Source organism: Sturnus vulgaris, chromosome 1 (genome assembly GCF_052056855.1).
Source record: "Sturnus vulgaris isolate bStuVul1 chromosome 1, bStuVul1.hap1, whole genome shotgun sequence".
Classification (NCBI taxonomy): domain Eukaryota; kingdom Metazoa; phylum Chordata; class Aves; order Passeriformes; family Sturnidae; genus Sturnus; species Sturnus vulgaris.
This window is the reverse complement of record NC_142243.1, coordinates 107,455,026-108,010,658: the sequence shown is the minus strand read 5'-3', so window position 1 is coordinate 108,010,658 and position 555,633 is coordinate 107,455,026. Positions and strand designations below refer to the sequence as shown.

At 38.7% G+C, this 555,633-nt stretch overlaps 4 protein-coding genes and 2 long non-coding RNA genes across 14 annotated transcripts; 4 read left to right on the top strand and 2 right to left on the bottom strand.

Moving 5' to 3' along the window:
* The first annotated feature begins 21,123 nt into the window (after window positions 1-21,123).
* Window positions 21,124-25,932, top strand: LOC106850149 (myosin regulatory light chain 2, smooth muscle minor isoform). Its single transcript, XM_014871253.2, has 4 exons — window positions 21,124-21,305; window positions 22,808-23,005; window positions 23,165-23,326; window positions 24,283-25,932. Exons 1-4 carry the CDS (start codon window positions 21,161-21,163, stop codon window positions 24,453-24,455), a joined length of 678 nt encoding a protein of 225 aa, XP_014726739.2. The 5' UTR covers window positions 21,124-21,160; the 3' UTR covers window positions 24,456-25,932.
* Window positions 22,175-34,444, bottom strand: LOC148225398 (uncharacterized). The gene is made up of 2 exons (XR_015806980.1): window positions 33,997-34,444; window positions 22,175-23,047 (listed from the first exon to the last, which is right to left on the bottom strand). It is a non-coding gene; the product is annotated as an uncharacterized LOC148225398 (long non-coding RNA).
* On the top strand, window positions 34,437-39,843 carry LOC106850148 (myosin regulatory light chain 2, smooth muscle minor isoform). The gene is made up of 4 exons (XM_014871252.2): window positions 34,437-34,570; window positions 34,835-35,033; window positions 35,193-35,354; window positions 39,060-39,843. The coding sequence occupies exons 2-4, from the start codon at window positions 34,850-34,852 to the stop codon at window positions 39,230-39,232; spliced, it is 519 nt and encodes a 172-aa protein (XP_014726738.1). The 5' UTR covers window positions 34,437-34,570; window positions 34,835-34,849; the 3' UTR covers window positions 39,233-39,843.
* Window positions 39,844-77,901: 38,058 nt separating this feature from the next.
* Window positions 77,902-88,253, top strand: TGIF1 (TGFB induced factor homeobox 1). 3 transcript variants are annotated; one of them, XM_014871250.2, is made up of 3 exons: window positions 77,902-78,033; window positions 85,683-85,909; window positions 87,191-88,253. In XM_014871250.2, the coding sequence occupies exons 2-3, from the start codon at window positions 85,727-85,729 to the stop codon at window positions 87,755-87,757; spliced, it is 750 nt and encodes a 249-aa protein (XP_014726736.1). In that variant the 5' UTR covers window positions 77,902-78,033; window positions 85,683-85,726; the 3' UTR covers window positions 87,758-88,253. The 3 variants fall into 3 exon arrangements, with proteins under 3 accessions (XP_014726736.1, XP_088029753.1, XP_088029768.1); XM_088173627.1 differs by lacking the exon at window positions 77,902-78,033 and adding an exon at window positions 78,510-79,080; XM_088173642.1 differs by lacking the exon at window positions 77,902-78,033 and adding an exon at window positions 80,513-80,941.
* A 2,370-nt stretch (window positions 88,254-90,623) lies between these two features.
* On the top strand, window positions 90,624-96,725 carry LOC148225397 (uncharacterized). Of its 2 annotated transcripts, none has more exons than XR_015806975.1 (4): window positions 90,624-90,986; window positions 92,347-92,597; window positions 93,813-93,888; window positions 95,201-96,725. It is a non-coding gene; the product is annotated as an uncharacterized LOC148225397 (long non-coding RNA). The 2 variants fall into 2 exon arrangements; XR_015806977.1 differs by having other exon boundaries at window positions 90,879-90,986; window positions 92,347-92,654.
* A 7,684-nt stretch (window positions 96,726-104,409) lies between these two features.
* Window positions 104,410-500,312, bottom strand: DLGAP1 (DLG associated protein 1). 6 transcript variants are annotated; one of them, XM_088173596.1, is made up of 15 exons: window positions 500,052-500,312; window positions 419,629-419,770; window positions 393,243-393,337; window positions 350,317-350,426; window positions 238,604-239,629; window positions 224,378-224,592; window positions 197,442-197,619; window positions 195,022-195,262; window positions 168,310-168,450; window positions 134,304-134,677; window positions 130,952-131,043; window positions 122,382-122,800; window positions 113,262-113,353; window positions 111,286-111,438; window positions 104,410-108,440 (listed from the first exon to the last, which is right to left on the bottom strand). In XM_088173596.1, exons 5-15 carry the CDS (start codon window positions 239,555-239,557, stop codon window positions 108,231-108,233), a joined length of 3,069 nt encoding a protein of 1,022 aa, XP_088029722.1. In that variant the 5' UTR covers window positions 239,558-239,629; window positions 350,317-350,426; window positions 393,243-393,337; window positions 419,629-419,770; window positions 500,052-500,312; the 3' UTR covers window positions 104,410-108,230. The 6 variants fall into 6 exon arrangements, with proteins under 6 accessions (XP_088029722.1, XP_088029730.1, XP_088029731.1 ...); XM_088173604.1 differs by having other exon boundaries at window positions 393,243-393,334; XM_088173605.1 differs by lacking the exon at window positions 168,310-168,450.
* Between the last annotated feature and the right edge of the window lie 55,321 nt (window positions 500,313-555,633).

Here is a 555,633-nt window from a genome sequence, read left to right as displayed (position 1 = left end):
TCATTGGTTCCTTTTTTGTAATGCCAAGCCACAGTACATGTAATATAAATATTTCACCTTAATGACAATCTATCAAGACTCTCTAAAGTCATATGAGTTACATTTCAATAGAAATGGGTTTTGTTTGTTCTGTTGACAGCATTACTTTTTAATCATCTTCTTAAGATTAAATACTAAATTAAGAACAGGACCTCATGAGGCATTTAAGTAGATATAAACAATGCAGTTCTAAAATCCAACTTTTTGTTTCTAAATTAAAAAGTAATACCTCTAGGAATAATTAAATGGGCTTGTCTTCCTTCATTTTGGTCACAACATTCTGGCACAAAAATGAGTAATCAGTGTGGCTGAATATTACACCAGAACAAGTTCTGTCATCCAAGATCTAGTAGGTGGAATGCAGTGTGACTTCGTTGTAAATACAATTTTCCTCTGCACTGTAAATTTAGCTTTCAATAAAAGTGATTAGTGCATTTTATTTTGTACATTTGCATTGACAGAAATATTAACCCTCTCAGTTCTGTTATAGCTTCTTTTCACACTTGCCATGCAACACAACTGAGAAGTTGCCAATCCTCCTGCTCTGCTAATGCTGTCCCCTTTATGGGTGTAACCACCAGAAGAAGGTCTGGACAAGGTTAGAAGATCCCAGGCTTTCCTCTACAATAGTTCATCAGTATCTTCTTCTTCACCTCACTGCCTTGATTCTACATGAAATCCCTTCATTGTCCCCACTAGCTGCTTCTTCCCAGGGAGCCACTGCCTGCTGCCTGATGCTCCACCATGCTGCAAGTTCAGAAGCCTCTTCACCTCCCACACCAGGAGATGCTCAGGTGCACCAAATGTATGGGCTTTTGATTTTTGCTCATGAGGACAGAAATTATGGCCAGCAAAATGTTGTGCAGTCACAGAAACTCTATTGTGGCTCAGGAAACTGGCAAAATCTGCAACAGGAAGAATGAAAACCAGAACACTAATAAAAGCTTTTCTTCCCCCAGAATACCGTGCCAGTGGCAGTGCCACTGAACTATAGGTTCTGGACTATTATGTTTATTTTTAGTTAGAGTAGATGGGGCCTCAGTGGACAGACTACAGGATTTCATTACAAACTCCTTATCCACTCCTTCACCATGGCCACTGATATTGTAAAAGTCTTAATGACAGGCAAATTGCTTTTTAATAATTCAGGAAGATGTAGAGAAATTAAAACAATTAAACATCACATTTCTCTGCTTTAATTGCAAGACAATCTGTATAGCTCACATGTGAGGGATAAAAATCTGAACATTTTCAGTGTTTTTCCAGGTATAATGGCAACACGAAGTTCAATACAGTTTTCTGTTCATTCTATAAATAAAATGGAGATACAGTGTGACAGCAAAATATTTTGTATTTTTCCCCTTAAATTTACACACTTTCAGAACTAGTTTTATTATGAGATAATATCCACAACTAATTTCAAATCACTTAACTCCTATTTGAATATCAAAGTATACATATTTTAAATCGCTTGGAGCTCTGCAAGCCTCAGAATCCCTGCAGCACTCTGTATCCACACGTATTTAGTCACTTTGGTCTTGGGAGAGACACTCTTAGCAAATATTAGTTCTGTCTTCTCCTAATTGGAACTACATAGTGCTGGAGATCAGTTTGTTTTTCTGAATGGGAAAACTTAATGAAGAACCTGACAAGACAGAACAAAAACCTTTCCAGACTGTCCACTGAAGTTTTGAGAGCTACAGCGTCCTGTAGCTGGTGGCATAAATCAAACTCCACAGCATCCCAATCCATCTCTTTCATTTGAGTATAATCTTAAAAAAATCAAGCAAAACAAGTTTTGGACAACAGAGGCTTTGAGCATATGTGTTGTCTTACGGAGTTTGCTTTCAAACTTGGGTCTACCTTTCTGAACTGATTTTTATCAAGAAAAAAATTACTTTAGGAAGATTTGCTATTGTCCATTATACTCCAACTAGCCTGCTTCATAACCCAGCAACACCTTGAGTGTCTGGCCTCACACCTGAAGAACCAAGTACAAGACCACTGTCTCCTTGAAATGGATAGAAATTTTTCCAAAAGCCTCTCAAGCTATTGACTGTTGGTGCCTAGAGCAATTTTTCATCATACAGAAATATTTGCCTTACCATTATTACCAACATTTATTCTGCAACATCTCTCTGGAACTGGAAATGTCACATAAAAATGTTGTTGCTGACAGCATTTATTTTAGAAATAAATATATAATGCTATCCTTGTAGCATTATAAAGGTTTCTGTCCATAATAAAACCTTAACCCAAGAGCATATAGCAGATTCCTGGAGCTATTCCAAAAGAAAATCCTTATAATTCCTTTAAGTAAGTGCTTTTGGCAGTTAGATGTTTTTCAATCCATAGTATCTCCTGTCATTTTAACTTCCACATTGAAAGAGATGGTTGTTAAATGTTGGCCCACATTTTATCATTCTTTCCTAAATACCACAGATTTTTCAATACCTTTAATTCCAATAATGATGAATAATTTCTAATACCATCATCGTGTTTAGCTTTGTACCTTGGAAAGACTGGCCAAAACACACATGATTGCTGAAGGACCAGAGTTGTACCAACTGCAGATAACTCGAACTGAGAAAACTTGACTGAGGTATAATATCTGAGCTCCTGCCATTTAGGTATCCAGCTTTTAGAAGCAGGTGATATGCTTCAAAATATGAGTTAAATAGTTTTGGCAGGATATTGACCAAAACAGAGGTGCCCAATATTTGGGACTGGGGCAGTGGGATGAGCACTGGCTGTCAGGTCTTGATAGAGCCTGTGGGAAGCTCCCATGGCCCCAGAGGAGCACTAAAAACAGTGACTTTGCAGTGATTGTCACCCTCTTTTCTGTTGTCCATAGCCTGTGTAACTGAACTATTTCATTACAATGAAAACAATCTGTAGATATCATCTTACTGAAGTGCAAGCTACTATTGCAATAATACAAAGCAATTACCTCAGGTATTACAATAATTATCCCCACAATCATTCAGGCACAGCTAACACAAATATACCCAGTACACAAGAACATTTTTCATTTTCTTTGTCCTCACATTAATTGATGGAATACTTTTGAATCAACCAAATGTTTCTTCTAAAAGAAAGGATAGTGGCTATGTCTTAATGGAAGAAACAAAAAAATGTTTTTAGCTCTTTAGTCATCACACTTGGAAATTATGTCTAATAAAACAATTAGGCTAAAACAATTAGAACAAAGTTTTGAGGAAAATTTGCATCAGAAATTCATAGTTTGCTTTATTCAACACTCTCTGCAGGACAGACCCTCAAATTTCAAACATCAATTTTGATGATGAGTAAGAAAGTCTTCCAGAAATTGGAGGTGAATGCAAAAAGACCTGGTGAAGCCAGAGGTGAACATTTGACTGTTTAGTATTTAAAAAAGAGAAGGAACTGAGACTAGAACCTGATGGGTGAACATGCAAGTCAGGGATAACTTTGGTGATTATTCCCTAGGTGTGATTTAACTTTAATTGAAGTAGTTCAAACATCAACAGCATAAGCTGCAGCACCAAATGATTATGAGACAATTGCCAAATCCACCAGGACATTTCATAAATATTCAGAGTTAATAAAATTAATTGAATCTTTTTTTTCAGTAACTTAAAATATCTGCTATAGCTGGTGACTTCAGGCTCCAGTGCAGCTATATTCCACAAAGGCAGCAGTATGTTTAACTCTGAAATTGTTTAATCCTGATTTTTATGTGATAGGCCAATACTCTGGTTTCTCCATCCATGTTGAAGGACAAGTTTTTTTCATCTCTGAGCAACTTTAAGTTTGGAGACTCAACAAAAGGGACTGGCATGAACTAAAGATACTTCAAAGACTGGAGGGCAAGATCAGTTTTCTGTCTGATGATGGTCAGGATTGGATGATTCAGGAAAACATGCAAGAAAACATGCAAGGATAGGTTTGCAATATCCTTTCCAGGGGTTGTTTCACCTTAACATTTGTTGCTTAACTAGTTTATGATCTTATAGCTCAAGTGACTTATAGGAGAAGGTGTGGTGGCTTAACAAAGCCCTTTATTGAAAAAAAAAATTAAATAGCTGTTTACAGTAAAATTCTAGAATTCAGTATAACACTAGCCCTACAGATGAGAGCTCAACCTTTACTGACCCTCTGAAAATCACCTGGGATTTGGTTATTTTATAGGCTGTTGAAAGTTTCTAGTTCCTCATCTGTCTTTTTCTTGCTATAGCTTGGTCCTGGCTTTCTAGCAGAAACTGTCAGTGTCTCATTAGCACATCCTCCTAATGAAAACACTTACTTATGAAGCACATAGGGCACTATTAAGTCAAGGTTGTGCTAATGCAGGCTTAACTCTGTCCCTGCATCCCATTATTTCTTGTATTTTTCTGAGCATGACCACATCACTTTAATGTGGAGGCACACTGCTCCTTCACTCCTATGCTATTTTTAAAAACTCTCCTCTTACCTACTTTTCATATACAAATCTTCCATTTGCAACACCACACTGCATGGTGATGTTGCATCCACCAGTATTTGAGAAAAAAAATACATGGACAAAATTGCCATGATATTTGGCATTTCTTATGTAGTTATGTATATATGTGTGTATATATATGTGTAGCTAATATTCTCTGCTCTGGGAGACTTGGACTGCTGCATCCAGCTCTGAGGCCCCAAATAAAAGAAGGACATGATGTAGCATGTCCAGGGCAAGGCCACAAAGATGATGAGAGGGCAGGAGCACCTCTCTTAGGAAGACAGGCTTGGGTTGTTCAGCCCGGAGAAGAGAAGACTCTGGGTAGAGATTAGAGCAACCTTCCAGTGCCTAAAAGGAGTCTACAGCTCAGCTGGAGAGGAACTTTTTACCAGGGCTTTTTCTGGACAAAGGGGAATGGCTTTGAAGTGAAAGAAGGCAGTTTTAAATTGGGAGCTAGGAATAAATTCTTTACTGTGAGGGTGGTGAGGCACTGGAACAGCTTGCCCAGAGAAGCTGTGGATGTTCCATCCCTGGGAGTGTTCAAGGCCAGGTTGGATGGGGCTTTGAGTAACCTGGTCAAGTGGAAAGTTGTCCCTGTGGGTGTTGGAATGAGATTATCTCTAAGGTCCCTTCCAGCCCAAGCCATTCTATGATTCTATCCCAGGAGCTCAGCTTCTGAGACCTTTCAAAAGAACTTAAAAGGCCGAGATATGACATAATATGGCAGAAACAAGGGAAATAGGGACCATTTTAGTGTGCAAAGCAGAGGCTGTAGCACTGCTGAGTGTACAGCCTGTCCTGTTCTGCATACTCAGCTTCTCATCTACAGTATTTTTCATTTGGCACTTGATTTAATAATTTAAAATGGATGTTGAAAACAAATCATTGCCTAGTTGACCTATGAATCCTTCTATTAAAAATCTTTGTACTGCTTCACACCAGCCACTTTGAATCTCTTCCACACTTTGTCACTACTTGATTTCTGAACTGCACAAAGATTATATATGAGCTTGTAAATTTGACAGGCATATGTAATTTATTCAGAACATGCAAATCAAGAGGGGAAAACATTCTCTCACTCTTTTTTCCCCTGACTCTGGTGATGATTACTGTTGCTTTGCATAAATCATAGCAGAGCTGTGGGAGCTGGAGAGATACAAGATTCAAGCTTCCTGTCTGAAGTAATAAAAAATCTTCCACGTGCTGATGTGCTTTCAAAGGAATTAAGATATTGTATCTCATATCTTCCAGTTGTTTTATATTTTAAACATTGCTTTATTTAACTTTTACTTTTAACCTTGGATTTTTCATCAGCTCTAATTTTCTTGTGTCAAACCTTTTCTATGTAGCACCTGTCATGGCCATCTCAGCTGAACTGTATTTCCTTTTATGTTGTAAATTGGATCCCTTTCCATTTGAAAGAAGAGTTGTTTGTTTAGTTGGGGATTTAGCCATGTTATGAATATTTAAAGAAAAAATTTTCTTATTTTGCTCCATAGCAAATTATTTTCTTAACATATTGACAAAAAGGCAGGGAGAGTGCAAATAAAAATTATTTTAAACAAATAATCCTTTCTTCAAGGCCATCAAAGATCAGTCTAGCAGACAAAGAATTTCATATGGAATCTTAACAGAAATCTGTCTGCAATATTATGGCTTGCAAAAGGAAAAACTACTTTTCTCCATGCCTGTGGGTTCTGTTCTTGCAGCCACTGGCTCTTCCGAAGTATTAAGTAAATGTGAACTGGAAAAACCCTGCTGGAGACACTCATAGATCAGTAATTGTCAAGCACTGAAAGCAGGCTGAAACAAAAACATCCTCCACATTAAAAAAATGAACCCTGAGAATGTGATTAGCTTCCTGTTCTTTTCTTGTTTCCAAGGAAAACCTTCACCCCATGTCTTTGGCAAAATATCCCCATTTTTGCTGGCCAGCTTGGTAATTTGGTACTGCTCCCTTTATAAACCATAGGAATCTGGGAGATTTTCCCAGTCTGTAACCACCACAGTGTCATGGTACCCATGGCTAAGAATCAGAAGGTTTTGGTTCATCTTTTTTCTCTTTTATATTACTTTTGATTTTGTTATTCTGTGTTCTTCCATTCCTTTTTTCTCTTTTTCTTCTCTTTTCCAAGAGTGTTTTGCTCTTCAAAGGATCTTGCTTGACTGTACAAAGTACCGATTCCTAAATTTTCTTTACACCACAGGGAATTATTATTTCAAACAATGCAACACCAGCAGAATTTCTAAATTTAGCTGTACTTTAATTGTGGTTTATAGTCACTTCTCTCCAATGAGTCTACATTGTGTGCAGCAGTATAAGACCAATCTTTTAAGCTACTCTGGTTAGTATGTCTGAAGTAAAATAAAAGAGTGGTTATTAATTTAAATGGTTTGCATTTATGCACTTGGAACAATTTTCAGTTGCCAAGAAAGTCATTACTGATCTTAAGCAGAAAAAAAATCCCTCTGGGAAAATGATTAAACAATTAAGCCTCTGCATAAGTGAAAGACTTCACAAATTGGCTATATATTTTCATTGATAGGATTGCTGGTGACAGAGAGCAAATGTGCCATCATTTTATTGTCATCTTTCTGTCTAAATTTCCTTTTGTTTGTAGAAATTTGCATACTGTTTTGCATCTCCATTTTCATACTGCTAGTCCAGCTAACAATTTCTAGTAATTACTATCAACAGACAGTACAGCACATCTAAAAGGCAATTTGGATCTACAGTGAGAATCACAAAATAATTCTGGTTGGAAGGGACCTAGGTGGTCTCTTTTTGACCCTCCAGTTCAAAGCAGGGTCAACAATGAGACTGTTCACAGCTTTGTTGAGTTGGGTCTTGGAAACATCCAGCAATGGAGAATGCACAACTTCCCTGGGCAACCTAACCTGTGCTAGCCCTTGTCTTGTTTAACAGCTGAGAGACAGGAGTATCATCCATACATCCTCACAAATTTGGGGGCTCTCCTCCAGAATCCTACTTTGATTTTTTAATAGATTTTTTTAAAAACTGTGACATGTTTGTGGCTCTACAATCTAGTGTTTAAACTCCTCCAGATACTCCAATGCCCACAGGCTGTCTGTCAGTACTCTGAAAATTGTGGAAGAGTAACAAGAGACCATTTGGAAATCTGATGACAGATTTGTTTTAAAAATCTCTGCAATTTAAGCAGTGCAGTTTCAGCTGCATTTTACTGTTCTCTTTACTGTTCTTTTTACTGTTTTACTGTTAGCATCAGACCCAGCCCTGGAGCCAGTAGTTTATCAATGACACAAAGCAAAAATTTTTTGCTTCATTGCACAAGTTTCCAGCGTCTAACTGTGGTTGCAAAGCTTTCCTTCAATTCAGTGACAATTTAATTTTTGACAGTGACAGGGTCTAACAATGATTTAAAGAGTATTTTGACACTGCAACCTACTTGCTCAATTTTCCATCTCCCATCCTTATGTCCCTATGTCCTGCTTCTCAAACTTTGCCTTAGCCTGGAAAATCGGGGCAGAGCACAGGTCAATGGGCTGGAAGCACTGAAGGAATGCACCCGGTGAAAGTGAACAGGTGAAAGAGAACAGATACAGTTGCTGAGGAGAACAGGTTTCCCTGCAGTCAGCTGTGTGCTGTCACCAAGAAGGAGGTTTTTCCTACGGCAAACCTTGACATCTGGATAATCTCTGGACATACCCCCTTGGAAGTGTTAATGCTACATCACTGCTCGATTGTCATGAAGGCTCACAGAGTTACAAACATTTGATATGATCACGAATATGATGTCCAGAAACATTGTTAAGTCCTTATCTGCATGTCCAGATAAAGGATGTGGGCCTCAGAAGAAGGAAATTATCTTTCCAAGGGTTCTGAAAGAGCTGCAAATGAAGTTGAAGTGGTTTCAGTTTAATGATCCATATGAAAGAAGATCATCTTCCATCTTCACACTGGACAGGGGCAAGGAAAAGTCACTGATAACACTCGTCAATGTTAGAGACAGGCAATCTGTATTTGCATTATTCAGCACTGAAAGCACTGAGCTGGACAGATATTGCACACTGAAAATGTGGAGCTGTAGCAAAAACAGGCATTTTAAAATTTCTATCTGTTCACTAAAAGTGCTGAAGAACATTAATTTTCAGAGAGCTGCATCTCTGAATTATGTATATAGCTGATGGATCATAGCTCTGTATTCTGAATGCAAGCTCAGACTAGCTAATCAACCACATGGTTATTTGCATAGATCAGTGAAAACTGCTGAAAGCAATATTGATATTTACAATCTCTAGCAAACATGGTAATGCTTTATTTGTTTTTAGCCTTTCTTTCTAGGTGTCAGATACAAGCATAATATTATTTCCCTGAAAATAATTTTAAAGTAATGAGCTGAAACCAGCTGTACAATTCACAAAGCTCTATACTTTCAATCCCTTCTCAGCATAAGTTCTTAAAACAAGATTGTAATAGCAAATCGATTTTGCAATTCAAATAATTTTACTTAGGAAAAGTAATTGCCTGGGAAAAACATATCTTGAGAATCCCAAAATAATTAAAGGAAGAAAGACCTGCATATCAGGGTATTACTGTTCCAGATGTAGTACTCAGGGTGTTCAGGAACTGCACTCACTGGGTGAGCTGCACATACACTTAATTAACAGCTACCTTTTAATTATGGTGGACTTCAAGTTCACGAGAAACTAAAGGTTCATTCATGATTGTTGCAACTTGGGCAAGCAGAGGGAGGGCTGACAAATCTGAAGAGTCTCAAGGAATGCTCTGGCACTGGCACCAGTCTGTGTACAGGAGGGGTTTTGCCTTTTTTTACTCTGTAATCCCTGGCTTTTCAGTCTGCCCATGGAGGTGGAGCAACAAGGGGACACAACTTAAGAACCAAATATGTGCAAGACTGACCAAAGAATATCGTTCTGGAAATGCATTCCAGATTCCAATCATCTGAGTCAAATTTCCAAACATTAAAAATCTGCTGCTTAATTGTCTTTGTATTTTCTTTTGTAACTGGCTCTTACTTTCCCTTCGGTATTTGGTATTTAAAGCTTTTGAGTCATGATCACTTCGCTGCTACATGCCTATGTCTTATTTTGAAAATGGTTTCTCTCACAATTTGCTCAGCAGAGCAGGTACCACCCCTATGAAGTGCCAGTATTGAATTTGCTGGCTAAGAAAGATGTTGCAACCTAATTCTCTGCAATAACTGGAAAGCTTTGCCTGAGTTTCTCCTGCTCACCTTGTAAAGGTAGCAGCCATTTCAAACCTGCCTGGGATCTGGCATCAATAATTCCACACTTTTGTCAGAATTTTGTCTTTGGTTCTAGCATCTTCAAACACCAATAATCCTGTGATTAACATTAGCTGCTCCTGTTCAAGAAAATGCAGTGATACTGGTGTCTTGAGTTTTATCTTTCCATGAGTCTTTAAATTGTTCTGAAAAATGCATTATAAAAATCCTTGTCAGCATGTGTTCTTACTAGCTGATCTCACTGTCGCTGGTAGCAAGCTGACAGGGGAGCAGAAAAGTCTCTTTTGCCAGGTATTTTCTGCTTCTGAACTACTTGTAGTAATGGTTCCTCCAGCATCCATCCTCTGTGTGTTAAACTGGGCTAGATGAGTTATTCAGAAAACTACACACAGACGTCTGCACTCCTTAGGGGTAGGTACACACAGTACACAATCCTAAAATGCCTGCTAGCATAAATACAATCTCTATCACAAGAGCTGCTGCTCTACATGATCCATGACACTGCTAACCCAAATGGATATGATTCCTAATCTTCACCAAGAGAAAAACAGTGCCAGAGATAGCCTTTAGAATTATCATGTCTACAGATACACACACTTTGGATTAATTAGAAACATTCCTATAGATAACAGCATAATCTTTGTAGGAATAATTAGAACAGAGATACAGACCCATAACATTCAGAGTTATTAGATAAAGTTGAAAGCATGTAGAGCCTGGAGCTCATGTGATTCACTGTCTTACAAAGCTGATACCAACACAAGGACTAAATGTGCATGGCAAAATATATGAAGCATATCTTTGTTTACTATTTATAGCCACATGCAAAAACAGAGGGGGAAGCATTTGTTTACTAGACGGGTCTTATTTTCTATGAGATGGTCCAAATTGGAGCCCATCTGATGTCCATTTATCAGCTCCTGGCAGTTCTTTGAAGTTTAGCCACACTTCTGTTGCAAAAAACCCATGTATTTAAACATCACTTTTCCTCTGGCCAAAGCCCAAAGAAAATTAAAGTAAGCTACCTGGGAGAGATCAAATTGAATAGTTGAAGCATATTTTCACATTCTGTAATTTAATTAATTAAAGTTTTAGGGGGGAATGGCAATAAATTGGGACCAGAAACATATAATTGTTTAAGATTTTACTAGTATTTTATTGTGCTTTTTTACATATGATGGAGAAACATTTTTCATCAAACCAGCGAGGGACACCTTGGGACTTTTAATATATGTATTTGTCATTACTTCTGCAAGTCTGAAGTGTCATTAAAACAAAATACACTATGGATTTTTTTTCAGCTGATATCTGATTTCTCTCATTTTGCCTATATAAAATAATCTTACCTTATTAAGTGTACCACAGTACTTGGCATTTCCTATGAATGAAAAAGTCCTGTGTTTCAGGTTTTGGAGGGGAAGGGTGTGTGCTGCTCCAACATCCAAGGTGGACAGACAGCTGAATCCTCAGCCAGCATCTGGGAGTATGTTTGAGTACAATCCTGAAAAATGTATTACTGGTTTCTTCCTGAAGAAAGGCTGATTTCCTGCTTACTCATCTGTAAATTGTTACTGTTTCATTAGAGCTCTCCAGAGGCTGTTACACTAGCTGGCAGGAAAAATAGAGGGTAAATCTGTCCCTTCCTTCTGCTCATGCCAGTAGGGACTCACCACCAAGTGCAGCTGCATAATGACTGCTAGAGGCTTAAAAACAGCTGCTGATCAGCTCCAGAAATTCCTGGTGGAGCAGTTAGGGTTTTCTTTTGCTGTCAGGTTGCTCACAAAGACGGGAAGAAGATTGGTTGCTGGAAAAGCTCAAGTGAGCAGCACCTGGCCCTGTTCATGGGCTGTCTGTCCTAGCAAGAGGGTAACCTTCCAGGGGGGTGCAGGAGCATGGGAAACTCAACCTGCAGCAAGGAAGTCAGGGTCCCGCATTCCCCCCTACAGCAGCTCCAAAGAAAGCAAAGAGGGCTGGACAAGCAGGATCTGGTGGGAGGAAGGCTGGACCAGGGCTTTAGAACTTCCAGTCAGAAAACAGGGAGCTTGTCCTTTTCCTTCCTTGACATTGTTACAAGGGGAAGAAAAGGGAAAAATATTATTTTATTACATCTGGCAGATACCCCATGGAAGCCTTTCTGGGGTGCAGCCACAAGGGAGCATGGTCTGTCGGTGGCTATTCTGCAATATGAGACACAAGGAGTCTACCTTTAAAATGGGAGTATCTAGAGGGACTGTAAAACACTTTTTTTTTTTCAATTTCCTCTATAATTTGAAATCAGCTACTTTTCACTATTATCACAAAGCCGTGGGTCAAATTACATTTTGGGTGGAGCAATTGGAAAATGATTTTGCTCTCCCTTATTCCCAGATGAAGAAGTTGAGTCAAGTTACACATGGCATTTCACATTACAGTCTGGTTTCTGGTCTCAAGGCGGCTTTAAATGTGTAAAATGGTCAGAATCTTAATACTTTTATTTTAAAAGTCAGATTTCATTTTAAAAAGCACAAAATCTTTCTCTGTAAACAAGGGTTTTTGAGATGTCTTCCCACCTCATCAACAGAATAAAATCACATATCCTTCCATAGCTGGCAAAAGGGAGTCAATGTAGTACTGGGTGCATACAGACCAGTTAGATAATGTTCATATAATGGGAGAGGCATATAGATAGGAAAAAGTCTAAATATTTGATTTTAAAAGCATTTATGCCTTTTATTGATTTTTTTGCAGTCCTCATTACTTTTCCTTTGCTACACAAAGGAGCAAACATGTAATAAACATTAACATCAAAATTAACATGTTCCTGTGGGATATCCAGGCATACTTGAATCAGGAAGCATGGCTAGAGAAGGAAGGTATATTACAGCTTTGTGAAGCTCAGTTTAATTTCTTGTATTAATTAACTCATTTTTCCATTGCAATTTGTTTGTTTCTTCACTGCTTTCCTGAGCTAATTTCAACAATTCTCACCAAAAAGGGCTCATAAACGATGAGTTCTCCATTGCCTTCCAGGTTTGAAGGAAACTCATTCCAAATCTGCCTGTCTTTTCCAGCTCTTGACCTACTTTAGAATATTTGTTTTCATATACTTTCCAAGCACTTGCATATTTTATTTAATTTAATTCACATTTATTCAAAAATTCCTTCTAAATTCAGCCTAGATCCAGAGGAAGATTTTCAAACCTCACTCAAGTGGTAGGTCAGCTCTGGCTCATCACACTCACACAGAATGTTTCTCTGCTGCAAACAAGGAGATTAATTTCGTTGTACAAATGGAAAACATGTTTGCCATAGGTGGTGTTGATCACTGTGATACTGTATCCATCATTGCATTTGTAACTGTGATTGGAACAAAATGCTTTCATCCTAGAAAAATAATATTTGAGCTTTCCATAAAACGAACACACTGATTCCCAGGCTGTACCAAAACCAGAGAGACTGCTTAGGGTTTCATCACACGTGAAACTGCAATGTCAGGTTTCATAAAGTATTAACAGCTGTGATACACGCAGCTCCCAGGAAAGCTTCTGAAGCAAACAGAGCATGGAGACACTTCTCTAAAGTTTCCATTGACTGGGAAAAAGCAGAGCAAAGAGGGGCAGTTATAATAAGGCAGGCCCTCACTTTGTAAAATACCAAGCAATTTCCCTTGGTAGAGGCAGGTAGATGCTTGTTACTGGCAATGCTCTATGTCCCTCAGCACAGAAAGGACAAGGACATGCTGGGGCAGACCCAGAGGTCCTTAGAAAATGATCTGAGGACTGGAGCACCTCTCCTTTGAAGACAGGCTGAGAGAGTTGGAACTGTTCAGCCTGGAGGAGGCTCTGGGGACAACCTATAGCAGCCTTCCAGTCCCTAGAGAGGGAAGAGAGAGCTGGAGAGAAACTTTTTGCATGTGGCAAGTGGTGATAGGACAAGGAGAGATGGCTTCAAACTGCAAGAGGGCAGATAATGGTTATTAGGAAGAAATTATTTCCTGTGGAGGTGGTGAGGCACTGGAACAGGTTGCCCACAGAATTTGTGGACGCCCCATCCCTGCAGGTGTTCAAGGCCAGGCTGGACAGGGATTTGAGCAAGCTGATCTAGTAGCAGGTGTCCCTGCCCATGGCAAGAGGGTTGGAACTAGATGATTATCTTTAAAGGTGCCTTCCAACCCAAATCACCCAATAATTCAGTAATTCTATTCCATGATTTGCGGAGCTCAGAAGTGCCCTCCAGAGTACGCGGCACCTGTCGGGGCTTTCCCCTTCCTTCCACAGCCTAGGGCTGGACTTAGCCCACACCGATTTGATGTCATTTCACAGCGTCCCCCTCTCCTGTTACTGGCGGTAGCGGAGCCGGGCTGTCTCTCGGGTCCTACCCAAATGCGGAGCTCCCCTTGCTGGTGACGGCCGGTACGGGACCGGCTCCCGGCTCCCGGCTCTCGGTTTTCGGCTCCGTGCCGGGCGCTGTGCAGCGACACAAGGGTGTCCATGTCAAGGTGGGAATCCGAAATCGAGGTGAGTGAACCATCCTCAGTCTCCCCAGAACCTGTAAGCAGGCGGCTGCCGGGCTCCGGTGCGGGTACAAGTAACAGCACCTCTAGCTTCTTTAAAGACACATAGTGACACATCACTAAGGTACAGGGACAATTCTTTATTTGAGTATAGTGCTTTGCTTTTATTCTATTATTATTAAGAGGTGTGACATCATGGCTCTTTATATCCACACGGCCAGGATTTTGGTGGCTGCAGACTCTTCTTCATAAATTAATCTAATTTGCTTTAGGTTGCCCCTGCTATCCTGAATTACTTTATGATCATTTCCATGAAGGGAAATTGTATTCAATGTAAGTGGAAAATAACAATCTACATGTAGAGTAAGGTGTTGAGATTGAAAAGTTCCCAAGCAGTGTATAGAACACAGCAGTGGAGAGCTGGAGCATGAAAAGATGTGGAAGATGCAAAATGCAGAGATGCCAGAGGTCAGGAGAGCCCAGAACAGCTGATCCTTCCCCAGACATGCCACAGAGCTGGGCAGGATGCCTGCCAGGCAAGAGAGGAGCCTGGTAGCTCCATTAATACTGAATTTATTGCAGTGGGACTATGCACACAAACAAAGGAGTCATCGACCCAGAAAAATTAGCCTAAGTCTAGATATAGTCAAGACGGAGTTTAAAAACAGCTTGCAATAATTCTTTCTTTAGGGACCTCTGGCCTCTGAGGAAGCGGCAGGTAAATCACTTTAAGGCAAATTCTAAAATTACTTAGGTGTGCAAATATTGGAAGCAATGCAGACTTCCAAATGCCATTGGAAGTAGACTCCAAAACGACTTAACTTACTGACAATCCCTTTACATTCCCAAACCTCATCTTTAGCATTCATGGTGGTCTAGCTCACCTGTGTTTCAGTTTCACCCTCTGTAAAGTGAACTCATGGCATTTTTATACAGTAGAAAGAGGTTTAATGGGAAGAATGCTACAAATTAATGCAACTGGTTAATTATCTTTTTCTGGAAACTATCTTTTTCTGGAAACAGGATTGCTCTTCATGAGCCAATATTACTGCTGTATTTCTTAAAGATTATTGAAATCTACTGAGTTAGTTTCTCCCTACTTCTCAAAATAAAAGCTTGCTCATGTTTTCCTACTAAGAAATTATTCAGAAAAAAAATTGTAAAAGGTTAATCAACTGTGGTGATTTAGAGGGTAGGCCAAAGTCCTCTGCGGTTAGTCAATATATTAAGTATTACTCATGATGTTAAATATTAAACCCGACAGCTGCTTATATCCAGGAGTCTCCAGACACAGATCCCAAATATGAAGGATTATTCCGACAGGTCTTCCTACATATCCCTTACCGACATTTTAGGCTTTGTTTGTTATTTCCATTTTTCCAACTTCACATAAGCTAAAATATTATTTTAGTATAGGTCATAAAAAATGAACATTTAGCTAGTATTGTACCAATTTTTGAAGGAAAACATTAGAAAATCATTGTCATTGTATTATTTATTTAATTGTTGGATAAAAATAGCTTTAAATTGATAAATATTCTGATTTCTGCTCATATCAAGGCTAACTTGGATAAATTATGCATCAATTTCACCACTGACTCCAGCTGTGGAAGCAGTGGACTCTAGAAACATAAGAAACAAAGATGGAAAAAGTGATGCAGAGCATGCATGAGTTTTGTAAGCAGCATGAGGAATAATCATTTCTGGATCACGAGATGAAAGCCTGTCTCACCTTCCACGTTGAAGCTACTCTGCAACAGAAACTCACGTGTTCAGGGTCAGGAGTTGCCTGTTATGACACAACAGGCTCATCCCAAGTGGGCAGCCTGCAGCATCCTGCCAGTGCCCAGGGAAAGGTGGGAGATGTGACAGCAACCACCACAATTCCCTATAGGTAAAAAATATTGCTGGCAGTAGCAGGACAGGGAAAACTGTAAGAGGCTTCTTTTGACTCTGCAGGTGCTGAGCAGAGGACATGTTCCCCCAGAGCCGTGCTGACAGTGGAGCCCTTGGCAGGGGACACACCTCCTGGACACTCAGTTAAATTCATTTCCCTCAAAAAAGTCAGAAACATGGGTCATCTCTTACTGCTTTCACAGATTATGTGACTTTACATACAGCTGCAAACTCTGTAAAAATTAAGTGAGTAGAACTAGATGCAAAGTTATAAATTAGGCCACATAGGCAGTGACTGTGATACCTATTTATTATATGATGCTGTTTGTATCTTTGAGCTATGGTCACTGTTTTTTGGATGATGCTTCTGTTCATCCCATGTTTCTCTTCATCTCGGCTTACAAGCAGTATTATTTACTAGGAAAAAGTTCTTCCAGAGGATGGCTGGGCACTGGAACAGGTTTCCCATGGATCAGCACCAAGCCTTACAGAGTTCAAGGAGTGTTTGGATAACGCTCACAGGCACAAGGTGTATTCCTTGGGGTGTCCTGTGCAGGGCCAGGAGCTGTATTTTATGATCTCTCTATGTCCCTTCCAAGCCAGGATATGCTGTGATCATCTGAGAATCTTTGGGACACAGCAGCACCTGCTGAGCACGCAGGACAGTACCGTACCATGGGCTGGGCTGCTTAGAGCTGCCAAGCTCATCAAGGAACTGGAGCATCTCTCCTGTGAGGAAAGGATGAGGGAGTTGGGCCTGTTCAGCCTCGAGGGGAGATGACCGAGAGGGGACCTTTCAAATATAAGTATTTGAAGGGAGGGTTCAAGAGGATGGAGCCAGACTCTTCTCGGTGGTGCCAAGGAGTAAGATGTACAGGAAGCGCCACCGGAATATGGGGAAGAACTTCTTTACTGTGTGGGTGACCACACACCGAAACAGGCAGCCCAGACAGGGTGTGGAGCCTCCCCCACTGGAGATGCTCAAAAACCGTCTGGATGCAATCCTATGCCGTGTGCTTGAGCAGAGAGGCCGCACAGATGACTGTGGTTCCCTCCCAGCCTGACCCATCCTGTGCCTCTGTGGGCTCTGCGTTACCGGCTCCGCCCCGCATCGCGCTGCCCCGCACAGTCGCAAGCAGCTGAGAACGGGACTCGTTGCACGGGAAGAAAGCCCCGGCCTCGGGCAGAGAGCCTCTGGGCGGGCGGAGCAGGAGGCCGAGATCAACCCCCTGGAGTCGCCGGAAAGCGCCAGGGCCCCACCAGCCCCTCCGAGCGCCTCAGTGGGCGGGGCGAAGCGGGGAGAGGCGGGGCGAGCGGGCACAGCCCCGCCCACCGGCGCGAGCAGGAAACTCCCGCCGTTGCCTTACAAGGGCAGGCGCGCGACTCTCTCCGCCCCTCGCCCTTGGAATGTGGTGACCACACCGCGCTGCACCAACGCGTTGCCGGGGGAGGGGGAATGCACACAGGGTGGAGGGGCTGAGCTCGTGGCTCTGGCTTTCTCCTTCAAGGAATGCAGAGACTCCAGGGAAAGAACACGAAACACGCGGGCCTCCACGGGTCCTCTCCCCGACACAGCTTGTGGCGCCTGGCCGCCGAAGCGATGAGCCCAGCCGCCACCTCCCCCTCCTGCGCGGATGGTCTCGCCCACAGCTTCCTTCCTGCCCGGCGGGGCGGTGGCCGCTCCGCTCTCCGGAAGCGCCGCTCCAGCCGCTCCCCGCCGGTGCCGTCTCCCGCCGCCAGGTGAGTCGGGGGGCTCCGCCCGCTGCCCGCGGGGCCTGGGGCCGGCTGCCCGTGATGGGTGGGGCGGTGCTGGGCAGGGGGTCGCTTGTGGCGTCGCTTGTGGCGTCGCCCTCCGCGGGCGCAGCTCCCCTCGGGGCTCGGCTCGGTGCTGCTGCTCTTGATGGGGATCCGCCCTGCGGGATGGAGCTGGGGGAGACCCGGGCTCCGGGCCCCGCGACCCCGCCCTGTGAGCCGGGCAGGCCGCTACGCCGCGGGAACGAGCTCCCTGTGCATCGTTTCAGGGAAGTTTTGTTAAAAGGTGCTGTTTGTCTCCCTGTCGGAAGGGCTCGGTGGCCTCCCGGCCACATCGAACCTCTGCGGGTGTTTCCTCGGCTTTGTCAGAACATGGAAGGGGCAGGGCTGGGAGCTGCTGCGGTCGGCTGAGGGTGAGGTGGTGGGACGGGGTCTGTGCCTTCCTGCGCACTTTTTGGAATAACCATACACAGGGGACTGCGTGCAGTCATTCTCCGGCTTTCAGAGCCGCAGAATCAATTAGGTTAGAAAAGATCTCCGAAATCATCGAGTCCTGTGACCCACCACCATGGGAACTGGACCATGGCACTGAGTGCCACGTCCGGTCTTCACTTAAACATCTCCAGGGATGGTGATTCCACCAACTCCCTAGGCAGCCCGTTCCAATGTCCAGTCCTTAAGTTCTTCCTTATGTTCAGCCTAAACCTGGCACAGTTTGAGACTGATCTCTCATCCTGTCACTTGTTGATTGGGAGAAAAGGCCGATCCCCCTTCGGCTACACCCTACTTTCAAGTGGTTATAGAGAGCATAAGGTCACATCTGAGCTCTGTTTTCTCTTTTGCAGACAGGCTGTGTTGACTCCTTGGCACTGGATTTTGAGGCAAGTGTGACTCCTGTACAAGGGTTTTGGGAAACTTCCTAGTGAGGAGTGTGTTAAAGTGGCTTTTAAGATTGGGTGGGACAGCATAGGGTTTGGTTTTTGGTAGTTTGCTTTTATAAAGTGTAATCTGCTCTTTATTGAGCCTTGACACAGATCTGCTGGAGAGCTCCTTATCTCTTCCTGTTGCCACCCAGATTATGATGGTTGTGTGACTGTATATGATGCTATAATTGAGCACATGGACAGAATTTGGGATTTAGCTTTGAGGATGACTTTTGAATTTGATGTTCTGTCTTAGTTAACGTAGAGACTTTCTTGGCTATAGATTTCGGGATTTGTTGTGTCGTGGTTTGTTTTTTTTCAGTGACAGATTTTGCAATTATTACAATATTCACAATTTTGAAACATGGGAGTGTTTTCTAAAGCATAGCTTTTGGTCCCTGCCTCTGAACAGGTCCAGCTTGCGCCATTGTTAGTGAGCTGTAAATTTTCACAGCTTATTGCTTGGCTCAAAACTTTCAGTTGCTTGGGTTTTTTTTTCCAAGGGTTTATAACTTTCCCAGAGGAAGGGACCACAAGATAACTCTGTGCTTCTGTGGTTTGGTATCCACTGCTCAAAATTGATCAGCTGAACAAATGACAATGCACAGGCAGCACAAAGCAACAAAGTGCTGCTACTATCTATTATTTTTTTAATACGTGAAAATCTTCCTAAAGAAAGGTTACATTTTCAGAAATACCTTATGATATGTCTCACAGGTAAGGTCTTACATTTGAAGTTTCTTGGACAGCTTCCAAAACAGGCCCCAGACCATTCAGTGCAGCATAGTATTAAACAATAGGGACTAAACCTGCATGTCATGACTTGCACTATCTAATGTGGAGTATTCCCACTTGTTATCTACTGAAATTCTATTTGCAGCCTATACTAACCCTATTTCAATTACAAAAGCATTGGCTTAGGTGTGGGTCTTTTTGTTGGATAACACAAAGTGCAAACACTCTCAGAACTTTTAAACCATAAATTGATCCCTTTGGCTAACTGAATTGATGACTTTGGTTTTCTGAACATGTTCCAAAATGTACCACCCTCTTTCTAACAGAGATTGCTGGAGCTGAGTTCGGTGTTTCAGGTATAGCTGCACCAAACCTGTGCTGAAGGGCACAGCAGTCCTGTGAGATCTGATCTTTCTCTGTAGCTAGACTGACAGCTCTTTTGGATTGGAGGAATTCCTAAACCTGGTTCAGAAAAACTTAGAAAACAGTAATGCAAGCATTGGCACTTTTTTCTTTTTTTTTTCTAGTAAAATACTCTGATAGGTCAGTTTTCTCAATGGAATTAAAAAGAATGTGCTGGCTGTCTGCTTCTGTTACCTCCTCTTGCTTAGGATTTAATTGTAGGTGAGAGAATTGCAGGTAATGGCTTGTGGCGAGCACAGTCTTTGCAGCACTGATGCCTTTTCACTGATCCTAAAATTACAAGCCAGACACAGTTAGGAGATACAAAGTGATAACCTTTGTTAGGATCCTTATGATGCACAACACGTGGGATGAAAAAGCACCGAAGATGTGTACTGTAACAAGTGGATACAATTTTATATGTTCAGCAAATAAGTATAACTGATAAGAATCCCCAGTTAGAGACATATGTGATGAGGTAATTGTCCCCTGGTTCTACCCTTTTCTGAACTCCCCTACTCGCCTTTAGATAGGAACTAAACTTTGTTTATGAAAAAGTTTGGAAGCCATTTTGATCTGGTTTCCCAAAGAATCTAATGAACCTCCAGGCCTTGGAGCCACTGGGGAATGTACTTTTTCTTTCTAATAGAGTAGGTAAAATGCTAGCTATGAACACAATAATAGGCTACAGAGCTGCAAATAAATACGTAAAGAATATGGAGATATGTAAAAATAAAAAGGCAAAAATCAGTTTGGTCGGCATCAGCACGTATAGAGTAAACTTTTTTGTTTGCTTTGAATGAGCCATATCCTGAAAGCTGTATTATTTCAGAAGAGAGTTATTCCAATATAGTATTTGGCTCTATTTTTGAGTAGTGGAACTTCTAATCAATAATCCAGAGTTAAGTGAGTGCTTGCCTGAGGGTTTTTACAGCAGTAAGAAAACCACCGAAGTTATGCACAACACTTGGCTGCAACTTGAAAGCAAACTACCTTTGTTGTCAGCTGTCTACATAAATATCTGGAAGTCAAGAGTTCACATTTATTTGTTGCAGTGTTGTGGAGGCCAGACATCTCGGGTAGCTTGTGGTTAGTGAGTGCAATGAAGAGAACGTCTGCGTTGTTGGGCGATGCGCAGTTGCATTTCACGGGCTATTTTTAGTTCGGGACATAATGGTTTGTTTTGTACGTCAGAAGAACGTTGTAGATGCACGTAGGATTTAAAAGTGTGGAATTAGCAGGGGAAATCAGTAGCTGTCTGTGTGGACGGACTGAGAAGGACGTAACCATGGAATTTCCTTTTATGATCCAGATGCTTGGTACACCCTGTCAGGTATCTAATACAAAACAAGGTAAAATAGCTTTCCTTTTATTAAAAACAAACAAAAAAATAACTGCTTTTTGCCTGCATATAAGGTTGATTGTATAAGGGAGTTAGTTTGCTTAATGTTACTCCTTATTTTTTTTAAGGGTGAATCCCAGTTAGTGACTTCAGTCTTGCTTTTCAGGAGTCTAACATAAAGTATGTATTCTGTCTTTGAGCAAACTATTTGAGAAACAGTTAGAACTGTGCTATGACTCTGATTAGCATTGCATTTATGACTAGATAATTTGTTTCTAAGTTATAAAATTAATACTTGGTGTAAATTTCAGAATACTGATATTGCTGCAATTACAGATGAAGCTTAAGTTTTTCTTCTTTCAGGAAACACTTGCTACAGGTGTTTTCTGTAAAATTCAGAGCCAAGGATGGAAGGATACCTGGTTTGCATAACACTTCGTTTGAGCATTATGAAGGATTATAGCAGTACGGATTACACTTTACTTTTAGCTAAAGTGTAATTAGCTAGATAATTTAGCTCTGCAAGCAGAGGTTATGAGACTTTTGGAAACAACATTTAAAAGGGTATAACTTCTGATCCAAAAGCAATCTTGAGGACTTGTGTTTGCCTTTCAGTGAATGACTCAGCTTTTCAAGTTTGTGCTGTCATACATTTAGTTGGAACACTACGTGCATCTTCCCAGATAAAGAGATGCAGTTAACTTAAAAGCCTCACTTCTACCCTGAATATATTCATGTTATAATATATAATAATCTACCATGCTTATTTCTTCACTTGACAGCTTCAAGGGAAACAATGACATTGGTATACCTGTGATATGTGAAAATTTATAAAAATATATAAGTGTTTATAAGGTTGGTAGTTAAATAGTCTTCACATTTTTGTAGCTATTATGCTTTTAATTCATTTAAAGAAGAGTATGCTGGCATTTGCATGTGTTGTGTAGTAGGTCCATTGTGTAAGAGAATAGCACTGTAGAGCTTTTGAACCAAGTCTGTGCGCTCTCTCTCTCTCTCTCTCTCTCAACGGCAGCTAGTCTAACAAAATGCTATTCAGAGCCTAAAAGACATTTCTTCCCCTCCAAAATGTTAGTTTAGCATACTGTCTGATCTATTTAAGCACTGTGCTAGTTTAGCAGCACATACCCTTCTATGTCAACAGTGCCTCCCAAATTCCCAAATATATAGTCATCTTACTTTGTGGAAGATGGAGTATTGAATCAGCAATACAAGCATTGTGTGAGTTTCATTTCAAGAGCTATTATTTGATTTGGGTTTCTTGGCGTAGCCTGCTATTGGCCTACAGTGCTGGTCCCTGAATCCTCAAAGGCTGTATGCTTTAGTAGCAAGTGAAGTCTGAATGAAAATGGAGCAGGAGATACTGAAATAAATGTGTACTTTGGGGTATATGCCAATAACATGAAACTTAGTGTCCGTCTAGTCATCCTTCCCCCAGGGACTTGCAATGTGATTTAATAAGGCTAAATCTTGGATATATTTCTGTCTCCTTAGAACCAACAGCCACCATGTCTAGCAAAAGGGCAAAGACAAAGACCACCAAGAAGCGCCCTCAGCGCGCCACTTCCAATGTATTTGCGATGTTCGATCAGTCGCAGATCCAGGAATTCAAGGAGGCCTTCAACATGATCGACCAGAACAGGGATGGCTTCATTGACAAAGAGGACTTGCACGACATGCTCGCCTCCCTTGGTAATGTCCCTTTGCTGTTTGTGCTTGCCAGGGAAATTGGTGCTGCAAAATCAAAATACTGAGTTGAGGATATGAGAGGTGTCTCAGTTTGTATTAACACTACTGACATTCCTTCTTCAGTTTGAAAGCTAAAGGAAGTATGAATCTTTTTATTTGTAGGAAAGAATCCAACGGATGAATACCTGGATGCCATGATGAATGAGGCTCCAGGCCCCATCAACTTCACCATGTTCCTCACCATGTTTGGTGAGAAGTTAAATGGCACCGACCCAGAGGACGTAATCAGGAATGCTTTTGCTTGCTTTGATGAAGAAGCAACAGGTACGTGGGTGCAACTTCTACTTCCTTCTGTAACAATAAATACTTGTGTTCATAGAAGCAGTGATCAGTTTTTTAACTCTGAAAATTTTAATTTCTGCAAACTGAAAGTCATGCTGTATCCTCATGTGCTAAGTTTGCCTTTTTAGTCTCTGTAGAAGTTTCACATTTCTGTCAGTTCATTCTGTTGTATGTGACAGGAGAAAGTATAAAAGATGTTGATCGGGAACCAAGATCTCAATTTATTCTTAACTTAAAATTCACTTTTGGGGCTGCTTTTATGAGGGGAATCATTGTTTTCAAAGCTGTTGTGCTTTTATGAAGAACTTGTTTTTCTGTCAGCAAGTGGTATCCACTTTCCCTCTGGTAAGCTGCACTAAAAGGAGATTAAAATGAATGTAAAAAAATTATTTTGTGACTTGAAGGGTGATGACAGAAGCAATCACAACTTTATACAAGCCTACTGGTAAATCTGAGTTTTACCACTGATTTAAGATCAATTTGAAATGTTGTAAACTTTCCCATGTTTTATGCACTTGTTGAATGTTAATAGTCAAGTTCCGTGACTTTTTTGTGGTTTTTCAATAGGAATCCTCAAGGTAAACGGATCCCCTTTTTGTGATTTTTAAAATACTGAGTTGTTAGAAGGTTCTTGATATTGTTTGGAATAATGTCCAATATGAACACTGATAAACTTTTATATTTGGAACGCTACAGGCAAAGCATATAATGGTCTTTATTTGAAGAAGTGGGACTTTTCAAACTAAGATGCCTGATTTGATTGAATCCTTGTAATTATTTTGCAATTTCAGTAATAGATTTTAATGGCATTGTTTTCATTTGGCAGACAAAGACTGTAGGTACCTTTAATTGAGGGAAAGAACTCAAAGAAATTATCATGCATGTATTAGCAGATAAATGTAAAAACTCCTCTTCTGTCCTCCTACACTGTGCTCTAGGGTTCATCCAAGAAGACTACCTGCGGGAGCTGCTGACAACAATGGGAGACAGGTTCACGGATGAAGAGGTGGATGAGCTGTACAGAGAGGCCCCCATCGACAAAAAGGGCAATTTCAACTACATCGAATTCACACGCATCCTGAAACATGGAGCAAAAGACAAGGACGACTGAGCAAATCCCTGGATACCTGCAGATTATCTCTACATTCATGTTTATTTGTAACGGTTTCTTCCTCATAGAACTTGTTGCATGCATTTAGCTACAAAGCTTTTGTCTTTTTCAATGTATTTATCTATTCCAGGCCATTTAGGCTCACTTGTACCTGTAATCAGACTGGAAGTGGGGAAAATATTGTGAGGGAAAGGCTACAGGACAAACATTCCCTGGAGTTGATAGTCCAGGAAAATAATCTCAATGATTCTGGTTTAGCTGGATTTTTACATTTTTGTAATAAATGCCATTTTGAAATAAAGATTGCTATATAGATAAAATACCTCCAAATCTTTTGTGAAGAATGACATTTCTATTACGCATTTACAAATGCAGCTGCATACATTGCATTTTTCTTGCAGTGGCAAGGCAAGCTAGAAAACTCAGAGTGTTTTGTTCAGTGTCACAGGGTTCTGAAATGCTCCTAGCAGCATCTGCTGCCATCTTTAAAAATGCAGCTGCAGAAGTCTTTCAGGTTTTTGAAGTGGGATCTGACTACTGTATAAGTAGTTAACTAAAGAAATGGTATGGGAAGATGGTTACAATTGCCTCATGGCCAGCGGAGAACATCCGATTCTTAAGCAGATACTATGCCTAGCTGTTGCTTCCTTTTAATACTGATGGGTTTTCTAGCAGTACTTTCATGTCAAAGTGTGCATTCTTCTTTGCTAAGTAAGGGGGAATTAGGTATATTTTTTCCCTTCTGCTGAAGGAAGTTTGTGCAAAGCAATCTGTGCTGGCAGTAATTAACAGCAATTCATGTCCAGAAAACTTCCATAAAGCTTTATTTTTCTACAACTAATTCATTTGTATATGATAATATGATCCAAGTAATTCTGAGAATTAACTTGGTAAAAGCCTATCAGTGCTGAAGTTGCTCTCACTTTTTAAAATATCATATGTGTTCCTCAGTTACATTGTTAAGGTGGCTTTTAACCGAGCAGAGTCTGTCATTCAGAACTAGATGTGCTGATGATGTCTCAAATACAAAGAAAAGAAAGAGGTGATTCTGTTAGTTCTTGGTATGGCCATGCTCTGTGTGCATCATTCTCTTGGCTACTGCAAGTTAGAAAGCAGGAGGAGAATTTATTTTGCCTATGTATTTATCAGTTAAAATAATGACGTCTTATCCAGAAAGCTTGCCCTCAGCTATACCACACGACTTAAGACCCCAAGGAGTAGAAATTCAACACAAAAGATTGTAAAAGCTCTGACAGCTTAACCTGTAAGGTAGGTTTGTCTCATTTCGTGTGTGATAGCATGAAGGCTTGGATACTTAATCTCGCTTGTGTCCCTATATGGCAAGATACTGTGGCTTCAGGTTTGTAAATAACTTGACAAAGTATACTCAGTTGGCATACTTGGACTATTTTTTAATTTTTTATTCCAGGGTGGTTTTTTCTACTTAAAGGTTTAATTAAAGTTGAGTTTTCAACCATTCTTTTCCCAGTTTTGTGTTTTATCTGCTAACAAACAGCCTCAGGTTTTCTTCTACCCACATTATGTTTTACGCTACTTCAGGTTGCCACAGCTGCTCCTTTTCTTGAAAATTTGCTTTTTAAGTATCTTGGTGCTCTTCAGTAATGGGTGCTAAGTTATTTCTCCATGTGACACCTGCAAAGTTCTAGGAAGTATTTTACAAGTATGCATGGAAGTTTTCGCCAGCAGTGCCCATGTGACAAAGACAAGAGAGTGGAGATTTAGGGAACTGTCTTGTTGAAATGTTGCTATGTAACGTTAGGCTGGAGATTGAGTTATGCTGTCACTTTAGACTGATCTTGTCACCTCTGTGCAATTCAGCACTGTGTGCATGCATGCAAGCAGCCTGCTTCAAGGACAGATGTAAGATATTGATTATTTTTCCCCTTTGAGTATCTAAATGGCATTAAGATTTACCAGCAGTTTACTTTTGTTAGGAACACTGGATCCCTAAACCTTTCTTTTCCTGATCCTGTTTTCTCTGTAAATGTTAGGTCCTGGTATGTTACACTGAGTAAGTGGCAAGTGTGCCAGCTCGATATTTCTTGCTGAAAGCAGCGATTTTAAAATCGTAAATAAGAGCTAATGAAAGAGAACTTGGTATCTTCCTGGAGAGGAAATTGTCCACTCCAGTAATATTCTATACTGCTGCTCTTGCTTTCTGAACAGCCGGCTGAAATGTGGGGTGTAGCTGTTTTGTTCCTTGTCAGTCTTGGATGTACCCTCTGAGTAGGAGAGGCAGAACTGTACGGATGTAAAGATACCTACTCAGGAAGATGTGTTACTGAGAATGAATATCCAAGGATGTGTGAGTATAATGACTGGCTTCCCTGGTGTTTTTTTGTTGTAGGAGACCAGTTAACCTGCAAATGGGCACAAACCCCTTAACCACTGAGAGGCAACAAGGCCAACAGCCCCAGCCAAGAGACCATATAAGAGCATCAAATGCGTTTTGTAGCTAGGCAGGGAGGAATGTGACAGCTGAGGTTGCGTGCCGAGGGCTGTGGGGATGTGTCATCAATAATTCACTTCCAAAAATAAAAATAACTTTGGTCACTGAAACAGCTTAAAATTCTGATGACTTAGCCTTAGCATTTTGCAGCCAAAATCTTGGAACCTAATCTTTTCTCCCTCGGGGTTCATATATAACACTCTCCAAGCTCCACACCAGATTACGCTTATGATGAAAAACTATTTTCATAGGCTCATGTACACATTTAATAGTCTTACATCTACGTGATCTGTAATGTCCAGTGAAGCACTACTGAAAAGCAGTGATTTATTTTACATGACTCACTTACCCTGTTCTAAGGCTACAAGTGCAGAGGTCAAAATTAAGCCGAAGAGCTACTGAGGGTGCACAAGAAACTTCCAAAAAGGACATGTTTGTGCCGAGTGCTGCCAGAGGATGTTTGCCTGCTGCCTTTTCTTCCCCACTCTGCTGCTGGAGATAATGTGCAACATTTTACACTTGTTTCTGCTCTTTATTTAAGCAAATAAACCCATCCTTATGGCACAGTGATCAGATGACTGAAGCACTGCACAACATGAAGGCAGCTTGTTACATTAGCTCAGCAAGTAGAGGATGTCACAGAGGTAGTGTCCCTACACTCCAGAGCAAGGATCTGTTTCACTGCTGACCTAAGGACTATCTTTGGATCGCTTGTTTCTAGGATCCCCGTCATATCTGGAGAAACGAATGCAGCACAGCGGCCCCATGCTGGCACAGGGCATCAGTGACAGCGTGCCTTTGTGTCCTGACACCTGCATTCGATCCAAAAGCCGGAAAATATCTGAAATCTTGTCATCACCTATTTCTCATGGCCTTTTCCAGTCTAGACTGATACTAACCTATTAGTTGGGATGTTCGGGGGAAATTTCAAACAACAACAAATGCAAAGATATTCTGACAATGTAAATCCAAATAACAGGTGAGTAACAAAGTATAAGTCAGAACATTTTAGGTATCAGCAGTTAATCCTCTCTTGGTACTGCTTATGCACCCATGCTCCTGTTTTGGCTTCTTACTTAGTTTTTCAAAACCCTACTGTAATTTTTAGATAACTTTCTCCTTTGGAAAAATGAATTAGGATTACAGTAACTCAGACACAGTCTTGCAGAAACTAGGAATAATACAAAGGCAAAAAGAACTCAGGAAATGCCTCTTAAAATGCAGCTTAAAATTAAGTTCTCATGAAATACTGAAAAGTAATACTGGGGGGGAACTCTCCAGACAGCTTTTTTTTTTTCATTTTTTGTGCTCTGAGCAGTAACTCCACAGAGAGCACTGTTTTCCCAAACTTTTTATATACTAGATAGAAAAAAAAAAAAAAAAAGAAAGAAAAAAAAGAAAATAAAAGGTGGCAGCATATGGCTGCTTTTCCTACTTTTCTCTGCAGCCCATGGGTAAAAACACTGACAAGGAATGTTTTCAGACCAGAAGTGTGATATTCCCTAGAGATCTATACATAATAGGCCCTGCATCACAGAACTTAAGGGGTCAGGCAGCTTTTATCAATGTAATAAATCTGGGGGAAGATGTTTACATGTTTCTCTGCAGCATGCACTTAACAGGAGAGCAGGAAATCAAACTGACCTCCCGGAAATCCCAACCGCCTGCTGCATGCAGATTCCTCTGCCATACAGCTGTGATTCAGCCCCTCAGTAAAGCAGCCTCAATTTTTTAGCTTTGATAAAGCTTGCAAGTCAGTTACAAACGCTACAGCATTAGGCAGGTCAAGACTGACTTTGCTGCTGCCACCATCTGCTGCTTTAGGCACCTCATTAGTAATTTTACTATTCTTGTAAATTGCTTAATTTTGCAAGGTTTATTTTTCCTTAATCCTAAAACTTTGACTATTTTAGGGCATCACTGAGTACAACCTCACCAAATACTGAACGAGGCTTTGGTTTGTTTTTTAATTATGAATAGTCCTTGGGAGTTAAAAGACAGCATTTCACAATAATTTCCAGCCTGTGCCAAGCATATTTAAGTGAGTGAGTGTAAATTGAGGCCTGTAAGACTTGTCTTAATATGTGCTACTTGAACCTTGACTTAGCCTTGTATCTAACAGGCACTGGGGTTTTTCCCTCTTTTGAGTTCTTCCTTACTTGTGAGCTAACCATCTCTAACACAAAAGGCAAGATATTCCCACCCCATAAGAAGCATGTTCATTTTGAAATTGCTCCACCAGCCAACCCAACTTGCACAGGCATCAGCTGATAAGAAAACTGATAACAGCTTATTTCTCATGACTAAATATGCTGCTTCTTGGTTTTGTTTTTTTTTTTCTGGGTATGTTTTAAAACACTATTTTAGACCTATGGCCAAGTGTTGAGCACATTTCATTTTCTTCCATATTTGTACATACATACTGTCAGACAGATACAAACTCTAGTACACAAGGAGAGAGCACATATGTACATCCTTAGGTTTAGCAGAATTTGTTACATTTGTTTGGAAGACTGGGGCCCTTCAGCTCTCCTTACTAAGAATACCTATCAATGCTTCTTTCTGCATGTCAGTTCTCCACTTTATGGAATCACAGTGCCTGACAATACTCCTCATTAAACTAGTGAAAGAAGAGCTGAAAACCCCACAAAGACTTTACTAGAATTGTTGCAACTTACCAGCTAGGAAAAAAGCCAAGGGATAGACATACAGCACAAGAGTCAGAACAGTGACTTTGATCTTAGAGAACAGTGACCAAAAACCCAGAAGAAATCAACAGCCCAACAGCCAAAGATGTACTTTTCAACGTTTAGTTGGGGTTTTTAATTTTTGTTGTTTAGGTATAAAGGACTTTGGATCTGGGAATGCAAGGAGTACCGTGGCTCATATGTAAAGTCCCTCAATACACTGTCAGACACATGTCAGTGCTCATTAGCCACTGAGATGCAGTTTTAAATCAATATATTTAAGTTTGTTTTCTCCTGTTTGCAACATTTCATAGACTGACTGCATTTTATTTTTACATTCATTAAATATCTTTGCTTTATCCTTCAACCTGCTATATCACTCTTGTACAATACTCTAGAGAACTCATGTTCTTGCCTTTTCCTCAGCCATGCACACTGGAAGTTACTAGAAAGTCAAAGCTGTGCTATTTTTAATTTTCAGTATGGAGAAAGAATATGTGTTTCTTCTATAGGCTCCACTACATTCTCTGAAAGCCTTTATTTTTCATGCTTCAGCATCTGCCATGTGGCAGGGACCACCTGGGAAAGCAGTAACCATATTTATTCACGAGGTCATGGAATGAAAACAGGGAATAACCTGCAGTCTGAGGCCCTCCAAGAGACTCAAGTGAAGACACATGTTCAGAATCCCTTCTTTAACTCATGACTTGTCGAATGTTTTCCTCTTGGACCACAGCACTGGAGTTATTTTTGGAGAAATTCCAAAAAACTTTGTGATGCTCTCAGCATCTCAAAAAGAGTGACTGTCACTCTGACTGATACTGCACTGCACTTGGTATAGCTAGACAGAGGCAACAGATGCCAGCTGGAATCAGGGACAAAGGGATGGAAAGGCAGAGGGATGAGCCAAAATACCAGGTGAGGCAACTGACAGACAAAATGCTTTTGTTAAATGATAGTTTAGACCTAGAATTTAGATGGATATGTTTAATTTTGACTGCTGTCAGTACTTAATCTCTGTAATTAACATTTGTTGAACAGTGATAATATGCTCTGAAAAAAATCTCCTAACTGCAAAACCTTCCACTCAACTTTCACACAATTCTTAATGTGGAAATCACACATCTGCTTTTTCATCTAGTCTCTCGTTTCAGATCCTTTTGTTTCTTATGCACATCCTCAGTCTTCTATGATGACCAAGGGTATGGAATGGCTTCTGTACAAGAAAAACTAAGTGGGACTCTGCTACAGCTGACATAAGGACACACAAGAGCTTTCTAGAAGCAAAACTAACACAAAAGAAGTGGACGCACAATTCAGTCTTAGTATTTCTTCCAATACAAAGTCTAGAGCATAGAATAAACATTGGAATAGGTATGGGCAAGGTTAGTAAGGTGCAGTTTTTCATGTAACAAATAGCAATCCTGCAAAGGGTTCCAAAAACACCAGCAAGGCATATTGTGGATGCTAAATTTACATCAAGTCGAGGATTACATATTAGGCAAGTTCATGAAAGAAACTCATTATGGCTTACTAAATATCACATCTGCCTTAGGGTAGCTTATCCCTCTGTGAACTAAAAATAGTAGATATTGGGAGAGCATTCTGGGAAGGTATCATAGGCTACCCTCATTCTTATTCTTCCCTAAATACCTGCATATGGCCACTGCTGCTGCCCTCCCCTAAAGAACAGGCTAAAAACACCCCGCATGCTCTCTCTCCTCCAAAAAGAACAGAAAATATAAAGAAAGAGATTTTTTTAAAGTATTATTCCAGGCTTGGGGTAAAAAATCCAAAACAACAGAACTCTGAAGTGACCTGTAGGGAAGACCTCAGAGCATCTATTATTCCTTGAGGGCATCCAATAAATCAGTAGATCCATCCTGGACGTGCTCCAACCTAGAAATGGAAAAAGCAGCTGCTGGGCTTCCCCATCCCCAGTCTCAAGACTTATTTGCCAAAACCTTGCTCCCTGCCTTCCTTCCACATTCAGAATCCACATCTCTTGGCAGCTGGGGTGCACTGGTCTAGGCAGACTTTTACAGTGAGCCAATGCAGCCATTCCTGCAACATTCATTAGATTTATAAAGAAACATCATATGACACAGACTGATTCTGCTTCATTAAGCAACCAAGTTAATCACATATATTTGCACTGTCACTATAACTCAGTAAAGGTGGGGAAATAGAATCATAGAATTGTTAAAAGTTGGAAAATACTTCTAAGATCATCGAGTTCAACTGTTGATGGAAAGAATTAAAGGTAAGGAGGGAAAAGGTTTACTGTAAATTGCTCACTGTCTGTAGCCACCTTAAAACTTAAGTATGAAACAGAGAGTTTTGAAAATTTTTTGACCTTCAATTCAAAGTAAACAAGCATTTCAATGGCACCATATCATTGAGTATTTTAGACAGAAAGGACAGGAGCAAATAATTCATTTTTCTTAAAAAGGTTTTTTCTTAAACAAGACTGACATAAATGAGAAAAAGATGGGAGTAATGAAGGAAGTAAGTAGAAAGAAGAAAAATTAAAGAGTTAAGAACTCAGTATTTTTTTAAATATCTTATCTTAACTTTCCAGAAAGAATAATTTTTGTTCTGAAAGTCTGATGCACAGCTCTTAGGAAGCACCACACTCACAGAAAAGATGCTTACTTTTTGCCCTTTTTAACATTTATGTCAATGAGTTAAAAAATATCCTCTGAATATTATAAAAGGCAAAACAAATATTTCTTTTCTTTCAATTTCTTTATTGCTACCATGAGTGCTATAATCAAGTAAAATTGAACCATTTCCAAAAACATTACTTAGATTTACATTGAACAGAAAATGGTCTGCTTGTAGGAACTGCTCCTCATTCCACCATGATGCAACAAATTGGAGACAAAAGCTTTAAGAGAGAGACACATACTGACATGCAATTTTGTCATTAAGAACTGATCTCATACTGGGCAAGTAATATTAGTGTACCTATCCCCATATCTGCAGAAGTTAAACACTGAGAGCAACATACACGCTGACAGGTATCATGTAACACCCTTTTAATAGCATGAAAAAACAATACAAGAGTGGCATGTTTGCAGCAGTGGTTCAATTTAAAGTAGCTGATGAAAGAGGTTTAAATTAAGAGATCAGATAGCTTTTCATAATTAAATTTCAACACGCAGTTCAGTTGTTCAACATTATCATGGAGTATTTTATTAACTGTCTTTAACATCTTGATATATCTACTGCTTTTCTGCCCACTCATACTTTGCATGTAATTATCTTGAAACTGTGTGCCATGCATCATAAGCAGAGAATTTTTTACTCAAAACTTTTTCCATTAATAGGCCTTCAATTTAGCAAAGTTTCGTCTTAGTTTCTATTGCACTTTGAGGCAAACTTTAGAAGAGTGATATTAAAATTAATTGGGGAAGTATTGTAAGCTAATTAGGCCAAATTCTCAGCCCTCATGAAATAACTTCTGATTTGAGAAGAGAGAAGGGAAAGAAAGTTGGGCCTCTTGGCAATTAAAACCTCTCCCTTCAAATTTGAGACTGCAACTTCTAGACGACACATTAGATTACACATTAATTTCAGTAGGTACAGTGGCTAAATGTAATTCATTTACATTTAGAAATACAATTGATAATTTCAGCAAAAGATTGCATGCCTATTTTTTCCTTTCACGGAATGATCAAGGTTGGAAGAGACCTTTAAGATCATCTAGTCCAACCATCAACCCAGCACCATCGTAATCCTCAAGTGCCACATCCAGACACTTCTTGAACACTTCCAGAGATGCTGACTCCACCACGCTCCCTGGGCAACTTACTCCTTTTCCTCCTTTAGAGCTCTTGTTTTCCAAGACACAGACTGTACACCAACAAAGCCGACAGCAGGTAGGAGGGGGACTCAAAGAATGATGATCTGGCAGGGCAGCTTTCCCATCTGACCGCTTCAGGACCTTTTTGTGCAGTAAACAACAGTTTTCTTGAAGCCCAAGCTATTTATGTGGGATTTCAACAAGAAACATGGGAATAAGCACTCCCTTCGGAAAATTTAAAAAATGTACAAGTGGGCTAAAATCGAACTGCTTATGAAGCAATTTTAGACACTATCCCTCTACACTATGAACAGCTTGTACCTCAATTTATTTGAGAACCTACATCAAATGACGAATGGAAAAATACGTGTCATCCTTTTTCATTAAGAAAATACATGCAAAAATAAACCCTCCAAGTGGCCTTACAACCTATAGCTGCGAGAGGCATTAAGCGGGAGCACCCATTTAGATGACTTTAAGATGCAATCTGGAATTCTTCTGATCCCTCAAGCGAAACACGAGGAAGACTGAAGGTAAGGATAACACCTCACACCTGCTAATCCGGGCAGGACGTACCCGCAGGATTTGGAGGCTTCGTTCACCTCCCCGACGCGGCACCACCGTGTGAACCTGGGGACACCGGCTCCAGGAGCACGGAGCGACGCTCCACCTTCAGCGTGCGGAGGTTCTATGTACACTAAAGAAAAACCCACGGGAAGCTCCGGCTGCCCCCAAAAGCTCTCCAGGGTTCCGTCCCCACGGGCTGCCTCTTATCTATCCATCCATCCATCCCTGCAGGCGGCGCCCGGGACCCAGCGCCGGCGGCGGCCGCTTCCCCCGGGATGCTCCAACGCCGCCGAGGCGGGGGGCGCGGGGAAACTCCGCGGGGCCGTGCCGAGCCGGCCGCCACTCGGGGAAGCCGGGACGGGCTTCGATCCCTAACAGAAACCCCTGGCAGCCGTGTCGCTGCGATCCGTAAGGGAAAACTCCGGCTGCCGTCTCGCTGCCGTCCCGCCGCCTCTCCCGGCGCTCGTCCCCCCCCGCGGCCCGGCAGGGCGATGGTTTCTCCAGGAAGCGCTGGAGCATCCGCCGGTGCCGCCTCCCCGCTTCCGCGTCTGCCCCGTACCGGGTCCCTGCAGCCGTCGCTGGGGTGAGGGTCCTCTCAAGACTGAAATTGGAGTTACTTTACGTCTTCTAATAATAACTCTTTTTCTGTTTTATTAGTCTGCCTTTCCTTTAGCCATATTTTCTGCTTCTCTTTTGCCCTTCTTGAAAATACTAGGGAAATACGTTCTGTTGAGAGGATATGAGAGCGCGTTAGAGGCGCACTGTAACATTAAACCGTAATACTTTTTATTTTTTTAAATCCTATCTCTGTTCTTACTGCATTTACTGTATTTCCTCCTCTCCCTAGTGTCCAAAAATCAACATGTCTAGCAAAAAGGCAAAGACGAAGACCACCAAGAAGCGCCCTCAGCGCGCCACTTCCAATGTATTTGCGATGTTCGATCAGTCGCAGATCCAGGAATTCAAGGAGGCCTTCAACATGATCGACCAGAACAGGGATGGCTTCATTGACAAAGAGGACTTGCACGACATGCTCGCCTCCCTTGGTAATGTCCCTTTGCTGTTTGTGCTTGCCAGGCCAACTGGTGCTGCAAAATCAAAATACTGAGTTGAGGATATGAGAGGTGTCTCAGTTTGTATTAACACTACTGACATTCCTTCTTCAGTTTGAAAGCTAAAGGAAGTATGAATCTTTTTATTTGTAGGAAAGAATCCAACGGATGAATACCTGGATGCCATGATGAATGAGGCTCCAGGCCCCATCAACTTCACCATGTTCCTCACCATGTTTGGTGAGAAGTTAAATGGCACCGACCCAGAGGACGTAATCAGGAATGCTTTTGCTTGCTTTGATGAAGAAGCAACAGGTACGTGGGTGCAACTCTGACTGTTTGGCAGGCGTATGGCTGGGTTTTTATGTTTGTTATTTGAGTTTCTAGGCAGTATGCTGATATTTGCACCTTTATGAATTAAATATGAGATGGTAAATCCTAGATGGCATATTCTGCTAAATTACTGAGTGGGAGTAAAATCTGTCTGGCTGTTCTGTGTCAGTACTGGGGACTAGTAGGACACTAGTAGCAGTGTTCTGCTGTGTGGCTTTGAAGAAGAGTGCTTTAACTGGGCAGTGTGTACATTCCTCAAAGTGTAAAACAAGATGTATTTGCTCTGAGATGAGGAATTCAAATCAGTAATGTGTGATTTTTTTTATGGCATTAAAAGGTAATGATGGGAAATCTGTCATACAACTGAGCTTGTCCCCCCTCTGCAGTAGGTCTGAGATGCATCTAAATTCTTCAGATGTTTAATATTTCAAGACACACTGTCCAGACTTCATAAAGTCTTACAAACCTTCATCTGGTTGAGCGTTCTTTATGGCTCTGAGGACAAATGTCATGGCCTCACCTGCAGCTCAGTTTGCTTTCAGATTGCAGGAAGGGCTGCAGTTTTAGTGGTCTAAAGATAAAAACCGGGTGGAGTGGCATAAGGCAGAAATGACAGATTGGACTGACCTGAAAAGCAAGGTGAAGGGAAAGAGTAAAACATAGAGCTCAGTTTTACTAGATCAGACTTCCAAGGTTGTGCCTGTTATCTTGAGATTAGAGTTTATGTATTTATTCACCTAGGCTAAGATTCCTGAGGAGTGTGTAGTAACTGGGGATGAATCCATGAGGCGGTTCTGTGAAATTACAGAGCATCAGTACTTCGGTATGTTGTGAACTTGTCTTAGTAGCTCACATTGAAATTATGTAGCCTCTGTACTGGAGATGACACTGCATCTACACCTTTCCTCACAACTGTCCTCCACAACATTTAAATCTAACCAGTCGATACATGCTCAGCACCTTTCGAAGGATATCCTTCCGTTTCAACAGCTATTTTCAGTCTGTGTTTTTTTAGCACCTTTTGCCTTTTCAAAGAGCATCCCCTTCCTGCTTAGGTGTAGGTAAACAGGCTTTCTGTTGGTACGGCCTCTTCAAATGTTAATCGACTTCCTCCCTCTCAAGGGAAATCTCTTTATCATCTCCTAGTGAAGGAAGTTTTGGTAGTAGGTTAATTATTTTCTCTCCACAGGTAGTCTGACTCACTGTGCTACAGGTTTTGGGGTTTTGTGTGCACCAAAACGAGCCTGTGAATTGCGATATAAATAAAATGATTGTGCTACCAGTTCTTTGGAATAGAAACTTCGGTGTCTATGTAAACAATAACTTAGTGGTTTGGGCACCTATATGCTGATAAGATTAATTTTAATATCTCTCAGCTCTGAGTGATAAATGTTTTAGTCTAGTCCTACAATGACTTGAGGATACTAGTTTGTTCTACTGTCTGTTTTGTGTCTTATGCCACCCTCAAATTTTAACCAGGAAACATGTGAGATAGTTATGCTGTTATATTGAGTTTTGATTCATAATGGTCAAAATGAAGTCTTCAAAACAGCATGTGACATATTTGTAGAACACGTTATGTTAGTTAATCGTTTATTTATTATCTCTTATTTGGCTTCTGATCAGTTTTTTCCTTTTAAAAATGTATGAGAGCATTTCCAGCTATATCAAACTCTTTTACTTTTTTTTTTTTTCATTTCATGTCTCCACGTGTGTGTTTGTTACGGGCCTGATTTTCTAGCCCTACATCAGTATAGTTATTTTGAAAAGGAGTAATACAAATCAGATCCTATAGATGAGGATAAAGTAGTCGTACTTGTTAGGTTTTACTTGCATTTCCGATATTGCCAACCTGGTTGGATATGTTGCTTCAGCATTACTATCATTTGCAGTGCTATGGAATTGGTATAAAAGTTGGATCTGTCTGCATTTGGAATATTTTTTTATCTGGTCTTTGATCCTCCATTGTGCTGCCTGCAACAGGCTGAATCTTAAATTTTGCTTCATTTATCTCCCCATCTACGCTGAAGCTGTTTGGAGTGGAGAGGAGCCCTGTTTGCTTTACAGTGTGGCTGATAAAACTCGTGGGTATTCCTGGTCTGGCATCCCAGTTCAGTGTTTAAACATCTACCTATTCAGACAGGAACAATTAAGTCATTGAGGCTAAACTTGCAGCACCAAAGGCCTTGCATTCTTTGAATACTAATCCTTATGTCATCTCTCATCACTGCTTGGTCTCTGTGGGAGAGCAGAAGGAGAGTCTAATCTGTCTAGCTGCCTTTTCCCTCTTCTTTATGCCCATCTTCAAGAGAGAACTCCAAGGTTTGACCCGATTAGGATGGGCCTGGCTAACTGAACATTCTCCCTGTTTCTGAGGTAGAAGATTGCTGCTAGCCTTCTTCATTTGCAGTCAGTAGCCAAGGGCTGGCCTACTCTGGGCTATGGTGTTGTTTTCATTAGCGTATGTTGAAACACATTTTTTCCCTTCCTCCAGCATACACCACCCCCATGCTAATTTGTCATACTCATTGACTGCTTTTTGGTCCCCTGATTCCTTGTTTGGTTTTGTCTCTCTAATGAACTCTGTTTGCTTAACTTATGCAACTCTCTTTCCAAAGCAGCACTTTTTTAATCACATTCTAATTGAATCTACATCAGTTGATGTGAGTGTCTACATATGATTTCCAGCTGTTCCACAGAGTTTACTTTCTTGCTCTTCTTTTTGGAACCTACTTTTACCTCATCTGTTCTGTTACTGACATTTCTCCAACTAAAGGTCAATAACCAATTTCTTTCTCAAATGAAGCAACTATTGTGCTGCTAAAGGTGTGGCTGGTCATATTTCAGCATTTAGTAGTTTCTGCATTCTACTGTCTACCCTTTGTAATGTGTGTTTCTTTTTTCATCTCTAATTTTTCCTGGAAATATTTGGCAACTGGTGGTTCTGCCTATGTCTTGAAATAGAATTTGCAGATGATACATAGAAACTACTCCTTTTTATATCTTTGTTAACTTCCTCAAAAATCTTCTGCTTTTTAGCATAAAGTAAGTAATACATCCTATTTTTTTTTTTTTTTTTACTGAGTTCTCTACCTTTACCTCTCCACCATAAACATTCTTCCTACCTCCTGAGCTAACTTGCTCAGTCCTGTCTGAAAGTCTCTGCTGTTATAAACTCGTTCCCTGGACACTTGCCAGGAGTTCACTGTATCCACATAAACTGCCTCCAGCAGCAGTGTTGTGTAGCACTGAAGAGCCAGAGTGGTTATTTAGTCCCCAGGCGAAACTAGTTTATAGAGGATGTGCAAATATATCTAATTAAGGCAAGAAAAATATAGTTCATATAAGAGAAGTGCTTGTATAATGAAGACTAGCAGTGACAGGAACTTGTTTTTCCACTTTGAACCGTTGAAGATCAGTAGATGAAAATAAGTGTTGTTACACCACAGCAGGTCAGGCCCTGTCTTCAAAAATCTGTATGAAATGCATTAAATTTCCTTTCACTTTGCACTCAAGGAATTTCTTTAGAATTCAATAAAGGAAATTTTTTGGGCTCTGTGCAAACACAAGTGTAATATATTAATGGTTAATTGCCTGTGTGTTGGCATGTCTGAGCTGCTGCTTTTGGGGACCCAGCTAAGAGGCTCAGCCTCCCTTCTGCATTTCTCTCTGCATGTCTCCTTACAGGGTTCATCCAAGAAGACTACCTGCGGGAGCTGCTGACAACAATGGGAGACAGGTTCACGGATGAGGAGGTGGATGAGCTGTACAGAGAGGCCCCCATCGACAAAAAGGGCAATTTCAACTACATCGAATTCACACGCATCCTGAAACATGGAGCAAAAGACAAGGACGACTGAGCAAATCCCTGGATACCTGCAGATAGCACCTTTAATTTTTTTTCCCCTTCTCACTAATTTTATTTCTCAGGATCTGTTTTTTTCTTTTTTTCTTGTTGGGACCATTTGCATACATTTTTAGCACTGTGGCTTCTTCCTCTGTGGATCTTAAGGCTTATCAGGCACACCTGCACCTTTGTAATAAGACTGGAAAGTGGCAGGGAGAGAGAAGACAGCTTATAGTGATAGAGGTTGAGGGGCAAAGGTCAGAGAATGTGGAAGCCCAGATGAAAATGTCAGTACTACTCATCCTGGCTAGATTAATTTTATATTTTTAATGATTTTTTTTCAAATAAATCACCATCTACTAACTGCATAATTAAAATTTTTGTGCTAGAAGTATTATGTTTCTCTAATGATATCTGTAAATATTTTTGCAGTCATGTTACCTATTTTTGCCTTAAAAATGATGCATAAGTCACTTAAGCATACTGATGTTTGTACTTCAGCAACTGTTTTACCTGCTGCTGTGAGCATACACATGAAGAAGAAATTCCCATCCTTCAAATTTTAATGTATTGTAAATTAATCATTTATGCCCGAGACTTGCACATTAAACATTTTAAATCTTATGGATGTAGTTGAGCATGTATATTTACCACCTCAATGCCTCCATTTCTCAACACTGAGTACTATATTAATACCACTTTAAAAAACTTATCATGTAAATCCTAGGTTTTTTTAAAAAAACAAGGTATCATATATGGGTAGAATTGCTGGAGTGATGCCTCTTACCAAACCTGTGGGGCTGCCAATATTTAATCAATGACATTTCATTGCAACCATTTCTTTCTTTCTTTCATCTTTCTGTTTGTTTTTAAAGCACAGTAAGAACAGGGCTGCATGAAGAATGAAGGTGTGCTGTCTCTGTCCTTTTTGTTTTCTGTCTGAAAATGTTATTCTTGGTTTTTAAATGAAACAATATACACTATATTTTTAAGACCTCCTGCTGTGAGTGGTGTTTTGGATGTGTGAGACTTGAGGCATTCCTTTTTGTTTCATTTCTCATAGTTGTATCCACTATAGTTTTTGTGGTATGGAAGGCATGGCAGATTTGCTACAGTGTTCTGAAGCAATTTTGCAATAATCGGAGTGCTTGTCGTCCTGCTGTTGTTTTTTTTGTCTGGAGAGAAAGGATGATCAGAGCTCCTTCTTACACTTCTTGGAATTACATTGTTAATCCCTTCATAGTTTACATTACAAAATTAAGAAAAGTCGTTTGGCTGAGAGCATTTTGCTGTTTCTTGATAGGCTGCTGTTGCAAACGGAACTTTTTTTTTTTTTTTTCCCCTCAGAGAAATACTTACGTTCGGAGGGGGCAGAGATTAAAAACTCGAACGAGAACTTTTGTAAACTATCAGTGGACTCGATACCAATTTTGATGCTTCTGAAGGAGGCCGAGTCCTGCGGCCGCCGGCTGGGGCCATCCCCGGAGCCGCCAGGAGGTGGCAGCACAGCTCCCGCTGTGACGGGCGAGCGGCTCCCAACCCGAATGCTTGTTGGATTTTGGTTGGGGGTTTTTGGTTTGTTTGTTGTTTTTAGAGTTTGGGGGTTTTTTTTTAATCCCGAAAAGCTCGTTTGGTGCATCCTGCATAGGAGGAAAATATGTTCCGTTCCCACAGAAGTCCTGTTCCTGCCACAGCAAAGGCTAATGGTTCCAGGGTTTCGCACATTGCACATGTTGAATTTTTGGCCCTTTAATCAAATTCTTTCATTACAGAAGAGAGTAAAACGAGGCCTCTGCAAGCCGTTGTTACGGGCCTGCATGCACAAACACACATGTGGTGTATGTTTGGCAAAGATTGGGTTTCAAAAGGACTTATGGCCTTCCTTGTAACTCAAACCAGAGACACTGTTCCTGCATTTCACTTCTCCGTATCTCAGTGAGCACTCTTCTTCTTTGTTAAGATTAGCTTTGAAAAAAAAATGACCCCAAATTCAAATGTATATGTTTGCATAACTTTGTTTACATAGAAAGACTAAAGCCTGTGATATAAACTAAACTGCTGGGGCTCAGAGTGAGGCAGCTGGTATTTACCTACAGCAATAAATGCCAATTGTTAAACCCCAGTGCTTGCTTACAGGCCAGGGCTGTGTTGCTGTATAGCAACACCTATATGCCATTTGGCCTTGTGATGACGAATTGTAGTTCACTAATACTATTGTTCTAAGCCTTGCCTTCGGCAGGATCCTGGTTTTACTCTCTCGACTTTAATGGCATTTAATGTTCTCATAAAAACATGTCAGAGAGAATGATAAAAATGGATTTTTGGTGTGTAACTCAGAGGCCTGGGATTTCTCTTGCAAAGAAATTTTAAACCCCTGCTCAGCTCTGATGCAGAGGGGTGCCTTAAAGTCTGTGTGTGTCTGGAACAAGTAATGCTGGTTTTATAGACTAATTGCAGTTCTTAGTCCTGGCAAAATCATTCTCAATAAGAGCCACAGAATTTTCAAGTGTTCTCACTGAAGTGGGTCAGCAGAACATGAAGGCGTTTGTCGTGGGATGTCTTTCTCCTTTTATTTTTGTTATTAATTCAGCTGTTTTGTAGATAGGTCACTTGAGTGGAGGGCGGGAACAATGTGGCCTTGAATCCTCTCAGCTAGAAGAGAGAATTAAAAGTAGGTCTGCAACATTCAGGCTGAATGTTAAACCACTGAACAATTGAATAAGGGAGGGTGGAACCATCACAAGCAGCTGTGTTTCTTATTGTGCCTTCTTTTTTCTTTTTATTTTTTTTATTTTGGCAAATAAAGGAGCTTAGGCAGTGATCCCAGGAGAAGGAATAAAAGACATCCATTCTACCTTGAGAGGACTCTTTCCTGCTCTTCAAGGTGAAGTTCCCAAAAGCCATGACTCACAAGTGGGGCTGGGATGCTTGTTTCCTGTGGTTGCAGGGGCAACAAGCTGAACCCTCAATGAGTTTTAGCTTCTAAACCGTTTCCTCTCCAGGACTGTTTGTGAGAAGTAGTGCCTCGCCAGGGAACTGTCTCACACATCCTGTATCTGGCTTAACACCCCCCCACAAACTCCTGCCAGTGTAGGTAATAACTTTTAAAGGTTCTCACTGTCTTTACTCTTTTTGAATGCCGTGCTTTGTGAGCTGCTGTGGCTCAGCACCTGATTATCCTTGAGCAACTCGACTCTCCCCGTACTGGGGCAGTCAATTTATCAGCTCTGCTGTCCCTACATGTGAATTACAGCCCCAACTCCTGTAGGAACGGCAGTGGTGACTCCTTACCTCCTCTTCACTATTTCATGCTGATGAGATTCAGCGGATCCTTACTCAATACCCTTGTTTTAGTAGTTACTAATTTTAGCACCAAACTCCCCTGTCTGGGGAGACAGCAGCATCTGTCAGTGTGGCAGGCACGGCTCACCGTGGGCAGTACCAATGCTGTTGAGCATTCTTCATTTAGAATACCAAGCAGCCGGTATTTCATACAGCAACGTCCAAATGTCAAACAGAACCGTGCTTGTTCTAAAAACCGCCAAGGTCTGGAGAGAATTCCTGTCACCAGGGTGGTGGTGTCTAAATCCTAAGCACTCGGTGTGACCTTTGTGGACGGTTTCCTAGCGGCAGGCAGGGCTCGTTCTGCTATTCAAATAACCCCAGCTCACTGCTGACTCATCCCTGATTCCACTGGGCACGTCCCAGTGCTTAAATATAAAAATTGTTTCAGTAGCACTCTTTAGCTGTGAAAAGCAAACCTAACCAGAGTTCCTATGTAATCGTCGTGAGATCAGAGGTGTCATGTAAATGGCGTAATTAAAAACATAAAAAAGCGTTCACATGACTTTAATAGGGATGCATACCAGTCCCAGCAGGCTTCTTTCACTGAGTAGGTAAGACTTGCAAATTAAAGATACTTGCAGCTGGAAACTTCCTTTTCAAATAACTGCAGGTCACTGTGACATTGGAAATGGTTGCAAAAAGCTACAGTGAGACCACAATCATGGCACGCTGCCCCCTCCCACACACATGCCCAAGATTTCCTGGGAAATTTGCTCAGCTCCATGCTCCACAACCCCAGCAAGCTTCAAAGCTACAGGGCTGGAGTTAGTTAAAAGGAGAGTTGACAAGACTCATGTTAGTAAGATAAGCTCATGAACTTTGTGATTCATTTTTGGAAGAGAATTAAATGGAACAAAATTACTTGCAGTAAGTACTTGCCTGTTTATTTCTTTCATTAATTCAGGGGATAAGGTATTGCATCCTTATTAGAACCTGAGATATATGTTGTGCAAAACACAAGTTATAACACTGTTACTGCTATCCCATTAGCAAGGAGGGAAACTTGGTCATGAATCTAAATCCTCCCACTTTGTCCATGCTTCTTATCTCCTAATTAAAAAAAAAAAAATAAAAAGGTAGCAATGCAATTTTCAATTGTGAGAAGACAGCATTTCTTTCAGACTTTGAATGTTTTGTAACCTAATTGAGCACAACCTTATAATTTAACCAATAATAACTAGTTTTTCTGTTGTAGAAAGTCTAGATATGCAAACTGCTGTTACTTGTGTCTTTTAGCATATCCATCTACTCCATGGCCACTTTGACCAGGTGGGGCACAGAACAGCAGCACTGTTACAAATGTATTTGGGGGTGCTCTACTACATGCAGACCTAAGAGGAAGGAGGAATCATAAAATCTGTACAAAATGATGAGTAAGGAATACACTGCAAAAATGCAGAACTCAGATTCATTTGCTGGAAGATGACACAGGGCTATCTGAACCCCAAAGAGGAGGATGAACTGTTGCCATGAAGTGCTAGTTACAACTGCCTGATAGGCAGAAAACCTACCTGATAAGAACTGCAGCTGAATTTGGAAGCAAATTGCAATGTGGATGGGACAGTAATCAGAAGATAGTGATGACACTTGTTAAAAATATTTGTTTCTACTCTGTTCCTGTTGCTAAGTATGCAGCCTGCTGTCCCTGAAATTTTCTGTCCCAAGCTCTGGACACAGATTTTAGGTATCTGAGTGAATGAAGACTAAAATACCAGAAAAGAAGATAGAGGGCAAGGCACTCAAGCATTTCCTAATGCACCTGATCAGAGATATGATTCTCTAGCTGAGCTTCCAGTAGTCAGACTTCTCCAGAGGCTGGACATGCCCAGTCAACAATTAATGCTTTGGCAGCTGACAGCAGCTTTTCCAGAGTTCTGTTTTCGATTTGATGTTTGACTTCTCTCCTCCCCTCCCCTCCCATCCTTTGTGCAAGCACTTAAATGCCTTCCACATGTCAGGGGCCTGCATCTACCCTCTCTGATACAAGCCTTGCATATGCTGAAGGGTTAAGACCTTCAGTCAAGAAAGGCATTCCCTCCCCTACTTTGTGTACCACACCTTGGGCCTCACTATGAGATAAGATTCAAAGCAGCTAATAAGTCGTAAGGCAGGCTTTGCAAATTTTGATGAGCAAAACTTCACCTCCAGGATTAAAGAATGTTTCAGTGGCAACTTTTAAAATGCTGGCAAGTGTCTAAATGGGATGGCAGTACCTCAGACATTTCAGGCTCTGGGGTGAAAGTGCAGATCAGACTCTTGTGCACATCTCTGGATGCACAACACATGACAGAAGTGTCCTCTGAGGGCAGTGGGTGAGTGGAGGAGACTTTTGGCTGATGCTCTTACTAGTGATGCCTGGAAGATCTTACCCTATGCCAGGTTCTCAGGGTTTGTAATTATGCCTCTTCCACTCTTGATCTCAAGAACTGCTATGAGAGAGCAAGTATCAAACAAAAGGGTGCTGGCTGCTTATTTTCACACTACTTTCCCAACTCGAAGTGTTCTTTACACCTCTGTGATTGACTGGATTATTCCTACCTAGGACAGATTTTGTGTTCACACACACCCTTTGCAGGAATGTTTTTGTTACCTACCAGTGGTTTGTAAAGTGACTGTAAAAGCAAGGAAAGCATTTGGGAGATGCTGTTATTATGAAGAAGTTAGGGTGTGTTTATTTTAGTTATTTCTTCTGCTTCCAATTCCTCCATGCCTCCCTTAAGCCTATTAACAGACAATGCTTCTACAGGCTAAGTATACTGAATTCAGTGAGGCTCACCTAAAAGCTATTTCAGCAACATCATTCAAGTTCCCAATATTTATGTTTACGTACCAATATGTATTTCTGGCTCATTTCTTGACTCTGCTGTTTTTTGCTTTGGGGCCGGGGGGGGGCGGGGGGGGGAGGTGTGTGTGTGTTTGTTTTGGTTTTTCTTTAAGGTACAGTCTGCTTGAGTTTTAGCCTCTAATCACTGTAATCACTATAACAATAATGACTTGCCCGTACAGTTTGCCCCATTTTATTTCTGATGCAGCTGAAATTTTCATTTCATGAATTTCCTTGCATTTTTCTGCTATATGCTGCTGATGTCAGACACTGCGACATCTGAACATGTTCTTGCATGATCCACAAAAGTTCATTCCAAGCTTTTGTTCCCAAAAGCTATGGAAAAAAGCACTGTATGAAATCTGTTTAGAACAGAAGTTGGTTTGGGGGTGGGAGGTGAGAAGTTTTATCCCTGGAAATAAAAGCAATGTGGCATAAAGGTATTTGTAATATGGGTTCCTTTTAATGAATCTTAGACACTTAGTTGACTGAAAACATTAAATCGGTGTTTCCCTAAAGTAAGTAATTAACTTTCAACACAGAAAATTAAATTGCCTAAGATTATTACACACCTATCTGAACAATACTTCTAGTGTCTTGTTGCTTTTATTGCTTTGTTGCCCCTGGCATTTTGTGTGTAATCATCCAGACACCATGAGACATATTGATTAAATTATTTGGGGCACTTTTCACAGTACAGTCTTGTTTTATATAATCTTATGCAATAAGTTATTATTCTAGCCAAGTACTAAGCAAGAGCAGAGTTAAGAGAGAAACTTTGGGCAATGCCAGTCTATCCTGTCATCCATTGTCAGAAGTAGTTTGGACTCCTGCTCCTGAAACAAGCTACATCTTTACTGGGAGAAAGACAGACAGACTCCTGAGTTGACTTTAGTAGATATTTTTATATTAGGCCGAGCATATTTCCTCTTAATACACTGAAAAAAAAACTGTCTGAAGAGCAACTTCTGTGCCAATGGTCCCAGAGCTCCAGAGATGTGAGCAGTTCTCTGTGTTTGTACAGTGTCCAGCACAATGGGGATTGGTGTGCAAGTGGGAAAATTAAATGTCTTATGGCATTTACATGATAAAAGTAATAAGCACTGGTTTAGTAGATGTGACAAAAGCTATGTTTAAAGAGCACTAGGCCCTCTCTAACGCATTGGAACATCAGTTTCATCTCTGGCTTAGCTAGGTTGATTTAACAGATTTCTGCTAGAAAGGTTTTGATAACAAGTGGCAACCAAAATATTTCGAGGCTGCCTTATCCTCTCTTATCCTATAGCCTAATAAAGAAAAGAGACAATTGTACCCTGTTTACTAACTACATGTTGTGCTTCAATGTTGCATTTTGTCTTATGTTGTCATGAAGCTGCTAATCATCATTCTGTGACACTGCCTGCACAGCCCCTCCACACAGCTCTGGGCTGCATTGCATGGACACGGTACCACACAAGAGTAAACACAGGCACTGGCACCTGTCGGTAACTGCTGCTTAGAGGGAAGTTGTCCCTTTTGCCAGCCAGTGAAACATCAGAACTCCAGGCCACTAAATAAATGCTATTATACATCATCTGGGCACCATATGGTCTGCGTGCTCTGAGTGTAGCTGAGCCACAACCCTCCAAGCAGTTGGGTGAGAGGCCTGGCTTCAGCCTCAGTGGCTGTCTGCTTCAGCTGCAGTAAGGCTTCCACAATGCTGTGCTCTGAAGAGAATCGTGGGGAGCCTCTCATAAAGTACCAGCAGGATTCTGTTCCCCTGTAGAAGTGTGGAAGTTTTTGCTGACCCCTCTGGGCATGGGTGAATACATTTCCTTCCAGAGCACAGCTCTGCACCCTGGGGTGTCTGCAGCTCTGATGCTGCCTCAGAGAACACATCTTCTACTCTGGTAACTGAAGCTGTGGCTTAAATCATAATCTCATCTCATCTCATCTCATCCAGCTTTTATTGCATCTTTCAAAAGAAGCCCACTCTACATTGGAGTCTTGCTTTGGCACCATGAATGGGCAGCACTGGCACATGTGCACAGCTGGAGGTACATGGGTTAAATGTGTCCAAGGAGGGAAAGAGGAAATGAGGTCTGAACCAATTCCTAGAGTAACACAAATTAGTGAGCTACTAAGAGCCCTCAGAGAGGTTCTCAGAGGACCTCACACTTATCCCCAGTTAATTGTAGCTGCAGGTGGCTACAACATGAGTCATGTAGGTGAAAGTAGCTCTGAAACCTCAGCAGCACCGGTTTTATAAGCCCAGGAACTCAGCTCAACTACTAGTCCACTATTTTATTTACCTTATTGCCAAGGCATCCTCAGTCTCTGCACTAACAGCTAGCCAGAGTAGAGCATCCTATTGCCATTTGAAACACTAGCACTAGGACAAGCTGTGCTGGCCAAACCCTAGCCTACATCCATACAAGTAAACCCAGTATGCATACAAGTTTGACAGGGAAATTTGGCTCTGAGTCTGCAACTCACTTTTTAACAAGTGAAGATCTGTTTCCATCCCAAAGTGTTTGAAAGGTACTTCTGTTTTTCAGAACGTGAGATAATTACAGTAAGAAATTACTTCATCATCTACCAATAATGTCTTGTAAGCATGAATAGGTTTTGCAAAGGAACTTTAAACTTCTAGTTTTTACAGTGAACTTAGCCTTCAAACCCTTCATCATAGAGTGAACTGTACTTTCCTTGTCCTAACTGCTTACGTCTGATTGTCAGGAGTGGTGTTTTAATTTTTTTTTCTGGAAGACTCACAACATCTAATGCACTGGGCTGAGTTGAACAGCTTGATTATTATTTCCAACTTAAAGCCACATTTGTTCTACAGTGTCTTTGGGCCTAACCTGTGTCCTGCTCCTTCAGAGCCTGTGTCCAGCAATATGCTGAATGTCTTTATCAAGGGTGGACAGCGTGGAGCTAAGCACAAGTTCAGTGACATCTCATAAAAAATCACAGCTGATGAAATTCGTGCCTTTTGCATCTCAGCTAAGTATCTAAAGGTTGCATATGGCAGGTTAAGACCTGTCTGCAATTTCCTTTTCAGCCTGAGAAAGCTCAAGGATCTTATAGCTGGAGCTCTTTTACAATGAGAGATTTTTCTACTGTTCATGTTGGAGCTGGGCTTCTAAAAGAGGGTGGAATTCATTGAGAACAAGGCAAAAGCAGAAAGAGATAGCATATTGATATAGGGAATTTTTAAATAAATGAAAACAAATTATGGTTTGCTGTGTAATATAGTGTGTTAAGAGCAGATAGTCCTTTGCAACACAACAAGATTTTGTCTATCTTTAAAACTGATAAGCAGGAAGTAGTGCTTGAAAAAACTAGTAAAAATTAGATGTATAATTTAGTCTATGGCCAAAATCATTAAAAAAACCAGCCAAATACCAAGAGAGCCCAGGCAAGGACCAGGTTCATCCAGAGGACACCGTAAGGATGACTGCTTGTTCCTGTTTACTTCATCCAACGACCCCTGCCCAGGACCACCAGAAAAGAGAGCACAGGCACAGACGACGAAGGAGCAGGCGGGGACAGGTTATGAATATGCATAGGCGATGTTGAAACTTCCACGAATATGCATGAACTTAAGTATATATAAACAGAGTGTCTGCCCTGTTCGGTGTGCAGGTATGGTGGAGCTGTCTCCCGTGAGCCCAGCGCCGAATAAACATCGCTGCTTTGTCACCTCTCTTTCCTCCGCATGCCAATATGTGCTGGCTCTGAAACTGCAAAGTGTCTGGGGCACTTGGGCTCCTTCATTGAGACACTGAACTCTTTGGGGATATTGACTCAAAACATTTCCCCATTTGTGGAGATTGTCAGAGGGCTTTGTTGAAACGGCGGAGGTGAGCTTTTGTGTGTGCCTGATCTGATAAGACGGAGGGTGAATGATGGGCTATGACTGAGATAGCAGAGGGATCCTGTGGTGATGATGGTGCCACTTGTCATGGTAAGTTGACCTTTTGAAGTTTGGGAATTTTGAATTTTTTTGTGTTGTTAGGTAATGGTTTTTAGAGGACTACTGTTTTTTGACTTGAGGTTTTGGAGAAGGTTTTAAAAATTGAATGATAGAATTAAAATTATTGGTGTGTAGTTTGAATATAAGTGTATAACAAGAGTAATATAAGAGTGTAATATTATAGGGTGAAGAGTTTGGAATTCGGGATTTTAGTATATAGTAATTGGTATAAGATAAAATGGAGGTTTTAAGGTGTTATGGGTTTGGTTTTTTTTTTCTTTTTTTTTTTTTGTTTGTTTGTTTTGGTTGGTTGGTTTTTTTTAGTTTAGTTTAAGTATTATTTTTCAACTGAATGGAAAATGTACTGTGGGTCATGGGTGTTTGGTTGTTAGGTTGAAAGAAAAAATAATTTAGGCGTTAGTTTTCAATTGGATTGTTTAGTTGTAAAAGACTGTAACAAGTGAGATACATTGTTATTTTTTTATTTTTGGTTTGTTAGTTAGAAATGTTGTAGTACTTATTGTACTAAAAATAGAAATTAATAAACAGTTGAGTTTGAAAATGTTTGTTTCTGTGTATTAATTTTGATTTTGATTGAAGAAGAAAAAAGAAGGTAAAAACTAATAAAGTTGTCCTCCCTTTCACAAACCACTAGGTTGTGGGGCTTCCCCTCCACCCCACCTCGTGTGGCCTGAGGGTGCTCCTCTCTGCTGATGGCCCATAATGGGCCATAATTGACTCAATTGCTTGGTGTGATGGGCAACTATGTTGTCTTAGAAAGTGTGAAGGATTCCCAAAGGGTCCCATGATCCCCATTAATACATCATCCAGTGTGAAGCTCCCTGCCCCACCCGGGAGAGCTGCTGAACTGGAATATAAACTCAATAGATATTGTGTTCTGTGGATTTCCCCAGGACTGACCCCCCCCCACACCTGATGGACACAGTCTGCAGCCATCACTTTGACCAAGACTGAGACATCACATATTGAAATTACAACCAAGTCTCATCTAGGGTGATGAGATCTTTCTACTCTTATCCTTGCCTTCTCTTTCTTACACATTTTCTGAAGTGATGTTTTCATATTGTCATATCACTATAGATAATAACAACCCAAGTGGCTGTGTACTTGTTTCCCTTTGCAAGCAAACTGCTCTAAAATAAACCCTACATACGTATATCTGCAAAGACCAATGTCTCAGCATCACTCTAATCTACCTCAAGGGATTTATTAACAAAAACTTGGGATACCTGTGTGCTTTCAGATTGTAACAGAGGCCCAAATCAGTTTATGCATTTTGTTCAAACAAAAAATTCCCTGTAGGAAGCTAGGCCTGCCATCTCTCCTAGGAAGTGCCCTTATTGAACTGTAAAAGTGGGTTCAGAATGATTTCCTCTTTTCCACTTTCTTTTCTACTTTGTACACATCGTTATTATTGGCTTTTTTGGTCTAATTCATGTATTTTCCTTTCTAGTATGACTGTTGACACCGGTCTCATTTTTGCATATAAAATTTTATCTTTCTGTGGCCAGTACTGGTGAACTGCAGATGGAAATTTCATAATGCTTTATTAGTCATTATGGCAGTTCCTAATGGAGAGTCTGAGTTATTCAGGATTACTGCATTTTAAATACATCCTGCTTCAAGGAATACATTATTCTCATTTGTGGAGGTCTGGTGTACAAATAGATGTTATGATGAGATTCCATCCAAAGGGACCTTGACAGGCTTGAAAGGTGGGTCCACATAAACCTCATGAAATTCAACAAGGCCAAATGCAAGATCCTGTGCTTGGGTCAATTCCAGGCATAAATACAGGCAGGGGACCAAACGGATTGAGAGCAGTCCTAAGAAGAAAGACTTGGAGGTGTTGGCTGACATGCCCTTGCAGCCCAGAAAGCCAGCTTTGTCCTGGGCAGCAGGGCCATGAGGGCGAGGGAGGTGATTCTCTCCCTCTATTTTGTTCTTGTGTGACTACCCCTGGAATGCTGCATCCAGCTCTGGATCCTCAGCACAGGAAACATATGGACTTGTTGGAGCAGGTCCTGAGGAAGACCATGAAGACGGTCAGAAGGCTGGGACACCTCCTGTGAGAACAGGCTGCTAGAGCTGGTGCCATTCTGCCTGGAGAAGAGAAGGCTCTGGGGAGATCTTACAGCACCTTCCAGTATCCAAAGGGTGTCTGCAACAGCATCTTTTTACAAGGGCATGTAATGATAGGATAAGGGAGACCAGATTGAAACTGAAGGGAGAGTAGATTTAGATTAGATATTAGGTAGAAATTCTTTACTGTGAGGGTGGTGATACACTGGAACATGTTGCCCAGAGAAGGCCCATCCCTGAAAGTGTTCAGGTTGGATGAACTCTGAGCAATCTGGTCTAGAGAAAGGTGTCCTTGTCCATGGCAGGGAGGTCGGAACTAGAAGATCTTTTAAGGTTTCTTCCAACCCAGACCAGTCTGTGATTTTATAACTGGAGAAGTAAATTTACATCAAAATTTCCCCCACTGGGGCAGGGTCACAAGGCAAATCTGGACCTGCAATTCCTGGTAAAACTCCAACAAAATACAGCTCTTACACATTCTCTGTCTTGACCTGCTCCCTCTTCAAACATTCAACAGAAAGATGCCCAATGTCCTATACAGCAGGTACAGCCTAGGCCTATGACACGTAGAAAGCTGTGGATGAGCTCCTCAGACTCCTAGAATGGTCTTCAGTGCCAAAGCACCTGAAGCAATGCTTTAATCCCAATTTAGATGATTAGCATTTGTCAAGCCTAAATGACTGTAAAAAACTGGGGGAGAGAGGGTGGTACATAGGAGCATACCAAATCTGTGCTACACATTGTGCCTGCTTCTGCTCAGGCTCCCTCCTGACCTCACCCTCAGAAACCATTATTGTAATTTTTTTTTATCAGTCTCATCTCTCTCAGGAGAGCTGTTATGAAATAGACCAAGCATACCAACACACAGGACTCCATACCTTCAAGTAATGCAGCATTTCTATGCATTTCCCTGCCCTCAACTGCCCAGCCAGAGTGTCTCTGGTACAGCACTAATTTGAGAAGGACACTTTCAATACCACTCCCATTCTATAAGTTTACCATAAGAGAGAATGAATGACAGGACAGTGGCCAAGCACTGCAGGGATAGGGGTTTACAAGTGCCTGAGTGAGTGAAGTCATGCATTGACCCTGTTCCATTTTTTCCAGATGCGATCCTTATGGTTTGTAAGGTTGCACTAGACTGTGTAGGTCTTCTGTCAATGTTTTTACAGTGTACTGTGGGATAATTCATCTGTCCCAGCCCAGATCCTGGCAGAAATAGCATGGGTATGGCAAGTCATGAAAGTTAATTGGCTCTGGCTCTGTATTTGTGGTTCCATTGGTGGCAAGGCATTGATCCAGTGGTTCACCCTCCAGTGTATAAGTTATGCAACAAGCCTGCTTGTCTGCAGTTCTCCTTCTTTTAAATTGTCTAGAATCAGTAAATTGAGCCTATTTTGCACTCCAGATAAATCAAACTTCAGCTCTGAACCAGACAGCCCTTTCCATATCTGCTGCATCCCAATACATCCTGCATTTAGCTTTAGTGCTGTGCAAGTCAGCACATTCCCCTTCCCCTGGCACACTTGTGCACAAGTCTGCCTCTGCTCAGCTTTCTAAGCCAATTTCAGTGATGTCAGCCTGTGGCTTTCTAGGCCTGGTTTCTATCTAAGCTCTGTGAATCCACAGACCTGCACAAGACAATCTGTTTGGAGCTCCTGATCCAGCCCAAGCAGTGAGAATATACCCAGCTGAAATATTTTTTGGTGCAAGCTGATATAGAGTCATTGAACTGTCACTGTTGGAAGAGACCTCAAAGATCCTCAAATCCAATTACCAACCCAGCTGCTGCCATATTCAGAAATAAACCATGTCCCCAAGTACTGTGCTCACATGTTTTCAGCACGTCCAGGGACGGTGATTCCACTGCTTCCTCGGGCAGCCTATTCCAACGCCTGACTACCCTTTCAATGAAGAATTTTTTTTCTAATATCCAATCTAAGTCTTCCTAGGTGCAACTGGAGCTATACCCTCTTGTCCTATGTTATTACCTCAGAGAAAAAGCCAACCCCCACCTGGCCACAACCTCCTTTCAGGCAGTTGTAGAGAGCAACGAAGTCATTCCTGAGCCTCTTTTCATGGTTGCAGAGGAGAAGGAATTAGGACCAAACATCACAGTCTGATATGACATTTCTGGGCTGCCATGGAAAAGGGATTATGGTACTAAAAGATAATCATTATGGACTAATGAGGAAGATGTCTACATAACTACTACATAAGCAATAATCAATACCAGAGCAATACCAAGTTCAAGAACAGATAACTATCAAAAGAAAGCATTAGCAAGTAATAGGCTATTAATTACCCACTCTGAAATATTAATAAAAAGTTAAAATTAGTTTCAACTCTATTTTGTGAAAACCCTAGAAAGATGAAACAAAGGTGCTTTCATGATTTGCTTGCTGAAAAGGCAGCTTTTGAGAGTCAACAGGAAGCATTTGGACTGTCAACATGAAAGGAGCAATTGATCAGAGGAAAGTGCAGAGGGGTTGCCACTACAGAGCAAGCTGAGGAATTCTGTGCAATGGGCAATAATAGTGATGATGGAGAGCCCAGACCAATTGTTATAGGAGGGGCTCTTAAGTGATAGGAAGGCATAAGGGTCTTCTGGGATGAGTCAGAAGGAGGCAAAATAGTAGAACTTGAAGGGGAGGGCTTGAAGGAAGGAGAGAATTTAATACAATGATAAAAATTATTTGCATGTGGATCAGGGAAAAGGCCAGATTGGGAAAACAAGCTGAGCAGAAGATAGAAGTTACTGGTACTGGAAAGGGAGTTGGAATTATTAGTGCCTTCTAATAGCTGAGAATGACAGAAATTAGTGGGCTGCTGAGAGCAGCAGAGAGTAATGTGGCATTACTATATGTGAGAGATGAGGAAAGTGATTATCTTCGTATTTTCTACTTGAGGATCCCAAATTACTTTATGCTGCAATACCTTGAGCCTTGGAGAAAATTTTTGGTCTTGAAAGGAGACACCAATCAGCCAAATATAACTGTTCAGGTTCATAGTGGCTATATGGCTAGCAAGGGACTGAGCAGATGGTAAAATCTGGCTGAAATAAGAACAGTATATTCAGAAAGGCACTGACCAGCCATTTTCTGAGTGTGAGACTATGGAAAAACCTCCAGAACACAGAAACATCTGGTAGCTGAGCCCACGATTAGTTTTGGGAGACAAGCAAGAGAACCATTCCCAGCAGGAGCAAGAACAGGACTGACTGTATTGAAGGGTAATCAGACTGAGGCAAAAAAACCCACAAATGAAAATTCAGATTAAATCACAGGTCATTTCTGCTGATTTGCTTCATTGAAAAGTTTACTTAGTATTTCATGTGGAAATCAAGAGTTTACATTTATTACGCTCCTCTATGGTCAGTTTTAGCAATGTAATCCCAGAACTCTGACAGTAATTTTAAAGAAAAAATAGGAAGGTTCCTGGAAACCAGAAGTTCTGCTATCCATATGGCTGGCACAACCCATTCAGATGTGTATACAACAAACATGTATGAAAAATAAAATAACACCTTCAAGTTAAAATGTTGCTGTCTTCTGTGCCCTGCTGCTTTTTATACCTAGAAAATAAGTGTATAGATCAAGCCCCCTCTTTTCCCCCTAATGAGTACTGTCCTTGTGTGCTGGAGAGAAGATGAAGGCAAGGAGAGCTAAAGGCAAAAGTGTGTGGGGAAAGAAGGCATTATCAACTGAAAGGTGCCAGCAGATAAGAAGAGGAAGGGAGGAACAGCTCATGGAGCTCATAGTTTGGCAGTGCTGCCAGGGCACAGGTCCAGGGGAGGGACCAGGTGAGCCACATGGGCTGTGGCCAGGACAGCTGGGTTGGGAAGTAGCCATAAACTCCTGCAACTGGTGAGAGAAGGTGACAGACTCCCCTGGCAGGGGTGGCACTCCCCTGTTTCTAATTTTTTCTCTTTGCCTCTTGAATTTTTTGAAGAAGTATGTCATCATTACTCACACCCTGGAAGTGACTCTACAGATTTCAGTTCAGATGTTAACTATTTGAACACAAATGTGTCATACAGAGCATGGAAAGGTAAAATTGTGACCTGAAAGAGGCAGGATAAATATTTTGTACACCAAAGAGTTTCCTGTATAGAAGTTTTATTCAGGAAGGCTGTGTGGCAACATCTTGGCTTGACTAAAACCAGGGCCTTGAGTCTGGCTAGCACTGTTTGTTATCCTGCTTGGGCTTTCAGAGGAAGAGAGATCAATACCAGCAGTAAGGTCCTACAGCAGCTATTCACAAAATAAACAACCAAGTCCATAGACAGTAGATCTGAGGTGGCACCCAGATCTGGATCAGGAACTGCCTGTCAACATCTGTGCCCAGAGGACCTGACACAGTGGGGCTTCAACAGAATTTCTCCTCCTTCCTGAACAGATGAAAATATTGGACCCCATGGGCTCTGCTGGATCCCTGCTCCCTTCCACATTCCAAATAAGAATAGGAATCGCCCTGAGAGAAAATTAGTTATGTAGGCTGCTATTGCTGCCCTTCAGAGAAGGGAAACAAGCTAAAAAGCCAGATAGAAGCTGAAATTAAAACTCAGGAGTTTCTGGCTGGATGCCCTCTGGAGCTTGTATCACTCATTCTGCTTAGGAAGAAAAATATTTAATATACATTGCAATATTTTTGGCAAAAAGAGGGGGAAAATATGCTATATGATGGATATGGTTTTAATTACACTTTGCAAGTTTGGCTGAGTAGAAACAGTAGCAGCTAAATAGTTTGCTGTTTAAGCTATTCCCCTCACAAACTTTAAAATAGGCTTTTCTACTTAGCTAAATATTAAGATGACATTTCAATCAACTCCCAAAGTTGCTCTCTCTTTACTAAGAAAACTTTTGACTTGTACATTAAAACAATGATGGGTAAAAATAGTCTTGATCACTCATGGATCATATCCTCCTGTTTATTCAGATGTTAGCCCCGTATCTTTTCCTTTTGTCATTACAATAATCACTTTAATGCAGAAGCTCTTTAATGGTCACTGATAGATGCAAAGAGAGAAAGAAAAGGTATTTTTCCTGGGAATTATTGCACAGCACTAGCACTACAGCAAGCACTCAGTGTTATAATGGGTGCAGCAAAAGCCAAATAGCTGAAATTATTTGCAGATTTTTATTTTAAATTCCAATTTCACATACTTGAAATGTGGTCCCATTTGTGGTCTGAATCTAAAGAAGAAATATTTATCTTACTTTTGTTTAAAAATTATTTCTATCTCAGACTGGAAGTATTTTGTTGCTGTCAGAGTTCCTGCTGTTCTCTAATCTGTGGATGTTGTGGATAATAGGATGGACAGAGCTCTAGAGGACCATTTATTCTGGTGAAGGCCTCTGAACTTTAGAAAAAGAACTGGCAAAATGGGGTTCCAAATACTGGACTTGGACTGTTCCCATTCGGTCAGGATATGAGCAGTTTTCCCTTTTAATTTTCATTCTCACCCTGGGGGTTGGGTTTCTTAGTCATTCTTTTATACATGCAGCATGAAAAACATGTTCCTTACCAAATCACTCTGACTCACTAAGTCCTGTCAGTTCAAGGCCTCATCTATTATACATCTGACCAATCTCACTGGAGTCCTATTTCATGGCATAGCTGAAAGCTCCTCTTTCATTATAAGTCACGACCATGGCAACAATCCAGTTGCATGATTTGGTAGACTGGATCTCCTGACAAAATTAACATGATCTTATAGCTATAAGTACATATTTGCTTCTCCAAAGCAGAGAAAAAAATTTACAAGGTAAATATTAATGTTGCTGGGTGGATCGTACAGCAAAAACCGAAGTATTGAACACAAAATTTGCTTTCCCTTTCCACAGATATCTAGTTTAAAGACTTGGAGGACCAAGGTAATCTTTAATGCATCCACCATTCCTGAGCAAAACTTTAATATATTACATTGCCATTCTGCTAAACTATCATTCTGAACCTAGGTAAATACTTTTTCTATAATCTTTATTTGAAAGTTTTCCATCAAAATCCTGTTGGTGGAGGGCAGCTAATTATCTTTTTAAGGAGATTAGGGTTCTTTAATAAATCTAAAGATTTTTTGTCACATAGAATCAAAACAGCCATATCAAACCTGGTGCTTGGGAAATATACTTGATTAAACAGGAATCTGTATTTTGTGAGTGCCACTTTCGTGGAATCATAGGACCATGGAACGGTTTGGGTGGATTGGGACTTTTGAAGGTAGAATAATAAAATTGTTAAGATGGCCTTAAACATCTTTTCCAAGCAAGTCCAACCATCAACCTAGTACCATCATAATGCTCACCATTAAACAAAGTCCTCAAATGTCACAACCACATATTTTTGAGCATGTCAGAGATGGAGACTCCACCACTTCCCTGGGCAGTCTGTTCCAGTGCTTTTCAACCCTCTCCATGAAACGTGTTTTTTTAATACCTAATCTAAACCTCTCCAGGTCATCTAGTCATCTTCAGTGGGACATCTCCAACTTCCTGATCTGAGAAAGCCTTGCACCCAGGATATCAAGACACACTAAATCAGAAGTTCTCTTCTGTGTGGAGCTTGAGCTCACCTCCAGCACTGCCTCGTGGTTCTGCTGGCACAGTCCTCACATTGCCTCAGTCATCCTCCCTTCCACAGCCAGATGAGGCACAGTGGTCACAAGCTTCACCCTGCACCCTGAAGGTCAATATTGGGGAAGATCTGAGGATAGAGCAGGAAACTCAAGAAAACTGAGGTTTTGAATCTGTTGCAGTGCCACGGGACTGGACTCATCTCACTAACTACTGATGATGGAGCTGGTGGAGATAGCTGGGAAAAGTGGGCACACATCTCAAATGGGGTGCTGCTGAATTTGTTCCTTTGGCTGCTCCAGTAGAACCTCCTACATCGTCACCCAAAAAGCATCCCAGCAGGGAATGTAAAAACTTCCACACCCACCAGGCCAAACACTCAGTGTAGGTCTGTAGGGAAGAGCCATATGCCTGTGAGACCTGTCACACTTACATGGAGGCAGCAGTTCAGGCCCTCTTATCCTCTCTCTCCTCTGGCAAGTGAAAAAATTCCCCCTGTTAAGATGCCACTGTTGCTTTGCCCTTCTCACAAGGGAGAAACCACTGACAAGATCATTCCTTCTGTGGAGGAGATCCCAGTGTGCCCAGTGAAGGGGAAGCCCTGGCTAGGGAGAACACTGCTTGTAAGGTTCTACCTTACAAAAGGTTTGCAGTTAGTTTGTAGGCAGTTTCAGCTTCGTCTCCCAAACATTTTCCTGAGGAATTCCCAACCTTGCTGCCCACCCTCTGTGAAGCTGTCCCTGCTCAGAGGCAGTGATACTGAGACCCCTGCCAAAGACTGTCCTAACTTTACTCTGCTGTTGCCAAGGCAAGGTAAAAAGATCTCAAATTCAAAACATTAAATCAGGCCTAAACATCAACCATACTTATTTTAAAATAGCATTTCTGGAAAAAAGGCAAGTAGAGGAAGCATGCAATATTTGTCAGCATAAACTGAAATAAGCACTGAGAAGAGAATTGTGGAAAAATGCGTTGTACTTGCTGTGGTTTTGGCCACATCCTGTTTTAATTCAACACATCTGAAACAATGGTACTAAATCCACTTTGCATTTACCCCAAATAACTGAGCAAATGAAAACCTGGAATGAAATTGAGCTAGATTTTAAATTAATTTTTAGGCTTAGTAGTACAGATGAAGGTAAAATCCTGAGAACTTCTTCCCCTTCCTTCATGCCACGCTGCATTTTAAACATACCCAGATAATGAAACTATTGCAGAGCTGGGCAGTTCCTTGGTTACAAAAACATAGTTTTCAGGGGCATCAGTTTGTGCTTTGATTCTTCAGGGGTTACTTGCTTAGTAGCAGTCTGACTTGTAGCAGCTGGTTTTTCTCTCGAGAGCTCTGTGCAGCCCTTGGATCCATCAGGTGATATTGCTCTGTGTAGTAAGCAAGTACTACCTGGGGGTTTTTCTCCAAAAAGTTGCTCAGCTTTCCACTGCCTGCCAACACTTGAAAAAAGCATTTACTTTACTGAGCTTCTGTCCATACTGCAAAGCCTCTACATCTTCCTGACTTCCAGAGTCTATTAAAAAATCCTACTGGAAGCAAAATCCTCCAATTGCTGAATCCTTCCTTTTGGAAAGGAAGGGGTGTGGTGGTGTCTACCAAGGGGCATGGTTGTGATTACATCTATAGCTGAAATGAACTCAGGTTTTTTCTTGTCTTATTTTCAAGAAACATCTAGGAACAAGTAGAAGTGTATATTTCTTAGGAACAAGAAGCTAAAAATCTACAAATAGTTATTTAGATCCATTTATTCCCTGAGAAACTTAGACTCTCATGACTGTTTCAAGGATCATTTTACTCTCTTTTTCTTATTTGTTTTCATTCTAAAATTGCAATACTGGGACACATATAACTAATCCATTCCTGTGTTACTAACTCCAAGGTAACATACAAACACAGAAGAAAAGACACAAGTGATACTAGACAACTAAACACAATGTATTTCTGCAAAAGCTGCTGTCTAACATGGCATGTAGGTACACTTTCATGATCTGATGTCCTCAAGTCTATCCTAGGATCGCTCCATAGGTATGCTACTGACTGAAGCAAACTCCTGAAATCCCAAAGCAGAAATCTTCAACCAGCTCTTCCTCCAGCACATTCACCAGGATAACTGAACCAGGCAGGTCAGCTCTGAGCCATCTCTAAGATATACACAGTGCTCACAAAAGCCAAACCAAGATTTTTCTCCCTGTATGTTTAGCACTTAGCTTCTCAGTTTAGTGGTTAGAGTATTTACAGCTACCATGGAAGATCATGTTTCAGGCCCTTAAAATGGAATTTAACCCAGGGGTCTGTAATTCTGTATAACACAGGCTGTTGGGTAAGTCTCTATTAGGTAAACTGTTTAAGTAACTTTATATAGTTTCGTATAAATAACTGCACAACCGTTAAAGCAAAGAAATGAACCACACTCAGTGACAATGCAGCTGAGTAAGAGAGGAAGTAATTCTCTTTCTCTGACTTGATAAATATTTGGTTACAAGAGGCTAGAAGAGATCTGTTACAGAGCATGCAGGAATCCAGTAACGGGAACATTCCCCTGAGATATGTGTCACTTCATGACTAAGCAGCATATGCTTGTTCTAGCTAATGACTGACATTACCTCTTCAGTGACTCTCCCTAAAGATCACATCTTTTAAATAAAGAAAAGTTTCCACAATGTGGTAGGGAAAGAACTCCAGAAGAGAATGATGACAGAGAGAGAAGGATTACAACCTTAAGAGTTGCACAGGACTTGATCAGTCCTCATCATACTGGAAATCACACCTGTTTCTGTTCCTCCTGATTGCACAGCCGGCTCAAATATAGTGACTTGGAAAATCAGCAATGCTCCCAAGAGGGTTTTTAAATGCAAGGGCAGGACTAGATACCTACTTACTGGTGGAGGGACCCAGTGGTGCAAAATGAAACTGAAAAAAAAATGTAGCGACTGAATACAAGGAACATATTTCTTAATAGTCACCAAGATACATATGTGAAACTGAATCCTTGACAGAGATATGGTGGAGGAAGCTTCAAAAATAAATCTCCCTAGAATCCTACAGTGTTTGAATTTGAGCAGAGGAAACTAGCAAAGATGGTCTGAAAACACAAGTTTCTAACAACCACCTTAATTTTCCTTTCTCCTGCCATGTTGGAGATCAACTCTTGAAACAATTAATTCTTCCTCTGGAAAATATCAAAATCAATTTCACCCAAGTTTAGCTCTTCTAAATCATGGTGTTTTCAGTATGATCTCTAGGTCATAGATCAAGGAGAAAATGATGTGCCACACAAAGACATGTTTGACCCAGACCTCCCAATCACTGATTTTTATCAAGTGACCTATGGATGAATTTCATCACAAGGCATCCAAAATGGCACTAAGCACAATGTAAACAACTTTCTGTAAACAAACACATGCAGCTATAAATAAACGTGAGGGGTAGGGAGAACAGTAGCAGTCAGGTTAGAGGTATTTTTAATTTGGTTGTAAAGGACCCATCCATTCCAGCAACATTACACAAAACCTGTGTCCCACCAGGGTGAGATCTGACATGACTCAGCATTCCCTAGGCTGCTCCTTCCATGTGGGACAGCCAGGCAGGAGCTGCTGTACACACTGTTCAGTTTCCCACTTGGCATGAATGAAGAAACAGGACATAGAGTGCAAGCATAGCATCATGTGTACTCATTCCTTAAAGTAAATTCAGCCCAAGCCTTCCTTGGACAGAGTCAGGGTTAGGGATTATGCCAGGGCTGACTGCCCAGTCAAACAAATACCATTTACAAAGCTAGACTTTGCACTTCAGTGAATACTGAGATGACCAGAACTAAGAACTCAGGCCCCAAAATACTTCTAAAATTGCATAATCACTCTTCCTAACGGGCTAACTAGATCTAACTGAAACTTCCCTCATTTAATCCACTGTTTTCAAAACAAACAGTACTGGCAGCAAAGAAGAAATATTACTGATCCAGTGTTTAATTTCTTTAGCAGGGCAGTTCCACCTCAGGATTCTGGCTGAATTATGACACTTTCCAGGGTGCATGCAGTAACACGGTATGTGGTTGCTTTCAGCTTATCAAAAGGACACAGAATGATTAAGCTTAAACCTTTTTCCTGGAGGTTCATGGTAACACGTTTTACCTTACACTTCCTAAAGCCCAACAGCACATATGCAGTGGCAGTTACCACAACACAGCTGACACACAGGAACTCTCTCAGCAAAGAAACTCAAATGTGTTGCCTTTACCCAGATCTCCGAATTCCAGTCTCTTACAAAGAAAACCTAACATAATTATTTTCAGTAAAAATATTCATTTTTTTCCTCTCCTCCTCCCTCCTTTTTTTCTTTTTTTTTTCTTCTGAAATGGTGAAATAAAAGTTCACAAAGGAAGTACTCATCTGTTGCAAATTGGTGCATGGTCGTTATGGCCTTATCATAATGCTTTAGCATTGAGTTTATAGTCTGTGCCTGTGAAGGCATTCTGTTAATTATGGAAAAAGGGAGTAATTCTCAACAAACCTGAACTTTGGCAGCTAATTCACTGTTTTGTTGGATAAATTGAAAGGACTGCTTTATAATTTAGCTCCAGCAGTATTTCAGTATGATCACTGAGAACTGAAGTCACAGAACAAGGGAAGACTTCAACCAGTGTCAAGGTCTACCCACATGTAAGAACCTAATTATTCTGGTTCCAAGCATAAAATTTTTAAGCAATCATTTCACTGATACCAAAGCTGACCTCCTGATATAACACCATCAGACTGGGAACAGGTCCAAAGCATTCCTCAGAACTCATTACAGGACATATATGTCACTTCTTTGTAAGGCACTAAGTAAGAATGTGCAGTACCCAGAACATGAAGTATCTAAATATAGGCTCTGTAACGTTGACTTTTGGATTCAACTTCCCCATTAGCATCTCCATCTTCTGTTCTTAAGGGAGGATCACGACTTGCCCATGGTTACACGTCAAATGAGAACTCACCACGAGCCACTGCATCACATTCACCATTCAACCACAGTTCACGTTCCACAAATGCAGCCACACTAGAAGTGACCAAAAGTTGCTGTGGAAGACAACACAACTTTTGCTTGTCTGAAAATCAAGATTATTGGTGCCATTAAGAGCTGCAGAATCAAAGGTTGCTACAACTCTTTGGCGATATTGAAGGCTGAGCTCCCAGGCCTGGGATAACAGCCCTGCACTTCAAGGGTACAGTTCAGCAGCTCTGAGATTGACCAAAAATTCTCCCACCATGGCTCTTCTCTAAGGTGACTAAACATGTTTTTGGGGAAGACAGCAGTTCATATTTCAAAATGAATGTTCTAATGCATGCTCAATTTCAGAGAGTGCAAAATTCTCCAGAAAAATTATTACAGAAATCTGCCAAACAGATTATAATGTTGACACAGAAAACAAAAATCTTTACAAAATATATAAGGATAATTTTGTATCTATACCGCTTTTTTTATCCCAGTGCATACAACCATATGTAAAGACACAGGTATGCTATAAAGATTAGACTCTCTGGGGGCAAAACGGAAATTCCAGGACATAAGGTTACATCATTTCCAATCATGAGTGAAGAAGTGCTAATTAAGGAAATGTTCTCCCTGAACAGGCAGCTTTCAAGGGTCCTATTTTCATACCCATAAATCAGTTTTTGTTAGAAAGCAAACTGACAGGTGACAGTTGCAGCAAAATCCAACAATCCCAAAATACATTCTTCTAAAGTCTGTGCAATGCCAGATGCAGGTCTCCTATTTTTCATTAAAACCAAATCACTGGGTACTCTTAATAATTTTGGTACAGAAAATGAAGAGCTAAATTAAAGCTGAACAGAAATGTAGGCTCTCAGGATCTAAAGGACAAGCTGAGGTTATCACTTCGGATGCTTTAAAAGATGAATGTGCAACTTGACCTGAGCCAAACTTCAAAGTCATTGAAAGCCAAGGGAAGATAAAAAGAAAAATAAAAAGGTTTCAGTAATTACTTAGCACTGATATTTGAATAGTGGAGAAACAATGTACACTTAGCTTAGAAGAAGCTTCCATACCCCTGATTAAATAACCTGAAACTTAAAAATTCCTCAACAGTAAGTCCTCGAACTATGAAATATTACTTTACACTCTAATTCATTTTTTTCATGTTACAGGATAAATAGCAGTATCAATTGTGTTTTTATAACATACATGTTCTTCAAATAAATACTAGCAAGAGGGAAATCATAGCAAGAGAAGAAATAGTATGAAGAGCAGGAAAGAAGGAAAAAAAGAGGAAAAAATATTTTTCCACCTTACCACTCACCTAGAGACCTATTGAGCAATATAAACACAGGGTGGGGAAATGAAGAGAAGCAATTTCTTTTCTGAATCCATAAAATTCACCACAACAATCTGTATGGACTCACATCTATCTCTGCAGAATTCTACTACTTCAAAATAGCATAAAATTTCCTAAAAGGAGAATTACCCAAGCTACTCATGAAAGGCCAGAGAATTCTGAGGCCTCACAAGCCTATTATTCACAGTAACAGCTAGATGAGCTTGGAAAGTACAACTAAAGATTCAAGTAGCACATGGGAATCCCTGCCAAAACTCCTTTCCTATCAGCTTACTGCCTCCCACTCCTTTCTCCTGCTCCAATCTTTACATCTGCACTGGGTTTTCAGATAATCATTCCACAGATGATTAAAAATGACTTTGAGATCAGATACCACCAGCAGCATGGTCAAAACATCTGATCTGGTGGTTTTGGCCCAACAAAGGCTCTACCAGCAAGAGCTGCTCTAATCTCTTTACCTGGCTCAAGGGATTAGTTAATTAGTTAACTAACAAATCTATTGGTGGAATAGTAATGGCAAAGAACTATTTCAAACTGCTCATTAGATGTGAGCTCATGATCTTGGGATGGTTGTGGCTGTAAGGTGGCATTACATCATTCCCCCTCAGTGTTGACCCTGGGGCTTTGGGTACACATCAGGCAGACAGCACCAGCCTCACCAGAATTCAGATATGTAAGTCATTACTAGTTCGCCTCCCCTGATATTCCAATCAAGGAAGCCACAGCTCAGCTAAGAATTAGCTTTTATAAATTTGTCTAGTGCATCCATATCTGACTCAGAGGAGGACCACAGAAAGTTTTGTGTCTGCAGCAGGTTGTCTGTTCACTACCACCTGCAGAACCACTCCAGTGAACCATAACTCAGTCACACAGAGCAGATATACCAGCAGAGAGGTCACTGACCCACACCTGGAAAGTGAACTCAGGGTCACATGCATACTCACATCATCTGACCATCTAAACTAAACCCCCATGCCTATTTCCTAGAAGTAAAACCTGTACCCACAAACCCTCTGAGGCCTCCAAATACGTTTTGCCTTCTGATGCCAATTTTCTTGGCAGCCAATCTGCAAACCACATAGCCCAAAACCAGGGACCCTCATCACTCCCTGCTCTTGTCTCACCATCTCCTCCCTCTATTCCTCAGAGGCCAGGTTGTGCTTTATAATTTTTCAGCCTTTAACCCTCTCTACAGCTTCAGTGGCAAGCACAAGATTAATGGTGTCACCATTAATCTCTGCCTAGCTAATGAAGGAGCACTTTCTTATGTGACCCTACATAACTACTTGCATGTCTGCAGGTAACACACTGAGCACCATTTCACTGCCACAGTCTGACTCCAGAGCTGCCTGGTTGCTGCCACCCCACCAGACAGTGATAGCCAGAAAACATTAAGCATACACAGCAACTTCACACGAAGTCAAAGTACACATACCAAGACAGCACAAAGCAAACTTGTGAGCTTCAACATATTTGTGGCAATACAAATGGCATTATGTTAACTGGAGAGAACCTTTTCCCCAGCATTTGCCCAGCTGTAAGAGCCATTCTCATTTTATGGATATGGAAAGACCACTGCTAGTTCCCTGTGCAGAGTCCTTCAGTATCAGATATGGAAATCAAGTCCCTTGACTTTATCTGCATATCATAATGACAGCTATTCTCATACTTTGGATGTATTTCAAGTGTTCGGTAAGATATTAACTGCAAGTACTACAATCCGACCCTGCAAATACCAGACAACACCTAAAACTAGGTTAAAATCTGGTGTCTAGAAACTGGCTGGTGGTTGTTTTGTGTCTGCATGGCTGGATGCAAATTTTTTAAAAGCTGTAACTTCTACAATCACTGCTAACAACAAAACAGGATCATCAACTCTACAAGCTTTGATAACCAGGAAAAAACAAGTTTAAAAACCAGGAGTCCTGAACAGTCCTCTGAGTATGAAGAAGCAAGGATATCTAAAAATTAGTTTGTGTTTTGTAAAGCAAAACATGAGAAGCTGAACACAGCCTTTCAAATACTCCCTCCTGTTAATTTTAAAATCCATCAAAATTGTCTCCTTGGCACTCCAAAGAGAAGAAGGATTTCCTTCATGCCCTGTGCCAAAGCAAGAGGCAAAAAGCCCACACAGCCCTGGGAGCTCATGAATTGCCAGCACCAGAGGTTCATTGATAATCTCTGACTTGGATATTATGCTTAGTTCTAATGTTTCTTTGATCTCTAAGTCTTCCAGAAGAAGTTCTGTGCTTTTGGTTTATAGGAACAGCCACTGCTTCCACTAGTTTAAGAGAGAATTGATTTCCATTACTTATTCAAAATAAAAAAAAAATGCTTCAACAAAAAATAAATACAGTAATATAGTTGAAGTCTTTGTTATCAGTCACTGAAATAAAAGCTTTGTCATCATTTACCCACTGTTTAAATTCCACTGGTGATCAACCGTAAAAAGAAGAGGAGGACAACTGAATTTATCTCTTTTTTGTGCTGGACCCTAGTAATTCAACTCTAATTAGGGACAAACAAACAAAGCTGTTGGTTTAGCATTTTTGCACAAAACCCACTTCACCAAGACAAATATCTGTTTTGGTGTGGTGGATTTTTTTTTTTGGTTGGTTGGTTGATTTAGGATGTTTGATTGTTTTCAAAGAGAAATCAAGGTGACATCAGATTTTGTATTACTAAGTCACTCATCATCTGTGCAACCACTGTAGTTATGCACGCGGATTTGTAACTGCAAGCATCACTACTCTGGCTTTAAAAACACAAATGACTCATCAAACATAATTTAAAAGACCTAAATAGCTCCACAGGGAGTGAAATGCTCTTCATATTTACCTGCAGCTTTGTGTCATGCTTTTATTACCCCCTTTCAACTAAGGTACAAACTCTCACCACTTTTTGTCTTGTGCTTAGGGCACTCAAAATTTCCCCCTTGTCAGCTTGTGACTAAAAACATAACTGAACTCCTGTCACTGACTTTCCTTCTGTGTAGAGATTCTTCCGAATTCTGTAAAATTTATCTGGAGCTGTCCTACAACTTCTGAAGTTACTGAGCAACCCAGGCAGACTAAGAGACAAGGGCAGCACACTTATGTAAAGCTCCTTTCCCCAAGAATCCTGTCTAGAATTCCAGACCTTGTTCTGCTATAATGTTACGGCTACAGCATTTCAAGGTTCGCTCAGGGCCAACAGCTATCCTTTGCTGCCTGTTCCTCAGAGAAGAAATATTTCTTTGTTCCTAGGAGGAAACTCCATGCTGAAGCAGCACCTGGCAGCACCACCCCTGACCTGACCCTCTGAAGCATTTGCCCTGTTTTGTGAACAAGGCTTAGGGGTACAACATCCCTGAGGCCATGGAGATGGACCACACTAAGCTTTTTGGTTTCATTTCTATTCAACTTCCACGAAGCTCATGCCTGCTGCTGCTTTCTCAGCTCTGAACAAGGGCAGCACACTGTTAAAGAACACGTCCAGCCAACAACGAAGGAGCTCTGACTGATCCCATCTGTAGGGGCAGGTTTCTCTTATCCCTCTGCCCCACTTTTACTGAAATTCCCAAGTTCCAGTGCCATTATGTGCTGTTTCAAAACTGCATTAGGCACACTCAAGGCCCATCCAAACAAAAAAAGTACTGCCGTGATTTACAATGCATCAGGCAGCGACTCGTGTAACTGGCTCCCCTGAGAGCTCTTTTGAAGTGTGCATGAGTCAACAGACTGACAGCAAAGCACAATATGCCATCACCAGGCATTCATGGGCAGCCTCACTGTTTTCTTCTGCTGCACATCTCATTCTCCTGTCTCCAGTATATCTCTTTTATATCTCCCTCTGGCTCTGTCAAAGCAAGTTACACTTTATTAATTTGCTGGTCAGGTCCTTTCATATTGCAGAAATTAAATTAATGAGAAGAGTAGCATCTTTGAATGCTAGCAGAACTACAAGCTATAGCACCTTGCCTCACGAAAGTCCACAGAAGATTTTCCATAAGTCTGAGTTAGGCCAAAGTCTCACTTAAATACCCCTAAGACCATCTAAACCCTAACTCTGGCTACTTGAGCAATACTGAGTCCCCCATTTGTTCACAGTCCCAGGTGGTCTTTTGTTTATCTATCTTCACCAACACCTGCTTGCCTTGCTGCTGCCTTAACCTACTCCTGACACTGGGTTACCACCAAGTTTTATCTTACATCTACTGAATTTTACACTTTTGAAGGATAATGGACATTTCTGACAGGGACACTGTATTTCTGAAGTAGCAGTTAATAAATCATTTAGCCACTTAACTGAAGGTGTTATTGCTGAAAATAATCACCATCATGGCTTTCTTAGCAGTGGTCATGTGTAACATGATGGTGCATGGACAAGATAGTCCAAAGTTGGTTTGAGAGTGAAATGTAGCATGGCTATATTAGTGTGGTGTTTCACCAACACTAAGCCTTACATCTTGCCAGTTAGTGAAGCAGGAATGCCACAATGACAAGATCATACTGTTACCAGTGCTCAGAGTTAATTTAGCATGGCATGTGTCACTTGGACAGGACTTAAATTTTGGCCAGTCTACAGAGAACTTTTACTGAGGCTTATCATTTCCCAGCAGACATGGCACACTAGAGTGATCATTTCTGCTAGGCATTCCATTCATTAAGCCTTCCAAAAATAATACTATTGTCACCAAATTTGCAGACTAGTATCTTCCATCTGGACATACATTATTATCATTATTAGCGTAGTAAGACAACAAGGAACATAAATAAAATAACTAACAGCATTGTGTGCATATTTACATATATACAGGTGTATGCAAACTGTGCTTAATGTCTTCTGCTTTGTATTTTCTTCAAAGATTTACACCAACAGTGAAACTTGCTAGAGGTTACCACATTGTGTGTGTATATGTATTCAGAAGCACATACACATTTGTTAGCCCAGAGCATACCTATATACACAGAACAGAATCAGTCTGAAGTTCTGTGTGTATTAAGGCAGCAAAGAATATGACATAAATGCATTGCATGTTATTATCTTTTAGTTTGGTAGGATCAATGTTTTCATACCAAGACTATATATAAATTAACAAATCAAGGAATTAATGAAATAAAGCAAGAAAGAGTACAGCACCCTAAGATAGATTTCAGCTTATCAGCAGTTTTCTCTCAGTATTTAATGTCTATAGCACAGAACAAGCTTTAAACTTTTGCATTAAACTGAGTAACCGAATTGCTGAGTAACAAAGTTATTCAACACTCTTATTCAGAATGCATAATATCTGTTAGAGTTTTAATCTTTATTCAAAGTAAGCTTCTAAACACAAAACAATTTGAGAAATTGCATTTTGGCTGATGACACTTATTACCACCAGATTAATTACCAGGCAAGAGTATTGTCACTTATGAGACAGCAGTAATCCTTATCTTTGTCTCTCTCAAATATGTGGTTTGTGTTAAAGATCAGATTAAAAAAAATCAGTTTAAAGCAGGAAACTAAAAAAAAAATGCTCTGCCCATGGCACATAGCTCCTGTTATTCATATGGTTATCACTCACAGATGAGCACGTCTGTAGTCTGTATTTTAGCATGACTTAGGCACGCTATGACAACAATGACTAGGTAGATACAGGTTAACAATTTGACAGTACACAGATATATAGTGCTTTGTGTCCACTATAGTTTACTGTAGGCATACATGATTTATCTCGTACTGAACCAGGTAGCAGCCCTTTTCTAGTGAAATAAATGTGAACACACTCACTGGTATAATACCTTTTAGCTTTCACCGAACAAGTCAAAAATACCTAATCTGTTTTTGAAACTTTAAACCTTTTCGTTTCACATTTAAGGCTAAAAAGTTCTGTCTTCGAAGGGTAAGTTAGTCCCTCTTAAACAAGCATTGATTTAAGAATACAAATACTAGCCAGAACCTAGCTGCATGCAGCTTTCCTAGATTTCGTGGCTGCAGGCACACTTGCAAGAGACTGGAATAGATGCCACAGGTAAAACAATCAGCACCTTGCAAAGTTGCAAACAACAGAAAGATCGGAAGACATTCGAACCGGCTGTGGCCTTTTGTTACACTTCTCAGGATTAACCGGTTAATCAAACAGTCCCACACTCGAGGCTTATCTCTGAACAGCTCAAGTCAGGTAAGTCATAAGACTGTTGGCATTCAGGTGAACCAATTCCAGCTCCTCAGGAGGCAAATAACCCTACTTGGACTGATCACATTTTGTTACACTTCATGAGGGTACGGTAGAGTAGATATAAGAGATTCTAATATTTGCTGGTAGTAGGATGGCAGCTCTCACTACACCTCTTAACTGCAATGGAAGGAGGGAAAAAGTAGATTTTAGTATCTTAATAGTTACTGTATACATAGAGCAGAAAGCTCCATGCAGACTCAAAATGTCAGCACCACCAAAATACGGCGTGCATTCTCATTTCTCTGCACTGCCCAAACCTCCTTTGTCTGCAAACCTTCAGGCTGGGGGTATTAAAATCAAGCACTGACACCCGACTTATTTCCCATAGTAGAAAAAGTATTGAGAGTGAAAGAACAGAAGCCCCCATCCAATTAATGTGATCCACTCCAAAAAAACGCCAACAAAACCTTGATGAAATTACTTGTTAGACTGTCCCTCTCTCTCATTGCTTTGTAATATTCACTTTTGGATGGGCCACATGCAGGTTTGGTGTTCTTCCTTGGTGCCCTAAATCATAACTGCAGGCAGGTACTCAGTCCTAAATCATCTCATCATGCATTTGCCTGAAGGAGACTAAGGCCTCAGGCTATGGCCAGGATTTTATAGAAAGGTAGCCAACACCCAGTACCCGTCACTTGAAAAACCTTACACATCTTCGGCAGTGAAAGGCTGTCTTTAGTCATCACTTGATGACTTCTCACACAGCTGAAAAGATCAGCTCACTACTATCACTTACAAGACAGACCCAGTAATCCCTTATTCTACAGATTTGCTCCTTTAGGCTGAGCCTCTCAAGCAGGCAGTGTATCACTTCAATGCAAAGAAATGCTCAGTAAATGATAAAATTAACAGTTTACTTATATGTTCAATTGAAGAAGTCCCAAAGAGCTGGAAATCGGACTGGCCACTCAGAATCTCTTTAACACATCCAAATACTGCAAGAACATTCTGTTTGTACTTAAAATCACAGAATGAAATCACAGAATGGTTTGGGTTGAAAGGAACTTCAGATATCATCTAGCTTCAACCCCCCTTCCATGTACGGGAACACCTTTCACTAAGCCATATTGCTCAATGCCCCATTTAGCCTGGCTTTGAACACTTGCAGGGATGGGGCATCCACAGATTCTCTGGGCAACCTGTTCCATGTCTCCCCACAGGCATACTGAAGGGCTTCTTCTTAATACCTAATCTAAACTTGCTCTTTTTTTCAGTTGAAAGCCACTCCTCCTTGTCCTTTCACTATAAGCCCTTGTAAAGAGTCCATCTCCAGCTCTACAGTCACATTAATTTTAAATTGTGTAACATCAGAGATTATTAAAACAGTAACAACAGCAAAAACAATCAAGTGGAAGCAAAACCTATAAACATACAAATCAGACAACTTTGAAAACAAAGCTCTCAGAATATATTCAGAGCAGGTACAGCACAGACAGCAGTGACAGCTTTTCTAAATTCAGTACACAGTGTTTATCAGTGGCCTGTCATAAAATTCTACTGGTTTCTAATTAGTCTGTATCTTTTTCAATCTTTGCTGAACATGAGGTTATACATCTGTACAGTTTTTTCTGTACTATTATACCTCATAAATAACACTTTTATATTCTGCTAAAAAGGCATAGAAATTCTGCAGTCCCAGAAGGCACTCCTATTTCTTGCATAAACCTTCTACCCTAATGACAGGAAAAGGTGACCATGTGTCTTTAGCAAAAACTTGCTGTTTCCCAAAGTATTAAGTTTTGGTACCATTACTTCCTTAGTTCATAGGTATAACAAATATTCCAATTTATTTTTTGTCCTTCTGGAAGTCCAATTTAACCTTGTCTTGTAAGGACAAAAATAACTTCAGAGACTATGGTCCTGAAACACAATTCTTAAAAAACAAAACAAACGTCAAATGTAGACTCAACCAAGCAAATATTTGTTTAGCCATAATGTTATTTCCTTTCGAGGAGACTACACTAAACGGAATATAAGTGCCCAGGTATAGCTATTATATTTTTAAAGTGTTATTTTGTTCAAAATTAATATTCTACCCTGAAAAAAATCAGCTTCCAAGTGCAGATAACTCTTAGGCTTTGTTTTTGTTGCTTTATACAGTGACTCTTGTACAGTTAGATAGTCTGCTGACGCATAGCCCCAAGTGGAGATTGTCCAACTAAATACTAGACTGTCTAAGAAAGCTAAGCAAGGTCACTCTTGTTTTGGGTGTCTTGCAATAAACCTCCTGCCTTGTCCTCCTTCAGTATGCACTTCCAATCTATGGTAAAAGCAAGTTAGGCATTCCACAACTAAAACAAAAGAAAAAAACTTAAAACCACTTTTTTTTTTTTGGTCAGACATACCTGATTTACCTGCTTGACTTCTTATAGATAAGCAAAACCCAATTGCATAAATTGCATCCACAGTTTCAAATTTCAGGAAAGAGGGATCTGTTTCCTGTCATGACCCAAGTTCTTGAGCTAAACTGAGACTGTCAAGGATCTTGCCATTTGTCATGCTGATCTTGTTATACTCACTCCTGTACTACAAAAGAAAAGAGAGCCAGTCTTCTTAGACAAGAGGACAAAGCAGATATGAGATGTGCCTGTGGTAGACAGAAATTATAATTTCTGCACCACTGAAAGGAGTACATGAGGTCTGTTCCTGTACTTTTAACTTAAAACTTGAAATGGAAGACTCTTAACTCCAAGCAAGATTAAACCTACAATTCACTAATTTTTTTTATCTTTAATTTTACACAGGGATTTATCTTCAAACTATGGAAACAAAACCGCATTTACATTAATGCAAGTTTCACAAACCGCTCCACAGAGGAAGCTACACAGATTTTAGTCCCAGAGTGGAAGTCATTGCACCACTTAAGAAGTTTCTGCACTGTCTTATAATCATGACTAACATCACTGAATGTACTTAAGTTGTCTCTACAGTAATAATATTATTCTATTTCCATATGCTTATGCACTAATCACGGACATAAGGGAGGAGCATGTGCAGATGAGGGAGCAAAGGGCTGGCACAGGGAATTGTTGAAGGAGGCCCCAGAGAGAGACAGCACTACATCCTCCCGGAGCAGCCATTGCTCCTCTTTGCCAGTAAATGTCTGAAACCCCATTAGCAAGCACAGATCACTCCAGCAGCTTGATCTCATCAAGAATCCTCAGTACTAGCCCTTACCTTGAGTCCATCCCAGAGTCCTTGTTGAGAACCAAAAGCTTGCAAACATGATGCTGTAGCAGTCAGGAATGAGTATGATTTTACATAAAGAATTTCTGAGGTTTTTGCACTTGCTTGATCTTTGATAACCACAAGAACGCACGTAGAAAACAAGTGAAAAGCATGTTCAGGTTGCAGTCTACTATGCAGAAGTTCTGAAATCCTAGAATTGTCTTCATGACTTAGATTTACCCTTTCTGCCCTTGCACAAAGGTAGCAAAGTGAGCCCTAATTGTGAAAGCACAGCTGGTTGACATAATTTATTCAGATTTCAGAAAGGTTTTTGACAGGGCTCCATGCTACTGGAGAAACTAAGATACTGCTAGGGAAAAAAGACAAACAAGTATAGTGGATGAATATCTGGTTGGAGTAAGCAAATCAAAACTGTAAGATTAAATTTTAATTTTTTTTTATTACAACAAAAGATTGACAATGAGGTATTTCTGCATCCTCTACTTAGTCCAGGGTTTTTTAATATAATAACTCTGATCAGTGAGAGAAGGAGAAACAGGGGAAGGTAAAGAATAGTGATGGAGTCTGCAGATATCAAAAACGTATTTGGGGGAGGGAGATTTGTGAATAAGTTCAGTGTGACTTCTGTTACATTAGGGAACAATGCAATGACAAAAGATTCAGCACTGATATGAATATGAAATCATGCAGAAGAGAAACTTCACACAAGCTATACAACCTCCAAAGCTGGTGAGCCCCATGCTCAGTATGTAGCAGCAGCCAAAGATAAAGACTAACGTGCTGGAGTCCATACAAAAATAGATCAGAGAGTAAGTAATATCAAATACATATATATTCTAATTGGAGGCATGACCTTGTTTGAAATACTGCAAGCAGCATAAATCACCTTTTCTGAAAAACCAAGCACTGTAGGATTAAATACACATGGGAAAAAAACAAGGCAATGAGCAAATGTTGGGAGTAATTCTCACAGGAAAAGAATGAAAAATTTTCTGTCAAAAGACAGTCATGCTGAAAGATATAAAATAATGAATGGTACCAAACCAGGAATTTTCGTGGTTTTTTTTCTCAAAGCACAAGAGGATATGAAATGAAATAGGTAAGAAAAAAAAAAAGAAAAGCAACGCATTTTTATGTAATTCACAACTCAACATGCTTCTCTGCCACTCAAATGCCACCACAGAAATTTACTTCTATGAAGATATTAAACTTTTATACCAGTGTAAAGACTATACAGCTAGGCCAGTAATAAACTCTGAAGTTCTATTAAACTATTCCTCCGCTGCTTATATTGAACTATTAAATATTTGGATGGGACATTTTTGGGGAAATATTACCTCACATCTGCCTTCTGTAGCCTCTTCTTTCCTCTGATACACTGAAACTACTCAACATCATGGACTAGAAATGGTGAAGGTTACCTGTAACCTACAGTAGTGATTCCTGTTTTTCTATGGACAGATTTATTCACCCGTTGCATTGTTTTACTCTTAGTGCCATAGGCATGACCTGCTTAACTTTGTGCCACTTAATTCTCTTTGGACTACAATTTAATGAATTTTATCACAAGTATTTCAATGGCATCTGAGCATCAATGGATTTATTTTCACAACAACCTTAGGTGGGGCGGTGGTGGTGGTAAAATGTTATCTAGTTAATACATGGGAAACTGGAATTAAAAGACCAAGATAACAAATGTCCACAAGCCTGATTTGACTAGACCCTGATTTCCCAGAGTACTTCCTTTAATAATTTCTATGCCCAAAACATTGCCTTGGAGATTTCAGCAGCCAGGCAAACATAGTCCCAGAGCTGTGCACGTGGCCATGTGGAAGGACAGAAGCATGTGCACACCACCACTGAAAACTGATAAACCTATCAGATTGGACAACCACAGAGTAATTAAAAATCTAGCCCCTCCAGTTTAATTTCTCTCCCTTTTTGGAATCCAGTTTTACAAACACAGCATGTCTGTGCAGATGGGTCCAGACAGAGCTGAACTTGTTCTGACTGAACCAAGCTGTTCCAACCTGTTGGCACAGCTGGTGCACGTGTACACCACTACCTACCCAAGGAGCTGCACAGATGCCAAATTTGCTCAGCATGAAGCAGTTTGAGCTGCTTGTGAGATACGACTAACACTGCTGATGCAGCTCGAGTAGATTAAGTAACTCTAAAAACACAGCCTCACAAACATATAAAGGAAAAAACAAAACTGCAGAAAGTTACATAAGGCCTTCCATACCTTCTGCAGTACTGATACACATTTTCATCTTGCAGGCCACCAGCTTATTTGCTACAAAACCAAGTTGATCTATCCATTAGATTTGAGCTCAGCAAATCACCTGCCCTCCTTTTAGATACAGCCTTGTTTCAGGTGTGTTGAAGTTTTAACCAGCAGAGAAAGCTGTGGGGTTTTTTTTTTCACTGCATTACCTTTTGCAAACTTTAACCCACTTCTACCTGGAATATGTATCAGGAGTCTTCAAGTGGTAAAGGCAGTCAAAATTTGTGGACAAACCTGAGATATTGCCCCGGGCAACAACTGCAGCGCGAACTCCACAAAACCACTTTCAGTCTTTCCCATTGGTGCCAACTATGGGTATACCCCCCCCCCCATACGTATCCATAGAGGAACCTGTTCCAAAACAATGTCTCTCCGTGCTTTTTATACCACAGGAGAGCTAGGAATGAACACCTACTAGTCCATGGCCTTCTCCTAACAGCTAAAAAGTCGAAATTTATCTTTTTCTATAAAGGCTGTTTCTAGTGCTTTTAAAAAGAAAAAAAAAAAAAGGTAACTTGAGTTCAGTGGGAAAATAAAACTTTTTTTCTCTTTATAAAAATGGCCTTGTCAAAGAAGAAAAACAAAACAAACCAAACCAATTTAAACAAACCTGTAAGAAAAATAAAAGTAAGGAAAGAGCTAATTTCACAGATTTCACTGATTTGCCTGCGGTCCCAAGGACAACGAGCAGGCGGCTCTGGCGGCACGGAGAAAGGGAAATCTCTTCGAATCCTTGACGTGTCTTTTGTTAACTTCCCATAATTGCTTTTTTGGCATGACCATTGCCCGGAACAAGCAGTTCGAAGAGCCAGCCCTCACAGCTGGGAAGCAGGGCTTTTCAACAACAAAAACAAAACAGCAAAAGCCAAAATAAAGCCATACGGCGGCGTGCTCGCACAACCCCCGCCCCCGAGCCGCCAGTCCCTCGGGGGCACGGCTCGGGTGAGAACACCAAGCGAGCCTGGTCCTGCCGGGCTGGCAGCGAGCACACCGAGCTGTGTCCCCCTGCACACACGGCGGGAAGGCGGCGGGAAGGGCGGGCGGAGGGCGCTCGGCCGGCGGGCAATGGCCCGGAATGCGCTGCCGCCCGCGGGACCTCGGACCGCGCTGCACAAGCTCCCGCCTGGCGGGGCGCCGTCAGTCCGCCCGTCAGTCAGTCAGTCAGTCAGTCAGTGTGCCGTGCCCGGCCCGCCCCACTGACCTACAGCCGGACACGCCGCCCAGCAGCCGCCGGCGCAAGGGTCACCCATCCCGGAGCGAACCTCCGGCCCCGCAGAGCAGCCGGAGCTTAGTCCTCGGTTCACTGACGTGACTCACTAGCTGCCCTCCCCCCTCACACATCCATCCCCCGTTCGGCATGTAACAGCTGTTTTATCTCCCGCTGTAATTACGCCACATAAAAATAGTTACAAGGTACTTGGGGAGGGCTTGCTGCTAAAACGCTGTTGCTTCCCTTGTGCAGTGAATGCGGATTTGTGCGGACGCCCGCGCCACCGGGGGGGGGGGGGGGGTGTGGGGGGGAATGATCCCTGCTCTGCCATAGGAATCCATTATTTCATCAGCCGCTTCGGGCGCCTGCTGCTCACCCCCCGCCTGCCGGGCCGGGCCGGGCACAGCCCCGCACGTGCCGGTGCGGGAGTGACACAAACACGCTCCCGTGCAGTCAGTGCACGCCGCACCCGCACGCCTGCTCCGCGGCCAGGCGGCTTCTTTTCCTCTCTCCGCGCCGAAACCTTCGCCCGTGACACTTCAGATCGCGGCTGGGCGTTCAGCGCTTTTATTTATTTATTTTTTTATTTTGCACCTGGTTTTGTCAGGGGGCGGCGGGGGAGCGCCGGGACCCTCCGCCAAGGCCGCCTGTGCCCGGGGAGAGCTCTCCACCTCGCCAGGGAAGCTGGAGCGAGCTGCTGGCGGGTGTCACGTTTCCCATCCCGGAGGAAAAGAAACTGTTGCTGCTGCAGACCGTGCTCGCCCGACAGGGATGAGTCAAGCTGTGAGACTTCTCTCTTTTACAGCTGCGATCATGTGCCGCAGCAAAATCTACCGGGCATGGAAAGGGGGGGAGTCGAGGGGGAGAAAAACAACCTTTTACGAACTGCTGTAAAAATAACCGCAGAAACGGGGCTCGCCTTCCCCGCGGGGGTGGGTGGGGGTGTGTGTGGCCAGCGCCGGCCAGGCGGGGCTCCTTCAGTACTATAGGGGATGGAGGGGAGCAGCCCCCGCCGACCGGGCAGATCTGCAGTCGGGAGGGGGGCGCCGGCCTTTGGAGGGCTTCTTTCCTTCCCCTGCCGTACGCACTCTCCTTTCTTCTCCTCTATTCACGCGAAGGAGTGGGTGGTTCGTCCGGCAGCAACAGGAGGAGGCTAGTCAAGGGCAGCTGTCAAAATCTCCCCCCCACCCCCGCCTCTTCCTTCTCCTCCTTCCAGTTTAATGATCAAACGTCTGCCTGGAAGAAAGGCGAGGGAGCGGGAGGCACGGAGAGCTCCCCCCGCCGCTGCTGTTGTGTGTGCATGAGCGAGCGGGTACAGGCGGACACCCCCCCGTTCCGGCCGGTCCCTCCCCTCCCGGGTGTTGAGGCTCTGTCAGACGGGAGGGAGGGAGGAGAGAGGAGGAGGAGGAGGAGGCAGCAGCCGCCGCGAGTGCCAGTGCAGCGCACGGTTACTCTCCCGTACTCACTGCGGGGAGGTGGGGGAGGGCGGGCGCTGTGTACCTTTCTCTCCCGTGCCTTTCCTCACTTTAACAGGCCGGGGCCAATCGCCAGCAGAAGGGAACAAAGGGAAGGGGGGAGGGAAGCCCACCCCGGCCGCATCAGAAAGCCCCCGGGGGAGGCAGAGCCCTGCGGCTCCCGCTGACAGCAGCGCGGCCGCGGACCGGGCGCCTGGCTCCGCGGCGGTGTTTCTCCTTTCTTCATCGACCTCCTCCTCCTCGCCGAGCTTAAAGGGGGAAAGCAGCGTCCGGCGGAGGGAGAGAAACTTGGGTCGGTGCGTGGGGTGTCCGGCGATCGGCTCGGTCCTCGCGATCAAGATGAAAAGTAAAAAAGGTAGTTGTGATGGGGTGCCGGGACAAAGCGGGGTGCCCCGTGCCCCTACCCGGGGTGGAAAGGGGAAGGGGAGGCTGTCGCTAAGCCAGCCGGAGTCCCTTTGCCTTCTCGGCCTTTTGTCCCCCATGCCCCCCCACACCCCCTGGCTTGTATCCCGTGGAAGATTGCAGTGGATGCTCCGCTCCCAGACAAAACATGCGGGGCTGTTGTTTGGAGGCGGCTGCCTCTCTGCGCCGCTGGCTCCCTGTCAAAAACATGTCCAGCCGTTCGCCTCGTGTCCTCCGCCAACTTTTGTTCTCGCCCCCTCGGTCGAGCCTCTTCCCCCTGCCCTCCCGTAAAACACTTTCCAAGGCTTTTCTGCACCGAGCCCCACCGTCCCCGCGAGGGGGACGAGGGTGCGGGTGGTTTTTCCAACTTGGGGCGAGGAAAGTGGGGCCGTCCGGCAACTCTTTGTTCGCGGGGACGGCAGCGTGGGGCTTGAGGCGTGGGGGGGGGGCATCGGCGGGAGGGCTTCAAACCCCTCCACGCCCTCGACCGCCTTGTTTTGCTGAAAGTTGTAGCCTTTTCTATCCTTTTTATAGCTTAAAACAGGGAGAGGAAACACAAAAGTACAAAAGTTTTGACACAGGGTTAAAAGGAGGAAGACTTCCCCCCTCGCCCCCCCTCGCCATAGCCAGAAGGCTGTTTGAGTTTTCTTTGTGTCCACTTCCAAACAGACAAACTTTACAGTTAGAGGATCGTTACTCATCGCGCTCGCGGTGCTTTAAGTGCCTTTAAATTAGCGCTTGGCCACAAAGACGCGGAACGTGCTTTCGGATCTAACGCTCCTGCGCTGGCTGGGAAGAAGTTCATAGCAAAGCAGTGTCTGTTCAATTGCGATTTGCCAGTCGGCGGTGTGGCTGAAGGGTGTTTTGCATTCAAAGACCATTAAACGCTCCGAAGTGGAGGGTTAGAGGGGAGCAGTGCGCATGTTCAGTACTCCAGAGTTGTGCTGTTTTCCCCCTACTATGCATTCCTGCGGCTCTGTAGTAAAGCAGCCTCCCTCATTGTTAATACCCTTGGAGTAATTAATGCATATGTAGTTCGTGAAATCATTGGGCTGCTGCAGACATGGTGTGTACTAATATGGTTTGTAGTCCTCGTGAAAAGTTTTTTTTGGACATGCCACTCTGCTAAGAGGAGCGCACACAAAGGGAACTGAGCCACGGAGGCGAAGTTTAAAGAGCAGGCAGGGTGGTTTTGAGGAGCGCAGCGTCCCGCGGGAGCGGAGTGGGGCTTGATCCCAGTCACAGCCGGAGCTGCCGCCGAGCTCAGCCCCCTGTGCCCGGAGACAGCGGCAGCGCTGGCTTTTAAATGTTTCGGGCGTCTTAGGTAGGTCGGGATTCTTCACCGTGTTGGAAGCAGTTTGTGGTTTGTTTCCCCCCCCCGCCCCCCACTTTTATAGTTTCGCTGAATTAATTTAGCCCAGTTATTTTTAGGACATTCCTATGCTGCCTATTTGCACAGCAGTGGTGAGCTGGTTTCCTGTCTGCTGTTGCTTCCATTGTTCAGACTTCTCTCCCCGAGGGCAGCTGCTGGTTGGTGAAATACCAAACTCTCTGCACTTTCAACTGTTGTTCTTGCCACCCCCGAAATAAATGCATGTGGAAAACGCTGACGTAGTTTCTAGGTATGCATGTGTAGGGCTTTGTGTGTAAGAGTGTGTGTGTGTGTGTGTGTGTGTGTGTGTGTGTGTGTAAGCTCTGCTTTGAGGATTGCAAATCCTGGGCTGAAACAATGGAAACAATGAAAGGTGACAGGCGGGAGGGAGAACTTTTGAGAGGGGCCATGGGCCTGGGGTTTGCGTGGCACAAATTAAAAGGTGAGGAGACAAAGGCGGAAACTTTTAAAAAGATGTTAGGGCTAGGGTGCCTTTGTTTTAATAAAGGTTGGGCTTGTACTTATTTGTGACCTCCTGGCGTTTGAAGCTCATTCAAGAAGTTTCAAAGAGTGACTTTGTTACAGATTTCTTGCTCGCACTCCTAGAAAAATCCTGTTTAGAGGAAAAAAAAGTGTAGTACAGCCAAGTCTAATTGCTTTAGAAGTAGTAGAGTGCAAGCTGTAAAGTACAGAGGACAACATATAGGCTAGTTCCTCAATTATGAAACTCATTCAGAGGAAAAAGGTGGTGTGGTTTTTTTTTTATCCTTGTCGGTTTTTGCTACTTATGAACAATTTTAAACTAATTTATTTTTGTTGTTAATTTTTAAATTCGTGTTACATTTTAGTTAGATTTTTGTGTGTGTGTGTTGAGTTTTAAATTTTTTTGTGTGTGATGCTGTGTTTTTGTTGGTTTGTTTTGTTGAGGGTTTTTGTTTGTTTTTGTGGGTTTTTTTAAGCTAGCAGATTGGATTTAAACCTCAGGACTCTTCTATGGATAGTTTCATTTACAAATAACGTGATAGCAATCACACGGAACCTACTTGGCTTGTTAATTAGCTGCTTTAGAACACAGTCTCGAAAAGGCACAGGCATGTGCTCAAGTTTATACATGTGAAGAATCTTACTGAAGTTGGTTACGACAGGATCAGGTGCTTAGATAGGAACTGGTTCTGTTTATCAGTGCTCATAAAAAAAAAAAATCTCACTTAAGAAATTCAGAGAACCCTAAGGGGTGGGAGGTTTTCTTTAAGGTGATTTTTGTCCATCTCCTCTCTGGAGGGCAGAGATTGTTCCTTGTGGTATACTTTGTCCTCTTTTGAATAACAATTGGCTTCTGCCACTTCCTCTGTGAAGCTCTGAAGCTCTTCCTCGACACAATGGGATAGTTGTTTTTTGTTTTGTTTTGGTTTGGGTTTTTTTTGGTGCCTTTTTTTCCCCTCAGCCTAAATTTTTCGTTTGCTTAACTTCCATTTTATTTGTCTCAGTCTCTCTAAATACTTTGTCCTCCCCCTCAGAGTATTTCAGCATACCTTTTTAAGTGGCAGTAGTTTGTTTTGAAATCAGCTTTAGTCATCACTGTACTTTTACTCAAGTTGTTTCAAGCTGTTAACTAACGTTTGGGTGTTGAGCCCAGACTCCAGATCCTAGGTGTAATCTTCCCTGAGCTGATTACGGGGAGGACCTGTAAAGTCTTTGGGCTGTGATACAATGCAGCAGTGCATTCAATCATGTATATGACTTCAGCTGGGAAGCTAGGAGGATAAAGTAATTTATAAAGAAGGAATGCTGATCATGTAGTCCTTAGGTCATTAATAGCACGGACTACTCTTTTAAGTGGCAATGTGGAAATGAAGGAATGGGATTTTGTGTTCTTTCTCAGACCTCTCTGCAAATTTAATTGTGCTGCTTTAATTTTAGTTCTGTAAAAGCAGGCTTTTTTTGTTTGGATTAAATGTATTTAGGAGGAGACATAAAATAGCCTGGCCCTAGCCTGCTTTTAATACAAAATAAATTAGTAGGTCAGCTGGGGCTACTCATCGTGTCCACAGGCCTTTATTCTGGGTGTAAATAACAGTAAGCCAATGGTCCAGTCATGGAGCATGGCCAGGAGCCTTTTCAGTTGGGCCCTGTTAAAACAGGAAACCAGCAGCGAATAGGCTGATTACTAACAAGACGGAAAAACAAAGCTGGGTTGTAATCAGCAGGAATGCTTTAATGAAAACAGAGCCTTGACAGCAACAATGTGGCTCCTGCTCTAGTAAAAAATATCAGCTGGGCTAGTGCGAGATTTCTAGCCATGACTTCCTGTTGCTGCTAGCTCTGTACTGCTCAGGAGAGATCTGCCACGAGTTCAGAGCGCTGATCAGCTATTTAAATGAGCTCATTTAAATGAGCAGAAGTCGTACTACACTGGGTTTCCTGCTTAACCAAAACCTGCTTTGTGTCACTAACTTACTGTGTCAATTAATATGACACACTGAGCCAGCGGGTCAAAGGGCTGGCTCTGCTGGTGACTCATTTCTTGCTAGGTAGGTTACGGTTAGTCAGATGACAACTTTTACTTTAGCAAAAGATCTTGTCTGAAAACGGATAAACGTTTTTGTTCTGCTGGCTTGCAGACAGTGTCTTGTTGCATTTTATTTTTTTTTTCCCAGTTCTGGGAGAGGTTTTGCTGTTAAGTCAGGTTTCTGAAATTCAGGGAGGTGTCCATGGAGTCTTTTAGTTGTGTGGTAGATCCTGGAAAGGTCACCTCGGATTGAGTGGTATGTATCTGGTGTATTTTTTGTTACGCCATGTAAATACTGCTGGCAAACCATTAGACATCTAACTTTTTCATAGTAGTTTGTCCTTCCCTCTTGTTTTCAGCTCTTGCTGTTTGCCTCTCCCTCTTTTCCAAGGTCTTGCCTTACTGCCCATTATATTTAAAAACAAACAAAAAACCCAACCCAGTGAAGTGCTGCAACAGTTCTGGTTTCTGACAAACAAGAACACTGCACTTCAAAACATTGTCTGAATAGCATGGGCTAGTTTTGGCTAGTTTTTAAATTCAATTTAAAAGGGCTAAGCTGCTTTGAAGAGCCATCCTGTTGTCTCTGCAAGATCTTTGTTCCCAGAAGTGTTCCTTATGGCTCCCGAAGCCCATGGTGCAAGGCATGTTCTCAGGTCAGGTTGCAAGCATGACAGCACTTTCCAAGAAGCCATGACAAAGTGGTTTGCTTGGAATCATTGTAAAGCAAACTTTTGACATACTTTCTACATGAATTAAGAAGTTGTTTACATAATTTGGAGTTTATCTGGTGTTGGTTATTTAAATATTGTCCTATTGTTTCTGTTCCATGACTGGATAATTTATGTAGCTAATCATCAGATGAAAAATTTGGTATGTCAGTTTAGTGTTTGTCGGTTACATAAATCAGCAATTGGGAGAATGAAAACAATACCAAGTAAGTTACTGAAGTAACTATGCCAGACAGATTGCAGATTGATCATCCTGTTGGGAATGCTTGCGTATCAAAACTGTGCATTTCAAATCGGACAACTTAGACTAAATTTAAGGATGTTGGAGCTATTCATAAATAGGGGAAGGAAAGAATAATTTACCATGTCAGCTTTGGCTGAAGTTTAGAAGTGTGAGGAAAGGTCCTTCTCTGTTTCTGCATACTTTCTATCTTTCTTTGTATGGGGGTGGGAGCTTTGGTGGCTGGTTGGTTGGTTTTTTTTAAAGGGCATTACTTCCTTCTATGCCTTTACTTATGGATTTAACATAGTTTTATATAGGTTAGTATCTTCACAGGTACACTTCTTGTCGTTTAGGGCTTACTTTATTTCCTTAAATAGAATTTTTGAATTATGGGTGGTTGCCCACAGAAAATTTTACTTTTGACGTTTAGTTGGCTTTACTACTAAAGTTTTTAGTTCTGGTGTTAATAAGTGAGTAAAGTTTCTTCCTTTCCATCCCCTCACCCCCCCATTTAGGTTCAAAAGACAAAAAGATTAAGGGCTTGTTTTCCTTCTGTAGTTTCTAAAACTGCTTCTGAAAGCCAGTGTGAATTCACTTGAAACTAGTATTAATTTGTACTAGTTGAACGTGGGTAGTATCTTATTTGGACTTGTATGTAGTTTGTAAGATTCCTAAAATGTCTGGTGAGTTTAAAGCATGGTTTTCTTTGTGTTTTATGGAACTAGTGACTCGTGTATCCTACTAAAGGAGTAGAATTGTAGCCTTCCTAACTATTGAATACTTGCTCGTTTGTTTGATTTACATTCCACGGCTTCATGTTACTAATAGTGTGGTGTACATATATATAAAGGGATAATCAGATTTTGAAATCTGTTCCTTCCTTTGTGTTGGAGGGAGAAGATATGCAGTTAACTTGTAAATTTGGAGCTCTTATAGTAAGCATAGCACAGAACACAAGTTTCCAGGGATAAAAATATGAGATGAAAACCACAAAGTTGAAAAAATAGGATAAAATCTGGTACATTTAAATGATCATGGTTCTTTGATACAGAATGCAATTAAATGAGACCTTATTTCCTGATAAACTGGTGAACTCTTAGGCACCTGGTTCTTCCCTTCTTCTGCACTTTTTCTCCTTCATAAGTGAAAATCTCCTTGGGGGTGGTGACAAACTCAATTTTTCCCATCCTTTTTTTCTTCTTCTATTAGTTTTCCTGAATAGATATAATTATTAGTTTATAAAATCTACAACCTATCCCTCCCAGGAGGGAAGCATCAGAATGTTAAGAAATAATTGGATAACCTATTGCTTGAGTTGGGGTGTTTTAAGTTCTTGCTTGTTGACCTTTTGCCCAGCCACTGGATAGTTATCCTTGAAAAAAAAGTGCTGGATGCATACCATAGCAAGCAAACTTGGACAATATTCTCATTAGATAGAAGTTATCTGATAACGTGTAGCAGATAAAAGGTTGCCAGGGGAACCAGAAAATGAAGGTTTGCAGAGAAAAATTCCTTTAGGAACGGATCATTGGCGACACTTTTTGTTCAGCTGACAGAAAAGCTACAGCATGACAAGTTAACGCTGCGGGACGAATCTCCCGTACAAGGGGCTGTAACAGCAAAGGCAGTTAATGTGATATAAAATGTCTGTGCCATACAGTGCTGGAGCCAAGTAGTTAATGGATTTAGGAGGCTGATTGTTCTTGTCTTACAATTGTAGGTGTAGTTGCAATATCAGGCAGTGAAACGGAGGATGATGACACTATGGATGTCCCACTGGATCTTTCCTCATCTGCTGGCTCAGGCAAACGGCGGAGACGTGGCAACCTGCCCAAGGAATCTGTGCAGATTCTTCGGGACTGGCTCTATGAGCACCGATACAATGCTTATCCTTCAGAGCAAGAAAAAGCGCTGTTATCCCGACAAACACACCTTTCCACACTACAGGTATTTAAACAAGTAGTTCTTCCTTCTAAAGGAGCTGTTTTCTGTTTTAATTCACCAGTGGTCTAGTCATGGACACAAATGTTTACACTGCATGCGAGATTTCCTTTTTTATTGCTACTCTCCTGCTGACGGCACTCATATTGAGAGATAGAGACTGATTATGTGTTACAATTATCTTTGTTTATTGGGAATAAAATTATTTTTCTGGGAGAACAGACAGTCATGAATTGGCGCATGCATGCTAATTTTTTGTGGAATCGTCCTCCAAAAGACATAAAGTGTCTGTACAAGGTAATTTATTGTGAGAAGAAGGTATTTGTCAACAGAGGTTGTATGGTGATAGATGTGCAGCTTAACATGCAACTCTTCACTTCTAAAATGGCAACTTGAGGCTTGTTCCAGTAGAACATGGACATAAATAATTATGTGTGTGATCACTGTCATTAAAATCAGTGGAACAACCTATATGGGATAGAGCTACTCAAGGGTGTTAGTACAGGTATGGTGAGGCATTTGTGTGATTATTTTGGATTCTCTGATGCTACTGGCATCTGTGAGGTCCCTTGGATGCATCATTCTCATATTCTGTGATCATCTTTTGTGGAATAGTTTTTGCCCATTGCTGCATCCCATGTTGTGGGGAGGTGGCTGCATGAGAACTTAGGTAAACCAGAGTTTGGTTTGGGAGCTGCTAAATAGAGAGCACTCCTCTTGAGTCCTGGGTTTTATTTTTCCATATGAATTCATTAGTGCAAATCTCATAATTGGCTGTAGAGCAAAATTTTCTTAATGCAACTTTATAAAGAAGACTTCCTTTATGTAGTAAAGAGAAAAAAGACGTTAAACTATAAACTATCCTGTATTGCCCAGGAAACTGGTTGATATTTAAACAAGGACAAACTTAAATGAGGTAATTCATGTTATGTCTGTCGACACAGTCAGTTGAACAAGGAAAATCAGTAACTATTTGTGGGAGGAGTGGCTCTCTTCAGAGAGAAAAGGTTTTCCTGTTGTTAATTAACCTAAGCTAGGGAACAATAGCCAATAGGTTAATGTGTGTGCACAGAGTTAAAAGCTAAACCCCCAGTTTGGACTTCAGATGTCCCGGGGCTTTCTGTAACAGGATCAGGGAGATGCATGTCAGAACATGTCAGTAGGTCTCTATTTCGTTGTGCAGGGAAGGAAACTGCTTGGAGGGATTCATTAATCTAACCATCCACTCTAGTGGCACATAGCTGGGAATGAATGAAGGTAGAAATTAAGATGTCATTATATTCCCAGGTCTGCAACTGGTTTATCAATGCGCGCCGCAGGCTGTTACCTGACATGCTGAGGAAGGATGGCAAAGACCCAAATCAGTTCACTATCTCGCGGCGAGGGACCAAGCTTCCCGAGGGCGGCCTGGTGGAGTCTGCCATCAGCACAAAGAACTACATTCCCCTGCTGGAGGAGACTGCCTTCCTTCCTGCTGCCGCGCCGCTCGGCAAGACTGTGTCCTCTCCCAAGCCGGCCTCCCCGGGCTCGGTGCTGCCTCGTCCCTCAGTGATTTGCCACACGACTGTGACTGCGTTGAAAGATGCCCCTTTCCACTTTTGCCAGCCAGCTGATGTAGGCCAGACCACGGACCTGCAGCAGCCCCCGGCCGGCGGCTTCACAGATAACCCCCTCTCCTGCCACGAGGACGCATCCAAACTGGGACCTGGTGCAAATGCACAAAGTGGGCTCTTTAACACTCCTCCTCCAACACCACCAGACCTTAACCAGGATTTTAGTGGATTCCAGCTTCTGGTGGATGTTGCACTCAAAAGGGCGGCAGAGATGGAGTTGCAGGCGAAACTTATGGCCTAAATCCCCTTCCTTCTCCTTCCCCGTTTTGTTTTACCAGGCAGGGATCTAACAGCTGTGTGGTTATTGCCACCCACACGATATCAAAAGACTTCACTGCATTATTATTATTTTTTTTTATTAATCTTATTTGCACAAGGGGATTGCTGAAATGAAGCTTCCTGTCACTGAGATGGTCTTCAGTGGAATACGGTCATTCCAAGAATTATAAACTTAAAGCTACTGTAGAAAGAAAGGATTGTGTGTTTTGTTGGGATTTTTTTTAATGTTTTCTTTGTAGATTTTTTCATAATGTGAGATGTTTCCCAAGATCATGTGATTTGTTTTGTTTCCTTCAGACTGTGCAATATCTAGTAATGATATAGAGTCTTCTTATCATTCCCATGTGGAACGGAATATACCGACACGCTGTCTAAATTTTCAATTTTTTTAACAATACAAACTTTGGATGATCATGCTTTTTTCCCATAATATAATAAAATATTTTCTTTAAAAGTGACGCATACAGAGTATTTTGTTGAATACAAGCTTTGCAGAAAACATGAATTACCCTTGAAATAAATAGAAGTGAGAAATATTTTTGAGCTCATACTGACTTTGTTTGGTTTAGAGAGCCATGCTAGCAGTTGTTGTCAACCAGATGTTTGAAAGAATGCTGAATCGAGTCAGAAGTACCTGATTGTGTTCTGCTGTGTTGAAATTTTTTTAAGGGGCCAAAGGGATCTATGTAGGCATTCAGAGGGAAACCTTGGGCCCCTCTAGGAGTTCCAGCTCTTGGCTCATTGAAATATTTTAGGGCTGGGAGATGTGATGGCCCATGGGGAAGATCTGAAGATAAAAGGAAGAGGCCAGAAAAGGGGCTGGGACAAGTGTTATTTGCAGATCTTTGTGATGCAGCTCCTAGACATGACTGGTGACAAATTTTGATAGGGGAGGGCAAGGGCTTCTACCCTTACTTGGACTAGCAATGACAACGTTTTTACTCAGTAATTCTAGTAGACTGAAATAAAATAGGCTGTATTGCATTGAAATCTGAGTTCTGGGAGCCAGGTCTTTGTGAGATACTTTAACAGGTGGTTGGCTAAGATTTAGAAGAGATCCCTGTTGTATTGGGGTGTATTTTTGCCAACAGAATCTAAGTTACCTTTCAGAAAAGGACTTTGCCATCAAAATGACTTATTACTGAAAAACATGAAGACTTGCAGCTCACGTTTCAACTTACTTGAATGTCAGTCACCCACCCTTATCCTTCCAGCAATAGTGAAATAAGAGACCTCTAGGGTAAAAATTTGGTTCCGTCTAATCTTTAAAAACAAACCAGTTGTCTGTTTGGGAAGCTGGGGGAGGGCTTTGAGGAGCAGGAGTGTTGGTGAATTTAAGGATATCATTATGATTAGAAAGAAGATTATAATATTCTGACTGCTATTCTGTTTTGCTGTGACCTTTATAATTTTCTAGTGTCAGAAATACTCTGTCTGTTCTCTGAAGTACTCTTTGGAATTCTTCTGAACTTGTGCCTTTCTCGAACCTTCATGTTTAAAATCAAAATGGCAAACAGTAGATACTGGTTTACTTATGACTGCATCAGCTTTGGTAACAGAGTAATCCTAATATACTGTATGACTATAGAATTATTTAAAAAAAATTGGAAATAAAGCTGGAAAATAATTTTGAACATAGAGATGGCTGCATACTCTGTTTTCAAGGAGTTGCAGGTGGGTACAGAAGAGCCTTGTGTAGTGTCTCTCTGGACAGACTGTACTTGATACTTCTGAGCTACTTTTCCTGGGATACCTATGTATGCAGTATTTGATGGGGATTTTTAATGACTAATTATAAAATAGAAGTGTACTTTTTTGTAACTGTGAGGTTCATGTTGAGGGAAAGGTTGGTTAATTAACATGGTTTTGTGGAATCGGTGATTTATCTTAAGGGGTTCTACGCACCCAAAGTGGAGTGTTATCTTTTATAAAGGTTTGGAAGATGCCTTGTCCTTTCCTGTTCTTGCAGAAAGGAACTTTATTGCAATACTCCTTACACCCATGCTTCATGAATGAAAGAAAAACAGCCTCACAAATATGTTTGCATTGTTTGATTTGAATTGCTCGACATTTTCCTCTTTTGTTTCCTTTTTTTTCAAAGAAGTTTGCTGGTGTGCTGTGGGATAAAGAAAAAGTGGGGCAATTCAGATCATTAAAGGGCATTTTCAGAGATCTTTACTCTTCATTACTTTGCCCTTTAAAATAAAAAAATGTCAGCAAGCTTAGAAAGAAAAAAAAACTTTGCTGGTTGAGCTGACCAGTTCTGTAATTCCACTGTAGCAGCTGCAGTACTGAAAATGAAAATAGAATGAGGAAGAAAGCTGTTGCCATTCAGGTTAACAGTTTTCATTGAAAGTAAAAGCCTGTGGTCTCTCTGCTGCTTTCATTTACTATTATGCCACACAAAGTAGTATTAGTGTAAATGATCACCAAAGTCCTCCTCATGTGATGAGCACTGCATTTCCATTTTGCTGACTGATTTACCCTGGGAACTTCACTGGCGACTAATTTTGCTTGAGGCCAATTATTTGCTTCTTAAATTATTACATGTGTGAAGGTTACACCTAGAAGTTTGGCTGTAGTCATAAGTCAGATGGCTGTGGCTGAGTAGCACCTGACACCAAGCCATGTAAAAGCTTTTCTCTACCCTGAGGTGTTATTTAACTTAGAAGAAGAAAATTACTCATATTGAGTACCCGCTAAAATGTATCAAAAGGGAGTTTCTGCTTCCCTGTAATCTACCACTGATAGTTTTGGCGCTGGCTATTGAAGTTTACCTGAACCTATTCTTTATGAGCATAAACCTGAAGTAACTTTATCTGAAGTTACCAAAGGTAGGTAGATGTAGGGCATTGGGTGGAGCTAAGATCCTGAACTGAGCAGGAGTCCTACTAACAAGCCAAAGGCTTCACGTGCTGGCCACAGATCACTGGTAGAGCAAACAAAAAGTTTTATTTGTGAAACTTGTTTTACCATGGAAAAGAAAAAAAAAAGAATAAATAAAGAAGCAATGAGGCAACATGGGTGGTTTTGCTGTTCTTGCAGCAATGATAAACCCAAATGCAAAGCAGTTTTGTCAAAACCCGACCTCTGACTGAAAACACACACTTTGGCTACTCTGAAGCTGAAGGGAAGGCATTGCCGTGTGTTATTGGAGACTGTGGCCAGCCAGGGCGTCAGCGAGCTAAGAGGTATGACAAATTCATGCCAGGGAAAACAGCTCACACGCAGACTTCATCAACCTTGTTTTCATGGCTTTTGTGTCTTGTAAACAAGTTGTGGCAGCTGCATGTGATAAATCTCTGCGCAAAGCAACAATAATTACAATAGGGAGGGAATCTTGCGCCTGGCGTCGCTGCCTGCGTGCAGGGAGGGGGTGGGTGGTGTCTCGCTGCCTGTTGTTGGGGGGGTTTGTGGTATCCCACATGTCTCCCAGCTTGTGCCATGAGGTCAGCCAGCCTACATGGCTGTAAAACCGTTGGAGCTGCAACAGCTGGCCTCGTGCAGTGGGGGAGGGAATGGGGCAAGGAGAGCTGGAAGCTGGGCTAGCTTGCACGGCTGTACCCTCCCGGGCCGCGCTGGCTCTGCCAACAGCAGGATTCTGCGAGGGGCTTGTGATAACTTCACTGGAAAAGGGGCAGCAGGAGAGAGTGAGCAGCAGCCAGGGAGAGAGAGTGTGTGGTGGGGAATCAGTTTTCCCCTTGGAGATGAGGTAAGGCTGCAGTGGGAAGCCCAGCCCACAGAAGGTGCAGTACAGCTGGGAGTCCAGGTGCACCGTGACCCTGTTTAGTGTCACTTTTACACCTATGGTATTTAGGCCACTTGTAGTTAACTGTGTCCTGCCTGTCAAAGTCTGTTTTCATTTGCCATTTTTCTTCAAGCACTCATGCAGGGTTTTCTGGTAACCCTTGGAGTACTTTATATTCTCTTTAAAACTCATGTAGGTTTTTTTGTTTTTGTTTTTTGTTTTTTTTTTTTTTTTTTTTTTTTTTTTTTTTTTTTTTTTTTTTTTGTTTTTTTTTTTCTTTCTTTCTCTACTTGGCGTCTAGCAATTGTCAACTTCCCGCCTGGCTTTTTCCCAGTAGGGATTACAAATACAGCTCATGTTCACTTTTCAGGACATTACTTGTTCTAAGTCTCCTGTTCACCAACTGCTAGAGTTGTTACATCTCTATCCTGTTTCGCTGGTTCAGCAGGCTCTTCTCCCATGGGTTCCAGCCTTCAGACTGAAGGAGAAGAGATTAGATTAGCCACTCACTCTAGCAAAATGTCACTTAGAGCTGTTGCTGTTCCAGACATGATAATTGTACCCATGTGTGCTGTATGCGGTTCAGTGTCTATTCCAGTCCCTGTCACGACAATGAGCGCCTGGAGTTCTGCACACACAGAAAATCACGTAAACTGGTACTAGCTATGCTACAAAGTTAAAACTGAGGCTGCTCCTCCATCTGTATTTTGCATGCACTCCTTCTGACAACTCAAAGCCGTTTTGCTCACCTATCCCTTTGAAACAGACTTTATTTGCCTTTAAACTCCTTTTTTTTTCTGCAGCTGACGTGGGACTGCAGCCGGCAGGAATCTCGAGTCCTGCTACACAGATTTGCAGAACAGGGTAGCTTTCACCAACAGGTCGACTTCACAGCCTTTTGTGGCTCTGCAGAGCTGCTTCACTGTGCAGCATGAATCACAGTCCCTGAAGCTGATGCAGCCATGAATAAGTCTCATCTGCCTCCCAGCTAATCCGTGTTCCACTGGATAGCAGGGTTTCTGCCAGCTTCCATGTGTTTCTACTGACAAACAAGGTGTTGATCTTTCAGCTGCTTATACAATGTGTAATAAACCTGTAAAAATGCACAGAGGTAGGAGTGCTTTGAATTAGTGACTTAACTGGGGGGAGGAGAGGGGGGCACAGGTGGCAGATTGTGAGTTGAATGAGTGCAGCTGACAACCATCTAGCTCTGTTTATTCTTGGATAGCTTCCCTGGGACCACAGACCGGAGCTGTGGCTGCTTTCTCTAATTGCAGCCTAGGCAGTGCCTGCCCTGGGCACCAAGCCCTATCTCTAGGTGTGTAACAACATGACCCACTCAGAGTGAAGAACCCTTGTCTGGGCATATATAAACCCTGCATGTGGCTTTTGTTATGAGCCTTTCATCACATCATTTAGCTGAGGATGAAGAGGATTGACCTGACTACAGTGAGAGCGGGTCAGGCCCAGAGCTGTGGATTTTGCAGTAGATATATCTGTGTTTCCCTGGCTTCTCTGAGTCTTTCCATCTCTGCAGTGTTGCCTCACTGCTGGGGAAATAATGCCCTGAGCTTCTCCATCAGTTACATTTCACAAGTTGGCAGGACTCGCCTTCTTTTTGGGAATATTCATTTTTATATATGTGGTAGTATAGAAATAATTCCCAGCTGTGGGGCCTGTAGTTTTAGTAGTATGGTGTTCTATAAGTGTACAGAGAATGTTTGATCTTGCCTCTGAAGTCCTTACAGCCTGATAACTCTGTGGGAAATCATGTGTCACACACTCCATACTTGCTTCTGCTTCTTCCCCAAAACCAAACAGTTAGGGCCTGAGTGGCTTCCATCAGGGATAAACCATTTGGTTTCTTTAACTGATGTGTCCTATTTAGTTTCAGCATAAATGAAGTGTTCTTCTCTATTTCAACTTTTCCTCTGTTGTTCTAGCTCTTTTGCAGGGGCAAAATTGGTGTTTTGTTGATCTGCAAATAAATTTTAGTGCTTAGGTGGGGGCTTTTGGCCTTTAGAAGCCTCTCCTGTAGAAGCTGTTGATAGAGAAGATAGTCTTGATCATAATTTGTCATCAGCTGATAGATTTTACCAGGATGCAATTTTGGGTGTGTGTATATATCTCTATACCCTATTCATATATATTCTAGTAAAGATACCATATATGTATTTGTCCTGGTATTTATATAAAAAGTAAACAAAATCACTTGACCGATGTGAGAAGAATGTGATGTCCCTGAGCTTACTTTTATGAATTCCTCTAGCTTGTCTTGGAAATTGTTCTGGATGGAAGACACATAACTGATGGTAGGGATCTCAACAGTTTTGTAATTTTCCTGAGTAAGTATTCAGCTGTTTTGCCAGAGCCTGTAATTTCACTTCCTTTTCCAGCCTGCAATGTTCTGATTGCTTGACCTCGTGTCCAATGTTTTATTTTGCTTTCTTTTGCACTTCTAGTCTCATTCCTTGTTTGAACTCTCCCTCTGTCATTTCTCTGTTTGACTTGAGAGTACTTACACAATATCATGCATAGTCCATTTAACTAGGTTGGAGATATTTTGACTAGTTCTGTACTGTTTTGAAAGGCATCTAATCTCTGCTACTCCACTACACTAACCACAACAGCAGATCTTGCTTTGATGCAAAAAGATCAGCTTCTGTTCATGAGAGAAAGCACATTTTCCCTGTGTAGATAGCTCAACTTTTTTCTAACTTCTGCTTTCTGTGTTGTGACAGGGGTAGAGGCAAAGAAAAATAATAAAATCCATTGAGCATTTTCAAAAATTTTTCAAAAATGGAGGGATTATTTTTAGTTTTGAGTCAGTGATGTTGCTGGTTTCAGCGTCCTGGCTCTGCTGCCATGAACCCTCTCCTGGTGAGGTGTGAAGCAGACATTCCTCTGCCAACCTGAACAAAAAGGTTAGTTCAGGTTATTGTATTAAACACTGCACAGGCAGTTGCTTCTGTAACTCATTCTTCATGTGAAATTCAGCTGGCTTGCATTCAGCCAAGGTATTTCCAGTGATGTGTTGCCAGCTTTCTCCAAAGGCCTCCTCAAAAGTCTTTTTTCTTTAGCTGGTGCTATGTGGAAAAAACCTCCTGTAAATATCTTGGTTGCAGATTTACATCTGCAAAGCACATACTGTCTGTTGTAAAACAGTCAGTCCCTCCACCTCCCTTCCCCTACCAAACCTACCTTGACCCCTGCTACTGTGTCCATGACACCAGGGGCAGAGAGGAATGTCCCAGTCACCCTCTGAAGTGAGAGTGACATCCCTCACCATCTCCTTGGACCCTAGGAGGAGGTGGTGGGAATGCAGACATACAGGTCTCCCCGTGGGAGAGTTCACACTCGGTCCTGCAACACCATATTCCTTCACCTGCATGTGATCATGGGGTGCTGGTGGTCTTGGGGAGGGCAGCATGTGAAGCCCAGCTGGGTATTGTGCCAACAGCCAGCACCACTCTCTGAGCTTCCTCTGATGTGGCAGTGTGAGTTTAAATAAGCAGGAGGCATGAAAGGAGGTGTGGGGGGCTGTGTCAGTTTCTCTCATATTTACTCTGATAAGCAACAGGTATTTCCGCTGTGAAAAATTTAATTTCCTTTCCTTTTGAAATGCAGTGATGCAGAAGCTCAGGTTTCCTTCCACAGGGTCAGAGGAGCAAGGAGGGCTGCATGGACCAGCTGATGCCTGTGTTGGCCAGACTTTCCCCATCTGGCAGAAGTGACTCATCGGTGGCATGACCCAGGCGCTCTGTGAGGCTTGTTGAGCTCAGGGGGAGTTTGAGTTAAGATCCTCTACTTCCTTGAAGATTTGCCTTTAGTCCTTGCCTTACCCCAGCCCTCATCTGCATTTGCTATCCAACCTGGGCTGAAGTGGTCTGCCCCAGATGCCTTCCCGGTGCCAGTGGCTCCCTTGTTTTAGGGTGTGGGGATCTGCCACTGCAGAGCTCAAGCTGCTGCCTCCACCTGGGGCTCATTACATGCTGCTTCCTCTCCAGCTGCCAGGGGCCTGGACACAGAGCAGGGAAATACACGCAAGGCGCTTGTAAAACCCTCAGCCCTGTCTGCCATTGAAGGAAGAGCTGGCTGAGCCGCCCTCCCTGCAGGACGGGCTTCCTGCCCTAGGAAATCCCCTGCTGTAAGGCAGCCCAGGACATCCACCTTGGGGATCTCAAACTGCGGCCAGTCAGCACTGGCTGGGTACAGAACGAGAGCTATGGGTTTTCAGACAACCCTAATAAAACCTTTTGATTATACATAAGAAAAATATAAGTGATCTTGCCTGCTCCCCAGCTCTGTGGTTTGCCTAAATTTACTTCCGTGGAATACACTGGAGTTTGATCTTTGAGAAATGATATCTAAAAATCCCACATGTAAAAACTTAACTGTTCCAGCGATAGGATCACAATCTGCCTTTGATCCTGTAAAATGTTGAACCGCAACTCTATTCGTTGCCCAAGGACTGCAGGAAATGTACACAGGGTTATGCAAATCTCTAGGAGAGGGAATGTTTTGCAGGGAGGGGGGGAAGATGGCTCTTGCCACAACTGTCAGTCTCTGGCTTGCAGCTGAATACTTTGGCAGTCCCTGTACTCTCCTGTGTCACCCTGGTGCCAGTTCCCACGGCTCCTACCCCTCTCCGCTCGCCGTCCAGTTGTGCAAGTCTGGAGCGGCGAGCTTTTTTCAGATCTCCCCCTGCGTGCACATTTACAGTCAGAGTCTGCAAGCTCGGTTCTTCCTCTGCGTTTTTCTCCAAGCCACCACTGTGAGTGCAGTGTTCATGTTTCGCCTCTAAATCCCCGCGACTTTTGCAGGCTGGGGATGTTTGCATGGGGTGGCTCAATCTGCTGGTAAGACACAAAACAATTTCTTTGGGAACCTTGAGGGGAGCTAAGCCTGCACCAGAGCCCAACCAAGGCAGGACAACAGCAACAACACAACAGGGCCAGCAGGCGGGGAGCTGTCAGGCAGGATTTTAATTTTGTGTAAAATGTGAATTTTCCTCTTTCCCAGACTTGCAGAAGAACAGTCAAATCCTTATGAAGACGTAGGTTGGATGTAGTGTGGGAATACATCCATCATCAACACCACGTTCAAAACAAGAGTGCTTGACATCCTAACCATGGCTCAGCATAACAGATCCTGATAAAAAATAAAAATAGAGATCCTTTGATACCTTCTCTGTTCTTTCTTTTTGTTTTTGTTCTTTTTTTTTCTTTTGGTATGTAAGCTAAGTGGCATGACACTGGACTTTGGTACTTCACCCAGTTTAGTTTAATTTGCATGTTGAAAAAAGATATCAAAAGGGCAGGATGAGCCCACCATTGCTCAGCTGCCCTGGTACGGCTCCCTTGACACCCCATGCCCCACTGTTGTGCTGTGCCTGGGAAGGCTGTGCTGCATCCAGAGCACAGCCCAGCCTTTTCCATAAGCTGAGTATACTGCACAGGGTCTGCACACACCAGAATGTGGGGCAGTGCTGCATCAGCTGGGCAGGAGTTTGTTTTGCTGTTTCTGTTTGGTTTTTTCACCTCGGTGATAATTCTTACCCAATGTGCGATCTCTGTTCTATGTACTTTACTACTCCTTGTGATAATCAAAATCCGGCCCTGAACTTTTTCACTACAAAGGAAACAAGAACTTTGCCCTGTTGGCTGTTAACAGGGCAGTCAGCGATGCTGCAGCCTCTTCTCACGTGCAAAAACCCCCAAAGCCTGTGGAAATCAGGGTCGTGCTGATGACAGAACGCTTATTGTTCTTTCACCAGTGCGGGTGTAGATCAGGTGCTTTGCCACGGACATGAGATTTCTGGTGTCAGACTCCTCTTAAAAAAGGAGCAGGAACCCAACCGGTTGGTGAAAAAAAAAACCTTTAAACACCAGGACCGCCAATAACACGCTGTGTACAGCTCAAAGTGCAACCTGTGGTGGGTTCAAAGCGCTGAAACATTAACCAGACCTTGGGCCACCGTTTGTAGTTGCCGCTGGGTGCCCACAGCATGGCTCCTGGGAGCGGGAAATGAGGGTGGCACTATTGTTGTCCGCGTGGAGAAAGGGCGCAGCGCTGTTTGCACAGCGCGGACGGAAGCGCTGGTGGCAGCCCCGAGGCGCTGGGTGTGCGGCGGCCGGGCAGCAATAACCAGGTACAGCTATAACCACGTACAGCTATAACAAAGTACAGCTATAACCAGGTACAGCAATTACAAGGTACGAGCTTCCCCGTGTGGGGAACAGGGAGAGGCTGAGCTCCAGCCTCCAGCTCTTGTTGAAAGGCTCTGATGAGCACTGCGGTGATGGTGGAGTGAGGCTCTCCTTCCACGTCCACTCTTTTGTTTGCAGGTATAACCTGCCTCAGGTGAAACCCCTGACTCTAAGCCTTCCCCGACCCCAAATGAGGTAAGGCTTGTGGGAAGAACAAATACAATTTATGAAATTGCAGGGTAAAAGGAGAAAGCTAGAGCTGCTTCTGGGCCCGCACCTCAAATGGTTTGGAGCTGGGTGGTGCTTTGGTGATGTTTTCTTTTTAACAGTGATGAGGTGTCCTGGAGATCAGATGAGGAGATACGAGGAGCCAGAAAGCATTTCTGAGCATTCAAGTGTCGTAATCATGTTACTGCTCCTTGAGCTCAGCTGACACAAGGAGACAGGTAAACATCTCCCACTGCCCAGGTAAGTGACAGTGCATAAATCTTCAGAACACCCTGAGGAATAACAAGTCTTTTGCAACTTTGCCTTTGAAGGAGTTAGGCTTGCACGATGGATGGCAGCGGCGCCCAGCCGTATTCGGAGGCATAGCACAGCTCCCAACTCCCTTGCAGAGGTTTTATCCTCAGCTGGAGGGAGGGTACAGCAAGCTGTGCGTCAGCACCGACTCTTGCAGCTGTAGTAACTTGTCATTTCCTTTCCAAACACTAGCACCCTCAGCAAGGCAGTTGGCCTTGGGCCAAAAGCCATTCCTGTAGTGTCTGTTCCTGCTATATACATACTTGCCTGATTCCCCATGTGGGTTTCCCCACAACCAGTGCCACGTATCTGTGTGTTGTCAGTGTGGTGACTTTGGGAGCAGCCTCTTCCATTATCAAGCCTTAGAGTGAGTTTACCTGAGAGTGTGTCCCTCTTCAGGGGAGCAAAGTGATGCTTTTCTCTGCTCGTGCTGAATCATTTTTACCTGGCAAGGGTTTGGGAACTGTGAGGTCATATTTTATTGTAGCATATTACAGCTGCAGAAAAGGTATTGGATTCTGGGTTTATATCAGAAGACTAATTCTTGATCAGGATCATAAAATATTTAGGTCTAGAACTTTGCCTTCACAGCTCTTTGTAAAGTAATTGCTCTAGTAGTAGTGGCAAAAGAAAGGACATGCTCATTTATGATGCTTTAAATCAGACAAATCATTTCCGAAGACAAATAACAAAACTGTAGCAGAGAGCTCTGGTGCAGGGCTCCTTCTTGGATTGTAAACACTGCAAGACAGAAACCATCAATATTTACACAGTACTCAGCCCAGCACAGTGCACCTTCTCTGGCTGGGCCTTTGGAGGCACTAATAGGAATATTAAATCATGCTGAATACCTTCTTGCAATATTTACAGTTTAACGATAACCAAGCGGGTGTGTGTGCCGAATACTGTGGATTTTGAGCATGCAGCACCAGAACCAGAAAACCTGTGATGAGGCCAAGCCTTGTGATATCTTCCCCCTGCTCATCACAGGTGTGCTGCAGTGGTCGGGACCCTTTCTGGTGCCCCCAATATTCATCAGAAGCAACTTAGAAGGATGATGTGAGAGTGTGTTACTGTGTGAGCTGTCACCAGTTGTGCCAAGGACTGTGGATTGAAAAGTCAGGGGAGGAAAAAAAAGCATTAAAAATACCATTGCTATGTTGCCCTGTGGGCTTACAGAAATGTGACACAGAGAAGAATTAGCCTTTTGCGGTTTCATGTTTCCCTGACCTTTTAAGAGAGGAAGAAAAAAACAAATCCAGCTTCTGCTCCCAGCTACAATGCTGAAAGTCCAGAGCAAATGTAATACACTGGCTCCTCAGGTGCGAGAGCAGAGTTTCATGTTGTCTATTGAAAAGCAGAGAGAGAGCTGAGGTGTAAAGATCATTTAACAAAAGCCATGTGAGTTCAAAGATAAACCTCCATCCCAGGCAAGTGTAATTATTGGTGTTTGAGTGTAATTTTGGTGTTTAACCTGTTCTGGTGGGATTTCTGCCTTGATGTCAGTGTGAGGTAAAGCAGAAAACATGTGGCTCCTTGAGCACGATGCCCTTGTATGTATGAGCTTGGAATGTGCCACAAGGGAGGACTCCTGGGCACCAGCACTGCAGCTGACAGCTCCTGGCAGTGGCAACCACTGCTGATACATGTGGCAGGGATGCTGTGACAGCACCTGCAATCACACCACTTGACACTTGGGAAGGCCTTGAACAGTTAGTGTTGAGCTTACACATGCTACTTGATATGAAAACAGTTCCAGTTAAAAATTATTTCAGAATTGTTGTTTTTGCTTATGCAACTGTTGACAAACAAAACCTGCTTGGATTATACTTTAATGGCAAACTCTGCATGCTTCAACAGGTTCTCTTTGTTTTGGCTTGATTTCTTGGTTTTATTTCCCACCTTCTACTAAAGGAAATTTTTATCTCAGAAAGAGAAAATACAGGAGGTGGGCTGCTTCCTACCTGAAATCCCAGCATTGCCTGGCAGAAGCTGATAGACATGAATCATCACAATGAATGCAATACTGCACACAAGTAGCTTTTTTTTTACAAGCACAAGGTTGTTAAGCAAAGGATGAGAAACACGTGGAGTACACTGCCGTTTGCTAATGTATGGCTGGGTTCCCAGGTCCGTGTACATTCTTGCAGACAGGCTCCAGTTGTCATGATGCTATTGCCAGGAAAGATGTCAACAAAAGGAAACCTCTTGTCAGTTGAAGCATTAGGTTAGTAATACAAAAGAGTACTTCATAGAGTCTTTCAGATCGATACACACCAGCTATTTGTCAAAGATGTTTTTCTCTTATATGTAGTCATGCAGCCTCTTTGACATAAGTCACCTTATTTTTACATTTTTTAAATAACAGCAATATTTACTATGTGGTGAATCAAGGCAATGAGCAAGATCATAGGATCCTCTTGCAGAGGATCATGACTTAAAATCTGTGTGTTTTAGGCAAAGCATACCTGGGTTCATTTGAAGACTGACACATGGACATGTTTCCATTGAAGTTGTTACAGGTTTGTCTTTATGTATGCCTCCACTAAATTTTACAGCTGACAATTAGTCTGGGATGAAGTCTGGTTTCTCTCCCAACACTGCAAATGCAATTGTGTAACTTCACTAAAATTCCAAGCCTGGTTCTTATGCTGGATTGAAACAGTAGGTAGCGAGATGAAGAGAGAAGTCACCCTTTCAAACTCTTCTTTCCCACTATGACAGCTTACTTCATGGAAGCAGCAGCAGCCATCTGACCTGGATTATTTTTGGGTTGTGTTTAATGCACACCACATTCCCCTAGAGTTGCCACAGCTCCAATAGCAATGCCCTGCCCTGTGAAGGGCTTGCTGTTGCCCAGAGGCTTGCATCTTCCTGCCCTCAGCTGGCTCCATGATACTGCCCTACGGCTGATGCTACCTCTGAGGTTTGTGGAAATTGAAGAATTGTGGTCATGGTGGCACTGATGCACTAGGAAGGGATGTCACATATTTAGAAACTATTTACTGAAACATGTTCTGAGGTGGGAAGGGATTTCTCCCTTCAGCTGTTGCTACAGGTGTGATTGTCCCACAGCATAGCAAATGCCATCTCAGTTTTAGTGCATCATCTGTGAGCTGTCTGGCCCATATTATTTTTTCTCTTTTTGTTGTCAGTTATTGACTGGAGAGATGAAGGATGACACATGCTAAAGTGCATCAGTTATCTCAATTTCCTTCCCCTTAGGCCTTAGCCAGAATTTACCAGAACAGTCTACAAAATGAAGATGTTTCAGTATTTTTTTGTTTCAGCTCATAGGAGTTTTCTTCTGAAGACTAACAGAAGGACTGGAGCACAGTGAGTTATTATTACAACTTCTTATTAAAAAACAAACAAAAAAAGACAAAATAAATTGCTGTAAGGTAACAAGTAATATAGCCCAACTTGTGCATGCAGTAACTTCTCAGTGCTACAAAAAAAAGCAGGGATGATCACAGTCCTGAACACACACTCACAAAGCCATTCCAGATTGTAACTGTGAGTACCCATAGTCAGTTCAACAGGAAAAAGTAAGATACAGTATTTTAAGGACATGACTTTGATCATTCTCTAGTTTGAAGCCAGGGATAAGTGATAGGTTGCACATTCCCACCGGGGGAATAGGCTGGTTACATTGGAATGGGTTACCCTTTGCTATTCAACATCTCAGCTCCCTAGTTACCATCTCCAACCTAAGGTGTTTGCCTCAGCACACGGTTGTTTACACAGTGACTTATCTTACCTTGGTGAGATATTTGATACCCATGAAACATCCGTCACACTCTGTCCTACTGCTTTTCTTTAACTCAAGGCAAGGCCCATCCCTCTTCCAAAACCTTTGACAGCTTTGAAATATGGCAGTGTTGCTGTCGGTGTTGCTCAGGGGCCGTGCAGTGGTTGCTTTCTCCAAAGGCTCTGCAGCACCTCAGTATTTCCTTCCCCCTCTTTGAATAGAGGTGGCAAAATCCATAATTTGTTTCCATTCTGCTTGGCTGAAAATGAGGAAAAATTCAGCACTCTGTCATGGAGAGAGTTAAGTGAAGACTCAATATGTTACAATGAAGGCCTCTGCACCAGGAGTAGCCCATAATAGGTGGTGGCAATGTCACAGCTCAACTAGTTTTTTAATACAGCTCTTTTTTTTCTTCTTCTTTCGTGTGTGTAGTTTTTTTCCCTCTGGGTGGAGCAGAGCTGGGGAGGTGATGACTTACCTGCCACAGCTCGGTAGATCGCAATCTGGAACTGGCAGAGTGTTAACACAATGCCCCAGCAGAGCTTTTCTGTCTCTAATTTCAATGATTATGTTGTTACTGGATCAGTGAAGAGAACCATGAAAAACACAATTACCAGGAAGCCCTGTTCCTTTGCTGGCCCCTTTGTCTCCCTGCGAGTGGGGCATGTGACTCACGGAGCAATCGAGCACGGCTGTAATCTCACGCACTACCGAGAAGGGTGCTGTCCGCCGGTGGGACCCAAGCGTGGGAAAGCCTGGCTGGCAGGGCCAGTCACGTCATGTTCTGCAGCTGGCACCCAAATGCATCCTGATGAATCAAGTGAGAGCAGCTACCTTCTCCTGCCACAACAGTGACCAAGTAGCCGTGCAGAAGAGGGGCTGTAAAAACCTCCCCGCATGCAAAAGCACAGGGAAGGGGCGATGCTGTGAATGAGCTTGCTGTGACAGCACAGCAATGTTTTATAGGTCACTGGCATAGCATCAGATAAAGGGAGAGGGCATGAGTATCTTTCAGCTGTGAGTGCTGGTCTCAGTTTGCTCAGTGCAGGACCATGGCTAGTGGGCCTGACCCGACCCTGTTATGTGATGCATAGTGGGAAAAGAGAAATTCACTGGCTCTCTGCACTCCAAATCACGTATAAACCTATGACCTCAACAACAAATACCAGTAGCAGCAGAACAGCCAATATTTTTATCATTAATTGCTATCAAAAATGTCAGCTCAAAGTCATCAGATTTGATAGGCGAGCATGCTCCAAACTGATGGCTGAAGTGAATTATTTGCCTATTGCGTGATGCAAAAACAATGTCTTGCAGGAGAGAACAGACATCAGCAAACAAACTGACAAGAAGATATACTTCTGGGGAAGGTTTCTGATTTGATCTGGAAGGAAACATTGAGCATAAATAGGGAGAAAGTTTACCTGCATGAAAGGCGGGGTTGAGCCATGGCTTGGACTTCCTTACTCTGCTGGAGAACAGTGTGAAACATACCTGCTATTTTACTCCCTTTGAGCTGTTCTCTTTACAAAAAGGTACCAGACACCTCAGAAAGTTCTTTAATAAACATTTCCCCCCCCCCCCCCCCCCCCGCCCTGGTGCATCCATTTATCAGTGACTAATGAGCACATAAATTCCAGCATATGAAGAAAAAACCCTTCATCTTGGTGTTAAGCAGAATTTTCCGTGCCCATGGATCTGCAGCACAAACCTTTCTGGTCTTTCTGTGCTGAGAGTCTAGGCATGGGCAGACACTACGTTGTGCAGCACTGGCACACTATTAATGCAACTACTAGGCACTACAAAGTGAATCAGGACCTGTTTAAATACTGGTATATCCATGAACAACATAATCCAGGACATGTTTCTGTGGGATTTGGTGACTGTCTTTATTTCACACAGTGGGAAAAACCCTGTTTGGAAGCAGGATTCCAGTGAAGGGAAAGTTAGCTATGCCTGCCAGGGATCTCTTTTGCCCCCAAAAATTCAGACATCACGGGACATAAGCAGAAAATGAAAGGGCACCAGCGAGGGGAAAACCAAACAAGCTGGGGTCTTCTTGCCACATCTTTTGAAGTCCCCAGTGTAACTCCTGGCATCTTCAGTGGGGTTTGGCTGGGCTCTGTGCAGAAGTGCCTTTGAAGATTTTGCTAAGGCTCAAGGCCTTGATCAATGGCAACTTTTATGCCTGTGAGCAACTCTGTGCAGATGAACACTTCCAGGGTGCTCAGCAGGATGCTTCGGATGAGACTTTGCAGGGCCGGTCTTAAGCAATGAGAGCCTAAGAGAAACATTCTGCTTGTCATGCTTTTATCCTTGACCACATCAAATGAAATGCCTTGGCAGTTCTGGAAGAATGAATTTGCATTGAAAACCCACAGCTCTTACAAGCAGTGCATTAATTATTTTATTAATTTGCTCTTTTTACATTATGGGAAACATTCATCTATTTACATTTTCCTGTCCACACACAAACCAGATAGATAATCGTATGGAAACCCAAATCATTAAGCCATAAAAACACTCTCCTCTGTCTAAAGGCTTTCAAATTTGTGTATTTTGTTTCAAATCAAAAACATTTTTAAAATCACATTTGGGAACGCAGGTAGGCCAGTGATTTACATTCTACTTAAAATATGCATTTGACCATTTTCCTAAAAAAAACCAAAACAAAAATCAAAAAACCAAAACCCCCAATAAACTCACAAAGATACAGTTTAAATTAAAGTGATAGTGCACATCAAAGCATTAAGGGAACACCAATAAATAAACTGAAATATATTACAAATAAATTATTTCTATTTACCTTTTCAAATATTAAAAATCTTTAATCCATTTCTTCATCTTTCTTTACAAAAAGATTATGATAATTTTATGGAAACATCTGCAAAAAATATAATAAATACCTCTTTTATTTTTTTTAACTTTTGAAGCAGGAGACAAAAACCAACCTTTTCTAAAATTTCCCCCAAGAAAAAAAAAGCAATCGTTTAGTCCCAAAGTGAAACAGAATATAGGCATTTTTAATATACACTGGGCAGTTTAGACTAAAAACAAATAGTTACAAATTATACTAAAACAGATGATGGAGCAACTATACTAGCGTTAGTGTTGGTAAATGAGTCAAGTGGTTAACTAGTGGCATCCTATGGGCAGAATTATTTTATTTATTTTGTATTTTCTGGTATTGGCTGTATTTTTAATATTTTGCTAAAAAACTAGGCAAACATTATAATAACCTCTCCAGTGCCAAATGAACTAACAAGCATTCAGCTAAGAATAAATTCATTTAAAATAGATACAAAAAATATTCTATGATATACAAATACAATAATTTGTAATGTACAAGACTAGATAGTCTTCACTTTTCTGCTTTTTTTAGGGGGGACTTGCTGGATATGAATTTCAGTAGCCACTTGTCAACCAAATCTTAACTCATCTTTCATAAAAAGTTCACAAAACTAAGTCTGCGACACAGTTGTGAATGTGGACTCTCACCTAGGTACTGCTTGGAATACTTCAGTACAAATGAGTTCCAAATAATTAATACTTCCTATGACTATATATGCTCAAAAGTGGCAGTTGGCACTATTACATACTGCAAACACGGTGATGTTTTGTTGCTGCTAAAAGTTAAACGCAGTGTTTCAAAACTAGCAAATACACTGGTATTCAAACGCTTAGAGGGTCAAACCTTTTGAAGCTCCTGTAACATCAAGCACTCTAGAGTTACACTGGATTTCTGATTACTCTAGTTAAAAGTCTTTTATATATTAAATTATTAGCCCTTATCTTGTAAACCACAGCAGTAAATATTTGTGCCCTGTTTATAAAGACATAGCTCAGATATCGATGGCTTTGAGAGGTAGCAAATTCTCTAGTGGTTTTAGTATGCTCTCATGAAAATACTTGGTGCCAGAACCTATTACCTCTCCTATTTTCTCGAAGAAAATTAAATTAGCACCTGGCTATGATGTCATAGGAAAAGAAGCTGTCTGGCATGGTCTTGATGAATAGTTTTAGCAAGAGCTTAACTTTTCGATGACGATTTTCAATGCTTTTTAAGTGCAAGCTGCAGAATTACGCCACATGTGCAGTGGGGTTTTTCACTGCTTGGACTGTCCATACAGGTTGAGCAGCCACGGGCACAGCCAGCCAGCAGCAAGGGCTGCCAGCTGTGCCCCTCCATGGTGGGGCTGTCCCTGTGCCTGTGCCCACTGGGAGCGGAAAGCAGCCTGCCTTCCTCTCCCGCTTACCCCTGCCCTGGCAGACAGGGTGAAAAGCACGTAGGGAGCAGCAGAGAAGTCTGGAAACCATCCCTGCAGGGCTGCACACGCACTGAGGACCGCGCAGCGCTCCTCTGCTCACACCAGCCCTGTCACCCAGAGCAGCCCTGTCACCCAGAGCAGCCCTGTCACCCAAAGCAGCCCAGGCTAATTCTGCTGGCAGCAGCACATGCCAGTTAGGCACGCGTGTGCGCACTCACACACGCTCACACGCACGCACGCAACTCGCTTTCAGCAACATGCCTGACACAACTTTCCTAATGTTGGCACAAGAGATTCCAGTAGCAGCGTGGTCAGCATCATTCCTCATCAGAGGAGCTGGAGGACAAGCCCCTGGCCCAGCCAGAGGTGGCTGGAGGGGACAGACACACAGGACTTCTGACCTCTCAGGCTCCTCTCCAGCCCTATTATCTGCCATTTCCGCCCACTATTAATGAGCTACTTAGGATGCATATTTTTCGTGATTGCAAAACAATGGCAGAAGCCAGGGTAGGAAGGCTTGTCGTGAAAAAGATTAAGTTCATATTGATCCCATAACTTGTGAAAAATAGTCTATTGTTCTTGTTCAAGTGAGTACTTTATACTATTAAGAGGAGGCTGAATTAGAAATTTACTCCTAAATATGGACGGTTTGGTGATAAGCAGTCTGACCTGTAGCATATAACCAGCTGTGGATAGAGCAAAGCAAGCCTGGCCTGGAAAAGCATCAGAGGCTCCACGTACAGTAATTCACCTACAGGTGTCCGTGTGTGGCTGCGCGGACGTATGAAATTGGATGGTCCCACCGAGATTAAGACATCAACAAAACCAAACTTTTTTTCTTTTTTTTTTTCTTTTTTTTTCTTTTTTTTTTTTTAACCAATATAATCCATACAATACAATACAAGAGGAATTGACAATACAGTACAATTTAAAAAATTCTTAATACTTGGACAAGAAAATCCTTCTTTCATATTATCTCTTCAACTGTCATTGCTTCTTATCTCCTTCCTTTTTACTCTTTTATTGCCTTTCAAAATAGATTATTTCCCTGGAAGATCGAATTTACAATCTTCTGCTGATTGAAATGTTTAAGTAGTGATTGATGAAATAAAAATGAGGCAGTTTGTGCAGCTGTGAGTGTGCAGGTATCTTTCCACAGGATCTTTTATATCCCTCACCATCTCACCTGTGGGATATGCTTCCACTTTTTCACCTGCCAGAGCTGTGGGGTTTCTTTTTGTTCCCCCCTCCCCGCTCCCACCCAAGCTCCCTCCCCTTGTGTGACTCCTTAATTCAGGTGAAAATGTGATTTGGAGGTTTAGAATAAAGTGCGCCATCTGCTTTAAAAAAAAAACAGTAATAAAAAGAAGGGAATCCGAGCCATAGCTCCTTTCATCTTTTGTGAGGAAGACGGCAGAGTCCGAAAGGATCACCCTGCATGACTGAAAATACCAAAGTCCCCTACAGTTTGATATTGCTGTACACTGGGTAACAGACTAGCTTTAGGTCAACTAAAGATCATGAGTAAGTTAAATGGAGCATCTACTGTACAGGTGCGCGGGTGTGTGGAGGTCTGAGTGCTGCGTTTATTTGTTCCAAACAGAAAAGAAAAAAAGGATCGTGCTCGTTTACATGAGGCAAAGTGGCAGCATCAGTACATGTGACAAAGCATCGTGATGACATGGGCGAACCTTCAGAAAGCAAGGGTGGTTAGAGGACATCTCTCGGAGGACCGACAACTATGCCACGGCAGTGGAGTTCACTGGGAGCATCGGGGCAGCTGCGTACAGAGAGAGGGGAGGGGGAGAGGAGGGAGAGAGAGCGAGAGAGAGAGGAGGAGGTACAAATACTTTGTGGTGACCTTGAGCAGGAGCCTAGAGGGGCAGATTATACATGAGGCTTGTCTTGCCAGAGAGAGTCCTCCCAGTTGGATCCCTTCATAGCCTGGTCTGGGCTTCGGGGATGTATATCTCAATGCTTTCGGCGCTCTCGGTAGCTGAGTTCTGGCGGACCGATGCAGCGCGCTTGGCAGCCATCAGCCGTTTCCGGGCCTCTTGACGCTGCGAGCTTTCCAGAGAGCGTTCTCGTATGAGTGGCACCTGACCTTTCGATGGCTTCTTTGGCACTGGAGGAGGGACCCTTCTCTCCTGATCAAAGCAGAAGGTTAATGGCATTATACAGCTTCTCAGGGAAAGGCGGGAAAAACTAGGATATATCAGTAGTTAGAACACACATTTTACCTAAGGTTTGTTAGCTCTTATCTGCCTTTCTGTCTTCAGTCAACTGGCTTTTGTGCTCATGGGCTCATAAACATAGGGCAAGGGCAAAGGGGAGGGGAGGGCCGGCCGCCGTGCTACTTCTCCTCGGGGACGGCGCTGCCAGGGCCGAGGCCCCACCGCTACCTGCTTAATGCCAGGGACTGGGAAAGACACCGACCTCCCGCCACCGGCGCAGCCGGGAGGGAACTCTGGAGAGCCCCAGCTCCTGGGCCACCCTCTTCTATCCGTGCATAGCGCTAGATGCTCCTGCAACACGGAGGTGCCATGGCTTTGGCGCTCCCAAATGCAGATGGGAGCTAGCTGTCTGCAGCTGGTGCATCAGAATAAGCAGTTTTTCAAATAAACACCACATATTTATGTATCTATTTTGTAGCAGTTTAGTGGCTGCTCAAAAATCCCACACTCTGGGTCTCGCTGTGCAAGCTCATACACTCTGGCCTCGTGCTAAATAGGCATGAAGCTACATTCAGCTAGAAATAGAAAATCTGGTAGGAAAAACTTAAAAACCGTTAATAGAACATGCATTAATCATCATGGTGGCAGCTAGCTCCAGATACGTGACCAACAAGGAGGGCTTTTATATATATCCTGGTGCATGTACACACACATATATACACACACACGAAAAAAAAACAACAAAAAAGAAAAAAAAGAAAACACACCAAGAAAGAAAAACCCTCAGAGAGGGATCTCTCCCGCAAAAGAAAAGTGTATTCAGAACTGAATTTCAGGCATCCACAAAGACTTTGTCAAGTTAATTAGATTGTCTTTTAAGTTACATCCCCTTCCAACTGTGAACACGGTCTCTGAGCGAAGGGATTTTATCACACTACAAAGGTCCCATTCTGCCCTTTCGTTTTCTCTCATGCTGCTCACAACAGCTTCCATGGCTCAAAATATAAAGGTGCTTAGTTACACTTATTCATACTTTGCTTTTTCTCTCCATCCAAGGATTAATCTATGCTGCTTAAAAAGAGGCCAGTGGTAAAGGCCAAAGGCAAATATCAATTCCACAGAAAGTTTTTTCTTCCTTTTTTTTTTAATCCTTTTAAAGAAAGGAGATGATCTGTTTCATCTAAAATCATAGACAAATGCTGTTGAAACAGGAACACAGTGTAATTCTTTAAAATCTTTACCTTCCTACTGTAGGTCCCTTTCTTCAGCACTACTTAACTTCCTTTAAACCGTTATAGTCTTCTTTTTGTTGGAAAGTCTTTGAAATGTTTTTCAGAAGCAAAGAAAAGGCACATTCTTTTTCAAGGAAAGGTCTCATTTCTTACTGCTGCAATTGCAAACACTCAGCCTACCCACTTTACTGTAAAAACTAATGAAAGACCATATACCAGCATTTCTGTGCATGCATGTTTGGCAGTTTAAACTTTCTTTTCTGATAGATACTGGAAAAAAAAAGAAGATAAGAAAATGACTTGCCTTCAGTACCTTGGACTAGGAAAACACATCCCCATTCATTCCCCTACAAAACACACTAGGTGTGCACAAATGGTGTGAACATGGCACTCCTAAGTCAGGAATGAGTGTTTAGTCTTGATTGGAGGAGGAGGAATAGTGCTACCAGCACTGCCTGTACAAGCTTCCTGCTGCAAGATTAACGGGGTTTGATATTATTATGGTTATTTGTCCAGAAGAAAACACCACTTTGGTCATCAGCAGCCAGCTGACCGTAAGCTGGGGTAGCCAGGACTTCTGTCTGAGTCACTGCACCTGTAAGTCATGCTCCCCCTCCTTCTGGTGACCCTACCTGTTGGCTGTATTCATTGCTACCAGACCAGTCACAGCAGAAATTCAGCCACCAAATTACATACCTATAGGAGTGCGACATTAGACCGTTGGTTCCTCTAGGAATGGGTCTGTGCTCTAGGGATTTTCTGAAACATTTGTGTATTTTGGCTCACCCAAGTGCTGTTTGTCTTGAGGTGGATGGTGAGGAGAAAAAAAAAAAGGTGATGGTGCCAAATGAGAATGCAAAGTGAAATGTGACTCACACTTGGAGATGTGATAGTTTTTCATGGTGACAGAAGAAGACTACATTTACCAAAAAAAAAAAAAAAAGAAAAAGGAAAAAAAAAAAGAAAAAAAGCCCACTAAAGCTCCGGATGATTTTTATGCTACCTCAGGCCAACAACAATACCAGGAAAGTGAATGTGTTTTTGAAATCACCCATTTTAAAAAAGCCCAAAATAAATAAAAAACGAACAAATGGACAAAAAAATGTCATTTCTTCATGTAACATTTTGGAAGGCATATTTTTGATATTGCTGTTTGTAATCTGGCTACCAAAGTCAGCGATGGTTACAGTGCTTCCCTAATTTTTTCAGTAACACAACCTAGAACTCTTGCTGTATGCAATAATATGAACCGTAAATGTGATTTATTTAATTTTAAGAATCAATATATAAGGCAGTTCCTTCCAACGATTTATCGTCTAATATGATTAAATGTAAAGCTTAACAAAGTACCACATTCCCATTATCCGATTCACAAAGACAGTTTTGGTTTAAAAATATGCCTGAAACATATTACAGATAATATCCCAGATGATTATTATGTAAACATTGTTATTACAATGAAATTAATTTGATATGAGCTTCATTTCACATTTTTATCGTCAATGCTGTAACACAGAAGCCTATTTAATCTGTCCAGTATTTGTGCAGGGTTTTAAATGAAGCATACAAAATCTACAGTGTTCTACCTTCTTGTCATGAGGATCCATCTGTTTCCAATTATTGGCCTTTAACTGATGAAGTTCATCAAATTTCATACTAATATTTTCTATGGACAACTGCAGCATATCCCAAAACCCTGCTAAATCCTGGGAGGTCGGCCGTGGATGTGCATTAGGATTCTGTGCAACAGAAGAAAAAAATATGTTGGCTTTAGTACTTCTTAATGTAAAGCATTCGTGCAAACGGTTACAAATCTCACTAGCAAAGCAGTTTGAGTAGATCCAAGTGATGGGTGAGACCCAGAGAGAGGAGCAAAGCAAAGCATTACTTACTGGCAGGTTTAATTGCGAGGAATCTGGTGTGGAGTTGAGCTGCTGTGCCCTGCAAACACCCACTCACCAAAATCGGTGGGTACCCCCCACAGACCAAGGGTAAAGGGCCCCTGTGGCAGGATCTGCCTAGAGATGCTCCTGGGCACAACTGGTGGCCATCCTATATGTACTGAAATGAATTGCCAACCTCCACTTTCACGAGGAAGGATTCCCCACCATGTTCACACTTGTAAAAAAGAGTGGCACCTGAGGAAATTTACATTTCCTGCATGTGCAATAGTGATATGTGTGAACACTTTTTCTGCACTCTCAGAATGTAAGGTTCACAAAAATACTAGGTAAAATTGTCTCCTGTACACCTCAGGCCATTTTTTTTTTTTTCAGAAGACTACATGCAGAAGCACAGCAAACCCATTTTTACAGTCAGATTTTTGGGAAGAATGAAACTGGGACACAGGTGGGGAACACTGTTTTGCGTGTGCAAACTCATCAGCCCAAGAGCATTGCTCAGAAGAGCACATCTGGACAGTCAGCATCTTCAGCACAGCTTGGGCCAGACCCAAGAAATCCTGTCCGTCCTTCTGTCCCTTCAGTGCACCCCAGCTCTGAACACTTTTTGCATGCAGTGGGCGTACACAAAACCATCCCTGCTTCACTGGCAAGGCTTATATGAGGGAAGGCTTTCTACAGGATGTGTCTCTATAAGCTGCTTCCCAGCTGGAACTGTTTAATTAAAATGAGATGTTGTATACACTCACTTCAAGCATAGTTTTTCATAGATGCTGAGGAGTTCCTGCACCAGTCAGCAGGGTTTCATGGGTGCTGTGGCCTTGTTAGATTACATTGATATATTCTTATTAATTTTGTTGTTAATAAATAAATTACTAGTAGCACCTTGCATGATGTTTTACATGGCTCAAGTTTTACTTTGCCTTTAGTTTTCTTCCTCTTCAGAAACAATAAGCCCAAAAGAGTCAGTTGATTACCTCATAAAATTTCTATTTTTGCTTTTCACAGTCACACTGACAAAGGATTTTGGTAGGATGATTATACCATGAAAGGTGCAATTATTGAAAACAATAAAGTATATATTTTTAGAATCATAAGGAGACGAGAGATTACACTTCAATTCCTAGTTTTTCAGTGCTTGACTAGCAATTGTAGGTTGATATTTGCAAAGATGTGCAAACAGAATACTTTTCAGTTTTTATATTAAGAATTGGAAGTCTTATTGAGACAGAGCCATTTTCTGTTGCATTTGCCCACTTAGGCAGATTTTAGTCTGGTGCTTGTTTCCCAGGAACACCTGGGAAAGCCCAGCTCAGGAGATTTCTGATCCACCCTCAAAGACCTTAAGGTGTTTTAGCTATCAGTGCTCCCATGAACTCGAGGGTCAAGGGACAGATCCTTGCTCCTCTGAGGTCAGTAGCAGAGCCTCAGTGATAGTTCATCCAAAGGTTTTGCCTTTATTTTAAAGCTCTCAAGCTGTTGTGAAACTCATGCTGACTCTGACAAGTTTGAGTTACTCCCAAATTCATATCAAGGCCTTTACTGGAAAAACTGCCATGTTAGTCAGAAAATCAGTTTAGTTTATGGAGGATTATTCACAAGTTTAGTAAAAGGCACATTACATTACTATGACATTAGTATCTAGCAGAAAAATTACATACCAGGTTTTCTTCGCAAAGTTCTCTGAACTGGTAAAATTTCTGAGCCATGAGAAGCTGGGCACTGCCCACTGCAGTTCGAATTTTCCCTAAAACTGAGAGAAAAAGAAGAGTAAGTCACAATGTTTTCTTTGCTGCAGGCAACTAAAAGCCTATAAAAAGAGAGGAGAAAGCTGTGCAGCAGTCAGCTCTGGATTTCAAAAGGTATGTTATCTTTCAGTCACAAAAAGAGAAAAGCTGATTAATCTAAGGTCAGATCTCCACAAGGCAAAAAATACGTAAAAGGTTGCTGCATCTTATTCTCATTCCTCCAGTGAGACCAGTTGTAACCAGTTGTAATGACAGTGTAAACGTGGCTAATCAAAAGCTTCTGCAGGCTGTATAGAAAGCTCACCAGAAATGTCACCACTCGTGACACTGCTCTGACCCAGGCTCAGGCTTTGAATACAAGCCCAGCTCCCTGCACAAGGAGATGCAGCTCTCAAACCCTGCTTGCTCCTCCAGCTCGCTTAGCAACTCGGCCCTTATTGTCAGGTGGAGCTGAGTGTTGCTCATCACTGTTTCATTTCACTCCAGTGAATCTCATCTGGACCTTCTGAGTACTTTCCATGAGCACAATCCAAGGCTGCTTCTGTTTTAGAATTAAAATGCCCAGGAGTACTTCAGGGAGCAGCGGCACCCTGGCCTCTCCTTCTTGCTGGTGACTTGGAGAGAGGTGTCAGAGAGTCCTGGTGCAGCTGACTGAGGACTCTTTTGTACGGACAGCTGGGTACTTATTGCCCCTTTGGACTGACCGAGTGCTGTGAAGGGCTGCAGTGAACCAGAAGACAGCCCATAGTAAATGCCTCTGAATAAAGCAGGGGCTCACACTGTTTTGGTTGCATTCAACCTCACTCAGACACTGGGATTTTACAAGGGGCTAATTGGGAATACACTGCCCAAAACCGAGGCATAGACTGACTGGTGCATTCCGAGACTCCCTGGGGAGTTCTGGTCCAGGGGGAGATCCTGTGTGTGAACACATGTGTATGTGTGTACCTTTGTGTGTGTGAAAAAAGAAACACGAATGTAGAAACACACTGAAAAGGCAGACATGGCCTCAGCTGGCAGCAAGACAGTGAATCCAGAAAACAGAATGTGAATTTAGGGACTGCTGAGTGAAAGAATTGATGCTGTGAGCAAGAAAGCAGCTACTGATTTGTTTGAGATTTCACATGCTCAGAAAAAACCCCAAAATTGTCTTTAAAAAAACAGGTTGGCAACACAGATTTATCTGGCTCCTTCATTAATTCTCCCTCTCTGCTGGAACAACTTATTATCTCCAATTCTCTTGTTAACAAGTGATTAAAAATAATTTAAATTAATTTTTTAAATATTACCACTTCCTTAATGAAAAACATGAATGGCAGCCGCTGTGTCACAGTTCTCACTATCATTTCTACTCAGAGATATTTGTATTGCCTCAGCTCTCAAATAGACACAGCAACTTTTCCATGACAAATTTACAGCCTGGATATACGAGACAGGTGAAGGAGGAATAGGAAAAACAAACAGATGAAGTGGCCAGCTCAAGGTGAGTGAATTGTTGGCAGAACATAGAAGAGATACTGGTCCTGAGCTGTCATCTTCTGCACCATCCCTTGGGCACAGTCATTTTTGTATAAAAGCTAAGACAGCATTAACAGAGCTCCCCCGGGAAAATACTGCTAAGTGTTTTGATTTACCACAATGAAAAATAAATAAACACATACATACATAAATACATGCAAGTTTGCTATATATAACCCCTTCTAACAAGATTTTTAGCATTTCATCTGTCCTGTGACTGGCTGCATTGCTGGCTACCAGAATGCCACCATGCAGTGCTTGGTAAGAGAAGGGCCTCTCCAAAGGTTTGAGTAGCCACATGCTAAGCAGACTGGCACAAATACTCATGATAAACTGAAACTCGATATGCAGTAATATGAAATCTCTGTTCTCCTCCTTCAAGGCAAATGGTTTTTCCTCCACCAGCCTCAAAGCTCACTTCTTAAGGCTGTTGAAGGAAAAGTGGGATGTGGAGTTCATTTATACTTCAGACATACAAAGGCGGGGGGGGGGAGAAGGGGGAGGGAGGAGAGAGTCTTTTCACTTTTTTTTCAGAACCTATACGAGAGAGCTCTGTGAACACACACAGAGCCCAGACTTTCATTTTGTTCCCAGAACTCAGCTCAGCACTGCCAGGAAATAGCCATGAGCTGGAAGATTCACTAAGCAGAATATTTTCAGCATATTGCGCAGGGAGTTTTGCACACAACTCTCATTATTGTTAGCAAGGCTTGCGTGTCTAATTCTATGCGCACAGTGCTGAAAATGGACCCCTTGGTGTGTCTAGTCATTTATGCAACCCAATATGCAAACCACTCAACTGAAAGGACTTTTCAATAGTAGGAGGAGCTACTCCGAGAGCTTTCATGTGGTTCCCATTGTTATGAAAACTCTTCCCACTGAGTATATTTGGGAACAGCTGCCTCATCTGGAGCTCGGCCACTCTGACGCTTCCCAAGACTTGAGAAGGGGAGAAAAAAGTCTCTCAACTTCTTGAGATTAAGAAAAAAAAAAAAAAAAAGATTAGGTGGGCTTTTCCAGGAAACCTGCACCAAATGAGTTGGAAATCACATCCCAAGCATGAAGAAATGTATATACAACTTGGTGATGGATAGGAATGTGCCTCTTTCTTTTGGGGAAGAAGAGCTTAATATTCAGGGATCTCAGCAGAGGGAAAAGGAAGTCCTTGTCCTTGGCTGCCTAGTGACTGGCTATTTGCCTAAAAAACATCATCCCAGCTGACTGCGGGATGCATGCTGATGCTGCTCTCTATTGTTGCCACTTCTGCTGTAGCTGTGACTGTATCTAGTCAAGTGTCACTGATTCCTCGCCCCTCAAAGGCACGGGGTCTGTTAATGTGCAACTCCTCAACAGCCAACTCTGTCACGGAAGTTAGGGGGGAGAGAAAGACAAAACACAAAGCATGCAGAAAACTGAAAGGAATGTCTCTAGAAGACACAAAACCTTATCAATAGCCCAAGTCTTGTTTCTAAATCCAGTTACTTCTAGTGTTTCAAGGCACAGTGCTCATTTTGCTTACTCAGTCAAAATCTCTGGTGCTCAACAGAAAGGCCAAGGTGTAGTGAAAAATCGAAAGCAAAAATAGACCAGTAGCTTTTCTTAGAAGAAAAGACTGCAAGGCTTGAAGCCAAATACCAAAAAATAAATGGAATTGCAAAGATAATACTCAAAACAAATCAGAAAAGAATCAGAGAAATCTTTAACAGCAAGAGAGATGGAGTACAGGAGGAAAAACACATAAACATTCAAATTGATGCATTCAGCTAATAGGATACAAAGAAAACATATAAAACCAAGCAACAAAAAATCCCAATCCATCAAGATGCAGTCATAACGGATTTAAACACCTATATAATGTTATTCATATCTGCTTTCTGTTCCATATAGGGCTATACAGCACACTCAGCACTGTTGGACTGAATGCCTTCCAGTAATGCATTAAGCAACATTATTAACATCCATCATCTGCTTTGCTGTCACCCCTTCCCCAGAGGGAGAAGTGTGTGTACTGCAGTGTTTTGTTTTTATAGTTTGAGTTTTTCCCTTTTTTTCTTTTCTCTCTTCTCGCTTTGACCTATCTTCCTTGTAAATCCAGTTCTCTCCTGTGACATTTTTTAAGACATGGACAATTTCTTGAAGAACTTAAAGCTATTTTGATGGAATTCAGCTACTGTGGAATGCCTCCTCACTATTACTGTTCATATCTAGGAGTCACAGAATCTTATTCTACGACAGTCACATGACAGTGAATATCCTTGTGTCTTTAACCCTTCAACATGTTCGTCTTTTAAAACATTCTTGAAAATAGTCTTGGACTATATGCTGTTCAAGCAGTAAGTTCTTGCTTCTCTTGGTTCTAAGAATTGCATAGGACCTGTTTTGAAGTTGTACAGCTCTATGTATTTCCCTGCTCCTTGTCTTCATTGGAAAATAAATAGGCAAACAACAACAAAAAAGAACTGTGAACACAAGTAAAAAAAATAGTTATTGTCTTCTGCTCTAACTAGGAAGGTGACTGTGCGTGTAACAAGGATAACAAAATATAAGAAAATAACAAAACCCACCTGAAGTTATGTGAAAAGTAATCACATAGAAGCCAGGGGATTTTTGAGAAGAGGCAGCATAATTTGGCCTTAAAATCCCAACTGATGTATTTGCATTTGAACTTTGACAGGCCCCAGGGTCTAACAAGTGACAAAGGAAGCACTTTAGGACTCAGACTATCGAATGCCCTTAATGTGAAAACACCTGGTTGATAGGCAGGGTCCAAGATAGGGAACAGAATACCAGGGACTTGCTCATTGCCCCAGGAGCAAGTGGCAGGAACAATAGCTGAAATTACAGGGACACAGCCTGACATTTGCGTTGCAGATGTTGGCTGGGCACTATGCATATGAAGCAATCCTGACACAGAGCTGTCACAATCCATTTCCAAACCAGGATGGACCAGCATTTTAGCCTATTCATGTTGACAGACCTACATTTAAATAGCACCGAGCATGACAAAAGCCAGGAAATTCAAAGTTAAAGCTACTGCTCAGGTCTTAAGCTCAGCTGTTAAGGAGAAAACAGCCAAATGGAACAAACTAGGGAAGGAACAGTCCTTTCTTTGAGTCATATATACTTATAGGAGTGATCTCATTGAAATTAATAGGGCTGTCTGAATGAGCAAATGCTGTTCATTTGGATTAAAGCAGTTTCCATGTGTTCTCCGACTTACTTGGCTTTTATTAGCAAATTTAGGTTTTTTTCCCCCTAACTAGATCGTTTCCTTGCTTGTGGATTTCACTTTTTGCTTGCTAGCCTCTGGGCACTGGTAGGGCTTTCCTTGCTGGCTTTCCTTTGAGAAACCCTCTTGTATGAAGTCCGTTCTAGGGACAAAACAAAACCAGAACAAGAAAAGGGTGAGTTGGGCGTATGGCCAGCGGCACGTAGCCAGGGGGATTCCAGCAGGACTCAGCCACATGTCAGGCTGGTGGCCATCCCTCTGCACGGCTGCCCCAGCCCTCTGCAGGATGAGGCTGTCTCACTCCTTGGAATGGTAGAGACCAGGATGGTTTGGAGAAGCTCTGCAGAGGAATAGCAAATGGTTTTCCATGCTTATGGTGAGAGTGAACACATGGATCTGTTTTTCTTTTGCCATGCACGACTATTATGAAAAATGTACCTTTTCCTAGACTTTATTCTCTCATGTCTAACCTTTACTTTTTATGTTTTCTTTCGAGACAATCGAAACAAACCAAAGCAGCAGACAGTGTGTAGGCATTGCATAATTTGCCAGAGGTGGATGAGTCTGTAGAGGCTCTGCTCCTGAGCAGTGAGGTTCCTGCAGATTTGAGGTCAACCTTTATTCACAGACTAGCCCAGAGGGTTACCATATACACACAAGAGAGTTATAATGATATGTCTTATGAGAACCTTGGTTTTCTGTTTTAGTTTTTTGCTTAATTGGCCTGGCTTGTCTCGCCACTAAACCCACATTACACCTGACTTGTGATGAATCAGGCCTGCTGTTTGCTTCCGATGGTTATCTTTACACCAAAGCCACAGTACAACCCCATGTGAAAGAGAAACTTCTGGGGGAGGCGGCAGGGGGAGGCAAAATGGAGCTTTCTGCTTCTTCCAAGAAAGTCAATGCTCTGTGTGAAATACAGACAGCAAAAAATACCCCTCCAAAGACAGGCCAAGGCCATAGGAGTATTTTCCTGTACCCAGCACTTCTGGTGGGAAAAAAGCAGTCAGAGCTGTGCAGGGAGCCAGGTCTGATGCTGCTAATTTTGTATTTAAATGGTGACAAAAGAGATCTGAGACAAAAGTCACCAACAACTGTGGGGAGGCTGTGACTATTTGAAATTTTGCAGGGGAGAGGTAGAAGAAGCAAGCAGATGGTTGAGGAAAAAACAAAAAAAAGTCAACCGTTGATTTCACTTGAGGCCTGATCCAAAGCATCAATCAATTTTCACAAGGTGTTTAGCCTCAGATGTGCAACATCTTTTCTTTTTTTCTATGAGAGCCATAGAGTTTGTAGCCAACTTCCCTGTAACTGCAAAATACACCGAAATCATATCAAGTATGTTAGTTTAAAGTGTGAGTGATGTTCATCTGCCTGTCACACATGCTGTGGCTTTATCAGAAAATGATTTCAGATAAAACCAGAATATGCTATACAATAAATAATTCATGGTGGAAGGGAAGCCACATTTCTCTCTATATTGGCATTTCATCGTGCAGCCGCTGAACCACAGCTTGTTTTTATACAGGGCAGCAGACTCCATTTCCCAGCTAGAAACATTCAATCCCATCTGGTAGATTCATTCCCAGCTAGATAATACCCCACGTATCCATGTAACATACAAGCCACTGTCAAACAGCAGCGAGCCGTCTCCCCGAGACAGCTGTTCCGCACAAGGGCCGCATTGTCTGAAGGAAGCGCGGATCGTTTTACGTGGAGCGCCGGGGGGATGAGCCCTCTGTCAGCTGCCATGGCATCGAGAAAACCTCGCTCATCACACGTTCTCCTTATTTTGTTATCTGGCCAAACACATGCTGGGGATGTCAGGTTGGAAACAAAGGGTGCATTCCCTGCTCTGGTTACGTTTCATTAAGGAAAGCAAAGCAAACGCACCTCTTCTCCTCCTTTCCTCTCTCTCTTTAAAGTTTATAGATCTACAAAAAAGGCGTTTCTCGGGGCAGGGTTTGTAACAACCAGGCTTTTGTTTCTGGCACTGCTGAGCAGGCAGAGTGGCCCCAGCCATATGCTTTTCCTTGGCACCAGGTAGAGTGGGACGTGCTGAGCCGCAGCAGGAAGCGCTGCGCAGCCTCTGTGGGAGGCAGCTGCCACGTGCCACAGCAGCTGGCAGCGTCACACTGAAATAAGAACTGCAACAGTGGCTACCAAACCCAGGTGACCCTTTTCCTCCTGCCATTTCCAGTGCTGGGACACATGCCGGGTGTGCTGTGAGGAGGCATCGGGAATGGCCAGCCTAACCATTCCTTTATCTTCCCCATAACTGACTCCTCCCACCGATTGCTCAAAAAGCCTATAAAACTGTCTTATATCAAAGACACCAAGGCATTGAGAGAAAATTCGGTACAGATATGTATTTTCTGCATCTACCACCCTCGTAAAATTCACTTCATGCTCTTTTCCTACCACTTTATTGGTGCACCAACTATACCTTGGTGCACAAATTAAATATTTATAGGTTTTTCCAGTATTATCAATTCAAAGAATTGAATGGGTTAGAGAGGATCTTTAAAAATCATCTAGTTTCAGCCCCACTACCATAGGCAAGGATAACTTCCACTAGACCAGGCTGCCCAAAGCTGATCCACCTGGCCTTCAACCCTTCCAGGGATGGGACATCCAGAACTTCCCTGAGCAACACCAACCCAGTGCCTCACCACCCTCATCACAGAATATATTTTCCTTATATAGTCTAAGTTGTTATGACTTATAAAAGTTGTGTGTTTCCTGTTTGTTATGTGTTCACACCTCTTCTTCAATCTAAAATGTCATTGTTCATGGGGCTTATTTCTTCATACTACATAAACAACAGAAACCCTTTTATTCTGATACATATTCAATCAGATTTTTGAATGCATTGATGGTGTGAGTTAAAAGTGAAATTCAAGAATTCTAGAACCTGGGAAATCTGGATCTGCTTTTAAGGTCAAACCTTCCATATATTTTCTTCAGAAGAAATTGTTAGCCTATTATATAACATAAATTTCATAGAAATATCTTTACATATCTTAAAATTCAGGTTATCTTATACTTGCCATTAAAATAAATTTCCAGTTGCTTACAGTTTTGTCTAACTTTGACTAGATTATACCTTTTCATTCACTGGGTTGAATGGAAAGTTACAGCAGAAACAGCTTATACATTTCTAAGAATTTTTTTCCAGTGTTGATTTCTTTCCTTTCATAAATCAAAACCTTTACATTTCAAAAGAATTCAAACATCTCTTTTCTTGAGTAGAAAGGTTAAAATTTTTTAAGAAGTAATTCTGGAGCTGAAGTAGTATTCCTTGCTTTGGTAGAACCTAATTTGGAAGTTGGAAAAATATTACTTGTATATCCAGGAAAATATGCTTAGGCGTGCCTAAATTATAAAACTGAATTCTCCATAAGCAGCTGCTCCTTAGTGTTTCCCAGAAACTCCTTTCTAAAATTTGAAACAGCTTTATTTGCAAGGAGCATGTTTGTAAGCTCACAGGTTAACCTCTGCCTAAAGTTGACAGCTAGCAATAGTACTGTTCCTTGGAAGAGAAATAAATGGAAAAAACCCTTCCATTTTTACTGGGAGAAAAAACTGTGGACTGGGAAACACATGCTCAGCCCTTCTGCCCTAATCAGAGTGACCGAGTAAGATGTGAACTACTCAACCCTTCTGAGTAATGGAGGTTTACTAGACAACCTTATTACCTTACAGGTAGGTTAATATTGCTGATAATGGTAACAGCTGAGAGGTAGTTTGCATGAATGTGTTTTTTTATCACACAATATGAAGAGCTTGTTTTATTGGAGGGAGGCTGGAGAGGGGAAGAGAGAGAGAGGACAATTTGGAAGCACAGCTGAAATCTCCTTCAGTAGGGAGAAACATCTAAATACTCTTATGCCAATCACCATCTGAAAAGGCAACTGAAATATGAATTTAATTAAAAGGAACTACAATCTGTTAAACTATATTCTAAGGTTATGAGAAGTGATTTCAAATAAAAGAGTTAAGAAACATTAATACTACAAGATCCCTAACCACACTCTCCTAATTATCCGTTGAACTATGCAATCCCAAAAGCTAATACCACTGGAGTTTCAGAAGTGCCAAGCATTTGCATTCCCTGTCAGCTTTAATAAGGATTATTACACACATACATACAGTCCTTTTGAGAATCACGACCATAGCTTCATTAGCTAAGTAAGAAAGGGCACAGTACAGAATTCACTGGAGTAAATTTGGCCTATATTAAATACTTTGCAGTTGCAGTATTATTGTGTGTGGTCACTTACTGTCCTCAGGTAAGTTGTTTTCACGTTCTTCTCTCTCCATCTGTTGGCACCAGCCCTCCATACGATCTCTCTCTGCCTGAAGTAGCTTCAGAAACCAGTGGCCATCGCGTGGGCACACTGACCTTTGAACAGCTTCCAAAGGATCTTCAGTAATAGAGTCAATCCATGGGTCAGGAGGAGGTAAAATTGACGGATCAAAATCTGTCTCAAAGTCATCATCCACTGCACATGCATGGTAATGGTTTCCTGACCCTTGTATGCTAACAGTAGAGGTGCTTGCATCTCGGGAAAACTGTCTTGATATTTGTCCAGAACATGTATTGTCCTCTTGAGGGTCGATTATTTCAAAGTTCTCATGGAAATCCAGGTCTGCTTGCACAGCTGTTGTTACACTATTAGATCGTGTAAACCTGCGAAAGCTTTGGAGAGCACAAACAGAAAGCATTTAGAAAGTTTTTTCTAGGTAACTCAGTATGGAAGACTTCTTAAGATTCTGTCACTCTTCCTAAGACTGGCAGTCACACATAAGATTTTTTCCTCATTGCAAGCAAACAAACAAGCATCTCTCTTTCTCCATGTAAGCTCACTGTTTATTGAGACAAGGACCTATAATTTTTATGTGGTTTAACAAAGCCAGAGGCCAGCCCAAGAGAGAGCTAACAGTGCCAGTAGCTCAGGATTTTAGGTTACTGATTAATGAAAAGTTAAAGGGGCCCAATTTTCAAAAGTGGTTTATCTTTCAAATTTTAAAACTCACACCCCTTTGAAGTTACACATCCAAACTCACAAGCCACATTTAAAAATCATACATGTGAAATCAGTTAGATACTAATACCAATGAGTCTACTACGTATGCAATATTGTACATTCCATTTATACATAGAAAGTACTTTTAACTGAGATAAGTATTTTTATTGCTTCTGCGTAATTACTCTTCATAATTATAAATCTGCTATCTCTCACAATTTTACTGCTCATTACCAGTGTCCAGACACTCTATTTTTCACATTCAAACTTCATTTCGAAATGTATCTCTTTTTCACCAAAGCTAGCCTGCTGGCTCTCTGTGTTGCCCTCATTGTGATGGCTGCTCTCCTGTGAGTAGCTTCCTCTCACCTTGCAGAGTTCCCCTGTGTTGAGGCATCTGAGGGCTGAGAACAACCCTGAGGGTGAAGGCAAGAGCAGAGGACAGAGAAGATTTGGGGATTTAGGATGGGGTGGGTTTTCTTTATCTAAACAGCACCTCAAATTCTGCAGTCTGAGGCATCTGAGTGAAAAGGCTGACAGAGAAGAAGCACAGAGAAGTGTAAGGAGAGAAAGACGACCAATGCTTTTGCAAGGGGTGGTAACGAGAGCCCCTTTAATCAGCAGTGAATTGTGGAGGGCTTCAGTGGGAAACAGGTGAGGCAGACTGCTCTCTTGTCCCATGATGAAAAAGAAGGTAGAACCACAAAGTAATTAACGTAGATGTTTCTTAAATCAGTAATATTTAGGGTTCAAAATTAACAGTTTTGAACTCAATAGGAACAGATTCCCATCTCCTCTTCTTACAAATCCAGGATGCCTGTGTACTCATGAAGCCAAGTAGTTAGTCTCCTATTTGTTCTCAATCTCATGTCTACACTTGAAACTAGTCTTAGGACCCATTTCCCTGTGATATTTTGTCTGTTTTGCCCTTGCCAGTTCTGTTTTTAGTTTGTGCTCAAGCAGCAGTGAAAATGCTGAAGAGATGGTGGAATGGATGCTGGGCACCATTTCACTTCCTTTCATTTATATTCCACTTTCCACTAAAGAGCAATAGCCAGTTAGACAAGTACTGCTCAGAGCAAAATTTCATCAAGTGTATTTAGTCTGCAGCTGGTGAGGGAACAGATGGAAGGATGCTGAGGGAGAATTCAATGTCCTATATACCTGGTGCATCCAGATAGCTCAGGAGGACTGCGAGGAGGAGGATTCTAATAGGTCCTGCTGATAGAGGAAATTAATGGCTGTTGATCTGGGGCTTTGAGTGGAGTAGAGAAAAGCAAAAACAGAAGTTGAGAAAGGTCCTCCAATAAAAAAAAAAGGCCAAATTCTTCTGCAGAAGAAGACTCAAATTAGCATCTCAACCATACTAGTCCCAGGAAAACTTTAATAATAGATTGTGTACATATTTTTTAAATAATCACAAACATTTAACAGACTGCCTGCTGCTTGCAGTTCTTTTGAAACAGACATTGTTAAATTATACAAAAGTCATGGTTGTGCCACTGTAGCTGTGAATGATATGCACCAGCAAACTGAAAAATAAAGTGTGTGCAGAATTCTTCAACTTGGTAGTATTTATCCTTTGGAAAGCAGAGGAAAGCATTTTGCTATGGACTCATACAGCAGAAAAAGTTAGGAAGTGAGGACAAGGGTCACTGAGGTAGTGGAATCCCTTCCATAGGAGAAAAGGTTTAGAAAACACATGGCTGAGGAGGACTATGAGAGATCTATGAAATCCTGACTGGGGGATATTTCACCATTTTTCTGAGTGCAGTAACTGTGGGGAGGAAGGCAGCCAGTCGAAAGGCTTAGAGGTCTAAAGATCTACATCTGATGAAAGGAAGTAGTCCTTCACACAATGTGTAGTTAAATTGCCACAGAATCCTGGAAAAAGCAAAGGTAAAAATAGGTTCAAAGAGAATTTGATAATTCACAGGAAGAGCCATTACACATATTTGGCTTAGGAAGTCCCTGAACAACAGAATACTAAATTAGGAATGTCTACTGGGACAAGTAGTGCTTAGTTCAGACACTTTACACACAGTCCTTTATACTTTTCCTAAATATCTGCTACGGGGCCCTGGCAGAGTAAAGCTGTCATAACTAGTATAGCGATTAGAAAGGCACTAGCATTAAGCTGATATTACAGTGAAAGTCTATTGGTCCAACACATATTAGTTTTTTTAGAAATTGCTTTAATTTGACCACCAACCTGACTAATCCCTTATCTGCACTGAAATACACAGACACACACACAAAAACATGTGTGCCCACACAGGCACATGCTCACTGAGGATTTCTTTTTAGTCATTTAGTCAGGGTTCACTGAGAGCCAAGGCATTAGTCCATAGTGTACTTTTCCACACCTTCCATAGCACGGGTGAGAAATGCAAATGCCTTAGTCCAGGTTTGCTCTTCTCCATGTCCTTACCTCCACGTCACAGCCACCTTCTGCTTTCTCCAGTGCCCTAGACTCTGACACTCTTCTGTTTCAGATGACCACTTGTGTTTTCAGTTAACACCCTGGCTTTTCAGTGCACGCCAAAACCCAAATGTGAAAGCATCAAAGCCTGCTTGACAGGAGGACCTATTGCTGGAGGCTCCACATTTCAAGTCTTTCAGGAGTGTACTCTTACTGGGTTCAGTATGGGCTAGTACCACCAAACCCAGATTCTGCTTAACAAATAGAATGACCTACATTTTTTTGTCTTTGTTTTATCTACATAATAGTATGCTACAGGTTTGCATGACAGTTTCTTGGCACTGGATCATGTAACTTATCTGTCTTCAAAAGAAAAACAACTTGGCAATAGAATATAGCATCAGTTCAAAATTTAAAAAATACTTCCAAGGAAATGTATTTTGAATAAAATGGAAATGCAGGAAGGCACTTACTATCTGCCTGTCTCCAACTCATCCATATAAAATGCCTAATAGTTGGTAATTTTAGTCTCTGAGAGAGCTTCCTCACTCATTTCCAGGATGTTTTACTCTTACAAAATAACATTTGTGTCCCACATTAACCCTTTTTGTTTTGCTCTCAGTTATAACTCCATACTAGAGGAGAGCTGTTGAAGCTGATGATTTTTGCTACTTCTACCATATAAAACATTCACAAGTCTAACTTTAAAAAAAAAGAAAAAGTCCAAAATAGAGGTTTGCTCCTTCTTCTGCTTTCAGGCTTTGCACTTTTGTACTCAGTTGTGCCCTGCAGGCACAAGGTGTAATAATTACAGCTTCAGAGAACTGCAGGAGATATCTGGCCTAGAGTGCAGAAAGCCATGCAACCTCAGACTGGATAAACCAGTATGGAGAACAACAGAATTATATGTTTTGAACAACAATACAGTCACTTGTTGGCATTCAACTCTCAACTTCTAAGTCTTTGGCTTTCTTTTGCAAAACATGTTTGCAATTCAGCTTGGATAACTTAACTTAGATAACTTTATTTGTTCCTAAAAAACCCCTCAAAACTGAAACCCCAGAAAAGATCTGGATTTCAAACCAACTGATGCATGATCAATCTTACAGGCGTTTAGGTTAAACTCAGCCTTACTTTACCCACTGGCTGTCCTCCTTCTTGGTGGTGTATTTCTCTGCTAAGGCTGCAGCTGCTGTCAGCAGAACAAAACAAGCTGCAGAAGGAGTTAGCAGATATGGCACCGTGTTTCTAATGGCAGGAACAGTATTCCTGATCCAACCCCCTTCCTTGCAGCAGCTCATCTTTGTTCATCACGTTGTCTTATGCTGGTTGGTTTATTTGTTGCTCTTTTACCAGCTCTTGGCCTTTGGATTGCAGAGCAGAGATGCTGGCTGGAGTGCTCAGCCTCCCTCCAGAGCTTGGTCTGGGGCACAGAGGCCATTGCCAACCAGCAGCGTGTGATCAGAAATTTATAGACAATTCTGCCAAGGCCAGGCTTGCAGCAGCCCACCAGCTGGCTGGGAGCCACCAGGGCTGTAAGCATTCCCTCAGGTCACACACAGGCAGCTGTGGCCAGGGAAGGAGATTGGCCCTGTCAGAGCCAGGGCATTCTTTGCCTTTTGCTCCAGCAGTTCCTCCTCTGAGCAGGCATGGGGTAGGAGGAGATGTGGAAAATGAGTCCCACCAATGCGGGACTTGCCAGAGGAACTGGTGTGGGTTGCAAGAGACATTTAAAGGTCATTTAGTCCAACCTTGCAATGAACAGGGACATCTTCAACTAAATCAGGTTGCTGTAAAGACTGCAGCATTGAGAAGTGTGAGTTAGACTGTGAGACTGGCCTATTGTATAGGGAAAATGCTAAAACCTGAGTATTTTTTGCTGGAAGTAGGTAACCAAACCCAAAAACCTACAGGAAAAAAACAAACAAACAAACAAACAGAAAAAGATGAGTTTATATAGTAATAAAATGCAAAGATGTGAGGGGTATTTTTTTCCTGGAAGAGGCAGCATAGGGTTTTTGTTTGATTGTTTATGTTACCATATTGTTATTTCAAATTATTCCATGTTCTACCATATCAGGAGTTGTGCTGTGGTAGGATGTAATTTGTGTATCAAGATCTTGTGGTAAGACACACTCTTGTGTATCAAGATATGGGGGCACCTTCCTTGGTGCCCCAGAAACCAGAGAAGACCATCTATCTACTGCAGTCTCCTATGGGGGTGTTCTTACTCCATAAATTACCATTGTTTCAGTATTAAAAAATTCTTGTGATGGCAAATCAGGCACAATTACCAGTGGATGGTACATCTAGAACAATGAGAGACAATTTTGGAGGTGAGAATGTAATAGGAGGAGATCTTGGGCAGGCAAGATAAATTTCAAGAGAGACTAAAAATGATTTCAGAGCTATGGGACTGGAAACCCCTTGTTCAAGAAGAATGCATTCTAATTGTTTTTGGCAGAATAAATGATTTCTTTTTTTCTGCTTCAGTAGAACTGATTGACTTCTAACAACTCGATTATCTTCTGTAAGTGAGGAGGGTGGTCCCTTGAGGTCGAGAAGAAGTTACAGGTAGAAAGAAAGGACAAACAAAAATGGACAGAAATTGAAGTGCCCTGAGATTACATAAATGAGTTTCATTAGGTTCACTTTTCAAAACTGGCCTGGAAGGAAAAAGAGAATAACATTTTGGCTAGGGTTTTGTCACCATCATGATGAAGGTTAGGTGAGAGATAAAAGATTAACAGCAGTAAGATCATGAGGTTGTAAGAAATGTGTCCCAATTTCTCTCCAAGAGAAGGACTGGTCAGAGTTAATCTATAAATGCTAAAAATCACAGAGCTGCAGGTAGGGAATAGGTATGAAAAATACTATTGAGAACCAGTGGCATAAAGAACTGAGGATAAGATAAATAGCAGCAATGGGTCCAGCTGTAATGTGGTCAGGTAGCAGGAAGCACATTTATCCTTTGAGCAGTACAAGAGGAGGAGGCAGACTGAGGCATTTGTCTTGGCAGGAGGCCCATGATACAGATACAGAAAGTGAAGGGCCAATGAAAAGTCTGAGGCAAGATGGAAGATTGAAGAGAGAGCTGTCCTGTGAAGATGCTCTGTTTTTGTACTACTTAGATCAAGAAATGGAGGCAAAATGTTTTGCTTACCTGGTCCAAACACAGAAGAAGGAATATTTAAAAGGACATGAGGAGGTAAGACTTCCTAGTGTGAGAATGACAATCATATAAGGTGAGGGATAGGGGAAGGAATGAGCAGGAAGCCAAGAAGAAGACTGAAAGTAGTGGTAGGCTTTTGGTGCATTAGGCAAAGAGCTTTCTTGTTTTGTAACAGTGTAATATTGTAATAGCGTAGACTGTCAAGGAAACATGATCAATTTACTGTATTTATCCTTCTTGCTGTGTCATTCTTCTCATTTTACATTTATTTAGTATTTCTGAAGCCTGGGATATTTTTAAGAACATTAATTTCTCAAAGATTCAGCTAAAAAGGCCTTTCTTAGGCTTTGCAGATGTTATGGTGCAGGGACAGTGAAGAATGTACTGTATTTACAATTCTATTCCTGTAACAGATAATCAATACATTGTGCTCTGCTGTGTTATGGGAAAAAAAAAAGAGAATAAGTGCCCAACTGTGATGATAAGCCCTTTGTGTCTTGAGTGCACTCATTTTCTAGGGATTAGGGGCTGTCCTTTATCAGCCAGTTCACTTCTGAAAGTCCATGATAGATTGCTGCTTGCCCGTCTGCTCCAAACACCAGCAACCTCAACTTTATCAGCAGGGAAACCCCCAAACACAGCTGTCAGTAAGTAATGCAGAAATACTGCTTTCTCAGGGCAGACTCTCACAGGCAAATCTTACCTCTTTCTCTGGGGCAATAAAAACTGCAGCAGAAAGAGGACTTTGGAAGCAAGGTATTTACAAACAGCCATTTCTTTCTTTCTTTGCGGGGAGGGGGAGGGCTGGGCTTTTGGGGTAGTTATTTCCTTTGTGCCCAGGCTGAAGTGAAATGGTCCTTCAGCATCCATTCTAATGTGCTCATTTATCTAGTGCTGAAGAGTGGTGGGTAAATGGGGCTAAGATCTAACACATAAAGAAATGTCTGCCAGCAAGAGATGTTTTAGCAGGTTAATGAGGAACTTGGTAACAGCCTAGCAGGGTCATTGCAAAATCACATTTCTTTTTGCTGAAATCACTTTAGCCTTTTAAAACCACAGGAAAATGGTCTGTTACTTTACAAGGAGATTTGGTTGAATTGAAAATGGTGTCGATAACCTGCTAATTTTGAGTATTTTTGGCAGATGTAGGAAAAAAACAGCGTGAGAATGGACATCTCCACTGGCTCCTGTAGTCAGCAGGCCAGAGAAGGGGAGAGGGCCTAAATTTTATCAGCTCAGATTTGCTGCACCCAGGTTTTCTCTGGAGAAATTACAAGGAAAACTTCTCTTGCTGATGTCATACTGCACCGAGGCTTCACCTATGACACAGGAGGGTACTGAGAATTATCAAGAAAGTGGCTCTAGCATCCAAAAGTCACACTGTGCCCAAGTGGCCTTGAGAAAAGAGAAGCAAGACTTGTGTGGGTGCTTGGAACAACACTGGGCAGGCCTGCACACTCAGGCAAGGGGAGAGTCTGGCTTTTCTTCAGCCACCGAGTCCACTTTTGGGAAGGAAATAAGATCTGCAGTTGCGGTCAAGCACTCAAAAATTTTACGTGTCTCCCGAGTGCTACCCACGGTTATGCTGCCCTGCAATATAACTGCAAATTCATCATCAGGAAGAAACATAACCCTTACAGACAGCTGCTCTAGTTTATTTTTTCTTTTAAATTTTTTTTCTTGGAGGATTTGTTTACTAACTCAGGATATACGGCAGATTGTATAGGGAGAACAGTTTTACAGGCTTGCTTTGTAATCTCAAAATTTTTTTTTTAAGGGAGCAGAGATGTCTGGGTGAGATACCTGAGTAAAAGCATTCCGTTTGGCTCTGCCACTGCACTGCTGCATGTGGCTGAAATAATTCTGCTGAAAAACAAGGCAAACTTTTCCTCATCAGTTCTATGCTGCTGCAGCCATCCCAAGACAAATACTCCAGCTGCAACACTGTTCACTCTTTAGGTAGATTTTCTGGGGAAAAAGAGATTATTAAAAGTGTATGAGCTCTCAAAATGTATGGCACTTCTCTTCCATTTCTCTCGCTGATCCTGAAAAATCCTCTCTGAAAAACAAGAGCTACAACATTTATAAGACTCAGCTTTTCAGCTGGGTGATCTAACAATTCATCCAGGAAACAAGTTTATGTGGTCATGTGTGCAGGAACTAGGGCTCTTAAAAATTAGTTGCGGCATAATTATTTACTTTAGAAAAACAGTATTAACTTTAACTCACCACTTCTCCTCCTCTACTTGAACTCCTATGGACTGGAACTTACTGGTTGCTTTATTATCACCTGGTATGGTGGATTCTTCAGCACCATCAACCTTAAAAAATAACAAAACATGACAGGTAATAAGAATGTATTTTAGCAGAGATATCACCTGTCTGCTTGCAGTTTCTGTGCACCTTAACTACTGTCTGCACATAGAGCTAATACCATGAGTTCCTTCATCTAGTAAGTTTCTCTGTGCTATGCTCATTTCTGATGTTATTAGTGAATATTCATCACTTTTAATCTATAAAACATTTCTGGTAAGACAATATTCAGCCTACAACATGCAGGTGGATTTTATCCAGTATTTTATGGAGGCTGGATGCTCACATTTGTCAGAGGACATCTCTGAGCAGCCGAAGCTCCAGATATTGTGCTTTACCATTTGTTTGATTTTACCTTCTATCTGTACATGCATGCATATATGAACTCATATCAAAATTGTGTATTTTGTTTAAATGTTAGTGCCTCAAATCAGAGCACTGCAGAAAAAAAGATTTAAAGAAAGCAGATATGAGTCTTAGATGCATTTTCTTTACTGCTTCATCTTGCAAACAGGTGGTGCCCAGGAGCACGGGCTGGAACTTAATCTCCATCTCCAGCTCCATGAGGAGATTTGTGCCAAAGGTATAAAGTTAAAATTTAACCACAGATGTGTCTTTGAACAAAATCACAATATTCTGCATCCGAGCAGCGTAGCTGTTAATTCCCAATGCTATATATAATATAGATAGTTATACAAGAAAAACATTTTCCAGCAGACAGAATTTTTGGGCCATAGCACTGTCATGAGGTGATCTGTAGCCTCAAACTGACCATGGGTGTGCAAAATATCCAGCTGTAGTTGCTGTTCCACCAGCAACTTCAACTTTCAACTTCTTGTTGAGAGCCACTTGACCAACTTGCGCAGGAAAAGTGCTCAGTGAGGGATGGGAGTTACAGAAGCTGTGAGGTGAGGTGAGGTGAGGTACTTCCTTCATACTGGGGTTTCTGGGGAGATAAATACACCTGAAATCTCATAACTGACAGAGTGAAGCAACCTTTTGATGGAAGGGCTTTTCTTTGCTTAATTTTGCTTGTTTGCTCAGCAGATTTACAGCAAAGGCTTGCAGTGTCCTAGGAGTGGCTGAGGGATGTAGAGGACACACATGGAAGTTCATCAGAAGTGCATACTAGGTTTATTTGGCAGAGGAGGAAGAAAACCAAGAAGATACCCGTGGCTAATGCAGCTTGCCCTGCTCTACAGAGATGGGTTGAGCTATCATTAAGGTGTATACTTGGTCTGAGTTCAGACTAAGCCTGAACTATGTTCCCTTTACTCAGTGGGGAGAGACTGACTATTCTGCCAGTCAGAGGACAGACAGTGTACCTATGGCCTTTGGGGCAGCTGTTTGTAAGAGAAGTAATTTCTGGCATCAACACCTCTCTTAAGGTATTTCTACTCCCACACTACCCCTTCAGCTGTACCAGCATGACTGCTTGTGCAACGATGCTGCAAAACGGATCAGACAGCAGACTAGTGAAGCAAGTTTCTTTTATCTGTGAAGCCTATCTGACTCTAAAAATCTCATTGATGTGCACAGCTGTGAGGGTGGCACCATGCACAGGCAGGAATCCTGTAAGGCCGTGTCACTGCTGAAGGTTTTGCTCTATGTCATCCCAGCTTCAGGTGGTTTGTACCACCTTCTGCATTGGACCCTACACAAATTCTGCCTTGGCAGAGTCTCACGTACCTTCCCCAAATTTCATTATTATTTAATGTGATTATACTGGTCATTTGTAAACTTCAAAGTTTAAGAGGGAGATTGTCAAATGCTTGAAGAGCATTTGGAGCTCTGTTTTCCTCAAATCTCAGGAAATTGAGGCCTCTATACCTTTCAAAAAGCAGCATTTGTTACTTGCAACACTACCTTAAGAAGAGATACAGGGAGATGGTCTCTCAAGAACCATGATTCATATTACCATTGTTCATTTTGACTTCTGCAAACATGGAAATTATTTCCTTGTGCCCATTATTTTGCAGAGTCTTTGCTAAGGAGTCTTGGTTTCTTGGATTGGTGAAATAAGGGATTACAATAATATAATGGCATTTTAGGATTGGCTGGTAATGGGAATACAAAGCAGAGGAGTTTTCCTCTATCCCTGTGCCGCCTGGATCTTTCAGTGTTTAACACAGAACATCAGCCCTTCTTTCAGAATATACCCAAAACAAACAGCTGTGAAGCAGTAAGAGTCTACAACAAAGGCAGTGAACTGAACCCACAGGCAATAGTTATTGCTGCCCTTCCAAGAAGAAGTGAGAGAAAAGTCACAGCTTCTCTAGCAGCTACCCCGGGGATGGCATACTTCAGCACAGCACCTCTCATCTATCTCATCTGTCTGATATAGAGATTTCATGGCAAATTCTTAGACTTTACTAATCAGATAAGCCTGTCCAGGCACATAGTGCTGTGCTTACAACCACCTTCTTCAAGAAAAAAAATTCTGTCTTCTTGTGAAGGCCAATAAGCTGTGGATTGCTATTCTATTTGTTCAAGATTCATCTGTCAAAACCTGTGTTGATTCTCAGTTGATTTTAAGTTCAAGTACTTTGTACAAAAGCTAATCTGGCAAGCAGATAGTCAGGAGTCCTATGCACATCATTATTTTGGGGGAGTAGAGGGATGGGAAGGATTAATTAAGAAATCTAGTTTAGTCTAGTTTAAAGCCTAGTTTTATTTACTCTTGTCCTTTCTGTAAACAGGAATGAACTTTGGCAGGGTTAGTTTTCTTGTTTCATTCTACTAGAGGTAACAAAATGTAATTTTCTTTAACAAGGGCAAATCAGAAGGAACTTATCTTCTGCTCTTGAGGCTGAGATAGGAACAATGCTGCCTCATTCAAGTGGCTACCAGTCATTATGAAATGCATGAATAAGCAGCGACAATTAATTCAGTGAGGCTGGATGAAAATATTTTTTTGGTGATAATGTAATGTAAATCATTGTTTTACACATTCCCTTTCAGTGATTTAATTCATGCCTTTCTGACCCCCACTGTGTTATGATTCATAGATTAGTGCTCATGTGTGTAATTTAACAGAGCTGAATAACAAGCAGCACAGAGACTCAAACAAATCCTTGCATCTGATGTATTTATGATAAATTAGGAAAACATCATTAGTACCATGCAGAATGATTATGCTGATGCAAGTCCTATATAGGTACCTGTCAGGACAAGAAGAAAAATACACAAAACATTGTATAATGAGCAGTAAAACAGATGTAGAAATCCAAAACAATGGCAAGCATATAATCCATGTCATGTACTGTACCTGTATTCCAATAGATAAGCATCTGTTTTTCTTGAAGTGGTCCTTCTTCCTATCTTCTACTGCAACAGTGGCAATGGTTGTGGTGGTGGTGACAGTGGCAGTATTGTTCCCTACGTGTTGGCTTGCAGGGCCATGGATCTGCGCATTGGCAGCTTCAATAGCAGCTGTCAGAGCCTTCATACTGTCCAGGCTTTCTGTGGAGTTGCTAAGTCCAGACTGGCTAATGATATCACCCCTCTGTCCATGCCCATCCATGTAGGCATCTTGGGCAGACTCTGTGCTGCTCTGGGCTGTGATGGAAATAAAGGGTTTGGTGGTAGTTCTCGGTGGCACTGGAGGCGGTGTCTTCTTGTAGGTGGTAATGCAGGATGACACTGGAAAAAACACAGCAGAGTTCTTGTTTTATTGATGTTTTATGGATGCAAGTGGGATATCAAAGCATCAGTAAGCATGGACAGAGCAGAGGTGAAGAGGAGGCTGTTAGCCAAAGAGCCCCCAAAAGTCAATCTACGTGCCATAGTAATGCCTTGCTTATCAGTGTCTGTTATTCCTCCTATGTGAGTGGCAAAATTACTAGTAGGGCAAATAGGGAGAGAAAGTATCTATTTGCCAAGTTCCTCCTTAGTCTTTTTAGGATTGTTTTCTGCAATAAATTTTTTACTAAATGTTCTAAGTCCTTCCACTAAAACGTTTGTTCTGCTTATGGCTCCTAAACAAGATTCATAGGGATGGTAAATCTCCTACTACTTATCCCAGCCAAACTGTACTTCAAGCAGTTTTATTGCAATTGTTTTCTGTCTCCCTACGCTGTCCTACTATATGCAGAGTTTCAAACCAGATTTTTCTGATGAGATTCTCAAATCATTCTTTATCAAAGTTTGTTAACACTCACCGTACTTGGACTTGTGTATTTCTTTCTATAAAATGTCTCACTTGTTGCACAGACTTCTCAAATATTTTGAAATGCTTTGTAAGTTGTTGTGGACATATTTAAAAGAACATTTTGACATGCCTAATTTCTCACCATAAATATAACATCAGTTCTGGAAAAAAAAAATCACTTGATTTTACACAGAGAGTTAGTGTAATGAAGTCAATGGCTAAAACCTGTCAGTAAGTGGTAAAGTGTAAGTATAAATGTTTGCAATAACAAAGACTTTAATAAAAGTTCATATTTTGAAGGCCATGCTCTCTTTTAAAGTGCTGCTATGTGGAGTTATAAGCTTAGCTTGAGGTTCCCAGGTTAAAACTATTGTTCTATATACAGAATTAGATATAGAAAGCACTACATGGAGATTAAAACATCTTCCTTTAAGAGTTACTTGGCAGCTCTGCATTACTGAAGTCCTGGAATGCTTTCAAGGGAGGAAAGAAAGTCCATTAAGAACAAAAAACAACCATGATATGCTCTATTTTTTAACAAAATAAATGCAGGCATGAACCTGTGCAAAGTTCAGACACAAACTTGTTAACATAAATTCTTATTAACAGTAATCATATGGCAAGAAATGATTCATCAGATCATTTTAATTGGCAGACGTCTATGCCACCCACATAAAAGGTAACTCTACTACAGCTGTTCTGCTCTCTGTTTGCACTGTATCTGCTTGTCGAGCCAGAAGCCATTATGGTATTAATTTGACTAGCTCACATCCATATGCCTCCTATCTCCCCATAGCTGTAGGAATAGTTACAGTGTAAAAGGTGTTTCCAGGGCATGAAATCACATGGGATTTTTTTTGAAGGACTCTAGTATAAGTTTCTGATAACATGTCTGAACCCATGTTAAACATGTTGAATGCTAATGGAAAAAAAGAGTGTTTCAGGTAGTGAGGGTTTTGAAACTATGATTCACTTCTGAAGAATCAAACTGAAACCACGGCATCTCTGAGAGAAGAAATGGCTAAAAATGGACTTGTCAAATTTTAACTCTGGGGAAGTGAATAGTTAATAGGGTTAAAGGTGTTTTATAAAGTGCTCATGACAAGGTCAATACCTGGAACTAACAGAAAGGATGACAGTTTTACAAAGGGGATTATGGATGTTGTGCTGCTTTTCATTGTTTTTGATGCTGTCAAAAAACATTTGTTGTGACAGCACATGCAGGGAAATCAGCTGCTGTTGCTGCAGCATGATCATGTACTCTGGGATTCATGGAGAATTGTGGAGGCTGCTGCTTGAATCGGGATACCCTAGAAGCATTCCTGGTGGTTCATAGTCAGGAGAATATTCTCTGAGTTGTGGAAATGCAAACTGAAATTGAGAACAGAGGAATTCAAAGTGCAAAACCACACACATATCCAGGTAACGTCTTGGGAAGCTGGTGCCAAACTTGTCTAATAGAAGTTCATGAGCAACTTTGCAATTCAGCAAAATATAAATCGTACCATTTAAAATATGCTAAGAAAGGTCACTGGGAAGCTTCAGGGGACATGCCAGCACCTTCAATACATCCCAGCACGGCACATAAGTATAATTTTTCTTACATAGCAGAGAGGGAAATGATAATGAAACACACTTGAAAAGTCATCTTAGGTAGGAGAGAGAGCATCAGAACCGAAAAGCCACTCTCAACAAGACAGGTCCCCACATAACTGGGCATCCTGCACTGGAAAGAAAGTCAATAGCAACTGTCTATTGACAGCTACCATGCTCTCTGGACACAGCAGTACAAATACAGAATCGCCTGATTAAGTTGTCTTTCATTCTGTTGGTAAATGTACTCAATGAGGAGTATAATCCACACCGCATTGAGAGATGTTTGCACTCAGCTAATTAAATCTGAAGTTATTCTTAAGAGGGGGAGAGAATTGACAAGTCATACGGTGAAATTGTAAAGAGAAATAGCAAAACGTTCTTTCAGCAAGTCAAAACAAATCCTCGGTTTCCTGGAGTCACGCAGCACATACTGTACAGCTCCAGAGAAGCAGAGTGTGCAAGTCATAAAAGAACCCCAGGCACTTCATTACTGGAAGTGATGTAAGCTCCTGCCGCTCCTCTGCAGAATCGACACCAAAACAATGCCGGGGCCGCCGCCGCTGTCGGAGGCTGCTGCTCTCAGTGCCGGAGCTGGCCGAGCCCTCCGAACCGCCCAGGCACAGCAGTGAAAGGCTTTCGGTCCCGCAGCTCTCCTTCGTGTGCGCTCCGGCACCTGGCAACCTGCGCCGGGGCAACCTGAAGGATCCGCGGCTCTTCAGGTGCCCACGGTGTTTCGAATGCTAAGCTGCTCGAAAAACGAAACGAGTCCTCCCCAGGAAAATTGTCAAAACGCTGGAGCTCTCCTTGTCCAGCCAGGAGAGGCTGAGCATCCAGTGGGCGCAGGGAGAGCGCATCCATGCGCAGTTTTGGCTCTGTGGACAAAGGAGGAAACTCATCCCTCCAGCTCTCCTGCGGCAGGAGGTTCAGAGGGAGAACACTACAGGATCACAGGACTCGTGAAAAACTTGGAGAAATCCTCACTTCACACACAGGGAACCTTCAAACTATGAAAGCTGGTTTAATTCACATAAGGAAGTGAATTTGAAGGGCCGTATAAATTCCCTGATAAATATGTTCTTGGACATAGATCAAGGAGTGAAGTTCTGTACGGAAACTGATCAGACTGGAGAGTCAAGTCAAAGCAGTTAGTCTCGTGAATCATTAAAATTGTTTTGATACGGAGTTAATCAAAAATCACTTGTTCTGAATAGTAGAAGAGCCCTCAGTTTGACACAACCCTCAGTTTGACAAACTGTGGAAACCCTCAATTTCCACAGTTTTCTCCAGAGAGCACATGCTGCTGAAGCAGGTACACATTCCTCTCCTAGGGCATATGCAAGGTTTAATCCAGAAACTAGTTAAGTCATGCACAAGAATCCTCAGACAGCCAAAGCACTTCCAATCAGGCTCACTGTTTCCAGTGCATCAGTCCTCCAAGTTATTGTCTCCTTTTCCTTTTGATCTTTACCCTATTTCTGTGGACTACCATCAAGTTACAGTTTAATCTCAAATACCTAGAGGAAAAAAAACACTTTCTCCAGATTAAAAAAAAAACAAAAACAAAAAAGAAGCCACGGTTTTTGTCTTCCTAGCCAGTATTTCCAAACAACTAGCTCATGGGACAGGAATTTGGAACAGGGAGTGTCAACCACCCAGTTCAGAAGGAAGTCTAATGATAAAAAAAAAATAATTCCAGATTGCATAATAATAAAGGCTTGAATTTGAATGTTTCATTGTAAGAGTACTTCAGTTGTTTAAACATGCTCACTAGGGGAGATGAGCCCTCAGGAGCAAACATCAGCATGCAAACACAAATTTTTAACTGATTGAATGGGTGCTCAGGAGAACCCCAAGGCAGATTAATATTTTCAAGGGATCAAATTCATGCAGTGCTTTGAACAGTTCAAGTGATGAGACACACCAGTAATATCTTTCTAACTTGGCTGTCTTATATAAACTTGATTAACAAGAATAAATAACGTGCAAATTTAAAATTAAGTAACATAACAGTGTTTCTTCTGAGAAAAAGCATGAACTCCACAGTTTGAAAGGAGCAACAAAGGACACAACTTTCTCAGCACAAGAAAGATGTGGACCTGTTGGAGTGGGTCCAGAGGAGGGCATGAGGATGATCAGTTGGTTGAAGCACTTTTCCTGTGAAGACAGGCTCTGAGAGCTGGAGATGTTTAGCCTGGAGAAGGCTCCATGAAGGCCTCACTGTGGCCTTCCAATATCTTAAGGAGAGAGAGGGATTTTTTATATGATAGTGACAGGACAACGGCAGTGGTTTTAAACTGAAAGAGGGCAGGGTTATACTAGATGCTAAGCAGAAATTTACTCAGAGGGTGGTGAGGCACTGGAGGTTTTCCAGAGAATTTATGGATGTGCCACCCGTGGAAGTGCTCAAGGCCAGGTTGGATGGACCCCTGAGTGACCTGGTCTAGTGTGTGGTGTCCCTGCCTATGGCACAGGAATTGGAACGAGATGATCTTTAAGATCGCTTTCAACTCGAACCATCTTATGAGTCAATGATTCTAACTTGTAACAACTAAGTCTGAGGATAAAAAGCAGGAGCTGTTCCATGCTGCACAGATGGACCTCAGTCTTCTGATTTACTGTCTGTTAAATGGGTGTGCTAACAGTGGTGCCACACAGATATAGACTTTTTTTTTTTTTTTTTTTTGAGATTCGGGGGAATGCTTGAAAGTAGAGTTTCAGATCCCGTGTTCTTATTTTTACATGCAAAAAATTGATATGGAAACAGAGCATGCATTATCTTAATAAAAAACTAAGCAGATGCTTTCTGAGGATGTAGAGATTTACTATTACAAAACTGAAGCAAAGATTTTTATAAGAAGTTTTAAACTGCCCAAGGGAATAATACTACAGTGAGTTATGGATGTCATTATCCCAAATGAGAACTACTGAAAGCTAGATACTACACCATCAGGAATTCTGCCAAGGCCATGCTTTTTCCAGACCTCCCTCACAGCCACGTTGATACCTTATTTGATGAAAGCCTAAACTTCACTGGCTTAGGAAACAGGCAAAACATATAACTAAAATCCTGCAGAAATTAATAAAAAGTATTTAAACTATTTTTACAGCACACAATAGCACCACAGACTTAATATCCCATGACCTTTTCGTAAGTCTGGACATTTTTGTTAGCAAGTAGGGTGCCTCCAGCTTCCCAGCTGGATATAGTGAAAGATCTCCTGAAGGTGAGACTAAATATGGCTCATCCTGTATCTTAAATGAATTGAGTTGGAAAATCTGCATGTGCATACCCAGTGGATGACAGGTGAATATTTCTCCAGCATATTTTTTCTCCTTTTAATTTCTTCTGCTGGAAGCTGCTGATGCCAGTCAGAAGCTTAATTGCTATCCCAGGGAAGCTAAATTATTGTGCAGAGAACAGGTGAGACAGCCAAAGGTGTCTGCTAAATGCAGTTTATCACTAGGAGATTACCACAAATTATGGATGCACAGACAAAATCCAGGGCATGTTGGCTTCCCGGGAGACCCACTTTACTCCTTGTACTACACAGCCACTGCTGAACTTCTCTATAAAAGTGACCAGGACATTAACAGCATACAACTTAAGCAATTCAGCTCTTGTGGCCAATATCAACCTCTACATGCAATGAAACATGATGAAGAAAAAGAAAAAAAACCAATACAGCAGAGTGGTCTTTTTTAGTCAGTATGTGAATTATTTACTAACTTTTCATAGGTACTGCACTTTTTTTCTGATAAAATTGGGAAAACACTGCTTGATCTGTTGCTTCAACTAAGTCTCACAAACCATTCAAATGCTTTCTGCACTTTACCAAAACTTTATTTCCCCCCATATTGTAGCAGTAATGGAAAACCTTATAATTTTAGATAAAAATAGGGTGCTTAAAAGTATTTTATATTTCAGAACTTATATGTCATAAAATCATCCTGAAAGAAATTAATTAGCTTTCTGAATATCAGTACTTTAATTTTGTAAAAGGCATTTATGGAAAACAAAGAAAACCTTGTGAAATACGGTAGTTTATCCCACTTAGATCAAGAATGTGTAACAGTAAATAAATGTAATATTATTCAGCTTAATGAAATCAGATTCTTTTCCTATATATTTTCCAGGGAGCAACTTCACTGGCACTTTGATATAACACTTTGTTATGTGTTACTGCAGCACTCTGGAGTTCCAGAATTTGCATCTTTTCCCCTTGGCAATAATGTTAATTAAAAAAAAATGAGCAATTTTTTAAAATGTGGAGTTGTGCTAACCAAATACAGACACATCTATGTAAACAGATCTTTAAGTAAAAACACAGTACAAGAACTAAACCCAAGATTTTCAGAAACACAGGGGGTTGAACTGTCTGCAAGTATGTAGTCACTGTAGTTAGAAGATGTATTTAGAAGTTTTCAAATCTGAGCATGCTCTGAAAAAGTCATCACTGATCTTTTTGCTTGCCAAGTAATGGTTGAACGAAAAGACTTTGTCTACTAGTGCACATTGCAAGTTCCTGGTGCTAATAACTTGAAAAAACTGCCTCTTTACATTTCTACATTGGATTTGGATTCTTGAAAATCTCACTAAAACTGAGAATATAAAATTTCCTAATTTCCAGACTCTATCAGTAGCTCTTTCAATATGCCAGTGTGCCATAGCAGAGCCTACACGTCCCACTGTGTTTGGGCATGTTGCTGTAGGTGCTTTTTCCTGAAATCACCATGTAATAACAGTAACTACTGGTGTTGGCCATATTAATACACTCTGGTATATATGCTGTCCCTTCAGTTACAGAAGGAATTAATATATCTGAGCATCCAGGAGGCTTAAACCCTATCAAACCTGGAGATACACCAAGGCAGATGCTTGGTCAGAACCAAGCCCACATATAAGTAAGGATCTCCTGGTCTTTACTGAAGCAGTTTGTTCAGATCTTCCTTCACAGTTTGTTCAGAAGAACTGCGTTTTGTCCTTCCTGAGCTCCTGCTGCCAATGTCTCATCTTTTCATGGTGGCAGACTGATGATAAAGCAAGATAATAGCCAGTCATTTCAGGAGGAGCTTGTCACAAATTTGATTGAGAAATTGCAAGTTGAAATGGTATAGTTCTTGTCACAGGAGGTCAGACTAAAGAATAATTAAGATCCTCCCCTTCTCAATCCCTGAATCCCAGAGACCAACTTGTTTCCCAGAACCTAGAGGAGACTCAAGCGAGCCAATTATCTCTGAGTAATCTGATCATGTAGCATTTAACTTAGCTAGGTATTAATGTTGCATCACTCTTTTCAACATTATGGCAAGGATTTTTAAGCTCTTCACTGCAGCTAACTTTCAAAAGGCAACACGACATTCCAAAGTGTGATTTCTATATAGGAAAAAAGTCTGTAAAAGTTGTCCCCTCTTCCTCAGTCTGGAAATGCACCTTCTTTGTTTGCTGCTGATGTTAGCAAGAAAACGAGTTTCTACTGGTTTTTACTCCCAGTGGTTTTCTGAATACTTAATAAACTTAAGGTAGAGTAAGCAGAATTCTGTATTATTGCACACATTGGTATCAAGCTGGTCTCACAGAATTTGATTAGTGATGCATCTAAATTTGCTTAGAAATTAATTAGTTTAAATTGCTGCAAACCCACCCCTGATGTGGACATATTTAGAAGTGAACATAACTATTTTTTTAAATGTCTTTTTTAAAACTTAAATGAAAATGAAGGAAATAAAAGCGATTCTTTCAAATAATTTACTGCAATTAACTGCATCAGTTTGACAATTTTAAAGTTATTTCCTTTTATGCCATGGTGTGCAAACAAGCTGTACATTGTTATCAGTTATATCCATTTGAATCCAGTAAAAACTGTATAAGTATCATTTAACCCAGGAAGAATTTGTGAAATTTAATTTTCTGGGTCATAATCAGTTTTAAAGGTTGCTGTATTTAAGTTCAGTTGTGCCTGCATGGTTTGCTTACTTTTATATCTGGGATTTTTTAAAAACTACACTAAACCAGAGAACACAATGAACATGCATTGTTCTAATATATCGTTACTAATGAAATTTTCGGAATTGTCCCACAAAGGGAAAATTCTGCACTATGAGACAGCTGTGTGTATACATATATATATATATATATATATAAAATACACATACATGAATATATAGAGCAGTTATATTCACACTAGTCATTAGGGGACTAGTACACACAGCAAATACAGAAATGTAGGTTCACCAGTTTTGCATGCTATTCAACCCTAAGGCTGTTCAGAAGGCTTTAAGAAATCAAGGAAGTCATTGCTCTGACATAGACTATTCAAATGTATTTAATGCAGCCTGTATGAGGTGGGATTTACTGTTTTTGGTACAATAGCCATCTACTTTATTAATCAAACTACTTTATGATGCTGCTGAGTATAGGTTGTGATTCCTCAGAGCAGAAAGCACTTTGTCATCTGATCCAGCAATTAACTCAAATCTCTTTAAATTCTTAAAAACAAAATATATGTTTTTTTTCCTCAGTACTTGGTGCCACCAAAACGCCACGTCTTTGACATTGTCTCAAAAGTCAACATTTGAGATTTAAAAATCTTGTTTTATGCTACTTGATAGATAAGATTTTATTAAATAATTTGTCTAAGAGTTAAAAGTTATTCAAATGACTGTGATGATGAAAGGCTGCTATATTTTAATCAGATAGATGTCGGGAAGAAACTCTATGAGCACTAAAGACAAGAAAATAAAAGCCAATGTCGACTAAAAGAAGAATGTGATTGATAAAAACAATAGGAACAACTTTTTAGCTACTGTGAAGTGCCATGAAGCACCGCAAGAATTGATTTAAACTATTTACTGTCAATTTCAGTGTAACACAACAGGGTCGAAAACAGCACACTATGTTATTCTCGTAGATAAAATCCTTATAAAGACAACTGCAGAAAACCAGGTTTCAGGAAGAAAAGTATCACGTGCCTATTGAGCAAGAACATCTGTTCAGACAGGGAAGTACTGACTTGTTTTTAAGCGGCCAGCACTGCATTTTTCAGCACACTTACCACTTTTGGGGCGTTCCTATCCAAGCAGGAATGTCTAAAACAAGCAAGTTGTGCTCGTGCATTTCCTAAAAAATCCAAACCAAAACCAAAAGCAAGAGCTGGTTGCTGCAGGAAGAAGGGAGGGAAGAAGGAAAATTACAGTTAAATCTGTGCTCCAGGGTGAACACTGACTTGTCACCCACGAGAGAGAGTTATGCCCCAGCTCAAAAGTTCTGCCTCTGCTGATAAGGTTATCAGATGACCTGCAAAAAGTCACCTGTCAGGGCAGATCCTCTAGCACTGTGGGGGAAAATCCAATTCCATCTCAAATGAGGAGGAAATGTAGACAAAATGTTTACACAAGAAATTATACTTATCTTTGGTCTAATTTCAGGTAAAATAGCAAAACAGAGACTTGAGAATGTCAGCACTCTTCTTGAATTAACTTGAAAAGAATTGTTTGCTGAACAATGCATATGAAATATATGTTTGAAATGCACATTTGGTGTTGAGAGGAATTAAAATCTACACCAAACCCTGATTTCTCTCCTCTCATTTTGCATTCAAATGAACAAGTTACATCCTTGGTCAGTGGCAGGTCTGAGGTCACCATGAGTGACCTCATCTTTTCAGCTATTTGGTTGTTTTTATGACAAGGGTCCTACTTAATAATGCAACAAGTCAGCTGAAAATACTCTTAGTGTGAAAAATTCCTAATGATCAGCCCAAATGCCCTGAGCACAAAAAATACTGACATCTCATTTACAGTCATTATAGTGTACAGATAACAGCATTTCATTTTGAGCACAAAAATCACTTATTGCTGGGAGTCCTGAATTAGCACCCAGAAGACATTCAGATACAGAAAGATTGTGGCCCTGGCATGCATGAAAGAGGACAGACCAGTCTTGTGTGATTTTTAAACAAGGTTTCAGTGAAAGATGTTGCAATTTCTTTCCACATATTTCTCAATTTATTAAAAAAATACCTGTAATACAGATTCACAGTTTGAAGGAGATGTCAGAAACAAACCCCCATTATCTTCCTTGGAGACACTAACTGCATGCCTGATGATAATGTAAGAGCTTTTTTCCTTATTTCTTGTTCGTTTTATTTTATTTTAAAAAAATCAGCTCAGTAGAAGTGGAAAATTTAAAACTTGACATCGTGATCCTGAAACCCTGAATTTGTGCCATATCATTCCAGTGACAAAAATAATGGGTTTATTTTACATAATTTCCACAAGGACAAGAAACATTGTCACAGTACAGTACCATGAGAATAAACTCTTCTTTCTCCAAATCACTCATTTTATTTTCCACTAGCAGTTCACTTTAGTGAGACATTTTGGAATTAGTGCTCCCTTTTCTTTAACCCCTAGACAGCAAAATAATGTTAGCATTTCTCACTTTTACTTAAATGTAAAAAAGTGAATAATGTTTTGTAGTGACTTAGCTAAAAGATAAACCCAGACATTCTGGGTTGGCTAAGTCAAAAGGTAGACCCAGAACACCTATTTGAGACACAAGCAGAGAAAGCAAACAAATTTTGACACTTCAAATTATTTAGACCTTTTGAATCTTTAGACTACATTAATGCTTTCTGTAGATCACAAGGCCAATAGAAAAATCTTTGCCATGCCAACAAAATGAATCCTACAAATCCATACAATTTCACATGCACATAGCTGACACTCCAGACTTCTCAGCACATGAAATGCAGGAAAGATCAAATTTATAACCACGGCTCCATTTTTCGAGTTTTCTCCCTACAGTTTCCTGCCCCAACCTGAAACTTCCTCTTCTTAGTCATCCCTCTAATAAGACCCTTTTATCACATCCCCATATTAGCCATATAGACTTGGTGTTTATTTTTGATTGGAAATCCATTTCTGAGACTTTACTGGGTAAACACAAATATCTGACTGAGGATGCTACCACAGGCTTACAGGATGTGAAAGAAAGGGGAAGAAATCGCGTCTGGATCCTCTTGTAGAAATTGGTAAGTTAAAAATAAATAAATTAATAAATAAATTAATAGATAAACAAACAAATACACTAATACAAATAGCTGCAAATGGTGGTCAAAACCAAGGATGCTAAGCAGAACAACTCTCAGCCTGGTTCAACTCAGGCTGTTTTGTTCATCTCTGCTTTGCTTGAAAACCTTTCCATGACCTCAATTGCTGCTTGCACGGATGTTTGAAGAATGTCTGTCTTAACACCAGCACCTTTATCTGCCTGGTTAACATGTGGTTATTCACTATTTGTTATTCTCATCAAATTACAGAGTCTGAGCAGCATCACTGTCAAATGCCAATCACCGAGCACAAAAAGCAAATAATTAAAATGGACAGATGATGAATAATCCACAGGCCAGGGTCTGCTTTTCCTAAACTGCCTGTTAACAAATGAAAAACAAATACATCTGTAATAATGACGACTGTTCACAAGCAACTTGTGAATTGCAAAAAAAATCTAAAATTCAATATTAAAATCAGTTCCAGTGAGTAAATCAGTCAGCTCTCGTTACTAACAATATTAATACCATTTACTTTTTATCACAGGAGATGTAAGAGGATACACAGAGTGTGCCTAGTCTAGGTCACAGCAGCATCATCCAGGGCTGCACTGCACCCAGCTGAGAGGATAGGCTGAGGCTAGTTGGATGCTGTCCAGAAGAGCTATTGCTCTGGAGTAATTATGCATTTTGGAAGTGGTTTAAACTGAATCACTACACCCCCATTTTTTATTTGAGATTAAGGGTATCCAGATGAAGAGCTATTGTGGAATAACCACAGTACTTTTGGAGAATTTCCAGAGTTAGAGAGATTTTACTGCAGACAAGTACAGCACATTGAGCCAGCAGTCTTCTCCCACAACCTTTGTTTTCTTCAGAGTCTGACAAAGGTCGGGAAGGTCTGACTCCCTTCAGCTTTTAAAGACTAAAAAGGGCAATATTCAAGATACTTTGGCTGAATGACTTGGGTGAAGAAACCAGCAACAAAATGTGTGCATGAACTAGTTTCTCTCTAAGGTTTCTCAGGGCACAGAGTCCCCTACCTGCCACAATGATTAGAAAAAGCATGAACAAATACATTTTAATGATTTCAAAGCAGCTCATTACACATACAATGCCATTCTTTTGTGTCTAAGACTGCTGTTTAATTCACATGCACCAGGAGTGAAATGTACTCAAAAGATGAAGATGAACTTTCTTAGCAGATTTCCTGAATTTAGCACTTAGTCCTGTGGGTGAGTCATATTTTTCTTGTTATCCCATTCAGTTGACTTTTCTATACATGTGTTGAATGTGCTATGTATTAACAGCTAAGTAGGCCACCACAGCAGTTTTCTTTGAGATTTGGAACCTGCTGATTTGACCTGCTTATCAAGAGAAAAATGTCATCTCAACAGGACAAGATTGTTTCGTATTTCTCCTAATTTTCTTCTTGTGAGCAATTTTTTTAACCCCCTAGAGCCAAGTAAAAAGTCACCAGTCTAGGAATTTTTTCCTTTTTTCCCTATTTTCTACTAGTTTTACAAAATTAAAAAAAAAATAGGAATAATTTTCTTTACATAAAAGTTTAAAATGTGTGAAGTTGGAAAAGCATTCTCTTAATGTTCTTTATACATGCCTGTGTGAAATCCCTTTATGTCTGTTTTTAAGCACATCAAGTGGAATTTTGACTCTTATAAGGCAAAACAAATATCTATCTATGAACTACTCTATAATGATAGAGGAAAAAATGCAAAATCTTTCAAGAGAGAAATAATTTCAAACCTTGCTATGTTTACACAACAGAATGGAAGTGGTCTGTTGGGCACAGAATAATAGAATAATGAAGGTTGGAGAAGATCTTCAAGATCAAGTCCAACCTTCAACAGAATACCAGCCATTAAAACCATATCATGAAGTGCCACGTCTGCTTGGATTTTGAACATTTCCAGGGATGGTGACTGCACCACTTCCCTAGGGAGCCTGTTCCATTGCTTAGCATGCTAAGATCCTTCAGAATGGAAAGCACTGTTCACACTAATTTAACTTAGCATTGGAGTTTGTGTCCTAAGCTGCTCTGAAATGTTCCAGAGCCTTCTTTTCCTCACTTACACTTTAACAAGTTAAAAGTAAGACCTCTTAGATTATGGTATTAGCCTCACTAAGGAGAGCTGAGCACACATTACTTCCCTCTGCCTTATAAAACTGGGTTTAAAAGGCTATATTTCACATTTTTTAGACTGCTGTGTGCCACTTGGTCAACAACTGAGCTTCCCATGACCTTCCACAGCCTGCCATGCGTGAAATGCATCCTACGTGACAATTTTAACATCGGTTGCATCATTAACACATGTCCCTGGCTGCACAGTGTTTTTTTGCACTTTACCAGATGAGGCAGAGGCTAGATGAGTTGTTACTGTGCACATGCAGTTTTCTAATAAAAACAACATGGCATTATTTTTCTTGGAAGCATGTTTGGAAAGTCTTACCCCACGTTGTATAACACGCATCAAGGTGTGATAGGTGGGCGAGGCACCGTGTGTGGGGCAAAGAAGAGGAGCTCACAAGGACAGTAAATACCTGTGTGCTTGTACCTGCCTAAACACATAAATACAGCCTCTCATGCATACAGGTCCAAAGCTACCTTCATCTTCAACTCTGCCTCTGAGTTTTGCTCTCATGTTTCTTCTCATGTTCTTCTCATGTTGCATGATGCAACAAATTTCAAGGTGTACTTTTCTCCCAAGCTTCGATTTGTATCTTTGGGGTTTTTTTATGGGATGCTCTTTTTGGGTAGCATTCTCAGCTTCCTCAGCATATGACACTGGGAGGGATTATTTGGTCTATCCACAGCTTTCATGTTAGGTCCCGAAGCATCTTGTAACACTGACTATGCAGACTCAAATCCCAACGCTAAATAAAACCACATAGAACTTGCAGTAATAAAAAGGCTAAAACCTCAAAACTAAAAAGCTATGGGAAGTGAGCAGAAGAGCTTCAAAGGCTTGGCCAGTGTTCTGGGCCTTTCTAGATGAGGATGAATCTGCCCAGGTGATCCTTTCCTACAGGAAAACTAGGTAAACACCACAAGTTAAAGAGGTGAGGATCCCCAGCATGAGCTGGTTTGGATCCAAATGCAACTTAGTTCCCTGCCAGTTCTTCACTCCACAGAACAGCATATGGAGATATACTCAGAAATTCTTTTTCTTGAAAAAGTTTTCTTCAGCTTTAAGGTAAGTGTACATGCATGTGCATCTATTTTTGTAAAGGTGTTACTGGGACAAGGAGGGAATTATAGTTAATAGCACCAGATGTCCTACAGCTTTTTGTCAAAGACAAAAACCCTGCAGCTCAGTTGCTCACCATGGGCTGAAAAAAAATAATTCTGCTTATGAGCAAAATAATGTACATTATTTCACTGCTCAGCCTAACACCAGCCCTATAATTACTGGATTTTCAACTATCTTCCACATTCCCCTTGAGCTATGAATTACAAGTTTTCAGCATATTGGATACCAATACCGTGGCATGATTAGATTACCATTTCCACAGGTTGCCAAAGCAGAAGAATAGCTCATCTAAGTATGAATAGATTCATTTACTTGAAGAGAATTTTTTTTACCTTTCAGACTAATCATCTGTGTCTAACACAGGGTAAAAAGAACACAGATTATTTTCAGGCTAGTTTCTCTTAGAAAATAAAATGACCTCCCTACTTTTTACATCCCAGTGTTTGAAGGCATGCAGATTTGGGGGTTTTGTCTGACTGCTTGGAGGAAAGCTGTTTGCAGAATGCAGATACAGACCTGTTTTCTATTGTAGATGGAATCCATTAGTCACTAAGGAGGCTACAGCATAATGGAAAGTACCCATTTTATGTTCATTTTAGTGCACAGTCTTGGAGGGGAGAAACATACAAATCCATGTAATTTTTGATGTGCTATTGAATAGAATATAAAGACTATAAATATTTTATTAGTCAGTTATGGGTTAAAAAGGTATTATGTACAGAGTAGATATTTCCCTTTGGAATTCATGAAAACATAACAGCTTGGAACTTGAAATAAGGACCAACATTTGAAGATATTTGTTATTTGTAGACTATTTGTTAAGTAAGCATTTAACTGTATGTCAGAAACACTCAGATCACCAGTATGCCAGGAACTCCTGTTCCAGTGCCACCAAGCAGCTGTAACCCAGCCTAAAGGACAGCACTTATCACAGCTCTCGTGCTGCCAGAACTGCAGGTGAAACTGGCAGCTGAGTCCACTCTACTGTTCATTCAAATAAATGAGGAATAGATCACATGCAACATGCTTGGTTTTTTGTGGAAGGTGACACAGCAAGTGGCTGCTTTGGTGACTCACCAGCTCCACTCTCCCAATGTTGATGGGACCCTGGTTTTGCAAAAGTGCATTCACATCCTTGCCCTCCACCATGGAATAAAGCACACAGATACACATGTTGCCTTCCTAGCTGTTCACATCTTACAATAAGTTTTTGGTAGATGCAAAATGCCAGACAAATCAGTGAAAACTCATAGGAACTTCCATCAGTGAGCAGCCTTTGTGGGCCATCCCTTGTGTTTGCAAATGAAATTCCTGCCATACATTTGTGGCCTGCTTGGCACTTTTCTTGCCTGTGTTTTAACTCATTAAATGATTTTATTATTTTAATATGGTTTCCAGACCATCTGCAAACCACCACTGCCTTATGATATTTCTCTGTAGTGATTACATTAAAACCTTGTTAAAAAGGCAAATCTAAACAACTTTGGAGATGCTCAAGGAGAACCGCAGATTTCTTCTTGACATGCATCATTATGTAGTTAAAGAACATTCCATGGAACATAAGGTTATTTATTATTCAACAGATTACACACTGTTACAGCTTAAGCTAGTCTGGAAATAAAAGGATATCATTATTTAATTAATGATGGTTTTCAAATTACATTCAGGGAGAGAATAGCTGCCTTTTCAGTTTTTGTTAGCCCATATGTGGCCATGTAAGCACTGCTCACAGAAATACTACTCCCATCTCCCTTGCTCACACATGGACACACACATTGTTCTCCTGGCTTTGTCCTGACTCTTTCTGGACAGTTTTCCATTCCATTCTAACAAGCATCCAGGCAAACAAAAACAAGCTTCCTGCAGGAAAAAGAAGCTCTTTACCTCAGAGTGTCCACATCTCTCTCTGTCTAGGACAAACACTCACTGTATTTTCTACTGTGACCTCTCTTCAAGCTTTCTGCCCCTTCCCTAGCTCAGCCTCACATTGCAGCCTTGCAGGTGCTCATTCTGAGCCTCACTGCTCTCCCCAAACAGGTGTGATTACAGCTGAATTCCTCCTTTCCTACAGACTCTCAAGACCCCATATTTCTGCTTCAGAGTTCAATGCATCATTTGATCATCTGCTGTTTTCCTTTCTATAACAACACAATAAATGTCACCCTTTTTGCCCAGAGGGATAAAGTCCCTGTCTAGGTGCCTACTCACTGCATAGAGTATGCACAAAATGCCTGAAGTTTTCAAACATGCTGTTTATGTCCTGTTGCAGTACAGTCTGTCTGAAAATCCCAGTTATTACTTGGCTTCTGTGTGCTGAGCATTTCAATCTGGATAATTTCAGTTTCTTGCTGCAAAAGGAAATATGAAAAAAATAAAAAGCACACTCATACTCCACTTAGCAAATATATCCAGAAAACAAAAAGAGGATAATCTGTATAAATACAGGGAGACCCTGTATAAATGGCTATAAATACCTGGAAATCACAGGCACACTGTCAAGTAACTTATCCCACCCTCCTTACAAGAGCTATATTTGAAGGGGATGAACTACCCTTTGGCAATATCTGCCTTCCTCCCTTTACTGAACATCAGGCCCAGATGACAAATTTTGGATGGCCAATTAGGCAAGAGGAATCCCAATACTAAACAACTTCAGCATGTTGCTGCACAAAGTTGGCCCTGTTTATATTTAGTCTCTTTTCTCCATTTTTGTGGAGCTCTGAGATGAAAATCTGGAGACAAAAAGATACTATTCTACTCTCAGAGTTTATCTGTCCCAGATGCACTGCTTGTCTATACATAGAAGAGCTCTTCTTTGCTTTTTGTGTAGTGCTATGCAGTGCAAATCAGCAGTTTGTAGACAGCTCTTTCTAAGAACAGGAGAACAAATGCTTGTTTCTTTTCTCTCTGATTTCCTCCGAGTCAACAACAGATATTGACCTTATGGAATTGCTGTAGCACATTGTGAATTATGTATGAAATGCAATTTCCCTGTCTGCTGTGGACATGTTTGACTATGCTGTTTGCAGCACTCACTGTCAGAGGGCTTGCAGTGTTCTCAGCGACACAGCTAGGGCAATTGGACTCGCCATAAAGAAACTGTCAATATTCAATTAAAATTAAATTATTTTTCATTCCTTAAAATCCAAATTCTTAAAAGAAATCAGCTTCTCATAACTCCCATCCCACCTTCTAACACAATTTAAAACCTTTTCATAGAATCATGGAATTGTCAAAGTTAGAAAAGGTCTCTGAGATCGTCACTTCCAATCAGTAACCCAGCACCGCCAAGTCCATCACTAAATCATATACCCAAATGCCACATCCTCATGTCTTCTGAACACTTCCAGGGTTGGTGATTCCACTGCTTCCTTGGGCTGCTTATTCCAATGCCTGACTACTGTTTAAGTGGAGAAATTTTTCCTAATATAAACCTCCTCTGGCACAACTTGAGGCCACCTCCTCTTGTCCTTCCCCTTATTACCTGGGAGATGAGTCTCATTATAATCTCCTTTCAGGCACTTGTAGAGAGCAATAAGGTTTCCCCTAAGCCTCCTTTTCCTCAGGCTCTGCTCTTCAAAAGAGTTGTGCTCTAAAAATAGGTTTTATTCACCCAAGGGTTCAACATGACCTTATAGTGAAGTGCAATACTAAGTAAGCAGAATGCCTAGGATAGAATAGAATAGAATAGAATAGAATAGAATAGAATATTTTGGTTGAAAATGTCTTACAGCAATCATCTAGTCTATCTGCCTTAGCACTTCAGGGCTGAGAAGAATTTAAAGCAAACTATTAAGGGCATTGCCCAAATGCCTGTTAAATGCTGACAGGAATGGGGCATCAACCACCTTCCTAGGATGCCTGGTAAAAAAAACAAACCTCAGTCAAAGAAGATTCAAAAGCATGGGCAGATGCCTCACGAGCAAGCCTGGAGTCAAACAGGCTACCTATTTTTTTTCCCAGCAGAAGTCACTTCAGTAAAAGTCTCCTAGATTACATAAAATGAGTGATCTCAGATGAGGGGTCCCATACAGGCAAAATCTAACTTTCATGGGTAGTCTGGCTTGTGCCAGTCAGCATGTTTCTTGTGCCCTCCAATTTGATCATCAGAGAGTGTCTGTGAGGTTTATGCATGTGACTATTCTCAGAGACTAAGGCAAACAAGAAGGAATCAGCTGATTTCTCAGTGGGAACACATATTTCTAAAAAACCTAATCAGAATCAGAATATTTCTCCATAGTTGGATTATTAAGAAGGTGGAACAGAAGCAGGTTTTTACAGCAGTAATAATTTTTCCTTCCTTTTGTTACATCTACTTTTAAAGTGTGAAACCAGTGTGTCTTCCCCCTCATCCTACTTCTATTATCATCCTAGGAAAAAACCACCAGTCTAAGAATGTAAAATAAATGGAACCACTTATTAACAATATACAAAAGCTACAGAAGAGGGCTGAATTACTGAAGCTGTTGTGAGGAAATTTCAGCCAGTTTTTTTTTCTCTCCTCTCGTGCAAACCTCATTAACAATGTCCAGTGTGTACACCGGGAATGTGGGCTTTGGTCCTGGATGTGTAAAGGGGTAGGAGTCTAGCACGAGCCCCTGGCAACATGGGAACAGCATCCAGTCCCACTGCCGCTTTTCTGACACTGAAATTTTTTTGGGGGAGCACCATCTACACTCATGCTTGAGCTAGTGACATAGGTAGAAGCAGAAAATGTATGCAAGCCACCTTTAGCTGATGAGCATGTGAGTAAATCAGGAGGGCACTCAAGTACAGCAAGCAGGTTTGCGTCAGTGGTTCATTCTGCTGATGCAAGGGTTGTCCTGTAAATTGCACCCAAAAGCAAGCACAGTTGGCTTGGAATGTTTACTTCTGAAAATGAATCATAAAATGGATTATTAAAATTCACCAAATCCTGAGTTCCTTGTGGGCATGTGTAATTTGTAATCACGGAAACTGTAGGAGCCTTCTTTTTTCCTGCTCTGAAGTAATTAAGAGTGAAACTGTTCAGCCTTTTGCATGCAATGAATTCACTCTTCCCTCACAGTGCTATGTCCTGTTATACATTACACATCCAAGGATTACATATTTTATACACTTTTGATCTTGTGGTGGAAATAAATTCTACAAGCCAGCCAAACTTCTCTTAACCACGTATACATCTGCTGTCTCCCTGAAGCTTGCTGACAGCTAATTCCCTTCACATCTCCTGTAGCTGCACAAGAGGTACTGTTCCCAGTGCCCTTGCAAGGTTACAGCTAGCTCCCACCCCACATGACTAAATCAAAGCATTCCAAAAAACCAAAGGGACAGTCGAGTCTCTGGAATTTCAAAGCAAACATTTTCTGTATGTCTGGTGCTTCAACTCCTGCCAAGTCATTTCTCTTAGTAATCATGTTGTGTTTAGCACACCAGCCCAGCTTCTGACTCCCTTTTCACTGGCAGAGCAGAGGCTTTGATTCTGACCTGACATACACCTGGATAAATTCACCAAGGTCAACAGAACTACACAGGTATAAATTGAAAGAAATAGATCCAGATATGTGACTGTGTACACATATATCGTGTAGTAAGTGCAATTTTTCCAGCACGTCCATAGCACCACTGACCAGTCCTGGGCAGGTGCTTTTCTGGGAATGGGAAGTCATTGTGGCAGGACACTAAGCAGCTTGTGATGCATAACACACAGTTGTCCCTCTGAGGAGCACTCAGTGTTGTCCTGTGCTTAGGGTGATCTCATACGGGACTGTGCAACCCTGCGAGGCAGAGCTGCCAGCTTTGTGTCACTTCACAGACTCAGGGCCATGTGGCTGCCATCAGAAGTCAGATCTGGCAGTGCAAGGGTTAAACTAGCAGGTCCCGACCCAGCACTGGGCTTCACTCACCATAATACCTAAGGACAGCTATCATTTCCCAGCTTAACTCCTACAAGAAAGAGCAGCTCTCCCTCTCTCACACACGCTGGTCCCTCACACTCTGCCTTCTGTCCTTATTCATCCATGCCCACTCCAAGTTTCTTTAAACTGCACTTCGTTAATGTCCCCAGGTGTGAGGGAACCCCTTGTCATGGTGAATACCTCTCCTATTCGATGAAACAGAGAGTAGCTAAATTGACAAAGAACTGAGAGAGATATGGTTCTTTCTTTACAGCAGAGTCCCCTTTTACCAGCAACTATATTTAAGGACAATACACATATATATGCTTAACACAATACATATGCTTATACACTTGCGCTTCTGTATTTTATTTCCTGCCAAATAAGGTGCTGTATTTCTGAATATTTTGATCCCTCTCTGTGTCTCATTGGAAATTTGGACCTTAGCCTGTACACTTGCTACATTCAACCTTGGAAATCTCAAGTGTATAGGCACCATTTGAACTAATTTTCCCCAAATTTCATTTTTTTACTCTCTCTTCATGTACATGTGGCTCTTATTCACATGCAAAAGTCCTGTGCCTAACAACACACAGACAACTCTGCAGTAAATATCAAGAGGATTGCTTAGTTCCCTACGGTTTCTAGCGTCCTCTCCCTGCCTTGAGCAATGTCCCACAATCTAATTTGCTTTAAAGAATAGCCCTCAAAATACTTTTCAGGAACTTGGTTAATCTGGTATTACTCATGCTTCTAATATTACAAGGAAGACCTTGAATGACATTTAGCTAACAGGCAGTGTGTAGCTATGGACATAATTACTTCTGAGGTAAAGACCTTGAGCTAAACGTGCATATGGTTTGCATTTGTTTTTTAAGAGAAGACCCTAATGAAGCACATTCTCTATCCCACAAGGCATAATAGTCTGCAAAAATGGTGGAGATGAAGTCTTACCATTAATAATTAAATTTTTGTTGCTACCACAGTGGCAATCATTAGGCAATTACCTTTTGTCTTTGGAGCTCTTTGTTCAGATAGGTTTGTAAATAGATCCTTGCTTTTGTGAGTCTGATACATTAAAAATAAGAAAAGAAAAAATAGCAAGATATTTTCTGTTCCAGAAGCTGTCAAGGACTTCTTCAAATATAATGGCTTCTGCCCCAAACAACCTCTTGTCTGGGTTTTGTTCACTGTCTTCAATGTATTTATCAACAACTTCTACTACTTTCAAAATTAGTAGGAGGATTTCTGAGGAAGTATATAAACTCTGAATTGATGCAAGGCCACCACTGTCAAATACATGAAGCTACTGGTATTGCTTCTGTGCTTAATGAGTGCTAGTTGGTGAGTCTTGCTCAGGGTGTGTGTCCTAAGAACCACCTGCACATCTCAGGGTTGTGACCTCATGCACAAGTGACCCAGACAAGGGAGGCGGAGCTCAGGCACACGTGTTTTTGGGATGTTCTTTATACTGTCACCAAAGGGGAAACTATAGATGGCCTTGGTGACTGCTGCTGGTCAGGTGTCCTCAACAAAGGCAGCTGTTGACCTGCTGATGCTGCGTCTTCCTTCAATAGAAACATCCCCAGAAAATCTTGTTTCCTAGGATCCCAGGCAAGCCAGGGCTCACCAGTTTCTGTGAAAATGCTTTGAGCACATTTAGTTTAGATCCCGACCTTGTCTCAACTCCCTCCCACCATATCCATACCAAAATCCAGCCATGAAAACTAGAAGTTTGAAGGTGCTATATTTGTTTTTTGCCATAGGTTTTTGCCATCAGTGATATGTTTGAGGTGCTGCTGCTTTATGCTTACTTTTTGCTTGCTTCTAAAACAATTTTAAATTTTTTTTAAAATTTTTCTTTTTTTTTGGTGGACAAGAAGAAGGACAGTTCTGCACTTAGGACCATAGAAGGCTGTGAGTGTGTCAGTGAAACTGCATTAAGAAGCAGCTTGGGTTAAAAGTGTTTGTAACCAATAACGAACATAGTAATCTCTTACTATTCACAAAGCTTGGAAAAAGATTTTTGGTATTTTTTGTTATGTGCAGCATCATTCTATAACACCTCTTATGGAGCTAAATCAGATTTTAGCACTTGTTAAGCAACTCACTTCAATTGTATCTTAGCATATTCAGGGTTGATGGTTTGGGGGTGAGCAATTTTCATCACACCTGACTTTTACTGTTTATTTATTAATGGAAACTTTTTTAAAGCACCTGCTAAAACAGCATGAGTGAGTATCTGAAAAACGAAAAGTTCTCGTTGAACTTCCCATGAAAAATACCTGTAAAGACTGAAGGATACTATTCATATTATTCAAAACGACTTTACATTACTTTTCAGACAAAAATTATATGGGAAAGTTGGGGTTACAAGTCCTATTGCCAGGTGAGAATTAAAAAAAATGGAATGCTGTAGCACTTATTCCTAAACCAAACATTATACAAGGTGGAATTCAACTGCAAAGTTAAATATAAAATAAATCCAACAGGATTACAGAAGGGCATGGTAACCCTGTCCCTGCAGTGACCCATGTAATAGCTCTATGCTGGTGCTTGTGATGACATGTCAGCAATCCCAGGTTAAATGTACTTTGAAGGCACATTAGTTTCTCCTCTTTGTGCATCTGGAGGTTTCCTTCTCTCCTTTACGAACACATTTCAGTGTCTCCTACCCTCTTTCTCTTACCCCACACTACCTGAGAACAGCATTACGTTGTTCTCCTCCTGACCTTCCTCCTCAGCTGACTGCTGCAGTGAAGAAAATATTTTGAGATACCAGCTCTTTTTTTTTTTTTTCCTCTTCTGTTTTTAGCAGAAATTCTTTCACAGCAGCTTGCTCGAAATAGCTGCTGTGTGGAAGTGATTTTGCAGCAGTATTTGCTTTAATGCTGGCAAACAGCTAGTGCTGTTTTCCTGAGACATGGAGATAGAAGAGACAGACACAGCCCTAGAGCAGAGATGAATAAGGGCACAAGGAGCAGGTATTTGTGCCAGGTAAATAATGTCTGGCATGAGGGGAATCAAATTTTCTTGGGGAACTGGGAGATGGATAGGTATGGGGGGCGGACTTTTAGCATCATATTTGACACTTGTGAATTACATGTTGCAGAGCATTTTATACAACCCTTGTCACTTTGTTTCAAGTAGCTCTTCCAGAAAATTAGTTATAAAATTCTAGGTTTGGGAGAGCATAGAACACTGCTGTTGCTTCACAGATGTTGTGGGTAGGCAGAGGAAGCCTATCTGAATGAGAAAACCACAGGTTTCATGTTTTGAGTCCACAATTAAAATCTCCAAGTTTCAAGGTTGGCAAGGGTGAGGACAATTTTTCCACTAGAAACACAGCAGATGAAGCCTGTTTTCCCCTGGATTACTTCTTTCTCACTTCGGCCAGTTTGCTCTCCATAACTTCCATCTTCCCTGTTGTTTCACTTCTTTTCAGTTTCTCCAGGTTTCTCACCTGGGAAGTGTGACTAATTACATAATTAGGATGAAGGAGAGCTTTATTAAAATCTATCAGTTTATGCTATGTGCAAACAATAATAAAAAAGGTACATTTCTCTTGCATGTATAGCTACTTTCTCTCTACATACACTTTTCATTTACACAAAACTCTTTCAACACCTGCTTTTGTTTTTCTTGCTGAAAATTAACACAGAGTTATTCCTTGTGCTTCTTACACTATTCCCTTTCACAATGTGCTGATATCTATGATGAGGAAACGGTCATGGCTGTGGAGAAAGCAATAATAGAAATTATCCATTATTCCTCACAGTCCCATTTGTACTGCCAATCTTAACATTTTACTAGGAAGCTCTCAAAGCTTGGTCCTTGAATTAAATTGATATTCCTGTAATAAATCAATTACTGAACTGTTTGAAACTCAAAGTATAAATAGAAAGAGATTCCTTTTTAACACCTCATTATTGTTACTCCAGATGTGGAGTTGATGCTGTATACAAATGACAGTGAATAGTCTGGGATATTTTAGACCACAGAAAACATCATAACTGATGAATGCAAGTTAAAGTGTGTCCTTCCAGAAGTCATGTATGCAATCCCAGATTTTCTGGGGGCCTCTGATGTGCATGGAGAAATTCCTCCTTTTCACTTTTGTTTCCCCCCTTTCTCTTAATATTTTAAAGTCTGAACCTTCCAAACCACACCTCTGCTCTAAGCTACTGAAATCAACTAGAACAATTAGTGGGAGAAAAAAAATAAAGGTTAAACTCCAATTTAATAATTCAAAAGAGAAAAGATCTCACACTGTTGTACTATTTTGAATTTTGTGTCAGGTATCACAGGAACAAAATACATAAAAGCAAGGTTGAATGAGAAATGAACATCCTGAAATAGTCCTGAACAATTCACTTAGTATTTTAGAAAAAGGAAGTTTTCGAGCCCTCACACTGTCAAGCAGGGGCCTGTACCACCCTGGTATTACAGCCTCTCTTTTTTTAGGTCTGGAAAGCATAAAAGAGGAGTAATATTACTTTTGGGACACTCTGTCTAGCATAGTTTGTCTGGGAGTTTTCTGAAAGTTTGCCCTGATAAATGATTTACCGAGACAGTAAAAAGATCAAGAAAGCTCTGAGCTGTCCTTTCAAGACAAATTACTTTCTTTACCCACTCCTTGATATCCTTTAAAAACTTACTGTAATGATATTTTCCAGAATTCTAAAAACTGTTGAAGTCCAGGGTCTATGACTATCTCATATCTCTCCTGGGATAAAGACACATTCATGGTCTTGAATTGAATCCTGCCTGGTGCATCCACGTGTTTTCTCTGGGTATCCATTTGTTTTACTTGTTACCTGAATTTTCCTACAGAGTGATTGGGGTTTTGGTATTTTATAATGCTGCATGTTTCAGTACTAAACAAAACACAAGAGAATGTTTTGCCCTCCTTCTTTATATTAGTTTCATCAAAATTATTCATTTCACTCGCAGTAAAGACAAAACCAGACTCACAGGGAGGAAAAAGGAGGCAAGTGGGAAGATGTCAATAAAGGCAGAGAAGACTGAAAGTGGAGATGGAAAGAAAAGCCTGCACATACTCAAGGGTCTCCACTGCTTTTCTCTGATACTGGTGCCTCACTGGACCCATGAGGAGTTTTGCAAGACATATGGAGAAGAGCAATTAAGGACAACAATGAGAAAAAAATTTATAGGAATAATTGTGCCTCATTAGAGGTATGATAATAAACAATGATATGTATTTCTGGCGATAATGATCGTGCAATTCACTCTCTCCACTTATTCCAACTCCCCCCACAGTGCCACTACTGTCTAATATGTCATATATGCAAAAGATGAGTTAGGAAATTAGATTCCATTATGAAAGCATCAGGTCTAACAAGGAAAGCTATAGAAAATAACCTGTTATGCGTCTGCACCTGTCATTTCCCATGGTTTCCACCACCCACCAATAAACATTTGACAAGCATTATTAAGTCTCATATTCTCTTGATTTTACTGAAGGAGAAACTGAGGCAAAGAAAAAATTTGCATCTGGGCTAGGCACTGGGCCAGCCTGCAGTCACAAGCATTAACTGTTTCTGATGCTTCTATATTGAATATTATTAATTACTGGCAATTTGTAGTAGGCAAAGCCGTATGAAGGTGATATTAGCAGTGTGTGAACACAGGGAGAAGAGTTCCCCAGAGGAGCTCCCAAACACTCACAGTTTTAATAGCCATTAGAAACTCACATTGGGAACAAAGACCTTTTAAAACATTCTTCCCATACTAATCTTGATGACGGCAGATAATTAGTCAGCAAACCCAAGCTTGGAGGCTGCTTACTGAGCAAGGAAAACCTCGTATCCACAGCGCTGCCGTGACTGCAGGCTGGAGTGCCTCGCAGTGCTTACAAGAGCAACTACAAAAATGTGCTTAAGACCTTTAGCAGACTCGTACAGGACGGCTTATCCCCCTACCACTACTGGGCTGATCAACTCTCAAAACCGGGGAGGAGAAAAGGTGCTGGTGATGCAGACACTGCCAGCGGGGCACTCAGGGGTCAGGCTTTCATCCCCTATTTAGCAGTAATTTGGTTTGTAAGGGCTGCATGAGCCTTTGAAGCTCAGTGCTGCTGTTTTTAAAGGCTCCTGTCAACCAGCCCATGGTGTAACTGAAGCAGAAACAGCAGTGTAATAGCAGACACAGTATTCTTGCAGACACAGTATTCTTCTTGCAGAGTCTGCAGTTCTCTGACATGTCTGCTTGACTCTCCTTTCATGGCGGACAAACTTCCCGTCAGGAACCAGTTAACAGGGACAAGGAGGAGCAGCACTGACAAGCAACAGCTTTGGAGGAAGGCAGTCATGTATTTAAAAAGGAAAAACCACCACGAAGAAGCCCGCAAAGAAGCCACATTATTTATTTTTTCTGGGAGGTGAGTGGGAAGAGTTTCAAAGCATGGCTGTTACGCTATTTTGGCACTAAAAGTACTTTTCCGAATTCAAATCTTCCATTAGGCTGGCTTGGAAAACGGCATGTGGTTTATAACCATGGCTTGTTCCTTTCAGCTTTGCCTCATCTTCCAGGTTAAAGTCGCAGCTGGGAGCGTATCTGGGAGAAGGGAGGAGCATGTAAGAACCAGAGTATTCCCAGTGCATTTCCACTGGCTGGCCCTGGGATCTGCAGGTAGTAAACACAAGCACTTTCCATAAAAGGACCTTGTTTGGCAGGATACAGAGGACGAAAAAAAAGGGACTATTGCTGAGGTGGGGAGCAAAAAGAAGTTATTTGCTGGCAGAGGAGAAAGGAACGAAGGATGCTGAAAGGGTACTGGGCAGCTGCTTTTCCGGCTGCTATGGGAGCCAAGGGAAGAGCCTTTGATCTGCTGAGCAGGCCTGGGCTTGCCGCCAGGACCTACATCCTTTCTCCAGCACTGACAGCAGGCTTCCTTGCTAGCTCCTCTCTGATTGCCGAGTCAAAAAACAAGTGACGTAACTCATACAGGGACCTCACTGAAGCCTTTCTATTATCACCAGCTCTGCAGAAAACATATGCTACAGATGCCTCAATCTGAAATTATCTTCTGGTCCAAGGCAGAACAAAAAGGAGAAAAAACCCATGAGCTCCTCTGGATTACATCTTGGAAAGCCTCATAAAAACCCTTCTGGTATACTAGGAGATAAAGCATAGAGGGGAGCTACCATGTCTGCAGAGCACCTTGGCCAAGCAAGCCCTCCTCCCAGTGTTTATGTGCTATTACCTCTTGTGACTTGGAGATTTGAATAGGAATCCAGATTCCAGACCTAATATAGTTTCTAGACCAATACCTCAAATAATGTCATCAAGATGGCATTTACTGAAGAACGAGCTGTTTAAAAGTAATTGCCAATAATGTTTAGTTCAGAGTGATGTGGAGATCAGCCTGCTTGATATGTCATGTTGTCCAAGAAATGGGAACGTGAAGGCAGGCTTGCTCCTCAGCACTCAGATCAAAACAGAGTATAGAGAATTTCCTCCAGCACCAGCACTTACTGGTGTAACATGCTATTGCCATCACTGCAGGTAAATCCTGCTTGGACATGACCCAGAACCAAACAGAATGTGAAAGTCTCATTACTTCAAGCACAGAAACATGCTACGTTCTGTGAAGCAGAATTGTATGCTTTTGCATGACACAAGCAAAAATTCACTTTGCCTTCTTTGCAACACAACAGCTTTTACACTGTTGTCTCCCCTTCCTTTTGATGCTCACCATCACTACTGAGAGTACAGCCTTGCAAGACACTGGAAGTACTGACTCAGGAGCTTGGATGGTGACATAATGTAACCAAGCACTTCTGTTGTGTCAATAATGCTCCCATCTTGCTATCAGGCACTTGTTGCTTTGCGTTAATGTTACTTGCATGGCATCTTCTCTCAGACAGAGTCTCCTCTAAGCCTTCTTTTCTCAAGGCCAAACAAACCCAGTTCTTTCCTCATGTGACAGACTTTCAGGTCCTTTGATTGTCCTTGTTTCCCTTCTCTGGATGCTTTCCAGCCTGTTTGCATGTTTTTACTCCATGGAAAGTTCCAGAGAACAGTACTGCCCTCCCTTTTCACCTACTCTGCCTGCCACCTGAGCTTTGAGTGAGCTGAAGTTTGCTCTTCTAAAGTCTAAAACCTTTGGTTTAGTACTAACTTCCAGCATGCCCAGCCAAATCCCAAATTCCACAATACTGTGATCACTATAGCCAAGGTTATCACTGACCAAGATATTTCAAAGCAGGTTTTCTTGGTTCCTGAGTCCAGTAGTGCCTCTTTCCTGCTTGGCACATCTCTAATATTTGTATGAGGAAGCAGTCCTCCTAGGCACTCCAGGAACTTAATGGATAACATGAGCTGCTGTACTGTTCTTCCAAAAAATGTCTGGACAGCTGAAGTCACACACATGAACCAGGCTCTGTTAACATTCCAAAGCTTTCTTAAGCGGCACAATATGGCTTTGTTGGTCTTATTGTCTTGGTTTGCAGGTCAGTAGAAGTTGCCTACTGAAATATTCCCCTTGAAGATGACTTCTCTGATCTTGACCCAAAGGCATTCTGTAGGGCTTCCACAGTTGCTGTGGTTGACTTCTATGCATTAGAAGTTCCCCTTGACGAAGAGTGAGACTCCTCCAGTTTTGCCCTGCCTGTCTTTTTGAAGCAGTCTGTTTCCATCCATCACAATCCTCCAGTCATGTGAATTGTCCCACCATTTTTCAGTTATTCCTGTGAATAACTGCTCTTGATGAAATCCTTAGTCCCTGGAGCCACTTGGGGCACCAGTTTCAATCTAAGTTGCTGTCTGCTGCCGTTCGTGTGGACAGGACCTGCAAGGACTTTCTGCTCTTTTCTCCTCCCAGCTGCTAAGTTTTACTGAACCTTTCAGACATTGAGAAGACATTTTAAACAGAAACATATTTATGAAGTTGGGTGTATTGAGAAAAAAAGAAATTATAGCATATCAGCAATGAATTTTGAAATCACTGGCTAAATTTTGTCTTCTAGCACACACAATCAATATTTATGGAGGGTTTTTTGAATCTATGTACCTGAAACACATTTTTTTCAGTCTTGAGTCTCAATTGTGTGCAATTACTTACTAGTCTGATGTGATATCATTTGCAATTCCTTTATAGATTTTAATTTATTTTAATTAAAAAACCTATTTTGATTTATTTGCATCATTGCTTCTTGAAACCATAGAGTAAAAACAAAACATCTAAATAATTTTGCGCATTTCATGAAAACAAGAGATTTTCTTCCCTAGCCTTCTTCAATTCAATATCAGCATTTTTGGCACACTTATATCAAACTCACACTTTTAAATAAAATGTTAGTCAAATAGAAAAGAACAGCACCGATAAAGAAAGAAATTACATTATCCATCTTCCAACTGCACATTGCAAAAGTTGCAGTTCCTAAAAAAGACAACTTTGAAAAAGTAGTTGACAGTTTAATTTTTAAGATAACTGAATGGTGAGATTTTCTGCTATGTTAATACTTGAAGCTTTATTTTTAATTTGTCAGGAGTGCAGAGATGTCAGTAGCTGGGTTTAATGGAACTTAACACATAACTAGAGATAATGTTGCAGAACAACTGCAAACACCTCAGCAAGGCCCTCGTCACTCTGCCCACAGCTGCATAGAGGGTTAGGCTGAACAAGTCAGCTGAGGGATTTGTCAGAATTATCACATGGCAAGGTATTAAAAAGCTGAAATTTGGCCCAAGGAGGTGACACAAAAAATCATTTTGTCATGACAGATTTTGCCTGCCATTGGCTTTTTGAAGGTGAAGGCACATGATGATTTGTTTTTTCTTATGGCTTGGAAGCAGGTGTCCATGTCCTCCAACAGTCCTTGCCACTCACCTTCTTGATGCTGTGTCAGCAAGAACTATTTGGACCTTCCTTCTGGAGCTCAGGGCCAAACAGCCCAAATTTGAAGATCAGGAGGAAGACCTAATGCCAGTAGTTCTTCACCTAGTAGCTCTTCTTTCTATCCTGTTCCCATGCCTGTGACTCTGGCAAATGACTCATTCATTTAAAGGGCATCACAGAAGAGCTTTCTAAATTGGTACCATCCAGGTCCTATGTAGCAAAGCAGACTCCTGGGACATAGAGCTGGGATTTAGCCTGCTTGAAAACCAGCTCAGGCTATATGCTTTTGCAATCTGGTGATAATAAAAACCAGCAGTATACCTCCTAGGCCTTTTCTTCAGCCTGTTGACAGTTCTATGTGTTCAGTATGTAATTGGCATCAGACAAAGGGAGGAAAGCCTACAGAGTCAGAAATAGAAAACACTCACTAAACCAGATGCATTGCAGCTATCATAGTTTCCACTTACTTTTGCACATCTTTAATAATTGCCAATCTGAAATGGGACCAGCTGACAGGCTGCAATATATAACAAATATGTTCATGTTTATATATATCCCTAGCTTCCTTCCCCAAATGTACACGTTTGAAAAGCCTCGTGTTTTGCAGCCTCACCCAAACATCTGCAATCATTTATGGACTAAAACAGCTTGCCATCTCAGCCTAGGTTTTCAGTGCACACTACAACTGATGTCATTTTGGTATTTTGTATTTTCAAAAGAAACAAATATGTTTCCAGGCAAACCACATCACAGAACATGCCACGGTTATCAGTTCAAAGAGCCTCACTGGCTCAGCAGCTAGTGCTGTGTTTCATCTAGTCTTCCTGAGGTCAGGCAGGGAAATGTTAGCCCAGGAATACACATCTGTGTGTATACAAACAGCTTCAATCTTCAGCTGTTCTCTCCTCGACTGCCCCCTGAATTAATCCTCTGCAAAGCACAAAAGCTGTCAAGTACAAGCTTGAGTAGACTTTCATATGAATCACATTCTGGAGTGGGTGTGTTTTGTGTGCCATTTTAGGGATGAAGGAAAACTGATGGAAATGGAGATTGTTACTGCCATCACAGTGCCATCACATTATTATAAAGAGGTCCCGTAAACGTATATACAAAAGTGTGTTCTGCTTACATTTTGTGTTTTCTGTAGCCAACACCAGAACTAGGATGAGAAATATACTTCCAAAGGATCCCAGAAAGTAGGACAGGATTCAGGATGGATCACTTAAACCTTTGCTTCTCCAATTTAGCTAAAGAAGCTAGACATAGTTTGGGTTCCCAAAGGGCCCATCATGGATCCAGGCTCCAGTGACTAACAGTGATTAGACTGGACACTGCAGAGGCAAAACAGAACTGGCTCTGGGGCTGCTCCTGACTAACCTGAACATGGTTTGAGTTTCTAACCTCATGCAAATCCCGGGCTGAGGCCTATGAAAACTTCCTGACACAAATTCAGCTGCCTAAATGAAACTAAGGTGTTGTAGCAAAGGGGATGAGTGGATGCTAACAGCTCAGCATTGGCAGGCATTGATTAAACACTTTGATGGCTTTGATGACAGGCTAACAGTGATGAAGTTCCATCAAGTTCTGAAGGCACACAATAAACTTTCTAAAGACATATCCTTCACTGAAATTAGAGGAATAAGCTGTTCAGGGAACTCAAAGGTGTGATGAGTTTTTTAACATGTAAATCCTTTGGATTTACCTTGGTAAATGGGTTTGAATATAGCTGGCATAGGGAAAATATGCTGTAGCAGAAATACAGATGTATTTCAGATTAGGTAGAAGGCCTTCAGTTTCAGAAGACCACAAACATCAAAAGAAGTGTCTTAATAACTTGATGTAACAACTTCAGATAGAAATGAAGAAAATATAAAAGATGGCTGTAAGAGTGATTTGGAGTTCTTCTCTTGGAAATCAGTCTCTGTGTTGCCAGTGGGACTACTATCCAGGGCTTCTCTTCCCTGTTTGGAGTCTGACATATGGACACGCACACTGACATGACTAAAATATATTTTTATCATAGATTATATGTCCTCATGAAATGGCTTCAGAGGGTGGGTGTTCTTTAGAGTAGGCATTCAAAAGCACGGGTATCTAAAAATGTGTTATTAAAGGAGTGCTATATGAGCTTTACAAGACATTTTCCCAATGGCAAGCTGATCTTTTTTCCATGTTCTCACTTTTGAAAATTTCTTTTCACAGACCCAGATCCTGAAAGATCTTAGTAAAAAATGACTCTTCATGCTACAAATGCCTTCTCTGCTGTCCCTGCAACCTGCCTGGAAAAGGTAATATAATAGTGATTGGTTTTGAATGTAAGTCATGCTTTTCAGATTTTAACTGTTTATACTGCTCTTGGGTTTACACAAATATGGCAACTCCAATGTTTGCTGTTGCACTTTTGTCTTAAGAGGTATTCACCATGATTTTGTGTTTTGGGTAATAACAATATATTGTTTCAGGTGTATAAAACAGTTTGTTTTGGATATCTGCACTTAATGGAGGACAGTTGCTACAGCCACAAGTTCCTGTGCAGCTTCTACCCATTCCCCAGCAAGCCAATGTTCTCCAGGCCAAACATCAAGATTCATCATAAAAACTGCTGTAGAAAAAATGTTATTTCCCATCACTTCAGTCCTACAATGCTGTTGCAGAAGAAACACTTGCACTACTCAGGAGCTGTGAGCAAATCACAGAGAAATGTGTTCAAAAGTCTGTAATGGAAATGTCCCCAAGGAATGGGCTGTTCACAAAGGATCACTTCAGCTCCTTCCAGAGCATGTATTAAGGACAAGATTTGATGGTAGTTGTCTTCAGTGGTAGCAGCTTCCCGCCACTCCCCTCCCAAACTTCTCTCTCTTTGTTATTTAGTTTTTTAAAATTTAAGTCCATAATCACAGCATGGATCCAGAAAACAGCTGTATTAGGAGAGCTGGAGGGAGAAAGAAACTGAAACAGGACCAGGGATACTGCATGACAATATCACTTCTGAAGACAGCATGCTATCACTAAAGTCTAACTTTAGGTGTGCAGAAATCATTGACTACGAGAGCAGCCCAGGGAGTCTTATTTTCCTAATCTGAAGTTGGTTTTACAAGTACTTTTACTTCATATTGTAGGAAGTATCAAATTTATACTGATTTATATTGATTTTTACCTTCTAAATGAGGAGCAATAAATCACTTTGCAACCAAGGAATCATACCTGACCTCACTTAGATACTGATATTTAAACAGATTTGTAAAATCAAAATTACTTTAATATCTGGTCTGCATAGAGATTTCTGAGAATTTCACCTATCTACATCATCAAATACAGTTCTCCTCCTCTACATTCAGATTGGTGTAATTGAGGCAAGAGTGGGATTCCAGTTCTCAGAGATACCTTTTTTACCTATTGGAAGAGAAAGGTTTACTGCCTGGATAATTCATGTATGGCTCTGTTTTAATTAATCAACAATTAAACACCCACCTCTAATAACGCCCAGATCTTTTAAAAGATCTTGACAATGCAAGTCATCCACCCGGATGTATGAAGCGTCTTCTATGTTCGCCAGTGTAACAATGCCAAGATCCTCTTTTTGTGCTGGTGAGCTCTGTAAAGCTGACACACCTAAGAAGAGAATAGGCTCATCTCCATTAGATCTTACACACCTGCAATAAAACTGTTAGGAAAAAATCGTTTTGTTGCAGAATCCTTCACCTTGGCAGCATTGTGAAAGCCGGGGGTATACAATTTAACATCGGGCTCAGCTGGGATTTACTTTGATATTTATCAATGAAAGGGTGATTTTTACAGAATACCCTTTTGAGAATGGAAAAGAACTTTGAAGTCTTCTGCTGAAAAGACAGGTGAGCTGATCTTTGCTTCATATTCCACAGGTGACACTCAGTGTAACGCTGTGGAAAGTTAAGCACCGTTTCAATAACAGAAACTAAAAGCAGTCAGAGCAGAAGCATTCATTACATGCACAGAAAAAGCAGACAGTGACTCTCCACTTTAGTCCTTTGTCTTGGAAGTTCAGCAGTGAATTGGAGAAGCTTTCCACCTGCCCCAGCATTGTGAGAAGTGTAATGGAATTGGGTCAGTTTGTTCACTGAAATGTTCTTCTAAAAGATACTGGCGTAGATGTACCTTGGGGCTGACTGTGTGTTTTCTTTCAATCAGTTTCTGCAAATTGAGCAGTTGCAAGAGCCTCTCTATGGAGAGCCTAGGGGATGCACATTTCCTGGTCGTGGCCAGCTGAGACTTCATGAGCAGAAGGTGGCCAGCCTTTTAGCAGGCATAAAATGCAGGTATTGCTGTTGAAAGGGCAGCCTATTTCCAGTATGTAGATAACCCACTCATTTCTTTCCTATCTGTGTATCCAGATTTGCTTCCATGGAAGACTAGGTCATCTGGGGAGATAGTTGCAGCCTGGCCATTTTCCATGTGCGGGTCTCTGAGGAACCAGGACCCTGAGGGTATGTGGACTTAAGCAGTCAAGACACAGGCACTCTAAATGAGTATGAGCCTGTGTGGATGGAGCAGGAGAAAAGACTCCTTTAATAAACAAGTGGAAAAGGTTACTTCTTATTGCCTGCTCATCTGGATCTTGACACTGAACTGCAAGGCTCTAGTATTGTGAAGAGATGTAAAAACTCACTGGAGGGTGAGTGGGTGTTATGCAGCAACTGCTTGGTACAAAGAAGCAGTGCATTGGAATCAGCACTGAAAACTAGTGAAGAACACCAACTCTTTCAAACATCATTAGAATTAACGATTTCACCATTTACTTTTTGTGGAGTCATGTCACCTGAACATTTTTCCTTGGGTAGAAACCTCACGCTATTTACAAACACTGTGTCCTGAGGCACTCCTTTCTCCAGTAGAACAATAACTCCCTCTGGTGTTTGCCTGCTATTGTTACTGCCTCAGCCACAGCCCTGGGAAGCCCTGCCAGAGGAAAGAAACCCTGTCAGATGATGTATGAGCTATAAACCTTCTTTCCTTAACCGGTGGCATTTTACACTTTAGGCAGAAAGGCCACTGCACCCAGCGGGCAATCCCCAGGGACACTCAGGTCTGCAGGGAACATCATTGCATCGGGAAAAGTGGAATGCCAAACTCCGCGGCTGCCCAGGGCTCATGCTGCCAAAGACTCATTTACATGCTCCCTGCATTTATTTAATTACATGAACAGTAGGCTTATTGCAATGTGTCTGGATGCTTTATTTGATGAATGCTGGAACTTACCAATCCAGTCCCGAGAGGGTTGGGATACACACAGGGATATGTCAATGGATGATAGTTCAGAGTTAATGAATTGCTGTGCTCAGCTCTTGGGACAGACAATGCGGAACTGTCATTCAGCTGCAAACATATTTACAGGAATGCTGTCACAGCTTTGAGGCTCAAATCTGACCTACAAGTAAGTTACAGGCTACATCTGCAGGCAGAGGAAGAAAAATGAGATGCAAGAGAATTAAGCTCCTGCCCTTTGGGCTAGACCGTATCGATCTATTGCCATAACAATGCTGATTGCAAATTTTCTTAATCTGAAATTTATGAGAAAAATCTAAACTTTTAGTCTTAAATAGATATTGCACAATATTTTTTAAGCACAGACTCAAAAATTTATTTTTCAGATTTTAGCTGTGATCAGATGATGAAAACAAATCTCAAGACAAGATGAAAGACACTAAATGTTTGAGTTATGCATTTTGCCAAAGAGAAGAGGCTACTTTGATGGGCTGTTTAATAGAAATTTCTTCCTGTGATCATTCAACTGGATGCTCACTCCAAACAGCCCAGAGGCTTTTTATATTTGACCTAAATGTCTGGATTTTTTCTCTTTTCTTCAGCATATCACAGAGCAGAAATCTGTAAGCTGATTATTGTTGCTTAATTCACTTCTGAATGCAAACATCTTTGCATATGTCAGGCACTGCTATATAGAGCTGAAATCAGAAAAGCTAAAAGAGCTTGAGAGCTCAATCCAAATCCCAACTGTCTGGCTCCCTGGCCAATGCCTTGTATTATACAGTGTGTAACCATCCTACACCTTTGATGTAAAACAACTCTCTTTTAATGTGCTGTAATCTCTTATTCTCTTTGTCTCTCAAATAATAATCCTCTTGCTCATGGTAATCCTCAAAATCACATATGCTCTTTAAAGCTTTTCTTTTGGAAAGTATTCACACTCATTTTTTTTTTTTCCTGGCACTGGCAACTAAATATTACAGAAAACCTGATTCTTCTGACTTTGACCAAAACAATCTGAATTTTTTGTATTCCACATTTACTGCTTGGCTGGAACTGAGTCAACAAAATGAGCAAACAGTTTCTAGCTGTCCAACAGAACCACAGTGTGCGGACTGCTTGTTTGGCCAAGGCAGAGGCACAAGATGTTTGGGAGAGTTAACAGGAAACAAGTAAAATGACAATTTTATTTGGGTTATAAAACAGAAAATGAAGTTTAGTTGTCTAGAATGATTTAAGAACATGTTCTCCTGGACTATTTAAACAAGCTAGTAAAAGAAAATTTCTCACCTCCTCAGCAGTAATAATCAAGCCCCCTAGCACTGGCTCCTAGATACTTACAAACATGCTATTGGCTACTCAAGGTTTCATTACTGTAAGGTTAAATATTTTTAGACATTGCCACCTTAAATCAGAGGTAGAGGTTGAGACTAGAATTATTTAATCAGATCAGCATGTTGAATTTAAATGATCTAATAATGACAAAAGGTGATGATTAGAATGGAAGCCTCATCAGGTCAGATGTAAGATCCTAAATGACATAAGCTGCATTAATTGCAGGACATGATGAATATGAGCCAAAGAGTTAAAAAAGAGAGATCTTTTAAAAGGTCCTAGAGGATCTTTTTATTTGTTGGTAAATGTGTACATTGCCATAAGGAACTTGTAGCAAGTTAGGAGGAGTGCTGAGGCACAGCTTCCAATAATGCCACAGCACAACCTACTGATCAGACCAGCTCATCTTGTCTGCCCAAGCCCAGCCAGTTTGCCTCACTCCCTCCCCAAAAGACCAAGCACAGAAATTTCTCCAGGTTTGCTTTTTACAGAGAGTAGGGTCTGCTGTTCTGTCAGCAGGACTGATCCTGATTCTACTCCTGATGTCTAGGGGCATTTTACTTTTTTGCCCTTGTTGGAAGGTGCTTCCTCCCATCCTTGGGCATGGGAATTACCCGCCCATGACCCCTCTGTGTGGATCTGTCCTACACAGACATGTTGTCCTCTCTCTCCTGTGCCATCAGAGCAGGCAGAGGGAGGGAGCAGTCCTGGGCTCTGGGTCAGCTGCTGACTCACAGCAGCCGCCCCGGGGATGATGGACACACAGACCCAGCTGAACAGCACAGCTCTCTGGCGTCATGAGTTAGGGTTTCACCGGGCTTGTTATCTGATCTTGTCACTACCAGAGGCTTAAAGTTGCTCCTGAAGTTCTGTGAAACTCATTCTTGTACAAAATCAAGGTAATTTTGCACTTCCTTCCTGCAGATCATAACCCACACCTCACGAGTCATAAACCAGAACACAAACTTCCCAGTTTCAAGAGTCTGAAGAAAGGGATCTGGACGGTTTCTCAACCCAAGCGGCTTTGAACTTTCCATGTCCAGGGATGCCTCACAGACCTGCAGGTCCCTCTTTGCAGTGAGCTGTGGTAGCTCAAAGAATGCCACCCAGGCTTAACAGGAACAATAAATAGTACCAATAAACACTCCAAGATGAAGTGGGCTGCATGTGGGAATCAGGCAGTACTATTTCTAAAAGAAAGGCAGGAAATTAGGCTCTCTTATGCCATTTCAAATGTTTACAGTAAATCAGCAAAATTAATGGTTGTAGCAGATAGAAACTCTGCTCTGGCTGAGAAATTCAATGTACTCCAAGCAAACTAGCCAAATATTAATTTCCTTACAGCTGTTTTTGCCATTTATTTCCTTGATTTCCCAAAACGATGTCAGCTGAATTTTCTCATGAGTGCAAACATTTGTGTTGCAAAAAATAAGAAACTCAAGAATTTAATCCATTTTTAGGAAATAAAGTTAACTTATCAACTATAAGTGCTAATCTTCCCATCTCACATGAAACCCAGAAACTTCAAGTAGATATAAAACATTTAGGTAACTTGAGTCTTTGCACAAAGATTTAGATTCTAAACATTGATGGCAAGAGCTTGTCAAAAGGAATCAGATTTAATTTAGTGAGCAGGAAAAAAAGAAATGAGGTATAACACCAAGGTTGCAAGCAAGATCCCAAAGAAGATGCTGAACAAAATTTTTTATGCAGATGTACCAATGGATATAAAAAAAGTGACCTAATCTCTTCCATTTCTCTCTCTAAGGAGGATCAAAATTCCAGCTATCACAGGAAGCATCCTTGCTTGCTTTAGTCCTTATTAAGGAGATGACAAACACCTCTAGTCTTCCAAAGCTTAATTAAGTAATCACTTTCCCAACTTTTGTTAGCAGTGATTAGAGAAGCATCACTATTAAATTTTGAAATATATTGCTTTGCTCAGTTTCTGAACTTTTGAAATCCATGCGTTCGCTCCTAAATCACTGCTTTAATGTTGATTGAAAAACAATTTCTTGAGGTAACTATATAATAAAAAAATTTAAAAATCTTTATAGAAATGAGTTTAAATGAACAGAAATTGAAATAGAGGCAGATTTAAAAACATGGCATATATGCTAACACTATGAGAAGAAGAAAACTTTAGTATTCAGATGGGAAGCTCAATGTTATCAATACTCACAAGACTAGAATCAGAAGGTCTAGAGTAAAAATTCAAGCTCCAATTCCTTTTTTATTTCAGTTTTTTTCATCAGTGATACAGGGCAAATAATTCTTACTTTTCTCATTTGTGGATTATTGCAAGGATGAAAAATACAATGTCACTGTTGAGTACTATCATAATTAGTTTTATAAGTGGGAATGGAATCATGAAGATATATCATAAAAATAAAGAAATTGGGTATTTGAAGCAATAAATGCACAACACTGAACACATTAGGAAATAAGTCTGGTGAGGAAAATAAATTAATCTTTTTTTTCTTCAGTGACAATGAACAAAAATTTCAGAAATCACCATATGAAAAATTTTTCTTTCCACATATTTCCAACTAAGGAGGTCAATTCTGGAAATATTTATGGAACAATTTTCGAAAGTTAATACTATCACAACTGCAAGTATCTTTTGATGCATGTATGGGTAGAGTCTGAGATTCTCACTTTACAGAAGAGTGGTTGCATAGACAAAGAACAGGATTATGTAACTAGTTAAATCTTGCAGTTAAGTGAATTCTAAAACAGTTAGTGATAAATGAAAAAGGAAACTACAAAAGTATTTTTAAATTATCTCTCTGTAGTAAAAAAAAAATTAACTTTTCCCACCTTCTTCACAGAGGACAAAAATAGCATAATTGTAGAACTAACCAGAGAAGAAGAAAAATTCTCCTTAAAATATTAAAATTCAGAATTCATCAGTCATAGTTTAAGATAACACATGACAAGCATAATTGGCTTATTATTTTTCCAGGCAGTCAGTAGAACAAGCTAAATGACAAACCTTACAAGTTACAGTAATTTATCAGTTGCTTATAGAATAGTTTAGCCATATTGCCCTATAAAAGTGTATGTCTATATATCAGTCAAAGGTCTGACTCTCTTTTTTGAATCATAGACATCAGCTGTTTACCTCTTCTAGGCAGTGGATTTTTACATTTTACATTTACATTTTGACAAATGGAGTGAAATGCTTTGGAAACTTCTTTTTCACTCCTGATCTCAGCAAAACTTCACAGCAGCAGCAAGCACCTGCTTATCATTCAAAACAATGTTGCCTGGTTGCCTCTGGCAGGTCTCCTTTCAGTCAAAAGTAATCCTACATTTACGTTTATGGCTGAAACACAGAAATTCCAACTCAACTCATGTTCTAGGTATTTCTAAATCAATATGAAGGCTTAAACTCCCATGTGATTTCCCATTTAATTTCGTTTGTTTAGGTTGCAGAAACAGGCACTGATGCAGTTATTCTTTCAAAAATAAACTCAAGGTCATCCTAAATTTCATCTTAAAAAGAAAACTTTAGAAGCAATAAAGTGAATCTGGAGTACAGCATGGATAACCTGCAGCAAGGTGTATGAACCTTGCTATTTGTTATGGATGTGTCAATGCTTTTTGTGACCTGAGGATCTCTCTGTACATTATGTAAGAGGATAACACCGAAATGACAGAATTTTAAAACTGACTCTGAAAACTATTAGATTTTGCATGCTGACATGCTTACCTGCATGGTGCTACACCTTTCTGTCCTGATTAAAATGTGGAAAAATGTTGAAGTGAACCAACAGGACATCAAAATTAGAACACCATGATACTGTAAGTGCTTGTGTACTGGACAGGACTGATGATAAAAGATGGAAAGTGGTTCAGTAAGCACTTCCACCAGCTCCCCCAGTACCCTTGGGTGATCCCAGCCAGCCCCATGGACGACCTGTGTGTGTCTAGAGTGGTGCAGGAGGTCACTGACCATTTCCCCTTGGATTATGGGAGCTTCATTCTGCTCCCTGTTCCCATCTTCCAGCTCAGGGGCTGGGTACCTGGAGAACAACTGATCTTACAAAGATTGAGACAAAGAAGGTATTAGGTACCTTGGACTTTTCCTCATCCATGAGCACGTTTACCTTTCCATTTCACAGCAGCATTAAAACCTTCAGTTAAGATATGCAAATCTATCACTATGTCAAATCCTAAGATTTTAACACCAAACACAATTAGTGTTGTGAGATCTGTCAAAATTCAACAACTTCAGCAGATACTAAATGCAGTAGCACCGACTGTTGTCAGCAGCTGGTTGGCTCTAGAGGTGCTTGCCACAGGACTGAGAGGGTTCCAAGCCTCCCTGTCTCCTCCTGCTCCCTGAAGTCCCTTAGGGGGACCTTCTGGGCTTTTCATCTTCTCTCAAACACTCTGGGAGAGCTTGAGCACAGGGCAAGCTTTCTTAATGATGGAGGGACAGTGAAGGGATTTAACAGGTGGCTTGACTTTCTGTTTAACTGACTATCCTAATGCTGTAGAGATCAAATTATATTGTTTACAGTGTGTTATGAAACACTACTTTAGACAGGCTATTTTTCATTATTACTGAAATCAAGTAACTGAATGCAAAGGACAGCTGTGCAAAAAACATATTTTGTAGCCAACCCTGTATTGTATTACACTATACTATCAAAAGGCACTCAGTGCATGGATGTCAGGGTGTGTAAGTTTTCAATGGATCAAGTCTTCTGAAACGGAATGAAGACATATTACAAGAAAAACAAAACCAAAAAAATTGAATTTCAGTTTTCAAAGCATTTCTTGTATAGTTGCTACATGCTTAGCTCTCTATGGATCAAGCCTTGAAATCACATAAAACCAAATATATATATATATATAAAAGACTTATGAAAGCTTTTTATGGCAGAAATTGATAATTTCAACTTTGATACATCAGGCCCTTACAGGATTTGAAATAAGCAGCTGCACAGAACAATTAGGCAGCTGGAGATCAACCTTCTGCAGCAACATAAAGCTCCAGTTTCTGAGCCTGCAGGGATATGGGATATCAGATTTTAAGCAGTGACGTCTTAACATGCAGAAGAGCTGTCACTGCTGTTTTCAGTTTCAAGAAGAAAATTATTTCTGGGGGTAGAGCCAAATTTAAAGAGGAAACATTTTGGGAGGGTATTAAGGCTAAAGCTGGAAGCTCTTTGAAATGGCAAACATGTTTGAAACAGCAAAGTTTAAGCCATTCTTTTAAACATTACTTATCACTACTTCTACCTTTCCCAAAATACTTGATTTTTAATCTTGTTTACACTCTGTTGTAGTGAATTTGTGTGATAAGGCTTGCAACTTAATGCAAAAATGGTAACAGCTTATGGGTTCAACTTTATTCCAGCCTTTTTCAGTCTCTGCATTTAAAAAAAAAATAGCTTTTTTATATTTGAGATTTTATTAGGATGATTAGTTAAATCTGTAGACGATTAAATATTGCACAGAGAGCATACAAAAGCGCTCTGCATGTACCATCACTGGATACTGGAAAAACTGGGGACATCTCTGAGAGCTAGTCAGGTAGTAGGATTCCCAACAGTGCATACCTGCATTTGCATCTTCTGCCTATAAATAAACTCCATATGATGGTGGAAATGACTTGGAGTCTCATTATTAACACAAATTGTTACAAATCCAAACATTGGAGATCCCAGAGAAAACCACATACACAGAGGCATAAGCTACAATTTAAACTAAATTGAAGCTGGGTAGAAATCAGAGAAGATTAGTTATGAAGTCTATATTATATATTTTTCTGTATAATCAATATAGCCATCTATCTGCACATAATATGTAAATTTTCCTTGAGGATGCTCTCAATATATGCCCTGCACTCAAATTATAAAGAAACCCACAGCCCTTATAAGCCTTAACTCAGCCCAATTGGCTATTTCTTCACAAAATGGCTACTAATTCAGTAGAGATTGGGTGTAGGAGGTGATCACCTCCTACATGCAAAGGAGAGCTCCCTGTGACTTCAGTTCTACCTCAGCAATTAACCAACCAAATAAGCATCTCCAGCCAGAGATCTGTGAATCAAGTTCAAAGCAGGCAGACATGCTCTTGCCCATGGCAGGGGGTTGGAACTAGCTGAACTTTAAAGGTCCCTTCCAACCCAACCTGTGATTCTGTGTTGCTCTGATACCTGCAGGAAACAGGTTGTTCAACACCACACAGGAGCTTTGTGTCAAATGCAGGGAACAATCCAGCTCCACAGGGCAGCTTTCGTCTGTCTTCCTGAGCAATTTTCACTCACAGCTTCTTCATCAAAATGTTCTCCAGTCATATTAATTTCTATCCCATCTTGTTGAGTCACTTAGAATTTCCTGTATTTTAAAAACCAGCTATTTCAGGTAAAAGCCTAGTAGAACTTGTCTTTTCAAGTTTAAAAGCTCTTCTGGGTCTTTTTGGGAAACTCACTATAAGGAATAGGATGAAAATGATTTACCTCAAAACACAACTGACAGGACGTGCTCTGCCAGCTGGTCCCAGCTCAATCTCCCTGTGATCATGGTGGGTCCTCTTAGAGATCATAGTTAAACACTTGCTGCTGTGGCTTGCCACCTAAATCTTGCCTTTTCTGTCACTACCATCTTAATTTTTAGTCCCAGGCTTACAAAAATGCCATTCTAGCTCCTTGTCTATCTCAAGAGTCAACAAGCAGTTTATAGGTATTCTATAAACTATGGGGTGACTACTTTGTTTTCCTGATATTTGCTCTTGCAGCTCCTCAAGAGAGTTTGCTTAGGCAAACATTTGGCCCTGGAGTTAAACATCTGGTTTCCAATTTTTCTTTTTTACACAAAGTACATCACCATGGTCTGGTACTTGAGAGTCTTTTTTCCCCCCCTCAGCAAGTGAGAAAGCTTTTGTTTTGGGAACAAAAATATCTTGTTGGACATGTTATGCATTATCTTTCTTTTTTAAAGATGACCATGAAAGACAGCAAGTGCTTACATTTTCCTGTAGTCTCTTTACTAGGAAGCAATGCTTGCTACAAACAGGACTTTAAGGGAATCAAGCATCCATACATTAAGTGAAGATCTCTGGAAGAAATTATTAGCTATTCGCTTTAAGTGATTCCCTTTGTTCCAACGTGATCATATATGCATAAGTAAAACCAGCTGTTCTCAGGCCTCACAAAAGTGATCTCTCTGCCTGAATTTAAAAGGCCAGAGAGCTGCAGCACTGCTTAGTAGGGCTTATTGCTGATGGTAATGCAGAACAACTGGGTCAGAGGAGGAAGCAGCCACATCTCATTTTCATCACTGGTCTGCTGGAAAGCTGTGACCCACATTTGCAGTTACTTCCAAGAAAGTTCTCATTTATCCATTTCCAGTTTTTTCCTGCACAAGCAGGTATCCTTCAGGGAAATGTGGATTCATGCTGCAACTTTCTGCCTGGGACCAATTTGTGCACTAAATTAGGGGGGTAGGTAATGTAAGTTCTTGATGCAAGGATTGTAGAAAGGAAAATCCGTTTAGAAATCCTTTAAGATTGAATTAAGCTGACAAATTAAAAATTCACAAAACTAAGGCACAACTTTCATAATAGCTTTCAAAAAAGTAAGCATTGTTAATCACAAATTTGCAAACATCTGCACTAGCACAGGCACATTTCAAGTGGAGCACCTGTCGAAGCATTTTAATAGCCTTCCAAATCAAAAATGTCATTTCACATTCCTTGTTTCCAGGATCAGATGGCAGTCTCCTTTCCTTTGAAGCAGGAGGTGCAGCCGATAACGTCAGCTGTTTCAATTTCAACAGTGCTGGCTCACTGCGACTTTCCAAGCTTTCCACTATTCCTGTTTTTCTAAACGTTGTGAGAACAGTTTTCATTTTCTCACATGAGGGGGATGATGGTACCAAGGCAGTTGCACGACTTCCAGAAAAGTGAAAGACAAAGGGCACCCCGGTGCTGTGCTGCAGTTCACACTCAGCTGAACTTCACTCCTTGGAAATGTCTGTCCTCAGCACTGTGTGCAGCTGTGAAATCCAGGGCTGTGCCTGGGCTGCTGTGAGCCCCAGCATGGCACGGTCACACATGGCAGCCTGTCAGCACTCAGCCACGGAGGAACTAGCACTAAGCACACCTGCACGATTTTGTTGTGATTTCACAGATACCCTCAGCTGCTCAGCTTCAAAAGACATGAGATTAATGGGCTTACTTGTGATATACAAAGAGCACTATCTATGATATATTTATTTCAGGGGAAAATCAATTTTGGCTATGGAAACAGTTTTGCCTTCAGCGTGCAGTAAGAGATCTTAACATTTCAGTTAGGGTACATTGAAAAGAAAAAAGGGATTAACTCATAACTTTTCAGATATCAGAGCTACACTTAATCCAAACTACTGCTGTTATTATCAACCTAATTATTGTAAAATGAACTATATTTATTTCAAACCTAGCTAACAGTTTTGTGTCTTGTGCTGGAGCAGATCCTTTTGACCAATTCTGACCCATTAGTAAGAGGAGGTTTCCCCGAAAGCATCAAATGAGATAAATCAACACGTGCAAATACAGTTATTAAAAAACTTGACCCTGTGCCACACAGTTCATGCATCTGAATGAACCACAGGCCTTGCTTTTGCCATAAATGCTACGTTTTAAAATCTGCAAGTTGGAAGAACACAATATACTGTAGTTGTACTGTATTTGTAACAACTTGTTCAAGAAGAGATTTTTGTAAAAGAACTATCATGAAGTGGAACTGAGCCAGCCAGATTACTGGCAAAGCTTCCTGCTGAATATGATTAGATAGAAGGGAGAATGGAGACTGGAGAAAATTGATCCTCTCAGCAGAATTTGCCATAATTATAGGCAGGATGGGGAATTAGTTATTATTCTGCTGTTAAATTCCTCAAGTGGCCAGAAGAAACATTCTTGCATAATCTGCTTTTTCAATCTAGTCCATACAAAACAAAGATCATGTTAAGGGAAATGGAGATGCAGCTGACCATGTTCTATAAAGGTGTAATTTTTTCCCCTAAAAGTTAGACAGTGGAAAGGGGTACTGGGATTGCCTTGCCAGCGCTTCTCCAGAAGCCAGCTAACTTTTGCCTAACAGAAAGTTTCATTTTAAGAAGTAAAATCACTGAATTTCACACATGCAATGCAGAATAGCCTCACCTCAAATGCTATTCTGGTAAGGCAACATCTTTGTAATGGTTCATTGCCAGTGTGACCTGAACTCTGCCTCCTCATATTGTTGTGACTCAAATTCTTGTGTTTTTACTAACACAACAGGACTTATATGATTGCAAACTTCTGTTTATGCAAGGAACACATGGCTTGGAGCTTTCTCATTGCTGCCTTATAGAAGTGAAAATGGTGCTAATAAGACAAAATAAGAATTCAGAAAAGATACAGAAGATTCATTAGCACAATAGGGAATAGGATATATAGCTCATCAAGAAGGGGGGATTGCCCTGGGTGCTATTGAGTGCAGCGAAGGAGCAACAATGGCCCATGAGCCAACAGCTGAGTTTAGTGACAGAGGGACTGTGAGCCCAGCTATACAAGTGGAATCCATCTTAGTGCTTGTCCTTTCCAAAAATCAGAAACTGTTACATAATTATTCAAACTAGCAACATCAAACAGAATCCGTGGAAAAAGAAACAAAAGAAAGGAGCTGTGAAAAAGGACAGTTTGTCTGAAAGATAATTACGTACAGTTGAAAAGAACTAGGAAAAAAGCACTGGTATTGTATGCTTACAGATTAACAATGATCTTTCTTTAAATGCAGTCTATGCTAGTTATCCCTAATTCTTCCATTTCAGAAGCAGCAAACATGATGGTTTCACAGTTCATCACTGAGTGACCTTAGCTGATGTATTTCCACAAGCCAACATATCCAGCCTGCTGAGATGGCCTCACTATAATTCTACTGATTAAAACACAAACAAGAAAAAAAGGAAAAAGAAAATTTGATTTCCTTGTAGGGACCCAGAAAAATCTCTCACGTTGCCAGAGCTGAAACACTGTCATCTCCACTTCTTACTTGGAACCCATTCCCTTTCTTCAGACAGGAATGACACTGGTCTGCTGGAGTTGCCCTGTTTGTCCATCAACACATTGGACTGGGAATTGAAAAATAGTTCTTCTTCGAGCTAACCAGAAGAGTGCAACTGAGGGAAACAAAAAAATTAAAATACTGGCAAAATTTAGAGGAAATGACTGTTACAGCCATGGGTGATTAATATGCATGTGCACAGTGGGGAATGTTGCACACCGGTAACATTATGCAACAATGCTTTTAGCAGATATAAAATATGACTATATAAAGGATGGGCATCTGAATGCTGTCTGAAGAGTCTTTAGTCTGACTTCTGGAGAGGTGTTGTGGGCTGAAAAATTAAAAGATACCTACATTCTTCATAGGCAGCAAAAGATGAAAGATAAAAATCTGTGAGATTAGATCAATTATGGACACATCATTAGTTTTCTCTAGAACAGAATTAAAGAATGGTTGGAGAGCCATTAACTGTAATCAGAATAAATGTCCTAGGAAAAATGGTGACTGACCTGAGTGCCATGAGGTCATCAGATACAGTTTACTAAACAGCAGTTTTTATTGAGGAAATGAGCCATGCCATTAGCTTCACCCTGTCCCCAAACAAATCCTCATTAACTAACCACTTCTATGAAGCATAGCAAACATCTCAGTCTTGATTATTGTGGGAAGTCATCAGGGACTGCACCAGAGAAATCAGTGTAAATACAACTCCAGAAGACATGCCAGTTGCCTTCAACTTCAAGAAGTTGAATTAAATTAATTATTAATTAAAATAAATTAATTAAATTAATTATTAATTAAAATATTAATTCAATGGAGTTAAATAAGAAATCTGCAGTGAGAGTAAAGATGAATCAAAGTGTATGAAATAAGTCTTTTATAAAAAACACATATTAAGCAGAAAAACTGATAAGAATCAGCAAAGCAGCTAAAGTATAAGTGGAAAGATGGCTGGCAGATGACATGCATCAGCAGCACACAAGGCATTAATAGGCCTTGTTCTATAAAATTATTTAATGACATTACCACTTTTGCAATGTGAACTTATTTTCACTTAATCTAATTTGAGAAATGCAACACGTTTTTTTTTAATGAAAAGCCATCGTTTTGTAACTTACTGCAATTTTAGCAAGGGGTATGCTAATTTGGATTTTACAAAATTCCTACAAACTGCCCCAGTAGAAAGATACCCACTCGTTCCTGATACTTTATCAAAAAGCAAACATGCACCAGCTTCATTTTACAAGTGAAATGTTTTTCATAACAATATGAACGAGCTAGATATTGCTGACAACTTGAATTAATAATTTCCCTGGGCTTTTGTCTCTCTCCTAAGTAGCATATTGTCATGCTCCAATAATAATAGTAATAGACTTTTCAGGAGAATAAAATTAGATGTAAAAGATGATACCAGATGAAGCTGATACATCCAGTACACTTCAGTGTCAGTAGCTGACTATGCCTCAGGCCCCAAATTAGTTAATGTCATGTTGAAAGTGAGAAAAAGGAAGCCTAGACCAGGTCAGTATGCCTAATCCTGCACCCATGATTAATGTCACATGTTCCCAATTACCACACTTATGTTGTTTGATAACCACACTGGAGTTTTTTTCGAAATTAGTGATGGTAATTGACAATTTCAATTACATAGGTTTTGGCTACAATAAAAAAGTTCTTGTGCATCTGCATAGGCCTTTGCCAGAATTCCACCCTAAAATAATTCCTGACGCTTTTCCATGCCTGCTGGAGAGGCAGTTGTCTGAAGTGAGTCTTTCTCTCCACATCAGCAATAGTTAGTTTTTTGCCAGTTCTTCAAAAGACATGCATGTACTAAACTTAATGTGCAGAGGAGGAGACAATAAATGGTCTGGGGAAAGTACACGTGATTGCAGTGCAAACAGGAAAAAACCCTTTAATGAAGCCATGTGAGTTTACAGTTGGTGGTCTTTTTTTATCACTGTTTAGCACAAGTATATTAAATATTGTGGCATTGGTCAATTCTCAACATGGTGTTATGGACAACAGATGCAAGGCACCCAGTATTCCTTCATCTTATTCTGCTGAGCATGATCTCCTTGCTAATCATGGAGGAGGAAAGATACAGTTGCCCATTCAATCTCTTCCATTTATGGATGTGACAGAAACCTCACATTGGGTAAAAAAAAAAAAATCAGTTTTTATTGCGCCACAAATTTGCCTGCTACTACAGGATAGGGGAAGTGTAAATATTTACCCCATTGGCACGTCTCAGGATCGAATGGTTTTTAGCAGCAAAATGGAATTCCCTTGAAACAATGCAAGCCATGACTATTATGCCCTAGAATCTCGTTGCCCAGTTTAAGATTTCAAAATCAAAAGGACTAGAAAAGCTTACATTTTTATCTTCTAAAAAAATATACATATATATCCTAAACTGGATTCCAACAGATCCATGCTGCTGTCCCAGGCTCCTCTGTCTGTAAAGGTACTGGCAGTAAAATAGAGGAGCTGGATGTTTCTGTGACACCAGGCATACAAGAGTCAAGAACTGATTCTACGATGGTGGCGGCCGAGGACACTCAGCACCTCACACAACTAGACCCTCAGTGAGCAAATTTCGCAGGAAAAGAAAGACATATCTCAGCTTTGTAACCTAACAGACTGCTCTGGTCTGCGATATTGTGCTTAAAATATTAGGAAATGTATCTGCAGAACAGATGGGGGAAAGTATTCCCCTTCATTTGATGAAATTCCAACACTGCTGCTGTTGGAATTCCCACAGCTATTCAAGCTTTCTATCCAGTGCCTACTTATCTGTCATGTTCATTATTTTCCATTCACTAGTTTTGCCAGCCCTCTGAAAGCAATAAAGGATTCTGGACACCATTAAATTGATGACCATTTCATATCCCTCTATATCTCCTGCCTGCAGGAAAACTGGATTCTCATCACAACCATAAAAATATGTTCTAAAATAAATGTCAGAACCTGACTACAGCGGGAGCTCAAACAGCATCAATAAAACGTGCTAGACAGCACATCATCTCCACCTAGTCTACACACCAATTCATATATGATGAAAGAATAAGAAGATAAAGTATTTTGGAAAAATTCAGGTTAGAAGCTCCATGCATCTGTTTCTCACCATCAACTATTCACACAGGGAAAGGTATTACTGATTCTACATAATGAATGATTTTTGAAGTACAAGCCACAATTCTGTTTTATGAAACTCTTCTGAACCTACTTTGCTACTCAAAATCTGTTTTTTTCTTTGTCCTTCTCCTTCCCCTTTTGTCAATCCTTCTCACCTTTTTTAAACTTAACCATCAAACTCTTTGCCCTTCAATGAAATCAGGTATGTTAAATTAGGAAAAAAGAAAGTGTTAAGAGTAAAAACTGCTTTAACTGCTACATATTTACAGATACACATTTTCTCCAGTGGTGCATGTCACTTGTAGGATGGACTATTGTATTTCATTAAATAAAAAGAATGACCACCCACATGTTTTCAGGTTCAGTACCCCTTCACCCTACAGGTATTCCTCGACTATGCTACCCAAACTCAAAGGATATAAGATCAACCTTTGCACTCAGTGAGAGTCTTCTCAGCTGCAATAGAAGTAAGCACCCTCCAGAAGAGAGATACACGCCTATGTTCTCACTAAGCACTGAAAGAAATAGAAAAAAGCTCTCAGGACTGCAGCACATATTTGAAATCCAGGAAAGGGGACAACTGGCAGTATAAATCAGATTCTGGGAGGGCGTTCTAACTCATACTGCCATGTGCCATCTGTGGAAGTACGAGACACCGGAGCAGATGTTGATGTGCCACAGGCTGCAGAGTCTGTGTAGACACGGCACGCCTGTTTAAGCATTCACCCTGCAGGTAGCTCATGTGAGGTTAAACACAACTGCCTATTTACACAAAATGACACTGTACACATCTGGGTGAATGCCATGGAGCTTTTTGGCTGTGGGAAAAGTCCTAGAGGAACATTTAGGAAGACTGAATGTTGGTGTTGATATTAGAAATCTTAATTAATGACTCCTTGTCCTTACTTATCTCTTTTTTATTTTTTTTTCTGAAAGGAGAATAAGTATTTTGGTCTTAGCTGTGCATTAATCTAACTTCTAACATGATCTAACCCCCTCATAGCCACATCCCAAATAGGGCAAGACAAGCTTCCTTGGAAGTATGTAACAAGACAATAACTGACTTCACTTAGATCAGAGCATGCAGCCCTGCCAACCCCATGATCAGAGCTTCCAACACAGATGCAATATTTCCCTTCACCCCTCCTTCATCTCTCTGCAACTCTTCCTCTTTTGCTTCCCACTTTTTAAATAGAAAAAGCAAATGGTAAAATGTCACATAAGCATTCAGGGGGCTGTGTGAGATAAAACAGAGTAAGGCCATGGCACCAGGTGACAACTGGCACTGTTACTTGGGTGCAAATTACCCATCATGCAAAATGGAAAGCAGCAGGTTTTCTCAGGCCTCCATGAGGCAGTCAGATTGGGGCTCGTGGAGGAATTGAGTTTTATTCATAGCTTGGTTATTTTGGTCTAGTAGACACAGGTCTACCTAATTTTGTTTTATTCTTTGTGAAGTTCAGAAGAAAGTTAAAAGAAATCGAGAGAAAAAAGTTTCGAAACAGCCTGCCAGCATTTGTTTTGCTATCCTATTACAATATTCTGACTTCCATCTAAACCCTCCCAGGCGGATAGATAGCTACATTTTACTTTAGCTAAAGACAGAATTAATTTGAAAATTATTACAGGAAAGAGCATGGTTATCAAGACACCATCGTCTTGACTGTGCAGAGACAAAAAGTAGGCATCTTCCTCAAGAGAACAAGCAAGAGAGCTGTAACAGCAGAAGGTTCTGTGGTATTATTTATTGTTTTTTAGGGTTTTTATTTACTGCTTTTTAGGGGTTTTTTTCCTCCTATGATAGCTTAGCTCAAATCCTTGATCAAAGCAACTAGGAATTGTTCTGCTCATATGGCTTACTGCAGTTTAAGTGGATGCAATTTAGCACTCTCCCATCTGACCAAAGCTAAATTCAGGAAGGGAAAACAATTTTCAAAGACCAACACATCCATTTCCCCCTTGAGAGGCCAGACAAAGGTTGTGGCATTAGAACAGATTACCAACATCTGCCTACACTGTGCTTTTGATAAAAGGAACTGTTAGACTCTGATGGCAGTGAGACAGTCCCTCTTTGCAAAATAGCATTAGGTGTTTTCCAGATCCCAGTATTTGAGCTGCACTGTGCTGGTTATTGAGCATTGTAAGAAGCAGTGCAGTGAGACTGGTGCAATAGCAAGAAATAAAAAGAGTAAATCACATCTCTGTGTATACTTCAGGTTCTGCAATTTTTTTATTGTGCAGTTTTCTTTGCTGCCACATTTCCTTTGGGTTTGTCTGTCTTATTATTAAAGAAACAAAGCAGTGTTTGTTTCAAAAAGTGGAATTGTTAATAATGTACGCACCCCATAGTCTACCATGGCTTCAAAGAGCCAATTACTGTAAGACTGTTGCATAAACACGTACTTAAGAAGCATGAAAATGTGCAATTATTTACAGTATTCAGTACCTAATACATCATATTTGAGCTTCAAAATGGGAATTACTGACATGATGAAATATAGTGGCTCCAAACAAATTGCTGTACTACAGGAGGGGCCCTATAGAGCTGTACTCATTAAATACACTTATTAAAAATTCTTTGTTTTTTGAAATCAAAAATCACTCAGTCACTTAAAAAAGCCCATCATTATCAAGTATGTAATCCGTAACTTCCTGTAAAATCCTATGGCTCAAGAGAGCTTTGCAAGTATTATACCTGGGGAAAACCAAAATATTGAGGTTTGTTTTAAAGGAATGACGTGGAACTTAATGCAGGTGAGTGGAAGCACATGGGTGAAGATTGGACAGTACCACAAACAAAAAAGAAAAGCCCGAGGCTTTTTTACATACTGGATGCATTAATTAAGCATAGCCTCTTCAGGAAAGAGGCCTAAGTCTTGCTTCCCAAAAGACAACTGCAGTTAAAAGCACATTAGTCTATTTTAGGAAAATGGCAGGAATTATTACTCAAAATGTGATCTCATTATATAAATTGGGGCATGTCTTCAGCTACTGATTCAGCTCATTTCTGTCACTGCCACCACAAAAACATTGCAATGGAAATAAGCTGAAACAAAAAAAAGATTCCAGTCTTTGTTGTACTTTTCCATAAAGTGAAAATTCAATTATTTGCTCTTGAGCTAAGAAATGACGTATCTCCAATTCTTAGAGTTCTGAAAATTAGAGTAATGACCAGTTCCTGAGAACAAAATTTTGGGATAAAAGTTACATTGCCTTTCACAATTTACAAATGGAAAAGGACTGTGGGTTTATTTTTTTTTTAATATCCTGCTGCATATTCCACCCATTAGTGTGCAATTATAAGCTGGGAGTGCTGTGGGAAGCCCGCTTCCTTGTGATGTGATTCCAGGTGTATTTCAAAAAAGGTTGGTTCCTACCTCTGTGTTCAAGTCAGGTAACTCCGTCCCCAAAACCACAGGTACACAAGGCTGCTGAAATCACATCAGCCTTGCCCTGCACCTGAGCTCACTCTTAGGACACCTGACCTGGGCCAAAGTGCTGCCCCTGTCCGAGGCACACCTGTCAGCCAGCCCAAGCTGCTGCCAAAGGGCAGGCTCGCCTTGCAGCAGTGAGCAGGAGAGAATGTTTGCCACAATCCATTGCTTCTTGGATTGTGGCAAAATCACGGAGGTTTCACGCTTGTTTATGGGCTCAGAAAAATGTTAATTCTCAGCTAATGAGACTTGAGGCATGCAGCGCTCAGTCAGCAGAACAACTTTTAAATTACTGTTTTGCTTGTAATGACTTCCTGTACATTTGTTATGGTACATCAAGTGGTATTTTTTCTCAGCTAGGTCCTGGACATTCAGGTGCTGTAATAAACAGGCTCCAGGCTCCATCAGGGCACTTCCACAAGAACGTGCACATCAGCAGGAGTGGGGTACACAATCATGGGATCAGGACTCTCTCACTGCATTAGCACACTGGGAGATCTCCATGCAACTGAGGTCCTGAACATCCCTACAAAAATCTCCAGTAGTGGTGCATTTGATAACACATCTGCCTAGTAGTCTGAAACTAAAGCAGGGTTCAAATCCAAACATGCTCTGTACGCCTTTAGGGAGAACTGTGTAAATCTTAAATATTAAAATTACAAATATGAAATGATTATCACCTTTTGTGTGTGGAATATAATCAAAAGAAACTAATTAGTGGAATAATAATTTAAGCACATTCCATATAAATATATGCAAAGGGCTTCCACAAAATTTTTCCTATCTGTGACAAAATTAATGCAATATTAACAAATAAAGAAACATTATATTTTAAGTAACTAATCCCTACATCCTCTATTTGTGCTCCACTTGATAAGAAATGCATTTAATAGTTCTTTGCATAGAACAATAGGGATTTCTGTTAAAGTTCTTTTTCTTCTCTAAAAATCATGCTTTTCCCCATTTCATTTGAGACTATCAGCTCACAGGTCTGATGGCCATCTTACTCCCAGCATCTCAAAAGGCCAACAGAGTCTTGCAAAGCAGCAAGCTGAGCAGCACACGGCAATGTGTCCTTGCACTGAGGACTGCTGACTGCATGCCAGGCTTTGCCAAAGCACAGCTGGAGGTTTGAGGGAGGCATAGTCCTGGTGAGGCCATCCCAAGTGTGTGCCCAGTGTGGCACTCTCCAGCCTGAGAGACATATGAACAGTGGCAGAGTTGGTGGGGCAGTAGTATGATTTACCCATTTTCTACCTTGGAGATGTCCAGGTTGTTTGGACAACTGGAGGAGTCAACCAAAGAAGTGCTGCCTCAATAAAATAGCAGGGTTGTTCTGTGTTTCTGGAAGTGTTCACAAAGTAAGACAATATATTCTTTCAAGACATTTTAAGCTCATGGTTTTGAATAATTAAGATCTTTCTTACATTCTTACCTCACTTTGAGTCTTAGGACAAATGTTTAGAAGCGAGTCAAGCAAATAAAGAATAAGAATAGTAAGCAAAGATGGAATACCAAAGGATAATACTGTTTTTTCATTCCCTGTATTTGAAACACGTTTATAACTTTGGAGACTGCTGTAAATTCCTCCAAACGACGTTTTCAGGTGTGAAAAAAAAAATAGGCCATGCCCTACAAAACAAAGTCTTTTTCTCACCCTTTCTGAATATCTCATTAAAAAACTTCTCTGGCTTCATAAAAATGGTGTTTTTTTGGTGTGATATAGAGCTTAACAATCATCAAGCTGACTACTAGGATAGACGAGATGAAATTCATGCTAGCTACAGTCAGGCACCTCTGAAATTGGAAATAATGCTCTCCTCCAAGGTCAGATCCTCATTAGTAAAGGAAAACATTTTAAAGTGCTGATTTAAGCAATTTGATAGCAGATCCAAAGGCAGAATGCATTTTAGGATTACTCAAGGAAAGAGAGGAAATGAACCATGTAAATTCTTTGTCAAACAGTTTTCTACAATCTTCAGATTTATTTTAAGTTTCAACATCTGCCTGAAGGCCTTAGTGCAGTTATATTTCTTCAGACTCCGTGGAAATACCTTAATTTTGGTACACAAAGCAACTTTAGCTTCAGGTGGAAATTACATGTGAAATCCTAATACCCTGTTTCCTTTTGAACAGAGAAGTCTCTGAAAGGACATCTCTGAGGAATCCAAATGACTTGCATCTGGCATACACTCAGTTACAGCTTCCTTATCCACAGGATTTGATTTTATTTTTGAATTCTGCCTGGCACAAGTCAGTTTTTAGACTTGTTTGCATTTTATATGCTTATTTATTTATTTATTTATTTATTTTTAATTGGCTAGGCAGCCCCTTAGAGATTTTCCACAAAATACCTGACTTGTCTTGATCAGATGTTCCTATGAACGGAAGGAAAATTGCTCAGCTGAAAGACTGCAATTAGCACTTACTGTGGTAACTCTCTGTCCCTCTCTAACCTGCTGGCTACACAGCATGATTTCCTTGGGATTTTTATTTATTTTGCTTTTAAGCAGAAGTGTAATATCACTAAGAATCACCAGATGGCATTGCTGCAGATAACTGATATTTCTCTTCACTCTATAACTCACAGTTATACACTCTATAACTCTTCATTGTATAACTCTACAGAGGATAGGTACTGAATTGCAATCTAGTGCAAAATTTTTCCTGATATTATTACTTGAGCTCTGTTAGAGAGATGTCATTACATATTTGAATATTATACTATATTAAATATTTGTATGCATGTGTGCTCATGCCTGAGCCCTCACAATGTCATAAGGTTTGTTTATAGCAAAGGATCATGCATGGCTACATAGGGAAAGTTTAGAAACATAGACACAATAAATGTGGGAGAAAGATGTTCTTTAGACTACTTTAACATTTCATTGTTTCGTAATTACTGCATTCTTCGAGCCCATTGAAATGATTCACAGATTTAAAATTGTTTAAAGGCTGCTTATTTAGTGACTGGATTTGTTGGCTGAAGTGCTTCAGCTACAATAGTTGCATCTGCAAATAACCTGGGATCAAATTATGTAATAACTCACAGCTCATTAAACTCCTCTGAAGAGATCAAATGACCTGGGTGTTAATTTTTACTGCAGCCTATGGTGTATAACATATGTTAGCACTTCAGAGCTGCTCTGCCTCCCAGCCTGCACAGCCCTGCTCCCAGGGATGGCCCCAGCCAGGATGCTGGGTACCACTAATACTGAGAGAGCAAATATGAGGGTGAATGGAGCTTTTCAACTGATTAGCTTTCAAGGCATGACACAGCTGTGACATAGAACTTATTTATAATTCCATATAAAGTGCCAAGATTGCATTTTCTCCTTCCCATTCCAAAACCCTTCATTTAAAAACAAGGATAAATAGAGTTTGTAGCCACGTGGGGTGTTGGGAGGAAAGGGTTAAAACTGGAAGATTTGGCAAGGAGGGAACAGTTTTTGCTCAAAGTGACCTTGCAGCTGGGAATGCTAAGAATGTCAGAGTGGGAAAGAGTATCCATTTATTATGCCTAGTATTGTTCATCCTCTGCTGGTTTTGAGAAGTAGAATTCCTATGTAGAGATAACACACTCACAGACAGGCTTGAGCCTTCTGCTGGAAGTGAGATATCATAGAAGTACAGCCTTGTGATAAATTGCATGTGTGCAAAGCCCTTTGATATCTGAGGCAGGCAGTGGGTCCCCTCATCACTGTGCACTAGGATGAACTGAGCCTAATGGAGCCTGTGTGTCTCTTTTCACTAGGATGAACCAAGCCCAGCAGAGCCTGTGTCTCAGTGTGTGTCTGCTGCCCAGCAGTGTTGGTGAGGCAATGAAATAGCTCTACTCTTTGCATTTCAGCTGTGGTTGGTGGTTGCCATTGTTACCTGCATGTGTTGACTCACACATGGGGATTGACCTCTTCTCCTAGACAAACAGCAACAGGATGAGAGGACTTAGTCCTAAGCTGTGCCAGGGAAGGTTTAAGTTGGACTTTAGGAGGAACTTCAGTGGCAGACTTTGGTGAGGTTAGGATTTGCCTCTCTATTTATCAGGTTTGTGCCTCCACCTCCATTTTTACACTTGTGCTCAGTTACATCCAGCTGCAGCCACCCCTCAGTGCTCCCACAGCACTGCCAGGGTCAGTGCAGGCTGCAGAGGCCACCAGGTGGGCAGCCACCCTCAGCTGAGCTCGGTGCCACAGCCAGTGCACAGATTTGTAGTTAGACTGGGCACATCCTCAGGAGCTGAGCTAGAGGTGCAATTCCTGATTGCAGAACTAAACCACCAACACTATGAGGCAAAAGGAAATGAAAACCTGAGGCTGCCACCACAACAGCAAGGGCTAGCAGGCAAAATGTGATTTTTGTCCACAGTTTTTGCTTTATCCAGATGCCCTGGAAAGCAGTGGATCATTGCTCTACAGGAGCAATTTTGAATCCAGTAAACCGACAGCTCTCCTGTCTTTTCCACCATCAAGCTGGCATTTTCCTGGACTTCCAGCTGCCAAAGATATTCTCAATATCATTGTATGATGACAGTTTTGGTATTCATGGCTTAAAAGCCATGTTTCTTGAGGGAATTACTAATGTTGATATAAGGAATCTTTCTTGGTTGAACAGGCAGAGATGCTTTAGGGGCAGGAGGACTGTTCTCACATTTGGGGATGTTAAAACCATTTTTAGATCATAACTACTCCCATATCTCCCACAAAAGCATTTGCAACATCACCTCAGTGGAGATAAACCTGAGATACTGTTCTCCTTTCTTCATGTCTGCCTAGTTGTTTTGCAATTTCCCATTTTATTGAAGCAGATATTTATAGAAACGATCAACATTGCCTTTCATATTTCTCTTCTGTGAGCCAGGCACAGGCAACACCAAGGTAGTCAATAGAGATGCTTTTGAATAGAATTAATTCAATTCTAATCCCAATTAAACAGACTGTGGTATGTAAGTCAGGTACTAAAAGAAACAAGTTGTCTGAAATGTTACCAGTGGAAGGGATGGGCCCTTGGAGCCCAAGAATCAAAAAATGAAAAAGATAACTCAGTAAAATTCCCACAGCAGAAAATAGGCATCTACAGCAATCTTTAAATGTTTCTATGTATATCCAAAGAGAGCACTGCAAATCACTCCTCTCTGCTTTTAACAGCTTGAATACAGAAGCAATAACCCAAGACATCCTCATTGGACTATGCTTTTCAATATCACAGTTTTGTTCATACGATTTTTTTAAATGAAGCCAGCTACCCAGAGAAGAGATCAGGCCTCTATGGTTGCACTACAAAAAGGGGACCTTAAACAAGAGATAGTTTACAGTACAGATTTTCCTCTTTCATGTTTTCCAGTGTTTTTGGCTAGCACATGGAGCCAACCTTCTCCATTTATACACCATTATCTCCAGACACAGGCATCACTTTCCTAAGTGACAGGAACAACCTCTTACATACAAATAATGAAAAAAAAATAGTTATTCTCTTCTGTATTAATGATCACAGTTATTTTTATAAAGGAAAAGTGTTGTCAAAGCCATTCTCACAGAATAGAAAACCCTCTTTGGGGTCCACCCAAGCTCATCTAACAAAGATGACTGCACATTTAGAAAATCCCTGGAAACTTCCATCCTTCAGCTTTTGCCTCAGAATACGTTTGACACAAACTAATACCACACAATGAAGTAGCACACACCTTATGCAAATCCTTTCTTTGTGGTTTGGTGCAAACCGTGTGTGCTTACAAGTGCTGTTTCTATAGCAGAAATGCTGTCATGTGAATACTATTTCTTTAGTGATTTAGATGAGAATTGCTCTGCAGCATTTGTTAAAAACCCTTTGATGTTTGTGATGCACTGCCAATATATTTACAACAGTACTTAAACTTGCTACTTTTAGAAAAATCTTTAATTTAGCTGAACATTTTTGATAAAAGGATTTAAAGTGTTCTTTGATGACATAAAACAATTGACAAGCAGCTTTAAAAAAGACTTACAAGGAATAAACAACTGCACCTGTGAGATAACACACAAAAGGACAAAAGTTTACAGAAAACAAATGAAAAAATACAGCAAAAGAGATAGTAGGTACACTGAAATACATATAATAGCCAGTATTAGTCAAGAATATGATTAGTATACGAACAGCATATGAATATTAAATGAAGCTTGTGTAAAACAGTGGAATGGCTGCACAGAAGTCAAAAGAAAGAGGCTCTCTCTCATTCTGCCACAGGGAAGAGCACACACATGTAATGGCTCCTGCCTCTTGCTTTCTTGAATGAGAGAGGCAGATTTAGAATTTGGTTTTATTTGGTTTTTCTTCCCCTTAAGCACTATTTGGTGACAAAATCTGAAATTCATCATGGTTATTTCCAAAAGAAAAGCAACCTGAAACATTAAAAGGAAGGCTTTTTAGTCTCATGTTTACACCGAAACCTCTCCTTCTAGCAAGGCTTGAACAGTTTGAACTGCAGAAAGAATGTAACAGCAAAATGTGGACATGCACGTTTTGACCTGCAGACTGCTTCTTCCTTTCTTCATTCTCACATCTTAGATGGAGCCTAGAGAGCTGGAACAGTCTCTTCGAGCCAGTAAAAACCACATCCAGTAACTTATACAATCACTTCAACTTTGAGTAAGACCTCATCAAAGGGGCCCTTCTCTGCTGGTCACAGCCAGCAGAGCTGCTAACCCAGCGCCTTCTTGTTCAGCCTTGCCAAATTGTGATTGCTCTTTTGGGGAGGATAGCGAGAGGAGACACGACCTTGGACTTCCCTTCTATGTGCTTTTAGCTCAGAATGAATTAGCTTGGACACAGAAGGAACCACAAGTGCATCAGCCTATGTCTGTGTGTGGTTTGAGGCCGATTAGTCTGTCCAGCTCCCTGGTGAAACACAGACTCTCTTACGGGCTTGGAGTCTGGCAGAGAAAAGCTTGATGTGATGGAAAAGCACTCCAAATACCTTCCCTTTGTGCCTCCCCTCTGGATTCCCTTGGTGTTACTCACCAGTACTGCTCTGGATGGTCCTGACCGTGGTGGTGGTGCGCGGGGGAGATGAGGAGCGCAGGGATATGCACTCGTCGTCCTGGGAGCAGCCCTTCTCGATGGCTCTGACATAGCTGTGGCTCCTCATGCGGAAGCAGCCCGGCATGGGCAGATCCAGCGCCTCCACCGCCTGGGACTCCAGCTCGCTGAACACCGACTCGCACACGGACTCGAACTGGCCGTTCACCTCCATCTCGCTCACCTGCGGGCACACACCGCGCACGGTCACTGCATCCTGCCTGCCACAAACTCTCCAGATACAGGGGCACAATGGCCAGCACCTGCCAGAGGATCCCTTTGCACCTGGTGAAAGGTAAATGGGACATCCCATACTGTCAGGGGAAAAAACAATGTACAAAAAGGGGAGACAGAGGCGTTAGGCAAATATTCAGCATAGTTTGGGCTTTTGGCTCTTCTGAAACTGGTGGGAAGCCTGGAGCCCTCACAGCAGCGTCTGGTTTATGTCACCCTGGGCCCACAGCAGAGATGGAATGTTTGGTCATTGTGATCATTACACATAAAGCAAAAATCACACTTTCACTGCGGAGTGAGGAAAGAAACAAAGAGGGTCAGCTTAACCCCAGTACGTTATCAATGCAACCCACAAGCAATCACAGTGATAAAAACCTGAGTGGCTGGGAAGCTGAAGGGAAACAAAAACCAGCCTTGCTGCTGGGGAAAAAATATTTGTAGAACTAAATTTCTGGCTGAGAGCAAATGCAAAGTAATCCTTAGACCCTTTGTGCAGCAGACACTAGGTGGTGACAAAGACTTGTGCTCATGGTGGTTAAAGAGCATTCAAAAACTTCCTGCAGGTCTTAAGGATCTGGAAACCATTTAACTTTGCTTAATTAGCAGTAGATGGTCATGTTTCTAAACTGAGAACTGAGCCCTGAGCTTAGCATTAAAACACAATAATTTTCACTGTAGGAAACATGCAGATGGAAACCATCACTTGAGGATTTTTTTAGTTTTCAAGCATGTACAAGACTAGGTTAGCAGGCGAAGTTAAGACTATGTTAGGATGGCAGAAAAAGCTTCCATTAGAAATTATCTTCCAGGATTAATGTTACAGGGAAAATGTTTTCTGGAGTCTTTGTACACAAAGACTTTGTACACCTAGACTTTGTAACTGAAAAAATCTCAGAGAGTAAAACATATTTTTTTCAAATCAAAACTTTTAAAAAAAGCATGGAAGAGTAGTAGGTAGTACATAAAAAAGAATAATCTTACTATGGCAGAGAATATCCAACTCTCAAGTAAATATCTCTGAATTAACGCATTTTTAAACCAAACAAACTTGTTCACCTTGGCAAATGATAACCCATCCTTGGCTGACAGCTTTGTGTGTTAGGTATGAAGCTAAACAAGTAGCTTGACTTAATGTTCAGGTAGCTGTTTCTGACACCTAAATTTCTGTGCTATTTTCTCCTAGATACATCCTGACCCTCCTTTTAGACCATCAGCCCATGCCCTATGCAAAGTGCCTCACTACAAAGTACACAGGTGAATACTCTGAAGTGTCTCAATATAGTGGACTGCAGAAAGGGAAACTACAGCTCCGTACTGAATGGTACACGCATTTCTCATGGCCACAGCTGAAATCCTGGTGTCACTGATGTCACACATTTTTTTTGACATTGCAATGACTTGATATGCCAGTCATAAGGGATCAGTGTCCGGCACCACAAATCCTGCCTGCTGCACTTCTGGACTAATGTAAGAAAGTTCTTTCATCCAACTGATTTACCCAAATGATCTACTTAAGCTAATGAGCCAAAAATCATACCAAGGAGCTAGAGGATGTAGCAGATGAACTACTGGCCCTCTGCCTTGTGGTGTACTGGCACTTTTGCACTTCTTTCAGATCTGTTCCCTATGAGCTCAATTGTACAAGCATGCTGAATGCAAGGAAATAACATAAAATAACATAAAATAAAATAAACTGAATCTGTCACAGTGGACTTCATTTTTCTTCTCGTTTAGGAGCACGAAGATCTCTTACAGGATTTCAGGGTAAAAATACAGACAGATTTTTTTGCAATTACATATACCATAATATTTGTCCTATTTAGGTCAAAAGTTTGGAGGTATACAAGGTAAAGAATGCATAAAATAGCATAAAGAAACTAAAATCTCTAATAAAACTGTGGATTACAAACTATAAACAGCCTAATTTTACTTTAGCATCTCACTCAGCATGAGAACTTCTTTTCATTCAAAGATTTTTTATAGGAGGTACTCAGCACAAGTTCCTTAAGAACCCAGTTTACTGACAGTGTTGGCGAGCACCGCTTAGAGCAAAATCCAGTTTCTCCTATTGCAATCAGGGTCCAGCATAGCCCCTTCTCTCCAGGCTGCCCCAGGTGCACATCACCCACCTGGCTGATGGTGCTCATGGCTCTCATGTAGCTCTCGTTGCGGGAGCGGAACTTGGGGGAGGTCAGCAGCCCTGCAGGGTCCAGGCTGTCCAGGCTCCTGTTGATGGAGACTTCACTCACTGCCCTCAGGTAACTGTGGCTCCGGATCTGAAGTTTTGGCGAGTGTTCACTGGATATCCTGGCAGTTTTGGGTGGGGGAAAACAAGAAAAGAAAGAAAGAAAAAAGATATTCCATCAAATCCAAATGGCCTCGCCAGGAGTGAAAATAACCAGATGTTTTTCACTGGAACAGCATGACTTAAGCAAGTCATGACACAATCCTTGTATATTTATAAAATAAAGGCAATGTCAACACTTTTATTTGGATTACTCCACCCTTTTATTTGCTGGAAGGAAGAGAAAAGGACAGAAAGGATTTTCTTTTCATTTTTTGCAAACCATGTCTAAGCATAATGGCAAAATCATGTTCATTTGCTTTACTGATAGCAGAATGGAAAAAGATTACACTGTACTGACAATGACAGCATCCAGCTCCAACAACCCCCCTACCATGTAGGACTTTCGAAGTGACAACACTGAAATTACTTCACGAGTTGATTTTAAAAGAGTAAGAGGAGCCATTGAGATGAGCAGCAGAGAAAGCCCTGTGGCCTTAACAGAGACGAATGCAGCAACCATCAAAACCAGCTGGGGAGGCAGGTAAAGAAAGAAGAGGTCTGATAGTTCGATCAGCTGGATGATCCTAAATTTATCAACTGAACATCCACATCTCAAAATGCTGCTGGTGCTGTGACTCTGACATGTTCTCATGTATGTACTCATGAAACAGGATGGTTTCTCATGGGCCTTTCAAGGGTGTACAGGCCAATAGGGCAGGCAGATCATACAAACCATGAAAAATGCACTCACAGTATGCCTTAACCTGGGAAATCATTCCAACAGCATAGGCCACCTGATAAGGTTTGATATGCTTTAAATTTTATATTACTCCTGGCTTAAGCCACGACTTGACAAAATGTATGCTAGGGAAGTTGCTTTACACAATGATGTCAAGTTAGAAGTTTAAAAGTCACAGTTGTATTTCTGAAGCAATAACTTTGCCTAGTTTTTCAATACAAGTGACAGGTGAGATGTACAAGTAATCAAAACCCCTCCCCGCCCCATTCCCCAGGGAATTCGTACTTCTGCTGTGCTCCTGCCATATGTGCTAAGAGTCAGCTAGAACAATCCTCCACCTGTGAGATGTTTTATTATCCTCTGAATGTGCTGGCTAAGTGCTGTCTTCACAACCTGAGGCATCCTATAAAGATGTGAGTCACAAAAAGTGTGTGAAATACACTTGTATGAAATACAATTAAATTGGGGGATATGTCTTTTGAAAGAACTCATCAATTAACAAAGTATCAAAAGGGTGAGTCTTTGATATATTTTTTGATTTTTAAATATTCTTCATGTATCACAAAGCAAACTAATTAAAATATTAACTAAATTTTCCATTTTGAAATGTAAGTCTCATAGAGATGTCTACAGGTATATGAAAGAAAAAGCTGTAACCCAATTACAGGCTTAATCTTTGTCTCCTAGTCTTTAGAAATACATGCACAGCTGACCTGAAGAAGAGAATCCATTTTATGTCTAATTCCTGAAGCATTTGCAGATATTTTGTATTCAAGTATCTAATGATGGTAATTAGTATCAGCAATTTCCCAGTGGCATGCATAATTCTGGTAATTGTCAATGCATTTTGGGAGGACAATTCCATTGTGTAATTGCTCACCTAAGTAGTTCAGAAACTGGGTCTGTTTCTGAATGGTCCAATGCTGTAATAAAATCTAGGCCATCTCTACAATACCATATTCTCTGGCTGCTAATTACCTTCCTAATAAAAATACATAAACTTATGCTAATTACTCAATACTCCTGTCACAAGATGAAGAGAAAGCCTTTGCTTGCCATTTTCACTGTGCACACAGTGCAATATAGTACCCATTTCCATACTCTTTCACTCCTTACACCACTTGATTCCACATGACAAAACCATTGGAGTAAGTGGTGTTCCAAACAACTCAGAAAAAAGGCAGAAAAAGTGGTGAAAAGTCAACTGTTAGTAATGGTTACATTTGTTTACCGCATTTTGGCAACTAGCATTAACCATGTACCTCTTTGAAGAAAATTTATTGCCTGTTATTGGATTAAAAAAATTAGAATGAATAATTCAACAAACATAATTTTTCTGATGCATGTGAGCTACTTCACCACACTGCAGATCTGCAAACTGATCAGCGCTGCCTGAAATGCATTTCCTAGATTGGTTCAAAATGTATTTTATGATTATAACGTGAAGAGTTTGCTGCCAATATGTGACATGCAAAATTCAAATAAGCTTGATTAGCTGCCAGTTAGTCAAATACGTCACCTGAGGCTTGTTGCTGCCCCCTGATTAGCTGAGCTTGCAAGAGGAGACTGCAGCACATCACAAGATTCAATGTGCAGATATTGCCAGCCAGAAATCTGCAAGTGCTGAGACACGTGCCCTTTAAAGAGTGGAACCAATATAACAAGATGCAAGTATCCGTAGCACAGAGATTTTGCTGTGCAGCCAGAGTAAAGATCGTGTAAGATACTCATGGAAGTGTCATGGAAAGCCACCACAAAGAATATAGAAATGAATTTTCTGGATGCATTAGTGTTGCATATTATTTTCTCCGCTTGAAACTAAGGAATTCTTCATAAGAGTAGATGTTCCCCCCTTTTTTTTCAGATGTGGATCCTCAGCACAGCTGCCTATTTTGTTTTTGTTCCTCACTATGCAACTGGCCAGTTGACACAAATCCAGAAGTGTATTTTACAGGAGGCTGTTTATCTTTATCTGTGCACACCTCCCATCTCTTGAATAAACCAGAGGAGGTAACTGGATGCTGTTGAAGGAGGTAGCTCCTTGCTTACTGATTGCTACAATCTCTGTTTCACTAGATGTAGTGGTGGGGGAAAAAAGGAAAATAAAAAGGATTTAAACGCAGAGAAAGAAACATTGAAGGCTTTCATTTATAATGATTACTGCTGCTTTTATAGCTGTGTAATAAATTGTCACTATGTCCTACAGTAAAGTTTAATGATCAGCTGAAATGCCACCGGAAATTTTGATAATATGGCACTTAGGAATAAATCTGACTATGTATGATGTGCAAGATCTGAATGTAAAATTAATTTTCTTGGAGTTACTATTGCCAGTAACGTGTAAATGAAAATACCTTTTTCTTCCTTGAGGGTTCAAGTCCATTTCTTATTTATCTTGCATTACCTAACTTTCTGTTTGTGCTATTGTAATTTCCACAATAAGTACCACATGCCAGGGACTGAGACTTTGGGACACCTCTTTGGCCTATACAAAATGGTCTTTTGGCTCCACTCACTGCATTGGATGCTTTAATTGGCAGAAGTGGGATGTGAATTATTCAGGTTCTTAAACAAGCTCCTCAAGCACGTTCCATCATTTCTGCACTGCTCTCACAGGTGGCAGGTCCTCACACTGGCTGCACCATGCTTTTTCCCCACGCTGCTGCCCTTGCCCCAGGCATCACCCCAGAGGACGGGAACACAGCCACAGCAGCACCACTTTGATACCACACCGGGTGGGAGGTGCAGCACTACCGGATGTGCTTCCCAAAAACCACAGCAAGAGGCACCAGGAGGAGATGAGGGCTCTGTGTTGCTGCCGCTCTGCTGATTGCCGTCATGGGTTTCCCAAGGGGACTGACAAGAGAAGGAGCCAGCCCTGAGCTGAAGTGGGTGGAAATGGAGTCTGATGAGTCCCAGCAGATAAATAAATACTCCCCTGGGTAGAGGGAGGCAAGTGCCTCTGATCTGCACTGTGCATCAGAGAAGATAAAGGTACCCCGCCAATTAGGCCAAAATGCTACAGAAATTCCATAAGAACCTCTGAGAGCTAGGAGAAAGTTCATTTAATCAGAAAATATGTTCTAGTGAAGCATCTGAACCAGAAGATCATGTAGGTGTATAAAGGAAATCTTTGCATACTGCTCTGAGATTTCTGCTCTCTACATTTCAAGCACACTGACACCTATTCTCCTGTTTTCATTCAAATAGCGAAAAGAAAGTATTTAAAATATGCACATCTAATCACCCTACCACTGTTGCAACATGCATGGTAAGAAATGCTTCTAACTCACTGTTACAGATGTGTTTATATTTACACAATATTAACATGATTTACATAATTTAATTCAGATGAAAACACATTCTGGTCCCTTATTTATTTGATTATTTGTGGAGTAAGGAGTTGGTTGGTGTAGGCATTTGTGAGAGGAGCTAGACTCAGTTGCTTTGCTCTGGAAGCTACAGGGGAGCCAGAGAGGGAGCCTTCATCAGGAACTGTAGTGAAAGGACAAGGAGTAAAAGCTACAAACTGAAAAAAGGAAAAATCAGGTTAGGTATTAGGAAGAAAATTCTTTGCTGTGAGAATGGTTCAACATTGGAACAGGTTGCCCAGGGAGGTTGAGGATGCCACAACCCTGGCAGTGTTTAAAACCAATTTTGATAAGGCCTTGAACAACCTAGCCTAGTGGGAGGTGTCCCTGCCCATGGCAGTGGGGGGAGGGGGTAGATGATCTTTAAGGTCCATTCCAAGCCCTTAACACTCTGATTCTGTGATTCTACATCAAAGGCTTCAAAATGCAGTGTTAGCAATTAACAGTGAAATAACTTTGACTGTATTCTTGGAAGAGTTCCTATGCCTTGAAAATGTCTTTCAAATGACAAAGAGAAGATAGACAACAGGGATTTACATAAGCAGGCAATTTTAGTTTCAAATATTTCCTTTTAATTTAGGAATGCACAATGTACTCTGTCATATACGTGTTCTTTATAAAAAGCACTTTCATTGATCACACTTCATTTCTGAATGAAGAAAGGGAAAACCAAGCCTTATGATGGCTGCTTTGGTTTTTTTTTCCTTTTAGGCCAGACACAATATAATAAAACATAGTCCTGGGACTGTATTGTCTTCTGCAAATTCAGCAGCCAGAATCATAGCACAGTATGGTGTTGTGCCAGATGGGTACTGTGTTCTGCCAACAGAAAATGACAAAGCAAAGTAAAAGTCCAGAAACATGTCCTAAATGCTTCTGTAAGCCAGCAGAGAGTGTGCTAAAATTTGCCTTCAAACAAAGAAGACCTCAAAAAATAAACCACATAAACATGAAACCAAGAAGAAATAAACCTCAAAGCCACCACTACTGTTAAGTATCCCAGCTCTCAATTTTTCTGCATACAACTGACAGCTTGGCTCCATGGGATGAATTATCCTTTGCTGAACGTCCCACCTCTGGCATGGCTGGTGGGCACATCCAACATACATTTCTCTACTTAGTTTCATTTACATTTTAGTATTGTTAGAAGGTAGAATAATCCAGTGTAGCCTGACACAAGGTGAACACTGAAGAACACCAGAGAGGAAGATGGAGAGAACAATTTACTGATGTGCATCTGTCTGATCCTAGTCATGACATGGATCAACAAGGCGGGGGTAATTTTTCCATGTTGACATCTATGTTCTGCTGCTTTTTGCTGCAGTGAATAGGGAGCTGTCATGTCACTGGTGGAGACAAGGGCAGCACATAAACAGTTTTAGCATTTGCCCTCCCCACCCCAGATTTTTCTGTGTTTGAAAAACTCCTTCTGTGTTCTTGTTTATAAACAAGTGAACTTCTGCATGGGGATTTCCTGCCTTGAAGCTAAAAAACCAAAATCCTAATAAAACCTCTCTTTTAGTCCAGACCCTGCTAAAGGTCAAGCGTGAAAAAGAAAATTCTAAAACTTGGAGATATCCAGAAAAAGCTTATCTGCTGAAGAGCAAAACAATGTCATCAACACAAAAATGGCATTTCTTCCTTTTGCTTCTACTACCAGAACAGAAATCGTCCTTGCTGCATGGACCAGTCAACACAAAACTGCATGGACATGCCTGTGACACAGAGCTTTTGCCATGCTGAGAAGAGGCGGAAATTGCAGTATGATGTATTTGTCTCTGTCTGATTTTTTAGATTCTCTTGGGAAATAGAAGAAAGCACTTAAAAAGGAAAAATATCCAATCCAAAAGCCTCCACTATTTGGTGTTATGCATCTTTATCTCCAGCTGTTGTGCAGTTTTTGAGTGAGCACATGGTGTCCTGCCAGAGAGCTTCTGTTTGTTTGAGGGCAGCAGGAACTGGATCAATGTTTTATGGTAGAAAATGTTTCTAAAAAGCCCAGTCCCTTTTAAAACCCTCCATGTCTGACTAGTGCCAGCTTCAGAATCAACCATGGGACCACTCTGTGATTTTCTTACAATTCTGCTTTCCTCTCAAAGGACAGAGAAGCTTTGGGGTTTTTTTTCTCTTTTTGGGATGTGGAGGTATTGAAGTTGTATGAATTTATTTAATGAGCAATCTTTAGTTATTAAAATATTAGCAAACAAAGATGACTGCTGAATAAAAATTCATGTATATATAAAACAAATTTTATTAAAACAAATCTCCCCTTTTATCTCAAAGATCCTCTCAGGTGCTATGTACCAAAAAATACCCCAGGATAATGTATTTAAGGAACATTTCCCTTGTCTTTGACATACTGTATTTTCTCCTTGCTTTCTAGACATGGTGAAAGAATAGAGCACAGCACGAAAATGGCACATATGCACTTGAGTTGGCAAGAAAAGCAGATGGAAGATGATGCAGACAGACATTATACAATTCTCTTTAATAAGAAATCTGGTCTACATGCTAGTTCTGATTGCCATGTGTGTGTGTGCGTGGGAATAGTTGCGAGCACTCTTCTCTTCCACCCTGGAGAGTGAAAAGAGATTCTGAAAGGTAGAAATAGTTCCACTCGGATGAACCAGCTCAACCAGCTCAGTGATGCCAGGCTAAACTGCTTCTGTGTAAAACCATTTTTTGTTTACACCAGAAGACAAATCCACCCTATCTTGTCACAAGAAGCAGGGTAAGATGTAACACTGTCAGAGCAGCCAGCTTGAGAAGAAGTTCTCCTCTCAGAAGATCCTTTGAGGAAAGCTGTAGGCTCGAATGTCCCCTTACTGCCAATCTTACTGGGTACATGTTCAAAGGGTTTTGCTGGAGGCAATTCGTCTGAGCCTAGACCAAATGCACGACAAAGGCTCTTGCCTTTTTCGGCACAATTCTCTTTTGAGTGGGCACTAATGATTCCAGGAACCAGTGCTGCTCATCACAGAGAAATATATTTACCCAAGCTGGAAAAGATTTTGCCTTGCATCCGATACAAAGGACTGAGAATGCAGACTGCCTGGGGGCCTGAGCAGCTCAGCCATGCTCGCAGCCTTGCCTGGAGCCCTTTGGACCTTGCTGGGGTGAGAATGAAGCCTTCCACCGCTGCTTTGATGAGTTCTTTGCCAGCACAAAAGTTACACCCTCCTTCCTGCAGAGGCCACTCCTTCAGCTCTCCTCATCATGGCCAGGCTTATCCACCTGATTCCACATCACTTTCCATTCTTAGTTACTTCAGTGCCACCTCTCCTCACTAGTGAGACTCAAAAGTCATCTTTTGCAGTCTGCTCAGATCAAATTCTTATTTTAGCAATTCAAGCATTCCCCCTTGTTCTATCACTACATGCCATGCTAAAATATCCCTCTCCAGCTCTGTTGTAGACTCCCTTCAAGTACTGGAAGACCTAAAAAATATAAAGAAGATAGTCCCTGTTGCAATCCTTGTAAAATCACAGTCTCCACAAGCTCTGATCTCACCTGCTTAGCTAAATTTTCAGGTCTCCCCCATTCATATGTTAAAAGTTTGATTAATTCTGCCAGTGGGAACACCAAAGAGCTACAGCTCTCTGCCAAACCACAAGAGGAAAGCAGTTACTTTTCAGGAATGTCACCTGGCTGTGTGCTGAGCTGGCAGCACAACCAGCTCTGCCTGCTTAGCACCACGATTTATGCAGGAGCTCTGGCTTGCTCCCGGGAGTGGGAGGATGGAGCTCCAGCTCACTAAAAGGCATCTTCTGGGAAGACTTCCCATAACTGAAAGGCCCTCCCGTGCTACTCCAAGTTACAATACTGGGCAGTATTTATCTACAAGTAATGTTTTCTAGGTAAATACTGAAAAAGTATTTTCTCTGGTGAATGTCACTGAAAACTTGCAATGCATTTTGAGCTTTCAGTGTCTTCACAGGTCCTCCTGGACTTGAAACCAGGCAATGATCACCCACACATTGCATGGCCATGTGCCTGCAAGCCCTGTGACATATCTGCATTTGAGTCACCTCCTTCAGAAAGACATTGCCAAATATCCAGATTAGATCCGCATAAACAGCTCCCAGTGAGATTAGGGAACTATCTTAGTTTTGCAAGTCAACAACATTTTTCCAAAACCTTCACATACATAAACAGCCACCTGCATTTTCCAAAAAATGTGTTTTACATATGCAGCAATTTTTCACTTCCTATTCAGTATTCTGCCATTTCAAAACTTTTGGCTACCTAGTAAAGGGAAACAAAAAAAAGCAAAAGCAGCAGATTCAACACCATCTGTACAGATGTGCAACACAAGCCAAACTACTGGAGAAACGGAAAAGCAAACACATTTTAAAGCAATGAGGAGTGTAGGCTAGTTACTTTGTCAGGGAGAAGGGAATAATCCCAAATCCAGCTAAACTAAGGGGGTAAGCTCACCTTATTACTTCTCTGAGTAGCAGCCCTATGCCCAAATGAAAATTTGAGGCAGCAAGATTCAACACAAGGCAAAGCATGCTACCTAACAAATGCTGTGAGTGCCTCACCCACTGTGGGAACACATTATTTCTTGATAACATTTGCGAATTGTTGACCTGGGGTGTAGTAGGTGCTGGTGGTGACCATGGATTTTCTCTCCTCTTCTCTCTTGAAGGGCTTATTTTGAAATGCCCTCTTACCAAGTGGCTATTTCAGTATTCTCGATTTTAGCTGGTTTCTGTTTGAAGAACACCAAACAGTTTAAGATGCCTGAAGAGAAGCCTGCCTTTTCTTCTTTTATAAGCAAGTACTTCTCACTTAGTACATTTTATTTCTCTGCAGACACCTGGAAGATGGTGGCTTGAAATAGGATATGGCTACTCCTGAGGCAAAGTGGTTGGGGTGGGAGTGTGATAGGACAGAGCAATGAGCTCCTGGATAACTCTACAGCCATTTTCCTGAGATGTGTCTGGAAAAGTACAGGTTGGAGCTCAGATATGACTTGCAGCTGTCTCTTCCTGATAAAAAAAGCAAAGATTTTTGGGGAAACTGACTAAGATAAAACCCTGCAATTTCTCCTGTCATACCAAAGAAGCTAGAAATAGTAACTTTTAATCTATGTTTTTATTGAAAGTAATGTCTGGATTGCAAGTAGTATAAAAAATGTTGGTATGCAGTAGGGATTCTGGAGAATTCTTTACTGACAATCTAGGCAGCAGTCTGTTGCTCTGGGGGATTTTCCCTTTTCTTACTGAACTTACAAACAAAAGCAATACCCCAGGAGCAGGGAGAATTTCTCTCCATGTAACTTTACCACAGCTATTCCTCAGAGAAAAAGAAGCTATCACTTTCCCTTCAGATGCTTTTACATCAAAAGAAATTCCTCAAAACAAACCCAGTTAATTCCAAAATGCCAGCTATCTATATGTATTTTCTATCCATGTATATTCTCTTTTTCCATTACAAATTGTTTCCAGTTTTGTTCTGCAGTAATTACAAAAGGACCTGTTTGCTGTACTGAGATACAACATAAGGTGATAACCTGTTATTTCAGGTATATATATCGTAGTCTGGGCAAGCTGTGTTGCCAATGCTCTTATAAAGAGGGCCAAATCACTAAATATCTCAAGGTGGAAGTCTGAAGTCTATATCCATAATGAAAATCTTCTGATAAATAGAAGTTTGTTGAAAAGATGTGAAATTATACTTAACACACATTTTTAGATATTTTTTTCCTCCTTATAAAAAACCCCAACATATGCTTTCTGTGTTATAGGCTGTTGTTGGACCAAATTTGTACAGAATAAATCCTGATAAAGTAGAACTAATTTTATTTTTGAGCGTGAGGGAAACAAAGAAATAAATGTCTTAAGAAATCTGCATAATAATGCAAAATCCTGCTTGTTTTTTGCAAGTCTTTAAAGTAGGTATTTTTTAATCCCCTGAACCAGAAATACCCTGAAACATTTATTTGGGTCTATTAGTAAAGGAATGGACAACCAGTTGTCATGTCATTCATCACACTGTCAGTGTCAAGTACAATGATTCAGATGGAGGCAATGAGAATGTAAAAAATATTTCCAAAGAGTGGATACCCTTCAGGGTTGTGGAACTTCAAAAGAGATGTGCAGCTCATTTTAAAGGAAGAAAGCCCTAACTCCTGAGGAAGTCAGGTGTTTTCTTGACCTGTAATAGTAGGTATTCTTATGTATTTCAAAATATTTGTTTGATTTTAATTTCCATTGGAATTAAAATATATGGTTTACTAAATTGGTACTGAATTGGTACACTTCTCATTTCCAATGAAAAAAATAAAGCAAAAAAAAGGATTCAAAAAAAGCACAAATGTCTGTGCTTGCACTGAGGGGGATAAAGTTAGTTTCTTACTGATTTATAGGGTGCTCTCTATCCCATATGAGCCACAAAACGAACAAACAAGCAAACACTTGGTGAATGAGTCAAGAAAACAATCCCTCTTCTTTTCAGAACATAATATACATGGTATATTATGGCGAAGCATACATGGTGAAGTTGATGATGGCCTTTGGTCTTGCTCAGAAGATGAAAATACTTGGATATCTATGCTTTTGATCAAAACACCATAACAGAAAAAAAACCCAACACAACAAAAAACAGTCCCCAAAAAGCCCTCTAAATGTTTTTGGATAAATACAATCTACTGACATTTAAAACAACAGGCAATTGACTAGTGGTTCATGGGTTCAGATTTCGGTGTGGACTGAAATTTGCTGTGTGACCTGGAGGAGAAATCATATAAACCCTCAGCCTCAGAAAACAGGTGTGTCAATACTTTCCTACAGCCCCTCTGTGGCTGTGGGTGGCTTTATGATTCTGAACGAAAGTCAGCAAATATAACTGAGCTTCTTTGATGGAAATGAACAGCAGCACCAAATTTTTATTGTATTACTGGAAGCTAACGTCACAGAACAACTGAAATAGTAATCTTCAGCCCCAGAGACTGATGTTGTATATAAAGTAGAATACCTGGTTAATCAAGACTAAAGAATGTTTGGAGTGAAGGTCAAAAGGTACTTGAGAAGAAGTATATTTTCTGATTAAAACAATTTTTGACTATGGATGGTGATTGGTATGGATATGATACAATCTCAAGTCAATGGTTTTGCTAAGGTACGACACAACTGCTTGAAAACCTCTCCAGCCTAATAAAATTTCAGTAACCTATTGAAAAGTTTAATGCCTAAAATATAAATTTTAAGTAAATTGTAATGAAACCTGTATTACTTTCTAAAGCCCTACAACTCTTAAGAGGCGGGACAGAATTTTGCCCTGAACTTACATAATTTAATTTTGTTACATGAGTAAGTACCCTCTTCCTCAGATAACCTCTTCCTTAAATGGCTGTTGTACATAGAGCAGATATTTTTACTGCCCTGTCACCTTGATTAGGAAAACAACAACATTGTGATAACATTAATCCATTTCTTATTGTCAGCATCACCAGGGCAGAGAGCTGTGTGATGATGTTTGAATACCAGTATGTCTTCATGTGCAGGTGGGATTCCACCTTCGAAGGGCTGCTCAGTGTCCTGGGACTCTGGTTTCTCTGGGGATGGGCCAGCCAAAGGCCAATTTGTCAATCCATTGAATTCTGTCCCTCCAACTAAATATATATGGGGGTTGAAGCTAAGCAAAATTAGGTTGAGCATTTCAACTCTGCAGCAGCTTTGCATTTTCTAGAACTATCCAGGAAGGGATGGGTCAGTTGTTAATGACATGAACACACCTGAGCTGTCTGCTGTTGTATGGGCATGCACTGACACATCCAAGGAGATGGAAGAAGCACTGGTCTCCTGCTCACTGTCAGAACACAGTGTTGCACCATGACTAGACAAGCTAAGCTGCTTCAAATTCATCACTTTTTCAATTTAGTATATAACAGAGATCAGCTGTGATAAATCACCATGTTGGACCACAGAAATGCAATAGAATTGGGTCAACCTTCTTTATTTGACTACTGCTGGGAATCATATAATAAAATGTACAGAAGGGATTGGAAAAGCTTGAGAACACTATAGAGGTGACCTTGAAAAACTGAAAGTCTGGTCACATAACACGAATGTGTAGACAGTGGGACCATGGATTACCCAGCAGGCAGGGGGCTGGAGGATGCTAGCCTGAAAAAATAAGTTCACGGTAGCTAAACTAAGGGAATAATTCCTCGAGATGTTAACAAAGAGCTCCACTTACTGTCACTGGAACCAGCCAGCCACTAGAGGGAGGAATGATCTAGTGCTGCCAGTGACTGCTATTCATTATGCTTCCACAATTCATTATGTTTTTCTTTAAGCTCATCTCATGAGGCTTGCAAAACCTTTCCAGTTAGAGGAAAAAATATCGAGCTTTCACAGTTGGTGAAAAAAGCACACAAACACACAGTTCAAGGGCTCAAGAAACAGAAAACATATAAAAAGGGAATCTGCATGTCTCCTTAGGAATATATTCTGATATTTATAGCCCATATGAAGTACGGACCTGATTTTCAATTAATTAGGATTCATAGAGCAATTTAATTTCATAGTATTCAGCATATCATTAACAAAAATTGTAGGATTGAAAGCTTTTTCATGCTCCTTTTGTGATTTAAAGTATTTTTCTTGGTGACTAGAAAGGGCAGGTCAGTACTGAGGTTGAAAAAGGTATTTTCCTTCTGTACAGAAACCAGCAACTTGCTAAAAATGTAACTTTCATGTTCTTTAGGAATAAAGCTATTTGAAAGTAGAAACCAAAGAAAAGCCCAACACAATAACACACTCTCAGTAGCTGCATTGGTAATCTTGTGCCTTTCACTCCAGATTACTATGCTAAACATCCATTTATAGCAGGAAGGAAGCAATTTGGATATGTGAAGCAGGGTTTTGTGTGTAGAGCTATTCACTATTCACTGATAAAAAGATATTCAGTAACAGGAAAATGCTAAGTAAAATTAAAAAGTTGTTTTTATCTGAAGAAAAGCAAGTAGTTAATGAGATAGGTAATTGCTAGATGTTTAGCAGGACAAATCTTAGAGTTTTACTCGAGGTCTGTCAATGGAGAAATCTGAAAAAGCCTTTTCCTCAATTTAGACAAATTCTGCTAAGTTAGCAGGCCCAGTTCTGTCTTTCCAAACAGGAAAAAGCCAAGCTTAAACTAAGCAGAAAAAACTTTTTCATAAAAAAAACCTGCAGAAAGCTCATGGATAATCTAGTTTTGAGTGCACTAAGATTTTGGGATGTAAGTAGAAAACTGCTCCTCCCCTAGCCCGTGTGGATTTTGCTGTACCTGGCTCATGTTAGATAATTAGGCTGTCATCAGTGTAGAGCCATTGGTGCTGCTGACTACCCTCTTCAAAGAGGAGAAATCAGGAGACAGTATGTCAAAGACAAATCTTTCCCAGAGCCTTCCAAATGGTTTTTCATCAGAAAATTCACGGGTTTTCCAGGAATAGTCACGCACAGAGCATACAGTGGGAACCCCTTCCACTCAACCAGACTGTGATTTTCAGTTTGTGGTGCACTTGCTCAGGCTCTGAAAAGTACTAAAATACCTTTTCCTAGCTCTAAAGCCTTCCCTATGGAGAAAAAAAAAATGAAAAAGGCATTTTAAGATTCCCTTCTGCTATAGTGTGAAGAGTAACAAATACAAAGAAAATTTATAGAGAAGCAAGTGGGAAGCTGTGCGTTAGCGTACGTGGGCAGGTCGTGGAGGGAAGAGGAGATGTACAGCGAGCTGAAGGGCAGCATGTGCCCTGTGAGAGTATCTGAACCTCTAGGACACGTGTTAGCAGTGGTGTGGGCTGCAAGGTGGTGAGAGATGGGAGATCTGTCCAGTTAGGAAAAGATCTGACCTATGAATTTCAACAGACACAGCAAAATGCACCATAACCTTGTGTTACTGCTGGGAATAGATGGCTCTGCTCTGGGCTTTCACAGGGCACAGGGAGAGCAAAGATGTACAGTAGGTGGAAGAAGAGAAGGGAGGCACAGCTGAGGAGGAGCTACAAGAACTGACCCTTTTATTCCTTGGTGGGAACTTGCCAGCCTCTGCAGTTCTTCCTCTGGCAGGGAAGCATGAGGATGATTTAAGTTCTCCTCCCCATGCTGTGCCTCACTGCTCACGAAGTATGGTGGGGCTCTTCCCAGACATCTCAGTAAGCACTAGGAAATGCTGCCACAAGCCTCTCTACAGGAGCACAAAACAGGAGCCAAGGGGACAATGACTAACACTGACTGTGCACCATCTCCACAGCCTCTTTAGAAGGTTCTGTACTTGTCGCACTAAGTGTAATGAATCAATCCTGGTGACAACCCAATGTACAGGAGGTGAGTGCCATCATCCCCTTTTTTGCCCAGCGCTGGAGGCACAGGGATAGCCGTGCCTGGAAAGCCACCAGGCAGGGAACAGCAGCAGTGGGATGTCCTCAGCCCCTGCTCCTGCCTCCTGCCATGGAGGCACAGCACGCTGGTGTGGGGGCCATAGTCTCCCACCACTCTGCTCCCCTCTGCCAGAGAAAGGGCCACGACACCTGAGAGCCTTGCCAATTCAGTCCTTCATTTTAATTGCTCGACTGATCCGCCCCTTCCCTAGGGAAGCAATTCAAGCCGGGCTCTCGTTCCAGGTGCACCCCTCAGGCTCTTTTTCGACCTGAGAAACACCACGCAGCAAAATCATACCTTAGAGTGCGCCTGAACTGTAATTAACCTTAGTGTATCATTTTTATGGAAGAGAAAGCAGTTAAATTTGTCTGAATTCAAAAGGACTTGGAAGAAGAGTGGCAAGATAATGTTTTTTTAACAAGCAGCTTGATTAATTCATGGCAGAAGTTATCATCCCATTGTGTTGGGTAGGAGGCAGACATTTAAAACCTCTTATCAACTTTATCCAGGGAAGAAAAAAACCTCATTTGATCAGATTTTAAATGCTACACTTGAGATTTGTAAACAACCCACTGCAGAATCCAGCGGTGAGGATCCAGATCCCAACTGCATAGTTTTCCCAAGGAATATCAGAGAAACAGTCAACAACCATTTTAATGTGTCTTATTCCTGTTAAGTCTCATGCCCTGGGGTGAAAAATCTAGTTGATTTCATGAATGTTGCATACCTCCCCATGGAGCACAATGCCATCCCAATGGATGTCTCAGGCCTTTACTGGAGGCAGTGGGTAGCCCCAGGAGAAGGGGAAGAAATTTACCTCATGAGAAATTCATCTCAGACCTAACCTGGATCACATCAAACCTTCCCATACTGGCTGGCTTCAGTGCTGCCCATCATAGAGGCATTAAGGGAGTAACTGTGATATGTAGGATAGCACAATAGAAACTGTAGGATTCAACCCAGAATTAAACTTTAAATTGTGTCTGGCTACTAAACACAATTAATTTTACTTTTCTTCTCTAGAAATATAAATATTATAAGATGGGTTTAGATTTTTAAAAAATGTTGATAGCTAAAAATGTTGTAAAAGAGTCTTGTAAATAAATCTCAAAAAAATTTAAAATCAGAGTTCTAAGTTTTACTTTACATGTCAGTTTTATTTCATCCTCTTCTTTAAACATACTCCCTAAAAATAAAGAACCTTCCTCTATGTATTATTTACTGTTCTCTAATTTATATGTGGTTTAAAGGACTTATATAAAATAAAATACATAATCTGGGAACATATTCAAAAGAAGAAGAATCTCTACAACATCAGCATCAAACTACAGCCCTGTTTTTAAAGAGACAGCTGTTCAGGTGATCCATTGTTTGTATAAACTTGAAATGGATTATTTTATTATTCTTTGGGCTCTTGCCCTTAGGGGAACTAGTTACATTAAATGCAAAACTACCATTATATGGACATACTGATTCCAAGAACAGGGGAAGAAATATAGTCATAACAGGCAATTTCAGTAGAAAATGCCGGCTTGTCCATATTGTGCCAGAGGCAAAGCACTCAGACAGATACTGCAGCCATCACAGAGAGATAACGAATCTGATTAGCTTCCCTGGAGAGGGAACAATTAGAGCTGATGGGATAAAGCCTCCTTGGCGCTCACGTGTGTTTGCACAGGGATCAGTGTGCAAGGACCACCTGACTGCTGGCCAGTGACAAGGGCACCTCAGCTGCTGGGCTGCCACTGCAGCAGCTTCTGTCTGGAGAAATGCAGCAGGGAACAAACCCAGTTGCTGAGGAAATCACTCCAAAGATAGCTTGAAGCGTGACTGAGTGCAGCTACCCACCACGTGTATGGTGGCAGCAATGGAGCATCAAAACCGAAGGAAGACGGAGCTGTTTTCAACACAAGCTGCACACCTCCTCTGTGAGAAAGGACACAAAGAGAGGGATCCAGGACAACAGACTGGCTCCAGTCAGGACAAGAAAATGTGGGATGGAAAAACTGTGAAAGACTCATAAGGATGATGTTAAGAACTGCACTAATGAAAAAAAATGTAAATGACCACTGGTGAAATTCTAGCAGGAGGATGTGTAAGGATCTGGGTTATAATAAATGCAAGCAGAAGAAACTGCTACATACTGATTATTTTCAAAGTGTGAAATTCATAATAAAAGGCAAATAAGCAATGGGGAGGTGGAAATATAGAAATAGTTGATAGGACATTCGTTCACTGAGTGAAGGGACAGTGACTGTAATTGCACTGCCCTTCATGCAAGTCTCGTCTCTTTTAATTCAGAAAGGACACTTAGCTAAGTCCCGAGGCTTATAAGAATTTTAAGGAATCACTTTTTCAAAAAAAAAAAAAGAGAGAGAAAAGGGACAACAGAAATAGTGACGTAGTGCTGACATTCATTCCAGCCACTGTCAGTCTGACATCTCATTTATGAATAAGGCATCATTCATTCCCTCTCAATACAAACTTGTTCATCACAGGTAAACAACAATTAATTTGTGCCCTAAGTCAAATGATCTTTTTGTAGGGGGCAGGGAAGTGTTGGAGGACAGGAAGTAATAGACAGAGTTACCTCTCTGCCAGAAATGACATCCTACCCAACAGCAAATGACTGAACAACTGCAGTGGAACAGCCTGACTCACCAGCATTTCAAACAAGCCTGAGCAACGTATCTCTGCCAAAGCCCTGTTGTCTCACAGCTCTTACAGCCACATGGCTGACATGTGTCCAACAGATCCTGTGCAAGGCAGGAATCCTTGGCTAGAGATTTACATTGGACCTTATTGACAAGGAAGTGCCAGAGTTTCTGAAATTTCTAATGTTTTTTGATTTCAACTTCATGAGGATGTTTTAATGACATGTTGGTTACATCCCACTAGAATAGAGAAGAAAAGACCTATTCAAAGTAGTAACTGTCTTCCCTTAAAATTTCATATTTTATAAATAGAAATTTATCACTTCTACAAACAACTATTATGTGATGAAACTACAACTCAAGTTAATGTCATTGACAGCATTTCACCCGGAGTGTTTCTAAGTTTTCTGCATTATGTATTTATCCTTATTTTTGAGATTTATACAAAGTTCAGAACGAAATCAGTTTTTTTAAATGCAGTAAAAGCCAAGTAGAAGTTTTAAGTTTTGTAAACAAAGAGGAAAAGTAATAAATGAAATAAGAACCTTGTATTATTTGGCATTCTAGTATATCTTCCAATTTTTCTTATGCAGACAGTACTAAATACTGATCATTGTGAGGGAGGTTTAGTAAATGTCTACATCATAACTATTTTGGTGTGGTAAAGTAATAAATAATAACTGTGAACATATTTAGGACTAACCCAAGGAGAACTACCTCCCAAAAGTAGTTTCTCAAGGTTTCCTTTCAAGCATAGAGTAATGAAGGCTTAGCACAGTTTTGCTATAGCAATTGTCATATATAAAACAGGAGAGATTTATATACTAGTCCTGAAATCTCCTGAGATTGCCTTCAGCATGATACATCACTGTCACAATTCAGAGCTGCACAGACACAGCTCAAGTATGTCTGCCAGCCCAACATCACTTGAAGAAAGAGAAGGATTTGGGTGCTGTGGGTGTGGCTGCTGGCATTTGGGGATGACAAAACCAGTTAGTGCTTTCTGCAGTCGCTGGGCTTGCTGGAGGCAAAGCTGCTGGGCAGCTGGGCTGCAGGCTGGTTGTGGTAGCACAGCCCTTCTGGAAGGGAATGGGAAATTGCTGTGGAGCTCAGCTGCAGATGGAACCACAGAAATCTCTCACAAGAACTCAGTAGCTGTTTTAAAGGTACTTTCAACAATATTTTTTCCCACACCAGTAAGTTAAACAGTGATTGAACGATGGCTCTCTGCCCTTGTGGTGTACAATGGGTAAGAAAGCAGGCACAATGTAAAAAAGCCTTTAAGGATTTTCCCTCATTTCCACAATCCTAAAAAGATTATAACTTCTTTAGAGGAGAGGAGATTTTAAAAAGTCAGGTCTCTTCAGATGAACTTTCATTCACATGTGTCACAAGGAACAGAGTAGTATTTGATGCTGCACCTATTAAACTTTCTTTGCTGCCCTATGCTCCCTCTCTTCACCCTGCACTCAAACCAGCAGAGAATTACTAAATTAAGCTGAAAGTTGCTCTATCTTAGCAGTAATACAAGCACAAGAAAATTGAAGAAATAAATGACTGGGTATCAATATGACTTAGATAGTAATGATATCCTTTATTTGTAAGGGCAGAACAAGTTTTCATCTTAATCTCTCTTTCTTTCACCCTAATATGATGCAGATTACCAGAAGAACCCAAAGCATGTCAGCAGAAACACTGTCTTGTACTTTCAAATTGAAACTAAATCAATGTACACTATTTTAACTTTTTCCATTTTTAATCTGAAAGAGCTCCATCATTTCACTGTGAAAAATAATTGCACTTCTAGCTGACCAGAATAGAAAATTATTATGAATAATTAACTTAATTATTGTTGCCTGTTTGCTTGTCTTGTTACGCAGAACGTTAAGGACTCCAGACTGATTTTTTTGCAGACGCACGTCTCTTTTTATGCCTGTGAATTTTCTGCATGGCAGGTTCAATACATCAGCTGAGCTCCCCTCAGCAAACTAAACCAGATAGTACGAGATCACATACCAAGGGTCAAGCGTGGCATGGCTGGCAGCGCTGCAAACACGATTTCAAAACGCTAGCAATGAAATAACATTTAAAGAACATGAAAGAATTGCGCAGCACTGCTGTGGGTGGGATATCTATATTTACCCTTCCACAGCAGGCCTTCAGGAATAATTTGGTCCTGATGAGAGTTTTAAGTAAGAACAGTGATAGTGGGTATATACAACAGCCTGAGAAAGACAGACAGAGAATCAAAGAAGATCAGTCTGGAGGGGTCTTCAAGAGGTCATTTGGTCCCTTCTTCCACCCTAAAGCAGGATCAGCAATACCTAAATTTGTTCTGACAGACATTTCTTACCCTTTTCTTGAAAATGTCCAGTGAAGTGATTTCTTTTGGCAATCAACTCCCACGCTTAACTATCATTACTGCTAGGAAAATTTTCATAACATATAGCCTGTGTATGCCTTTGCAGTCTTTTCTATTTTTCCTGTCTCCAGTGGACATTATTAACTCCCTTTCTGAGGCAGCATTTTAAGTATGTGGGAAGAAGTAGGGCTAAAAATAAAGAAGACTAGTTTTTATGCAAACCTGCATGTTTGCTCTGTAAAGACTATACACTGAAAGAGATGGCTAGAAAACACATTTTGGTTCAGTAACTGTAATTGTTTTTCTTAACACAAGACCTAGAAGTGCCCATTTTGAGACATAAAGTACAACGATAAACTTTTCTTCTTATGAGACAACAGTGTTACCTTGCATTCATCAACATCATTTGCTGTAAAATGCATAAATGCTTCCAGGATTTGATTGAGAGAAGCTAGGATGCTGGAAATCCTAACTTTCATCTGTAGCTATGTTCCGTATAAAGCTAAATCTTGTGTAAAAACGATGCAGATGACTAGATACAAGACAAGGATGTCTGCAAATAAGACAATCATCTAAATCAGGTTGCTGCTTTTCTTTTACAGATTACTGACTTCCAGAATTTTTCTATTGTATCGCCAAAAACCCCACATTTTGGCTGGAAAAGTTATAGTTTTTTTCTTTTTTTTGCTAGTGTTTATGCCTGGAAAAGCCAATGCTCCGGGGTGACCTTATTGAAGCCTTTCTAAAGGGGGCCTACAGGAGAGCTGGGGAGGGACTTTTTACCAGAGCATGTAGTGATAGGACAAGGAGGAATGGCTTCAAACGGAAAAAAACGGCAAGTTTAGGTATTAGATTAGATATTAGGAAGAAATTCTTAACTATGTCTGTGGTGAGACATGGGAAGAAGTTGCCCAGAGAAGTTGTGGATGCCACATTCCTGGAAGTGTTTAAGGCCTGGTTGGACTTTGAGCAGCCTGGTCTAGTGGAAGGTGTCCCTGCGCATGGTGAGGGGTTGGAGCTGGATGATCTTTAATGCCCCATCTAACCCAAACCATTCTATGATTCTATGGATATTCTTATGCAAGTTTATCGTAACAGTATGACTGCTTCAAATTTCAGCAAGTAAAGTTAAAAGTACAACGGGGACAGTAACAATAGAATACATCACAGATTACAGCAAAATTTTCACTTCTCATCTCAGAGAAACAAGAAATTATATTTATACAAGATTTCTCTCATGCCCATCAGTGATACTAAGCCTTAACTGACTGAATGTGCTTTATAAATCTATCACTAAAAACTGTTCATGGAAAGCTCCAATCTCTAAGTTCCTCCAATAAATCAATATCCTCTCCTCCTTAAATATCATAAACACAAAACAGATGTCAGCTGCCATAAGGAAACCAATGGCTCCCAAAGTATCTCACCTAGTACCTCAAAATAAATATACTTTTCATTGTCTTGCATTTAGAATTTTTTTTGACTTATAAATTATTCACTGAACTTAATCATACTTGACACACAAGCCTGAAAAGTGAGAAATGTGTCCAACAGCTTCTCCCTAGATTCAGAGAGAAGAGAGAATGAATTGCAATATTATAACAAAAAGTTAAGCAATATATCATGCACCAGTGACTGCGAGCTGGGAAAGTTACTACCTAGGCCAGTGATAGTTCCAGAATACTGTTCCTTAGGCTGCATGTCCAAACCCCATGGAGATGCTTCTGTCTCTTTAATGCAAAATTAAAAAAAATTCCCTGTTCAAGAAAAGAAACAAAGCACACCTCAAGGAAGATGGAAACAATTCATTTTCTAGCTACAGGTTTGATAAAAATGAAAGAGACTGCAACATGAAACAATTACACCAACTGTACTGAAAACATGCTGTAAAACACTAGTAAAAGATTAATCAGACTTCTTCCTTTTGTACTAATTAGCAAAGTCATTGTTCTCTAATTGGAAGTCGCTCAGCAAGAAAGAAAATTAACAAGCTTCCCTGCATGTGTCTAAAAATATTCACAATAATGAAAATGTGGTATTGCACCACCTCTCCCTTCCCCCGTCTGTGATCTGGATCAGATCACTTCAGCAGAATGAGAACACCACCTCATTTAAAATAAGGGGTGGGGGAAAAAGAAGTATGCTTTTGTTTATATGACACTTTTTTCCCCCTGGATATTTTGCAGTATATTATAGTAATATAGAAACACCTTAAAGTAAATAGGCACTCATTCCCAAGACTGGGATGGTTTTCCTACCTAAGGATTTATGATGTGCTGTATGGTGAAGTGTAGTGTAAGGACATCAGCTTCAGTTTGCTCAAATGACAGAACAGCCTGGGCACTGTTTCAGGCTAAAATTATCCATACAACCCATATAATTTCCCTCCGTGCAGACACTTCCCAAGGATCACTTTTACAAGGATCATGGGATTTCCTATCTTGAAATATGTCTTATGCTAACAAGCAATAGAGTAGTTTGATTTTCCTTCCAAGTAATTCTAGCAGACCTATTGCTGCAACTCTGTCAAGATTTGGTTAGTAATATAGGTTGACTCCAGCTTGGTGGTTTGTCCTTCAGGAACTGACTTGATTAGTTCTCACTGAGTTGATGTGAAAGCTTGAGTTCAGGATGAATACATCAGATCTACTTCTTTCTCCTTGCTCTTGTCACTGGTACTAAACTTGCTGATAGATTATACCTCTTAATTTGGCTTGATAATTTATTGTGACTTCGCTTTCAAAACAATTTTTTCTCCAGATTCCCATAAACATACAAGTAGAAAATACTGACACTATTTGTATTAACATATAAAAACATAAATGTGGGTGTAAACAAATAACATTCTCTTATTTTGAGATATTAGTTTTGGAATGTCTCTGATTGACTTTAAAGGTAGGAATTGTTTGGTTTAAGTCATCTAAGCAGTAAATCATAGGAACAGATGCAGCTATGATGGAGATTATATGGAAAAATCCTTTACCATAGGATAGAAAGGAGAAATGTCTAATGCTTATATGCTCACATACTCTCTTCCTCATCAGTGGTGAAACTTGTGTGCATTAGAAAGGGGTTTTGGTGTTTATAATTGAGTTTCTCCTAATCACAGCTGACTGGAAAAAGATCACATGCCTAATAAAATATCTTCAAAAAAAGATTCGCTAAGAAAAAACCCTCATTTCTGTTCTTCCTTCTATTCTTTTTATATAAATTCTACAAAGATAATTAAAATTTTCAATTCACTAGTGATCACAAAGTACAACTTGTCTTATAAAAAAGGTTATGTGATCAAAAATAAGTTCAAAAGAAAAATTCTGCAACTGTGTTTAACCTAAGATCCATGTCTACAAATAAATTACCATTAAGTTCTGTAATATGTTACACAAACCCCCTACAAACAAACAAAACCCAAATAAAATATTCAAATGGATGAAGCCCCCACAATAGCAGTAATAATGGGTTAAGAAGCATAATTTGAATTTGTATTTTAAGCAGTCAGTGTGCCTGCAGTGGAGAAGAGGAAAGAGGGAAAATCAAATAGAAAACCTTTGGTGATAAGATCCACCTCTCAGCCCTCTTGTCTTCAACAGAGTTTTCCAGTCCCTTCCATATTCCTTATCTTTTTAGGCTGGGAAAATGCTGCCATCTTGTTATGTACTGACTCACCAGCTACTTTGCCCATAGTTCTTCAAAAGAACAAAAGGGATGGCTACAGATCTTGACAAAGCCTTCTGGAACTTCATGTCTTTCAGATTTCAGTCTCTCTATAAACAAACTTGGTTATAGTTGGCCAGTGGATTTAAGAGTTACTGGGAGCTGGAGGTGACAGGTTGGCATGTGGAAAGCAATGTAATTGCATACCTTTTATCCCAAGAAAAAAACATGCTGAACAAAAACAAGGTACAAATAAATAGGGAAGGAATGTGTCTTGAATCAAGCTCAGCTGTAACAAAATTGTCAGTTATCTATCACCTGCACCTTCTTTAGAAGTTTGCTAACCAGTCCATTTTCAATCTCCTTGGAAGTGAAAGATAAACTTTTGCCACTTTTTAGGAATGGTAATGAAACACCACCATTTTTTCCCCCCAGCTGAATCAGTTTATCTAGACTACGAAAGCTTAAACACCAAGAGCATACTGCCAGCAAAGGCAGAGAAAAAAAATCTGCTTACTTTCTGATAGGATAATGAGAATGCAGCAGCGGAGGTGTGTATTTCAAAATCACAGCAAGCTGTGCTTTATCCAGAATGGTACCAGAGCATTTGACACATGTGCTGTAACCACATGGAAACCATGGCAATGGAGGAAAATTGTAGGAGGGAGGTTGTACAGTATGGCAGGGAAAAAATCCTTGGCAAAACCAGGAAAATAAATTTGTATTATGTAAAGGAGATATGACATAGTTGTGCTGTTCAAAGGTTATTCCTTATATAAAAAGAAACATTGGTAATAACGAAAATACTTTCTTAGAAGAGTAGGCGCATGAGCAATGGTAGGTAGGTAGGTGGGAGGAACAGCGTGGGCTGTGAGACCAATATTAGACTTAAAGGAGTCAGAGAGGAAAAGTCCCAAAAGATGAAAAATCCCTTCAAAAACGACAGTGAAAGCAAAAGAGAACATGTTTTTAAGCTGTTTGCTCTGCCAGAGATGAAAGTGCAGCCAACTAGAGACTGCATACAACAAACTGAGAAAAGGACTAGCGAAAAAGAAATGCATCAGGAAGATCCCTGAGAATTACTGTTGTAGAAACACTGCTTTCACAGTGTGCTTTGTTCTTCACGGGCAGAAAAAACCCATAATTAAAGGAGTGAAATACCACTCAGCTTTAGGATGCTAATAACACCCTTCAAGGTCAACTAGAAGGTCCACTAGTGACAGTAAAAGGCTGCCTGCTGCCTAGAGCAGCCTTTGGCTCATTTCCACAAAGCTCTTATTCAGGTGCAAATTGAACCCAAGTCAACGGCAAGCCAAGGAAATAACTTGTTATCACACATCACACAATTGCTTGATGACCTATATTCAGTGAGTTAGGGGCCCTAGTTTAGTCTCTGTCCAACACACCTGCAAAATTCTAACACAACTCTTGGAGTAATCAGGGTAGCTATGGGATGAAAAACGAATGCCATTGTGAAGGTCAAGTCACACTATTAAGAAAGTATGAAGAAATCTGCAAAGACCTAGCTTAACAGAAGACTTCAATTCCCAGACCAAGCACTCAGCTGCTTCTCACAAAACCCCCAGAAATTATCATGTTCAGCAGAAAGTTATGAAAGCGCTGCATAATTATGTATTGTACAAATTGTCTCTGAAAGTGAAAAGTTTCTCAGGAACAGATATTTCTTTAAAATATCAGCATAGATTAAAATAAATATTTCTATTTCATCCCAGTTTATGCTGAAAAGGCATTGAAAAAGAAAAGTTATTTCATGCTTTCTCCTCTTTTTTGTTTTACCATTTACCATTTTCCCTTCTTTCTTCTACCCTATGATTTACATCCTACTTCTGCACAGCTCCTAAACTTACATGAATTTTACAGAGTATACCTTAAAATTAGGCACACTCCTAAAAGCTTTCCCAAATAGGAAGGGATTTAAAAACATGGGAAATTAAGTATTTATACAAGCACTTTGCTGAATGATAATGACTTTAAAGCTAAAAGCTTCTGCTGCCTGACACCTCTGGTCTGACATCTTCCATGAGTGAACAGTGACATACAGGTCTTTTGATTTTTCATAAATCTATATTTTTTGCAAATCTTATATCTACAGAGAACAGAAATGACCAAGAGCAAATACACTCATTGTGATGCACTGTGCTTCACATATACTATAGAACTCTGGGAAGCATGCTTCTAAAAACTCAAAAAGAATAAACTCTGTGCCTGAAAATGTGTCCATGCATGCAGCATGGCTGGATGGAGTTTGTGGTGGTAAATAACATTCACGTTCACCTTGCAGAGGTTGCAATAACTGATCTCACAGAAGAATTTTGGCTCAGGAAAGGATATGGTAAAGTCTTCTGGATGATGAAAGGAATTGCTACATCCCTAGAGCAAAAGCCAGCTAGATTATGAAAATCCCTGCAGAAAATGTGATTGCTTTCTCCTTTGGACACTAATGGAAAGACAGAGAAGAAGCAATCCCAGGCTTCCCTTGAGACAAAGTCAGGCAGGCTGCTATGGGGAGCTGCAGTAAGCTTGCTTTTTTGTGCTGGTCTATTCACCACTGATGTCAAGAGCATGACATTCTTAACAAGGATCAAACAGTTTTCTCTCAAATCTGTTTCTCAGATAAGGTCTCTGGGAAAAAAATGAGGTAGAGGAGGACAAGGAAGGAGAAGAAATTAATGAGGGAAATGAAGAAGGAGTCTTTTGTCACTGATCATGGATACTAGAAGAGATAAGAAATCCTTTTTATATTCCCCCCATTTTAGAGCTGCAGCCTTAGGCAAGTTATACTAAAATTGGTTTATTTTTGGTCCAGTGAACTGTGATTCACTTTATAGCTAAGGATTTTGAAAAAGACAGAAACAATTGTTGATTTTAAATCCACACTATTTTATTTTATGGATATAATTTATTTTCTTGCTTTAAGGGACCTTTCCATTTTAGAATAAAAATAAAATGTTAATACAAAATTGTCCATTTGTGCAATTTTCCTGACAATTTGGGTGGATTTTTTAAAAGGTCCAAATAAAAGAAAAACAAATAGTGACATTTAAAAAAACCACAAACTCATGATTCCTTTTGGCTAAAGCCTCCATAAACTATTTTAAAAAGATCAATTTTTTGGTTCTCCACAAAATACAGTGCAATTCTGAGTGGAAAACATTGGTTTGTCTACTTTCAGATCGTCTTTGTTCTTTTTAATTAAGTGTCAAATTCTCTCTGGAGCTGCGAAGACTATCTTAAGGCTAATTTCACATATTGAGGAGATATAAATACAGAGGCCAAAGATGTATTTTAGCAAAGCATTCAAAGAACACACCTACTGCACATACCAGGATGCTCACTTAACACTAACAGGCTAAAATCCTTCACAAATTCATAGTGCAGGTTCGTTTTCAGAATAATGTTGAAATACACTCCTAGATTTGCTCTTGCTCAGAAAAAAAGCCATGCAAAAATTAGCATGACTGAACACGCTTGTTCAAATAAGTTCCCGAACTGGTAGCTAGAAGCAAAGAGAAACAAACATAGAAAAGACAGAAAATGTAAAGAGAAGAAACAAACATAGAAAATGTACGTCTTAATGGAGAGCTGTATGTGATACAGCAGAACTTACTTGAGGGTGGTGAGCTCGGTAAGGGATGGCTGGGTGGCCTTGAGATAACTCTCCCTCCGTGCAGCAATCTTTGGAGATGGCTTCGGGCTTGTGTCTGAGTCTCCGCTGTCATCGTCCCCCATGGCTTTGATGTAGCTGCCACTGCGCATCCGGCGGCAGGGGATCTCGTCATCTTTTCCTCGTGGAGTGTAGCCACTCCACTCATCTTGAGGAACCTGAAGTGATAAACACAGTTCTCTTGTTATTACACTCCTCCCCGATGTTGCTGGTAAGCCACAACAGAGCCATAACAAAAATCTGATGGCCAAAGGCCCTTTCTTTGTCTCATTTGACCATGGGTTGCTGCTGCAATGGAGGCACCCACTTCTCACCCTGCATAGTCACAAACACCTCTGGAATTCTTTGCTATTTTCCATTATTTATCTGGGAAGTTTCTAGCAAACATGGTGATGTAGAAGGCTTGGTAAAGTTTAATACCGGGCTGGAAAATCTTGTTTTTTTTTTTTCAGGTATTTTCATTCAAAGCCTTTATAAACCAGATCAGTGTATTTTTGGTTCAGCTCAACATATTGAACAGCTTTGGGGAGGCACAAAAGCTGAAATATGAATCCCCATATGACAATCTTTCCTGACTGTGTACAGAAACACTAACCAGGATGATTTTGGCTCAAGATACATTTCAAATTAGTGGAACTATGCACTAATCATCACAAAAGTAGGTTTGAAAGTGTGAAATTTTACTACTCTTGCTTCTATAGCTTAATTGATGCAACTGTACACCTGCAGCTTGCAGTGAGCCTCCCTTTGATTTCCATTAGTCTGAGTGTCTTAGTCCTACAACCCTTTATTCCCTTCTTTTTCATCTTCTTCTTAATGATGTACATTATTTCTCTTGGTCTGGAGTCAGTGCTGTGCCTTTTTTGTACTGGAAATCTGGAACTGTGGGAATGTGCATTCGTGAGATTTTGAGACGTAACAAAGGACAGTCCAAGAGCAGAGTGCTCTAGCCCACCCAGTCTCCCTTCCTCTGCTCCTGGGGTTTCTGAGCACGTAAACCAGCATCCTTCTCTTTCCTATAACTGCAGAAACAACATGCAGTGGAGCAGGGTCTTTGAAGCTATTCTGCAGAAACACCATTTTAATCTAAAGGTGAACCCACAAAAGGGTTTTTTAGTTAAACAAATGTTGTGCTAGACTTAAATACAAGTAGTTGTGAAATTTTAGTTAGCTCCTTCTCTGATTCTTCTTAGTGAATCAACTCTATAAACTAGCCATAGCCATAATGCTCAGAAAACCTTACAAGCCACATTAAATAAGGAGGCATGAATCTGGGTTCTTAAATTTATCTTGCAACTTACAAATACTGTCACCTACCAGAATAATCTTTTCTATGAGAAGTTTGTTCTTCATCAACATTTACCTTCAGCTGAGGATCTTGTGAATCCCATTGCACCATTCAGCTAGAACATATATGTGCCAGTTCGTTTAAACAACAAAAACTAAAAGATTGGAATGCTTGCTAACAGCTTAGCTGTTGATTCCCACTGCAAACAAGTTTAAGTCCAGAGGCTGTAAGGCCTTTCAAATGTTACTGAGGATACAAATAAATTTTTATGGCCGTTTTATGGCCTTTTATCAATCTATATTGCTATAAACTTCAACCATAAATCCACTGTGCTATACAAAGGAACAAAGATATTTAATGGTCCTAAGCCCATATAGGCTTATTACTACTTATAATTAATTAATTATATTATTTTATTAATTAAGCTATTTACAGCCTATGTCTTTGCTTTTTTCCTGATGATTTCAAAATCCAAGACCTTGCCAAGCTACTTCCTTCATTGATTTTTCTTTTCCTGCTTCTGACATAATGATTTAGGGCCTTCCTTAAGCTGCCAGGCTCAAACAGTCCTTCTTTCCTCTTGCGTTGTGTGCTCCCCATTCTCTCTTGCCCAAGCCCAGCCTTGAAACCCACTTGGACCTTCAGTATTTTCCTCAAAGGACTGAAGATTTAATCCTGGAGATCTACTCTAGATTACACCTTTATCAGTATTCTTTTTTAAGACCCAGTCTTCCTTCTCAGGACTTAGTTGCTCTCAATTGTTCATGTTTTATTTAAATAATTCTTTACTTGTGCCTTTTTAAGGTAAATTTCCATGTTATCTTTAAATTAATATCCTTAAATTAATGGCTCTACAATTTTTATTTTCCATCAGCATGCAAAGTTTGTTCTTGTGGGTTTGGGGGGTTTTGTGTGTGTATGTGTGTCTGTTTTTGTTTGTTTGCTCTGTTTATTTTAAATTTTATTTTCCTGGGCTCCAAGAATCTAAGTTCCTTAAGGCAGGAATATAGTTCTAAGTCCAATTTTCTTACTGAATAATGACATGCAGAACTGTGCATCTATAGGATATTATTGAATAAATACTCATAAAACACTTGAAATATTCTTCTAGGAAAGGGCAAAGCTTTAAGTAAGACTAAGAGTACCAAGTATTAACAGAATCTACTGGAAGAACAGGATTGAACAACTCTAATATTTTTCCACATTAAAAAACAACAACAAAAAAAAAACAAACAAAAAAAGCAAAAAAACAACCAAACAAAACCAAACCAAAACAAAAAAACCCCCAACCCCCCAAAAAATCAACAAACCCCCCCCAGTATTTCCATTCTGTTGGAAAGCTGATGCTTTCAAAATGAAAGTAACACTCAGTATTTGATTTTTGATGTAGAAGAGTAGGGAGCATTTACATTCCTCCCCTAGCCACTTATGACAGAGTATGATATTTTTTCAGGTTTTACTCTTGCATTAGTTCTAGGCCTAGAACATCATCAAATAGTGAGTATACAATCTATATTCATACCACCTCTCACACCTACACCTTCTGCTTGTCAGTGTAAAACCTTGACTTTGCAAATCACTCAAAGAAAAAAGAATTTAAGACAGGTTTAGTAAAATCGAGCTCTGCTGACATTTTTATGCCATACTGAGACCTCAGTCAGCAGTTTAAAACCTGTAATGGTGTATGACCAATCAGTTTTTAGGCAGCTACTAGATATAAAAGTATGTAGAGAATCTGTGAATTCTCAGAGGATATGCACTTTGATCTGTTTAGTATTTTATTAATTATGCTTTAATTGAAGATTTTTGTTTTTTGTCATTAAGATTAATTAGTGAATTAATCTTCAATGCACTAAATAAACTATGTTAGTATATTGTTAAGGTTGGGGTCTTTAACGGGGAAAAGGTCAGGGGAGATAAAGTTACAATGTTCATGCAGCACCTATAATTCAGGCAAGCTGAACACTTGTAGTTTTATTACATAATAGATACACTGTTACATTTAATGTCATAGTTTATAGGTACAATACAGGTGAGGAGATATAGTTACTGTGGAAACCCTTACTTTGGAATGATTGAGTTTTGTTATCAATAACCCCACATATAAGACTGTTTATCCCAAAGCTTCTCAAAATTATTTAGATACAATAGGCCAGGTTAGGAATGCTGGTTGCAAAGGATTTACCCCAAAACTTTCTATTTGCACATGCAAACACTGTGTGTCATGATGAGGTTTGAATGCATTGCTCTAGTCCCTCAATTTGTATGACGTGATTGGAAGTTTCCAGTTTGAGCTCTGCTCCTGTCAGTGAAGGGAGCAATCACTGAAAAACAGCCACTATGTTTTTAGTAGCTTTTCCACTTTTAAAAATAACAGTATTTGCAGAGAAAGAAAGCTGAGCTGTTCACACAGAGACCAGGGCAAAGCAGCCTCAGTGAGTGGCACAAACCTGCTGGCTGGTTTGGGTTTTGGAAGTCACCTGCATGTGCAAAACCAAAGGAAATAACACAAAAGTGACCCAACTTCCATTTTGATATTATGGGTTTAAGGGTAAACCCTGTATGTGCCAAAGAGAAAAGGATGGCTGTGGTTAAAAAGCCATCCAGATTTAGAGAACAGGCTAAAATACCAACCCAGATATGCTTCTAATTTCATGGAACACACTGAGTGTTTGTACAGACTACCTTTTCTGCCTAGACAAAGTTGCAATACAAGAATGTAATGGGTATTTGATTAAAAAGCTATTTTAGTTAAAGTTTGACCACGGGGTTATTTTGTGCAGGTATTTAAGTCTGGTTTGTTTTTTTTTTTCTAAATATTGTTTTTACTCTTTTTTTAGTGTTTGTTTGTTTACAGTAAAATCTCAGTATATAATTGATTTTGTAGATGAAAATTTGGGTCCAGCTCCCCTTTATCTTATTTTTTCTTATTTCTTATATCACATTCACAAGGGCAAGAAACCCTGATTTCAGAATTTGGTGTAGGAGAAAAATGTAAGGCATCATATAACTGATAAAGAGCATATGCCAGATAAAGAAACACTTTAGAATTTCTGCCTTGGCTATTAACTATTGTAATACTTTTTAAGAAAGTCTCTCTGTGTCTTACTTGAATAGGACAAACAAGCCTTAGAGCTCAGCATTTTCTTTCATTTCAGGCAGATAAAATAATGTCAACATTTTAATACTGCTGTGCCTATAGTCAAATACCTCAAGCAATACCTACTAAAAGAAGTGACCTGATTTTCAGAGTGCTTTTTTGGTGCCTAAAAAGTATTGGCTGTAACAGCTCATGCAGGCAAGTGCAGTTCACTGTCACAACAAAGTGCTTTATATGAGAAAAAAGTAAAACATAAAGCCTTCTCCAAAATGCAAACTGCAAAAATAAAATCAATCAGATTATTTCATGCATTCTGTTTCTACACATATGGTACTACACATCCTGTAGTGTGATTCTTTCTGTTGATCTGGAAAAAATGCTGGGAGAAATGTCTATGTGAACCTCCAGATCTCTTATTTTTTTCAGTCAGGGGGTCTGCACAAATGTTCCCACAGGCTCTTACTTTATTTGAATGGCCAATATTATGCCTTGCAAGGTCACATACTACACTGCATACAAGTGCAAATGCACAGTATCTTCTGATTTAGAGGATTAATGGGATTAAGATTGACATACTTGAGATAAAGCTGTTTCATGCTTTTAAGAAAATCATATTATCCAATTACCTTGGCAATACAATTTTTCCAGTATCAGAATATCAAGCGGGAACATAATTTGCATGATTGTTTTAACTCTCATGAAAAAGGGGAAAGAGCTAAACTCAGATCTAACAATGAACATTGTTTTTATTAAAATAGAACAATTATTATACATACTATCAAAGTAATAACAATCCTGGAAACATTTCATTCTCTAAATTATCATTAAGTTCATATACAAATTTTTACAAGCCTAGAAATCAAGAGTCTGCTTCACTTATACAAAAAGTATAGTGAAACAGAACACCATTATTACTTGAATAGAGATAGAAAATATTCAGAAAAGGCCTCTGAGCCATGAAGCTTACTGAAACTTAAAACTTAGCAAACCCCTGGCAATAAATTGCTACATGTATGAACACTAAGCCTGACAATAGTTTCTTTCTTTTGATTAAATAGCTGATACAACATTCTTTTGTAAACAGATAAGACAATAAAGATGAAATACTGCCACTAGCCAACATCTTACCTGGATTTAACATCATTTAGTGTATAGATTACCTGTCCCAATCTTTAACTAAATTTATGTTGCTCTGCAAGTGTTCACACTTTGTCATTAGCCAGGGTGTGCTGACTTGTCATTTCCTTTAATGCATTTTTTGATATAAAGGAACTGGATTTTTTAATAGATAGTCCAAGACTCCTAATAAAAAACCAAAACAAACAGGTATACTGGCCCCACAGCTTTAAAACATGTAGTAGTATCTGAAATAACCCCAGATTGCAATGACAAAGGTAAAGAAAACCAAGTTTTTATTCAATTTCTAAACAATTAAATTAGAATATCTCATTTCCTTCCTTTTTTTTTTAATTTTTAATTTTTCCCCCCCGAATAGTTATTAACTTACCTTGCTGCATGAAATAGCAAACAGACTGTCTCTATAGCAAATTAAGTTCATTATTGATCTCTAGTTTGCTTTGGTTTATTGCAGCTGAAATCATTAAAGCTTCTGCCTTTGCTTTGCCAAAGCAATGTGGATGACTACAGAAGTAAACAAAAGGACTGGAAGGAGTGGCTAGCTATCACACACAGCAGTAGACTTGTAACTTTAGCTTTCTATTAGTATGCAAATACTTAATGAAATGAAATCACACAACTGAAGAACAATGCCTAATGACTGCTCAGTGCAGATTTTTCAAATCCATGCAATTTGGTCTTCTTAGTCATTATTATGCCTCTTCTGTGTGCTGTAAAGGAAGTTTCAATTGCCATCTTCCACTTACTGAGCCTATTCCTAGCTCTCATGAATATTGAATTAATCAGACCAATAAGGATGAGTAGCATTTCTTTCTATCAGCGTGTATATGTTAAGAATTATTGAAGTATGCAAAAAAAAGGAAGCCTTAGAAAGCAGAAAGAAAAATATATGTTTAGTAAGCCTCAAGTGTTTTCAAAAGGGCAGTTAGGAGGGTTGCCTTTATTTAGCATAAATTTAATATGCTCAGTATCTGCAGCAATATTTGCTTTAGCTCGTACTATTTCAGCAATCATGTTCTACTATAAATTAATTTAATTTGGCTGACTTATCTCCATATTTTTTTACAACAGGGGAATTAACACCAGAACAAAGACCTGTCCAAGATGGAGCATTACTTCCTCTATCCTGTACCCACCCCTTGCACCAAACCTGAACAAGCAGGGTGAAGAACTGAAATCTTCCTTCACATAACAGTAGTTTGGAAAGTCTTCTAAACCCATATGAATCATGAGAGAATCAGCCAACAGACAAAATTCTTCAAGCATTACTCCAGTTTACATTGTTCATTCACCAAAAGGTGTCTTGACCACTGGCTCATCAATCTGATTTACATTATGAAGAGGAAGGTGTGTGTTCTAAATGAAATTACCATGTCTTGATTCCAGATAAATTTTTCTCCTTCTGCTTTATGTGTAAAAATCCAACCAACCATGAAGAGGGGCACACCGACACAATGATTCCATCCACTGCCTTGCAAGTTTGCCACCCATAAACACCTTCTGCAAAAAGGAAGCCAAACAGCAACTACCACATCCATTAGCTGAGGTGAACACGACTGAAGGTGACAGAGCAGGGCTCTTGGCCAGGTCCTCAAACTAGAACTGCTTCAGTGACACTCATGGATGATGTTCTCCAGTGGCAGAGGGCAGACGTTTGTTCTCATCTTTCGTAGTAGCCTTGAAGCATTCAATGCCATTGGTTATAATGACATATGGTTTCTTGCCCAGTTAAAGGATGACAGGATGACTGCTAACACAAATACAAATCCCTAAAAGGACAGTTTCAATGACTAGCAATAGAGAAATGTTCTCTCATTTCTTCTTTGTATCTTTTGCGGTGAGTCACTTCAGCACCTGCATACAGTGACTGCTTGGCATCCAGAGCAATATTGTTAGATGAGATGCCATTTTACCTTTCTTTCACTACACACAGGCACAAGCCGGCTATCAAGCAGACAGCAGGAAACTGGCTGGTGGGTGGAGAACATGTAGCTGAATTTGTATCCTTGGAAGAAAACAGATGTGGTGGAGAGAGCATTTTGAGAAGCAGCCCTTATGCTGTTTCTTTTGGCTCGCTGTAACTCAGTAGTCTCTGGTGCTTTGCTAATGTGCTCTTACAGGCAGCAGCTCTAAGTGATGCCCTTAAACTGCCATCTCCTGCTGGCTGTTGGCTTCTGTCACATTTTAGTGGCCAGTGGACAGACTTCACAACACTTTTACAATGATTTCGTTTAGATTACAGCAATGCTATACACCTGTGAAATAACCTTTCATTTGGCTGTAAGGAAACTGTCCTCGTTTCAGAACATAATAGTGTGTCTTCTTAGCAACCCAAATGTGGTCACCAAATGATCACCTGTGTTCTACAGCTGTGTCCCATAGGATATGAAATCAAGGTCATAGTCTTGACTCTCATCTACTGGAAACTGAATTGCTACAGACCAGGAAACCTCAAAGATTTCCTAACAAACTGGTTAGCAAGCTGAGGTTATGTCAGCAAAGCAAAATTAGACACAAACTTATTTGCTTAAAAGACTCCTGGACACAATTCAGAGACTGTATTTGGAAGCCCTGGCCCTTCAAAACTGTCACACTGCCTTATCCAACTGCATGGCACATTGCTTAGTCTTTGGTGAGAGAAACACACATCTATCAGAAGCCCAAAGAAGACAGTCCATTGCACAGATTCAGGGTAAGAGGATGAAAGGACAAACAATATACAACAGATTGATGTTCCTATTGCTTAATTCACTAGTGACAGAACCTCACCTGTGCAAGAACAAGAGCACAAGAGCATTTGTAAAGCACAACAAAAACTGTGGCCAGATAATCCAGCTCAAACCACTCTTCTGGCAGCTTAGTATTTCCTCACTCAAGGATCTGTACTGTGAATTCCATTCTTGAAACAAGAACAAAACCCCAACCCAGTAACTGGATGAAGGGAAATACTCCTTATTACTTCGCACTGATTGAGGAAAATGTATCATTGCCCAGTGTTTTCTTCCCCATCTTCTTCACATGTTTCCACAATAAAAGCTAAGGTTTCAAACTCAGAGGCAGGTTGAAATGATCCTCTTTGCTGGACTTGACTCGTCTTGAAGACTTTTTGTTTTACTATTTTTTTTTTACACTGAAATTACCCAAAAGAAAAAGATTGGAATATTCCAAATATTTAAGGCTACAGAAAGGAATCAGATCCATGACTGAAACAAACCTCATCTGTGAAGGAACTGAAATAGATACCAAACACCAGCTATTAGGTGCAGCCAAAATTTTAGTAAACATTTTGGACCTAACAATACATGTAATGTAGTGTCACCCAAGTAGGTTGCTAAATCCTATAAATAGTATGCCAGCAACAGGTTCCAGCTGCCAGAATTGCATTCATTAATGGATGCACTATTAGAAAGTAGGGATGCTGACAGAATGAACTGACAGTAATTCAAGTTAATCTGGAAAAAATAAGGTCAGTACCAGTATATTCAATACTTAGAAGCTACAGGATGGCAATAAAAGTAAAGGACAGAAAATTATGGAACATTGGCAGATAAAATTGCAGCTGAAATTGCTGTTGAGGAGCTCTTCTTATACTTAGAAGGCCCCCATTACTCAAGACACCAAAGGTCAGCACAGCTCTCAATTAAGCAAATAAGAATGCACCAGTTGTTAAGGTGAAATGAGTGGCAAGATCATTATCACCAACACAGTTGGCAATTTTGTGTGTTTTCTTTGTTTTTTTTTTTTTTAGTTAAATTAAAGGACTGCAAAGATGAGGAAGATATGTATATTGAAATACTCTCCTGTATATTTCTGTCACATCTTGGGTGGTTTTGCAGGTAGGCTAAATAAACAAGATGCCAGTTTAATGATATTATCTGATATAATAAGCTGTTAATAATTATCTGTAAATTATCTGTTTTGCGCCTAATCTATGTTTCCCACAAATTCCCTAGCTATAGCCATTATTCATATTACCCATCTCACAATTTTAAAACCAAAATAAATTAGCTTTCTGAGAATATTCTTATTAGTATTAATATGCTTAGATATTAATTCATTTTAAAATTCAAGAGCATTTAAGAATTCCAAATGTTTTCATGAGTATTGAATTACCTGGAAGTTGACCTAGAAGACATTAAAACATTTGACACTTGATTTCACATTTGTCCAAATTGTTTCACTAGCTTTACTAGGAATTATCTTTCACATGTGCTCATCAAAAAGACTTGAAACTTATACCTCATATACTTGTAGTTTTGACTGGAAAATTGAAAGAGAAATAACGTGAGCTTCATTAATTTTCAATTTATAATGGAATATGAGCTAAAAAAGGGCAAGTCATCAGATACATGAAAAATGGAACATCTACATTAATGGATGCTCATACAACTTTCATATATATATATATATATATATATATATATATAAGGATATCCTGGAAGATTAATTTGAATATAGTAGCTGCATCTGAAATGAAAACACCATAAATGAGGAAAAAACAAACTCAAAACGCAGAAAAAACTTGCATAGATAAACTTAGTACAACAGATCTAACATAAATTTCTGTTTCATAAGGATAAACACTTTTTAAGGTAAAGGTACCATGTTAACAAATCACTTACACTTACTGGTCCTCATTAGCACCCCTTAGGTCTATTTGGTCATCCATGGACATAGGCAACAAAAAGAGCTGGGACTGGAATTCAGCTGTCTTTCCTAAGAAACTGTGCCTTGTCCTGAGACTGGAAAACAAGGCATTTGGATAACGAGTTTCTTAGCACTACACATTACATATCAATGCACATTAGGCCAGCTTCACCCAGGAGACTGAGCACAGTACTAACCAGAACCCTTTGTCACTGGGAAATTCTTATTATTCTCAGAAACTTGATTTATATTTTTTAATAGTATTTCTCATGGTATCTCACCAAAGGACAAGCGAAGCGATGTGGACTTGAATGACTGCACTGTTGTCCCATCTTCTGCACTTCAGTTTTCAGAAGCAAAATTTCCATCCTTAGCCTCAAGTGTCTGACACAACTGATATGAGTCTCATCAATTGCAATGAAAACTTATGACTGAACCACATCAGAAAAGAAAATTAATTTGAAAAACGTAATTCTCTGTACTTTTCTCAGTCTCTTAACAAATGGGCCAAGGACAACAGGAATGGTAACTACAGGGAACATTAAATGGCAAAATTGTAATCAGAGACTAACTCTGCAGTGTATTTAATACACTGTTAGCTCCAAAAAGCCATGAATTTATAGAAAACAAGAGTGTATTTAGACCCTATTGTTTGCAGCAAAGGACTGCTGCTTACATTTTATCTTTAATAATTTTGCTTAATTTCATTTTTTTCCAGAGGAGAAGCTAGCAGAGAAGTAGAGGCTGTCCACTGCTTTAATTTTTTTTCTTTCAAGGGTGGGAAACCATTTTGAAGAAGCATTTTGATAAAACATGAACAATTCCTTCTCACCTTCCTCCACTGTAGTCCAACTGTAAAGCTGGATCAAATAGTAGCACTTCTCTGAAATAAAAATCAGCTCAAAAAAAGAACCTTATCTTTCTACTATCCAGCTGCTCACTCTTGAAAGGAGAAATAGAAGATAAAAATGCAATCCCATGCCCAAAATGCAGGTAAGAGGAAAAGATTTGCTTGACAGTCTTTAGACTATTCTAGGAAAATATCTGTTTCTGAGGATGCACAGACCCAAGTTTCCCCTAGAACTTCAAGGTGCCTCAGCACCAGGGCTGGAAGTGGAGCCTGGCTGGGTAAAGAAAGACAGTGCAATGCAGGAGGACTCTGCAGCTGATACAAATTCCAAATTATGAGAAATAAGCCCATCTGTAATACAAACTACTGCCAACTCCTTCCACAGAACAGTTAAGTGGAAAATATCACAGCAAGTGAAAAAATCGTTTGTTATTTCCATACTTTACACTGAGAATTCATGCAGATATTTTTGTGATAAAAGCCCTTACAAACAAACATGAAGTCAATGTCACCTGTGATCTTTGATATACTTAGATCTAGGATAATTTTCTTTATCCTGATAGATCTGAGCACCCCGAATTGAAAAAAGTCACTCCTTCATTGAATTCAGATACTGTGACAAGAAGAGATTGCATGAATAAGTAGCTGCTCTTGGAATGATCAGAGTTTATGTCCTGAGAGTTTGTCCTGGACCATAGACAACAACTTAAATAACAAACGAATTGATAAAAGCATCTATTTAACATTTAGTGAGTTAAAGAAAGCAACAAAGAAGCATCATAAAAATGAAATTAAATTATCAGGGATATCCAGTGTTGTGAATTTGCAGCTTTCATCTCATTTTGTGCCTTTTCAATTGTTCTAACACAGAACACCAGCCTTTTGGTACAATAATGAGAAGGGCACCTGGGAAATAACAGATACACAAAGTAACTCTACAACTCACTAACAGAGTAGCACTCTGCTGTTGTTAATACATATTTATATTGCAGGACAGACAAAAGGTCTCAGTTAGGTTCTGTGCCCCATTGTGCTGGTCACTGTGGAAACACAAAAAGGAACAAAGTCCAAGCCCCAAAGGGCTTGCAGTGTAAAAAGATAAGTGATATAGTGAAGAGAAAAGCAATGGGATGTATTCAAAATAGACTGACTTTTAAAATCCGTATATGCATTTGTCATCCCTTCAAGCTGCCAAGAGAGAAGAATAATCCTGACCTGCTTCCTCAAATCTACTGTACTCTGTTTGAATATTACTTTCAATGTTAACTGATGCCTGGTTAAGATTCTCCTTAACAAAAAAACAACCAGTTTTAAACCAATTATATTTCCTTTGGTTTTACAATGGCATGCAATCAGAAAGAATGAAACAAAATTAAATGAAAACTGACATAGAACTAACAGTGAGAATAGGAAACACAGTGAGAATGTAGTAAGAAGTAAGAATTTAGTTATTCTTGCCCTTGACAATTGTTGGACATATTTTCATACAGACACAGATAATGTCCTCTAATTCCACTTGAGGAGTCTATTCCTGTCAGTTAAACATTATCTAAAGGTCCCTATGGAGGTGTTCGTTTAAAGCTGATGCTGGCACAGTTTTTCACTCTTTTCTAGCCATCTGGTCACATACTGAATTGTCAGCTATTTTATCTAAACCCAAGAGACGGCTGAAGGAGTAAACAAAAATACCAACAAAAGAAATCTCAGGGTTCAAAGTAACCACAACAACCAAGCCTAAAGTTACGATTTCTTCTTACTCACAAAATTCACACAAAAGATACTTAATAAAAAACCCACAATATCTCAAAAGGTTGCAACCTGAGGCTATTTTGAAACCCCTCTCCCTCCCCAGCCCATACACAGAGCTGTAAACACAGTGAGCATTTGTATTGCCCCCTCTTCCCCCACCCCACTCTCCTAAACAATTGATAGAAAATATACATATCCATTCCTTTACATTTAAGACTTAGAATCCCAGAGGCTGGCATTCAAAATTATTTTGCATGACACTCCATAAAACCTTTTAAGATAAATTTTTAAAAGCTGATGCCTCAGTCCTACGCTTTCTCTGCATACTGACTTAAACAACAGAATGTGGAAGCTGTCTCATTAAAGCACCCATATGAGAGAACCTGCTACAGTTCTATACAAATAGAAAAGAGTCCCACTACATTAAAATGAAACCGAATCGTCTTAGCAAACCTCTTTTTTCCTCATGGTCTTCTCTCTTCTCTGTGCAACGTTGTTCCATCTTACACACACACTTAGATGTGCCATAAGTGCTTCTTTTAAAGTGCATAAAAGCTATCCAAAGCTCTCCTAAGGATGAAACAGTTTTCATATTTTCTGATCCATGTTCCTGCCACAAACATTCACTGGCAGTATGATAGCTCCAAGAGGAGACATCTGATTCTTGACATTTAAAGATACAATACTGGTGAAAAATAGTGACGCTGTATTAACTGCAAACAGCTTGTGAGGGAGTAGGTGATGTACTCCTAAAATGTATAATCAGAACAAGCAATAATTTCACCCTTTTGATTTTTTATTTTTGACTCAGAGCCATAAAAAAAGAGGAATAGCCTGATAAACAAATCTGGACACATTACAATAACTGTTTTAAGAGAATTTATATTCTATGGCAAACAGAAAAGTAGGTTGTTTTCCTGCTGGAGAAAGTATTAAGGTACCCCATAGTTTCTCAAAAGGGTCCTAAAAGCTTTCATAAAAAATGAGCACTAAATGAAAGCGAAATTGAAATTATAGAAATCAAAGAATTTGTATCCTGGTAACATTCAGTTAATTGACATTGTAATGCTAAATGAAAGCACTAAAACATCAAATTCCCCATACCCCTACTGTGACAGCCTTATAAATTCAAAAGGTACACAGAAAGGTCCTATTTTCCCCTCATGAATAAAAAAAATAATCCTGTTCTAACATGAACTCTTACTTTGAAATACTGAATTCTGGGCCAAAAAAAAAAAAAAAAGAGCTGATATAATTTTAATTTTAGCAGCAGCACCCTTTGTTTGGTGATCAGTGACCTCTGAGGAAAGTTGAGACATCAGAGCAAACCTCCATCCCCCACAAACACCTGAGACAAGGCAGAGCACAGTTAACAGCAACCAGTTCTCCACACTGTACCTGGAGGTACTGACATGACCGTTCCTGCTGACACGTCTCTGCCTTCACCACTGTCTGGTCCATGTTAACTGATGCTTTCTGGTAAACTTCACGGGCTCTGCTCACGGTTAATGTAGAGGACCAAGAGCTTTTCTTCATTAACTGGGAGTCCAAATTCACAGGCAGGTTTGCACAGGTAGAGCATTTGACATCATTATTGCTTCTGGAGGACTTCACAGTATGTTCACTAATAGTGTTATAGGCTTCCATAAAGTATTGGGAAGAAGAGCGGTCAGGGCATCTTCCCATGGTCATGACCCCACTGGGACCATGATAAATGCAAACATCATTGTCCAAGTTGTCATCTGAACTCCACCATCCTGATGCATTGGATCTGGGCTTACCTTCTGATCGCCTTTCTTTACTCTTGCTGCGCTTCCCATACCTCATCGTCTGTGACTCCTCCGGGCTTGCTTTCCCCCCATTGACGCTCCCCTTGGATGGTCCTTCCAGCGAATGGGACTTGGTGAAGAGTTTTTGGACAGAATGAACCAGGTGCCGGATCCTGCCCGGGCTGTCGCTGCGGTGCTCCATGGCAGTTCGCTTGTACTGCAGAGTGTGGTAGCCATCCCGATTCAGGGGCAGCTGCCGCTCAAACTGGTCCAAGAGGTTGGCAGGAATGCGGTTGGTCTTGTTGGCAGTTCCATGGGGAACCAGAGCACACTCGTCCTTGAGTTCGTGGTGGGAGCTGTAATGCCTCCGGGGAAACGTGCTGCTGGCAATCTGATCGTTGTAGGGCACCATGCACTCGGCCTGGAAAGAGTTCCTTTGAGTGTAGTAAGGGTGGTCTGCGGGGTGGGGGTCCACCGGGTTTAACAAATATGGCTTCCTGTCCTGGTGGTGTGGCAGGCTGTCACATGCAGGGTCACAGGCAACCCCGTGATGGTGACTGCGGCTGCCAGATAATCCCTTCATCGCTGATGGAAAACGAGTCCCCAAGTCATCTAATGCGTATGGCTGTGCGGCAGGCAGAGCTCAGAGAAAGGCCTGAAAGAAAGAAATACAACAGAAGCCATGAGATATTCAAGCTGAGAGAACAGGCAGCATGTGCACCCTTAGCATTCTTTGATTCTTATTGTAAAAGTAATTGGAATAAACATTCTCAGATTCTTCTTATCCTTCAATCTTTCTCATGTTCAACATGGTGATAAGGATACCTATGCAGTACACAAGAAAAATGATCTTGTTCCATTAGCTGCAAACTGACGCAAGAAAATTTTTCCTATATGAAAGTCATGATAGGTATTGCCACCTCTACTCTAAAACCTCAGTCCTGAAAACATTCATGGGCAGGGACCATCCCAGGATGCCTTAACTGCTCATCTGCATATTTTCAAGGCCAAATGGACACATTAAAAAAGATCTTTTCTTTAATGGAGCACTTCTTTGGGCCAAATACAAAGCATAGTGCAATTAATGGGAAACTTTTCTCTAACTTCAATGAATATTTTTACTCAATCTCCATATTGTCTGCCTGGACTGCAAGCATCTCAAGACATCAGTGAAACATTATTTCCATAAGTTCTTTTCAAATTAAGAATAAAATAATAATAAATTACGCTAACTGTTAAAACAAAGCCAAACCAACTATTTAACAACCTATATATCTGTGAGATTTGTATTTACTATTTGCTGGCTCCTACTCACTAAAAAACCCTCATCTTCTTCTGCTAATGTGTGTCTTGATTTATTTCTCAATAATTTTTCACTATACTAAGCAATGATCAAATATCCCTACATATCCTACCACTAAAAGAAATGGGATAGCCAAACATTGCAAACAATAATAACAGTTAATAGCAATAACACTTAATTCTTGATTGCAGTTATTTGTCCCTGAAGTGAACTCACAATGCTGTAGAATATGGATTACAACAAGCTGAAAATGGAAATCTTCATCCCAAGTAATATAATAACCACTCTGTTTGAGGCCAGATACTCTCATTTGAGTCCTCAACTCTAGCAGAAGTCTGGATGCAACCTATGAGCTACTAAGGTGTAAATTATGAGGTTTCATGTGAGGCAAAGCACTCTCATGGTGCCACCTGAGAAGCTAAAGGGCAGAGGACTCCTTAGAGGATGCTTTCTTATACTGCACTGAAATGGGAGTCACTCAGCTACTTTATTCCTTTCTGGCATGGCTAATCATATAATACTTTTGGAAATGTAGCTCTTGAGATCTTTCTTGGAGTAAGGATAAACATGCATGGCAAACAGGTTTCCACTATGCTCCTCCAGTGTTCTCTCAGCTAAAGTTCATGTTTTAACAGGTTGTGGACATTGTACCCACAGGCAAATTGGTAACAATGAAGTTTTCTAAAATAGCATTAAGTTAATGTCAGTCTGGAAAAGCATGCTCTGCACTTAATCTGAATTTATTTTATATTTTCTTATGAATCTGTGGCAAATCAAAGAGGAGCTTTTTTTTCAGTATGCTTCAAAGCTAATCTGGATGTCCTGCATTTTATTCCCCCTCACTGGATCCCTGCAATGCAGAAAATATTCCTTCTCAGGAGACCTTGAATTAAAAAAAAGTTTTCAAAATACCACAGGCTCATGAAATACTCCAAGTGATAAGCCGACTGATTTACCTAAAAAGGAGAATGGCTAAAGGCACCTTTAAAAGCAGGAAATTAATATATTCAGGGAGTTGTACTTGTCAATTATATAGTAGTGACAATCCTTAGCACTTCTAAAGAGAATTTTACATCCTTACCATAGTTTTAAAAATATGATCTATTAGTCTGAGTAATCGAGAAACATCCAAAGGGATGTAGTAGTAAATTAATTACTTAGCTAATTGAAAATGTGACTTGAACAAAGATACCCCAGTCAGCAGAATTCTTCTCTAAAGCGGATACCACTTTTAAAGGATATAGAGACCAAATAAAATGTAGTCCAGTCTTTGTCATCTATGTATATCTTTTACACATCAAGGCTTATGAAAACAAAACATCAGCCAGTTTTTTTTACTTAAATCCATTTTCAATCATGCAACAGTCCTTAGGACGATTGATAAATTCTCTTAAGGCTAAAAATAGACCAGTGTGCTATATAAGATAAAAAAAAATTAAACCTTGCCTCAAAGATAGCAAAAAGATGTGAAAGAGTACAAGTAACTGGGACATGCCCTAAAACAGTGATTTATTTTTATTTTTTCCCTATCTGAATGGCTATGAAATTTCATATACTGTGGAAAAAAAGAGTATATGTAGGTAAAGAACCAAAAGGACCAATAATTTACAGCATAGTGAAGTCATGACAGGTACAGGGGAGGTAATGGAATTATTGAGAAAATGCAGCTTTAATATACTGATAGAGCAAAAGGTCTGGGATCAGGAAACGCTTGATCTGGGCAGAATATTGTGGAAAACCTTGACACTAAAAACGAGCTTAAAAGATGTAGCTGTGGTTTGACCACTGAGAACAGCCATCTTACCAGCTGTGTTTTGGATGGACTGGCAATATGGATGCAGGGAGGATGTGCAAGAAGTGGTAAAAAGTGAAAAAGCTTATGAAAAGTGACATTTGTCTGTATAGAGAGAAAGTGACAGGCTTTCAAAAAAAATGTGGAGGAAGATTGGCTAAGCACTGCTATATGAGCTTGGATGGCAAGTAGGATGGAAATGCTGAGGAGAAAAAATACATATATTTTGAGTCTGAGCTGTCAATGGATCACTTATGAGGAAGTACTGGAGAAAATAGCAGAAGATAGATAGGATAATCTGCCCAAAAGGAATCAGACGAACAGATAAGGAGAATAACAGAAAATGCTTGTGGAAGCAAAAGATCACAGGGTTATGAAAAATCAGTTTTAAAAGAGGAGGAAAAAAAGAATAAACAAACACAGAAGCAAAACCCAGAGAGTGATAGAAAAATCAAGCCAAAAACAAAAGGGAGAAACCAACCTGAGTAACAAAAAGGAGTAGTCGTAATTTATTCCCAACTCCTAGACTGCTGGATGCATTAAGAGAGGTTATTTTTTTCTGGTGCAAGAGCACTGAAAACATTTATTTTAGCATGACAATTATGATTAAAAAGCCCCACATAAGCATTCACTAGACTAAAGCTTCATTTTACCTTAACTGTATTACTGGTGCCAAAGCACTGAAAGTGCAATGAATTAGGAAAAAACCCAATCATGTACTGTAGTGCACCTTCCAGGAAGGAAAGAATAAGTGTACTATGCTCAACACTGAAGAAAGAATTGTTGCTTTTCTTAAATATTTAATGGACAATTCTTCTGCACAAAATCATTCCAAACACAAAACCTAAATCACTCTCACTCCTCAATCCTGTTTTAATATGTTAATACATGTATAGAAAAATTTCTATCCCACAGTCTCTGATTTCATCAGTATTTTTCAAAGAATATGCATAATTTTTCATAATTATGTTGGGTGAACCTGTACCTCAATGTTTAGTGCAATTAACAGCTGGAGACAGGGCTATCTGATCATGCCATGAGTAGCTGAGAGGAAGCCAATTAAGGTTTTTATTTTATTGGTATCTTTTGGCCAAAATAAGAACATTTAATTACTCATGAAATAGGGCAAGACAATGTGATGAACATATTAATAAATAGTGTAAACAGCAATTCTATAGACAGCAGACCAAAACTACTTGATGGCATAGGAATAAAGGAGATGTAAAAGAGATACAGCATTGTAAGGCTGAAGAATGCTTGCTACTTTCAACATTCATGTTACATTTGCTTTTGTTTTCTTGAGGATGCCCTGGGTAAGAAAGATACAGATATATTCATCCTTGTCCCTAATGTGGTGTCCCTAATGCATAACAATTTCCTGGAATAACCTAGTGGCTAGAAAAATGCCAATTTAAATCCTATGTAATTAAAATGAAAATTAATGCAAAATAACAAAACCTGAATGTAGAAATCACTTTATGTTTTACAAATTTCATTTAACTGTATTTTCTACTCGTTTGTTCCAAATTTACTCATAAAACACATCTTTGAGAAACATATTCTTTCCCTTAGATAAAAGTTCAACCTTCTGTCTTATGAAAGATTTACTGATATGCCCCAGAGCCCCTCCAACTTCATCCAACAAGATTGCAGAATGCAGAATATGCTGGAGCAGAGGAAGGACTCCTTGAGCAGCAGCATTCCCTGTCTCCCTGTGCCACTTGTGGGGGAAGAGGTAGAGCTCAGGAAGGAGGCAGGGGTAGGAGGATGGTGTTTTACTTCTCATTACCCTGTTCTGATTTTGACTGGTAATAAATTCAATTAGTTTCCCTGAGCTGAATCTGTTTTGACTGTTACCCATGATGGTAATTGGTTTGTGATCTCTCCCTGTCCTTAGCTCAACTTATGAGACTTTTGTTTTTCTCTCCCCAGTCCAGTCATGGAGGGGAGTGACAGAATGACTTTGGTGGGCACCTGACATCCTCGGTCAACACCCCACAGGCTGATACCTGTGGTTGCCTGGGTCCCCCTTCTTGCCCCCTTTTGAAGGGGGAGATAACATTTACTTTCTTCCATCCCCAGGTACCTCTCCTGACTGCCATGACCTTTCTAAGGTGATTGAGAGTGGTCTAACAGTGATGCCCACCAGTTCCCTCAACACCTGTGGGTGCATCTCATCTCATCAGGGCCCACAGACTTCTAGATGCCAAGTTTGACTCCATGGTCTCTAACCCAATCCTCCTCAACCATGGGGAAATCTTCTTTTCTCCAACAGAGAAGTCACCAACAGAGACACCCTAATTGGGCATAATCAGGGCCACGGCACCTTGGGTCTAATATCCTTGTCTGTTCAGAACGTGAGGAGTGAGTGACATTGATTTTTTTAATTGTTTGGTGAATGTGGTTCTTCTAAGATACCATTCAGGGAGTCAGAAGACACTTTTGAACCTTCAGGTGTCTGCCAGGTCCAGAAATTGAAGCACTGGAACAGAGGTGGAAGGCGATGTAAAAACATAATGTGTTTATGTGTATGTACAGCTCTGTGAGGAGGGCATTTAATCACGTGCACAAATTGAACCAAAGATGCTTCTGAGCATCACTATTCATAGTTGTGCTCTCATTTTATGCTCTATGATAAACAAAGATAGGTTCTGATTTCCATACTAAACTCCCAAGGTTCTCAGAATTTGCTTATTTATTTAATCCCACATTATGGAATTTTCTCAGTGAAATTCCTTTCCTCAATTCTCAAAATTTGCAAAAAAATGAAAAATATGATTATGTTGAGAATCAAACTTCCACAGGCTCCTCATGCAGGACATTGCTTTATCGCAAAGGTCTTGATATTTTGCAGCCATTATGTGTGGCCTTTTTGTTACATTGCATCACATTAATGAAAATCTAGACATCAATAAAAGAATACATATTCTAAAATTCATCTGTCCACATATTTTATTAAAGGTGTTCAAAAGAAAATGAGGTCTCAAATTATCTTCCTAATACATTTTGGCATGTAATATGAACAATTCAGTGCCTTGGGTAAAACTCTCAAGAGAACATCTAATTTTTGCTTCTATGTCAGCAATCATACCAGGCAAGTGATATTTACAATATAATTTAATCTTCAACAGTGGACAGGGAGTCATAAAGAGAAATGTATTGGCCAGTCAACTCATTCCGAGTGCACAGGGAGATCAATAAGTGGGAGTAACTGGGGAAAAAAACATAATTAAGCTTTAGCTGATCTGTGAGGAGGCCCTTGTGAATGGTATGCATACAGAAAAAAAACGAGAAGAGAGGCATCCCACCAATGGCATCATAAAAATTGGTGAGGTTTTTTTTCTGTCCGCATCCAACAATTTTTAGTTTGCATATATTTTTGGTGACAGGTTTCACATTTACATTTGACTACTGTTTCCATCGATGTGCTTTTGGTGAGCAATTGTGGTGGTCAGTACCAGGACAGTATGTGCCTAAAAGTTTTGGGGTTGGCTTTACTTCCTTCATCTCTGTGACTAAAAGCAAGTTGATTCGCCACCAGGAGTATCACGAAATCTGTAGTCACTAAAGTAACTTAACACATAATTAACCTCTGAGTCATATCTAAATACATTACTAAGTCTGCAAGACTCTAGCAGTAATGTGTCAGCAAACTTTTGACACAAAGAGACCGATTTTTTCAATCCTCTTAGGAGTGTGACTGGCAATATGCAGATTTGCCTGCAAAGATCTTGGCTCTACAAAAAGAAGTACTAAACTGTGATTGTCTGCTCTTCCACTCTCCTGATTTGCACACAAACTAACAGTCAACTTTTAAAAAATTCTGATCTGCTTCAATGAGTAATAATATACAGTGCAATTAGACTGCTCATTACTTTCCTGTGGTGTAGGACAGTCTGACTATAAGGTACAGCACATCACTTGGAGAGCATGTTGTGAATTCAGAACTGCCAATGGACATTTTCTTCTCCCAGAAAGAAAACAAACAGGATGTCTGTACAATGTGCAAGTAAAATAATATATTAAATAGAATCATTTAATAAATGTCATATAGGCAGTGTTGAAGCATATACCTCATACCCAAATTTAGATGTTGCATTTTAACCTTCTCAGTCTGGGGGATGATGAACTTTATGACCTTAATTTTTTTTTTTTTTTTTTAACAGAACCTGCAATGAATTTCCAGAATTCTTTGTCTGAGGAAGCAGCAAAAGGGAATGGAAAGGAAGATACACCAAAATTGGGAATGAGGTTAACATTGTACTTATCCGGGCTGCTCTCTCTCACCCTATTGCTGCACCTAAGTTTGCAACTCTATTTTGCTTGCTTTCTTCACAGAATATTTCTTAAAATGAAAGGATTACAGTCACTACTTTCTATCAGTTGCAAATAATCAATATGATATGGGTGTCTTCTACTGTCTTGGGATAACAAAAGGAAGCAGGTATGAGGGACAGGTCAAACATTCATACACACTGACATCTGATAAAAATAGATAGGTTATCACAGTGGCATAAAACATACACCATTAAACAATTAATACAGATACAGAGATATCAGGTATTTATCTAGATTCCTGCAAGCCAGTCGATTATGAATGTCAAAGGTTTATTTTTCTAGTAGGAATGAGGTGATCAGCAGATAAAACCTACATTCAAGGTATACTTTTCCTGTCAAAGGCAAATAAATTCATGGTCTTCAATGTGGTCACAATAGTTAAAATGGACATTTTGGTACTAAAACAAACTCTTGATCCTCATTGCAAGGACACCAGTGGCTAAGTCTAGGAGCCATTATAGCAACTAGTGACTGACAGGGATTTAATGGAAGCCCATAATCAGGCCTTTCACAAACATTATACAAATCCCATCTGCATAGGTCATTAACTCATTTTCTACCAGTTTTTAAAGTGTTTTGCAATTCTGCAGCATGGCAATGTGACAGGTATACCAGTTAAATTATTGCCTGAGCTACACGTTTTCATGCTCTCTAGAGCTTTTCTACACATACATTGAAAGAACGAAATTCACCATAAAGCCAGGGAACTGGCATTAGTCCTATGCACTACACTCCACTCAAGACACTTGAGAATCTATACTTTGACTTCTATGATGGCAGTGACAGTGGGATTGTATAATTACATGACTTTGCTGTTCTTAAGCAGAAAATCTCATGATTCAAACAGTCTCTAAGCTTTTTATTCCTTGCTATTCGGAAATCGAGTGAAACATCACGTTAAATATTTCTTTATGGAAAAATCACTCAATTCAATCTAATGAAACATAGTTTTACAAGACTCTGTCTACAGTTCAGTATTACAAACCCTGACCTCATTTAGCAGAAATAGTGGTGGTGTCTTTGAAAAAATATTCTTCCAAGTACACTATAATATTTTAAGTCCTAGCAAAAGTGGATCATACAAAAACATACAAGCATCAGAATCTTTATGCTTGCAGATGGTCTCCTATCTTGGCTTTCAATTGGTAGCTCTGTTTGAATGGTGCCTTCCCTGAACATCTGTTGTCAGCTCAGAAACGAATGAAAAAGTGTCTTAGTGGAGAAACCCCGTGGAAATGCTACAGAAGCTCTGTGAAGACCAAGGGTGAGAGTTGTGAAGATACTGCTTTTCACAGAATGACAATACAGGCCATATTAATCACCACTCTAGCCCACTGGTTACCCCCAGTAGCCCACCAGAAAGAACCTGCAAAGCCTCAGAGAAAATGTCCCACATCATAACTATGAGTAAGAACATCCTGGAAAATTCACTTCATAGTCATTTTGGTATTATGGAGCTCTAACTGTAGCAACAAATGTCAGCACTATGATCACCCAGCTTGGTCATGCATGCGTTCCAAGCTCTGTGTGCCCAAGCCAGGTCTCTCCAATGAGGCAGTAGGAAAAGAGGAGAGGCACACAGTGCCAAGAACGTCCTGCTCATATACAAGACCAGCTAACTCCTACATGGATGAAAACTGACTCCTGGGAGAAACAGGAAAAAGCCCTCTCTGAAGGTGTGAGATAAAAGAGCTCAGCCAGCAGGGTAGAAAATTCATTGGATGGGTAGAAGACAGTCATACTTAGATCAAAAATTAATCTTTTTCATTTCAACCTGTTCTCAGCTCAATCTAAAAGTAAAAACCAGTAATGGTGAGCTCAGTTAGGCACTGGATATAAAACACCTGATTAAAAGGCAGAGAGTAACAAGATTGTTTCTTCCCTAAAACATGGCTGCATACTGAACTTCATGAATTTAGGTTTAAAAGGTTTAAAAAAGCCCACAACAACTAGAAACTGAACCAAATCCTCATATTTGCTGTGGTATATAAATGCAGTTAAATAACTTTAACCACCTTATCTTTAATGGCTACAGTAACTGATGAATATTTGTTGTTACATAGTAGATCAATTGGAAATATTCTCTAGTTTTATAGCAATGCTATGAACTAGATTTAGATTTGGCAGAATTCTAAAGCTGCTTGCTCAAATCAACTTGGCTCATTTCACCTGTCCTGACATTAAAAAAATAGTAAGAAACATAAAAATCTTCTTTTCAGAGGGAAACATTTACCACAGATATTTTCTCAAGTGATTTTAGTTATGAAGAAATTGAAATAGCAACCATTTTTAAAGAGGAGTATTTTTCACAGAATGCCATGAAATGATTTTGAGCTATGGCAAACTGGGAAATAAATCTTAATTTATGGAGAGTGTCTGAAAAAAAATTACTGGTTCTTTCCAAAAGCTGTTTATCAAAAATGTCACACAGTAAAATGTGACAACAAGAGTGGCTGCATCCCCTCTGAGAGACAATTCTGCCCTTGAACAGAGGATACAACTTCTCGTCTTCTGCTTTGAGCTTTCATTCAGCTCCACCTAAACCAAAGCAGCAGCTACATTTAATCTATTAATTTACAACAATAATTTAAAGGTTTGACAAAAACCCTGTAAGAGTAAATTTCATTTTTGGATATGATTCTGATTGTAAACATAAAAAAAGTAAAAAAGAATATCTCAGACTTTCTGCTATTATTTATGCACATGGAATTTGCTTCTACTGCACTCATGCCTCTTTCTTTTGTTTTTTTGTGCATTTTCCAATAAATTAAACCAACGGTCTGCACATATCTAGAAACAAGCAAATTTAAAGATGAAGGAATACTTTTGAGAAGTTTATCTAGAACTTATTTTGTATATGTTTAGTTATGCATACAAATGGCACATGACGAGAATATGAATGTAGGATCTATGTTTAACCAATAAAGATTCAGAAAAGTATTCTATTAATATATAAATCAAAACAAAACTTAATTGCTGCATACAAACTAATGAACCCGTGCAAGCAGGCTAAAAACTATTCAGAGAAATAATATTTTCTAAACAGTGAACGTGGCTTAAACGTTTCAGAAAAGGCTTTCAGAATAGCTTTTAAATCATGAAGAGGCAAAAATAACTAAAAAAATTATTTGATAAAACGAATTATTATGAATAATAATCTGATGTTGGATGGCCAAACAGGAAAAACAAATAAAAATGCTTATAAGCTTGAATCACACAGGTCAGCTTTGCAATGCCACAGAATTTAACTGTGAATTGTTTACTTCCACAGTTTATGATTGATCTTTTATCAGTTTGATGAAACCACACAGGATTCCCTCTGAGGCTTTGACACCATGAGGAATATGGTGGTGATACTCTTATATTAGGTGCCACCAAAAATGCTTGTGCATGAACTTCACATTTGTAAGAAAACGCAGATTTGAAGACGATTTCTCTTCACTGTATGCTGTAGTTCTGTACAGAAACTAATCACACATCACTGTGCTGAGATACACAAAATGGCAAATGAACAGCTTACTCCTGAAGGATGCTTGACTTCATTGGTACATTAGGCATTTATACACTGCATGTTTCACTCTTGGGGGCTCACAGGGAATACCAAGGCACCAGACTCAGTTATTTTATACTAGCCTTGTCTGAACTTCACACACTGCTGACATGAAACACAATAATAAAGAACAGAATTAAAACTTTTCTTTATATAGAGAGAGTAAAGAAGTCAAAATCAAGGAAAAAGTCAGGAATATCTTAATTTCACTTGAACTTTTCTGTATTAAGAAGCATTCATTGATACAGAAAAATTGAAGTGAGGGCGGGAGTGGAAGAGAAAGCACTAAAGGAAAAGGAGGAAGAGGAAGTATGAGCTTAATTCCCTTTTTTTTGCATGTTACTATTTCCAGCAATGCCCCAATTGATGTAAATTCACATATCTCAATGGAATTGCTCCTGAGACCAACACGAATATCATTAAATGAACTTAATTTCTGCTTTCAATATTTGATGGTTTAAAGTAATAGTAAGTATTCTTCATAATATTAGGTAGGTAGAATTTTAAAACTATTAATAATGCACTTTAAAAGACAATGCTATCAGTAACTCACTGCTTCATCACACAAAAATACCATAAATGAAATATACTTTAAGGAACTCTGGAAATTTATTTTACATGTAATTGCAAATGATAGAGTGTTCGTATACTGGAATACCATACATTTTAAAGTGAAAAGCTTTATCTCTAGGTCCTACTGCCAAGCCTCTTGTCATGAACATTCTTTAAAAATCACTGAAGTAATGCATTTTAAGTTATTTATAATTAAAATAAGTTCTAATATTCTGCAAAAAATACCTGCAGAGTAATATGTAAGTGTGCAATAAATATTTCTATAGCCTTGAAAATACTTCAGAAAAATGATGCTATAAAAGAATAACACCATAAGCAGACTACTATATATATATATATATATATATATATATATATATATATATCAAACTGGTGATATGTGCAGAAAGTCTTGTTAATTCTTTGTTGCTTACTCCTTCCAATTTAATCTAATTCCATTTCCAGGTGAAGAGTAAATGCTTTATACAATCTATTTTAATTTGTGTACTAAAAAGACATACTCCCTTAAACCTGAATAAAAAGCACACAACCTTTTCACTTTATTGCATCTTTCAGCTATTCAACTGAAACCTCATCTTTCCCCTCAAAACATGAGGTTTATCATATGTTAAATGTCAGCATTATTGTGAAAGTTCAGGAGGAGCCACAGTGGGCTATGCTGTTTGTCCTCAGACATAATATAAGGCTTATAAAATCCATCCATAACTGTTACTGTGGAGCTACAATTTATTGCTGACATAGACTACACCTTGTGGAAAGATAGCAAGTCTGATTTTAAAGCTATGAAGTAACAGAATCTGCTTCTTTTCCCAGAAAACTTTTCTGGTAATTAGCTGCTGATACATAGCTGCAGCTAAATGTGTCCAGGACCCACTTCCAGCTAATAGCTCTGGAGATCTTTGAATAAAGCTTCTCAGAAGCCCTTACCATGAGCCACGTTCCCTCCTGCTGCTGTGAGACAGAACTATTTCACGCCCTTATATGTCTTAAACTAAAATGACTCTGTTTCTCAATCACATCTGAAAGTAGATTTTCAGGCCTTTAGTAACTCCAGAAACTTCCTCCCATCCAGCCGTTGGCTATGTTATACATTTCTTATCAGATATGGTTCTTATCAGATATGCAATGAAGTTTTTAGGCTGTATCAGTAGCTGCAGATTTGTTCTTGTGAATTCCTCAGTGTACAAAGAATTTACCTGAGACTATACACACCAACCTATGTTTTCACAAACGTAACTCAGAATCATGTCCCATTTTCAAGTAAACAAATTTTAATTTTTTTTCGTATTTTCAGCCACTACTTTTTAGCAACGTTAAATCTGTAGTGCAGAAACAAAATTACTCTAGCCCCATAAAAGAGTAGCTGACCTAAAATTCCATGTCTACCCCCTCTCTTGGGAAGTTCACAGTAAAGCCAGACGTGGTGATGGTTATCTATTCTGACAGTCAGGCTGACCTCTGCTGAAACTGCAATGCATGTGAGCACTGGCAAAGAAGCAGGACACATCACTCAGAAAAACGTACTACTCTAACTGGAATATTCAGTGTACTTTCAGAGTGTAAGTTTTAAGGCACTATAGAGAAGATCCAAAGAAGGAATATTGTAAGATAACACTGATGGTCACTTTCTGATTAGGTAGTACTACTTTCCAGCAGATGAATGAAGAACACTGGTTGCAGTAATACCTATTTTGAAACTATTTGAGCATGAATCTTATTTAAAATTAAAATATTTTAGCTTCTTTTAAAAAACTTCCTTTAGCTTGCAGATTACAGGTGCTTAAAGGATATTAGTAAACTAACTGTATTATTTTATTCCAATGATAATATTTATGCATTGATATTCAGAACCTATTTAAAATACTAGAATCCAATGGGTATTTAGGGTAGAGTTTAGTTCTGCTTGATGCTATAAAATCCCTCATTATTATCTGAATTACTGAAGGTAGAACAACAGCAGAATAAAGTCCACAATGACAAAGGCTGAATCTTGTGTTGTGGGCAGAGTCCAAGGATCTTCAATACTGTACAGTCACAGAGAGTTCAGCTACTTGTATTTTGAATTCCTTTACTCCCATCCTAGAATGACTGTATGGAATAAGGTGTACTTCAGCAATATTGGGATATATATTTATTTTATACTTTCTCTTCCTTACATTTTATTTCAGTTTTAAGAAGAAATGTGGTTAAGATGAGAGGAGGGGAAGGCCCTTAATTTTATCACCATCTTCCGTAAAAAGTTTTTGTAGAACAGTGTGAAACAGAAGACGGAACAAAACCCGTATACTCCACAAACTCATTGAAATCACACCAAATAAGAACACAGGTTTAGACCCAACAAACACAGTTAATCTTTATATGAGTGAATGTAATGGCTTGACCCTGGCTGGATGCCAGACACCCAGCAAAGCCTCTCTAACACTCCCTTCTAGAACTGGACAGGGGAGAGAAAATAGACTGAAGAGTTCACGAGTTGAGATAAGGACCAAGAGAGATCACTCATCAAATACTGTCATGGGCCAAACAGACTCAAACTGGGGATATTAATTGAATTTCTCACTAACAAAATCAGAGCAGGAAAATGGGAAGTAAAATAAGATCTTAAAAACACCTTCCTTCCTCTCCTCTTTCCTTCCCAGCACTACCTCCTCCCCTCAGTGATGCAGGGAGACAGGGAATGGGGGTTAGAGTCAGTTTTTCACACATTGTTCCTGATGCTGCTTAGGGAGAGGATCCTTCCCCTGCTCCAGCATGGGATCCCTCCCACAGGACAAAGTTCTCCATGATCCTCTCCAACATGAACTCATCCCACGGGAACCAGCTCTTCACAAACTGCTGCCACATGGGTCACTCTTCCACGGGGTGCAGTTCTGCCATTCCTCAGGCACAGACTGTTCCTATGTGGGTACTGTTCCAGACTGGGTACTGGGGCAGAAATCCTGCCAAGAAACCTGTTTTAGCATGAGCTCCTCTCTCCATGGCTCTGCAGGCCCTGGCCAGGACCCTGCTTCAGCACAGGCCTCCCATGAGTTCACAACCTCCTCTCAGGCATCCACCTGTTCCAGCACTGATCTCCTCCATGGGCTGCAGGTGGATCTGAACATCCCTCTAGTCCTCCATGGGCTGCAGGGGCACAGCTGCCTCGCCATGGTCTGCACCAAAGGCTGCAGGGGAATCTCAGCCCTGGCTCCTCCTTCCCCTGCTCCACTGACCTTGGTGTTGCAGAGTTGTTCCTCTCACATATTCTCACCCTGATCTTCTCTGGCTGCAATTACATCCGTTCAATAACTTCCTTTTCTTCTTAACTGTCATCACAGAGGCATTGTCACCATTTCTGATTGGCTCAGCCTTGGCTAGTGGCACATCTATTTTTGGAGACTCCAGGGACTGGCTCTGCTGGACATGGAGGGAGCTTCTAGGAGCTTCTCACAGAAACCACCCCTGTAGCCCCCTCCCTGCCTGGCCATACAAACCTAATACTTTCCAACCCTCACCTCTGAAAATCATATATTTAAGAATTATCAATAAAGTCTACATTCACCACACAACCTGCCCTTGCATCAACAATTGCAACCAAACTAAACAAAACAAAATTCCCCACACAAAATCCAAAACAACATCATCACAACACACACAAAAAATGGGCAATTTACACAAAATTCAACCCTTGTCTGTTCACCACAATTATGACAAAAATTCTCCATGATCAATCCACTCTTTGATGTTGTTCACTACTTGTTTTGACCATTACTTCTCCCAGTTACTATCTTTATCTCAAAATCCTCATGATCCCATGTTTTGGCACCAAAACCACTCTAGTGGGTTGACCATGGCTGGTTGCCAGACACCCACCAAAGCCTCTCTATTACTCCCCTTTGCTACTAGACACGGGAGAGAAAATAAAATGGTGTTATCAACACCTTTCTAGCTACCAATGCAAAGCATAGCACTTTGAGAGCTGCTATGAGAAAATGAACTTCATTTCAGCCAGACTCAATACAGTGAGTATCTTGAAAGTTAGAAACTAATGATCCTACTATTTCTAATTATTTTTTCATTATTAGGATATGTACTTTTTTGGCTGATGATAAAGCTGTGTTTAGAAGAACATTGTGTACTTTAAAAAAGTCATTCCTCTCTTTCTCTAAATGAAAAGAGACTTGCAGGTCAAGTGCATACGTCGAGAAAGTTCAGAATCAAACTCTGGAAGCAGCATGAAGAGATCTATGATCTCTTCTACCCTAAGTAAATAGGAAAAAACCTGCCAGGCCTGCTAAGTCTGTTAACATTGCTTTAGTTCCATAAGACTTAAAGGAATGGTGATTTAAAAGGAAGTTCTAAAGGTTTTTATAGAGCAGTTAAGAGTATGATCTCAGACAAAGTGCATCTTTGAAGTCTACAGAAGAGAAGGTGTACAGCAACAGTAATGATCTGTTAAGCATTATTTGCCAGGCTTCCTCAGTAATAAGGTTTATACAATCCCCCATCTGTGCACTCATGCCCATTCTTTCACCCACCATCCTATCTCCTGCTCTGCCTCCCTGCTTCAAATTTAAACTGGCAGGGGTTGAAATACAAGATTTGTACGACCCCCTGGAAATTTTGGAATGACAAGCAAATCCCGTTTCCTGACAGTGGGAAAAACATAAAATAACCTGAATTTTCTCTAGAAATGAATTATATTTGGACCCTTCAGTGGCACAAAGTACCATTGACATAATCCATTGAGAGGATTTTGTCAAGATGCACATTGTTGGAAATAGTGGCATCTGAAGAATAAGAGCAAAGAGAGAGCATAATGGATCCTCCAAGCTCTCCCTTTTTCTTTCAGTACCCACTGGACTCCCAAGTCCAAGTGTGCTGCTTGGAAACTTGGGAAAGCCAAGGACATCAATGGACTGAGCCTGTCTCAGGTTTCTTGCAATCAGCCTTCAAGGTCTGCCTGATGCAGGAACTGCTGTCAGGCTCAGATGTGGACACCTAGTTTGTTTTCATTGGTCCTGCATTTGAATCCTCCTCTCAGCTGACTGAGCACCTCCTACTTTACTCTTAAAGCAGACCTGGGAAAGTTCCTCCATGTGCTTAGGTTGATTTGACCTCAGACAATTGTCACCTTACTGGGAAGTGTGCAAAATAACATTTTTCTCTTTGAGGAGAGTGCCATTATTTGAACTGAGTACACAGCTATATTTTCTGCCATTTTTTAATAAAATTTGGAACTCAAATCTGACTGAGGCAACCATAGTACCTGTAAAGATGATTACATTCTTACAGGTCTCATAAAAAAATAGGAAGTCATAGTAGGGCTGAACATTTAGAAGTTTACTTCTCATAACTTTTTATTCCTGTGTCTGCTTATTCCAGTTGAAGAAAACAGCCTGTCTGCTGTTGCCAAAAAAAGGATATGGGAAAAGATACATAAGGAGTACCAAAACCACTATCATGAGTCAATCAACCATTCAAAGAGTTGTCATATAGAAAACTATAGAAAGTCACATTGCCCAGTCAAGCTGTTCAAGGTGACCTTCACAGGCCTGAGACGTGGGTCCATGAGGTCCTAATGAGGTTCAACAAGGCTCAGTGCAAGATCCTGCACATGTGTCGGGGCAATTCCAAGTACAAATACAGGCTGGGAGAAGAAGTGATTGTGAGCAGCCCTGAAGAGAACTTGGAAGTGTTGGGTGGTGAGAAGCTCCACATGACTCATCAATGTGCATTTGCAGACCAGGAGGCCAACCCACATCCTGGACTGCATTCAAAGCAGTGCAGGCAGAGGGTGAGGAAGATGATTCTCCATCTCTGCTCTGCTCTGCTCTGGTGAGACCCCACCTGCAGAACTGCAGCCAGCTCTGGGGACCCCAGCGTGACAAGGACACAGACCTGTTGGAGTGAGTCCAAAGGTAGGCAATGTGGATGGATGGATGGAGGGCTGAAACACCTCTCCTATGAAGACATGCTGAGAGTTGGGGGTGTTCAACCTGGAGAAGACCAGAATACCTAAAAGAGGTTGAAAAGGAAGCTGAAATGGGACTTTTTACAAGAGCATTGAGTGATAGAACAAGGGAGAAAATTCAAAGAGGGTGGGTTTAGATTAGCTATTAGGAAAACATTCTTTGCTGTGAGGATGTGGAGGCACTGGAACAGGTTGTCCAGAGAGGCTGTGGATGTCCCATCCTTGGAGTGTTGAGGCCAGGCTGGATGGGCCTCTGAGCAACATGGTCTAGTGGAAGGTGTCACCTGACTGTGGCAGAGGGTTGGAAATAAATTATTTTTAAGGTCCCTCCTGATTGAAATAAGTCTATGATTCTATAAATTATGACAATTATAAAAAGCATTAGGTCTATCTCCATTTCATTAATGTTCCTGTCTTTTTTTTTTAATAGACAGAAGCTCAAGAAACTAGAATGTGTTGTATAGAAAGCTTTTTGGATTAGAATTCTACAGTACATTTTTTTATGGATGTTTTAAATCCAAAATTTTACTAATAGAAACACTTCTGTTAACATATCTATTAATCTTCTACTAAGAGAACATGTTATTATAGCAAGTCTGAATATCCCACAGTCATGCAGGCAGTAAAACAAAAAAAATCTTTTGTACTTTCAATTTCAGTTCACCCATATTGTTATCAGTAGCTAAACCAATCCCCGACATCTGGAAATGCAAGCTGTCAAAATTTATCAGTCCTTGTTTCACACATTCTAAATCTCATCCAAAGGGAGAAATTCTGGAGGTTGCAATATTGTCTTTCTCTGCTCAGACTGGAGTAGTCCTGCTCTGGGTGATGCCTGTGCTCCTCAGCACAACCTTCGACCTCCTCTGGAGGTTATGACACCCTTCTCAAAGTGACAGGTTTGCTGTAGCATCCTGCTCTGGTTACTTTGGTGGGGTTGTACTCTCTTTTAATAGGCAAACTGTGGAAATCTTAGACAAGATAGTCACAGGCTTCTGCCTACTCCTTCGCACATGGCAAATAAAACTGTTGTTACCAGACTTTGTGGTTGCCACTCTCCCACAGCCTGAAGTCCCCAGCAATTGTTCTTGTTGGTTTTCCTCAGCACTAGTTGTGCTTAGAGAACAGGTTGAGAGCAAGAATGCAAGAAAAGAAGTTTTCTTAAAAATGCACTGAGTAACAAAGCTGCATTTATTTGCCTAAACTGGCAATTTTCATGCTATTGATCATCAATAATATGGCAAAAAGCAAGATGTCATGGATGAAATTTACCTGGAATGCAATCACTCTGCAGGAATATTTAACTATGAACTTAACACAAGGCTCCTATTTCAAATCTCTCCTAATGACCAACTAGATGCCCTTTGTGAAGCTAGAATAATTGGCTAATGGTTTTCCAATTGTCAGTAACTTGATAATTTCTGTTGAACACTTAATGACAGGACCTTTTTGCAAGCTAGTTGCATTCCTAAATTAACTCAACAAGCAGTTTTTTATTTGCTTGTTTGTTTTTTAAAAAGTGACACAAGGGATATTATTCTTTCTTTTTCTTCTGAGGATAATTTCAGCACACAGATAATTTTCCCTGGCTTAAAGATGGTTTGGCCTCAGAAGTACGCTCTCAAGGACACGTAAGCAGCACTGTGTTTCTGAAGAGAAATGTTCTGGTTGAAAGAGAAGATGTAATCAAGTATGATAAGAAGCATGAAGAGGAGTGAGAGGAATATGAAATGCTCCGTGGCTAACAGAGCTTGGCTGCTTTGGAGACAAAGAAGACAATCATAAGCAAAGAAACTGGCTGGCAGTATAAAACTACTGCCTGAAGAAAACCTTTCCTGTTTCACCTCCTGGTCTGTTACATGTTGTGGTATGTATTTCTTAGCTTCTTGGACTTCGGGGTATGCAATGTCATTCTCCTTGAAGCATGAAGAAACAGAATGTACACAGCTCCCCAGAACATCATATGATACTGAAGAGAAGAAGCGAAGCAGGAATGTCTCAGTGACGCCCACAGGAACAGTCACCATCGCCAAATTGTCAGCATGCCTCTGCAATGCCAGACCACAGCGAGCATATGGATAGTTTAGGCTTCCTGCCATTAGACTGGATTAGTGAAGCACATGCTTCATGCATATCTAGACTAGCTTTGTGTCAGTGGAAAAAAAAAAATCCACTACACATAGCCTACCGAACCTAAGAACAAGGGCTAGTTCTCGGGCAACTTCCATGGAAAAAGCCTGCTGCATTCGCCAGGTTCTGTGGACCCTCCCTGGAGAAACCCTTCATGTGATCTGTGATTACACCCCTGAGACCATGAACTGAGGTGTGAAACAAGAACGCCATTCCCTTCTGTAGAGCAAACATGACTGACAGCTCTGCAAAATCCCTCCAGCAGATGACACTACCAGGGGCTTTCATTCTGTTACAGCTCACGGAGGCTGCACGGCAGCAATTTGTGCAAAGCCTGCTCTCGACAGCTTCTCCAGGCAAAAGGGCTTTAGTGAAAGACATACCCAGTGAAAGATTCTCCCAGAACCTTCAGTGAAAAAATGTTCTATATAATTTGAAAGCAAAAACTTCAAGTCTGATGGAATTGGATATTTCAGGCATCTTCTTTAGAAAAACATTAAACTCAAGCCACAAAAAATCCACTGTGTGAATAACACGGTGAATTACCAAACTTTGGTCTCTTTAGTAGCAGATTCTGGTACAGTTGGCAGGGCTGTAGTCTCTGTTGCCAAATGACCAAGTAATTTACTACATTTTCATGCACTTTCCTTATGGGAAATTATTCCAGCAAAAATTTAGTGTTGAAATTTACAGTATACTGACAAAATAAAGAAAATCAGAATATACTATCCTGTGTTGCAGTTGACTAAGTAGCTAACTTTCACCAGTCCTGAATGAGCTAGAAATACGGTTATATAAAATACTCTTCCTTTTGAAGCTGACATGGTTATTTATATCCCTGTTCATAATTCCTTTTACAAATCTGAGATCTAGGAAGGGCTCCAACTAATATGTTAAAGAGATAACTTAATATACCTGTATGTTTGTTTCACTTCAGATAAGAAGAAAAATAAAAAATTGTACAACAGTTAAATAGCAAGTTAAATATTTGTTAATATATACATCTATCATTCTGCAAACTCACATGATTAATTATACTAGCTTGAATAATCCTATGCAAATTCATCTATTTGCAAATAAAAATTCATAATACTAAATATTTGTGAAATAGAGGACAGAACGTTCATGACAAATACACAGCTGAATACAGGGCTTAAAACATTCTTTTCTTGTTTGCCTTCCATTTTTTGGCATATTAACTGAATTTTCTTTTGTACTGGCACCATACAGGAATGATTTGATCAAGAACTCTTTAAATATTAGCAATGACCCAGAGCAGCCTCACAGGAAGGAAGCTTGTTAGTTGTAATGTAAATGCAAACACATGCAATGTTTTCTTCTGGCATAACACTGCTGTGACCTCTCCTGTAGGCTAAAACCATTATTACCCAACATAGTATAATTAGATGTCTTTTCAGTTAATACAGAGAAATGTTATTTTAAAGCTAAGTAATCTTCATGTCATGTATCAATATATGTTTTTCTTAACACTTGAATATATTGTAAAGCTGAAAATAACAATTACCTATGTAGAATTTCAGTAAAAGAGAATTCTTAATTATTTTACCTCCCTTATAAACTCTCAGGCCAGAGTTAAAAAAAGAAATTACACATCACTATGTAGGCTTGCTCTTCAGCAAAAAAATGCCATGTACAGCATCCTGCAGAACTGATCACATTCTTCGCTAAAGTTATTATTCAGTGCTGTCAACTGCTAGTAATTCTACATAGCAAAAATTAATCCAAGTAAAATACCTTTAAAATATCCTCTGGAAACATTCTCTTCATAATCTACAAATATAAAAGACACATTTGCAATTTAACATATTAATTATAGGAATCTAACTGTTCTGGCAATCCTTCACATCCCTCTTGTTTGTTCCTACACATAAAACTTAGTCACTGCTTGCACAAGGAAATATTGGAATGAAGATCACTCCAGATTGGGTGCACAAAAATAGGTATGTTTAAATAGGTCATAGCAAGACGCTGTTGGTAGAGACTCAGTAACCACTTCTATAAACTCTGACTTTGTGCACACTTATTTTCCTAGCAGCTCCTTGCTATGCTGGGTATTGTGTTCTCAAGCGTAATTTTGTCATTTACAACAAAGGTACTTCCAAGCAGCTCCATTGCTGAGATCACACCATGGAATGAAATGAATTACACTGCCAGCTTCTTTATGGTTCATTTACACTAATCTTTCGATGTACTGGATGAACTTGTAAGCCTATAAAAGAACATGTCTTTGATGCCACTGGGAATTTCTTGAGAGTTTAAGGTGTTATGACCATGCATGATAAATTGCAAGACATTGGAAGAATTACAGATATTGCAATTTCTAAGAACTACAAAATTCATATAATGGTTTGGGTTGGAAGGGGCCTAAAAATAGTCTTGTTCTAACCCCCTGGATATGCATTTAACTCATTAACAATTATTAATCTAAGAATGTACACATATACTATATTCACATGCGGCAGAGATCATTGTGGTTTATGCATTACATTATTTAAAAAAAATCTGCTTACCATATTCATGACAATGCAAACACATTCACATGTGTTCTTACTCATCCTTTTCATAAATATTAATTTACCCAACTGATGTGGAAGTACTGTTTTTCTAAGCATTAGATAATCCTTCATACAATTTTGCATTCTGAAATGGAAATATTCTTTTTCCCTAGACAGTAGTCAATGATCAGAACAAAGCTAAAACTTTCAACTTCATCCTTCATTCAAGACCACCATAATCTACACATAAATAAAAATGAAATGAAACAAGAGCTCAGCATTCTCTTACAGCTATTCATTATTCAATAAAGGATGTTATTCTATGTTTAAGGAAGATTTTCTTAAGTAAGGACTTACTGCTCAATTAACTTCTGTCCTGAATCCAAAGTGATTGATGGAATACCAGATCCCTTCACCAGCTTAATGCATATCAAAGGGGCTCCTAGCTATTGACAAGATGGGACACAGACCAAAAAGAGGGTTCACAGTTTCTTGCACACTGTTCATTGCTCTCTGTGCTGCCCATCTGCTCCCCTGCTAACCTTGACATGGCAACTTTCAAACAGCAGTGGTGCAATGCCATTGTAAGGAACTCCTCATGGCCTCCTGTGGAGCAAATTGTGACACAGGGGAACATCTCCACTAGTAGGAGTCTAATAAGAATTGGCAGCTAGTATTTTGGAAGGCTGCTTTAAAATTCCTATTCCTTGCACTGCAAGGAAGAAAATCCCACTTCTTAAAAGTTATATGTTGTTGGATGAAGACTATTTGTGCAGTGAAATGCACCATTGCCTGTAAGCTACTATTGTGTTTCAACAGTTGGAATGTGCAATATGAATGAATCTGCAAAGTTATAACTCACAAGTAAAAAATATGGAAAAAAGAGAAATGTTTTCTTGTACAGCTTCTGGAGACTACATTTAAGGTGGTTTTGGGAAAATTATTTGAAAAAATTCTTCGAGTAAAAGCAAAAGAAAAAATAACATCCTTCTTATCAAGCGAAACAACAAAATAGTTTTACTGTAGTACAGTTATATCACTAATATATCTGGATCAATGTTATGAGATTAGGCTAAAAATGAATCTATTCATCATATTTTAATACTGTGGAAAACTATGTTTGCATGTAAATTACTGCAACACCCACATTGACTTGCGTTTTCACCCTACAGAAAAAAAGCCAGACTTCCACAAGCGTATTTATAGTGCCTAAAACCAGGCTGGTGTTTTGTAAGGAAAAAAAAAAATCTTTATATGTTATCAGCTGCAACTGAGGAATAAATGGAAAGGAAGGAGAAGTGAACTGTGACAGATGATAACAGCAGGTTGCTGAATTTTTCAGTTACTTTCAGACTGCTTGTGGGAAGAGGTTGTGGCAGTGTGCTCTTAGCTGTGCCACATTTCCTCAGTGACATTCATGAAGCACTCCTGTTGAACTTGAGGGAATTAGACAAGGGCACAACTTGCCCTGGCTTTCATACAGCTCAAGAACCTACTTGGAAATAGTGGCAAGAATGCAGTATGAACTACAGCTGACTTCATTAAGTTTGCCATCATGTCTAACAAGTGGTACTAAAGCTCTATGCATCACAATGGTATGTTTTATACATGAGCATATAGCACCACTTACTGTGAAGGCAACCAAATACCTTATAAACCTTCCTTATAACCTTAATGCACCTGTGTGCATATGGGCTGACATTTTCTGTTACTGGGAGTTTTCCTTTGAAATATTCTTTAAAAATTTCAGCCAAAATAATCCTACTATTAAAAAAAAAAAAAAACCAAACAAAAAAAACTAGTGAAAATATTTTCCTTTGCTTGTTTAAAAAAAGAGGAAAAAAAAAAGTGGTCTTTGCTTCAGTCCTTCAGTCCCAGCTCTTCTACTTGCTCCTCACTTGCTCAGGGGAAGAAGAATGGGGCCTGTGGTCAGTTTGTATTGGTTTTTCTCTGCCTCCTCACACTCTTCCCCTGCTCCACTGTGGGTCCTTCCCAGCATTCACACAAGAACTGCTCCAACTGTCTCCTTTCCATAGGGTACAGTCCTTCAGGTACAGACTGCTCCAGGAAACATGATGCTGCACAGGCTTCTCTCCGTGGGCTGCAGCTTCTCCCAGGGCATGTCTGTCTCCTGCAGTGTGGGGTCATCCATAGGCTGCAGGAGGATCTCTGCTCCCCCTGTGGGTCCCCATGGGCTGCAGGAGCACAGCTGCCTCACCATGGGCTGCACCACGGGCTGCAGGGAATCTCTGCTCCTGTGCCTGGAGCTCCTCCCTTCCTCCCTTGCTGATGGTGGTGTCTGCAGGGTTGTTTCTCTCACATTTTTCTCACTGGTTGCTAACAAAATGCTAAATTTTGGGGGATATAGGGACAGAAAATAAATTGTGCTTATGAGTGATCTTCATCTTAGTCAATATGGTCTCAGCTATGGTGTACTTGAGAGGTCTTTCTAGAGGGAAATACAGTACATTCTCTCAATCACTGATAGAAAGCCCACAAGCAAGATCTGAGCCTGGCTTCTCTCTAGCTTTGCTTTTCTATGCAGTTCATTAATTTAGTCCTACATGTTTCCCAGAACACAACTTTTAACATCAGGAATATCCAGATACTCCCATATTTGCAATTTTTTGAGAAATGAGGACTAAATGAAATAATTAGGCAAAGCCCTGCTGTGACCTAATAAATTTTTAATTATGTGTATTGAGAACCCCCCCAGCCCTTTTTTTCAGAGTCTAACACATCAACACTTGTGGCCATTTTCTCAGATCCCTTGTGCAGATTCAACTGAATTTCAGTTCAAATTCAGTTGTACTGGCTACTGTACCTGAACTGTGGAATTCAGGCTATGCTGGAAGCACAACTTTATCATATCCCACTTCTGTAATGTCCTTTGAAGAGGGAGGGTTTATGTTATGCCAGAATGATTTTTGCTTTTATATTTCCTTCATATATATTTGTAGCTCTATTATATATTTGTAGACTATTGTGTAGTTACACAGTTCCTAGCTAGCTCCAGTACTTTTCCCTACTTTTTCCCTATCCTGATAAGCAGAAAGACAAAATATATTCCAGAAGCTTCAAGGCCCAGGGGGTCCAAGACCTCTATCCTATCTTGATTGTTCTTGGGAGCCAAGGTTGAAAGCAGCTCTTTGAGATACATCTTCATAAACAAAGTTTAGTTCCAATCTAAAGGGGGGGCTATAGAAGAGGTGGGACCTAAAGGAGGGAATTACTTCATCACCCGTGCTTCCGATTGGGGATTATTGTAAATTATGCTAATTTTCTAAATTTATAAATCTGTAAATAAATCACCCCATGAGGGTTGGCATTTTTCCATATCTGCCCCTTGGAGGCCTCCAATAAAGACCACTCTCTATATTACCTCCTATATTAATATTGTCTCAAAAGTGTGTTATTTCTACATCTTTAAGGTGTCAATATATTACCTGTAGGTTTTCTAGTTGTATATCCCAACCCCCTGAAATTATCTCATAGCAGAAGGATTTCAGTCTGCTCCTCCTCTTCTTTGCAATAGGATCACATTTTTTACCAAAGGCACTGATAATTAATTGCCTGTCTTCTAATAGAGCAAAGATGCTGTCCTGTGACCAAAAGCACTGTGCAGTGCTCTCTTCTTTCACTGGTATACCTAAATAGATTGCAAAGCCGATCAATTCACTAAAGAGGGAATTCAACTCCCGTTGCAATTGTTCTGGTTTTAATCCCGGCTTGTTTCTCAGCTTTTCCCACATAATATCACCCCATGCTCTGTTAGAAATGTCGTTCTCATTTCTTAGCCACTCCGCTGAGACACTGAATTGAGAGATTGTTCTAATTACTAGTGGTGAAAATGTCCAAGTGCACGTGGATATAAGCAATACATTTATTTATTCTGGTTCATTCTAACAATGTTTAGGTGCTCTAAGATCTGACTTTTTGCACATGTTTAAGTGACAGAATTTTCTTTCTTTTGTTAACAGTCACAAAAGCAATATAAGCATAAATACTTAAAAATGAAGATTTTTACAATGTGAGCATATGGGAACATGCGTTGAGTGTTGCATTAGTATTTGAAGGACAGAAGCACCTGAATCCTCACCTTATTTTTACCTAAATGCATGAAAGATACCACATGTCTAAGAACTTGGCTCAAGCTTTCTTTAGCTTTTTCTTTAAAAGCCAAATTGAACTCTTGACAATAATTCATCTCAGCGGTTGTTCTTGGCATTCTCACCATTTCATACAAGGGAGTGGGCTGTAATGGGCAGTAAAATTTTCTTTGGGGATGTCTGTTAATGAATATGTTTAATAGAATTATACTTCTGGAGCTGATTACTTCTTGTTTGGCCAGGCACTGATGGTACTAAATGCATTATTGTGGTAGTCTTGGCATGGGGTGAGGTAGGGAGCAAAGTAGAGAAAATTTAAGAAGTATCAAAAGATAAGCAAAGACAAAACAACAGAGAAGTCTCCCTCCTTTCAAAGAAGTTGGAAATACAATTTCTGTTTCTTGTTTCCTAATGTATAGCACTGTACCACAGCCCTACATAGAGCAGTGTTCCTCACAACTGAATGAACTTTTATCTTGTATGCAGACTTCTAACACAAATGGCCATTAAAAGCTAATACAAACTAGCAGAGAAACTCAAAGACAGGCGCAGAACCTGAAAATAATTTAATTATTCCCCCCACCCCCGATTTACTAGATTTTAGGTGCCCTTTTATGTCCTTTATTTTGTTGCCAAAGCACTTCTGCAAGGCTACTAATGGACAGTGTTGCTTTTTTGCATGATTTCCAAGTTAATTCTTTGTTCCCAAAAAGTAATGCCATTATTTCTTTCCTCTGGGGGGAAAAAAATCACAATATAAGGGGTGAGATGATAGGGATAATTAGACTAAATCATGGCATACAGCACAATGGGAAAAATATCTTTTATGTAGACCACCTGTCTACTTATTTTTGTAGCCTGAATGTTTTGCTTTGTTCAGGGAAACAAATTCACTTAATAAAATCCAAAACACAGATGGCAGCTGCTAGGAAAAACCCATACAAGATTTTGTTGCAAAGGGTATAGAAGTCATCTGAGCTCTGAATGGAAGAATGAAAAATTCCATCTCTGGCTGTCAATGGTGCTCTTTCCAAGAGTTCTCTCTCACACAGTCTGGGATTTAGTTAGAGCAGAAATTCTAATCCAAAATGTTAGGAATAAAGCTTTCTTTCACGTCACTCTAAGCTATTTCTTACACATTTCTTTTCATGGACCTTCATTATTTTATTGAAAAATATTTGAAAAATAATGCTTGACTCTACATAGTATTTGTTCAGGCTTGTTTAAAATGGATCAGAAGAAAATTCTTAGATCTCCATTCCTCTTACAGGTTCAAATGCATATTTCAATGCAAAATCATCTAAATTTAAGGAAAGAGAATTTTTTTTTTTAGACAGTATTGTTCTTTATTAGACTAAGTCCATATCTCAGATTAAATTCAAAGATTCACATTAAATGTTGATACCCTGTTTGGCTGAAAACATACCATGAGCTATCTACAAATAATAGTAAGAGCAAGACTTACTCAGAGAATCACTAAGAAATATAATTTTACATATTTAAAGTCTCTCTTTGTAAAGTCCACAGAGTCAGAAAAGCAGACTTATTATTTATTCAGTCTGGTACTGCTTGGGAGTTTAGGAAGACAGGGGCTCGATTGAGGACGTTTCTAGATGGCAGGTCAGAAACACATGAGGCATCTCAGAATTAATTCAATCTAGCCTAAGTCCTTCAAACACGGTTATCTAAATATGCAACTTAACTATGGGGATAAAACAAGGACTGTGAACAGCCAATGAATTTTATGGTTTAGATACAAAAATAATCTTTTCCTAAAGATGATTATATTTCAAGGAATGAAAACTTTAGTCAAGTTGGGGGCCTACTTGATCATTTTCTCTTAGAAAGGGAACGTCTTCCATGGGAATCTTACCTGACCTTAGCAAGTAGGGCAGATGCTTCCAGCACTGCTATTCTCCCAGAAAACAGAACCCCATCCATGGGGAGCAAGCAGCATAAAGACTAGTGCAGACACCTGGTATCACACTGAAGCTCTCCAGTAATGGAATAACAGTGAAACAGTCTCTGAAAAGATTCACTTTTTCTTGAGCCAGTCTTTGGAGAAGACCAGTGTCTGGCAGATGGATTCTGGCTGAGCATCAGAAAGGGCAGTGTCAACACAGATAATGAAAATGGTTGGTCTGAAAGATCCAGGAAGATCATCAGAGAATTAAATTAACATAGGATTAACATAGGATTGGATTATCATAGAATTCAGTTAGGGATCAAAGAATGATAGAATGGTTTGGTTAGAAAAGACTGTAAAGGTAATTTAGTTTGCATCTTCTGCCATGGGCAGGGACACCTTCCACTGGACCTGGCTGCTCAAAGCCCCATTCAACCTGCTCTTGGAAATTTGGAAATTTTCTATTTGCTCTCTTATTACATATCTATGTTTAAAAAAAATGCTCTTAAAAGATCTTTCCCAGGAAAAAATCCCCAGAGTTTCTTACCAAATTAGCAAAATGAAAATATCATAGAAGTTGAAGATATGCTAAGTTCTTAGTTAACTAGCTTTAAAGAAATTGGCAAGCATTATTCGAAAGCCTGGTCACAACAATAAAACATCACTTGGAACTGAAAAAAAATAAGTGGAAAATACACAGGGAACATAATGGAATTTTGCCACTGAAATCATACAAATCAACAATTTTCTCACAACTCAGAATAATTGGATTGTAAGCCACTGCTTAACAGAAGTAAATCAGGGCAGTTAGTAAGCAACTTTTAATTTAAAATAAATGGACGTGCATCATACAAAGCTCAATTATCATCTGATTGAAAGCTTTTGCTACTCTGGCAGCAGATCCATTGTGGAAACATGAGAATGTAGCCTCAGGGAGTACAGGCTTGGCAGATTTCATTGTCAATGTATGCTCTGACCAGATCTATTACATGCAATGAGGGCCTCATCAGTTCTGAGAGAAGGAAAACAGGTTCTAGAAATTAGTAATTCACTGGGGTAACTTATCTATAGAGAAATTCTAGCAGACACATGACAAAATGCATTTCGCCTTACTTTCATTAATGCTGAATCTCAACAAATCAGGCCCAAATTTTGAAAGTAACCTCCAATGAAATGTGGATGAAAGCTCAGAAAAGTATTAAAAGATGGATCTATACTCCTTTAAAATCATTTACTGAAAAGCAGAAGTGAACTTTGACCAGTTACTTAGGCTGTGAGTTTTTGTTATAGCTAGGAGACAATTAATTTCAAAGGTTCTTTTGAAGAATTCATTTACAGCTTCTAGAGCATGTGAAATGCCAATGTCTACAACATCTACATTAATATTAGACATTTTAAATCTCTGAGTCAGTCAAAGAACAGAGTTGAAAGTAACTTCCCTGTTTGAGGCAATTTCTCCATAATATACCCTGTTAAAAATCCTTTTGAGTTGCTACATTCCTTTGTGTTGTTGAGTATGGCTGAGTCTACTAAACCAGGAGTGGCAGCTGGTACATTCATACCAGACCTCCTGTCTTACATGCAAGGACCCACAGGCCCACTTCTCTCCAGCTTCAGAGTTCTGAAGGTACAGCTTCCCTTCCTGCTAGCCCCCAAAGTTTGAAGAAAATGTGAGCACAGCACTCCCATCATTAGCAGCATTTGTGTGAGAAAATCTTACCTCCTTCGAGGTAATATTTTGTTTGACAACATCTTTGCTGAGACGTTTTTATTGCTGAGCATCTCTGATATCACAGCATGCCTTGTGTTGTACTTAATTTTTTGTCTTGGCAAAGAAAAATACCATGCATTTGACTGGGCACAGCCTTAAGTTCACAATCAGAAAAATGACTGATTTGATTTACCAAATTTCTTTAAGAAGCAGTCTGCTTGTGCTTCAAACAAAGTAATGTAACGGGCTGAATGCCATTTCATAAAAGGTAAGTTCAGGTAGAATGGCATTGCACAGAAAAATCTTGTTTTGGCATTACTGTGTGTTTTAACCATTGTTCCTTTAGTCCAATGAATCCAGTAGACTCTGCCACAAACACATTTCTAGACTTAGTATTTTAGTAGCATGGCTGTTAATTAGAGCAAAAATAAAACAAATAGAGGCATTTCAGAAATTTTTAGCTGCTTAAATTTATTGTAATTTGACTGTTTTAAAAAGAAAATTGTAACACTAGACTCCGAAAATGAAGGAAGCACAAGTCTCAAAATACCAAGAGAGAAAAATTACTATCATAATATTTTTATGAAGAGTCTTTAAGGGAGTTTTAACATAACAAACCCTTAGAAACTAAGCATCTTCAGAATTTTCTTATTAGCCTGACATTTTTCACTGACAAAGATTATTCATTAGCCTATCACCTCTGCCAAAGACCCATAATGGTAACATAGTATTGATAAAACTCCGTATAGGGATATATCTTCTCCCTTTCTATATATGTGCCTCTTGGCACTGAAAATATCAAACAGCTCCTACCTGACCATGCTCAGAATCTTGAAATATGCAAATCGCTGGAGTAAAGTTGCAGCACAGGATAACACTTTCATTTCTTTGCATATTGCTGGAATGGACATAATGTGTTTTATGAAGGATAAGCCTTTCACTTGAGTAAGGCAGATGTGTCAAGCTGACTGAGATACTCAGTACTTCAGTTTGTCCTTTTCCAAAATTGTTTTTTCCCACCAGACCTAAAATTGCATTGCTTCAGTCATTGCCTGCATTCTTTTCTGGTGGCCAACCACACCTCCTTTCTGTCTGGCTAGCATGAGAAATCCCTGTCCTATCACTTCAGTGTCACCAACCTAGATTGTCCTCTGATGACCAACAACTGCTAACAGACTGAAATGATAAATGCAATTCTGCCACGCTGCTACAGATACACTACAGCACTACTCTTTGTTTTCAATTTTTAATGACCTGTGAGAAAGAAGGAACAAGTCACAAGACAGAACATGCATCTTTCCACTACTACAAGGAAGGGAACAGGTAATTTCATCCAAACCCAAAAATTATTTGCATGTGCACTTTCCTAATATACTGCAGAGGCTTTACTTATGCAAAGCAAAATGAAAATCAAGCATTACAAGTAAGTGAGTAAAAATACATAAATTTAACTTGGAAACTTTTTAATGAAGTCTAATGTTCCATAAAACTCAGTCTCCCGCTGAAATCGTGCTGGTTGCTTCATATTTGAAAGAAACATGCAAAAAGTCTACAGATAAATAATAGATGATTCTCTTCCCAATGGAAAAACAGTAAATGCTCTAGATATACAGCAAAATGAAGAAAATCTAATGCTAAGAAGTTGCAAGGAGCTAGGATTTAATATGAAAAGAAAGTGCTATTGTGTTTAAATTTGTAAATTATCACTACATATCTGGGTCAGTGTCCATTCCTGAGTCAGAATAACTTTTGACACATTTTAAAGTGTTATTCACACTACTTTAAAGAAATACAAACAAAAGAGGGCTTTCAATGAAAAAGAAGAGCACAAACTAATCCCTTTCTCTACTGTTATATTAAGCAAATATCTTTGCACATTTCAAGTTGTAAAAGACATGGTAACTTAATATGAACAGGTTAGAACTTTACTCTATTACAGATGAAAACATTTTATTTCATGGTTAATTTTTAAATAGTCACAAAATGCAGTCCACTCTCCTGAGACCAGGCAAAGATTTCCTTTCCAAGTATGAGAGAAAGAAATCTCTATTGTACTCAGCCCAACTATAAATGAGGTACTGAAACTTAGGGATTTCATGAATAAAAGTAATTAAACATATTTTTGCATTCAAGAGTGAAAAGCTAAGAAACACAGGCATTAGGGAAGCAAGGAATGACAAAGGATTTCCGCTACTTAACACCTCCTGAAGTAAAAGCCAGAAAACTGCTTTGATTTCCTTCATAGCACTCTTGTGAAAAGCCCAAGTCAGCAACTGGCTGAAAAGCCTTTTAAGTGGAAGCGGAACATTTTGTATGAAATTATCTTCTCTCACAGCAAAGGAGCTCTCTCTGAGAGAAGATCTTTTCCAACTCCTCTTCAGACAATTCCCAAACAGTCTGCTGTATGCTTCCAAAGGCTGTTTCTATATCTCACAGCTGTTGAGCTTTCTAGGAAAATTTGTCCCATAAAATTAGATTCAAGACATATGTAAGGGAGACTTAAGAGAATACACACAGCCTCTTTCTCTCTCTCCTCCCTCCCCATATGCTCCATGAGGATGTATGTGCACAAGAAAACAATAGGAATTAGAAGCAATATCCTGAGACTTACTCTATACATTTATAAATCTTGTTCCTGTTTCAATTACAAAGCCTTTGTTGTCTTTAAAAGAAGGTACCTAATTTGGTGTATTTGAATAAGCTTAAGAGTTCAAGCCTGTCAGTCCACTTGCACTGTTGCCACAATAAACTCCTGACACAATTCTCCATGTAGCAACACCACTGAATCTGTGCAGCCCAATGTAATAATTTAACTGCTGACAGTTCTCACCTGGGCCAGTATTTTTGTTCTTAGCATATGCTTGCTCATGTCACTTTTAACAATTAATTATAATACTCCTCAGAGACTATTTTGGCATCTAACAGTATTAAGGTAACTGTCAAACCTAATCAAACCTAAACTGCATTTACAACTATTTAAAGAGAATTCTTTCATTGTAGTCACTGAAAAAAATTGGGACAAAAAATGCAGATCTGCATTCCCTGTTTTCAACAAATATAACGGATTATAGAACACCAAAAAACTCCCCCATCATGAAACGAGTACTGAAATTTATGGACATTACTTATTTTTCATTGCAATACCACAGCAGCTGTCACATAATAACTGTATATCTCACATTCATCTCACTTTAAGTGAGCTCTAGATATTTGTTTCTATTTTCACATATAGCTGAATGCATGCATCATTGGAAACAGCTAAGATTAATCCAGTATATGAATTTATCAGAAACTGGAAAAAATTCTAAATTTACCTACATATTGAAATATATTAATTTAAATACAAGATTTCCAACAGTTCAGGTCCCAGATACAGATTTTTCATCATGTAATTAATAAGAAATATGCATAAACAAGGCATAGTACACAGGTAACACATAAATCTTCGATTTTATGCATGCTATTTTACATCGGGTACCTACATTATTACTTCTACCAAACTGCAAAATAACATCTTGTGCCTGAATATTGAACTAAGAAGTGCAAACATATTACTAAGAAATCAACAATTTCCATGGCAGCATCAAATTACAAACAATTTCTAATAAAAACACAAACTTTTTAGTGAAAAACTACCTTGGCCAATCCCGCAAATATTTTCATGCTGATATACTGCTGCAGCAGGACTCTGCATTACAAAAACTGTCCCTAACGAAGTATGACAACTTCTTATCCTTATTGAAGAATTAAATCATAATTAAATCTATGTGGAAGTGAGTCGGATAGATTTTAAAGTGTGATCAGGGAAATAATTTGACTTGGAAAGATTAAAGATTGCTATTTCATCGTGAAACCCCTATCTTGCTACCTGTTCAGTGTTCAGTGGCACTGGAAAAACCATAGGTTGCCAAACTGGCTACTCAGAGACAGATTATGTTGTCCACTAAACTGACAAGAAATGTGATTTTAGAGTTCAGATGGGATTAATTTTGTTTTTGTTTTTGTTTTTTTTTTGAGAATTTAGAAGGTTTTAATTTCTTCTAAAGTCTGATCTAACCCTCACACTTATATTGCTAGGATTTACTTGGAATAGCATTGTTTTGCATGTGGGAAAATGCACAGGACAGAGAGAATAGACCAGAGCAACCACACCAAAATACTGTAATCCCACAAGTCTGGGTATGCATGCACCTCCTAGGCCAGGTAAATTACTGCTTCAGCCTATTTCAATGCTGAAATACTTTGTGCATAGGGAAATCTTGCTGTCAATTTCTAGTTTCCTATCAGATGTTAAAGTGTCTTAATATCTTTTTGGCTCTAACCAAGCCATTTGTTTGAAAGAAAATGGCAAATAATTATATATTTATAATATATAATTTATTAATTAATATATGTTTTATATATACAGTGTAGAGCATACAATTAGTACTTTTGGCTCAATGCTTGTAGCTGAATTAGTCCACAAATGGGCTTTCACTGTACTCTAATAAAATATTCAAAAGAAAATACTGTAATCAGTTAAGGATTAGAATTTAAGGCACTGGTATATTGAAGAACCTTGAATGACATTATTTTTGTCACAATGATGTCAACAATGATTTAAGGTCTTGGGTCTCCACTGAGACTGCCTGGGATGAGCCTTCAGCTAAACTGCCTTCATGCTGCAAGGAAGCAAACAGCTCCAAATTGAGCTCCTTCACTATTTCAATTAAGAACATAATTGTAAAAGTGGCCTGATTCACCCTGATTCTTTTGCAATCTCAGTTAAACCACCTACCCACTGTACAGATTCTCTACTAACTCCTCTCCTGCTCCTACTGCAGATTTGCTCAAGGGAAGGCTCTTGTTTTCAATGATTAATATTAAAGTTTTGCAAGAAAGGGGCTTTTCGACTGAATGTGGAATAAAAAACACTCAAGGAAAAAAATAATTTCATGGCTGGTATGAGCCCTCATTACTCCTCTGTATTGCTACTTTTTGCAACTATTCATTGTACTCCTGCAAGATGTGCTGTTTTGATAATAAGGGTGAAAAATGCTAATGGAGAGGCCTCCTGAGAAGTCAGTCACTGCTATGAAGCCAACAGTTAGTTTTCTGTGCTCCCTGAGGCTAAGGAATTATTTATTTATACAATGTAAAACTTAAATTGACAAGTATCTTATACTAAGGCTTCGAAAAATCACATATTCTATTTTACCTCTAAATCTACTGCACTAAGAAAAGGGCATACCTGCTTATATTGAAATCTAGGTGGAAATTTCACTAACTTTTCATTTGAAACTGGCCTTTCTTGATGGTTAGTGGAATCAAAACCAGGCCTATTGGTCAGCTCCATGTAAAGATGAGTTGCCAGCTGAACTAGTCATCATAACAGGACAAGTGTGATGGCTTGGATCTGCAATGTTTTGCTGATGTAACTCAAGTTGTCCTTGAAAATTCACCAGATTCATTTAGCGTAATAATATATTTCATGATTAAAATGGGCTTCGAAAAACTTTTGTGTGGAGTTGGAAAGACAAGTTATTAATAGTTACAGCACCTTAAGGAATAACAGAATAACACTGCATTGATTCCAAAAGTGCAATTTTCTTTCCTGTCTTGGCAGAAGATAGTTCATAAATAATGTAAGCAAAAATATGTGCAAGAAGATAAGCATTTAATAATCTAAATTCATATTTCTTTGCATAACAAGTGACCACTTAGAAAAATGCCACATATGAATTTGAGCGATGTTTTTGAAACTGTCAGTGCACTGGACAAAAAAAAGAAAAAAAAAAGTATCCTTTACATATTTGTAATTTTTGTTAAGGATTTAGGAAAAAACAAGATGCTTGGGCTAAAGCATTCAATCTTTCTCTGCATTGTAAGTGATAGATTTTTATCAAAGATGCATTTTATTCCGAAAAAAATTATTTTCTCCCTTGGCATGAACATCTGATAATATAATCTAGAATTTTGTGCAAAGACAAAATGTGATGTAAAGCCTAGCTGTTTTCCCTAAGATAGGGGGGTTGGTTGATTTGACTCACATTTAGAAACATAATAACATTATATTTCAGAGCAGAATGACAATTTTTTTCCCCAAATTATTTTTCAGGACAGACACAGGGAATAAAGTTAAACCCTTTTCAATATCAGACTGTGCCAAGCCCGTTATGAATAGCAAAATGGGACATCAGTGTCTTTCCTATGCTTCTGTACAAAATGCAAGTTGTCTCAAAATGACTGGAGACTGGGTCTCATTACACTCTTGTAATATTTCCACTGGCATCCTGGGCCATGAAATTCATAGATATATGTAGTTATTAGCTAATTTTACAACCAGTTGTAGCTAGAAACTACATATTTGCCCTCTGCAACCTACATGGTAGATACATGCACAAATATAAGGCTCAATAATAGTAAGACTAGTTTAAAAATGGTTCTGTATAAACTTTAAAAGAAAAAAAATGAGCTGGTAGGGAGGAATGAGAAATATAAAAAAGCACCACAGAAACTAAAAGAGATAAACTTGAAAAATCAAAATACTTGGCTTTCTTTCCTGTTTTTACACACAGTAGTAGATAACAATTCTAAAACTAGGTATCTGTTATTTGAGAAAGATAAGAAAATATCCATTGGAAGAACTTAGGAGTACGAAATATGCTCACACAGTTTGAATTTACCAGGTTCACTAGAGCTATTATTAAGACTCTTTCAAAATTCTGCAAGATCACAGAACAGTTTAGTTCAGAAGGACCTTTGAAAGCTCATCTGACCCCAACACCCCTGCCATGGATATGGACATCTTCCACTAGACAACGTTGCCCAAAGCCCCATCCAACCTGCCCTTGAACACTTCCAAGCTGGATGAGACATCCACACCTTCTCAGGGCAACCTGTTCCTCATCACCCTCACTGTGAAAAACGTCTTCCTTATACCCCTAATTTACCATTTTCAGTTTGAAGCCATTTCCCCTTGTCCTGCCACTGAAGGCAGCTTTAAAGTGATTTTACTGTGCTTGACCAGGATTTGCAGCCAACCTGCTCTTCTGAGTTTAGAGTATAGCGAGTCACCTTGCAGGACCTCTTAAACTCTGCTTGCATTATGGATTCATACAAATTGTGTTTCGCTCCAGTTGTGTAAGCTGAATTTTACCCTCAGTAGCACTTGGGCTATTTCTAGTGTTCACTCCTTTGGGAGCTCTGACAAAAAGTAATTTCTGCTACTTAGAAAAAAACCCACCCAAACTTTTTTCTAAAAGGAAATACTCAGGTAATACTAATATTACTGTGGAAAACCCAGGGATGTTAAAAAAGACTTGCAGCCACCATGCTCTAGACCACTCAGCATCCCAGCTATATGCAAAGTTGATATTCTTCCTTTGGAAATAAGTTCTAACTTTTCTGACATATATTAAATGTTGACATATGGTGACAAAAGCATTGCCAGCAAGAGCAGTACCTGAATAATTCAACAACAGAGTCATGGCCAAAGAAGCTGAAAGAAGTAATATTTAAAGCAGACGTTAAGGATGCATTCTTGGAGTTTTTCCTACAGTGATGTCACCTGACATGTTGCCACTTGCTGTCTGTCAGCATGAATAAAAATAAACAGGGTACACTACTGCAATTATTTCAGTGATAATTAAGGTTAGTTTGCTGATTTCTTAAGTAAGTTTGTGACTTTACCCAATAATTCTGGTGAGATTGATTGGGCAAAATAACTCCCAGAGGTAATGGTTGCTAATTTGATAAAATTAAATTTCTGATGGAGCACACAATTTTTGATTGTTACCTTGTCTATTAATTCAAATTTTCTGAGAAAAATGTGGAGTAATTTGAATGTTTGCAGTCTGTATCTCTAGCATTTCACAAATGGTCAGTACAGTGATAAAACTAAAAACTAATAGCAAAGTTAAAATGAAGTATGATGGTTGAATAAGTGTACAAATTGTTTTCTTATAGATGTCTAAATTCTCAAGAAATCAAGGGTTCTCGCCATAATATATAGAGGTAGTTGTGTCATAAGTTAATTTGTAAGTTTGTTCTAACTATTTACTATATGAAAAAATAATATTTATGACACCTCTGTTTTGAAAGGCCTGGCTTAAAAACCATTGAATTCAGTGATAAGTTGTCTGACTTACCTTGTATTAGCTGCTTGAATATTCCACTTATTGAGGCTGAAAGACAGCATTTCAAAATTCAGGATGAAAATCACCAACAGGATCCTTTTGCCCAAAGGCAAACTTGAATGGGATTTGTTCTCATTTCTGTCAGTCAACATGCTACACAAGAATAAAATCATGTGATCTGCTATACAAGCAGATACAGCTTAAGAAGGTGTAAAAGCAATGTGTTTTGTTATGGACATGCATGTTACCTGGTACCTTCAGAAATTGCCAAAGGGACAAAAGGCTAATATGCACATATATATATATATATATATATATATATATATATATATATATATACGTACATATTGTACATATATATATACACACATACACATTGTACATACACAAAGCATTCTAATCAAGCAGATGTTATCCATGCAGACTCACAGTCAGTATGTGATACACACCTAAAAACTAATCTGTCTGTGAAAGAGAGACCTGGGAATGACATTTATTTTTGGTAAAGGTGCAGGGACTAGTGCACCTTTTGTAATTTCTCCTCTGTCTTGGAATGAAGCTTTGAAATGACAAACACAATGAGGCACTTACCTTGCACTGAAAAAAATGGGGTTTAGATTTTTTTTTCCTAAGGGAATTTAAGTTCTAAAATAGAGACTTTACAGATATAAGAACTTTTGAGGATCTCATCTTAAGCCTAGAGCTATAGATTTGGAATGATTAAAACAGACTGCAGTCACAAAATCCTGGAGATCTTGAATTCAAAATGCAAAACAGGCTCTTGGCCTGTAGCATGACGTCTTCAATGCATCCATTTGTTGTTATTAGAGTTAACTGACAGTTTAGCCACCAAAAGAAACACTTTCTGTACACAGTCCTTTCATGACACACATCAGTTTATACACTCACCCACATGAAGTATATTTTTGTTTTTGCAAAGCAGTTGTGGTAATGACTTAACACATAGTAACACACATTCCCAGAATGTGACAAACACAAAATCCAAGGGTAGCCATGCCCTAAAGTCCATGTTTAGCTGAAATACTAGTGACCCTTTCGGCTGCTAGATCCTGGATCAAATTATTGAGTCCAACATATTCAGCAGAAAGGTCAGCAACTCATTTCTCATGCTCACCAAACCCTGTGACTCTTTTAGTCCTCATTGCTCACTGTTTGCTCTTGAACAAAAAGGAATTATCTACTTCATAAGGTCTAGTGGCTGTTGAAACAATTCTCCTCTACAGTCCTGTATACATGACTGGGAGAGATATTGCCTATCACTGACAGCCTGCAAAATAATTCATTTTCTGAGGCTGACAATGTACAAAGGGAAGAATAAGATAAATTACTTAAAATTAGATAAAACTGAGGTTTATTTAGCAAGGGATTACAAAACTGTGGCTATTTTTAAAGGAGGAAAATGGGTTTATTCATAGCATCATGGAACAATTGGGGCTGAAAAAGACGTGCAGAGGCACACAATGACCACCTACAGCTAAGTTTTACAGAACTTACATGCCTTTCCTATCACAGATGTAAAGAAGGATGGGAGCCAATTTTCCATTTGAAGAACATGGAGCAGAGTCAAAGAGATACAAATAACCCACCATTTGAGCTAGAGGGATGAAATACGTGTATCCCTGCACCACTTTAACAACTCCCCAAAAATATGTTCATGGAGATTTACCAAATAAAACTATCAATCATGTACTTCAGCTAAAGTAATCATGCAATTTTGCTGGAACTTCAGGCAATAGCTTGAAATTGCATTAAATTATTTATTCCCCAGAATTACTTCATGGGTCCATCAGGGAAAAGCAAATGAAACTCTTCTTACCATGCATTTCCCTCAATTTCTCCAAGCAGACAGTAAGAGGCAATATTGCCATTTGTCTTGAAGCTTTCCTTGTGGGAAGCTTTCCTTGAGGGAAGCTTTCCCTGAGGAAGAGACATTTTAGGCTGTGGCAGAGGTACTGAAAGGAAACACAGAGAAAGAGCCCCAGCCCACTGGTTTCTGGCAATACAGAATTCTCCCTGCAGCATTTAGCTGGTGGCTCTCCAGAGCCTTTCTCAGCCAAGTGGAACTGCACCTGCCTTCCATTGCAAATAACCACAAGAGCAAAGCCTCCCTGTTGCCAAATTCTTAAACCTGTGGTTTTTTCTCTAGCTCAGTGTAACACCAAATGGTCTATGTAACAGGAGCAATTGCTGCTGGTAATTAGTTCTGTTCAAGCTGGTTTTTAGAAAGTTCTATTTTCCTAGGAGAAATCCTGCCACCCATGAGCAGAAACTTGAAATGTCCCTCCAGAGACTGCCTTGAGGTGTTACAGCTCTGCCTGCCAGCAGCCATCTCACTATTTTGAAGTGGCCTGGTCTAGATTGAATGCAAATATATGAAGAAAGACTTTCAATTCATTATATTGGCAATCAGGGCCAAGGATAACTGTGCACTGAGAAACCCTGTGGTTTGTGCATTGTTGTTTATCCTTTATTACTTTGGATGGCAGATCCATAAAATGGTGGCCTTCAGCCTATCTTATACAGCAATGGTTATTTAGCAAACCTAGTATTTTCTAAATTGCTGCTCAAGTGATTAATATTTAAATAATCTTACCCTATAAATAAATAAATAAACAAAGCCCTCAGTGTCACTGCACCTAGAAGAGCTACTGGTCTCATCTAGTGGTGGAAGACTGCTTTTTGAAAGCAAGGATATTACGTTTAATCTGACAGGGAAGCCCTCAGTTGTCACTTTACTGCTTCTCAATTAAACAACTTCACTGGAAATTGGGAAATTCACAGAACATTTCTACAAAGAGTGAGAATTATGAAACTGCAGATTTAAAAAAATAGATGTAGTATTCAGCTTATTTTTTAGTTTTTATAAGAAATACTGAAGCCTGAGAAAGATGTGAGCAAACTTGTAGACTTCTCATGTGGTCTCTGTTCAGTCTGGTGACTGTCCCCTTTTTTCCTTGGATCTTCTTCAGATTTTAGGTGCTATTTATTTACCTCAGATAATATTCCAATACTGAATACCAGGACTGTCTTCTCCATGTCATTCTCATCATCTCTGTATGCATAAAACATCAAAGTACTTGCTGAGTAGATCCTTTAATTTTTTCTCTTCAGTACATTAACAATTTAATTCTCATTTTTTTCCTCTTCCAACTTAACTTTATTTGCAGTTTTCTACTCTTGTGTGCCATGTTTTGCACATGGTCTACTTGTATTCAAATCCACTTTGACAAATGACAGTATTTTATTGTAAAGGATTTGTGAGCTTAAATTCACTCAAACATTATTTTTCTTGAATTAAAAGTATTATGTTTTCCGATCATTATATTTGCCACAAAAATCTAAATATCAGATTAGATTTTGTCCTTCATAAGTCTTTTTTTGTGCTAAAAAAACTCCTGTCTTGACTTGCTTAGATATATATATATATTAATGAAGCAACAGGTGTCAACAGCTGAAAGTACACTCCTCCAACTCAAACTAGTTTCATTAATAATGCAAGTTTATCTGAGGAAGCTGTTCCCAAGTACTCGCTGCCAGCTCACTGAATGCATGCCTGGACTACACAAAGCAGTAAATTTCAAATAAGATGGAAAAAATATTGCTTCTTTTTTGGAAGCCTTAGAATTTATCCCTCTAACAAAAGGAAATGAAAAAATGGACTCATAGGATTTACTAGCAAAGATTATACCTTTGTATTCCAATGGGGATGTGATATTTCTTAGTGATTTAATGCTTTTCTTTCAAAAATACAGAAGTGAAGTCAGAAGAAATAACTGGTGAATCATAGAATCAGAGAATCATTAAGGTTGAAAAAGACATCAAAGACCATGGCGTTTAACCTTGGACCAAACACCAATTGCATGGCAACTAAATCCCAGCATTAAATGCCACGTGCAGTTGTTTCTTGAATATCTCCAGGCATGGTGACTCCACCACCTCCCTGGGCTGCCCATTCCAATGCTTAAGTCTTCAGGTTAGAAATTCTCCCCCATGTCCAATCTGAACCTCCCTTTGAGCCACTTGAAACTGTGATCTCTAATCCTGTCACTTGCTGCCTGGGAGAAGAGGACAATTCCCACCTGGCTACACCCTCCTTTCAGGTGGTTGTAGAGAGTGGTATGTAGAGAGCCTCCTCTCCTCCAGGCAAAACAACCTCAGCTCCTGGAGCTGCTCCCTCATGACTCACACCAGCTCTGCTGCCTTTCTCAGGACATTCTCCAGCACCTCGGTGTCTCACTCCCAGTGAGGGAGCAGCACTGAAAACAGCACTTGAGGTGTGGCCTCACCAATGCCCAACACTGAAACACAGTCACTTCCCTAGTCCTGCTGGCCACACTATTTCTGATACAGGCCAGGATGCCATTGACCTTTCTGGCCACTTGGGCACAGCTGTCTCATGTCCAGTCAGCTGCCAAGCAGAACCTCTAGGTCCTTCTCTGCCAAGCAGATTTCCAGCTACTCTGCCCCAAGCCTGTAATGCTGCATGGGGTTGTCGTGGTCCATGAGAAGGATTTAGCACTTGGCCTTATTGAATCTCACACCATTGGCCTTGGCCCATTGATCCAGCCTGTCCAGATCCTTATGTAGAGCCTTCCTGCCCCTCCAAAGTTTGACATTCCCACCCAACTTAGTGTCATCCGCAAACTTACTGAGGATGCACTCAATTCCCTCATCCAGACATCAGTGGAGACATTAAACAGGACTGATGGATGACAGCTGGGTGTAACTCCATCACCACCACTCTCTGGGCCTGGCTGCCCAGCAGGTTCTTAATCCAGTGAAGAGTGCAGCTGTCCAACCTTTCCAGCAGTATGCTGTGGGGAAACAATGCCCAGGGCTGTGCTGAAGGCCAGGTAGAGTACATCAATACAGCAGCTTTTCCATTATCCACCAAGTGGGTCACCTGGTCATAAAGGAGAGCAGATTGACCAAGAAGGACCTGCCTTTCCTAAACCCATCATGACTGGCCTTGATCACATGATTGTCTTGTGCATTCTGCACGATGGCACTCAGGATGATCTGTTCCATAACCTTCCCTGGCACCAAGGTCAGGCTGACAGGCCTGTAGCTCCCTGAGTTCTCCTTCAAACCTTTCCTGTGGATGGATATGACACTAGCCAACCTCCACTGGCTGGGGGCCTCCCTCATGAACCAGAACTTAGGATAAATGAAGGAGGGCTCTTCCACCAGTTCCCTCAGGTCCATCAGGTAGAAATACAACAGGAATTTTCTCTTACTCCTGTTCACTACTACAACAATACTAAGGGACTGAGTCACAACCTTTACAACATTAAATATGACAAAAATAATATAAATAATTGTGAGCTATTAAATACTCACTAATGGGTATATATAGAGAGGTTTACATGATCATGTGCTACCACTGCACTGTGGAGGTGCCTTGTTATTTACACTATGGCTCCAGTACTATCATGATGCCTTTTCTATTCTCCATTTACTTCTATACTGCCTGGATACATTTTTCATACAGGTTTTGAATACTCTCTCATTCTGGACAGCATTATAGATTATCTGCTTAGAAGATAGCAGGTAATTCTGTTATCTTCTAAGGACAAGTCACCTAACCATATTTCTAATAAAATTTATTTGCCATATTTCAGTTGAACTGTTGCATGATTTGTGACAATCTTCCAAGTTAAATAACATTCAGGGGAATGAGAAAACCACTATGTACTACACAAGTTCAATCTTGCATTTTACAAGAGGTTTCTATGGTGTTAAAATGATAATTTTTATTATCTTTTTAAGGTTGTTGAAATCTTGTTGTATATAGAACATATTTTTTATTTCAAGTATATTATAGAATAACCATTACACCATCTGTAAACTCTCTCTTAGGGAATTGTTCCAAAGCTGTTGAGAGATGAAAAGTTAGAATACTCTCAAGCTGGGGAGGTCATTCTGCCTTTGAAGGCTGGTAGTTTAGCTCAAGGTTTTATCTTCACAATAACATGTGCTTCTCCAGTCTTTTGCTGTCCTTTTCCTTTTTATTTAGAAAATTAGGACAGCAACTTTATATGCCAAGGTAATTAAATGCAACTGTGGGCTATGATTGTGAATTTATAAAATAGGTAATAAATCACGTGATAAAAGAGTAATACACCTCCAATTGTGTTGCATAAATCTAAGCTTCACATGCTTTATCATTCAATTCTGGTACACCTCATTTCCAAACTGAACTGAACGATATTTTTCCAGACTAGACACAGAGAATACTATGACAAAGCATGGTAAAGCAGTTCCAATTTACAGAGGACAGTCTGGTTACAATTCCTTGATGGTTGCTACTGACTAGCAGCAGCAAGTCTAGCTTAAAAAAAATTTTGTTGACCAAAATAAACTACAGATGGATCCTGCTGAGTCCACTAATCCATAGTCACAAAATATTGATGCACATCAGGTTGCTCTTTAAAGCTGTAATAATTATTTAATAGGTGCATATCCCACAATGCACTTCTTCTAAAAGAATATTTCTAAAATTTTAAGCTGCATACTGCTTACATGAAGGAAATGCCTTTTCTCTTTGTCCTAGTGAAAAGAAGCAAAAAACACCCAACCCTAAAACAGATTTTGTGATAGAAGGTACATATACCATCTTCAAAGTTTCCTCTCATCTATATGAAAAAGAGGATCAAGTCCTTTAAAAATAATTAAGACCTGTGTATTTTAACCAGCAGCTTTTATAATTCTCAGAAGAATTTAAAAGCAAGGTAGAGGAGAACAACAAAGGAAGAGAGAATAAAAAACTCTCCACCTGCTTAACCCACTCAGCAATGACACAGAACTTCATACTCAGAACTTGGTACAGTCTCAAAAAATTTAAATTAGCAGCTGTCGCTGTCCAGTTTTAAAAGGGAAAAAGAGTGAGGGAGAAGACAGAAAATGTTCTCTTTTATATTTTTCTTTTTCTTTGTTCAAAACAGATTTTATACTGTACCTGATCTACAGTTGAATGACCTAAGCCCCCAGAAAAGCATGCATTAAAGCAGGCAGAGGAAAGATGAGAGGAGCTGTGGAAGAGAACTCAGCAGCAGCAGAGGCACACTGGATAGCTGCCAGGAAAATTACAGCAGGAGAAAGAGGAGAGAAACCCCCAAACCATTCCCAAAATACCAAGGTGATGTCTTTGGTTCTGAGACAAACAGATCATGGGAAGAAACTACACAAGGTAATTTTAATGGAGAATGTCAGAATATCCTAATTCAAAATGCTGAAGTCTGTGACATTATAAACTCCCAAAGCAGAGCAAAGGGAACACTGTAGGAATTTTGCTGGAGTAAAGCTGTTTTAAAATGGAATCTGTGTAATGTTTATGGAGATTGACATTTTCCAATTTGTAGTTGAAGTATGTTATACATAATAGTTTTGGAAAACAAAAAAGGCTTCAGTCAAATTTCAAGTTGCTATAAAGGTACGTTTTAAAATATAGCTTTGAGGCCTCTTCATGTGAAGTCTGATTATTAATTTTCCATATTTAGGTCACATGAGTACTTAAGTATTTTGGATTTTTGCTTTATAGTGTTACTAATTTTGAGAGATTTTAGTTAAAATCTGGGGTTACCAGTTTATCACTAAGTTTTGAGAAAAATGCCATTAAATGAAAACAGCAGTTGGTTTTCACTGCATTTTTCATGGATGTAGAAGCATAAACATCTGCTTTTGTGTCTTTTTTTCCCCAAGTTTCTCCAGGCTTGAAAAATAGTTATGCACCATAAATATCACTCTATGAGTCATTTACTTAAGTGAACAGCTGCCTGCTAATTAGCCAAATGCTCTCCATTTTAAATCATACAGCTAAATGAACACACTGCAACAGGCACAAGAATGAAGTGCAGGAACTTTACTAAAATGATGAAATGGCAGAAATTTGTTATTTCCGTGTCAGCAAACAGAGGTCATTTCCTTATTCTGTATCTATGGACTGAGAGACATAATGATCATTTGCAGTAGATTGTGGCTCTGAATATGGAAACCAGGAAAACATTACAGAGCCTTGGTTAAATATAAGAAATGACACAGCTCGTAGACCACCACTGTTTTCTGCCAATTTAATAATGCTAGCTTTGCTTTTTCTCATGGAACTGCTGATCAGTGCTAATATCTAAACAGCAGATTGATAGGCAATAGTGAGGATGGCTGCCCATGTTCATGGAAAACTCTCCTGTTTTACAGTGTTATAGAAAGATAATCAAACCTAGACGAAAGATGGAGCAGGCATGCTATCCTAGAATAAACCAAACCAAAGCGAACCAAAGCAAAGCAAACCAAAGCACCTTTTTGTCTTGATGATTCTCCTCCATTTTCAAATCTCGATTTTTTTTTTCCTATTAGCATAAGTGTTGGCAAAAGTAAATAATTGTGTGAGCCAGGACTTCCCTTTGAGCCTCATATCCTGCTTTCTGAAATAGAAACTCTTTTAATCTTAAATAGAATAAAATCCCAACACAAATCCACAGTTCTCAAATTAAACTCAAGTGGCTGAAATAATGTCTTGTGTATATTGAGAACAAAGCATCTGACCATAACTAATAGAACAGAAATCCACCTTTGAAGGCCACTAAGCTTTGGGCATGTTTTTATAAAGGTACATTGGGACAGAATTTAAAGACTTTTTCATCTTTGAATCTTTGACTTTTTGACTCTTTGAGCAATCAAGAAAAGTCAGTTGATACAGGAGCTAAGATTATCAAAGCCATAGGATCCAAGAAACCAATATTTGAAATCCTTACTGAAATTTTTCATGAAATTCTCAATTCAGATTAAACCTGATGCAAAAAACCAAAAAACCCAACTCCAACAGTCAACAAAACAAATAAACAAACCAATCAAGGAAAAATATTCAGGGACTTATTTCTTCCTGGGAAACTCTATTTTGCACAAAAAACTGACATACCTTAGAGAGAGGACTACCAGGTTGGAAGACACATTCTGGTTTTCACTAGAAAGAAAATGCACACTTTCCTTCTTGTTCTCTGATCATTAAAACTGAGAGGAACGCTTAAACCATTAGCCAGGTCTTCAATATCATTACAACAGTGACCTCCAGTGAAAGATAACCATAAAAGGAATCACTCACTGACAGAATAGCTACTATGAGGGGCTTTAAAAATTAAATTGCCTTACAATATTTGCTATATTTCTACTTTATTTCAGAAATATTCAATAAATGTAGAAGCTATGAGTACATTCAATAAAGGTAGAAGCTATGAGTACTTAACGAGCAGTTTCAGAATTCCAGTATTCTATACTTTGCTTAAAATAACAAAATAATTTCTGAAATGTTGTGCATTTAAAATAGAAGTGTGTGAGAGATGATAATTTGCAGAAGTAAAAGAATTTACTCAATAACTCTCAAAATCCTTTAAAATCCTACATTCATAATGATAATGAAAAAAGCCCCAGGAGCTAGAGGTACTCTGTGCATCAGAATCTGATGTCTTATTCCAAATGACCTTATGCTACTGGTTTGTTTTCATTTTCTCATTAGTGCATCATAATAGGGGGCTTAAAGTGACAAACAATTAAGTATACCTAGCTTCTTAATGTTTTAACAATTTTACAGTGATTCATCCACTCACCCAGTCCTACAGTCCTGTGAAATCTATTGCAGTAAAGCTGGCAAAACTAAAATAAAAAATGCACTCCCTAAACACACAGGCTGGAAATCCATGTCCACAGATCCTGCTGATTTCTATTTCAAATGTAGTCTATGGCCTTTTGAATTTTAGGTTTATAGTTGCTATTCTGCACTTTTGTGAGATATAAATGACTTCTTGAGGCTTGAAGCTATGAAAAGGAATGACAAGTGGACAAACAACTTCTGTTGTAATCTGTGCTGCTGCTTTAAGGAAGGTGCTTTGCAACATGCTCCTTACATTCTGCTTTCCTCTGTATTTGCAAAAGAGTGAATATAACTCAGTAGCTAAAAAGATTTTATCTCAAAACAATGAATAGTCAGAAAATGAAAAGCTTTGCATGAAACCTCAACTGTTTTACAAAGGAGGCAGAGGGCAAAATTTGTTATTAAAAGATGCAGATGCCATCTGTTCATTGGGAAAATAAACTGCATTATTCACCTAGTATGTCCCTCATTCTTGCCAGTACTCATGATTCAAACAGAAGTCACATATTTTTGCAAAAATTATTCATATCGCACATGCAGAATGAACACTTACTTTCTAAGCACAGGCATTGCCTCTTACCAAGAGCCCTCAAGAAGACCCTCTGCAACAAAAAGCAATCTAATTCTCATAAATCATATCTTTCTGAATCAAGCTTTCACCTGACCAGCAATCCCCTTCTTGCTCTGATGACAACACCACCTGCCAAATAGGCAAATTCTTTCAGGGATGTAAGAGTCATGGGTACAGCTGGGGGCAGGATTTGAGTATGTAAAGATTACCTATTTGAGGTTTGTCTTCTTGTGATGGGGTTAGACCCAACTGTGAAGAGAACAGTAAAATAAACTAGCATAAGGAAACAAGAAAAATTTCAGGAAAGGGAAAAGGACCATACATTTTGGATATCTACAGAAGGGATTATAAATATTCATGCTTATGAAACCCACCTCAATTGTGGGTCAGGAGTCCGGGCACAGCCAAATGCATTTTTAGCTTAAACTTTGTTGTCTGTGCAGAGAAGAAACGAATCAATGTCCAAAGAGACATGCTAAAGCTAATAAACTGCAAGGCATTTAAATAAAGAATGCAAGTATTCAAAACTTTAACAGTAAAATAGAAAATTCCAAACTGTAATCAAAAGTTCTCAACATACACAATCCATTAATGTAAATCAACTTTTTTTTTTTTTAGAAGAAGAAATAATAAGAAGTAGAAAATTGACTTTAGATGGATAGCTTCATTATTTCTACAAAGTAATCGTATGTCTCTTTCATCTTACATATCCTAAAAATGCAGAACTTGTTCTGAAATGCTTCTCTCCACAGCGTTTAGGGACAGGTATGTTTTCCTTCCTTGTTTAGAACACTCAAACTGACTCAAAGTCACTTTGAAACTTCTGTGTATTACTTTTGTGTCAGGAAGACATACAGCCCGAAGCAAATGGAAAATCAGTCAAGATGTTTGAAAACACAGGTTCTGCAGCAATGAAATTAATTTGTATTCCCAGATTAGGAGGCAGGAAAATCAAGCGTAACTTGCCTTTCTCATGCTCTCCTTTTCTCACTGTCCAACATTAAACTTATTGTGTTACTTGTTATTGTTGGGAATAAGATATCCATGCTTTTTGCTGACAGCCTCAAACTGAAATTAAAAGCCTACAAGAGGATTAAAGTGCTCATAGCAGGACCAGCGCATGCATTGTGTGCTCAGAAACAGATCAGTGCCAAAGATTTTCCATCTGCCTGTACAAAACCAAAAGCAAAATTCACAAAATCACCTCAGTCTTTGGCTTTGCATCTCTTCAGTGTTTTACTGTGCTAGATGTTGGAAAAGGATGTAATTAATTTAAAAGCCTTTAGTATTGTCTCACCAGTGCAGGTGAATTAAACTCGGATGGCAGAGAACAGTTTCCATCCTCAGCTGTTTGCTCTACTTCTCTTCAACGAGTTGCCATTAACACTGCATGGATGGGCAAGCCACACATGAAGCATATCCTGAAACCATCACAGTTAACAGCCTCAGGCTGCTTTCAGGCAAACAAAAATTGATTCTGGACTGTAAAACAAGCAGCAGGAGATACTTAACAAAAAGCTCAGTAGTTTATACAGTGTGACTGCTCAGGAGTGTCGCTTAATCAAACATCTCAAAAAACTGTCCCAGCCCAACCACAAAATGGATCTAAGAAGCTGACACTGGGAAATCATGCAAGTGCTAACCAATCCTTTCCCAGCAGCATTGTTGCATATTTACTTTTGCAAGTAATGCAGGTATTTCTGTTAATTTTCTGCTTTGAAAATGCAGGAAAAAAAACATAGGACAGGTCTGTAAGAGCCTATTGAGAGGGTGCAGCTCCTCCAGGGAGTGTTTATTCCTTTCTAAGACAGTTAGCTGAGACATGGAATTGCTTTCCAAACTATGACCATTCCTTGATCACAAAGCAAGACTAGTGGTGTTCTCAGACAAGGCAACTGACTTTTTTAAACATTCAGTTGGCTGTGTCCTACACTGAGCACTTCTGTTCTGATTCAGGTTTCTCATTACCATGTATCTCATCTTTTCTCAGACAGCTAAAAAAAAAAAAGAAAAAGAAAAGATAAAGGAATTTCAGCCTCTTTATCCTAGATTGCTACCTGTCTACTGAATATGACATTAGAATGATTTTCCTAATGCTCAGCCTAGATTTTTCTTCCTTTAATGCTATCATATACTCTTAATTACACTCCTACTTTCTTCTGTGCTAAATAGATCCGCTGTTACTATTTATGGAGCTTAGAAGAGATATTTCCAAATCTATGAACAGCAAAAAGAGCTTGCTCTTGCATATGATATATGTGTAGATATCATACCAGAACAAAAGGAAATAACATGCTTCTGAAGACATACTTGGCTTTGCCTTGTAGATAACCATATGACTCATTTAAATCTCAAGCATTCACTGCAGCATTGGCAGGCTACCATATACAACTGAGGCTAAGGTAAAACTAAAATTTCACAGATAGTCTATTCAGCCTGGAAGTTCTTACTGCTGTATATGAGTTACTTATTTCCTATGGAAATTCAAATTTGTGCATTGTTATTAGTGACAGCACAAAATGTGAGCTGAAAATGATGTCAAAATGCATTTTCTCATGAAAATTTGTACTCAAATCTCCATTTCTAGCTTTAATATTTAAAAAATCAGGGTCAAAATTATTATCTCTAAATCAAAATATTGATGCAGTAAGATGATTTATGTTTGGTGAAGACCCTCACTCTTCCTTTGGAAAAAATTTTTGTTAAAATTATTTTTATCACCACATAACCTTTTTTTTTGAAGAGAGGAATGAGAGGAAGCTGCCATTCAGCCCCAATTTGACAATTTTTAAATTCTCTGCAGACAAAGTTATTTTCTTCTCACCTCCAAATACTTCACTAGATGCCAGTATCCAAAGGTCATACAACATATGAGAAACTAAAAATCCTTCTAAGAAAGTTCAAATTGGAATAAATCTCCAAAAGAGAAAGGATTTTTTTGCTGCTTCTCTTCCATAATGTTATTTTCTTTTAACACTAAAACTCCATGGAGCCATTATCATTTTGAAAAGATATGAAACAAAGTTTATCTATCACAGAGTCAAAAAACAATTTTCTCATGAACTTTACTATGGTAAGGAATATAAATTAGAACTAAAGGTCAATGAAGAAGACCAAGAAAGATTTGATATTTCATGAAAAAAACCCCAAAGTCTCAAGTGGTTTGTGGAAATAATAGACGCATAAAGAAAAACGGTATGAAGTCTCTGAAAGAAAAATTATACTTAATCCTAAAGGAAAAAGGAACTTTGTCAGGTAAATTAATGATGGGAGCAAGTTACACTCATGCATTCCCTGTTACCACTTGGTTTTGAATTAAGCACTTTGCTAATTTATGCAAAATCCTGTAATGTTTTTTACTGTGAAGAATCAGCCTCCAGGCTGATTAATACTCTGATTTTCTAAATTGTATGGTCTTTGCAATAGGGGCATCTGTAGTCTCTGTGTTTCTATAGTAGCTTGTACAATAGAGGCCTGACTGACTAAAATAAGCTGATAAATAGTTATCAATACAATGTTGAGATGTTTTAAAAAACACATACTGAGGCTGGTTTTTCTCTCTCTCTCTTTTTTTTTTTTTTTTTTTTTTTTTTTTTTTTTTTTTTTTTTTTTTTTTTTTGCAGATAGTGCATCTGACGGTTTTTATGAAGGCAAGGAGAAACCAAAAAACGTTTTCAGACACTTAACATCATATTTTGCAGTATTGACTCAAATATCACCTCATACATTCATAATATTTGCAGTTATTTCATTGAAATTCATGAGCATCCTTTAAAGTTGCACGGATTTTTTTCATACATTTCGAGAAATGAAATTGAAAAATCCATACTAAGTACGCAGATATACATCATAAGATTAAATACGGAAAAAGAGGAGAGGAAATAAAAGATGAAAATAAGAAAATGAAATGAGAAAGAGATTTAATTTCACCATAAATGTGCTTTATTATTGTACTCAGCCCTAAAATAAGGAAGAGAACATTCTACCAGAAAACACAGCACATACTGTAACAAATTAGGTTTCAAGTTACACGAAGGAAAAAAAAAGCGTCAAACATGCGTCACTTGTAAGGGTTTCTTCTCCCTTAATTACAGATATTTGATGTGACATTAAATGATTAAGAGGACCAGACTGTCATTTTTCATTAGCAGACACTTAAACAGGATGATAACAAGTAGCTTTGAAGAAATTGTTAGAAGGAGCATCTTTACAAGAAATCCCTTGCTGTTGCAACATGGAAATTCTCTGAATTCCTCTCCAGGTCAGTGCTGAAGATTAACACTCCAGTGAAAAGAGAAAAATACCAGGAAAAGGGCAAAAGGGGACACATGAGCACAAAGCAGGTACTGATTGTCAGTCCACAAGACTTGAGAGGTAAATCCATAGATCCATATTTTTAATGTATTTTTTTTCTTCAGGGAATGCACATGATCAGGTATTTCCAGAAGTATCTATTTTCACATCTTGATTTTGATACTTTATCTGTGATAGAGCTTGGTATCTAAGGAAACTGGAGATGGATATTATGAAAAACTAGGATCTAAATTTTTTCCTCTATTTCAGTCTTCTGTATCCATGAGACACCAAGAGCCAAGGGATTGTATGAGAATCAAAGAGTCAAAAGCTGGTGAAACACCTAAAAAATGTGAAGTGCAATTTAAAAGCTGAAACACTGCCTGGGCTGGGCCCACACAGCCTCGCTGACCTGGCTTTGCAACACTGGCTGACCCTGGTTTAACAGCACCTGTGTTCACACAGGTGATGGAAAATAACCTCAGAGATGGACACAACCTTTCAGAGATGGAAAACAACCTCACTATGGCTTCCCTCTTTCCACTGAATCACAAAGTCTTCACACTCCAATGCTGGACATTGCATTTCTTGGACTTATAATTTGCTCTTGAAGCCTGTCCATGACAGGTTTTTTGGCATTTCTCTGATTCACCTACTAAAACAGAACAACCACCCCTCTCAAAAATCAAATCAAACATATTTGTTTGCATTAAGACTTTGTAAATATGTGCCAGTCCTACAATCTTCTGTGTAATCACTCCTATGGATTTTGCTCACTCTTCTCAAAGTAGGGATTCAAGAAGAGGTTTTCCCTTAAATGTCTTTTTATTTTTTAATTAATTCCTGGAAAGGTAATCTTAATCTTCCTCTTTCTCAATTGAGGTGTTACACAAAGGAAAGTATTCTCCTTCATGCATTAAATGGCATACGAAATAACTGCTCCAGTTAAAACTTAACATTTTTTGAAGGAGTTGCAGCATTTTTGTTCACCTGCAGCGCTTGCTCTGGCTGTCTCAGTTTTGGAATTAAAATTATCATGCTGTCAGCTTTGATCACTGCAGATGTTTTTCAGGTTTTGCTCTTCCCTGGAATACAAACTTGGATGAATTGCATTTAGTCATAATAATGCCTTGGCAATTTCTCTACCAGTCGAAATAGACAATTTAGGCAGCATGTAATATTTAAATCCTTTATGCTCCCTTCAGTTTTTCCCAAGGATGTCTAAAGCCTCTCCCTTGTATATTAGACCAGTCATTTCAAACAGTGTTTCCTAATGGGAAGACTCTATGGTATCTTTGTATGATGGAGAGATGCAGCTTTAAGTAAAAATAAAAGAAATTATTTGTTGTAAGCTTTTGTTTGAGCAACTAGGATATTTAGACATTCAAGAGGAAAAAACAGCACTAGCATTGTTACCCACGTAGCCTAGATTAATTTATTTAAAATTAATTAGCTATATGCCACAGTTATGAATTACGTTTCAGACTCCCCTGGTCTTAAAAACAAGAGGTAAAAAGGAAGAAACAAACCCCCCAAACCAGGAGCCATTCCTTGATATTCATCTTGCAGTTTCTTAGTTGTCATCCTCTTCACAGTCCAAGCAACACATGTTACCACTGGCTATTTATCTCATTTAAGTTCTGCAATACATTCTTGCCTATACTGGTACTTCCACAGACAGCATCAGTGCTCACCAATACAAATGACATTCGAAACAGCAGTGCCTCAAAAGAAACTTTTACAGACTGGGAGATTTGCCTACCAGGATTTTTCACCTAGGAAATCTTGTAAAGAGCAAGAATAAAACCTCATCTAACGTTTTAATGTTTTGTCATTTTGACAATAGAGTGCCCAAAACTAACCACTAGGAAGACTGGTTTCATTATTGCCACAACTGGAAGAGCCCATGGCCTGATGGAGCTCTGTGAAGCATGGATCCTGCATGCCCTCTGTTCCTTTGGGTCTGGCTGGGATGTATTTGTGACGTTGTGTGTAAGTAGAGCTGAGCACAGACTATCAGAGCAGGCAGGAAGAGTGGCAGGAGGAAGCTGAGAAACAGCACGGCCTCTAATTTGTCTAGCAGCTCCATCTACCCGAGTGGAGTTTCCTTGTAAAGACCCCCTGCTTAGAAAATGTTCTGTGCAGGTTTGGAAAACAATACTCAGTGCCTGCAATGAATACTTGTAAGCCAGGAACTTGTCAGAGTCTATGGAAAGAGCTACTGCAGCTTAATGTTATTGTGCACATCATTATCACCCACGCAAACCTTTTGATGGATGGATGAATAATTCCCATGTGTGGGAAAGTAACACCAAGTGATGGATTTCACCAGCATAAATATCACCAGTAATTACTTGAAACTGGTAAGGGAAGAAGGAAAAAAGGGAAAAGAAAAAGTAAAAATAAGAGCATGGTGAACACTTTGATTTGGAAATACATTGAATTTTAGATAAGTGGTTCTAATTGAGAGTTTTATATATCATAATATATATCATATTAGAGGGAATGGGATGAAGTTTGTTTTACCTTTACTATGAGAGCTAAAGGGATGCATAAATGATGAAACAACTTTCAAAGAAGGACAGTGAAAAATATTTTCAGTATAGTTGTCCATCTGTTTTGCTAATACAGATTAAAAATACTCTTGTGTAATATGATCTTCACACAGTCCACACAAATGATACCATTAAGTTCTTCATACTCGGTATTTGGCTAGCAAACATTTAACATCATTATGGATAAAATCAGTGCTGCTTATAACTAATACAGTAAATGGCAACTATAATATAGCACAGCTCAGTACCTGACAACTAAATGCAGAAAGCACAGAGAGCTCTTATTACAGAAGAAGAGCCACTGATATTCCTAATAAACAACCAAATTATTCCTATTTTTCTTTAAAAACAGAGTATTTTCAGGGGGACTAAGGCATACACTGCTGCTCCTCTAACTCAAGTCATTCAAATTCTTCTTGATATATATCACGCCTTGTAAGAAATACCAAATTACCCCATACAGTGTTTCTTAAGCTTTGCCAATACATTCCAGGTTTCTCTGCATCATGTAGTACAAAATATGCCTGTAAATAGCTTATTTTTCTACCATGAATTGCTCTACTTGCAGATACCAGAAAATGACAAAATGACCAAACAGAAAATGGAAACAATTTTCCATTGTTGCTGATGGAGCACCTCTGTGTCACTGAAGCAGAAATGTGATTTGTAAAGACAGAAAGAGTTGAACAATACTGGAGAAGTCTCCTACAGGGCATATTATGCAGGCTATTCAATGAAGGGCTAAATGATAAAACGATCACAGTAGACAAAATTGGCTTGGGGAAGACTTTTAAAGCCTTTATTTGAAAGAAGGATTTGTAAGGTATCTATATGGCCTTTAGAGACATGAAGTTCTGTATCTGTATATAACCATATAAGTAATAGAAATAAGGAAACAAAACCATATTTAGCTATTTGATGTAAAATTAAAGAAACATGCCTGATGTTCGTTAAGCAGTTTCATATTTTTTTGGTATGAAATCAGAATATTGGACCAACAAATTAAGTCTTTGAAAATATGGCACGTACTCTTATAATTGTTGGAAGTTCATGAATAAATAAATAAGAGCATCATGTACAACTGCTTAGGTTGTACAAGTATTCTGTTCTATTCTATTCTATTCTATTCTATTCTATTCTATTCTATTCTATTCTATTCTATTCTATTCTATTCTATTCTATTCTATTCCCAAGATTAAACATTCCCCATTGACTTCATGCTGCCTCTCATGTAATCTATGTAGCATCTGTGTTCTTTTTTTAAAACAAACAAACAAACAAACAAACAAACAACAAAAAACCCCAAAAGAATAAAATACAACAAGAACAATTCTGGGACAGGGCCAAGGCTATTTTCAATTCAGCTATGATGTATATGGAAGACAGTACATAACTATATATATGACTCTTTGGCCTTATACTGAGTACACGTATTAGCCAAAAGATTAAATTACATTAGGTATTAAATTATGAGTCTTGGGAATGCTTTAAGGTATGCACTGAAAGCTATGACCTCCCTTTAGAAGAACATAGGGACATAAGATGATATGTACATGCAGTTCCTTGTTGCACAGATGGCTGTTAGACCCTGTCTTCTGGGAGAAGGTGTTTGAAGGTGTTTGAAGGTGTACAGGTATTATGTACTGAATTTATCTGGTTTTTTTTGTTTTGTTTTGTTTTTTTAGCTGAAAGCTGTAATTCTTTTTGATTCCCTCAGTTTACGTGGCATTTCCAAATTATGTACAGCAATTTAGTGAATACCAAAACTCCAGCCTTGCTTTGCTTCTCTTCCATTTATTCGCTGTCCTTAAAACTGTGAAAGCTCTTGAGCTCAAAACAGATGGAAAGGCCTATTTAGCTCACAAACGTTCTTCTGAGAAGACAATGTCAGATAGTGAAGGGGAATTATGTATGTAATAGACAGACTGCAACAGGTTACTGACTCCATTAAAAACATTTTTTCAAATCATAACATATGAATGCTCATTTTCAAAACAAATTCATTATTTATATATTTTGGGGCAAGGAGAGAGAAAGCAATCTCTAATGATATTATATATGACAATTATTACAGCTTGAATAATCTGAAAGTGGATATATGCAAGAATGAGAAATCAAAGTCTCAGTTGTCCATTTTGGATTAGCAGAACTATGTTTTCTGCTATAATTGTGGTTTTTTGAGACTTCATTTATAACCCAAAATGCTGTCAGGGACAGAAAATATATATCAACACACACATATGCTCCCTTTTTTTGGGGTATTATATTAACTTTCAAAGTATGTGGCAAGCAGTAGAAGCAATACCTATAGAATGTGGCAAACAACAAAAACATGGCTTAGGATTCTGGTAGCATGTAAGTTCTGTCATTTGTTTTGTGATTTGTATTCTGATGATTGCTGCATTCTCTTAATTTCCTTTTTGACCATCAGATGTCTTTCTTTCCTTATTAAAGGTTCACTGCATTTGTATTCTCTCCTTTTACTCTTAGGTGCAAAAAAAGAAGCATTTTGTTCCACTTACCTCTGCTTTTAGTCAGCTCCCCAAAGATATATACACCACTTACGCATTTTTAATAATCTTATCCCCACTGGTCCAGAAAAAAACATATTCAATTTGCAATATCTCATAGATCAGAGATTCTTTCTTGTGTGGCTTGGTTTTAAACTAAAAGGCAGGTGTTTCTGTTCTCCCTGTGGATCTGGTCAAAGAAACTGAGAAACCAGCTAAGTCTATGAAACATTTCCACAGCTCCACAGTATATCAAATGTCATGCTCTGTCCTGCACAGTTTGAAAAGTTTTATTAAGTCTGATTGAGCTGATGGAATTGCAATTGCTGTATGTATTAGCTGACTCTTAGCCATCTTAAAGTTACCTTTGTATCACTAGAAAGAAAATGTGCTAATATTAAACTAAAAACAAGAGAGCAAAAGTACGTATCTGTATACAGGTTCTTCATTAAGGTAATGAAATTGGCTTAAAACCAATGCAAGTTTGGGCAAAAATTTTCCTATGAAGGCAAGATCTAAATCAACTTCAGCATTACAGTATATAATAAAGATAGAAACATCAAACTAGCAGGCTGACACAGATGGTTTCACCTTCGTTTTCCATGTTCTGCTCCCAAGCCAAGAGTTACAGGAAAGAAATGAAACAAAATATGATTATGCATACTTTTGATAGCAGTACAGAATTGAAATCTCTGTACCCCCTCTGACCTTTCTGGAATGGAAATGCCCTAAAGAACAGAGAGGAAGATATTCTGGTATCATCTGCTAGTCCATTGCAAAGAAAATAATCTGCCTTTCACCTTGGGCTGAGGTGCCAGGTTTTCCTACGTGACCCTTCCTGTGTTCCCACATTTATCCTCTGCAAAGCTTGTCTCTCAATTTATCGACCTTTTAAAAATGGAATAATGACACTCATCCACCCATTTAAGGGTCTCTAAAGAAAATTAGGTACTGCTTTTATTATTCTACAGTCTTGTTGAGATTTCTGATTCTCTTTCAGGCTTTTATTTCTTTTTAATTTAGTTTTTAAAAAGAAAATCTGGCAGTTATATTTAACGTCAAGTATTGATTGAATTGGAAAAGTGTTAAAAATTAATGAAGAGAATGGAATATTACTTCAAGAAGCAGGAAAATTAGAAAAGCAGGCTAAAGAAACAATTTATGTTGTGACTTCAATGGGATCGTTAGTGATTTAAGTTACCTAGGCAAAGGAATTTGAGACAGAAAATCAATGCTTTGAGGTTTTTTAATCACAGTAAACAGTATTTGTATCTCAAGTTGTATGGTTGAAAGGAAGTTTTTGAGAAATTAGACCACTGGGCCCATCAAAAGCCCAGGGTAGAAGACCATTTTAAAATAATTTTTAAAGTATAACTTAAATTACATTAAGGAATAGAAGTAATTTATGCTCTGTACTTTTAAATGGAAAAGCTACACTGGCCTAAGTTGCTGATGCTATCTCATCTGAAAATGACAATATATTCTGCTTTAATACTCTTTTCCCTTGCTTCAGAGGTTGACAGGCTGATAAGTTGAGTGTCACTGGCAATTCAGCACAAGAAAATTTCTCTGCAAACAAGTCAAAATTAGTTTCCTTATCTCTTCACTCCTGAATAGAGATTTACAACAATTGGGTGGCCTTCCAATACATTTCAGTGGTTCTAATAATGAAGTCCTCAGAAAAAAACTACTTTAGATTTCCAAAAATATTTAAATAAAAGTACTTCAGAGAGCTAATATACATGCACTCTCATTCTTTCAGAGGTTCGGGTTTTTTAAAAGTATTTAAAAAGTAATTTTAAAGTAATTGAAGCCCTTACTAAGGATTGTTCAGTGATAATTTGATGGCAGTTGCTTTTAATGTGACTTATGCACTGTACAATGATATTAAGATTTACGCTATATTTAATTTATTAATTTCAGTGTCACAAAAGTATGGTAGGAATTATCCAGTGAAAGCATTATTTTGCCTTTTTCATATACAGAATATTTATAGGTGTATCAAGAAGTATTAGTATTTTAACATATTAGTAAGTTTATTATAATCAGATGCCAAACTCACAGCTAAAGCTGAAAGGTATTTTAGTTATCACTGAAAAGACACGAATAAAATGCTGTAGGTTTTAATAAATGGAAGCATATGTTTGTACTCAGCTACACAGTGCTTACAAGCTCCACTAGCAATATATTAAAAATTCCCATATTAACATTCCATCTCCTTTAACTGACAAAAATGGACAGGGATGTGACTTCTATTCAGAAAATGAAAAAGATAACATAGAAGCAGTTTAAGGTTTATTTACATAAGCAACTCGTAGGTGTGAAACTGGAATAGTAATTTGTGAATACAGATTACATGTTAGCAATATGACTATTCTTAGTGAATAAACAATAGCAGTGCTTCCAAAGTTATCTTCCTTGTTTAAAAGTCTTGATTATTGACTAATCATCAATTTAGTATAGATTTTACTAAAATCTGCTTGATTGTTATCTAAAATCTGATGAAATGAAGATGAGTTGTTCTGGTAAGTCTCGTTCATTTGGAAAGCTGCAAAAGCTCAATTTCTTTATTCATAATTTAAGCTGAAAATAAATAGCAAGATATCAAATTATCCTATCATACATTGTTTTGATGGAGGTTTTTGAACATTGAATTTATCAACAGCTGCCTAATCTGCAGTTGCTGAGGGTCAGATAAAAAGGTCTAAACATGTTTTCACTGGAGACATTTAAAAAAAGAAGTGTTAGCACTCTATTCAGGGATCTGACATGCAAGACTGAGTTGCAGTCAAATTTTTTTTCTGACAATCTGAGCAGCAAGTTCAGAGTGCATCTCATGTCCTCTAATGTAACTCTCATGGCACAAAACTGCTTTCCAAGTGTTCTGAGTGTGCATATATTTGACTTTGTTCAAGTTTTTTTTTAGTTTTTCAAACTGAACATCTGATATTCTGTCTAGACTGAGAAATGCACTTAGGTCTGTTTGTTTCTCCTCAAGGTGATGTCTAATATTTCTGTTTAATAAAATTTACATACAATTTATTTTCCTCCCTCAACTCTCAGATGTCAAGGAAATTGAATCTAACTCTATATCTAGGTTTTGAGATATCTCCTACATATTGATTGTTGCAACTTACCAGCTTCTGGTTTCAGTTTCTGGACTGAGCAGTATTTTATTCAATATATTGTAAGTAATAACAGCAGATAAAATACATCTTAGTCTAAAAGAGGAATATTGTACTGAAGGCTCCATTTAGATTCTCTTCTCTGTCAGCCTCTATGAGTTACTGGAGGTGCAGATCACTGTCAAGTCTGTCTTGGCTATTTGTATTTAAAGGAGAGCATTTCATATCACTGAAAATTGATCCCAAATGTGGGTGTGTTGTCAGCTCTGAACATAATTTGGCATACTCATATCCTAGCATAGAATATCCTTAGGGATTCACTTCCACTACTTTATACACTGGAGTTGTAATTACATCCTGCAAGTGTCACAGCACACAAGCCCTCCAAGCAAGAGCCTGTAATTGCAATGTTGTGAAACTTCTGCTGTTCAATAGCACAAACATGGAACAGTTTGGTGCAGGTCAGTAAAAAAAATCAGTGGTGTAGCCAACATAAGGAGAAACAAAGGTATGTTTACATCACCTTTACCCTCTGTGTTGCACATGTCCAGTTGCCCTAAATCATTACATGATGGTGGGCTGAAATAAGCCCATGCAGAAATTATGAGCCAGAGTTACAATGAGGAAGCAATTACAGTAATTAATTTTGTGACAAGTGTATGTCACACACAGTTTTGTCAATGTTAAGCTTCCTTTGTTAAAGGTCTTCAAAACAGTGTTCAATGTACTCCCTAGCCTAGCAACAGCAAGACCACAATTTATTTTCACAATAGCGCTTTGTCAGCAGAGAATATACTAGGAAAGTTCCTACCACTAGAAAAACACTCAGTGAAGGTAAAAAAAAATATCATAGGTGAAAAACAGAGTAGCTTTGGCGGACAAGCCAAAAAACCAGAACAGAACCATGCTGCTACAGCCAAGCTTAGACTTGCTTAAACTCTAGATAACAGCTCCAGGATAGGGATATAGATCAGGTATTGTATCAAAAGTTGTTTGCAGCTGATCTGAACTTCATTCAAAGAATATTCCAGATGGAAATGGAACTGGCTTTATACAGGAGACTTTCATGGTGGTCAAGGCCCTACCCTTCTAACCAAATTCACCATTTGTATCTTTTAATCTTGAAGGATTTACAAGTTCAAGTTGAGCTTAAAAAGTGTACTACATTCAGATCATACTTTAATAACATGCCCTAGTGGATGTTTTAATTAAAAGTGGCAGTATGTTTAGAACTGTCTTCTTAATGTTCCTAATCAGAGAACATGTAGAATCAATGAAATTTCAGAAAAGTCAGAAAAGATAACAGTGGACTAATTTTAGATGGCTGGCAATGTTTTGTATCCCAGTACAAACATCTTTAGAATCTTTCCACAGCATGCTTTCTTTCTAGTGAGTCATACACATAATTTTCATGGCTTGAAGTCACATACAAATTTCCTAATTTTAATACAATCTCCATTCTGCTATGTTAGGAAGTGCATATTTTCAGCTAGAAGGATAGAGTCCAAATTTTTTGCCAAAAAATTAAGAAACTGCTGCGGGTTTGACTTTGGCTGACTCAAGCACCCAGCAAGCCATTCCCTCTCTCTCTCCTCCCCTCAACAGGAAAAGGGAAGAAAATAAGATGAAAAAGCTCATGGTAAAGGCAATGACTAATTAACACTACAGGCAAAACATACTCAGCTTGGGAAATAATTTTAAGTTATAGCCAGTCACAGAGTAGTATTTAAGTAAAAAAGACAAAATTACAAATACTTCTCCCCTACTCTTTTTGTCAGGATCAACTTCTTCATTCCCGATACTTCTACCTGCCTGCCAATGGCACAGGGGAATGGGTTTTATGGTGAGATCATTATGTTCCATCTCTGCTGCTCCTTCCTCCTCACACTGTCCCCCTGTCCCAGAGTATAGTCCCTCCACTAAAGTACAATTCGTTGTGAACTGCTCCAATGTGGGTCCTTTCCCCAGGATGCAGTTCTACAACAACAGCTCCAGCGTGGATCTTTTCCATGGTGTCCACTCCTTTAGGAACAGAGTGCTCTAGTGTGGCTTTCCCATGGGCTGCAACTCCTGTGAGAAAACCTCCTCCTGTGTGGGCTCCTCTCCATGGGCTGCAGTTCCTGCTAGGAGCCTGTTAGAGCAGGGGAACCTCAGCTCTGGTGCCTGAAGCACCTCCTCTCCCTCCTTCATCACTAGCCCTGGCGTTTCTCTCTCACATTTTCCTCACTCCTCTCTCACACCTGGTCTGCAGCATCTTTTGCTTTTTGTTGAACATGTTTTGTAGAGATGTGATCAGGGTCCCTGAGGGGCTCAGCCATGCCCTGTGATGGGTTGGCTGGAGCCAGCTGGAGCCACTTCTGTCCATAACAGGACAGCCTCAGTGCCACCTGACAGAGGCTGCCCCAGCATCACTTCTGGGCAGTGCCTGGGTATGGACACTCAAAACAGGAACAAAAAGAGCATCTTTTCTCTTGTTAAAACAGTAGTTCAAGAGTTCAGCTCAAGAACATTCATGATGACTCAACTGGCTGCTTTAGTTACCTCATTAAAAAAAGTCATTTCACCTGGACAGAAACAAGTTGATATAGTCAATAAGTAATTCAGAAAAATGCAATAAAGTAAAGAAATTGAGGGAAACCAGACAGGCTAAAGGTGCACAGTTCAAAATATCTATGTACACCAGTCTACGATAAATGCTGTGACAAATGGTGATGATATCATCCCATTACATGGTACCACAGGCTCAGAGTTTCACTTGAAAGTCAGAGAAAAAAATGGATTGAGAATTAAGACATGTAGGTAGACAGCATCAAAAAATATTAAAAAACCTCTTCATCATACACCTGAGTATGAAATCAGCTTCATTACACCCTGTCTTTCAAAGCAATTTGAAAGCTACAACTAATACTGTCATTTCTATCAAAAGGTCATTTCCCTTATTCTCTCTAATGAGGTCTATGCTGAATGACTAAAAGCAATAGATATTGAAATATCTGGAAGGAAGAGAATGTTCAAACAGTGAGTTGGCTGCTGGCAGACGCTATACTTAGTGTAACTGCAACATAATCACAGGAAGTAAAATTAATTTCTAGTAAAAATAAAAACATTTAGAGAAAGAGTGGTGTGTCTGAGGCAAGAGAGGCTCTAAGGCTCCTAATGTTAGGTATCTTCCATAGATAGAGGTCTGCCTGGAGGTTCCTTTTCTCCAGACTCAACAACCCCAACTCTCTCAGTCTTTTCTCATAGCAGAGGTGCTCCAGCCCTCTGATCATCTTTGTGGCCCTCTTCTGGACTCACTTCAACATGTCCATGTCCTTCCTGTGCTGGGGCATCCAGAGATATAACTTGGATCTAATTTGAAAAAAAAACAAACAAAAAGGAGCAAAATCATCTCAACCAGTGGGGTTCTCTGAGAGAAACAAGAAGGATTCATGGTAGATTTTAAAAGTACATTTTTATGAGACCAGCTAATAGAGTGGAAGGAAATCAATGAAGCTCTACTATGCACAGAAGGTCTTTTTCAACTCAAAATTGTTGAATGCCTTTGAGCACCATCCAAGTCGAAACACACTTTGGCTTTTCTCAAATAAAAAAAGTAAACAAACACCCCAAATTATTCTTGAATAATACAACAAAAGTGGTCACTAGAAGAACCAAAATGTGTCAGTATGTGAGGTCCAATTAATTACAATTTCCAGCTGTGCAGTTTTCAAACACCTTCATCACCACTGACTTATATAAATACGATAATTGCTTCAGCAGCTCCAAAGAAACAAACAATTCTCACAAAATACTCATTATATTTGTATCTAAATGGATCTGTGCTCTAAAAAATCTGATTTAGGTAGGATGGGTAAAGGAGTCTGCACAGCTCATTGTGGCTGCACTTGACTTTGCACTCCACACACTCTTTGTCACTAATGATAACAATAAAAATAGCATATAGCAGGACTCTGGCTTCAGCCAATATTTACAGAGGCTAAGAAAGAAAACTCACTTAAAGCTATTTATGTGGATTTTGGCCTAAATATAATTTAGAAGAGAATGAATGAGAGCTCTAAAAAAATCGATTTGTTCAGATATCACTGACAACACACATTTAAAGGAAATACTGAACAGTAAGAAGGCAATAGTCCACCTGCAATTTTAAATACCTATTAGAGCTGACAGACATGGACTCTGAAATTACTTTATGAAAAAGATGAAGGACAGCAAGGAACATGAATGGTGAAATGCTTACATGGATTTCTTTAGAGAAGCATTTTCTTCAGACAAGATTGACATTGCACAGTATTTTACATTTCTGAAAAACTAAATTAGAAAAAGCCAATAAACCATTTCCAAATTTTATTTTGTGAAGACAGAATAAACTGAAAACTCTAAGAATGACATACTGTAATTTATAAACTATTGTACAGTTGTGCACAACGTTATGTTTTCAATTTTATTTTAATATTCTATTAGGTTTAATAAGAATGTGGAATCCCACTGTGTATTTCAGAAAAAGAGAAAAAGAAAAGGAAGACCAACAGCCACTAGAAAAAAACCACACAATCCTTTTCCACGGTCAGTGACTATTGGAAGTAATAACTTTATCAAACTCCTAAGAAGTTCTGTGCAGGCAAGTTATTCCCCACCTTAAAAATGGAAGAACAATCCTTGAAAAGCCACAACGTGCATCAGAGTGCATGAGAAAAGCCCTCAGTCGGGTGGAAAGGTCTAGATCATTAATCCCTATAGATAGTGAAGGGTATATGTTTCTACAAATCAACAGATCTGCAACATCTTCACCTTCACTGGTATGTGAAGCACAGGTTTGCAGCTCCCCTCCCAGCAGTGCTCAGTGGACTCCCAAATATCCCACCTTCCCTAGCCCCACTCACGATGCCAAGAACAATATCAATATCCCATTCATTCACTACTGCCAAGTTTGTCTCCTTCTGCCAAATGATGTTTTATCTCATTTCATTTGCCACTTTCCAATGTGCTGTTCTTGTCTAGGAAGATAGAAAAGGCTGCAGATATTTAATTTGAAAAAGCTACAGTTATAGCAAAATTATTCTTTTGACAAGCTTTAGCTGAAAAAAAAAATCAAATGTAGGATCACCCCACTTGCTTTCAGCTGCATAGCTAGGCTTCTGGAACTAAATTTCCTCCATTTGATGAAATGCATTTTGAAATGTAAAAGTAACATTTACTGCAAAAGGGCTGAAAGCTTTTCTTGTTTATCTTGTTTTAGCATTTCTCAGTCTTTGGGATAAGAGTAATGAGATTTCTCTGAGTTAAAAATGCAAATTTTCCGGCCCCAGAAAGATGAAAATGATATCTGTGTTTGCTGTATTAGGAGGATATTGATGGTTTATGGTAATCTGGACAGCTCAGGAAACACTTATCATCCAAGCATACCTACACCATAGCTCCCAGGATGAAATGCTCTAGTGAACATGACATTGCACCATTCCTGTAATAATCTCCATTCTTGCACTCCCACGTACCATCCTACTGCATTGTGGACCAAAGACTTTTTCACAGCTTGTCACAGTGCCATCACACCACTGACTTGCTTGACACTAGAAAAGATGCTAATGGCTATGTCTAGGGAGTTGATGTTTTCACCCCTTAATTATCAAAGAACTAGTTAGGTTTGTCTGTCAGCTGTGTGGAAGCTTGGGGGAGGAAAAACACTTTTTTCCTTGGTCATAGGGTGGCATCCACAATGACAGTGCTCAGACTGTAGACCTACATGCCTGCCTGAGAGATGCTGCAGCAGGGTCTGCTCAGCTAAAATGTCCTCATCCACACCCTCCTCTGCACATCTCAACCCACGTGCAGCCCCAGACACAGCAAGCTTTGCACTGTGCTGAGAGTCACCAGGTGCAAGGCCCCATGTCCTCGCTCCTTTGATTTCTACGCAGAGACCACAGTGACCACTAAAAGCAAAGCAGCTGGATTTTTCTCTTAAATGCTGCAAATAGGATGTCTAACCTCTTGAAGGATCTCTTATTTTTTAAGGAAAAAGTCTACCAGAAGGAGAGTGTTCAGAAAGAAGATTTGCTTGCACAAAGTGGCTTACTTCAGCTGAAGCTGGCTGCTCAGTGAATCCCGGATGAAGTGGGAAAGGCTAACCAAATTATGTGCCTAACTGCCGGAAATTTAATGGGAAGGCTTCCTTCCCACAGCCCCTGACTGAAAACTTCCAGCAATTTAAAATCAATGTGACAGTCTTATGTGGCAGGGAAATGTACAACTAATATACTTCTGAATATAATTTATTTAGTAAATGATACCCTTACTAATGAAGGGACTACAATTAGGTATTTTTCTTTTTTAAGGTAATTTTTTTCCTCTGTTCCCCCTGCCCCATTAAGAATGGAGTAAAGGAAAGTAACTTCTATAATTAAACTGCTAAGTTGCCATGGTAGTTGGATAAAACCCCGGCGATTCTCTCCCACCAGCTCTGTGAGCTGTCGGTACAGGAGGCACCGGTGTACTGGAAGTGCAGACCCCCTTACAGAGAAGATGGGATCAAACACAAGGCAGGGGCAAACCCAAACACTCTTCACTCGTACCAGAAAACCTGACAGGAACACAGGCTCCTTCAGGGAACCATAGCACATTATTATTTCTAAGGACTGACACTTCCAGCAGTTTCTGCCTCCTGTTACATACACTGAGAACAACCAGAGGGTTCTGTACTGCCCCATTGTCTGGTACAGGAGTGGACTGTGCACTCTTTAGAGTCTTTAGAGATAAGATCGGTTTTAATCCATCTTTCTATGGGCTGAATTCTGGTTGGGATCAGCCCCTATTTAATGGTCTTTTTTATCCTCCGTGGAGCATATACCTGATCTGCAGTGCCTCTAGGCTGCCCCACACCACACAGTCCCATAATGATGCTCTTATCTGACAACAGATCCCATCACTTTCATCCATATAATGACCCAGACATTCCCAACACCAGATCTCACAAAGAAATCCACAGAGGACAACACTGTGGCTGTCTTTCCATGTCACAGGGAGAAGCTCCAACACCGATTAATTAATCGGTCATTCAGTCCTGGACAGGAATTCAACACTGATCTCAATTCAGTAAACTAGCAAACACTGATTTGCAAATAAGAAGTTGAAATTCCCAAGTATTCTGCTGAATTTGGATTTTAGTAAAATGTCTTACACAACAAACATTTTTTAAGGTGTATGAGAATGTCTATGTTAGTGAGAAAAAAGCTGTCTTAAAATACTAAACATTATTTAGGAGTAAAGGCTAATTTAAATGACTTTCCAGACATTAAAAAAAGTCTGAGTTTATATTTTATATTAATGAAATACTATCAAATGTAATCTAAACAATTTAATGGTTGACTGGGTTAATTAGCATTTTTCAAAGACTGATAATTAATATTTTTTTAACCTCAAGGTCACAGCTCAAAGCCAAGATTAAAGCAATGACAGTAATTAAGAGGACAAATATAGCATTTTCATCTGAAGATCTTAATGTTTTACTTCAGCATGTAATTCCTCAAAACCGCGACAGGTTAAGTGACAGTTTTTAAGACCTGTGTTACAAAGAAGTAGGCTGAGACGCTGACAGAAAACAACATTTCTTCAATCATCATAGTAGAATGAAGAAAAAGATTTTGCACGCAGGCTGGTAAACTGTCTTGACAACTTTGCAAGGCTGATAAAAATGTATGTCCCTTTTTATCCTCTTCCAAAATGGAAGTGTCACTGCTGAGCTTGACACAAACAGTGTCACACAAACACCTGAAAGTGCTTTCAGTGGAGCTAGTAAGGGTCAAAATAATCAGAATCACTAAGACCACTGAACTGTTAGCTTATTTAATTAAAACTTCCTTTTACTAGAAACTAATGCATTAAGTACAAAATTGCTCCTATAGTACTCAGGAACATAAATTCACTTTTCATACAAAAGTAATTGATTTATTTTTCCTAATGCCATTAATTAACTCCTACATAGGGTATATTGACATTTACAGTTTAGGGCAGTTTAAGTCTCAAGAGTTAATCTGCAATTATCAGAAGAAAGAGCTCCTTTCTTAAGTGGTTTATTGTCTTTTCACTCATTTACTACTATTTGTAGTAATACAAGGGAGATTTAGGGACACACAGCTAAAATCACACACCCAAGATCCCAAGATCTTTCACAAGATCCTTCTAGTTGATTTAATCAAGACAAATGAATAGCAGGAACAAGAATATATTAGGATCTTTCATAGAATTGGACAAAACCATGAACATATGGGAAGAAATTTGCTGGTGGTTAAGCATGAAATCTGCAGTGAAAATTCAGTTTGGTACTTTAAAAGCCCTGCAAGTGGTACAGTAAGAAGCAGGATTCAGGTGCCTAAACAAAAGCAGCTTGTGCCAGTTTGAATGCTCTAAGCATTGACAATGTCTGAGACATGTTTGTGGGGCTGGCAGGTACAAACAAGGAGTGAGACCTGAGCTGTGCCCTTTCTGAAGAACAGCTTCAAGCCAAGCAGGTTAACTTAGAGTATTTCAAATAGTAACAGATGCTCAAATCCCTGAAGTTGTCTTCAACCTCTGATTCATGCCTGAGAGAAAACAGTCTCCAGTATTTTAAACAGAAAAATTTAAGTAATCTGTAGGTTTTGGTTTTGATTTTGAGTTCCCCTTGCAAAAAAAAAAAAAGGTGGAAAACTGACATGCTGCCAGAATCAGGTCATTATTAGAAAATTTCCTTTCATATACAAAGCTGTAAAGATATGGCAATGTTAGTGATTCAGCTTCATCTTTCCTGATTTTCTTCTACAGACTGGTGATCTGTACAGTCACCATCTCAATTCCTTATTAGTAAACAAAAAATTGCAATTAATAATGAACAATCTGGAAAATTTATACAAAAAAAGCAAACTCTTTATAATTATACACTTTCAGAGAAAAGATGGTGCACTGTATCAGGTATGATGTTTCTTTCAAGTTTACCTGTTTTCTATGAAACCAGTTAAAAAAAGTATGAAAGGAAAAGCATCAAGTAAATGAAGCATAAACTGACAATATCCCTGATTCTTTCTGCACATGTACTTCTTCTAAATTCCCTTAAACATATTGTACTTTACACCTCATGGGACACATAATTCTTACATTGATTTTCTACAGTTTCTTCAGTTCTTTTCAGAGCATCTAGAAAAGTTTGTGTTCTGCTACAAAGTCTAGGTGGTGCCTTTATTTTCTGATAATAAGGAATTTACATAAAAGCAACATAAAAATAAATATTGTTGGTTAAAATCATAGGACTAAAAAGAACAAAATTCCATCTTGTTGTACTTACAGAACACTATAAAGTATAGCCAGTGCAATTTTGTATGTCTATACTTGCATGGATGTGTATCTGTCCCTGTCAGTTTCAGCACTTTGGATCAGACAAAATATTTGCAATGGAGCTCAAATCCAGATCTGTCTGTTTGACACTGCAAGATATTTGGAGTGGAAATCAAAGACTGCACTGTTTTAGAAAGCAGAGGCTCCCTGTGATGTGTCAAGTACACAGGCAAAGGCCTTAAATCATTTGCCTTCTCTGGGCAAAGGCCTTAAATCATCCTTCTGCTGACAGGTGTGCTCAAGGAAAAAGAAGGGTTGTTTATCTTCATGTCTTTCTATATTTTCTACAGCCTATTCACATTAAATGCAACAAAGCATCTTGGAAATCATGCTACTGACGTAATTCTGTGCTGTGGCTGAATAACATTAAAAACCATTTATCTAGCCTTTGAAGTGCAACCTTTTTATTCTCTGTTCTAAATACTAAAATAAGTAAAAAATGAGGCTTTCATGTTAGATGTCCCATCGTTATCTCCCTTTTTCCAGCAAACACGAAGGAAGCACAATGAAAGCAGGACTAGCAAGTGGACAGTAATGTAACATAGAGAACTACATATCTGTTGGAAAATTTGGTAGCATAACAGAAAGAGAACATAGAACTTGACAAAGCCGTTTATATAACAAGTTTTGCCTACATCTGCACTTTTATTTTTTTTTCAAGACTATGGGCCAAATTCTGTAGCTTTTTATGCTCAGTCTGTGGCAGCCCAGAACACAGAGTCCTACTTCTCAATGCAATTAATTGTTTAACACCATATGTCCATGCCTGAACAATGAAAGTAAATTCACTTTTCCCCATTTTTAAGCCCTTATCTGTATTGACATAACTATGTTGCCATGTCATATTTGAACACAGTGAAGCATTCCTCATAGAGATGTTGAATATTCCTGGCTAACATCTCTTTAATGCAGTACAAAGCAGAACTGTAACAGCCTAACATAGATTAACACAAATGACTCATTTTTATTAATATATGCAATAAAAAAAGTGCCTAAACACCTGCTGGCTTCCAGACTGAGCTATTTTTGTCAGATGTTTTAAAAGAAACTGTCAAAGTACTTTCAAACAGGAAGATCAAAGTTCCTATGATGAATTCAAAGGCATTGACTCTCCACATTGAGTTCTCTGCTGCACAGGAAGACAAATAATAATGGCTGTACCACAGGGCTGATGATATCTCAGGAGCAGCAGAAGGGTGCTGTGGCTCAGCTGACATCTGCTCTTCCCATCCACACTTAGCAAGAAAAACATGAGAGCCCAGCATGGGGCAGTGGCCCAGGGCAGGCAAGGCAGGGACATGCTGTACAAGAACAGTTCCTTTTTGGCTGCAGCACAGCTCTGCTCTGCCAAGTCAGGCAGCTTCAGGGGACAGAGTCATAAAATAATTTAGGCTGGCAGGGACCTCTGAAAGTCATCTGGTTCAACCCTTTGGTCAGAACAAGGGCAGCTTAAAAGTTAAAGCTAACTTTAAAGTAAGATCAGGTTGCACAGGGCCATGTCCAGTCAAGTTCTGAGTATCTCCAAGGATGGAGATGCCACAGCCTCTCTCAGAGATCTGCTCCAATGCTTGATCATCACCTTACCTGAAAATTATTGCCCCTAATGTCAAAATGGAATTTCTATGTCAACTGGTAAAATTGAAAACAACAATGCAACTCCTTTCTAAGCAGTACTGAGCAAACCCAGCTCACAATCTCCCCACCTTGCAAACCTTAATCATCTTGATGACCCTACTCACTGCATGGTGCCAATTTCACTCCTCTCAGCTTCCTATCTGCAGTGAAGGGCTCTTGTGAAAGGGAAAGAATTATTTTGTAATGAGTAATGGCCTCAGGATATTGGAGTTCTACCTTTTTTGTATTTTTCTTGTGTGACTATGGAAAAGTCACCTCCTTGGGTTTGGTTCTAGAAGGGACTGCTGAGATCTGTGACTTGAATTTAAACCTACCTAATTTTAGTTATCTAATATGCCAAATATTACTTGTTTATACTGATTACATGAGAACAGAGGGCCCTTGAAATAGCCACTTCAGTTAACACCCAAAGGTAATGTGAAAGATGGATTAGGACCTAATTTAAAACAGAAAGGAGATTGTGCTAAATCTGCCCAATGATGGTGTAACAAATGCCTCATTTGATGTAACAGCATCATCTTTGAACCTCATCCCTTTCTGTGTGTGTTTTTTGAAAAAGAGAATGGCCAAAGCAGAGTGATTTAAGCATAAGTCAGGCCCAAAAATCAAGAGATGAGGGAAACAACCCCCTCAACTATTAAGGCTTTAAAGATGGTCAAGGCAGAATTCTTTTCTCTATCTTCTAATTCTCCACCTCATTTCCTAGATAAGTATAGTAATGATCACTTTGCCACTCCCTGCAAATAGGCAGTCATTTTAACATGCCTCCAGAGGCAGGAGCTCTTAGCAGGGAATCAAGGTTTCATTGGGTTGGGGCAGGAACTCAGCAAACACTAAAGGGATGCTTCTGCACTGAAGAACTAACAAAGCCTCTTGGACAGTGAACTGGAAATTCACAAATTCACCAAGACTACATCTCATAGAGATTCTAAATACCTTTTAGATGGTAATGGCACTTCAAACACTGAGCTGTGCAGGATTCAAACTGGACCTGTAAGGGAAAAGCTTTACGCACAAGTGGAAATAGCTTGAGACATCTCATGTCCTTAAAGAACTTTGGCTACATCTTTCAAAATGAGATGAAAGACAAGCTTATTAACTCAAATGTTAATATTTTTAGTAGCTTTCATCAGCAGATGTCCTGCTTATAAGAAATGGGCAAAAGATTCCATAAGAGGCTCTGAATATACACATTCAAATGAATACAAAACCGTTTTCAGAAAAATAGGTTTTCTTAGCTGAAAACATAAAAATGAACATTATAACACCATCCAAATTCACTTCTTAGTGCAAATGTTTTGCAGCATAAAAATTATTTTCCGTGATTCTGTTGCAGGGTTGGCAAAGCAAATGAGTCTTAATGCCAACGCAATAGAAATGTGAAGTCTGTTCCCAGTTTTGCTTAAAGTGACCTTGAAGAAGCTGTCCAATATTTTGTGAAAATGAACCACTGAAAGATACTGTCAAAGTTAGAAATATGAACCATGTGTAATGTGAAGGAAATAGAAATATTAACAGCAATTAGGAGGAGAGCTGGAACTGAAATTTATGGTTTCTGGGCTTCCTATCAAATGTATCTTTGTACATAATAGCAGGGATAATAACAAGGCCTGTCTGTGTCTTTTCCGCAGTTCTGGTTCAGATAAAATCACGTGCTCTGGCTGAGCTGTTTATCTTAATGCTGTATATGAAAGGAATGGGAGCAACTGAGAGTATTAAATGATGGAAATCTGAAGGTCCAAACCAGAATCAGTGGCACATAGATTATTTCTCCTGAAAGCCATATCCTTTGATTTTTCTCTTTTGCGGCTATGAAATAATTTTAAGAAGGGAGACTCAAAATACATTTCTTCAATTTAAAAGCACCTCAGATTATAATTTTACTGAAGATATTTTTCTAATATTTTTAAATAATCAAGAACACTTAAGGAAAAAATATATAATGTTTCCCACTGCAATACAGAATAAGATTCTCCCTTCTCCTAGAAGGGATCCCACCAGAAAAAAAGGATAAATTGTAGGCTTGCATTGCCAAAGACAACCATTATTTGTATTGCAATTCTCAAGTATTAATAATAATGGCTGCAAATGAAATAAACCCCACTTGACTCTCAGGAAATGTTCAACATTCATAACACTTAATTTTTTTTTTTACTTGCAAAATTAAGACCTGAGACACTGTGACATGAGCCACTACAAAGCTACTTTTACTGCTAACTTGAAAGTAAACCAGAAAATACTGGTGTAGACATCATAGTCCTGGAATAACGACAAATAAAAAAAGTGATTAGACTGTTTTGAGTAGAATATGGAGACAGGACAACTGCCAACTCATCTTCAGTCCCTTCAGACATCAAAACTATATACTTAATAACAGCGTAATACTTTGTTACGTGATGTGACTTGAAGTCTTCTGACACTGAAAGAGTTTAAAATTTTTTATATGGAACTCAATTTATTAATAGTCAATTCTATGTCAGTATAATGCTGATTCACTAATCAGCAAAAAATGTGTTTAAGAGCATGTCCTACAAGACTTAACAGGGATATTTAGTTAAAAGGAACCATGAGCACTGAGAGTATTAAATTAGACTTTGAGTTGTCATTTTCTGAGGGTAGTTTAAAGAAAGCTAATACACATCAAAGTGATCAATCATGTCAGCTCTGGAGTAGAATTCTCCTTGGCTCCTGTTTCTGTCAGCTTTGTGTGTATTAAGAGTATCATCAGACATGACGGCCTATTCTCTCACTTGCAGGCAGTTAAACCAGAAGCAGCTTGAGGGACTGACAGGAATAACTTTGATATGAAGTAAACAGAAGGAAAAAACTGGATCCAATGTTTAGAAAATCCCCCAAGAGTGTAATTATTTGTTTGCTTACCCTGGCAGAGTAGTAGAGAGATTGTAGCACCGGTCAAAGGCCATCAAAGAGACTGGGGAATGGCAGAAAATGAGCTACACTTTGTAATTATAAGAGACAGCAGCTCTGTTCCTCAGACCCTTCTGATTTTAAGTCAGGAGCCCAATCTTTTCAATTTTCCTTTACATCAATAACTATTTTCATGTTGTAATACAAAAGGCTTCATGCTGTTTTTTGATGACATATCAAGTCCCCCATTTCTGCCTGAAGAAATGTACTATATATGCACCTCTCTATCTATAAAAATGTGACATGGCCTGGAGTGAAGAAAGTTCTCCCTCAGCAATTTGTAAACTTCAAGCTTTCTTCTTCCTTTTCAGTAGTGAATTACACCCCTGCTCATGCCCCAATACTGTGTTTCAATGTTTTCTGCTGGACAGGCAGGGGATATATTGCTCTGTCTGGATTTCTACTATGATCTGTTTTTTAAATTAGAAAAGGTGGACTAATAAAAATTCTTAAAGTGAATTTATTAAGAATTTTGTTTTAATTTATAAGTGAAATATACGTAGTCCATCAATTTTACGAAGGGCTTCTTTTGCTGAAGAGTTTCACAAAATGATCTCTATAAAAATGAAGTTATTAATTTACCTTTTTAAGAGAAACATCACCCTACATTTGATGCTATTGCATTTGTCATCTGCTTTCAAGAATCAAGCCATTATCTCCAAGACATCTTTGGACAAACTATAAATTAACTGTACTACAGGAACATATTTCATTTAGTAGACATACACAGCTTCTTCAAGGAGTGCCACCTCAGCACACTTAGCAAAAAACTCCAGTTTGGTTTAACAGCACAGTTATATTTTATAGTATGTGACAAAGGATGTGAGAAACTCACTCAGCATTAAAAATAAAGGAAGCTTCTAATGATCAGTTGAGTGAAAACAAGATCCAAGGGAGTCCCAAAACTTAGGTACCAGCAGCTGAATAAAAAGAAACATAAGCCAAGGATTTTTGGAGCTTGATGGATGTTTTTGAATATCTTGAGCTGGCATTGCTCACTTTATTCCACGTTTAAACTATGATAGGTCCACTGTGACTATAATGTACTGTATCTAAAGCTTACTTAGCTGCCTGGAAAAACCTTGTGTTATGCCAGGTAGTTATCAGTTATAACAGATACTTCTACTTTGAGAAAGTAAAAGCAATTTGGAAGATGTAATTTACTTCCTGAGTTTTTTTGGTGGTAAAAGGAGAGACAATTTTTCCTACTCAAAGACACTGAAAAGACCCCTATCTTTACTTTTTTTCCTTAAATTTCTTTGCTGTATTATACATTGACCATTATCATGATGCAACAGAAATTAAGGAGCAAATGTAGCAGGTGAGTTAGAGGATTGAAGGGCTTCTACTAACCCCATAACTGGATACCCCTCCGGGACTTCCTGTCAAGCATTCCAAGGAGGCTGGAAATGAATTTATAGTATTCAAAATGGTGCAGGAAAAATTACCTTTGTACTTGTCCTCAGATCATATGGTATTCTGAAAGGGCATGGAGTTATGCAAACATCTGTTATTGCCCGTTTTACTTTTTTAAGGAAGATCCAGAATGACACCTACCATGAAACAGTAATGCAGCATTCAAATTCACTGAAGGAAACCATATGAGAACTCTTAGGGAGTGTTATTGGTCCCCTAAAAGGATGGACAAAACATCAGACATTTTTGGTCTTCAATAAAATCAGTATATACTCCCCATCCCCAACTACAGCACCACAGAAACATCTAGAAGGACTGATAAGTCTGCAAATTAACCATTTATACACATAGGGGTAAGATACTTTTGTATCAGTAAAGACTTACTTTTTAATAGTTCAAGTTCAGATAAAGTTTCAATAGAATCCTATGGACACTGTAAGCAATCTAGACTAAATGCCACAGTTTCTTAACAAATGGTGTTTAGAGATGCTTGCAACACAAAGTTCTACTGCTTTAAATACACACAGACAAAAAAACGGAAATATTTCAAACACATACTCAAATTTTATCTAAATTGGTACATAATTACTGTCACTGAAGAAGCCTCATTACTGTTAGTGCTCAGTAGGTCTTGTCTCTTTCTCCCTGGAGAAAAAAAACAATGGCTGGAGAATGCTGTAGCTAGTGTGGCATCTTCCTACAATTATCATAGTTTTCTAATATTAGTATTTATTTCCTAACTTTGTAGGAAGAAATTCAACACAAGTCTCTTTTTGAAAACCCTGCTGTGTCAGCATTATTTGTGTTCTAATATTTTGTAACAGAATTTCCCAGGTATAAATAAGATGTCATAAATTAACACTGGAAACATGACCTGCCCTGTTTTTTGCTGCAAACTGACAGCTCTGCTGCATATGTCAAATGTGAACCACCCTCCCAGCTAACTAGAGACTCAAGATTGACATATTGCTGAACTGCAAAACTTACTAACAAAACATCACTCTAAAGAACAAGGAGTCCCAAACAAGTCTATAAACTCTATTTTTCACATCTTAATTAATTTTTAAAAGTATTTTTTCAGTAATAGTGGTTAAAAATTAGATTTTAAGGGTCTCACAAAGTCTTCCTGTGTAGCAAAACCCTCAAATAACCCTCTTCCTCAGGGAATTAACTGCTTTTCCCACACCTGCTTCTTTCACACTGTCATTCGGATTCTGCCTTGCCTCTTCCTTCCTCATCATCATAGAAAAACCACAAACGACCTGCGATAAACTGGAGATGGTTATTTTATCAACCACCCTACCAAAAATTAATATCTGAAAAGCAATCCTGTTAGTTTTTATCATACCCTTTATAGAATGGAGAAACAAGTTCCCTTCCTCTTAACCTTTGGGTTAAGTAAAGGTTATAGTATGTCCTCTTCATTTTCTTTTTTCACTAAGCAATTACTATTAATGAAGCCTTTCCTCTCAGTAGTTTCTCCTGAACTTTATCCTGCAGGTCCTAATCTTCCCTGAAGCACATGGTCTAGAAGCAGAATCACTGCTTCAGCTGAAACCCTCCAGTACCATCATCCCTTTCCCTTTTCCTAAAAATTCTATGTAAAATCCTTCAAAACCAGCAAATTAATCAAAACAACTAGTACAAAAATAGATTATACAAGCGGAAGAAAAACATTGCTAAGCCTGTATGTCTTCATTTACCAAACTTTATGTATCTTCAGATCACCAAAAATGAGGTTTCTAGTTCAAATGGACTAAAAAAGATCTGAGAATCTTGAAGACTTGTAGTTTAGCACTTCATGTCAGATAAAAAGTAAAGATGAAAACCTCCTATTCCTTTTTATGCAAATAATAAAGCCATATTCTCCATGGACCCCAAGAAGAATAGGAAGAAGGAAAGCATTTTGGAAAATCATGACATCAAATCAATAGAAAAAGAGGAAGATCAAAAACATTAAAGACCAGCAAGAAAATAAGATAGACTTTTTTTTATGTTGATTTTCATTACCATATCTTGTGCATCAACTTATCAGTCATGGCTAAACACAGTTTATGCAATTGAACTTAAAACCTTTTAGCTCTTAAGAGAGAGAGAGACTCATCCGTGGTCCTTTCCATTTGACAAGTGGATACTTGATCAGCATCTTAGGTTTCAGGTTATTTCCAGCCCAGTGGCCAGGCTCTAATTTCCTCTGCCATTTTACCTTATCTCTCTACTTTTCAATATAAAATTTCTGCTTATATGTGACCACTGCAATTCTTTGCTGATCTGCTTTTTCAACAGCATTCTTATTTCACACAGGCAAGTTAACACCATTACTGATTATCATCCAGAAAGGCTCTATTTTGCTATAGACTTGGAGGACATTGGTGTTGGCTCCTGAACTAAACTTGAATGCAAGTTACAGGAGTTGAAAGGGAAGATGGAAGCATTCCTACTTCACAAGATGAGGCAATTTCTGTCTGCCTTGTTTCACACAGCACTTTAAAGGTTGCTCCAGGAGCTGCCTAAGCCTGGTAGCAGTGGGAGTAGCAGTGCATTGGCATATGTCTACAGAACAGGTATGTATAGAAGTCAACACTATTTCTAGGTGAGGTGGAAGTATTAAATCAAATGTGTCTTACCTCAGGAATTAATAGAGATAGCAGCTATGTATAGGAAGTAGCCATTTACTGAACAACTAATTAGAATACTCCTCAAAATAAACAGGGATAACAGCTAGTCATTACTGTAATTACTCATTTCTGTGCCAGTCACTGCCTTCTCAGAGTACATTAATGTACTTTAGAGATGGCAAGCACAGCTGAACAAACATCATATTGCACCTGAAATTACTGAAGCACGAAAAACAAACACAGTATGTATATTGATGGCTCTGGAATAGCAATATGAAGTCATTACTGAAAGTCAACAAACTAGGTGCTGTCATATGTCAAAGTCTAAGTCATCCTTGGGAAAGTTATGTAAAATATTCAAACTGCAGTTTTATGTCTAGATAATTAAATATATTGGTCATATAAGTTCAAACATCTGATCCACGTGCAAATATGTGAATGTCCAACAACAGAGTACATATATATTCCATCCAGAATAGGGGTATATATGTGTTTGAAATGTTTCAAGGATTGACATTTGCACTACTTCATTCACATTCCATGTTTTGCCTCTATGTAGAGCTTATTAACAAATACAGAGATGGAAGTTGTCTCTGTGTAAACCATTATAAAATTCAGCAACCCCATAGTGTGGGAAAATCCAATCATTGCATTATTCCAGGAGCAGCTTTTAAGTAACTAAGTGACCAGGTATTTTTACCACAGCCATCTATTGCTCTATGGAAAGCTGATCTTGCCTTAACTCCCTAAAGCCAAATACCATTAATGAAGAGAATTTCATCACTAAGATTTCTGTCACAAATTTTTGGGTTTTCTGTATGCAAGGTCGACATTGCAAACAGAATATTTTTTATCATTGCAATACTAACGATTTTACATCTACACCCATTACAAGTGTAAGCATATACTGTACTACCTGTAAAGATTAGCTATTGATAAATGTTAACTTCAAACCCCAATTACTCTGGTATTTAAACAGAGTGATATAGGCAAAAATGTACCTGAATTCTATGATGCAAAATATGATGATTCTGCAGAATTATTAGAGGATAACAGAAAAAAGCAACAGAAACATTTTTTATGATAATGAAAAGGTCATAATAAATATTTCTCACAGGTCTTTCATCACTTCTCTTTTGACAATGTAACTGCCTAAATGAAGTTGCATAGCATCAGCAGACCCATATAAAACAAACATGTCACGTCAACAAATGACAGCCACCCACTAGCAAACACTGTGATAGATCAGAAATAATACAAGAGTAGGATGAATCCCTGTGGCATTTCCAAATTAAACCCACAAAATATTTACTGGGAGCACTTTGGAACAACCACCTGGTCTCAGTATATTAAGATTTTAAAATCTGATCATAACTGAGCTAAATAAGTGCAACATATGTTTTGCAGGTGTAGCCATATCCCAGAAATGCACTTGGAAAGAGATATAGTAGTTCTTAATTAAAGGTTTTGTAGCATTGGGAAAAATGGAAGGAAAGCTGTAGATGCATTTGAAATCAGCCTTTGCCCTTCTCTTCTGATTAGATTTTTAATATATTCCCTTTTTCATATAGGAGGACAATTCATTGCCTAGTATACCAAGACAGAATATACATATTAATATCAGACAAAAAATGTATGAGTTCAATGTGACTTCAGTTTATAAAATTTCTTAGATTCCTCTGGAAATGTCTCCTGTAACTTAATTAACTGAAAGTTTTAAACATGCTTGTACTGAAGCTAGTACATGTGATTTGATCCAAAGAAGAGGAAGTGGAGAAGGGAGAAAATATCCACTTAAAACTACTAGACACATTTTGTTGATCCTTAATCACATCACTAACATTTGGTCATTTGTTCCAAGAATTGAAGTACTGATTTGGCCTGTTTTAAAAGTGTTGTTACTCTCTTAGGTCTCAATAGAGAGATGGACACAGTATCTCGCCACCTCCACAATATGCTGGTTGAAATGTGTGACAACCTCTGACAACTTCACATCCTCCTGGAACAAGGTTTACATTTTCCTTAACCCATACCAAACTCCAGTGGGCAGTCCTGTAGGATTGTGGACAGAAGAGGGCTCTGGGCATCTTTCCACTCATACAAAGAACAAAGCTACTCCATTCAGCCCTGTATAGACCACGAAGCACATTTCCAACAAACATGACAGCTGTGAGGAGGAAGTCCCCATCAGTAATAATGACTACTTCTCACAAGGTGTTTAGGGAGTAAGGGCATACATTTCTGACCTCAGGAAATCAGGAGGACGAAACAGAACCCAGCCTCACCCCCACTCGACACTTTCATAATCGGGGAGGGGAAGAATCACAGAATGGGTCAGGTTGAAAGGTATCACAGTGGATTGTTGCTCTTGTGTTCAGACTTCTGATTGTTGACAGATAATTTCTTGCAGTTTCTCACACTCTGTTCTTGTAAACAATGAATGTTTTGCATTCCACTTTGGAGGAAGCAAAAATTGATGGATTGTTAATGGGACCTATGGGGTCAGGAGGTAGGATCCTCACTGTCCAATCCATGGCCACTGTTGAAATTCTATAAAAAAACATGAAATGTAAATAAAGTAAGTTATTTTCCAGCATAATCCTCGGAGTCACTAAGTGTGAGTGTCTTGCCTTCTGTGTCATTTAGTAACAGAGGGTCACCTGTCCAACCTCCTTGCTCAAGTAGGGCCATCCCTGAGTGCATTGCACAGAATTTCATCCAGACAGCTCTGGAGTATCTCCAGTGAGGGAGACTCCACAACCTCTCTAGGCAACCTGTTCCAGCGTGTGGTCACCCACACAATAAAGAAGCTTTTTTGTAATGTTCAGGTGGAACTTCCTGTGTATCACTTTCTGCCTGTTGCCTCTCGTCCTATAGCTTGGGACCATTTAGGAGAGCCAGGCTCCATCCCCTTGGCACTCCCTCTTTAGACACTAGCATACATTAAAGAGGTAACCCTCAGTCTTCTCAAGGTTAAACAGGCCCAACTGTCTCAGCTTTTCCTCATAAGAAGAAAGGAAGAGAGGCTGGCAAGAGGCTCATTGGCTCTCACTGGCCTGGCCAAATCAGGTGACTGTCAGCAATGCTGTATCACAAAAGCACCCTTGTCATATCATTTCACTTCACAGAGATAAGCTGCATTTAAACTGGAAATACATGAAAGTGTTCTTGAGAAGGAAGCAGTTGGTTAGGCTGTTGGTTAATATTTGTAATTTTTCTGAAGCTTTTATTTCGTTACTTAAAATAAACTCCTACACATATCCTGCCCAAGCTGCTCTGTCAGTGAGGAGCGAGTGTGCCATCAGGTTTTCTCTGCCAGTCATGAAATTGCTATTAAATCCTCGTGCTGGTGTGGAAAGAAGAGCCTGCTCCCAAGCCTCTGAGAGCAGGCTCTCTGCTCTCTCCTTGTCATCACAAGCCTTTTAAGCTGACACTGGTTTTCTTTTGGATGTGAAAGCATTCCTGCACCATGTGATAGGCTACTAAGCTCGCTTACAGTGCTGTGAGGAGCTGACAGAAGAGCCAAGCTTATCAACTGGTTATGTTTCCTCTTTCCCACTAAATTTTCACACATCAAACTCTGTCTGAAAAGCAGGGAACGTGGAATTATGCAAAATTTCACAGGAAAGAGATACATACCCTATAGATTAATGTACAGAAATCCACAAAATGTATTTTTAACTTTAAAACAACTTATAACCCTATGCCAAGTCCTCCCATTAGTGATCCAGCAAACAGTTATTACAGTAGTTTCACTTAATCAAAATTATGTAATTCCATAAATTTGCAGTTTAGACATTTTAAGTGCAGAAGCTGGAGACATTTTATGCGTGGGTGTGCTTTTTGACACTGATGCTTCAGCTTTCATTTCTGCAAAATAGCATCCTGCAGCCTGTACTATTTTGCATCCATTTCTATCTCCCAATAACTGTTTTTAGCCCATCAATCGTATTTCTAGATGACCCATTGCAGCCTCTGCTTACATCAGCAGCAATTTATGTCTCTTCTTTCTTCTTTTGTTAGGCACTACACACTGTAAAATGGAGAATTCAGAAGCATCTTTAATGCATTTGGCTCTTTATGTTGATTGCCACATGGCCAACTCACCTAACAAGTACTCTATTTACCACTACACATTGCTAGACTAATAGAATTTCATTGTTTTGATGTTAAATGCTGCTTGTCCAGATATATGCCATGAATGTATATCTACAAAGCATTAAAATAATTTTTAGACTTTTGTAATATAGTAACAGAAATTTTGCAAATGTTTCATTATGACATTTTTATGCAAATGTTCTTATTGTGCCATTTTCATGCTTTCATTTTCATTTCAGGTGAACAATAAGAGTGTATCTGTCTTTTGTTTGGTCATCAAATGTTCGTTGGTGAAGGAAATATAGCATTTCTGAGTATGTTAGTATTGTCACATAAAATTAAGATGTGTGCAATAACCTGTGTGAAAAACCTAGTTGCTTATTTTTTCTCATATTCTTATATAAAGAAACAATTGCAAGAAGAAACTAAGTTACCACTTGCTGAAAGATCTGTAAACAACATATTGAATGAAGAAGCCTGAAATACAGGATCTGTGCAGGTATAAATCCCCAAAGGATTAATTTCTGTGTAAAAACTGTAGCTCGGAATACAATGGAATCAATCGTGTCCAAGCTAGATATACCTTGTAATCCAAACTGATGACTGATGCTGATCCTTCCCCCCTCCCACTGCTCCTCCTGGTTCAGTCTATTTACACAAGAAAGTTTTTTAATCTCTTCCTATAACACCTTTTGTCTTGTTCTCCATTCTGTCACACCATGCCACAACATTCTCAGTGACCTTTTATTTTAAAACTACTGCTTTGAATGTCTATGCCTTCTGGATTGTCCACTTCAAAATGTATCTTGAAAACATCATTTTTTTTTCTTTTCTCACTGAAGCAAATGAACAGTAATGTCTCAATAGCTCATGCTTGATCTGCAGCAGAATTACTGCCTTATTGGCAGAATTATTGCCTTATAGGAATGGACAGCACAGGCCATTTCAGTATTTATAAAGCCCTACTTGAATTAACTTCTTCTAGGCAGAATTAAGGTGGCAAGTACTGTAAACACAAAATCAAAGGTGAAGTGAAAGCTGCTGCTAGGCTGACATCTCTAACCAGGACATTTGAAAATACAGTGGAACAGAGTGAAAATCAATCAACCTTAAAAGTGGAAAAGTTTATTTGAGAAGACAAATGTGAAAAGGCTGTTGCAGAAAATTAAGCTAGTAGCTCAAAAAAACATGAAAAGGTTACATCTGGAAAAGCAGGTGGGGAAACCTTTTTACGGGGGCATCATGGTGTGTTCTAAAGCAATTACGCTAGGTACGAAGAAACCTGCAATGATACCATAGTACTGAGAGCTGCAAAAGTGGCTTAGGAATACAAATTAAAGACCATGTACATCAGATGTCTGCCCCAGCAAAAGTAACTAGAGGCAAGCTTCTAGGGACCAAAATGATGAAATCTTGACTGTGCAGTAAGCAAATTTCAGTTTCCTTGAATTGTATTTGTGCTCGGTATTTACATAAATGTTTGGATTAATTATCAGCTAATGTAATGAAATTTGGCCATAACTATGCAATTTTATTTTTTAAACAGTAATAATCTTAAAAAGCGAATAATCCAGAATTCAAATAACAGAAACTAAATTTGTGTCTAAATTGTAAAAATGCTCTAGTTCTTCACAGTAAGTCAAACCAAATCAACCCACCCTAAATGTTAGCAGCTGCCAAAAGTGCATATCCAGAATTTGTTTTGCTCACTTTCTAACTCCCTAAGTACAGCAGCTATTTAGAAGGATAAGCTCGGTTATGTATAGCGGGTATGATTTATAATAGCAACGTACAATTTCTCTTCTTATTTTAAATTTAGTTGTAGAGGACATAGCAGAGATCCATTCTGTTCATCAGAATATGACACTGGAACAATAAAAGGTTGTTTTTGAGCCAGGAGAAGACAATCTGGCACTACTTAACAGGGAGTATGTATTCTAAATGACGCTAGACTTTCTCAGAAAACTTGTTTATATATTTTGTGTAGTAAGATATATATATATATAATTTAGACTTTTCAATTATTGTCATTTCCTTCTCTTAAATGAACTTATGTCTTTCACCTGCCATTTTAGTATTACTGCTGGTCATGCCAGTTCAAGAAAAACCTCTATAATTTTAGAATCATGAATCTCCCAAGAGCTAGTTTGGATGTTATGGCATTCTCTTATTTCCTTGGAAATGTTTTTTAGCTTCTAGTCAAAAAGCATAGCATTTTCCTTATCAGAAACATGATATCAGTTATTACTGAGCTTATTCAGCTCAGATTCAGAGCTCTGCCTTAATCCTCTAAAATAACCAAGATACTGGACTATCTTATTGAGTTAAATTTAAAACCACTAAGAAATAAGAGTGAATTATAAGCTATATTTTTGATATCCTGTATCATTATGCTGTGTAGTACAAGGCTCTAAAACAACGGACTACTGATATTATTATCCAAAATCCTGTTTTCTAGAAGTGAAATGGAAGATGATTTTGATTTGCTACGAAGTTCATTCATGGCATCCAGATATTTATGCCACTGTCTGTAATATGATGAAAAACCACTGCATTCTGAGAACATGTTTTGACCTATGATTTGTATCAACTGCTATTATAAACACATTTATAAATTTCAGGGCAGAAGTCTACTTACCATCTTACAATTGAGAAAAATCTCTATTAAAAGTGTATGGCATGAAAAGGAAACACAGCTTCCTGCATGAAATCTACTTTGGCTTCAGTCACTTGATATTTGTTTGCTGTGTGATGTACAAAATTACTGAAGCATACAGAAATGACACTTTGCCCTTGGGTGCAATGGAATGACAGATTAAATGAGTAAATGGAAGACTCAGAGCTTCCTCCAAAGGGAAAAAATAAGCTACTTAGTACTTTCAAAGCCTTTTCAAGTATCAGGTTTTTTTTCTGCAAATCAAGAGAGTAATTATGTAGTGAACCAACTTCAATTTCTTAAAAATGCAGGGAGCAGGGAAAAGAGTGAGACAGAACTTGTTTAGTTCTCCCACAGCTCTGGCCACCTTCATGAGCACCTGATTTTAATCTAAGGTTACACAAGTATTTTGACCCTCCACCAAAACTTTAAGGATTCTTATAAAGCACAGTAAAAGTAGAGTCAAAACTTCATTTAAATCAGTCTGCTGGCTCATACCAATTTACAGTTTCTGTAGGAATTAAATATGAATTGCAATAGCTCAATACTAATAGAGGGTTTTCCTGCAGTCAAATACCTATCTCATATTCACTAGAAATAGCACAGAGCAGAGACTCAAACTCTTATCCCTGAATTAAAGAACCTTCTCTGAGCCATTTTAGTGTTTCACAAGGGATGCTTTAAAACATTTGAGTGTTTCTCAGCTTCAATTATTTTTTCTGTTCTCTCTTAGGTTACATTTTGTAGATATTTGCTACTAAGAATTTTGTTCTCTTTTCAATTTATAAATTACATGCCCTTCATTAACACAAGTAACAAATTGAAACCCTTATCTCTGAGAATAAAGTGATGAATTTGAACTTAGGATGAATCAGAATATTAAGTGATTGAGTTTACTGATCAAATGAGAAAAATTAAAGAAATAGGTAAGCACCCCTTGGATTGTACTCTGCTTGGTCTCATTTTAGATAGCTTACTTGGAAAAGGAGCAGGTGATAATGTCAACAAGACCCATGCAAGAAATATTTTTTTTCTGAAAGAAGATACACATATGTCTTTTGTATTGCTCAAGGAAATTAAGATATGGTCACATTTCATTTGACAGGAAAATTGCAGGGAATAGAAAGCATAGGTATGATAGTACTGTGAGCCAAATACAAAAAAAAAGCAAGAACTAAAGACAGAGGAGAATAGCAGAAAGAAATCAAATCCTGAGACACTTTTCACACAACTGGATGTCCTACACCTGAAGGAAACTGCAACTTCACTAGAAATATTAACATGAAACAACATTTCTCCCCAGACAAAATCAAGAAGGAACTGTGAGGACATCTGAGGGCTAATTCACTTACATTGCAAAATGCTGACACATATTAAGGACAATCTATAGCTAAGCACAGACTCTTCTGAAACAGACCATTTTGACCTCCTCTATGAAGAATTGCTGGGAGAATTGAGGTTGTTCAGCTGTACCCGTAGTGACAGGACAAAGGGCAACAGTTTTAAACTGAAAGATTTAAATTGGACACGAGGAAGACTTTTTTATGATGAGGGTGGTGACACTGTGGAACAGGATGCACAAGAAGCTGTGGTTGCCCTGTTGTAGATGTGTCATGATTTGTGATGTCCCACGATTTTGGAGCAATATCTCTCGTTGCATACTTTGCCCTAGACCTATACTTTTGCAGTGGCAGCTGCTATTACTCATGACTGAAGACAGGATATGGCATAGGCAGCTAAATGGACTTTTAACCTGATAAGATGCCGTTGTCGTTATATTCTTAGCAATGTCAAACCCCATTTCTATTGGATTGAACCATTCACTGTCATTAAGCACAATTGCACCCACTCTATTCCTCTCAGATTGCCACAGCAAAGTCAAGTTTCTGTTGCAATAAAAGAGCTTGATCTTCATAGTGAAGTGGTCAGAAATTCCTTTAACTACTCTATTACAGAATACCTCATACCATGAAACCATACCTTCAAAATTCACCAGCAACCAAAAGCCACAGGTCAGGTCAGACCACAGGAAAACAGGGGAGAAGTGTGACTGCACAAGTGCCCTCATGCAGAGGCTAAAAAATAAACACAGGGTACACAGGACAGGCTGAAAAAGCAGCAATGGCATTTCTGGCAAGGAAATTGCCTGCTGTTTGTTCTGCCTGCATTCAGAAAAAATACATTTTCTGTATCCTCTTTGCTAATAAACAGAAGATCATTAAAGAGATAGTTGACTATAATAATCCATTTCACCTCTAAGCAGAAGAAGCTTGGCAAGGGTCCAAGTACTTCCCTGAGTAATTTTGTCATCAGGCATCAGAACTTTCCAGAACATGAAATATGATTCAGATAGAGTGTTCCATTAGAAGGCAGGCATGAAAAAAAAAGTAAACAATCACACAACAAAGTAAATTAATAAAAACAAATAAATAATTGGCATATTTTAAATTTTCTGGTTTTCCTTCTCATTTTAGACTGACGGTTATACATGGTGCTCCATGCTTCAAATCTTTATCAGGAGAGTACAGTCCTTCTTATAGTAAATAGTCTCCTGACAAGAAACTATTTTTAAATTAGTGTGTTTCCTAGACTTCCTTGGACTTGTCCATGGGGTGAGCATCCAAGAGATCTTATGTTTAAAAAGCCTTGGAAAACAGAAAACTGGTTGATTGACTTCCATCAGGCAGCAAATTATTAGGGATTGAAAAACAACTAACACTACACAATTTGTCTCAATTTATTTTTCTAAGATTTAATTCTGTCACTTCTCAGATTTGTTGTTCAAGTGCTGAAAGAACAAGCCCACAGGCAAAGCAGAACACACAATTCTGCCAGTTTTGTTCCATCACAATTATCTAATCAAATCTTTGTTCACTCATTCATCAATATTTCTCATCTTGTAATAAAGACATTGCTAAAATAGCACACCCAGAAGTTTCCTCATCCTACTTCCAATTAGAAAACCCCAAGAACCTACCCGGATTAGTGGTTTGAAATCTGGGTGTGTCATACAGAAAACTGCTGTACAGTGAAGACAAGATCAAATTGCTTCTTCTTTATATAAGATTGATTAAGTAGCCTATTAAATTCTTATTTTTAGAAAATAATTCCTAGCAAAGATTTCAAACATCAAAATATGGATATTTTTTGCTTGATATGCAAAACATATCCTGCATATAAATACAACTTGGGCACATTAGAATACCCTCAGAAACAGTAAACTCATGCACTACCATCCATAACAGACATATACAACACTCATGAGAATGTAAACTGTTACAAGCTTTCTGGAAAGGACTTGCAGGTTCAGAACTGTTGTACAGATGAAAAGTTATGAATGTTTCTCATCTCCAAGCACCTGACCCTAATTGGGATATTAAACTCCGGATTTTAAAATGATAAAAAATAAGCCCTGTGGGAGGATTATGATGCACTGCTTGAAGAGAATAAAAGCTGTATCAGCTACAGCAGGAAAAAAAAAAGAATGCAAGAACGTTGTTTGTCCTTGACAAACTTTGTAGTACATTCTGTGGTACGTCCTCTGTATTACCTTTCTGCATACAGCTGTGAGCTTTCTACAAATGCATATAACTGCATAGATATGTTGGTTCAGTATGAAAATGACACGAACACAGGTAAGACAAAATTTGCTCTTATTCACATCAACAGCAACTTGGGCAATAAGGTGCAATTCACCAGAACTTAAGGATCAAACTGACTCTTTAAAAACCCCCTATTTTTATCTGTAAAACAAAAGCATTTTACTCTGATCTTCTTGTAGGACACAATATGTATCTCAGATATTAATCTGTGCATTGTTTTAGCCATCAATACAGACCACTGTCTTAAAGATCCTTAAGCATATCAACATAAAGCTGATAAAACATTTTTTATTTCTTAGATGTGGTAACTTACAGAGAGATAAAAAGGGAAAATAACCGTCCTAACATAAAAAGTAAAGAAATTAAAAATATGTATCAAAGTGGTGATAAGGGGCATATATTCAGGAAACAGTGACTATTGAAAATACTAGGCTGATCCCTCCAAAACTGGTAACTTAAATATCGTAACAGAGGACAAGAAGATACGACAGTCTAGGAATAAGAGAGGGATGAAATTCAGGTCTTCATCAGATCATGTTCTTATGCCACATATTTTTCTAAACTAACTGAAATTTATCTACAGTTTTATGTTTATAGAACTTGATGGAAAGAAATCCAGTTCATTTTCATAATGAGAACAAAAGGAAATAAAGAGATGAGTTCTTTATTAAAATTTATAGCTACAGACAGGACCTCTGTCACACCACCTGCACTGCTGATTAGAAGAAATGTGCCCTGGCCCAAAGAAAAATGCCTCAAGAAATGTTTACACCGCATATATGACAGAAAAATCTTGCAAAGATCCTTCAGAGAAAAAATGCTGCCACTAATTCGGCAGAAGCTTTGAGCAGCCTGGTCCAGCAGATGTCTCTGCCCATGGCAGGTGGGGTGAAACCAGATCTTCAGGATCCCTTCCAATCCAAAACAGTCTATGATTCTATGATTATAATTTAAGAGCAGTTGACTTTTATACACTTAAAGGACAAGTAACAGTGCTGTGTCATAGACTCAAACACCGACTTTTAATGCCAGGGGAGCATACATGCCTTCCAGAAATCTTTGGGTCTGAGGATACTCTGGGTCTGAGGAGGCTTTGCCTTGTGCACTCCTTGTTGCAGGTGGGGAGCACAATACTCATTTTCATCAGGACATGACATCAGTGCTCTATAAGAGCACTTACCAGGGGCGTTTCCTTCAGTCAGACTCCAAGAGTTTCACTTTGATGTTACTTGCTGAGCGAAGGCAAACTGACCCTCCCAGAGCTCATTCAGACCAACAAGAGCAGAGCAGACAACAGGACACTCTGAAATGCTCCTTCTCCAAAAAGCTGAGCTTCAGCCCCATGCAATACTAATTTTCATCTGGGTTGGGCAGACCAGGACAAAGGACCTACCACAGGTGTGGATGGAGGCAGGCAGAGGTCAGCCACCACAAACAAAGTCTGGGTAGATCTGTTAGCATAGCCCTGGTTTTCAGACAGCAAGGGTAACAGGGAGGTGAGATACATCCCCTGAGCCCCAGCATGGCTTCTCATACTGTAAGTTATAAGTAAAAAATGTGAATCTCAATTCACTTAATATTCAGTACTATTTCTTTTACCACAAAGGAACTTTTAAAAAAATTATTTAGGAGTAGAAAATAAATACATATGTAAAGAGCAGAGGCAGTAACAGTAAAAAATTAGACATCAGAGTATTTTTAAATTCTCACAGAATTTGTAATTTATATCAAAATTTTTTGTCTTCAATTCCAACTAAAAGAAAAAGAAATTAAGGTAGTTTTCAGTTCCATGTTTTGAAACCAGAATACTTTACCCAATAGTTTTTTTTTGCTTCCTCAATTTTTCTTCTCCACCATTTCTAACACCTTTACTTGCTAAACACCTCAAAAGCAAGCACAAAATCACTCACAGTGTTTAAAAGGTTTTCATGACTATTTCTCAAAGTGTTTCTCATTGCAGTTTAAATTTATTTCATTAATGCTAGGTCAACAGTTAAACTTCATGGACAAGGAGAGCAGTTACTGTGTTGGTTACTGTGCTGTCTGATGGCCAGGTTTTTTTCCATTCTATAATGAAAAATTTAAATCCTATTATGTTAGAGAAAAGGCAGTGTGAAGGGAGATAAGATTGAACCCGTTAAGACCAGATGGCCTTTTTCATAAATTATAAGGCCACAAGGGACATCTAACTCAGGGTCTAGTGGATAGATACCAAACAGCTTTTACTGCTCTTCCCTAAGCCAGCCAGCCTTACAAAAACAGGCTGTGGTCAAGGGATTTGGCCAAAAAATTTCCTCCTAAGTTTGCAGACTTCAACCTTGATCTACAACAACTAAAGGTGTGTCATAGAATCATTATATAAGTAAGAATAACCACTGAATTGGCCGTCTAGCAGTTTTCCAAAAGTCTGCATCCAAAGCCATGCACCAGAAGAGGGGAGTCAGTGAATGCTTGCATGTAGGAGGTTTTATTCCACATTTGTAGCAGCAGCTGCCTATAGAAGAGTTCAGGGGAACTAAACGGATCTAACAGCTTGCCTTTCCACATCTTCATTGGACTTGCACTGCCTCAGCTCCCTACTCAAAGCTCCACTCCTGAAACTTCAATGAATAGTCAAATGATTGCTGCTGAGATTGCACCTGAAAATGGTGAATGTTTAAACTGAAGGAAATGGTGACAGTCTAATAGCACTAAGAGGGATGGAAAGTGAAGAAACTTGTAGAGCTATTCAATATGAAGTATGTAGGGTTCTTAGAGCACCATCCCAGTCCTTCCCCGTGCCATCAAAGCTCTTAATCAGCAGCAGCTGAACAAGATGCTCAATGAAAGACAAAAGACAACCTGTAAAAATATTGGCATTACTAACAAGTGAATTCATTCATTTCTAGACACAAGAACGGTAAGACATAGTAGAAAAAAGAGTTTATGAATCCCCTTAGAAACAACAGATTTAAGAGCAAACTAACAACCCTCTAAGTTCTATGTGATAGAAGTTATATGTGTATTTTATGATAGAAGTAAATTTTGAGGTGGAATGCAAAGAAGAGTAAGATTCATGAGAATGAAATATAACACTCCAAACATTTTACAGATACATCATCTAGGAGCAACTCCTCTTGTAAACTGCACTAGAAAACCCAGTGTAAGACAATACAAGAAAACACTTAAATCGGTAAAAATCAACATTTATTGAAACATGCATGAAAGGCACAGAAAAGTTAGGTCATGGTTGACTTCAGCTATGGCAGCAGCGAATAAGATGACTGGCAAAAACTTAAAGAGTCAGAATGAGAAATGAGACAGAATTGCCATGCACTGAAGGAAGCAAATGATCCTGGCAGGTGAAATGCCAGAGATTTGTAGCCTTTTTATTGTATTAATAACTGCTATATTTTGGTCCCATATAGTTTAAAAGGATTTGAAATATATAATAGCTCTTTGTATTATATACTTAAGAAATGTTAATGTTAATAACGATAGAAGAAGGTTTCTGCCCTGAGACGTTGCTCCCCCCACACTGTTTAGTAGGTTCACATTTTATGTGGGAGAAGTTACTTCCTGGAACACAGTTTCCAAAACCATAGACTTAGAGTCATTTAGGTTGGAAAAGACTGCCAAGTCCAACCGGTAACCACATCCCCAAGTGCCATATTTACACATCTTCGAAATACTTTCAGGAATGGAGACTCAACCATTCACTGAGGAGCCTGGTACAGTGCTTGACAACCCTTCTGGTGAAGAATTTTTTCCTAAAATCTAATCTAAACCAGCCTTGGCATAACTTGAAGCGATTTCCTCTTGTCCCATCCCTTGTTACCTTGGAGAAGAGGCCAACCTCCTTTCAGGTAGCTGCAGAGAGCAATAATGTCTCCCCTGACCTTTCCTTCCTCCAAGTTAAACAACCCCACTTCGCACAGCCACTCCTCCTAAGACTTGTGCTCCAGACCCTTCACAGCTTTGCTGTTCTTTGGACACACTCCAGCAACTCAATGCTTTTTTTCTTATGCAGGATGCAAGACATCCCAGCAGCTGGGAAACCAGATGACAATTCTCAACATTCAAATTTAAGGTCCTGACTACAAATACAATCATTTAACAAAAATAATCTATGGATTCATAATGCTGCCATTATACCAGAGTTTTTTAGACAGAAAATGTGCCAGTACCCCATTGTAAGTTAGGCTTCAATCATTTTACTGCACATTTAATATTTAAACCAAAGTTATTTTCAAGTATTTCAGCGAACTTTTTTTTTTTCCAGGGCAGACTGCTTGAAATTCATAGGTTTCCAGACCAAACCTGGAAGTTATTGCAGATGACATCTACAAATATACAAATTTTATGTGATTCTCACATGAGAAAAATGTGTTTAATTACAGTAAACTCTAAAAATTATTTCTTTCATTTTCAAGCTTACTCTTCTAGTTCTCAGTTAGAAACAAACTGAATATTTGTACTGTGGGATTAATGTAAGCTACTGTCACAACGGTTCTTTTTAGGAAACAATGTGAAAATGTTAAGATTACTAAGATACACATAATTCTTACACATTTAGAGACTCTTTCCTTCTTTCTGACATACATTCACTTTCATTCCAAGAAATATCAAATACACACTACATTAATCATGGCCTTCACTTACTCTTTGATTTTAAGCTATCCAAGTATAGAAAAAAAAATGTGCTGACATGGAATGACACTCATGCCTTAGCAGAATGTCAGCACAGGGCCTTTACAAGGCCTAAGAAAGAGGGATTGCTATGTAAGAAGAAATTTTCTTCATTCAGTGACAATGAAAGCACTAAACCTTGGAGACCGACTATTTATTTTAATAAATGCTCCTGACAAGGGCTTATGTCAATCAGTGTTCATATCACATAGCGTTAGCTGGGGTCTTGCCATTCTCATTTTACATGAATATCTGGGGTGGTTTTATCATTCTTCAGGATCCTAGAATCTCTGATTTTCCTTAGGAAAGGGCTATCCCAATCTGTTTTCAGCTTGCAAAAATGAGTCTCCAAGTTTCCAAGCACTATATTGAATAATTGCCACCTAAATTGTATTAATATATTAAACTAACCTTACTTATTTCATCTTTACACACTTACTGACTCCAAACAATTTTTTTCTATCCATATGTTCTTAGAGCACAAGAGGTCTTCATGTTGATGTGTAAAAATTCAAGCAAGACAGGCTGGAAAACAAAATGTCTGAGCAAGGATCTAGTGCTCACATTGAGTAAGAAGGCAAAGCACAGCCCGAGGAAGCAGGGGCAGGTGACCTGGGAAGAGTACAGGGATATGGTCCAGAAGTGTAGAAATGGGACCAGAAAAGCTAATGCAGAGATGGAATGGACTTGGCAAGGGATGTGAAGAATAACAAGAAGGGAATCTATAATATATAGGTCAAGAAAGAAAAGCCAAGGAGAGTGTGTCTCCTATTAAATGAGCAATAACTGGACAATGGATATGAAGAAGTCTAAGGACTCTTTACCTTATTCTTCACTGGCATCATGTTTCCCGTGTCTCTTAAGTCCCTGGACCTCTGGGTAGGGCTTGGGGGAGCGAAGTCCTTCCCACTGTATCTGAAGAGAAGATTTTGGAGCACTTGATAAAACCGAATTTCCACAAGTCTAAGGGGCCTGATGAGATGCATCCCAGGGTCATGAAGGAACTGGCTGATATGGTTGCCAAGCCACTCTCCACCATATTTGAAAAGTCATGGTGGTTAGGTAAAGTCCCCAGTCAGTGGAAAAAAGGAAATATTACTCCTGTTTTTAAAAAAGGAAGAAAAGAAGATCCAGGGAAACACAGGCCAGTGAATCTCACCTCTATGCATGGGAAGATCATGGAGCAGATCCTCATGGAAGAAATGCTAAAACACATGCCAGACAAGGAGGTAACTGAAGCCAGCTGCATGACTTTACTAAGAGCAAACTGTGCTGGAGCAGCCTGGTGGCCTTCTCTGTGATGGAGTGACTGCAATGATTGACAGGGGAAGACTGATCAATGCCATCTACCCAGCCTTCTGTAAGGCCTTTGACATGGAGCCACACGACATCCTTATTTCCAAACTGGAGAGATCTACATTTGAATTGTGATGAGTCCTCAACACAAGAAAGATGTGTCCTTGTTGTAGAGGGTCTAGAGGTGGGTCACAAAGATGATCAGAGGGCTGGAGCACCTCTCCTATGAAGACAGGCTGAGAGATGGGGTTGTTCAGCCTGGAAGAGGCTTTGTGAACACAGTACTTAAATTAGGCATAAATAAAGGTTTAAAAAAGGGCTATGGTTTTAAACTAAAACTATTAGATATTGGGAAGAAATCCTTTATTGTGAGGGTAATGAGGCACTAGAAGAAGTCGCCCAAAGTTAGGGGCACCCCATCCAAGTGTTCCAGGTGAGAGTGGATGTGGTCCTAGGCAGCCTGATCTAGCAGGTGACATCCCTGCTCATGGCAAGGTGGGATTTGGAGCTAGATGATCTTTAGGGTCCCTTCCAACCCAAGTCATCCTATGATTCTCTGATCCTACAATTCTAGTGAGAGGTGCCTCTGCCCATGGCAGGGGAAGACTGGGACTTGATGATCCTTAAGGTCCCTCCCAATCCATAACATTTTATCATTTTATGTTAGTATAATCCACCTATCAAACTTGAAAAACAATGGACTTCTCATATGAACAAAAGTTGAGTGCCTACTGAGGACAAAAAGTTATAAAACAACATGTTAATGAGGCAAGACATTTTCTTTTTTTAGCTTTCCTACCTCTCCAGAGCTTTCCCAGTTCTCAATCTATGGCAACATGGTATCACTCCCCCAGCTCTATTTTCACTGACTCTGTATTCCAGGTTATATTTTCCACTGCATAGTAATTTGAAGTTGCAGAACAACATTATTAATTAATAATTACTCTTTTTAGAAGTTTTTATTTAATACTTTCATAACTGATTAATCACAACATGGATTCTATTGTGAAGTAGAAACAAAGGAGCTGTGCTTTGAAAAAGCTCTCTGCATTTATATAAAACAAGACTATCTTTGCTTGTATAAACTTTCTTGCTTATTAACTTGCACAGCGCATGCATAAACATTCTTGCTCTGCATGATTCAATGACTCTGAATTTTAATAGCCCCTTTAGGTAGAACCACTGTAGAGAAAATGATTTAAGAAGCAAAATAAAAGTCAGTGAACAGTGATAGAACTCGAGGAATTACAGCTGATATTTCGACTGAAGGATTTTTTCAGAAACTTGCAATATATCAAGACTGTATGCATTCAATCAAGAATGTATTCTTGACACGAAGTCTACAAAACATCTACCCAAAGTTAAAGCAGTACCTTTAAGTATTTGTGACTTTCTAAAAACATTGACAAAACAACAATAACAATTTATTTAGAATTTACATTTACAGTTGCTAGAGGGCTTTAGTCTGCAAGCAAATATTATCAAAGTATCAAATTAATTCCTTAAAGACCATCAAAGACTGCCATTAACTGCATGAAACAGTTAAAGACAGATTCTTATATTCTGTGGGAATGGTGCAGCCAAACAACAAAGATCATACATTTAATCCTTAACATGACAGAACATTGATATGAAAAGGCTCTGTGTGACTTTTATTTCCCACTCAGTTTATTCCCTGTTGTTTTCCAGTAATTATTTACACTTTTTTTTTTTTTTTGTGATATGTATATTTTTTAAACACATTCTCCAAGTATGTATTTAACTTGGATAACTTGGACTTGTGAAATGGCTAAATATAGTTGCAGGCATGTTGCCTGGTTGCATGTTGCAGAAGTGTGACATTTGGTATCCAAACTGTGATAATATGGAAAACAGAGAGAAGAGAATGATTAGAAAAGATTTTGCACTGCAACCTAAATAGGGCACTACACATAACATACCTGTATACATTACAGGTTTAGATTAGATAATATATATAAATCCTTTTTCTCTGCCCTTCTGCTAGTTAGGAGGTTACAAAATAAGCTGTGCTTGAGTTGTTACAAAATACATACCAACAAAACAAATACCAAGCTAAAAATGAAAAACTAGGATGCCTTTACTTATGCACAAATGGGCTTTTCTGGATTGTTGGTCAAAAATTATAATAGCTATTAATTGTGCACAGAATAGTCCTAGTCTTTTGCCTCAAATTGTAAGTTGTTCTCTAGTGATTAAAAATACACAACAGCTTTAGTATGTTTTCATATAGGTTATACTCTATAATGCAAAGAGAAAAAAAGCACCATTAGAAAATCCCAATCTAAAACATTAATAATGAAATTCTAGCTCTACAGAATATATTTTTCAAGATAGAGGTATGACATGTTCACATATCTTGGTTTTTCTATACTGAAAGTACAGACAAAAATGGAATCTGGTAAATGCAAGCAGAGTTAACTTCATGTCTCAGCACAACCTCCTGCCCAGCACCTTCCAGATCCATTCCAAGGCCTATGAAGCACTTTGATCCCACTTCAGCAATAGTTTGAATGATATATTCTGTCACGTTATGCAATTTTCAGAGCAAATAATACATCACATATTTGGTAGCAATATTTCCTACTGTAAGGTATGAAAAATGCATATAACAGTTTTTCGGTCTGAGATTACATAGCAGTAATGTAAAAGGTAAAATTGTGAATAATTTTATTTTAATAATTAAAAGAGGGATCATTACAGACCACCGGAAGAATGCACTCTGCATTGCAGGTTCTTAGGACTATTAATATCATGTGTTAAGAAATAGTTCATTGCACTTCAGGAAACTGCCAGACTTTCACTTCTTTATAGTAAATTACCTTTTATGGAGAAGGATTTTTAAGGAAAGATCTGGTAGTCTTTTTACCCTGCTGAAGTCCAGCTATTCCTGTATTATAACTAAATTTTCTCTTGCTAAACAGGAAATGTGGGTTTCCCCTTAAAATCAGTTTTCTGCCTTAAAAAGGCAACCCTGAATTCTATTATGTAACAGACTGAAGCAATGCCAAAAGCTCTGGTCTTCTGCAAACACATTTCTCCCGCCCTTATAATCCAGGACAGGCGATTCTCTTGCTGTTAGGACCAGCTACAGGATAAATTTCATAAACTAGATAATACTTTTCTAAAGAAAGAATCATCCCTACTGGGGAGTAGAAAAAATTATTTGCTGCCAGAAAAAAGCAGTTCAAGGAGACTCTCCTGAGAGTGGTAGCACTTACTCCACACTCCTTAGCTCCTGAAAATGAAGGAGAATGGAAAGAAGCAGCATAATAGGTAAATAGGGTCTTTCAGGCCAAGGGGAAAGCACATAGGTAAAATACTTACCAAACACTTTCTTGTTCTCAAAAGCAGAAAAACGCACACTAAGAAGGTGCATCAATGAAGAAAAACCCCTCATTTAAACCACAAGGAGGAGAAAGAAGACATATGAAAAATACTTTCTAGATGCTGTCATTTAACATCACAAACAAGGGTTTGCAAAAGTGCACCACATATTACAGTAAAAACCTTCTAATACTTTGCATGGAGTAAAAAATGTTTTGAGGAAAATTACTGTGAAAAATTGGATATTCTTAATATTTCTATTCCAAAGAACATGTACAGTGTAAAACATTGATACTGCAGATCTGATTGGCTTTTTAATCTTGTGTTTTTGAGAACAATCAAAGGGAATGAAAGAAAAATTTCTCTTACAAAGATAAACTACTTTCAGGTGGATTCTTGTGCTGCTGTATTTCTTTATTCATTCAAGAATATGTGGATGAAAATATTACATATTGTAACTCATATTGGAAAGCCACACACAACAAAAAATAAATTCTATGCTTAACCAAACATTCTTATTTCTGTTCTACAAAAAAAGCAGCCTGCAATTAAATAACAGCAATTTAAAAGACTCCCATTCATTAAAAAAAAAAAAAAATTAAAAAAAAAAATATATATATATATAAATCAATCACCTGCCTGATCTCAGCCCTATCCCAATTATTCCTCTGGAGTTGGAGAGAGGGGCACATCAAGAGGTGAGAGTAGGGTAATCTGTCCTTGTAATTTAGGGATTTGGTCAAAACCATTCTTTTCTGCTGATATTTCCACAGCCTACGGCAGACCCCAGATGAAACCTCTAATTTTGGAAGCTTACCTTGGGTGAGATGCACTCATCCTTAGCACCCTGACTAATGCTACTTGTGGAAAGCATTTGAGAATGAAAACTAAATCATGAAAATTATTAAAGAGCATTTATAAGGGAGGAAAAGAAACTTGTGACTGATACTAAATTGTCATTTCAGAATTGGTGCAATAGGTAGTGCCATCACATTTTAACAAAAAAATTAAATAATTTATAGGAAAAGATATTATATACATTGAAGAAAAGTATTTATTGGTGTGGTTATTATACAGCCATCACTACAATTTCTCGGTAGCACATAATTTAAATTGTGACATAAATAGCAATATGCTATTGCAAGCAATAGAATTTATCAATTGCATTTGTAGCCCAATTTAATAGTTATTTATGCTTAGATAAATAGAAGATCTTTGGCTATCCAGAGAATATTATTTTCTGAGTTAACACCCTTCCTAGTGAGTACACGTCTGCCAGCCCGCACATAATCGCCCAAGCAGAAGGTCAGCTATCACTGAAAATCAAAAATTGCAACATTAGCGTTGACACAATCTATTTGAGGGCTAAGTAATGACAGCAGGTGAGAATTAATGGTGCTGAGCAATAGATTTCCCAGAGAATCCCACTTCTTGTAGAGCAAGCTTTCTTTGGTTTTATCAAATAAATGACTTCCTCAACCATGAGCCCGCAGTACAGCATGAGAGACAAGCGTGCCAAGAGAAATCAGCAATAGCAGAAACACTGTATTAATTCAGTCCTGTCAAACATCTGGATTTAATGGCATTGGTGCAAGCAATTAAAGGCTGTTAGTAGCCCATAATTTTTCCCATTTCCCAGAGGTCTTTCAAACACTGCAGACGCCAGTCTTAGAACAGACACTGGTCACTCAAGCTTTGTCACCTGCAACCAAACTGCCTTACTGATACACCTCTTGTCCCTCTAAAATTGCCATGAACAGTATATGTCTCCTTGGAGATCTGTCCACTTTCAGGACCCTCATATCATCACTCCTTACACTCAGATGTGTAACTACTTTGTATAATTATTTACCAATGAGTTGGAGCACATAACTAATATACCTTGGTCAGATTTTCACTGTTTTGTAAGGGTAAATGTATATTTTTATTTTGCACAGTGCGAGTTTCATACTTGCAACACTGAACTACAAAGATTATCTGAATCTAATTTTTTATTTTATTACTGATGAATTTTTATAATTAACCAATTAAACAGGTTCTGCACCAAAATAATACCTTGTTTTCCTAACTATAATAAGATTTTTTTTTAAATTAGTAGGTATCAATATAGCTAGAGAGATTTAGGGATCTAAATAATGTTTACTCAGTTCTGTATATGGAAGTCTCATCTTTCATAGATTTTGGGGGAGTCAGGAGGATTACAAAAAACTGCAGGGCAAACTGTTGAAGAGATTAAGTGAATTCATCTAAGTTTAATCAGGATTTGCCAGAATAATATTTGATACATAAATAATTCAAGTTTGAATAATATGCCAGAAATTTGCATTCTGTTTCCCTGTAAGAAGACAACACATCATTCATGCCTCATATATCTTCCCTTGTTTTAGTACTGCTATAGCTATGAGTAAGACCATAAGATAATATTATGCATTTAGAAGGATAATCAACATTAGGAATATTTCAAAGTCAGAATTTTTTCCTCCTTCTGCACAGAGGTCTAGATGTTCAGCAGTAAACATTTTGCAAAGGTAAAAAATAATACCATATCATATCTTGGTAAAAAGTAAAGCTTTACATTTATTCAAGATTTCCTCAAAGAAAATAAACAGGTTTTTATTTCTCAAATATATATGAAATGAACAGTCTGATAGACTGTGTAGCAATACAAATTATCAGTAACTGTAATGATACAAATTACTCCACCAATCCATTTCAATCATTCTAACCAAGAAGGACCTCTGCTGAAATACCAAAATTGTTATGAAGAACCATAGCATAATGATAGTTTGCATATAATTAGTGAATCAAATGGAACTGCATTGGAGACAGAACAGGAAAGCAGTTGTCCACTGATTCAATAAACTTCATTTGTCATTCTCAATTTGTTTTACTATTTGGATTTTAATTACAAATCAAGTACTTAATCTAAGATGAAACCAGATAATTCAATTTATGCCAGGTATGTGTTTCCAGAAAGTAATCATTCTGCAATGCTACAGGCTTGGGGCAGGGCAGCTGGAAAGCTGCCTGGTGGAAAAGGACATGGGGGTGCTGGTCAACAGCAGCTGATCATGAGTCAGTGTGTGCCCAGGGGGCCAAGAACCCTGGATTGTATCAGAAATACTGTGGCCAGCAGGACTAGGGAGGGGATCATTCTCCTGAACTCGATTTTGAATCTAAACGGAACTGTGTTTTGGGTCCCTCACTACAAGAAAGACACTGAGGTGCTGGAGGGTGTCCAGAGAAGGGCAATGGAGCTGGGGAAGGCTCTGGAGCAGAAGTCTTAAGAGGAACAGCTGCAAGAGCTGGATGAATTTAGCCTGGAGAAAAGGAGGTTGAGGGCAGACCTCCTTGCTCTTTCTAAGTACCTGAAAGGAGGTTGAGGCTGCAATGAAGTGAGAGTCAGTCTCTTCTAAATTACATGCGACATGACCAGAGGAAATTGCCTTAAGTGCCAGGGAAGTTTAGACTGGATAATAGGAAAAATTTCTTCATGGAAAGGATTGTCAAGCATTGGTACAGGCTCCTGGAGAAGTGGTTGAGTCCTCAGTCAAGGGGGTTTTAAAAGATGTGTGGATGCAGCACTCAGGGTCATGGTTTAGAGGCGGACTTGGTAGAGCTGGGTTAATAATTGGACTCAATGATCTTTTAAAACCTAAGCAATTCTATGGTCCTATGATTAATTTCTTTAAATATAAGGAAACCACTGAGAAAGTAAATGCAATCAAAATAAAATACCCATACAGGGCTGTATATATAATGACACATGCATAATATAAAAAAAAAAAATTAATTCAGAATTTAAGAGCTAGCAATTATTGGTATTATTGATTTCTTTTTCTTGTTCTCTGACAGCTAACCAATTACTCGGAGAAGACACACTGCAGGCACACAATCTTACATAATATCATGTGCAGTAAAGATTAGTAATTGAAAATAAAGAACTCACCATGCTGTTGAACGCTACAGTGGTCAGGCAGTTCAGGATGAATAAATTCTTGTAATAGAAGAATATCGGGATGCAGCAATTATTTTCTGTTTTCTCTGATACTCAGGCTATTGACATCTCAACAAGAGGTCAATTCGCTATCCAAGCAGTCTCAAGGTATTAATTTGTCTAAACCTAAAACAGATGCTCTCTCAAATAATGTTATTCCTGAAACAATGCATGCCCTGTTACATCTGGTGCATCATGCTTTCCCCACAGCAGTGGCTTCTTTGCTTATTGTTGCTCTAAGACACTAACTCTTGTCATGACACTCAAAGAAATCTGACTGGTGTCAGCAAATATCAGAGAGTCAAAGCCAGATCAGAAATCTTGCTGCAGGACAAAGTTCCTCCTTGTTACAAATTTCCACTAAGAATGATCCTACATTGGTCCAACGGCATCTGCATAGAACTGCTGGGTTTGGTGTCCATCCTGCTTATTTTCTGTGCATTAAAATACCTGCACTGCCTACAAAGTTGCTTAGATATATCCCTCTTATATGGAATTGCTTCTGATCTTACATCTAAGAAGCTCTGTAGTTCAAGTCTCGTTTTGACCCAGTGGTGATACATCTTTCTTGATGTCATACTGACTGCCTTCAGTCCTGCCTTTTGGACAGATTCCACATTGTATATGAAAGAAAATATGTTTTGACCTAATCAGTCCATTTTTTACCTCCTGGAACAGCTATGTTGCCTCATCTCCTTGAACACACTTTCTGAATTACACTTTCAAATTTAATAGATATAAAGAAAAAATACATTTATTTATTATTTTTATAAAATGCTTGGGGAAACTAGTTATACATATATGCATAAACATGCATATATCATGTAAAGTAAAGAAACTGGATATAACAATTTCATTCTGTGCAAGCATTTCTCAAACTCATTTGGCCAAATCAACTAAGCTCAAGTGAGCTTAGTTTATCAAAAAGCAGTGTAACTCAGTTTTTACTGTGGTAAAAACCTAACTCTAACAAGGCTTACCCATCAGAAAGCAGTAAACCCTCTGGACCAGAGGGCATTTTCGTGCAGTGCTCTGAAGCTAAAATTGTAACAGCCTGATAGTAAAGCATGACACTTCTCTGAGGCAGAGGAGCAAATTGGAGTATATCATTTGAATAGCTGCATTATGAAGTTATTGATGTTAACAAGGACATATATTACTTTTGGACCACTTACACTGAATTAATACTTGCTCACTTACAGAAGCCAAAAATCCCAGTCTTCTAACATCGCACTTTCATTTTCTCACTCACAAAAAAACCAATTCTTGGACACTGGGCACCTTCACCTCAAGTACCTGCCTAGAATCTTGATCTTCAAAATGTAATGTATTTTAAAATTTGCTTAATCTTAATTTTTTTCCCCTCACTGGATATCACAATAAATGCTTTTTATGTTGAACTTCGATAAGCTGTGCAAAGAAGAGACAGAGCAGTTGGCATCAGTAATTTGTCTAAAGTAAACACTGCTTTATCCCCATGTTGGACTTGATAGATCACATGGAAGATCTGCATGATAAGGATGAGAAATGCAGCAATCTCATCTGTATAATTTGTATTCTGGTAATGATATTTATTTTGTAAAGATGACAAATAAGTTTTATATACCGATAGAGCCTGAACAGTGTTATAACCCTGCTGTCTTACTGATGTCTTGGATAAACAGATTTCCAAAATATCTATGAAATATCAACCACTACATAAACATTTATCTTTGTATTTTATATTCAACTCAATTCACTGTTATAAAAATTGTATCCATTTATATTCTGAGCTTGTAACACTGGGCTGACATATGCCTGTTTTTTATACAACAAAAGGTAAGTTTAAAAAAAACATTAAGAAGGACAAACAAGTTTTAATTTCATTAAATGTTAATAAGCATAACCAGACTGCTTATTTTTCTAAATTAATTGTTTCCATGTTGTTAAAAAACCAACCAAAAAAACCCAAACGAAAAAACAACGAGAAACCAAAAGAATAAAGAAAAAGCCCCAAACCCTCAATATTCTAGGCTACTACTCTATACTTAGTATTTATCAGATGAAATTTGGATTTCTGGAGAGTCATAAAACTCAGCTTTGTGAGTAAACAAAAGTGAGGATAGAATTCGGCTCTGATTCAAGGAATACAGTGATCTTTCTCACTCATGGATGAGCTTTACTTTGCTCTCTGCAACCGTCCTATTTCAGATACTGTATCTTAAAAGTAATGCTAGAAAATTGGATTGCAAGTAATACTTGTACTGATAACATCCAGTTTAGAGGACAGATGTATTCCAGCCATGAAGACCTTGGGAAGTGAAGCATTATAAAGAGAGAAAATAGATCATTTCAGCATTCAGGACTGCAGTGTCCAGTGACAGCAAAATTACTGCTTGTACTGGTGTGTGACTGGGTGCTTAACATGTTGATACAGCCCCTAATTCAATATAACTCTCACAAAGGTAAAATTGAGCCAGCCAGACACACTCATCTAAGATCCAAGTTTTCCTGGTGAGAGACAAAGGTCTGAAGTGAATTTTTTATATAAACAATACTATAGAAAACCAAGAAATACTCAGCTAATATGTCTACCTATTGATATTTCAGGACCTCCTCTGTTCAACACACTCATATCACAGAGCAGGTCCTGAAACATGACTGACCATTTCTGCTTTGGCAATAAAATCAGTTGCTGAAAGCCCAACAGACACAGAGCAGTTTCTTAGCTGCCATGAGCTGCTATCTCTGCACACAGGCCTGGTCTTTCAATCTTTTCCCTACAAACAGCAGAACGGAGGTGAAACAACATATTCTACTGCAACACCAGTGAACCACAGTCATCGTACAAAACAGATAGGGTGTGAGTACTGCAACAGCAATCTCTAGTAGCTCCTACTAGATCAGAACACTTTTTTGCTGTTCTCACATACAAATAAACAAACACACTAACTCTGTGAATAAAAGAGGCCACTGGGACAGTGCAGTCTAACCTGCTGTGTAACATTACAGAAACTGTCTGATATTATTTCACAGTGCCTTCCATCAAATCCCACTTCTGAATCAGATGCAGCACACTGCTTTAGCTCTGCTGCATTTCTAGAAGAACCCAAGAGATCTTGGAGAATTTAATGAGTACATTTCAAGGATGTTTGAACACCTAATTCCCTAAATTGCTTCAGCAATCCTAGACTTAATTCCAAATGAAATCTTTTAAGTTACAAGAATCCACAACAGTGCTGGGTAAATTGTTCCAATGTGTATTTACTTCTGTTTAAAAATATGCACTTTGCTTCCATTTTGAGGTTTAACTTCCATGTACTGGATCTTTTTTGTCATATTTGTGAGTCTCAGAAGGTCAATATTTTTTTGCCTTCCACAGAGAGAAAAGTTTTCTGACTCCACCCCTTCTCCCAGCACTGAATCAAACCAGTCATTATTTTTAGTCTCATTTGAACCAGTCTTGTGGTTTCTCCCAAGGTCTCTCCCATTTTCAACAACTTCTTCAAGCATGAGCACCTTAACCAAGAATGCCCTGAAGTGGCCATGTTTGGAACAGAAGGGTTGCCTTCATGTTTTAGTAAATATATTAGTAAATAAGACCAGAGCAGTGCCTTAACCTGCCACCTGCAGAATCGGTGCAAATTATTTCATTGTGCTGATTTTGCAACACTGAAATATTTCTCCTCATTTCTAAAATAACAACAGTACGATGAAGTTTCTAGCCTACTTCTTCAATGTGCTCAGATAAATTCATGCATTAAGAACAAAGACAATTCTGAAAGCTTCAGTAATACACATGTTTATACATCTAATTCTTGATGAATGATAGTTTGTTAAAATGTTGGTTTCTTTTTCTTTACTGAGAATGCATCCCAAAATGACTGTGGTCTCTCTCAACCATACAAGCCCTGAATACTAGAATTCTTCGCCACGGCCCAACTGTGACCCACTACTATATTGTCCCCAAATCAATAGACAGCTTTATTAAACTGTGTCTGCAGCATGCAGACTGTAGCTCAAAGGGCTAGCAGGGCAAGGCAGGAAAACAAAAGGTAAGTAGAAACTATACAATAGAAATAAAACAGATTGTAGCAACAGGTTAAAGTAATAGCCATATGGCAGAGTTTCATATAAAATAAAGCTTTCAGGAGACCATAATTTCGCATTACCCAATGAGTCAGAAGAGGCTACTAATGTACCTTGGCCACACTTTCACTATCCAGAAAGAACACATTTATCTTTTTATTTTGCACAGTGCCAGTTCCATCCCTGCAACCTGAACTAAGAGGATTATCTGAATCATATTTTCTTATTACGTTTTTGCTGTAGTTGTTGTAATCATATAAATATACAGAGGAAGACCATATAAGGACAGATGGGTTCCTATAACCTTTCCAGTGTGACCATAAATGTGCAGTCCCTGATTCCATGAAGCCATCAGGAAATGATGAGATATTTATCATTGTGTCTGTGTCTGCTTATGATGTACAATGCAAAAAAAGGCATCTCTCCTGCATCAGCCTAAAAATCAATGCCAGTTCCACACGTTGGCTTGTTTCTAACAGTGGTGAATTATTTCAGGAATATGATTTTGTACCATGGGAGTAAATTGGATTTCCCACTGTGCTCGGCTTGAAAGTTTTTACTGGAAGAGAGTGACTGCAATATAAGAACTATTCCATTTCTCAGAGTTTATATTGTCATTACTTTTTGTCCAACCATAAAAGCTTCTTACAGGCATGCACTTCCAGTAGTGTGCACATCCAAAAATAGCCGTTCTGAGTGAATTCAAAGGCTCATTGAGCCACTGGCATAAACCACAGTGGCAGTAGATGCCTAAAGAAAAGTACAGAAAAGCATAAGAAGGTTGAATAATTCTGGTGTTTCCCAAGCTAGAGATGTAAGGTCTCTTCTGAGAGACCTTACAAGAATGGTACCCATCTCCAATACCGTCTTTGCCTCAGGGATGTCACTCGACAGTCATGCTCTCACATGCGTCTCTACTTTGGCTATGACTTTCACTCGAGGAAAAGAAAGCCACAAGGACAGGTATTTTAAAATGAAAGGATCATCTAGCATTCCACTGGATTAATAGGAAGCAGTAGAATAAATAAAAAGAGTCAAGTTCCTTAAGAATTTGGCCTCACTTCTTCACCTATCTTCTACAATGTTGTATTTATCAAGGCAATGGGTATGGGCTGGGAATCAGGCAATGATGTCTTGAAGTTGCTCCATCTCGCTTTTCCTGAGACTGTTCATCTCAGTTTATCAACCTGTTTACTTTGTTATTTAAATACTATGAAATAGATAAATTAGTATTTTAAATAAAAAATAAGTGTTTAAAAATAAAGAAAATATTTTGTTTAGTACCTTGACATTGTTTGTATTAAAGCATAAATAAGGACTTTTTTTATTATTCTGTTTAAACCTTGCCAGTGTAATGTAGTAATGCTTTAAAGACTGTAAAAAAATAACTGATCTGAATGTTACAAAATTTCTCTATTTTTACAGAAGTTAAGGCCAACTATAGGAAATAAAGCCTACTGGCAAGTTGGGTCAATTGCCACCACCAATAGCCTATCTTCCACCAGAAAGAAAAGTTAGTTTAGATGTCATATGGAGAAGGACCCTACCTTTGTCTATAACTCAGTCAATAAATATTTAGATGATACCAACTCTAAAAAGCAGGAGACAAAAGATTCATGTCTGAAATAAATTTTGATACAAAATTGATAATAACTGTGGGGACTTCTATTTCTGCTAGCTGAGATGAAGGGACATTGTTTTCAGAATGACACAGAAAAAATGTCTCTGTCCTTAGCTATATCAAATATCGACCTTTCTCTTTATTTATTCTTTTTTCCTCCAACTTACATATTTAACTCATATAAGCAAATTAATGATAATTTTTATTACTCAAAGATAAGCTTCTATAGCTTATAGTTGTTAATTATTGTTTCCTTACTTTCAATAGTAAAGAAGCTTTTGATTCAATATTTGAATCTGTATCCCAACACCCGTCTATCTGCAGTTTTTGATCTTTTCTTCACATTTATAATAGGTGCTTAAGGCACTTAAGGATCTTTAAGGTCCTGTTCAACCAAAGCCATTCTGTGATTCTAGGGTTCTGTATCTCCACTTTCCATTATGCCTACACAGATGGTTTGTCAGACTTATGAAATTCTTGTTGTCACTAAGATACTAATAGCAAACAATTGTCTGGAATATTTCAGTATCCAGCTCATCTCAAAACATTATGGATATTTCCTGGACTTCCAACTAGTTCTGGATGCAAAAATGCTTAAAAGAGTTGTCCCTGTCTTTAATTTTAATGTTTGGTTTCCCCATAAATAGAGAAGGAAGTAAGAACATATAAAATTTGAATTTTGGTTTGAAAGGTCTTGTTTTATCTAATAGACAGACAAATCACTTGTCTATCTCACAGTCAGTTTAGTTTCTTTTCTCTGATTCATAGGCTTTCTGTAACTGCTCAGGGAATTGCTATTAAGCTGTAATAAGAAGTCCTGCCTAAATTTTTCTTTAAAATACCTCAAGCAAGTCATAATCAATTTTTTTTCAATTTACACTAGAAATCTGCTTTTTTCTTTATATTTGATTGAAGTACCTTTGCCTCATCCAAGCTTTTCTGCCTTCTCAGTGTACTTTACCTGAGGCAATTTTCTAATTTTTCTCATTACAGCTGTTACTTTCACACCAGGATTATTAGTGAAATGTCTTATGCTTCCCCTTGTACTGTATCAAATATCATCATATCATTCAACTCGTAATTCGTTCTCTTTGTCTTGTGTCCTCTTCCCCTCAGGAATAATATTTTGCAGAGCCTGAGACTTCCGCATAATTAGATCATACAAAACATCCGCTATCCTGTCTCCCACTAAGACAAGAGGACCTTAAGGTTTAAATTACTTCCATACATCCTCACTGTAGCAGATCAATTATATTCCTTTTGTTTGGTCTCATTAAAGTACAATTTCATCCACATCCCTAACACATTTCATATAGATTCTCTTTATTTGACTTTTTCAAAGCCTAGTCATCTTCTCCCTGATGATAAACATACCATGATTTAATGGAATTTTTAAGTTCTGTCTGCATTTCCCTTGAACAAAGTTCACGACAAAAGAGTAACATTATATTCATAGAATCACAGAATAGTCTGAGTTGGAAGGGACCCACAAGGGCCACTGAATCACTCTCAAGTGATATTGTCAATATATTCCTGAGGAAAATAACCTGTTCTTCTAATGAATGTATCACTAATCAAAATATCTTCTTCAATGACATAATGTTTTCTTTTACCCAAACTACTGGAAGCTGATGGGATACGGTTTTTTGTGTGTAAGAAAATGTACATAAATATCTGTAAATGATAAGCAAATGTAATACTGTGAAAAAAAAAATTCCTAAGGTAAAAATCCAACTTTTTCTTGGGAAAAATCAAACCACTGCAAACTTTATGTCACCTTTTCAATAAAGTTTCAGAGTTCTACAAAAGGCCAAACTGAGGCAGAGTTAGCTGAACTGATCTACTTCACATTCGATCCTCACATTTCAGAGGATGCACACTAGTCCCAAGTTTTATTCTGTAAAGGAAATTGACCACTTTTTGTAGTGTGTATGTACCTTAGAAATATATACTTGCAATGTATAAATACATATGTATAATAAATATATAACATGTAGAAGGATATCTATGTATCTATCTATGTATCTATCTATGTATCTATCTATCGCTACATATCTCATATATAAGTCATTATGGATACAGTTTTATGGCTATGGAAATGTTTCAACACTCTGCTTCTTTCTCCTCTTAAAATACATTTACTAAAATACAAAGCTGCTTGATGATTAGATAACCTTCTAGTTGTAAGAAGTTATATTTCTAAAGTGAGGTAGTCATTGAAATTTTTTGTCCCAATGGAAAACAATGAAAAAAGATCACTCTGGAGTGATACAAAGAGTATTCCTAAGATGTAAAATGTTTCATGCAGTATCTCAAACTCATGCTCCACTCAGGGAAATTTAAAAATTGAGGTACAGTATCATACATAACTAAACTAAAATACCCATATCCAATTATATGATTAACATATTAGTTTAAAATTACAATTAAATTGCATGTTACTGAACTGTAGTGAGTCGAATATAGTTCTAAGAGTTACTTTTAAAATCATATCAAACCATAGGCAGAATGAACATAATTTAAAAAAGATGTAAAAACTCTCCCTGTTTCTAGTGGATGTGTGTTTAAGTCTGCCATGTGGTAATATACAAACAGGATATGAAACTGATTTTAATTTGTCTCAGTATGATTAGCATTGAGAAATAACCAATAGCTCACTATATGTAGATATTTCACTGGTATTCCATTTCTGTTCCAGAGGCTAGAGGTCAGCTTATCTTCAGTATGTCTTATCAGGTCTCCCTTAATGTAAAAAAATAACCAAAAGAAACAGGAAAAAAAGCAAGCAAAAATATCTGTGGAAACTGTGGAAAAGGAAGTTCTTTCCCTAGCAGAGCTTTTCCAGGCCATTTCACTGTTGCTTCCAAGATGCTGTAACCCCTTGGCCATGCTCGTCGTCTGCACTTCATTTTTCCCTCTCCCCTTTGTTATATTCCCCTAGGCCAAATCAATCCTTGCTCTTACATTCCCTATGCTCTCTCTGTAGCTTTGGTGTATCTAGCTCTGTGGAGATCCACTCAACATTTAAATTTATATTAAGTTTTTATAATATATATACATTTTTGCATTCATATCAGACTTGTGCAAAAAATTTGAAGACACCCAATATTAACAGAATCCTCGGCCAGTATAACTAATTAAGTACAAAAAATGGGTTATCATACGTGTAATTTTCTAGCTAGCTTCGTTTCCATTAAAGCAGTTGAGAGTTTGCAATCATTTGGCTCCCTGCCTTTGCAGGAGGCAGACCTGGAGATAATGAATAAAAGCAGTGCAGAGAGAGATCAAGGAGAATGATCAGAGGAAAGGACTCACCTCTTTTAGTCAGTTTTCCATTTTACTTGTTTCAATAGTTAAAGAGGGAAGAAATTTTTTGCCCACTCTTTAATTCAGATGTCAGTTCCAACACTTGAAGCTTGACTGTTCTGAAACACAATCAAAATGTAGGAGTTAAAACTACTAGCCTGAAAAAAGATAAAATTATTAACATGGCAAGGAACTATGCATTCATTAAAAATCACAGCAATGTTGCGATACTTTATAACAATGCTCCATGGCAAGGTTTTCACATGGTTCCACACTTTCCTTCTTGCAACAAAAAAAAGAATATTTTGATGGCATTCATGCTGCATTTGTGGTGCCATCTCAACCCTCCTACCTTCCCTGCACAATGCATGAAGAGTTTGTTGGTTCTTTTACCAAAAGATACAAAAACTAGTTACAAGTGAGTATCTCAGTAAATCTCTGAAAGCTCACCTCTCCCCCTCTCAGTCCCTTCCACAACCTTTTATCACTCTACATAAACACCATGGAAGAATCCTGCTGCCTGTACCTGGGAACGCAGAGGAGAATGGTGAGAAAATCTGAACCACCCAGCTGTAGACATAGTACTTCCCCCACGACCATTCGATGGGTACTGGACAAAATTGCAACGGGAAGTCACTACACATTAAAATATATGATTTTTAAGAATTATATAAACTGAAAATACTTATTTATAAGCCATCTTCTCTCTCTTGTCAGGAAAATTATATACATGTTTTTTCCTCTTATTTCTTCAGTACTACTTACTGAGGCTAACAGAAATAAATGGCTTCTCTCTGTGTTCTATATTTGTTCTCTATGAGTCATCTCACTATTTAAGTTTTGTTTCTCATCACCTAAAGGTCTAGCCTATTTTATTCTGTCTTTTTTCATGTGAACAATTTGAAAGTACAAGCCAGAATAGGTGTGAATATTTTGTCTTGTAAATGCAGTTAACATCTCAAATCAAACTTTTACTGTAAAGCATATTAAAAGAAAAAAAAAATCACAGCTAAGGTACTTTGATACTAGCCTTGGCCTATACTGAAGATTTATCACTATAATAACTTGGTTGATGTGTTCTTAAGTTATTTCAATCTCTAGATGCTCATTCAAAGAAATACCTTTCCACACCACAGTTAACTACTGGGGGTTGGTTGTCAGAAAAAGCAAGTAAAAAATTCAAAGTAAAAATAATCTGAAAATATTAAAAACTTGTGCTTATAAAACCAGAAGAGACCAACCTGATCAGAGTCTGATGTCCCACTTTCCACAGGCTAAAAAACTTCCATAAGTTAATTCCTTTAGAGGCGGGATGCACACCTTAGTAAAACATCAAGGTTCGGATTGAAATTCTTTCAAGTAACCACTAAGAGCACAGGAACAGCCTCTGTACACAGGAGGTGATTATTCCTGGGAATTTCTTGACCACTAAAGCAGTCAAACAGATGATGGCTGTAGCCTATTCTTTGTTACTTTCTTTATATTTACTGTGAGTCCTATTTCCCAGATAAACTAAATTCTAACACTGCTTCAGAGTGTGACATTACTGTCAGGATAGAAACACATTCCACTAGTGCTCCAATGGCAGCACTTTGTGTAGAGCTGGCTTTGGGGGCCTGCTTCTCCCTTGAGGTATGTAACTATCTTTAGTGTATTTCTTGTTAATTCTAAAACTAAATTACCAGTTCTTTCTCAACAGTTGGTCTTTCTTGTTTGGTTGTGCAGGCTTTGTCAGAAGTGGGAGAAAACAATATGCTCAAAGTAAGAAAAGAAGATGATAAAACGATCAGATTGGGAGTGGGATCAAGAGAGAGGTACAGAAATTGCTTTAAAATTATTTCAGAAATGCACAGATTTCCTGTTGACAGGATCTCTTTTCAGGAAGGCTTCAATTTGCCTATAATATTAACTACATCATAAGCATTTCAGATTTTCCAAGAGAGTACAAAATTGACAGATTATATTTAATTGCAACAAGTAAACTGGATTGATTTTTTCTTATAACATCTCCTTAGGGAGCTTACAAGCATAAATCTCTAAAGGAACAAATCCCCCATGTATTTAGGAGGAGTCCTGAGTTGTAAGGACTTCTCTGAACCCATTGAAACTCCCATACTAGCAGATTTGGTTGAGAACATTGCTGAAGCTGGGGTCTGATGGGTTTCTCTCAGCTGACAGAATTTGCTTGGATAAGAGACTTTTTAACTTGTCAGATGTATTTAGTGATGACAGGGACACTGAAGGTAGGCAATGTAAAGATATCACCTGCATCACAAAAGTGTTAAGCACACTGTAAGCCACTGCCTGAAGTCTAAAAAAGATAAAATTTGAAAGTAACTTTCTGCAAACATCTAAGTATATATGACAGAGTTTTCAGAGATGGCCATGGACTAGTGTGCTTCAGATTCTGTACAAACACATGCCAACATGTCAATATGTCAACAGCCCAAACTAAATCAACATTAGCTTAATAGTTTTAAGATTTCTTTAATTCTTCATCCGCTTTGCTTTTGGTCTTTCTTATTTGTGCATGTCTATGCATGCTATCCTTCTCTGACCACTTTCCCTGTTTTATATTTAATCAGAGACAAACAACCAGAAAAGGTTCACAAAAAAGCAAGATGATGGAGTGTACAGAATGACTTTTGCATGAGGGACAAATAAGTAGGGTAACACTATAAAAAAGAGAAAATTGAATAATGGAAGATGATGAAAAGAACTATAGGACATTAAATCAAGCTCATTTAGAGTCACATCATAAAAAGAAATAAAGCTGAACAAATAAAAAAAGAGAGATGGCCCTTTCTGCAAAGGGCAGTTGTACTGTGGGACTGCTGCCACAGCAGGTCATGGAGATAAATCATGCCTTCAAGAGAAGTCAGGAAAAGTGTGGGAAAATTAAATTCCCTCAATTTAGATAACTAGAAATGTTTAGAAACATGCAGCTCAGGAAAGCCCAAAGTTCAAGACATCAAGAGGCTAAGAGAATATGTTTAACATGTTCGCATATTCTTTCTTTTGATCTCTGATGCATGAAACATCATACATGTACGATGACAAAAATAATTTTGAGCTTGATGGTAATTTTTATAATTTTTTGGGTGTTTTTAGATAGATTTTGTTAAAAAAAAACCTGGAAGAAAGTGTGGCAAAGAACAGGAGCAAAGAATAACCCAGAACAGGTGCTAGGGAGGCTGTGACATCTCTATCCTGGGAGATACTGAACACTCAGTTGAACAAGACCCTCCACAACTTTACACCTGCCTATAATTCCTTACTAGGTAAATTATTCTGCGAATCTGTGAGTCTGAGAAACAGACTTTAATCACATCTGTACCATTCCTGTGCAGAACACCAATTCACAGTGTGACCATTATCATTAAACCAAATTTCAATGAGGAAACGAAGGGCAGGTCTTCAAGTGTTTTATTACTTACTAAACAATTTGATTTCTCTTTTACATGATGCTTCTTTACACTCCCGGGGTTCTGCTTGGATGCATAATTTTTAATTAACAATACACTCTGTAAAGGAAATGGATTAAATTTTTACCTGGGGTTTTTTTCCCCACTATTTTTTTCATTACTTCTTATATCTTATTAAAGTAATTCACAGTGAAAATGGTTGAGTATCCATTTTTCTACACACACTGTCAAGATACTGACCTACATTAACAACCCAAATCTATTCCATTACAAAGGCGTACTTAGAGGGGCTTTATATATATTGCATGCAACCTTTCAATGAGGGTGAGTACCTGAGGTGACAAATGGCAGATAACCTCTGATGTTAAGAAGAGGCCTCTTTCAGATGACGATTGAGTGCATATTAAGCCATTAGCATCAACAATTTCTTTACTTTTTAAGCACTAAGCCAGAACCTCATATATTTGCTACCCAAATTATAGCAAAATAATAATAATTATAGAAATTAGGACTGCCTAGTACACGCAAATGAACTTCTAAAAATTTAATTACAACCACGCTAGTGTAGTAGTAATGGGAGTACCATAAAGCTTAGCAATGAGTAAAAAACTCAGTCTTCTTCCCATAAAGCCAAGACTGCAATATCACACACATTTATTGAACCTCATTTGTAAAATTAAGAGTCTCCCTCAGACAATTAAAAATCATGCTGAGTACTCAGCCACAGTAAATTAGAAATATAATTAAGTAAATAATAAGAAAACCCAAGTCCCTACTTAAATGCATTGCCAATTCAGCTAATCCAAGCACAGCAAATATTAATGCAATACTTCAATGTCTACAGCTCAGCTCCTGATCTACAGTAATAATAACACATTAAGGTTTTGTTCATACTCAGAGCAAACCACTTTATTTTCCCCAAGACAACTGGAGCGCCAGGTTGCCAATAATAAGCTGCTCATATCTTCCATCATCCTGCTCAGGAAGGCGGGATGAGAAGATGAACACTTTTAGCCTGATTGTATTTGCCACCAATTACAGAGACACAGTCTTTTGATGATTCTTCACTTTAAACTGAAAATAAGCTAACCTGAAGGATTAAAATCAATGCCAATTAAAGGACTCTGCAAAGTGTGATTTTTAATTCCACTGCTTTAGGAAGTCACTACACAATCACTATTTGTATTCCATTGTTTCTGCATACAAAGCACAAAAAAAATAATCTTGGAAAAACCTTCTGATTTTAGCAGCTGGCACACCAATGAGAAAAAGTTTAAAGTTCTATATTACTGATAAGCTTTATGCAAGAAACGAAATGTCTCTAAAATTCTGCTGACAGCACATGTCACTTGCCAACAATGTAGACTAACGTTGATATGAGCTGCTGTTTACAAGCTCACAGAGAAAGGATTAAATACAATTTAATGAATTCAAACTTAAATATGTATTTTTACCACTATACAGCAGTGTGTGAATGGCAGACATTTCACTGTCTCACTGCAGTTGTATTATTCTCAGCCCGACCTCATAAATATTAATTGCTTTTGAAAGTGAGTTATAAGTCTGCACATGAGATAAAGGAAAAATCCCAAGCATAGGCTTTCCCTCAGCATCAATCCACAGGAGGAATAAAATATTCTCTATGAAATGCTCCTGCATCAGCACCAGTGGGAAGTTCTGCAGTCTATTCTAGTTGGAAGTAAAGGGTTTTAATTTGCTCTTCATTGTAACTGAAGAATCAGTTATATAAAGCCTTAATATTTCCAAACCTGTTTCTTAATAAGGAGAAGCTTCTACAGCTCCTCACCTGACTGCCCCACTGTGAGATTTTTCATGCCAACTGCATGAAGAATTTGGCTCTAAGGCAGGCAGAAAAACTAGAGAGGCAAATTTTAAAAAATCATAAATCCATAATCTTCTGTATCTACCACCACCCCAATAATGCATTTTAAACAGAAATAGTTAAAAAACCTAAATTTAATAAAAAATTTTAATGTGTTTTGTTCCACTGCTCATTCCATTAAGACAGTTGAAACTGGGCTGATAGTGAATGGATACCAATTTGTTAGCACAGTAACAGTTGGAAGGAGGGAGGGAGGGAGGGAGGGAGGGAGGGAGGGAGGGAGGAAGGAAGGAAGGAAGGAAGGAAGGAAGGAAGGAAGGAAGGAAGGAAGGAAGGAAGGAAGGAAGGAAGGAAGGAAGGAAGGAAGGAAGGAAGGAAGGAAGGAAGGAAGGAAGGAAGGAAGGAAGGAAGGAAGGAAGGAAGGAAGGAAGGAAGGAAGGAAGGAAGGAAGGAAGGAAGGAAGGAAGGAAGGAAGGAAGGAAGGAAGGAAGGAAGGAAGGAAGGAAGGAAGGAAAATTTAGGCCATGATAATTATATATAAAATAATTTCAGTAGAGTAGACCAGTGTAGAGTAGTAGACTAGACCAGTGAATCCAATTCCCCTTACCATTTGATACATATGTATAGAGAGAAATATTGATTCAAACCACATATATGATGAAAGTCTCTGCATTGCACCTGCACAGCCAAGTGAAATGTTACAAACAAATCAACTACAATCTTTTTCTCTCAAATACTCTTATACATCATTTGAAACATATGACTAAACTATCTGTATGTCATAGAAGTGGTTGCAACACAACATAGGTTTAAAAACCTGTGTACTTCAAGCAACATTTCCAGCAGTATATAACAGTCCTTCCCAAATTACCCTGGTCTCCATATTTCTCACAGCCTTTATATTGCATCAATTCCCTTTTGGGAACACATATAGCAGCAAATATGTCAGTAGCACTTCAAGAAATACTGTGCTTTTAAACCACTCTAAATTTTCATCTCTCTATTCCCCAAAATAACACGATGGGCAGTAGAAGACAATTAAAAAAACCCCAAGGTTTATTGCTTCTCCTGGTACACAGTGAAAAGGAGACAATTTCAGAGTACATCTTCCAGAACCTGCATGCGAATTTTAAACATGTCCAGCTCATGATTTTATTGCATGAAATACTACTTCTGCAATCATCAAAATTCCCTTTGCTTTGAAATGCTGAAAAACTGCTTCCAGCCTAAATAGCAATCATGAGGCATTTGAGCAGTTTTTGATACTGAACATGTTAAAAAATGGCATCCAGCTGTTGCAGGAAGAAACTTTCAATTACACAGTTGGTTGAAAATGTGCTGCTTAGTAAAGAACTCTACTTGTGCAGCACTACTAGGAATCTGCAAACAGGGGGATACTTTGATAATCTAATCATACCTTTTCATAAAGGTTAAATTTCTATTACCACACATCAATCTATGTAAGAGATCATCTGCCAAAATATTTAAAAGGACATTTATTTTTCTTTACTATTTCCTGGTGAAAAAAATATCTCTCTCTCTTGTTCTTTATATGGTCCAGGTTATTCTGCTCTTGCTTTGGAGCCAAAGCTAAACATCACTCTGCATATATGACAGAGGCTTTCCCTGCAAGTTTCCATGGTTAAAACACCTGGCTAGGTAACGGCTTTCACATACAGTGCATGATTTTTTATGTTTGGTCATCATCCATTCCCTGTACTTAAAACTCAAACTTTCAAACCTCGTGAACAAGGCTCTAGTAACACTTGATGTGGGAAAAAAAGCTGTCAACAGAAAATTCTTTATCTTTCCATCATGCTATACTGGGTGGTAAAATGAGGAAAATTTACTCCTGCATGAATTCCCACCAAACTGAACTGTCTTTGTTAGTCAAGGCACAGTAGGGATTATGTCCTGCACAGATAAGCATTCCTTTTGGTGGTAGAGAAATTGCCTTTTTTTTTTTTTTTCCAAATCAGTGTAAACCATGTATTTTTCTGTCTTGTCAAACAGAGTACAAAAGACCAAAGCAAGTTCAAACTATCTTGTCAACAAAGCTGATTCAGGAGTATACAAAATAACCTTATATGTCCCAGGCTTAAATTATGGCAAGCGTAAGTTCCTGATGTACATCTAAGCAAATGAAGAGTGACATAGTACAAAGTTTATCGTTATTATCTATGTAATTTTTATTATTTAAAAAAAATAACAGGCAACACTGCCAGGTTGATCCTACAAATAATTTCTCTCTATTTTGTGCTAATAAGCAGGGCATACCGAGACAGTTTTATGGAATCGTGGATATGTTACATTAGCCCCAGGAGTTTGCTGCTGGCCTATTGCTGCTCTCACTGGCTGCCAATATTGCTGTTGATTTGAGCAGGAACATTGGTTGAAGTGAAGAGCTTTTTAAAAAATCCACACAATGTAACAGGTTTATTACATCTAACTACACAAGCAATGTTTTCAATTATATTTTACTATGACAAAATTGAAAAAAAATCAGGAGAATTTTTATTTTTTCTGATTATAGACTTCACAGCATACCAGTAGGCAAGAGAATGTCAAAGAGAGAACACAGCTCCTGTAACTGTGTGCTGTTTTTTGCTTAATTCATTTATTGACTGCTTGATTAGTTACTTTGTGCAGTACTTAGGAAATGTAAAACAGTAATAAGTACTAATTAATCATTTATATAACATTCAACTACAGCTGCAAATTGTACAAATATAACAAAAAATATGCACTGCATAATGGTGAAGCCTACACTGCTGGTAAACTTCCTTCATTAGGGAAAACAAAAGGGAAAAGCAGTCATAGGCAGCAATCAGGGGGCTGCAGCTGCAGAAAGCCTGCTCCACAGTGAGCAACAGAAGCAAGGGATGAGGTGAATGAGTGATACTGAAAGTTCTGCCCAACTGTTTGTATTAAGGAGAACATATGGCAAAAAAGAGGCAGAACTGCAAGGAAAAAATGACAGTTTCATTGAATTGCAAATGAGAGGTAATAATTTCAGCATCCACTGTGACAGAATACTTCAATGTGTTATTACAAGCTGTGGTGGATGCTGCCTTAGACCAATTAATGAATGGAATCATTTGCTGCAACAGCATTTAGTGCAGTAAGGCTGGAAGTGAAATGGTGCTCCTGATAATGCTTTCTGATGACCTAATGAACCTGCTCTAAGTGGAACTGCAGTTTCTGCTGTCAGAACAACTTAAGACCTGAGTGATAAAGAGGAGACAACATTTATCACTTCTTCCAAGTCCAAAATCACGCATAAATGGATGAAGCAAGTGGAACAGAGTTACCTAGTGATGGAAAAAAAGCAGAAGAAAGCATCTAGTAGTATGAAACATGCAGAAAGGACAGAGAGATTTGCTGCTCTAAGGAAAAAAACTATTTTGAGATCTATGAAAACACCCACAATGGAAGAGTAGCAGAAGCACTTGCACATCGTTTATGCCAAAAGTTAAATGCCTGATAGTTAACAAGAAAGAAAGAAAGCTAGTTAGACTATTATGCAGGTGAAAAGGAAATCCTTCCAAAATGCTTCAGCCATGAATTTTAAAGTTATACAATGAGTAATAATGATGGTATAAATGTACAATTAGATATTAAAAGGTAAAACTAACTAATGAGACGAAAGATGAAAAATTAAATTAACATTCATCATCATAGGCAAGAATATTAACACTTTTAGATGCTATTATTTCTATGATATCAAGGGTTTTCCATGTGAGAAGAAAAGAAAGTTTTAATGCAACTTTATGAAGAGATGCATTTTTATTTCTTATTTTTTGATGGATTTATCTTCTTCAGCCTGCCAGTATGGAGAGATGGTTTAATAGCACAACATTTAAGGTTTTTTTCACATTCTTTAAATATAGAGAATGTTAAAAAAATCTGATGGATGCATATACTAAGAGATGAAGAAGTTAAACCATACCAGTTGCTATACCGTTGTTAAATTCATCTAATAATGCCCAAAAGGTCCATCATAGTTCATTTGCAATTTTTTCAATTAATTTGCTCTTGCACATTATTAGCCCTTTTTATATTTCATTTTTATTTCTGAGTCTTACTTTTCTTAATTTGGGGAATTATCATTGTTTTAGTTGTTTATTATTTATTAAGTTCTCTTTAAGATCAAGTTCTAAAGCAAGGTGAAACCTTTTTAGGTATTCTCTTTTTATCTTGTTTACCATAATTATGGCCAAGTATTCAGGAATCAGAGTTTAATGTCTTAAAATGAGATGTAAATCAGAGTTTCAACTTAATGGTCATGGAATGTAGGGAAAATTAGGTAATAAGTTTTCATAAGAATAGGTGATTTTTACTGTCTCTGGGCTAGACAACCTCACAGAAGTCCCACAGAATTCAGAAAATACCCCCAATAGCTGAATCTTCAGGACATACTACAAAAAATTTTATTGTTTAAGCTTGTAATGACATGCTGGGTGCTACATAATGTATGACTCACATTCTTAATGAAGACTTTGTAACAAAACTGGCAGTATCCTAAGTATATCCATAGCATTATTGACATATCACTTGGTAAACTTTGCATAATGGAAAATAACAACCTTAGGATGGAAAACCATCCTCAGAATATCATCAGGTTGTTTCTTCAGATGGCCCTTGCTTTTTTCCATTTTTTAGTTAAATACCTGCTGTGACTGAGAAATCAATTCTCAATATTAACAAATGCCTTTCAACAAATTTTCTGAACAAGTACAGAGATTTTCCATTTTAATTTTTTCAACCCATACGAACATATTCCTTAACCCTCTAGAAAAATTCTTCTATTTGGAACTTTTCAAGTTCTCTTTTTGTTAACTTTATATCCTTCTATTTAAAATGCAGAAATATTTCTAAAATAACATATTCAGAGATAGATAATTCAGAGATTTTTTTTTAACATAAGCTCTTGAGGAAGTGATTAATAAATGCCCTGGGAAAATAAGCAATTAATGTCTTTGGCACTGTCTCTGTATAATGTTGGCTGAATGTCTGAATGTGTTCACTTTGTTCCTTTGCGGCCTGAACTGTTGCTCGGTAATATTGGCTTCTGTCTGCTACATTACAGAAGACATCAGTTCACAGATGCTTTCATTCTAGGTTACTGAACTCAAAATACCAGAACAAAAGAGTATCTAAGTTCTCCAGCACTCGATGTTGTAGCAGCCAATTGTAATATAAACACCAAATGTGTAAATTTGCATGCTTTTGGTAAATACATTTTGTGTTCTGGACTTCCTTGATAAACCATGTCTGTCTAGGTGTTTAGCATCTGACTGATATGCAGAATCCATCACTAAATACTAGCTTTCACTTATATATGCCAGCACTCAAAACTTCTCATTATGGCACCTTATAGGCAGGGCTTGAGTGGTCAGAGTGTCCACGCATAAATCCCAGCCTGCAATTTGCACAGAAATCTTCACATGTGGGAGGACCATTCATTTAAACTGACAGACTTCTCCACTGAAGTTCTGCTTTTAAAAAGTTAAAAACAAAGCGATGAGTCAAGCGTAAAGACTTGAAGAAACAAAAGCTTGTAATGAAAATTCACATCACTACTCTGAATGCTGGATTAATTTTATTAATCATATTTCAATTAGATTTCTGGCCTCAAGCAATCAAACACTTCAGTCAGTACTTAAAAATGTGTCAGCACTAAACATGGATAAGTCTTCTTAAGAAGTAGACACAATATATGTTATTTAAAAATAATTTTAGCAGGAAAACAAAAAAAAAGTTTAAGAAAAAAAGCCCTTACAAGGCACACAACTACAATGACTACTGGCTTTCCGTCCAAGAAAGTGTGACTTGATGGGTTTTTGAACAGCCTCCTAACATTTTTATCTAATTGGCCTGAAGAAATAAAATTGTGAGCATGATTTTGTATTTGAAACCAGAATGAGTCACAGCTAAAGATTTTTAATGCGCTCTTCTTGTACAAAACATCCTATCATGACATCACTGCGCATAATTCGTATTCATTGCAAATTGTTTTTTTAAAGAAATTGCTATTACAATTACAAAAAAATCCTGGTAAAATAGAGTTTCATCAAATATCTTCACCATGATTTACTTTCATCTGATTTTGTTTTCATTTCTGTGCTGGTAAAAATTAGTCCTGTTACTTGGCTGAATGTTTTGTGGCATTCTGTAAAAGCAGATTTTCTACTGAAGTTTTACAGTACCAGATGAACAATTCAGTCAAACCTCTAAACCAGGCCTGAATCTAACATGTATCTACTGTTCTGCTGATTACAACCTCTGCCAAAACTTACAAAATAACCACATCAGGATAAGAAACATAGATACCAATATCATATCCTGCTTACTGAACTGAAACAAGAGCCTTCCCACACATTGCTCAGAATTACTATTGTGCAATGCCTTAATCAAGTCCCAAAATCAATAAGCATGGTGTATTAAGGTTGGCCAAGCTAAAAAAAAAAAAGATAAAAACAAAAATACAGTAACCTGTGTGATTTACCACAGCTGACTGCAACAATAACCAAAGTTTCATACATCCCCATTATCCCCAGTCATGCTCCAATAACACTGTTTTTATCTGGGAAGATTTTTTCCTCAAGAATAATTATTAGAATTATTTGTAGCAATTTCCAGTGTATCCTAGTACTGCATTGCAACAGACATCAAAACCAGGAAGGTCAAAGAAGATCCAAGTCATAGGACTGCTGCCATGGTAGGAGGGCTGATCTACTTCAGTTCCCAAAGGTCCAGCTTAAGATTTTGAAGACAAAACATAAAGAGTTGACAAGTTTCAGCTTGCTGAAAACCACACAGTACCTTGAGATTTGAAAAATTAGAATACAAATATCCTGAAGAATAAAGGATTTTTAATGTAAAAAATTGAACTGGTATTGTATTTGTTATGAAACCAATTCACTGATGTGTCATTCCATACAGGAAGCTGGAGTGCCGTCATTGACAATTTCATTGACTACACTGAAGTGGAAGTTATTATTTCTCAAAACCTGAGGGACTGATACAAAATACCAAGGAGGATATTGTTTCTAGAGCTGTTCTCAATGCCATAAATGGCTCAGCAGCACAACAAGCAAGTGTAGCCTCTTTTCAACAATCTAGATATAGCCAGTCCAATGGACATCTGGGTTATGCTGCTCTATGATGCAAAAAAAAAAAAAAAAAAAAGTATCAGAAGAATTTGTGTATGTTTAATTATTGCACACAAGCATACTGAGAAAGTTAAAACAGTTTTCAAAGTAATCATAAGATATGAAAGAAATTGTAAATATACCAACTCAAATATCAATATACTCTTAAAAAAAAATAATTCCTGAAGACCTAAAAAAATTAGCATTTTTTCTTTTTTCAACCACCTAATTTAAAACCATTTCTCTGAAATTTAATTTCATATGCAGGGCCCTCATGGCCTTATATTCTACAGAACATCTACACAGCCTGTACTTCTCTAGATCACAGCTATTTGAATGCTATAAAGGAGTCCTCTTCTCTCCATTTTAACTGTCCTTTTAGTATTTGAAGTTAGCTGCATGCATGTATACAAGTTCACAATGTCCCTAAACATAGAGTCTGAGTATATCTTTACCACAATTTTGCCTGTGCAAGGCTGCATAGATAGGGGTAGTGATGTGACAGTCCACTGCAATGGGACAGTCCTAGTTTTCTCACTGTCTTTAGCCTCAGGTTAGCAAGCCCTTCGGATGCAAGTGAAGTTTGCATTCTATCACCAGCAGAGGGTTCTGCAGTGAAGGAGGATTAACAATTCTCCTTCTTTTTCCTTTTCCAAATTGTTTGCGTTTCCACAATCTGCAAATAAATTGCATGGTTTAGTTTGCCAATGACTCACTTTCTATGAGTACCAGACACGCAAGAGGAGGTCAGAAATCCTAATTGCACTGATTACAGCACAATTACTGATTCATTTCACCTCCCTTTAACTATCCAGAGGGCTGTACAGAACCAGTTGGTGTGTCTATATATTCGTTAAGATACACACTTATTTTTGTCATGTGAGGGAGGTATGTCATGGTTTTGGTGGTGGGGTACTGGATCACAGATTTTAATGATTCATTTAATGACTGCATTTCTTTTAACAATTCTCCATAGTGGGAATGGTTTATTGTTTGGTGTTATATATATATATATATATATATATATATATATATTTATGCACAATGCCTGGAACAGTAAGTCTTAGATTATTGGCTGGACTTCCCACATACTGCAGTGACCTCTGCATTAAACAGCAGCACCATAATAGTATTAGGAGTCTTTTTTGATGGCAATGCATTAATGGAACAAAGCCCTGATTCACAGTATAAGTGCATGAGGAAAAAAAAAGCCAGCTAAAGCAGGGGGAACGGTACCAAAGCAGGAAATGCTTTAATACCAGATGCAGCTGAGCTCCCTCAACAGAGCTCACTTTGACTGCAAGATGAAGGGATGGATAAGAAATGGAATTCAGTTGGGACTGAATTAGATTGGTAGGAAAACTTGTCAGCTATTTTGATATAATTTTTTTTTGTACAACCAAGGGACCGTCCTTGTAGAGTTAAATAGGTTTTCATATAGGTAATGGCATAATGATGCATTTCTGATTAAAATAAATTTCACCCAAAAAAGTAAAGAAAAATTGTATCATTATAACAAATTAATACTTGAAAGTCTATTTTGCAGGATATTTTTTCAGAATACACAAAACAGTAGTTAGGCAATTTTCAGAAAAAGTATCCCCCTGTGATTTTTAGAGCTCCTTGTAGTGTAATAAATGGGCACCCTGAACAGAGAAGATGATATGAAACTTCATAATGTTATCTTTACTTGCAGAACAGATCATGGTTTTCAAGGCAGAGGTAAAAAAAATTACCAACTCTTAGTCATCTGGGCACAAAGCCTAGATGCCAAAATTTCAAAAATCTATAAAGGCACATGCAAGAATAGAAGGATAAGATGTTTGGAGGTACCAAATTTGATTAAATGTTTATGTTCCACTGGATTTCAACTGGGATGACTGTTAGAGAGATGCTCTATTTGAATGTCTGAAAAAGATGGTATTTTACAACTCCTCCTCCCAGTTGCTTGGTATTTTAAAAGAAAATTAACCAGATGATATGCCTCATTGTAGGTTTCTGGTCTGGGAACATATGCAAATTCTTATTCTTTCAGCAGGAAAAGAGATGGAATCTTTGTTAACCTTCTAACTATTGTTACAGTACCCTGATGGTCTGCATAGGTTTACAAAAATTTCCTTCAGGTGACATAAGAGGAACCAATATTAACACCTATCTGCCAGCTCATTCCTTACTGTACTTATTCTGTGAGAAATGGGGAACATTGGAGGGAAAAATCAGTAAAGCCTTTTTACTCTGTCCTAGTCTACAGTGCAATAGCAGAAATTTTAAGTGCTTCATGCTGACTGCCTCTATGGTTGAGGAATACTACAATCAATAGTTCAAATGCCAGATTCCCAAGTTCTATCTCACTCTATCTTTTCAGTTGAAAAGAAACTCTATTTTGCCCTTTAAAAACACTTACTTATTGACAGAGAAACTCTCTCAAATTGTTATCCAACAGCGGAGGGATGACAAGGTTTTACAATTTCTAGAAGCATACTTAGCCAGAAAGAGTCAAAGTGCATATATATGTGGAACAGTATTGCCCAAAGCAAGGTTGTTTTTTGAGTTCTGCAGCTGCCCATGCATGACATTTGCTCTCATATATGAATATTTCCTTGTCAAACACACAAACCCACCTCAGTCTGAATTCATTTCATAGAATATTCTCACCCACTGTTTATGCATCGTTCTCTGCTCCCATATGGCCATATTAGACTGTGTATAAACTGGCAAAATAATGTCCCTGAGACAGAAAGCCTCTTTTTAGAGAGACTGCAAGAGTAGCTATAATGGGGAATGAACTGGCCATAGGATGAAAACTGTCTTAAAAATAGTCCCTCAAAAAAGGGAGAGAGGGTGGAAGAAAAAGAAGTATGGAACATTATAGAGGAATGCAATCAAGCAATCAAAGAAAATACAGTTAGGTTTAGATGGTAAGAGCCTTGGTCATACTGTCATTTATCAATGGAAAATAACCTCAGTTTAGGATAAGCAGTACTGAAAACAGTAGCTTAAGTGCAAAAACCTCTAAAACTTGTGAGAAACGTGCTACTCATTTTGTCTAGGTTGCCCCAGACTGCAGCACTACGTAGGTATTTTTGAGCTAATTTAAACTGTTGTTTGTCACGGGATCACAAGGTGCAACCAGAAGATCTAAGCTCTGAGGTCCATGTTGATAAAATTTATTTATGTTATTGCTTGAGCAGGTGACTATAAGTTTTCAGCTGGAGAAATTATTATATTGATGTTGGACTAGCTGGATCAGTTGTAGTGGGAAATGCTAAGCCCTTAAAAATTCACATTGCTACCATGCTTAGAAGAACCCAGCAGGATAAAAGAAAATGTTTTGTTTAAGCTCATGGTCAAAAGCATAATTTAGAAATGGGCAGCAGGAGCAATGAGAGAACTTTTTCCCAAGTTGTGCATTTTTTGGGAGGTACCACATATGTCCCATATACTCCTGTAAAAATCCTTTCCTGTATACCTATGCACTATACTCATCAACAACATAAGGAGATGACCAAACCTTAACTTCCTCAGAAACCAAACCACTGACCCTGGGGAAGGAAGAAAACTTCCTAAGCATTGGTCAAGTACCAAAACCTGTATTTCCAGAGAAGGGAGCTGCCTGGGCAGGAACTGCTCACTCACATCTCCAGTCCTTACCTGCAAGCTCAGACCACTGAAAAGACCTCTCTCCCTCTTCCCCCTCCTTCCACAGCAAAGACATCCATTACAGGAATGCTATGATAAAGTTTACTTTGAAGTCTTTCTATCCTCGCTATTTTTAACAGGTGACTCAAACACACTGTTCCAGCAGTAGCAACGTGGTAATGAGCTTTTCCACCTGCAGCTTCCCCTCAGCTGCTCCCAAGCCCTTCCTGCTAGACTTGACAACTCAACTGCACCTGTAGCCACTCCCTAATCCTACCCCACCAAATGAAGTTTAGCTTGAACTCTTTTATTATTTCTTTGTTGCTGACTTTATTCTTGCTCTTTTACTTTTAAAGATGCCCTTTTTTGAGAGAACAAGCCTGGGGAGCAGCCAAGCTTCATAACTGTTATTTGATTTCACTAAGCATCATCCAAACTATGCACTCTTCTGAATGACAAAGAAAAGCTGCTATAGCAGAAAAAATATTAGCTGCTTGCAAAATAAAACAAGAAGCAATTATAGATAACATGATCTCTCATCTAACGTCTTCTTTTAGACATAGAATCTCTGAAATAAAAATATCTGACTTCCCTTATAGTAATTTTAAAAGCTCTTTTGAAGTACTACACTATTTCTTTTCATTGTATTGAATAGGCATAACATTTTACAAAGGCTGAACAAACTTAAACTTACCACAATAAAAATGAGCAATTCATCATTTATGAAGGGGATAATTCACAATCTCTTAATAATTTTTTAACTTTTTTAATTTTTAGTTTGATTCTCTTGCACTTTGGATTGACACCCATGTGCTCAATTCAATTCAAATCATCTTTCTGTGACAAAGTAAATAAAAGCTCTTTCATGCAATCAAGCTGTTAAAGAAAATTACGTATATATTAATATTTCAAAAGTTATTTTAATATAGTTACATTAAAGATGTAATTATGAATCTTAACATTTCAAATTCATATTTGCATGTACTGCTAGTGTTGAAATAATATATCTGAAAAAAGTAATGAAAGGGTAAAGATATAAATATATCATGATTTCATAAATAGAGCTTCTGGAGATATTTAATGATAATCTTATTCCCTGTACATGATACAATCAGGTTTTTTTCTGACTATATAATTCCTCCTGAATTATATCTCCAATCAGGAGATGGAGGCTAATTTCCAGTAGATTGTCCTCTAGATAAACACAGTTGGTTAATATCTTATTAAAAATACTGTTGTTTTTGCAGCTTGTGGTCCACATCTGAAAGAGTACGAAAAGAGAAGAAATTTCATAAGAATCCCTTCAAAAGCTGTCAGAAATTCAGTTTTCCCTGTATAATAGTTGAATAAAGTAAAAAAGCAACCCCACAACCACCAGTGAAAATGCAGCTGTTCTTTAACTCCTTTTTAAATGGAACAATAAAACAGAATGCTTATTCACACTCATCAACTTCAATATTCCAGGGAAATATAAATTTTTTCCTAAAATGAAAATGGAAGGAGTTCTTACCTTGATACCATCCGAATGTGAAGTTATAAGTATTCTGACAAGACTGCAACTTGCTTAGCCTGAGAAAGCCAAGTTTCCCACATATCAACATGGATGCTGAGAATACAGGGCTAAAGACCTCTGCAATAGATTATCACATCTGACACATTTAATCAGTTTTGACACATGGCCTCCTCCCTTTGCCAGTTTTAAAAAGATTGTCCTTGAAGAGGCAAACAAACTCTGGGCTTCTGGAGGAACAAAGATTACTGCAAATCCAGGTGAGGGAGCATATCTTCCCACAGGCCTTTTTTCTTTTTAGTGGAGAAAACAGAAAAATTGCCTGTCATAAAGATTGTGTGCTCTGATCTGTCCTATTTTAAAGCTTTATAAATACAGCAATTCAAAGGACTGTTGCTTATAGCAACAAATATAAGATAGTACAGATGGAGAGGGAAAAAAACATTACTGCAAACTGATCATTGTGCTCAGCACATTTACACCTCTGAGAGTATGCTGGGGTTTGATAAAGGAAGAAAATGGCAAACATTAATATTGCAGTAATGAAGGGTAGGCTTGTCAGTGTTCACATATCCTAAGTCACCCTTAGGAGGCCTCCTATAATTTAAACACAGGCACTTATCTCTCAAAAGTGTGTCTCAAGCCTATTGACTGATAAGGCATAATTTTTTTAATGGACAGCAAATAAATTCACTGTCAGCTAATTACCTCACTATATTTCCTTTTCATTAGAGATAAATATTTTCAAGCATTAGGTAGTAAATATTTCTGAGGAAAATAAAAAAGTTCTGGCTAAAGATCAGCCCTTCAGTAAAACCACAGCAAGCTGAACAGCTAGGATTGTGCCAGCATATGTTTGGCTAAGAGAAAATAATACAATATATAATAATGTATAATCATTAACTAACAAAACATAAATTTTCGGTAATGGTGCAGACATATTTCCCTTTGATGTACTGTAGTAGGTAAGATTTTACTAACTACAAAAATGACCTGACCAAAGTGTACTTATAATTTGTTTGACATCAACAACAAAAGTATCACAGTGCCCCAGTTCTCCACCTAACTGGTAGCTTAAATATGTCATCAGTGGTCTGTTGGTACATCTTTCTTCCATGCAGCAATACAGGCACAGTAGTCAGTTTATTCTTCTGTAGCAAAGTCCAACATAGATAGTTGCTACTGATTCCCTTTCCCATCAAAACCACTGGTTATGCAAACTGGGTGCCCACTTTTATGAGCTGTTGGGCTGCTTCTGTGTTGCCTGTCCCCATCAGCCTTGCACAACCACATGACAGCTGAGTCTGCTTAAACATGGTCCCTAAGAGCTCAGCCAACACGAGATTGGGTGCACAAAGGAATATAACATAGTCCCCTCTCTCCTAGCAGCAGCCTCGTTTATGAATTGCTTCATTTTTTGCATAATTACAGAGCAGCAGCCATTGTTGACAAGTTTTAACAGTGAAACGGGTGCAATGTGTTATAGTGGAAAGCTGGTGACAACACATAGCTTGAGAAGGGGCATTGACTGCTATGCTAAAGTTTGTGAAATGCAAATTTTTGAACATTTTCAGGAAAGCAGATGACTTCTCTGGAAGCACTACAAACATGAAAAGTGACTGCTTTCACTTTGAAATACTCTGAGACATGGAGGAACAAGGAAGTACAAGGGGCATGGCCTTGGTACTGTGCCTGGTACTTAGTGCATGTGACATCAACTGTTACAGGTCCCATGAGAATTACAGGCCTGTAAAAACAGAAGTGGTGGATTAAAGATAAAATACAAAGCATTGGGAAACATCCAGGACACAGTTTGCAAAAAGAAGTCAAGCTTCATCATGTAGCATGTGTTCTTTGAAGGGGTTTATGATCATGTGGATAAAAAATTATCCATTCATCTACTCTGATGAATTTCTACTTCTATCTCCAAAATTACTGTGGAAACACTCCTCACGAAAGAAAAAATAGGGCCACTGAATTTTGGTGCATAAGAAGCTAGTCTTTACAAGCTCTCTTTGAGTCAGTCCACAGAGAAAGGCAGGCGTGAGGTTCAGGTCAGGAGCACAACCTTGGTATCTGGAAGTATTCCAGTATCCAGGTCCTCAAATGCAGGATGGTTTGAAGAAGATGCTCCTTCCAGTTTAGGGCATTCCCTCACCTTCAGTGCTACTGTTCTGAAAGAATGATGGGAATGCTGTTCAGTAACACCTTCACAGCACACGGATGTGTCACCATAACCATCGGGGTTTTAAGGAACGAGCCGTGATGCTGTAGCTGAGTCCTGCTGTCCAAGCTGGACTGGGAAAGCCTATTAGACACTGATGCATTTGTATCTTTTCCTCTTAGTCTTTATTTGGCATAGATCCCTCACAGAAGAAATGAAAAAAAAAAGAAAAAGCTAAAAAAAAAAAAAAGCTTTCATTTGGAACAGTGAAGGAAGGAAGGGGGAACATAGGTTCAATCTGCTAATTCTAAGTCCTTTTCACAGCATTTTGCTGGCTGCTTGAACTTGTGGTTGGAAAAGAGAATTCCATGTGAATTTTCTGTAGAGGATCTTCACCATTTGTTTGCCTCAGCAGGATTCTTTCTTACTGTGCAGCTCAGCAACTTCAAAATAATTGTTTTCTATCCATTCATTTGAGATTTTGGATGGCAGTCTTATTATCCAGATTGCTATTATGACAGTATGCGGATTTTTCAGTATGAATAGAGTATTTTGTTAATGTTTATATCCAATAATTCAGGAGCCAGCTGCTTCATAAATAATACAAAATCATCTTCATAATTTGAAAAAACAAGTAATCCAATACTAATTTTGTGGCTTCATCTCAGAAAATCTTATTCACCTATGAATGGCTACCAGCAGTCTGAGATAAAAAGTATATTTTCTAATAATTATCTTCTTACAGGGTTTCCAGCTTTAAAGGTTTTGATGTACACCACATCTGCCATGTTTCTACATTTTGATAAATGTAGTCTTGAAAAAATCCATTTACCATCTAAAGCTGTTACAGTACATGTACATTAAAATGTTTTCTGTTAATCTATTTCATCAATAATTTACCAAAACTGCTCTGTTTAGGCTTGAAACATAGGTGAAACAGCTAAATGACCACAGAAAATATATTGTTTTATATTTATTTTCCCCTCTCTATATAAGATGATGTCATTCAGTATGCTCAGGACAGAGTTTCTCTCATTACCTTTCAGTCTATTACAGGATAGAGCCTAGGTAAAACATCTGAACAAATGGCGAAAACTCCCATAATTCTCGAAAGTGACAAATATTATAGTGAAGTCACATCATAAAAGAGGCTTAAGAAGAGCACTGCACTTGCTGTGAGATAAAATTTGCCTGTCAAGGAAGACAAAAGAATATTAATAGCTTTTGAGTCTGTGCTTAATGAAATACTTCCAGACTACTTGCAAGCTCTTTTATTAGGAACAATAACCTTTTTTCCTGAGATCAATGACACAGTTTTAATACAGAACACCTTATCAAGCTAAGTTTGTTCTATTTTTGTTGCCCTAGACAATAAAACCTACAACAGTAGTGATTCAAATGTAAGCAATTTCCAGACATAAAATATGTCTGCAACTATCATTCAAACAAATTACCTTCAAATGTGCCAAGAATCACAAGAATAGTTCTTAGTTTGAAGAACATACCACTATAAATTCTTGGTGATGCAGTTAGATTTCAAACACTTAAGAATTAAGACAAAGGCTACCAACAACGACTTGGTGACAAAGGTGAGAACCATAGGTCAGCATTGATTTTATTTTTGATTACTTAGCTCTTCTTTTATTTCTTGCAGATAGTTAAGAGAAAATGAGGGGCAATTCATTATGATTGTTTTATAAAATATTTGGGAGTGATTATAGGAAAGACTCTACACACTCTCTAAGTTTCAGCTATAAGCATAGGAAAAAATATATATAAAGGACAAAAATTCCCACATTAAACATGGGACCGAAACTGGAAATAAAAGAAGAAAAGGCAAAAATTATGTTAAGGACAAAAAGCACCAAACACAACATTGAGGGTGGAAATACGAGTGCAGAAGAGGGAAGATGCAATGACTTGCTAAAGATCAAAGTTCTCACTTTGAGAATAGCTCTATTTTCTGCTGGGCTTTCTAGTGGGTCTTGAAATATTTATGATCATATTTTCACAGAGTGCCACTCCATCCTCAGTTAACAACCACTGAGTATCACAGTAGTGACACACTAGTACATGTATAGTACATGACCTGACCTGTCACCACAAAACCTGCCCTAGAACTCTGCAAGATTGCTGCCTACAATACTTCATTTGCACAGCAGACATTTCCAACAGCTCTAGAGAATTTACAGAAGTGTGAGAAAGCAATACAAGGGTATTTTTTTCCCCCTTTACTATTAATAGTAGAAACATGAGACTGTTTAGGAAAGTCATTTGGCAGCTGCACTACCATACTGAAACCTGTAATATTAGGTACTTTAAATTTAATTCCTTGCTTTTACCTAGCTTCCTTCTTAATTTCTTTCTTCTCCTAACCAAATTCATCTTTCAAACTGAGTGACTCAACTGCTTCACTGAAAAGAATTGTGTCCCTGCCATACATCTTTTCCTGTAAAAATAAACTATGATGACAAGTGCTTCTATTTAATACAAAGCTTCTTGAAATAGCAGGTTTTTATTGGACTATCTTCCTCTTGTTTAACAAGAAGCAATGTTTCTTATGATGTCCCCTCTTTCCATCCCCAAAATTCCTGACTTTCAGGTTACATTGAGAATTCCCCTGTGGTTGCTAACACGGTTGATCACACGTCAGGACCTCATTCTCTGCATGCAGGAATACAGATTAGTTCAGTCTAACTATGCAGGCAAGCACTGGTGAAGACTTTAACTTAATCTCCTGTGGCATGAATAAAGAAACACACTAAATTAGCTGCGTGGAATGATTAAATCACTACAGTCCAATGATCAAATGCCAGCACAGAGCTGCCATAGAAGCTCAGGCCAGTAATGAAACTTTTCTACATTCCCAAATCAGTTAGGCTGGGCTTCAGGTCATTCTTTTTAGCACTGTTCAAAAGCATGAACTGAGCACACCTGGAGAAAGAAGAAAAGGCACTACTTCTGTTTGCTGCCTTTTAAATCAAATTAAATGCTTTTACAACAGGTACTAAGAGTTCACTTTTTCAACATGAACCAAACTCCATCAGAAAATGGGATCATTTGCCTTTAATCTGCTGGGGTAGCTGCTTGCAAAGCCGCTTTTTAATTTCACGTTGCCACAGAACAAACAGAGCAAGCTGCTGCTGAATGTTAGCACAGAGTGTAAGTACTTGAAAGTGCCTCTAGAGAAAGAAATCAGGATGCTAAAATAAGCATAATTTAATTCCAAATGCTAAAGGTTTGCATCAGGATGTCATACTATAGAAATGAACAACCAACATTTCCAAAATAAAGAAAATATGTCTGCTAAAATGTTGATAATCCAGCCGAGAATTTCTTCATAAAACATGTGTGAGTGAAGCAACCCAAAAGCTTTAATTTCTTTTTAAAATCATAGCCAACTTTATATTTACAATCACCATGGTGATGTAGCCTAAAGGATCTAATTCTATTTAACTTAGCAGTATCTGGGAGACAAATTGCCTATTTTACCTTCTCCAAATTATCATAAATGTGTTCACAAGTTCTTCAATGCATTTTTTCAAGTTGATATGTTCCCTCAGTAAATACATTTCTCACTTATGGAATTACTTCTGAACATTAAATAAGCAAAATAAGGCTTTTCTCATTTAGGAACATCAGCTATCAGGACAAATTATGATGAGCTAAATGCTTATGATGTGGAAAGAAAATATACCCATAAGGATGGCATTCAAATTTGTGACTTTTTACAGAAGGTGCAGTAATTGGGAAAACCGCATGCTTTACTATATTGGAATTTTAAATGATTCAGTAAACCTCTTTCACCATTAGAAGGACCAGCATTTTAGCACCGCTGAGCTGAACCTTAAACATGTAATGAAATTCAGTTTAATCTGAAGCAGGGAAGATGATACTATATACAAACACATGGAAGTCTGGGTGAAACTTTAAATGCTACCGTGTTATTATGTGTGCAATGGCACATAAATGTGACCATACCGGACTAGACTGGTTCAAGGAGGGCAGGCTAAAGGCAAATTTGTATCATCAAATTGCAGCTTCTGTTGCAAATGAGGATGACAGTTCCTATCTACTTTACTACTGATTGAGAGCTCCTTATGGTAGCAATACTCATGAACTCTGCTAAATTTAATTTCTATTTCCTTTTGACAACAGGCAGGAAAGCACTCTGTCAGTCAGCTTTTAATTTCCATTACTTTCCACATTGCAGAAAGCCATTCCAGATTTTAATTTCTTTTCCGAGGCTATTTCAGGAAACTCTCAAGATGGAATAACAAGCTGAATAAACAGCCCTGAATTGCATATGAGGGCTGAGTATGGTGACAAAAGAAAACTGGTGCCAACCAAGGCATCAGTCTTGGCCACGTGTTTTTTGGGGAGTGTCTTAGAGGGGAAGTTAAGAAGCAAAATCAAGCTTCTAGCATGATCAAACCCAAAATTTGCCTCACCAAGAGTGCTGGCTCTCATCTGGCCAGTCACCCTCTAAGGGGGTTCCTTCCTATGGAAAGCAGGATGTGGCAAGATAGGGAAGGAGGAAAGATGCATTCTTGGTCTTACCCAGCAGGATTCTGGGATCCAGCTGGAATGCCTTCCCATACTGGGAAAGGACAGAGCATTTCTACTAAGAGTTCTATGTTCTCACCTTCAAGACATTTGGCTACTTTATATGTGCAATATTTCTGTATCTGATCCTCAATATGAATGGGTTTTGCTCATCTTTTCCTTGGGCAATAGACCATTACTGAAAAAAAGACTTGGCATGGTAGACAGGAAATACAATTTCAGCTTGCCAGAAACAAGGTTCTCCAACATTGTTACGACTTCCTTATTGAACCTTAATGCTATATTCACTGTAAGTCTTTGATATCTTTATTACTTACAGAAGTAAATAGCATAAATCTGGACAGCTTTGTAATGGCAATACTACTCTGACAAGCAGTTTCTGTTCTCATATCACTGTTGTAGTGCTAGAGGAACTAGTAAAATATGTGATCAAAATAGCTGCGTATGGTACTTTGATTAACACACAAAAAAACATTCACCAGACAAAATTCAAGGCATGAGACATTTCTACAACTCTGCCTTGATTTATAACAATTGAGGTTTTGACCTAAAATATTTGAGAGCTGTATGTGACAAAGGGTGGGGTTTTTCTGTGTAAAAGTTGTTACACTGTGATTGACACATGCTCAAGGGTGCAATATTTTTAATTCAGATGTTCTATGTAAACCGCAGATGTAAGATAAAATGAAAGATCTTTAGAATACAGGACCACCAGCTAGAACACCTTGTTAGTTCAAGATCTCTCTGGGCTTCTCTCCAGAATAAGTTTTTAAGTATCACATAATAAACCTGAACACCACTTTCTCTCTTAATCACTGTATGCCTCTCATGAAGCATAAGTGCAGCCTAACAATGCCTAATATTACTCTTTGTCTATCTCTGAAATATTACTGAGTATACTTACTAGTATATCCAAAAGAAGAACATACTTAGAACACTAGCCAATGAGAAAAAAAGAGTAACTTATTTCCTAGGAAGATATTTAACTGTGTTCCAGAAATACTAGCACAGAAATTTAGGATTACATCACAAATAAAATTTTTAAAGATTTATCAAAAAAACCCCAAAAACTATGCAAGTTTAATGCCTTTTAAAAGAGGAAATGCATTTAGTTGTTAAACTAGAATAATGGAATTGACACAATTTGGGTTAATAGACTATTTTTGTGAAGGTCTTATTTTATATGACTATGCAAATTGCTTCTCATCTATCTGCTCCAATTTTGCCCTCTATAAAAAGGAATGACAGCTACAGTTTGAAAAGCAGAAGTATTGAGCCATCATTCTTATAAGATGAAAAAGGAACACAGCCTTAAGATTAGAAATTCTTTACAGGATGTCCTTAACCACTTTCTTTCTTTTTAAACAGGGATGTGTGAGTGCTTTCCTAAACTATAACATTGAGACTTTTATGAGAAAAGAAATTACTGTGTGCACACTTAGGTTTTTTAAAATAAAAGATCATATTTATATCCTTAGATCTTATAAGGGCAAAGAAACGATCAGTTTTTCAACAGAAATATGTTTATATAAAAATTAAAAAAATCTTAACAGCTTGACTTGTACTTTTGGTGACTTTGTGGGTTGCACAGTACAAATTGACATGGCACATATTGAGAAGTAAATATAGTCACAGGTGAAGAGCTCAGACTGCACATATGGGTGATGTGACTTAACTTCATGTCTACTTCATAATAACAACAGCAACACAGAATGATAGAATAGGGTGGAAGGGTTCTCTGAAGGTGACCTAGTCCAACTCCCCTGCAGTGAGCAGAGACATATTGAACTAGATCAGGCTGTCCAGAGCCCCATGCAACCTGACCTTGAATATTTCCAGGGAGGGAACATCTATCACTTCTCCAGGCAACTTCTTCCAGTGTTTCATCACAGTCACTGTAAAAATCCACTTCCTGATATTTAGTCTAAATCACAAGGGTCGAGGCAGAATCACCTCCTTTGACCTGCTGGTCACATTTCTGATGCAGCCCAGGACACAACTGGCTTTCTTGGCTCCAAGTTTTCATTGCCAGCTCATGTCCTTTATCGTCCCCATCACCCCCAAGTCCTTTTCCACAGGGCTGCTCTCCATCTCCTCATCCCCCAGCCTGTGTTAAAACTGGGCATTGCACTGATCCAGGTGCAGCACCTTGCACTTGGCTTTACTGAACCTCATGAGGTTCACTTGGGCTCACTTCATGACCCTGTTCAGGTCCCTCTGCATGGCATCCCATCCCCTGGGTGTGTCAGCCACTCACTCAGCTTGGTGTTTTCTGACATAGGAATTTCTGTAGTAGTGATTACAAATGATATGCTCTAGCAACACGGCAGTTTTCCCATATTTTTGCAGCATACTTATATTTTTACTTAAGTTAGCTCTCACAGCTGTTTTCTTTGAAAAGTACATTTACTCAGGGTTACCTGCAGAGTTTTATTTCTTCCTTATACTCCACATTGTCATATTTCATGTACCTGAACAAAAATGCCACCTAGTTCCATTCCTATACCTACTTTAATTTTGTAATAATGTCCAGAGCTCTAGGTTGCAGACTGCAGAACTAATATAGCTGTTGTACCCACTGAAAGTCCTAGTTTTAGTATATAAGGGTCAACACCTACTCTTAAACCGTCACAAATACATGAAACATCCTGTTGTCTTATTCCTTATTTCCATCTTATTTCAAAATTAAGAAGGAGAGACAAATGACTTAGCTCGGAGCCCCGTCAGATATTGGAAGAAGGGAATTCCTTGCTTAGCCTATCAAGCAGATTTTTTTTTTTTTTTTTAATTAATTTTTTTATTGGTAAAATTCAGTATTGTTTTCCTCACTTTTCTCCTATATTAACACCCAGAGTAAACTTCCATGAACTTCCACACTGGTCATATCACAGGTTCACACAGTTCACTTAGACTCCTCATTAGAGTGACTAGGTGCTATTTGATGCAATTTGCTTTTGTGTTTCATCACTACAATCACATATTTTATTTTCATTTTTAGAAAGGATTTTTAAACGACTTACATAGATAATTTCGGTTGCCTGTATTCCTCGCCTTCTCTTTTCTTGAGACTGTAGGGTTAAATTTACCTAGTGTTTCTACTGAAAGAGCCTAGTTCAGGACTTGATGCTCCAGGCTGTCAGGTGAGAGGTACATTGAAAGATTAATCTGAGATCCTTAAAACGGTGGCAGAATTACTGAAATCCTCTAATGGAATGTGACAATGATAATTCGTAGTGTTACCCATTTTTGCAAGTATATTTAGAGATTATGTGCAAATAACAGCATTTTCACATGCATCGTATGCAGAGAAATCTTCAATTCACTTAAAGCTATGCCCTAAGTAGATCTCATTCTTCCTGGAAATACATTTGCTGCTTGGTACACAGCGTGGAAAGTAGGGAAAATGCCATTTCACCTGTGGCCATGAAAATAGGTGGAGCTCTGTAGAGAAAAAAAATGAAAATAAATGCTGTGATAACACTACAAGGCAGCTCACTGCCTTCAAAAAATTACATTAATTTCAGCAATCCTTTTGCACTACTCCATATAAACCATACATAAATCTCCTATAAATCCATATAAATCTATTCTATGTATGACTTGGAAGAATAAATCCCATTCCTTTATGCATTGGAGAACAAAAAATCAAGAGCTGGAGAACTGGTAAGCAATTTCATGCAAAATATGGTAAAATCCAATCTCTGCGGTTGTACTCAATCTCCATTTCACGTAGCAGTCTGCTTGTTACTACCACCAAGGGCAGTCAATGGAAGCCTTTATTTTTAAGAAAAACGTGGTAGGATGCAAAAACTTTGAAAGTCCTTATTTTTCATGTGTTTGAAATGTCTCTTACTCTTTGTCAACATCTAAGATCACCAATGTTTGTGAAACATTTACATACAATGATGAATGTTCTTCACTGGATATGGAGCACAGGAAGATGGTGGGGAGGGGAATATGGACACAGGCAGAGAGGAGGTAAGATGGAGAACAGAAACACGACAAAAGCCAGGAGTGGAAGCCAGGGTGGGCTCAAAAGTTTGGAGAAGAATAAGGATCAAATAGAAAGCAGAAGCAAGTAATAGAGTTATTGAACTGGAGAGACACATGAAAGTTTGCTGACTAGGCTAAAGGAACAAGTGCAGACTGCATGTTCAGGAAGCTGGTCCTTCCTTTCTGTTTGGCACCTGTAAAACCACTCTGTGAGAACTAAGTGTGGCTCTGGGCTTCCCAGAAAGACATTAATATTCCGGGTCAAGTCCAGCAGAGAGCTACCACAATGACTAGAGGTCTGGAGTAGATGACATACCAGAAGACTGAGGGAACTGGTTTCCTTAGTATCAGGAAGAGAAGGGTGGACAGATATTACAGGAGTATGCAATTAATCAGAGGGAAGAGGAGACAGAGACTCCTCAGTGATGCTCAGTGTAAGGTTGCAAAGCAACAGAAACAAGCTGTGACAAAGGATATTCCAATTAAATTTCAGGGAAAAATATAAGCCATGGACATTAGTGGCCAAATTCTGGATCAGGTTTGCCTAGAAAGGCTATAGAATCACTGTTCTTGGAGACCCTTAAAACTGCGTGTACAAAGTCCTGATGTACCTTCTTAAGATTGGAAATCGCCTCTATCTTCATAGATGGCCAAAGGTCCTTTCCTACATAACTTGTGCTGTGATTCTATGAATCTGAAATGAGGATTACACCCTGAGGACACAAAATGAGAAGATTTCAGATGACTGGCTAGTCATAAGACCATGCTCTACAGAGGATAAAAATGAAGATTTTGCAGAATCTCAAGACTTCTGCCACCAACTATCTGCAAAGGTTCATGACAAAAGATGTGTCTCATCCCCCCTCTAGTGGTTAGTACACATAGGACCAGTCACTGCTAAAATTACTTTGTAAACTCTAGGAGCAAGTACCTCAGGAGTGAAGGATATTTAATGCACATCTGGTTATCAATACATTCTGACACCATGGAATTAGAAGTGTTTATTCCCGATTTTTTAATGATATATATTATGTCATTTAAAAAATAAGTATTTTTAAAATATAAATATATTTTAAAAAATGACATATGGCATATATATTCCTAGCACTTAATATCTCTCTCTGTTCCTAATGTCTCCTTAAACGTGTTTGTTTCTGATTTTGAACTGACTTTTTCTTCTATTTTGAAGCAATTTTTTCAAGTTCTGTATTTATGCATATATGCAAATATGTAGATATAGAGGATTATGTCTCTGTGAATGTGCATAATTTTTGTGGTTGTATATATATTTATGTACCTATTTCCTTAGTGCATTAAGTTGATAAAGCATTTCCAAGACCTATTTATTCAGAAATTATGCATTACCAATTATGTCAGAGAAGTCCATGTACTCAGACCACAGAAAAACACATCATGCCTCCATGCCTAAGGATTAAAAGAGATAAGTACATAAAGTATTAAAAGAAAAAGAGGTTTAAATGTTTTATTAAATAATTAAATCAATATTAAACTTTGCCTTTAAGCGGGAATACCATAAAAAAGTTTATTTACAGAGCTCCTGTTCATCATTCACGTATGTGAGATATTGAGGGCACACAGACATGTACTGATGCAAATTATTAGAATAGGATTCTTAATACAAGTAGAGAAGACAAAATGAGATGCTTAAAACATACTTCGTGCAAAAAAAAAAAAAAAAAAAAAAAGTGTAACTACTGGGCAAAAAGATATTCATTTCCACATGCATGAGAAAGCCGGAGAAAGATTTCCAAATATTTTGATAATAGCAAATGAAACTAAGTCCATAGAAAATTAAATTACTGAAGAAAACATGCAAGAAGTGATAATTTTTATTACAGTTCTAGCTATGGTAAAAGACAATTGACATTCTCAGACTTCTTTATCTCCTGTGCACCTGATAAGCAACAATAAGACAAAAGCTTCCTTGCAGCATAGCAAATATCCTTGCTCATTAATCTAGACATGTCTTTGTGATGCTCCTTTGGACAGGCAAGTGGTATCAATTTTCTAAGCACAGCCTTGCATATTCGCAACTGGGAAGCTTAAATTTAGGTGCCAGTAGGTCAAATGGGTTCTACAGGCAACGTTTTAAGCATGCCAAGACCTAACAATTTCAACAGGACAAAGCACCTGCCTAAAGCAAATGTGCCAGCCATGAGCGAGTGGGGCCATGAACATTTCACTTGGTAGCAGAGAGACAACCCTGTTGCAACCAAGGGGACAGAAATCACTTATTTTCATAGCACAGGAAGAAAGAGCATCTTTGACCACCTGCCAGTGCTGATAGTCCTACTCTCCTACCTCCAACATCTGCTATTAATAGTTTGCAATACTGAAAAAAAAAAGTACTAGGCATTTCAGAGAAAACTAAAAACTGCAGCCAGTGTTACAACTCTTACTACAGAGAATGGCATTTAACAAAAGTGTGGGAAAATGCTCTAGGTGGATACAGTTTACAAGAGTAGACTTATGGGGCAATGTCTTTATGAAGCTGCTTTACAAACTGCATCTGTTAATCAATTGTTTTAAATGTATCTGGGTTACTTCCTCTCCAGCAGCAACAACATGTGCAACTCTCGGTCAGACAGTGAAGCCCAAATACATACCCTACAATTCAGTCTTGCACACCTGAAAGAAATGTGGAAATACAGCTTGTATTGGCATCAGAAACCTTGGAGTCTGGCATTCAGACTAAGCTTCACTTAGTAGAAAATGGAGAGAAACAACAATCTCTGTATCCTCTAAACCGTGAAAATATCATAAATGGGAAGAAACATACTCTGCTTTGTGATTGTCTTTTTCTCACCAATGCCTATGGAGACACCCTAAGCAACTAGGTTTGACTAAATTCTTAGCTCAAGTGAAATAAAATACCCGATTTTATTTTAATTTTTCTGATTTAGATATAACTACTAGACTAATCAAGATATAACTAGTTTAGCATCAGCTATAAAAAGGACAAATAAAAGTCTATGCTAGAAGGTAAATCTGTTTACAAGCATGTGAAAATGAAAAGCATATTAATCAATCCTAATTTAACAGTCATAGCAGCATGCCAGAACTCCAGTTACAAAAACTGACAGAAATTTAATAATGTCAGTGCAATGCTGGTGATTTCCAAGGAAAAGGACACCTTTTCCCTACTCCTAAAGACTCCAGAAAAAGAGCTGGAATAGACAAAGAGAGAACAAAAAAATCTGGCAAATAATTAGTAATTTAACAAGAATAAAAACATGTTCACTAAACAATATGGTATCCTGAATATCAGCAAACACCTCTGAAGATGTAATTCATGAAAATAATTTTACAGATCTGCTGAAAAAAAGAAACGGGGCATCTTCAAAGCAAAAACTTTCCTTCCTTAAAGAAAATGTTTATGTAACAGCACAAAGTGTACATTCCACAGAGAAGCACTTCCTTAAAGACTTTTTCTTCTATTTTCCTAAAGTTTTACAGTACCAGGATACAAAATGATTCAGATAGCAATTGACTGAGTCACAGAGTGTTAAGTATTTGAGGTTATAAAAATGGTTCTTTTCCATAAAGTGTGATGGTTAATTTAAATATCATAATCTAAAATTCGGAATTACTGTTCCATAATCAATGATTTCTTGAAAACCAACAACTTTTACTATTCCATGAACTGATCTTGGTCATTTGTATTACATAGATCAGCATCTGCTTGGGTATACTTTGGGTAATAAATTTGTTATGCCAATCCTTTGCAGATGGAACTTTACCAGCTTTCACCGATTCGGCTAATTAGTGCACTAGAGAGTATTTATTAAGCCTTTCAGCAAAATGAGCTTGCCTGATCAAATGATATAAAATGAAAACTGCCTGTGTAGCAAGTCACTACACTACTTTTCTCCAAAGTACAGATTTAGGAAAAACAAGTGCAAAAGCAAATCTACCAGTGGATTCATTTAATCAATTAGGAAGGTTACAAGTAACATGTCTTCCCAGATAACTTAATATTGAGCTTTGTCATTTTACTGACCTGCTGTGGGATTTAAAAAATTCTGTGTAACTATCAGCATAATAATTACCTATAAATCAGTTGAACTATAATATTACATTACTTGTAATAAAAAAACCTGAAAGGAAAAATCAAAGGGCACAAAATGGAAAGGATAAATTTCTTTCAAGCATAACTTTAAGAACAGAAATACTGAAAAATATATTTTTGAACAGTGAAATTTAAGATAATGATTAGAAAAACAAAGAGACTGGATTTCATTTCATGCTATTCCACATCAATAATTCTGTGAATTTCCCTTGTGGAAAAATGATACCACCGTAATGAAATGATTCATCGCTCTAAACCATTTTCCTTAGCAAACACAGTGTACGTTTGCAGGACTTCTAGAAGAGAATGTTTCTCTCAAAGATTTATTATTGTGAGATTATGGTAAGATGATCTGGATGGCTCAGGGTATGAAATCTTGTCATCCTGGCAGAAGTATTTGCTCATCCAAGAGGCAGGCACACATTTGGAAACAGGCAATAGAGCTCACATTCTGAAGCTACAGGGATTGAACAGAGTCTGAACAAGCTCATATTGGCTTGGCAATAAGGAGAAAAGCAGCAGCAAGTGTGAACTATTAACCCCATACCAAGCAATATTTGTTGGCATGAGCAGTGGAAGAGGTCTACTTATCTATTTAATTGAAGGAGGCACTGCAATAGCAAGAAAAGGATGTGATCAGGGAGGTAAAGGAAGGAATAAAATAATGCACTCTGACATTTTTAGTGTGGCTGTTAGATGTTTACTTACAAGAAGGAAAAACTCATTTCCTATGACCAGTATCAGTACACCAGAAAATAACTAAAGTAAAGCACACCTGCTGAGCAAATTTCACATGTGGTATTAAGCACACTAACTTCAAAATATGGTTTTTGCAGATCAAATTTTCAAACCACCCCATGAAAATATTTTCTATCTAGGTCCTGAAACAGAAAGATTAAAAAATAACAACATAAACTATAGCTTAAATTGTATCTGTCAAAATTGCAAAGGTAGTGTAATTGACTGTATGAAGAGTCACATATACTGACTTGGTTTAGGCTCTATTAATTTAAAAAAACAACCAAGATATCAGAAAACATAGTGGGTGATAAATGTTTTGACATGACCCATGGGACAACCCAGATGGCCCAATGAATTCAGCAGTGAGCCCCACCCCCAAGTCCTGGGTGACACTGAAAGGAAATCCAGTCACCAGCTGGATTTGGACTGGCCAATGGGATTCGCAGACACCAGCTCCCACTCTCCCCAGCTGTTCTCTGCCTCACGTTTTTTCCACAAAAGGCTCCATATACACAGCAGAATTGTCATGGCAGACTCCCACCTGAGTGTAGGCACACTCATGTAGGGTGACATGAGGAAGGGAGGAGCACAGTGCCAGAGCCCAGCCTGCACAGACTGCCTTTCTACCAGAGCTCTTCTGGTAGCCAGGTCACAGCACAAAGAGGGCAGCTTCCCTCCATCCCAGGAGCCTGCACGGCCCAGCAAGGACACAGTCTGAGCACCTTGACTAGCACACAGAGATCAGAGACAGAGACTAGCTATGACTGCAGAGAGGCTAAATATATTGAAAGCATAACTGCAGCTGCAGCCCTAGGTTCATCTTCTAAGCTTCCAGGATCTTGCAGATAAGGGATGCTGAGGTGAAGGAGTGTGCAAGGACATGTACAGGTTGTAAGAGAAGTGCTTAGAGGCGGGGGCAGTTCTGGAGCATTTGCAAACTGGTATGAGTACAGTTTGAACATTAGGGATGAGAAGCAGGGCAAGCAACACAGAGTTATAGCAGCCGGAAGGTGGGAGGACATGAATTTAGTTGCAGAAATATGGAATGAGGGAGTGGGGACTTACTGCAGGAATAGTGGAAGATCCTATTTTGGATAGCTATAGAGAATCCATCAGGAAGCTATGGCTCTCAAACACTTTGCAGCAAGACTCAAGACCTAGAAAGTTTAGCAGCTCTGTACTCTCTACTATAAAATTATTCTTTTCTCTCAATGTCACTTGCATCTGCATTAAACTGTTCTTCCCTTGCCCATCCTGCTTTGCATTCCACACCTCCTCCCAACCTCACTTAGAATAACTTTTCTATACAAACTAGGGAACACACTCCCCAGGGGCTTACATACCATATCTTCCTGTAATATCAAATAAAATGCGAAATGAAGTGCACAAATTCAAACTGTGAAAGTGGGCTGGAGAAGAAATTGGGCTCTACAGTTGTCCTTGTCCCCAGGATCCTGTGTACTTATCAGTATCCTGGCAGGTGGCAGGGGAGCACCACACTAAAGGAAAATCATAAACCTTTTTACTTCACTCTGTGCCATGCATGTGCATCACATGGGCCCGAAATCTACAGTCTTATCTTACCACTTAATTAATTTCAATGGGATTTAAGTGAATTTTGTTCATTAGTCTGTCCTCTGTGTTTCAGGAATTACCCAGGTATGCCACGTGGTAGCAATAGTCCCGAATGCCAATATGTTTAAAAAACTGGTGCTATCTTAATTATTGTTATTAAAGTCAGTGCAACACCACAGTGGTAGTCTTCCAGTACAGTTAAGGGAAACACAGGCTAAACCCCCAGTGCTCAAACTTACTTTCTATGTGAGGGAAGTAATGATTAAAACCCTTTTGAAGATCACCATCAAAGCCTATTTTGCTATTGATTTATACTGAATGTTAATAATTAAACAGCTGACATATTTCTCAGCTTCCTCTCATTGAGTCCCTGTAAAAGGTAATCTATTTATATTCCACTCAAGATCTCTAGTGGTTCTTTACTACCTCAGTATCCAGTAAATACTCACTAAGCTTATTATGGAGCAGGACTAATATTTCTCTTGGATTGGTAGGAAAATGGCTTCTTTAGCTCCCAACAATAGCTGTTGCTGAATCTGTGAAGTGGGAAGAATCTGCGTAACATGCAAAGAAGCTACCCAATCCCTTAACAGCTTCTTTAAAAAGGGATTGGACCCAATTCATGAAGAAAAAAAAGTGTATGTTCAGTGGGTGGTAACTTTGATGCAGTTCTTTTATGTACATGACGGTTAGCCAGAGTGTCTGAATAAAGAAGGAAGCCAATCTGCTTTTATTCAGGCATAGAACCATGTGGGCTGAATGTGAAAAATAGAAATAGTGTATTAAATGCGATTCTGAGAAGAGACTAATTTTATTGTTAGTACAAATTATGGGAATAGGTGCCCAGCTGAAATGTGTAACACAGTGGCATGTTTCAGTGGTGACTGTAAATGTGGGTATCAGAACAAAAGTTGCTTTTCCCATAGTCAAAGATTATGGTGATATTCTTGTTTCTGCTATCCTTTGGGAAGAGCTGCAAACACCTGTGAGAGAAATTACAGATTCCTAGTGATGTTCCAGTTCTTCTCACACTCCCTTCTCACAGTGGCCCAACATGTGTAAGAATGCCCTTTCAAGAGTCTGCAATAATCATGACATTAAAACCAAACCACTTTAGATAGCAAAAGTACATTTTTCCCTCAGCCTTCATGTCCTTGTTTATCTCCATTCTGGGGCACAATGCCAGGGGACCAATTGCAGTAGAAAATTCTTGTACTTTTCCTAGATCAAATTTACATTTGTAACTCATTACACATCTCATAAAATGAAGAGCTTTTTAAAATTTAAAATCAAACCATCAGTTCCTGCCAGATTAAAAGTAAATAAAAAAATAGTGCAGCAATTTAAGTCACACTTGAAGTTCACAGGGGTTACTGCATTTTATTAAAACAGGTCCAATATGAAGCACCTTTGTCATTAAACCCACTGCGGCAAAGCAAAGAGTCCTTTTGCAGGGATAAGATTTTAGAACAGCTTCTTGATAATTTTTTAACTGGATTTCTAGGAAAAAATCAGTGAAAAGGTTCCAAAAACCTTCAGATTTCTGGACAAGTTATTTTGTTCTGTTTCCATAGAAAAGTGGAAATTAAGACTGCCATGAAAGAGTGGTCTGCATAAGCAGATCAACCCAGTATCAGGTAGGTGTCTGAACTCTCTTGCAGTGTTTCTATCTTTCAAACTTCTTCAAGAAGTCTTTGCCTCTATTATTTTTAACAAGGCCTGTGTGACACAAGCATTTGTAAAAAAACAAGGCAGTAAATAATTTTAGTCTAAGTCAGAAAGGGCAAACTATCTGCAGGAAGCAGATCAATAATTTATGGCTCTACAAGTAGACTGTCAGTATCAAAAGCATGATTTAGACTGCCTGTTACATAAATGACTGATGGATTTGGATATAAAATTCCAATTTGTGGTCTATCCCGAACACAGAATTGCAATCCAAGTATACCATTTTCTTTTAAAAAAGTGATCTTTTTATCATCTCCATTGAAGCAAGAGTGCGATACATGAAGACACATTCCACTTGGGGGGGCCTGTGGTGGCCTGAAGTACATAAAATCATACTCAGTTCAGTAGCAATCTAAGTGGGATATTCAACACGTGTAATTTCATCTAGCCACATTAGACAAGATATGTCATCACTTTTCCATTGGCAGGAAAAGGCACTCAGACATAGCTCAGACTAGATGTACAGTTTTCATACAGCTTAAAATGTCCAAATCAAATGGGGGAACTAATCTTGCTTGCAATTAGTAAGAGCACTGCACCCTCCCATAGCCAAACGTGCTCTGGCTTTTCAAGACCAGTCATTCTTCTGAGTATTTACCTGGGGTCTCCAGCCTGCACTGAAACTTGTGATGTTCAAAGCTGTCACATCACCCAGCTAGATCAATGCCATCCTGCACTTACCCGCATTGACAGCCACCTCATGTTTGACAGAAGTGCAGATGGTCTTTCAGGAGAGTTGATGGATAGGCAAAACAGTGAAATTATTTTATCGACCCTTGGGTAAAGCTTCATTTCCAAAGAAATCTGAAGTTGCTAGCCTGAATTTTATTCCTCCTGTGTATCCATTAAGATATGTAGGCTCTTTCAGCACTCTAAACTAGTCAGTGATCCAAGAAAAGACTGTGTACTTCTTATATAGCTACAGTGTAAGTGTAGTAAATGAAACAAAAGCCAAACTACTACTGAGTTTAAGTGTCCCTACTGGCTTGAAAGTACTTCAGTTTATACATACCATCTTCTTGGGTTTATTATCTTACATTAATTTTGCCTAAGGCTGTTGAGCATGCCTTCTGGCCCATAACAGACTGATTTATCATGTCATGCAAGTATCTTTATGATATTAATGACTCTACTCTCAATAGCTGGAATTGTGCTAAAGCAGAAGTATAGGGGGCTAAACAACAGCTATAATACGAAATTTGAGATCTATAAAGCAATACTCAGAATTATACTTCTATGTCAAATTTCTCCACTCCATTCTAACAGGCTGAAAACTATATTGGTGAAAGCTTTTCTCCAAATCAACTGACATGGGTCAAAAACCACAGGATGCTCTGTTTCATTAATATTCTTAACAGCTCCCTTAAAAGAATCCTGTTGACATATGGTATTTTTGGGAAATAGGGTCATGGGGGAGGGAACTTCTCCTAAGCCCCATAAATCTCTCTCTCCCAAGATTTAGGCAGGCCAAAGGCACTTATGGCTATTTACATAGAAAGCCAAAGCTTACGTATAGTCTCTCAGTTTCTATGGCAGCACAGCTCCTATAAAAACACAGCTTGAAACCACAGCTCTCCAAGCTCACTGGCATCCCCGTGTACTCGCAGACATTCCCTTAGCAGTGAATTTCTCCTCGAAACACGCCAGACTGTGTAAATTAGCACTGACCCCACCACCGGCAGAGCGAACAGTGCGGAACGCTCCCGGTGCAAATGGCCAGCAGTTACTGCCTCTGCCTCCTGCCTCTCTCCAGCATCCTCACTGGCATCACCGAGGGCTTGCTAGGCAAGCAGGGAGAATGCAAAACCACACTAAAAAGCACACTTTCCTTTTACATCCTGCCCCGTTCTCCTCTCTCTCCAAGCGAACCGAAAAAATCCATCACCCAGAAAATTAAGATGGAAAAGACTGTAATCACTGCTGCCTTCACTGTTGCTAAGATTATGCAATAGAAACACCTCCTAGATAATGGGATTTGTCAGCATCAGCTGAAAAAAATGCCTACTGGGTGATAATATAAAGAAACCAACTATCCATACAAACAGGAAGTGGCTGACACTATTTTTTAGTTAATTCAATGCCTGAAGGAAAGCCATATATTACTCGTAACTAAATAGATAATGGGAGTTTTTTACAGAGTTTACTTAAATTTTACATTGCAATTAAAGTGTCTGCTTTACACAGACACTTGCTTAATCTTCTTACTACTACCTTTTGCCATTCCTAGCAAGAACTGTAAGATTTGCAAGATTTGCATTTTTCTACTGGAACACCTAATTGCAGCCAAGAAAAGAAAATATATTCTCTAGGGTATCTAAAAGTATCCTGTATGCTTATTAAAAATTAAATGTAATAATGTTTAAATATAAATTACTTCAATTGAAATTCCAATGGGAAGGATTCTCTTACAGGCTGAAAAAAGAAAAAAAAAGTCTGCTTGGGACAAGAATGTTCCCCACAAAAAAAAAATTGAAAATTTCTTTATGTAACTTAAGTATCACATCATTATGTGACAGCTTTCCCTTCTGATGCTAAGACAGCCTTGGATTGGCAGGAGATTTGGAAGTTTTGATTAACAACCTACTGGAGCTCTTGGCAACGTGCCTGGGTGTTTCAGATTACTGCTGCTATAGAAACTCCCCTGGGTGACTGCACCGCTTTTCTTTTTCTCACTTTTCTAAAATGTTGGTCTTCAATTTTTTTTTTTTTTGTCCTTTTGCAGTTTGTTCCACTTAGTAGCAATTGCTGCACTACTGTTCTACTCTTACTCAGTGAATAGCACAGCTACACAAACAGCTATCATTACAGATAACAGGCATCATAAAAGAGTTTGCCATATGCCTTGTCAGCTGGCCAAACTGAAGACACTATTCTTTTACAGCAGTCTGGGTAGTTCATAGCAAGTATATGCATTTCAGGAAGCTAGCAATTAATTGCTTTTCTCTGAGCATAAAACTAGTTAACAGACTGTAAGAGCTGATTATATATGAGTTTAATACTAGTTTAAATTGCTATGTAAAAGGGAGAACAGGATAATGACTACAAAATCAAACAAAAATAATTAATTTCTGTGTGATAGTCACTCCTTTCACTTCACTTTTTCACTTTTCTTTCTTTCTTCTTGGGATAATCCAAACTGTTCTAATATGGTGGGAATAAGCTGTCTTTCTCCAGCACCACTAGGGGTGACCAGACTTTAGGGGGAGTAGGAGCAGGACCACAAGCATCTGACCAGGCTGCATAACAAAGTTAACATCAGCTACACCAAAAGCCTACCCAGGCCATTACCAGTGAAGTGACTGAGTCTTCTGCACACACCAGCCCACCCATGCACACAGCTACAATCATGGTCCCAGGATGCTCCATTTTTAGCATGAACACACATGGGCACCTGTGCTGAGCCCTGGCACTGTACAATGCAGGCACTCATGTCCTCTACTTCTCCCCTTGAGAGGAGACCAGCCACCGCCTAATCTGTGTCACTTGTTCCTGGTGCCCTGCCTGCCAGAGACTGCTCTCCATGGGAACAGGCTGCAAGTGGGATAAGCTGGTTCAGCAGTGACAACATATTTCTTGGCATCTTATCCGTGCACATACAGACAAAATCTGACCTGATGGGGCACAGTAGGGTGCTACAGCTCCTGCATCAATGCAGCAATGGATGAGCTGCCCCTACCAGAGTAGCTCATGCAACTCGCACCAAGCTCCAAGAGCTCCCAGGAAACAAGGAATACTTCTTGAGACTTCTACAGGAGTAAGGAACTGCTTTCAGCTGAGCTCAGGAGAGATGCCAAGTGACCTTCCTGAAAGGGGAGGCCCGAACACAGTGCACAACACAGATATGCAATGACTGACATGTGGCAATAAAGAAACCATCTGAGTCAAGTAAGACACATTGGTACTTGGAAATCCTTGCTTGGGAGATTTTCTTGTTAGCTGCCCATCTATGTGGGTTCAAAGCAGGTGAACTGCTGAGTAACTTCAGCTCTCAGGAAGGTCCATGAAAGCAGCCTCCAGAGAGTAAATAATGTCTAGCAAATGGGTTTAAAGCTAGCAAGTCATTTAAAGTAAAGCACATAAAATGTACTTTTTGCATTCTTAAAAAGTACTGCCATCAGAGACTCAATTGCACTGGGTCTCACCTGTTTGGAAGATTGCTAGCTTTTTACCTTGTCTTCCAGAACTTAAAATTACTTACATGTGAAACAAGTTGCTAGAACCACAGCTCCGAAAAGAGCCTTCTAAATATTGCTACAGCCCGTCATACCCATTTCATATCTGCTGGAGTTTGCTGAGAGCCTGAAGCAGAAACTGAGAGAAAGATAAGTGTAAATCATCTCTACTATTTACAGACAGTATCCAGGCAAAATCCGAACCAGAATAATTCAGAAATGGATTTTTTATCTACTTCACTGATCAAAGCTTAGAAAGAAATGGGGCACTGGATCATCAAGGCCCTTATCAGCTGCTATTATGAGAAAGAAGATATATTCTGATTGCAAATCTGACAAACATACAAACAATCAAAATATCATAAAATGAGAAATTACAGAAATGTTCCCATGTAAGTTAAGGTGAAAGTAAGAGTCAGAAGGGTTTTAGCCAAAAAGCCCCAACAAACTCCAACCCACAAACATGCATGCAATTCTAAGGAGATGCCTCCTATGCTGCATAATTCCATTGGAAACCCCATTTGTGTCCCTTTTTGGCCTTTCACTATGCACAAAACCATCTAAGACTAGTCTGCTAACCATCTTGGCAGCAATCTCTAGAGGTCATCTGGTCCAAGCACCCATCTCAAAGCCAAGTTCTGCATACCTCCAGGATGGAGATCCCTCAGCCTTACAGTACATTTGCTCTGATGATTTTACCCCAATCATTTCCCCAAATGCCTTCTCTTTGGCCACAATTTCCTTTAGTCTGTGGCTTCTGGTCCTTTCACTACACACCTCTGAGAAGGGCCTGGCTCTGTCTCCTCTGTATGCCTCAGGTAGTGAAGACAGCAATGAAATCTTCCATCAGCCATCTCTTTTTAATGCTGGACAAGCCCAGTTCTCTCAGCCTCACCCTGCATAACCAGCCTCAGGTGTTCTCAGCCCCACAACCACTTTGGTAGCTCTCTGCTGGACGTCAGGGAATTTCTTTTAGTGGAGTGCTCCAAACTGGTTGCAGCTCTGCTAATGTGCTCTCCCAAGTACCAAACAGAGGGGAAGGCAAGCCTTGCTTCTAACACTGCCTGGGACATGACTGCCCGTGTGCTGCGAAGACACATTGCAGATTCATCCACAAATACCTCCAGAAGCAACCAAGCTGCTTGCTAGCCAGCTGGCCTGCCAGTCTGTGCTTTTGTGCAGGCTTATCCCAGCCCAAACACAGGACTTTGCATTTTCTTCTTCAATGAAACATTCATGATCTTTCAGTGTGGTCTGGGTTATTTCAGCCTTCTCCAGACCACTTAAGTTTGAAGGAATATAATTACATGTTGCCATCTATTGTTTTAAAGCATAGGTGAGATAAATGACTAGAGAAAACGACCAACTTTTCCTGTCATTATTAATGCAAAATGTAGGAGAAAGGCTTCAAGTCCAAAGATGTAATATAAAACAAAACTGTAAAATAAAATTTCAAAAAAGTTATATGAATAAATAATATTAATTACTAGCAAAATGTTCCTTTGTGTTGCATTTACATTTCAAACCTTAAAAATGGCAACCTAAGTAATATCTAGCAGCAATAATTTCCAGGAAGAATATACTGCACTTTTAAAATGTTCAAGAAGAAACATTTAAATTTATTTTTATGAGGAAAAAAAAAAAGCAATAGATGTTGAGACTGGTTTCTGAGCACTTTTAGAGTATCACATTTTCTACTTTCCTCCCATCACATTTCCAGTCCTCAAATGATATCATATCTGAATCAGAAAAAAGGGAGAATCCATCTCAGGACTCATAACTTTCCTTCCATTGTGGCTGAGGTTTTTAATTTCCACAAATACAAAAATGCAAAATATCCACATACCACAGCCTAAACATGCCACAACCCCACAGCATCCACAACACCTCCCATTAATCTGATGATCAAGGAAAAAGAATCACAAGTGAGAATCTGCTCCTGCACACTTTCATTGCAAAGAGTCAGACCTTCCCAATGCTTGAACCACCACGATAGACTAAAGCTATTTATGTGAGACCAGGAGTCACCATAGAAATGGGGAGAGATAGCATTACAGTGAATTACTAGAAACAGTCCAATATTCAGGAGGAATTTAAGGAACTTTATGAAACAACAGACCATAAGGTATTTACATCTCCAGAGGAGAGCTGGAGATACTCCCCATTCTCTCCCACAGATCTCATTAATCATTTCCAGTGGTGTGGTGTAGCAGTGGTGTCTCTGCTCCTCCTTTGCAGTCACCATACCACCATTACATCCCCACATACTCCTGATAAAATGCTGCCTCCCTGCTCCTTCTTGCAAGGGAACTGTGGCTACACAATAACAATTTACCTCTCCATTTTAGTCTTCCCTTTTCCTTCTTTTTCCTTCCACCCTCCAATCTGGTTATTTTTGGACTGCCAGTTGGGATTATTGCTTTTTTCCTGCTAAAATAAAAACAAACAACAGTTATACTTCAGTTTCTGGGCTTAAGCATGAGATCTGTCTCAAACATTAAACAGTCACATTTTCTGGCCTGAGGTGCAATGCTATCTCCTATGACACTGACTAAAGCAAGCCTTGCAACCAAAAGCAGATTCTGTTTCAGGATTCACAAGCACACTTTTCTGACTTCCTCAGTAAGTACCCATCTGCAATCCTGAGCAGCACTGCATCCTGAGAATTCAGCACTGGCTGATACCTGCATAGTCTTAGAGACTGAAAAAATTAGTCTTTCTGAGCTGAACTACAAGCATAATTCAAAATACACATGGCTTAAATAGAATATTTATGACCCAAAACAACCCTTCTCTTTGGCACATCATCCTAATTTCAGACCACATTGTAGTATATTTTGCTTTTTTCTAAGCACCTTGAGGCTTACTACTTAAAGATGGTCTATTTTGAAGGAATTTAGCATCTACAAAATAATACAATATATAATATACAAGGTAATAGCATCCATTTCTCACCTCTGAATAGAGGTCTTAAGTTAAAAGAAAATGATGCTTTTCTGAGAAGCAAGGACAATGATTCCCCACATCCCAATCTTCTAGTGTCATAATGAAGCCCCAGGTAGCATCAGTCTTAAGGTGTGTAATAGCAAACAAATTAAATAAATATACTACCAATTATTCAAATTCTTATTTCCTTTTTTTTTTTTCCTCTGCATTAGAATACTTTAAACTAGATGAAAAGTTTTCTAGATCCTGGACAAAATAATTGTGTAAAATTCAGTATGACAAACAGATGACAGGAACTGAATGAAGAGACTTATAATTTAAATGAAAATCATTGCTTTCCCACTCTCAGATCAGTGTGTATATACCTCAGTTTTCCTGATTTTCCATATACTGGGTACGGAGGGTTAATTTGGGTGAACTTCTGAGTTGTCCAAAATGCAAACTGGGTGTGCTGGCTTCCCTTCTGCAAGGCTGAGTCATTGTGTCCTTCAAGAAGGGTTATGGGTTACCTGACAAAAATATGTTTTTTTTCAGGATAATAGGTGAAATGGAGTCAATATAAAGTATATTTTCAGCAGGGTGAGGCTCAAGGGAATCACAGGAATGATAACTGCTTAAGAAGGTGGTGTTAAAAATGAGCATGCTGAAAACACACTGGGAGAGGTTGAGAAAATCTACCATGAAGCATAGCAATGATGCCTCACCCATCTGAAAAGGATTCTGCTAATAAAGCACCTGACAGTAACTAAGAAAATACACCTCTTCCAAGAATGAGGAGTCCCAAAATTATTCACAGGAATTATCCAGTCACAGCAGGGTCTCTTCACAGGCCAGACATGAGAACTTTCAGATGGAACAAAGCAACAAAGGGAGTGGCTCAACACAGAGAAGTTCTAGACTGCCAGCTGTTAACCTGAACAATATCTACACTTACTGGAAATACTTTTAAAACTAGCATTAATATCTAATGTGAAGAAAGAGCCAGATGTGACCTATACTGTTGGGCTGTGTTCTCCTGGAACACTATGTACAGGGCTGTTAGTAAGCACTCAGTAAGCAGATTGATTAGAGAGGAATTTTCACTTTTTAAATGACTTTAAGCACCAGATTTAGTGCAGTTTCCCTCTGGAATACACATAATTCCTCTTCATGGGTGTTTTACAGGCCCTGCCAGGCACTATCATCCCCCTGTAGAAGTAACATAACCTCTGTCAATGTGCATAAAGGAACGTTTACAGATTTTAACATGCTCAATTTATTTATGCAACTACTGACCGTTTACCTAATCACACTTATTTTTCTCTCTTGATGGCGTGTCACTATTTTACAGTGAAGTTTCCCAGACAGACTGCACTCAAGAATCTATTCCAATAATCTAGATAAATACCTGGCATAGCATTCCAGATTGTTGCAAACGTCAAGTTTCTGTTCTCCAGCTGTGTTTTCAAAGGGTTAGCTAAATTAAAAGTCACACAGCTTTTATCATATTTAAAGTTTATGAAAAATTTCTATTTTCATTTCTGGGTGTGGCCAGGACAGGGTTAATTTTTGCAGTAGGAGGGAGCATGGCTAGGATTTGGAGGTTATTCTGCAACTCCTCACATTATTTTCCAGGGATAGAGGAAGAGATGGAATGACATTGAGGAGGGAGTGGTCAGGTATTTTGGGGGGTCTCCATGGAGGGGTGTGAGCAATCACAGGTGAATTGTTTGTCTTTTTTTCTTATACTAGTACTTTTATTATTACTGTTGCTCTTACTGTTTTTTATCTCATTGCTGTTTCCAGTAAATGGTCCTTATCTCAACTCAAGGTCTTCATTTTTTGTGCCTCCTATTCTACTCTGTCATGGCATGGCAGGAGGTGGGGGGGAAAGAGTGAGTTATTAATAAGCACATGGTTTGGATGGTTTCAGTGGGAATACTAAATTGGGGAATACCATTCCTATATGATGACATAGTAACAGAAGAATTTCCATTCCTAGGTTTACAAGACTGGTAGGAATCCACATTTGGATATCCTCACCATATTCAAAGCTCACCAAAAAACTGATCCCTTTAAACTTAACTACTGTTACCAGAAAATTAAGCTGATATTTATAACTAGAAATGAACTCAGCTACAAATCCACACAGCCCAGCAAGATATATGCAATGGTTGCAGTCTCTAGAAGCAGCATGGCTATCTTCATAGGGCTTGTTAGCTCAGGCACCAAATTGCACAGAGAAGTCATATTTCTTTTCTATTTCTAGTCATGAGAGTTACTGTAAGCATCTGCTCAGCCAGAGTTCCTAACTCTATTCTAGAAAATTTCATCAGTAAGTTTCTCCTTTTCCTCTTTCTTTCTTGTTCAAAAGAGAGAATAGATTCAGCTTTAGATACTCAGGGTTTGGGTTTTTTTTTTTAATAGAGAATAACAAGAAAAAGATTCCTGAATCATTGCCAACTAGTGCTTCAAGCAGGCACCTGTAACTTGCAAGTGAGAAGTCATGAACAAAAAATAATGTATATATATCCATCACTGCTAGGCTGCAGTAAGGTGCCCCAAATTTAGGGATCAGAAAAAAATTGAAAGCAAGCATGGAGGTTACCAAGACTAAGAAATTATTTGATGTTCCCAAAATAACTTCATAGAGGTTAGTAAAACAAGTTCTGAAAAGGTATGAGACACCATACTCTTGCTTCTGTAAGCTAACTATGCCCTCTGTTGATCATTATAATACTCCTTACAGCTACAGGACAACACATTTTATAATGATCTTGTCTTGCCCAGGACACTCTATTCTCTCTAGTCAATGAAATGTAACTGCACAGATAAAGAGCAGGAAATAGTACCCTTTCTTTATTTTATGATGAGCTTGGGAAAATGCAGAATGAACAGGGAAAACTAAAGACTGTTTAATGGTTAAAACCACCAAATAGTCCCCCCAAAATTCTTATATTCTTTCTAATTTCGTAGTTCCTATGTGATAACAAATTAGAGCAAACAGAATAATTCAAACCTTTTATAGAGACTCAATCGCCTGAACAAGACTTTTAATTTAATTTGACAAAATGCTCAGACACCAGGGAACCAGCAGCATCACTGCTTTGACTCCGCAATGCTGAACAATTTGGAATATAACAGAACTGAAAATTACTTACACACATACTCCAGTATTGTTACAGACATAAAAATGCAACTGGAATATAACTCCTATGCCTCAGATCCATGGTCTAAATATCATGTTCACTTATGCGCATTGAAATTATGTGGATGCTACATCACACTAGTGATGCTGCATGCTTGGGTTTATTTTCTTTTTTCTAAAAGTACTTTGGAAGGGAAAAAGTGATCTAAACAGCTCTCCAGCGTATTCCTACACCTGTTAACTGCCCCTGAAGAAGTAAAGAGGATGGCAATTTCACTTCCACTTACTCCACCATCAGGCGCACAATTTTCTCCTAGGCATGCTAGAAAATAATTAAAATTGAAGCACATCCCTTTCAAAAAGTATTTACAGAATTTTGATTGTTACCTAACTGCTTCTGCCAGTTTTTCAAACAGCTCAAAGTCTCAACACCAACCTTTGGTTGAGTTTCTTTGATGTTCAGTTAGAGTTGCCTTCTTTGCTCAGGCTGAACAACGACTACAAATGCAAGAGCCCCTATTCACCTCCCCACCAGATACTCTGCTGGTTGTAGTCCACACACACAAACAGTCGTGCATAATATGCTGTAGAAGACTCTATTAATATTATTTAAACAGCTGCCTGAAAATCTCCATTCCTCTTCTGAAACATCATCATGGGAGGAAGGCTAGCTCAAACCACTTTCATTAAAATGCTGACAATGCAAAATTCCGTGAATATATTTCAGAAATTACCTTCATAAAGGAATAAAGACATTCTGTATGCTGTTGAAGCTGTATTCCTTTGCTGTCATCCAGTGCTAAGATTTCATTTTTGATCTGTCTTACAAAACTTCTTTCCACTGATGTCTTACATACATATCTTACCTTTTGCTGGAAGGTTTTGCTTTCTGGGGGTTGATGTTTTGCTTTATCTTCCAGAGTACTTTGTTATGAACTTTATATTTACCCTATAGGCTATATCTCCTCTAACTGTTTGGTTTGAGGTTTTTTTAAAGAACATATCTCTGAGACTGTCTTCTGCTATGCTGTCATCTTGCAGATATTTATTTGCAATTACATGAATCTTCATCTTTGGTACAGAATCAGCTGAGTTAGATTACAATATGCTGATGATAAAATGATACTTCTTTTGCCAACATCTGTTCCTGTAGCCTATTACATTTTACCAGTCTTATGTCAATTCATATCCTTTCACAATACCTCTAACACTTGAAGCAAAATCTTCCTTTCTCCACAAAATTCTATCCCTCTCAGAGAGATTGGGGTTTTTTTCCCTACGAACATTTAATAGTGTTTTTCTCTCTTTGCTGACAAGACATTTTTCATATAGTAGTTAGGAAGTTCCTTTCTCTAGAGATTTCCACTTAGCCTTACTCATGACTGCAAAACCAGAAGCCCTGTCATCACTCCAAAGCAAGATCAAACATGACGGAAACACTTTCACTGTCCCTAAAGCCCTGTACACTGCTATGGTGCATGTAAGAATAAAAAGTTTGTTGCTGCATTTTCAATTTTGGAAAAGACTTATTGTTTCCCAAAATGGTCCCTCAAGCAACACTTTATTGAACTAGGCACTCCAAAAGGCTTAAGTGACAATAATATATACATCAATTACATTTCTAGAGTACAACTGTTGTCAATGTAGTCAAAAAGACTGAAATGAGGGAGTGGAGATCTGAACACAAAAATATATCACTTAATGTATCATCTAATAAAAAGCAGACAACTAAAATACCCAGTTTTAGTATTTTACAACAACAGTTGCAAAATATTTGTAAAAAACAAAAGTTATAAAAGTTGTAAAAGGATTTAGAATATATACCACACTATTATGGAGGCCAAGCCACAGTTCTTCATTCTCCATCTGACTACCAGCTCAATAAATGTTCTCAAGAAAATTTCAGATTAATTATATTTAGTTCAGCTATGTGCTTGTGAGAACTAATATCTAGCCTCCAATTTTTAAAGGTGCCCGTTTATATTTTATGTTTTGATAGGAATTTGTACATACACAATGATATTATCAGTTATGCCTATGAGGCAACATGCATATTCCAAAAGATCAGAAGCATTTGCTCAATATCCTCCTAGAGCCAAGAGGTATGAGGACAAACTGACCTTAATCCATATGAATAATGTTGAACACATATATAAATAAATAAATCTTAATTCAGAAACGTGAAGAGATTACAAAATCTCAGCTACAGGCCTCATAGTGAAAAGTACTGCACTGCTCCCCAGTCTGCAGTCAATACCTTAGTTTTAAGCAGTGTGTAACTGTATCTTCTGGAAAACCATCTCTGCATTGAATAGGCAGCTTGAACAATATATATTCTAAACTAAATTATGTCATTTTAACCTAGAGAGAAATACCAGTGCTTTGGACACAGAAATCAAGCACACTGCTGTCCTAATACTGTGATTAATGCTGTGAGCTACACCCTGCCTAGCCTTCCTAATCTCTGGGCTTTCTAATTTATAGCAGAGATGGATAGGCTATCAGTGGGGAATTATGAGGATTACTAGCTGTTTATCTCTCCTTTGCAGAGACACTTTGCTGCTTATAGAATTACCATAAACCCTCCAGCTACAGTGCCACTTCTATACTTATCCAGAAGTCTAGATACCTATTGGGCATAAAATGTTTTGATAGTCAATATAGAAAATGTTTGAGTTGATGGATTTTTTTGTTTTGTTTTTGTTTTGTTTGTTTGTTTTTTTGCAAATGACTTGAACATACTGTCAAGACCTGTCATGTTACTTCAGTGCTAATATGTCTGCAGGTTATCTTGCATTCCCTTGAAATCCAGTGCTGTGATCTTGTCTACATTAATTAGAGTTCAGCATTACTGCTTGGAGGTTGCCCTCAAGCATCACCACAGGTGAAACCATTAAACATGTATGCCAAGCCATCTCTGCACTTGCAGCAAATTATGTAACCCATTTCAAAAGATTTCATCTTATGGCCACCAGGAATGTTACTGACTTACCTACTATCTGAAACTTCAGGGCTTTCTCAATGTTTCTACAGAAAGTCCTTATGCTGTGGAGCATAAGTTTCCTTTTGGGGTGAAAATAATAAAAAATGTGATGGGAAATAGGTGTGCTACTTGTTTTAGTTTCATGATGAAGAAAGAAAGAAATGGACCCTATAACATTTACTTTCCACTAACTTAAAAATCTGAATCTGTACAGAAAAACTTTGACCTTTAGAAGGAAATTTATCAATGAGAAACATCAATAAGATAAATATTAACCCTTGTTAACCCACATTCTTAAAAATTACAAGTGTCCTCCAATGATCCCTTTTAAATATGCCTTGCATTTATAGATAGGATATTTACATTCAGGGTATCTCTGTAACCACACAATAATTAAGTTACCATTTGAGCACTAACATTCAGCTAAATTTTTGAATATTTCATGCCGCTTGTATTTAAATTTTAGCCTATATATAGCTTTAAATTATCATTTTCTTATTAAACTCCTCACAATTTCCCATTGTTCTTAAGCTTTGTCGTACTTCTTAACCAGTCTTCTAAACAGGAGACCTTAAGAACACTTAATTTAAAAGTTCTGGGGCTCTAATTCTATGCATACATACTTATAAACATAATAAAAAGATGTACAACAGAAAGCTGTTTCCCTCCTCTAAGTCATAACATATCTTGGTCACTGTACAGTCATTTGTATTTGTCTGTGTTCACTTTATATTCAAAGACTGTAACAAAAAAATTGTTTTAAACATCATCTTTGGTTAAAATAAGGACTCTTATTCTCTACATTATCTTAATTCACTTTTTTGTTATACCTACACATACCTTTTGAAATCCTTGATTTTGTAAGACTTAGAAACCCCCTAAAATCAACCAAATCCAAACCACTTCATGTCTGAATTCCTGCCAGAGTGTTATAAAGTGTCTCAGCACATAAAAATCACAGGTGTAGTCATCCAGGCCCTTCCTTCAAGGTATCATGAAATGAAAATACAATTACCAAAGGAGAAGACCATTCTCTCTAGGAACCAGCCAATCTGACAGCCCAGCCTCAGCTCACATTTGTGCAACCACATCATGTAGACCTCTGGTGTTTTATCTTATCCTTTAATCCCTAGTCAGTGCCTCAGTATGTATAAACCAGCCAAGATTCATTCCTGTTTTCCTGTTTTTCTAAGTACTTCCTCAGACATCTGCAGCACATGACCTCAATTGTCTGCTAGGACCATCTAGGCTTGTCTTATCTAGTTAGCTCCCTTCCATCACAGTGCCTTTGCACACTGCAGATCTTTTGATCTTTCCTCTTCTCTGAACTTCAAGTATAGTCTCCAAGGGAAAAAAAGTCTTGAATAAAGTCGTTTAGCTGAAGAGAAGGGTATCTACATGGAATTTAACAACAGAGACAGGCGATCATACTAACTACCCAGTCCAATCTCTCACCCTAGGAAAGGCTGCTAACAAAAGGGGAATCATGAGAAAGCCTATCCTCTCTTTCAAGCTCAGTGAATGTTAAGTTCGTGCTGTCTTATCCTATAAGCAGGATGAAATCAACTTTTTTCTCTCCTGGGTTTGTTTGCTTTTCTGGCAGGCCATGCTAAAAACATACAACATTTTTTCGATTTTTGAATTGCATTGGCAATCCAGATAGAGAAAGGCAGAATTGGGAACCTTTCCAACAGGTTCTGGAAAACTAATAACAGGTTGACATAACATGTGAGACTCTTGACTTAAAAATGGTCATGTAAATAAGTTTGTGCTAATGGATGAAACATGGGTAAGTCGTGTTATCAATCCAACTCACACATTTCTCAAGTGTCCATCATCCTGGTGCCACTAGAACTGTTCTTGACAGTTCTGATGCACATATGGCCAACTCTTATTCCTTGTACTCCCCTGCTGACTGCTCCACACCAGGCTGTATTCCAGGGACACAGCCTGTATTACACCAAGGGGCAACAGCATTGCTTCACCCCCCAGAAAACAAGCCACAACTCCTTTGTGCACCAGAAATGTGCTGCTGACAGCTGCAGCAGAACAGTCTCCAGCCTTGCTAGCTCTGCTGCACTGGGGAGTACACGGGCAAGCGTGAAGCCATGCACATCTCTTCCAGATCACCTCTCTGCTGTGCATGAGTGCTTGCATACAAGGACTCAATGGCTGCACAGTGAGGAGAGAGGCGTACAGCTGGCTATTTGGTTTTGATGGCCGCATTATTTGTTTGGTTTTTGCTTTCATTAGTTTTGCTGTATATATTGTTTCAATTAATTGTGCAGCTTTCTGTCTTCTTAAATGAAAATATTTATTAAATTACAAAGACATTTAAGAAATATGGATTCTAAAACCAAAATAAGGAAAAGTAAATCTTATTCCAGTGAAACACTCCATGGAGTAGATTTCATTTTAGAGGGAATATTACATATGGTTAACATCATTGCACTAGGAGACAGGGTAAATTTTATCCCAATACTATTCACCTATTTTATTCATATGTGGAACACTGACATAGATCAAGTAATGCATGTGAGTGTGTTGGTATTCTTTGCATTTTACGTAGCTCCCTTTTTATCTGTGGAAACTTGGAAACATAAGTTCTTGCTAGGTTATGTGTGTAAGGAGCAAATTCTAGTTACAGACAAACAAATGATCAGGTGGCCTATTGCTTAATTAATTTCTTCACATTATTCTCCATTTAGGACATGGTATTAAGCTTTACTGATGGGCAGTCCAGCTACCAACCTGTGTATCAGTCAACACAGTTTCTTTGGTTTGGTGTTCTCTATGGAATTCTTCAAAGAAAAACACTGAAGATAAACTAACACACTTGCACTCCCTATCAGGCAGAACAATACCTGCTTGCATATACAACACAAATACACAATGTCTCTGACAGTGTTAAGGAAACTTGTGCAGTTTAAAGGGATGTAGCACATTGTTAACCTACAGCAGTGGCATTGCTTTTATGTCAGAAGAGTTTAAAACCTACTGCAAATAAGAAGACAGTGTGTGATTTTTTTTTTAAAGTAAATTATTTCCCTTAAGAAAATGTTAAAATTTTCTTATTTTGCTATCTTAGAGAATGAAAAAATATTCAAGTAGATTACTCAAAATTCATGCTCTTCATCTAAACTGATTTTTTTTGTTTAGCAGCTAAGAGCCACTATGCTGTCTTCACTGTAACCAACTTGTCATTGCAAAGAAATTCCCTCTGTGTTTTCAAAACCCCATAAAAGTAAAAGCGTTTTTGAAAAAGAAAATTAACAGCTGGGTGTGACTGGGTAACAAAGTAGGGGCCATATCATGGCAGGAATACAAGTGCCTGTTGTTCTGGAATACATTTACAAGCTCCTTTCCATTATGAAAAATGTCTGCCATTATTAATTTATTCTCGTTCTTTGTGCAGGATTGGAAATGAGGCACTGTCAATATGAAAGGAATTCACAGAGACACCTTCCTATTATTCTGCTAGCCTTATACCACAACACTGTCCATTTTATTTATTACTTTGCTGAGCTGGTCTTTCCAAAACAAGCAAACTGATAGAATTACCCCCAAGCCGTTGCCAAAATGATGATTAATATTATTACAAACTAGTGCTTCTCATAAAACAGAGACATAAAACAGATTTCCTTTGACATGAGCTGCAAAAATCCCTCCTTGGCTCGGATGCTAGACACTGCTTGAAGAACATCACCTAGCTCTGAAGACAAAGTTCATGCACTGATCCTTCCTAGCTGAGGCCACCATGTAGCTATTTTTACCTTCAGATTACCAACAAATGTTGGCAGGGATAATGTCTTTCTAGAAATACCTGCATGCTGCTAAAACACATTCAGCACATATTATTCATGACTTACTTCCTTCAAATCCTTTTCCTTCCTTTCCCCAACACCCACAGTCACGCCTCCTCCCCACACCTCCTCTCCTATATCCTTTAGTTAAAAGTTTGTAGACAAAAAACAGGCAAAGTAAACTTTTATACTTAAAATGAAAGATCCACCATTGTAGTGGTATAGAATATCAGACATGTGATAGGAAGGAGTTGCATTTCCTCCTCACAGGTTTCCAGATCTGACAGATGTAAGTCAAAGAGTGAACTGAAAAGTAAGAGACAATTTTATCTAGCAAAGAGTGACACGGTCATCAGGGAAGAAAATATCCTAAAAAATAAGCTATTGCTTACTGGATGATATTCAGGACAGTCAGGTTAAACGAGGCATAAACTGTAATCAAAATTGCAACCACCAAGCTGGAAAGACTGGCTAAGAAAATGAAGACAGGAGTGCTCTTCTGGGGTGAGAATAATGCACACTGAATACAGAAGCAGTGAGAAGACTAAAACCTATCTAATGCAGATTATATAATGCTGTATAGTCAATCATAAAATAAAGCTTTCTTAAAGTAAGAAGCATTAATGTTCAGGGGCACACTCAGACGAAGCAGAAGAGTGAGCCCTTCCAGCTCATGGGAGTTGCTCTGTGGTACCTGCAGTGCTACCCACCCGTGGTGGGATTTGAAAGGAAGATGAGTATTGTGGTCTCACCCTGGCTGGCCACTACGTACCCCACATCCACTTGCTCACTCACGTATATCACACCCCCAGGTGAGGAGGAGAATTGAAAAAAATCTAAACTCCAGGGGTTAGATAAGAAAAAAATAATAAACAAAATATAATATTAACAATAACAGTAATAATAATTTACTAATTATACCATTATACTAATATAATATTATACTAATACCAGAAACAGCAATAATGAGAATTGCAATGATAAGAAGAGGGAGAGAGAGTAACTGAACCCAAGGGAAATATGTGATGCACAATACAATTGCTCACCACCCACTGACTTATGTTAATCACATTGCTGAACCACAGTGAGTGGGGCTTCTGGCCAACTCCTCCCAGTTTGTATACTGGGCACAACATTCTGTGGCTTGGAATACCCCTTTTCCAGGTTGTGCTTCCTCCCAGGTTATTGTGCAACTCCTCACTAGCAGAGCATGAGATACACAAAAGCCCTTTGACTAGGTGTCAGTACTACTTAAAAACAGTATATTATTATTCTCATACTAAATCCAAAGTCACAGCACTGTACCAGCTACAAAGAACAAAATAGACTCTGTTGCACCAAACCAGGATGTCTAAGCAACAGACTGGCAAAAAATGGAAAAAGCATTTGCAAGAATAAATATAGATAGCTTTTATTTTGAGCTCTCAGCTATGCTTTGTATCACTTACCAAGGTATTAAATGTAGAAAAAGTAAACAAACACATTCTCCAAAGCTGCTGTGCAGCTTTATCATCATGTTAAATGAAATCTTACATGCCCTAGTAAAGCTGATAGCTTTATAGTAGAATTTTGTTTCAGAACTATATTTATCAATGAAAAAAAGTCAGTATATTAGACTCAGAATGATGAAGCATCAGATTTTTGTGATACTTACAATCAAGTATGAATGACACACAGCAAGAACATCAGCTACTGATGAAGGTCATGTTAATATCACTCTCAACACTTAGAAAACATCTACCATATAGTCAGCTTTCTTTTACTAGGGTCAGAGAATTCAAAAGTAGAAAGCCAGTCAAAGTTACTTCATTTTCTTTTGTGAAGACCTGCTAAAATTTTATTCTTCTATGTATATAAATTACGCTAAAAAAAAGGCATCCTGTATTTTTATTTCCTTTTCCCATAAGACCTGGTTAAAAGCAAAAGGATGAAGTATGCAAATGACACATTGCAAGAGAAGATGCCTGTACCACAGGGTGCTATGGGATTCTGTGATATTCACGTTTCTGCATAACTTAATTTATCCATTAGCAGATAAATAGGAACTGTTAATACTCAGGAGATGTTTGCTCAGGAAGTTTGAGTGGCCTAGGTTGTTCTGGTCCATTAATGGAGAAAGCATTGTTCAATTCCTTCTCTTACACAGCACTGTCTCCTGGGTACACGGAGGCCTCTCTGTGATGCTCTAGCAGTAGAACTGCCTTGAATTAAATGAGCCAATAATTGGGCCAGGGAAAAAAAATTCAGTACAAAGCAGGGGCAATGAAACAGCCCCTGTTCTCCTCCCAGCTGTGCTCCTGGGGATGAAGAACCACTCTTGGGTAGTTGTATAGTGTATAGCCAAAAGATAATGTACCCACAGGCAGAGTGCAGAGCAGACCTTATCCTCCTCAAAGATGTTGCATGGGACTTGGCTGACTTTTAGTAAACCAGTCACAGAATGACGAAAGTGGTTCATATTTGTCATCGTGCTGTCCATGCAAGTCTTTAATGGTTAAAGAAAGGCTGCTCTGGGAGATTCTAATGTCCACAGAGCCTCACATTCTCTTCCTAACAGAAACTTGTCCATGATCAACATGAGGTTTCAACAGCAGAGAAAGATCCAGTTTTGCATAAATGTTAAGACAAGTGTTGTGCACCTTTGATAAACATATATATTTGCTGAGAGGAAGGGAAGGAAAGGAAAGGAGGAAGGAAGGCAGGCAGGAAGGCAGGCAGGCAGGAAGGAAGGAAGGGGGAGAGAGAGAGAGAAAGAGAGCAAGAGAGAAAGGGAGAAAGAGAGAGAGAAAGAAAGAGAAAGAAAGAGAGAGAAAGAGAGAAAGCGAGAGAGAGAGAGAGAGAAAGAAAGAGAGAGAGAAAAAGAAAGAGAGAGAGAAAAAGAAAGAAAGAAAGAAAGAGAAAGAAAGAAAGAAAGAAAGAAAGAAAGAAAGAAAGAAAGAAAGAAAGAAAGAAAGAAAGAAAGAAAGAAAGAAAGAAAGAAAGAAAGAAAGAAAGAAAGAAAGAAAGAAAGAAAGAAAGAAAGAAAGAAAGAAAGAAAGAAAGAAAGAAAGAAAGAAAGAAAGAAAGAAAGAAAGAAAGAAAGAAAGAAAGAAAGAAAGAAAGAAAGAAAGAAAGAAAGAAAGAAAGAAAGAAAGAAAGAAAGAAAGAAAGAAAGAAAGCTAGTTAGTTAGTTTTGGTCCTCCAGACTTCCTATTTCTCCAAGTTCCCCATATAGTCAACATGGGAACATTTTACAACATGTTAAATTGAGACAAAACTTTTTTAGAAACTGCCAGCTTCACAAGAAGTTTCACAGGACCGTGTAACTCCAAAAACACTTATGATTTGGGGCTTTAAACTGGTCTTTGACAGACCCAGTTACACTAGAAATATGAGACTGTTTCTGTCTAATGCCAACAGTTACTCAACAGAGCAGTTGTCTTCTCTTTAATGACACATTGCCCAACTTTCCCATTTCGTATGGCTATTTTGTACCCTGTTGTTCCTCAAAGTACAAAAGGAAATCAGCTGTCACTCAAGCCTATCATTTTTACTGTAAAGAACAGTCTGAGTGTATGATAAGCATGTACAGAAGCTTGGAAAAAGACCCTATCTTTTTTAGACATGATAAACAAGGACTTCCTATAATAATTCAGTAGGATCGATTTATGCTGTCATGATCAATCTGGGGATTTTGTACTTTCTCTTTCTTAGGGCTCTTTTTCCTCTGTGAGACTAATTGTTTAGCATTGCTAATTTCTAGTGAATATCACATTAAAATATGCTGAAAGCTAGGAAAATGTGTAGAAATGATCTGAGGTTGACCACAGCAGATGCTCAAATGCAATTCAGTTTTCTAGAACTGCTCAGTTTGACAGAACAGCAATTGAGCACTCTAATGTATTGAAGAGGAGTTACCAGCATACACATTATCAAGAAAGATGTGAGGCATCCCACTAAATCAATATTAATTCCAAAATTTAGCTTCAGACTCTTGAGATGGAATTCTAGTGGCATGCAGGAATAAATCTGAAGATGACTCCCAAAAATACACAGACAGTACAGGCAGTCTAGATCCTAATTTTTAGTATGTTCTCCATATCAAGTTATTTATGCTCACTGTTTTTCTGCTGCATTACTTGCTCATAAATAAGCTACAGGTAGTGAAGGGGGTTGCAATGGAAGCATTCATTACACAGTCTTTACTTTCTACTGGATGCCAGGTTGCTTCTAGAATGATCAGCACTGCCTGGGTGAATAATACCACTGAAATGGGAGTCAACATCAGAACAAATCTGCAAATTTTGTTACAAAAAACTAAAGAGGCCTCACTTGTGGCTAACCCAGATATGAACTAAGATGCAAAAAATCTAGAAATAGTTTAAAAGGTTTTGTCCTGGAGGAATATGCAACAGATCTCAGGTAATTTTATGTTAAAAATACACAATAAAGCTAACAAATATGACAGAAAAAAATCCAACTTTTTTAGCAGAATATGGAAAACAATCTAAGATTGTAAAGATAAGAGTAGATGCTTACTATACAATTAATTTCACAGATAAAAAAGAACTTCTCAGTGGCTACCAGCAGAATCTTATTGCAAATCCTTAGTAATTCTTTTCTTTGTTTCATTTCATATCCTCAAAAGGACTTACAGCTGCCAATCTGAGGACAAGTAGACAAGTGATCAGAGAGAACTTAGCTCAGTTTTATCAGCCAATAGTAACTAAAAGAAACATATTTCATGTCCACATTTCAATCCACAAGTCCAGAGTCTCATCATCTTCACCTGTTTAAAGTAATACTGCCTCTCTTTTTAAATTACATCTCTCCATGCTTGGAATTGCACCTCTACAGCTAAGACTATAAAAATTTCTAGTGCAAATCACCACATCACAAGTTACATGGTTGGATGAAAAGATGCAAATTTCAGTAGGAAAAAAATGCTTGATTCTGACATTTATTCTTTCAACATAAAGGTGGCTGAATAAAAATCAATCAATAATTAAAGAATTTCTAGTATTATATGTCTATATTAGTATATTATACCTACTCTTATTTCAGTCCATTTAAGACATTTCCACAATGTCAGTATAACAAAAAAAATCCAAAGACATCCTGAAGTAATGAAAACAACCACAGTAGTTTCTTATGTATTATTTTTTATAGGTTAACCACAGCTAATTGAAGTAATTGAGAGTGTATACATTTAACACATTATACTTAAAATTGATTTAAACACATGCTAGTAAGTCAGTAAAAGCACTTTTGCTGTAATCAGATAATAGGCAATACCACTGCAGAATCCAGAGGAATAGAAAATAACTTAGTTTAAATTATTAAAATTAAGATTTTTATATATCACATATTTCTTTGGTAATTATACATGTGCACTGTACACTATACACTATGTATTTAACTAATGTCTTCATGAGTCACCCACAAATTCATAACATACAATTGCAACTTCCTCACAGACACCAATAACTAGACAAACTGTGCTTTGCATAGTTCAAGGCACCCACAGTATATTAGTTCATGGCAAAAATATTATCTGCTGATGTGAAGAAACAGTAAAAGCCACTTTTGCTGTTCATATTTCTTCTGAAGAGTAAAATATCTACTCATCAGAAAAAATGAAAGATGATTTTCTATCATCATGCATTGCAGAGAGGATGTAGTTATTTATTAGGATTATAATACATATTCGTATATGGCATGAAGAACACCTTTATTTTTTAATTTGATTTTCATAATTCTGCTACACTCTCAGTAACTCTTCAATTTCCTCCCCCAAACTCCCTTCCCACCTTCCTGCTGCAAAGCCACACTGAGATGCTGTGAACCAGGAGAAGCAAACAATCCTAAGAATGACCAAATAGTCAATGATTGTGCTTGGTACAAGAGCTTGCTCAGAAAAAAGTTAAGAGAGAAACTGGCCACACTTTATGGTGCCATATAATAGTAGAAATTTAGTCATTAGCAGACAAGATCTGAGAAATTCAGCCTTCAGATAAAAGGCCTATGTTTTGAATAGTAGGGACAAATTACAAGTACTACCCATAGTTTCTCTGTTCATACTTGTTCATAAAAATTCAAGCCACAAAATTTTTAAGATGACATGCTCATTTAAACTCAAGACTTCAGCTATTTGCTACATATAAAGGTCAATCCTCCTACATTAATTCATTTTTAAATTGTAAACTGTTCCAATACTTCTAAAACTTATTTCACATTTTAAGAAGTTTGATGGGTTATATTAAAGTATCAGAATTTTTTAATAAAACACTGCACCTGTAAGTGGACTGCAAATTTTTCACAACCTCGACTCATCTTTTCTGAAATAAATGTAGTGTCTCATAAAACACATTAAAATACTGCATCTAATTAAGTAAATACGAGACCTAAAGTCTAAACAAAGATTTATCAACAAAATTTAGGGGCTTATTGAATGAAGAATAGAACTGCTCAGATTGTTTCAATGACTTGGCCTTTTGTAGTCAAAAGGTATTTAATTTGAAAATAATTATTCTTTGAGAGATATATATTGGAAGGAAGTGTGAATCTCAGTGTATTTCAAAGAACAGAGACCACCTGTCTACAATAGTTCTTCTGTGATTAGTGGAAATTAAATGACCAAATTCCAGTTTGCCTTACAGTCTTCAAGTATTTTGTACCCCAAGGTTTTTAGTATGGTTAGGCACACCTTTCTCCCCTTCAGAAACCTTCAGTGCTTCTCAAGAGTTTGAGCTTTACTGTCAAAGGACAGTCAAGTTTCAAACTAATTTTGCTGCCTAAGAAGAGAGTTATACGATTAAAGCAGCTGTAATGGCACATTTGTTAAAAACGATAAAGCTTCCAGCAGGAGTCAGTCTCAGAAGAGAGGTTGTTGGGAATAAATGAATAAAAGGAGAGAAAAAGTCTACTTGAGTACTGCTAAACATAATACAGACCAGTTCATCTTTCAATTCTTGTTAGATCATTAAATTCCCTTCACTTGCAATGCTGAAACATGTAGGTATATTATATTTCATTAATATAGGTGATGAGGCAGCTGGGGTGACTACTTAGGAACTGCAAGAATGGTGCTGAATGCAAGAACAGTAATTGTGTAAAATAAAACTTTAATATTTATGAAGTACCTTTAACAGAGACAATTCCACAGTAACATTAGATTTTTATTATTTTAACGTACTAACTGTAATTTATGTATACACTGTCTAATTCTGCCTTAGCTATGACCTAACACTTTTTCCTGCAATGTTAGTAACTGTGAGAGTTGACCTGAACTTTATTGTGACTATTTTCATAAAATTGGATTCATACTTGAAACACAGAGCCAGCAATCTATTAATCTATAAAAGTGAAAGCTCCACATAGTGACTTATATTGGCCTGTTAGTTGCAAATGCCAAAATAAGTTTTAAGGTCCAGAAACATGGTGTTCCTGCAATTGCAAACTGCTTCCCTGGAAGAGCCACCCCAACAAGTTGTCCCTGATGGTAGAATAGAAGCCTCAATCAGACCTAAGTTCCAACAGTTGTTATTCTCAGGTGCCTTGGAGAAGTCAATTCCATAGCATATTTTCCCTCTAATGAAACAAGGAATAGAAGAAAAGGGAGTAAAGAGCTGTCTATTGACTGTTGCTGTGCTTAGTAGGACACATGCTGTGCTCCTCTGGACTGAAGTTCTCTAAGCTCAAAAAAAAAAACCTACATCATAGGAAGAACATCTCCATAAATTCCTACTCATGTAAAAATTTACAATCAACACTCCCCCCCTCACTTTAGCCCCCCCCAGTTTATTTTACTTATTAGTGATTAACTATTGCACTAAAGCTCCCTAGAAAAGAGATATCCCATTTGAAACGGATATAGTTAATGAAATAGATAATATTCCATCAGCATGGTAAAATCACTAAATAATTCAATTCAAGCCTTCTAAAGACCATTAGCATATTGTGCCTTTCAACAAAACCAACATCATTTGATATCAACCCATTTATTGTGTAATGCCCCAAAATCCCTTGTACCTCTTGCTCATGCATTCCTATGCACATTCTATCCTTTCTTCTTTTAGTGATGTAGTCTAAATGTTACTTAAAGATTAAAGCTATGAATTAGTATAATTTTAACATTCCAATACTGATATAACCTTTTGTAATTTCATTGTTTTATGCACTGATGGCCTATTCAAAGGAAGATTTAATTCCAGTGGTGATCTATCATGTTGCAAATGTAATTTTTTCACATGCTGCAGGAATAAATCTCATCACCTTACTATCTTTCAAGGCATCACCCCTCCTAACGACAAAATGATTTACTGACTTGGCTGAACTATTTTTCTTCTAAAAATTTAGAACCATCAGAAATATTTAATGACTCAATTTAAAGTGCTGAAATAGAAGCACACTGAAAGAATATTAAAATGCTGGTATTCCCCCAAGAATTAACACCTGTCAAATCAATAGGTTTTGAAGCGAAAGACATTGTGTCCATTTCAATTGCAAATTTTCAAGTAAACACTGTAAAAGGAATGTGTCTTAATTCTGAAGAGGCATGAAAACACCATGTTCCTTTCGGACTGCAAGATTTCCCAAGGCTTAATTACGGATCTTCCCCATTCTTTTCACTTCAAAAGCTAATCATGTATGAGAGATAACCTCTCTCCTTTGGAAACTACTGGCTGCAATTTAGAGCAATGCAAAAGATAATTCTGATATTGATTTAACTATTACAGCACTAAAATAAGGCTTATGCACTTTGACATACCATTTCTAATGGCAAAATGCCACAATGTCCAAGACTTGTCATACAAAAAAGATACATAACACCACATTAGTTTCAACGTGCAGAGCAAATCATATCCAAATATTGTATCTAGGACTCTGCCTGAAAAACTTGATCCAACTACTAATAAAATTATTACTTATTTACAGGCATCAACACTTTTAAATAGGAATTTAAAATACATGTAATACCACTCTTGTTGGGATGATATCTTTTCTAGGCAGCATACTTGCAGCTGTCAATTGTTAGCCTATACAATAAACAAACTCCAAAAAACTACTACCCATTTCTCTTTAAACATACCAATTTCTGCACCTGTGAAGATGGGCCATATAAGACTATAAGGTAATGTGTTTGCAAAGATCTGAGAAATGTAGCAGTGTTTCCATTGCATTTCAAGCAAATATCAACATGCATAAGAGTAAACAAATTGAACAGTAGGTAAAAGATGCTGTAGAGAAACAAGTAAAACAGAAATCAAGATTTTATTTCTGTATATATTTATATATGTATATGTTCACATAAACAAAACCCCCAGCTAGAACTAATGATTGTGTAGAACTAAACATGTTTAAAAATTAGAAATAGTTAAATGGATCATCCTTTTTCACTAGACAAGATGAAAATATCAGCAAAGAATTCAATTTTTGATTAAACTATTTATGTGTGAAGCATCTGATGCATGCGTGCATTCTCCAGAACCAATATAATGATGTGTATATTTATGCAACTTTATTCTACTGACAATATATTTGATCACCTCGAGGTTCAATCAGAACAAACTTCACAGCTGGTAGCTTGAAAATAATAGAACAGATAGAAAAGAAAAAAACATGCTTGAGGGCATGGGAGTTGGATATTAAACCATGAGATAAAATACATCTTATAAAATGTTAGTGATCACCAGTTTTGCGCAACATCCTATACTACAAAAGGGAAAAATCCTGAAACAATAATAGTGTCAATACTGCAATCAACTGTTCACAAACTTCAGTGGCACACTTCTCAGAAACTGGCATAAGACAGTGTTAGAACAGTTAAAGGACTGTTGACAGTGTCAAAAAGTGTGAAACGAATTTTGGGACGCAGCCAATGACTCTAAAAATGCTCACTCTGACATTAACTGATCTGTATTTTCTTGAATGTATCCCTGAAAATAAGTTCTTGCAGACACCTTTTAATATTTTGATGCAACATAGTTCCTTTGGTAACTATAAAATGCCTGTCCTGGTTACACTCCACTAGAATTTTGCTTTTTCCCATTTGTAGGAAAAGAACTGTAGCATTATAACCATAGTCTGAATTGTCTGTGGCTGTTAAAGCTGTTGAGGCAACACAGGTTCCAGCATCCTACCTAATCTTGTGGCATATGTCAGGGTTTTTCAGGAAGGAGGTCACCAGTTCAGTGCTACAGGAGCTCTGGTTATAGATAGGAGCAACCAAAATTCAAACACTCAGAGCTACCTTTTTATTCCAGTATGCAACTGGCCTACACTAAAAACAAAGATTACTGTTCCTGCAACTTCAGAGCCTGCTCAAACACTCGTCTTTGAATCCATACAAAATACATCAAATCTGCTGTTGATTTCATTACTGTACTGTGATAAACATGCATTACTATTTTATTTATTTTCAAAATATTTTTGATTTGAACCCACAATTTTTATCCAAAACGTTACTATAATACATGTTCTCTGTTTATGTATCATTTTGCATACTTTTGCAACATCCTTTTTTTTTGCTCACTACTCAAGGAGTTGAGATTTCCTACATTCCTTTTCACTTTTACCAGCTTATAATAGAGGCAAAAGCAAAAAGTAATTCGGTATCTTTTTGTGCAATGCAGGTCTCATTCTATGTGATATAATCCAAAATATGTCATAATTCAAAAATAAGTAATCATTCTTTTACATAGAGAAAGTTAACAATATATGCCATGTTATCTGCAATATGTATGTTGTGATTAGAGATGTGCAGTATGGTTTTATTTAGGGAGTTAATAAAGTCTATTTCAATGTTTCCTTAAATATATGGGGAAATTTTTGCTCCACTGAGACGAAGAAAGAAGAGAAGAAATTGTGGCATACTGGACAGCCAGGGAAAGGAGCAGTCTTGAGTTTTCTCAGGCTGCTCAAAGGAAAAAAAGAGTTGATAACACTGTTAACATCTGGTCTCGTGATAGGAGGGACGTGTGAGAACATGGTGTTTTAGTGAAAGCTTTTTTACTGGGGGTGTTGTCTTCCTTGAACCAATACGTTTATTTCTGTTCTCGGTTCTGCGATCTAGTGTTTATAAGGAGTGTGTGTTACAATAAACTTGTCCCTTACCTATCTTGAAAGGAGACCATGTTGCTGTGTGTTTCATTCTTTTCGCCATCCCATTGCTAATTATATAGCTAACAGCAACAAGAAATGTTCTAGACTGACTTGAAATTTCTTCTTCCTGTGCTTTCCTTACTTTTAGAAAATGCTAGATTTCTACTTGCAAGTCAAACTGGGACCTTTTCTCCTGTCTGTGTGTTTGTAATGTTTCATTTATAAGGAGGTTGCATTTAATTTTTACAAAAATATTCTCACCTTTTCACACCAAAAAAAGCATAATATTAAAGCCAAAAACCAATAAACAAAAGATCTCACAAACCACCCTAAGTCCTGCTGGTTTTCTTTTTTTTTTTTTTTAATTTTTCTGTGCCTTCGCAATTTTTCAATGCTGGTTGCAACAAATTACATAAACCATTTTAATTCCCAGCCTTTTGCTGTACCACAACAGGGTGAGTTCAGTTAATTCTGGGACCATTTGCTCATACCAGAAAAGGAAAATTACTACCCTTGCAACTTCAATTAAGGGAAATAATTTTTCTATCTTTGTCTAATTGAGCTTGAACAGAAAAGCTATTGGTTTCACTTCTTGAAATAATATATCTTGAGATCACAGGAAAAGTCAGGTAGGAGTGGACATCAGGCAGTTTCTAGTTCAAGGTCCTTCTTCAAACAGGCTCAGCTGTGAGACCAGGCTTGGGTGCTCGGGGCTGGGTCTTGAACGCTTCAGAGAACAGAGCCAGCACAGCATCTCTGACCAACCCAGTGCAGTGCCTGGTTGTCCTCAGAGTGAAAATGCTCCTCCTTCTATCCATTCTAAACCTCTTCTTTCCACTCATGTTCATTTACCTGAGTTCCTGCCTCTGCAGCTCAATTTGTCAGCATGTTTACACTGGCAGGGGTTTCAAGCCAAATTTTCAAGGGTCTACTCTTGAAAAGTTCTCTTTGTGTAGTATAGTATACTATAGTAATGTCAGATTCCTATAAAGGACCGCAGCAAACCAGACAAAACCTGGATGACTTTCATCAATCTCATTAGTTCTCTGCATGATTCTCACATCAGTGAGGCTGTTTGCACGAAATCCAATAAAGGCACTGTTACATATCATGGAGTTCAGTTTCAGATTAACACACCCAGCATCTGTTGTCTACATACAAGAAAGATAGTTAAGTTTGCTGGTACCTAGACAGCTAATGCCCAGTTCAGTTGGCCTGAGAGATACCCTGGAACATTCCTTCCTGGCTCCAGCAAGCCCCTTAGGAGGCTATAGGTCTCCTACAGGTCCTGCGGCATATTTATCTATTCCACATAGATGTCTTAAGTGCACTGCCACGTTTTGAATGATCCTAGGGGCATTCAAAGGTGCCAGTCATTTAAACGTGTAGGAGATGAATGTTTGAATCATTCTTTTAGCCTGACTACCATTAAAACATATAGTATATTGATTATATGAGAATTTAGACACCTAGCAAGCATTTAGACACCAACATACGCTTGCGCTATTACTCATTACAAACTAAAACCCAGCCACAGCCTAAGATCATGACAGATGACAGCAGACAATTACAGCTCATTAAATGAAATGTCAGTGCTTTGTGGTATGGGTGAGAACCATGAAATGGTATCACTATATATTGGGAAGCAGCTTCTTCAGGCTTTCAATCATGTACACATTTATGTCAGAAGTTTTGCATGAGAGAGTAACAATATTCTTCTGCTCCTTTCTTATTCCTGACCACTTCATCTAAGGAAAGACTATTAATTAAAGAGGAACAACGATTGAAACATGGTCTGTGAAGTAGAAGAGATGAGAGCTAGAAATCAAATCCTACATCATCTCTAATTCCTTCTTTCTGTGAGTTCAATAATGCTGTGTTGCTCACATGTAAAAAATAACATACAGAACTATCACGTACCTTTTGAGAAACAGAAGATAAACTGAGTTCTCAAATATTCAAGGTTTCCATACTTCATGGAAAACTAAAAGGGCCTTCTAGAATTCTTTCTCTTGACAGTAGCAGAGATTTTCATCTGCTGTAGCTTTGAATTACAGTGGCAGTCCCTGAACTTAAAAAAGCTCCAGCTAAATTCAATAAGTTCTATTAATGCTCCTCTTATTTTTTCCAGTAAAATTTCCATGTGGATTGAAAAAGTACATTAAGAATACCGAAATCTAGCCTGCAGATGTGGAAGTAGTATGAACAAAGAATGAATATTCTAGGATTTTAAGTACATATGATAATGTTGTCAAAAGCAGAAAATATTCCTGAGACACAGGCTGTTCTTCCTGCTGGTTCCATTTTGTTATTGTTCAGTTTATTTTCAGTTTGTTTGTTTGTTTGTTTTCTGGTTTTCTAGCTTTTGATTTGTACTTCTCCTAATGTTTTTCTCAACTTAGTCTGTTTTTCTCAGCAGAATAAACTTTCTATCACAGACAGATGCCTAATTCTGCCCTATGCAGCCTTATGGCTTCTTTTCAGATCAAATGATGCAAAACACAAACACCCAAACTACACAGAGGTGCAAGCTGAGGTTGAAGGATTGCTTTGATACTGCTATAGGTACAACATTGGGAAAGTTTTCACATGATGCTTTGATTAAATTCCTTTAAAAGAATGTTCATGAATTATTCAATTGATTAAAAGTGCAATGATTCATTTGAACAATATTACAGAATGGTTTGAATAAATTACTTTATGAGAGAATCCAAACTACCTCTGGCTACAAGTATTCTGAAGCCATCTGAACGAATTCCTAGATTATCCTAAATATTACTCTGTGAAAAGTTTTATTGTGCTCCTTTGTCCTATATATAGGCCAATGCAATTAAAGAAAGGTAATACTCCACTGTCTTTCTGATAATTGTGGGGTCTTACAAATAACAATTTAACTATTGCTGGAGAAGAATCCTATCATCTTCCTATGAAAGACACAGTGTTTATTAAAGTAAATTTTTACCTAAATTTTTTACATAAATTAATACTAATTGTATAGTGAACACCATGAGCAATACTGTGGGATCCCTTTATATGGGAAGGTTTTACTTCGTAAAGGAATAAAGCCATTTTTCTTTTTGCTATTTTCCAAAATACTTGTTTATGACAAACTGTCACTTGTATTCAGATTCGGAATGTAGAAACTACAGTGATGGTTCCTTGGAAATGCTTAAAATAGATAAGATGGATTGACTGATTGCATATTCCTTTGAATTATTGTGAAAGTATCAGATCTGTCTAAATCATGCCATGAAAAAAAGTGGAGTTAGAAGTTATGTAACTTCAAGTTGCTATAAATTGCTTCTTGTTGAAAGCTATATAAAACATTTTCAAATCTGTCATGTTCCACCTCTTCTGCTTAAAAAAGTAAATCCAAGTGAAAATGTCCAAGAAAAGTATGAATCAGGCTTATGTTGTTAAGTTGGAGCAAAAGTTTGCCACCATCAAGACTGGATACTCTTTAGCAATTAAATCAAGAAACTGGTCCATTTTTCTGTCCAGAATGTATTTTTTACAGTAAGACACTATATTTTACTAGGTTAGCTAAACCAGTGTAGCTAAAGAAGCAACAAAACCAGATGAGACATACTTCTCAGACACCACTGTCGTCATTTTTCATTTAATCCAAGTTTGATTCTTGAATACAGATTTTATCTACCTTCTTTCTGCTGCTGACATTCCCACGTGCCCTCAGAACAAGTTATCTGACAAAGCAGCCAGGCAAATGCATTTTCTACTTCTCCTCCCACGGCAGCATGCAAGATGTCTGCACAGCCACAGCATCCCAGAGAACATGCTCTACAAGGTGTGATCTGACCTCCAGACTTTGCCAGAAAACAGTCTCACATCATGGGCCAGGCTGACCTACCACAAAGCAGGAGCAAAGAGACCATGAAGGAGAGTCAGAAACTGCTTTATTTGTAGCACTGAACAGAAGAAATCAGCACAGCAGACGGCAGAAGATAATACAGAGCTTCACGTTCTGGGGCAGCACCCAGAAGCTGCTTTTGCTGGTCCTGAGAGTAACCACCACAGCCAGTAGGAACTGCAGAACCATTGACAGTGAGACGAATGTCAAGCCCTTCTTTTCTAGCCTATTTATTGAATTTGAGAAAGGAACTGCTTTTTCCTCATTTGGCTACTATATATATAAAAATTATATATATTTAAAAAAATATATATGTGTATATATATATATATATACACCAAAAGAGTTTTTTACTGGTTTTTTACTCAATCTTTTCAGAGTTTCACTAGGACCAGACACTGAAACTACTTCAAGTGAGGCTTTGAAAGAGGGCATCCAGAAAAGGCACTCGTCATTTTCAGGACAGAATACTCCTTTGCAAACAAAAACTTGCTTACTAGCAGAGCTGCTTTCCTCAATTAAACAAAGTGGCTGGCAAAACAAAATAACAAGGGGTCATGGCAGAATTAGAGTTGATATGTTGAAAGTGTGTATCACTCAGCACTGAGTACCACTCCATGATTATACCCTATTTTGTACTCTGAAAAACAACAGCCTCCTACAGCAACAAACACAATTATAAGACAGATACCATTTATCCCAGGAAACCTATCTGCTACTTAAAAAAATACTAGAAAGGAAAAACAACCCCTTGTGGTGAAATTAGCTGAAATTAGCTCTGATGATGATTTGTTCTTTAAATTAGGAAAGAAAAAAGGATGTTTTTGTTCAGCAGGATTTATTTTTAGACTGGCAAAGACACAATGGTAAACAGAACTGGAGCTCTGTGGGCACCTTCTGAGGTTAAATTACCTTTCATGCCATTTGCACAGACGACAGTTCTCAAGCAGCTTGAGCAGATGGTCGGGACACCATTGTCCGTTTACTTGTATCCACAAAGATAAACGATTGCTCTCTGAAATCCTGAACAATACGGCCCTTGTGATGCTTTAGGCTGCCAAGGAGAAAAAACAAACAAACAAACAAATATAAATATAGCTGAGGAGGACAAAAGAGTTTTGATTGATGAAATTTCATTTTAAGCAACAAGTACATATGGAATAAGAGAATTTTTTAGATTATAAAAGATATTTAAAACCAAATTAAAATGTTAAACTTATGCTGAATCTACCACTAAACCATGTCCACAGGTGCCATATGTCTTTAAAATACCTCCGGGGATGGTTACTTCACAACTTTCCTGGACTGTTGGCTGGCTGTTCCAATACTTGACAACCCTTTCCATTAAGATACTTTTCCTTAAAGCCAATCTAAGTCTTCCTTTGCACTACTTGAGGCCATTTCCTCTAGTCCCATTGATAGTCACATGGGAGAAGAGACTGACCCCTACCTTTCTACAACCTCTTGTCAGGTACTCATAGAGAGAGGGTCCTCTCTGAGCCTCCCTTTCTAAAGAATTAACACTCCCAGCTCCCTCAGCTGCTCCTTACAGGACTTTTCTCCAGACCCTTCTCCAGTTCTGTTGCCCTTCTCTGAACTCACTCCAGCCCCTCAATGTCCTTCTTGTAGTGAGGGACCCAAAACTGAACACAGCACTGGAGGTGTGGCCTCACCAGTGCCCAGGATGGGGGGACAATCCCTGCCCTGCTCCTTCTGGCCACACTGCTGCTGATGCAGGCCAGGATGCCACTGGCCTTCTTGGACACCTGGGCACTGCTGGCTCATTTTTGGCTGCTGTCATCCAACACTCCCAGGTCCTTTTCCACTGGGCAGCTTTCCAACCACTCTTCCCAAGGCTGTAGCACTGCATGGGGTTGTTGTGACCCAAGAGCAGGACCTGGCACTTGGCCTTGTTGAGCCTCACTATTGGCCTTAGCCCAAAATATCAGTAATCTGGGACAGTTTCACTAAATCAACACAATTTATCCCTGAATACTTAGCAAAGTAGGAGATGCAAGTAAAAACAAATCATACACAGTAACTCTGACTGAAATAAGAATCTACCATGTCTGCACATCTGTTTCTACTATATATAACATTTTCTGAAACACACTGCCAAGTAACAACTCGTTCTGCCTACTGTGCCAGTGAGGTAACTAGAGATATCCAGAATCATGCCAGGGCAGACAACTGCCAGGGCACAGTGATCCACCCAAGTATTGCTTGAGAAGGTAATTTCAGTTGTTTTAAGAATTTTCCAAACTTCTTTGAGAGAAACCTTGGTTAAACACACCCAGTGCAAGCATTTTGCCAACAAACAATTTGCTAAAAAGGTACTTTATTATTAGAATAATTTACTAGTAAGAGAGACGAATTTAAAGGATTGGAGACAACATGTTCAACTATGAAGAAAATTCTAAAATCTTAGAAACAGTCTTTAGCATTTAGGAGTGAAGCAAACAGATATTCATCTTTGGACTTGCAACTAATAATTGCATAACCTGTCAATCTTAAAAGCTCCCGAAAAGAAAAGGAAAGGCAAGGCTGCTGAATATGGAAAGAATCACATGGAATCAGTGAAGAGGCCTAGACATGGACTTCAATACACACAGCAAAATAAGACAGAATTGGGTTTAGAAAATAACAGTGAAATTCGATAACTATGACTCACCAGCCGCTCAACATCCTGAAGACAGCAGGTATTGCAAAGCATTTAATTAACTAAAGTTTCATATAAAGATGTATAGTTGTTTCTGAAATAACTGCTTATTTAAATAATGACACAACAAATAAAATTCATATCCTCTATCTAATACCACACAGTCCACAGCAAAAGCAAGTAAACAGTGGATATATTTCTCCCCTTCTCATTTCAGTCATCAAATGACTTGTTTTACTTTCTTTCTTTTTGCTGTGATGCTGGCATACTCATTGTGCCTCACAATAAATGTACCATTTAGACATTTAAGATTCTTGTCAGGTTTTTAGAAATTGTTAACACTCATTGGAGTAAGGAAAGCAAGGAAAAGACCGGTTGAGGTAAATTTCAAATAGTGGCATCCAGCAACACCAAGTAATATGGTCTGATACTGAGGATTAATTATAGCTCAAAGAAGAAGAAATAATTAGGAAACAATGGAAACATGAAGAAGAACTTAATAAAAATTTGGTTTAAAAGTAAGGAAAAGAGAAAAGTTTGGTTTTGTATAGGAATAAAAGAGAAAGCACAAATGGGAAGAATTTTCTTCTGCCTTTGAGAAGGAAGGAAACCTCAAAGTGTGTTTGTTCTAAATATCAGTGTTTTATGCTAATGTCATTAAAAATAAAAAAAAAGTCAAGGCCTTTCTTCCCTCGAGGGAGCACTCTCCATACTTTATTTCCACCATTTTTTCACAAAATTAAAGGTAAGGCCACTGTCCCTCAGCTGTTTGCTTCCCCTTAATATCCCCAGATACATTTGCCTATTTGCAAATAAAGTATAATGAAAGCAATGACTATGCTCACAAGCATATAATTATAGGATCACTTAGGTTGGAAAAGACCTTTAAGATCCTTGAGTCCAACCATAAATTTACCACCATCCACCACTAAACCACTGAATAATACAAAGGCAGCTGCATTGTGATCAGCTGTCCTGTTTGAATGACATCAGTTAAAAAGTATGTAACGTTTTATAGGAAATACAGCAAACCAACATTATTTACAAATGGGCTATTTGAAATGCATTTTATATAACTTCTGTACTGACTGAACTGAGGCACCCATAAATGCTTCAGCTGTCTGTTTAACTCTCTCCAGACATGAAATTTCCCAAAAGCATATCAGCAATATGAATTAGAAACTGCTGTGAATAAGAATTCCGCAAAACAAATAGCATTTCACTTTGTTTTGTTGCCCTTACTGTGAGCTAAAAAGTGCCATGAAGGGTAGATAGGTAAAAGCAATACACTCAGAGAAATGCAAGTGCACACCTGTATAGATGGATTTTCAAGAAAGCCAGGATGAAAACCCAGGTGTGGAAAGTTTTATAGCTAAAACAACTGGGATGGTTTTTTTTCCTTTTTCAGTAAAGCAGCAACAATTTCCTCCATATAAATTATCTCCTAGATCCTCCTATGAGCTGGGCCATAATTAATGTACAATAACAAATTGTCAGCTGTTGGAAAAACTGAGACACAGATTTAGGCTGTCTTTCCCTTTATACAATTGGGCATATACATCTTTTGATTACCAAAGATAGTTTCCTTTCTGCAGGTTTAGAAGTGCAAGAGGCCCCAGTGGGAAAGTCAGGAAGATGTTCCCATCTCTCCATTATGCAATAAGTTAAACTGATCATTATTTATGGAGAGGGAATATGCTGCATACGCTCAGAAATAAGACTCAATAAAAACACAGAGATAACAACTTCAGTATTAACAGTTGTAAAATCAGCAGCTGATTCCAGTAGGAATTTCTCAGTAGCTAACCCCTTTCATGCTGCATCTCATTTGTGGGTCAATACAAATGTAGCGGAAGAATTTAGTGAGACTACTGAAATCTCATGTATCTTCCAAGGAGGTGAGGATACAGCACATATTATTCCATAATCACAGAAGGATGATAACACAAAATGGAAAAGCTTTGTTTAGTCTTGGTGCCATAAGTGACCAAGCTGAAACACATTTCTAACAGACAGCTAGCCTAAATGAGGTGTGTTAGAGGTAAAATTGCTTAGGAGAAAAAATGTCAATCAGAAAAGCAGGTAAATGTCAGGTAAATGACAATTTGGTGCTGAAATTAGTAAAACCTCTCTGTCTTGCAGAAAATGGTTTATGAAGTTTTCAGCAAAGATGTATCCACAGATTCAACCTCAATTTTACAAACGTATGCACTGAGAAGGAATGACTACTTGAAACTGCATTGTTGCAGCACTGTAGTTATTTCTTAATTCTGAAGTCTTTCTTTCATTAAATGTAGTGCTACAGGATGTCAATCTCCACTGTAACATCAGAGGAAGAATAGAAATCCATGTCAGCGGGAGACAGAATGAGCTCCACGATAACATGGACTGATCACAGAACACTCCTTTAAGAACAAATAAAAATCTATCCCTGAGCAACCAATGCCATGGTTGTTAATAAAATACTGGCTTATGACTTTCTGAAACTAGTACACCAAGAATTTAGACTGTTTGAAACAGGATTTTATAGTGGTAAATGAAATGGGAGCTTTCAAGTATAATATACATTACTAAGGATGGAAATATTTCTGACATTAAATAAAAATTAATACCTTGACATATTTGGAACAATTTTTCACTTTTAACATGCACATCTTTTAGATACTTGGGAGAAATCATGCCAAGGTTAGAATTTCATTACCCAAGTTTCATCACCTAAGGAACCAGAAAGAGGAAACTAATATAATATCCAAGCTCGAATACATTAAGACTCTAAAGAGAATAAAATTTTTTGATATTGTCTAAGAAAGTATAAAATGCTTGATTACGTACTATGTTCTACATTGTGTAGATAGATATACTTTGTGCAGAATGGGTACTAAAAGAGATACCAAATCAAAATGACTATGCTACAAAACACTTTTTACAGGTATAAAGGCATAAAGAAAGTAAAAATAAATTCCTAAGATATCAGTAAACGGTGAAACCACATGCCTTTCAAGAAGTACCAGAAATGCAGGTCAGTGTAACCTGCAATTTTATAAACTATGATAAATATGAATGAGTTTCAGGATGTCTTTTCCAAATGTACGTCTCTGAAAGCTTTAATTGCACTGCCAAGACTTCTAAGCTTCCAAGAATTAGTTTCAGAATTTCTGTAATTTCTGCTTGCCCCTATTCTGTTGTAACTTTAATCAGAATAAAGATCTGTTTTCAGTACACCCACCATCCTTCCATTCTGGGAAGCAAAATCTTTATTAAACTTACAGACCCACTGATGACAGGCTACACTGAACACAGGCCTTACTGACTCAGTTAATATTCTGGAACCTGAAAAATTTCACAGACATAAACCATGACTAGCTGGACTCCAAACAACTTCAGTACTGTTAGCCTGGAAGTCCCTAAAGCCTGAGCAGTTAAACTTTACTTCATCTGCAGGCAGGAGGCAGTATGAAAACAAGATTTAGTTGGGAAAAAGCAAAGCAACTCTCTTCTACTTGGAGCATTTGCAGACCAAGGGATACTAATCACCTCTTTGACCATCACAGTAGCCGAACCCTGAAGTGAGATATTCTGAGAGATTGTGGAATATGCACCTTTGGAGATATTCAAAACTAAATGGCCTTCAGCTACCTTATCCAACTTCTAAGTCATCCTTGTGGTCCAGATGTCCCTTAAAAACTTAACAACCATTTTGATCTATGCAAAATTACTTTTTCCTCAGTTGAACTACAACAACATCCAGATGACAAGGTAGGAATTTGGCTTGCTCTACTTCAGGCACTTTCCAAAAAGAAGGGAAGCTGAACCAGGGTGTTCCAAATTAACTGAATTGTTTTGCATTGGCCAAAGGAGAATAGCACCTCAGCTTTATGATTCATAAAGACAATTGCTGCTTCAGTGCTATGAAATCCTTAACTCCCAGCTCATGCTGCTGAATTGAGTACAAAGAAGGAGCGCTAGCAGGCAAAAAACCAAAAAGTCACCACTATAGTTACCTGCCAGTTCATAGTTTTCCTTTGAGGTCTCCCATCTCACTAACGATGAGGATGACTTAGCTTTGCATACAAAATATTGCAAAGAAACAGCCTGAGGTGATAGTGAAGTGGAAAAGAGAGCAAATTAAACTGGTAGTCTTCCTGTTTTACAACCAGCTGCAATTACTTTACTGGGTAGTTGCCATCCAAAGAAAACTGTGAACCACACAAACAGGAATGATTTCATTGGCATGCACAGAGTGAACCTTTCCCCAGGTGTAATTTAAGGAGTCCTTAAAATATGCCATTCTATCCACTACTTTGAGCCCTCAATCGCTTCCTACTGTAGTTCTGGTTTTCCTCTACATGAAATCCTGCAGTTAAATCTGCTTTCAGGATGACTGCCCTGATTAATAACTCTATAATGTCTGTACTCTCTGTGGGATAAGACATTTCTTTGTTCAAAAGTGATCCTTTTCCTCTGAACGCTGGCAATTTCAGTGCTGAGGGAATGAATCACCACTGCTTGTGCTGCCATTCCCACTGCTGGGATGTATGGTCATGTGAAGTCATTCTAAGACAATTTCTTACTCTCCCCAGTCAGCTGGGCATAGTTGAAAAACAAATCTACTTGGCAAAAGTGATCAATATGTTGATTTCCAGTTCACATACTGGAATTAAAAGCAAAGATCTCTTGCATATTCACACACCAGTGACAGAGGTACACTTTCCAGTGGAGAGCAAATATTCTCTGGCCTGACTTGTGTATCACAAATCATTTAGCTTACTGCAAATCAGAATAAGACAGAGCTCCAGGTAGCAACCCTGATGGGCAATTATGGGTGTCACTGCTTTCTGAAAGGTCATTTTTTTCTGGATGTAGAAGAAGATCATTTCAGAAAACATATCTCCACAGAACAGGCTAATATTTACCTGCCTACTTCTATCAGAAAAAAAAAAAAAAAGTATCTTTCAATAAAGGATTTAGAGGAAAATAAATTTATTAAACATATATTACAAGGATCCTATGGAGCAAAATAGTATTAAAATTATGCTGATTACAGAGGGGCAGAATTGTATAGAAAAATCCAGCAAGAAAGAAAGGCTGAAGCCTGCATTTTCTTATCAGCTCAGTGAGGCCTATTTCACCTGAATTTAAATGACTTGAGTAAGATTATGTAGTGAGTCAGCTCACAGCCCAGAATAGAACCAAGAATTGTGGCTCATTATCTGTCTTTAACCATTAATTTGCACTTTCACACTGAGAGAAATGGATGTTACTATTTTATTAAGTCCCCCAATATATCTATATCATAACAATACACTGAACAGTATCAGAGGAAAAACACAGACTGAGATATAAGCCTGACATCCAGTCTGAACTGTGGGTTGCTATGAATATGGGTAGAAAAGGAGCAATACTAGTGTAAAATCTACAATCTCTACCATTGAATCCTCTATCTTGGATTGTGTTGGGTTTTGTTGTAACTGAAATATGTAAATCTCACTTTCAAAACAAAACATAAAAGTTGCAGAGGTCTCCAAACACACAAAAAAGAAGATAAGCAAGATATGTATTTGTTATTGTAAAGGTTCATTCTATTATAAATATACATTTTAAACTTTCTTATTTGATCTTAAAAATCTCATGAATGAATACTACTGCCTAGAATACAGCACTGGTAAGTGCCTAGGATACAGCACTGGTAACTGTCTCCTAACACCAAATTAGTCACTTTGGTCCAAGGATAGTAGTAAATGGATGCCTCTGTTTATATGGTGCTTTAGAGTACAATTTAATGAAACTTTCCAATACTTATATAAAGAATTTATGTTCTGATAATATGTTGCTAAAGTTGGCATCTAGCAAGGAAGTGGATTAAGTCTTTATTACTAACAGAACGCTCTCATTTGATTAAATGCAGAATTTTACATGAAGTATGCACTTTGGAGAACATTCTCTTTTTTTCCTTCTTTCACATACTGTCTTTTTCTTTCCCTCATTCCAAGATTTTACACGTTTTTCATCCGGCAAATGCGAAGGATCTATTTTGGAGACTGTCAGGATAGTAACAAGTTTCCAAGTGCTACAAAATCAACTTAATATGGACTGCATGTGCTCTGTTCTAAAACCAGTATTGACTGACTCCACTCCTCTTCTGGTGCTGCATATTCCCCAATTTTTCTCCATATTTTTCACATCTCAAATTCAAATGAATACTTGAATACATTTTAAACCATCAGTAGCTGTTAAGAACAGACAAGCCACAGGAAAAGCCAGTATGAGCAAGTACTTTACAACCTGTTTGAGGTGAGCAGAAACCTCCAGCTTCTCTAAGAGAGGCAGAGATCAAGCATTTTGTTACATCTGCACTGCAAAGTGAACTGGGATGAGCTGGCTGCATTTGCCCTTTTCACAGGATTCACCCTGTGCTCTCAGTCACTCCTCCTCCCAAACAAACAGCAGGGTGCAGCCAAAATGCTTTCACTCCCGCTCTCTCCAGTTGCTCATGGCAGATAACAGCAGGTAAAGAGTCATCATTCTTTTCCCCACAGCAAGAGTCAGGGGCTGATCACTGCTGAGTTAAGGAAGAGCAATGACACTTCCCAGTCAGCCGAAAGGTAGGTGAGATGCTCTTCTACAGTGAGTTTTACAACCTGAAATGTTGGTTCCCAACAGCTTCTCGCAGGGCAGAGTTCAAGAATTTTAAGCTAATATCCGAATATCTTTTAAAATGTCACAGACAGACAGAGCTATATAAATATATGATTCTGTGCTTCTTTGTCACCTTTAAATGCTCCTTAGTAGACACACCTCTGAGGCCTGTGGACCACACAACTGAAAAATCAATTAAAGTTGTTTCAACACCTGAAATAAGGAAGAAAACAGAAGAGGAAGCTGAGAAGGCAGCAGGGAACTGTAACTATACAGAACAAGCAGGGTTTGCATATTGTCCCCTTGAAGGCTCAAGATTAAATTTTCCTGAAAGATGCAGACAGACAAGAATTACAAGTGATATCAGCAAATTATGGCCATCTGACAGAATTTTAAGGTTTCTAAGCTCCAGATTTCTTTCCTGGTAGCAGGAGAAGGGGGACACACATGGTGTTGTATGTCTTTGCAGAACCTAACAACTTTGCTTGGTAGAAAAAGTCGTTTAATTACTTCACAGATTTCCTTGGAAATCATCTTTACTGCTGTGTATACAGACACCTTAGATTTGAGCTGAAATATTATTTTGATGTTCTCTGTGACCATAATAAAACATTTTAGAAAGTTTTTAAAAAGTTGATAAAGGCAAGCCAGGCAATGAACTAATTAAGAAGCTCTGGCAAAAAAACCCCAAAATACCTTGCCTAAGGTAAAGTATCAAATCACCAGCAAAGTTTGGAGTACATTTCAGATTCTAAGAATCTTCTTTGGAATGACCTGAAATATGCTTTTTCTGTAATATCAGACTTTTTTTTCTCTTAGGATGTAAAGTACCAGAATATGCCTATAAAGTACTATAGGCATGGATGAGGAAATCTGTAAAACTGTAGTCTTCAGAAGACAATGAATGCATTTTTGTATACTGCTTAATGATCTGCATACCACTAGGAATTCATAAAACATGGCCAAAGAGCCATTATTCTCTTCTATAACTCAAAAATTTGGTGCTGCCATATGACCAACCAGAAGGTTTAAAATTAACCAAAGGAACAAAATTTGCAGAGATTGTACATGTCAATCAAGGAACTCATAAGATATTAAAGAATCCAAGACTATAAAAAATTAAAAATGAGATTGAAAAATTCATGGACAGTAAATAGCCTACCAGAGGCTGTAGGCAAAGCCACTTGAAAGGCATGATCAACCAAAAGCCAATTGGAAATGCAGTGTAATTATCACTAACAGTATAACACCAGGTAACAGTGATATCCCCAAACAATACCCAGAACTACTTTACTTTGGATCCCTTTAGCATTTCTTTGAGAATTTGTTTCATTAGTGGGAAGTGCTGAGGATGTTGAAACAAGAGCTTAAAATGGGACACGAGGTTTGAATGTCAAAACTTTATTAAATGGGTTGTTTCCACCTAGCTAAAAATCTCATTAATCTAGTGGTAGAGTAAGAGACTACTGGAAAAAGTCCCACAGTCTGAGGCCTTAGAGCTCACTGTCTTTCTGGGAAACATAAATAAAACCTGGCAAACTGTTACTTCACAGCAGTATGACTGCAGAAAGAACCATTATTTGTCTTTGACATTTACTGCTATATCATTGCTACTTACTAAGCCTGAACTCCTGAGCCATTTTTGTCCTCTAACAGTTATCTGAAAACAGATAGGTAGAGACACTGTGTGGCCTTAAAGAAGCAGTACAACATACACAAGAAAGCAGAATAAAATTTCCACCTCTTTCTTTCCCAGAGAAATACGTTTTCATGATAAGAAAATGTTTGTTAATCATTTAATAATTTATCAGGCTTGACATGAGCAAACGTTCTAATTATGGCAGATTTTGATGTATGTTACACATAAATGCCTCCTCTACACAGCTCTCTGTTTTCCTGTGTACTTTTAAATTCTTCTAAATATGATTTTGATAATGGAATCAGCTGCTTGAATAAACATAACCTAATTGAAGTAGTATTCCAAAGAACATTATTTCTGTTATTATGACTTCCCTGATGCACAGCTGTAAACAGATAGCAAATGACCTAGATAAATCTGTCTCGATAGCTGTCACTCCTTAGTCTTGACCTTCTGACACTGTTCCAGCTGTGCAATAGCTTGTCCTAGCATTAAGAGAGAGACAATCTCAGGCTCATTCTATTCTGGGAAAACTACTAGTATTTCTCTACAAAAACATACAATCTCATAAAATTAGTGGACCAAAATGTATTTCTAATATAAAAGCAGAAGAAACATTGAACCTTCCTACAAGTTCTCATCTTGCAACAAAAACATAAGTAATAAGTAATGAGTTAAGGTACTAAATTAAATATTAATCATATTTTACTGATAGCTGGACCATGTTGCATTTGTTTAATAGAATCATTGAATTGTTGCTTTGGCTGAGACCTTAAAGACCAGAGAATCACAGAATAAGTCAGGTTGGAAGGGATCACCGTGAGTGATCTGTTCCTTCCTCCCTGCTACATTGCATGGAGTTGTGTCCAGACAATTCTTGAATATCTTCAGTGAGGAAGACTCTACAACCTCTAAATGCAATCTGTTCCAGAGGTTCTTCAGTTCCAACTCCCCCTGCCATGAGCAGGGAGAGCATCCACTAGACCAGGCTGCTCAAAGCTCCGTCCGACCTAATCTTGAAAACTTCCAGGGATGGGACATGCACAGCTTCTCTGGGTACCCTTTTCCAGTGCCTCATCACCCTCACAGTAAAGATTTTCATACTAATTATCTAATTTAAAATCTGCCCTCTTTCAGTTTAAAGCCATTCCTCCTTGTCCTATCACTGCATGGTAACAGCCTTGTGGTTCAGAAAGTACAGCCCTCATGAAACCTCATTCCTAAGTAATCCTGTTTTCAGTGCCTTTTAGTAAACAGAAGAAAGGAACATTACTGACTTAAAGTACTTCTGAGAATATATTCTGAGCTGCAAAAGAAATATATGCTTAGCTACAGAAGAAATCCCAGAGTAATCAGAGAATATGTAAAATGAGATGAGAAACTATGATCACTGCAGAATCCCAGTGTAAATAATAATTCACAAAGAAATGTGTATGGTATAAGAGATATGTTATACGATTCACATATAATAACTACGTTTTTTAGCTAAAAAAAATTAGCCTTAGAATGCCAGGTGAGGTCTGCATTCAAGCATCATTTTGCAAACACAGTTAATCAGTTTAAGACAAAACCACACCATTAATGAACATAACTGGAGAGTGAATTTAGGTGTTATGTAGCCTCAAATACTCCTAGATTTTAAAGCAAAACAAATCCCCATTGTTAAGTGGCTAACAGAATATTTTACCAAAAGCTTTAAAAGCAAATAAATCAGATGTGCTAGAGCAACATCAGCAGTGAAATGGAGCCAAACCTCTGCTGTTTTTCCATATTCTGCTTGCATAATCTGGCAAGAGTGAATAATATATTGTGATGAAGAAGAGAAACTGGAAAACTTTTCATCAATCTCATTAATCATCACAAAAAGCAAAAAAGCAAAAAGCCAGAAATAAAGCTTTCTGCCAAGAGCATTACATTTCAAAATTCTGCTAGAAGAAATTTCTCCTAAGAAGAAGTTCACCATTTTGTCCTTTCATCCTCACTCACTCCTTTACATCATGTAAGGAAGTCATTGCTTGGGAAGTGTGTTGTGTAACAACAGGCCCACAAGACAGGAGGGCCTATTTTCCTGAAATCTCCAACTACTTGTAAAACAAATTAAATTCAGCTTAACTATAAAGCCTCACAAAAAAAAAATTTAGAAAATGCATGAAATACTACTATATAATTAGTTTAGATTAAACAAAACCCAGAGAATTTTCTTGAATTATTGTGTATACATGACTGTGAAAGGTTGAGAAGACATCTTTCAGATAGACACCTAGAACTTCTTTAAGTGTCCTTAAATGATTATGAGCAATGGGTGCCTCTGAAAGGCTAGAGGAAGGGAAATCCTTATTCTGTAAGGTAATATCCTTCAGGTTAAGAGTCACATCCTGACTAAAGAGTCCGGCTAAAAGGTGAAGTGGCTGCAATAACCATATTATTTTTAAAAATGCATTAAATTACTTCTATATCCACTGAGATTTGAAGTCCTTCTACAAACAAGAGCTAGAATTTAAGGCTTGTCTTGAAACCTAAATTCCTGTTAACTTTTTTTCTGGTATCTTCGACTTTGAAAAAGAAAACAAAGAAACTCCATCTTTATTTTTGGATACATTTTTAGCTATTGCATTAAACTCTACAACAGAGTAATTTTGAAGCTACCTCTTTTGAAGATATCTCAGTTTTGAATTCGGATGTAGTAAGATGGCACCTTCCCTGTGCAGAACACTTGGGCCCTTGTAAGACAAGAGTGCCTGCTGCTGCAAACAGAAGAAAGCCTATGGGAGCTATAGGAAGGAAGAAAAGAACTACTTGATATCTGCAAAACTTAGTGCCTAGTGAAAAATGCTCAGACTATCTGAATTGTCTCTAAAAACACAACATGCAGAAACAAATGGAAAAAAAACCCAAAACCAAGCCCCAGTGAACCCATGCCTGGGTAAATGGTAGCTGCCTACTCAGAGTCCTCTTAATGCTCACCATACTCAAACTGCATTGAACAGTATCATGTGGCCCAGAGAAAAGCCCCAAAGAAACCGCTTTGGCCTCATTTTGTTTCACTGTAATTCACAATAGTGAAAGAGGTGCAACTGTGAGATCAAATTCCAGATTGAAGAACAGAGATCATGCAGAGTTTATAAACTATTACATTTGGTTTCAAAGCTACTCAGGAACTCTCAAAATAAAAGGCCTCTACTCATTTGATTGGCACTTTTCTCCCTTAAGCAGCCTGCTCATGTATACACTTATCAAAGTCAGTAAATACAGTATCATTTTTATTCTGTTGGGGTTTTTTTTATTTGAATAATTGGTTTCTCCTTTGAAAGAGTGACCTGTATACATAACTGAGTGATTAAAATGTTCACTTTGGAAAACCAGGGAGCAAAGCAGAGGGAGAGAAAAAAGTTGAATTTCATCTTTAAAATTTTTCTATCCATTCGGTGGGTCCAGAATTTCACAAAGCTATGTCTGAGCTGAAAATTTTTTAAAAAACAAAATCAGTATAAGATCTTTCAGTCCTCATTCCTTCTGATTTTACTGGAAATCAGTGATAATAGACTCTTTTGCAGTTATCACCTATCATTCTGGAGGAAAATTATTTAAGTCTATGTATTTGCTGACTGCTTTGCTAACACTGCTTTTACTTCCTCTCCAAGCCAAAGCCAAAACCAATCTAATCCACTTTCCTGCCAATACTGAATTGATCCTTATGGTACTTATACCCTAGCTAGGTTTACGTGACCAAATATCCATGTTTCAGGTCTGTCTTTCAAACACACTCATACAGAATACTTCTGCCTAAGAGTGCTCACTGAGAAGTGAATTATCATGGCAACTTTCCACAAAGCATCTTGCCCTTGTGCTGTTCTTTTACCTCCTCAAACAGGTCTTGGCTGACAGAAGATAACAAAGGCAGCATCACCTAAGAGTGACTGTATCTTTTTCAGAGAAGGAAAACATAGCTAATATCACATTAGAGGGACTTAGAGACATGTCCTTTAAGCTCACAGAAACAAGGATCTAAAATTTGTCACAAGGAAAACAAAGTAAACAAAGTGGAATAAAAGACGGGGGGAAAGTGTATTTCTTTCCTGCATTAATTTAAATCATTCCACCGACACATTTTTATTTGTGGCTTTATGAACCAGCCTTGATCTTAAGACATCCTAATGCTTACATGCTTAATAAATATCTGTTGTAACTAAAACAATATATGCCTGATAGCTGACCTAAAAGAATGCTCAACTGCATCTAGATAAAATGTAGTGACCTTTATTGGTTTAAGCCCTTGACATCACTGGTAAATCCTACTGGAATGAGGTAGTCCAGGCTCCTCAGAAACACAAGGGGTTCTCTTAGTAAAGGACACACAGACCTGCTATAGCTCTTCTCATTTCTGTATGGAGTGTTACAGCAATAGATAAGGTACTGAGCAATGAAGGACCTCTCTCCAAAGGGGCATAAAACTGAATGGGCACAGCATGTTCAATGCAAAACAATGCAGTTCAAATAGTGACATTTTCTTCTCCACAAAACAAAGATAAAGTGATCATTTGGGTTCTTGAGAAAAGGGAGCCAAGTCAATATCTACAAAATGCATCATCAACTTTTAAACAGCTGAATTATTGCCACTGTGCTAACAGTCTGCAAAAGAGGTCACTAAGTGATCTCTGTAAGGAATAGAATAAGCTACAGCTAAGTAAGGTGGAAATGTCTCCCTCTCAAGGCAACTTGGGCATACATACAATTGGAAATACACACCAAGGACATTGCCTCAGAGCCAAGATAAATAATCTCTTTCTTAGGCTGGGGGTATTAAAAAGTATTGAGACACAGAATTTGGTAGCATTACTAGAGGCCTATGATTGACAAGACCATAGCTGGTATTACTTACACATTGCAAATTAAAACTTCCATTTGCTTAACTACTCCAGGTAAGATGGAGAACAACTGTACTACAGACTGCACAAAAGTTGTTAAAATTATACATTCTCAGTGAACAAGAGAAAAATGAAGACTCTGGCTCCCCTGTTAGAGAAGCAGGCTTTGGACACAGAAATGTTAATTCACCAGTCCCAACACCACACGGAAACTCTAGGGCAGAATGTTCCCTTTGTTTGGAAGGTTGCTGCCTGACCACAACAATATTTAGGAAATCACCACTCTTTCAGTGCATTCATCAAAGAAACAACTGTGGACAAATCTGACTGTGCATTGACTCTTCTATTCAAAATACTTGAAGTGTATCAAAAATCATAACATTCTGAACTTGATGGGAGTTCAGAGGAAATATAAACATACTGCCTTGTGACTACAAATTGGAATATACTGGACCTCAGATATGAAAAAAATATTGGCAGATATTGAAACTTGAAGAGAAGATTCTGACAGAACAGGAATAGGTTAATTTTTAGCCTATAGACATACAACCTACATAAATTATGAGTATGTTAACTCTTGTCAATTAAAGAATAAGTAGAAGAGCTAAATACTATGTAATATTGTCCAGCACATTTCCCAGCTTAAGCAGAAGAAACTTCTTTTTCTGAAGGAAAATCACAATAACACAACCTCCAATGTTGTGATGGAAAAAAACCAAACGAGTCTCTGTTTCCTCCCCAGAGGCTCCTGACAGAAGATTTTACAGAAGAAAAAGATGAGACCACATTCCAAAACCACAGGGTCCAAAACCTCACAAATAAGCCTCACAATTGAGCATCTTGATGAGAAAGAACAAGAGGACTGGAAATAAAGCTGTCCTTTAATTTCTACATGAAGGAGAACAAAAAAATTTCTCCAATTAAGAAAATATCAACGCCTCAAGCTACCGTATCTTTGATCTTATTCTTTGCCAGAGATAGGAAATTTCGTCTCTTCAAAGCTTCAACCAAGTAGAACCAAGTTAATAAGGAGCAAGAAAACTTAAATAAGGGCCCTTTAGAGAGACCAAGGACAAATTGACAGGTATAATATTTTAGTTGATTGCCTACATCAGAGGAATTAAAATAGTAATATTTCTCTGTTGGTACAACAGTAGTCATATATATTCCCTTGAGAATTGAGAGGAATTGAAATATGCAGAATTTTAGGAGCTTCATTCTTCTCATTTCTAATTTACCTTTTAGATTTGAAGAGCCTATTTTTTCTTAACAACATAATTTACCACCACTTAATGCAGTATTAAAAAAAGTATTATAAAAAGTAATTCACTAAATTATATCATTGACTTTTGAGAGAACACTGAGTATAAATTTACAGCATTAGACTGACAGCCACGGAAACCCAGAGGCTGTAGAGATCCTCAAAACAAAAGACTTCCCAGACAAATGCAATGGGAGCTTTTTCAAACCAACTGTGAAACACATCCCTTACCCAGAAGCAGCCTTACTCCTGACCCATAACAATTGGTACTGACATCCCCTAAGATGCTGGCAGTGGGTGGCACAGGAGCCTCCTGGAAGTGTTGGGACAGCTGCAATGGTTGACAAACCTGTCACAAGGCAGACTTCCCAAGAAGTGGGAAGCTAAGTGACAATAACTTTCAGCCACTACTGGTGAAAGCACCATGCAATAGTACTCAGAAGCCCTGAAAAACTGCAAACGGATTTTTAGTCTTTCAAAAGAGCTGAACACCTTTAAATACAAAAAGAAACAAACAAAACAACAACAACAAACAAACAAACAAACACAAAACAAAAAACCAAAATAAAACGGAAAAAAAATTAAAAAAAACTAGGGAAAAAAAGAGTTGGCTGTTGCAGGTATGATGAAAAAATAAAGGGTGTTTTAATCTTTTTAAGGTCCATATAAGTAGCCTATCCATGTGAAAAGCTTACTTTTGCCATCTGCCTATTTAGCTCAGGCTGGGAAACCAGTAGCAGTTTCTAGGCTTCAGTTTTCAGCTGTTTCCTTCAAGCCATTCAAACAGCAAGGGCTGTAGCAAAGGCTAACAGAAAGGAAGATGAATTTTGTTAAAAAATTATCCAAGGTACTGTATTTTAAACAATTACACTTATGACGAGGAACTTCCCTAACATATGCTCATGTGTGAGCCACCAGAGCCAAATTTTGGTACTCCTGCTTGGGTTCCTGCTGCCTCAACTGTGCCATATTTACATAGAACTCCTTTAGCGTGGTACAACCTGCAGTCAATGTAAAGTTAATAAATCCAAGGAAATCTCCATGGTAAGTAAATTCAGAGCCAGATTTTGAAGTTTTTGCATGACAGTTCTCTGCCTCAATGTAGGTCTGTATTGCCCTGATCTGCCTCTTCAGATGCCTCTGCCCTCTCTGCTGCTCCCAAGGATTTGTCATATTTTTATTTCCTGTTTGGAATTCTACACTGGTATCTTATGGACATGAGTAACTGGTGACTAGGATTCCTGCTGATTTTGCAACATCATAATGTGTATCACACAATAATAAGGTCTTTATTTTGCCTTTTTAAGTGCTTTTTTACAATTGATTTGAAAAAAAAACCTCAGGCAATGGGTTAAGTAAAAGAGGAAGACAGCAATCATTCTGGAAGAGGAGGGCAGTCAGATTATTGAAAATATTGGCCACAGACAACTGAAGCAAAAAAAAAAAAAAGAGCATGTTTCTTGCATTGTGAAATCATCGGTTTTGACTTTCATATTATTAAATCCTTCTTGTAGACAAACTAACACTTATGGACTTAGTCATTCCATAAGCTAATCAGCACCTAATATCTTTTTTACCTGACTTTGAATGATATCTTAACAACTTAATACCAGCTCATACTGAAAGCCTGATTAGCAGTGACAGGTGACAATAGCAATGATTTCTAGTGTGTGTGGGACCATTACTATGCTGTTAAAATATAAAAGGAAAATATTGCCTCCTACAACTCTTGCTTTTGAATTTGAGGAAAAGCCCATGCAAAGATGTTTTATATGGAATCCGGTTTCATCTCCCTTCCCTCATCTACAGTCTGCACCTGGATCAAATGAATGAAATATTTTTGACTTCCCCAGCACTAATCAGCATTCCATTATCATCACACATCAATATAAATATGTGCAAGCAGTGGTTTTCTGATCAGAGAGACGCAATACACACAGTAGTTCATACAACCTCAAACCTAACAAAGGAAAGGCTTGGTGCAGCTACCTAATGTAACACATGCATTTTGCCTCTAAAGGGGCCTCAATTTGACTGTTAATTTTAAACCTGTCGTATTAGGTTTGAGGAAATAATGCATGTATTGCAGGATTTTATTCTGCATTTTTAAGAAGGTTTCCAGGCACACTGAAGAAAGTCGTTACAGAATTTAAACTGGTACTGTTTTGCTGACCATAAAATCCCACTATCCTTTCCTCAGATGGTGACAAATGGGTCTTGATGATACTGGTACTAACAGAACTCAGTGAAGCAGACCACTTTGGCTTTTACCTTCAGTACTTTACATCATGCAGCAATAATGACAGAAAAAATAGCATCAAGATATTTGAATGTAAGTTTTAAATGTACTCATTTTGCATAAGTAGCTAAGAATGGCTATTCCCTATTTTATAGCTGATGAAAACAATTCATAGACCCACTCTGTGACATATCCAGGAACGCAACAAATGACTTACTCATGATGCAAAGTCATTATTCTCTACATTTTGATGCTGTTTGCTAGAATGTGGTATTACCTTTATGATTTATATTACACAGATATTGTCAATTATAGTATAATTATATTTTTCATCTCTATTTCCTCTATATGTATGCTATGTCTCAGTCATTATCATACTGATTAAAACACAGCATTTCTGTATCCCATATCAGCACTTAAATGAAGTATGAGGATATACAACAATACAAGTAACAAAAGTATTCCCAATGAAAGAGGCCTTGAAAAACAAAGTGAACCAAGTGAAGCCTTGATGGGAATGATTCTGCACTTGGGGCCTACACAACAACCACTAGGGTTTTTGATCATGTTTTTTTAAAGAGAACTGACAAGTCTGATAGAAAGAGAGAGACCAACTACAGTTTTGAAGCTTCATTTTTATTCAAGATGTAGCAGCACAAGGACATCCAGAGGCAGCCTAGAAAACACAAGTTACAGTAAAAAATGAAGCCTGATTTAGTAGCTGAACCCATTTATTCTTTCCAAGGTTCTGCATAACACCTGACATGAGGGCCTCTCTCCTGACTCATGTCTTTCAGAACTTTAGTGATAAAAATAGCAAGTTTCTCTGAACAAAGGAGAACCCCAAAAGACAAAACAAACAGTAAGTTTGCATCTTATATTAAAACTTGCATACTTTCTGATCTTGCACAAAATAACTCTGTGTATTTATTTACCTTGGACAAGATGAAAGGTCACTCATTATGTGCATAATAAGCTATTCTCAGTTGTAATTATACTGCAGAAAAAAAACCTTTCATCTGAAGGTTAACTAGATTCAAAATAACCCAGTTCTCATCAGGGTGTTGCATTTATTTCAATTAAGTCAATCAACTTAACAAGGATTTAATTAAAAACAAGTTAGCAAGTCAGAAGTAGTATTTGAAATGCAATTAATAAATATTTTAAATAAGCACGACATAGTTAAATCAAACACATTATTCTAAGTGCACTAGACCATGACTTCCTTGCTGATGCTCACTATTGGTCAACAATAGACAGCACCCCACCCTAGGAATCTTGGCATCAGTTCATCCTTGCAAAGGCACATGAACACAGTGTCCAAGAGGTGTAATATTGAACTTTGAAAATTAGGCAGAGAGATTACTTATTTCTCATAAGAAGGAAAACCTGATGTTTGCCCAGACTTGGTTTGCTTTGTTTCAACTGTTGCTCTCCATACAAAATAACTTTTCAAGGCAGTTAAATAAAATATAAAGTGCCTTTTCACTGAAGCTACATGCTTCCATGTAGCTTTCCTCTGCAAGCATTCTGCAAGCTGTGGGAGAGGGGAGCAAAGCACTAACAAACAAAACCAGAGAGCAGTCAATGCAAAAAGGTTAGTGCTCATGACAACCACAGTCTCCCAGAAATCACCAGTAATTTACATCAGACAGGCTCCTGTTCTGAGCCTTTCCACTGTGTTTTGGACAATTATGCATCTCATCCCTGGCTTTGCCATCTAAGAACAACAGTGCTTTGGCCTTTGCTGCTCACAGCATCCTGACTCAGTCTTCCCAGGGATCTCTATCCTATGCGATTCTATCATATTCTGCCTGCCTCTGACATTCCTGGGGAAGAAGAGGAAAAGAAAGAAGCAGCACTCCTCACCCTTAATTCCCCAAAAACCCACAAGCAAGACTCCTGTTTTCCTTAAGCCATCCTTAAGAATTCTTTATTCTGTTATCACCAGCAAAGACCAATATTAGATAATATGAGATATAACCATATTTCAAATAAATATACATGGAAATTTAGGACATATATATATATATATACATATATATATATACACACACACCTAAATGAAAGTTTTTGTCTACCCCATTGTTTACAACTGACTGAGCACTTCTACTTTCACGTCCATGACACATTGAAAACAGAAGCACAAAGATTAAGACAAGAATGATCAAAATTGTCAGCTCCATTTGGCCAACCAAACTTGAGAATGACTATGCCTGATCTTTCAGATTACATAATGTTTCATTGCACTTTTCACCTTCCTTCGATTCCTATTAATCTGGCCCCAGCAACAAATATAAATGTTCTTAACTTAAGTTAATCAAGCTGCACTTCTTGATTAAAAAGCCCTCAGAAAATAAGCAACATTGAGTGAGGAGTTATGCTTGAGAATATGTCAACATAATTTTTGCAGCACCATAAAGGAATTTTGGGCCACAGGCAAAGCAGAAACCCAATAAGCCATGTTGCAAACACTCCTCTTGGAGTCCTCTACTTTACTATGAGTTGCTGCCTCTCTATACAGTCCTAAAGTAAATCCAGCTCTGATCCAGCAAAGGTTCTGTGGAAAGTAGAGAGCCTCTCTAAGCATATAATTAACCAGATGCATCATAATGTGTATGTACAAAGGTCCTAAATTAGTCCCATATGATTCAACTACATGCTCAACATTCCTAATTTGCAAGCACTTGACTTTATGGGTTTCACAATTCCTTGCCAGAAAGGAAGGGTTATGGACTTTAATAATGAGTCCAAGTCTAGAGAAGGACATGGAACAGGCCATCTGCGTCCTACTCTTATCAGCATCTAGTTTTGCTGGGTTTTTTTCTGACACTCTACTGCCTTACCACCTTATGCACCCATGCCCCTAGCTCTAATCTGCCCAATTACATCCATTTTTTTACCAGAATGTCTCAGCTTAATCAATTTCTTCAGAAAATCCTGGATGGGAAGTGTTCTTCAAGAGCTCTAAAATGTATGGATGACTTACTTCAAGCAAGTGATCTGAAGCAGAGCAAGAGAGCAAGAACAGGATTCATTAATGATAATGATCTTACACCATGCAGGAGACAACCCATAAGACAGCCAGACATCTCTATAATATCTCTATAATACCACTAACTGTTTTTTATCCCTATTCATCCAGATTACTTTGCAACCAAGCTGGTGTAAATTGGCAACCACAACTAATGCTTTGAACCTTCTTATTTCAACTTTACTGAGGCTACTCCACTGGAAGTATTTTGAGAAATATGCTAATATGCAAGAAATGACATGTAACTGCTAAAAAAAACCCCCTACAATTTATATTTGGGGAATCTCAAACAGAAAAGATTTTGTGATGGTTGATACCAGTTTGCACCCAAACAATTATAACTGTGCAGATAATTTTTCAAGGACTTAAGGAGCATACCTCCAGAAAAGCACATATTATTATCAATTGCCTTGTGAAAATGGTGATTCCTGGAAGAAAACCTTTTTCTGTTTTGTCAGCTGGATATCTTTGGTCTATCTGTAAGTACACATGCCCAGGAAACTTGGGAGTTTATCAGAGACAGGGGGAAAACAACCATGTATGTTCCTGCTCAAAAATACTAGCAAATGAAGTACTGATGTCTCCACATCAACCTGGTTAATTTGGCTCCTCTATTCCCCCTTCTGCCCCATCTCAGAACAAAACAATTCAAAACAAATGGAGGATCCCATACTGCTGTGCTAAACAGAGTGAATTCTGCTATTCCTGAGAAGAATAACAGAACACTGAATGCCTTCTGTTCCCTCCCCAAACTTAATCATCTGGATAGAACTGGTATTTCTGTTTGATTTCTTCCATGCCTTGTAGCAGAAAGGAACATATTGCCCTGAATAAGACAGACACTAAGCAATCAAAGATGTTTGGATGCAGCATGGAATGTGATTATTTTACCTTTTACCTCTTTGGCTCAATTTACTGCTGCCTACTCTGTTTTGCTTTATGAAGCAGTACTGGAGAAAAAATAGCCTCATTCTTTAGCTGAGATAGTATGTGCTGCTTTTGAGCCAGTTTCCTCCTCAGCTCAGATAATGCTCAAAGCCACAGTGCAATACAGAGCAGTTTAATACAACCATTTGCATAGTGAATGATGCAGAATGTTGAATTGAGTTATCTATGAGAGGCACCAGATTTTTGCAGGAATATTATCTGGGATTTAAGTTGGCTGGTTTTGGGTCTTCCTTCAGACTTCATGTAAGTCTCATTCCTTCTTCTATTTTGAAGCAACTAGGAAAAGAATTGGTGAATACTGAGTAGCAGGAAGGTGAATTGAATCCATTTTAGCTTAGTTGTCATTACTCCCAATTGTGATATATATTTAGAACAGAGAATATTAAACAAAGTTCGGTCTCTCATTCAGAGGTAATTAAAGATAACCCTAGTACTGAAAGTCCTTCATATCCACATTCCCAGGGTCCATGGCAGCTCTCTGAAGTGCAGCTTTATCAGATGACCTAATATTTTCTCATTCTGCTGAAGAAAAATAGTGGAATTTCTTTTAAGGATGTTTTCATGGCTTTCCTCTAAATCTGCAGCTCACTAGTTTGCATAGAGAAGACTGTTTCAAAACAGGAAGACTGTTTCAGTATATGCTGCAAAGTAATAAGGAGATTTTCAGTAGAGGGTGAAAATACTTTCTTCTTAGGAAACCCTTAAAAATAGAGAGTCCCTGCAAAAGTAAATAAGGAGAAATTTTCTACAAAGGGATGACAAACAAAATCATGGAAGGCATATAAAAAACTCTGGCTGACTATTTTGCTCTGATGAAGGATACATATGTAGGCCATGTCTGAAAGTGGCTTTTTCTAATGTGGTATTTAAATATTTCAGTGAGAAAGAGTGCAAGTGTAGTCTGCCCTCTTTTTGCAGTACCTTACACAATAACACATATTGACCGCACTTTCCAATTAGCTTATTTTAAAACATTTCCCCACAGACATAGTTCTAGATCTCTAACAAAAGTTCCTTCCCTCCAAAATACATTCCTCAACCGCTGCTGAAAAGTGCAGTGCCCACAGTTAGACACAGCAGTACCTCCGAGACCTGAGTGACATTTATTTAGTTGTGTAGACCAATTACTTCCCCACATTTCACAGAGTAACACTTGCCTCTTTTGTAACTGCATCACATTGCCAGATATCTGTTCATTTTGAAGTCCAAATAGACAGTGTTATGCCAGCTGCATAGCTACTAATTCTCCATAATTCATTTGTAAATCCCATGTTTCCTGAGAGCAGAATTTCAGGCTTGCATTAAATTTGGATCAAATTTAATCCTGTCGCATTGTGACAGACATATCAACTCCTGACCAAGAACCACGCTGTATCTCCCACTGCTGCACCTGGGAAAGGGGCTTCATTCCTTGTTTTCCACAGATGGCCATGGAACACTGAAGTCTCTGTGCCTGATGGAGTGAAGAAATATTCCCTTTAAACTACCGTGCCAAATAAACCACCCTAACTGAGCAAGGGCAGTGCTGGTTCCATATCTATATTTAGCAATTGAAGCTGACTAAACATGAAGGGAAACACTACAGCACTTCAAGAGAGATAGTAAGAATTGCATTTTGACTGAGAGTATCAAGTGCTCTAAGAAAAATTTCTTTCCAGGGTTTCCTTAGTAGCAGAAATACTTACAAACAGCTATAGGCACTGCATGTTTGGACCCCAGGTAGCACTAACAGAAAAATTTTCAGGAAAAATTTACAGTTTCAGGTGAAAATGTGAACAAAATAAATCAGCTAAGTAATTTTAAATAAAACTGCTACTCAACAGGAAGGAAAAATAGATTCATCAATCATATATTCACTACTTCTCATTTTCACTTAGACTCATAATGAGAAGGATGCCACAGACAAGCACACCATACCCACCTATTACATCTGACACTGACATAATTTACTGTGTATTAAAAAGAATTTTTCTGGCACTTGCATACAATAGTGTCAGCTTTAATTGCTAAGATGCACTGAACAGCTCTTCTAAACATAGCTAAAATTTACATTTTAAAAGCAAATCAAAGGCATAAACAGGTGAAAGCACTCCATTGTGCCATATGAGACCCTTGTTCCTACAGCTGCAAACCAGCATGAGTCCACATCCGCTAAAATATCAGCTTGGGAGTAAAAGGAAAGAAGTACAGTGATGAATGCTAGAGTCCAAAAAATCCTCAAAGCCAAGAGTGCGAGTTTTATTCCAAAATACTGAAACAACATGCTTGAAAATGAAAGGATCTTAAAGTTTAAAAAATGATGTGCACAAATAAGCCAGTTAGTAAATGATATTCTCACAGGCAAAAAAATGAAATGTGGTCTAAAGAAAACAACACTAAAACAGGCTTACAGCTATTGATAACAGCATCTAATCACTGACAAGTGGAAGGATTACTTGGGTGAAGTTCACAAGAGATGATGTTCAGCATGGTATTATTTATTATTTTTATCAGTGAGCTAGATGATGGAACAAAGAGCATGTTTTATTAAATTCAGAGAAAACACTAAGCTGGGAGGGATTACAAGCATTTTGGAGGCCATGAACATAATTCAAAAAGGCACTCAGAGAAATTTTCTGAAAGTTGCAACTCTCATACAAACGTGTGCATACTGCAGAAATACAGGAAAGCTAATTTGCACAAATTCCAGGCAGAAATTAAGCAAGGTTCGACTGTTGGAGATTCCACAAAACAGGACCTAACTACAGTTTATCACAAAATGAATGTATATGATCTGTTGTCCTACTCTTAAATAACAAAAATCAGTCATCCCACTGAGGTGTATGATCAGTCTTCTGCACAGGAGACATGAAATAAATTTCTATTCTCCTCTGGAGCTTCTCTTTGTAAACTTCAGCGGAGAGTTCACTGGGGCTGTGCTGACCTTGGTCAGTAAAGGAAGCTGCCTGTAATTGATCAAAAGCTTCAGCTGATCAAACTCGATTTACACATGGATTGGGAAATTCTTACAACCCTTGGCAAGATTCCTGTTAAACATAACTAAGTGGTAAATTGGGAGAAACGTATCTAGAAAGCATTACCAGCTAACCTGTTTTTAGATTGGATAAGTTACCTTAAAAGAATGTAGCGGCTTAGATCCTTGATGGAAAAATGAATTTATACTAAAAGAATAATGAGAAGGAATGGAGCCTTTCTTCTTAAAAAAAAAAATAAAAAGGAAAGCTCCAGGTGGATTGATCAATATAAGTGTTTCCTTTCTAAAAGAACTGAAACCCTATAGGGGTTGCAGAGAAATGTGGTTGGGGAGGTGAGAACAGCAAGAGTGGAAATGAACAGATGGGGAGATAACGGCAGACTGGCTGATGGAGCAAAGCAGCAGACAGAGAAAGAAAGAAAGAACAACTGGCAGGGAAGGCAGCTAGTGGGAGCAGTAGGCAATGGTCCTGGCTGGCAGAGAATTGCTGGAGGTTAGTGCTGTGAGCTTCAAGGTCAAAAGCATTGCTCCATGAGGTGTACCAATGCAGCCAAGAAATGGCAATCCCCTGGATAGACAAAAGAGCCTCAGTACTTGTTTCAGCAGCAAGATAAAACCTGGCCCTAGATGGACTCTTACTGAGGGTTATTTAAATTCATTTATCCCCTTGACTTTGGTAGCTGTCATTGAGCATCAGGGAAAAGAGCTATCATACCTCCTAGATTATATTGCACTGTAGTCAAGCCTTTGGTGCCCATGGTACATGATAAGGCTGGTTTGTTCATGAATGCTGCACCTCAGCTGCCTAGAATGATTAATCTGGGAAGGCAACAACCATGCAGAGCAAAAGCAGGTGGTCGTTCTCATGCTGGGCAATTGCAACGGAGAGGAAGTTTACAGGTGTGCCAAGATAAATCAGGTATGTTTTGGAAGGGCATCTTGATAAACAGCTTGAAAACTTGGTAGATTTATCTCTCCTATAAGAAAGGAACAGTTAGCAATCTTCTACACTGCACTCACAAACAAGAGCAGCACTGATCTCTGATGTAATTCAAATGTGATTCAAGACTGAATGAGTGGAGGTTTGTCATGTTCTGGTGCAGGCTGGGACTGGAACTCACTTGGGAAGCTTTGTCACTTGGAGTTTTGTCATGCTGCCTTATTCCTCATTAGCTGAATCAGGGGAGGTTTGGGCTGGATATCAGGAAAAGGTTTTTTCACCCTAGAGGGTGGCTGGACACTGGAACAGGCTCCCCAGGGAAGTGGTCACAGTATCAAGCCTTACAGAGTTTGAGAAGCATTTGGACAACACTCTCAGCACATGGTGTGACTCTCGGGGTGTCCTGTGCAGGGCCAGGAGCTGGATTCAATGATCCTGATGGGTCTCTTACAACTCAGGATATTCTGTGATTTTGTAATGCTTTACTGTCTTTCTGAATGACCAGATTCAGCTCATGGACATGGACTTTAACCATACAGCTTGAATGGATACTTTTATACTACCATCACATCATAGTTTATTGGCTTATCGAGTATCATGACTATCTGCCTCAAAGTATTTGGTTTCTCTGATTCTTCTCCAAAGAGAAAATTCTGTATTAAGAGTATAATTTTCTTCAGCAAGTCATAGTTTTGGGAATTTCTGTTTTTAATTTAAGGAGCAAACAAAGTTAGTGGGTTCTCATTATTCTTTTAAGGCATTTACACTTTCTTGGAGGAAAATACGGTGAAGCTTGAATTGCTTACTTGAAATATAAAGTAAAACTTCATAAAAAAGAAAAACAAGTTCTACAAAACTTTTTTTCCCTCTTGAATGGCTAAGGCTTTGTTTGTTTGTTTGGAGGGGAACAAGGACAAAAAGAAGAGGAAAGAAGGCAGCATTTACTCTGTAGAAAAAAAATATCACAATTTACAAAGAGGTTCAGAAACACTTGATTAGCAGGGAGTAAAATTAAGAAAGAAGCGATACTTCCAGCTGTCACAGCTAAACCCACCTGTCTGGCAGCTCTAAATCTTCTAATTATTATCCAGAAAAAATGGGGTTGGGAAAGTTGCTTTTTCTTATTTTCATAAAGGCTTAGAAGTAATTGTCCTTGAAAGAATCTTGAAAGCTGTTAACAGTTTTTGATGCCATCTGTATACCAATAGCAGGGGGGTTTTTTTGTTGTTTTAAGAGCATGAAACAGCATTGGACTGTCCAGGACTTTAAACCTATTTTTATGAGATCAAGAAAAAATTGAGTGGTAGTTGCAAGACCTCTAAAATAAAGACTATGTTTTTAAATAGAATAATTTACATAGAATTTAAATAGAATAATTTATATCACATTTAGATCTGTAAGAAGAGATTTAAATTGTATTATGGGTTACCTATGACACAGAAACCTGTATTAGGAGAAATTTCTGCTATCCATTTTCCCACAGAAAACACTCTAATGGAGTATTTTTGCTGATGATCCCTCTTGCAACACTCAGTTCTGATTACTATTTCTACTTACAAGATCTACTTCATATAGTCTGTTTGAATAACTTTGGATAAGTAATGAAGATGATGTAAAGAAATGAACATTATCTTTATAAATGAAAGAAAAATATAGCCCACAATAAACTTATCTACAGAATCACAAATAAATACAAAAATTATTTTTTGTAAATTTTCACAAGGAGACCTGTAAGCCTTTTTAACTTTTAAATATTAAACTTATAATTTTTAATGACTAGTGTTGAAATACCTGGTAAAACTACTCCTACAAAAATCCCAATGTTTTTTCCACTGAGAAAAAAGACTCCCAACCCAAAGCTCCCCACTTGCCATTTTTTTCAAAATAGTGCATTATTCAGGTTTATTTTTCAGAGAATGGGGTTTGTAACTTTGCCCACAGGGAAAAAAACAACAACTACAACAACAAAAAACAAAACAAAAAAAAACCAAAAAACCAACAAAAAAAAAAAAAAAACAGAAAAAAAAAAACCAACAAAAAAACCAAAACCAAAACCAAACAAACAAAAAAAAAAAAAAAACAAAAAACAAACAAATAAAAAAAAAACACAAAAAACCCAAACCAAACCAAAACAAAAAAACAAGCAAACAAACAAAAAAAACCAAAAAAACAAAACCAAAAAAAACCACACCAAACAAACCCCACCAAACAAAATCTTAAAAACCCCAGTGTCCTTCCTTCCATAAACTGAGCTTCCATGTATGAGTGGGCAGCTCTCACCACTGATATCACCACATTTCTCAGAACAGAGCCTGTCGAAATTTCCTGACATAAGTGAAGGAGAGAATGAAATAATTGTTATCTAAAAAGATACTTGAGGCAAAAGGAGGCCTAGGCTTCTGTCTCTGTAGCTATGTGCAGATACTTCTTCAGACTTAAGAATAGGAAATAACCCTATATCCAAGTGTTATACAGGATGTAAATGCATTATAAATGATTAAAATTTTTATAAATATTTTATATGTTTTTATAGAACATATTTATAAATAAAAGCCGGTACTTTCCCCTACAAAGTACAATGGGGACTGTTATAAAAATCTTTCTAATTTTTTCTAAAGTATCAGGCTTACCTAAACATTTGCTCAGGAATTAATATTGTGAGGAGTCAGAAAGGAATAAAAGCTTTTAGAAATTAGATGAAATGCAAAATTCATAAATTGATTCACTTTCTGATGTCAATGATTGCTAACAGGTTTTCTCAGTGAAACAGGCTTGCATATTTGAATATTATAGCTATTTATATTTTCCCTGCTTCTTGTTTTCTTATTATTCTTCTTACCATACAAGTGCAGAAGCACATGATAATTAAAGAAAGTAAGGAAATCAGCTTTCTCTAGAGGTTTGCTAACTACATGAAAACTACTACAAGTTTTTAGGGCAGGTTTGTTTGTTCGTTTTTTGGGTTTTTTTTAGGAAAATATGGATTTAATGGACTTTGAATGTTCTATGGCAGCTAATGGATTTTGTGTAATGCAAAATGAAGAGCTTCTAAATAAAGTCAAAGCATTTCCCTTCAAAAGCATCAAAGCAATCATCAAAGGCTTTGCTGTTTTGACTTAATATTACTGCAAGGTTGTCAAGAACATTTGAGCTAAATGCTCTCTTTATCCAGCTTCATTAGGTATGCCAATAGCCAGAATCATTAATGCCAAAGCAACAGAAATATAGAGAATATCTAATTTCCGCTAATCCTCAAATCCAAAATACATATCAACAATTTATTAATTGTGATTTCTACAACAAATACGTGACATAAACTATCACATTTGTCTCAGTTTTACGAGCACTTTGGTCATTAAGATGGAGTAGACTAGCCTTCACCAAAAACCTACATTTAGTAAGACCACAGGGTGACAAAAAAGGACCCAGCAGCTGAAACAAATGCAAAAGTGCATATCATTGTGCCTTTTTCTTCCATGATGATAAGCTCAGGTGGAAGTTATATTAAAGCCAACAAATTTTATAGAGCATTTAATATTTCTGTTGTCAGGAGTAAGTTCAGACAATGTTATGGTAAGTTTACCTTTGATTCCTGACTACCATCTATAGCAAGTAAGTTTTAAAAGATAAGTAAGTGAATGCACTCCCATGAAAGAAATAGGCTGGCAAAAAAGGATGAACTAGAATACTTGGTTGATTTTCCCATGCTGGAGACCAGTTATTGAACACTCATGAAAATACATGAACTGTCCACTATAAATGCTTTTTCGAATGCTGGCCATAATGCTAATTTGCAGGAGTAATCTCAGATATTTAAGCTTTAGAAATGAACTCTAACAATGAAGTGAACTGATAAAGTATGTTTCACATTTGACGTTTTAATTACAAGAACTTGTTCAGTATTGTTAATTATATTCCACCCTCTCTCTTAAAAGGCAGGAAATGAGGAACAAGGAAAAGAAAAAAGGCAACAAGGACTAAAAGCATAAGCAGAGACACGGTATTTCAAATTCTTAAGATGATACATTTTTTTCACAATTCATTTATAATCCATAAAATCTACACATTTTTTCTGAGCTTCCAGCCATACGAAGAGAAAAAACCTACTGGGGTCAGCAAAAGAAACCTAGACTATAGTTCTTCAAATTTACCGTAGAATTACATGTTTAGCAGTACGTGTTAATAGCCAGATGGATGATGGAAAATTATTTTGCAATAAAATGTTCAAGATAATGCCAGCTACACTTATTTTAAACTACTCTTCTCTCCCTGCTGAATCTACCTGCCAGAGGACAGAGGAAATACATGGACTTCAAGTTTTGATGCTCTTTCAAATTAGCCTTCTTCTCCAAGCCTCTGAAAATAGCTATAAAGAAGCTGCAGAAGTTGAAATCAACTCTGCAATTGAAAGTTGTCCCTCAAAACTTCTCCCCACATACAGAAAGGATAAACTGTCAACCCATTACTGGTAACTTCCTACAGGAGCAGAATTAAAATACGGGAGCACTCAAGTCGTTGTCCTCAAAGGACCACATTCACTTGCATATTTATCATCACCTCACAGCCACCAGTCCATGAGAAAAAATCCTCAGTTAAAAACGCATGAATAATAAAACAAGAACTAAATCTACAGCAGCTGTGACAGTTATAACTTCACTCATAATGAAACAGGTGCCAGCAAAAAGGTGCTGCTCTAAGTCTAGGCAAATCAAATGTCATCATCTTATTCACAGACATTCTTACTGACAATTCAGCTGCAATCCTGACACCGATGCAAACCTACCTATAAAAATAGCCCACTTTGATAATTTTAAACTTACTCTTAAAGAATAGCTCATAAATTCTTCGTTTGTGGCAATAGATTGAAAAATATCTGTCAGGTTTTCTGTGATAGCATTATCCATGTTCCTAATGAAAATAAGCATTGTTCCAATTATATTTCAGCTATGTATTTTTTCTAGGTAATAAATGCAGAATTTATCCTTATAAATGCAGAATTTATCCATTTAACTGCAGAAAGCCAATGACATCCATATTAATAGAAACACAGAAGGTTGGAATGGATCTTTGAAGTTAGTCATCCAGTTCCAATCCCCCTACCATGGGCACCTTACTATAAGGCCAAGCTGCTCAAAGCCCCATTCAACCTGGCTTTGAACATTTGCAGGGATGTCCTCAGGTTCTCAGGACAATCTATTCCAGTATCATCATCATTCTCACAGTAAATAATTTCTTCCTAATATCTAAATCCACCCTCTTTCAGTCTGAACCCATTCCCCCTTGTCCTATCACTACATGCCCTTGTAAAAAGTCCCTCTTCAGCTTTCTTGCAGGGCCCCTATAGGTACTGCTGGGATAGGTGTTGCAGACCCCCCAGCTGGATCTGCAGCATTTGTTCCCAGCCACACACCCACCATTCTGCCTTCAGACACAGGTAGGATGAGTGCCTTTGGCCTATGGAGGTGGCCACAACAGATTTCCTTCTGGGTTATATGCACTACGAGCCTCTTCACTCAGCCTTGGAACAACATATTTCCTCCAGCATCTGAACATCACCATTAAACACACACAGGTGATTAAGATGTTTTAAGCACTGGATTATGGAAACAGTAAATGAAGCTAGATTAACAAATTGTTAAATAAGTTTTTATTCAGACCCATCTCTGCCACAGTAGTGACAAAATGGAGAAAGAGAGAAAATTATATTGCTCTTTAATGACATTTTAGGACAATCTAATATGATATGGCTTTGGTTGAGGCTTCATTGATCCTAACAATATAACCACTACAGACTTTGATATGCTGTTCAAAACTTGCTCGTTACCATTTACAAGGACATAAACGCTCAGTTTGGAAATTATTCTTTTTCATTAAAATGAGGCTAGCATCATTTAATTAGAGAAATAAACTTTGCAATATTTCAGATAACTCTCCTTCCTAGCCCACATTTAATTCAAAGAATAGTATGGGTGCCTTTTTTCCACGGACAGAGACATTTTATAAATAAGGAAGGCTATGTCGTAGCAAGTCACCAAACCCCCCGGAAATCAAACACAAAATGAAAATAGGACACAGAGCTGAATGCCAGGAAAAAAAGAAAGCATGTACATAGCAGTACTATGAAAACATGGATATTTAGTTCAGCTTTATCACAGACGATCTATTAAACCAAAGAACAGCAAACTCATGTTATCCTAAAGAGGGCATAGGTTATACCTGAGATACAAACATTTCACCAGATCAAACCTACAGGACCCTGTTTGCATTTACACAGGGCTTTTCTCAGACATCTTTAGACCCAGTACACCTATGTACTGAATTTCTTTACTGCAAGAGAGAAGTGTGAATGTATATTAATGCAAATGAGACTCAGGCTCCTGTAAAAAAGCCTGCTTCTGTGTTGGGCCTACCCTGAATAAATTAGAGATAGTAACAAATGAGCGTGTTTAACTCAGTTATAAAACCACTTACCACAGTGTGGGGTGGGAGTGTCTATGTTATATTTTGCTTTTAATAGTGCTTGAGGGAAAAGCTGAGGTATTTAATACCTTCTTTGCCTCAGTCTTTAATTACAAGGCCTTTCACTGGGATACCCAGCCCCTGAACTGTAAGACAGGGAGGGGAGCCAAACGAAGCCTCCAAAACCCAAGGGAAAGTGGCCAGTGACCTGCAACACCACAAAGATGCACAAGTCCATGAGGCTGGATAGGATCCAGCCAAGAATACTGAGGGAGCTGGTGGAAGTGCTCACCAAGCCACATTCCATTATTTACCAGCAGTCCTGGGGAGGTCCCAGCTGACTGAAGGTTGGCCAACTTGACACCCATCTGCAGGAAAGGCTGGAAGGAGGATCCAGGGAAGTACAGGCCTGCCAGTCTGACCTCTCTTCCAGAGAAGGTCATGGAGTCCTGAGTGGCCATCCCCTAGCCAGGGGATCCAGCACTGCCATCATGGGTTTGTGAAAGGCAGGTCCTGCCTGGCCAACCTGATCTCCTTCCTCTACAGGGTGACCTGATTGGTGTGTGAAGGAAGGGCTGTGGATGCTGCCTACCTGGACTTTGTAACATTTTTGCCACTATCTCCCACAGCATTATCCTGGAAAACTTGGCTGCTAATTTCTTGAATGTCCGTGCTATTCACAGGATAAAAAAAATACAGCTGATGGCTGGGCCCAGAGAGCGGTGGTGAACAGAGTTACATCCAGCTGGCATCCAGTCACAAGTGGTGTTTCCCAAAGTTCTGTACTGGGGCCACTCCTGGCCTGTTTAATATTGTTTAATTGATTATCTGGACAAGGGGATTTGAGTGCACCTTCAGTAGTTCACAAACGCCACCAGGGCAGGAGCATTGATCTGAGGAGGGGGTAGAAAGCCTCTACAGAGGGATCTGGGCTGGTTGGATCAATGGGCTGAGGTCAGTTGGATGAGGTTCAGCTTGGCCAAATACTAGATCCTGCACTTTGGTCACAACAACCCCATGCAGCACTACAGCCTTGGGGCAGAGTGGCTGGAAAGCTGCCTGGTGGGAAGGGACCTGGGGATGCTGGTCAACAGCAGCTGAACATGATCCAGCTGTGCCCAGGTGGCCAAGAAGGCCAATGGCATCCTGGCCTGTATCAGCAATACTGTGGCCAGTAGGACTAGGGCAGGGATCATCTCCTTGTACTCAGCACTGGTGAGGTTGCACCTTGAAAACTGTTCGGTTTTGGGTGCCTCGCTCCAAGGAAGACATTGAGGCACTGGAGTGTGTCCAGAGAAAGGCAATTAAGCTGGGGAAGGGTCTGGAGCACAAGTCCTGTGAGGAACAGCTGGGGGAACTGAGGTTGCTTAGCTTGGAGAAGAGTAGGCTCAGGGAAGACCTTATTGCTCTCTACAGCTACCTGAAAGCCAGATGAGGGCCATTATCTTCTCTCAAGTAGCAATTGACAATACAAGAGAAAATTGCCTCAAGATGCACCATGGGAAGTTTCTATTAGACATTATTCCATGGATAGTGTTGGATTAATTGTTGGACTCAATGATCTTAGAGGTATTTTCCAACCTAAAGCATTCTATGATTCTATCCTGAGAACAATGGATACTTTTTTTTTTCATCCTACACAGAGAGTTATAGCAGCACAATGACCAGTTGTGCACTTCCCCAGTTTGGCATTTGGAAAGTGAAGACATGCTGCATAACATATTGCTTTGACTAAACTATGTTGTAGATCTCCATCAGAGTATTTCCCACCACTTACCCCAAAACCCCAATTGCCCAACTGTGGCAATGGATCCAGAGAATAATTTAAAAAGCAGAAGTAACATAAAAGACTGAAATAAGTGATCTGTAAGGAAACAATATGTGCACATATCTACATATAATGTGTATATATAATGTACAGTACATATAAATTTACATGGGTAAAATTTAATTTTGGAAAAGATCAATAGCAATAGGAAAGAAACTCAGATTATCTCAGTTTTATAGCGTGAAGGGTTTTATCATATTTCAATGGATGCTATATTATGTTTAGTCCAGTTTCTAGCATCTTTTAAAGTAGTCTCTACACAATCACCTAGCAAAATCACTCCTGAAAAATGTACTATCCACCTCATGAAGGACTTAAGCCACAGGAGTGCTGATCTGCATTATATTATATGCTGCTCTATCCTATATTACAATCTACAATTTAGGCAAAGGCACACAAATGAAAAATGAAAGCACAGAGAAATTAGTCAACAAGTCCAGAGCTATACCACAGAGACTGGGGCAGAATTAAAATGAGATTATGAGATCTGAACTCCTGCATAAACTATATTAAAGTTTTCTTTCAAACCACACTGAGAGGGCTCACCTCCACCCACCGCTCAAGATAGATTAAAAAAAAATCTGCTCAAGGAATTTGTGGAGCAAGTCTTTTCACTCCAGGCAGCCAAAGAATCCACTGTTCTCAAAAAATAGAACTCACAAGTAAATGATTGCGTATTTTCTTTTCTTTTCTTTTTTAATGCTTTTAAAGAAATATCTTTTTTCGTCAAAGCATAATCCAAAATTTTCGTCTTGGAGAAGTAAACAGAGTCTAAAAATACAATAGAAAACTCAGTCTTTTTAGTCAAAATTCAGCTTTCAAAGAAGATTTTAAAAGATTATTTTTATCCAATTTAACAGTACAAACCCCTCTACATGATATAAAGGTAGCTTTGATGCTACTGCATTTATAAGAATGTTTTATTCATGTATTTCTTTTGTAGCTCTGTCACTAAGAATCGAATCAGCTACATACAACTTAATTCTTCCCCTGATAGTTGCGTGAAGAGAAAGATGATATTGCTTTCTGATTGCAGTAAAACAAAATGAAATACATTACCTGTCTGTTCTACTTTGAATAACAAATGCAGTGAGTATGAGAGATGACATGCATGGCTACTTCTCAACAGAGATGTCACACATATGGAGTATTATTTTTGTTATACATATTTCTATATTTTCCAAAACTGCATCTACAGCTGCGGATCCTAGTCCCTGAAGTAATCTGCCCTATTATCCTTTATATTTTTTTAATTTGACAATAGATATTTTGTGATACTGGTAGTTAAAGGGAAACCTAAATATTTCCATTCCAAAATAGTGAGGAACGTAATTGCTTTGTTAATAGCAAAAATATCATAAACAAGCCACACTTATATCCACTACCACTTTCAGATTTAATCTGAAATTTATTTTAGTGCAGCATATGAGGGAAACTTTTTTTTAAATCTATGAAAATGCAAAAAGCAAATGTTAATTTTTCTCCTCAGATTAAACGGGATTGCAGTTAAAAATTTTGTTAACAAAGCAGATTGCCAGTGGTTGTGGATGATGACAATCCAGTGTCACATGACAAAGTAGAGCATGGTATTGATTACTTTAAAATAGTGTATGCAAGAAAACCTCAGGTTACGTTTGCTGTGGAAAAAAGGAATTAAATTACCAACTAGGAAAATGTCTTCTTGTTAGAAGACAACCCAGGCTTCATGTCCTGCAAACCCAGATAAGTCATAAGAAGTTCCCTCCTAAAGCCCCTGCAGAAAAATGGCATATCCCTTCCATCAATACTCCAAGCCTGGAAAAAAAGTCATAGAATGTGCAAATTACAGATTCCCAAGGATAAAGAGTCTTCAATCTAATATTTAAATGGAAAGCTCTGGAGAGGACAAAATCGCAAAGATTAGAAGATGAATGTTATGAATTATCCTGGACACATGAATTTGGCATTAGTTATCTGACACAATCAATGTTTTTGGAATTTGTCTTCAAATTTAAAGGAACCTGCCATACATTAAAAGTAAACAGCAAGAGTAGTTTGATATCAAAGCTATTGAGTCCAAAATCTGTGGCTTTGGACGCATAGTAAGAATTCACTCTAAGCGTAACATGAAGTTAAGATTCCATAGAAACAGAAGAAATTACCACTCTAATTCATGCAGATGCTGCTCTGGTGCTTTTCTGTAATGAAACAAGATGGATTCTCCTGGTGGTTGAAAGCAACTTTGGAGTTGTTGGTACTACTGTACGTGCAAAAAAAAGCAAAAACCTAAGACAAAAGCATCACACATGCAGCCAAAAAAGGCAATGGGAAACAAAAGAGAATCAGAGGAACAGTAGCAATACAAGCATAGAAGAAACCTCAGAGAATGCTTTTCAAGCATACTCTTGGCACTAAGGAGAATTTTTAGAATAAAGAGACTCCCTTTATTATTCTCATTCTTCTTTTATTTAGGAAGATATAATTTTATGAAGGTTTGTTCTCCAAACAAATGAAGATGCACTGACTATTTTAAGCAATTATCTTATCACTTTTTCTTCCCAACAGAATAACCTATGAGAATCTGAGTACTGACTAACCATTTATCTAAAAAGATATTGTGCTATCTACTCCCTTTTGGATATAGCTGTACTACAATCAAATACAACACTGATCCTAACAGTGATTCTGATGTTACAGAGGTTCAAAGAGAGTTTGACTCTTAAACTACTTAGCAGCATCCACCAACATTTGAAATAGCTGGGTACAGCTCTGCCAAACTGTTCATCAAGAATGCCATTGCTTTGCCATTGTTGGCATTGCAAAATGATGCCTGAAGTTCCCTAGGAAGCAGAGCCAAGAGAGAATTATGCATTGCATCTTCTTGACTACTTGTCCATGGGTTTACAGTGGATTCAGCTAGTGCCATAGGCTTTTGGCAGCTGGCAGTATGCACAGTGTAAAACATCATTCAGCTTCACTGTCTCAATCACTGTGCTCCACAGAGCAGAAAATTAAGTTCGACAGATTTAAAGGAGGTTCTTGTCATCTACTGTAATTCATATAAATCATTATATATATGATTTAAAAATCTCATCTGTAACTTCCAAAGAATGATGACTGAGTCAGTGTGATTATTTTATACCATTATAGAAAAAACCCAATCCCGAATTATGAGTTATGATCAAATGTTCATTTTCATCCCCATGGACAGAAGCATTAACATAATTTCTATCTCTAAACATTCTTTCATTTTCAGAAGAGTTTAATTTCTGTATCCTCTAACCTTAACTAACATGAATAGTAGTATTTTCCTTCATATTTTAAGTGGTTAAGAATTTTCTGCTGAAACTACCTTTTTCATGGATAAAGAGAATTTATACGTGACTTTTTAGTATATAGTGTGTCAGGTTTCATGAATTTTCTGTAAAATTTAAACAGCACTCTTCTGTATTTTGCCTTGTACATGCTGCTTTTATGACATCACATTCCATCCCCCACTGGGGAGAGGTAACTCAGAAGCCAAGTGTCTCCAACACTTCAGGAATGAAATTATCCTAAACCCAAAGAATCCATGACTTTATGTCACAGAAAACACTGTACTTCCAGTGTTCCTGTGCAGCAGCCTATCTGGGAAAGCCTTTTTTGCGTTTCTGGCCCCAACACACAATTCCTATCTACCTAGGCAAATTACATCCCTTTCTATTTCATTGCATAGTCCTCGGCCTCTCAGTGTCCATACTGCATACATGCACACAGGCTCCTGCTTGGAGCAATCCAAGTAGTTCCCTTCGTGAGAGAATATGATCACAGAAGAGATGATAATACACTCCAAGATCTGTGCAGTGCACAGCCCAGCTCACATCACCCACCACAAGTCACTCCTTAGCCCCACACCTAAGAGCCTCCCAAGAACAGTGCATCTCAGTCTCCAGTTATTCTTTCTTTGCAACTCCAAAATTTTCCATTGGCCAGACACACCAACTCTACACCTCAATTCATTTGAAAATGAATGAAAACAAAGAAGTCAGGGCCAGATACAGGGCCTATAATAATGTCTTTAAACGTGATACCGGAAGTTCCACTGAGAAACTACCTCCCTTTCAGGCCCCCTTTGTACTGCCTTTTAAGGCCAACAGTTTAAGAGTTATGAGAGATTTTGATCGAGTATGCTAGAGTCTCCTTGAAGCCTTTAATATTTACACCAATGGTGTGTTAGTTCTTCCAATATCATCCACCTGTCTTATTTTTACCACAATGATAGGGAAAAGAAGAGATAAAATAATTTATTAAATCATTTCCATTGCAAGATAAAACTCTTAATTCAACTCTTAACGTTGATACATTACTGATGGGACATTTTTCAGATTTTCTACAGATATCTTGACTTAGTAGCTTCTGAGTTTGAAAGCTTACTTAATGCCTACTGTTGTTTTATCTTTGTTTATTCTACTTAGTCACCAAGGCACACTGGACCCACATCTTTAGGGAAGTCTCCTGCCTCCATGGGGACTAGCTTCTAGATGTCAGGAAAACACATTCCTACCCTGATATAGCCCTCAGATTACTCTCCACTACTAATTCTTCAGGTAGGCAGCAATGAAAAAGGGGCATGCAACCCTGATGGACTACAAGGATATTGTGAGATTATGTGGGAAGAAAATTAGAAGTGCCAAAGCCCAACTAGAATGTTATTTGACTGTTTGAGATGTAGGGAATAAAAACACTGACAACAGATGAGGAAAATGGTGAGATACTTAAAGCCTTCCTTGCCTCAGTCTTTAGTAGCAAGACCAGTTCTTTGGGTACCCTGTTCCCTGAGCTGGAAAACAGGAATAGAGAGCAGAAGGAAGCCCCCACAATCCATAATCCACGGGAAAATGGTCAGGGACCTGCTACACCACGAGGAGAGACCTTATTGCTCTCCACAACTTCTGGAAAAGAGGCTCAAGCCAGATGGGCGTGTCACTTCTCCCAAGTAACAACTGATAGGACAAGAAAAAATGGTCCCAAGTTGCACTAGGGGACTTTTATATTGGATATCAGGAAGAGTTAATTCACCAAAAGGTGGTCTGACATTTGAACAGGCTGCCCAGAGGGTCACCATCCCTGGATGTATTTAAAAGTTAAGTAGATGTGGTGTTTAGGGACATGGTTAACGGATGGATTTGGTAGTATTAGATTAATAGCTGGACTTTGTGATCTTAAAGGTCTTTTCCAATCTAAATGACTCTGTGATCCTGTAAACTGACCAATGTCTGTTTATCAACCCAAAGAAATTACATTATGAAACAAAATTCTACACTGGCAACTATAGTAGGAATACATAAAGAAGTAGAAAATTGGAACTAAATACAGACTTCAAGAATTATTTTAAGTGAGAGCTACTAATTGCTGTTCAACAAGTACACAGTTTCCCAAGGAACTTTTCTGGCATGCAAACAGCAGATGGCAGAAATTGCAATTACGGTGTTATGGTTGCAGGCTACTACCACTGGTAGCTAGCTTGTGTAAGAATTCTTTCCTAATCTTCATGAGGAATGGGAGAATGTGTACTCTAAAGGTATTGGGGAGAATTTTCTTTTTCCGGTAGAAATTTACTCCAGGAACATATGTGAATATTGTTTCTCACTTGTGAAATTTCATTTTCAACCATGAATGTTGATTTCAGTCTCAGTCTTGAGTGCTGTTAGCTTCAGGCATCCAGTTTTGACCATGTGCTCCTGATGCCCCACAATGTATTCTGCTTCCCCAATAAAACTAAAATATATGGGACACAATCATGTAACACTCAGCTCCTACAGATGGGCTGACTGATTTTTGAACAAAGTATTTAAAAATAAGAAATTTAGATGAAAGATTGACTGAAATAGCTACCTCATCTGCATTTTCTCATTTGTGTTTGTACACCTCAATGCAAACTGTACATGCACTTTGATTAGTCCTGCTGTGTACTTCGCAGGGCACTGTAATTGGTTCAGAAGCAAATCAGAGAGATTCTGAATGCATCTAAACTCAGAAACTACATTCTAAGACATTTTTAAATGGAGGAAAAAACAAACAAACAACAACAACACAAAACCCCAAAAAACCAACCTAAAATCCAAAACCAAGAACAACACAGGAGCATCACCCAGTGCTTTGACACTCTATAGCAGTTTTCTTACAATAAAAGATAAAACTCAGAAGCTGATTATTTAGTGTGTAGCCCAAATGAAATCAAATGAGAGCAAATTAGCATCCTCCCTTTCTTTCTCCCTCCAAGTGAGATCACTTCAGAGGAACCTAAAAAGAAATCTCACACAGTGATGGAAATAGAGTGAAGGACTACTATTTAGTATTTGTATTTCTTTAAACACTGGTCTTTAAAATCTGAGATTTCAGAAAAGGAAAAAAGTCTCGTGCCTGAATAAATAGACAAAGGAAGACATATACCCTTCTTCTTGCCTTGCAAGAGAAGATGGGAACAAAAAGACAGGAGTGTGCCCTGCAATAGCTAATTAAATGTCTTCATTTAAACAGAATATGACACATGATTTTTAGCTGTTTAAGATGGTTGTCAAATTCCCTCTTCCACTGCAAACCACATTAAAAATCCTAACAACCAAGAGCTGCCTGGGGTTTTAGGCTGTAATGGTAGGACTAAGAACAAAGGAGAAAAGCAAAAGCAGACCCTGTCTCTCACACACATATTCCTGCTCCACACTCATAGTTCAGACACCACCATGTGTTCCACAGTGTGCCTCACCACACAGTTCAGAACAGCAGACACAAGATCAGAGCATCTGAAGTCTCTGCAAAACCACCCTCCCAGTCCCCGTGTAGGCAAGCAGATAAGCACATTGTTAGTCTCAGCAACTGCTTCATGCAATTAACAGACCCATTTACAATTCAGCTCTGAATTTGTTTTCACTGTCCCTTATTAAGTCCTGGTAATAAAAGCTGGTTCAGAAGCCTTTTTCCCTCCTCTTTTTACAAAGGACAAGAAAGAGGTTACATTTACATATAAAGACGAATATTTAATATTTATATTTAAAACTACTCAGACCAAGTAAAATTTCTCAATCCACATAGTTAGAGCCTAGATCAGACTGGAGCAAGAACTGAGTCTCTGCTGTGCTACTGAAGAACCACACATGCAGCCAGGTTTATGATCAGAAGTTCAATACATCTTTTTTCAGCATAATTGTTCTCATCTGCCTATTATATTTACTCACATCACATTCAGGAACACTTCAGGAGTCATATTTTGTTCTCCGTTCCTCCAGTATGCCTGAGCTGATGTAAGTCTTTAGATGCTTTTTTTGTTTTTTGCTTTTTTTTTTTTATCTGCTTTTAGTTGAAAACATACCATATACGATAAACGAGAAAAAGCTATAGAAGAAAATGAGAATATTATAAAATGCAAATATATCATATAATACTGTGCAGAAAAGTTGTTTGGCTTAATAAAATGCAAGATGAGATCAGCATTACAGCAACTAACAACTAAATACAGAACCTAGTTAAACAAATTTACCTGTGGACAGCATGACCTAGAAACATTAAGTTCTTTATTCTGTATCGTTACAATCTCTTATTATCATATTATGACCTCCACTATTCCTAGAAACACAAAAAAAACCCAACCAAACAAACAAAAAAACCCAACCAAACAAACAAAAAAACCCAAAACAAAACAAAAACAAACAAACAAAAAAAGCCAACCAAAAAAAACCAAAAAACAAACAAACAAACCAGAAACCGTGCACAGCCCCTTCTTGAGGGGTTTCTGTCTGGAATTGTTAGCCAGGTTTGTTCTCCCTGAGTCAGAGGCTGTCTGTAATTTCTTGTCTTTTTATCAGCCTGCTCCTTCTGTTCATTATTAACTGATAAATACCTCCCCCAAAAATACATTCACCCAGTTTTGGTCTGGAAACTGTTTTTCATATCTAAAACTGCAAATGTAATCTAAAAATCTTTCCTCAATCCTCCAATAGCATATTTTATGTATTTCAGCCAGAAAGATGTGTGTCCATTTGTCTATCTTACAGGTTCAACACTTGTTGTTGTGGGTTGGTATTTCTTGCCTTGAAGTCTTTTATATGCCATAGTTCTAAAGAGATTTTTTTTTTTTTAATTACTCCAATACCTCAACCTGGGATCCTATAATCATGCTGGGCCTCATCTGCTTTGCATCACTTGGCAATTTAGGTTGTGCAAGCTATATTAAGTGCTCACAGATTTTTATACGACTGGCATGTACAAGATGTTCCAGCTTACTCACACTGAATCCACCAACTGCAATAGGCTGTTAAAGCATGTTTTAAAAGGTATTATACTCGCAAATATCCCTTTGTTAAAATGTGAAGATGTTTGGAAATGCCAAAATAAGTTACAGCTCTGTGCACCCTTATGTTCCAAGTTAGCTGAGAGTTTTTAGTGCCTCTGTAAACTTCACGTTTTCAAGTACAACAACCAACTACCTAAAAGTTCACTTAGTTGTTATGACACACCATACCTTGTCAGAGTCAGACACTATACAGCTTTGAAAATCCATTCATCCACCCCAGTCATGCTTTACTCTTCTGCTTCCTCAAGTTTTTTTTCTTAATCAATTCAGTATGTGTTCCTCTGAGCAGGTGGCATCTACAGGTCAGGGGCTCCCTGCTAGAAGCCCTGACTTGGGTACCACTGGTCCTGCCCATTGGTGCCTCAGCCACTTTTATCTTCTCTTCAACCCCAAACTCTCCACAGCAGTCTCTACTGCTTCAGCTCTAAAGTCCTAGTGCCCTGCTGGGCTTTGTCCAAGACTTTAATATGCTCCTTTAATGTCACAGAACTGGGTAATCTGTGCGCATTGAAGAAAATAAAAAACAAGCTGTCATTCAAAGGGAAAACAAAAGATATTAATCATTTGGTATTATCACCACACAGCACGTGTGTGCATATGACTAAGACATGAGGGAGGAGAACCATATGCACCAAGCTATTTGCAATGCAGACCTGAAGAGGTTTTCCAAATTAGGTCACGGATGACAAGAGAATCAATGCAGCACACATAGACCCAGATGCAGCATTTTCACATTCCTCTTTTTAACGGAGATGAGGTGATATGAGGACCTCTTGGGTACAATTTATGCAATATGGGATTTCATAAGACTGAGGTAACACTGATAACATTGTGAAGAAAAAAAAAAAGGAAGATTTTGTGGAGTTTATTTCAGTTTAGTTCAGGAACTGGAGCTGCTCAATTGCCTTACTGACCAGGTGTCAGTAAAGAATCAGTAAAATCTATTTCCATCTATGTACAGCTGACATGTTGCCAGTTTTTTCTAGAAATAGACATTACTGATGCTAGCTCGCTCTTCTTACCTTCCACTTGGATCACTGCAATCTGCTCTGAAGTAAGAAAATATTTGAAAAATTCAGTTAGCATAGAAGTAGGCAATATTTTAGAGGCAAACCATTTGGAAACAGCCATCTGTGCTCGATAATGGTTGGAAAATTTAGAAAAAAATGCTACTTTTCTTTTTTTCACTAGTTCTACTTTTTTTTACCCTTTCTACAGTGGACTTCTTTTCAGTGTTAGTTGTGGAAAAAAGATAGCTTTACAGCCAAATTTTGTGTAATAGCCTACACAATTCATTTGTATTGACTAGAGACCCTGGCATCCCTGAGCTACTTCAAGCCCCATTTTTTTTTCAGCTACCTCATATCTTCTAATCTGTCCACTTTATTATCTCCCTTCTACTTATTTTTCACTCTTTGCTTCCACCACCAAGACCACACAAGCACCTTCACCAAAAACCTACTTCAGTAAAAAATCTTATTCTTTCCTTATTCTGATAGAGCTTGGATTTTCTCACTGTTGGACAAAGCACAATCCTTCTTGCAGATTTCTGAAGGAGACAATATTTAGCATTAGTTGGTTGCTACTTATTTGAAATAAAGTCAGGTATGGTGATAGTAATGATGTTTTTATTAAGTAGCAGACCATTTCTCTTCCTCACACATGTATGACGTGTCTTCCTATATTTTCTTTAAGCTAAAAAGGTATTTCTATGGAGTAGATCAGTGATTTCAGTTAAAGACAACTGAGAACTCACCATTTGTAAGATGTTTAAATATTCAGCAGGTCAACAGACTGTATGTGGTTATGAATATATCTGACCAGAAAAAAAAGACACATTTACTTTTCCAGTACCTCAGTGTAAGTTTCTTGCCAGCATCCATTGTCTCCCTAAGCACTTCTTCCCATTACACGCAAAAAAGGAAAAGTCCTTTGCATTTACAGTTAAAGAAATTGAACTGTAACTTAATACATATGCTTGATTCACAAAAGTAAACAAAAAATTCTAGAAATTCTAACTAAAAGCACATACATTTTTCATGGCAATTTCATGTTGCTGGAAGCCTTTCTTTTCCAATTCCTACTAGAATCTTCCTACTAGAATCTTCCTACTAGAGGTGGCTTAAGTAGCTAATAAATCATAACCTTCAACTAGTAAATATCCATTTTGTTCCAAAAGATGCTAAAATTACTCCTAAATTCTGCAGTTTATCTTGTTTCTTCCACTCCCTTCCTCTGAAATATTTAAACAAACATTAGAAAACCTATTTGTAGTATCAGCAGAAGCTCAGAAAGCTGTTAGGTTGATATATATACACTCTGTTAACTGACCTAAATTACAAGAGACTAACTTCAAAACCACTGACGGAAAACTAATCTTAAACACTGAGCAAGTGTAACAGATCCTGTAACTATAGCTCTAGAAGAAATGCATTAGAAATGCACTAGAAAAAAAAGTCACAAAGAAACAAAAAAAACCAAACCAAACCAAAAAAACACACAAAAAAACCCCAAAACAAACAAACAAAACAAACAAACAAACAAAAAAAAACAAAAAAAAACCACACCAAAAAACCAAACCAAACCAAACAAACAAACAAAAACCAAACAAAAACAAAACCAAACAAAAAACAAACAAACAAAAAAAAACAAACAAAAAACAAACCAAAACCAAACAAGACCAAGACAGAACTATTAGGTGTCACATGAACTCAGACATGGGTTTCCTTTTCACAGGCCACCACTGTGGGTCAGCTCTCTCAGAGGAATGGAGTCTGTGGCTCAGCTTCCAGTCTAGTATCAAACAAATTCCTTCTGCTCTTTACTTGACACAGATACACTTTGGCAAATAAAGAGAAAAAAGACCTGGCCCACTTGAATTCAGGGGTCCTTCCCCAAATGCTCGGTTCCCAGCTGCATCCCACTACTTTGTGATGTCAAAAAGCAGTCTGTTGACCACAGGATACCCCACTGTTTCCAGACACCAAAAAAACATCAGCCTTCCTCCTTGAACCATGAAGCCTGAGAAGATAAAGCATACTTCAGACAATATTCAAGTCTCAAGACAATACAAAAATAAATATTTATGCTTTCTGTTCCCAGGTACTGATGAAATGGAGAAGCTGTTTTTCAGGAGCTGAGTCCAGTCTTTTTCAAAAAAATTCCCTCTTGTCCCCTAATTCAGATGACCCATTATCTTGTACAACTGTAAGATCACTGGCTTACCCAAGAGTAGGATCACAGGAGCAGGTGTGACCCACTCCTGAATCGGAACAAAATCCATGCAGTCCGGGTGCCTCCAGGTAGTCACCTTTGCTAGCTAAAGAAATCTATCATTTGCTACCTTTGAACTCCTACAATTAATTTCTTTGATATGGTCATTTGCACTACAGCTTGTTAAGCCCTTTATCCTGCTAGTTGCTATTAATCTCCTGGATTTTAAATGGCTTTTCTACCTGACTAAAAGGTTGTATTTATTTTACATTGAGCATTCCCAGAGTATTTCAAGCATACACAATATGGCAGGTCTGGATCTTCAAATAAAAATTAGCAAGTCATCCTGCCTTTAGCTTTGACCACACTCCTTGCTTTAAGCCAAATTGAGGATGGCAACAACCATGCACAGCTAATGCCTTTGGCATGATCCCACATGAAAGCAGCATGACCTTGGAAGGCTCAGTGAAGAAGGAGCAAGGCAGGGTATTCTTCTCACAGCATGGCAATACATACACAGAAATCATCTACTCATCTTGCTCTGCTGCTGCAAATTAATGCAGTACCAATTTCCCCACATTCCACTGCAGATGAATCTGGTCACCTTCCATGATTTTATTTGCAATATCGTTGATATCGTAGAATTAATTACAGTTTGAATACACATATGTTGCACTAATTCTGCTTCTATTCAGTGCTATCATGCATCCCTTCATTATATAAACAGTGATTAAAAAGAAAAAAAGAAAAACATGCCGACAATAATTTGTGGTTCAACTCTCAGATAGATATGCATGAAACTAGCTGATATTTATGACATAGATCAGGAGTGACAGTGTCTATTTCTAACTCGTTTTTAAAGAATTCCACCTCTTCTAGAGAACTGTCCTCTTCCCTTTTGAGCATGGTTCTGTTTGTTCCTGCCTAACAGAACAGAGTACATCAAAGGAAAATACTAATGTATTTTGGCAGCTACAGCTAACAAAGAAAGCATCTACTTTAAGACTTGAGGACAGCAAACTAAGGTTAAGTTCATCATGTCCTAGCCAAGAAAACCTGCAGAGAGGTATGCTTACAGTGAAAGCAAAGCTGGAAGCTTAGTCTACAAATTTCAGTTACTAAAATTGTAAGGAAGGAAAAAGAGTTCAAAAGAGGCTGTGGAATTGAAAGCAATTAGCCTTCAGTAACTTTTTTCAGTTTGAGAGTCCTCACAAAAACCCTATAAATTATCTTCTCCCTCGTGTCTCACTTACCTGGATATAAAACATATCAGGAGAGGGGATTGTCTCAAATGGCAAGGAAGTCTCTGCTTTGAATGACACTGTGGCTCAGGAATAATTTCAGATATGACAACTCAGGTCACTTCTAAGAATTTGCAAGTGCCCTCCCTAGAAGCAAAGCTGAAATCAGGGGGATGATCCACGTGGTCTCGTTTCCGTCTGGACTACAATGTATTTTAGCATTTAAATTGAGTCTTTCTACAGTGTCCATGCAGAGGGTATAGATCTGGGGCTGAAGCTCTTCAAAGCTCCACTCTCTCCAGCCACATGCCTTACTGCTTTGTATTTCAGGAACTAATGACAACATGCACACAATCAAGCTGTCAGGAACATCCTCAACAGCTCAGAGGCAATCTCAGCAGAGAGGATTTTGCTCTCTATGGAACTGTCCTTTGCACCTTTCAAACAAGTACCCAAAATCCTCGAGCCTACTTTACAGTCAGAATTGACTCACTTCACTTCTCCATTTTTTGCTGCTATTTTTAACTTGCACCTTCCTCTTAAAAAAAGAAAAAAAAAAATCAAATTAAGTAAATTCCTGTAAAAGGTAAGTGATATTTTAAATTACATGACTGCATTTGAACTCATAAATTGAGTGTCCACTGCCTAAAGAAGAAGAAGAAAAATGTTTGACTGCAACAGCTATCCTAAATATGATGGAAAAGTGAATATGACTATTAAAATTATTATTCTTGGAAATAACCTTTTAGAGTAACTGAAGTAAAAATTATCTGAAGTCAGCAATATTTTTCCGTGTATGAACCCAGAGGATTTCTTAAAATGCTGAGAATTCTTGCTAGCTCCTCTGAACTGAAATATATTATTTGCCTATGATCATAATACAGGAAAAAAAATCTATTGTTAAGTAAAACTGTAAAAGTAGTTACACTTATCTAGCTATTGCTACATAAATAGCAGAAAATACTTTAGAAAAGTTTAAAGTCTGTGTCTTTAACACCATGCAACAACAAAGGTGGAGTTTATTTAAATTTTACCTGAAAATGCATGCAACACCACCTTACAAAGATGAATATATAATGGATAAGACCTGCATAGTCTGATTTAAACTACAAACAGACGAACTCATTGACTCACTCTCCCAACCAACCTAATGTGTACAAAACTTCAGTGCACAAACTGCAGTTATTTTGAATGCTGCATGTGGGCACAGGCAATAACCACCTGTTAAAGTACTGATGCTCCTACACGACATTTCAAAATACATTTTCTCCGGTACTGCCAGTTGTTATTTTTGGCACACACTCTTATTTTGTAAACTTTTTCTCCTCTACTACCTCCACTATTATCTTGACCTAGCATTTTCCTTCTGCTCTGAAACCACACTTTGAATACAGACAGAACCAAAATCCAGAGTTTTTCTGAGAATCAAAGAGGCATGCTGTGACTGTAGCTACAACCATGCAAATCCAGGGTGTGGAGCTCCTATGGATTTGCCCAATATAGGAGGTAAGAAATTGTTTAAGTCTGAAACAAAGGGACTAAACTGGTACATTGAGGGAGAATCTCAATAAAATAAGATACAGCCAACAATCTGCATTTAAAAGAACAATGATCAACATTTGGTAAACATCTTTTTGAAATGTAATTATGATCAATTTCATTCAGGAAAAAAAGTCACGTGAAATACTTTTCTTTACTAACAAGATTCTTAGGGAAAAATAATCAATTTTATAAAATGTACTTAGCAAGACTTAAATAGGAAAAAAGATCAGGCTATTTGCCTTCATGTACAATTTGATCAGATAGCATGTAATAGAGGTGACAAAGCCCTTTGAATTTTACTCCACGACTTGAATTTCAGCTAATTTTCTTATGCAAATAAGGGTTAACTAGTTACTTTTAAAATTCCATCTCTTTTGACTACAAAAACTCTAAATAGATTATTCGTAGCTCTCGAGTTTAAGTAGTTTTGAGCATATTCTCATCTCAGTGCACAGACAGCTATGCATAAGCCTCTCATTAAGGATAAACTGCCTCTCATTGTAATGAGAATATACCCCTAAGGGTTGCTGAATTAAATTCATGTTTCATTATTCATCTAAATTATTTTACATTTTCTTAGCACATTAACATAGTCTCTGTAGCTTCATGGTAAAGGCAGATATACTCCTCATAATCTGGACTAGACTATGAAAACATACAAGCCTGTGCATCCCTAGCACATCTGTTAAAAGGTGGTGGGTTGGATGATTAATTTGGCAAGACAGTTTTGCTACTGACAAAACCTCTGTCAGTACTCAAGGACTGTTTGCTATTTGTCAGGACTTTTCTGTTATCTTTTAACACGGCTTAAGGTACATTTTTACCAGTCAGAAGATGGGCAGGAAGTTCTGTTTGACAGAATAAATTATGATGCCTGGAGATGCTACCTAAAACAGAGGCTAGACAGTGTTAAAGGTATAAAGTAGGTATTTATTAAAAAGGCCTTCAAAGGATACACCTCGGGCTCCACACAAGATGGACCATGAGTCATGAGTTTTCACACTTTTATAAGTTTTGTTTCATTTACATATTGGGGTTAATTGTCCAATTAGAGCTTCAAGTTATGAAGTCCCATCCTCCCAAATTGCCCTCCTCAATTCATTGTTGCTTACACTTCTTGGGCCTGAAGCTGCAATGGTGTCCTTGGTTCTCAGGCTGGAAAGGATTGTTTTGTCTAACTAAACTGTGAGGAGAACTTCCTAACACTTTATATGAAGTTCAGAACTATACACTAATGCAGTACAGAATCTGGAAAACATGAAAGCTAAAACTTAAGCATCAATGAAATATCTGATAGTCAGGCTAAAGGGAGACAGAAACAGTACAAAAGCTGAGTCCAGCTCTCATTAATCCAAAGTTTGACTGTGTTTTGCTGCAGGGTCCAGCTTATACCTAGAAATATATGATCTAGATCCTGACCTTCACATGGATTTTTTTTAAGTATTCATGTAACCAATTTGTCAGTTTGTGTTACACTACCCCTTTACCTCTATCTACACATGACAGATACTTGTTTATCTGCCTTCAGCTATGAACTCTAAACTTTTCAGTTTAAAGCTATTCCAAATTTTTCCTTGGCTCACCCTCAACTCAATTGGAAACCAATTAACTAATCAACAAATCAAAATATGCTTGAAATCAAGACCTCATATACTTTTTTCGCCCTTAAACCTTAATTATGAGCAAATAAAAATTGCATACCAATGAAATGCAGGAATCATGAAAGAGAGCAAATTTCTTGTGTTTTGCAAACCCATGTGCCTCTGAAGCTAATAGGAAGAGAGAAAAGTAATAATTTTAATGTTTGTCTTGGTGCTTATTTTTTCCTCTTCCCCACAGTTCTGCAATTCATATTATTGCTATAATATCCATCAGGGAGAAATTTGCTGAAGAACTTTTTCAGATGTGTCTGAGCATTTTTTTTCATTAAAACATTCTCAGAATAATAAAAGTATTTTAAAACAAAGTACTTGGTATTTTTAAACTGTATATTTAATATATCCTGGTTTGAAAAACAAAAAAGTCTATAAAGCAGTGGCCCGAATTTGACCTTTAATTCCAAACAAATGTGAAAAGAATTAATTTGATCCCATCTGTAGATTAATATACCCTCTGTTTTGGTTATGAAGGCCTTGGTTGTGTACTCGAGATGTGACACAGTGCTGAACACCTCATGGCACGTTCCAAAAATTCTCAGTTCTCACCGACATCAGCAGCAAATAAAGTCTCTCAACCGACAGGACAGGTCTCCAAAGCATAGTACCTTAGACTGCTAGCAGAACAATCTCTTTCCAAAGATGATCTAAACTAGTATTTATCATTTATCATGTAATTTGATTTAGAAAACCTACATAACTAACACAATTGTACAATTTCACAAAGGAGATTAAATCCTTCAGCTACATCGTTTCTCACTTTAAATACTAGATGTTCCAGGACTTACCAAAATATATTTCATATAGCCAAACCCATGGCTAAATGGGAAAAATGTTACTTGGAGGATAATCAGATACCAATCTGGTTTAGAAGTCATTATCTTCTGCAGGATTAACATTTATTTAAAAATATGAAAATATTCATAAAGCAGGAAAACAGAATTTACAGTATACTGAAGCAGACTTTCTGCCCTAAATTGTGTAATTTGGACACTTAAAATTCAATCAAAATGACAAAACAAAAAGTCTATGGGAGCATTCATTGCTCTGCAACTGCCTCTTAAATGTTTTACATAATTTTAAATAAAATACCAAACATACAAAAATAAAGCTCTATATGTCAGCAACTCTTTATTGCTCGTATTAGCTTGCATTTCACACTCATTACAAAACAGAAATACCAAAGTAATATTGAACCCAGTGGCTTTCCTTGGCAACTATTTTTTTTTCCTTAGGACACAGTGAAAACAGTTTTTCAAAGTCAAAAAAGGGATTTGGTTATTTACCTTCTATTAATTTAATAGATAAACCAGAAAAATCTCAGTGTTGGTATTTAATGTCTTATTTAAAAATGACTGAACTTAGCAGGATACACTCTCTTACTATTGATTTCAACATATTTTGCATACAGAATGATTGCATCTCTTTTGGAGTTTCAGTAAGCATTACAGCACATTTTCTCAGGATATGCAGAGAATATTATTTATCCAACATGCTCACTCAGACAGGAACTTGGTTCTGGAACACTATGAGTCAAATGGCCTTAGATACTCTCCAGAAACACTGAGCAGGCAGGACAAGGAGACAAGAAACACTTGTGCATTATGTCAGCAGTAACAGTGTGCACTGGACTAAGGTGACTCAGAAGGATGCATCACACACCAAAACCTTTCAGAGTTCATGTTCTGTCAGGACAGCTACTCTGCTGCACTGGCTCACAGCTGCAGAAAAATGTTCCTTTCCAACAGAAAATTTTCTGCCTTTGGTCTCAGCCCAGAGATTTTCCCTGCTTCTTTTCTAGTCTGATCCCCTCTAGGCACTTTTAAGCAGAAAACTATTTTAAGCAGAAAATTAAAACATGCAATGCAAAATATCCCCCAAATTCAAATGAGTTGGCTTCTAACATCGGGTGTTATCCAAAAGGCTTATTCTGACTGACTTCTGCTGTTCACCAAGGTGTGAAAAATGCTCAAATAAGAGAACTAAGGCAGCAAGGGGGCTCGCAGCCACTAAAGACAGCAGCAGTATCAGTGTGTCAGTGTCTTTGCTTCATCAGTGAGAGGCACTTAAAATGGAAGGCTACAGTACTGACTACTGCATTTACAGGTTATTATAAGAAAGTCAAGCAAATCTGCACCTCAGTAGCAGATCTTAAAATTAGAGTGGTAAGTAAAACAGATGTGAAAATGAGATGAGAAACTACTTTAGCCACGCAAGAAATCTACTTTGAAATCCCAAGGGGTGGGAGAAGTTTTCAGCAGGGCATAAAAACCTTAAGCAAAAGGGGGTCTCCAACTTTTTTTTCACACTCACATTTAAGTTAGATCTATAGCTTTGCTGCTGGTGGATCAAGAAAAGTATAAATCACACTTCCAGCTTGCTGAGCACATGCTGTGCAGGCCAGTTAAGAACTTGGATCATCAAGATAAATTGACAATATTATGACTCCATAGCAAGATTAATGTAGTCATATAATCTGACATAATTCCCACCTTCAGAACTGCTTTTAAAAGCCCAAGCAGTATTGTTATGTTAGATCTGTCTAACCTCTAAACTTCACAGCACAGGAGCTATTGAACCTTTATATCCTATGTTATAGGATGCATGCACACTTTATATGTTTATATAAAGTAAAAAAATCCCTGTAAAGAATACATCTACAAATCAAAAGGAACTCTGTATATGAGATTTATGTCAGAGATAGTTTATATCAGTCATACTGGCAGCTGTCCAAACCCTGTGCCATCAAATGTGTTAAACTGAGTTCTCCAAGGAAAGAAACTATGTTGGTATAGCTTTGGAAAGAATATCTAAAAATATATGAAGACAGTGAATGTTTCAGGCCCTTGGAGACTCTTAACATTTATCAGAATAGCCTTCATGTTTAATCCCACTCCCAGGGTCAGCCAAACACGTGATACTCTGTCCACTATAACCAGACATGGCCCTCTGTACCAGATGGACATGACTAAATAATTATTATAGTTCTTTGAGGCTAAAAAAAATTCTATTATTTAGTTATGAACATGAGCATGACGGCATAAATAATAGTAAAGCATGTATAAATATGAATTAAAAACACTGCTGCCCCCCATATCATATATTTTTTTGGAATATGTTCTGAATGTCAAAAGCACGTATGTTTGATGCATTTCATGTACCAGCTTTCACAGCGTGTTTTTATTTCCACTGCATCATGAATTTGCTCAAGGCTAATAGCTCCCAAGAGAGCTGACATTTTATTTGTATTTTTTCAGTAAGTTACTGAAAATGATATTGTCGTGAAGGAATTACATAGTTTATGCTCTAAATACTTGGTAAAAGAAATAGAAGCAAAATAGGACCACATCTTTCATGTCTATTTTTTGCTTGTTTGATTGCGTTCAATTATCTCATCTATTTCTCTTTTAGAAGCCTGCTTCATCTAGTGGACTGGACTACACTCCATATAGAAGCAGATTACATCCCACACAACTGAACCATACACGTCTATTCATCAAGGAATGCAAGTGACAAGTGCAATGACCAGGGATTTGAAAGACAGCAAAGCAATTTTTCCCATCAGGATGAATGTTACAGAGGCAAGATGTGTGCAGGTTTTAAGCAAAACACACAGTTTAAATGCATAGAGAAACATATGAGGCACAGAGGATGGAGAAGCAAGAGAAAGCACATTGGGATTGTGAAATGAAGGAAATGATAGCTTTTCAGAGCAGATCTCCATCCTGAAATATCTCAGCTCCTTCTTCTAGAACACTGACTTTTCCATTTTTTACCCTTGGGGTGGCAAGAAGCATCTTGATTCAAGTAAGGCAAGCAGTGATGATGACAACAATAAAAATGAAACTGTTCAGAAGGAGCAAGAAAGCTCACCGTAAATTGTGTGTCCATCTGAAGCCCTGGCACTCAATTATTCAATTGTTAACTTTTTATTAAGAAAAGTGAAAATTACTTCTTCGCAAAAAATAAGAAGTGAGCAATACCTGAGATAAGCTTCTTCTGACTTACTCCCTTGGAGGAGTATGGGACTGTATGGTCAGCAGTAGGTGCATGACTGAACTCAAGTATACTCTTGCTGCATCTCCCCATGAAGAAAGGCATTGTTTTTCAAGAGGCATGGCTCAAAGTCTATCTGTAACTAGAGGTGCAATGTTACAATACCACATTGCAACTCTTAAGCAGGAGAGGTTCTGTAAAGAAGGAATACAGCCTGGAGAGGTTTTAAGCTCATCCTTTTAAAGTAATCTTTTTTGGTTATATGATGCTTTTCTCACAGATGTTTTCCTAAGTCAAGAAGCTTGAAGGTAATATTGCAGAAAACATCACTAAAGCTTCACCTGTTGTTCTTATACGTTAGCATGACCAACTCTAAGAGCCAGAATACTGGGACTAAGTGAAATTTATTCCTATGTTGCACTCCAATGGTAAATTAAAACTTAATTACAATAAAACAAATGAAACATAGCAAAGAATGTTCATAATGGAAAAATATTTTGATAGACAAGCACTGTAGATTGCAAAGGAAATACACTCAGGGTGTAGAGAGGTAGTTCATTAATGCAACAGAGAAATACTTGTTAAAGTTTGGTGTAGGTATAGATTCAATAGCTTTTAGGGGCAAATCTCATGGCATTCATCCAAGCAAAACTCCAAGTGAAGTAAATGAGCGTTTTCCCTAAAGATTACAACATTTAGCCCTTAGAAATACGAAATAATCAACAATAAGTCGTTTGGATTAATTGAATCCAATAGCAAATTAATTTACACAAATACCAAGAAGAAAAATATCCTTTTGTTAGCTAATTAAAGCTAATAAACTCCTAAAAGTCTACTTTATTTCTACATTTACTTATAAATTATACATTTAATGTAGGAATATCATAGTTTAGTTATTCAGAAACTCAGACCAAGCTTATAATAATAGCTACTGGCACAACCTAGTTAAAATGTTGATATTTCACTGAGACACTGCAATTCACAGTCTTTAAGACAGGGAGAAAATGTTGCATAAAACATTTCTAACTCGGTGAGTTTATAAATATAATAGAATTCAGGCTCTAAAAACAGATGTTACAGAGACAAACCTTATGTAGGGATTTGAAACATCATACCTACAGACACTGAACTAAATTGGCTTAAATTGATCTCCTGAGTATGCTTAAAAATGAGGTGGTTTCTCACATCACAGTCCCAAAAACAGATTCCACTGAAGAAGGAAGACTCCCACTGAGATCAAAGCAGACAAAAATTTAGCACATGTTTAATCCTAAAATTGAGGGTAGGATATATATGAAGCCAGTGTTCTTTTATCTCCAAAGTATGGTATCTACAGATAACTCATAATATTCAGAAGCTTGGTTTACATAAACAGAGATTTCTCTCTCTCACTGATCTTTGTGTTCTCCCCTCCCTTAGTCCATTCTGCCTCCTCTGAAGCATTACCTTCTTCATTTCTGCCCAATACAACAATTCAAGCATGTTAATCTTTCATAAAATACTTCATCACAGACAGCTGGAAGATCAATTTCCTTATTTCAAACAACGATATGTGAGTGTATTCTCAAAAACCACAAAATGGTAATTCAGAAAGTAAAGAAAAACCTAGGAAAATACATGACATTTCAGAAGAAATTCAGTTATACAAAAAAGAACATAAATTTCACTCTTAGGAAAGCACTTGAGACTGAGAACTAACTCTGCAAAATCATTAATGTCTCCTGTATTATAAGAGGTCTTCCTCAAATAGATTGGAAGAGGCCTTTAGGTTCCCAAATATTTCTCCCGTGTTATCACACATAACCACATTATATAAGCTCTTCGATAAGTTTAGCAAATTTAATCTGAAAACCAATTTTGGACTGTTGCTCTAAAATCTCCTGTAATTTGAAACAATAATTTTTCTTCTGTTTTCCAGCCCATAACTATCCATGTGTGGATTATCTTGTGTATATACCACTACTATCCTTAGACTCAAACAGTTGTTCCCTCCCTGGCATTCAGTTCAGTTCCTTGTATACATATAGAGATCCATTTTGTGACTTTTCAGGCTCAAGAAGACTAGCTCTACAATATATGTTCTTTCTTTTATGTGTCCTTTATCCAAATGTGAACCTTATTTTGCCAATGAGTGATTAGATTTACACAGTTATTCAGATGAAATTTAACCACTAAGATTGTGCAGTAAAATGTATTCTTTTTTTAAAAGAAAAATATTTTCTTTTTTGCCCCTTCCATCTCAAACAAAGCATTCTCTCATGTAAGTAAAACTCCGCTTTGCAGTCATGAGGAAGTAGCAGGTGTCAAGGAAAATTCATCAGCACAAACAGAGAAGGTTGGAAGGGATCACAGGTCTTTGGAAGAATGAAGATCATAGAATCATAGAACAGTTTAGGTTAGAAGGGACCCTCAAAGCAATCATCCAGTTCCAACCCTCCTGCTATGGACAGGGACACCTCCCACCAGACCAGGTTGCTCAAAGCCCAATCCAGTCTGACCTTGAACACTTTCAGGGACGGTAAACCCACAGCTTCTTCAGGGAACCTGCCCTAGTGCCTCATTATTCTCATAGGAAAGATTTTTTTCCTTTTCAATTTGAAGCTATTCCCTTGTCTTGTCAGTACATGCCCTTGTAAAAAGTCCCTCTCTGAATTTTTTTAGGCCCCCAGTACTTCCAGTACTGGAACACTGCTCTAAGGTCTTACCAGAGCAATCAGCTCTCCAGGCTGAACAACCCCAACTCTCTCAGCCTCTCCTCTTCCAGCCCTCTGATCATCTTCAATGACAATGATAACTGAGACTAGAGGAAAGCTGCAGGGTCTGGTGATCTCTGGGAGGACAATTGGTATGAATGTAGAGACTTCCTGGGCAAGAAGGAAGAACCAAGAATATAAAGAATAGGCTTAGGGTCAGACGAGGTGGCAGAAAGTTCATCTTTACAGGTGTCACTGGAGCCTACACATGTCCCTCATACCTGTCTATTCTGGTATAAACCCCTACCTTCCTCATAGACAATTCCCCCCGCTCCAGCAGCAGTTACTTGTCAGTCTGACTCATCTCAGCCTCAATCCCCTGTGCCCTCTGGGCTGCTGATGTGACAGCAGGTGGCTCTGGGACAGGTGACTTGGATGCATATGGGGCCCAGAGCCATGGCACTGGCCAGCTTCAGTGCAGGCAGAGCAGCACACTGCACCTCTGCCAGCAGGCTGGCTTCCCAGGCACACACTGTGCTTGGTCTGCATCTGAGGAAATCTCTGTCCTTGCATGCTCTGTGTTACGAGTGGCCTTTGCCTACATTCAAACCACTGTTACGAGTCTTCGTAGTCACTCTGCACTCAGCTAGTTACCCAAATTTCTCTCGCAAACAATGATTTCCCAAATCAAAAGAAATAATCTGAATAAGTCCTCAAGCACTAGCAGTGCTTGCACACTGATTTCTTGCACACTGTAAAGCTAAACTCCTTCTCAGTTCTGCAAACCTAATCCTCCTCTGAAGTCTAGATATCTCCAAAACATTCCTTTGCATACTCCTACACTTTGTGCCAGGGTTGACAATGAAATACTAAACCACAACAGATCTGAAGACCTAACTTTGATGAATGCAAATTCCCCCTATCCAGCACTACTCCTTTCACTGCACTGGTATCTCCCTTGCCCAATATCTTGCTCATCTTAGTTCTTTGCTGTTCATGTTTCATAAGTTCTCACGTAGTACTATAAGTCTTTTATTTAAAGTCATCTTGATATCTGCCATATTTTTGTGTATTAAACACTTTTCACTGATTATTTTTTTAAAAGGTAGAGCTTGTTTAACACCTGCTTCTGCCAAGTCCATATAAAATTCCATGCAACTTTTTACTGACCTCCACATTTCTAATTTTCCTCTCCAGCAATATTTTTATCTAGGTATTTACCAATGTTAAATCAAGATAAAGGTCTTGCCACTGCACATAATATTTATGTGAAGGGGAAAATTATCGGCAACTATTCCATACCTTCCATATCACTCCAGCTGGTGGACATTGACAAATGCCCTGCAGTCACTAAGTGCCTGTTATGCCTCATCTTTGCTCTCATAGTCAGTATCACCCTTACCAACAGCAGAAATAAGGTTAATGCATGTTTCAGTCTACACCTAAATGTCTATAATGAAATTGCTGTTTAATCTTCCCTTGGCATACCTCATTCCTTGTTTGTTTCTGTTCCTTTGGCTGAAAAACTATTTCTTAAAACATCTCCTACTATATGTAACAAACATCTGCTTTTAGCAGTTTCTATTCTATCTTTTAATGGATTTATTTTTTGATTAGCCTAGAAGGAATGGAACAGACTCCCTAATTCTAACTAATTTCTGGAGAATGACCATTTCATCCAGCTAAATGAGGAAAAGCATCCTACTGAGCTTTTTTGGCAACTAGCTTCAGATAGCTTCTTCAATGATAAAGGTAATGGTGTTCCTCTCAAAAATCCTAAATTTATTTATTCATTGACTTCCCTATGTGCTTTCCTCAGTTCTTCTAAATGTCATGTTTTGAAACTGAAGACCTGAAACATAATACTATTACACTTTCATTTATGTTTCTATTTAAATCAAAATGAGTGAGCTTGGGAACACTTAATTCAAAGGGGTTTTTACAACTTTATTCTAAAATAAAATTATTTTTCTAATAATGACAATTTGCCAACAATACAGAAAAGTGTTTAAGGCTATTGCACTGATAACAATATATGCTCCCCATTCTCTACCTCTGAATTTCTGTGAGCATTTTATCTTCCCTCATAACACTATAGAGATCTCAATCCACCCTGGATTCCTTCTCCTGAGTTTCCAGGTAGGTCTCTCTTCATAACCAACAGAGTTTCTTTTATCAGTTCTCCACAAAGATTTTGATCTAACAGCTCCTTTTACTTGCACTACTCTTTCTTGCAAATCCATGGCATGACTAATTAATCATTTTAGGAGCTCCCAGTATATTTAATGAAGATATTGTATATTATTTCCATGGGCAAAAAGAAAATCTAGCGTTGCACAAGACTATAGATGTAATATCTAGCAGAATTTGTGTTATGGTTCAGACAACTAAAAATTTTGACATGAGTTATTGACATGAACGCTAAGAATAAAAAGAAATTAGATCTACACTCCAGTATCCCATAAGATGTTTCTTCACATTAAATAAGGAGGACACACTTGACCTCCTAACTTCATTTATCTATATTACATTGTTTCTCAAAATTTCTTTGTACTTTCAAACTAAACGCCCAACCAAGACCTTGAGGAAGTTTTATATAGTGCTGCAGTGTATCCACAAACTATGAATATTTTTAAGGGCACAATAATAAAATGCTAATTATTACTACTATGATACATGTTAAGAGATGTACATCCAGTTTCCATATATCAGTTTATTTAGAATTAGCCAGAGAGACAAAGGGGAGACCATACACCTTATAAATTGTTGCATCATTCCTTCCTCCTGTACAAAAGAAATTATTGCTAAAGCAACACAGCTTTAAGATGAAAAATTTATCTTTTGCTACTTGTCAAAGAATTTTCTATGAAAAATATAGGGAATTTTTTATTCACAAAATATAGGGAATATCATATTACAATTCTGTAAAGCTAGCAAATGAAAGGGAAAAAAACCCTAACACAAAAGTTGTACCTTCTTCAAAGAGGGCCATTAACTTAAAACATAAACATTAGCTTCTTTAATATTTTGAAGTTATTCAAAAAGAGAAAATAAATAGAAGATAGTGAGCAATAAACATGAACAGAAAAGAGGAATCAGGAAATAAAAGGATATTCTGTTACAGTAGGTTATGCTTTAGACATACTTCCTTTCTTCTTTTTTTCTTTTAAGATACATTTGTAGGTAGAGATGTCAAAACAAAAAATTCACTGGGGCAAGGAAAATTCCATTCTTCTTGCTTTATTTCCTTTAGCTCCCCTATATATTCAGTAAAGTCATCACTTATTTCTTTAAAACTCAAGATCTGCATGATGAAATCCTTCAGTGAACTTACTGTGGTCTGTCACAAGCTTCTTAATATATCAAGAGTATATAAAATGTAATAGGAAATATCACACTTTAAGAAAATACTAACCATGGAATACCATTCTGGCTATTTCCCTCTTAAAAAAATAAATAAATTTGCTCTCATAAAAACAAAGCAAAGCAAGTCCTATTACACTGCTGCAAAGTAGCTCTCTTTATAACTGTAACCACCAGCTGTTGATGTTGCAAGTTAAACCATTTCTTTAACAGACACCATTTTCCATTTATAACAATAACTAAGAATATTACCAGGAAAGTAAAATGTTAGTATAAGCTTGATTTGTGGATTGACATGAAAATTCACTTTTATTTTTTTAGGCTTCGTCAGAGGTCAACAACAGTGAGATCAGGAACAATGTTAACTAATGAGATCAGACCTGCACATGACTTCATCTTGTTTAGCTTCTCAGAGGACAATAATAGGTTTCCCTGAGCCCATGCTATATCCAGTCTGATCACACATACACATTATGTCCAAGTTTCTGGGTGATTCACTAAGATGTCAGGACTTCATTAACAAACCTCGAGTAAAATTTATTAGCTGTTCATATGAGTCCTTCCAATAGCCCTAACATGGCGGCAACAGATCAAAATAGTTATCCCCAAATCTGCTTATGAGAAATTCAGAGTACCCTGGGAGCTCAATCTACGATACAGTTAATGAAAATTTTTGTTTGTAATACCCATTCAGAGATAGACTTGAAGAAAATTAAACTTTTAGCACATGTGGTGGTGGTGGGGGGATCTTTACTTCACTGTCTCACCTCTGTATTTTACTGATCAACAGGGTTTGCTTTTGCTTTAAGTAAATATTGAAGTGGATTGCCCTTCAGACAACCTAAACTTCTCACATGAATACATTTTGACACACACATCCCTTAATGCACGAAGTCCTAAATTCTCATTATCCAAAAGGGAGTGGAGATTTCTGGTATAGCAGCTTTTAAAAACCTTTGGGGAGTAGTTTAGGTAGCATAATCCGATATTGAGCCAACTTCTGCTACATGAGGGAGGAAGCCAAATTTGCCAACCTGCTAGCAATCTTTACAAGAGTACTATTGCTTTATGGAGAATTTATCAAAAAAATGGGTCCTCAAAGGAGACATCACCCAGTATTCATTAAGCAACACAACTGTAATAGCATGAAACTCAGAAAAGCCTTAGAGGAACTCATTTAGTTTTTGGGAACCCCAATCAGATAGAAATTCTATGAGGTTTTAAGTAACAGGCTTTTACTGAAGTGATATGGGGATGTAAATTTGCTTTTACACCTCAAAGTCCTTGAATGCAAGGGCATCACTGATGACCTAGTTTTATACTAATCGAAGAAATGCACAAATTCCCTTTTACCTCTTGTACAACATCTGAGAGAAGAAAATATTAATGAGATTATTGTCTTGCTGGCCTCCATGGAGAGCCCATAACCACTCTGAAAGATGTCATGTCTATGTGAAAATATCTGTACAATGTATTTTGTTGTGGTCAGCAAGATTTAAAAAAAGATAAAATATATTCTAAATATTAGCCTAAATAATCTAAGAAGGTAAGGTTCAGAAGCACAGTCTGACATGAATTAATCACCTATATCGATTATTAAATAGATTGGTCTTCTGTCTGACTATATAAATGTATACCTATAACCTAATTTGTTGGATTTGGGGATTTTTACTCACTTATAGTTTCACAGGGTAGAGACAAAACTGGTTTTCTACAAGAGGTCACTAATATCAATCTGTCTTTGGAGGTGGCACTGCAATGACATGAACATTAACTACAAATAGAGAAAATTTACAGATAATGTGTAAAAAATAAAAGAAAGTAAAATTTGGCCTCTATTCTTGCCCCTTCTCATGTATAGAAGGGAGATGAAAACCTTAAGTTAGCTCTGAGCACCACCACAGAAACACACGGAGGTGCATGAAAACTCAATTTAGTTTTGTGATCCAACATAATCCCACGATATCCAAACAGAGGTCTGCAGATATTGAGATGGTATTTGTCTATCTGTATGCATGTTTTGCAACTTTCATTTATATATATGTATGCAAATTTGCAGCATAAATTGAAGTTACGAAATTTGCACACTTCACTTTGTTCATGACAAAATTTCAGGTCATCTAAAAAGGAGTGAATTTAGAGGGTCACTAAAATCAGATAAAAGGCATGGAGTTTACTTATTGCATTTGCATCATGAGTGGTTTACTACTGTCTTCATTTTAAAATCATGACTTATTTCTATATCTGTATGCAGTGTGAACCCAGGGTTGCTTCCCCAAATGAGCAGTGTATCCGAGACCAGCTCCCATCCTGACATTTCATCCACTAATTCACAAGATAAACTGAACTTCTCTTGCTACCTCTGAGGAGAAGACCTTTCATGACTGTGCCTCAGGAGTGTAAGAAACCAGCCACAGTGGCCCACAGTAAAAGAGATGTTGTTCTGGTGGGCTTTAACCCAGGTCACAGCTTCCAACACAACTCCACATTAGCAAGTCTAAAAAGTCACCGGATACAAACCACATCAACAACACAAAAATGGTTTCCAACAGTCAAGTGCTTTATATAAGAACAGTGCTGTCAAATATTTAATAACAAGCATTTGTAGGAAGAAAACCTCACTTTTCTTGATTTTTCTTGATTCTGCATGCAGTAGATATAAACCCCAAGTCGTTATCCTTGTAACATTCTTATAAAACTGTCTGCAGGAACAATTGTGAGACACAAGCACTTCAAATGGAAGACAAGTTGGAATCCATTGAATTTCAACAAATCTCTCAAGTTTTCATATATATCAGTTTTTCCTCAAGCCTTATCATTACAGAGTTACTGTAATAAACCTTTGTCCTACACTAGTTCCAAATACATTTTTTCCATCTTATCATTTGCCTAAAAAGGATCCGAAAATAGGTCATAATTTCCATGCAGTTGCTTAACATGAAGGAATTTTCACCCAATATTTTTGCAAAAGTCTTTTGTAACTATATGAAAGACACAGGAGTATTAAATACTCAAAGTTTATTTTGATGCAAAATGAACAGTTCACTTATTTATGGTCTTTAAAAAGATGTGATTATGAAAGAACAATAGTTTCAATGTCACAAAGGAACCACCAAAATGATCACAAAGGTACTTGATTTGGGTCTGTTTGAAATCCATGTTGGGATCTGTCAAATTGCATTAAAATTATATTAATTGCTGAAGCTTAAAATCCATTTATTATCAGCAAGAGCATAGTTTAATCCTCTATAAAATCAGTTTATAACCAAATAATACTGTTAAAGTATGAGATTATTATGTAGCATTGTAACATCAAGGAAAACAAACAATGCTGGCTTCCCTCTATTGCAATGTGCCACACCCACAGCTAATGAAAACAGACAGCCTCTGAGCTCTGCCAGAAACAAGATGCTGTGGTAAGACACTCAAGTAAATGACACATCAAAAAGCTGTAATTAACTGGACAAGAACTGGTTCTTCAGAACAGCTATTTCAATTGCATTAGGTACATTTAATGGGTTGTCTGCCACAGGAGAAAAAGACCCATATCCTCTCCTGCACCACAGAGCACACAAATCCAAGTAAGCCTAAAGAAAAAGACATAATTAAATTTTTTCTCTGAGGGACAGCAACACCTCCTGAATTGTCAGCCGAGCAGGAGTATTCTTCCTCCAGCTATTGCTTCTAAGATGCAGTATTAATGCAGAATAAAGGGATAAGCATTAAAAATATCTATAAGCACAGCTTCCTGCACACCAAATACAAGGTTCCAAAGCTTTTCAATTGAGAACATGGGAAATATTATTTTACAGATAGCACTAGTATTATCTCAAGACACTGAAATATACAGTGTTTGGTGTCACCATTATGAGAATATTTTAGTTGTGAATATGATTTGAGAAATACTATGATACTGAAGGTCAATAACATTTATATGGTACAGATGGTAAAGAAAAGGGGTTTAATATTAGCAATTGAATAAATTGTACTCTCTACCAAAAGGCCTCTAAAATGTGAGCAACATACATAATTTTTGTGCAAAGAATTCCAATGGAAAATAAAAGTTAAATAAGAAAAAAATTACATTGTTTTCGGGTGAAAACAATCTCATTATTCATCCTATATAAAGAAGCTGATGTTAGATTACATTTGATTTAATTGCACTAAGGAGCATAGATCTGATCAAATCAAGTTAACAAATGCTTCTGCTCAACTACTAACAATGACTAAAGGGGAGTTTTAAATTCTTTAAAATCACTTCAAGCAGTTTTCAAGTACATATTTACTACAACAAAACCACAGAAAATTAATTAAATATTTTAAAAATACATTTTAAACTGGAAAAATGAGGAAATATATGAGGGGATGAAGCTATCAGCACAACCTTAAGATAGCACTGTTTTAAGAACAATAGAGTTTTAGCAGGAATTAAAATAAAAAGATTATCATTTGGCATCAGAAAACTTAAAACCAGAGGCTATATCAGCTGATGATGAATGTATGCACCACATTTTAGTCCAATATACATTATAACAACCAGCGAGCATTTTAGTTGATTCCTTATCCTTTTGGGCACTGTTGCACTTTCTCCAATAAAATTCCACAAAGAAACAAAAATCTCTTTTAAAAGAGGGAATCCATTCAATGAACATTCTCTCGAATAACAAGTGCTTCCTGTCACAAGGCCAGTTTACTCCTAATAACGTGGAAATACCATGTGGAATTTTCAGCTGGTATAACATGGAGTGTACATTTGTACACTGTACATCTCTAAAGCAAAACTTCCTCTGTTGTCAGGAATATTTAATAGGATATAAAACTGAGAACATCAGTTGATTTCTAAGGTCACATTCACCTTACTAAGAATGCTTTTCCAAACAGCTATGTCATCCTTTCCCCAAACAATCCTAATTAATTGCTTTTGCCTTAGGATCTCAATTTCTCGGCTCAGTGCCATAAGAAATTTCTTTATGAAAAATCTGGTAAATCCTGTTAACAACAACTCAAAACTGCCCTTCCTGGCCAAGTTTCTCCTGCCCCATGTCCATTAAAGCAGTGTCCAGCTCTACTGCTGGATTCAAGTTACCTGTGAGTAGTTTGCACCATCCACTGCTAACTTATAGACTCTGTAGACTGTCCTTGAAAGGAGCTCCATATCAGTGGCTGAGAGAGACTGCACAGTCCTGAGTCATCCATGATATCCTACCAACAAGTTCCTGGTAAAACAATCTCCCCTATGAACAGGAAATCCACCTTAAATGGCAATGGACTGCATGTCTTCAGACCCAGCTACTGCCACAGACAGACTGATCTTATTTAAGATTTAATAATTTAACTAATTTTGTTCAAATAAAAAATGTGAAATAATATGAGTTACAAATGAACTGAAAATTCAGAGTTATTCAAAGTTGTTAAACTTTTTTAGAAGGGTAGCTGAGATACATTTGAGCATATGAGTTTAAAAAAAAAAGTTTTGTTGAAGTTTAATTCTTAAAAATATCTCACAGAAAAACTACCGGTCCCAATTTTAAAAATAGGGCAACAGAGTTATTCTAGTTTGAAAGCAATAAAACTCAAAAAGACATGGCCTTAGAATTCTGCTGCTTCATCTCACTCAACAGGAGTACATTAGAAGTTGAAATAAATCTCCTCATTGTACCCCAGTCCCATAGAACAAGCCCTACCTGCAACAGTCACCGAACACACCTGAATCTGCAGATGAGTAAAAGACTTTGTCATTGCTTACTGCTGTTCAGTGGGGCACAACTCCATGAATGATAAAAATGAGATTAGAATTAATTGTTTCCAGTGCTTTCTATCCTCCATCCATGCTTTATGGAAAGCATGACAGAGGTAGCATTCACCATAATGCAGGAAAAGGGAGGTAAGAATCATGGTGCCTACAGAACGAACATGAGTCAAGATGAGGAGACAAAGTAGTCAGGCTAGGGGAGACAGATGAGACAGGGGCAGGGAGATATGCAGTCACTGAAGTGTATTTCATTCCAGAACTTGGAGTGGAGCCCAGGAAACCAAAGTCTCAAACCCTCCTCTGCTGTCAGCTACTATTTACAAAAGCTAATTGCAAAGCTCTTCTCACAGATTTGCAGCTGGACACAGAAAGGGCAACAGTCCTCCACAGTAACTCATTCCTTCACTACTCCAAGAGACAGATCACACTGCACTATAGTTCTTAACTTCTTGGGATCTTGTATCTCTTCATGATACTATTAAAAAAAAGAAAAAAAAAAAGTAGTTCTGTTAAGTTTAAAAAAAATACATTATTTAATAGCATAAAAATGTTCCAAGATTAAAGGTGTTGGGAAAAAAACGTAATTTAATTCAGTGCAGAATGAATGAAATATTCAAATACTGCAATTGTTCCTATATACACTACAGCAAGCACACACACAACTGGAGAACATCTCTGTTCATTTGCAACCTTGGCTAATTAACACATGGCCCATATAAACCTGTATGCCAGCATCAATTAAGTTTCCTTTCTTCAACTGTGAAAGAAAGCTCCATTCTTGCTCTGTGACACATGCTTTCAGCCAAATGTAAAGGTTGCAACACAAAGAAAATGGTCTTCTGATCTAGCCTGAATGGAAAACAATTCAAGGAGAAAAGTTTGGTCAGATGTTCATCCAGACAGCCTCTGTCTGCTGCTCCAGCATTCTGCTATGAGATTTGTAGCATCACGTCCAGTCCTTTTTCCCCCATTCCATCTTAATATGGCTCACATACCAGGATGCCCACAGTTGGCAATGAGTGCCAGAGCTGCTTTAAAAGGTGAAGCCTGTGAGGTTCACTGGAAAGCACTGTAAGCTCTCATCCCTCAGAGCCACATTGAGTGCCACTGTCACCCTCAGGGAGACACCTGACATTAACTCAGGGATTCTGAGTATTAATTGCATGCATCTCTACAAAACCTATTACTGTAGGGAAACGTTTTGAACCTCCAGAATTCCAAAGATTTTCCACCATGCTTCTATGAAGTTGCTGTTATTTCCTGATTTGGATTTATTCACGGTTAGTAATCAGGATTTTCCTCACACATTACATTTCCTGAATAGTAAAGTTTCTCTCTGTAAGTGAATGTCAAAGCATAAAACCCTGATGAAATGTTAAACAAAGCAAGAGATAGGCATTGACCCACAAAGCAGACGTGCAAAATCATTTAACAGGCTTACGGACAAAATGTATTTCTGAAATATTTCAGTGAGCATCTGCATAAAGCTGACTGTTGATGGGAACTAAAGCTGACAAAGCCATAACAACATAAAAATGCATCTGTGATCTTACCCTGTACGTACTTAAAGTGACAGCCCATCAGGGTATAATTATCATATATTACTAATGGAATATTAATCAAACATTCATTACTCTAATTAGAAAAACTTGTCTTGAAGAGCAGCCTGACTTTTCACCTCTGATACTGTAATTGACACACAAATGAATCTGACAGTCTTGATGACTACGGATCCTTAGTGGGAAAAATAATATCTTTATCTTCCAACATTTTGCTTAACTGCCAGTTTCCATCCTCTGTATGTAAAATTCAAGTCAGCTTAGATGATCTCATGCACTACTTCAACCTCTGTTAAGTACTACATATACATCTAACATGAGACAGAGATAAAACCTAGGCTATGTGCAGGTTCACCAAGTGGGGATTAAGTTTTTCTTTGAAAGAAACCTGAGATATGTCTACAATGTAAAAAGTCAAGGCTGAAGCAGGATTTCAGTTATCCATGCACATTCACACTTTTGAACCTGTATAGCCATTTTTGTCCCTTCAAAAGTGTCGTTTTTGTGCACATACAATGTCTAAACCCCCACAAATATTAACCACATACAAAGGAGACTAAGTAGCAGTATAAAGTCTGCCTTTCAAATGATTCACGTGGAAAAGAAAAGCATTTAGGAGATAACATTCTGATGTGCTAATATCCCAGCAGGTCTCAAAGTTAAAAAAAAAAAACAAAAGAGGTGATTTTTTTGCTCATGTATTGACACAATCCAATGCCTGCTTAAGGAAATGATAGACATTAAATTTACAGTGTGAGCCACAGACTTCAGTGAGGAGCAGATCAGGCTCCTATGGATTAGTCTACCTATGCTCAATCATTAGATGCTTTTAACAATAAAAAGTATATGTGTATACATTAGAGGTTTCACCAGGCTATGCTGGATTATGGACAGGCTTCTTTTTATATATCTTGCTGAAGACATTGAAATATGGAGCTGTTTCAATCTGCTTTTTATTTCAAAGTGTGTTCTGATTTTGCCCAATCTAAGATCATAGAATATCTCAAGTTGGAAGGGACCAACAAAGATCAAGACCAACTCCCTGCAGGACTACCTAAAACTAAACTATATAACTAAGAGCTTTTTCCAGAAGATCCCTGAAATCTGACAGACACAATAGATACTGCTCTGCCAGAAAAAAGCTTGCAATAATGTTTGACCTTATAGGACAGTTGGAAAGGTAATTATAAATTGACATTCAGACTGCTGACAAAATACGATGGAGAATTAATTATAATTTAGAGCTACAAGTATATTTTAATCTGCCTTGACTTCATCTACTAGGTAATTATTTAGGGAATATGCAGCATGTTATAATTTGTTTAGGACTATAACTTTTTTTTCCACTTTACTGTTTCAAATGACTGTGCTATTTTCACTTGTATTGCCAGACATGGTCTGAAAGTAGGAAAAGTCTATTTATTATACCTGAAACAGGAAACGCATTTGGAACTGATGTTATTTATAAGAGTGTAAATATTTGCAAATCTAAAAGAATAACTTTAAATTGTTTAATCTTTGTCCTTGGTTATAAATTTTCATGATGTTATAAAATTAATTCCAATTATGTGTTCACTTGCAAAAAAGTTGGCAAGGAAAATTCTGAAATTATCTGTACTACTTCAGTGTGACGTGATTTTCTGTTATGTAAAACAATTTTCCTATGAACTCATTTCTCCTTGCTAAACTCAGACTCATTACTGCCAAATAAATAATGGCAATACTGTTACTGCAACAGGGATAGCAATATTGTATTGGTCACTGAGGGGGAGACAGAGAACACATCTCATGTATTATTGTGTCCTGACCTCCACAAATGATATTCCAGTTATGATATGCATTAAGGCATTTCATACACATATTCTCTTCTTGTTTTACTCATGGACTATTCTGAGGCTTCATGTTCTATGTGCTAAATCTTGGGGTCATAAAATTCGAATTAATTCCTTAATTGGCTATGGAAACTATTGCTAAGCAAAGACCTTGAGGTTTTTGTTGGTTTGTTTTGGGGTCGTTTGTCTTTTCTTCCCTCCAGTGGCTATGTGTTCCACTATCCAGGGATATCCACTACCCCTCTCTTCTTCAAAAAAACCCCAAAACACAAACAGTCCAGGGTGAGGCAAATTCTTTAAACCTCCAAATAGTAGATGTTGAAAAAAAGAAATTACATAACAAAAACAGGTTTTTATTTGGCTTTATGTTGCTCACATTTCCACCTACTTGAATCTAGGATTAAGTCAAATCCATTCCTGCTATCATCCCACTTACCTCCCTGTAAACACACCAGTGACAAACCGAGTTTTCTGCACTTTGCATCTACTGAAATAAACTCTACTGCAAATATATTTCTGTGTTCTATTGATGCTATCCAGTTGGTGCATAAAGAGAAATAAGATCTGGTCTAGTTAGATAAAATACACAGTTTTGAGGGTTTTTTCCCCCATTTTTTTTGTTCAGTATATATTTTGTTTAATTTCACCTTTATTTATCAGCACAAGCAGAATTAATTAAAAGTAGTTGTTAGATAAAGCATGACTAATTTCATCCTACTTTCAAAAAGTATTTGACCTAGTAATAAATACAAAAAAATTAATCCTACTTCTTAAAATATATCCATGCAAACTCTAAGAAAATGCTTAACAAAATAACCATTAATACTACATTTGCCACACTTAATTTTCCAGCACACACACAAACTTAGCTCCAGAGAGACTCCACTGAATTAATTTACTTACTTTAGGTGTTATATTGTAATGATAATAATGGAATCTATTAAAAAAGGACTACATGATTAGGCTCCATAAAATTGTGGGCAGCAATCCATGACTAAGCTGCAAATTCAAAGGGGGAAGCAAAATTAATTTTTTTTTCATTATTTGTCTATTTTAAACAGATAAGATGTGCAGCACACATACTGATCAATGTATTTAAACATTTTCTTTCTAGTACTGTGGCTTAACTTTTTCTAGCACAAAACACACAGTAGACAGCTTAGCTTAATAAAAAAATCATATTACAGATGAAACTGGAAAGTGACTGAGTATTTGGGTTCATACAGGTACAGTATCAGATGCTGGGAGGATCCAGTTTGGCTCCAGCATGATATGTCATTGAAATTCAACTGGACCAAGAACTGTTCTTGTCCCCTGACTGCTGAATTAAACATTTTCTGATGATTGTTTAAAATAGTTTGTGCTGAAAATTTTAATTATCCCCCCTCCCAAAATATATATAAATGAAATAAATATTTTTTTTCAAGAATCTCAGTATCACACAAAGCAGGAATTCAGCTTTGAGTAATAAACTACTACAGGAATGTAAAGCAATTTGTTTGTATCCACTAAAATAGAATGAATCAAATCCATGACACCAAATTGTAGTAATAAATTACTGAGTTCTGCTAGCGGTGGGAAAAAGCATTATCATATTAGATTTTGCAATTTGGAACTATTATAGGCATCTTGTATTTATTTATTCAGCCATACAGTATGGTATACTAAATAATGTATTGGCTACACACACTCTGTAAAAGGCACGTGTCTGCCTGCATCAATACTATTTCCTTTACCAAGAGCACGGGGTGCTTACTATTACCAAAAATATGAGTGCAGTGTAACTGTGCTACTGGTGCCCCCCAAAATTCTGGCCAGTCACCATAACTATGCAGATAAGCTGTCTACTAATCCACCTGCTGAGTGGCTATGCATGAGAAGCAGACCTGTGACAGCTGTGTCTGCCCTCTGTGCAGTCAAGTGAGCACCACCATAGCTCTGACTGACCCGGGCTTTGTGCAGTCTGCTACTGACTTAAGAGACCAGGTCTATAAATTCATGTTCTCCACGCCACCTGATGACAATAGCTAGTGGCCTCTTCAGACCTGAGATGTGAGTGAGGAGTGCACTTACTGCCTTCAACACCTTCCTGAAGGGAATTCACCTTTCCTCCTTGAAGCTCTCATTGCTTCTACCAGAAAGGCAACAAAAACTCTTTAAAGTGTCTCACTGTGCCTGAACAGCTAATCTCAGCTTCTCTTCAGCCTTCTCTACAAAACCAAAGAGCAGGGAGAGATCAACATCAAGAATAAGGGAGTTTAAAGGGAACTCACTCACTCTTGCTCTCCCTGTGGCTGAGGGAAAAAAAAAACCCACCAAAAAAATCAATCCTGACTTAAACCTAAATTCAAAGCATATGTGAGCCTGAAGACGTAGTCCACATTTATCAAGCATATTGCTAACGTGGGCAGTAGGTGCCATGAGCTGGATATGGAAGGAAAGATGAGTTCAGAGCAGTTTATGGTTAGACTAAACGTTAAGGCAAAATCATCAAACAAAACTGAAATCATTTATGTTCTACAGTAACACAAGACTCTCATGTACACACAAAACCAGAATCAACACAATGTTCATTTTTTAATACAAATTATTAAAAAAAACACCCCAAAACAAATTGCTCAAAACCAGGACACTGCCTCTTTCAGCATCTGTTCAAATCCATGTATAAATCAGCTGCAAGGACTCTGTATGCTAACGAAGCCAAAAAGGCTAAACTAGATCTGGCAAACTCATTAATTAATTAATTAATTATACCACAAATAATCAATCATCCCAGTTCTATATAAAAACAAACAAGAATCACAGTTGAACCAAGAAAAAAAATCCACATACAGTTTATTCATCACTGTCTCTTAATTTGTAATAAAATGAAATACTGGAGTTTTCTGCAGTAGCCTCAGGTTAAAGATTTTTTTCTTTCATCAGGGCAACACTGCACAGAGATCTCTGAGAACTGTGCACAGACCACTGGCAGCATTTATTCTGAATTATGTAGTATTTTAAATATGAAAATAAACTTTAGCATTACACCATTACAGAATAATAATACTGAAGCTTTTAAACAAATAAAATTTCCATTTGTAGGCTTTGTTATATATTAGTTTCTCTATTCTTAGAGGAACTATAACTCCTTGGGAAAATGGACCAGTTAATTTTGGTCCTACAGCAGCTCAAAGGAAACTACAGAAAGTTAAATAGTAAAAAAGTGTTTCTATAGAGGTGCAGAGTGTGCTAGAAAAATTGATTATTGCAAAATTTTCTCCTCATTGGACACAATTTCTTTTTAGTTCCAAAAGAAACTGAAATGAGCACTGAGATGAGCCTTCATCTTTCTCTCAACATGCTTTGCTGTGTGTTGTCATTGAGGGACCAGAAAATTTAGAATAAAGAAACACAAAACAATTAATTTCTCCTAGGTAGAAATGCTGTGATCCTTGAGTAATCTCTACATAAATATTTCTGTCTTCAGAAGGGCTCTACAAGTGTAACACATACAAGTGTTGCTACTGCATTTCAGCATTTTTTCACCTTAAAAAAACCCCTCCAATATGGGCCTGACCAACTGGTGCTCAACATTTAACATCTCGTAGAGGGCAGGCAGCCTGCCCCTGCAGTTCATGCTCAAAATTCCAGTCAGCATAAAGAGCAAAGGATCAGGTCAAGAACTTTAGTATACTCTCAAGGCATTTTGCCTTGATTCTGTCAAAAACATCCTCTGGAAAGTAATTTAACATAACACATTAATTATTTTGCAGCACACTGCACTGATTTTAGAAGTACCTCATGTACTGCCTGCTTTGTAAATGACCAAAGTACTTGAATACAGCAGAACGTCCTTGTACTTAGCTTTTTGTTCATATATAATTCTGCTGTATAACTCTCCCTGCAAAACACAGCATGAAGATTCCCAGTAGGGACACTTATATCACGTTATAGAGATGTAGAAGAACATACAAATAATGGTGGAAGTCAGCCCACACACCTTCACAGTATGATAAAAAACACCACATAGATTAGCAGGTTACCTACAGAAACTCCAACTAACATTTCTACCCAAGGTGAAGTGAATGCTCGTCAACTACCATGCCACTGCAACTCTGTAAAGGACATTACATGGATATTGGAATAGCTCTACAAAGAATGCAATTTTTGAAGTAGTTGCCATGGACCAAAAAACCCCCCGAAAAACCTGAAGACAAAACAAAGGGGAAGATGCAACCATAATTTTTACACAAGTAAGTTTCTAGTATTTCAGGAATTAAAAAGTTGGTTTTTTTTTTCTGAGCTAATAGGACAGTTGGTTTGAATACCATTCAGTTGTCTCTCCTACTGCAGTATCAGTAGCTTGTTTCTTTGGTTTACTTTTGTTGTTGTTGCTAAGAAAAGAAACCTGCATTTATTCTTTTTCCAGGGAAGAGCGAGATCCAAATGAGTGAGAAAAAGGTTTCATCTCCAGTTTATAATTCCACTTGAGTTAATTTTATCGTGTAGATATCCATATCAAAATTTTTAAGAAATCCACCTTTTTCACTAAAATTTACAGTGCTCCCTAAACAGACATTGCATCTGTTCTTCTAGAGTATTTAATTTCATACAATGATATACATATGATACTTTTCAAAGTATCACTAATCTAGTAATCACTAGCCCTACTTTGTTGCTGTTATTAAAGGATAGATGCCATCTAGATATTTGGGATATTTTCCTCAGAAAATAGTTTTAATCATCTTCTCAAATACTACATTTCATGGTTGTCCAGTTCTTCTATGAATGGAATTGCAAAATTACCACTCATTTTTAAACTTAAATTATTTTAACACTGTTTGCAATACTTAATTTATTCAAAATAACAAATTCTCCTAATTCTACCTCTTTCATTCCTTCCTTCATGATTTTTTTTCTCCTTTGATACTACTTTGCCATCCCATTGCCACTAAAAAGCCTCATTGGGATATTCACCAATATTATTTACAAAACTGTAAATAAATTTAGCAATAAGCACTTGTCTGCAAGTAAAGATCTGTTAGAAAGAACACAGAGGTGAATCACAGAACCATAGAACAGTTTGGGTTGCAAGGGACCTTACAGATCATCAATTCCAATCCCCAGCTTGGGAATGCACTGTGCAGTAGATCATGTTCCTCAGATCCTATCCTTATGGTATGCTCTTAGAAAACGGGATCTGCTAACAGAATTTAGTGATGTTGCTAAAAATTTAGTCACACACACACCAAAAAAAAAAAAAAAAAAAAAAAAAAAAAAAAAAAAAAAAAGAAAGAAAGAAAAGCTAAAAAGCTATACCATACAACAGATAGCCAGAAGACACAGCTGGATGAGAACAAAGGATCTCTGAAGTCCTTGTGAAACACTCCCACCAATGCAGTTCCAGCACCACAAAACAAGAAGCTGCATTCCTCTATTAACCATGAAATGAAGGTCACCCTGTGTGAATGGTATGTTGCAGGGTCTCCAAAATTCTTCCTGCTGCAGGATGGAAAGAAGATAGAGATTCTCACATACTTTGGACATTTGAGAGACACCTTGCATCCTCGGAGCATGCTGACTCTCAATGCTTTTGGCTGGACAAAGGCAACTGCATACTGTTTGTTGACCAGCTATAAATGAAAAGATACTCTTGAGACCACTTCCACAAAGCAGGCACCTCGATTTCATGTCCACCCTTCTTTAATTTTTTTCTTCCTTTTTCTTTTTTTATCTCCTGATGACAAGACAAAAGAAACACGCAGAGCAGTAGTGAGATAGTAATTCTCAGTGTTGACTTTCAATGCTGGATGCACACTGCTAAAACTGAAGTTACCATGACAAAGGTAGGTGAGACTGTTAATCATTTTCTCTTATTGTTATTGACCTCCAGTTACATATATAATCCTGTTCCACCTGCAAAACTAAACAGACACATGGGAAGAAAGTGTGTACAAGCACAGAATTAGCAACTGAAGTCGCACTCAGGAAGCTGGCTGAAAAAAAACCATTCCCTTCATTTGAAAAAGTAATTCAGCTACCCTCCTATCAGCACATTCCTTGAAATACCTCCAGAGAGGATGTACACCCAGAACAATTAATAGGCTTTCAAGCACAACTGATGTGCAAAGTTTTTGGGGGTCCTCACCTGCTTATCTCCCTTTTCTACAACAGAAAAAAAAAATAAAAATAAAGAAATCCTTGCCTTGATCCATCAGAGTCAAGATGCTGAAAGCTGTTAGATATTGCAAGTCAACTCAAGCTACTGCAACCTACATTCAAAATTAACCCACAAAGCTTAAAAAAGCATCTTCTAGGCATAAGACATCATCTGTAACTACTGAGATGTTTGGATACACATGCCTTTGTCATCTGAACCATGGCAACTGAGGTACAAAGCCTGGATCTAGGCATCTAGAAGTGTACATTTTCTTCACACAGATACAGGTTCAATTTTCAAATTCCTAGTTTCCTTAGCATAAGAAATCAGAACACGAAGAACCTTCTTAGTTAAAGGTGATGTTAAAGGTGAACTGGAATGAGTGACATTCATTGAAATGCCACCAATACAGGGACAGGGCATCAGGCAGCAAGAGATCAGAAATTGCTCATAGACAAAGGCTAAAGAAAATGCTACACAGGCAGCTATTTAAAAATGGCTTTCATTTAGCCAGAAGACACTGGAGAGATGCATAAAGTCAAATTTACTTGGAAAGCCAGATTATGAATGTACTAGCTGCTATCATTATGGTTTCTTGAGCAGATTTTCAAATGGCACAGGCAATTCTTTAAAAAACACAGAGATACAGAAAATTAGAAATACACTGTGTGATTTCAAAGCACTGCAAAGTGTTTCTACAGACAATCTGCCAACTAGACAAGTTAAGAAGGCCAAAGTCAGCATCAGCATCTGTCTTCCAATTAGAGAGCCACAAATGACATATTGCTCAGTGACAAATGATGACTGCTGTCTTATATTAAGATGGTTGCTTTAGCAGATGTTTTCAAATTATCCCAAGACATGTCACAGGGAAAGGCAAAAGAGCTGGAAATATGCCCAGGGAGACCTGGTACACCAGCAACCTAAGGGAGTCATTTAAAAAGCCATTTGGTATCTTCTCATGAAATCGAAGCTACAAAAACTGAGTACAGAAATGGAGAATGGAAATAGAAAATACATTACATTCCTCAGTGAAAAATTTAAGTATCTGACTACAGGATCATCCAGAATAAAATGTGTTCATCTTAACTTTGAAAGAGACACAGTCTAGGTAGACAGTTCTTCAAAGAAGAAAAAGGGAAAAAACTCCTGTGATTCCCCAGGAAGAGTTGTTCCATATTGCTGCTTTGTAATGACGGAGTTAGGGCAAAAGAAAGGCTTTCTATGCTGAACATCTCTAAACAGTAATCCCAGTATCACATCTCACATACTGACTGAAAAAAATAAAATTCAGCCCTGTTCCCAGGTGAGAAGAAGTAGACTGCTTTTACTGTATGAAACACCTAAAACTCAAAAGAACAGCACAAAATAATAGAGAGAAAGGAGATAATACACTTTCATGTAATGAGGACTAATGAATAAGGTTCTGTCAGATATTACACAGAGTTAGAGACAAGACAGGTCTTCAAAACAAAAATCTAATGGGGAAAACAAGCTATTTCCCAAAACCCCCACAGTAAAATCATATAGGCATAGAAGCGCTTAAATACAATGCAAGCAGAAGTGAGGATTAGGGCAGGGAGAGACCCAGAAGCTGTCCTCATCCAGCGTAACATCGTTCTCACTCTAGAAGCATGAGACAACAGTAAAAGCACACCCCAGGAGGCAAAATAACCACAGAGAGGAAGGTGCCAATGAATGCTGCTACAAGTTAAGGAATGAGTAGGCGTCTGGTCTTGACCTATGGTGAGGGAGAAAATCCTCTCTCTCTCTCAATCTCTCTCTCGTTACCATGGAGATCCACTTTTCAGGTTCCTTTGGATGAGCTTTATGCACAAGTACAAAATTTGGCATAAGAGAAGAACAAGTATTAATTACGTGCCCATGACAAAAATAGCTTTCTTAAATCTTGAGATAAAATACAACAGAGGCAGTAAAAATTAAGTTTGGTTACAGAGATTAAGGGCTGAATAAACTATCTCACTTTAAAGTACCTTAAAATCTCATCTACTTAAAACGGCAATGCCAGTCTCAGAGCATTGCATCTGTCTCTTACAATTTGGGTGAAAATTTTAATTACTGAATGATATGAGATCAGGGTGAAAATGACAATGAAAAAATCGCATGGATTCTTCCTCCTGCATTACTCTTTCTTGGTGTGGGATTACCTTCATTTATTACACTATCTCATGAATTATTTACGCAGTTCTTTTTGTATTTCCAGGTGGAAACATCACTAGGCAGAGCTGCACTTAGATGCAGTACCTTTACAGAAAGAACGTTGCAATGCTTAACACAAACAGATTACATTGATATGCTTCCAAGAGTTAATCCCATAAGAGAGAGACCGAATGAGCCTTGAATTAAACTGTATAGAATTCTGGTGAAGTAAAGGAAAACTTTAAATCAGAAGGATATATATACACACATATACAATGAAACACTACTACACCCTTTAAAGTACTTATTAAGCTCTCTAATAAATAGCATATTTTACTCCCATATGTTTAATTATTTAACTAATTACCTAATTTAAACATGCAATTTAATTACCTAATTTATATAGTTATCTGACATATGCAATATCAGACAGACAAGTAAGGTGTAACAGAAGATAACAAGGAACTGTGCTGCTTCCATTAACTATTCCTAGTTTTCACGTAATCACTACTATCAGCAGCGATTTGATCTTCAAATATATATCCTATTTATCCTTCAGTATGCACCCTTTAGACTTACGGATCTCTTGGATTAGTGAACAATGTCTTTTAAGGGAGGGGAAATACCTTAAACATCTACACTGGACCCACAGTGGAGTGGAAATCAGTGTTGCCTTTTTAAAGGTGCATTAACACTGAAATACAATCCAATACAACAAGCTGAGCATACACCATACCTTCAAGCACACCTACCTTCCACTTTTAAGTGGGCTATAAGTTAAACTACTTTCCTTTTTTTTTTTAATAACCAACTTCGTATGCTGTCCTCTACAGTTCGCGTGGATTTTGCTTCTCTTACTATTCTATTTTTTTTTTTTTGGCTTTCTGTCTTTAACAGCATATTTAGGTACCAGTGACAGGTATAGAAAGCAACATGAATGAGATGCGATTAACCAAAAAATCGATAATGTGTGAAACCAAAGTACTAAAATATTATTCCTTTTCTCCGAGATCAAGCTATCAGCTTCCTTCAGAAACAAGCACGGTGTTTCCTTGCCGGCATCCTGAGCCGGGTTTAGTAACAAGCAACAAGAAAAGGGGGGGGAAAAAAGCTGTAATTACATAACGGACCTTGCTAAATGCCTCGCTTCCCGGAGGAAGAGGAACGGGGAGACAGCAGCAGCCGGGGCCAGCCCGCTCCGGCACCCGCAGGGCGGGGAGCGGCGGTGCCGGTCCCGCTGCCCGGGGAGCGATGGGCACGGGCACGGCAGAGGGAGGCCTGCCCTTCCCGGGAGGCGCTTTAATCTCTCTCCGCCCCGGGGGCTGCCCAGGCGATCCCAGGAGCTCCTCGCCGCTAAATGCCCACACCTGAGCCACGCTGGAGCCGGAACCGGGGCCGGCCGACGGAGGGGGTGCCCCTACCAGGGCAGTGCTGCCCGGCCTGACCGTCTCCCTCTCTCCCCGCGGCGGGGATCTCCGCTGCCCGAGCGGCCCGGGAGGGCAGGCTCCGCAACACCGCCTCCCTCCTGTCCCCTGCCGGCTTCAAGCGCGCTCCCAGGCACCGCGCCGCTGGGGATGGAAGTCTGGATCGGGGTCCGTGCGAGTCTGGCGGGGCTCTCGGTTCCACGGGATCCCCGCACCACGCGGGCTTCGCTGAGAGGGGAGGAAAACATCCACCCCACTGTCCTTGCCCTGCCAGCGAGAGACACGGGACAAACTCGGGCCCGAGCAAGTGCCGGCAACTATTCACGGGACCCGGTGGGGCCGATGCCCCCGCACCACTGCCCCACAGGCTCCCCGGGGAAGGAGGCGCTACCCCGGGCTAAGGAGGATGGCAGTCCACGGCGGCTGGCAGAAACCCCGCGGATGGGGGGATAGAGCCCCGCAACGCAAGACCAGCTAGGAATTACTCATTTGAATGATGCAGCAAACGGGGAGGGGGGACACGACGCGGGGACGACGACGAGTCCTCCCGTTGCTACTCTCCAGCCCCGATTAATAAATAATGCCCAGGTTCCCTGCCAGGGGAAGCGCTCTCGTCTTCCGCGCAGACAGCAATTAATAGCCAGCCTCCTCCCGCGAAACCCTGGCTAAGCGCTCCCGCACGCTCGCACCCGCGGTGCCAAGTGCGAGCAGCACAATAGCGGGGAACCTCTCCACCTCGCAGCCCGGGGGAAGAAGAGAGACGAGGGGGGGCTGGGGAAGCCAAACCTCTCGCGGCACAAGCCGATCCCCCGAGCCGCAGAGAGCCGGGGAGCGGCGGCCGCGGCAGCCGCCGGCGCGGCGGGAGGGCAGGCAAGGCAGGCAGGCTGCCCGGCGAGCCGAGGGCGTAGATCGCAGCACGCCGCGAACACCATCACCCCTCCGTACCGTCAGCAAACAGCACGCCCGCATTTACCTTTTCCTGCCCGCCGTCCGTCAGTCAGGCGTTTGAGGGAGAGAAGGAGGAAGGGAAGGAAGGGAGAAGAAAGAGACGGGGAAATACAGAGAACGAGAGGCGGCTGCTAATCCCCGTGCAGAAAGACTTCCAGCAGCAGCAGAAGCAGCAGCAGCATGCCTGTGTGCGTGCCCGGAGTGAAGCACAGCCCTCCTGGCGATGCACCGGTGCTGGCACCCAAGTGCTGTCATGTGCGTGTCTCGGTGTGTGTACCCATCGCAAAAAAAAAAAAAAAAAAAAAAAAAAAAAAAAAAAAAAAAAAAAAAAGATAGACGGGGGGAGACTCGTCAGTCACACGCCCGGCTGTGCACTGCTGGGGGGGACGAGGAGGAGGAGCCCAGAGCTCCCCAGCCCAACCACCGGAGGAGCAGCTCTCTTACTACGGCGGCAGCCGGGCTGCCCCTCCGCGCCAGCCCCGCACGCCCGGCCGCCCTTCCCGCCCGCTCCCAAGGACATGCCTTCGGGAAAGACCCTCAAGGCCTCCGTCCCACGGGACTCCGTTGCACCCCGGGCTACCCGAGCCCCGCAGGAAGCGGCTGAAAAACCCCCCACATATTTCTGCCCCAAAAATGTCTCCCGGAGGCATCCCTTGGACAGCGGGGATGCTCCATGTGGGACTGGGATGCGGCGCCCTCCCAGGGGTCCCAGCCGAGCCGGGGAGGGCGGGGGGCGTGGGAGCGGGTCCCGCGGCGTTTCCCCGGGGGTGCTGCTGGAGGCGGGGGCGCGGCAGGGGGACCCCACAAAGCACGCGGGTCCCCGCTGTCCCTGCGCGGGACACCGCTGCGGGGCGGGGATGCAGGTGCGGACTGCGGGCTGGGCGTCTGTGAGAGCTGCAGGTGTGACTATAAATGTTTGTGGTAGCGAGCAGAGAAAGTGAAAAGGCGGTGAAAGGCTGCGCTCATCCGGGCCACGGTGCGGGCACACTGATCCTCGCCTGTCCAGTCAGGGACATTTAAATTTCAGCCACGGTGTAGGACTTACTAAAAGGTGTTTGAACAGTGGTTCAAGTCACTTATTTGCTAAATATCAAATACTATATAAATCTTTTGGCTGTATAGCGGCACATATGCATATAAATGAGATTTTGACATACAATTTACAGAATAGCTAGAACAGAGTACGAGCTAACAGAATGCTCATATTATTCCTATTGTCCTAAATTTACTAGTGAGTCATACCAGCAAGTTTCAAGATGTGATTTCTTTAAGCCTCAAGCCAGGAAAAGTTAGTGAGAAGTGTACTTGATATTTTACTTTTTATACAAAAAAGTAATACATATGGACTAAAAAATAATATTAGTCATAGAAAAAGGTTTGTTATATGATAAGCATGAAAAAAAAATATTGGCAGGGATATCAGGTATGCTGTTTATACTAAATTTTTGTTTGTTTGTAATGGACAAGGTAGACCTAATATCTCAGGGGTAAAAATAGGAGGAAAGGATGAAATTTCATTTACATTTTTAAGTGCAAGTGTAGGTCGTATCTACAGGCTGCATAAGATAGGAAATTCTGATGTGTTGATAATTATGTTAATTAACAAGCAATCAACCAATTGAGTGGGGAAAAAATTGGCCAGTCTATTTAAAAACAGTTCTTGGGGTTGTTTTTTTAGTTGTAGGTGTAATAGGTGGTGTACAGGGGAAATCACTGAAGACTATTTATCTTGTTAAGATTTAGCTGTTGACAATAAAATATTCTGAGACTTTCCAGAAGTCCTGCAATAAAATAAAAAAGACACGATTTGTTACTAAATTTTACAAATCAAGTCAGCATGACGTTGTTAAACCAAATTGCACCCTAAAGCCACATAATTAGTTTGTTTTTATAAAATAAAGGTACATATACTCTGTTAGTTTCTAAACTGAAACAGATACCGAATCTGAGGTAACTCAGGTAAATAAGTGAAAGAGTAGTGGGTTCACTGTTTTGCTTCAGTGTTTGTAAACACAGCACTATCCTATGCTCTTATCTCTTAACAAGAATTTTTTATCTTGTCATCATAAACTATATTTTCAAGTTAGGTTCAAATCTGTCATAATGTGTTGTTTAAAATGTGATGGTGTGTGAGGATCTAATTAGCAGAGTTTATGTAATGTTTGCTGCGTAATTACGTGAAGATTTAGCCCGCCTTCCATAGGTCTGTGAAGTTAAAAAACAGTTAGTCATGTTACGTCTGATAGTTTATAAAAATTTATACCAAACTGGTCGATTATATTAGTTAGCAGAACTAGGTAGTCATGAAAAGAGATAACACATTTTTAGCGTTCATCCAAACTTCCTGAAAATTAAGTAGACCAAATTTCCTTTGAAGAGTGAAGAGTAAGAAGGAAAGAGCATAAATTTTGTTTATGCATACAATTATCTGATCTCAAAGTAAGTACCAGCACGAAGATTTTTGTTCCTTTCTTTTTTTACTTCCACTCCCCTAATGTGAATGTAAAATATTTAGTGAATTTTCTGGATCCTTCTTACTTGCCTGACTTCAATCTAGCTGGGCCAAGAGAGTAGGAGAGGGAAGCCTTGTTATAAAGTCTCTCCCGATAGTTCTAGAGGCGTCTCCATCCTGGAGAAATAAGAACTTCAAGCTATTTTACACAATGATGTAGATGGTCCTTGTGAGCCACTAATTATTTTGATTTTAGGCATATCGCTTTTCTGTACTAATAGCCCCAGTAGTCCCAGGCATCTCAGAAGATGTGCAGTTCGGGGGAGAGATTTCCGAGAGGGGAACAAAGATTCTTTTCCTGGCTCTGTGAGATATGGCACACACGAATAAAACTGAGAAGAGGCCGTGAAACAGAGGGTTTCAGGAAGGACAGTAAATGAATGGAGGTGAACAAGAAACAAGAAAGTAAAACCAGGAAAAAAACAACAAAAAAAGTTCCAAAATAGTTTTCAGATTAGAAAAGTAGCAGTCAGAAAGGAAACGTTTTAAATGGCCTGGAGAAGTGAGATAGATCAGTATGAATGTCTTCAACCATCTGCAGTTTGTCAAATGACCCCAAATGTAAAAGCCCTTATACTTACACTTTGATCTCTTTCGTTGGAGGAAGTTCTATTTGCATTGATGGTGAAAGAAGTCATCCTGACTGGCATTGCTGCATAATTAAACTGTACTCACGCTTAAATGAACTCCTTCCATAAGCTGGTATTTACCACGCTTTTCAGCCTGAAAATGCGGTGAGTTTTTGTGTATCGCTGCCCTCTACTGGAGAGAAGCCCAGAACCTCTCCCTCAGGTCTCGGTGTGAAGCCGTGGAGCCACGGCAGCTGCTGGTGGTCCTCGTTTCTCGATGAGTCACCTTTCTACAACTGAGGTGTAAAGGGTTGAAGACCTGGGTTGCCAGCAGCCATAAAAATATTTCCTTTTCAAAGAATTCAAAGAACTGATCATGTGATTTTATGTCTGCAGTTTGTTGAGACGGAAAAAAATTATGACTAAGCAATGGTTGTGACCTTTAGGATGTGTATTCTCCTTTAACTTCTGTGAAAGAGGCATATAAATTCATCACAGTGATGCTGAAAATTTTGATCAGTGATGCTTTGATAAGTATTTGCCCATAGCTTTGTAGACAACCTCATCATTTTTCATGTCTAAATAATTTGGTTCACTCTCCGTTGCATTACAATGTGATTGCCCTCCATCCCTTCTCCTGTCTGACCTTTCATGCCTCTATACTTGCCTTTTGGCATCTATATCACTACTGCCAGAGTACCACATTTTTATTATATTTTATTTTCATTTTCTTGCCAGGCTGGGTATTAGCAGAACAACTGAAACATGGAGAGCACAGCAGTGATATTCTCTCAGTTCCTCAGTGTTTCATTTCCTCCACCTACTCTCACAACAACCCATACACATCCAGAGCAGTTTCTGCGGGAATGCACTGAGTTTTCCAGCTGTCTGGGCACATGCATTGCCAAGGCACTCTGAGAACTGTGAAGGATGAGGCCTGGTCAGAGCACACAGGAAAGAAAGTTTCACTATTAAACTCAAAATATGTCTTCTGTGCAGAAGATGCTACCAGCTTCTGTGTTCATTTTTAGCTTTGCCACATGTGGGTCAAGTTTAAAAAGATGAAGATCAGATGTATGCTCTTCTCATTCCCTTGTGGCATCAGTTATTGCTTCAAGGCAAGAAGGACTTCTGACCATGGCTGTGAGGGTAGAATCAGAATAATTTTTTGCCTGGAGAAAACCTCTGAGATCATTGAGTTCAGCCTCTGACTGATCACCACCTTGTCAACTAGACCGTGACATTAGATCCCATATCCAATTGCTTCTTAAGCAGCTCCAGGGATGGTGACTCCACCACTTCCCTGAGCAGTTTTTTCTGATCTTGAACTACCCTTTCTGTAAAGAAATTCCTTCTGATGTCAAACCTGAATTTCTCTTGGCACAGCTTGTGGCCACATCTCATCCTGTCATGGGTAGAAGAGGCTGACCCCCAGCTGGCCATGCCCTCCTTCCAGGCACGTGTGAGGTCACACCTGAGCCTCCTTGTCTCCAGGCTAAGCATCCCCAGCTCCCTCAGCCACTTCTTATAGGACTTGTGCTCCAGATCCATCACCAGCTTTGCTGCCTGTAGCTGTGGAAAGGGGTTTTAACCCTTTAAGTGCAGCGGAAATAAGATGCACAGCTACATGGTCATCTTTCATGATAAAAAGAGACAAGTTTATTCAGAAACACACTTGGTTTTATAGCATGACTCGAAATTCCAAGAGTAGAGAAGAGGTGATTGGTTCAGAGAGAAGGCACCCCATTCCCAGGGCCTGGTCACGTACCACAACAGGTGTTTTATCTTTGTTATTAATTCCTTTTCATTTTGACCAAATTATCACCCTGGGAGAAATTCTTCCTAGCCTTGAGCTGGACCAGCTTATCGGCTGGGAAAGAGCTGAAAAGCTCCAGCCTGGAATATTTTTCAGGCTGTAATTTTCCTACTTTCTCAATATGTGCTGGCCTTCTCTAGACTCCTTCCAGCACCCTAATGTTTTTAGATTTTGTACAATATGGGCAAAATAACAGTTTTGGTGGCTTCCACACCTAACCTGATTAATGGCAGAGCCATCAGCCCTAAAAAAATCCGCTTTCTCTTCCTTCTCTGAGTACCCCAAAGCAGACATCTGCATAGAAAATTTAACTGTAAATATTTTTGCTCTCCTAATGTTTTAAATGTCTTTTGTTGAAAAGATTTGCTGTCCGCCACAGCCGTTGTAGGTCTGTTAGTCATATTTTACTGGGCAGCACTGAAGATACTATTGTCTTAGGCAGATTAATTTTGTGGGTTGCCTCATTTTATGTTACCTAATTACTTGTTATGAAAACCACTGCAGTAAATTTCTTCCCCTATCTTAATGGCTAACATTAAGAAATTAATAGGGCATGGAGTAGAGTGGTTGTTCCCAAAAAGTGACTCCTAAATGACAGGTGTCCTCGAAGAGAAAGGTAATCAGGCATCAGCTCACCTTGTACATCCACACTGACTATTAACGGTCAGTCAAAGATGGATGATAAGGCAATGTACATATTGTTTTATGATTTCAAAGCAAGACAAGTACTTTGTTGAAGGTACTTTTCTTGTGATCTTTAGGCTATCAAACACAATTCCACAAAACCTGTGACTTACAATCTCTATCAGGAAATAAGTTGTCTTGAGAGGTCTCTCTTTTGAAAGATGTAAGATAGAAAATTTGAGTATGCCATCCTTTCCCTGCACAAAAAAAGATCTTTGTTTAGCATTAGAAACAAGAAAGCTGCTGTGACTTTCAGATACCAGAATGTATTTCAAGGGTATCAACTGCAATGTTAAGAATAAGCATAAAGAGAGAGGAGGGAAAATTAGTTCAAACCAATAAACCCATGAAATGAACGGGTTTAAATAGAACCATGAAATGAATGAAAAAAACCTCAGTAGACTGAAAACCTCACTAGAATGAAAATACTTTTTCAGATATTGAAAGCCCTAGGAGAATGGCAAAGTACAGATTAGTTTCTAAACATCCACAGCAAGGACATACATTCTATTTTGTAATAAAGGAGGGTTTTAATAACTTATGATATCATGTTTTTTAAGTGTGATCGTATAATGCTAAAATGAAGTGCAATGCAATGGGGGTATTTTTGTTTCTTTGGCAGAGAAGTGGGGAAACAGAGAAAGCTTTGTAAGAATTTTCTGTGAATGAGAAGACTAGTAATCATGTAGAAAATTGTCTCCAACTTAAGATTTTAAATGAGATATTTTTAAATAAAAATATTTTACATCTGCATTAATTTCAGGCAGCACAAAGCAATCGGAGCTATCTGAATACTACCATGACTAGTTTGTGGGAAATCATCCCTCTGCACTGTTTGAGAAGGGATTACTCCTTTCTTACAAGAGGTAAAAGTGGAAGATACTTCTTTTCTGCTGCGCATCAAAGAGCTCACAACAGTCAACTGAGAGCCAAATTGAGACCATGACTTCATTTTCCTAGTGATGCTATCAATTCAAATTGTTCAGTTGTTTCAATTGTTGAAGATGACTGTTGTAAGCAATGTTTTTCATAAATAAATAAATAATTTACTTCCATACAGCATGCAGCATGAGGAAAAAGAAAAAATTACTTCCATTTTGCAGGTAGAAAATTGAGTATTTATACAAGCATAAACAAGAGCTGGACGCCTATATATTCTGGTTTTAGATTTTAACAGCAGGATTATGATTTCATGTACCTTGATCTGTTTCAGCCACTAAAAGATTTTTAAAACAAAGGCCTTCACACAAAGCACCATTGTCCTGGAGAGAAGTCCTAAAAGCATTCAGCAAGGCTTTCTGATGTGACAGCTCAACTCCTTCCCTCTCCTTAAATGGCTGGATGTAAAAGAGTGATAGCTAGATTTATCCAAGTTTAATGTTGTGCAGTAATCTTTCCATTTGTACAGAAAAGGGAGTGGGGAGATAGCAGTTGTCTGCCTTCTTATTAAGCCTATTCCGGTATGAGAGAAATTGAGCATAAAATGTGCAATAAAGCAGATGGAAAGACATCCAAAGCTTTTGAGATGGAATTGTTCACCCTTTTCTGCAGTTTGTGCTTGGTTTTTATTTATTTTATATTATGGGAAAAGGAGTCAACAACTTGGTTTTTTTACTCATTTTTCATGATGTTTTCATAATATTTTCATGTGAATCCCAACAAATCAAATAGTAAGCAGTGCACAGTTGTCAAGAAGTCCCAATATTCAAGATTAAATCCACATTGTTACAACATGCTCAATTATTTTCCACTTTGTGTCTGGAAGATACCCTGATATCTCACAGGGTGTTTTTGAGGAAAGCTTTTAACAGGAACTTATGACAGAGTTAACTCCAGAAAGACTGATAATTAAGACTTACATCAATAAATCTGTCAGTAAGACATGGGAAAGGAACTATATTAAGGCACAATAAAGAGCTAAAAATGTCAGTGAAGGTAGCATACAGAGATATTTCAGGCTTGTTTTTCCTCCCGTGGAAGTCAACTGGCATTTTATGGTGAAGGTAGCAACAGAGTAAGATAATAAAGTATCTCATCAGAATATGGGAAATATTATTTCTATTTTCCATCTGTGATCAATCACTAAAGTACCCAAAACTGGAATATGTATAACAGTTAAGTCTAAGTATAATTAAGCATCATCTTTCATGGAAGATCTCTGGTTAAAGACAAATGAAAGATAACACAGGAAGAAGCTACTTAATGATACTTTTAAAAATGTATGAGAAAATATTCCAACATATTTTAGTCTCAAGTAGGATAAGGTTTTCAGGTAGTGATACAAATCTACAGTTGTTCACAAAACAGGGTCGTTGTATGGATGACCAAGCTAAAAGTTTTGGAGCAATTTAAGAAGAGAGGTCATCTCATGTCTCTTGAAATCCCCAGACATTTGCATAACTGAATATTCAGTCAATAAACGTCACTTCTCCGGAGAAGTCCTTTCTTGTTAAAGCATGTGTGTAAACATATAGATATATATATATACACACACACACACATATATACATATTTCCTCTTATGATAGCAATTATGGAAAATCATGCACACTGCTTTCAAACGTTTGCTATTAGTGGATAGGGAAAAAATGTGTGTTGAAAACAAGTGACTCTATTCTGCATTCTCTGTAGCAGTTTCTGCCAGGTATTTGGGATAGTGGTGTTTCTTCCCTAAAAGGCAAAGAGGACAGTTTATTTAACATGATTGAATGAACTATCCTCAGAGAGTTTTCTCCTCATCAGAAAGCTGGCAGCCGTTGAAGAGCACTGCCCTGTTCCCCATAAATTGTGCTCTGGGAACACTCTTTCCCGTTCCTAGCAGCCATCCAATATCAGTTCATTCAGTGTACTCCTGCTGTTTCTTACATCTAAACAGCTGAAGCACAAAAAACCCGGACACACATGTGCAGGAAGAGGCAAGTTTTGTAATTACTGTAAGAAGAAATTTTCCTGTAAGAGGAAATGCACTTCTTCCATTCCAGTGTTCTAGCTACCAGCTATTCAGAAATTTTTGTTTTCTAATAATCAGCGAACTAATCTGTCTTTAGCTGAGCTAGCATGCTTTGGAAATCTGCAAGTGCCTGTAAAGTGCTGTGTAGCTCAGCATATTTTAGAAAGTTGTTTGGAGGCCACAATAAAGTATAGCTGACACCATTCTTGTATAATCATTCCTGGACTACAGAACTCCAACACCAAAAGCTTTGAACTGACCTGGCAACATTTCATTCCTAGAAGCTTATAAATAAAAAAATAAAATGCCCAATTCGCTCCTTTTTTTAGTAGTCATTACATTTTAGTTTAACACTAAAATGCCATTGAGTAGATAGAGGACAGCCAGCCACCTTGAACAAATCACCATGCATGCACAATGCAGCGTCTCTGAACGCAGGAACTCCTGGCAGAAGATAAACTAGCAAATTGCACAGTGTCCAGAACCATGGTGTGACAGAAAAGAATTTGGCCAATCACAAGCAGATTCCTCAACTTATAATAGTGCCACAGCACAGCTTAGTCAGCACTTTGGTGATGAGTTACAGCTGGGGGAAGACCCTTGTCTATAGGATTTGCTGTGCTGCTTCAGTGACACAAAGAGCCCTTGAAGCTCTTGTGAAGGTATAATTGGCTATTGCAGAGGGAATGTGAGGGCAAGAAAAAGTGTCATTCTGAACTTGATCATAAAGGAATCACATAATGTAATATCTAATAATAACTAAAGGTGCTGCTGTAATCAAGAGGATGCAAAAGCCAGCAGGATGACCAGATATCAATAAAGGGAATAGAATATTTTAAGCACAGGTAAAATACTAAAGGATGTTACTACCAGTAGCATTACAGGGAGCTGTATTGATTTCTTCTCGATGCTGTCTCCATTTATTTATTCAAAGAGGTTTTGGTTTTCGGTTTTTTTTTTTTTTAACTGCCGTACTGAAAACTGAAGCTGGGTTTGAAACCCAGGTGTGGTTCTTTCTGCATCACTGAGAGAAAGTCAGGAATATGCCACTGATGTAGTATTTAACAGCGCTGCTCTTTATGCCTTTTGAAACTATTTCTGTCATCAATACATTGTTTCTGTATGATTAAAATAATAAAAGATGGTAATATATGCTTTTGTCTTTCAAAAGAATAATAGCTATACATTAAAGAAAGAATTCTTATATAAAAATGCCATTGTATAATTCCACAATATTTCATTTCCTACCATAAATGCAATGGAAAACAGACCTGAGAAAGAAAGGAGGGAAAGAAAAGAGAGATATATCCAGTCTGACCTGTTACTTCATCTATACTGAGTTTCTTTTAGTCTCTGGAGCAGATTCCTGAGGGTGAGTCCTATTTCTTCAATTTTAAATACTCTTTTGAAGGAAGCACTTGAGATTATACTCTTGTTCTCCCAGAGGAGCTAAGTAGACCTATACAAACAGAAAGAATTTTTTGGTACTGGCTTTCGTGTATATTTAAATACTTTCATTTGCAGCTCTAAAACAAAGTAGAGTAAATTCTAGAGATTGCTAAATACAATTATAAACACATCTGTGACAGATAAGCAGGGTGCTATTCTGTCCTGATAATGTAATACTTTGGTTTTTTCTTGCTGTCTGGTTATCACCCAGTATTCCTTAATGGAAAGTGGCAGACTATAGGAGCAAAGAACTTATGGTCTTGAAACTGCTCGTGAGCTGTTTTAAATCGCCTGCATGACTTAGAACCAAAGACCACCAACCATATTCTCACCTGCCCTGACTGAAGCAAGTGATGTCTATTTGAAACAGACAGAGTTTCATTCAGGGAACAAATTAACACAGTTTAAGGTCAAAAGAGCTGGTAAGGTTGTCTCCTATATATATCTCTCACCATTTTTTAATTTCCTGTACAAGGTCTGATAATTTGATTTACTTTTTAAAATTATCAACATAGCCTGAAAGGTGCTCAGAAAACAGAGATGAGTCTTCTCCTATTCCATGAAAACAAACACATCTAACAGCATCAAATAAACCAGCTTTGAATAGTTACATCCCAGTATCAGACTGGGCTTATAGAGGAGTTAGCCAAAGGCCAATTACAAGCTGATCTAGCTAAAGCCAGTGTATTCTGGACCTAGGACAATCTGGATTTAGGCCAAGAACTGGGATGGAAAGAGCTTTACTGGATGATGAATTATCTCCTGCTGTCAGCAGACAGTAGAAAGACATACATTCTCCTTCTCCTGGAATTACACGCCATATGATAAGATAACATGTGCCACTTGAAGGTGGCATGAATCCTGAGAAATACGTTCTCAATTGCTTGTGATGCTGTGCCTGCTTGTTTTTTAACTTTTCTGTGACCATATTAGAGACTATATATTGCAAATTTCATCCCTTTGCATCCCATGCGTTCAAAACATCTCTACACATAAAGGGTGTACCCCAATTTGGTAGCTGGCTTTAACGAAAACAGATTGTTTAATATTCATACTGTTGCCTAACATGCCTAACAACTATGCTCAGGATGATCAGTTCTCCAGTGCCAAGTGCTTTGCAAATATAGAACAAAATAATGTATTTCAGAGAGCTAATAAAGTGAGAGCAAGACTGTAGATGGAAGATAAGGAAAATAGGGAAGTAAGTGGTGACAACCAACATGACTTCACTGAGGGCAAATTGTGCCCTATAAATGTAGTGACCTTCTGTGATGAGTTACAGGCTTGGTTGATAAGTGAAGAGCAACAGATGTCATCTACCTGGACTTCTGCAAAGCATTTGACACTATGCCACAAGACATCCTTGTCTCTAAACTGGACAGTCATGTATTTGACAGATGGATCTCTTGCTGGATGAGGAACTGGCTGGATGGTTGCCCTCAAAGAGTTGTGGTCAAGAGCTCTATGTCCAAGAGGAGATAAGTGACAATTTACATTCCTCAGGGGTCAATATTGGGACCAGCACTGTTAAACATCTTTGTCAATGGTTCTATGACTCTAGAAGAATCCTACTGGGGAAAAGTAGGGAATGCAAGGAAAGAATGTGATTGAAGGTAACAAAAGCTTAGCTCTGTAACTAACGTATACCAAAGAGGGAGGACTGCAGGCTTAAGGCCAACTTACTCATTCAGCTAATATAAGAGTCTTTTCATTTCAGACATTAATATTATCATTGAGAATTTGTTAACTGGGTTCAGGGCATCCATTTCAGCTTCTAAATATAGGGGAAAACATCCAGATACCACTTACAAAATGCATTTATGAAATTAACTTTATGGAAAGGTATCAAAAACCTTTGGATCTCAGAATTTTCTGTGTTGAAGAAGTGTTTAATCTGAGTAAGGGACTGGGTAAAAGTTCAACCAGCTGATTGCTCTGAAAATTTTTCATAAGCCATATATCTAAAAAGTTGCAGCAAGAGTTACAGATAACTATGCTTTATAAAATATCTAAGCTCAAGAACAAAGCCAATTAGTTTTAGAAGTTGAGGACATGCTAACAGTGCAATAAACATTAATCAGAATTAATGCTTGCATATGTTCTTACAGCCATGACATTAATTAAGTGTAAAGAGAACAGAAACTGGTATATATGGCCCAATTTATGCTTCTCTGGAAAGGTTTTCCCACAGGGGTGAGATTTTCCTAAATGTATGAGAGGGAATTCTACATCTTCAAATGTTTCAATTATATGTAATGAGTGTGATGGTGAGGGTAAAAGCTGTACGCAGTGGTATGGCCAAGAGCAGGACTGTTTGGCAGGAGGTAGTAGGACAGGGAGAAAAGCTGTGTAGGATTTGAAAAGTGACCTTTATTGCCCAAAGCCTAGGAGTTTTCTGCATACCCTCTGTAAAATGGGTATCATACATTTTTCTGTGTGATAAGGACCATTTTCTTTACACAGTGATAAAGGAATATTTTCTTTGTACACTGAAGCTCATACAGAGTCTCAGTCCTGGTTGGTACAGGCAGAATACAGCCCACCAAGTCCCACGACTTGTCTGAGAGTTGGAAGCTGTGTGTGCCCAGTGCTCAGCACGTTCCAGATATAGGTTCTCAGTGCAGTGACAGCTAGCAAGGTTACCCATAAGGGTAAGGTGGAACATGCACATAAACATCTATAGAATTGGGGTTTTGGCCTCTGTCCTGGAGCATGCACTCTCAATTTAGTGCTTGCAATTCTAAGTATTGCCCTCTGAGAAGCTTTCTGTACGACTGTTCAAAACGCAGTTCATCAACTTGCCATTCCCTAGCTGCCTTTGCTAGCTTTGGTAGCTCTATTTTCTCTTAGACAAGAACACATACCCCTGTATCCAGAAGCAGTGTCAGAGGAAGGGAATGAATGCCTTTGTAAGTGCTAAACCTTAAACTTTTATCACTGTTAAAACAAGTTCTCTAGACATTATTAACTCTTATGTGGTGAAAAAATAGGTGAAATAAAATGAAAGTTAAAAGTTAATAAATATTTTTAAGTAGTTTTGGAACATACATACTTGATAAAATAAAAAGACAGTCTTCACTGCATATTTAGCCAATGTCTAATCTTCAGGTTCCTAGCTCCTAAGTGGAGTTTTCTTGTGCTAACTTGACATTAAATTTAATTTGTCTCCCCACCTAAGCAACTTGCATAAAAAGCTTAATAGGTACTTTTGAGCCTCCAGAATCTCATGTCTGTGACAACGGTTGCAGTACAGAACGTCTCGCTCCAGAGGTACTCAGCAAGTGACTGGGAGCTGCTTCCTGCATGGAGGCAAGGTGCCAATTTGACCTGACATGAGGCTGTCCACTGCAGGGAACTGTCAGGAGGTGCTAAATTGGCCAGAGAGGAAGAATTGCTGATCTCCTTTCTGACAACAACTGATCAACTGCTGTATCAAGACAGCAAGATTTGTTCTTCTAAACCCTGTGAACATCAGGGTCAAGAAAAGCCGTATCTGGTCTTTCCAGGAGTAAGTGGGTACTGAAAGAGGAGAAAATTAGTTTTGGCTTTGAAATATAGTAAAATATCTCCATTCCCTTAGACTATAATAGTTTTCTAAATCCTCAGTGTTAAAGTACTAAATTCTACAGCACTAAAGCAATATAAAGCTCTAAATTCTATACAGACACATGAAGTCCTTCAACAAAACTCATACCTGCCTCTGAAAAAGAACACTTTGATATCAAATTCAAAACTCCTGACCTATTTAGCTATTCTATAAAGAATTTGTGTCCTCAGAAAGGGTAACATTATTACTCATACCAATTCTTCTAGCCACCTTCTTCAACTTCAGGCTCTGTTCTAATATTTTTCATTTTTATTTCATACTGCTAGTTGTCACCCCAATCTCATTCTCAGTCAAGCCCTGGGTCATTCATTCTGCTGCTCATTCTGGAGCAACAAAGATAGAAAATAATTATGCATGATTGAGATGCAGATTATAATGCTTGAATTTGTGTATGTCAAAGCTATTATATAAAAAAAAAAAAGAGAGGAAAAAAAGTTACAATTGAAATTAGGAAAGGAAGATACAGAGAGAAAGAGAAACAATATAATGAAATGGTTCTTCACAGATTTATTTTTTCCCTTTCATGAAGGACATTATTCCTGACACCAGTGAACTCTGAAATTTTTTTTAAACTACCAAGGGCATGGAAAACAAAAGTGTGTCCAATTATAAAATTATCTGACAAATCATCCTGTCTGATATTTCTGCAATTCCTTGTTCTGCTGAACAAAGCATGCAAAATCATTCTAATGGTCTTTGCAATGTGTGAAAATAAACAGGCAAGAGTTATTGAAAAATTAATTTAAGTGATATTTGATAAACACAGAGGAAGAGCTTAAAAATATCTTTGTGTTTATGAAGCAAAGAGGTAGCCTAATGACTGGCTTGTATTTTGATAAATTCACAGGGCTAATGTCAAAGAAGTGTTTTCCTTGCAACGATTTTGCCATTGAGCTGGTAACACATACCCTAGCACACTGTGTTTGAAGGCAAAGGTAGTAGATCCATGCAAATAAAAGTAAGGACAGTAGGGAAAAATTTAGAACAGTCATCAGACCTCATTTATGTTATTTATTTAAAATAAGTGAGTGATGTATATTCACCAGGTACAGAAAACCAGTACATTAAAGCCAACAGTCTGAGTTATTCAGAGGCTAACAGTGTTCTCTGATTCTGTAAATAGCCACAAAAAAGCCTGTCATTTCCTTTGTTTGGTTAGTTTTTTGTCTTCTTTGGGTTTTTTACCTTGTCTGTTTTTTGTTTGTTTGTTGATTTGTTGTTTGTTTTTTTAAATCAAGCAGAAGAAGTATTTTATGATTTGGCAGAAATATTTTAGCTAATTTTATCTCAAGAGAAGATGCTACTAACTTTATCATTGAAACACAAAAATACCGTTGTAAAGCATCATTAGCATTCCTGCTAAACTTGAAAAAAAAATCAAACAACCCCTAACCAAACAGGAAAGTAAATTAGAACCTTGCTGCTCTGCAGGGAAAAACTCAAATGTCCTTTGTTCTCTGCATTTCCACTAATCAAACTCAAAGTTACCATTCTTAGTTTTACTGTTATTCAGTGGTGACTAGATGGGAAAAACCATCTCTGCAGTGAAAGCAAATGAAACTTTAACTGCATGCTACTTACTAAAAGCATATTAAAAACAGAAATAAAGATAACTAGTAGTGAGAGAGCACAGGGAATCTGTAGAATCAATCCTTGTTAATATGACTGTCCAGCGCACCTCAGTTTTTCCTATTACTTCAATTACAGATACACACATTTTAGAAGTTGTTACAGATCACTTGAGGATGTCTTCCATAGTGCTTATTTCCCAGGAGGGTTGCTAATAGTTAATAAAAAAAAATTAAAATTTACATGGTAATAAAAACTAAACTGGAAAATAAATACGCAGTTAATGATAACTATTATACTGAACATTTATTAGCTCGTGCGTGTCCTAAATCAGAATTTCTTTATTAACATAGTTAAGCTGGTAGCAGAACATATTTGAATTTATGTTTAGCTTTACATAGACTTTTGGGGAATTTGAACAATAGGAGTAGATTTGAAGGAATGTAAGTGAAAGAGAATTTGTTATCTAATTAATATGGCAACAATGGAAGAAAGAATGTCTAATGTGAAAGGAGTGCAATCATACTATAACCATTGCCTACTGGTTACTGAAGTGGCAATTTGGAAATTGACCTGACCTGGCTTTTTAGGGCAAGAAAGGAGAGATGGAATTTTCTGGCATAATGAAGTTATTTAAATGCCAGCATAAATGCACATTCACTAATTTTGCCTGGCCATAATCGAAAATGTTATTTCCACTCACAAAAAAAAAAAAAAAAAAAGTAAAAAAAGAACAAGATTGACTTCTTCATGCTGTTCTTGGTTTCCAGGGTATACAGTTCCTTCACCTGATTTCTCCACATACACAACTTTATGTTATTCTGTGTACAACCTTTCTGCCTGTAAGAGGAATTAAACTAATGGTGGCTCTTTTGCCACCATCATATGAGCTTGGAAATGCAGATTTCCCCAGTGTACTGGCTGTGAACTTAGGTAGTTTCAAAATACATAGCATTAACCATAGCATAAAAAATGAGACCACTTAGGATGTGAATTCGGGACAACGAGGTGTGCAGGGCTAAGTATTCTGAGAAGAATCTGTTTTTAAACCTCATCTGACTATGAATACAAAGAATCCATCAACCTATCTTAGGTCTGGATGGCCTAAGTCATCAAAATATATTTTCAGGTGGTCTTTACAAAGTCAGAGAACACTGAAGAACTCTAATCTGAAAAAGATTAAAACAGACACACTTCATGGCAAAGAATAAAAAATTAGAATTTTCTGGCACACTGTAGTTATTTAAAGTAGATTTTGACACAGTGGTAGCATTTGAAATGGCTCTACATTTGTAGAAATGTTGAATATTCAACAACAGCTAATTCCTTAATACACATCTCCCTTCCTATTTCTGTAACACCACCTGTATCTCATCTGGGTTGAAAATTCCTGAATTTTTATTTGTATTTTTTCCAGGTGATAAGAAAATTTGAAGGCGAGAACTTTCACCATTTAATGATTTCAATAGACATTAACATTCAAAACTCTATAATGAGTAAAAAAACAAATCAGGAATCATTGCAATACAATAACAATATCGATGATAATTATAACTTGGGCAAATTTTAATCAGAATCCTGCTAAGGTGTTGTTTCATTATGTAAATGTAACAGGTGTATCTCCAGACTGAGCTAGCCTTTTTCCTGGAGTGTTGTCTCCTCTGGGAACACAGACACAGAGAGCTTTGAAGCAAATTATTTTCCTCGAATGAAAAAAAGCTCTGGCCTCTTCTTCATCCATGGAAAAGAAGATGTTGCAGGCATAAAAATGAGGACATTTACGGAAGAGGAAACATGCCAGTAACCTCGTGGGATAGCTGTGATATGTCAGATTTAAAGTCCTTAGGTGGAGGTGGTAAAATAAATTGCTTTCACCTTCTGGTGTAAACATTTGCGTGCTAAGTCTGCTTTCTCGGTCTTCCTATAGGAGTTAAGTGAATCAAAATACTTGGGGCAAATCCAAGTCAAGCACTTATGTGCTGTGGAAGCTTTAGAGATAACTTTACACTGTTTATGTTACTAACTAATATAGAGCTTTCTACAGAGTTTCTAGACCTGATACTCAGATACAGGATTAAAGCTGCCTCTGACTAGAAACTCTAAAAGTAATGGGAGAATGGCATGTTGGATGATATCCTATATAATATTTCTTTTCCTATTTCATTTTTTTTCCTCAGCAGTAATGCATTTCTTTACTGATGTTATCCTAATTAGTTCATATGGAATCTGTTATGGGTGACTTAGCCTGTAATGTTCTCACACAAGTTCATGTTGCCAGTTCCTCTTTGCTTCAGTAGAAGCTGAGACTTTTTCTACCATTGGCTGATTGTGAAATATACAGTTCTGCCTAATTTGCACCTTTTTTTGGCCAGCTAATAGCTTTGAACAGATTTTTAAATTATATTATTTATTCATAAGTATTAACTCATAAAGAATATTTGAAATTCTTCAGTATGCTTACATATAATAGAACAGTAATATTAATTGTACTTCAGTTCCATGGGATTTTTCAGGAGCTGACCTTTGCAATATGAGCCAATTAGTCTAGATAGAGTGTTCCTCTGCTCTTCTGAAAGATGTAAAACTAATAAATATCTTGTTATAACTTTCTGAAAAAGGTGGAAAGCTGAAATATTTGTGTTTGAAACCCTTCCAGTTAATCTCTGTGGGCAAGAGATTTCCACACGATTAAATTACACATGCAGATTTCAAAATCTAATCTCAGTTCCTCTCTAATTTTGTGTTCTCTGTTAGCTCTTTGCTAGGGAGAAGCCCATCACAAACACTGAAGTCCTAGGATGTTTCTGAGTTTGATGCAATTTTTAGGTTTTGAACCATTGGAAATGCAACCTCTTCTCTGAGCACTTATGATCTCTTATGTATAAGGGAGATAAATTTTAGGTTTTAAAGCTTTGCCCTGTACCACAACATGATTAACATTTTGGAATTTCCATAGAGATACTTTTGACTATATGGACACAGAATTGATATGTTAGCTGTTAATTTCCAGAATTAGTCAGAGGAGAAAACTGCTTGACTTACAACTTTTTATAATATGCATAATATGCATATGGGTTTTTCTTTCAACAAGTATTTGTAATTGTTTACAGCTAGCTGAAGCAAAAGAAAACAACACAATAACACACGCAAGCTTGAAACTAATCACGACACAATTTCCATTTTAAAGGTCAATCAATTTACTTCATTTTTTCTTTACTTCATTTACCATTTTATAGAAGGAGAAGAAATATAATAAATTAAGAAAGAATAATGGAATTAGAATAGAAGAATTCAAGACATAGAGTCCATATGTCTAAAACAGTTTTTTGCACATTCGTTTGTATTTGTATAAAGAATACTCCCATTCTAAAATACACTAGTTTAAAGGAGGCAGATTTAGAATTAATGTAAACCAATAAGCCATTCACAAAACAACAGTACAAGATAGCCTAACTGGGTTTTTATCTCTTTTGTCCTTTATAACTAAGGCAGAGAAAAATAGACTGATTTGGTAATTTCATTTAACTTTCAGTAACTGGTTTTCTCTGAGGCCAAGAAGAATTTCTATCCAAAAGTTATGTCTAGTTTTCTATCTAAATACACAGACATGAAACGGTTCTCAGCAAAATTTTTATCAAAACGCCTCACAGAACTTGAAAAACACTGATGAATCATTCCTCTTAAGAATCAGACTTCAGCTAATGTGCTATATTTATCAGAAAGGAAATTGAATTTTCTTTTTAAAGAGGCATTTTTCAATTCACATTTCACCTTTTTTTTCCTAGCACTCCCTCTATTTTATTATTTTGGTTGGGTGATTCAACTTTCCAGCAATGAAGATAACAGTTCTCAGTGATCTTAAGGCCAGCTCACAGAATGTAGGTAAGATTTTCCAAATTTCTGATTTACAGAAGTTCTACTGTTTGTGTTCATTAACTAATGCTCAGAGCTGAAGTTAAGCACACCTTTCAGAAAAGCTCTTCATGTTGATTTTTGAACTACTGTTTGTACAGAGTTCATCGTGGGCCTTGGTTATAAGTCCCAGTAATTAACACCTATCTCTTCAAATTGGCACATTGGCTTGATCTCAATGTTATGGCAAAAAATTTGGTATTTCGCTTTGCATCCAGAGATTTGGTATTATTACTTTTTGTTTTCTAGACAGACTTATTTTTTGTCTGATTTGAAATGCTTCAAGTCTGTTAAAAGTATTTCTTAATCCTCTCTTTGATAAGCTAAATCGATTGAGACCCTTAAATCTCTACCTACAAGGTATAGTTTCCACCTCTTTAATGGTGGCTGAGCTCTTCTCTAGCCTAGGTTAGTTTCTCAAGATCTTTCTTGAAATATGGACACCCAAACTGCAAAACACCTTCCAGTAATCAGTAACATTACAGTTACATCCTGAAGGACAACATCAAGTTTCTTACTGGAATTACAATTAGCTATCACCATCATCATAATACCTTATTTAGAGTCATTGCTCCCTGGAGTGAAGTCTCCTGTCATAGATGATTGCCTGCATCTTTGCTTCAGATGTAAAAACCATCTGTCCCCTATTGATGCACCTAGTGGTTTAGCTATGAAACAAATTACCCATATTGCTTTGTATTAGAGATCTGTCCTTGTCATGATTTCCCCCTCCTTCTCTAAACACTTTTTATGTTTTCTTTCATGTCGTTGACAGACACATTAAATGGCATAGCCCAGGACTTGAATTACAGAGGTAGTATTCTAAGTGGTTCAGAAAGTTCATCTTTTTCCAACCTGTATTTGAATTGGTACTTGCCAGAAAACTATGTGTTGAAAAATACAAACCTTCCTCACCTGTTCTACTTCCACAATTCCTCAGTTTGACTGTGAACTGGTAAAATTAGACTTAAATTGAATCAGTGTGTATTGTGTAATTCACCCTTTGACTTAGTGTTTCTTGTCGTACTTGATGGTACTGTTCCATATCTTACTGTAAGTTTTATTATATATTTAACTATGAACACCTCTTAAATTACAGACTTTCTATTTTAAAAGGCAACCATAAATACCATGCCAAAAGTAATAGCAATATACAATCCCTATTTTAAAATATCATATGATTGCAAACAGGTGATTATATTACTCACTTAAAAATATAAGCAAAGCTATTTGTGTATTTAAAACTAAGCATGTACTTAATTACTCACCAGTTTCCCTTTTAAAATATTACACTGTTCTGATTCTTTCTCCTTCTCTAAAAATACCATAGAAACCTTATTCACACAGAGCTCTGGCCAGCAGCCATGAGGTATGCCCAGGTTAGAGATCCCCTGCAGAAAGTCACATATTCTTTGAATACTCCTTTCTCAAACTGCAGATTCTCTTTCTCCAGCTCCTGCTGCCTCAGATGCCAGTTGGTGCTGGTGGCTCTGGGGAAGGCAGCAGCAGGAGCAGCTGCAGCAGCAGAGACAAGGCTGCCTGCCGGCCTGAAATCTGCACCATGACTTCATTTTTCTCTTTACTGTGAGATAGACACACATTTGTCTTGTATTGTCTGAATTGTTAGCATAGAGTTTCTGAACTATTCCATAGAGAACTGTTTCTGAATTCTGCAATAGAGAAAATACTGAAAAGTAGAGGGAGCTAATTTAGAGAGGTTTTCTGATCAGAATCCACATAAATGGGGTTAAAAGATTTATTTCAAGCATCCACCTTCTGTGGAAAGTATGCTGCCCAGTCCACTTCCTAAACTGGCTTAACAAAACTGGCAGCTGATTTAAGTCACTATTACATCTGGAATAGGGTAAGTTCTAGTGATGATATTTAATGAGATCTAGTGATGATAAATCTTTTTCATGGGCTTTCTTTGGGAACTGCAGATAATCCTGCTGCCAATGGTCCTTCAAACACAGTGAAGTTTCCCTTGCTATTTTCAGTTTTGTGTATAAACAATCTCCATATACTCTGGATCTCTAATATTAATGTTAGGAATTTTTCAGCCAGGATTTTGGTTCTGGCCATTGCAATTTTAAGCTAGATTCTCAAAACATCACACTTCTTACAATTTTAAATATTTTTTCCATTCATGTCAGATCACTTTTCATGATCTAAGGATCATTCCAAAGGATTTCTTCAAAACATTTCCACTGTTTTTCAAAAGGAACCTGAAATCCAGGCTCCCATTTGGGACTTTTTCTATGGGGAACAAAATCTTGGAACATCATTACTGATAATCACATGGAAACGGATAGGAACCGCACAGGTTCTCCAACTGCTATTGGAAAATAGTTTAATATTTTTTGTAGCTGACCAGAGACAATTACAAATTCCTTTAGATTACGTGAGTGGAGATAGCATCTTCTTCTCTTCAGTATGCCAATACTGTTAAGTATTACTGAAATATTGAATCCTGCAGCTGACTCAAATTCCACACAAGTGCCTTATACAAATTGCTATGGCTGTTATCTTAAAGTGCATTGTCTGAATACTGTAAATGGCAAACTTTGTTTATTGAGCAATAATTCCTTTTCTGACTTGAATGCTTTTCTAATGGAAAAATTTACTGTAGCAGGAGATTTTGCTCAAGAGTGAAATTTAAGGCTTTATTGAATTTTCCAAAGCAAAATATCTAGAGAAGAGTGATAAGTTTTGTTAGAGATGAAAGATGTACCTAACAATGTGCATTCTTTCTATTTTCCAGCAAAGAAAATGTGCTTACTTTCATCTGCAATTTTTTTCGTATTATCCTAGACACTTCTACTAAATGTTAGGGTCAGAAACAGAATTAGAGTTCACCCGTAGAATAGCTTTGAATCTTGGAATGGCCCTTAATCTCTGCAGTGATCCATTCCTCTCCATATTCCTAGTAATGCTTGTCATTTACAAGCATTCTTTCTTCTTGTTCAATGTGGTATTGCAGAGTTTTGGCTAAGATTAGATGCTCTGAATGACAAAACAAATTAGTGGACAAAACTCTCAGTGGGCAGTGTTGTATGTTTGAGAAACTAATCTTAGTACCAGCACTTGAGAATTGAAAATTCTTGAGTTACAGGTATCTTCACAGTAAAGTGCTGTTTTAATTGTTAAAAAGTATAGACCAAGCGAATATGGAAAATTGAAACCTGTCAACGCATTTGCCTTGGTAGGTGCATTTTAGAATTGGTAGCATGATATATTTAAAAAACACTAAGATTACTAAGATTAATCAGATAATTTTTAAAAAGGGATAAATTTGTCAGATTAAAAATTATTAATATAATACAGGCATTAAAAATAATTAAATGTTAAATATGTAATATTTTGACCAGCTTTGTAATGCCTTTTAAAATACAGTTGGAGGTTGGAATTAGATGATGTTTAAGACTCCTTTCATGTCAAATTATTCTATTATTCCGTGCTTGGGTTTGTGGGGTTTTGTGTGTTGGTTGTTTTTTTGTAATATTGAATAAAATAAAAATGTCCTCTCTTCATAATCCAAGTCACAGCATTTAAAAAGAGCAAGAATATCTTCCCTGCACAGTAAATCCTGTAGTCATTAACATTTCTGGTGACTCATGCTGTGTATTTTCTAAAGAGGAAAAGAGCTGGGAGGCAAGGACAGAGACAGAAACGCTACCACTTAAAGCTCTATTGCTTCCATTAATTTTCATGCAGCATTTTTGTTGTTCACTGCACCTTAAGCAAAACATCTTTCCCCAAAAATCCAACATCCTTTCTCTTTCATTCCAGCTTAAGAAAGCCTGGACTAAGTGGCGGTAAATATTTGTAAACTGGAAGGTATGTAAGAAATCATGGTGTAACCCATGAAATGCCAAAATCCTCATGCCATATGGTTTATGTAGATAAGGTCAGATTGTGACAAAATTATGTGAAAAGATGACAGGACACTGCTTCCTGTCACTTTATTCCAAGAACTTCAGAAGTGAATCCCAAGTTAGTGGATGTTGAAAACCCCAGAAAAAAATAGACAATACTCACTTAAATGAGCAAGAAATGAGAGATGGTCATGACATTCTTTTATGTAGAATGAAAGGAATTCAAGTCCTGTGAAAGAAAAGTGCAAAAGCTAAGGGCATCCAAAGTGAGTTTAGGGGTATTTGACTGAACAATTGTCAGTGATTTCTTGGAATTTAGGGCCATGTGTCAACAGGTGAAAATATGAGTAGTTTTAGAAAGGGATGCATAGATTAAATTACACAATCTAGGTTAAGGCAAAGAGTGAAGGAGGAAACAAGAGAAGAAGCAGATGTAGAAGTGAAGAAGGTTCACAGACAAAAGGAGCTTGTGCTAAAAGCACTAACAAATAAATTAAAGGCTTGGTAATAAGTATTTTCTCAGTAATACCTCTTCTAATCAAACTATCCTTGTAAGAGGATGCTTTGTCACAGTCAGTGAAGCCCTCTGGATTAAGACTTCCATTATCAAAGTGTTTTACACTTTGACCCAACAAACATCATCACTTACGTACTTTACATGCCCTTCTTTTAAAACTGATGCCTGACAGGATAACCTAAAAAACATAAAATTGGTTTAAGACAAGATTGTTTTTGGTGTCATTTAGCTGAATACAAGTAGTAGGGGCAGATTGATAGAGTAGAAATACAAGCCCATCTGATCAAGTCTCTCTTGTAGCCTTGAACGCTTAAAAACTTGACAACAGAAGGTGAGTGGGGAGTGCAGAAGAGGTCTTGACCCATATAAAGTATTGACCTGCTGATTACAATACAGATAATTTTATTGGAAAAAAAGACAAAAATATCAATTTATATTTTGTTAAATGCATGTGAATAACTGACAATAGCGTCTATAAAATGCTGAAGAAATTAAAATCAAAGAATAATATTTCATAAAGAACCACCTGATTAGGAAAGGCAAGGGCAAGAAGACCTTCAATTCAACATATGGAAAGAAAGGTGTTAACATGCTTAATTAGTTAATTTCAGCAGATTTCATTCTGAGTCATTCTAATTAAAATGGTGAAAGATGAGTCTTTTGAAAAAACTGCATTGCTAGTGAGTCAGGAGAGGTTTAGGTTGGATATCAGGAAAAGGTTTTTCACCCAGAGGGTGGCTGGGCACTGGAACAGGTCCCCAGGGAAGTGGTCACAGCACCAGGCTGACAGAGTTCAAGAAGTGTTTGGACAATGCTCTCAAGCACATGGTGTGACTCTTCTTGTGTCCTGCACAGATCCAGGAGTGGACTCGATGGTCCTCATAGGTCCCTTCCAACTCAGCATGTTCTATGATTCTACTTGACAACAAATATTTCTTTTAAAAGTATACATGAGGAAATAGTTTGATTTCCATTCACCATGAATGATCACAGTAAAATGACTGCGCTCAACAACGTTTAAAAGCCATATTCCAAACTAAGGCTTAAAAAGTCTAATTTTATAATGCAAACCTGCACTGAAAATATTAGAGAACTATAGTATGGAAAATTCCAATGTTTGCCAAACCAAAAAAAGCTTGATAGATGCAATAAAGCTAATGTGCAACATAAAGAATTAGAAAATTTCTGATATTAGATTTTAATGAAAAAATTACTACAATATGCCATAAGAGCTAGACAAGGCTACAAAGTACCATTTTGTAGCTTGGAAGACATAAAAATACTTTCACTTATGTTCATGTTTACTTTGAGACATTTTTAGGCAGCAATTATTTTAGAAAAAATTATTTTAAAAGCCTTATTTCTGGACATGAAGAAATACTACTTGATAGAGAGTTACCATTTACGTGATTTGGCCAAGCATTATAATTGTCTTTTTGCTTGTGCTTTTCTTTAAATTTTTTTTTCAACATTCTTGCCATCTTATTGAGATTATAAATTCTACAGAGTAACCTCACTGCTATCATACTTTGTTTCTGAACGAGAGTGATTTAATTTTGTTTCCAGGTGTCTTTAATAGTCCTTGTGTGTGTGTGTGTGTGTGTGTGTGTATGTGTATGTGTGGTTATTTTAGTCTTAGACAGTGAAATAATATATTTGTTCTTTTGAAGAAGTCAGCCCTGTGACATATCTTACCTCTCTGTGTTGCATGACCCAAATCCTTCATAATACTCTGTTTTCATGAGAGTGTGTTAAACTTTCCATTAAAAGAAACTTGGATCTTCAACACACTTGATCATGTTAATGTGAGAAACTGAAACAGATGGAAAAAAGTTTAATGTGCATGAAACACAGTTCAATCATCTTTGTTAGGAATTATGAATTAAATGTGGCAAATTTATTCAGCTCCTGTAGACAAGGAAAAACACAATTTTTTGTTGGCTTCTGTATCTTGAGAGGCTCTTCTGCTAAAGACTACATATATTTGTGTGAGCTATTAAATGGCAGAGAAACACTTCATATTCAGCTAAGCTTTTTCTAGAGACAGCAGCTTTTTGTTGCCGCCCAATAAATTTCACACTTTGCTATTCCCTGCTTTTACTCTTTAACAGTAATCCTAAAGAGGAATGCAAAACGAGTTTAAAGTGAATTGGAGTACGCTAACAGCTCATAACTATTTTTCACTGAAGAAAAGGTTTCTTCCAGAAATCTTTAGGAGTAAAATAGATCCCTAAAAGAATCATCATTCAAAAAGGCGCTCCTTGCCAATTTGCTTAGAGGGAAGGATGTATGGAAAAGGGATGTTGAACACTAAGTCTTTTTAGAAGTCTGTTAAAGCCATCAAAGATTGCTGAAGCTTTACCTTCAGAATAGTATTTACTCTCTGTACTTCAGAAGTGTAATTTCCTATTTCAAAAATTTAAAAAATCAAATAAGTGACTGGGTGATGGTGGAGCTTTATCACATATAAATGATGGTGCAAGTGGTAGCTCTTCCCTTTCAATTGAGCCGTGACAGCCATTAAAAACAAGCTGTGGTCATCATGGGGACAATTTTCCTGTGTTTAAAACTTTGCAACCAAATTCCAGAAATTCGTGAGAGAAGGTTGTCTTACCTAAAATGTGACCTTGACTCATCATGGATGGCAGAAATAAGTGTAATGAAAGCAATTTAAGTGTCTGCTAAGTGTTAGACTATACATTTAATTATCATAGGTGCTAATCCACAAGGATAACAAAGGCATCTATTTTACTGATTATTCTTTTCAAGTAGCAGGTTGTCAGCTGGCAATCACTGTGGAAACTTTGTAGGGTATTAATCACAAGTAAGCTGCTAGTTCAGCTCTTGGACTGCTGCAAGTCTTCTGTGCTATCTCTCCTTAGATGTACAGGCAGATAGACCCACATTCTGTTCCAACCTCAGAGAAGTCATGGACCCAGAAGAATGAAAAAAGCTCTGAGAGGTCTCTTTGTAGGAAAAGCCCAAACGTGGCAGGCAGTTGTGGGCTACTTGGTGTAGTCTGGAGCTGCAGTCTGAAGTAGGAATACTGTTTTACTTCACTTCACAGCTCCAAAGTATCCAGGGATTTACTTACAGAGAAATTAATTGGGGTCCATAATTACTTGTATTGTTTTCATTAAATGATAGCTGTTCTTGCAACAGTCCAAACACTTCATGTTCAATGGCTATGTGGTGCTTTTAGTTGCCATTTCTAAAGAAATATTTTCCTTAGCATCAAAAGTTTTAAAACAGATGAATTACATGACTATAGTATATTTGTGTGGCCTTGAAAACTAAAACCAAATCATTAAAACCACCATTTCAAGTTTCATATTTGGGAGCTTAAATTTTTATTTTTGAATACCTGAATGGGGCCAGCACACAGAACTGGGCTTCTGGAAGGGCAGAGTGCAAGCGCTTTTGCTCGGCTGGGTTTCTTGGCATAGAAATGCCAATGGATTTACTCTCGTTCACAGAAAGCCAGAAAAGAAGGCTCCAGTCATCCTTGGCTGGAAAGACATTCTCTTTTATCCTGGTGGATGGCATTTCAACCTCAATTATGTTTGCCATTTCTGGGGGAGGGGAAAAATGTCATCAATCCTTAGGAAACCATCCGCACCAATTCATCAGCGTACGTGACTGCTCTCACTTTCACCTCAAATGAAAGCTCTTTGTGCCAAGATTTCTCAAACGTTGTAGTATACGTAGTAAAAGGAGAAGAATATTTAATACCCTACTAAAACATCCACACAGGTTGTCCACACAGGTTCTTTTTTTCCCCTGGAAAGAGGATGAAAGAGACCAGGAGACACGTGTGACATCTTACTGTGTGACTTAATGCGCTACTGGCAGCCCCCTGGATGCTGTGGTGATAAGGGTGGCAAAAGAGCCTATATAGAAGAGATTAGCCAGGGATTTGGGAGAAAGGAAGCCAAGTGGCAATCAAACTGGCTGAAGAAAATAGAGGGAGCACAGAGAGGATTGTATAAGAAGCACCTGCCTGCTTGGAGTATATATTTATCTCCCTTTAACTATTTTCCATGAGTCAGACAGCACTGGTAGCTGGAAATTCAAACACCATCAGAAGCCTTGGATATCAGCTTGGCCTAGTGATCCAATAACAGTAGTTATCTGTCATTGTTCAAGAGCACCTAGAAGCTGATTTCGTATCACTAAAAAACTTTATGTTATAATAGAAAAGCAAAATTGTATCTATTATTTGAAATTTCTGGGTGAGAATTTTTATGACTACCTCTCAGGTACAATAGTTCTTTCCTCCTCTCCCACCACCTCCTTATATCTTTTCTCTTTTATTTTTACATTTTCTATTTTTTGACCCTAAAAAATCAGGAATCTTGATTGAACTCTGTGAGATATTGTCTTCAATGATACATAAACACTGAAAAAGAGGAGATCTGTTGCCAGCTGACTCTGCAGAACTTTTTTTTTTAATATGATAAAGTCAAGTAATTGCCCTTTGGCATCTATGTAACTACATGAAAAACTTATTACTAAAATGCTACACCTTAAGAACACTGAATTAGGATTTTCTTGTTTATAGCCTGCATATTTTCTCTGGGTATTTTCTGTTAGATAAAATTTAAAAACAATATAATAAAAAATAAATGAAAAGCAAGAGTTTTTTCTTTAAAGTAAAACAATAGACTAGCAAAACAACACAATTTGTAGTAAAACAATGCATTAACAGCTGAAACTTGGTCTAAAGTCTGATTGATTTTACAGCAGCTTGTAAGCAATGGTTTGTCCATATTTTTCTACAGTTTTTAATCCAGTGATCTTTATTTGATTTATAGGAGACTAATTTTAATCCAGCTGCACATGCACCCCATTGTCTCTGTTGACACTGAGCATACCTAAAAAACAAATGTACTTTTTACCATCTTATGTTGCAGGCTGCAACATGCCTGCTTTTGCCAAAAGCAGTCAGAGAACCAAGACATTCTTTGTCTACTGTACCCTTAATTTCAAATAAGTATCTGGATACACATAAAATTGTATGCAAGAGAAACATTTTTGATCAATAATTTAGCACAGAAGTCTATTCAATCAAAAGCTTAAAAAATAAATAATTGAAAAATTCCATGGAGATGACACTGTTCATAGATGTCTGATGAAACTTAGGAATCTAAGTCAGCAGACAATTCCAACCTCTCACTTGTCAGTGAATGTGCTGTAATGAACACTGCAACATCTCTACCTTCTAGAGTTGACATAAGTGGAAGAGAAGATGTCAAAGCATAATAAACTTCTATAACTACAGATACAAGGCTGTCAGAATCTCAACAACTCCCTCCCTAAAAATCTCCATAAACTGAAAACGTGTATGCTCCATCCCTGGCAGTGCTCAAGACCAGGTTGGATGGGGCTCTGGACGAGCTGCTTTAATGGAAGGTGTTCCTGTCCATGGCAAGAGGGGTTGGAGCTGGACTACCAACCAACACAACCCATTCTGTGTTTCTATGAAATGCTAACTTAGACGATGAATGTGCTCCTCACCCTAGAAAAACAAAAAGAAGAATACTCAAAGTCTTATTTTAAAGCAAAAAAATTAAATATAGGGTCTTCATAAAGATAAAAGGGCCTTTGAGAGGTTATTTAGTTCATCCTCAGTCCCTAAGAACATATTAAACACCTTCAATTTTCTCATTACCTTCTCTCACAGACCTGCTGTAATGTGGCTCTGCAAGTTTGCTGCACAGTCTCTTTCACTGCTTCACTTAACAAGTGAAAATTTTCCCTTGCATTTAACATGGACCTTTCTTACTGCAGCTTAAAACTATTATATCTGGTCTCTACCCATTTTGGACATGAATAATAGATTATTCTCTTTTCTTTGCAACAGCTTTTTCATGTTGAAAGCCTGTTGTTACATTCCCCTCAGATTTTTCTTCTGTTTACTAGAACAGCTGAAAAAACCCAATAAATCATAAATAAAACTTTCTATATCTCTAGTCAAAGGATTTGTGTTTTTCTCAGCACATTTTATTTGGTCTACATCTTCCTGAGATGGTTCTTGAAACAGCAAATGGGAGAAACGTTATTAAATAATTTTTCCACCATTCTGGCTAATATATTTGAGTACAATGATCTTCTCTGTCCCTGCATGGCATTAAAGGTTCATTTGAGTTGCAATCCAAAGCAATTTCCAGAGACTTTCCTCAGAGCAACTACCTACCCTTTTGTTCCACCTCTCTTCCTGTGAACCTGAATACTTGTTTCACTGAGCTTTTATTTTAATGTCAAAGATTTATCATTATATGTATGATATACATATTATGTTTATATATGTATACTCACATATCATGTATATATATATCTATATCTATCTATATATATATATATATATATCACCAAATAGCATTATAAATTATAAAAAATTTCCAAATGTAATTGTTGGTAAATGTAATGCTTTTAATTTCTTTCCCTACATCAGTAATAAAACCACTGAACATAAAAGACTCCACCCGTGAAATGTATCTGCTGAATTTGACTAGATACTTCCTTCCAGTTTGACAGAGTACCATCTGGTATTTATTCTTCAGGTATGGTATCCAATCAGTCTTTCACTGTAAATCATATTTCTTTGCCTTCATAGAATCCTATAATGGTTTTGTTGGGTCTTAAAGAAAGCCCAGTTCCGAGCCCCCTGCCACGGACAGGGATACCTTCCACTAAACCGGATGCCTTTCACATGCTAGCACTGTGAACTTCCAGGCATGGGGACATCCCCAACGTTCTCTGGGCAACGAGTTCCAGTGTGTCACCACCCTCACAGAAAAATATTTCTTCTTAATATCTAATATAATCCTACCTCTTTCAACTTGAAACCATTTTCCCTTGTCCTATCACTACAAGCCCTGGCAAGAAGTCCCTCTTCAGCTCCCTTTTGGTCCACCTTTAGGTATTGGAAGGATGCTCTAAGGTGTCCCTGAAGTCTTCTCCTCTCCTGGCTGAACCCCAGCACACTCAGCCTGTTTTCATAGAAGAGTTGCTCCAGCCCTCTGATCACCCTTGTGGTCTCCTCTGGACTTACTCCAACAGGGCCATGTCCTTTTTGTCTTGGGGCCAGAAATCTGGATGCAGCACTCCAGGTGAGGTCTCACAAGAGTGAAGTTGATGGGGAGAGTCCCCTCCCTTAACCTGCTGGTGACGCTTCTTTTGAGAATATTATAGGAAACACTGTTAAGAGCCTTACTTGAGCTAAGATACAGAACAGAACACATGGTTAGAAAGAGGGAATTCAGATTAGTTTGATCTGACTTGCTAATATGAACCCAGTTGACTGCTATTCATCTTTTTCATATCTTGGAGATGCTTAAAAATATTTGGTACCGTTATTCATGTGAGTTGTTTTTTCATGGGTTTGAAGTTTAGATGTCTGACCTACAATTTAATAGATTCCCTACTAAAAATAAAATAAAATAATAGCAAAGTTTCTTCAGTATATGTGTATATAGTTAAGAATCTATATCATGTTTACTTTATACCTTAATAGTTCTGAAAGTGATCTGGGGTCTTCTAGGATAAAATTCATCAGGCCCAACTCATGTGACAATAGCTATCTTGTCATACTAACTTATAAACCATATTTTTTTCTGTGTTCTAGAATGAGTTCTTCCTGCATGTTTTTGTGATAGTTGTAGCTTGGAAGTGGTTCTTGTCAGCAGAAACCAGTTTTCAAATCTGGCACAGCACCTTGATGGAACACATTTGTAGAATAAAACATCTAATTGATTTAAGTGGGTTCGTAGTTGTTGCAAGATTTACCTTCAGGATAGGCACAGCACAGGCACACAGACCCTCACACCTGTTTTGTTCCTGATGTGGCTACTGAGAGTGAACACAGGTCATTCAGGCTGTAGTGCAAGTAAATCAAGCCTGTCAGAAAGGCACCCTGGGTACCTGCTCTTGACTGTTTTGGGTAAAGGCTCTGCTGCTACATTTTCTCTGCTAATTAGTAAAACTAAACTTCTAGTAGCTGTGTATGCCAGTGCTACAGTAACTCAGCTGAATTTATATGTAACTATATCATCTGTTCTGAACCTCAGTCATGTGTCCCTTAATAAAATACCAGAAGCAACGGGGGAGGAATCAATAGAGTTAAGCTGCTTTCTGTTTATAGTATTTTGTTGGCAACAGATACTTATTTCCTGTAATTTCTTGTTTATGCATTACTATGTGCTAAATTAATTTGTGGCAATGTTCTATTCTTTAATCAAAAAGATTGAATTCAAGTTGTACCTTGCATTCATTATCTATCGGACTTCTCTTATAGCTCAGTTTGTTTATTTAGTCACTATATTTTAATTTACTGGTTGCATAAAAACGTAAATGCTTAAGATATAAATTCAATCCACTTCAGTAGATATATAGACCAGCAGGATGTATAATCATGTACTGCCAATGTATATATTATAATTGTAATGTATAACTCAAAGGCATAAAAGCAAGATACATGAAAACAAGCAAGTTAAATATGGTATAATATGTAAATAACTATAATCCCTCACTAAAAACTAATTACATAAAAATTAAGTGTACAAGATATTAGTCCCCTTTACTATTTTTCTTTATGAGTATCTAAAAGCTCATTTTGTGAAGAAAATTTTATTTACTAAAACTACTAAAAAAATTTGTCTGGAAGCCAATGACAAAACATTCACCACTGACACATTTTGGAAGATCCTTGCAGTCCACTGGCTAAGTCTCAGGCACAGCCCAACATACAGAGGGAACATAAAATGCAGTGAAATGCTGAAGCAGAGGAGAAGGTGGGCAGGACAGGGATGACAGAATTGAAAACATATTACAGGTTCAGTTTAATATAGTTTGAAATGAGTGCTGGAGCATTCAACTAGAATAAAGTTTTCAGAAGCCATTAGTGTACCCCAGCAACAGACTGTAGTCACCCCAAGAAGCCATAGGAAGCAAAACCTTCCCTATTTTTGCTTCAGTGTTTGGAGTGACCAGGACTCCATCAGTCAGATCAGGAAAAGGAAAGGGAAAAGAAAATTAGTTTTTTTCAAGAAGGGTTAGGGTTCTATGAAACTCCCTACAAAGGTAGTTTAAAGCTGGAACAAAACATTTTTCTTTCTCCAGTCCTACACCCTCCAAATCATCCATTTCTCCCCTGAAGAGAACTCAGAATTGAGTGAACGTGGAAAATGCTCCTGGAGTTATGCATCTGATTTCTTCATTTTGTATCCATGGCAAAGCAATCTGCCTGATTGCCAGGAGACCTTTTTTGTTCAGTTGAGCTGGGAGAGGGGTCAGAGAAGAGGAGAAGAAAAGGACGTTTCAGGGAAAATGAAAACCATGCAAGGAAGAAATAATAATGCAGGTCAAGTTAAGGTTTAGAGTTTGTTGGAAGATGAGCATTTGGTTTTGCCTCAAGGTTACTTAACCTTTTTTCTTAACTCCTACTCTTTATCACTTAGTTACTTCAAAAAGTAAAGGCCATTTCAACATGAGAAGATGAACTATTTCTTTTTAAAAATGTCAAAAGTATTTTGAGTGTTCAGCTATTAGAACACTTTAACATTTTTTAATAGTCTTCCACATTTTTTGGCAGAAAGTATTTGCCCACACAATCTCTATAGAACTGCCTGTAATTGTGAATTTACTATTTGCTAAGGAAAAAAAAAAAAACAAAAAACAACAAGCCAAAGCTATCTGTTATGGAAAAGCACAATATTGCCTGGGTAATATTTTTTGTTGCATTTGTGTGGCTTTAGGCTTTACATCTAGAGATTACTGGGGAACTATTAAAAAAAAAAAAGTCTTAGAAATCTCTGTAGATCCTGAAGATTTAAACACTTCACATCATTCTGTCTCTTTAGGAAAAGAAATCCGACAAACCACCAAGTTTTTTTCCTGGTAAACAATGTGGAAGAAAATACAATATATTTTAGTTAGAGAAATCTTCCCAAAATGTTCAAAGATTAGGTTTGTGGGTTTTTTAAATCCCTTTCTTATTAGGACACCATCAAAGCACTTCAGGGCCCCCCCCTTTTTTTTTTTTTGTAACTATAAAAATAGATACAGAAAACACTTCATATTAGTGCAGAGAACAGGTTACTCATGTGGGAGACAGCCCTGTCATTTGTCAGTATCGTCTGTCAGACCTATTTAAACCTCACCAAAAAGCCATCAACAGTCATGTCTGATCCTGGATTTTCACATATCCCAAGGTGAACACTCATATTAGTAGATTAAAGCAAATCAGTTTGGCTGATGCACAGGATGAGCTTCTGAAATACAGGTTATACTACAGAATCATAGAATCATAGAATGGTTTGGGTTGGAAGGCCCATTAAAGATCATTTAGACCCAACTCCCTCTCCATGGATAGGGATGCCATCCACTAGATCAGGTTGCTCAGAGCTTTATACAGCCTGGCCTTGAATATTTATTGTACGTAAGTGAAGGAAAACTACAAGTTCAGGAAGTGGAGTAACCCAGTCTGCTAAAACATGAATTCACTACAAGCCCAGGGGGAAGACTCCCACCTGCTTCAATCTGAATCTTCTTTGTCTCAAGTGAGTGTGTGATGTAGCTATACCAAAATTAAGCTAAGTCACAGTTTGCAGTAATTTTCTCAGTAGGTCTTAAAGCAGGTTAATTTTTAATTAAGCCTTAAAGTAATTACTTCTCTTTTAAAATTAATTAGCTCTTGCTCCATGTTCTTTATTCCTTACATGCAAAAGCTGTACTTGCATACACCATTTTTGCTCTAGTGTCAGGTTGTTTGGAGCCTGAACATGAAATTTCAATCTGATTATAACACAATCTGTAAACTCTGTCAAATGGAGCAGTATTACCTTATTAATGTAAAGAAAAATTAGTCTGACAGCTTTCTAGTGAGATGGGAAATTTATGAGAGAAAAAACCTCTTCCTCTGGAAAGAGTTTTTTTCCAAACAAGGCCAGTTTGCCTCTTTGCTTACTGTATCCCTTGGAGTTCTTACTGCTCTTCTAATAAGGATATCAGCCTCTTTGTCTGTCATGTCCGGAGACACCCTTTGAGAAGGCCTGGTTTACTTTGTCAGTGCTCGTGCTAAGATCAAATGTTTGTACAAATAGCTCTTCATTGTGCTAATGAGGGACAGGATTTTGTTGGCGCTGATTTTTCCTTAAACTCTCAGCAAGTTGTAGAAAGGCTTTTGTTACAATTGAAATCCTCAGGAACAGCAGCCTGTAACTGTTGCTGTAGTCCTGGGCAAGGTAACATTTCTGTAAAAAGCTCTCTCCTCGTCCTAAGGGTCCGTTGCTGATGACCTGACACGGGTGAAAAGAATTACCTCGGTGAAAACCAAAACCCCGGGTTAGACTGTACCGCAACCCTCACTTCTGCCAGGACAGGCAGCAGCAAAATACAGCCCAGGTAGTTAAGATATGCTCACCTCCCTCAAATGCTTCCATTTCTGGCAAAGTAGTGATAATCAGTGCTCAAAGCATTGAAAAATAATGATCAGAAATAGAACAGGCCACAGCAGGAGAAACTTGCTTGATTTCGCTGCATTCCTATCACAGCTTTTTAAAGGCCTCCAAATAATAATGCATCCACTTTTTCAGTCAGGTTTAATTTTATCCTCTAGCTTTTCCAGCTAGCAGAAGGGAAAAGCTGTTGCTGTGGATAGTTCAATTCTGTATATCTGTATATACATATACATCCAGGATAAAACTTCTCTGAAAAATAGATAACTCAGGACATGAATAATAACTACAAGTTCAAATACAAACGTGAACATTATGACAAGCATCAAAGACATTATTTATGAAAAATTTTAGTTAAAGCTCTGCTACATGTGCCTTGGAAAGATTGATTGAAACACCAAAACACCATGGGTTGTTCATAGATGCTAAGTGAGAGAAAGGAAGAAAATGGTCTGGCAGTGCACTGACTGATTCCCAGGGTACTGCTTTCAGCACTAGTATTCGCCATTCCTGAAGGATGTGAAGCAGCAGAAAGTGGTCTAGCAGCTGGGAGCACACAAAATGAGTCATCCATAGGCTGGAAATAAACCTTCATATGCAAGGCTTAAAGGGATCTTAAGACACTTGGGCATGCTCATGTCATTCAGCACATTTCTCTGAAATACCTTTTTCTTTTGAAACTTTCAGATACACAAAGTGGTGAACTAAGTGGGTCTTTGGTTTGATTCCCTGCTGTAATTCCAGCATTCAGGTTGCATCCCTGCAGGAGACACACAGAGCTGGAAGGAAGTTAAGATCATAGCAACCTGGGTTCATAAAATTGCTAAAATTCAACAGACCCCGTCACCACTGCAGCAATAACTATTTCCCTCAGTTCCTAATTAGTCTGATTACACCTGCATGAACCCTTCTTCAGTTCTGGGATCAAAATTTTGTTCACCTGCCCAGGCTACCGGTCTGCAGTCACTATCACAGTGTCACCAATAGAGTACAATACCCAAGCATGGGCAGACAAGCAGATGATAAGTCACAAGGTTTTATTAGGTTAAACACTTACTGTGGGATTCTACATATGTAATTATCTATAACCAAAATGTGAGCACTTAGTTCAGGTATACAGGCAGATCAGGAGCCCTGCTCTGAGGTCAGACTACCAAGAAAAAAAAAAAAAAAATGAGAGTCTGCTGGACACCATACAAAATCAGAGGTAAGTAGATGGCAAAACCCAGTGTGGTCTAAAACTATTAAGACAAAAGTGAATAGTGGAATAAAATACCTAAGTGAAAGCAAGTATGGGAAACTCCCTTCGGGTGAATAGCATGGAAGCACAGTAATGGGAGTCCTGGCTTAGCAGGGTCTCACACCAAGCCAGATATAACAAATAGGGCATAAAATCAGCAAACCCAGGACTAGTGGGGAAAGAGTAAAGCCAGCTGGGGCTGATCATGTGCGAGAAGGGGAAAAGGGAATATTGGGCAAAGCATGCAATTAGAGCTTTTGCGAGTCCCTCTGAGCAGCTCTGCACATGATCAGCTCAGCTCAACCTCCCATTCTAGCTGCACCCCGTGTCACTCCGACCTCTGTAGCCCAGGGGATTGTAGTGCTGTCTGTCCTTCCTGTGAAAGTAGGGGTGCTGAAAAAGAAGTGACTGGACCTGACCTAGCCCAGACATTGCTTAATGCTGGTGCCACAGGCTTAGCTTTCTCTCCCACTTCTCTCTGCAAAGGAAAATCAGCAGATTAGATGATTGAGAGCACTTTCCCATCAATCTGATTCACTTTTCTATTAACTCTCACCACAGACTCCTAAGAGTACTCAGAGGGCAACAATTTAATCCTTCCTGATCGGAACTAGGAAATGAAGAGATGACATAGATGAAAAATACTTGGAGCAGCAAGAGCAGGACCAGAGTTACAGGGTCAACCAGAATATAGCACCTCTGCAATTAGAACATTGCATTCTCACTTCTCTGCTGCTCTATTTTATGACGAGGCATCCTGGACTCTTGTGAGATTTTCCAGGAATCTGAAAAGAAATTTAGTGATGCTATCTTGGCAGAGCAGACCTTTATGCAATATGTGGTGATTCTAGTGGTAAATTATACTTTATAGTAAGAGCTGTATAATTTTCCTGAGTGTAACACAGCGAGTCATTCTAGTTATTACAGAAAACCCGCCAAACATTCTCATTGATATTGATTATTATATACTGCACAATATTCAACCTCCAGGAAAATATAAACTTGTGAACAACACCAGAAGTGTTTTAATGATCAAACCTGATTTACTTTCACCATTTTTACCCAGTATTTCTCTGCATTAAAATAAGGAATACTTTGTCTTGGACTTTATCAAAAGTTGGTATAGCATCTGTCTGACTTAATAATTCACAGCTGCTTAAGTTGTAACATCTAGTGACCTTTATTTGAATTATTTCACTTGAAATGGAATGATTATTGCCACAGTGCAAACTTGTAAATTGAATCACTCAAAATTAAAAAAAAATTGTATAAATTTTTGTAGGCAAAATTTACTACTTTCTGGCAGTCAGTTCAACTTAAGACAGAGAGCAATTTACAAGCAATTAATTTACAAGCAATCCTTTTCGAACAACTGCAAAGGGACTGCAAAATCCTCTTGATGAGAAATGTCATGACCCAGTATGTTCTAAGATTATGCTGTTACAGCACCTCTATCAAATCAACGTGGAAAAGTTTAAAAAAAAAAAAAAAAAAAGAAAAAGAAAAAAAGAAAGAAAAAACAAGAGAGAAAATCACACTACCTTCCAAAGCATGAGATGGTATGGATTAATGAACGACAATGACACAAATGACATAAAACTGGATTTAAAGAGTTGGCTTTTAAGGTTTAGTTCTTTTATCATATATTTTTCCAAGAGCAGCAGTTGTATTGCTTGTACAGAGGAAAGGTTCTGACTCCAACATTGTATATGCTTTTTGTGACTAATAATCCTTAGATACTTGTCCATGCACAATTCCTTTCACTCTGTAATGAAGTACAACTAATGAACAAAAAGCATTGTTTAAGCATTTATATAGGTACATATGATTAGTCACATGCGGGAGGAGGAGAAAAAAAAGCCCTGGAAGATAATACTGGAGACAAGGAAGGAATGTTTGGTGGATGTAATACCTGTAAATTTTAATCTGATTCCTGGATGTTTACTTCTAGATGCAAAATCTTCGTCACGATCGGGAAGGATCTTTGTCCTCATTTGTGTGATGAGCACAACTTGATTTAGTATACATTTTTATTTTGACTTAATTTGGTGGTTTTATCACCATTTTAGATGCAGATATTCAAGAATAAATGTTGATATTCCATTAACTACCTTGAAGCTGTAAATTTACAAATATAACATGCATCATTTGAAGATTAGTACCAATTTACCTTCTCTGGATCATAACCCATGATGAATGTGGATGTTGTTTCCCATATATAAAAGGTAATTTTGACACAATTATACAGTCTCATGGAATGCCTCAGTGTGAGAAAAATGAGACAAAGCAAATGCAATCATATTTTCTTACTGGAAGTTTTCTTCCCATTTGTTCTAGTAGGGAAAAAGAATTTGGGACCAAGTCGCTCTGTTTATATTGCATCACTGGGTTCCTGTTCTCTGAAAGAGGGAGAGGAGAGGAGAGGAGAGGAGAGGAGAGGAGAGGAGAGGAGAGGAGAGGAGAGGAGAGGAGAGGAGAGGAGAGGAGAGGAGAGGAGAGGAGAGGAGAGGAGAGGAGAGGAGAGGAGAGGAGAGGAGAGGAGAGGAGAGGAGAGGAGAGGAGAGGAGAGGAGAGGAGAGGAGAGGAGAGGAGAGGAGAGGAGAGGAGAGGAGAGGAGAGGAGAGGAGAGGAGAGGAGAGGAGAGGAGAGGAGAGGAGAGGAGAGGAGAGGAGAGGAGAGGAGAGGAGAGGAGAGGAGAGGAGAGGAGAGGAGAGGAGAGGAGAGGAGAGGAGGCAAAGTAAGGAATTTGAGAGAAAGTTTCTCCTCTTAGCTTGCTGAGGTGGAAAGTTTAGGGCTAAATGTTTCAGCGAAATCCACAATGTTTTGGGAAAACTTAAAGTATCTGGGAGGAAATTGTTGCACTGAAAATCTTGCCAAACACTTAGAACAGTAGGAAGATAGTCCTCTCTGCTCACCATATTCCCTAAATTAATAATGAAATACGTCTGTCTCCCTTTCTTCTTTACTTTGAGAAAAACAAAACAGCCCAGTAACAGCAATGAGTGAATAAAATACTACACCCAGACATAACTCCTTTAAAATCATACTGGTCTGATGCAATGCTAAAATCAAGGTACAAGAATCTAATTGCTGTCTCAGAAATGACCTCAAAGTAATGGCACATGTTACAAGTAGCACAAGAGTAAGAGGAAATACTGTAGATCCATGTAATTTTTTTTTCTTTATTGGGAAAAGACAATTCCACTCTTATATTTTATTCTGCTTGAAAATTCCTGCAATGTGAATCAATGGGTACATCCATGTGCAAGGAGTTTAGCTGAATTCTTTAATTCATTCACTGGAAAATAAGTAAAAGCTACTTTTGTTCTTTAATTGCAGGTTAGCACACACATCTTTGTGACATGTACATGTCTCTTGCAGGCACAAGGCTGAAGGTAAAGAGACCTATGATATCTACAGCTCATACTATTGGCACGCACTATTCCACAAAACTGAACTGAAAGACATTTTTTTCTAAATTTGCAGTGATTAATTTCCATCTTTGATTTTTTTTTTTTTACTACCCAATCAGCATACTAACTGATTTCACTCATTTTTATAAATAGCATTTATCTTCTTATTGCCATTCAAATATAATTTACTCCAGGCAGAGAGATTACAGACCTTGATTTTATCTGAAATGTCTTTGAGTCATAGTGAGTAAAATGACTCACTTCCATCATCACTGTTCAGAAAAATTATTCTGGGATATCAAAATTATCTGCTCTGTCTAGTCCACCCTGTTCTATTTATTTTCCTTAAGCTTGACTTCTGATGAGCAATGATTTAAGGCAATTTCCAGTTTTCTCTCATTGTTTTTCAGACTAATATTTCAATATTATACCTCTCAACTCCCATACCAGAAGACCTGCCATTTTTCCAGCCACTGCCAAAGGCACATTTTGCTTTACATATCCTTTGTATTCTGATTCCAGTCAGACTGCAGTCAGCAATATCAATATGAGATCCCACTGGGAAAAAAAGAGCTGATTGGTCCTCAAGAAGTCTCATCTGACAGACAAGAAAAAAGCTTGTCTGGTCGACTTAAAAAAAGGGGAAGTCTAGGGAGCTATCTATATAGTGCACGTGACACAGAATCAAATTCAGGCTTAGTTCTGGACTCTGCAGTAGAAGAAAGACATTAAAATATTGGAGTGACACAAAGGGCTACGAAAGTGGGTAAGAGATGGAAGTATCAGACATATGAGGAGAGGCTGAGAGAGATAAGTCTGTTCAGCCTGGAGCAGAGAATGCTTGGGGCATTGTTACCAATGTGAATCAATACCAGAGTGGGGGACTGTGGAAGACAGACCCAGACTCTTCTCAGCAATGCCCACTGATAGGTCAGGAGTCAATGCGTACAAACTGAAGTACAGGAAGTTTTGTTTAAAGATAATAAATTTAAAAAATCAATTTTTTTTTTATTCTAAGGACTGTTGAACATGAGAACAAGTTGTCTGGGCAGGCTGTGGAGTCTCTGTCTCTGGAGATATTCAAAACAAAAGTGGAGATGGCCCTGAGCAATCTTCTCTAGATAATATTGCTTTGAGCAGGGGCATTGGACTAGATGGCCTTTGGAGGAACCTTTAGGCTTTGTGTGATTCTGCAGGAGCTAGCATTACTTGCACCTGATAAATTGTCCCTTGGATGTATCCTGTACAGTATGCTAGGGGAATATTAAATAGATCTCTGCTCCCTGAGTCAACTTTGCTTTTGTTTTAATAACAAAATGGAGTTATATTTGACGTGTTTCCTGTGCCCCTTTTTGGCAACTGTTTAAGCTAAATTATCTTCCTGTCTAAATAGCCAAGGTAAGGGTATTTACTTCTCTTCCTGAAAAAGGAGGAAATATTTGCTTCTTTCACTATTATACCTGCAGACAAATAAAAGCAAAGCAAATAGAAGAGTTCAGGCAATAGCATGCCTGAGTGTACAACCTTCAACTTTGAGGTAAATAAAGCCTATTAGCACTAAAACACATTATGGAATTTTGTATGAAGCAGATCAGTTTAGTGTAATTTTTATCAGTTTCAACAAAACCTAACACTAATTAATATTCCAAATGAAAGAAAAAGAGATTGTGCTGATTTCTCACATGTCAAGCTACAAATAATGTTTTCTCTTGTAGGAAGAAGAATAGTGGAAGGAGTATCATAGGTATAGGAAGAATAGAAGAAATGAAAGCATGCAGATGCTATACTGAGAACTGACTGAAAAGTGGTCTTTGTATAACCTCTATAATTTTATTATTTTTTCCTCATGCCACTGAAAAAATATGACTGACTCCAGGTCTTACATTTTAGTAACAATGACAGAAGGAAAAAAAAGGTGCAGCTCACTAAAATTCTGTCTTCCACTGTAAGGGGGCTGCCATTACCTTCTTTGAAACTCTGACCAGCAGAACAGTGTCCAGCTGAGCAGAAACTGGGGCAACAGCAGATATTTGCACAGCTAAAAAACCGTACCACTAGCCCAGATCTTGGACAGCAGATCCATTTTCTCTCATGAGATTTTAGACCTACAACTGATAGAGCACAACAACATCCTTTTCCCCTTCCTCACCCAAAGCAGAGGCCCAGAAATGTCAGATGCACATTCTCCAGGCTGGCTAATGGTGTTGACAAGGCAAAGGAGCCCTGGAGGAGTAGAATCAGTTCATTTTCATCTCCACAAAATGCTTTCACTGTAACTTAGATAAAGCCACCCTCTGTTCCATTTCCTAGAGATGGAGAAAAGAAAAACTGACCATGCAGGGGCAAAATATAATACAGAAACATTGAGCAAGGGATCTGACTTTCAAAGTTAGCATCCTCGCTAGTCCCAAAGACACTATGCCCTCTTATATCTTCAGACTGTTCCTTGTGTTTCTGTACCTAATATCTTAAAAGCAGCTGTTTCCTTATAAAGAGGAAGCTGTTAATCAGTAAACAGTATTTCTTTTGCTTTCCTAAAATCTGTTCTAAAATTACTTCCAATATCAATGCTATTACCCTATGATAAATGCAAATTTATATGTCTGTTCTCCTTTCATAATGAACAAGCTACATTACATATAGGAGGCAGAACATGACTAAATAGTAATCGTAGAACATCTGATTTATTACAAATTCATACCCTTCATTAACATAGAATATTTTTTACCCACAGTCTTCTCCTAGGCAACCTACCTGTTTTTCTGATGCAGAAGGTGGGAGAATAGTGTCCCTGTTTTGTGTTACAATGCACTGTTTTATCATCCTGCTGTGGCATGGATGTGGCACATAAAGAATTGATCCAGTTTGTCAAAGTGCAGCTGGGGCAGCATATAGTTATTCTTGCATTTCGCCACAATATATCCAAAGAAGTCATAATGATGATGCAGAGAATGTGGAGTTTGGTTTACATCAAAGGAATTCATGAAAGTTAATGCATATCAAAAATAAAAAGGCATCTGAGTCACCGCACAAAAGCTATTTTTGAACTTATATAATCAAATATACTTACGTATGATATAGAGAGACTGTGCCAGCTATGGGATGCATATCCCTCTACTGTAATTAATCTTTGCAAGCACTTTCAGTCATTTTAGTTCTACATTTACTTCTGCCTCACACAGTTGTGGTGTTATCTCAGTTTTTACCATCTGTCACAGACATCAGAAAAAAAATTACTGAAATCAAAGATCATAAAAACAATTTTTAAAGCATTCTGATTTTCATTCTTTACAGTTTCTGTAGGCCTGCACATATAATTAAGAAAAAAAGCACCGTGTTACTGAATGAGAATGGAACAGTAACAGCAAAGAAGCTCTGGGTTTCACAAGGCCTTTGCTTAATATACTTAGGTCTTGCATCTTTCACATCTTACATTTCGAGTTCCTCTCTGTTTTTAAATAAAAGATCCAATGGAAATAGCAGGGGAGGAAGAAGTCTTTTGGCAGATCAGCAGTTGCCAGGGTGTCTTTTCATGCTCCGGCAGTCATTAGGAGTCTTACCCAAGAGCTAGGACATTAATGAGAAGTCTAATGACTTCCATTCCTTTTCTTAAACATTCAGCATGTCACCAGTATTTATGAGGAAGCCTGCTGTAGCTACAGGGACATTATGTGCTTCACTGTATTTCAAGCTGAGAGATGTTGAAAATGGAGCATAAGTTTATCTATTTTGGGGGGGGGGTTTGTTTGTTTTTTTTTTTTAAGTCTCTCTTTCCTTCTGTCCTTTGTAAATAAATGTGCCACATTCCTCACAGCCTGAAGCAAAAAAAATATCTTCAGGCTTGTTGCCAGATCTATTTTCCTCCAAATATCTACCAAATCACCAGAAGCTCTTATTAGCTGAGTGAACTGAACCTTCAGACAACAACTGTTCCAGTCCCTCCTGGGGATTTTCTATCTGCATATAGTAAATAATTCAAAGTTTGAAGTTTTGTACAGTTTTGTACACTTATTAATTTAGTTTGCTCTATTTTTTCAAAGCTATCAATGGACTTAGCAAACAAAATGGTGGCTTTTAATAACGAACAATTCTACCAACTAAGGAAAAGAATCCCTTTAGGTAGATCCATTTTCAGTTGTCTTCTTGCAACATACTCTCTTTTCAAATTTCCCAGAGGGAAATTTGTTTTCCTTACCTTCCCGAGACCATGGCAACTTGTTAAGACGCCAGTTTTGTGAAGTCATGCTGCCCTATTGAAAATTTCAGAATCACAGAATAGGTCAGGTTGGAAGGGACCAAGTGGGTCTTCTGATCCAACCTCCCTGCTCAGCCCTGCACAGGATTTTGTCCAGACAGTTCTTGAATATTTCCAGTGAGGGAGACTCCACATCTCTCTGGACAATCTATTCCAGTGCTCAGTCACCTGCACAGCACAGAAGTTCTTCCACATATCCAGGTGGAACTTCCTGTGCATCAGTTTCTTCCCACTGCCTCTTGCCCTATTACTTGCCATAGCCAAGAAGAGCCTGGTTCATGCATACAAACATAACCTTATATGTTTGTAAGATTTTTACCTTGATTCTTTAGTATCTGTTTATTCTCTGGCATCAATGTTATCTAACAAGCATTTTATCTAAGTGAACAAGTAAAGATATTTATATATCTTTATATTTGTATATATTTATACAAGTGAACCTGTAAAGATATTAATTTAAACCCTTTCTTGTCATTTGCCAAATTACCCATCTACCTAAAGGATTAAATATATGAAAAGGAGATCCTGGAAGTAAAGTGACAGTCAATAAGATCAAAATGCTTTGAAGTGCAGAAATACCATCAGAATACTAATTCAGCTCTTAAAAAACTTAAATTTTTCCCCTGACACATTTATTTTGCTATAATTTCTCATGGATGTAGAAAGATTCCCTCTTCTCCAACCTTCCAAGTAGCTTTGAGTGCATTATTGATACCCTTGTTCTCCAATCCATCACCAGTTGCCTTAAAGATTAAATAATGTTTCTCAGCAAGTTCCATGGTCTCTTCTTGTAGTGGTTGTGCAAGAATGATAAATACTCAAATTCTCTTCCCATTTTTGAAACTGGAGAAACATTTTGCTTTGTGTGCAGAGAAAGCTCCTTTCAAATCAGATTTCTTTTCTACAAGGGATGGAAGAAGTGTTCCTCTCCCCTGTCATGCCATCTCCATTTCATTAGTGTTTTCCTCTTGTATTCTCTTTTGGCCTCACAGTCTAAAGGAATTGCACATCAGTGTTCAGAGATAGGTGTCTGACTTTATAAACAATTTTGGCTATGTATAAAATGATGATTACAGAGAGATTAAACATTCACATTATTTATTTTTACCCTTTTACCACTGTAGACCCCCATTCAGATGATCTAGTGTGAGCACACAGTGACATTTTGAGAAGGAATCAAGAAAAAAATGGCAGAATTTTTACTGGAACTCTAGAATTTTATCGGATGTGCTGAAGAATTTCAAAGCAGAAGTTTTGCTTCTAGTAAAAGGTACCTGAAAAACTACTGAAAGCCAATTATAATCTCACTTTTTTTAGTGTATTTTTATGGCATTTCATTGTGATTAAGTATCATGGGGTGGTAAATGAGTCATAGAACAGCACAGAATGAGGTGTTAATATCCTCAGTTCTGTATTTTTTTTCTCTTGCTATGACTGGAATTGTCCTGCTATTCTGTATCCACTGGTACATTTGTGGCATATACCTTCAGCTATAATGCAACTACATGTTCTTTGGATGATAATAAAAAATTAAGTTGGATTTTCTGTCTTTATTACATCAATGATATCCAGCTTTTTCAAGTAGTTTTAAAACTATCTTTTCTTAAATGACTCATAAAATTCCCCATGTAATATGTACTCCCTGTAAGCAGGCTAACAAGACTTAGCTACTGCTCAGAAGTCTTCTAGAGCAATATTTGTCATAGGTCCTGCTTGGTGTGCTCAGGTAGTAACAGCACACAAAAGCAGATTGTATCATTAATCTCAGATTTGATAGAAATAGCACAAGGGTAGAAGAAACGATTAAAATAAAAAGAAATATTATCACAGTCAAAGATAAGCGTAGACCTAAACTTCTCTGAAAGCTAATGCACTAGCAGCAATAATTCAAGCCACTAATGTCCACTGCCTGAACATGCTATCATCAATCAGGAAACTCTCCCAGGACTTCAAGATAAAACCAAATGGAAGGAGTATTTGTGTGGAGTTGTTGTGCTAAGTGAGGAACAATCTCAAATGCCTGTGAGGCAAGGAGTGATACATAACAAATAGAGGCAGATTTATAAAGGATTTAGGGCTAATCTCTGTTGGACTTGTGCCCCCTGAGACATTACATCTTGGGGAAATAATGGATGCCATTAAAAATGGCTATTTATTGCACTGTGCTATTTTTGACTTAGAGGATTTGCAGTATTCCCTTGAGAAATCTCCTAAATACCATGGAAAATACATCAGTAGTCAATGAGAATTATAATGCCTAATGTGGGAGGTGTATTGTAAAGTTCCATTTAAAGCACAGGTCAGAGAAATCAGACAAGGGAAAACCATAATTGCATACCATCAATGAAACTAAATGACTCTCTAATTATGATGCAGACTGTTATGAATCCACGTGTTATTGCATGAAAGAGACTTATTGCTCACAAAAAGCTTTTTAATCACCTATGTCCCAAGACAGGGACATATCAATGCAAAAGGGTATTTTTCTAGACAAAAGTGCTGTGAATCTATGCCTTATAGAGGGAAGATGTGAAAAATTACAGTAACCAGGAAAAAACCCAACAACTTTCATTATAGCTAATATTTCATTTTAAGCCATGTGAGTAATAAAGTAGAAATCTTCTCTGGTGTGATTTTTGTCACAGGAACCCATTTTTTTTGTATGATTATTTTTAATGCTTAACCTTAAGGAATGTCTGGTTGTTATCAATACGGATGTGTATATATTTACACAACTCTAACCAGTACATCAGAAGGTGGTTTTCCCAAACCAGTAAAATGAAGCCCATAAGGAAAGGCCAAGGCAGTGAGTACTGAGCAGGCAGGGGTAGCAGGCTGCCTTGTCATACTCTGACCTCCAGAGCTTTCTAAAGGGAGACTTTGATCTTCTGTTAGCAAGTACATATACTCACTAAATAGCACAAATACAAGTAAGAACTTGAATGGAGGCATTCTTGTAAACAAGCAACAGTCATGTCTATTGCCTGAAGGTGAGTCCTCATAAATCAAACTCGCTAGGAAAACAGTCAAAAGCTCCACTTCCATTACAAATTACGGGGATTTCTTTTTCAACTTTTAGAAAGGCAGCAAGTGAGGAGAAATGTCCTGCCTCAGAGCCAGTTCATCAGTAAGCAGCAAATGTGTTGGAAAGCCATTCCAGTCCATTGGTAGGCAGCAAATGTTTTTAAAAGCCACTGCTGCCCAAAATGATCTTTTAGCAAATAGAGCCGTCAAGAACCCCATTGTATTTGAGTAAAGCAGTGGAAAGGCATTACAGATGAGATTTCTGCTGGAGCTGAGAAGTAAGTAAGTGAGCAAAGTGGTCCAGGTGACAGTTTACCACTTTTTCATAATACCTGTGCTTGTCATATCTGAGACCATCACAGCACGAGACTCAGGCACATTTCCCATTTCCCAGTGGTCAGCCTCAGCATTTTCCACATTCATCTGTCTTGTCCTTGGGGTTTATGGTGAAACACTGCAGGTGTTCTGATATGTGAATCCTCACAGGTGGATAAGACCCTTCCAGCTGCTGAGGAATCTCCTTGTAACATACAAACATTGACCCCCAACTGGCTACTTTCTCCCGTGGTTTTGCCAACAGAGTCTTGTGTACAGCCTTTGTATTAGGCAAAGCATTTGTGGCAAGTTCTTGTACAAGAGCTGTTTTTGACACTGCTGTAGTTATAAAATGGTATCCTCTGTTTACAAATTTAAACCACCTTTTACATCAAATAGAATAGGAATTCAGGGGAGTAGTATCTGCATCTTAGCATGTGAGTAGTATTTCCAATTAATTTACTGAAAAAAAATCATTTTCCAGAAAAAAATATTACACTGAATAATAGAACTCTATTCTGAGCTCATAGAAAGGGCTTAGAAAAGACTTCTTATAACATGCTTAGTACATTTTCTGTAATCTTACAGTCTGATCATTACAATGATTTAGAAAAATTAAGCAAAGACTATTCTTTGCATAATTAAACTAATCAGGGCAAGTTTCACTGGGAGAGAAGATTGTTGTTGAAGCATTTTACCTGGTTTGTGAGAAAAGGAAATTCTTAATATTCCCCTCATCGCCACTTTTTCAATATTCTTTTCTCTAATTTAATTTCACAGTATTTACATAACAGTTGTAATGGGATTTTTTTCCTAATTACACTATAAAAGTGCTTTCCATCCTCCCCCACAATAAAAAATACTTGTCAACCATTTAAAGAGATTTAAACAATTATCAAGTAATGTAAAAATCAGATTGTCTAATGAACATTCTTAAAGTTACTCTCAGAACTACATATACAGCTGTAGCTACTGTGCTCATAACTCCTCAATTTTCCCGATGCCCCTTTGAGAAAGGGACAAAAAAATTTGCAGAATTTTTTTTGCATCAATTGCAAAGAAAACAAAATTCTTACTGGTCACAAACCCCAATATATTACACATGTTCTGAGGTGTATATGTAATCTCATATCACCTTTTGTTTACTTTCATGTTGAAGCTAAAATTACTTGATTGTTCTCTCATTTTCTGTGATGAAGGGCAACAACATTAATGTCTCTCAAAGGAAATAACACGAGTTTAATAAACTCCACCTCCAGTACAAGTAAGACCTCGGCTTGTGTTGAGGATGAGTGGCAGCTTCAGGGCCCTGCAGCCCTGGGCAGTGCTGGTCTCCCACAGCAGGGCTTGGCATCACTCTCCTCCAATCTGGGGCACTGGCTTACAAGCTGTGTGCAGTGTTGGAAGGACAGGACATAGGAAAAAACCACGAGTCACCAGACCTGTCAGCTGCTTCAAGTCTTTCACAAGAAAATAAAGTAAGAAAGTGCATTTAATTCTCAGCTTCAGTTTTTCTGTGCCTTCCCCCAGCCCTGGCTAGAAGTGGGGCACAGGCTCTAGGTGCAAAAACACCTCTCTGATTGCCTTGGTCAGAATTACCATCCACCCACAAGTTCTTCCTGCAGAGAACAATACAAAGATTTCAAATGGAGAGAAATACTTTTAGTGGTAAAAGGAAAAACAAAAGGAATGTTAATTTCTTATCAAAACTAGCAAGTCCTGAGCAGACGCAGAAAATCTATATCCTCAGAAAGTCTCCCTCATGACTGACTTCTAGCAGAGATTACCTCTCATAATAATGTTGCAAATAATGACAAAAGTTATCTTTAAAAGAGGCAATGTCAACTCACAGGACATAACAGGGGTTCACGTGTTATTGAATCAGGCAATTATTTCACCTAGAATCCAGAACACCCTGCTCTTCTGTCGGTGTCTCATAGTAATTACTCCTTCTGATAATTGTTCCTTACAGATTAATCCAAGATAACTTAATATCACTGATGTCATCCTTTCCATTATTTTATAACTTCAAAAACTTTTTTATCTAAGGAATAAATCAATATGAGTTGAAAAATGGTTGTATAAATATATGTTATTGCAGTGCAGCAAATCACTGGTTTTACCACGCTACCTGCCCATTAAGGAAATTAAGTATAATATGCACTAATATATATATCCTTAGGTAAGGGTATGGAGACAAATTAAATAAATTAAAATTATTAGTTCCTTTCTATTAAAGCTTACTCGTATTGATGATACTTTATATTGATGATGTCATACACCTTCCAAAACTCAAAAGACTTAATATATACTAACATTTAATATTAGTTATGATTTATTTAAATTAACATTATAACTTATTAACTTATTGTTATATTATCATTATTATATTATTATTATTATTATACTATTATATTATTATTATTATACTATTATATTATTATTATTAACTTATTTTCTTAAGCTTCAGGATATCCTCACTCTAAAGATATCTTCTGATTGTATTAATATTCCTCTTCTGAAAAGGAAGATTCTTTTATAAAACTTGACCCATATGGGTTGAGATTTGAAGAAAATACAACATTTTAAGGATGTATTCCTAGCAGTCAGCTTAATACCAAAGTAAGACAGGAGAGCTGTCCACTTAATGATGCAAATACTATTAGAGAGAAGATCAACATCAAACCCAGGATGCTACTGAAATTACATTCTTATTTTCCTCTTACAGTTTTATATTTTGTTCGATGATTTCAAGACAGCTCATTGCTCAGTATATATGTATTGCTAAACATTTACAGAAAAAGAAAATTGTCAAAAATTTCTATCCTACAGATTTCATTCAGCTGTGTTTTCTGTTGGACTAGTCATGGCAATAAAGACCAGAGAAGAAAATGAGCACCATTATTCATTGCAGATACTGGGGGTTTTTCTAAGAGCTTGTGCTTTTTCATAGTAATTCGTAGCCATTATTATGAGTATTTTTCTGCAGCAATAGTGTCAGCATTTATGACCTGAACACCACAAACAATTCCTGATTAACTTCAAAGACAGAGATGAGCAGACAATCTCTAAAGTGTTGAAATGCAAAATTCTTTCAGGAATAAAATAATCTCTTGAATTCTTTGTGCACAGAGATGAACTAAAAGTATAGTGTGAGAGAAGATTTCAAGGTAACTGAACCCAAAGCTCTGACAGTGCTCCTTGGGTCTTTGACAAGGCTCAGAACAGCAGAACACGCTGGTAGTGCTGGAAGCTCACATTTTTCCCCCCTTGCCCTTTCATCTTTTCAAAATTGTTCATGTCTATAATGCAGTAAAAGGAAAAGGAAAAAAAAAAGGCAACCTTTTTCTTCTTGTAAGACACAGGTTGATTGCTGTCTCTTTTTGAGAAGTAGTATTTGCAGAAATGAGGTCACTGTCTGAAATCACTCCCCCATCTGCTCCGTTTAGCCTGTGAGTCATATGGAGTAAGAAAAAAAGATTATCCGAGCCAGAGTTAACATGGAACTGAAAACAATAGAACAGCACAGCAACAAAAGAAATTACTACCCCAGAGTTCTCTCTGTTCCTCTCTATTTGCTTACTAGATTGGATGCATTAATTAAGAAAATCAATTGAAAACAAGGCAGTGAGAAAAAAAATCGAGTGCCTAATTGTGATTAAAGCAAGCAAAGTGATCACAGGAGAACCACGGAAATCCAGATGTAAAGCGAGTATTTTCAACAAGAAATCCTACAAATTTCATCAAGGATGAAATAATATCATTATGTCTTGCAAGTACAACAGACTGATGTACCTTCTGGTCCCAAAAAATAAATCCCAAAAAAGTCACAGACTCTATGTACATAGTGAGTGGGGGCAAAGATACAAGAGCAAAACAGTAACATAACGGATTAGAGGAGGTATCAGCATACTAGTAACACCTTGCACTCAAATCTTTTTCTGCTGCAAAGTTTGAGACAAAAAAGGAGGTTTATTTCTGCACTTTTCATCCCTATTAATGTTCTACACAGTTTTGACAAAATTCTCAGACAAAGCATGTCTTCTAAAATAGACAGCAATGAGATTCATTGAAGTCAACATTTATTTTCCTTTCAAATTTCTGGGTTCATCTACAGAAGTAGGTCAAAATATTCCACAACTAGTTCATGACCTAAAAATGCCACTTCAGATGTTTTGAAACTATCTGTGAAATTGGGTTTTAAAAATACATAAAAATGTATGAATGAAATGAAAACTGAATTATAAAGTAGAAGTGGATCAAGGCTTAGATGCATATTTTGACCAAAGAGCTACAGATTTTGTTTCCTTTCTTGAAAAATAGAGTATTTAATGTTGCACATTTGTTGTATTACATAGACAGAGTTAACATGAAAAAAGCCCAACCTGAGATGTGCTTTTCTGCATGATTCTGTGGGTGGCTTGCATAGTGTTTATTCTGTCTTGGGGAAGAGAGGAGAAGCAGCTGCTCACATGGTTTCTGCAGTGAAGAAATGGGAGCTGGCATCACTTTCACATCTACCTGAGCAGGTTCACCTGCAGCCCTGGGGCTGACACCAGGCCGAGCTCACACGAGAGCTCTTCCACAAGAGGAAGCTGCTGCCCTGCTGCTGCTGCTGCTACCTGTGCTCAGACCCCCAGCCCAAACCCCAGCCCTGACAATCAAATCTCCTTTGAGACGGGATGAGGTCAAAATCTGGCACTTCCCCATTTGCAGGAGTGTCTGAATGCAGACCTCCTGCCTCCATAAAACTGAAGTTTCAGCTAATGTTTTTCTGCCCACACATACAATATCTTCACCTCGGCAGATGAACACAAAGACAAGTGTTTTCATATGTTTAATCAACAGCCTTTTGCTTTCAGTCTTAAATTTACTGAAATATTTCTTTGGTGCACTTTTTCAGGGATGCAACTGAAACAGGGAAGCCACTATTATCACAGGAGAAGATATTGCCATAAAGCCTACAAAATTTCAGAGTTCATCAAAGAGCAACTTAAACAGCAGGATTGTTTATTCAGTTCTTTGAAAGGGTAAGAGTGGGAGAAACTCATGCAATGATTAAACAAGATGAGATATGCAATGTTCACATTAAAAAAAAATGAAAAATATAATTACTTTTAATTGTAAACTATTTAGTATACTAAATAAAACATAGATGGAGTTTTGTAACTTAATATCTTCTAGGAGGGATAGAGAATGAATATTTTCATACATGTAACAAATTATTATTTATTAAAGCATTTACTAAATGTTAAAAAAAATGGCAAAACCCGTTATCGGTAAACTAACCTATAAGCTCCCTACAAGTAAAATCAGAATCCAAATCAAGCCCTTATTGATGCTCATAAACATAAAAATAAAAATGCCAGTTCAGATACATTTTTGACATTTGTTATTTGTTTGTATTTTTAATTCAAACGAGTATTTCAAAACCAGCTCTTACCTAGGGCTGCATACTCCAGTCCCTTGCTCTTCTAACAAGAAACTAGGCATGCAAAAACCAATATGTAAACTAATAGCTGAAGTCATGGATTCTAAGCCTTAATTATGCAAATTCAGCTTATTTTTCTAGGATCTGAGTTTGCATTTTGAGCTGGAATGAATTTTGTTCTTATCTAAATAAAAATTTCTCCCAAGTACTAAAAAAGAAGTTAAAAGGATTTTTATTACTCCCTTAAACCTCAAACCAGCAAATTCTTCTCTTTTTACTCAACTTTGCCAGCTGGCAATATTTCACTATTAGCAGTTGAATAGCTAAAATACAGACAATTTCTAAGCAGAAAGAGCCAATGCATGTGCAGTAAAATTCATTCGGTGACTACACTGATCTGCTGAATACTAAAATTTGTAAAATCTTTCACTTTTTCTCAACTGCAGTGATAATGTCTCTGCAGGTAAAACGAGGTCAGTCCACGTCGTTCTTTCTCACCTCACCCCAGGCCTGTTCTCATAAGGCATATCAAAACCCCCTAGATTAATAAGGCTGATGGAGTAACCACATTTTCCAAACACTTCGAAAGCAGAATAACCGCTGACACAGCCAGCTGGAGCATCAGCCCCGAAGGATTTACACCTATGGTTACAGAATGCTGGAGAAAACATGGAACTAGAAACTCCTACCAGCCAAGACAGTCTTTGTATGTATCTGATGAAGATTCTATAGCTCTGTTTGCAATCCCAAAATGCTAGTAACACTCACCCCTCTGCAAAATTCTGCTGGCTCATGCCCATCCCCATAAATGCTGGAACCCTTACCACATTAGTGACCCCGAGTTTGAGAACTGCTGCCGAGGTATTTCCCTCCCCTATGCTATATTTGTATCCAGTCAATGAATCCGAAATCCCCCGCTAATTACCATCTAAGCTGTTATAAGGAATCCACACGTGTTAGTGCATGAAAGAGGATTACTGTACTTTAAACTTAGCACGGCTCGGTAATCCCGCGCACCGCGGCACTGGACACCACCAGCCATGCGGGCTTAGGGCTTTGGGCAGCGCTCCCTTAGCAGAGAGCTTCAGCTGTCACCACTGCTCTGCTTCTCCTGCAGTGCCCAGGTCTGCTCATGACTGCCGTGCCACTCGGTGAGGAGCACGTGAAAAAAAACAGTACAAATGTGTGCCGAGTATATGGTTATTCATTTCTGTGTTTTAACAGTTCTGTAGTGTCCCTTCAAGATGATGACAGCAGATTGCCTTGATGGTATTTATGGCTTTTCAAAATTCCTCTGAAATACATTTTAGTTAGTGGTTTCTCTTTACAACAATCACGGAGGAAAAAATGTAGGCAGAGCTCCTACCCTAAGAGGTCAGATAGTCATCTTAAGCCTATGCTTATCTCCCAATCCAAGTATTTTAGACATCTGGAATTCCTGTTTGATTAACAAATTAGTAGTTGAGGGCATCATGAGAAATACAGCAAGTGCTCCATTACATTAAAATATGTTACAGATTTGATAAAATAATTTTACAACAAGTAAGTAAGAATGCCCTGGTTTTTTTTTTTACAGATGGGGGGGAAAAGATCCTCTTCATTAATAACTTGCACACTGTCAAAATTTTACACAGGTCCATTAAGCAGCACTGAACATCATTTGCTCCTAAAGACTTACATAATATCTTACAAAGCTCATGTTCTTCCCTCCCAGAGAAGAGAGGGAACTATCCAGTAGAGAAGACATTATCTCAAGAGATTACAAGAAGCTGACTTTTGAGAAAGGCAGTGTTTACAAGTCAAGGAAATCTCCATTACACAGCTAAGAAGCATTGGAAGACAGGCTGGGAGGGAAAAAAAAACTATCCAAAAAGTTTATTTTTAAGTAATTTTCCAGGGGCTCATCTTAAGAAGACAGAGTAGAAGGCTTACAAAAAAAATCAGTGAAGACAAATTTCTGAGTTACAAATTTTAGAAAACTGACTCCCCAGAGCTCCTGGATTTTTCAAGTTTTCAATGACAAAGAAGGTTGAAAAATGGCTGATTTAGACACCACCACCCAATCACATTGTGGTGAACGAAGAAAATATTTTCATTATCAATAACAGAAATAATCATGTCCACCACAGGGCATGGTCATTACTCATAAATTACATTAATCAGCTACAGTTTTATAAATATTTTACTGAAAATAGACTCTTTCCAGATTATGAGTTTTTTGTCAATTTAGGAAAAAAATCTCCTAAACAAGTAATTTGCTATATTCATTTTCATCTATGACATGTTTATACCAAGATATGGAAACATACATGCCACCAAGGAAGGAATTGCTTATGCAGTTAAAAAAATCAATGTAAAGTACAAATATAAAAAAATCCCCAAAATCCCAAACAACATTTTTACAGTGCATCTTAATGAAAAAAAAAAAAAAAAAAAAAGTAGAAAACCCATGCTAAGTATTTTTCACATGTCTGCCCCTGGATTGAGAACTTTGTTCTGTTACCTTCTGGCCTTGAAGTCCATGGTTAAACACCTCTCCAATGATTTTCTTAACCTAAAGTTAAGATCATTTCCCTTGTGTCTTCATTCATTTATTCTCAAGTCACTGAGGAAATAGTGTCACAAAAAAGATGTCCTCTATAAAATTTTTAACCCTCATGTCTCAAACCATGATGTCAACAGAGCAGTAAACTTTCACAGAAATGTGAAACTACAGTAAGCTGCAGAAATGCCTAGGCAGCACCGAAGTGAAACACCATGGACCTCCCCAGAAGCACCCCATTGTGTCCCAGCAGAGAAATAACAGAAGACCAGAGGGTTTTGCTTGGTTGTTTTCCCAGAGGTCACTTAATCTAAATATTTTGGTGCATGCTTCAAAGTTTTTTTATTAGGAGAAAGGATATAAACTTTCCACGGCTTCGATTATTTCCCTGCCTCTTTTGTGTAACTTCAAATTTCTGTATAATGAGCTAATTAAGTTATATAAGGTGTGATGAGACCTTCCAGTAAAGGAC

What these genes read in the sequence shown, in the direction of transcription:
- LOC106850148 (XM_014871252.2), top strand. Translation starts at nt 34,850, where the DNA reads ATGTCTAGCAAAAAGGCAAAGACGAAGACCACCAAGAAGCGCCCTCAG. An exon ending in CGACATGCTCGCCTCCCTTG is followed by an intron (nt 35,034 to 35,192) that starts GTAATGTCCCTT and finishes TTTTATTTGTAG; the next exon opens with GAAAGAATCCAACGGATGAA. An exon ending in CTTTGATGAAGAAGCAACAG is followed by an intron (nt 35,355 to 39,059) that starts GTACGTGGGTGC and finishes GTCTCCTTACAG; the next exon opens with GGTTCATCCAAGAAGACTAC.
- TGIF1 (XM_088173642.1), top strand. Translation starts at nt 80,857, where the DNA reads ATGGAAACAATGAAAGGTGACAGGCGGGAGGGAGAACTTTTGAGAGGG. An exon ending in TGCGTGGCACAAATTAAAAG is followed by an intron (nt 80,942 to 85,682) that starts GTGAGGAGACAA and finishes TTACAATTGTAG; the next exon opens with GTGTAGTTGCAATATCAGGC. An exon ending in CACACCTTTCCACACTACAG is followed by an intron (nt 85,910 to 87,190) that starts GTATTTAAACAA and finishes TTATATTCCCAG; the next exon opens with GTCTGCAACTGGTTTATCAA.
- LOC106850149 (XM_014871253.2), top strand. Translation starts at nt 21,161, where the DNA reads ATGCACGTAGGATTTAAAAGTGTGGAATTAGCAGGGGAAATCAGTAGC. An exon ending in GGTATCTAATACAAAACAAG is followed by an intron (nt 21,306 to 22,807) that starts GTAAAATAGCTT and finishes CTGTCTCCTTAG; the next exon opens with AACCAACAGCCACCATGTCT. An exon ending in CGACATGCTCGCCTCCCTTG is followed by an intron (nt 23,006 to 23,164) that starts GTAATGTCCCTT and finishes TTTTATTTGTAG; the next exon opens with GAAAGAATCCAACGGATGAA.
- DLGAP1 (XM_088173596.1), bottom strand. Translation starts at nt 239,557, where the DNA reads ATGAAGGGATTATCTGGCAGCCGCAGTCACCATCACGGGGTTGCCTGT. An exon ending in ACCGAGCTCACCACCCTCAA is followed by an intron (nt 197,620 to 224,377) that starts GTAAGTTCTGCT and finishes CAAAACTGCCAG; the next exon opens with GATATCCAGTGAACACTCGC. An exon ending in CAAGTAGAGGAGGAGAAGTG is followed by an intron (nt 122,801 to 130,951) that starts GTGAGTTAAAGT and finishes TGCTCTCCAAAG; the next exon opens with CTTTCGCAGGTTTACACGAT.